Source organism: Anomalospiza imberbis, chromosome 16 (genome assembly GCF_031753505.1).
Source record: "Anomalospiza imberbis isolate Cuckoo-Finch-1a 21T00152 chromosome 16, ASM3175350v1, whole genome shotgun sequence".
In the NCBI taxonomy this organism is placed as follows: domain Eukaryota; kingdom Metazoa; phylum Chordata; class Aves; order Passeriformes; family Viduidae; genus Anomalospiza; species Anomalospiza imberbis.
Genome location: NC_089696.1, coordinates 9592727 through 10169442, shown reverse-complemented (window position 1 = coordinate 10169442; position 576716 = coordinate 9592727). Strand labels below are relative to the sequence as shown.

General features: G+C 40.8%; 23 protein-coding genes and 6 long non-coding RNA genes across 42 annotated transcripts; 13 read left to right on the top strand and 16 right to left on the bottom strand.

Moving 5' to 3' along the window:
* Positions 1-68712: 68712 nt before the first annotated feature.
* On the bottom strand, positions 68713-77453 carry NPTX2 (neuronal pentraxin 2). The gene is made up of 5 exons (XM_068206995.1): positions 76908-77453; positions 75315-75531; positions 71951-72195; positions 70258-70437; positions 68713-69058 (listed from the first exon to the last, which is right to left on the bottom strand). The coding sequence occupies exons 1-5, from the start codon at positions 77358-77360 to the stop codon at positions 68831-68833; spliced, it is 1323 nt and encodes a 440-aa protein (XP_068063096.1). The 5' UTR covers positions 77361-77453; the 3' UTR covers positions 68713-68830.
* Positions 77454-88499: 11046 nt separating this feature from the next.
* LOC137483694 (uncharacterized) lies at positions 88500-105015 on the bottom strand. The gene is made up of 3 exons (XR_011004597.1): positions 104490-105015; positions 103484-103644; positions 88500-91399 (listed from the first exon to the last, which is right to left on the bottom strand). It is a non-coding gene; the product is annotated as an uncharacterized lncRNA (long non-coding RNA).
* Positions 105016-111056: 6041 nt separating this feature from the next.
* On the bottom strand, positions 111057-115994 carry LOC137483693 (uncharacterized). Its single transcript, XR_011004596.1, has 3 exons — positions 115447-115994; positions 115273-115355; positions 111057-112138 (listed from the first exon to the last, which is right to left on the bottom strand). It is a non-coding gene; the product is annotated as an uncharacterized lncRNA (long non-coding RNA).
* An 8878-nt stretch (positions 115995-124872) lies between these two features.
* On the top strand, positions 124873-161937 carry BAIAP2L1 (BAR/IMD domain containing adaptor protein 2 like 1). Its single transcript, XM_068206990.1, has 14 exons — positions 124873-125139; positions 133338-133413; positions 136172-136258; positions 150074-150135; positions 150231-150302; positions 150634-150771; positions 151843-151995; positions 152451-152618; positions 153351-153501; positions 154581-154788; positions 155068-155145; positions 155485-155650; positions 158477-158517; positions 159027-161937. Exons 1-14 carry the CDS (start codon positions 125089-125091, stop codon positions 159100-159102), a joined length of 1527 nt encoding a protein of 508 aa, XP_068063091.1. The 5' UTR covers positions 124873-125088; the 3' UTR covers positions 159103-161937.
* Positions 160729-171551, bottom strand: BRI3 (brain protein I3). Its single transcript, XM_068206992.1, has 3 exons — positions 171235-171551; positions 169607-169703; positions 160729-161117 (listed from the first exon to the last, which is right to left on the bottom strand). The coding sequence occupies exons 1-3, from the start codon at positions 171401-171403 to the stop codon at positions 160985-160987; spliced, it is 399 nt and encodes a 132-aa protein (XP_068063093.1). The 5' UTR covers positions 171404-171551; the 3' UTR covers positions 160729-160984.
* A 4482-nt stretch (positions 171552-176033) lies between these two features.
* Positions 176034-200758, top strand: TECPR1 (tectonin beta-propeller repeat containing 1). The gene is made up of 25 exons (XM_068206988.1): positions 176034-176191; positions 179318-179550; positions 181298-181480; positions 181962-182084; positions 182751-182876; positions 184377-184551; positions 184647-184747; positions 186125-186226; positions 186659-186804; positions 187616-188133; positions 188887-189032; positions 189976-190131; positions 190640-190789; positions 191425-191582; positions 192235-192362; positions 192471-192573; positions 193221-193317; positions 193690-193769; positions 194059-194115; positions 195558-195732; positions 196597-196732; positions 197035-197127; positions 197767-197873; positions 198339-198458; positions 199145-200758. The coding sequence occupies exons 1-25, from the start codon at positions 176068-176070 to the stop codon at positions 199340-199342; spliced, it is 3735 nt and encodes a 1244-aa protein (XP_068063089.1). The 5' UTR covers positions 176034-176067; the 3' UTR covers positions 199343-200758.
* LMTK2 (lemur tyrosine kinase 2) lies at positions 182103-249428 on the bottom strand. 3 transcript variants are annotated; one of them, XM_068206986.1, is made up of 16 exons: positions 249112-249428; positions 234691-234815; positions 233716-233860; positions 231826-231899; positions 231205-231323; positions 230409-230496; positions 223581-223714; positions 220384-220468; positions 219631-219752; positions 218033-218182; positions 214874-217781; positions 213242-213377; positions 212594-212842; positions 211340-211463; positions 207264-207423; positions 182103-183598 (listed from the first exon to the last, which is right to left on the bottom strand). In XM_068206986.1, exons 1-14 carry the CDS (start codon positions 249263-249265, stop codon positions 211435-211437), a joined length of 4518 nt encoding a protein of 1505 aa, XP_068063087.1. In that variant the 5' UTR covers positions 249266-249428; the 3' UTR covers positions 182103-183598; positions 207264-207423; positions 211340-211434. The 3 variants fall into 3 exon arrangements, with proteins under 3 accessions (XP_068063087.1, XP_068063088.1, XP_068063086.1); XM_068206987.1 differs by lacking the exon at positions 182103-183598 and adding an exon at positions 191845-192699; XM_068206985.1 differs by lacking the exon at positions 182103-183598 and having other exon boundaries at positions 207202-207423.
* On the bottom strand, positions 203339-206057 carry BHLHA15 (basic helix-loop-helix family member a15). The gene is made up of 2 exons (XM_068206991.1): positions 205924-206057; positions 203339-203977 (listed from the first exon to the last, which is right to left on the bottom strand). The coding sequence occupies exon 2, from the start codon at positions 203939-203941 to the stop codon at positions 203441-203443; it is 501 nt and encodes a 166-aa protein (XP_068063092.1). The 5' UTR covers positions 203942-203977; positions 205924-206057; the 3' UTR covers positions 203339-203440.
* A 7743-nt stretch (positions 249429-257171) lies between the features above and the next one.
* Positions 257172-312381, bottom strand: LOC137483692 (uncharacterized). 4 transcript variants are annotated; one of them, XR_011004592.1, is made up of 4 exons: positions 312240-312381; positions 298698-298803; positions 297720-297821; positions 295146-296229 (listed from the first exon to the last, which is right to left on the bottom strand). It is a non-coding gene; the product is annotated as an uncharacterized lncRNA (long non-coding RNA). The 4 variants fall into 4 exon arrangements; XR_011004594.1 differs by lacking the exons at positions 295146-296229; positions 297720-297821 and adding an exon at positions 257172-257373; XR_011004593.1 differs by lacking the exons at positions 295146-296229; positions 297720-297821 and adding an exon at positions 258932-259636.
* On the top strand, positions 283083-287794 carry LOC137483684 (parvalbumin, thymic). Its single transcript, XM_068206984.1, has 5 exons — positions 283083-283173; positions 284884-284951; positions 285732-285864; positions 286082-286191; positions 287485-287794. Exons 2-5 carry the CDS (start codon positions 284891-284893, stop codon positions 287508-287510), a joined length of 330 nt encoding a protein of 109 aa, XP_068063085.1. The 5' UTR covers positions 283083-283173; positions 284884-284890; the 3' UTR covers positions 287511-287794.
* Positions 293797-296013, top strand: LOC137483691 (parvalbumin beta-like). The gene is made up of 4 exons (XM_068206993.1): positions 293797-293893; positions 294504-294636; positions 295379-295488; positions 295967-296013. The coding sequence occupies exons 1-4, from the start codon at positions 293833-293835 to the stop codon at positions 295990-295992; spliced, it is 330 nt and encodes a 109-aa protein (XP_068063094.1). The 5' UTR covers positions 293797-293832; the 3' UTR covers positions 295993-296013.
* Positions 302556-306293, top strand: LOC137483368 (parvalbumin, thymic CPV3). Of its 2 annotated transcripts, none has more exons than XM_068206344.1 (5): positions 302556-302794; positions 303383-303450; positions 303853-303950; positions 304385-304494; positions 306027-306293. In XM_068206344.1, the coding sequence occupies exons 3-5, from the start codon at positions 303862-303864 to the stop codon at positions 306050-306052; spliced, it is 225 nt and encodes a 74-aa protein (XP_068062445.1). In that variant the 5' UTR covers positions 302556-302794; positions 303383-303450; positions 303853-303861; the 3' UTR covers positions 306053-306293. The 2 variants fall into 2 exon arrangements, with proteins under 2 accessions (XP_068062445.1, XP_068062444.1); XM_068206343.1 differs by having other exon boundaries at positions 302558-302794; positions 303818-303950.
* Positions 312382-313445: 1064 nt separating the features above from the next.
* Positions 313446-325840, top strand: CCZ1 (CCZ1 homolog, vacuolar protein trafficking and biogenesis associated). Its single transcript, XM_068206982.1, has 15 exons — positions 313446-313664; positions 315272-315369; positions 315492-315585; positions 315683-315757; positions 316791-316838; positions 317106-317189; positions 319133-319308; positions 319532-319613; positions 319770-319831; positions 320335-320446; positions 321049-321082; positions 321437-321554; positions 323062-323220; positions 324277-324404; positions 325492-325840. The coding sequence occupies exons 1-15, from the start codon at positions 313566-313568 to the stop codon at positions 325545-325547; spliced, it is 1425 nt and encodes a 474-aa protein (XP_068063083.1). The 5' UTR covers positions 313446-313565; the 3' UTR covers positions 325548-325840.
* On the bottom strand, positions 325544-339457 carry LOC137483683 (radial spoke head 10 homolog B-like). The gene is given in 20 exon segments (XM_068206983.1): positions 325544-326267; positions 326269-326338; positions 326764-326959; positions 328051-328161; positions 328682-328733; positions 329901-330074; positions 331114-331221; positions 332016-332164; positions 332256-332335; positions 332415-332523; positions 333232-333421; positions 333884-334005; positions 334467-334608; positions 335269-335445; positions 336250-336370; positions 336995-337080; positions 337625-337798; positions 338000-338068; positions 338265-338340; positions 339073-339457. Coding segments are annotated over 20 exon segments (2529 nt in total). The 5' UTR covers positions 339336-339457; the 3' UTR covers positions 325544-326207.
* Positions 339458-341909: 2452 nt separating this feature from the next.
* PMS2 (PMS1 homolog 2, mismatch repair system component) lies at positions 341910-353701 on the bottom strand. The gene is made up of 15 exons (XM_068206978.1): positions 353558-353701; positions 353198-353337; positions 352525-352611; positions 351381-351483; positions 350520-350703; positions 349883-350050; positions 348512-348609; positions 348129-348228; positions 347791-347875; positions 347255-347407; positions 345344-346235; positions 344392-344559; positions 343806-343906; positions 342726-342895; positions 341910-342336 (listed from the first exon to the last, which is right to left on the bottom strand). The coding sequence occupies exons 1-15, from the start codon at positions 353575-353577 to the stop codon at positions 342193-342195; spliced, it is 2613 nt and encodes an 870-aa protein (XP_068063079.1). The 5' UTR covers positions 353578-353701; the 3' UTR covers positions 341910-342192.
* Positions 353702-353879: 178 nt separating this feature from the next.
* Positions 353880-357554, top strand: AIMP2 (aminoacyl tRNA synthetase complex interacting multifunctional protein 2). Its single transcript, XM_068206979.1, has 4 exons — positions 353880-354036; positions 355588-355794; positions 356301-356532; positions 357033-357554. Exons 1-4 carry the CDS (start codon positions 353914-353916, stop codon positions 357416-357418), a joined length of 948 nt encoding a protein of 315 aa, XP_068063080.1. The 5' UTR covers positions 353880-353913; the 3' UTR covers positions 357419-357554.
* Positions 357555-357736: 182 nt separating this feature from the next.
* EIF2AK1 (eukaryotic translation initiation factor 2 alpha kinase 1) lies at positions 357737-370902 on the bottom strand. Its single transcript, XM_068206981.1, has 15 exons — positions 370529-370902; positions 369932-370090; positions 368606-368742; positions 367907-367938; positions 367353-367452; positions 366573-366653; positions 366090-366207; positions 364444-364495; positions 363750-364134; positions 362556-362667; positions 360987-361093; positions 359176-359296; positions 358982-359061; positions 358397-358630; positions 357737-357941 (listed from the first exon to the last, which is right to left on the bottom strand). Exons 1-15 carry the CDS (start codon positions 370587-370589, stop codon positions 357819-357821), a joined length of 1902 nt encoding a protein of 633 aa, XP_068063082.1. The 5' UTR covers positions 370590-370902; the 3' UTR covers positions 357737-357818.
* USP42 (ubiquitin specific peptidase 42) lies at positions 370902-389375 on the top strand. Of its 2 annotated transcripts, none has more exons than XM_068206977.1 (17): positions 370902-371170; positions 374791-375028; positions 375796-375996; positions 377071-377181; positions 377344-377446; positions 377607-377674; positions 377837-377907; positions 378432-378514; positions 379815-379926; positions 380310-380450; positions 380658-380758; positions 381210-381348; positions 381989-382717; positions 383074-383159; positions 383776-385272; positions 385747-386039; positions 388289-389375. In XM_068206977.1, exons 2-17 carry the CDS (start codon positions 374800-374802, stop codon positions 388327-388329), a joined length of 4005 nt encoding a protein of 1334 aa, XP_068063078.1. In that variant the 5' UTR covers positions 370902-371170; positions 374791-374799; the 3' UTR covers positions 388330-389375. The 2 variants fall into 2 exon arrangements, with proteins under 2 accessions (XP_068063078.1, XP_068063077.1); XM_068206976.1 differs by lacking the exon at positions 370902-371170 and adding an exon at positions 371513-371894.
* A 1057-nt stretch (positions 389376-390432) lies between these two features.
* On the bottom strand, positions 390433-439312 carry CYTH3 (cytohesin 3). 2 transcript variants are annotated; one of them, XM_068206974.1, is made up of 13 exons: positions 439066-439312; positions 414278-414360; positions 413669-413733; positions 413190-413256; positions 409023-409141; positions 406396-406476; positions 404251-404363; positions 403037-403185; positions 402159-402270; positions 394949-395025; positions 394796-394867; positions 394508-394662; positions 390433-393887 (listed from the first exon to the last, which is right to left on the bottom strand). In XM_068206974.1, the coding sequence occupies exons 1-13, from the start codon at positions 439094-439096 to the stop codon at positions 393815-393817; spliced, it is 1197 nt and encodes a 398-aa protein (XP_068063075.1). In that variant the 5' UTR covers positions 439097-439312; the 3' UTR covers positions 390433-393814. The 2 variants fall into 2 exon arrangements, with proteins under 2 accessions (XP_068063075.1, XP_068063073.1); XM_068206972.1 differs by lacking the exon at positions 439066-439312 and having other exon boundaries at positions 414278-414394.
* A 500-nt stretch (positions 439313-439812) lies between these two features.
* Positions 439813-450722, top strand: LOC137483677 (uncharacterized). 2 transcript variants are annotated; one of them, XR_011004590.1, is made up of 3 exons: positions 439813-440138; positions 442771-442876; positions 450598-450722. It is a non-coding gene; the product is annotated as an uncharacterized lncRNA (long non-coding RNA). The 2 variants fall into 2 exon arrangements; XR_011004591.1 differs by having other exon boundaries at positions 450579-450722.
* A 3030-nt stretch (positions 450723-453752) lies between these two features.
* Positions 453753-461863, bottom strand: SMIM10L3 (small integral membrane protein 10 like 3). The gene is made up of 2 exons (XM_068206975.1): positions 461582-461863; positions 453753-460085 (listed from the first exon to the last, which is right to left on the bottom strand). The coding sequence occupies exons 1-2, from the start codon at positions 461765-461767 to the stop codon at positions 460065-460067; spliced, it is 207 nt and encodes a 68-aa protein (XP_068063076.1). The 5' UTR covers positions 461768-461863; the 3' UTR covers positions 453753-460064.
* Positions 461864-463293: 1430 nt separating this feature from the next.
* LOC137483674 (uncharacterized) lies at positions 463294-469843 on the top strand. The gene is made up of 2 exons (XR_011004589.1): positions 463294-468066; positions 469633-469843. It is a non-coding gene; the product is annotated as an uncharacterized lncRNA (long non-coding RNA).
* A 700-nt stretch (positions 469844-470543) lies between these two features.
* On the top strand, positions 470544-484638 carry RAC1 (Rac family small GTPase 1). The gene is made up of 6 exons (XM_068206971.1): positions 470544-470709; positions 476768-476839; positions 478166-478283; positions 482003-482065; positions 482760-482919; positions 483082-484638. The coding sequence occupies exons 1-6, from the start codon at positions 470675-470677 to the stop codon at positions 483210-483212; spliced, it is 579 nt and encodes a 192-aa protein (XP_068063072.1). The 5' UTR covers positions 470544-470674; the 3' UTR covers positions 483213-484638.
* On the bottom strand, positions 484072-496861 carry DAGLB (diacylglycerol lipase beta). The gene is made up of 15 exons (XM_068206970.1): positions 496656-496861; positions 496046-496197; positions 493677-493851; positions 492911-493172; positions 492698-492823; positions 491599-491726; positions 490555-490681; positions 490133-490216; positions 489624-489701; positions 489144-489224; positions 488928-489055; positions 488386-488454; positions 488218-488290; positions 486968-487221; positions 484072-486297 (listed from the first exon to the last, which is right to left on the bottom strand). Exons 1-15 carry the CDS (start codon positions 496748-496750, stop codon positions 486105-486107), a joined length of 2025 nt encoding a protein of 674 aa, XP_068063071.1. The 5' UTR covers positions 496751-496861; the 3' UTR covers positions 484072-486104.
* A 592-nt stretch (positions 496862-497453) lies between these two features.
* On the bottom strand, positions 497454-510309 carry KDELR2 (KDEL endoplasmic reticulum protein retention receptor 2). The gene is made up of 5 exons (XM_068206969.1): positions 510103-510309; positions 503520-503620; positions 500987-501145; positions 499675-499927; positions 497454-498682 (listed from the first exon to the last, which is right to left on the bottom strand). Exons 1-5 carry the CDS (start codon positions 510191-510193, stop codon positions 498648-498650), a joined length of 639 nt encoding a protein of 212 aa, XP_068063070.1. The 5' UTR covers positions 510194-510309; the 3' UTR covers positions 497454-498647.
* Positions 498622-499915, top strand: LOC137483671 (uncharacterized). The gene is made up of 2 exons (XR_011004588.1): positions 498622-498737; positions 499047-499915. It is a non-coding gene; the product is annotated as an uncharacterized lncRNA (long non-coding RNA).
* Positions 510310-515648: 5339 nt separating the features above from the next.
* On the bottom strand, positions 515649-553273 carry OTOA (otoancorin). Of its 5 annotated transcripts, none has more exons than XM_068206965.1 (30): positions 553255-553273; positions 550607-550690; positions 550239-550267; positions 550118-550148; positions 549997-550024; positions 549045-549132; positions 547483-547614; positions 546639-546874; positions 546324-546427; positions 543817-543923; positions 543226-543365; positions 540651-540774; positions 540088-540303; positions 539412-539579; positions 538965-539105; positions 538329-538384; positions 537848-537965; positions 537253-537326; positions 535847-535982; positions 534798-534988; positions 533298-533391; positions 532053-532182; positions 528598-528785; positions 524810-524965; positions 523255-523397; positions 522732-522868; positions 521683-521780; positions 519624-519816; positions 518423-518512; positions 515649-517851 (listed from the first exon to the last, which is right to left on the bottom strand). In XM_068206965.1, exons 2-29 carry the CDS (start codon positions 550683-550685, stop codon positions 518445-518447), a joined length of 3405 nt encoding a protein of 1134 aa, XP_068063066.1. In that variant the 5' UTR covers positions 550686-550690; positions 553255-553273; the 3' UTR covers positions 515649-517851; positions 518423-518444. The 5 variants fall into 5 exon arrangements, with proteins under 5 accessions (XP_068063066.1, XP_068063064.1, XP_068063065.1 ...); XM_068206963.1 differs by lacking the exon at positions 553255-553273 and adding an exon at positions 553077-553137; XM_068206964.1 differs by lacking the exon at positions 553255-553273 and adding an exon at positions 551732-552782.
* A 2229-nt stretch (positions 553274-555502) lies between these two features.
* METTL9 (methyltransferase 9, His-X-His N1(pi)-histidine) lies at positions 555503-573390 on the bottom strand. The gene is made up of 5 exons (XM_068206961.1): positions 572935-573390; positions 569229-569419; positions 566811-567020; positions 566195-566379; positions 555503-556231 (listed from the first exon to the last, which is right to left on the bottom strand). Exons 1-5 carry the CDS (start codon positions 573106-573108, stop codon positions 556026-556028), a joined length of 966 nt encoding a protein of 321 aa, XP_068063062.1. The 5' UTR covers positions 573109-573390; the 3' UTR covers positions 555503-556025.
* Positions 556866-563089, top strand: IGSF6 (immunoglobulin superfamily member 6). The gene is made up of 6 exons (XM_068206962.1): positions 556866-557061; positions 558653-559000; positions 559896-560002; positions 561032-561085; positions 561679-561762; positions 562906-563089. Exons 1-6 carry the CDS (start codon positions 556995-556997, stop codon positions 562942-562944), a joined length of 699 nt encoding a protein of 232 aa, XP_068063063.1. The 5' UTR covers positions 556866-556994; the 3' UTR covers positions 562945-563089.
* Positions 573391-576716: the final 3326 nt, after the last annotated feature.

Below are 576716 nucleotides of genomic sequence, written 5' to 3'. Positions count from 1 at the left end.
ATCACCCTCCATCTAGTCTGTGTATAGTGGATATATTTACTCTCCCAAGAGGGGTTAAAACAACATTTTTAGCAGCTGCCTCGAAACGCAGATCAAATCTTTGTGAGATGCTACATTGATTTGCATATTATTAAACATGATCCTTCCCCTCCACCACAGTTTTCCTTCACTGTTTTGCTCCTGTGTGAAGGTTGCCACTCTCTGCACGTGTGACACTGTCCCCCGTGGCTGCCTTTGCCAGCAGCGACAGCGGTGCCATGCTAATGAGTCCCAGGGAGACCCAGGGAGCTGGAGCTGCAGGCTTAGCTTCAGCAGAGAGGGAAAGCATGAAAATGCTCCTGGCAACTTTTGGATCTGCTAGAATTTAGTCAGTTGGAGAGTGTTTACACAATGTTAACATTGAACCGGGCAATTTCTGGCCCCAGCACGTCGGGGTTTTGTTTAAGCAGTTCTGCAGCGTGCAGAGCCTGACAAGGCGATGCAGCGGGCCAGGCTTTAGGCGTTTGCTAAGTAGGGCACTGGACACTTCGTCTGCCTCCTCCTCCTCCTCCCACCCTTTTGCCATGAAATTCTGCAGGGTTTACACGTAAGACTCAGATGAGTCTGAACAACGCTCAGCACGAGCCTTGGACGTCAGGCTGCAGCTCAGGGCTGGGCTGTGGGACACAGCACTCGCCCTTCGGGTGAGGGGCTGTGGCGAGGACATGTGACAGCAAAGGGTTCCAGCTACAAGCCAGGGGCATTTTCTCCTCCTGCCAGCAAACTGAGAGCACTGAAGGGAGAACATGAAGGGCTGACAGGATGCACACACACTGCTAACAATTCAGCAGTGTGGATGAAATGAAGGCTCACACCTGAGCAGAGGGCACGTGGCTGCTCTTGGAGAGCTGCGCAGAGCCAGCTCACACAATGCAGGGCCACAGCCCAGGGACAGGAGCACACTTCTGGGACAAGGAAGGGTTCATGGGAGCAAGAGGAGATGTGATGCATATCAAAAGCTGAATTTTAGTCTCATCTGGGGGGAAATCCAAAATAATTCCCTGGCAGACAGACCACTGTGCTACTCCAGTCTATGGAACATTTCTATTACTGTATTGAGTTTTCCTGCTGTAACCATAGCAGAGGTCCCAGCTGTGATGTAGGACCCAATTTTCAAGCACAAAAGGTCATGCAGCAATTGAAGACTCATTCTCATGAGCAAAAATCTGGCCCCACACACTGGGCTATCCACCCAACATGGCCCCTCTCACGCCCTGATCCCCTTCCACAGGAGAGGGAGCCCTGTGCCTCAGCTGAAATGTCTGTTGATGGCATTTACCTACCTTACAGAGCTGTTGTAAAGCTTAATTAACATTTGTACTGCAGAATGCTTCAGGGCTGTCAGATGCCAGGCACTACAGACGTGTTCCTGTCACAGACTGGATAGCTTTGCTTTGGCAAGTGGTGCTGCTGCAGCTGAACATCGACTAGTTCAGTTTTGTTGCAAGTAGCAACAATGATAAACTCAGTTTAAATGCACATATGACAGCACTATAAACTCCATTTTTCTTTGCTGCTTGCAGGTTGGTGCCCCATCCTTTTTTACACCTGCAAGTATTTTCATGATATGGGTTCCTAAATAATGTCTTTAAGCCCCTGCACTCACTGGCATGAAGCCTCTTGCCTAGTGAATAGCTGAGCCTTCTGCCACCTGTAACTCCCAAGACTACTGGTAACAAAAGTTAAACGCTGCTTAACAGAGATTGGAAAGTCACAAAATTGATTCAGAGTTGGAAAATTGTCTAGTTCACCCCTTCCAATGCTGCAAAGGATGGTATCTGATATTGAAAAGCGCCTCTAGATGCCATTTATGCACCCAGTGTAAACCACCATGGAAATAATCCCTCAGAGCACAGAAATGGAGACTCCAGGTAGATTTCTCTTTATTTTTTACGTCAAACTAGCAAAGGGGAGCACTTTTCAGCAGGAGTCCCTTCTGTGCCACCACATAACATTTTACCTGATAAAAGCAGGTACTAGCAGAGGCTCAAACCTGGAATCTCTATAAAGTCTGACATGCTAACACTTCAAACAAAAAAACATCTTAAAAACACAGAGATGGATTCTGGTGAATCATCCATCCGTACACAGCACTGACGTGTAAAGTCGAACTTTTTTCATGTTGGAGGTTTTTAATCATCCTTTTTCCTATCAGTCTTTTGAGGGAAAAAGATGAGGAGCTGAGGGAGAGAGGTGTGATTCATTTTTAGTAGAGTGAACCAATAAAGCCCTTGTAAAGTGTGGTCACCCTGGTGCTCTGTTCAATAACAGCAATAACATCTAACCTGCTGCTACTGCTGCCGTGCTCTCACCCTTCGCACGCTAAGCTGCTTGTTTCTAATCACAGGCTCCTACTGCATTTATAAGGACATGGAAATTGTATTATTTCTTTTCTCTCTCTCTCTCTTTTTTTTTTTTTATCATTTGCTATGATGATGTGAAAAGCATTCAGTGAGTCACTGATGGATCATCGTCTCCTCCATATGCACGAGGAAGCTGCCACTGGGAGATGCACCCCTGCAGGAGCCTGCCAGCTCTGCTCTGGAAAGCCCACTGCACCATTCTCCTTTTCCTATCAGCTTCTCATTTGCAGTGCAGACAAAGGAAGTGTTCTAGCCACACAATCCCTAGATAAGTCAGTGATAATGTTGCTTCAGGGCTGCAGGTTCTGTACAGGGGTGATAAATAACTGCAGTAGGGCACTGCACCAGGCTCTATCCTGCCTTGCCTGCACCCGAGCCCTCAACCTGACCCAGCTGCCAAACAAAAGTCAAATAAATCAAGGGATCAGACCATGGGCTTGCTGTAGGGCAGTCCTTTTCAGCAGGGATCCCTGGGGGAGTGGAAAGTCTTTCCCCAGCACAGCCAGGTTCCTTCAGACCACTTCTACCACAGGGTTTAGCCATGTCTCACCCCAAAAAAGCCAACAGGGATAAGATGTAGGCTCAGAGTCTTTTAAATTGCTGCGTCTGCTCCACCTCCACACATCACAACTGGGAACTGGCCCTAGCAAACCAAAATCACTCCAGACCACCACCAGCAAGTGGCTATTCAACTTTGTTATTCTAGCTGCAAACCACAGACACACCAAGCCCAAACTCAGCAGCATTGCTGAAAGTGGGAGAAGCTCAGAAAACTGAGAAGCCACTGCTGGAAAATGGCTTTACCCTTTCTCTTTGTCCTTCTCTCCAGTATTTCAGGCAGAGACGTCACTTCTGTTTCCAGAGCTGTTTGTCAAAGGCTTTGAAGTGTTTCTGTGGCTCACACAGGTGTTCCAAGGTACAATATTGCTCCTCTGCAAAATCCCTTTCTCAGCAATGCTCAAGCTCATACAGTCTGATATCACAACTTTGTCAAAAGCTTTGTGCAGAAGTATTAATCCTTGCCTAATTCACTTTAAGCAAGTGCCTGGAGGAAAGGCAGTGATTATGGGAAGGAAAGCAGAGTCTCACCTTTAGAAAGCAGTTCTCTTCCAAGCCATGGGGCATCAAACAATCATTCTCTATTTCTACGTGGCTGCTCTTTTGTTTCAGTACCTCATATAAATTTACATAGGTCTCTTCTCTATTTCTATTTTAAGTTCTCTAGAAATAAATATTTATAGCATGAAAAAAATCTCAGTGTTTTGAAAATTTTCAACTGTGCCTTGTTTTATGAGAGTTAAACATGAACAACGACATGATCTGATTTCTGGTACTAAGTATTAACTGTTGAAAGTTAATTACCATTGCTTTGCATCAGTGTCTACTTAGTTTCTGTTGAATCAACCCCATTGGTTTACAAGCCTGACAACTCAGCAGACCACATTCTCCTTTGGCAAAACCAGTGGATCCCCAAAGTAAAACCACCCCCAGCTCCCTCAGCTGTTCCTCACAGGATTTACCCCCCTGACTCTCCACCAGCTCTGCTGCCCTTCTCTGGACTTGCTCCAACACCTCCACAAAGCTGAGGTTCACCTTTCTCGGCCCAGAACTGGACACAGCACTCAAAGTGTGACCTCCCCAGTGCAGGGGCACAAGAGTTAACTTAAGGGATTCTTCATGAAGACAACTGAAGTATCTTTTTATTGTTGTTAGATTATGTTTATACTGCCAATTTTTCTCTTTCTTTCCTTTCTTTTTTTTTAATCTCAGCTAATCAATTTCTTGTATAAGTGATATTTATGCATTTTTCACCAGCTCTAGTCCTGCATATCCTGCTATCAATTCTACACAATGCTGAAGAGATTTCTTCCCCACTGCCACCACCACCTGTCCCCTCCAATTAATGTCAGTCAAATGCAGTGAGAATCTTTTTGATACTGAAACTATATTAAGACAAATATACATCTGCTTAAAAAGACAAATTTTCTTCCTGCAGGAAAAGCTGTCATTTCAAAATCTGGTTTTATTTTGAATTGGAATATAAAATCAAAATTTTAAATTACCTGCAGAAAGAGAATTCTGCTAAAATTATTTGCAACCAAATAAAAATATTTCAAAAGTGACAAAACTTTATAAAATAACAATACTCCTATCAAAGGTTCAAAGTATATATTACATTATTTAAAATATAAATTGGGATAGAAGTGCATGAAATCAAGAAAATAAAAAATTTATTTACATTTATTAGGGCTTTTCCTCATCAGATTTCTTGGTCAAATGTCAACACGTTCTAATTAATATTTAATCCTGATTGCCATCCTTCAAGCTGTATTTTGTAGTGGAAAAACTGTTCCATTAAACATTTCCAACTGGGTTTAGTTTGGGTATCCTGTTACCAGGTCCCCACTGTCCCTATTACAACTTCTAAAAACAACAAACTGTATTTCCTATATTTCAGCAAGAATTATGACAACTAAAGGTTTAATTTTAAAAAATGAAGAAAATAATTAGATTCTAGTTAAGGTCAGTGTGAGTGAGATCCTTGCTCTTTGGAAACCAAGAACTGATAATCATCTGAATATCTCCAGGGTTTTCTCCTTTTGTGAAGAATAGCTGAGCCTTAGTCAGTTGTTTCTGAATCTGCTTGATGAGATTTTTCTCATCAGTGGGCAGTTTCTTCACTACTAAAAGGCCCACTAACCACTGGGATAAGAATTCCTGCTTTTAATTTCATCTCCTCTGAAATGCTCATGGGTTTCAAAAGAGTAATTAAGCTGCTACGTGTATCAAAAAGCAGAAACAATCTAAATACTTCATTTGTCAGAACTGGGAGAGGAGAAGTAAAAATTCTACTTAAACAGTGCATAAAACATGTAAATGTTTCATAGATTTGTGAGAAAGTCACTGCAGAGTCTAAGCACTTTCATTTGCCTGTAATTTACGTATTATCTTTTTAAAAAGCAGTGTCTATATAAAAATAAATGTTTTCATTCACTTATAGTCCTCTACAATGTCTGCAATGGTCCAAGCACTTGAATGCAGGTGTGACATGTCATGACACCTGTAGCATCTCTTAGTGACTTATTAACCCCCACGTAACTTGTGTAAAATGTAATAAAAGGTGATGAAAGGGTCTTCAGGTAAATGTTTTGACTTCTTCCATATTTTATTCCACTGATCAGGAAATAACTTGATTTTTCAAGGTTTGAACTGACAACTGGTGGTAGTCAAAGAATAGGCATTAGGCAATAGACAGCATTTTCAACTATAAAAAATGTCTCATGTTTTAGTCTTCTAAAGAGCAAGAAATTCCACACATCACCCATTTTCCTAGTCACAAATAACTTGCATAGGAAACAGAGTAGTCATTAATATTTCATCCACTGCATATTGCTTTCTGGATTTTCTACCAAATTTATAGCACCCAAAAATCCAGGTGAATGAATTCCTGTCTGCTGAGATTTATTCCTTCACTAAGAAATTAAAGTAATGTAATTAGAGAAAGTGAGAACGCTTTTTAAAAATGGTTAATTGAAAATCTCACCACCACCACGAGGAATTGCCTAATTAAAATATTATCATGCACAGGACTGAGGAAATCAGTTCATGCTGGCCTACAAAGACACTTTCATCTTTGATAGCTATTCCTGCTGAGAGGAAGGAAGAGGCTGCCACTATTATCAATGTTACATGAGACACATAAATCTCTTTTTGAGAGCAGTAAGCATGGGAAAGTCCTTTTCTCTCACACAAATTCCTACCCATATATGCCTAGGTGATATTTACATTGTGTCTATATTGTCTCAATAGTTCCCTTCATCTGCTAAGCAAATAATTTAAGGTCTTTTTCTCAATAATACATTTTTTAAGTGCCCTGTAAAGATCCTATTACTTGGGAACAGGAAATCTAATAGAGAGGCTGCTTCAGAAATATTTGCAAACCGTGCAAATTAATGGAATGTGGAATCTCTTGGTTTGCTTAGAGGTACCAGGGGACACACACATCCTACTGATGTTTTTAAAAAGTGGGTTGGCTTTTCTCCTTCTAAGAATCAGACCAAACACAGGAGTAATTTGGCGCACAGAATCAGAATTGAAACGCTTTTCCTTTAAAATTTAAAATTTTCATGCATTGCTTAGATTTTTAAAACTCATGTTTCAGAAAGAAGCTTTTTAAGTACCTGCCATTGAATTCAAACTACCTACTGAAGCTTCTATTCTGGAAAATGGGAGGAGATAAATATTACTTTTTGGGTAATTTGTTCCTTTTTTTTCCCTCCTCTTATTTAAGCCAGATGTTACCTCTATGTAGAGCAGGAAGTGGTCCACAGCTAGTTAACTAGAAGATATATCTATTCACACATGTGTATCAGAGCAGGAAATTACTGAAATTTTCTGCCAGATACTGTGTATGTCACTTCATTATCCATCTTCAAGCCCACCTGTTCTTCCCTCCCAAACCTGAGCAAGACTTTCAGGTATTACCATGGCTGATGAATTCTGCAAACTTCTCTTCTACCACCAAAACTCCCTGGAATTCTTGATGAGCATTTCAAAGTATAGCAGAAAAAGAAAAGTAGTATCTGTGTAGGACACAAGGAAAGTTCAGTTGTTAAAAAAAAAAAAAAAAAACACCAAAAAAGCCCAAAAAAACCCACTATTAAAACTATTAAAAATGTGTGAGGTGTTCAGAGGCAGCCAGTTAAGTCGTGGTGTCAGAGGAATCTCAAGCAAAGAAGCTGACAGTAAGTCAGCTTGTAATGGAACATGATAAATGCTACAGCAGTCATGACTCAACTTGTTCTAGCACAGGTTAATTCTTTTTTATTCATATGCCTTATTCTACAACTCTCTGCAGCCTCCTGTGGTTTTCTGTGTTGTCAGTTAATGCCTATTCTTACAGACACTCTGATTGGGGAAGGAAAGCTTTACCACAGCTTTCAGGCTTTTCTAGATTTTTATAGTGAGAACCAGCAGGTTCATTCCGTTGCCTGAATCCCAGCACTGAAATCACTGCTTTCAGCAGCTGTGCCTCAGAGCCACAGAGCTCTGGCAGGGCTCAGGTCCAGGGAAGCCCTGAGTGCCTCCAGCAACAGCCAAGTTCTCTCTGGTCCTCCACACAAGTAACACTTACTTTGCTTTGGTTATTAACTCAGTTTTCTAAGCTTGGTCCCATCAATAAACTAAACTGCTGTAATTTACTGAGCATCTCAGTTCTGAACTCTCCCACTGATTTGTTGAAGATGGTAAAAAAGCCAAGAGGAGAAGAACCCGGCAAAAGCAGTGCAGAAGAGGACACAAGCAGACCACACAACTACACTTAAACTACAAAACATTACTTTTGCACAGGATAAATAGAAAATGAAACAAAATACTTTGCTTAAAGGAGAAAAGGAGAATAATTCTGCAGCTGAGTAATGCACGAAAAACCTCCAGGACTTCATCTCATTATGAATCTTGGGAGATAATATCAGACTGGAAAGAAGAAAAAAGAAGCTTTTGTGTTGCAACGTGAGACTTTCATCCATGGAGGGGCTCATAAAGGAATAACTGGATCCCTCAGCTGGTCTTGGCCTTCCAGTGCAAACAAAACCACGTGAAAAGCTTCACTGCTCTGAACCTCAGACACAGGTCACATCTTTCACACCAAGGATCACCAGTCCTCCATCACCCACAGATTCCAATTATCACCTGGCGTGCTGGTGCACAGCAATGTGACAGAAGGAAGGGACTGAGCCCCTGCTCTGAACTGAGAAAATAGTTTTTCTTGGTGCTGATGGCTGCAGCCCTGCTGTGCACACTGCTGTAGTGTCCGTATTATTCCTGCAGTAGCCAAGAAGTCAACATCTCAGCTGTTCCATGAATGTCTGCCAAGTACCTCATCCAACTTCCTATAGCAATTCATGAAAATACAGCAGCCAAATCCTTTTCACTTTGACATCCTGAGGCAACAGCAAAGGAAAACAAGGCTCTTATCATAAGACTCTTCATAGAAAAATAGAAGAAAATGAAAGATTTCTATAGACAGGGTTGAAAACTCATGAAATTCTGTTTCTATTGCAATTTATTCACTATTAAATGAAAAAGAATTGAAAAAGAAGTTCCACTTCTGTTAAAATGGAAATTAAAAACATTCTAGGATGATGTGTGCAAAGACATGTAGAAAAATAATGATCTCAAAGTGAAGGCATTAGACTGTATCTACAGAAAACAGAATTAATTCCCTGCCCTGTAGAATACTGCATTTATCACATTTGGTCTGATTCAGAAACCTTTGAAAATAGAAGGAGCCTACATATCTAGCAGGAAAGGAGGTAACTTAGGATATTATCATCCCTTTTCTCTGTGCCCTCTCTTTATTAGGAGGAAATGAAAGCATTAAAATCTTGAAAAAATACATTACAAATAAAATTATGCTCCTTTTTTTACTGAGTAATTCTAAATAAACAATGAGACCTTTCTCACTTGCTAATTGGTTTTAAAAATATCTAATTACAATGGACTCTCACTAATTCACATAATGTTCAGGATAAGCATTACAAATTGCTTGCTAATTTGCAGAATTCAGCAAGGAAACTGATAGGAAAAAAATGATCAGAAAATGTGCTTCCTTCATTTAGATCGTCAACACTAATTTATGGTTTCTTCAATTATTTACAGTGTGATAATACCTCCTATGATGAAAACAAATGTATTACATTACACTTTGCAAGAATAATTAAATCTTAATTTTGTAAGAATTTTCTGATAGAAAGGCATTGCTAATAGGTGGAAGAAAAGGAATTTTGTGTCATCAGTTTTTGAGTGAGTGCCACATAGCCCATCTTCAAATGGTACCTGGAAGAGTAAATTCAGACCCCAGCACAGCAGCCAAGTACTCAGGTGTCCTTGTGCTGGAGAGAGGTCATTGGCCTCCTTGTACAGGCTTGTATTCCCTACTTGAACAAAGTAACAGAATGCCAGCAAAAATGGTAAGAGTCAACAAAGAGGAATTTTAGGTCACACTTTGAATTTCAAATACATCTCTTATTTACATTGAGGATTTGTAGGACGCTTTGGTAAGTGGAATGTATTTGTAGATTCTCATCATTCAAGGCAGCCTGAAATCTGACTTGAACCTGGAAAATTTAATTATTGGAAAGTAAGAAAAGCCCAAGACTCCAGAGAGGACTGGTAACTTATGGATCTACTCTGGCTGAGAGGCTGATGGGAATATTTTTCTCTTTTTTTTCACTCTATTGTCCTTATACACAAAAAAAATCCCCAAACACTTCTTGGAAAGACCCAGTGGAGACTGAATTGTTCATACTCAAGTTGCTTAGAACCTTCATTCATTTTAAGAGCTAATTATAAATGTATAGTTGAGACCACCAAGGCAAATTAAACCTCTGAAGGGTCATGGGCAAATTCCCTTTATAATACCCCCATAAAACCTGCCAGAGCAAACCCAAGATAAAGAAATAGTTGTTCCATCTTCACAGAAATTGATAATTATTTCAGCTCTTCCACCATTCTCATACTAATTTCATTGGAGACATTTCTGTTATAACTTAATCTTTGCAAATCTAATCGCTTGTTTACTTAGACAGAAATAAACCCAGCATTTTGAAATTCCAAAAGAAAACATTTAGACTTTTCACCTCTTTTTGTCTGGCAAAATCTATTTCCAAATAACCCAGATCCTGTATTTTTCAAAGAAACCAATACTGGTAGATGAAATTTTACCCAAAATGCTTCTCAAGTTATTTTTTATTCGCCCCCTCTACTACCATGTGAGACTGATGAAGATGGGAATGCCAGGCTCTTCTTGGCCACCAGAGCAGCACAGAGATGGTACAACAACACAGACAGAAAATGTAACCCAAGTCTGCTCTTTTGTAAGGGTCAGGACATAGAAATGAAAATTGTGCAAAAGAGCAGAACTTTATTGCTTTGTTTTTTTCAAGGCTTGTTTTGCATTAAGTGATGACAACTTGAACAATGCCCACAGCAAATGTCTCACTAAGCACACTTAAACCAGTGAGCAACAGTGTGGTGGCTCAGGAGGAAAAGACTTAACTAAAACTTATGGCATAGTAGAATTGTTATTTGCTTCCCTGGAGTAAGAACAGAGAACTTCAGATCTATAATATTGGAATAAAAATAATAGACCAGACAGAAACACAGTTACTGCTGATTTACTGACAAAAATGGTGCTCTAACATCAGGACTAGTTTTGTTTTCCTACTACTTTGATGCAGTCCAAGATACAGTTATTTTGGAAGATGAGTGATTAGCCTTTAATTTATATCAGTAAAAAACTGCATTAGTTCAATCTGAGTATCAAGGCTTTCCTCTGAAATAAAATATAAACATCTTTAACCAAAACACCAACAGAAAACCCTCTGCAACTGCTTTGGTGCATATGTGTCTGGGCACAAGTGCTGGGGCAATGTGCTGAACCAGAAAGACTCAGCAGCCCCCAGGGAAAACACGGAAATACAGGAGCAGGGGAGCATCAAAACAGATGAATGATTCTCTTCACCATCAAGAGCAGATCTGCCAAGTTAATGCAGCTTCTGCACAGTCCAGAGCAATTCCTAAAGGTGATCACTGCTGTCTCCTCTGTGAGCTTCCTCCCTCCCCAGCAGCTCTCCTCAGGGCATGGTGCTCACAGAGCCGTGGGACAAGGAGCAAACCCATCCTGATGGCCACAAATACTGGTGGGGGATTTCGGAGAGGGGAAATAAATCAGAATCAACAGAGTCAGAAAGAACTGATCCAATCAGGATTCAGCTGTGGTGCCTGGACCGTGGAACCAAATCCATGGTAAGTTTTGCGGAAAGCAGAGCCCATTCTCTGTCATTCACAGCCAGAGCAGCCTATTCTGTAACTTTGGCAACAGCGTTGGGGAGCAACGCGGCCCCGGGGCAGCCTGAGCGTAAATGAGGGGTGGTGGCACTGCTCGTGGGAGAGGAGACACACAGGGAAAAACGTTTTTCTCCCTGCAGCTGGATTTTCCTTCTCCTGCTCCTTCCTGATTAGGTTTATTCATTTCTACCAACTCCAGACAGAAGCTGAGACAAGAGCTGGTATTGCAGAATTGCAACACTGGTACGTAGAGATGACAGGAGCCTGATGGGTCATTCTAGAGGTGCTACACTCACATAGACACAAAGCAAAGGCAAACATCTGCCCAAAAGTCTTCTATCCATGGCTGCTTTCTCCTGGAAAAGAAGCCACAGCTGGGAAATTGAGTGGTAAAGGTCAGCAGAGGTTGATTACATACCCATTTAAAGAAGAGAGGGCAAAGGATTCCTCTGCAAGTACCTCTCATTTGATTTCTGTCCCAATTTGTTTCAATATTGTCATTTTCTTCTGACAAAAATGCTTCATAAAAGATTAAACAACCTATATAAGGGCCAAATTAAGGGCAGCCTGTGCACAGAAACCTGGAGTACTCATATAAATGAACTACAGAATATTCCCCATGAGACATTTCTACCTACAAATCCTGCTGCACTTATGTCCTCAAGCCATCACAACAACCTTACCATGGAAGCACCTACTTACCCTTCTCCCCTTGTTAGTACCTATCTGCCTATCCTATTTATCATCACAGGGGCCTGTGACAAATAAAACTATTCCTATCTTTAAGAGCCAAAAGAGCCAGACTAAATCTCATTTGCTTAATTACTCACACAACCATGTTTCTTTGCAAATCAAAAAGTAGGAAAGGTTCAGAGGTACACAAGAAGGTGGGCAGGAGCCTCATGTCTGGAAGTACAACTCCAAATCCAACATTACATGGGCACTCACAAGGACAAGGGCAGAACCAGGCACAGCACCCAGGGAAACACAGCAAGTGCAACTATAGGCTTTCATCATGGGGACTCTGAAGGCTTCTCCATTGTCCCTCATTTTTCCTTTCTCTGTTGCTTTGTTATTTGTGAGTTTTTTTTCAGTTCTGCCCAACTATCCATCCACACCCAAACTTTTGTAGAGATGAGTAAAAACAATGCTTTCATTAAACTTCTTTTCTTTTCATGCACGCCACTTTTGCAAGTGTGCAGCATGCCCCTGACTCTTTTTTTCCTCTCATACACCAAGCAGAAGACTGTTGAGAGCGTGACAAATATTACTGTCCAGTCCCTTTGTTCTTTGTGGATTTTTTTAATCACTTATTTAATTTTGCTGCAAACAGCACCTTTGTGCCTTGGACGAATTCAATAACCATGACTCAATCTAAACCCATACTGAGCTGTCTTCTGTTTCATCTTGCCTATTAAAATCGGCACAGAGTGTTTGATGAGTGAGGGGTCTGATTCCAGCTGCAGTAATTCCTCGCGAGTGGAGGGATGCGTGAGTGCCATGAAAGAGACGCGCCGTCACGCAGGGCGGCGCACGTCACTCTGAGCACCTTTCAACACGAGCTCTTTCTTAGTCACTCTTTCCACCTCTGTCTCTGAGAAGCCTCTTTCAGTAATTATGCACCCCCTTTTAAGTTATCTTTCATCAGCTGGGAAGGATGACTCCTCCTGCCGGGTGCTTTCGCTGCCCGCTGTCCTCCAGCGCTGCTCTTGCCGCTTGCCAAGGTGACAGGAGTGATATTTCACCAGGGCACAGGTCCTGCTCGTGCATTAAATGTCAGCAGTGGGGTGGCAACAGGAGGGGGGAAAGGGCAGCACGGTTTTTATTACCCAAAGTCATCATCCTTTCAACAGCAGTCAGAAAAGTACCCAGGGGCTCTCATTTTCAAGGAGGTGATTATTTCTGCTGGATTCAGTCCTAAATTCTTTTTTTCCCCTTATTTTCCTTTCCTTTTCTTTTTGTTAGTAGGGGCGGGGGTTATTTGGTTGGTTGGTTTGTATTTTTGAGGGGAGTTTTGGGGTTTTTTTATTGGGTTGAGGGTTTTTTAGTTTTGGGGTTTTATTGCTGTCGTTGGTCTTGGTTTAGGGGGTTTTTTATGTTGAATTGGGTTGTGTTGGTTTTGGGAGGCAGGGGTTAAATACTCCAGCCCAAACCATGCAGGTGCTGGAGAAGAGCCCACCCCAGACCTGCACAGGCTCTTGCAAAGAGGGTAGTATCATTAATGCCACATACTCACATTCTCAGCAAACATCACTGGCTCTTTCCCAAAACAATTGTTCATAGAAACCCCTGTATTTCAGTTTAGCATGTTTAACACCATGGATACTGGCTGGTCTCACAGCACTTTTCCAAGTCTTCAAAACCTCAATCTGAATCAAGCAAATGTTATTTCATTATACCCTTATCAATATTTCTGCTTACGAGGAAGAGATTTTCATCACCACCAAGGAGTATCAGATGAGTTTCAGCAGGATTTGGGCACCAACTCCTAATACCACTTTCAATAGCTGTGTAAATGGTGCACTCAGCTTACAACCACACCTGATCATCTAGCAAAATGTGCCAAACCCCTCATATCACAGGCAGCCAAACACAAAGAATTGTATTATCTTTAATTTTCAACAGCCCATGGGGGCATAGAGGCTTTGTGCTACTCATTTACACAGAGTTTGGTTCAAGAGTTGCCAATAACCAGATCAAGATGGTGTCAGTTTTAGAAAGAGAATTTTTGGTGCTATACATACACAATATCAATTATTTCTGTTGTAATAATATAGCAGCTTTATGGCTTTACAATGCTCCTTATAAAAAAAATAATGGTGACAGACAAAAATTAAAGAAGCTTTTGCAGGCACAGCATTAATGGAAGGATAAAGAAAGGATATAAATTGGACTAAGATATTCCAAAATTGGAATATTATTGGAATTATAAATTATAAATTGGAATGATTCCAAAATTGGACTAAAGTATTCTAAATTCTCCCAGTCAGTGAAATCTGTCAGCAAAACAAACAAAACCAAAAAAAAACACAAAACACCTCTACAAGCTAGAGTATTCTTTTAGGTAAGCCTCATATATATTCAGATATAATGAATGAGCATCTCTCTTGAATTATAAATACTGCCTAGAAATCCAGGAGAGGATATGTCCTTTAGTGGCCTAGAAAGTTTCAGTTATAGTACCCTAACAATTACAGCAAACATTCCACAGCAGAGTCATCAAACACTGCTTGATCCTCTGATTATTATTCCTTCTAAATGTTAATGCATAAGATTTTACAGCAGACTATGGGTAAAGCTGCAGCTGGAGGATTTCTAGAGTTCTGTAAAGACTGAGTCAAGAGGCATCAGAAAACTTATAATTTACTCATCTGATTTCTAAGACTGTTTCCAAGAACTGCTGCAGAGTGTAAAGAGAGAGAAAAAATAAAAATAAAAACAACAAACAACAGGATACAAAATGAAACAAGCCAAGGGGCCATGCTGGTAGAAAGGGGAAGGTCAAGCAAAGTCAGGCTGGTACTCAACAGGAAAGGATGGCTCCATAAATGATGCCGAGCAGACCAAAGCATTGATTCGGTCTTTTGCCTCAGTCCTCACTAAAAAGGTTAATTGTGATCAGATGAATAACAAAACTGATGCTGGCATGGAGAGATTAGTGTAACAACTATGGCAAAAATCAAAAGAGTTTGAAACATACTTGGCTAAGTTGGAAATTTTTATGTCTTTTTTCAAGGGAAAAAATCAAAGGGGTACTGAGGGAACTCGTACAGTTCTGCTTTTTTTTGGAGCAGAAGCTGAGAGAGGTGAGAATGCAGAGTGCTATAAAATAAGCAAGAGAGGGCCTAGGGATTTATACATCTTTCAGTATGCAGGGAAATACTGAAATATAAAGCCTGTAGGAAACCAGAAGGTGACGTGAAGATGAGTAATAGCCAGCGTGGATTTGCGAAGAGCAAATACGTGAAGCAAAGGTAATTTCATTTTCTCTGGCATTTCTTTATGTTGTTCTACTTGACAGTTCATAAGCAACCCTGGGAAGCATAGCCTAGATATATTTCCTGTAGCCTGGTCAAGAAAACTTAACTGTGAACACTGTTCCACTGAACCAGAGGGTGCCTGAGAAGCTCTTTAGCATTGCTGCCATTCAAGGCTTCTGCTGCAAAGGGATGCCTTGGAGTGAAACACACTTCCCAACAAAGATTCCTTGTCAGCACTCAAGAACTCAGCAACACTTCATTAACTGGGAAATGTGCTTTCATATTAATTGGCTGCTTGGTTTTAGTTGTTTGTCTTCTCTCAAGATCTGTATTTCTTACTTCATATGTGAGTTTATTGGACATGTGGGGAGGGCTTACAGGAAGATCTCTCCATACAGAAGGTTCCAGTTCATGCAGGGAGATAACGCTCAGCATCTCTACAAAACATGTAACCTTTCACAGCAACATTTTCAAAGGTTGATGTCACTGTGTTGTCACCTGCTTGGATGCAGATTTAGCTGGCAGTGACAGTCACTGCCTCAGAAGTCATGCAGCCACTCCACCAAAATGAGTTCACCTGAGACCATCCTGCCACCATCTCAGGGATTGTTGAGTACCCTCAGTCCCTGAAATATTCAGCATCAACTTAGGACACCTGGCAGCCCCAGAGCTCAGGGGGTGACTCAGTGACTGAGTTTTCCAGCTCAGCAGCTGCACTGATGCTTGGTGCAGAGCTGGTGAGTCTCTGCAAAATGCATGCTCCTGTTTGAAACGGAGCCTGTAAAAGCACACCATGCCTTGATGAGATTGCCTGCTCTGTCAAATGTGTTCTCTTGAAGACAATGTTCACAGCCAAGTTGCCATGTGGACTTGCCCCTCTGGAGGACACAGACCTGCTCCCAGCATGGACAGCACCTTCTTCCATAAATATTCCAGAAGGGAGGAGGCAGTGCTGCGAGTCTCCTCAAATCCCTTGGATTTGAGATTCCTTGGATCTCTTGGAGATCCCTGCAGGCTGCCCTCAGACTTCCTCTGCAAAGGAAGCCCTGCATAAGCCCTTTGGAATATTGAGCTCCATTTATTTTTGTGTTTAGGATTAGCAAAGCTTTACAGGGTCTCAAAAAATCTCATCCTCTAGATACACTGTTCATAATGGAAACTGTTCATCTCTGAGGGTTGGCTAGGTTTGTTGTGGTGTTTTTTAGTTTTTGGGTAGTTTTTTTTTGTTTGTCTGTTTTTTAATTCAGCTTCTTGGATGAAATGCCATTTTCTCCATTAAGGTAATAAGTTGAATACAGTTTCAAATAAATCTGGAATATTTATACTTTGGTTACTCTATAGTATAATTTAGCAAACATGCCCATAATTTAGCCACATTTTAGACTCATTTTAGAAAGATTTTCTTTACACTATGTAATATTTTACAGCCCTTGATACATTTTCTATTGTTATGCTGGTATTTAGTTGGGGTTTTTTCACCCCAGAAGGAAAAGGATAGCTCAGGGTGCCATCTCATCACTTCACTGTGGCTTCTTTATGCTTAACACACTCAGTTCCTTCAGTCTGTATTTGTGAGTTCCAGCCCTAACCATGTTCTTCCAGACTGATGCAATTACTCTTCTTGAACTTTTGAAGACCAATTTTATATGTCCTCAATGTCTCAGACTCCTTTTCTTTTTCACAAGTTTTCAAATAAAATGACTCAGAAGCATGGAATGAACAGAACTTCCAGGTTTCAATATAACACCTTTCAAAATATGAACAGGTCTCCAAAACATTACTGGGGACAGAGAAACAAGTAAAGACTGTGAGGTAAATGAGGCTTTATGGCTGGCAGAATAAAATGGTTACCAAGAAGTTTGAAAGCACAAAGTATTTTCAATACATACTGAAATCAATTCAAACCTGTTTCTGAATACTGATCTCTCTCATTTGTGGTAAGACATGCAGAAACCACTTCAATTTTATTACACAGCAAGGATTTTCACATAATTAGATCAGGGTTTTTTTTTTTTTCCTGTATTCATACTTCCTACTAATTGCTAGTGCTGGATATTCCTAAATGAATAGCATCAACTTTCTTGATATTTATCAGGACATGATCATATGTTTTATGCTGAGAACATTCCTTCTGCAGAATAAATGAAGTCCCAGGCACAGGTTAATGGAAACTTTGTCACTAACTTCAAAGGAACCAGAATTTTACCCACAGATCTAATGCAAAATCCTCAGAGGTTAATGAGAGTCTTTCCACTGACATCAGTGTGGTTTGAACAAGGGTAAGAGAGTTGCTCTAATTCACTGTTTAGGCCCTGATGAAAACACTTCAGCATTTCTCTAAGTGTTCGTTTCAATGCTTTCCTAATTTGGCCTGTATTTATCAGTGATAGGAAAGAGAACCAGATATTTTCTTTCAAACATCTTTACTTTGCTCTGTGGGCTGAATATGAGAGTAGATTCTAGTCACATTATATTTTTGTAAGGTTAGTTAGAAAGACATCTGGGAACTTTCATTCACAAGTGCTTTAATGTAGTAAAAAAATTCTCTCAACTTAGTTATCTAGTTTCTAATATGATATTTCTTGAAATGCATCATTATATATGCTAAAATAATAACTTATCCCTTGATTATTTCTTTTAGAAGGAATTTTTGCAGAAGTGTCAAGGCCATGTAATAATTAACATTAATTACCCTAAGGCATTTCAGACCAACACTTGTTAAGCAGATCTATTAAAACCAATGATGAGTTTTGAGTAAAACCTATGAGATTTACACATGACCAATTAAGTACAAAAGTTTTAAGTTTCTCTTCCTCCCCTCCCACCCAGCCTCCAATGAATATGTTTTGAAAATTCAAGTCGGACAGCATTGACTAGAAAACAGTATCATCCTTAATGACTAGCAGGCAACAAATAGATCTGAACCCCAAAATGTTTTCTTATGAAAATTACATTTGGAATCTCATTATAGAGAAATTGCCTTCCTGTTACTTATTTGGAGGACTGTAGCAACCAAAAGTTCTCTTCTTGTCCTTATCATACACATATTATATAAATACATGTATAAAAGCAAAGGGGACATTATCTGGTTTTCACAAAGGTGCATCAAGGCAGAGGGAGATCAAATGACCCTCTGTAGCTTGCACAGGAAGACCCTGGCTGAAGGAGAATGCAAATCTTCAAAACCAGTCCTAAATCCTCTTAACCACAGCACTGTCCATCTTCAACCATTTTGTTCCCAAAAGCTAGCAAGAATAAGCCTGACCAGTAGGTTTAACAAACCCAAATATTTTAAATAATGCTGCAGGAGCAGAGCCAAATGATGAAACCTGCAGAGCAAGGCGCCACTCACTCTCTGGAGCAGCAGCAGCTCTTAAGGCAGGCTGAACCTTTTCCTACAATTTGTATTTATTCAGAAGTCTCCTGTGTTCCAGCTGTTCTTTGCAATCACGTGGCTCGGGCTCATCAGACCACTGACAGGGGTGGTCAAACAACACAGAATTTGGGGGCTTTGCAAAGGCACAGACTGGCTATGCTTTCCCAAACTGAGGCAGTAAGTGCACTGGGAGGAACTCAGCACTGCCTGGAGCTGCAGTTTCTGTGGAGGACAAGTGTCCCTGCAGCTGGGTGATGTTGTTCTGTCCCCTTGCAAGGCCACAGCTCCCTGCTCCAGCAGAGATCAACAGTGACAGTGCCTGTCCCAGGGCAGCAAGGCCCTTCCAGCCCTGCCCTTCAGCCTCTCCCACAGCATCTCCCAGCAGCTGCCAAACCCTGAGACAGTGTTCTTGTGCCAATGATGCAGCAGAGTTATTGCAATTGTCCTTTTAATTTCCAGCACCAAAAGATCTTCAATGGCTGCAGTGACTATGTCTATATAGAGCATTTCTGAGGCATACGAGCTACTGGAGGTAAGACCAGAGGAAACAAGTGGCTGTAAGGACAAAAATAATGCAGAATTTTAGTGTAAGCACCATCCTTGCCATCTCTCTGGTTCTGCCACCCAGTGTGACTGGCAGCTGTTGGAGAGATGTCACTGCTAGAGAAGATAAGAGAGTTCCATCCCAGGCAACAGCAACATGTACTGAAAACTCAACACTGATTTTCAAGAGGACTTGATGCCCAGTTTCCATCTCACAGGGTCATGCCTGATCATGTGCTCTGAGACATCAACTTTTGATAAGAGTTTTTAGATGTGTCTGAGCCACAGAGGCAGAAATGCAGGTCACAGTCAGCGACTGCACAAGCCAGTGGAGCCAAAGAGGTCTCTGCTCCCCTGGCATATCTCCTAAGTCACTTGGGTTACATCGCATTAGTCACGCTCCCGAGTAGAAGTTGTTTTGTTTTAATTTAGAAAAACTATCACACTTATTCCGTTGAGCAGGAGGGGGAAGAATTTCTGCCCTGCTCCCACCTTATATAGTGATAGGCAAAAAACATCACCATATGTCTGGGGGAGGCAGTTGGTAGCACGTGGGCTGGGCTGAGTGAGTATTTGACTGGATTTGTGAAGTCCTCGGGACATTAGGCTCTTTGGGCCCCATCCAGTAAGAAAGAATTGGAGAAGAATCCAAGTGGAACTCAAACTTTTTTTCTTTTTGAGCTTTGGTTGTACAGAAGTGATGTTTGCCAATTTTTACTCATTTTTCTAGATCCAGGTCTTTCCAGAGATCTGTGCAATACTCCACAGGACTTGAAGACAAACAGTTCAAAATGCTAGAACACGACAACCCAGTTTCTAAGTATTAAGCCAATTTTGATAAATGTAACAACGTTTGGAACAGAGACATAATCACAGAATTATTTTCCAGAAGCAGGAGAAAATGTGAATTTTGGAAGAGTAGTATTTACCTCTGTGCAACCAAAAATAGTGGGTTTTTTGGACTTACTGGCCTCCAGGTAGAAAGCAGACACCTTTGAGTTGCTGTGCCTCAGCCGTGGCTAAATGAACCCCGGAGCAAGGCAGGCCAGGGCTGTCTGTGAGTGCCACTGAGGGTGCCACTGCACATCTGGGGGTGGCACCTGGAGAGCCACGTGCACCCCGTGAGGTGCTGCTGCATCCACCACTGCTGGTGGCTCCCAGCAAATGGAGCTGGGAATCCCAGATGTAGAAAATCAGGCACTGAGTACTCACACATTGGCAGAGGAGCTGCTAAGGTTGCCAACCAACACATTTCCATTTTGAACCACTGGGATTTTGTGATTTGCAAGCACAGATTCCGTGTACGGGTAAAGCATTATTCTCCTGTTCAAAGTTATTTTTCAATAATTAATGAATAAAGCTAAGTTCTCTCTGTATAATGAAATGGAAGTGTCATTTAAGCAGATGGCTAATTGTTTTATGGTGTCACCCGCCAGCTCTTCTTGGTGCCCACTGCATCCTGATTTCAGGTACATTTTCTGGTCACTCCATTTATTTATTTTGCTGATATATAGCTCTGCAAAGATTTACATAATAGCATGAATGTTTGCTGGTAACATAAGCCCTGTGTTTCACTGCAATACCTCAAGCAATTTGCTGACAGTATTTTTCTGCAAAATTAGATATGGAATTTGGAGCAAAAAGCTGCTGCCTTGACAGACACAAATTCTCTTGTTACTGAACAAAGGGTTCCCTTTTTTTCATGGCAATAATGAATCAAGAAGCTTTAAGGGAGGGAAATAACATTGGAAGATTAATGATGATGAACCGATTTGGAAAAACTCCAGCAGACTTGAAACTTCCTTCCCCCCCTGCCCCTCCAACCCCTTCCAGTATTATTAATGCAAAACAAAATGAAAAAACATCTACAGAAAGAGGCTGAGAACTCCCCCAGGAAGATCTGAAACAATGAGACAGAAACAGAGGATGTGAGGACGCGCAGCTCTGAGTGGGAGGAAAATACCCAGGTGGATTTCAAGGCTGGGAATGATCTTCAGACAGCCAGAGAGAACGTTTCAAGCAGCTGAGGCAGAGACCTCGGCTGGAAGAGCTCAGCATGCCACAAAGTGCCTTTGCTTCCTTTACAAGACCCAGAGAATCCATGCAAAGGTGATGAAGCAAGATGGAGACATGAGAGCCCAGCCCAGCTCCCTGGAGTATTAGAGCTGCTGCTTACAAAAAGAAAAATGGGAGTTTAAAAGAAAAACAATCCCAACCTGGTCAACATTTTCCTTTTGAAGCTGAAGTATTCCAGCACAGTTTTCAATTTAAATTCACTTAAGACACACAAAGGTGTTTTGTTGGTTTTTTTTCCATTAGCCACAAAGTTACCTGTGTGCACTTAACATTTGCTTTTATAGAAATACATACATGATACACATGGAAAATCCGTTTCTGTGAGAGGGATACTATTGCACCAAAATCTGAAAAAGAGGGATGGCAGAGCACAGCCAGGGCTCTGAAGATGAATGACAGATCTATGCCTTGCCCCTGTGCACATCCAACAGGGAAAGAATTACATCAGGAGCATCACTACAAGAGAAACCATAGCACTACTTTTTATCTTCTATTTTTCCACCACAGCATACACTTTCCTGTGCAATTTTATTTTTGCACATTTCCCCCTTCATCTGACCTAAAGCCTCATGATCCCTGTGTGTCTCTCTCTCAGCAAAGCCACCTCTCCCTGACAGACCCTCTGACTGCCTCATGCACTTTCCCTGTGAATCCTTACTGTGGAAAATAATTTGGGGCCCATTTTCCTCCCCAGAGAGGTGTTTTAACAGAAATCAGAGCTATCTTGTATCTCCAGGACAGAATGTAGGCTGAACTCCTCAAGCCAGTATTTAATGCTATTTCAAAGAAAGTACATTCTGTTTGGATAATTTTCTCCCCTCAGGAAAATACGCCTAAACAGTTAAACTCATTAAGAAATCCCCACAGCTTGGGCTTTGATGAAACACTGCTTTTCCAGTCAGCTCTGCTGCCAGGACTACAGTTACCTCAATCACATACTCCTAATAATAAAGCAATTGAGCCCCTGGAACAGACACTTTTCCTATTCCACACGAAATCTCAGATCAGACATTTTAAACACGCCCTGTTCTCATCTGCCCTCCAAAACTCTTCTCCCCACTCCTGCAAAATTCTCAGATGAAGGTTTCTCAGCTAAGGAGGAAATGAAAATCCCAAGGTCAGACAGGTTTGGATACAGGCTCTCCCCTTTGGATACAGACACAAATTCAATCAAGGTGCTTGTCCATCAGTGCCCACTCTCGTTCATATCTTCACATATCTCTCACCAGAACAAAAGCTGCAATAATTCCTTTATAAATAAATTCATTTCATTTAGCAATACTCCTGGCACAGCTCATACATTTTTATGAACTTTCCAAAACATGGGTGCTACTCAAGAAAGCAATGACTGCACCTGAGGGTGCTTTGGGATGCCTTCAAGGGAAATGGGAGACAGAGGAGAGAGACAAAACTATTCCGAGTTGTCTGCACACACTATCAGCACAGTATAATTCTTCCCCTGCCAAAACAGTTGCTTTTCCAACTGCTTTTTCTGTGCTTGGTGGTATCTGAAGGAATTAGTGATACTGGAGGGGGCTACAGCATCATCTGAGTACACTCATGTTATTTTTGGTTTCACCCTGGTCATTCGTTTCTGCTGTGACTTCAGTAAATGTACTTGCCTTGTGAGGAGATATCAAAAATATCTAAAGCACATGATAATGGAACAGTTTCTATTACCAGAGATTTTCTCCTGAACATTTGTTATAAATTGCAAGTACTTATTGCACTGGCTGTAAAATGCTTTAGCTAAAAAGAGCAAATACACAAAATTCTATATGAAATTTTCATTGCAGAATCACCTGCTATGCTATTACTGCCAAAATGTTCAGCATAATTCCAGTAAGATCCTTCTACCCACAGAGGCAATACTCTAATACTCTTATTTACCTACTTATTGCTGTTGCTTAAGGTCATGGATATTTAAACAAGATTATATAATTACAGGGGTATATTCCCTTTTATTAATTGTGACCAGATTGGTATCACAAATACCAAGATACGTAGCCAACTAGCCAAAATCTAATTAAACACTTGCTATCTAATCGTGTAACTGCTGTGGATTGAGACATCAAATACTAAAGAAAATTTTTATGACGACTACACAGTTGAAAGCAAAAGCTGCATGAAGATGGAAAGCATAGGATAAACCAAAAAATTAATACTAAAAGATTGCACAAGTCTAGCATGTTGATGTGTGTAGAATTCAGAAAAAAAAAAAAAAAACCCAAGCCAATTTCTGGTAGAAAATCATGAGAAAACCAAGAAAGTGGGGTAAATGAGGACCTATCCCAAGCATGCAGAAATTCTGAAAGGGCATTAGAAAGGAGAAGACAATTTTCTGTGTTCTTTCTTTGCCATTCCTCATTCAGAGCCTTCCTTCTTTCTACACTCTTCAGGGGATGAGGGAAAGGAAAACAAAGCATGCAGGTATCACAAGACACACCAACTCATCTGGTTTGGCTATCAGACAAGTCTCAAAACAGAAGCAGAGAAGTATTAAGGTAGGCAAAGGCTTGGCATAAACCACAGATAATTAGAAACATGGCAGGGAGAAGCAGTCATACATAATTAAAATGAAATTCACAGTGCCAGAGTGCACTGAGCCAGGACTCCTCATCCTCAACTTCCACCAAGCAAAGCAGGAGGGCACTATGCCACCACAGTCACTTTCTCTGCAGAAAAGAATTGCAAAAAGCCAAACTTAATCACACTTGCAAGAGACTTGTTTTACAAACAAGTGACTAGAAGTCCTCTGGCATGCAGGTTGAAAGGTGAAAAAAGCAAAAAGCAAACTAACAACAAAACCTGCCATCAATGATGGAGTTTAGCTCCGGAACAACACGTTCTGTGCAAGGTTATCAAGCTAGGAATGGCTCTCTGGGTGGTGTTACCCACTCAAATTAGCAACAAAAGAAGGTGGAAGAGCATGTGTAAAACAGGTAAACATGTTGGAGAGGTGTCAAGGTAGCAAGAGATTTTTAATTGTGACAACTTAGAGCAAAGATAAAAAAATAATGGAAATTGCACTCTGAATTACAACTCTCAGCACATGAATTGTTGCTCATCCTCTACAACTTTTCCCCAGACAATCTAGAAAGTTAAGCTTCAGCTTTTAGATTCTGTTGTTGGCCCAAGTCCTAATGACTTTGTAGGATTAAGAGAGCGCTTCCAAATTCCCTATTGAATAATCACATTTAAAAAGAAAAAAACATCTCAGAAACAACTTAGTGCATGTTGTGGGTTGGAAGAAAATAATGTCTTACAGGAGGTCAAGAAGTGTAGAGTTGCACAAGAGAACTGCACAAAGTCAGTCTGAATCAGATCTTGCAAGAGGCTTTAAAACACGTAACTAAGCATCTTCTGACATGCAGGTTGAGAGGTTAAAATAAAATAAAAATAATGTAAAAAACCAAAACAAAGACATTAGGCAGCAAAGACAGAGATGGGAGAAAATCCACTGACAGCCACTCAGTCCCTCTTCCTGCCTGACCCAGCAGCCAGGGAGGCACATGGGTCACTGCACTGCCTTGCCCAGCCCAGGTGACCCCAACACAACTGGGCTCAGGAAGGGGCCGTGTTCCCACTGACCTGTCCCACACTGGGCTGAGTTGGAGTAAGTTCCACTGCAAGTTCTCTGGAAAGTGAAAAGCACTTCGTGTTCAAAGGCAACTTAGACAAACACAGAATGAACAGTGGGGCTGGTTGCAAGAGCTTCACTCCAGCTCATTTATCTGGGAGTCCTTCCCAGCCTTCAGCTCCCAGCTTTGACAAGGGATTTCCCCACAGTAAAGGAAAGAAACTGAACCTCTGGGCAACCAAACTTTTATCTATGAACAAAATTAGGGGTGGGCTTTATTTATCTATTTATTTATTTATTTATTTAATGCAGGTATCAGTCTACCTAGTGTCAGGTGACAAACTGAAGATGACAAATCCTCCTCCAGACAGCAATTAAAAGCTTTTCATACCTATACAGGTGAAAGATGTGCTGGTCCTGACCATTCACATCTCAGTGCAGTTCCCATGCACCTCACAGGTCACACAATGCCAGAGTCAAAGTGTCTTGAGTCGCTTACATTAGAAAGAGCTTCTGAACTACCCCTGGTTAAAGGCAGGCCAAGAGCAATTTTGAATTCTCTGTTATGTGCCACCTTTAATTCCAGTCCTTCAGCAAGTTTTCTTTAGTCACATCCACTATAAAATGCATGGCATGTTCCTGAGTCTTTCAGCTCAGCTGTGCCGGCTCCTACTGCATCAAAAATAGAACCTGAAGTAACAGAAACTAAAAAGATATAAACCTCCTTTATTGTGTCTACTTGACTATATTAGCAGATGGCCATGCCTGAGACTATGAAATGCATAACAAATATTATCTTTACAAGGAGGAGGAGTGCATTTCAAGATGCATTGAAACAGCTCTGGTTACCACCAGCACCAATGCCTTTGGTGGGTATCATCTCAGAGAGCTTGGAGGTGGCCAGTTCCCTGAGCTCCCCTCCTGCCTCGGTATGGGAGCCCTGTCCTAGAGCATCCTTCACCTGGGGACACAGGCAGCCGCTGTCCCCAGTGAGAATGCACTCAAGGAAGAGGCACAAGGCTCAGTGAAGGCTGCACATCCCACCTTGCCTGTCCACGCCTTCGCAGAGACTGACCCTGCCATGGTGGAGCCACCAGTGGGAGGGAGGGGACATCGCTGGGGCACGAGCTGAGTGTTTGCTTTCAAACTGTTCTGCTCATCACCAGCTCTTGCTTCCACTGTGCAGCACAGCACCTGGAGGAAGGAGGGACAGCTGCTTGTGCAGGAAAGCGTGTTCCAAATCACACACAAAATAAATGTTTATAAAATAGCACAGACTTCACAGCAGGCAGAGGCAGGATCCTCTTGGGACAGGCTTTGGCTTTAATGCCCACAGCATCACCTCTCTGGTCAATACTGGTGGCAGGAGCAAGGCTGAAGGCATTATAATGAATGAGATGCTCTGTTAGCAAAGGCCAGGGCAGGGCTGGGCACCCCTGGCAGCTGCAGAGGGGACAGCGAGAGAGGGAAGGACAGCACAGCTTGGAAATAACCCACCTTCCTTAAAAATGGCTTGGTGTGAGCAACGTGTAAACTGGGGTCCTTTTCCCCAGCTATGTCAGCTACACCACTGAAACCCCTCTGTTAAACCCACAGTAGCTACACCATAATTTTGGCTATCAAACAAATTAATTTAGAGATACCATTACTACATGGAGTAGCTGCAATGTGAACTTAACTCATTAATTCTACTATAAATACCGTGTCCCTTCCTTTGACTGCATCTTCCACAGTCCATCTCATTTCCCTTAGCTGGAGAGAGAACATGCAAAGGGACCATGAGGAGTGAGGCAGTAAAGAAAATTTCAAAGGAAAAAAAAAATCCCAGTCTGCAAGTCCTTCGAGGGATTTCAGGGTTTTGCTGAACTATTCTGGGAGTTAGAATCACAGAATATCTCAAGTTGGAAGGGGCTGTAAGGATCATCTTCTGCTCACAGGATGATCTGTAACTAAACCACATGGCTAAGAGCATCATTCAGATGCTCCTTGAACTTGGACAGGCTCCAGCAGTTGTCCAGGAGCTTTGATTGTTAAAATTATTTCTTTACCTATTTAAATCAAAACATGACAAGAAGCATTTTTTTTGGGAGTTGGGGGTGGGAGGCTGGAAAATGAAATTAAAAAAAAACCTTTCTAGAAACTCAGCAAACCCATTTCTGAGGAGAAACTACAAAAATGATACGATCCCGCAGACACCAAGAGAGCCAAGGCCAGACCTCCTCAATCCCTCAAAGCAGACAATCCACCAGTAAGATTTTCTCCACAAGGTCCTTCAGCAACAGGCTCATTTTACTATCAAACCCATAAATACCAGCTCTGATGGGTTATTTCAAACAGATATTAATGGCCACATACCTCTGTGTTTATTGGCACTTGGCAAGAGCACAGCTCCCTCACCCAGCTGAGGAAGCCCTCAGGGCTGTTATACTGCCAGCTGACCTTTGAGTGCCATGAGAAATGTATCCATCCTTCTTTTCAGGGTGTTTGTTTTATCCATAGAGGGAAGAAAATCCATTCTGAAGCAATAAGCAGTTTTCACAAGCTGAATGCATCTTGATGAATGGAATTTTCATCACAAATGTGTCTGACCTTTTGTAAATAGACCTACTCCTTCAAAAGCTCACTCTGATATCTATTAAAGACAAGGGAAGGACTTGCAGAGATTTCAGCTGTAGGTTCATGAGACAACAAAAACTCAGATAGCATTGGCTCTTCAGCTTGATATTTAAGACATTTTCATTAACTTTTTATATATTCTTAAGCTTTAATATTATGCAATCAATAGGTAGTAATTCACTGTCTTAAAAAATAAAATGTTAATAAAACTTACAGTAGGAATATAATTTTCCAGATTAATTTTGTTCTCACTTTTTTCACAAGACTTTATTAAACTGTATTCCCCTCTTTTTGCTAGCTATTCTTATGGTAAGAGGGGCCAAAGAGAGCAGAGATACAAATCAATTCCTGCAACTCTTGCCATGCTGCAGAGGCAAAATTTCTGCAGAAATAAGGTTCATTTTCTTCTGAGGTGCTTGCTTTCAAAATGGATTTATGCATGCAAATGCACTGGGCAGCTGTCAGTCAGCAGGAATCAAATGAGAGCTTTTGCAAAGACACTTGCAATTGTAATTGTCAGATTTGGCAAGTGAGGAAAGCTGGGCACATCAGATCTCCAATTATATGTGATAGCAAGGTAAGTTCTCATTGTCTCTTACTGAGCTCTATGCACAAGTTCTGTCCCCTTGGCTGAAATTTAATTCATGCACTGAAGAAACACTGAACCCCTAATGCTTAGGCTCAATAACCAGATATTCTCAATTGATGTGCCAATTTTCTAGACAAATTCTTTGTCACCACTGAAGTATCATTAACACATTTTGCTCCCTTCCAAAGCAGAGATCTGACAAATGAGTAATCCTAACATTTTATGGAATCTACAGATTTTGTTCAAAACATTGACAGCTTTCACATAGTCATCCCCACTGTAATGAAATGTATTGCTCTTTAAACAGCATTTCCTCACCATGAAGAAATATTCACAAAGATGTGCTACCTACATAAATATTTAACTTGGTATTTTATATCTGCAGCCCTGCATGAACCAACAGAAGAATGCTGGTCATAAATTACAACTGTAAGGAGCACTAAAGGTACCTGAAATCCTGGATCAAGCTGCTATTGCTGACAATCAGCCACTGCTTATTAAGGGCCTAGGTGCTGGCATCACTTTTCATTATAAATCCCAAAACACCAGAAGCAAACAAGTAGCTAATATACATTTTATGTAGGAATAATAAACCACAGATGGGAGAAAGTTTCTGATGGGGTTTTTTTACCTCCATTAGACATGTCAACTTGCTACATTTTTTCAGTAGGATGATAGCAGTTTTTAGAACTCTCCATTAAGAAATATTTGTTTCTTCCTGGGTGAGTCAGTAATTTCAAGTGGGATGGTGAAGTCTGAGCAACAACCCTGCAGTAACAGATAGATTTGAACACTGGATGGAGGCAAGGCAGGGACTGGGACCAAGCCTCACACCTGCATTTCCCTGCTTGATGATGGTTTACCCTTCTGCTGCTCTCTCGTGCTCCCTACTGCTCCCGGAAAAGCCCTCTAGGAGTCTAAACAAAGTATATTGGGAGAGGGGTGGAAATCACAATGAGTTTTCAGGAGAGGAAAACCCTTTCCTACTCAGCTCCATATTAAACTCTTAAAATTAAGCACTGCGAGCAATAAAGCTGTACCACAGGTGGTAATAGTGGTGCTATTTTAGACCAAATTATTCTGCCAACTATCCTGGAGCAGACTCAAATTAATTCCACTGAACTCAGCTTGATTTGTCGAAGACCTGTGAGTGCAAGGAGAGTTTCAGGGAGCACATGCCAAGCACAGCAGACCCAAGGCTGAGATTCAGCAGGTGGGGGCCCTTGGAGCAGCATGTGCTCACCCAGGCTTACCACACTTCTGGGGTAATGGGGGTACAATACTTTAAAATAAATTAAAGCAGTAAACCAAAAAAGCCCACATTCTCCTTGCCACCTGTCAACACTGCCTCTTTAGCTCTGCACAACCACTTTGCCCACACACTGGGGCCATGAACCACGCTCTGTTTGGGAGGAGGAGACTTCACCAGACCTCCTCTCCCTCCAGTTTCACAGTCCCATCTCCAGATGGGACTTACTGGGAACAGGAGTGCAGGGGAGCTGGGTTTCAAAATCAGCTCATCTAAGGAGCAACAGCCTATTTATTACTGACCTGATGATGACACCCAGGAGAAGCATTTTACCCTGGAGCCTGCAGGCTCTCATGTGCCAGCCGATCACCTCCTCTGCTGCCCAAGGGAGAGGAAAAATACCCACCTCTCCTGCCAGAGCTCAAGCTGCACTGCTATAAAATCCAAACATTAGGAAACACTCCAAACTCTTAAGAATTTATATTGGTCCTCAAGAATATATTTTCCTGTGGAGTATTTTCTAACTTGCCTGTTCTGGGGAGGCACCCATGGAGAATGGCAGTAAGGGAGCACAAGGAGGAGCGGGCAGAGCAGGGGCACGCCTGTCCCAGCCTGCAAAAGAGGCCAATGACACCTGCAGGCTGCAGTCAAGCTGGTTGTCACAGGCACAACTTCCCTCAGAACCTGCTGTTCCCAGACTGTGGTTTGCCACAAGGTGAGAACCTCTCACAGCAAATCCCCTTCTCAATCACAAACCCCCAGGGAAGGTACCAGAGGCTCCCTGTGCTGGGGGATATCATGCAGACATTCCTTCGTCAAACAAGGACTTGTGCTCCTGCAGACTGAAGTGTGGTGTATCATGGAAACAGCCTGGGTATTTTTAGATGTGAAAATGCATCAATACAGTAAACTGGGGCACAGAAAAGAAAACTAAGGCTGTGTCCAGCAGCAATGCATTTTGAAAGCACTAATTAAGTAATTGTATTAACTGAAGTGCCATTAGCTCTGCTCTAGCTGACACTGGTAGAAGTATTCCTGGCAAGGCTCACCCTCTTTACAATGGCTTGCTGGTTTCACTGTGCATCAGGAAAGGCAGCCCAGCTCAGCTCAAATAAAGACAAAACTCTAAAACAATATTGCCTATAAAAGTCGATTTTACTCCAGAATAAAATCTTAGCAGCTTGAGTGTCAAACCAGACCAGGGTCACCCTCAAAATGGCAAAGCAAAGGACAAGCATCAACCAGCAAAACATTTTTAAAGTGAACTTTAAAGGGTAGAGGAGAAATGCAATTAATGGTAATGTCCATATTTACTGCACTGATTTTAACTAAACTTACAGCTGTATAGGACAGCACTTATTTATTTGGATACAATGAAGTTATGGTCAAGCACTGTTAAACACATTACAAATTTCATTAAGCACAATCCAGCAGAGGTTCCAAACTGCAATTCAGAGTTAGCAACTTGCTCCAGAATTAATTTGGCTCCAGACACGAGGGCTTCAATCAGCTCCTACAAAAACTGATGTGATGGGATTTGGAGCCCACTGGGACAAAAGGGACCAAGAAATGAACAAAACCTCAAGAAAGACAGGAAAATACTTGAAATTTCATTTTCTGAGACACTCACTTCTGGCAGTTCTGGTGTCAGCTCTTAATGACATGGCTGAGGACAGTGCCAGTGCCAATATTAATAAGCAGAGTTTTAACCTGTGTGCAAGATCCCAGAGGACTGAGGACTTTTTGTTTCAAAAGCTCTCCACAGCCCATATTTATCACCAATTTAGGGAAAGGCAGAACATTGATGGGATCAGCAGTTGCTGTAATATCTTTCTTCTGGTGAAATTAAATGCCAGACCACTGAACTCCATGAGGACACTGATTTGAATTTAATGTTACAAAGATTTTATCTTAGGGCTACTGAATAAGCACATTTGGCTGTGGATAACTAGACACACAGGAGAGTGAGTTGCTGTGTACAAATAATAATAAAATATCTATATATCTCATTTTAATTATGCCAAGTACAGCATGAAGAGACCATGAAGAAACAAGCACAATACTACGTTGTTAAAATATACAAAAGGGCAGAAAAATAGGGGGGAAAAAAAAGAAGAAGAAAAGGAGCACCCAAACCTCTTAGGAAAAAGAACACTGTTTTTAGACCTCTCAAAATTAAAAGGTGTGGAAGAAAACAGAGACCTTTTCTCCTCTCAGTGTCACTTGCACTACAGTAACTGTGAAATCTCACCTAGAATAAAGCTGGTATTTCTACTAAAAATAAGAGAATATAGCCTCTAACAACAATGAGGAACAAGACACCCTGTATCTTCTGTTCGTGTTCCAAGTGTTCAAATTTCCTCCCCTGCTCATTCTTTTCAACCATAAGCCAAGCAATCTTATGATAAAGTATTTGCATGATGTTTCATTTTCTGACTGCTTTTTAAAAAATGAAACTTTCATAAATATCACAATCCCTTTGATAGTAAATCCCCTCTAAATTCCCCCAAGTATCTTCTAGTCTTGAAGCACCATTGGATCACTTGGGGACAGACCAAAACGACAACAATTTCATTGAGTGTGACACTGATTTCACCAAGGAATTGCAACAACTGAGAAACTCCTAATCAAGGAGAGGGAAATATAGATGAGGAGATGCCTCCTCATCCAGGTCTCTTTAGATGTGGAAAAAAAATCCTCAATTTTTTTGTGGTGGTGGGAGTAGGACTTGAGGGAACTGCCATGGTACAGCCCTGGCTGCTGAGCTCCTGCCAGCCCAGGGCATCAGGAAAGCTCCTCTCAATGCTGCTCAAATTAAGAGCTGTGCAATTTCCTCCACAAAATGACATTCAAGTCTGTTGCTTTTGACCCCATTTCAGACACACATAAAAGTGAAATGTGGAATTTCACTGAAATAAAACCTGGGGAGCTGGCCAGGCTTACCTAGGAGTTTTGTAGCCAACAAGGATGTCCTTGAAGCCCAGCAGCTCTTTTTTTTTTTTTTTTTCCCTAAAAGTTCAGGTATAAACACACCATATGCTCCAGGCTCTGCCTTTCTTTGGGCAGCAGGGCAAACTGAGATGCTACAGAAGTAACAGCCAACCACTTCAATTCTGCAACATCTACTAATATCTCCTAGAGGCAAAAAAAGACAGCTACTCTTACATTCTTACAGCCTTTTTTTCTCTCATTTGGTTTATGTAGAGTATAATTTGAGATGTTGTTGTTTCTCTTTTTCCCAGGTGTAAATATTTGGTTCCATTTTCATTGCCCCTTGCCCCTTTTCTTTAATATCATATAAATAGAAGCTTGCACAGTTTCTCCATCTACAAATACACAAAGATTAATTTGCATGCTGAAAGCTTAAATCAAATATTTTAAACTGGATATGGATAAAACAATAATCCACTTCTGGGATGAAATCCAAAGAAATAAATAAAATAGATTTCACATGAAAGCAATAAACAACAGCAATACCAATTACTCACTAGAATTCCTACTCTGCAGACATGACTGGCAAATACTTTATAAAAGTAATGAAACTAACAATAAAAATCTCAAGTCATCAAACTGTCATTACTGTTCAAACTTTCCTCCTCATCTAGGCTGTGTTGATGTCTGCTCCACAAACACCTGGAGCTCTGAAGCACTTAGGGGTTAGAGTTCAGGTAAATACTGAAATCAGCCTATGTGATGGCAAAGGAATCAAAGCACTTCCATTTAGATTCTAATTCACCTGTAAGACAGCAAAATGTCACGACTCATTCTTTTTCTCAGCCAGCAACAGCATTTCTTTTAAAGTTGTATCTGTGCTGCAAATATTCAGCTTTCCATGGGGATGGACCGGCAGATTTTAAGTGCTGCTCTAAGCAAGCAATTACCGAGCAAGAGTCACCGTGACTCACACACATCCCCACGGCTGAGTCACAGCTACTCCTCTGCTCTACTACTCCTTCCAAGATCCGAGGGAGGCAATTCACTCTCTGGCAGTAATTACACCTGCCCGGAAAGCAGCGAGGCCCGCATTGCCAATCTGTAGTATTCAAATGTTATGAGTCAGCCCCTCTCCCCTCCCCAAAGTCAGGTGGCTGGCTTAAAAAGTCACATAGTCTTAAAAATATTAAGTCTGTGGGAATTTTTTCTTTATTCACTTTCTGATGGTTATTTTGAGCTGGTTTAAACGCACGCCTTTCCCTCCCACCTCCACTCTTCCCTGCTCTCCGGCAAAACGAAAGGCGAGATTCTCACGTATTGACTCGATTTCGTGCTTCACAAAAGACACTTCATAATCCATCACACAGGTCCAGACCATGAGAGGGGACACCATGGCGAGAGAAGAGTCACCTTCCGTGGTCCTTGAACAGACACTGTTCAAGATAGGAAGCAAAAAAATTCAGTCCAAATTTGAAATTTTTTGTTCTTTACCTCCTCAACGCTCTGCTGAGGAATATTTATCCCTGAATATTTAGCTGCAATAGCAGCTATCTATCTATATAAATGTTCTGTGGAGGATGGGGAAATTTATTTCAAGCCCCCAGCAGCAGGAATGCGCAGTGGCTGTCACCTGTGAAATCTCACTCAGATCTTTGAGCCTCCACAGGTACAATTTAAATTTTCAGCAGCAGTTCCTCTGCCCTCTCTGCCTGGGATGCCACCCCACAGCCAAAACACATTAGCACAGGTTGAGCCCAGAAGCCCCTAAGCCAAAACAGTCACTGACCCCACAGAGCAGCCCTGTGACACCACAGGGACACGAGCAGAGACCAGATCTGCTCCACTTCCATGCAAACCCCACCCAGCCTGCAGATCCTCACAGACCAGCACTGCCAGCTCCTCACTGCAGCCCAGCGAGGGCCAAATGGCCAGATGGGATTTTTGGCTTACGGCCTCAGCTTGGGCTCCAGCTTAATGAAGTCTGACCTAAAAGTTACATATTGGAGGGATTATTCAGAATTTATATGTACAAGGGGGATGAGCACCCAAAAGAACATCTCTGAAGCAGGTGACTGCCTTTTGGAGTACTGCCTTTAGGGCTGTTCTTCTTGAAGAGATTCATAAGGTTTGTTGTGGCCTGGCACTGAAAATCCCTCCCTGGGCTGCTCTGTAATATCTCCCTGCATGGCAGAGCTCAAAGCAAACCTGTGCTGCCCAGGGCTGCAGGAATCTGGAGCCTTGATCTCCTCCCAGGTCAGAGCTGGTGTCCAAGGGGCTGCACCCCAGCATGGGGACCCATCCCTGCTGCCTGCCAGCAACTACAGAATCACTGCTTCATTTCTTTCTCCAGGTTCCCACCCAGGACCCTGATCAGTTTGTCCTGAAATGCTGTTGTAAAACTGGATTGGAACCTCTGGTCAGGGGAGCTGTCAGCTTTGAAACACACAGGACATACCAGGGCTATGTGAGCTGCTTAGCAACAGTTTCCTTCCCTTTCCATTCACAAGAAGATTTTCCTATTCGGCAACCCCCATATCCTGAGAAAGGGGCAGACCCATTGAGCAGAACAGAATTGTCCTTATTCTAAACAAAAGTCTTTACCAGCTGTCAGATGAAAGCAGCTCTTTTTCTATTTCATTATTGGGATCACAAGATAACATTCTCTTCTGAGAGTTTTACCCCGAGGTTCAGGCACCTCTGGCTTGTTCACCTGAAGTTCTAGTGTCCTTCCACTAGAAGTGAAAGAGAAATCATATAGATATAGAATCATATAAATAGAAATCAAGGGAAATCACACAAATACAGAGAAAAAACTTGCCACAGTGCTCTGTGTACCTTTATATTGTCACAGCTGAACTGAGCACCTGTAAGATACAATTAATACACCAGTCAAGACAGATCATTCCTTAGAAAAAGCAGACTATGATACACTTCTAAACAATTTACCCCACCAATTACATTTTTGAAGGAACAAATCAGAACAGCCTCTCATAAGTGTTTAAGACTTCAGAACAGTGACTCCTATAAAAATAAAAATCATGTTGCAACATGAATTTCAATAGATACGGCTACCAGCTTTTCCAACTGGACTTTTGTAGTCACTGTACCAAGACACATTTGTGACTAAGTTGTAGTGAACAACATGTTCTCAAATCCATGAGTAAAGAAGACAATTTAACAATAGGGTAAACATTAAACCTATTTGGTGGGCTGAGAGTAAATATTCTCCCATATTTCATTCCCAATGACTCACACAGTCCAGTATTCTTTAGCAAAGAGGATGTTGGCAACTTTTAGCCCTCCTCCTCAAGGCATTATCTCACTGTCAGGAGGTTACCATAAATCCCAAGTGTACAACTTGCTCTCATCAATGTCAGAAAAAAACCCTTGAGAATTTTTCCCCCTGCAGAGAACCCTTTGCATTCTCATCCTAGAAATCCTTGAATCTCTTCTTTCAACAGTATCAGTAAAAAATAATAACACTGAAATGCTATAGAAGATAATTTTAATGTGCCTGCTGAGCCCTACATGAATCAAGTCACCAGCTGCACTCAGGCTCCACTCCCAGTTCATCGGCGTTGCTGACAGCTACTGCAAATAAACTAATTAAGTAATTTTGGTTTTAGGACCTCAAATACAACCATAAACACCCTCACCTTTAGTATCCCTCCTGATTCCCACCATGCCTATCACAGAAATCCAGTCTGCCTTGTGACATGTGGAATACAAAGGAAAAGCAGAACATTTCCCATTTCTTCGTGGTGCTCCCTTTTCTCCCAAGGGTTGCTCTCAAGGTGGGGGCAGGTCTCAATAGCACACTTGTTTCCCAATAGAAAGAAAACAAGCTGAGACAAATCAAGTGTTTCTTGGGTGCAGCTCTGCTTATTTACCACAAAAGGAAAAAAAAGGTATAGCACAAATCTGCTTTCCCAACTCAAGTACAAAACCCCAAACAAGGTTATCTTTTCAGAAATCCAAGACTCCCTTCCCAGTGAGCACTATTCCCACTAGGAGCTCTTGCTCATGGCTTTCTCCTGGGCTAAGCACTGCCTCTCTCTCTCTTTTTCCAGTGTTTCTCCTTAATTTCTTTACTTCTCAAAAATATGGAAGGATATACCATTAGCAAGTCAAACCAGAGTTTGCAATTAATCTACAGGAAAACCCGTGTCCACTTGGATCTGTTGCTCATTAGTTTTGCACAGCTCATTGCCTTGAGTCCCAGCTGGCTTTTGTTCCATCCATCACCACACAAAGGAGCACTTAATTGGTCTTTGTATTTACCATAAATGAAAGAGGTGAGTATATCCATCACCACTAAGCAGCACTGCAAATAAACAAAACATACAACCCACATAACAACGGCCATTAATACCTCCAAGCAAAGCAGTATTAAGCCCTTTTTCATTTTGAAAGCATTAACAACACAATCACTAACTAATTTTAGTTATTAATGTTTCAGTTCTACAAGATTTATGAAGGGGCATAAGGTCCTAAAGCAGTTTTATATACCTGGGTACAGTACTCCAAAAACAATTCCACATTTTTTATGCTGTACAGCATTTCATAATCATAATCCAAATGTCAGTTAACTACTTGACTTTATATATGACATTACTAAAAGATTAAATATGCAGGAACATTATTTTTTTAAAAAACAATATGTCACAAAATCTGTACTTGATAATTTTAAGGGATTTGTGAGGCTTTTTAATCAAATAAAATTTTGGTACTTTTTCAAGGAATAAATCATTGTAGTTGTATAGTTTATGCAGGCAATAAGAAATACTGCTTAGCATTCAGGGCAATAATAAAAGATATGAAGTACCATAGAAACTTGTGTTTATAGTATATAAATAATAAAGAATTCTTATGGTCTGAAACTTGCAAACTCCGCAGTCAGAAAATGTCTTCATTGCTGAAAATGTGGACAGGTGAAGATTTTTTTGCCAGTATTGTGAGTTTTGCTTGTTCTTCCAAGGGCTTAAGAATTCTTGGATTCTCCAAGCCTACACCTATGTGTGCCCATAATCTCCTTTATGAGAAGTCCAAAGGAAAGTGCAGCCTGATTTGCATGTCCTGGAGTCTTCTGGCAAATTCCAGCTGAAGATAAATTGCCATCAGCCACTTTTCTCTTTGCAAGCCCAGGTGCTTGGCCAGTCCATTTGCTCCCATCCAGGCAGCAAAAGGAAAGCTTGGTGTTTCAGGAATTTCCACCAATCATAGCCTTACCTTAAGCAAATGCTCTGTCTTTTCTCTAAAAAGAAACCCAAAGTAGTAAATCACCAACTTCTCAACACACAGTGACAGCAATGAATGACTTCATTGTCTGTCCAAACTAAACACAGCAAGTCAGGTTTGGGATGCCTTGAAAGGCTGGTGGTAAAACTTAGATTCATGTCTGGCCTCTACTACATTGTGCCACATGTCCTTGCTAAGGTCAGTAAAATATGGATGCAAAATATCTCCATGCTGGAATTTTACACTCTCAGTGTAAAATTAACAAGCAAATTAAAAATCCAGCATTTTAAACCTCTCACAAACACAGGAACTTTTATTCCCCCTTTTCTCTTTTTAAGAAGGAAAGAGAAAATATATTTTAAAATTAAAAAAAAAAACAATCTGTAATGTAATTGGAAAACAAAGCAGCTGTAAATGCTCATGAACAGGGTCAATTTTTTTAATCCTTAACAAAATTGAGTTTATCTGCCATCCCTGTGCCTCTGATCTCAGTCCCTTGTTGCTCTCACTGACAGCCACAGCCACTATCCATGAAGATACAAAACATGAATCTAGATTGATTTTTCCTCTCAATACTCAGAGTATTCTCTCGGGGAGAAGGTATAGAAAGATACATGTAACACCAATATTGGGTTATCCTGAGTTTAAATTAGAGGCACTAAAATTGAAGGCCAGATCTTCAGCTGTCAAAAATGAAAGCCAATATATCCATGTTGATTTTCAGCAGCCATCAGCCTAGCCCTGTGCAATTACTCCTGGCAGGGTCTTTATAAATATTGATTTTTAATTGAGTAGACCTATAATTTGTCTTCCAGCTTTATACAGAGACATACATACACCTTGGAGTTATTTTTCTGTTCCTGCTTTTCCAAAATGGAGTCCCTTAGAATTATTATGTCCAAAATATTTTTTATTGCAGAGAAATCTGAAAGTCAAAGCTCCACTCGGATTCATTTATCAATGCAAAATAATAAAAATAAATCAAAGTTTAGCTATCACAGCAGCAATAATTTCAAAAATGTCTCCTTTTAGCTTCAGGCTCTATTCCTTCTTTGTTCTTGATGGCACAGGAAAGTTGCCAGTTAAATTATCGGCCTCCACACTGCCTTTGCTGAAGTTTGTGGGACAGTATTGCCGAGTTCCTGAGTAGGTATGATCCTCTTCCAACACAAGAAGAGAAATCTGGCTTTGCTTCATACTGCATAGAATTCAAAGTTTATTTTACTTCATTCAGTAGATTACTTTTGGCAAAAACAACGTAGAGAATGCCTTTTCAGGGAACACAATTTTGACCAACTCCTCCTCAGTTTTTCTGTTACGAGAGAGACATTTGTACTATGTCATATTTAACAAAGCACTTTGTAAGCATTCATTAATCATGCACTGCCCCTGAGAGGCACATTATGTAATGTTTAATCTGCTCAGCTGAGCCTGTAAGTACAAGAAACCTCTCAAAATTTTATCAGCTTTACAATAAGAAGAGATGTATTTTAAGTATGATCCGTAAAAGCAACCGGTCGCTCTCTGTCCTCCAGGTCCCCCCAGCAGCAGTGGATTTGCCCTGCTGTAGCAGAGTTGTGCACAGCCACAGAACTGATGCACTTTCTGCTTCTAAAAGCCACTGCAGAATGTTTGATGCAACTTCTGGGTGCCCAGGGGCTGATTTACAGAGACCCTGACCCTTCCCACCACGTCCCCCTAACACACCACACACGATGGGGGCAGGAGGAGCCCTGGGCAGCGCAGCCCTCCCGGAGCACAGGTCACAGCTCAGCCCCACGTCCCTTTTCTGGGCTGCCATGAGAAACAAGAGCTCTGTGCAGGAAAAGGACACACCACAGCTGCCCACCAGTGGGTCACCACGGGCTGCCTCTTTCCACACTGCCAGCACAAATATCTTGTGACTAAACCTCCCTAAACTCTGCACAAATCCCTTATTTCCCCCTTATCTTTGTGCAGGATCAGCCAGTCCTGACCCTGCACCAATGTTAGTGCAAGCTTTGAAGAAAGATCCATCCTTGGAAAACATTAAATGGGAGAAGAAGGCAGCTCTGAGCCCTAGACACAGACTTCACATTGCCTATATCAAATAGTGTCCAAAAATGATGATGAATTAATTAATATGATGTTTTAAATAATTTTTACTTAATATTCATATTAAGTGACTGTAAGAGGAAAGGCAGAGGTACAGAATTCACAAAAAAAATCACAGGAAAGGGCTTCTTTGCGTATTTTGTTTTATATCTTTCTTTTAAATATGTATTACGAGTAAACATTTTATACAATGGTATAAAGGCCTCCTCTTTCCTTCTCCTCCTTACTACCAGCAGAAAAATTCTACATTCACAACATTTTTTCTTCCATCACAGTCAACAGATACTTTGAAATCACCTTGACAGAGGAATATAGATGATATTTGTGTAGGACCTGGAAGGAAGTCAGTCTCTGACAGCCCCTCTGGAGATGAGTCATTTGTACCGTCGTGGACACCTGCACCCCTGCTCCAGAACACACTGAGCTGCTATCAGCCTCCTTTAGACGTGGCCCTTCCTTTCCCAATGAATGCAGGAAATAAATTAATAAAGACAGACCACCTTGTAACTCACAGACATAATGCAGCCCAAAAATATTCAGATTTTCTAGTCCATAGGCCAGCTTTAATCAAATTCATCAGCACATACTGATGAATTAGGGTTCAACACTAAGACCACAATAAATCCAGTGGAACTGCTTCAAATCAAGCTGGTATCCAGCTGGATTTTTCTTTTCTGGCAAGAAGCAGGTTAAGCAGGACTGTGCTCAATGTGTCCAAGCAGCAGCAGCAGCCTCTGAGGAGTGAGCACAGGGAGCAGTGGAGGGGGAGGAAGATGAGAGTGAAGCACAGAGCTGGGCTGGGACTGGATCAGCAGCCACGGAAATGGCTCTGGGGGGAGCAGGGCAACTCCTTCATGGGGACAATCAGAAAAACTGAAGGGCTCAGGGCATGGGCAGAGCTCCCTGCAGAGATCTCAGGTCCTGCTGCAGGCAAGAGCAGGGATAGACCTTGGAACAGGACTGGGCTCCCCCAGAGCAGTGAGCACCAAGGAGCAGAGCCAGCCCCAGGGGCTCACAGGGAGGAAGGGAGCAGGTCTGCAGTGGGGACAGGGTGGGAAGCACTGAGGGGAGCTTACAGCCTGTTCCTTCCCTTCTGCATACACTTAGCTAGTGTTTTTTACCAAAAACCAATGGACACCCTCTCTCTAAAGCGCTGTTTTCTAACATTTATGCACATTTCAGGATCAGGGGGCCCTTTCAGCTGTTACATTTTTCTGAAAATTGATGGAGATATACTGAGCTGCCTTTTGATACAAACATCAAATTTAAATCATTCCTGATTTAGAAGTGGACAAGTGCCTTCATTCCATAGTGCATACAGTTTTCTGGGAAAGAAATTGCCACCTCTAGGCTCTCTCCATTTCTTATATTCCCCTCTGATCTCCCAGTCATCAATATTTCAGTTCCACTACACAAGAAGTTTCTTTGCCACTTGTGTTCTCTCTATTACCATGAATCCCTATGTAGTCTTTAAAACTTCCATTTTAACCAGTTCTCTATTTCAAAATGTCTTGCTTTGTAGAGCACAAAGCTCTTTTAAACACACATTTTGTAGTTATGGATCTGCTTCCTGCATTGCTTTTATTATTACCTGGTACATTCAGGCAAAACCTGGACAATAGAATTAAGCTATCAAGACAACAGAGCTGTGTATTTAAAGCCTGCTATCTGTCCTACCAGTCTTTTTTAAAAAAATCAGCAGGTTCACACTTATGAGCTAGTTACAAGGGTTTCTGCAGCTTTCCTTCTTGAAAGGATCTATTTAAATGTTGTATGACATCTATTTTCTCCCTGGGAATATCTTTGTAGTGTTTCATCTTTCTTTTCCATCAAAAAAAAAAAAAAAAAAAGAGCTGGCTATGCTGCAAACCACTGGAGATTGCTTATTCTCAGGCTCCCTGGCAGCTGCTGGCTGGTTTCACGTTTTCTGACATCACTGAATCCTAGCACCCTTTTTTACCATTATTCAACAGAAAGTTCAGTGAAACAGCTTAGGTTTTGCTAAGTTTCTTGAATTCTTACTGTTCATTCATCACTACACGACACCAAGGAGCAGCTGGCAATTAGCAGGAGCAGGAAATGAGGACACCTGAGCTCTGCTCTCAGCCTGCCACTGGCACTCAGCAGGGGCACATTCCTTGGGGCAGCTCTGGGAAGGGTTTCTACAGTGCCAGGGAACCAGAGGGTGGTTTGTTTGGCAGGGGGTGTGCTTTAAAAACCTCACTGGAACAGTGGAAAAAAAATGAACCTGGGATGTCCTCAGAGCACATCATGTGAGGTCCTTGAGATCAGACATATCACAATGCTGACTCACAGTTATGCCACCTTTTCAGAGAAAAAAAGAAATAATGTAGCAATGTATGCAAATATCTCTGTAAATTCTAGAGCTGAGTGACTGCCATCTATGCCTTTAGCATAGAGAGCACTTGCCCACATTACAGTCAAGCTGCCTCCTTGTTTAAATAATTTATAGTAAGCCTGAAACACGAGACTTGGGGAATGGAGGTTGACCCGAGTTTAAAGCTTGATATGATTATTTAATGTTGAATAGGGGGGAAGTGGAGAACTTCTTCCCAAATACAAAATATCAGATCACAGGGCCCAGCTCCAGACGCCCGGCTCAGTGTCAGCAAACAGGTTCTGCACTGGGTAGAGGCACCTCAGCAGAGACTGCAGAATTATTCCTTAACAAGCAGCCACTGCCCTTCCTCCCCCTGGTATTTTCCTGTGCTCAGACAGACAGCTGTGGAGAGGAAGGCTCTGTCCCAGGGAAGCATCCCAGGAGCCAGCCAGGACCCTGGATCCTGCCCTGACCCGATGCCAGGCGCTGCCCCTGCTCCCAGCTCAGCCCATCCCTCCCACGCTCGCCCTGCTGTGGATCAGAAATGCCACCCACCCAAAGCCTCCCTGCCCTGCAGGACCAGCCCCAGGGCTCCCACGCTGGACCCCACTTCAGATAGCCGTGTCAGAGATCTCCCACAGTGCCATCAGCCATTCATTTCCACAATCACTGGGTTTTTCACTTGAGAAACACTTTTTCTTCAAAGCGCTATACAGCAAGATTTTCTAAATTGGAGCTCTGGGACTAGGAGATCTCTTTGGTCATGGTAGCAGTGACAGAATACAAATGTGTCCGTTTCCCTGAGAGCAATCCGGGTACCAGCAAAGGAGAATTTCTGCTGGTGTGTCTGCTTATTTATTCCCCTTTCCCCCTCCTTTTTTTCTGTGCTGTTTGCACAACAGAACAGAGTGTTGTTGAACAAAATGATATTATACAATATAATGTGTTACAATAAGCAGTCTGCAGAGAAAAATATCTTTGCTTTAAGAGATCACTTCCAAATTGTATAAGATGTGGCAGTGGATGTGCAGAAGCAGATTAACCTCTGGGAGAGAAAAGCAGCCCACTTCACTTATAAACACAAATTACAAATATACCTTTCAGCATTTCATCTGGTGTTTGTATATACACACACAAAAGCCTCACAGTAAACTGGAATGCAAAACCTGTTATTAAATATACAAGCTCTCAGAAAATAATATTTCAGGCCATGGAACAAAAAAAAAAAATCAGCAACTAGAATGTGGAGAAACAAACCCAATTTCCTAAAGCTTGCCTCATTTCAGCCTTGCCCAAAAGCAGCAAGGACAGACAGCATCTCCTGCTCTGGGAACCTGCTGAGCTCAGCAAGGCTTTCTGGAGAACACCACTGCCCTGACTGGGGGGCAATCAGTCACAGAGAAAAGGATTTAAATGCTACAGTCAGGTAGGTCTACAACAGCCAAGGGAAGATGTCCTGTTACCAGCTGTCCCAATTAAAGCAAGGCTCACCAGAAGGGAGCAACCAGTTCCCAGTTGCCTGAGACATCCAAAAAGAAAGGGGTGAAACCCAGTGCAGCTGAACTGCAAATGCAGAGGAGACCCTGCAGAATCTGTGGGGACTGGGGATTTGGTGTTCATTCTCACCCCAAATTTCTCACCCCACCCAAGAGAGTTTCCTCCCACATTATGAATTAGGGATATGTCAAAAGTCTCTGTGTGTGCTAAAGGCAAGCAGGCTTCCAGGTAATGGACTGAGCAGTGGCCTGGCACTCCTTGGAACTAATGCAGCTGAACAAGGGCTTTGTTGAAATGAGAAAGCCTAAAAGAGATTTGCTCAGATCAAGATTTAAGCTTTGTCGGACACGTTCACTGTGGCTCAGAGAGCTGCCCAGACAAATTGCAGGCAGCAGGGAACTCTGGTGATTAGAGAGGGAAGAGGGGGAAAAAAAACAAAGAACAAGAAAACAAAATAGACCAGAATAGGAAAGCAGCAGCCTCACACTGATGGTGTACTCATACCCAGCTGTGTCACACAGCACAGGACACCTGTCCCAGTTTGCCCAGCCAGACCCTCTAAAGGCCCCTTTTGCTAGGTCTTGGTGATAGAGCCACCAAGACACTGCCAAAGCAAAAGGGACATGTATGGATTTCACCCACAACCATCTCTGGTTGCAGGTCTCACCTTTCTACCAGCCAGAAAAGCAGCTCTGTGACCCAGCTTTGCAAGATTATCTACATTTCCAGGGCATATCTTTTGTCTCAGGCAAGGATGGGTTGCAGGGCACAGCCTTCAGTTTGGCTTCACATCAGAAATAATACCACTGCCAATTTCCCAAAGGTAAAGTGAGCTCCAGAGCAAGAACACCTTTGAAAACAAGAGAACCTCTCCATGACCCCGTGACTCTGCCCAAGCAATTTTTAGGAAATTGCTTTCCTTTAGTCTACTCCCACCAGCACTCCATTTATAACACTGATGGGTCTCTAGTGAGATCCACAGCCCAGCTCCTGCTGAGGGCATTGTAGAGGATGTAGCCTGGATGTAATTTAGACTTCTCTACCCAAGGTTCATTTCAGCTGCTTCCCCCATCCTCCTGGCCTGAGCAGGCAACAGAAACTCCCACCAGGGCAGGGATGGAGATGTGCAGCAGTCACTCCCCTGCCACTGCTGAGGCATCCCTTGCAGGGAAACAATATGAACAGGAGGGGAGGCTTCCTTTGCCTCTGCAATATTTCAGCTCTTCCATCATTCCCGTGATGAGCCACTCTCCCACCACCCTTCCAAGCCCCACAGTTGGGAGCCCAGTTGCTCCTCACATTCTGAGGCGTCCAGCCTGCCAGCCCAAAGGGGACCCCTCTAATTAGCCGTGCTGCACATGGAGCACAGGGTCCTTGTAATGGCTTAAACCTCACAACACCACATTTCAATTATGACTGTGTTAGAATAGAATCAGTTGCCTAATCAAGCTTAAATTAAATGCATATTTAGCAATTTTCATGCTAGCATTCCCAGAGATGTTATACTTGCATACTGAATTATTTATATTGTCTGGATCGCCAGTATTTTTTTTTAAGAACAAAACCAGCAAACCAACACTCAAGGAAGGGAGGTAAATAAATTAACCACACTTTTCTGGATAGCTGTGGTTCCCCACTGCCTTGGCTGCCATTCACTCAGAGTTCCTATAGTAAAATGAATGAAGAGGATTCAAACCCTGTCAACCAAATTACTGCAAGTATTTCCAGTGTAAACATGAATGGAAGGATTCTTCCATTAACAACAGCCTACAGGTAAATATTTATTTTGTTTGCAAGGCTGGAGCTCCAGAGGGCAACTTGCTACAGCAGCTGCAGTAGGTAGTCCAAAAATAGGCATTTCTCTGTTAGTGGTGAGTTGTTTAATGCTCATGAAAGCTGCTGCCTGAAATGACAGAACGAGGATGGGAGTAGCCAGGTTCTCAGCTCAGTGCTCCATAAGCTGCTTTCAAGGACATGCCCTCACCTGTGCCCCCATCCAGCAGAACAGCTAACCTGGAGCTGAACAATAATCCTGTATGTAAATCCCACTGATTTCTTGTGAATTTTAGGAAGAATCATCTGACAGTTAATCAAATTGACCAGGAATTTTCGTTACATAGATACAGATTTGGTAAAATATCCAAGTGACTGAACAGGACTAGAATTAAGCACGTGCTTCAGCCTATGCATACAGATATGGCTTTGCAAGGCTGAGGGTATCACATCTCTGTCCAAATCTCTGCTTGTCTTTGTTTCAGCTTCCCTGTCTAATAAGCCAGCATGATAGCACTTACTGGGCTCTTGTGAAGCATGAATAATATTGTTCAATACTTCGGATCCCACAATAAAAAGTGATACAAGCACCAAATGTTGCTATATCAACGGAGCATTATATTATAGAAATATGTGTTATTTGAGTTATTCACAGGAGCTTTATTCTAATGCTGTGCAGCTTTCTACTGAGTCCATTAATGATCAGCCATTACAGCAAAAATAAATTACCTTTCACAGCAGTTAAGTTTTTTGTGGTGCAAGCAGTAGTCAAAATTTAACAGAAGTGACAGGCTGAATTCCCAGGGACACCTGAATTTTGTACATCAGCTGCTTTTGACAAACAGCAACACAGAAAAAAAAGAAATCAATGTAGTAAAACTTTCACTGGAAATAGAATGATCTTATTTCTGCTATCCATCATATTTCCCACTAAAATCATTAAGAATGAGGGAAGCAGAGAAATCTGTAACAGGATGTTGGCAAAAGCACAAGGGGATCTTTTCCCCAAGCTCTTAAAGCTACATAGCCTTTCCTGAAGCTTAATAAGGTTTGTTTTAATACTTAAAGTTGATGCCAGTCAAACTCCATTGTGATCAAAGCCTGGGTGCAAAGCTATATTTTCCCCAATGCACTGAATCATTAGTCAAAGTCCACTTCTGAAATTATTTTAACATTTTGTGGCAGTTTCAGATAAGAATGATTCAGATTTTAAAGATCTTCCCTTAAACAAAACCCACACATGTATATGACAGATGGTGTTAGACACATAGAATGTAACCTATAGTAATGTAGCTATAAATATATCTCTTATCTGTGCATGATTTTAGAGATAAGAATAGTTTTCATCCCTTGTATGGTTAGTCACAAGTCTGGCAGCGGACCTGAAAGCTGCAGAAAACTTGGACAAAGAACTCTGGTGTCAGGAGATTCCCAGGCACCAGAGGTTTGAATCTGGTTTCCTCTTTTTCTGTCCTGAGCTTTTGAAAGCCAGTTTTAACCAAGTCACAAGGACAGCTCAGAGTTATAATGCAGCTGATGGTGTCCAAGCAAAATGGTGCAATGTGGTCACTACCAGAGAGGAGCTGGGAGAGTGTCCTGGGCTCAGTGTCTCATTTAGGTCGTCCCAAAGCCCTAAATGTGCAACCTCGTGATCAATTTATCCTTAGGTTTTCTTTGACAGACTCCAGGTTATAAACAGACTAAACCCACTAGTCAAGACTCCAGTCCAAAGCGAGATGTGTGACAGAGCAAATGGGACATGACTCTGGTTAACAGAGCAAAGAATCCATGTAGTGAAAGCAGCTGGAGTTATATCTTGACCCATTGTGGTTCAAAAAACCAGAATATGGTAGTCCTGGGTAAGTGCTACATGAGACACAGGAGGGTGGACTCCATTACTCACAACCTAAGAGAGGCAGAAATAATTTATTAAAAAGGGACACTCACTATTTTAATGCAACTAATCTTCTGGATGGCTGGTAAACACGTAAAGGAAATTTGGAACTTAATATTAAATAGCACTGCTTTTCTCAGAGTAAATAACAGATTAGTCTCTTAATGCATCAGAAAACCCATTCCAATCTTTTGCAGCTGTGTCCTTGGATATGCACAAACAAAAAACACATTGGGACAAATCTATCCTAATGCACCTCTACTGGCACCAGATACCAGTGTGACCTGTAGTATTTGAGTGGGGACTGCCCTAATACAAACTCACCCACAAGCCTGATTCCCATCCATTTTTAAGGAACACAGGGGCTGAAGCAGATGTCAGGGACATTAGCATCAGGCTCAGTAACTGAGTCACTACATTTGGTACAAGATCTACTCATAGCCCAGCTAAGATTAACTGGAACATGTGGTTACCTGTCAGACAGATTTTGCTGCACAAATAACAATCACGCCTTCCAAACCACAGCAGTGAGAAATGCCACCTCTACCTCCTCCGGATGTCAGGCAGCTGCAGCATTGGAACTAGCATTAAAATCAGCGTTACATGAAAGCTAAGTTTAAAATGCTGTCCTCTACTTCTTCTCTAATCAAAGTCTGTGCATGGCAGTGTTTGTGATATATCTGCCCTTTGCCTGGCCAAAGGGGTTTGTTTTTGTGCTAGTGGTATATTGTATTGCTATACTCTAGAGGTGTTTCAAAGCCCTATCCTTATTTCTTAGTTAAAATTGGAGTTACTCCCCTAATTAGCAAGTTTCCCTTAGTAAATATTTAGTGAGTGCTATTCCATTGCTTCATTTCTTCTGCTTTTCCTTTTTTTGAACCATCTTAATTTCTTCAGCTTATACAGGTTGATTTAATAAGTTCCCAAATCCTTGACAAGCACAGCTGCACCAGACAAAGCCACTTGTGCATTGTCTTCAGGTGAATTCATTGTGCACCTTTGCAGGTGTAATGCTCTTCCTGAGAACACAGCTGAAGAAGTAGCAAGGTATTCCTGATTTGGTAAAAGTCCTACCTACACATGGCCTTGGAATATAAAAACTCCAAGAAGGAAAACCACTATTAGATATAATGAAGTTTCAGGAGATTGAATTTAAATATGAAAAAAACATTTGAATATCAGACTGAAATATCTAGTAGGAAGCAAGGTGAGTTCACTATCAAGACTTTCTTTAGCAAACCTGCATGTGTCAGACACATTTTATCAAGCAACCACACTTGGAAATTGCCATGAATATTCACCAGTTTTTGTCTGACTTAAAAGATCAGATTTTACCCATACAATACAGACAAACTCTTGGAATGTTGGAAAAAGTAGAAAAGCTTCTAGAGGAGCTAAAACAAGGTTGGAAAGGATGTTGGTAAATCATGGAGCTATTCTACAATCAGCTCAACCTCGGCAGCTTCTTGGTGGGCAGATTAGCTCTGGGTGGCCTGATGCAGAGATTTGCCCTACCCTGCTTGTCCAAATATCTTAGCAAGATTCTCAGGAAAGGCTCTTTCACATTTCTCTGTGCAAGGTTGCTCATTCTGCATTTGCACCCCCATGAAACCACAGTGCTGGGGAAGCTGCTAAAGGCCAGGCAGCCCCAGCCTGGCAGAGGCTGATGCAGTCCCTTGGCAGGGGCCCTAATCTCCTTACTGCTGAAGGGATGCAGGGACTAAAGCACTGAAGCTTTTGAAATGTAATTAAAAATATGTTGTCTTCCAAATGACTTCATGATCTTGGAATGGTTCTGGGAGTGTTTAACTAAAACTGGGCCCCATAAAAACAAGACCACAAACTACAAGAAACTTGAAAAGTATTAATGAGGTGCTGCCTAATTAAAGTCTGGATTAATTAGTAGACTGTTAGCCATTTGTTCATAAATACGGGATGTCTTCTGTACTGAGTATGGTTCATTCAGTTACCACCAAGGCTAATACCAAAATATTTAGGCAGGACATGAGTTTAACAGGCATATGTCATTATACAAAAATCTCTTTTAAAATTTCCTTTAAAAAAAACAACTTTTTGGGAAGAGACTTCTGATAATGGCCAAATGCTGAAAAATCTGAAGACAGAAACCCTGTAAAATTACTGTGTGTATATATATATATATATATATATATATATATAAATATGTAATGTGCATATTTGCATTTTAAACCAATCTTGTGATTTCCTTAGAGGACCTAATGCTGATAACACAACAGATTTATATAATCCAAAAGCATCCACCAATTTGGAACGGCTTTCTCAACACCCACTAAAGATGCTGCTGAAGGACGTGTGCCAGGACCACAGATTGCTGGACACAGATTTCTTTGTTGTGCATGCAACTTCTCTGATGTAGCATTCTGCATTAGATATTAGCATAGGGAGCAGAGAAAGGACTGTCATGTGCTAGATCCTGCACAAAAAGAAATTTCTTAGATCTCTGTAAATCTGATTATCTGACTGTGCTTCCCAAAGGGAACTCCAGGTTTTACTGCATTAAAGAAAAGGCAAAACTGCCATGATTGCAGTCTGACAGGCTGAGATCACTCCTGAATGGCACCACTCTCAGTGCTTTACTCCAGCCTGGTTTAGTAGCACCAGAAAATGTTTTACTCACATTCATAGTAAAGCTTTGGAAGTATGCACATTTCACACGTGTTACTGGTCAAGTGACTGTATTAAGGACTCAACTGGTAGAGCATGAATTAAAAGCAACTTTTGGAAACAAAAGGCTTTTGGTAACAACTCTGGGAGAGTTTCAAATCCAGGAGAATTACTTCCATCAATATACCCTTAACCTGGGTTCTTTAATCACTGAGACAAGAGGGGCTGAATTTGATCACAATGAAGCAACTTCCCAACACAAGAGGCAAAAGAGCAACTGTAATTCTGTGTCTTGAAACCCCCTGAGCACAGAACTGCCCCCAGCACAGAGCACGAGGAATAAGCTTTAGGTGCTCCTGTGCCTCAGAAGTCCCAGAGCTGCTACAATGGCCTCTCTGGGATTCTTTCCCCAGGAAAAGGATCAACACTTCTTTTATTCTGATGGATAACATTGGAAGTTATCCATCAGGATTTAGTCCAAATTGTTCTGTGCAGAGTGCAAAAACAGTAACACCATGTTTGATTGCTTAATTGAACAAGTGAGCAGGAGTGGATGGCCAGACCCTTCCCTGCAGACAATGATAGTATCCAACATCCCTTTCAGATTTTGAGGTTGTGAAATATATACAAAGCACTTGGAAACTGCTGCTAACATAGTCCCTGGTACAATTGTAAAAAGCACCTTCAGGTATTCCTAACAAGAGGGACTGATCACAAAGAACACTTTTTCCTCATCACATGGTCCTGTGGAACTACACTTAATTTCATCCCTAAGGCAGCTGAACCCAAGCAGGAGCCCAGCTCCCAGGGATGTGCCCAGTGGCACAAGCAGGAAAGAAGTTCAAAGATCTGCTCTACATAGCTCATCAGCAGAAAATGATCAGTCTGGGAGGAAAATCCAGAGGGAATTCTAGGCTCTGTGCCTCTGATTTGGTTCAACACGAGCAATTAAAACATGCCCTACAAAATCTCCAGATGTGCTGAAGTTACAGATAGTGCCACCATTCTGAGGGTCAGTTACAGATAGTGCCACCATTCTGAGGGTCAAATTTGGTGTTCCAAGGTAGTAAGTGTGCACTGTGCTGGATCCCACCCTTCACACCCACAGGCACTGGTACATAAATCTGGAACTTTCTGCTTTCCTCTGATCTGTTGTTTTTCACCTCGAGAAAGTCTCAAGCATGGCAATTGTTCATCTCAAAGTGCTCACAGACTGGTGGCTTTCTTTCCATTGCATTTAATGCTAAATGCCTTGAATGTGTCAATGTCCTACCAAATGTTTGGAACCATGCACTCTTTGTCCCAAATATTTGCCTTTTGCTCACTCAGGTGTTCTTTATCAGTGCCAAATGAAGTCTTACAAACTTGGAAAATGCTGCTCCTTTAGCCCAGGAGAGTTTCTCAGACTTCTGTCATCCCCTTGGGAGATATTTCTTTCAAAAAAGCATCTTAGGCACAAAGAAACACATCATCAGCTATACCACATCTCCTAAGAAATTCCTCTACACCATCACCTGCCTTCCAGCCATTTCAACACATCCATTTATTTGATTTTTCAGAGAGAAGTTGTGACGTGAACTGATCAATGTTATGCTCAAGGTAAAGGCAGCAAAGACCTATTCTATATTTAACCTACTGAAAACTGCACAAACCTACTGACACTTCCCAATGCTGATGGCAATGAGCCCTTTCTGTGTCTCGTGAGAGTAGCTAGGAAGAAAAACTTGACACAGAAATGAACAAATGCTCTCCTGTGACAGAATTCATCTCTAAACCTAAAGCCTGACCATCAGCTAAAGGAGAGGTTTGTACCTCCAGGGTTCCAGAGGGTGCTACATGTTGTCCTGCAGCTGAAAAATTTTCTAGAAATATTCAAGCATCCTTGAGGTAGAAATCATCTCCTCCACACATTTCCTCCATTAGTCTTAAACCAAGAACAGCCAGAAATCCCATGATGGCCTCTGATGGCCATCTGAAGGCTGACAACCTCCTGTAACCTCAGTCTCACCCTTAAAGTACTGTTCAGCACTTCCCAAAATAGAGCATGTGAGCAGATGCTCCGGAGAAAAGAAGGCAAACATCTGTCCTGTTAGAAATGCAAATCCTCCATACCCAGCCCTGCCAGTCTGCAGCTTGGCACCAATCCACCCCCAGCTCCTGCAGCACATGGGTGGGCACAGGGAACAGCCCCGGCCACAGCCACGGCCCCACGCTGGATTTGGGGTAACGCAGAGCACGAGGCACAGTCCAGGGGAGGGGAGCTCGTGCTGGCTCCTGCATTATAGACCCTAAGCAAACAGGGGCTACCTGGGGGTCCCAGCTCTGCTCTACCAAAAGGGCACTTGCCAGGGGCAGGGGATAAACAGCTGGATCGTGCCATGCCACGTGTGTCACATGTGTGCACGGGATTGTTTGTGACATGCAATAAAACTGTACAAGTGCAAGAAGCCACAGGAGTGCCAGAAGGAAAATCCTAGCTGTTCCTTTAATTGAAAATGTGCTTGTTTGCTATGTTCTCTGCTGGCAGCACGAGCATTTTAAATAAAACATGACCAGTAATTTATTTAGCAAGGAAGCCTTTGAAAAGTTCTTTTTGCACAGCTCTTACTAATTTATACCAGACAAGATTAACCCTCCTTTCCCTACACACATCCATATGCTTGAAGTGATGGGGGACATGATCCACATTAAATATTTCTCTAAAATACCACATTTGGACACATCTCTAGCTCTGTTCCACCACCTGACTGCCTCAAAGAGCTTCAGAAAAAATTCAGTCCAGCCAAGGATTCACTCTTTTGCTCCCAAGATTCAGTTTGAATCTTCTGCCAGTCAGTGCTCTTTCTTCTGGAATGTATACATTATTCATTCTATATGTAACGGTGCTGATAAGTGACTTAGAGCGCAGACACAGCTGCAGCTGTTCAGCTGAAATTTTGTGAAAAAGTCTGTGGTGTCCACATGAAGTACTCGCACGTGCACTGACACAAAGAACAGACAATTCTGGATAACCACCACAGTAAAGGACAGGGCTCCTGTGGTTCCCTGGAAACATTCCTGTGGGGTTTGGCCACCGCTCTGTGGGTGGCTGTGCTCTGCCAGCGTGGTTGAAAGCACATCCTCAGTCTTGGTTTCAATCACTCCCTCTTCCCACACATGTGGGGAAGCGTGCGCATGCCTGTGTGCCCACAAACACTTCACACATGTATTAAATCTGTTCATACAAGACAGACATTCACACACACACAGTGCTTGTATACAAATTGAAGTTGTTTTCCATGGGAAAAAACCATAATCACTAGGAATCAGAAAGTTAGAAAAAAATAAACCCATACATGTTCAAAGTCCATTTAAAGCAGTCAGTTTATCCTTCTTCAAAATGAGATAATGGCCACAGTGGCCAGCAATTTCTTTGGCATTTACAGTCTGCCTCATTTTCCATTTTTATTTTCTATCTTTCCAGCATTATTATCTAAATAAATGCAGCCTTTCCTCTGCTGTGGAGAAACCTTAATATTTTGAAATTTCTATGATAATTTTATGCAACAATAGGGCTAAGTCATTACAACTTAACCTTACTGAATCTAAGGAGATGCACACTTTATTGTGTAGCCTTGAGCTGTGGTATAACAGTAGTAGATTTTAATTTTCATCACAACAGTTTTTTAACTATTTAGTAGAACTTTGGAAGCTTCTTGCTAAATTTGACCAAAGTCTTCACCTTGGTCAGCTGAGGGATAAAATGTCAAAGGGATGATAAAAGTACATGTGTCTGTATATATATACCTGCACACAGGCACAAAACATATGTATTTTTATATACTATGTTTATCTAGTTATTATCATTTATAGTTCTACAGTTATATAGTTTATATAATAATTAAACACTAATTTTATAAACTGTGTCTCACTTTTTTGCAGCATTTCTTTTCAGATCACATTCTGGGAACGTGCAAGAGCTAGCTATTTGGGTTTGTGTTTGTCCTAGCATATTCCATACAAATTTTAGGAGCAGGTGGTAAATAAACTGAAAATAGAAATTCATAAAACTATAAGCAATAGTGTGGTTGAGAGTCAGAACTGTCACCAGGAAGAGCTCTTCAAGATTTGGACTCATCTCTCACTCCTCACAATGGTGCAGGTCACAGTACTCATACCAAGAAAAGAATCCTTCTAGATATTTAGAGTTTAGTTTAGAGTTCAAACTGGGCAGACAACTGTAAAGACTTAAACAAAAAGAAATCCACTGAGCCCTAAGTCTTCTTGCAAGTAGAGCATCTCTCATATACAGATTCTTATTTTTCTGGGAAATGTCAATGTTTTAAAGCCAATTTCAAAGAAGTGTGTATCTCACTGAAATTCTTTTTATCTTATAACCACTCCAAACTTTCCAAGCCTTGTGTTATGACCATTGCATTTATTCTTAAACATGCTCTTTCTTATACTTCTCTTAGGTGAACAGAGCCCGTGTGTGCACAGATCAGCACAGCTGATGCTGCTGCATTTCACTGTAAGGTACTTTACCTGGAGAAAAATCAGGCCTGGGATGTTCAAGCAAACCATAAAATTCAGAAAGACCAGCTGGCAAGGACAGCATGTGAATGCCTTGATAATAATTTAACCTCTGAGAACTTTCAAGAAGAAATTAGTTCTATTTTAAAAACTCAAACAATTTGTCAGCCCAAGGCAGTATCTGCTTTCAGAACCATGCTAATGAAAACCTCAGTTAAGTCTTGACAAAACCAAGTAGCAATTTTAGGCCCTAAACCCAAGAAAAGGAAGCTGGGTTCTGCCTGCAGTGCCTGCAGGCTGGCTGGGAATGCAGGCACAGCTCAGCCCTGCCAGTGGGAGCTGCTGAGGAGCAGTTCCCAGGGGTTTAACCTCAGCAGCTCCAGGGAATTCAGCTCCTGACAAGCTCTGCTCAGCCCCTGCCTGCTGCACAAAGCCTCTGCAGCAGCCACAGCGCAGCATCACCTGTGCCCAGCACTCCCCTGGCTCTGCCCACACTCCCAGCTCTCCCAGCCTGAGTCTGTGCTGCAGCCACATTTCCAAACAGGACAGGCCACCCTGAGCCACAGTGAAATACATTTCCAGCCAGCTGCACTCCAGTACTAGGCTGGCAACGTGAAACATGATTTCTCCTAAGAAGTCTGTATTAGCAAACACAGGCATACTAAATATTTAAGGCTCAGTTCCATGACCTACAGCTTAATGCACAGGGCAAGGAGAAAGCAGCACTCTAATCTTTGAATGTACAGCTGGGCTCAGTTTAAAGGATCGCTGAGTAACAATCAGGATACAGCAGAGCTGGGCACTGGGTATTCCACAGCACAGCAGGGGTCATATTTAACAATAATGAAACAATAAGGAGGCCCATCTTTTTTGTGGCTCCAGTTTTCTTGTCTTCAGTAGCTATTTACAGGGAAATGGTTGTGGAGAAGAGGGTTCAGCTCCACTCAAAAGAAGTTGTGCAAAGCCTGGTTTAGGAAAGACTAAATCTCATTGTACAGACCAGCCAGGTGCATCTCCACTGGAGTCTTTATAGCTGTGTAGCATAAAACCAGAAGAGATCAGCAGTAAGGACCACATTTAGAAATTAAAATGGAAAGAGGAGGTAAAAAAACGTCATCCACCTCTTTGAAGAATGTTTGTAAAATCAGGTGGGTTTTACATTCTAAAACAAGCTGCTACCAACTCAAAATGTTATATTTAAAACGCAGTTTATTTTAGACACATTTTGTTTGCGAAATTGGTGGGGATGGACTAAGGGAGAAATTCCTGGATCTATGCCTCCCCCAGACATTTCCCAGACATTTGAGTGCCCAAAATATACACTGTTTTCTGTTACTTGATTCCATGGCAGCAACAGTTCTTTTCCACAGCTACTGTGTTCACAGGCAGCAAAATCCCTTGGTACCCTCCAGGCATCCATCCCCCACCCTTATGCTGCTGATATCCAGGAAATCAACCTACTGATTGTGCCCTTATTGATTCTGCAGAGCTAGAACATCTCTGGGAAACAGAGTCCACAACACGAATAAAAATGATCTGATTAACTCTGCAATTGTACTTATTGCTACTAGACCCCTTTTTTTTTCTTCCTAATGGGATTATTGATTTAGAGTTTAGAGCAACTTAAATGTAACAACAAGACATGCTGTGCACGGAGATACAGCAAAGAAAGAAATGCCCACTTTTAACAAGGAGGACAAAGTAATACTTCTCTGAGCATATCAATGGAGATAGAACAGCTTTAAAATAAGTGATTTGTTAAGAGTTTTCTTGCAAAACCTAGGGATGCAGGTATTTGGTGGTGTTCCAAGCGACAGGGAAGGTTTCATCTGGTGCAGCACACTTCCCTCCCTGAACATGCTCCTGTCTTCCCTCCTGGGATGGTTAATCCTGGCTTGAAGCAGCCCTGGAGAGAGGCCTGGCAGGCAGGAAGGATGCAAGAACTGCCTGTGGACCAAATGTGAGGCTCTTCGTTTGGACAGCAGAGCCCAGCTGATTTAGACCAGCACAGAGAACACAAGCCCATCACTCTCCCTCTCCCATAAATGATATTTGTAGAAAATCCAAGACTTCACAAATAAAGGCACACAGAAGAAAAACATACCTAGATTTAGCAGTCAACAGTATTAATGAACCCTGAATTTTTATTTTTTAAATAATTGCACACAATAGGATATTAACAGAATTGCCTTTGGAGTAAGGGACAACAACCAGACAGTACATCTTGTGTAGCAGAAAACCACAAGTTATCCTCAGTGCAGATACTCTGCAGAATTGTTACTCTATGTAGAATTTGCATTGCTTTGCAGAGCAAAAATTCAGACTGGTTTTTACAGGGAAAAAAATCTCCTCACCCTGAGAAGGGAAAGAACTGCTGTTCATGAACCAGCTGTTAATGAAGAAAGAAAAAAAAAAAAAAAAACACAAAAACAAACAAGAAGACAAAAAATAAAAACACAAAACCTCCTGCCTTGATAATTATGCATTTACCATAACAACATACCAATCTCCAGTCCAATTTTACAGATCAGGACATGCTGAAGTGTTTCCCTGAATTAGGATGGGGCCATTTACCAGAAAAGCAAAGCAGCCCTTCTATCTCAGCTACCATGAAAGACAAAGTTAACATGTACATCACGAAAGTTCAGAAAAATGGATAGAAAAGTTCAGAGGCATATTACAGAGGAGTTCAGTGCTGAAAGCTGAGCTTGCTGCAGAAGTCTCAGCAGAATGTTAATGTCAAGGACTACCTATTTGTAGGGAAACAGTATACACTGCATTGAACAGTCCGAGATCCAACCCCTAAATAAAAGGGAGGCAAAAAAAAGAGAGAAAGTAAAAGTGAACAGGTATTGATCAGCTCTAGGGGAATTGCTGGGAGGGAAGACCACACACAAACTAGACAGCCGAAGGCTGAAGGGATTTCAATTTTAAGATATTTATTGTATCACTTTGAAGTTCCAATTGGAATTAAGGGTGGAGTAAGTGACAGATCTTCAAAAGGTGATGTCTACAGGGAAGCATTAGCAAACAACTGGGTGTTCCACATGGATTCACACCAGGCCTGGCACACTCGCCACTCTCAATATAGAAATAAATATATATTCTACTAGCAGAGAATTTACAGACTGTTCAAAGGACAACACAGCAGTAAATTAGGATGGAAAGAGGCCAATAGAGTGGCCTGGATGCCTTAAAAGTTTGGGCTCTTTCCAACAAAATAGAGCCCATAGAGCCAAGACACAAAGCTCTGTGTCTAGGAACAAGAATTCAGCATGAGAAACTTCATCCTAGAAAGCAGACTGAATAAAGCATTTGGACAACAAAAAGAACCAGCAATTTGTTAGGCATTTCCCAGTGGCAAAGCTGTCTAATATCATCCCTGAATATATGAATCCAAGAACAATGTCTGGGAGTGCAGATGATATTTGACTTCACTACAGGGGATTGGCAATAACCAATTCCTGCTTCAGATCCAATGCTGGGGAGAGACTCATGATAGCAGAGAAGAAAAAGGCACAAAAGTGTTCAGTGCAAGAAATAGCCCAGAATGTTCCCAGTCCCTTATGCCACAGGCAGAAGATGGCCACCGTCGGCTTGCAGGGAAGGAAGGTGCAGGACAAGGACCAGCAAGTGAAACCTGAAACCAGGCAAAATCAAACTAGGACAAAAAGAACTGTGGTGAGAGGCCTGGCAGAACTGACAGGGACACACTGCAGTGGGAAATGTGGATTCAGCAGCACCTGCTGACTTCTTCAGACCATTTTCTAGGGAATCCATTTTACAGAGCAGATTGCAGGCTCAGTAGAGAAATAACTGGGACCTGTGAGGCTCTACAGAGCTTTTTACTTGGAAGATGTTTCAAGCCAAGAATTACAATTTACTCTTTTTGGTACCTGTTTGGAATAAAGAATTCACAAATTTCTGTACTACAGTTTTCAAGAATACACAGTGTGCAATAAGGAATTTCAAACTCTTTCCTCTGCCTACAATGGCTCAAATCCAGTGCACTAAGGTTAGGCACCTTCTGCATCTCCAAGTTAATAATATAGTCAGAAATGCAGTCCTGGGGGAAGAAAGCTGTTTCCAAATAATATCTCAAATCTTAACAGCATCTTCTGCACATCTGTCTTTTCTACCCCTTAAGGAGAGTTTCTACAATTCCTCATTCCCATTTTAGGTCGCTTGGGCAGAACTGGTTCTGTGCTAACCCCCTGCAGGGGACAGCTTGGGCCAGGCTGGTGACCTTACTAAGATTTCTGTAGCTGTAACTTTCTCCTAAAGATTTTTTTCACTGAAGTCAAATATTTCCATTTCCTTTTTAACTCCCGTGCAACCCGTGCAATAATTTTTTTTCCTCCACAATGCACCCCTCTGCATTATTAATTTCAACATATGATGGTGTCTGCTGTTAAAAATTCCATAATAAATATTATTGCCAAGTGCTGATGAGCAGATGTTAAGCAGCATTTAAAGATTACAGAACCAAGGTAGGTCAAGTTATTTTAGTTCCCTCTGGAATCTAGAAAGCTCTTTTAAGCTGATTTTATGATGAACCCGATTGCCTGCTTTCATTACTAGAAATTCACCATATCTAATCCCCTTGTTTCATGTAGCAGAGCGAGCTGAGTGACACATGAGTGTTTCTCTTTGTCCAGCTTAATCAACCAGCTGCAGTTGCATTCAATCACCTTTCCTGGTGAATGAGCCTTCACTCACTACAGCTTCATCTAGAGAATAAATTGGTACCCACAAGGAGAGCAGGACTGCTGATGGTTGTGCTGCAATGCTGATTCAGACCCACAATAATTCTCTGTTTGCATCAGTGACCCAAAATACGCATAAACAGTTTGTCTTAGTCCAAAAGTAACAGCAGATAATGCAAACTAATTCAGCTTGAAGCATGACCTGGATGCCAGGTGTTTTGGTGAAGCATCTGATTAAAGGGAGTTAAGAACTCCCTGGAGCTGTATGAGCCTGTTTGTCCTGTCAGTAGCCAGAGGGAAGAGGGGGACACCCTCTGAAGGACACCTGGGCAAGGCAGCCAGCAGGTATAGAGGACAGAGAGGATGCCCAAAGCACACATCCCCCTGTTTGGAAGTTAATTTGTGACCTGCACCCAAAATCTCCATTTCAGGGTGGATTGTACACCCAGGTCTTGAGCATGTCCTGCTCAAGGACTCAAACTGACTCCCTCCTTCCTGCTCCCCCCTAGTTTTAGTTCTTAGCACCTGCAGGGGTTAAAGACTAATGACACAAGCAGCTTAAACAGGGAGGGCAGAAAAAAGATGTAACAGGTAACAGTGTCCTGATTTTCCTACCAGTAGGAAGTACTGGGGTAACAAAATCTTTCAGGGGACACAAAACCTTTGGATAGATGAATCCAAAGGAGCCGTTAGATTAGGATTTGGAGACTTCATCCACTTGTTCTCAGTAGCAATCAATAGTCACAATGAAGTTTCCTTTTTCTCAGCAACTGTGTGTGTTTGGAGGAACACAGACATCAAACCCAAATCGTGTGCATTTAAGTATGGCCTCTGCAACAATTATAGCAGCAAAATATAGAGAAAACTAGAGCTTAATGGCTCCATTCAAGTACTTTTATCTCTTAAGGGACTGTTTCAGAAACGCAGCTGAACTCAGAGACACGGGCTTTGATTTCCTTCCTCCACCCTTCAATTCAGAAAATAATTTAAATTCTGTAAGTGTTAAATTGACCTTGCATTCCCCTCTGCTTGCCTGCTAACTACTTTAACAAGTGGTGCTTCCAGCCCTTCTCAGTACCTCCAGAACAGAAAGTGATGCAAATGTGAACTGATAGGATCAGAGAGCTTTACCCTACCATCAATTTCTATATAAATCCAGATGGGAGATCAACAGGAATTCTGCAGACAGGAGATGACCCAAAGCCAAGACCAAAGCAGCTCTAATAAATCTTGATGTTGTCATGTTGTTCTGTTTCACTCCCATCCTTTTTGAGGTCTAAAATATTACATCAATTCCCATCTGGGGCAAGGCTCAGAGTGTAATTTCATTCTCTTCTAATGCTTTCAACTGACAAGGCTGTCAACAGGCAAGCCTCAGTCACTGAAACCAACATAGTTTCAGTGAGCCAGCAACATTCACAACTTCAGAGATAAACTATGCATTAGCAAATACAATATCCCTTAGCATAGCTCTTAATTGAACCAACTTGCAGTTGTCACTTAAGCATTGTTAATACCACACAGTACAGTGAATTTTTCCAGGAAGCAAGCAAGGTTCTCTAAAAATTTCCCACCAGTCTTCATTTCCTGCTTCAGATGGATTTTCAAAGTCCTATTTGGAATTCACTCTTCTTGTTATACAATATCCATGTACACTGTTCTTAGAGGTATACTTTGATTAAACAAAGATTTATGGGCCTTTGTTTTGAATTTGTATTTTTCAAAGCCAAAATGCATACAGAAAGTTTTAATAAAGTCTGAAATGCTGCTCAGAGGACACTCAAATAACAGCGAGCTCATGTAACTGGATTTGTGCCATGCACTGTTACAGCAGCATTGCTAATCCAAGAGGATGCAGAGGTATCAAAGGGATGCTGAGGAAGTGCCTCAGCAATGTTTTAGGATCAGGTTGTCTCTGTTAGCTCTTCAAGACACACAATTTATAAACAATTGGCATCAACAGCCCTGTATGCTCAGCAGAAAGGAGAAGGCAGTGCTATGGAACAGTTTTCCGGGAGTTCTTTCCATATCAACAAGTCCTCACTGAAGTTAGAAAAACCTGGGATGCAACACATTGGATGCTGCCTAGACTGGAGTGAACAGACACTAAATCCAAAGCCCTCTAAAGCCAATGGATGGTTCCCAGAGCTTTAGCAGATTCCTGCTCATCCCATCATACAGTCCCCTGCCTTTCTTAACAGTAGCATACATCTACTAAACATCAACTTGGAATAATCATTTCTCAATATCACAGAAAAATAGAAATAGCTGGAGAGTCTTTATCAGTAACACATCCCCAGAAGCACACCAGTTGCAAGTCTGACATGGGTTTCTACAGCAACACTCTTTCACCTTGGCATTTAATTCAGATTTCTCAGAGCACTCCTGTCTACATCTGGAAAAAGAAAATATTTTCCTTCTGGTAGCAAAAAAGAGTTGGATACACACACTCCTCACAGGACAGGAGAACAAAAACCAAGTGTTTGAAGCCAGTTGGTGCAGTCCAGCCTCCCAAAATACAATCCTGACTCTTTGCCAAAGTCCAGGGGGAAGATGGTTCTTCCCATATCCACAACAATTACAACAAATGTTATTTCCAACATCCACTGGTGAATTCAAACACAGCTTTCCCCTTTCCTCACAAACTGCCATGGTCACAGTTCCCTTCCACTTCTCCCCTCAAGTGGTTTATGCTGTTTCAACCCCCTCCCTGTCCTTCAAGTGCAAGAAGTCTGCTACCATGAACAGGGAAGAATAACTACATAAAGAGAACTGCTACTTCTTAGCTCAATGAACACCATTGAAATTGCACCCTCCAATGGAAAAACAAGTATATGGATGGCCAGCCTTTGAATTAAAGCACTGAATGGAAAACCAGGACACGAGCCAAGAGATACTAGCAACATTCTGCTATTACCTATGACAGTGAAGGTAAATTATTTTTATTTTCAGTCCCCACCCTCAGCTGCCAGAAACTTGCCCCAGGGGCTGGTGCAGGATGGGAGAGAATGAGGGAGACAATGCCTAACACAACACATCCACTAAAAACGTGTCCCAAGATTTAGCCTGCAAATGCCAAGCAACACCCAGTTTCACACATAAACATACAAGGCAGATAGCAAAGCTGATATTTCAATTAAAGCAAAAAAACCTCCACCCTCTCTTGTTTGCTGAAATGGTTTGGTATAAATTCTCATCTACAATTTTTTTTTTTGCCTTGTCAGAAAAGGGACCTGCTCATTTGGCAGTAATATTTATTGTGCTCAGCAAATGCTAGCACATTTCCCCTTTTAACACATATAACCCATCTCTAAAAACTTGCCTTCTCACTGTGTCCCAAAATTACTGACTGAAAATACAAAAAAAAAAAAAAAAAAGAAGAAAAAGAAAAAAAGACATAACAGACTCCAGTGATTCAGAGTAACCCGCTCCAGCTTGTGTTTTTAAAAATAGCTTTAAAGTCACACCAGATTTTTTGTTTCATTTTTACCAGCATGTTCAGACTTGTCTCAAACAGTTTCCTGTTCTTCTCCCATTCAAGTCTATGGAAATTTTGCCTTCAGTGTAACCAGAAAAAGAAAATCAGGCGTATTCAGCTCTCATAAAGTAATCAGAAAGACATTAAAGGGCACAGCCTAGTGAAGGCACCACTACACATCCCTAAAGTCTCTTTACAGTCATCCTTTTTCAACCTCTGCCCATGGTGAAGTACAGAACAGATGTCACTGAATTTCTGGGACCTAAACAACACTTCCTGCCAATTCAGTTCATGGATTTGAACAGGATTGGAAGATTAAAATCATGGCTGCAGCCCTCAACAGGTCATCCCTGCAGCTCCCTGCATCTTCATCCCCTGGAAATGCCAATGCCAGTCTCCAGGAGTGAGACTGACCTGGGAGCCCTGAAAGGGCAGCCTGAGCTCCCAGAGTCACGTTCCAGCCCCTTCCCCTGGCCAGATGGGCCCGTGGCTCTTTGCACCAGCCCTCCCTGGGCTCTGCTCAACGCAGCTGAGGAAGCCTTTGCTCCTCCCCAGGCTTTGTGCATCCTCCTTCCACCTGTGCACACAGAGCCCAGCAGCCTCCAGGCAGTTCCCAGAACAGATAGGCTGGCTGCTATTTTCAGCAGGAGTCACTGTCATTGCTTGGGCTCACATCAAGGCAATATTTTTATGTTTTTTCCAAATCCCAAGTACAGGGGAAAACAAAAAGGACATTATTCCCCACATAATGTGTTCAAACTGATGTGCCAGGTCTTACATTAACGAGCAAGAGCTGCATTCTGTCCCAAATACTTTGTCTAAAGCTGTTCCAAGCTGACCTGTGCAGTCAGTGGTGCCTGAGTAACCATAGCAGCATATTTGAACAATGCCAAATACTTTTGAACAGAGGCTGGAGCTGCTGATGGACGTGAGGAGGGAGCTGGATCTGCTCTTCCCTGAGACCAAACTGAGAGTGAGGATGGGCAGGTGAGAGTGCTGGTACAGCTTCAGAATTAATATGGCAGCACAAGTGAAAATGGGGGCCAAGCCAGCTCTGGGAGCCTCCTGAATTGCCTGGATACCTGTGGCCTCCTTAGAGACCCAACCAGCCAGTGGTGACCACTCCCTTGCAAAGCCTTGTAGGTGCCAGGGCTCCACTTGACCAGAGCCCCCAACAGGCCCAAAGCACATACTGACAGCTGTTGGCCAGATACATGAAATTATCCTTGATGCAGAGAGGTATTTACCTACTGCAGTTATCCCTGGAGCTCCAAGTATCTGCAAGACCTTAGAAGCCTCAAAAAAGCTAATTAATGCACTGCCATAAATAATATGATCTCTTAGGAGGATATGTACTCTCTACACAGTAAGTAACATCTTTCTTTAATGGAAAAAAAGGATGATTTGCCCATGTATATCTCTATTTTATTACAGGTGTTTATCAACCATATATAATTTACCATAAAGAAAGCAGGAAAGCAAAATAAATGAAAAAAAAAAACAAAACTCTGGCCTAAAACACAGCTCATTCCTGTGAGCTACACCATCCCTGGAAAGCAAATCTAGGTCTGTCCTGTTTTGTCAGACACAAATATCTCCTGCAGGGAAATCTCACATAAAATTAAAAGTCAGTGCAGATCCCTTCTCCCAGGCCCTTTTGTGGCTGCTGAGGAACAATAAAGCTGCACAGGACAATCTCTTCCCAGCTCTGCTCCAGGGAGGAGGAAGCTGCCTGCTCTGTGCCCTCTGAAATGGGAGGAAAACCAATTGCTGCCTGACACAGGAAAAGCAGCCATTCTGGAACCAGACCAGGACAGCACATCAGGATTCCCACTGCTAATCAACAGCCAACACCAAGTACAATAAAAAATTTAAACAAAAGGAAAGTTATAAATCCCCTGCTTAGCTAGTGTTGTTACCCAGAAGTTTTAACATCCTGTTTTTAATAAATGAGGTTGCCCTTTAAAGAGGTTTCCTTTCATCTGGAGAGGTCAGCAGAGCAATCTCCAGTAGTGGAGATAAGCCTGAGTGATGAACTCTCTTACAGGAACATAAGGATTTAAAGTTACTCACAAGCTGGTTTAAGTGTTTTGAAAGACAAAACGTAAAAGAACATCTAGTACCTTAAAAACCACCAAAATCATCCTAAGAAATAGCCATAGTTACTTTTCTCAGTACTTATTCTTAAAAAGCACTCCAGAACTGCTTCTGGGAACAGCTTGGTGACACGAAAGCCAGGGCAAGCCTCTTGCAAACTCCTTTTAGCACAGAAGGGAAGCACATCCAGTGCCACAGAGGCTCCAGCCAGCCCTGTGTGAGCTCAGCTCTGCTCCTGAGCCTCAGGACAGGCTGAGTGGCAGCGAGGGGACAAGTGGGTACCACAAAGACTCAGCATCCTCCCCGCGGCAGGAGCCCCTGGGAGCAGCAGTGCCAGGAGCTGAACTGCCTGGACACACAGGCTGGGAGCCAGAGCAGGTGAAACACCAAAGCATCCTTAATAAACAAAACTGTTTCTCTCGCTGGCATCAAGCCATCAAGGAGCTTCTGTATTTGAAGCTTTGCCAAAACATCAGCCCAGCCCTCCTGTGGAGAAAGAAATGGCCCCTTGGACTCCTTGTGCAAATTTATACTTTTCTAAGCGCAGCCTTTTAGAAACAGCTATAGCCAGGGGGGCAATTAATTCAATTCTTTCCAGAAGATTTTTAGCTCTGAAAAAACTCATGCATTATTTAAGACTCACAGCTAACAATGAACATTCGCAAGACCAAGTTTCTCTTTGTGTAGGGGAAAAAAGATCCAGAGACCTTTTGGCGAAAGATCTCTGGAAAAATCCCACATCACCTTCAACCCCCACCCCAATTCCCTGGCTACCAGGAGAGACCTTCCATTTCTGGAGGGGTTTGGCAGTGCCTGACTCTCTCCATCAGCAGGGCTCCTGCTGTGTCTTGTCTCAGATTTCTAAGCAGCATCAAGCGATCATCATCTGTGGCAGAAGCCTCAGCCAGACCAGTGGCTCTTTTTAGGGTTTCTGCACTCCTAGCAGGATTCAGGATGATGCAATAGAAGGCTAATCTTCCCTCCCAACCTGGGTAAGTAAAATCAGCTGGGTGAAGAATCTTTACACATAGAGTCTTTGCCATTAGCAAAGAAGAAATAAATCTAACCTATAGTAACAGCAGTTTCTTTAGAACAACCATTACCCTGATTGAGAAATTGCCAGCTTTAAACACCTAATACAACACAGCAGTTTCACTACTGACCTGCTTTTCGCCTTTGGGAAAGGCCTGAGGGAAGTCAGGTTTCTGAAGCAAAACACAATCAGCTTCTCCCTGGCAGTCCCAGGTATTCACTCACTGGGGAAATGTGTGTAAAATGGAGGTAGAGCCTTGCTGGTCTTCCTTGCATTTCTGAGACCTAAACCAGCATTTCAGCGAGCAAGTGCAGCCCAGGCAGAAGCCGCCTGGATCCAGGAGCTGGTCTCCCATGCACAGGGGATCCCAGAGGTGATCCTCCTCCCCTCACCTACAGACAGCTGTGTGTAACGGGAGCCTTCAAGCAAACTCAAAACACATGAGATGACTACATTTTCTAGTGGCCAGGCACATAGGCAAACAAGTCATCTTTGAAGAAATATTACTGGATTAAACACACCAAATATTCAACTTGTTGTCAGCCAAGAGCCAATGCACAGAGAGGATGGTGCAGTACAGAGACTGAAGAGCATTCCCAGCCAAGCAGGCACCTGCAGACCTGGCCAGCCACTGCTCCCAGCACCTTGGTTTGTTGGGATCACTGATACTGCTTTTAGGAGTCCCAGCTCTGCCTGGTTTTAAATAAAAACACATTTTCTAGAAATCTGCACTACTGCACATTCCAAGTGCTGCCACTCAGCTTTCCATAAGTTATTACTTCTGTGCATTCAGAGCAGTTTGGGAACTGAAGATTGTGTTGTCAACTCCGCACTCCATAAACAATACAGATGCTGGAATGTGGTAATATTTACTCCTGTTTTGCCACCTGCTTATATATTCATATAAAACATGTAACTCCCAGAATGTGGAGCAGCAGAATAACAGATAAAGGTACATAAATCAACACATCTTTTCTTCTTAATGAATAGGTACTATTACACAAAAGAATAAAATGCATATGTGTGTGTATATATATATATATATATATATACACATATATGTATTAAAAATAATGAAAGAAACCCTTTTCAATTAAATATATACCTTTGGCTTTTCCTGAAGAATCGGTGTCTTAAGAAACCCCAACAACCCAAAACCTTCTTCCAAAATCCCTACCATCTGAGCTATTTAATGAGTAAAAACCAAACCAACCCAAGAAAGTACAGCCCCCACCATTAACACCTTCCCATGGAGGTGGGGCTTCTTTTACTAAGGTGCATATGGCTGAAGGCTGTGAGTGTGCCTAAATAACTCTGAATAAAGATCAACATGGCCAAGAGATGTGTAAAGACCTCCCCCAACCAAGTACCGAACTCAAACACTGGTGTTGGTGTTTTAAACACTGTTGGTGATTAAAACAGCAGACCCCACCACCCCCAGGGGCTCCTGGACTTTCAGCAAAGCGTCCAAGACAGTTTGACTGTTGCACCTTTTAAGAACAGGGTGAAATAAGTGTAACTCCAGAGCTTAGCTCCTGCAGCCTCTTTGGAAAAAAGCTGATAAATAAAGGTGGATTGACTGGAGGGCTGATGCCTCTTGTGGGCACCAGCCCATGGGAGATGAGAATTTTGCACTTTTCCTCACTTCACAACACAGATTCTTTTGATATAAAGTGAGTTTTGTGGTTTGTTTTTTCCTTGGGGCAGGGAAAGTACTGCTGTAGGTTGAGGATGCAGTGTGTGTGTGTGCATATTTTAAAGCCAATCAACACTTGAGGCATTTAAGGAATAAATCTGACACATTTAGGGACTAAAGAAAATTTCTTACAAGACAGTACTTCTACCAGTCTAGAGAGACAGCAGGTGAACTCATAGAAGCTATGAAAGACAATATTCAGTGTCTTGTGTGACAATAAAAGAATTAAGAGACTCATTTTACAGTGCATTTTAATTAAAAGTTCATTATAAGAATTTTCTTTTAAGAACAGCGTACTACATATTCATGGAAATATGTAACTTTACCCTACAAATGGGACTGTCACCATATTATTCTTACAATTCAAACATATGAAAAATAAAATATGATATTTAACTTTATAAACTCCCCCTCCCCCCCTTTAAATCCTTTTTTCTTTTAAATAACAAAAGTATTAACTCTTTCCCAGTACAGTGCACTTGCTATCTGCGAGCCACAAACCAAGAAGTCACATCAACGCCAAGGAAACAGCAACATTGTTTGCAAAATATTGAGAGAAAATGATAAAAAAATATAGTAGTCAGCCCAGTGCTTACAGAAGAGACAGTCAACAAGAATTGAAAAAGCAGCACATTTTCATATTACATAGGACAATTATAATAACATATAAACCAGTGCAGAAGACTTTTATGCTGGAAAAATAGCAATTCTCAGCAAGCAGAAACTGAACTTTGGCACTTGCTCATAAAAAGGCCTTTCAAAGCAAAACAAAAAGGAAATTCACTTAATCACAGCTTGTATATTTAAAAAAAAGAAAGACATTGACTGAAGTGAGAAAAACAATGGAGAAAAGTGTACAAGCCAGGTCACTAAGAATTCAGTACATTCAGCCTACAGAAAATACAAGTACAATCTTTCATCCACCCACCTATGCTGGGATCCTGGCTAGCAAAGGACAGGCTTTGGGACAGAACCTCACCTGAAGCACCTCTGCTTCAATGGAGCTGTGCTGATTAAACAGCCCTTTCTTCAAACTGACCTGGTACAATGTGTCTCAAATACATCACCTCTTTATTATAAAATAAGGATTTCTAATACGCAAATTAAGAAGCAAAAGCCTTGCACTCAGACAGTGGCTGTTCTGCTCTACCCATAGCTGCACCATAACCACTGCAGTGTAAGGATTAAGTGATTTTTTTTTAAAAAAGAATGGCTTCATTTTGAATAGGAGACAATAGACTGGAAGGAAGGGTTCACATTTACTCTGTTATTCTTGGTGCTGTCAGCACTGCACATTCTAAACATGAGAGTTAAGTGTGCACGCTGGTCTCCCTCCCTGCAGAAGAGCTGATGGTCTAAGCTCAGGCCCAACCAAAAGGGTTCTGCAGGCCAATGCACATTTTTGGATCAGGCCATAAGAAAGCAAGGGTTGCTCTTGTCAAGAAGTGCTCCTTTCATAGCCAGGCTCAATGCCCCAAACTAGCAGCTATCTTTACACTGAGGCAGTTTACTCAATTTATTTTAATCTTTCAAGGAGTTAAGACTGGGGAAGGGCAAGGAGAAAAATAAGTGCTTTAGATTGCACAGAAGATTGTCCTACTAAAGGGGGCACTTGGATGGGAAGTGATCACAGCTACAAGTCAAGCAGACGCTCCTCACACGTCTCCACAGGCCATTTAGTAGCACCTCCAAACACATCCACGTTGTTATCCACCCAGGGGATGATGTTGCCAGGCATGTTGATAGAGCAGTTGGCAATATTCATGATGTCTTCAGCTCTTAAGACCCTGTCCCATATATTGAACTGGCTCATCTCCCCAACGAAGGCTTGAGTTGCATCAAATCTTCCTCCTACTGTGTCCTTTAGGCACATGAGAGTTAGGATTAGATGAGAAAGTTATTTAGCATTTTCTTGCTCAAACCTGAAGTCCCTCCCCCATCCAGCCCCACTGCTAGAGAGGGGTGCAGAGTTCCGTCACAGAGGTGAGTTTCTACAAGGGCTACATTGAACAAGCCTTTCAGTGACAAGCTCCAACCTAAATCGTGTCAAAGCAACTGAGGGCAAACAGTGGTGACTCCAAAACACCACAAAAAGTCTGTACACAACCAACCTTGCCCTCAAGCAGTAGAGCAGGAAGGCAGCTTTAAACTTTGAGGCTAATTTAAGAGCCACTGTGGAAGCTTAGCACAGGACATCTCCAGCAAGAACTGCACAGATGTGTAAGGTTACCCTGAAAGCTTTATGGCTATAGATTAAACCATAACTGCAGTTCTTGCCATTTGTCCGCAGGGATTGTGAGATGTGATTTTTGGCTTTAAATACCCAGGCTTTGCTGGTTGTAACAAATGAGGGATTCAAACTGCCACTGCATAAGGCTAGAAGTGTTTGCTTGCTCCACTCACTACCTAAGCACAGAAATTACTCATTTTTGAATGAATCCTGTCATTCCACTGACTTGGAACTGATAGCACAGGACAGAACCCAGCACAGGCAGAGATAAAGGAAACCTGCCAGACACTCACCAGTGAGCTGGAGCATCTGCTCTGCAGAGTGTATTAGGACACTGAACTTGCCATTCTGTCATTTATGTCATGGATAAGTATCTACTAAAATCAATATCAACACAAAACTAATTTTTCATTGCTCCAACTGTGAACCTGGGAATCCTGAAGAAAGGCAATTTCCTGCTACTTGTTACAATATTTGCTTTTTTTTAGTAAATGTATAATGTAAGTAAAGAAATAATGTAAAGCCAGAAGTCACACAACTCATGACTTATGAAATGCTAACCAGAAAGGCAAGCTTCAAAATCCTCTGGGTTTTTTTTTCAATATTCTAAAATGACTTATTCTTAACCCCAACATGAATATTCTGAATATTTAATAAGTGAAACATATATACCAATGTGTGATTTCATGAAGTATTTGTTGCCTTGTTTTGGTCTTTCTGATACATGTATACAACAAGACCAAGTGTTTAACAGAGAAATTCTCACAGCTCTTGTTTGTCTGGGGAGTTTTGATTTGATTAAACCCTGGAACACCCTGTCATTTACTCACCTGTTCCTGACCCAGGATCAAGACACCTCCAGGTTTAATTGGATGCCAAGGAGCAAGATTTTCCCCAGTGCCAAGCTTCTCTCCATCCTGAAAAGCTTCCCACATTCCATCTCTGGTTGTCCACGTTATGCAGATATGATGCCATTTTCCATCACTGATGAAGAGAGGGAGCTGAGCAACCTACAAAAAACAGAATAATGCATGTGGCAATCCAAATCTAGCCATTCAAGTCCAAGATGTAAAGAGGAACAGTATTTACTCAGTCCTCAAAAGCAAGAACTTTATAGAGGCAAGAGTTACTCCACATCCTATTTTGTAGGATTCTACACAATCATAAAATGATTTAGGTTGGAACATCCTTCCAAGATCACCGAGTGCAGTCATTAATCCAGCACTGCCAAGGCCACATCTACACCTCTCAAAAATACCTGCAAGGATGGTGACTCCACCTCTGCCCTGTGCAGCCTGTTCCAGAGCTTTGCAACCCTCACAGTGAAGAAATTTCTCCTCATATCCAATTAAAACTTCCCCTAGCATAACTTATAGCAATTCCCTCTTTTTCTGTTGCCTGTTACATGGAAGAAGAGACCATCCTGCACATTAATCTGTGGCATTTGTTGTTTAAATCTCAGTGCTTAGTGAGATTCCATACAGTGCTCACGTTAAGCTCCTCTTAAAATCTGGGGTTTGCCAGAACCATTCGCAGTAAGAACTTTGGCAAATGGATCTGTCTGCTACCAGGAGAACTTGTGAGAACTGTTCCCTAGACCTCACAATAAGGAGGAATTATGCTTCTGAAATCCTTCTCAGATCAACATCAAGACACAAGTGCAGTGGGCTATGGAGCAGCTGTGATGTGGAAGAAATAAAAGCCTCACAGAACATTGATATTACAGACAATACTGAAGAGAAAAAGTTATTGCTAAAGATAAGCAGACTCAAGTTTGCTTCTCTTCCACAAACAATTAAAAATAATTGGTTATTGATTTGGGAGGATGATAGGACTGTTAGAAGTCCATAATCAGCCACAAGATGAACCACCTGAGTTGTGTAGCTAACACCTGATCCCTCAGAGACAGTGAGTTACCAGGAAACATAACTGAAGGTGGGGAGAAAGGATACTGCTTTAATGACAAGTTTCAATGTTTTAGTCAAGCTTGTCAGAAACCATCAATTGTATGAAGTAGCAGTTTCTAAAGTCTGAAAAATTGTATTTAAACTGATGTTCAGTCACTAAGTATAACAAAACCAGATCATGATGTGGAGAGCCTTTTGCTCTCTGTCTTCAGCAAAATTCATTTAACATTTGTAACTTCTACAATTAGAAAGACAGAAATATTGCAACTGACTTAGATCTCACAGGTCCTGCAATGCTGTGGCTTCACATTTTGATTGTGTTTCATTAAAAAAAAAAAAAAACAACCAAGAAGCCAAGACCTGCTTGTAACTTCAGACAACACAAGCATGTGCACATCTAATGTCAAGCTGCTTGGTCTCAACACACAAATATCTGTGCAATTTAACTTCTGTTTCAAGTGCTTTTATGGATTTGCAATCAGCAAGTGGACAACAGACAAGCAGACAGCACCACCTCAAAGGCTTCTCAGAGGGAAGGAAGGAGTCAGTGCAAAGGCACCAAGGGGTCAGGCCTTGCTCTGGTTACGCTGACAACGAAGAGCTCGTCAAATCTCACCTTGTCATTAATTAGCAGTTCAATGGGATTATTCCCCCATTCTATGAGGACAATTTCATTGGCTTGCCCAGGAACAGCATATGAGAACGGAGTGCCAATTCCAGGAGAAGCACTTGACCTCAGCCACAAGCACACAGTGAAAGCATAGAGCTCTGGCAGAGTCTTCTTGATCTTCCCATACAGGTAGTTTGTGCGAAGAGGAAGGGAGACTTTGAACTCATCAGGTGACTTAAATGCACTGTTACCTAGAAACACATGGAGCAAAAAAACCCTTAACATTAAGCAAAACAATGCATTGATCATTTAGGCTAAGACACAATTGATATTGATAATCTCTGGCTTTAATCACTTTAGAGAGGTACAGAAAAAAAGTATATTGAAGTAGTATTTACTGAATGTTGATTTTGCTGCACACAAAAATGCAAATAGATTTTATCCACATTGTGATAATTATTTCGTTTATTTCTGCTCATTTAGAGCAAAAGAATAGATGGTAGACAATCTCCTTTGTTGCCTAGTTCATGGCTGGAGGCCTCCCTATTTAAAAAAATTCACACTGATTTAAGACATTTACTGTCAGTAAAATGGATTCTCTGCTATGCTCATTATTAAAGCATCACAGTGCTTCACAACTAGGATTTCCTTCCCTACTCCTGCTACACAAGCAGTATCTCTGTGTTAAGATCTTAGGCTGACACACATTTTGAGCAGCAAATCTGAAATAAGACTACACTGACGTAGTCCAGACAGCAGCTACATTCAGTAGAACTGATTTCTGTCCCATCAACTGAACAGGACAAGATCTGCAAAGTTCAAAGTGATCGGAATTAAAAATGCAATATCAAGCTATGAACTATGGGAAGATTAGACACTCAATTTACTATAAAAGCAGAAATTATTATTTCACTTTTTTCTAAAAAAGTGATAAAAAAAAACAGTGATATATTCTAGACATGCTTAAAAAATTGAGACCCCTTAAGACCAAAACTGTCTGAAGTTGCAATACTCTGTATCATATAGTTGATGTAGATGCTCATAAGTAACTTTCTAGAAGTATTAATAAATCAAATTGAACCCCACAGTTCTGTAGTAATGTCACCCTCAACTTTTTAGTAGCCTGTCCTTCCAAGTCTCACTGATTTCCTTTGCTCACATTCCTGAAACAAATTCAATCCCCTTGCCAAACTTCACACTCCAGTCCAAATGAAAAGCTGTTGTCACAAAAGGTCGGCACAATTCTCATATGTATTTTTTAAACCATTGGCATTCTCTCAGTTCCCCTTCTCAGAAGCAACTGAAGTGTTTTGGCTGCATTTTTTCACAGAACAAGGGAGTGGGAGAAGAAAAAGCTTCTCTTTGGCTTGAATTTGTCTTGAGGAACCTTAGAGACCTGAAATGTTCTAAATGCTAAGCAAATAAACACCAGGGTCTTAGGGTTAATGCTGAACAACCTCTGTTAGGCTGTTACAGCCAATCTCACATAATAAAACAGAAACATACCCCATTAAAAGAGCAATTATTTTTGGGCTAGATGGGCAAGAAATATTGTTATTCCCTTTCAGAGATAGAGAAAATAAGTTTAGATGTAGTAAATTATCTGTTTGTTCCTCCAGCAAAGCTAGGAATCACATTGAAGTCCAGGCACTACTATCTGCAGGATTATACCTCCTGCTTTTTCCACTGCATCATCTTCTGCTGTCAATGGAGACAATCACTGAAGGAATTAATAGAAAACTTTGGGAACCACAACAGGTGTGCAAGTTTTAAACTCTTCTGCCCCATTGGTAACTAAAACAACTACAGATAAATTCCAAGGCTTACAGTGTCACCTCATAAAGTTATTTTTTCCTCTGTTTAGTCTCAGGACAATGAGGAACTTATGACACCCTAGTTAGGTGTAGGGAAGAAATGCTAAACAATACTGCATTTTAAATAAAAGCACAACAGAAATATTTTCAAATGAGACCAGACCAAATATTGTCTGTATTTAAAATATCAAAAAATAAGTTCTTTCATCATTATTACCCTCACTTTGATTTGCAGATGAACCAGAACAGCTAAGCTGTACAGTAATAGAGAGCAAATTACACAAGTAAAAGAAAGGCTGCAATCTTGGTTCCTGTCCCAAATTCTTCACTTCCCCAGAGACTCAAGACAGCCCTCACTCCCCACACAAAAAATAAAGGTGGGAACAGGTTATTTTTAGGCTAACTGAATTACACATTCTTGTTCTCCCACCACTCTCTCCTTCTGATATGAGTCACATCTTTCAGAGACAAGGACTAACTACACTTGACTCATAAGACATTAATAGGCCACTAATTCTCCATAACTTTAGTTGCAGGTTGGGCTTTATCTTGGGTCTCAGGAAATACTAAAAGACAGAGCCAGTAGAAAATCATCTTCCTCCTTCCCTTCTCCCCTCCTTCACTCTTTTTGAAGAAAGAATAGATACAGTATTACACACAAGTCCATTAGGCTGCATTTCTAAATTCATGGGATATGCATGTTTGTACCATTGGAAGGCATGTCCATTAAGCTGCTTTTAAGCAGAGAGTTATTCACCTTGGAAAATCACTTAAGGATTGGGCAGTGATATTTACTGCAACTCCAGCTCTATACAGTCCACTCTGTACATGCATACAGTCAATACAGAAAGAGTTCTGTGCTCACAGACATTTGGAATTCAAATAAACAGGTTCTAGTCAAGCAGAGAGATTTCAGTAATAATTAAGCCAAGAATCAGAATGAATGACTAGGATTACAAGAGTATCCCCCAGTAGACCATGTGTAATCTACTGTAAACTCTGAAGGCTTTAAGCTTAGAATAGAGCATAATTCAAGTAGCTCCAGTTACCCAAAGTCATAACCAGTAACAAAAGGAAAGGCCACCATCAATACTTCTAAAGCAGCAGGAAACAAAGCTGGTATAAAATGTCATTCATTACATCAAAGGTAGTTGTGCTAATTACATTTAGCCCATATGACTCTCAGTCCAAATGAAGGCAGCTCTACTCAGATGTCTGCTTGACATTATGTAGCTATTTACACCCCTGCCGTACTTATTCCTATCTCCACTTGCCTCCTTATAGATCTTCCCATCCCACAAACACTAAGAGCTTCATCCTAGCCACCCACACACGCCAAATTAAGAGACAGGAAGCCAAAGGCAGGCAACTGCCTGTCAAGCAGGAAGCCTGAGATAAAAGAAAAAGGAGAATCCAAGTATTTGCACTGTCACCTAGTATTTAGTCCAGTACCTTAATGGCTTTCCCTCAAGGCCCACATTTAGTCTACTGCTCTGGAAGGAAGGAGTAAACAAAATTAATCAGGACGGGGAAGCATTTCGATTCTGAGCAATTACCTTTCTCTAACTCAGACACTCTTTCTAGCAATGCATTCAAGGCTGTCTCAGTCTTCTGCCGGTGGGCTGAGGTCTCGTTGTGAAGCAGAGACTTCTCATCCTCCAGCTCGGCCACTTTGCTCAGGAGCTGGTGCTCCAGGTCCCCAAGCCGCCGCTGGAGCATCTCCCGCAGGTCACTGGGCAGGGCTGCGTACGACACGTTGGCTCGGAGCTGGTGCTGTAGGGCAGACAAGGGGGAAAAAATTGTCATTCCTGAAACAGAAACTGTGAAATGCAGATATGCTCCCGGCTCAAAGCAGGAAAGTAAGATCATGGAGCTCTCCAGCTCTCTCTCTCGTAGCATTTGTCATGGCCAGTGCTTTTATCAGCACTGTAGCTAAACAGGTTCTGAAACAAAAGGGCACTTTTGTTAGAGGTTTCCAGCACTTACTATGAAAGAGTTTTCATACATTTAAGTTTAATAACATCAACGTAGGGAGCAGGTCGGATGTACTTCTATAAGTATGCATACATGTGGCACATTAGTCAATTTTTGCTTTACTTTCTGTTAGTGACATAGCAAATGTAAATAAACAGAAAAACCATCACTTCATTTTAGATTAAAAATTAAGCTACTTTGAAAGCAGTTTTACAAAATAAGATGCTCTTTAGAGCAATCTAAGTATTAACTAGTGAAAGTATTATTCAAAAAGAGTAAGGAAAAAGAGGCACCTCACACTCTCAAATAACACTGGTATCTTTAAAGATACTAAAAACACAACATTTCCACCTACCATGTTATTCTAGAGGAGTTTCTCTTCTACAACGCTGAAAAGAATGCTTCAGAAAGACAGCAATAGTAATAAAAGGATGGAATGAATACTAGCAGCTCATTCAAAACTGCACTTGCAAAGCAGCACTCACAGAACAGCCTTTGGGAAGTTACTCGCCATCCTCACATCAGCACTGACTGGAGGACAGCAGGAGCACACATGTGAGGCTTTCAGGGTGTGAAAAGCAGAACAACATCAGCACAAATCCTGTGAGAATCCTCTCTACGAAACATTTGTATGAGCAGCACTCAAACCACGGGAACTGTCCAAAGGCTCACGGAAATCACTTATCGGTGGGCTTGGACCAAATGCCCTTTCTGTTCAGAAGCGCACAGCATCGGGTTCTTTTCATTCTGTGTCAGCCCTGAGTACATCATCTTAGCTGCACCATCTGCCCAACACAATCTCCTCATCACCACTGCTCTGTTCAGCACCATATGCCGAGGTCTTACTGCCCAAGACGTCAGCTTTGTACCTCAGACCACATGAAGTCACATCCCCAGAAAGAGAGATTTACACATTATTCATACAGAAACTAAGCTGGTGACAAGCAGGGAAACCATAATCTCCCCCCACGCAGTGGGAGAACACATACAAGAGCAGCCCCTTAGAGTTTTTAGCATTAAAGAGAGGAACTAAATAACCGAGAGACCAGGACAAGCCAAACCGAGCCGCTCGCCCCCGGCTGGGCCAGTTTGGATCCATCTCCACACGGATTTAGGGCACCACCCGTGCCCGAAGTGCCCGCTGGACGTGAAGCGGCTCCGCTGCCCGGCCCTACCTCCAGGCTCTCCAGCCGGTCCTTCAGGGTCTGCATGGTGCGGCTCAGCTGGTCGATGACCTGCGCCGGGTCCCGCGGCAGGTCGCCCATCGTGTCCTTGCCCTTGCCCACCTCGTTCTTCCACGCCCCCGCGGCGGACTTGCCGTCGGCACCCTCGCAGCGGCTCAGCTTCCCGGTGAGCTCCCGGATGGCCTCCCGCTGGCTCCCGATGGTCTCCTTTTGCTGCAGGACGGTCTCCCGCAGCTGCAGCACCGTGGCCTTGAGCTCTTCCTCGGGGGGCAGCGCGCCGCCCTGCATGGGCACGGGGGGCAGCGGGCAGCCCGCGCCGGCGGCGTCCAGCGGCAGCGAGGTGCACACGAAGCGGCTGCCCGGCGGGCTCTCCTGCTCCCCGGCCGGCGACCCCCGCCCGCCCGCAGCTACGGCGAGCAGGAGCCCGGCGGCCACGAGCAGCATCCCGGCAGGCGAGCGGAGCGCCCGCTCGGCGGGGCGGCCGGGGCCGAGCCGCGGTGCCAGCAGCGGGTCCCGCCCCCCGTCCCGTCCGTCCCGTCCCCGCTCCCTTCACGCCAGTCCCGCGCCCGCCTTTGGCCGCGGCTTTTATAGGCAGCGAGGGCGCGGGGGGCGGGGCCCGACTCGCGCCGCGCACGCTGGTTGGCTGCGAGCCGTGCTGACGTCAGGCGGGCCGGGACCGGGACCGCGACCGGGCGGGCGCGGGTCCGGGTCCCGGGTCCGGGAGCGGGAGCGGGAGCGGGAGCGGGACCGGGACCGGGACCCGGGACCCGGGACCCGAACCCGGGACCCGAACCCGGGACCCGGACCCGGGACCCGGACCCGGGACCCGGACCCGGACCCGGACCCGCGGAGGGACTGCCCCTTCTCCCCGTGCCCAGCCTGACGCTCTCGGGTGTCTGCTGGCGCCCCTCGTCCCCTGTCCTCGCAGCACGCTCCGCGGTGAAGAGCCCGGCTCCATCCACCTCGATGGTCTCTGCCGAGCCCGCTCCGCCTTGTCAGTGTCTTTCTGGCATTGAGCGGGTCAGAACTGGACCCAGCACCTCGAGGTGATCCGAGCAGTGCGGAGCAAAGGGATTGTCCCTTCCCCTCGACGCTGCTGCTAGCGCAGCCTGGGGTACGGCCGGCCTGGACCGGCTCTCTGAGCTACAAGCTAATGCCGTCAGAAAAACGGGAACGGTTCAAGCTATGCATCAGTATTCACAGTGATTATGGAGGGCAAAGAGACAGGCACATCTTACTCGTTAGAGTACCATAATTCTATTGTCGGACCATAAGACCATTGTGGTTTCAGCTATATTGTTTGTGGCATCCAATATTTTTAATGCTGATCCTCTTATTTACTTGAGCTACTTTAAATGTATCATCCGTGAAGGCTTTTACATTTTCCAAGTGACATACAAACACCGAACAGTTCTTACAAACGTCTTGTGGATATGCAATAAAAACTCTTACCTCCACTGGAAAAACTGAGAAACAATTTCCTTATGCATCAGCAGAGGCTGCTCTTAGGACTACCAAATCTTTAAGTAAAATTTCAGATTTTTATAAAGTTTATATAAGGAAATGAAAGACATTTTACCATAGGGTAAGTAGCTCCTACTATGAAATACACAACATTCTAAATAATAACGAATAAAAATAAGGAATAGAGAATATGTAATTGAAAATAATTTTAGCTTTTTTATTTTTTCAGTCAGCATGAGAATTGCTTTGTAACGTAATGAATTAACAAGTTTCCAGGAGTGTGTACCACAGGGCGGGTTAAATCTGATGGTTTCATGGAGTACAGTTTGTTTGTTCAAGCCTTCTAGCAATGTCCTGTTTAAAGTCACACGAGTCAAAGGCAACTGCAGGCACTGTTCAGCCAGGTGGCTGAGATGCAGCTCCTATTGCTTATTCAAGGGGAGAGAACACCGGGGGCAGGCAGAGTTCAAAATGCAACCAGAAGCTCCGCTTTCTGTCTGAACTCCCTTTGTCTGGAAACCACATCTCAGGAGACTGTGCTGCTTCCTGGATGAATGAAAACGTGTACCCGCTCGAGTGCAGGGGTCTGACTAATGCCTGGCCAGACATTTAACTCCCATCAGAATCAACAGCACCTCGTGTCTTCAGCACCTGGCTGATTGAAATTCTGGGTGCTGCAGTGAGGAGCACCATGCAAACACACCAGGAGCATCTCACCTGTCAACACAGGGTCTTTCCAGTCCACATAAGTCAAGGAAATATTAAAGCTTACACAGAATAATTTACCACAATTATTGCTCTACATGTAAGATTAAGCAGTCCCATCTGTATTGCACTGCAGCTCATTTCTCCCAAATTTCATGTGAAGCAGTATGAAAAAAGTAATAAAATAATTGTAAAATTTGGATTTAGCCTGTAGGAAAACAGTAGTTGATTGCTTTTATACAGCTTGATTCTACCCTTTGTAATATGAATTATGATGGCATCCTGGGCAAATTAACCTCACATTACTTCAACATAAACTTCAAACTCCTGATCTTGATTTTAAAACCCACTTTACAACTCAGAGCTGATCCCAAACAGGTATTGACTGAGTGCATGACAGTGATAAAGGCTTTGCATCCTTTTAAATTCAAGCAATATAAAGCTTGAAGCTTTTGCTTAATTATAGATAGATTTTGTCATGATCTCTTATTCAGACAAGCTGAAGAGTAACACAAGCAGCAGCAAGCAATAAACATCTGACTTTGAGAGTTCTGTAAGGTATATGATGGTAAATTGCTCATGACAACAAAAGTATTGTCCTTTATTACTCTACTGTTTCTTCTTGACAGGGGAGGTCAGTAAAACAGGAAAGAATCCCAACAAAGACACTCAGAAATGTCAGTTACTACACAATGGAGTATAAATGTAGAGGACACAGGGAAAGACAGGTATTATCCATTGTGCTTCATAATATCCTTGATATTTTGCTGTGGTGCTTCAGTACTTTCAGAATAAAAAGGAGGTGACTGCCCTGCTCTGCTCTGGTGCAGCCTCACCTCCAGTCCTGTGTGTATTTTTGGGAACCACAATATAAAAAAAGACATTAAACCAATAGAGAGTGTCCGAAGGAGGCCTGGAGGATGGGGAAGGTCTGCAGGGGAGGCTGTATGAGGAGCAGCTGAGGATGCTTGGTCTGTTCAGCCTGGAGGAGACTCAGGGGAGACCTCAGTGCGGTCTCCAACACCCTCTGGAGGGGCAGCCCCAATCTCTGCTCCCTGTGATCAGAGACAGGACCCAAGGGAATGGCTGGAGCTGGATCAGGGGAGGGGTAGGCTGGATATTAGGAAAAAAACTTTCACCCAGAGGTGAAAAAGTCTGGAACAGACTTCCCAGGGCAATGGTCACAGCACCAGCCCGACAGTGCTCAGGAACCATTTGGACCCTGAAGGACAGGGTGGGATTTAGGGGATTGTAAGGGCTGTCCTGTGCAGGGCCAGGAGCTGGATTTCAATCATCCCTGTAGATGCTTTCCTTTTGATGATTCTATGACTCTATGAACCCAAACAACATGAATTACCCCACTTTACCCTACTTGCAGATTCTAAAAACTAAATTTAACACAGGTAATAATTTATTGAAACACTTCTTGTGACTGTAGGCAGTGTTTTTTTCATGTTGAAGGCCATATAAATCTTCATTTTGAGAGACTGGCATGCAGCAGTACATTATCATAAATAATAAATCATTAAAATTCCGAGAAAGTCTTATCATTTTTACATCAATACATCACATGTTAAAGGATAAGCTAGCTGAATACTTGATCACTCAAGATATTTTAAAAATAAGGATGGGGTTTTTTCCTTATGACCAAGATGATCAGCTCATAGTCACCATGATGATATTTCACTGAAGGATAAAAGTGGATTGGGTTAGAGGGGGAAGCACAGAGAGCACAGGTAACTTACAGTTGCATTTGAGAGGTTTTTGAAACTTCTGGCTCTGTGGCTGTCAGGCAGCCTAGTGTGTCAGCAGCCCACAGAATGGATTTTTAATTTTTAATTTAACATTGACAGTTTCTATTGCCTTCAAAAGGGCTTTATTCTCTTTGGAAGCAGCACTTGTATGCTAGCTGCTCTCTGTCTTTGATGCCTAACTGGAGTGTCTAACACCAGAACTTCAGTGTCTGTGTAAAATGCATTGGGATTCTCAATAATATAAAGGGTTTGTGTTTAGGATGAAGGTCTGGAATTCAGGGGATCTGACACAAATCTTTGTTCACATCTGTCTGGCCACTATCAGTAACACAATTTTGCAAAAACTTCTAAATAAATTAGGAGACTATGTCTCATTTTTAAGGTGTAGCTTAAGCACATGAAAGGCAGTGTACAAGTGACTTTAGATGAAAGATTGGCTTTTTTTCAGGTTTGTTCCACTCATTATTATCCAGATATTCAGTAAAATAAAATATCTGGCTTAAAATATCTGAAAGGCCTGACTTAAGCTAGACCTACAGATACAGGGCTTGGGTCCTTTTTATAGGTGACTTAGAAATTCAAGTCTTACTGTAATGGGAGTTAAGCATTTAACTGACTAAATAAATTTTCAAAAGTGCCAGCTGTCCAACTTTGTCAGTAAGAAGGGATATTTGAAAAAAAAAAAAAAAAAAGTCTAATTTCTCTGCATCTCCTTATCATTTCTCAGATTATAAACTCATACCAGGCAAAATTTGTCTATTCCTGTAAGTCTGTGCATCACAATGGGACTCAATGCTTATTATTTGTAACAGAGCAGTGTTTATATCAGCTAGGTTATAATAATTTATTTATTCAATTTTCTTCCAAGAAAATTCTACTTGGGCTGCCATTTATATTTTCCAAAAGGTGAAAAAATAAATATTTCATTTGTTTAATTCATTAAGAATGTATCACTGTCAAAACATATCAATCCACTTCTTCCATGACAAGTTTAGCTATTTACTCTATTATCTATACTACTATTCACCAGCAATGAGGCCTGAAACTATGCAAATTTTTCAGTATTTTCCTAATATGTTTGCTTAAGTAATCAGTTATGATCTGACTCTGTATTTATTCTTTAATATCAGTTTCTGACTGCATAAAAGTCCCCTGGCTACTGATTAGAGAGGTGCCACAAAACTGAACTCCAAAATTTTTAAGCATGTTCCAAGAAACTTGGTATCTGGCAAATGTTATTACCAGGAAATTTAGGAGGAAAAGAGGCAATTAACCAGTTTCAGGAAAAGATATGAAATTCTGGTTTGCCTGCAGAAACTAAAAGTCACAGCATTCAGGAATATTGCAGCATGAGGATTTTTTCAACACACTTCAGGAGTTTTTTATATTCCCATTTTATGTAGCTTTTATGGATAAAATAGAATATTAGAAGAAACCAACCATTAAGAGACATTCTCCCTTTTTCTTTCCATATTCTAGGCTGGTCTTGAAAATCATAAATGAAAAATGTATTTCCTTTTAAGCCAATGGGATTTTTCCATTGATCTGAATACATCCTGAATAAATTCAGGATTTCTCTAGATCATTTAAATGATACATCAGTCTTCTGAGAATCATTAATTTGCATGATCTTCCTCCTAGCAGAAGGACAACAAAGCTCACAGAAAAAACTAACTTTATCAGAGAGATTCACTGCAGGAACTTTCAAAGCACATCAGGTACTTAAAAGAGAGCTCACTGCCTCCAGCATTCCCACATGCTGCTGGTGGCTAAAGGACAGGACCAGGAGACTTTGTGGGAATGCAGACAAGCTGCCTGTCACCCTGACACTGCTCACCAACCAGCAAGGCAGCAGGTCAGCCACTGCAGGACCTATTCCCTTCCTGTACTCTACAGACATTTAGCCTAAAATGTCAGGCTTAGAAATATATCTGAGAAGTGAAATAGGTTATTTAAATGGAGAACAAACCCTGTGAGCTTCACCTTTATTACTTGATTATTATTAATGCACAACTCCCTGAAATTGTGTGAATTTTGTCCATTTCCAAGAGCAAGACAAACGCCAGAATTTGGCTAAAGTCTGCATACATACAAAATATATTGCAATGTATCAAATGCTTTTACATGTTCAGATCTGGATTTTTTTTGCTCATGCTCTTTTCAAAATTCTAAGTCCACTTAGATCTGGTGTTTTGGAAGAGTAAGAGGCCACTGTGAAAAGACCTCATATGCCACTGGTTTCTGTGGCACGTGAGAGGCGTTTCCTCCCTGCAGACTCCATCAGCACCACTTCCCACATGGACTATTGCTCTCAGAGCAGGAGCTGAAACTGTTAACTCCATTGCAGGTGTCTCAGTGCTCTGCACAGGAGCAGGAGAAAATGCCTCCCGTTACATCTCCTGATGCTGCAGTGTGGATAATTGTTACAGTCTATGTGCTGGGGGTTTCTAGAGGCAATAAGCTTATGGCAGTCCCTTGAAATCTTTCCAGTTCTGCAAACTTTAAAGTTCAGTAGCAGATGAATGGTTTCCCTGTAGCTGGCTGGGAAATTGTGTCCCTTGACCAATCACTGTCACTGTGGTGTTAGAAATGTCTTTTTTCTTTCCATGACACAGTTACATAGAGCAAAAATATATATTTGTACCAGTCATTCATATCTCTACATGTGTGTTCAAGATGCTCACACAGACTCACAGACATATGTTACATTAACTGCATTTTTTAATACAGAAATACCTCCTTGGACTTAGAGCTAGAAGCCACAGAATAGAATGTAATGTACCCACCTTGTGACAAAGGAAGAGAGAAAAGAATACACGAGAGAACAGAAATCCAGGACAAAAGGCAGAACATCTTTCTGTGCCTTTCCATTGCAGAACATTACTATAGAACTAGCCCAGCCTTTCATGTGGGTGAGTTCATTTCTCAGTTCTGCCAGGAGCAGAGTGATAACCTTGAGCTCTCCCACCAGGGATTTCCCTTCTCCACTCCCTATTTCTGTATCTCGCTCTGTGGCTGACAATTAGAAATGCTATTATGTCATGACCCATATGACATGTGAAATGTCAAAGCACCAGGTGTTCTGAGGTGATGTTAAGTCACCTCAATAGGTTTCATTTCAAGTTCTAATGAGTGTGACAAAGTAATGATACATGGAGAAGATCCATAAAGTTCTGGTAGGCCAAGGGGAAAAAAAAGTCATTGTCTGTGGAGGTAGTTTTTGCAAGAAACTAGAATGTGCACAGATGGAAGAAGACTGAAACGGGAAGATTACAAAATAAAGGGTTATATAACTTTAGCTAAGGATGCAGCACCATGCTTCAGACTAAACACCTGGGGCCAGATTTGATAGTGAATCTGGAAATTAGTTCATTTACACCAGCAGTGAGATTGTGAAGTTTTTGGGCTTCAAGAGCAGCTCCACTATTGACCCATGCAGGGTATTTCATCCCCTGGCTCGGGTAAGGTTATTTGCACTGAGAGGTACTTGACTGTGAGAAGAGTTAACCAGCCAAAAAAATTGTAGGTTTTTATTGTCAACAATGCATTTACCTGTCACTGTACTAACTCCATTTGACAAGGCTGCAATCATATTTTAAGTGAAGTAGTTCTTAATAATTTTATTTTATTTTAATGCTCATAACAGATTTACCTTACCCTTCCTGCCACTTGCCTGGCTCCATTTTGGTTTAGTCTGTTATCTTTTCATCATTTAAGGTGACAAGACCTTTGGGGAAGTGATTGGCCATTTTCTGTGTGTTTTACAGTACTCAACTGACTCCCCACTGACATTAAATACAAGTACTGAGTATTGTGATGATGTTATTCCTATCTATATTTCTATTCTATTATCTAATATCTAAATTCACTGGTAATTTCATTGGTTTTCACAGTGTCTTTTATGCAAGATGCTACCACAAAATGATGTCACAAACTAAATTTCTTTCTTTGCAGACCGATGGGTATTCATTGGAAAACATACACTGAAACAGTAATAATGCAGTGTTAAAATTTTCAGTCCTTTGCATTTTAGTGCTTAGCAACATTTCAGGTGTCATTAACTGAATGGCATTAAATTAATTCATTTGTGAAACAGAGTCGACTTCAATGTTTTCATTCTCTAAGGCATGTCAAAATCTTGTAGTTGCAAATTACATAGATTAAATTTTCAAATAAAATGGAAAATATTTTGCCTATAAAATCTTAATCTTCAGCCTGTGAAAAACATTGTGGACTATGAAAGAGCAGGTTCTACATCCTTGCTGTGCCTTAGCCAGTCTGAACAAAGGTCTAATGAGTCTCTGAACAGTGTGAAAAAAATCACTGGCTGTCTGACTAGCCGACTGTAGGGCAGGAAAAATCCTATTTGTCTGGGTTTGATTGAAACTTGAGTTAACTGTCAGTGCCCACACAAACCAGAAAAATAGGATTAAAGGCCAAAGAGATATTAACAGTGGAAATGTTGTACATCTGCTTTGACAGATGATTTTTGCACTTCACAGGTTTAACTAAAGATCATTTTTGCAGCAGTTCTTATGAAGCTAAAGCCCTTCTAAATGAAATTATTAAAAAGAACTGAGGATTAGCAAAATCAAAGCTCTCATAAAACCATCCAAAATGTTGGTGGTAACGATAAGAAAAATAAAGTAGAGCACTTACATTTCAAAATAATGAGTTGTCTGTACATCAAAATCCAATCAGTTTGCACAATGCTAAGGGCCTTAGTCAGCTATTTTTTTCCTAACTCTGAAAATCATTAATCATATACCAAAATAATTTTTATTTGTGACTACGGGAATACAGTAATATTTTATAGACTGTGAAAATTGTAAGGATAAAAGTGAGAGAATGACCTTAGCTTGTAACATGACTTCACCCAGATACCTTCCAAAATTATGACTCAAAGTCATTCAGCACACAGGAGCTGATGTACAGTTCTGTTTTAGGCTGGACCAATGGCAAATAATTCAGTACAGAGCCACTGAGCCACCACAGCCAAATAAGCCAAGGAATTTTTTTTCCGTTTTTTGATCTGATAACAGGCTTAGTGTCAGAGCTGCTCAAGGAAATGCTACAAATCCACAAGTGTAAGTTCAAATCCTGATGCTGGGTATTGTGCCAAAGCCCAGGCTCAGTCAGAGCACTGGTAAAAGAGTAGGTGGCTGTTTGAGCTGGGCAGTCAAAGGCACCAGGCACAGCAGTGTGCCACAAGTTACAGGTGGGCCTGGCTTGATCTCCCATCACCATGCTGTGGGGAGATGAGTGAGATTCTTAAAACCAGGACATTTTAGAATCTCATCCCTGATGTGTGAATAAATGAAAAACATTTTTTTTTCTGTAAAATACTACTTATTAATTTGCATCTACATTTAATTTTTAGTGTTATTGTGTCACACTTACACAAAACATTGTATATGAATGAATGCCCCTGAAGGGAATAGTCTAAAAATAAAGGGAAAAACAAAGGGAATATTTTTAAAACCTTGTCTGACTCAATTGCCATTGTGCTCTATGAAACACTGCTTTAGGCTCAGTCACCAGGCCTATTCTCCATTTGCCAAGCTACAAGGTACAGTCAATGCAACAGTGATGAAACCAATTGCTGGGAAAACGAAAGATCTTCTCATAATTAGAAAACTATTGTTAGAGGCTCTAATATTTCTGTTAAGTTCAAGTGTGGACTAAGTTATCAGTAACTGATTTTTTCTTTTTTCCCTGGAGAGATATGATACAAGCTCTGAATGCCTGGGAGCTATACAGATACAGTAAAACCAAATGAGAACAAGTGGAAGCACTGCTGTGGAGAAGGCAGAGTGCTCATGAGAATGAGGTTCATTACAAATCAGATTTACTCCACAGTTTCGCTCCAGTTTCAGTAAAAGTAAAACTTGCATGAAAATACCATTGCTGACTGCAGCTCTGGGACTCTTCAATAAAAGGATTGATCCTTTTAAGTGGAACCTGGATACAAAAGGAGTGCTGAGCAGCAACCAGAGGGCTCCAGATTATGACAAGTAGACTACCCCAGTAAGAACCATTTAAAAAGCAACCACCATCAAGACCTTTTATCTACAGCATAGGTCTCTGTGGCTTAGAAGGTTGGGCAGATTTTATAAGACACTTGGCTACATAGAGGAAATATTACAGATCAAAATTCAGAGTGTGTACCTTCACATCAACACTGTTCTCCTGAGGCATAATTTTCATTTTTGCAGGTGTTTATTTTCTATTTGTTCAAAAATCATGGATAGGGCCAAATAGGATACTTAAGTCCAGAGGGACTGTGTAAAAATGGGAGGTGTATTTATCTCTGAGCTGTACTCATTCAAAGCCAGTGGACACTCAGGTGAGCACAGGCTCCTGAGTTATCCTGTCATAGGTCACCAGCTCCAGGGCAGAGCTGCCTCCTAAGGCCAGTCAGCAATCCTTGTGCCCAAGCTCAAATCATGGCTTATGTCTCTTGGTGAGAGCTCCTAACATGGTTTATTTACCTACTGCTGTTCATTCAGAAGCACTCCAGTCTTCTAAAAATAACTCAGTATTTTATATACATTTCTCAGCAGATGTTTAATGAAGCTAAACACACAAGCTAAGGAAGGCAGGGTAGCTCCAAGCTCAGCTGGGCTAGAGAAAAGGTCCCTGATTTATCTCACGCTAGCCTGGAGTATCTGAAAGGTTTTGTTGAGAGGAGTTTAAAAATTCAAGCACTACTAAAAAATCACACATGAGAAAATTATTTTGGAATACTCCACTTTGCAGAATACAAGCTGATGTATCCAAGGTGCATCACTGAGCTGCCAGAACGTTCCACACACACGGCAGAGCAGCCTCTAATTAATCCACTGGGTGCCATTAATGCAGCTGCTGAGGGGGATGTCCCTGGCAGCACCTTGCACCGAGCACAGTGATGTCTGTGAGATAGCCACTACCATTTTAATAGGGTATGTTGGTATTTGAAGCCATTCTAAAGCATATTAAGCGGACATATATATGCACATGAGCTTTCTGGAGAACAGTTCTCCATGTTTAGCTGATTTCCCTTTATAGTTCCATTAATTTGTTAACTCTTCTACACACAAGTCTTATACAGAATTGATGCTCTACATGTGATTTTCTTCCTGACCATTCACTGGTGTCCTGCAGTATCAGTTATCTGTCCACCCTCCTCATCCCCACTGACTTATTCATTTTGAGAAATTGCCCCCATGTTTTTAGCATTGCAAGTTTGACACATCTAACTCAATCCTTCAAAGATATGTTTCCTGTTTCTTGTTGATGGGACAAAATTTTTAATACCAAATCTTCCATGTGGATGCTGTATCTTATGGAGACCATTGCTGTGCTAATAATGGTTATGTCATGATTTTTTTGGTGGACATTACCACTTATAAATGTGTAGGATATTTATGGAAAGCAAATGCACTAGGCACCAACATGGCTAAAATAAGTTCAATTCAACATTCAAACACACTTTTGTTTAAAGTCAGTTTAGTGGCACATGATATTTCTGAAGCAGTACAGTTACTTTAGAGTGAAGTCACTACATTTAACTGTTCAAATCACCTAAAATTTTAAATTGTTTTTTGTCTTTAAGGTATATTTCAATAACCCAGCCAGTCCTAGTAGATCCCTAGTAGGTAAAAATTCCCTAGTAGGTAAAAATTGCATCAATAACGCCTCAGAGTGTTATGTCTGAATAAGCTGCAAGCATATCAAGACATTACTTTCTGTGGTTTTTGTAATACATTATGCACATAGATGAAAGTGGCAAAGTTTTTAGCCTCATCAGGGAAGCCTCAAGGGAGCAGTTATGGTATAACTACATGGTCTCAACTAGATGGAATTCTTTGGGCTAAAAGCTGAAAAAATCCACAATTTATCCCAAGCATTATGTCTCAAGTCTACTGCTGCAGGGTTTAAGTGGATCCTAGAAACCATTTTCTGAAGCAGAAGTAAAGGGGCCACAAACAAGATTTATTAAGGAGTTCTACTTTCAATGTAAAATTACATTTTGCCAATTTCAATTAAAACTACTCCCTCAAGAAATCCAGCTAAGGAGGGAGATTCAGGATATCAGATACTTGTTGCTCTCAAAAACCAGATTTGCAAGTGAAGAAATTTAATTTTTTTGAAAAAAGAAGGAATGTATGTCATTGATGGTGGATATTTTATCACCTACACTTGTATCAGGGTGAGAAATTCTCCTTTGTCACCAGCTTCATATCAGTTCTGAAGCTCAAAGTGAAACTAAGAATAACGCACAAAATTCCATTATAAAAATGTATCTGTCTTTGCCTAAAACACTCCTGTGATCCCACACCATTTGCAGAATTTTGTTGGTTGAATTTAACTGTACATAGTATCTCTTGATGGAAGAAAGCATTTGGATTTGCTGCTTTGGACTCCAGTAAACACAGCTCTACTGACTTTTTTCATCAATCAGTTGGCTCACTTTGCTCTCTAAAATGAAAGGGTGATTTTATTTGGGTTGGTTTGGTCTGCAGAGCTAAGTAATCAGGTTCTTATACCCCTGTGAGCAAAACTGAAGTTCTCTCTTGTCAACAAGAAGGTGATTAGGGCGTTGAGCATAGAGATAATCTCATTACAGCAGGAATCTGTTCCCAGTAATGGTTGCACAGTCTGCCCATGCACTTACAACACTTGATAGGTGTTCATCTAATCTGCTGCCAGGGACTGGATCCAAACCCAGAGCAGACATTTTCCTATTATTTAAAACTTTAAGTACATATTAGTAACCTAATTACTATCTACTCAGTGGCACTGGGACAGACTATTAGTCTATGCAAAAGCTGTCTGTATAGAAGAAAATCTAGCTGCTTTCTTTCAAAAATATTTAATGAAATTAAATTGTTCAATTGCCAAGCATGGCTGACCTCCAAGGGTCAGTAAGGATCTGGTTCTGCCTCTGGCTCTGTCCTACATGAATAATGTGTGCTTTCAGCTCTATCCTAGGTCTTTGGAGGGTTCCTCAGTAGTTATCTTCCAGCAAACTTTCTTTGATAGCTTTCAAACCTATCAAATAGGTATTTCATAAAAGTATTTTTTAGAATATCTGAGTGGAGACGGACAAAAGTAATCGAGTATGAGAACTCTGATGGTTCCTTTCTGTCACAGCCTGAAGAATAATACAATTAAAATTCCACACGGAGCTTCAGAGAGGTAATGACTGAGACTCATCAGACTGCATTTTAAAATACCCAGAGAGTGAAGCAAATCCAAAGAGGGAAAGGACAAAAAAAAAAAATTTTGGGAATGAACATAAAACAGTTAATTAACATCAGATTTGAATGGTCAAATGGTAGGAATTCAGAGAGCCAGCAAGTAACAGTTGCCTGGAGAAGTAGTGGCAATTTAGAGAGGTACTGCCCTGGAGGAGAACTGGGAGGTGACTCAACTACATTTCTCTATTATTTGTTTTTCCTTCTCTCACTGCAGGAAATATGATAAAACCTATGACATCCAAATCACTGGCAAAAAAAGAATATTCATATAGCAGCAGCAAAATAAGTGTGTTGGACAGAGGAGCATATTCCTTAATCCACACCAATTTTCTCTGTTTGGGCCGTGCAGGATAGCCTGTTACATGCCCTGTACAGTCACTGTCTGACTTAACAATTTGTCTTAACACTTCATTTTCCAGCTAAATTCCCACAACTAGAACCCTTCAGTCACTTGTATATTGTACTGACATAAATCACGATTTCCAGCTCTTACTTCCCAGTTCCAAATATGCCTCTGAGATCCTCGTAGCATTTAAAAGCTGGTTTTTCACTGTACACATATTAGCATATTATGAAAGGAATAATTAGCATATCAAATGCTAGAGATCAATTAGCTGCCAAAGCACCAGTCTAGACACAAGCGCCTGACACTTGTAATGAAATCAAAGCCAAGCTGGCCAAATGCTGCTGCTCCCCCAGCAGGGCTCCTCAGAGCAGCAGCAGTCAGTGTTCATTCATTACCCTCTGCAGCAGCAGAGCAGAAGCTGATTATCATCTGCTCCCATTTACTGCAGTTGTTGAGCCAAACCCTAAATGAGTTCACAGATTTGGTGACTCTTTGTTTCTTGTCTGTGTCTATTGACTGCGTGGTTTTGTTCCACAATTACCACTTGGTTCCAGTAATTCCTGCACTTACTCTGGAGGTCTCTTCATATACAGCTCGGGAGCTGCCTGCTCTTCAGCCCTCCCCATGCTGGAAAACAGAAAACTGCTGTGGGCAGCCAGGGACACGCTCCTGGTGCACAATAGAGTTCAGCTCCAAAAGCTCTGCTGTGTCAAAACACTTTGCGGTTTTGAAGGATTCTGAAGAGGATTTAACTCATGATGATGAAACAGGGCCAGAACACTGCACTGCACAAAGTAGAGATCAAATACATTTGCCCTCAAAAGGAGCATAAGAAATTGTGAGCTTCAATGCCTTGGAATGAACAGCCTGAGGTAATACATGTCCAGAGAGCAGCAAATACAGCAAAACAGCAGCTAAGTACCTCATTCTGCAGTCAAAGTATGACCAATTCCTCATGAGATTTTCCTACACCTAAAAGAGAGAGAGGGACTTTCTCTTAAAGGAAATGTGATCAAACCTCTGCTCTAAATTCACTGTACAGTTCCAAATCAGATGCCTTCTGACAACTAAGATTCTCCATTCATCACTGAAGCTTTGACTTCTTTGAAAAACTTCTTGCACTTTTGCCCTAATCACACTTCCCATGATACAGACAGCTCAAATACTCATTTACTTCCACGGGATAATAATCTTTAACGTGCCATTATCAAATTTCTATCTGCAGATACTATCTAATGCAGAGTCATATTATATGATCATGCATTCAGGAAAGGAAGGTGACTGGCTGAAATTACATCCATGTCAAAAGAGAGACAGTTCAGGAAAGAAATTGTAGACAGTGGTTTAGCAATAGATTTATTCACATTAAAAAAGGAAAACCATGCAAAAGCTAAAACCTGGTATGGCTTGGTTTCTTGGTGACTTCCCACAAAATATTCTCCAACACAGCTTTTCACTTGCACACTTACATCTTTTCACTTCATTTAAAGAATAAACACCATTTCAGCAGAGAAACCTATCACTGGTTTTATATGCTTTGCTTTGAACTCTATCTCAACAGGATGCTGACAGACAATAAAACCTATTTTCTAGACCTCAACTGGAAGTTACTTCTGAAAAGAGGAATCATACAAATTGACTACTTTGGGAAAATAATTCTCTTTTCCCCCTTTCTTACAATGTGCAGTGCCCACAGTTCTACTTTGTTACACTGCAGACCCACCATACTATGTGTCTGAATGCTCTGGAAGTTCACTGTTAACAGTAGTTATTCCTGCTCAGAGCTACGCAAAGCAAATACACGACAGCAGCTGCCAAGAAAATCCAAGGTTAACTCAATCTATGCTCCTAAGATTTCACTTGGTGTTTTTTTCTGACAGGCATTACCTTTTCCACTGTTAGAAAAGTCAGTGTCTGTCCCCTAAGTGATTGCTGGAGCCTTGTATTCATACTGTGATTTTCAAAGGCATTTATGAAGGATAGCTAATTTATACCTTTGTCTTGTGCCTAAGATACACTTACATGAATCTCATACATTCAGGAAGCCAAACTGGAGGGGGTAAAGGAATTCCTTCCTCCTGAAGGAATCTAAGTCAGTGCCTTCAATTTTATGGTTAGAAATGGGAAACAAGAGTGGAGGGAAATTTTAATTTCACTTACTATGATAATTTGTGTGGATTTAATGTAATAATTGTAATTCGGGTAAGACAAATTCACAAACATTATCCTAGTAAGGAAACACATAAATCTATTCAAAATTCAGATATGATTTTAAACAAAATCATCTATTACTTGTCAAGAACTGAGAAACTCCTAAATATCTGCACTGAGCTTCTACAAAATACTACAAATTGCTAAGGATTCCCTGAATATTCATTTCATTTGTTTGTGTTTAATTTGCAGCATATGATGTTTTATGCTAGTAATTGTATAAAATCAACACTTAGAACATAGATAAAGACCTTCACAGAGCCTAGCAGAGAGCACAGTACTGTGTAACAATGCAATCCATTTAAAAGCAAAAGAAAAAACACTGGCATCGTTTCAAACACGTAAAGCAGTACAGCTGGAAGAAGCATTTATTATTTATACTCCAGAGGCTTTTCATTCACATTTACCAACATGTTTACCATTTGGAATGAAGATAAATTAGCAAGCCAACAGCCAAAGACTATTTTTTTCCACAATAAATTTCAAATCCAGTAATATTCAGGTGAACCATTCACATCCTTCCTCCCAAGTGACTGACAGAGATGTGAGAGGCTTAGTGAGATATGCTTGGATCAAAGTGGTAGATGCTATGTCACATATAGTTTCTGGATTTGGATACATATCTGAGTTAATGCTAGAAATACATTTAAGCTTGCCAAGGCAGGTTGGTGTCATGAATAATGTATTGCATCCTACAACAGAGAACCCACCACAGAGACTTTTATAGCTATCCTTTTAACTGCTGGTCCAACATACAGAGCATGAATTTTTCACACAAAAACCTTTCTGGGGTTTTTGGGCTGTGGGTACATGACAAGTGACTGTTCAGGGCATCATCCTAAGCCAACAGTATGAAAAGTTAACAAACTTGCATGAAACCACACAGTCACTTTAAAATCTGACTGCATAATTTGAGTTATGTTATGCTTTTATCAGTCACAGCAGTAAAATACCTGCACTGCAATTTGGACTCAGATGCACAGCAAAAAACATTTCAAGTCACTGTTGAGAACCATTCAACTCTCTGCCAGTGGAGAAAGCTGCTGAAAGCATTTGTCATCTCAACTAGCCAGCCTTCACTTACTTCACACTGCAAAAATGCAAATTGTCCTGTGACTCTTGAGACCATAGTGGAATACCCACACTTTTATAAAGGAAGGTTACACTATTTGGAACAATTTCTGTATATACACAGTTGCCTCCCAACCAGTGATGAGGCTCTGCTTCCCAGGCACTTCACTTTTGCCCTTAAAGCTCCCTGAATGCTGAGAGCTTCTCTGTGCATGGCTCCAATTTCCCCACTCTGAGCACACTTAAAATCTAGATTGCTGAGGGGTTTATTCTCAGGGTATGTTCAAGACATCCTGTGGCCAAAGTAACACAGAGTTGCTAAGGGTTTTTTTCCAAGATGGGTGTGCTTATGTTCATATGGGTATTTGAATAACAGCCTGGAGATCAGAAAACTTTTCCCAGTAGTGGGAGACCCAGATTCCATTTCCTCATTACTCTGGAAGGCTGCAAACCTCTCTCCCACCATCCCAGGAAGTTCCCAACCTGTGCCTGTTCTGGAGGGCAGGCAGCTGCCTCCTTTCCTGTACAGCAACTGCTCTGCAGCACAGAAAGCACACAGGACCCACACATCAAAGAGGAAAAGCAAACATAATACTATTACTCATACAAATTATGAAATAGAAATGTAAAACTATTTTACCATTGGCTATTTATCATGCACAAACTATATGCCAGTTGGTATCAGCTGAAGGAAAAAAGCAACTATTTCACAGCTAATACCATTGCCAGAGCCAAAACTTGGTCCCTGATTCAGCTAATAATATGGGATCAAATTCCTGTCAATAGCATCTCATGGTGTTGAAGCTTCTAACTTGACAACCATCTGCCTCCACAAAACCAAATTGCATACACAAAACATGCTGAGTGGGTATGAGACAGTATCTGTTTACTGATTACTATTGAATATATTTTAAAAGAAGTAATTGTCCTGTCATTTTCTAGCTTTGATGTACTTCAGAACAAAATTTCAACCTTTAGGCAGGGGAAAAAAAAAGAACACTTAATAAGGTATGGTTTCCCCAAATCTGATAAACACAATCCCAAAGCATCTCTTTAAAAAGCCAGAGCCTGTACTTTACAGATAACGATGCTTCTGGAAAAATACCAAATTATACTTAGCCCAAAAGCAAATCTACACTGGGCATCAGGGACTAACCTAGGAAAAAGAAAGGGTAAAAAAAAAAGGAAAGATGCATTATAAAGAGAGAACACTCAATGTCTGGCTTAATTTGTGCACAGAAACAATTACCCCCTTTTATCGCTCCATCACACGAACAGTGGATGAAAAATTCTGCCTCCAAATATAATATATTTATATACTATATATACTATATAATATGCTCTCAGAAGTGATCTGGAGCTCGCAGTGACCCAGGGCACACAGGTTTGCTCTGCAGGAAGCAGTGAGCTAGACCAGAGCTGTAACTGGGAGAGGCAATCTGGCAGCCCCAGCCTGCTGTGGCACAGCAAACCTGAGTGTGACAGCTCCCAGCAGAGCAGGGTGGGCCAGTGGCACCTGGAATGCTCTCACTGGGACACCTGCTCCTGTCCCTGCACATGGATTCCGTCCTCACACCCTGTCTGTGGATATACAACCACAAATTTCACTGAAATTCACTGGCGTGGGCTCCCTGGTCTGCAGCCCAGGGTGTGAGGACAAAGCACTGAATGTTCTAAACCTTCTCGAGTATGAGACAAAAGTGTCACCTTTCTCTCACACACCTACATCACCTACACCTACACCACCTCTACATCAGGTGATGTAAGAGTTCTGACAGATGCTGGATGATTAATGCACGAAGGAGACAGGGTCTGCTTGGCTGATAGGGGCTGTTAGGAGTCAACTTTGAACCTGGGGAATAAATTATGAGCCAAAGTTTTCTAAAATATAATCAGGGGAAGTAAGCACACAGGTTAGGAGACTCTAGACAAGTTAAAGTAATGCTTAAAATTGGAAATAACTGCATAAAAACAGGACAAAACAAGCCAGAACAATGGCTTCTGTAAATAATGTTAAAAACAAGACTGGAGCTTAACAAAGCTGAAACAGTAAACAAATAAGAATCAATTTAAACCCCCCTATCTGATTTAAGTAATACCACTGCAAGTTCTTTATTCTTCATTATGCAAACTTCTTTCCATTGATCTGACAATTCTGATTAAATGTTTCTAAGCACTCCCCAAGCTGAAATTGAGGTCATTCACAAGATTAGTTTCTACTATTCAAATTACTATATCATTAAAATAATTCAAAGCAATGTAGTGTGGCTATAAACAAGGATATGTACTCACTGATGTTAAATCAAAATGTTAATGATAGATGCTGATCATAGGTTTTCAACAATCCAATTTTATTTTATCTTTGAGAAAAACACCATGCTTCCAAACTTACTAAAAATTGCTGTGGTACAAAATCAAAAGCTGTCCCCATGCAGAGGAAGATCTCTTCAATACCAGACATGGAGCAGAGCTGTGAAAAGTATTCCTAAAACCTGCAACCCCTCTATGATACTTCTGACACTACTGCAAGTTACAACAAATCTTCTTGTCAGGGGACAAAAGGCTCAGGACTGGAACTGCTGCAGGATCATGGGCAGTCACTGAAATTTAAAGCTTCCTGCTGTGCTCTCTCAGGAGTGAGGAGCAGAGGTCCCCGCTCAGCTGCTGAGGGTCCCACTGCAGCCATGCTCAACTCTGCCACAATAATACATGCCAAGCTCTTAGATCTGTGTAGAATATCTCTCACAGTGAAGGAAAGTGGTTGATTTTCCAGCTCCAGGATTTTTTTACTCATCTGTAGGAAATAATAGGTGGCAGACATGTGTTGGGAGGTCTGTACCTCTCTGCCTGTTTCACACTTCAGCTTCAACCACTGTTGGCAATCCAGAAGCACAAGTATTTCATGCCAGGTTTCTTCCCCTTCTCCAGATTTTGTTTTCATTGCCCACAAAAAGGCACTCTGACTGTTAAGATTATGGCAACACAAACCTCCAACATCAGTATTAAAAATCTGTAAATCTACTGATGTTCAAATCTATTCCCAAGGGAAGGCAGCAGCTCTGAGAGCCCAAGTGAATGGGTGTGCTTTGCTGTAGGGAAGCCACAAGGTGGTTATGGCACCTCCAAGGGAGCAACAAGTTCTGAGTCCTAAAGCAAACCCTCACCAATAATCCTTTCTGAGTCAAACTTACTGATGTCAAACCTAATTCAATTCTCCTTATTCCTGCAGAATGCCAACAGGAGAAAGACTGCATCTTAGACAGGTCTCAAGATACCATTTTTTCATGTTTATTTAATTTCAGAAAAATTATATACTTCCCCTAAAACAAATTGTTTTGTCAATATTTCAAGAGAGTAAATAGTGTGAGTCATACTGCTCTGAGTCATCCACCTGGATATTGATTTCAGGAAAATCATACAGTATATGATTAAAGATTATTAATTACTCTTAGAGGATTCATTCTCTTTTATAGTACTCAACAGCTTTTGGGAGAACATAAGTCTTGTCAGATCAAATACTCCCACTAACAGAGTGGCAGAAATTGTTAACAACATATTTCTGAGCATGTTTTAAGCTTTGAACTCGATACCACACAATTTGCTGATTCTAAGAGACAGGAATACCCAGAAGCTAGAGGGCAACATCAAACTGGAAAATACTTTCTTCACACTACACTTCTTAGTAAGTCATTATCAATTACTTGGGGTGAAAAGCTACCTAGAGACTGATTCTCAGCCCATGACACAATGTATTCTTTTAATACAAATATACAATTAAAGCTGATAATGTTTCCAAAAGGTTAAGGATGGACAGAATGGAAAAGAGTGAACAGTAACTACAAATTTTTCTTGGTAAACTGAACTCAAAGGGCTATTCTAAACAGCCAAATACAAGGTGTGTGATGTAAAAATTAAACATTGCAGTCTCTGACTAAGAAACCTAAAGAATTGTCAACAGTAACTATCTCAAAATGAGCTACCAATTCGCAAGTTGAACCAATAACTGAAATTTATTATCTGTGTTCGCAGAGAAGTATATTAGATGGTCATTATTCTAAATGTTACTGCTTGTAAAATCTATAAGTAACAAGTGCTGCAGAAATCATTTGTGTTGAGCTTCCCCCATGTAATCTTATAATAAATTACATCAATCATAATGTTGCTGGCTGCCTATATTGACAGATCTGTAAATTGGAGTTCGTTCTTTGATGTTCCTGCAATTCTAACTTTGATAGCTGAAGCATATCAGAAAAAAAAAATCCATATTAGACAACTATGGACTTGTCAAATTTCTCACACTTGATTTAAAACAAAGCCTCAATGGGTTTGATCAATGATGTTCTATGCTGATCCTGGACACAATTATTAACAACATCACTAGCATTTACATAAATAAACTTTCACTATGTCCCAAGTAAAATTACAAACCTGTAATAACTGAAACTTAGAGAAGCCAACCCAATGTCATCTTGCTGCAGTTGATTTTATGGCTTCACAGAGCTCATACATCACTTCTTTGTAAACACTCTGCTGGCCTTGATGCAGTGCAGCTTCTCACAGTAGAAAAAGAAAAGCGTTTTTAATTATCACAAAGACAGGCATAAGTAAGGAAAAAAATGCTATTCATTAAACCTTTCCTAATTGTTTTTTTACACAGTCTTTTTTAACCCAGTAAAGCGCAACCTAAAAGCGAAGTAAAACTATTATTATTATTCAATCTAAAGTTTACCAAAGAAGAAAATGCTGCAGAGTTTGTATCAAAATAAAGAAAGTATGTACAGCTATTTTCTGGCACATTTATGGCATAAATAGAAAGAAACATGGATTAAAAGACCAAGCTCTGCATTTTGCAATCTTAAAACAGAGATGGATTGAAGAATTAGGAAAAAAAAAAAAAAGCCCTTTCAAACCTTGAAGACTGTGGTTTGGAGGCATCTTTGTGGTAATGTTTCCTATTATGGTAGATATTTGGAACAAAATGAGTCTGTTCTTTTTCCTGGAAACATGATACAATGTGCAGTAAAAATGTTTAAAAAGCAGATCAGAGTACTCTCAGTTTCCATTTTAGGAAAAAGATAAAGTAATTTGTTTGCCTCTGATGGCTTCTCCACTTTTTCTAATTCTATTAACTGGGCTCTGCCAGAAATTATATACTCACAAACTCACTTATGAGGTGTAAACATTTGTCTTTGCAGCAATTCAGCAGACACAGCACACCAGGTATCTTCAAAGCATTTCTGTCCCCTGTAACTGGATTATAATGGCTAATTTTGTTAAGAACTGATTCCCAAAATAGTGGCATTATCACTGTCATATGACAAAGATGGCACAGGGCAGAGTGAAGGGAGAGGACACTCAGTGAGGCTCAGTGCACTCTGCAGAGCTTGGAAACATGAAAAATAATTGAGTAATTCTTTCTTGGACAGACCAAAATGTGTTTCCCGACTTCTGGAATCACTGAGGTTTTGCAGCATGTTTCACACACCCACCTCTGCTGAAGGATATTTAAGAAGCACTTCTCTAGGAAGTTCTAAAAATAAATAGCATAAAGTCTGAGTTTATGGGAAAAGATTTTAAGGAAAAGGTACTACAGTACACATCACATGGTATCAACAAGAAATGTTTAAATCCCATTGAATTCCAGAGAATACTGAAGCATTTCTTTCATTTTAGTAGTACATTTGAACATATAAAAGGCACATTAAAAGTATATAAGGGGAATCCTCAAATGATTTCCTGGCAAAGGAAATTATCTTCAACTCCAAAATAAAACCTAAATTCCAGATTAGGTTTAATTGATAGATTGAATAGAAATAGATTGAATGTGAAAGTTTAGCCTCAAGAGGGAAAAAAAAAATGGATCTAATCCAATTGCTAAGCATTAAAATTAAATTAGACAGTAAGTAATCCAAAGATTCAAAAGACAAAATGTTCACAGGAACCATTTGTCTGAGGGAAGTCTCATGCAATGAGCAGCGATGTTTGCAAGCTGATAAATAAGAACAGGATGAGGTTTTACTGGAACAAGTATGCTGAACATGAAGTCCTAGCAGCAAAATTAGGGAACAGCATCCCATCACGCACATTTTTGCCAAATCACCTGGGATCTCAAGCAGCTTTGCAGAGTGACCCTTATGTTCACTGGGTAAACTGAAACACAGAAAATGAGGTGAAATGTCAAAGCACTCAAGACGACCAGGACTAGGAAGCAACCCCTTAATTCCAGTGCCTTCCAACATTTCTTACAAAGCAACAACAAAGGGCTCTAAGAGGCTTCTGATGTTCAGCCTCTCTGGGCAGAGTTCACTAACACAATAACTTTTATTTTTAGAAGTAGGAACACCTGGTAATAGGCTTGATAATACAAAGTATCTCACAAAATTATTGTATTTTATTACATACTGGGAACAAGTGCTAACATTGATACAAAAAACTTATTCCCTCTTTACATATTACCTTTCCTTCTTGTATTTCCCCTTCTTCATTATCACAAGGTACCATATTCCAAAAAAGGATCAATTCCTAAACTAAAAACACTATCATAAAATATACCTAAGATAAAGTCCTGGCAACTGAATAAAACATGAGTTTTAAAAGTCTACACTGAAGTTATTAAGAAATAATTTTATTCCTAAAAACAATGACCCTAAGAATTTATTCTTTTTTAATCCAAAATCCTGTAAATATGTTATGGTCAGTTGATTATTTTGGTTGATAATGAAACTGTAACTGGTGAAAATACTTGTCTAATTACCTAAAGAGGGGGGAAGAAGAAAAAACTGTGTGGCATTAATCTTATGCAGAGATTCTAAATTATACATTTTATTATCCTAAAGAGATTTATACTCCCATTATCTCTTACACCCACATAAGACAAAGCAAGTGTAAATCTGTCTTTCTCTGTGCAGAGAATTTCTTATTGCTGTATTAGAGAGATAATTATTCTACCCCCACGTCTCATAACATTGTTTTTTCAACAATCAGAAGCACTCTGAGTTAACATGAAGACAGATGTTTTGACTGAGAGCAACTATGGATGTGTGCTGAAACTAAAAATTAAAACCCCACATAAATAAATATTGAAATGTACATTAATCCTTATTCTAAGGGTGATATTCCACCACCAAGGAAGATGCTTGGCCAGGATTGTCTCTAAGTATTTGCAGCAGCCACAGGAATTACATTTCTGTACAACCTTCATGGGTTAATTTATTCAAATTGCAAAACACCCAATTCCTTCTTCTGTTAATTGTACATAGGGTGGAGCTATCCCAACTGTGCCAATTCACACTCATATAAACAACAGAAGTACAGGCTGTGTGCATCTGAATTGAGACACAGTTTTTAACAATACAAATGGTATGAGAAAAAAAAATTGCAAATATGTCAAATATGTATTTGTTATATTTTCCTATATCATCCCCCAGTATTCCATACATCATCCATTCAGCTGTGATGGGATTCAGCCATTTGCACATGGTAACTACTTGCCCAAACTCTTAACACATTTCAGCTGTCATGGTGTTCCTGGAGAGCAAGGTGGTGTCTGGATTAGATTCAGTCAAGAATTTTGGGTCATTATAATTTAAACTCATGCTGTGACTTAGAGTTTTAACAGGTAAACCAGTTTAACCATTGAAAAATATTGTGAAGAACTCCTAAAATTTTTTATTGGTATTTATAGACCCATATAATCACAGGATGGTTTGGGTAAAGAGGCACTGGAGATGTAGCTCCAAGCCCCCTGCCATGAGCAGGGACCTTCCACTCAAAGGACACTGTTTGTTGTGAACATCTGTAAAGCTTGCAAATTGCACAGCAACTGAGATATATTTCATGGAGCTGGTCTGTCACATGGCTACACTTGCCATTTTGTAAATGAACATCACTGGGTTTGGTAGGAACTAATATTACCATGCAAGACAGCAGAGTTTAATGAATTGCAAACCCATGTAGCTGAAGCAGCAGGAACACGCCCTCGAGAATACTCTCATCCTGGTGCTTGGGAAGGTTTGCATACAAAACTCCTCAAATGGAAACATAAATCTGGCTCCTCAAGCAAAAATTATAACTCACAGACTGAATTTTTCATTGAAGCAGAGATGCACCCCTACAGCTGGGAGAAGAGGGGGCACATTCCTTCCTCCATCCACTCTCCCACAGCCATCTCAGACCTGGTGCAGTGAAGGGCAGCTTTAGGGTTGCCCTACATTATGCCAGCCTTTCTTCAGCTTACAGTCACCTGTGCCCAGCAAAACTCAAACCAACTGCTGCTCAGTAACTCTCTGAGCAAGCAATCCCTTGCTCTGATTCTACGCCTCCCCAGGACAGTCTTCCTCACAGAAATCCCAAACCATCTGGTTAGCCCAGCTTTCAACTTGCTTTGATCCAACACAGTGGCTCAAAGCAGTAAGAGAACAAAAACTATAGAAATGCCTCAAAAACATAGAAATGCCTCTTGGTATCTGGCATGTGTTGAAGCATATCCTGATGCCAGTCTGGTTATGTAAATCCAGAAGAGCATTGCTGAGGAAGGACAGGGATGCAGGTCAGAGAACTTGATTTTGCTTCTCTGCCCAATATTGAGCACAGCTGTTTTTTAAGTAAACAAAGAAAATACCCCACTGTGGAAAAAAACTTCATCTGCTATAAAATGTGCGTCGCTTTTCTGAAATCAACTGAGTTATAAAAAATTACATCAGCTGCAGATTCCTCCCATATGTGATGAAGAGAGTTCTGTTTGCTCCCCTGGGTCTCAGCTCAGGCTCTGTATGAATACAAACCAAGCTTTTTCCCTAAATGAGTACCAACACATTTTTTCCCGAGTCACATATCCTTAGCTTCTAAACATTACCAAGATGACTAAAACACCTTTAAAAAGTATTTAAATGTTTTCTTCAATAAAAAGCATCAATGACATGGTTTTCTTGCACAGTTAGAAAACTCACCCCATTTTATTGCCGTTTATTGCACCAGAATGTTAAAAATGAAATTTGCTGTAGAGAACAGGTCTCAGGATAATATACAGCACTGAATCAAATGGAAAGGAAACTTTGAGACAGAGCAACCAGCAGCCCTGAAAGGGCCACACAAAATGATGGGGTATGACAGATTTAGCCAGGAATTATAAGGAACAAGATACCAACAAAATTATGATGAAAAAAATTAAAGTCTGCACACATGTAACTAACGGTAATCTTGGAACCAAGTTATTCTTACATCAATTTTATGGATTTAAATTTATATGAAAATACTTGGATTTCAGAAATAAAAACAGAGTAAGATGCCCTCAACTAACAAGCTACACTAACACTACATCAGAGCCCTGATGTTGAAAATCTGTTTTTTAAAGACAGCAAAGGTCACAACTGGATGTCAGTAAAAATCATGTTATTATGTTTTCATAGAAAAATACAGAATTAGTATTTTCAAAGTATATGCAATTCTCAATTTGCCATTTTCAGGCAAGAGTATACATTTTAACAAGTCCAGATACTCTGTGTATATTATTGCATTGTCTCATAAAAAAAAACCTCCTAAGCAGACAAAGGCACCTATTCAATTTCTGATAATGCTCACGTGATCTGTCTTGAAAAGTGTTATTGACTTCTAAAGTCTAGCATGCACAAGTTAGAAAGCATCAGAATTAGATCTGTTTTATCTAAATTATTTTATTATTATCTAAATTATAAACAGATCTAAATTTAGATCTGTTAGATCTAAATTATTCAATTTAGCAAATTCTTGTGTATAACTGGAACCCTGGGCTCTCACCTTGTCTACCACATAATCTCTAATTTTAGTGCACAAGAGTCATTCCTCATGTTAGGTTTGCTGCAGTTATATGAAGGGTATCCTTTTAATACAGAAAATGATTTATTCTTAAAGACTTATTTCTGCTGCACAGAAGCCAGTACCAAAATGTCAGTCAAATCCTGTGGGATGATGATTAGTCATATTAAATCCTGCTTGAAATTCTACAGATCTTTGTGGCTTACTAATACTGCTTACAACAGCAGAGGGGTTGGTGTAGAGGGACAAGCTTCCCTTATTCCTAGGAAAGCCATCTGCAGCCCCCTGCCCAGGTCTCAGTGACACACCTGAAGAGCCTCAGCAGGGGCTCCAGACTGAAACCAGCTCAAATAAAAGAGGTTACAGCTCCACCAGACAGGTGAAAATCTTTTGTCCAAAGATTTTCAACCAATTCTAACCAGCAATGTGTCCATCAGAAAGCTTAGGTATAAACTCAAGCTTTTTTAATACCAGACTAAGAGCAGCTTGGTCTTGAGGAGACAGGCCTGGTGAAGCTAAGATTTGTATGATGGCACTTCTAGGACCTGGCCAAAGAGTAGGATTCACAGAAATAAACTGAACAGTTTCATGGATAGTCAAGAAATAAAAGAAAAATAATTCCCTTTTCCCTTTTTTTTCTCCCCTTTTTAATAACGTGTATCTGAATAAGGACTTCACTTAATGTAAAGCTAATGCCATTCCTCTAATGTTGCATTTGATGCAATTTCTATTAATATACACAGATTGTGAGATATATTGCAGCAGGAGGATCTCTCTCCTTAAAAGCAGAATATTAGGAATTGTAATGTAGAAAATTGGAGTAAACTACATTCATTTTTGTATACAAAAATACAGAATAATTCCATTTCAAAAGGAACATTGGAATTATAGTGGCATCAACTATTAGGCTTGTGGTTATGAGTGTAATGCTGCTAGAAGCAAATAATTAAAGTAGAAATTTCTAGCAGAGGTTTCTCAGAATACTTACCACATTCTACTTGGAAGCTCTAGTGGAGATGTTTGTTTTCTTGGGAAACAGGAACAGTTGGAAGCAAAGGAGGCAGTAGAACATTTGAACAGAGAACTGGCCCAGACCTCTGAATTGATTGCTTTTCCCTCCAGCAGCACCATTTGCTTTCCAGGACACCTTGGAAAAATTTTTCTTTTCCCTCTGTTTCAATCTTCTTACCTGCAGACAGGTACAATAACACCCCATAAAGCCTTTCTAAAACCCACAGACAGAAAGCACTGTAAGAATTATCATTTCCCACCACTAAGTGTTCACAATGCAGTGGAGCCTGCAAGATCTAAGCAATCTTTTCATGTACTTAATTCACATTTAAGTTTCTTAATGCATTCCTGGGCTATAATCATGTGCTGTTTTGAAAGATATATGACCACAATTCACATTGCTTTAATGATTAAGGAACATTAATATGGTTCTGTGAAACCACATGCAACATAACTCAGCCTCCCCTGGTACACCTGGGTCCCTATATTGGATTGCAAAAAAAGCAATAAAACCCCATAAACAGCTGAAGCAGAATGGCAGTTATCAAATAAAACATCTACACAAATATTTCGATTCTATACCACAATGGTATTTTATTTTACCTCATCCACCATGCAATGATCAAAAATCCATCTTTTTAACTAGTCAGCAATATATTTTGCTGAAATTACCAGAATATACCCATAGGTTTGAAAGTCTACATTAAAATGGCAAATTGCGGAAAAAAAAATCAAAAATACAGAAAGTACAAAAGTACAAAGTCCAGTAATTTTAAAATGTGGATGTTTAAATAGAATACACAAATATTGGAGACTGAGACCACAGTACTGCCAAGTTTTACTGCAGTCTCAGGCAGATTCAGAGAGGGAATGACTGCTAAGAAGTGGCTGTAGAAGTAGTTCTCCTCGTGCCTGTGTGACCTGCAGCCAGGAACCCCAGCTGGAATCCCCTGGAGTTGTCCATACTAATGGAGCTGAGCATGTGAGGGCCATCCTGTGTAAATCCACTGCCATTTCCACAGTGTCCTGATGATTAAAATCAATTTTTTTTCATGTATGCGTAAGTATTTTTTTGTTGGAAAACTAAGTCTACAATATCATTCAAAAGGTATTTGTTCTTAGTATTGGTACCTTTTCCCTCTTTTAATTATTCTGAGAATTAAATGGATGCAGGAAGAAATACTCTCTAAAATACCCAAGATTGTAGAACAATTCTGCAAGATGTCTTACATTCCCCTGAAAACAAACTGAGATGAGACATTTACCCCCCAAAACACCCACACATGAATAAGATACAAAAATTAATTTTAATCTGCCCAAGTTTTTTAAGCATCCAGTAGGCTATAGCAACAAAATCTTTATGCAGTTATACATCTGCTGAGATGGATAAAAATTGAAAATAAAAAGATTAGACTGTTTATCAGCACAAGTAGCTAAATATATTCCAATCCTTAATTTTTTGGCAGCTATTATAAAGTAATTATCAACTTGTGAGATTAAGAGATTGAACAAAAAAGCAGATTACTGCTCAATACTCAGTTTTCAATGTTTTCTTCCAAGACATGTGCAACGGCATTTTCTGTTTTAAAACTAGAACTGTACTCTCAATACTCCTGGAGTAAATGAGATCTTAGCAATAAACTCATTCTGAACCTTGGGGAAGACTTGAGTCTGCCTTGAGCCACTGCAGGTTTGTTCTACATTTATCCAGAACTGCACAGTGTAGATCATAATTTCAGTTCCATGATTATAAATTTCAATCCTGCAAACAGTCCCTTCATGGCAAGGCAGACACAGAAAACTTCACACTTGCTGCAATTGCTTAACACCCAGGAAACCAGTAACTCTGAAGGTTTGCAATTCAAAACCAAAAAGAACACTAGTTTTTGTAGAAATAGGAAGGAGATAAGGTCAGAAAGATTCTGTGAGGATTTGGAAGAGATTATGGGATCATTTGCTTAGGTGAGCTGACATATTAAGCATCTTATATCAGGACTATTCATGCTGTGCTCTTTTTTGCTTCAAAAACACAGACACTGCTTTCAATTGGTAAAGTCTAGGCAGAAAGCTGCAGACTGTTTTTGACACAGAACCATCACCCTCTAACCCATATTTCTTAATTTTCTGTTCCCAGCATGAAGCCCATTTCCTCCCCAGAATTTTGCATTTGGACTGGAGGCCAAATTCGTGAGAGCTGATGGCAGTTAAGTCATCTTGTTGCACTTGTTAAAAATAGGGTTGAAAAATACTTGTTCTCACAACCATCAGTTGTCATTTTCACATAACACTTTTCACAATGTGAAGGTGCTCACAGAATCAGGCAACACTTCATTTTTAATAAGTAGAGAATCAAGAGACACCTTAATTTCTTCTTTAAAAAGATGAAACATCTAAAAAGCACAAAAAAGCAATTTTATTCCCTTTTAAAACTGCATTCAAAGACAGTGTTACCAGCTGATTTATTTTATTCCTCCTACATTCGTCTGTTTGTCTTCATCCTTTCACTCTGAGGAAAAGCTGTTCCACTGTTTTACCTTGTGGGCTGTTATTTTTTTTTTTCAGACTGACTCGCATTGTCACATCCAGCTCCTCTGTAAATCACCCCATAAGGCTCTCTGCACCTTTCCTGAGTTTTGCTTCTCCTACTGTTATCTGTAAAGTCTGCACCAGAACAATGATTCCACTCAATTCAACTGCTGTGCCACATGTCAGTGATATGGTTCCAAAACGCTTTTTAAGCTTTGCATTCTAGATAAATACTCTCACACATGTTTATTCACAGCAGCAGCTGCTTCAAAAATCTGTGTTGTGTTGGGCACCTGGAAGAATCCAGCCTCAGGCAGAAGTGCCAGTGACACACATGCATTTCCTACTTACGTGATGTGGAATTTGCTGTCACTTCTCCCACCCATCAGCAGGTGAGATCAGCAGTTTTCAAACATCCATTTCCAAATGCCCGCTCACCTTCTGCTATATGGGACTGCCTCCATGAGGGAGCATTTTTGGTCTTCCACTAGGCAAAAGAAAAAACCCAGAGCAGAATTCAGGAGAGCCATTTTGCCTGGAAATGGAAGCAATTAAGTTGGATGGCAAAGCTCACAGCAGCCATTCAGTTATGAGAATATCTTTTCAGTGAAACACTGAAACCAAGTTACAGAAAAAATGTCTGATTTTTGGAGGTTTTACAAGTACAGGGGCATGGCTGTGAAAATCACCATACTTAAAATGCAGCTTTTAATGTGTTCTTTCATTTGATTCAGGTCTGCTTTTCAAGTCAGACAATGTTGTCTACATAGCCTTTTATCCCAAATATGTCGATGACTTTACCACTTCTAAGCTTTAAAAAAAGCTGTTTTCTAATTGGGGTGTAAGACAGTGTCAAGAACTAACAATTTGGATTAATTTTCTGGCTGAAACAGAAAAAGTATGCCATATTCAAGTTGTATGACTTCTCTTTGTTTTCAGACTGTGAAAAACAAGAAGTTTCTGCACTTACTGCATGGTACTGTATTGTAAGGCTTTATTAATTCAGGCCTTGTTTTCTCATTCCTTACAGAATCATTTCTACCACTAGTTCCATTAATTCTAGTAAAAATTCTCAGTAGGATATCTATTGCTCTTTCTGCAGGACAGAAAAAAATTTTCATTAAGAAACAACAGTTTTTCCCCTTTCCCACCTGCCTTCAATGCCTTTTTTCTAATTAAAAGTACAAAAGCTCCTTGAAAGCAACAGAAATAAAACTACTTTCTCTATAAGTTGCATTTTTACCTGCCCTTCTTAAAGAGAAAAAGACCCAACTTACAAATAAACTAGTTGGAGTCCTGACAGCAGAAACAGGAATCTTCTCTTCTGCACTGTACTTACAAACACATACAAGTTCCCTTTGCTTTTTGCTTTAGCCTGAGGCTTCCAGTATGTAGAAACCTGCTGTCCAAAATGAAACTTATACATTTAATAAGAATTCAAGTCTGTCTGAAGAGAATAGCTTCTTTTATTAACTACATAAGTCTGAAACTCAGTTAGACACTGTTCAGAGTTCTGTAAATATAAGTCTATATTTCACCATGGACATGTTCAGTGACTTAAAAGCAATATAAACAAGATAATTCCTAAAGGAGCGTGGCATCCTTTTCTCAGTGCAATCATATCCATCCCAGTTACTGGCTACTTTACTTTACTATACTTTATTTCTTACAGTGTTCTAGAGGAGGTTTTTGTGTTGGCTTTTTGTTTTTTTTACAAGGAAAAATTTGCAAAGAATAAGCAGCGTGTGAATAGCAAAGATATTGCTCATGTTTTTATACAATATAAAAAATTCAATAACTGGATGAACAATGTTGGTACAACAGAGTGTTTTGGTTAGGAATTGAGCTACATTTCTCTGCTACCTAAAAAATCAAACTAAAAGAGACTGCAAAGGGAAAGAAATCCATTTCCTACCTGCACAGTAGTGTTATAGAGTCTCCAAAGCAGGATATCATGCACATGCCATATCTTGCATAGCAGCCCTAGCTTCATTTTTTAAAAAAGAAACAACACAGAAGAGAAACTTCTTAAGCCTAATGTTTCAGACAACTGTTGCCATTTGCAAATACTTTTTGGGTGCCAAAGTTGAATAATTCTTACCTCTAAAAAACAAGGTTTTCCTAAGAAACTCAGAAAGACACACATTTTTTTCTGGACGTTGCACTGGCAATATTTCCCCACAAAACAGCTCTGAATCTGTCTGCACAGCCAGAGCAGGACTCAGGGCAGGGTTCTGGCCATCAGCACTCAGTTTGCACAGAGCTAGGGCCAAATGCTAGAGCTGGCAAGGAGAGGAACTGAACTGGTTTGAACAGCCCCAATATTTTTTTCAAGGGGTCTAAAGGAAAAAAGAAGCCAACAAGAGCTCTGTGCAGCAAAGGGGAAGGGCATAAACAGTGACCACACAATATGGAAAACATTGGTGGCCATGAGATTCACCATGTTGAAGGACAAGGAGTAAAAACTACAAGAACAGACTTTCCTACTGAATACGTGCAAGTAACTGCAAAGCCCAGACTGCCCTGAAGAGTGATATCAAAGGATTCAATTAAAGATAGAAAGGATTTATTGCTTCCACAGTTTTACAACAGAGCTATCGAAGACAAAGTATAAGGACTGAAATTGTAAAACATTTTAATGCTTCTGAAAACAGATAGTGAGGAAACGGGTTTTTACCCCAGATAGTATTAAAGCATGTAACACTGAGCAGTCTATATTAATCCTCTGAGCTGCAAAGCAAGTTGGGCTTGGATTATTTGGGAATGAATGACAGATTTAGCTGTACTGGTGAAACAAATTACAAAAGCAAAGGATTTCATCAAAATTATGTGAAAAGGCAACCAATGTCATTCAAGATGACATCAAAACCTTGCTTTAAAACCTGTTCCAAACTTTTTTAAATCTCCAGAGCCAACCAAAAATAGAGACTGAAATTACTCACTATAAGGCTCTGGAACTATAACCAAAATTAACTGCAGTGACTAAGCATACTTCTCTTGCCAATAATGAAAAAAAAAAAAAAAGATATGTCCTTTATCTGTGATAATTTGACAGTAGTTGTTACTACTAACACAGAAATAAAGTGATCAATGTCTTCTCTCTAAAATACAGAACTTTTCATATTAATAGGTGACAAGGTGAGTGATCTTACTGGAGTTCAATTATAAACCAATTCTGAAAGGGAATATTTCACACTGAATTAGAACTACAAGGACAACACGAGGACTGCTGCAAAGTTACAGAGAGCTCAAGTTCTCTTCAAGACTTCTACAGAGTGGGCAGGGATTGATAAAACCGTGGAGAAAGTGTCAGCAAAAATTCAACATGCAATCAGCTCTTCTATAGATTAGCAGAGAATTCAGAAAAGGCTTATGGTCAAATCTGCAATTATTTAGTCATAAGTGGTCTTACTGCAGATTGCAGCCTCAATGTGTAGTTTTGATCAGAATTTTCACTACCCAAACACACAGGTCTCAGTCTTGCAGGTGATATCCTGCTCTCACCATCTCAACCAGAGTTTCTAGTGCTTTCAGGAAAACAGCAGAATTAAACAAGGCTAGAAAATGCTGATTTTCATCAGATTTCCTAGATTAGGTTTCAGTTTAGGGCTGTTATTTTTAAGCATTCAGAGAGATTAATTCAGCCATCATTTCATTATGGAAAGTGAATAATGATGCTCACAGGACTACCATTTACTTGTGAGGGTATACCCTGCTCATGGAATTTGACATTTCGGATCTTGCACACCTTTATGGAAATAATCTCCCAAGCTTGATTAGATCCAATACAACTCAAAAACCTGGTTTTCATCAGAACTTAAAAAATACAAGAACCTCCTTCTTTTGGGAAAAAAAAAAAGAAAAGAAATTTACATTACTATCTAAACCTCTAGTTTTAAATCTACAAGCCAGATACTAGAGCCACCCACTGTGAATGGGATTTGTGTGCTTTTACCAAGCCACTGGAATCTGGAACACTTTATGGAACCATTATAATCAATGATCAAGAATCAAGAAGTGCAATAAAAGTGTCCATACCATTTTAAAATACCTATGCCTTTTTCACACTTTTTACTATAATCATTACTTACATAATCCAAGTAGTGTTTTTCAAATATTCCAATATAATATCAAGCAATTTTCTCAAGGACTGATTTAGAACTGCATGGGCTGAAGTGATTTATACTTTAATTCCCATGCACTTATCTAAATTGAATTTAATCTGACATCTTATTACCAAGTTCTATTACATTGTCCTAGAGCTCTTAGTAGTCTTTTCTAAAATTGCCTAATTTATATAAATTTATGGCATTACTATGTATTGACACCCTGCTTTTCACCATTACTCTAGGCAGATAATATAATAATGTATCAATCAGTGTACAAAGCCTCAAATAACTCCTATATTTGACTTCTTTCTAGTCCTTCTCAGTCACAGGACTTGTTCTTTAATTCCCTAGCAATTCATGAACAAGCATGACTGCCCTGACTCTCCCCTTGCCTTAGTTGCTCCAATTTTCCTTAACAACTTTGAATGAGTTACTAATCCTTTCAAAGTGCCATCTCCTAAGTCCTGCTGGTTTTCTTCCAATAAGAATTACAAAAAAACAGCTACATGCATTCTTCCAAAAATGTTGGACTTTGATAACCCTGGTGGGCCCTTCCAACTCAGGATATTCTATGATTCTATTAAATAATTTTCATGGGTAGGAACACATTTCTGACCACAAGAACTGCTACTTGAAGCACCCCAAAGTTGAGGCCCTGGAAAGTTTAAGATCAGGATTCTAGACAGTAGAACCTACACTATAGCTAAATTTACTCACCCTAGAATAATTTGTGTACTATTACATTATATTCCTGAATAACTGAAATGCATTAACTGTCATTGTCTAATACCATCAAAATAAATGTTATATCTGGACTTCATACCATTCAAAGCCTGGGGTTCCTCAAAGTCAGTGGCAGCTGTGACATTTGGCACATTCAGAGATGACTGGTAAACAAGGGCAGAAATTGCACTTATTTGCCTCCTCTTCTCTCTTGAAAATACTCAAGGTCAATGGCAACACTGGGGTTTATTGTAAAGAAGACATCTATCTGTGGAGAAATGTTCCCCTTGGAGATCTTAAAAGTTCATATTATAGAAAATAACAATGAACATTATTTGAATATAAATTGAAAAATATATTTCAGTTCTGTTAAGTTAATCAGCCCTAAATCTCCATGGGAAACTTGCAACACTGTTCTCAATTTAAACACTTCCCAACAATTTACAGCTTCATTTTGCCAACTTTTCCCCAAACCACACTCCCATGAATTTACACAACCTAGAATGGTATTCAACAACAGCTGAGCAAAGCCTGTGAAGAAGAGGTTCAATATGCTGATGAGAAATAGTGCAGGAAAATGCAGTAGCAGCTCCTGAAAAAAGTCCTCCTTTTTATTCAGATGAAAGATACCTTAGCAATGCATCTCTACTTTTTACACTTGAGATCAACATTGGCAGATCAATTTTCTTCTTACGTTTGCACAGCTATGACCAGGAATGTTAATTAGCTTTTGGATTCTCTGGCCCCTCATTAGCATCAAAGTGAGAAAAATATCAGGGAGGGGGACAGGCGGAATGATGCAAAAGCTACTTGAAAGATGAACCAAACTTCATAGTTTCTTGTACTTGGTGCAGAACTGCTAAATTGAGTTGGGCTGTAAAACTGCTGTAACATAGATCCTGTTCAAAACCTCTGTTACATGGAGAGCAGGTAAAGTGGAAGTGTGAATCAACAATAGCACAGTTTAATCTATTTCTCATTTTGCACTCTGGGCCAAAGCATAAAAATCTGAGTTGTTGGAGTAAGTGCCCAGGCATTGATGGCCTATGGGTGGGTGAGCTCCCAGCTAACAATACACAGAAGCAAAGCCAGCACACACTCAATTTTCTTACCAGGACCCAAAGGAAAGTTGATTCCAAAGGATGAGATTTGCATTTAGATACAGTTTCAGTTCCTGGAATTAGCCAGCACTGAGCAGAGCTCTTGGTGCTGGAAGGATGCAGTGAATGAAGTGGGCACCACCCAAACACACACACCACTCTGCTGGAACAATCCATCCTCCTCCCCTTCATGCGCCTCTCCTGCACTGTCAGTGTTCAATTTCCACTACAATACACAGACATTTATATAACAGCTGTATCAAGGGAAAGGGATATAGTAGGAATCATAAAGATAGATGAATATTAGGACCTGGCCCTTGAAGCGGATTTTGTGTTCAGAGGATTTTAATACAACCAGAATACACAAACACACATTTCTATGGTTTGCAAAAAAAAAGGTGAATTTCAGCTGTATTTTTACTATGAATTTGTTGGGCTAAAATGCTTGTTTCCATAGTGAAACAAGACAAAAAGGCAAACATTTAGAAAAAAAAAAAAAAACATGTTTAAAATCTGGGACTGACAGCTCTATTCCCAGGCAAACAAAACTCTATGTGCAAAAGAAAACATCTGATGTAAATAAGACAAAATATTGCAAAATATTACAGGTTTTTGTTTTCTTTTAAACAATATAGACAAACCCACACATTTTGTTTCACTATAAGTGAAATCTAAGCAACTTTAGGACTAAAAAATATTTTCTTTTTTTTCCCCAAAAATTAAACAATCTTTCATGTTCAATGTCAATGGATTAGGCTTTCTAACACACAAAGAAAAATAAAAAAAGGTATTCAGAAAAAGAATTAACTGTTGCATCTCTCAGCAGCTTACACACAGCTGGAAGCTATTTGTTGGCTTTTTGAGCAGGATACTGGGAGCTTCATGTGCATCCACTCATTGCTGAGTGCTCCACGGAGCTGCTCTGGAATTGCATTCTCACACCAGTTCCTTCAGTGAAAGGCTGAACTCCACCACCTGCTCCATCCCTGGTTGTATTTGGTTACTCTCCCTTTCTTTGCAACACCTGCACGTATGACGAAATACCCTGCCACCGCCACGAGCAACTTCTCTTACAAGTCAGTCAATAGATTAAGTTTCTGTCTCATTTTAAAAACTCTGTGATAGCAAAGTATTTATAACTGCAGCCCCAAAGTAATGACACTATTGCTCTGAACTCTGTTGATTGGTTTTAATTTATATACAGGTTAGTCCTTTTTCACCTTCTGGTCTTGTTGAAGAATAAGACAACAAAACAACCTTGACAAAATCGGAATCAACTGGTAATTAATATTCCATTTAATGGAGATTAAAGCCATGGCACCCTAAGAGGATACTGCATTTATTACATTAAACTATATATAACTGCATCAAATGGAATATTTAAGCATTTAAACTTGAGCATTTTATGCGTTAGTAATTCACTTAATTATTTTCTCCAGAGAACAAGTGGTATAATATCATGCTGATGCATGGGGAGTTATATGAATAAATCTTCAGGCATCAGGATAGGATCACATACCCCAGAGCCTCACTTAAATCAATAAAAGCAGGAGGAAGTAATGGGAAGAACACTGCTTCTGGCTTATTTCACAGAGCTGTCTGTACAGCAGGTACACCAATCATGCTGAAGACCTCGTTGCCTTAACTTAATGAAAATGTAACTCATACTTTCACACTTTCATAAAAGTAAAAAGCTACCTATATTACATCCTCATTTAAAATGTCTCTGCTAGACCTCTTGCTTCATGATCCTCGTGTTCTAATGAATTTGAGCTGCGTAGGTCACATTACATTTCTAGATGGTCACAGCAGTCTCAGAAAACAGGTGAGAATGAATCAGTAGAAAGACTGAGAAGGCATAAACAAGAAACTTCACTAACAATTCCCTGCAGATAAATAAATGAATGTGTCACTATTCTCCAACACATAACCTCACTAACTCAACTAAACAAGCCTCTGTCTAAAATATTTTCTGCTCTGTAGCCTATTTTTATAGCTCTGAATTTGATATGGGAAACATTATATCAGTAATCAATGACTGCAGAGAGAAATTGAGACAGGAAAGAGTCATAAAATGAGCAAGAAAAGCAAGAAGAAAGGGAACATTATGTTAGAGATCTGAAAATGGGAAACGGGACTTCTGTTACTTCGTGTGTATGTGCTTTGTTTTATACAGTATTTTCTCTTTATTGTATTGACAAATAGTACCCATAGGTGGGGCAGGACAAATTGGAAATTAAAGAAATAGAATAAGAGACTGACACAAAATTTGCAATGAAGAAGGTCTGAATTTGACTTGTACCTGATTCCAGCTGTAGCTTCTGCTACAGGTGGGTGGCAGCCAGGGAGTTCCATCTTCATGCCTCAAACTCCACCTCAGCTGTGCTGAAATCCAGATCACACTGAGTCAGAGCAGCACAAACATCAAACAGAATTCAAGCTGCAGTACTGCCCTAATTCATATGCTGCTACCCACTTTCTTGGTGGACTTTTGACAGCTGGGAGTAACTCAGAAGCAAAAACCAATTCCCAGCTCTTGTTTTGCTGAGGAATTTCAACTGATTTGGCACTGGAGAAAAGTTGAAATCAAGCTGCTGTGGTGGTTCTCTGTTACCAAGGGATTCCTCCTGTGTAAGTGGAATTCCTACCTAGCCACTCTCTGCCTTTTCAACTACTTTGTGCTGTTGAAAAAAGGATGTGGCTTTGGCCCACATCTTAGTCTAGAAACTAAGAACTAACAAAATATAACACACTTTTATATTAATTCATTAATATTACCCAAACAGCACAAACTGTTGGCTGCACTTAGCAAGATGAATATTTCTGAATATTTTGGGAAAAGCATCCAGCTGCTAGCTGGTGAATCATCATAACAAAATGCTTATTTCCTCTAAAGAGTTATCCATCAATGTAAGTAATTCATGAGTTTAAATTCCCAGTTACACAGCGCACTTGACTTGGTCACTTTGGTATCATTCCTGACTTGTTTCTATGTAATTGCCATAGTTCTCTTGAAGTCATGGAAAATTCCTAACAATGAAAGAAAATCATAAGAAATTTACTGCCTTTCTGCACAACCTCCCCCCTTGCCTACAGTTATTGCAATAACTTATTTAATTTTACTACTCATCAAGGTGTTCAAGATCTCCTTGTCCATTTGCTGCAGCTCTGCCTATCTTTCACCTTTCTGTTTCCCATGAGTGCAGATTTTGGTCCTTGACTGTCAAGGATGTTTTCATTCTTTTTATAGGCATTATTCCACTATGAATACAGAGTCACTCATAATAGACCCAAGATTTCAGCCTTCCCCTCAGCAGTGCTGGCAATGCTGTTATCGTGACACTGTCACAGCTCTTATCTCACCTGTACAATTTGGAAATCCTTTTTTGACTGAAGTGCCACTCATGGGTATAAACAGACCTAAACTGTTTACACTGCCCACAGCTCTCACAGACTGCTCAAAGACCACAGGCTTATATAAAAAAACTTTGGGAAAAAGGTTGTAGACATTCTCCCTTTACATTTCTCCTGTCCTGCTGAAGTACTACTTGTATTGATATTTTCATCAGCAGTATTAATTCTACATACCATCTCAGCCCTTAGTAATTTCCAGGAAAATCAGCATAACAGGGTGATACTTGAAGTGTTATTTGAAGAGTTAGCCATGGAATTAAGAATTAAAATGCACTAGAGGGACAGGACTTCTTAAAGAAAGACCTATCCCCGGCTCCTCACAGTGAGATTTTGAAGGATGCAGAAATTGTAGGAGAGAGATGAACCATCTGTTCTGTCAGCTGGGGGAGGAAGGGGACTTAGGATACTGATCTAGAATAAACTCAAGTACAACATTACATCTTTTCTGGATATTCCAAAAAAGGAGACAATCATAATTGTTTTTTTCTTTAATTCATTACTATGTATGGTAATACTTTTAGTTCAGCCTTGTGCCTTGGTCTGTAAATTCTAGATACAGAACACCCAAAAGTAGAACCAGGTAATTCTAATGACTTTTCACATTTAAAAATATAAAACCAGTGTCTAATCCCCTATCTTCTGAAAATTTCAGAGCTAAACTACTATCTGAATTTTGCAGTTTAGACCCTCCTCTCTATTGTAAAGAGGGAAATTGAGAGGGTTTCTTCATTACTGATCTTTTGATTTACTTTTAGCTGCTAAGTAGGGTTACAAGAGTAGCAAATGTGGGTAGAGATACAAAATTTTATGTAATCTTTAGCTGCAAGTGTATTCCATGATAATAACAAAAAACATCTACAACAGCACAACCAACTGACTGATGAAGACCAGGTAATAAAAACCTGGCATGTACAACAAGCTCCCAGTATTTTAGGAGTCAAAGAAGGAAGAAGTATTATCAACATGTTTCACAAATCCTATCAGTGTAAGAGTTTTCTGAGTAAATGTTTTCTCTCTAAAAATTCACATTACTTGAAGCTTAACAAAAAATTAAGAGCATAAATAAGAAAACTGGGCTTTTCTAAATTAAATCAAAAGCTCCCATCAATTCTAGTTCAACCAAAATTTTGTCCTAAATTTAAGACAAAGACATGAATCTCATGGTCAAAAGAAGGTCCACTAAATCCTTTTTTTCCCAGTTTGGACCAGCAGTAACATACAGGCTTTCTATATGAACAAGACCTTCAAAATTTAACATATTCAGAACACATTTAGAAACCCTGAAATTAATTAAATTTTTCATATCTAATTCAGTGAATTCTAGGGTGGACCAGCAGTAATATGCAGCATGGAAGCAACTTATCTCCCGTATCCAGAAACTGGATTCTCTGGTTCCAGAACAGTTAGTTTCAAAATATCCCCAGGACAGCTGAACCTATAGCCCTTATGTGAAAAGGACAGAAGACACAGTAAAAGGCTTTTTTCTCAGAAGCCAAACAACTGAGCAGCTGCAATGTCTGTATTGAATCACAACCCAAACAATTCCTACCTAGTAAATTACCTGTACCTCTAGTAATTCACTGGCTCAATAACATGGAAGGATTTTGCCCTAGAACCCTATGGAAAGTCAGTGCCTACGGCACTGTTGTCAGAAGTCCAGTGCCTCCTTCTCCTCACAGGTCAGATAAGGATGACAAGCTCCTGAGGTCACTCCTGGATCCCAGGGCTCTCCATCCCCTACATAACTCCTGCCACTTCACATGTGGGATCCCCTTTGCTGCCACCTTACCTTTCAACAGAAAGTGGAGCTGCACCCCGAGGAAAGCTCATTGCAAGGACCCACCTTAAAGGCCGGGTGTCCCTCCACCCCAACCCTGCCCAGCCCCAGGGCACGCACCGCTACCTGCACTCCCATTCCCTGCAAATGCTACTCAGGCAAGCTGCAGCACAGCCCTCAGCTTAGCTCAGACACTTTGAACCAAAAAACGCCAAATAAAGTAATGGTTAAGGGTTTACAGCCCACGGGCGGCGCCCAGCAGTGACCCAAACCAAGGGCTGGCAGCGTGGATGCAGCCAGAGTCCCAGAGCAAGCCCGCCCAGAACCGGGTGGATTTGAGCCATCCCACACCTCTTTGCCCTGAGGCTACGGCCACTCCTTGTGATACAGGCCCTATATTTGATTTTCAAATGAGAAAGATGAGCAGAAATGAGGAATGGCAAGCCAAACTTTCAGGAAATTCATAGGAACTGAGCTGAGTCAATGAAGCCAGTTGATCAGAAGCTGAGAACCACTCTTAATCACTCTGATTTCCCTAAACATGCTATTTTCCCAATCTCAATGGGACTGGAAGTGAGGTATTTTGATCCTAGAGCTATCACCTTTCAGACAACCTGCGATTAATCAATCATCCTTTTCATCCAAACCTCCAAGACTGCCTTTTGCCAATCTAATCTAATCATCATCTTCCCATCTTTGCAGAACAGTCACAGCCCCCAAACCACCTCCTTCCTCAGGCGTTTCTGCAAACCAGGGGGGGACCCCAAGCAGGGTCAGTGACTGCGAGCAGCTGCTTTGGGTCTGCTGGGGAGACACCCTTGGAACACACGCCAGGCTGCACAGGCAGGATTACAAATATCCACCACGGCCCGCTCCCAAGATCTGCGCTGCTCAGCATCAACCATCAGTGCCCCTGCATTTCTGGAAAGCATTGCTAGTGTTGTCACTGGCCAGTGGGTGTCTAGAAACAAGGAGTGGGCAGGCACAGCAGTGTTCCATTCCTGGAACAACAACTGAACATCAGAGGAGAAGGCAGGCTTGTAACATTTCCATACAGAGAAACTTCAGTACGGCTCAATCCAAGAATATCCATGCATGCATTTGGAATCATATTTTTTATTACCAACAAATAGGCATGGATTGCTTTTTTGGTATCAATACCACTTCTAAAAATGTTCACAATTAAATGGCAATATGGGAAGAAAGTGATTGTATTTTTTAACAGTTTATTAGTAATACAATCTATCCTGACCACCTTTCTAGGAATTCTTCATAACAGTAAGGCTGCATGAAAGAGAGGGGTTAATGAACTACAAGTTTCTTTGCAATATAGAAGTGCAGTTCTAGGAGTTTTGCCAATTTTATGTACAATCAAATTACCAATATTATGTACTTGGTCTTTCTTTTCCTTACTGTGAAGAGGTAAGAACAGCACCAAAATTCTCTGAAAATCCTCACAGCAGCACTGCTTTACACCTAGTGCACATTTTGTTCCCAGCCCAGCAACAGCATCACAAGTGAGGTCTTTATGTTCCACCCCATAACAAACACTGCTAATTCTTACTCTGGTTCTAATACAGAATCTCTTGACACTTCTAAGACCAGCAATAAGTATATCTCTGTTTAGCTGCACAACTCTACACTCAGCCCCAGGCAAAACCAATTTATCCATTTGGGACAGTGCACACCTGTTGTTAGTTAATCCCCAGCTGGCAAAATACAAAAGGGAGAATAACACACACGTAGGTATTTAAAATAATGTGTTTTCAGCATGACTCACCTCATAAACTCCTGGAACCTAAATGGATTAAAAGTTTATAACAGGAGTTTCATCAGGATGTTGGCTCAATACTAGGGCTGGTTTCCAAAATAAAGTTACAGATCCCAAGGCATATTTAGATTTCAATAGCATGAACATACTAACTGCACTTACAATCTTGAGAAAAAATTCCAAGGCTGTGTCTGAGCAATATAAAGACTGTTTCATTTGCTTACCATTAATATCTATCTTGTTTCATTTTAAAGAACCTTAAAAAAGCCTTATGCCTACAGATAATGTGTATTTCTTTCCCTCCATCGTGCATAGCTCTCTTGCCATCTAGTGGTCACAGCACGTGAATTAAAGCAAAGCTACAAGAAATGAGCAGTCACAAAATGTGTGAGTATAACAGCTTTGAATTAAATATTTCAACTAGCAGCAGAAAATTATTAGCATATCTAGCAGGACTGTCTATTGGATTCCCTTGAATGCTAAATTTTGTCCAAGTCCTAGGCAACCTCATGAAAGAAACCTTTTAAAAACCACTTTCTTCCATATAATATGTTCTTTTTAGTCTCAAAAAACATAAACCACAGTCGTGAAATCAGGTTATAGTTCATCTTATAATACTGCCAAGATAATTTGCAACATGAGACTATTGAGACACAAAACGCAAGCATCCAAAGCATTCATCTTCAAGACAAAAACATAACCTAATTTTTAGCCTAGAGAAAGAAGAGTTAATAAAAAGCATCTTGCATTTCCTTGATTCAACCTCCCAAAGTACAGTCAATTAATTACATGTTTAAATTAAGCATTTGATTAAGTGCCTTCCTTGACCAGAGAGCTCAGTATCTTATTGACCTGTGAGTCTGAGTTACAGCTCATTTGCTTTGAAACCAGCCCAGGACAATGAACAGCAGGGAACAAAATGATTTTGTGCTTGCTTGCATCAATTTAAAAATGGAGTCAATCCTTTAAATGATCCAGACCTGAATCAGGCTCAAAGGGTCAGTAACCACTTCAAAGTTTTGTGTAATTATTTTAAACAATACTTTGTGCAAGTTTTGGTGTGGTTTTGCATTGTCAATTTTAAGGGGATTAAAATACTTGAAAAATTCCTTATAAGAGTCAACAGAGGGCAAAAAATATCTATCAATCAGAAAAGAGAGCTGGTAGAGTTCCTCTAATTTCCTGTTCACAAAATTATATTCTGACTCTGAACGTAGTTTGAAATCATCAAAAAACATGCTGTGTACACTTTTTTTTCCTTAATCAAGTTAAACATCTGCTAATGACCACGGGGAATGGAATAGGTCACAGCTGGCTAGATCATGCACATGTGATTACTGCTTAGCCACAATTTGTGCAATTAGTTACAGTTGTACTAAGCTACTTAAAACACATGTTAAAGACCTAATGATGAGCTGATATTAATAGGTCTTCACAGCATGCTTAAATCCTTCCTAAAGATTGTTTGAATATGTCTCTGACATATTTGACATGCAAACAGGACATATGCAGAAAATGATTGTACATCAAAATATTAATGCTTTTAAAGAAACACATGTATTTACTCAAGAGAATATTTCTGAGCATGTATGTTTTCAAAAGATGAATCAACAACACCCTTTTCTGATTACAATCTCAGTTATATAGGGCTGGCAATGCATGGGGAAATTTTTATTGTGGCTATTCGTGTTCCAAAGCTTAAACCCTACAAGGGAGAGCTGGCCTTCTGGAGGGAATAAATATAAGCACTTATTTTGAGTGAGTCCCTCGACAGCAGTTTTGCTAAATCTATGTGATTCTGCCTTTGGCCAGCATGGAATGAGCTGCTGGACCGGGGCCCAGAGAGGCACTTCCCAGCAAGAGCTGCAGAAAATCAGCTGCAGGTTCAGGTGCTCAGCCTCAGCCCCAGGCCAGCCCCTGCCTGGCTGCTCCTGTCCAGGGGCAGGAGCACCTTAACCACTACAAGGGGGACACCAGGACAGCTGAAATCCAAGCCATCACTTATAAATAGCCACTATCAAGGGCAACTGTTGGAATTATACATAATTACAGTCCTTCAAACATTTCAGTTTGTCTAAAGTGAGGCAGAATGGCAGGTAATGAGGAAGGAGTTTTGTTTTCTCATTAGGCAACATTAGAGTCAGAGTTCTCCTTACAAGCCGGAGGACGCCTGTTGAACTCAGGCAACTCAGTTGGAAGGGTGACATAGACCAACACAAAATGTTGAACACTGTCTCCTATAACACTGTAGAGGATTGTCATCTTTACTTGTCAAGTTACAGGCTCTTTCAAATAAAACTTCCAGTTCGGTTCCTCAACTTTTCCTTCAAAATTCAACTGGATGAAGCCCTGAGCAACCTAATGCTGAATTTAGCCCTTTTCTGATGGGAACTGGACCAGCTAAGCTACTAACCTGGCAAGTTCCCTGAACTGTTCTTGAGGTGCAGTTTTTGCTTGAGACAAAGTATAAATAATAGACATAGTTATACCACAGGATGGGTTCACCACCAAAGAAAAAATATTTTCTTCTTCATCTCTTCTGGCCAACAAATCCAAATCTGTTACAAGTAAGCATTAAAAAAAAAAAATCTGATAAATTTTAATTCCAATCAGTTCAGAGAGCAGATATGATTGATGATCAGAACTAAACTCCTGCTCTGAACTCTTCTACAGAGCAAAGATTGCAAGTGCTCTTCAGAATCCCTAAGAAACAATACCAAAATGCATAACCTGAGAAGTCAAACACCCAGACTTCGGTGTAATTGATGAATATGATAAACCAAAAAAGTCTACAAAAAACAATACATCTCACAATAGTATGTTTATTCCAAATACCTACAGGAGTATGTAGCCAATGGAGCATGAATAGGTATTCATTAAGTTTCAGCTTTGCAAGCTATTAAACATTCTGTCCTGATCACAACAAACACTTTGGTGTGTTACTAGCAGACTACTGCACTCATGTTTAATTGTAAGAGCATCCTTAAGCAACTTGTAAAAATGAAACCTCATTCAGCCATTCCAAATTCCTCTTGTTTGCACACATCAGGATTGACTCCAGCTAAGTCAGTAACATAACACTAATCTTTACACAATGTAAGATAAAAATCCCCTATTAAGAGAACAAAGCCTTTGCATTTGAATTACAAGCTCAAGTAGAATCTTTTCCTAGTGAATTTGAAAATTTATGATAAATAGCAAAGGCCTGGGTACTCAAAGAACTGGATTTGGCTGTCAAGTTTCAAGTTTTGCAGTCACAGAGTAAAGTTAAATATCCATATTGTTTCTGTCTGATATGCGTACTCCATTTGCACTCACATTGTAATCTGTGACTGAATTTAGCAAGCCAACTGGAAACAAACACCCTGAATCCTGGGTGAGCTCCCAGGGCTCCACAGCATTCAGAGGAAAGAGAAATGCTATGCCCCTAACAGGAATAAAACACTCCTTGCTATACGCTACACTCCCAGCTCCTTTAGCAGGAATCAGGGAAGGAAAAGCCCCTTTCTGCATCTTCCTTTGGGTACCTGCTCCCTCAAATTTGACCAGTTTATTAGGGAAAAACATCCTTCTCAGGCACTGGCATATGGTAACACAAAAGTTGGTAGCACCCAGTCTGTTTTCAGAGATGTAACAAACTCTGCCGACAAGACTTGGGAATAAACAGCGTGACTCTTCCTGCCATGCTCAGGCAAGCAGCCACATCACATGTGACAGGACTGTTTGTACAAGCAAACAGGGCTTAGAGGGAACATCAGTCGTAGACTTGGGCCCAGAACAATCCATTATGGCCATAGGATAACATTATAAATTAAACTGAAAAGCAATTAACACCATACACACCAGAAGTCTGTAAAGACCTCATCTGGGAGTATGAAGAGTCCTAAAACCCCCTTTCTGCCCTGCATTTTAGCTGTATTTGAGAGAACACCTTAAGTGCTCACCTTTTCCCCCAATGGTAAATTGTAATTTTAATTCTAAAGGCACCTCCATGTGCTCAAAAACATTTTTGCAGCTCCCGAAACCCCGTAACAACTTCCTCCCTCACCAGAGTCCAATACCTAGGATTCTGATCCAAGTCCAGTTTTTTATTGCTGTAATAAAGTGAGGGAAACAGAGGGAAAGACAGCGACCAAGAGTAGGACAGCCAGCATGTGAGGAGGGCGATTACACCTCACACACTCGATACCCAGCACCATAACCTAGTTTCAAATACCCAAGGTTATGAAATTCCCACAAAGCCCTTCAAGATAGTGCCAGTTTTACTTTATCAGAAAGATATTCTAACTGGCATACTTTAATCTCATAATCTGGACAATTTACAGTCCACAAAAATTTACATCTTCTCGCAGCCTTCCTCACCACCCCTCTCCACGAAGGACTTGTAAGTCAGTTCAGAGAGGAGAGATGACTGAGGGCAGTGTTTTATTGGGTGTGTATTTAAAACAAATAGAAAACTTCAGCGTGTAGCAGGAAGCTAGGGCAGTGCACTAGACCAGGACTCGGGAGAAAAACATTTGTGTCCATTCCTGAGGGGGTTTCGGGAATGGGGGTCTCCCCCCGCTGCTTTCCCTCACGCGGGGGAGCTGTGGAAGGAAGCGGGGGGACCACACGGCACCGCACTGCCATCACCAGGGCTAAGCCAATTAATCCTGACTAATTAACTCCTACAGAGCCCTCACTTATTTGCTGGGAGGAAAAGTTTACCTCCGACTTCGCGGGGCACTTAGAGCAGAGCTGCCTCCTGAGAGGACTTCCTTGCACACGGCCCGGGTCGGGCAGCGGGGCAGGGGCACCGGGGAGGGGACGGAGGAGGGAGGAGGATGGAGGATGGAGGATGAGGATGGAGGCGGCGCTCGGAGCGGGCGGCGGCTCAGGTAGGGGCGGTCCGAGCGCTCCGCCCGCCCCGCCCGGCCGAGCCGAGCCGAGCCGAGCCGAGCCGAGTGCGGTGATGCGAGCCGGGCCCGGCCCTCCCCGCCCGCCGAGCCAGTCCTGCCGCGTCGGGAGCCGCGGCGCGCAGGGCCCGCCCCGGCGGCGCTGCCCGGCTGGTTCCGCAAGTTTTTGACAGTTTGTGCACGGAGCGCCGAGGCTGCCGCGGCGCTGCGCTGGGCTGGGGCCGGGGCGCTCCGCAGGACCGAGGTCTCCCCGCCGGCACCATGTCCCGGGACCCCGAGGAGGTGAACAAGCTGACGGAGAACACGTACAAAGTGAGTGCGGAGCGGGGAGGGGCTGCCCGCGGCCACCTTTGCCCCGGGGGCCGCGGGAGGCGCGGGCGGCCGCGGAAACGCAGCAAACTTTTTTTTTCTCTTTACTTTCTTTTCTCTCTCTCTCTCTCTCTAACTCCTTTTTTTTTCCTTTACTTTTTTTTTTTTTTTTGTTTTGTTTTTTTTGTTTTTTTTTTTTTTTTGTTTGTTTTTTGGGTTTTTTTTCCCCTTCTCCTTTTCTTCCCCGATCCCCGGGGGGCACCCGCCCGCCCCGGTGTGTCCGGCCGCTGCCCCTCCCCGCGGCCGGGGCTCCGCCGCAGCCCCCGGGCGGGCACGGCCGCGGCACCCCCGGGACAAGGCGGCTTCCAGACCGGTTTCTGCCTCTCCAGCAGGCTCGGTTCAACAGCCAGCCCTAATTCCCTTGGTGCGTTTTGGTGATAAGGTGGTTTGGAGATCCTGGTGGTTGTGGTCCTCTGCTTGAACCGTTTCTTCATACGGGCCAGAGCCTAAAAATGGCTTAACGCTGAATTAAGTTGCTTGCCAGCGTCCCGAGCTGATAATCAGATTTATGATGGTGCACCCTAGCACTGCCTCAAAGTACCGACTGCTGTGGGTAGTTCAATTTATGTTGGGAGGTTTTAAACTTTCCAAAATGCCTTGTTATTTGTAGAATTTCAAATAATTTGTTTATGCGCACCAGATATTTGTTCTGAACTCTTCCTTCCTATATACACACTCTTTCCAAAACACAGCGATTCTAATTGGGAAAAATTCCCTTGAGAATCATGCTTTTGGTTGGGTAGTGAAGTAATCCATAGTTGCATCTCTAGTCCTCATTCTGTACAGTGTGTTGTACCAGAGAAAGCACTCAAATTTGCATGATTGAATGCATTTGCAAATTTAACTTACAGCTGCACTGCACTTGTAGCTTTGAGCCCTAAGGAAAGCTTTCTGTTGGATTGTTCTATTTCACTATTTACTGAATTTTTCTGGTTTATTATCAAATGTTTTCATATTTCTGAAGATGTTGTCATCAGTATTTAAAGGTTTCCAAAAACATTTACTAGGAGTAAATTTTGCTGTTACTTTTGTTGTCCTTAAACACACATTTAAGTCAACTTTACGCCTCCCTTTAAGTAGACCAGTTATACTGGGGTCATGTTGTTTTCGCTGTTTATTTTCTTTGGATTTCGATATCAAATTCATGCAAAACTACTGAAAAAAAAATGAGATTATCTGGGTATAAATTTTGTCCTCTAGAACCAGAGCAGATAATCTTAAATAGTCTGGTGCTTTTCGTATCAGTTACGTTTGTGGCAAGGCCATAAGCAAACATAAATTCCTCTCTCAGAAGAGCACCCTGTAAATACAGGCTCACAGAGGAGAAACCTGGGAAGTTGACTGTTCAGGGCTGTGCCAACAAAGGAATGCTCTGCTCTGTCTATTGACTTCCAGAATGCAGTCAAAACAGTTTTACAGAGGAGAGGGTAGAAGATCTCCTGTGTGTTTTAATGGATATAATTTAAAATAGGCTTTAAAGGAACGAGAGACCTCTAAATAGCAAAACCTTCCCTGTTATTCACTACTTATTTCCTGGGAAAGTTTGTGTTTTAGTTTTGTTTTCTCAACTAATTCAAAGGGGTCTTTAAGATTGAAATAACCAGGAAAACCACAAAGGAATACAAAGTTAATGTTGACATTGTGATGAAATGTCTCCTCTGTAGGTATTTTGAGAGGTCTGGCATGTTGCATCACATAGCTCGTACTCACAGGCCTGGAAACCCTCCTGCCCTGCCCTCATTAAAAATTGAAACTTTATCCAGATAAGGCATAAAGGCTGCTTCAGACAGAGAATGGATTCGGGGTCCACTTTAAAGCAGTTACTTCTCCATCAAAGTTGAAATCTTGAAAACAGTTGGTTACCCTTTAGGGGCAGAGAGCAGGAGCCTGTGTATTCAGCACTGGCTGGGACTGTAATCACAGCTCCCCCGTGTAAAACAAATGAACACCTCTTTGTGCCGTGCTCCAGCCTGTGTGGAGAGTGTGCTCTCCTTTGTTCAGCAGTGCTCATGGCACTTTTACCCTTGCCTGTGCCATCCCAGCAATGCACTGCCTGAAACACTGTGCTGGGATGGGTAAAACCCAGAGCACTGCTTGTGCTTCTCCTACCTGTAAGAAAGGCTTGGTCTGGTGAAAAACTAATTCAGTGCAGTGCAGTGATGGCATCTGTGCTGCAGGACCAAATACAGGCTTAAGACTTCTCAAAAAAAAAAAAAATCAAGTTTTGGGTGACCTGGAAAAATAATAGAAAATTCAATTTAATACCTTGCTGGCCTGCTATTTTGGGGGTGTGGGGGAATGTTGTGTAATTTTTTTTTCTTTCTTACAGTGCTAATCCATTGGATTTATTAAATACATAGTAACCTGTGTTATACAAAGCTTCAAAATATATTTACCAAAGTCATCAGGTGGCTGAGTAATGCTGTTTTATTTTTATCTTGTTCTTCCTTTCTTCTGGCAACAACACCAGAAAATGAATACCTCAATGTTTTTCAGCTAACCTGACTAAATAAACAGCATAATTCACCAATGTGTGTGCACACACCAAAACCAGGGCTGACATTTACCCTTTATGTAAGATCTGAAGAATCACTTTAATGCATGATAGGAATGGCACGTGCACAATGAAGCCCAAGGGTGTGGGAGCCTATGACTAAAGAGGGCCACAGCCTCCCTTCTGCCAAGGAACTGCTGAGAGGTTCCCTGGTATGACACTGCCCTGCCCTGGCAGCTCCCTGCGGGGCTGTGGGACAGTGTGGGGGGACACTGTGGGACGCCCTGACACACGGATGGTCACTTGGTCACCCCAGCAAAGTGGTTATGTGTGGCTGTGTCCCTGCAGCCTGCACAGGTTTTCTGCTGTAAGTGGGGAAAACTGCTTGGCATCCGGCTGTGACACACAGAGTGCAGGGGAAAGGGGACAGGACAGGAAAGTGCTGAGCTACAGACCTGTCCTTCTGCGTGGACGGGCCAAGGGCTGGGCAGGCAGCTCAGAGCGTTCCTGTGGGGTGAGGGTTCCAGAGCTCTTGATATTGGCATGATATGTGTTGCTCATCTTGGATTTAAGATATATCACTCTGTATTCAAGTGGATCTTACCCAAAAATTTTGATTATCAACCAAAGCACAATTAAAAAAAAACCCAAAACACCTCCCCACTGAAAAAAAAAAAAACCTTTGCGCTCCCCAGAGGCATTAAGAATTATTTTGGTAGGCTATACACAGAAATAGATCTGATAAATTCAGTTTAAAGTCCTAAATTCCATGTTTCTGTATTAAAAAAAAAAAAAAAAAAAAAAAAACTCACAATTATATTAAGCTACTGGATTTATGTATCAAACTTCAAATTCACCTATGGTCCCAGCACAAGCTGCAGTCAGGCTGTTCCTTTGCATCCCTGCATTATAAATCTATCCTGGGGGACGAGGAGCCTTTGGGAGCTTGTATAAAATCCAGTGCTCCCTCAGTACAAATTATCTCTTCTGCCCTTATTTAGAGTTATGCCTACTTGAGATCTATCCTTGGGCATGTGTTCATAACCTGAAAAGGTTTCTATTTGAAACACACTGATGGATGATGTATTAATGTTTCTCTTAAACAAGAAATGTTCCATCAAGACGACTAATAATTAGTAATAATTAGTCATAAGAATTAGTATTTTTGAATAAACACTGGCATCTTGATTTAGTCTTTTCCATTCTGTTAAACCAGTTTTAAAATAATATTAAGCTAACATACAAATGCGGTATCTTAACATGAGATGTGCTGAGGGCTCAACTGTGCCCTTGTGAAAATTGTATCTCAGGAGCTAACAGAGGAGATGAAATGCACTAATGTACAAAATGCTTCAAGTACAATAGAGCACAATATTATTTCCTTTTTGTACACCTTTTGAATCTTCTCAAGGGGGGGTCTTAGACATAGTGTGGCAACAACAGAGACTTAAAAATTTTGCTTATTTTCAAATTGAGAAATAACAGTTTAAAATAAATAACTAGTGGCTATGCAGAGCTTAGCTATGAATAGCTATGCTCATAGTAATAGGAGTGATGGGAGACATCAAGATCTACTTTTCTCTGGTAGTTTTCTAATTTCAGAATTCTACCCAAATACATTGTTATTCACTCTTGCAATAGTGCCTGCAGGATGTAAACTTGAAACTGCAGGGAGCCTGTGCATTGTTTAGTTGTGTTCATACCTGCTGAGCTATTGTTCAGTGAGGTGTGTCTTTAAGTAAAAAGCAAAGCTGAGCATTTACAGGAAGGCACTTTTACAATGGCTGTCATTTGGTTTGAAGATTAGCCTTATTTATGTGACTATCAGGAACTGTGGAAGATTTAATACCCACACACAACAAGTGGAAATTCAGGGCTTCTTCCTCTTCAGCCTGCTCCATGCTACCAGGCTGGATAACTCACACTGGTTTCATGTGGTGAAAGAACACAGCAACTCTATAACAGATTCTCTGAGGATTTAATGACTCAAACCCCCAGAATAGGTTTCTCTTATGCTTTTTTCCCTTGGAAGGTCTCTTTTGCCAGCTCTAAAGGTCTCTGCATAAAAGATGTTTCCAGTTGCCTGTTTAGTAAATGTTTCCCTTTATTTCCATTCATCCTAAATAATAGAAAGCTGTAGGATCTGATCATGTGCCTCCTCTTCTCGTTAATTATTCTGTTCATGAGAGGTAGTGTGTCACTGGAATATAGGACACACGATTGACAATTAGGAGGCCCTGTTTGTGTGCCTCACTGTACAGGCAAATGATGTGTTGTGAACCACTTTATCCCTCCCAAGCTCTCTCTCACTTTATGATGTTTATTTGGATTAAGACAAAGGTTTTATTTGCATGTCCTTGTACACCAAGGCAGATAAAAATACTGTTATTTTCTGAGACTTTTGACAATTTTAAGTTCATTGTTCTCCTGATCAGAAATTTTTCTTTGTTTTTCTGTCCTCCTTTTTGAGAAGTTTTGAGATCTGACTTTATTGTATGACTTGAAATTTTGCACTAGTGTTCAGTCCCACTCATTTTCGTGACCTTTTCTTTGGACTAAAAGTAAGAGAATCTATAAAACTGTAAGACATGGTAAGAAAAAGTAACTGTACAAATTGATTGGAATTGCACTTGTCCCCTATAACTTCTGAAGCTGAATAAAATACTACAATAATTTTAATTTATCTCAAATGTCTCGGTAATATGAAATCTCTAGCTCATTCTGCCTGTGACAGTTTCCCTTTTTGATAAAGTGCTCTAGATACTTCTCCTGGACTTCAAATACAGCCAGTGGTTACCTGTGGTTAACTGTATAGAAAGACCACTAGAAGCATGGCCAGGTTTTTTGTTTGCTTTGAGAATCTTGTCTTCAGTAGAAAGGTAAAAGATCACATATTATGTTTTCTTCCTAATGCATGAAAGGGAAATAATCTGAGAATTATTTCATCCGGTCATCTTGGAGATGTGGCAGGGGCGTCAGGGAGTGTTAAGTTCTTCTACTGAGCACAAACCCTCGATTGAGATGAGCCTTGCCCAGTGCTGGGAGGGTCAGCTGATACCCATAAACCAAACTGTGAAACCAGGATTCCAAAGGGGAATTTCCATTGCCGAGGTTTTTGCTGTTCACATCCAGGGACTGGTTCTGCTAACAATCAACCACTGTGGCCTGAAACCCTTCCAGAGACTGCCTGGGCTGATGGAGAAAAGATCCATCCGTTGTGCTCCTTGCAGCTGCTGCAGGCACTGGCTCTAAGTTGTTTCTTCACCTTTCCCAGTGGTTTTTCGTGTACCTTGAGCAGTTGTGGTGTCCTGGAGCTCTCCCTCCGAGTCCCCTGTGTCTCCCTGGACTCGCTGTGTCTCCGGAGTGCGGTCTGTGTCTGCTGTACACAAATACCTGCTCTGGGTCAAGAGCTCTAGTGAAAAACAAGAGCTGTGGGAGCTGGCTTCAGAGAGGGGAGCTGTTCAGGGTAATTTTATTGGGGTTTGTTCACTTCTTCCTGAATGAAAACAACTGACACAAGTGCAATCACTGGTTTGAAAACTGAATTAGAAGAAGTCAGGAAAACTGGAATCTTTACCCCGAATGCTTAAGACAGTCATTCCAAAAATCAGTACTTCAAGGCCAATAATTAGCATGTTCTTCTTAGAATTTTGGGCTAGGTGGCAATAAGGGGTTTTACTCTGTAATTTTTTGTTTTGAGGAACAGGGTTAGCATAGGCAGAATCTTTCAAGATTATTTTCAGTATAGAGTGGAAATTCAAGATGACATTGAGACTCTCACTTGCCATGGACACACCCTATCATGGTACATCTTTTTTTCCCCATATCCTTGAACATACAGGACTCTTTATCCTGAAACAATCCCCTAATTCATTTTTTTTTTTTCCTTGTGATTCACTGACTCCATGTAAGTCAACAGACACCATCTTTAGTACACAGCTGGGAAGAAATAGCAAAAAGTTGGAATAGGAAGAAACAACTTGCTCCTTGGAACAAGTGTCTCACAGTCAGAGTGCCTCAGCAAGGAGGAGAGCAACAACCACAGCAGCAACACTGACAGCAGCAATTCCCAGAGCTGGGGCAGGAGGAGGGATGTTCCCAGACACCAGAGCCTGAATATCCATCCTGTTAAGTTGTTAGAATAGCCCTTGGCATTGTTGGCTCCACCTGAAACACACTTTCCCAAATGATTTCTGGATGTGGTTTGTGAGTTAACACAAATCAAGGGCCTGGGGACAATAGCTGGTTTGTTTGCAGTGATTGCATTTGAGTGGGTGAGAGTTTAATGGGACAGACCAGAAAACAATCCCAGTTGCATTTTATTTGTACACAATGGCAGTGAAGCCAGGTATTGTTGTTCTGTGGCTACTTTTGATATAACTTATGCTGTACTAGTATTGGGATCTAATAGTTTCATATATTTTTAAAATACCTACATTTTTATTCAATATGACTGTTCAAGTATTATTGGACTTAATCCTTCACTTTTTATGTTCAGCAGAATCCAGGTACAGTGCTGTCTTTGAAAAATAATAGTATTCAGTCTGCATGGCCTTGCCTGAAAATCAGACAAATGTGACATACTGCTGTTCTTTTTGGGTCCACCTGTGTACTAAACATAAATATTTTCATTCTGCTAGTACTACAACAGACAAAAGCTTGATAGTATTTCATTTGTTTTGATTCTTGTGTTTCTTGTAAACAGAAAGCATCTGTTTTGAATTCCTTGAACTTGACAGTTCTCCTGCGTGAACAGTAGTGAGTGGTGTCATAAAAGTACTGCCATAAAAATAGTAAGAATAACGGAATGGTGTCAACAGGAATCTCATTGTCTTCTTTTGATGACAATATAATTTCACAGAGTAATGTCATAGCCATAGTTTTGTTAGGAAGATGCTGGAGAAAGGAGGTCCAGAATCTGCAGGCTGTAGAATTTGCTAGGAACGAGAGCAGTCCTGCCTGGAGCTGCTGGATTTCAGATTCTGGTTGTTTCAGCCAGTAATTGTATTTGACAGTGAAAGCAGCTGCACTGGATTTTTTTTCCCCTTCTATTTAAATAAGGTCATCATTTTCATTTTCTTTCTGAAAAAAACATGGCTTTGCACAAATTTCAAACAAACAATAAACACAGCAAAAAATCCCAAAACGGCTAATTTCCCTAAATGCATCTGTAACTCAGAAACCACAAAGAATATGAACCAGAGATCTGGTGAAATTTTGCTTTTCTTTTCTAGCATTTTTTAAAATTTAGAACTCAAATCTTGAACCATTGTCAGAAAGTTGGCTGAATTTATAAAACAATTAGTGGATAAAGGTTTTTTTCTCTCATTGCAACATCACCTACCATGAAAGATGGTCTTGCACAAACTTTGATCACACACTTGATATCCTTTTGTATTATAAACAGCCAGACTCCTTTCTGCTCCCTGTTGCAATAGGTTAACTTTTTTTTTCCCATTTGTTGATCTTAAGGGCTCAGTTTCTTTTCTCTTCCATCCTTTGTTTTCCTGTGGCTCTCAAATCCTCCAATTTTCATCCATCCATGGAATTCTCAGTCATGAACTAGGCCTGAGTGACACTGTGATTAATACTTACAACCACTGTGGAATTATCTTGGTTATAACACAAATTTTGTTTCTTTCACTAGAATGTTATGGAACAGTTCAATCCCGGACTGAGGAATTTAATAAATCTGGGGAAGAATTATGAAAAAGCTGTTAATGGTAAGTTTTCCAATTGCTATATTTAGAAAGAATGTTTAATTCTCATTGAAATATACATATTGGATATGAGGGTTGTGTATATAGGCTTAATTCCCAAGTTCAGCTTTGGATGTGTTTAATTAAGAGGAAAAAACCCCAACTGAAAAGCACAAATTTACAAATATATATGCCTTCTCTCCAGTCTTTTGGGGTTTTTCCACTGTTCTGGAGAAGTTGCATCACAAACATTTAGGCACAGAGCTCCTGCAAAACAAACTGAAAGTGAGTTTAAGTAACCCACATTAGAATAATAAGTGAAAAAAAAACCAAAGTTATGTAAATTAGGTGGGTTTTTTCCTCTGAAAATACCTTCCAAAGATATTTCATATTCTTAGATCTGTTCCTGCCCACCTACACACGTCGCTACTTAAGTAACCCTGAGTACAGAACAATGTGAATTAGTTCCAGTTGTTGTTGTTGTTGTCCATACTAATCCTGATGCTATCTTTTTCATTGAGTCAAAATCAGAATGAATTTGAATCTAAGGACCGGTCTCTCAAACATTTTAGAATATAATTGCCTGCTTCCATTATTGACTTCACAGAAACAATCTAAGCAGGGCTTTCCAGGACTGGGCTCCAGACTCCCAGAGCCTGCACTGTGGGACCTGTCAGAGCCTGCTCCATTTCCCCATGCAGACCTGTCAAACTGCTTGATACCATATTAAAGCCATGTAAAATCTCTCTAATTTTGCCCCACTCAAGCCTGTGGCACATCAGTCCTCTGAGAAATGGGATCCTGCAGAAGTAGTGCTTAGCCAAACAGACATTGAAATCTCTCTTCATGCAAATTTTAGACCTGGCTTGAGAAAAAGATAAAACAAAAGCCTGCTGGAGATGAAAATAGGGAAATGTTGACTTAATTGTAGCAGTGCCTAACTTGATGGATTAACACGTGGTTACCTAGTACCTGACCTTAGGAATTGCAGGTAGTACCAGAAGGAATAACAAGTGTTTTCACAATCATTTGAAATACTTCTATACCAGATTCTGAGGGTTCTCCTTTTCACACACTTTGCTGTTGATATGTTACATTTTGGTTTTTTGTTACATTTGCCTTCAAGCCTAGCTGATAAGGCATATTTAGCATGAATGCTTAATTTCAAATGAATATTTACAGTGTTGCAACAACTGTTGCAAAGTCATCTTTGGACTCTCATAAATTGGCAATCTTTTCACCATCAGCTCTGAGTGGTGTAAATAGATCTGTAACAAGGAGTAAATACTCTGTTGTTAATCAAACACTTTGCAGCTTTACAAAAAAGTTGGAGTATGCTGACAAAGAACATAAAACTTAAAAGAACTCCAGATATGTCTATAATGTATTTTTCTACATAAAGGACAAAAGGTCAAAAAACCCTCCCTTTCTGTAGAAATAATTTATATTCCATAGTCCTGGTGAGGGGACTATACAAGCAGGGTTCTTGATTTAGCTTGGTTAGGACAGGGAAAATCACACATTTCCTTCCTTTTTAAGTGGTTGTATTAGGAGAAAAGAGTGACTCGGGGCTGTCTTGAGAAAACACAGATAGGAAGAGTTGGACTGGCATCAAATCTTCTTGTGCAGGTGGCACACTGCTCCACCAGTAGCACCAGTATAATTCTTCTGCTCAGAAAGTTTGAATACAGAGCACCTATGAGACAGCTTAGACAGAAATCACCTTTTCTAGTGCAACAGAGCCTCAAAGAGAATCTTTGTTTGATTTGGAAAATTTTCAGACTTCTTGATGAATATACTGTTATGCAACCAAAGATGTCACCTTACTAGTAAAAACTATAAAATACGGACCTGTAATTGGCAATTATATTCCTCTCAGAAAAAAAAGCATTCTAAAGTCAACACTGAGGCTCTGCTTGACTTTCACTTTAGGTCAAGAATGTACTACTACAAAAAAATTATGACAAATAACTTCAATAAGTTATTTTTCACATCAAAGCTTGCCAGTTTGTCCTTGTTATTTCTTTTCTTTGTGGTGTACAAATCAGTTCTAGGCACTGAAGATGCAAGGCAGCCACTGTAGATCTATTCCCTGTGTAAGATGTTTCTCCCCACTGGCCTCCCTGCAGTTTCAATCCCGATGTTTCTGTGTTCATTCCAGAGAAACTGGCTTTGCTGTTTAAATCAGCCCTTACCAGGAAATTATTAACTGGGAATAACTGAAATTTGGTACTACATATTATTGGTTCCTGTACCAGCCAGCTTTATCGGGAAAGGATGATTTGTTTTTGAGGGGCTCCACATGTCCCTGGGACAGCCGCAGGTCCCTGGTGTCGTGGCCAGTTGCCATTTCCCGGGTCCCTGCTCTGGCTGGTCACCACCAGAGACCTCAGCACTTTTAGGAAGTTTGGGATTGCAGTTTGGGTTTTTCCAACAGTTTTCTCTGTACCAAAGAACTTTGCTATGTCCTGACCAATGGCTTATGGCTAAGCCTTCCCACTAGATGCTGATTGCCTCTGGGTATGCATGGAGGTTGGAGCTAAATAACAGGCTGAAACTTCATTAATGTTTTCTGGAGTTCTGTCTTTGTTTCCTGGTTTCACAGATCAGCAGGGAGCACAGGGACTTTCATACCATTCTCTGACAGAAGGAGTTCCTTGTTGCCCTATACCTCTCTCATACTCTGTGCTCTGGATGACAAGACTTCATAGGATCATACATTAATAAAAATTGAAGATATTCTGATTTTTTTAACAGTTGTGTTTTTTTCACTCATCCCCAGTTATGGTGGTGGCTGGAAGAGCATATTATGATAGCCTTGCAAAGATTGGGGACATATCAGCAGATTCTCCAGTTTCTAAAGAATTAGGTAAGTGAAAAAGCTTTTTTTAAATTACTCCAAAGTATAACCTTTATTTTTGCTTTCCTGCTGGCAGCTCATAGAACAAATGTGAAGTAGATAAGGATCAGTTAAAGTATGTTCTACTGTTCTACTTTCACATAACATGGATGGAAGGGATTAGATGCCTTTAAGGCATATTATTTCTCAAGACTCATACAATGTTTTGACAAATTTAGCTCTTTTTTCCCTCCTTTGGTGACTATATCTGCTTATGCATTCAAAAGCATGTATTTTTAAGCTCATATAATTCTAAAGTACCAAAAAACATGTATCTTGATTTTTAATATAGAGGTGAAGGTTGAAATACTTTTGCAACAGAATATTGGTATGAGAAGTCCTCATCTACAACAGCAGTTCTAAACTGAAATAATTTTCTGGTTGAGTGTCATTGTGAAGGGTTCAGTTTTACTTCAGTACTTTTGATCAAGTGTGTCACTAAAAGTTCTCAGGTGCATTTATATTTATTTTCTACTTGAGCTTTTGAAAGAGAAACTGTAGACTCAAAGACAAATTAATTTTACATTAATATAAATCCACTTCAAGTTCTGTACTCTCTGAAAGTAATTTGAAAGATCAGCAGCAGCACTTGACCTTGACAACTTCACTTCTGTAGGCTGAGCAGCATAATTGCAACACTGGGCAAGGGAGTACAAAGTATTTGCAATATTTCTGACAAAAGATTCTCATGTCACTGCAAAGCAAAGAACTGGGACCTATACTGCAAAAAATAAACATTTGTTTAATGCCTTCATTTGCTGTTTGACAAAAATAGCTTGATGATGTGTCTTGCCTCTGAACTTTTGATTTTGGGCAATGTAGGACCCTTCCCGTGATGTAACTTGCATCTCCTCCTGTAACTCACCATAGTTTGTTGATTCAGCTGATTACCATGGGTGGGTTTAGCAATTTTTTTTCATAGCTCTGGAGAAGTACAATTGAGGGGACAGACCCCTGTTGAAAGGTGGGCACTGGTTGCTGTGTGGCTGCCTGCATTTTCATGGTTTGCTCTGACAGCTCTTGTGGGTGAGCGTCGAGGGCCGGGAGTGGTGGAACAGCAAACAGGGCAGAGCAAACAGTCCCGACGCAGCTCCTCTGTTTGCTTTGCAGGCTGTTTACAGAAAGCAGAGCTGCTGCTGTCAAACTATAGAACAGTTAAAAGAAATGGCTGTGCAGAGTCTTACAAAATAGCAGAAAATGCACAATTACAGTTTTTGCAATCGAGCAGTTGGTCAGATGCATGGAAGCAACTGATCTATGACTTGTCACTGTGGGACATTGCTTATTTGGAAATATTATTATTATTGGGTAAACTTCTCCTGACTTGTGAAAATAGCTGGTGTTCCCTATTATTTGGGACAATACAGAATTGTGATTGAAAACATATTTTTGTTTAACTATGAATTCCATCCTGCAATTATAAATCTTTATCAAGATATACCATACTGAGAAAACACGGCCTTCCTCTCTGCTTTCTATTAACCTTCTGCTTCAACTGTTGCTGCAGAAAAATCTATTCTTCTTAGGGCAAACAGCAACCCAGGATTTCTTCCAACATACTCTCTGATGGAATACTTAATTTAGAGATAAGGAAAGTCAATGAATGCTGGAAAAGGCAGGATAATGTGGTTAGGAGTCTGTGACAGATCATTTGCATTTTCAAGAAAAAGTCTTACGAGTTCTGAAGCTGGGCTACAATATTAGACTATTTGCCAAAGAAATATGATACACCCAGGTGTCTCTAAAAGCATCTGCTTGAAAATAAAAGTATTTACTGTACACTTTTGTGTTTTAACAATATTGCAGTGCATGCTGAGCAGTATGGGGTGCATAAGAACAGATCAAACTTTCCCCTTCTAACTCCAGGGGAGCTGCTGCAGCCCCCTGTGCAGATCTCACCCAGGAGTTCCTTTAGACTTGCCAAAACACAAGTGGTTGACCACTAGCAGCTCTGTCATGCATAATACTTCTGTTATCTCTGCCAAATTAGAGGTGGTTTCACAGTTCAAACCCAAACCTGCTGGGTGACCTAGAGCGTATTCACTGCCAATGTGATGTAAAGATTGGTATCAAACCACAGCCAATCCTTCCTCCCCACCAGGAAACACAGAACAAGGAAACACAGAATGTGGGCTTCTGAGATGAGACAGTAAAAGGGACACCAGACCCACAGCAGGGGACAAACAGAAATAGAACAAAAATAAAGGAAATTTTTTTGAAGCAGAGGGTGGAAAGCAGAGAGGCTGGAGAAGTCATGGGGGGAAAAATCAACGAAAAATGCCAGAAATCCTTTCTTCTGTTGAATGAGATTGGAGCAGAAGAGGGAAATGAGAATGAAAAGGAAATCTGGATATTCCAGCTGATTTAGCGCTTTTGTACTAAGTATCTCTATCTTTCAAGTCTGGTTGAAGCTCTCTGCATTATTTTAATACAGAATAATTTAAGCAAATTGAGGAAGTAGAAGAATATACTGCAGTCATAACACAATCCTTATGAATAAGGGATGAGTTGATTGAGTCAACATTCTTTCTAATTTTGTATTTCCCTAAATTTCTGACTTGTAGTCCCTCAGACTTGGCTATGAGCATTAAAAGAACAGAATCTGAATTTATTTTGCTTCAAGCTATTCTGCAATATGGAATTTGCATAGCTTTTTTCCTAGTACTTTTTGGAAATCTCTCTAGGAAGAAAAGATAGAAAACAAGAAATTGCATGTTTAAAAATGTTAAGGTTTCATATTATTCAATTTTCAGCATACCACACCAGCACAAAATGCCATGTTTCAATAATGCAGTAAAACCAATTTCACATAGACACTTCACCATGGTGTTAAAATAGTAACTTTCACGTGTTGCTAATTGGTTTTGTCTTGCCCAAAACACAAAGGCTTTGTCATGTCAGTTTTTACTGTTTATAATTTAAATAAAATCTCCTGTAGTAACACAGGCTGTCTCTGTAGGCTTTACTTGCACAAGGAATTTGGAGATTATTTCCTGCTGGCCTATGGAATTCTGCTTCTCATATCTTCCCAACTCTCTTTTCCAGCACCTGCCAGTTATTGTAGCTACATCTCATTTTATATTGTGGGTGTAAAGTCCCACTCAGTTTGTTGTGTAGCAACGGTATCTACAGCAGTCACCCACAATTACATTATGGATCTGTACCCAGAGCTTGTTGCTCAAGAATTAAGGCGTGTAAACTATTAATTGCTTGTCCAAATAGAAGAAGAAAGAAAAATATTACATTGCATGGTTTTGATCAATGGAACTAAATTGGAGAAGATCAGTATATTGATAGAACAATCAGAGGAGACAAAAGTCTCTCCTACTCTAACCAAGACTGATAATTTATTTAAAGATTACTCTGGTTTACAGCCTTGTTTTTAATAGTTCCATTGTGTTAAAACTTAACTGGAAACAGGTATGCAAGAGCTTATGCTCATCTGCAGTCTAAAATGTAAGAATTTGGGAAAATTTGGGTTCCTTTCAGAAGAATTCTTTTGGTTGAAAACCACTACAAATGATCTAGAGAAGCAAGTATTGAAGTAAAATATTGCTCTTTGAGATAGAGAAGGGGAGAAAACCCCAAAACTTCTCATGGTGCACAGAGGAAGTGGAATTCTTTCCTGACAGAGGGTGAGCCCTGAACTTGATGTTCCTCTCAAGCACAAAAGAACAGACTGTTCTTCAGGTTAAAAGAGAGGATTTGAACACATTTGAACACAAAAGACTTTTGCCTGTCAAGTGGTGTAATTTTAAAGGTCTCCACAACTTTATCCACAACTGTCAACTTGTGTCACTCTCACTAGTGAGAAAACCAAGCAGAGAAAGAGAAAATTCCATGGTTTAGGATGAATGTAGCTAGCTCAGCTTCCATCAAAATAAAAAGGGGAGGGAGGAGAGTTGTTGGCTTACACATATACATTGACCCTGTCAGCTGGAATCCTATTTCACTTAGAAAGATGACACCATGCACTCTTCCCTTCCTCGGCTCATTTCAGCTGGAGAGGAGAGATCTGACATCTTGTCCACCTCACTGCATCCATGCCATCCCTATATCCCAGCGTGCTGCCTTTGGAATGGATTGTGTTGGACAGAAAGGAGAGTGAAGCGTGCCAGCAACTGCAGAACCTTTAGCACCTCATCTGGTGGAAACTTCTGGGAAACCAGCTTAGAGGCTGCAGTTTAAGTAGTTAGAATCAGGCCAGCTTTTCCTATGGAGCATTAATAAAAGAGTATTCTGCTATATTTATAATTGGAATTTCATATGAAGAAGCCACTCAATTCCTGTGCTATAAAAGGAAGCTACACAGAGAGCTGTCTTGAAAGGGAAATACAAAGTATTTGTGGGGATTTACAGGAATAAGGTTTTCTATTTTCCAGTTATACAGTAACATTCCAGGCTTGTGCTATACAAACCTCCAGTCTGCTAAAAGAAAGGTGGAAGGAGATGAGCCAGTCTTGAGTGTAAGTTCTGTAATATTCCCCTACTAGAATATAAACCAGAAATGATGCATTCAAGAAGCACAGTGAACAAGAGGTGGGTTTATTACTGAACATAAAAGAACGTGTGTGGAAACAGATACTGCAGTCTGTTCTTACAGAACTACCCCAAAAAAGTTTGTTCTGTATACAATTATTGCTGTAAATTTTGTTAAGAAGACTTCCAGATAAGTAACACATTTTCAGGTTCTATAAATGGCTGATGGGAGGAAGCAGAATATGAAAATACTGAAGGCCTTTGGTAAAAACTGCAGTAGCACCAGAGAAAAGAAAGAAAACAGATATTCATAGGATTTCAGTGATATTTTTCCAGCTATGTTTTCATGTTAAGTTAGATAATAGATTACATTTTTCAGTCAGTTTTAATATTTTATTCCCCACCTGTCCCAGTCTTACTGCACCCTACAAACTGAAGCTCATTCTGCTGTTTTTAGTCAGTGATAAGCTGGGGTGTAACACTCCTGCAGCCTGTAGCCCTGACCTGCTCAGGGTGGTTGTGCGATGCAGTGTGGTGGTGCTGGCACCAGAACTGGTGTCTGGGCACCTGCAGCTCTAAGAGCACCTGCCTGTGTGCCCTGACTCTGGGCTTCAGCTCAGAAACCCCTAATGATGCTTGTGAGCACACACCCTCCAGGGAAAAATACATATTCAAAACACCTGCAATGAGTGAGACTTGCTATCTTTGTGCCGTGCCTCAAAGGCCTGAGGAAATGGTGAAGGGATTCCTTAAAGCATTTCTCACCATGCTGGAGCAGTAAATTCCACGTGAGCCTCGCACCATCTTTCATCCTGCGGTGGGAGCCCTGGGCAGGATGCCCTGGACCTCACCTGTGGGTCCATGCCATGCTTCCTGGGTTGTGGCCAGCTCTGGCAAGGCCAGAGTGATTCCAGGTGTGTGCTCCCCCAGCCTGACCCCCCCAAACACGGCTCCATCAGCGGGGGCTCGTTCGGGGCAGGAGGCTGTTCTCTCTCACATCTCTGAGCTAAGGATGCTGAGCTATCACAGCCTTTCCTCAGCACCAGCCCCAGGTGAAATCAGCCTGTGTTGAGAAAATGTACTTCTTGTGCTCTCCGAGAGAGACAAAATGGAAAGTAAATGACAACATTGTGAGGAAAATTACGTCATAGTTGTAGCTAGCTTGTAAATCCTTTAGTGAAAGGATATGTTTAGTCTGTACAGTTAGCTCTTCCTGCTGAATTATTTCTCAACAAAAAAAATAATCCAGTATCCATTGTAGATGTCACTAACAGTCCCACGGGGCAGGGCAGGGAACCTAAACCAATTGTCTTGGACTTCTGAGTAAGAGAATTTTATCAAAAGTTTTGACTCAATTTAGATAGGGTTTTTTTTTGGTTTGGGGTTTTTTTGGACACTGCTAAGACTGTGAAATTCTGTGGCAGTTCCAAAATGCTGTAATGAAAGTTGCAGTGGTTCCTTGTGTTTTATTGCATTTCATGTAACATTTATAATGATGACTTAAATATTTACCCTCTCTGGTACTGGAAACCCATAAAAACTTCAGTTTTTGCTGGTTAGCATGATTTGTTTGTTCCATCCCTGCTGTAAAACAGGGATTAGCTCTCTTGTATGATCTTCCTTAACTAATCTGCCTCAAACCAGCAGGGTTTCATCCAGGCAAGTTCAGGCTTGTGGCTGTATTGTAACTTTTTTGTTTTTCACCTGACTTGTGTGAAGATTACCAGTCACTGTACCCCACTGCAGCTCAGATATATATTAGTAATGGAGTAACAGATGGAAAAACAAGTTTGTAATTTTTCATGCATTATTTACATGGCATATACTTTTCCTTTCCTTTTTTTAACATTAAAATTTAGTTTCTGTGCTTACCAATCATCTGAGAGAAGCTGAATGTTTAATGTTGATTATCATCTGTTCAGTGATATAGTATGTTTAAAAATATTCTAATCTCTGATTTTTTTTTTTGACTAAGAGATCAAAACATCTTGTGAGAAATGGGGGAACTAGACTGCAGACTGAACTTTGCTGAATCTGCAGTAAAGTCACATTCCTCTTTGGAATACAATGTGAGCTAATGTTTTTGTTCCATTTCAAACAGGAAAATAGGAGCATCACCCCAAGAACAAACTCTGAGTAACTGGAAATCGAAATGGTCTTGTTAATGTCATAAGTATTCACTCTTGTATAGCCTTATGTGGGAATAAGTCATGGATTAGCAGTTCATTGCCCACTTTATAGCATGGTATGAACTGTGTAGTTCTTTCTAAAGTCACCTGCGTCCAGCTGAAAGAATTTGGCATTAATTTTAGTCTTAGTAAAGTATATTTAAAAAGCAAATTGATCCTTGGGTTTAACTGAATATGGTTTATAAACAGGCATTGACTCTCTAAGGTATAAAGAGCTGAGCAGTCTTCTATCTCTTTTAATATTTAAATATCCCAGACTTTTAAAGACAAGTAATAATTTTAATTCAAGTAATTAAAAATCTGTCTTCTGTACTGGGAAGGTACTTTGTTATGTGGTCTTAAACTATTTCAAATGATCATCAATGAAGTTTTAGAAAGGGATGACTATATATAGTTCTGATCCTGGGCTGAAGGATCAGAAAGGAAATGATATCATAAGAGGTGCTAGGCTACTAGAATAGAAGTGAACTGTGCTCTATCCCTTCATTGTTTGCCTAATTATGAAATGGGAAAAGGATCTTTGAATAAGAGGATTCTTTGATTCTATTTCCCATGCTGAGAGCAATGTGTAACCTAATGACAGGGAAGTGCTCCAGAGAGTATTGCCAAGTATGTGTCAGTGAGAAACAGACAGGCACTTGTATGGCTAGGTTATATATGTACAGGCAAACGTGTACATTGCAAAATAAAGCCAGTATTTGGGAAGGACAGGACTTAGTGTACAGCATTTGCTGTAAAAGTAAAATGCTAAAAGTCCCATTTGGTCCTACAGATGCATCTTGTGCCTAGAAAGTTCTGTGTGCTGGGAAAAGCAGCTGTGGACTCCTGGCCAAGTGTGTTGGCTGTGATATAACTGGAAAGAATTAATTTCACTGGATAAAAACAGAGGCTGAAATTTTAGGCTGTTTTGGGTTGGGTTGTTTGGGTTTTTTTTACTTGAATCAGTTGAAAATTTGATTGTGGTCAAAGACACTTAAGAAGTCAGCATGGGCTAGAATCCATTTTTCAGGAGCACAGCAGTGAAGTCCTGTGGGAAGGAGCAAGTGGAGCACTGGGAGTTCACCAGCTCAAACCCCACCAGTGCCCAGTTCACAAAATTAGCAACAGCGTCCTGCACAATCCTATTTATTGCTTACTGCTTTTGTCTGGATGTGGAGGCAAGATACTCAGACTACTTAGACTTAGGCATCTTGCAGGACTGTTTATCTCTTCTGTATCAATGAGACTGGAAAGTAATTATTCATTTCCCTTAACCCTTAATCTGTTTTAAATTAACTAACTTATTTGCTTGTTATATCACAGAAACATTTCTCACTGTACTAAGGTTGTTCATAGCCTTAATGAGAACTCTGCATATTTTAAAATTAATCTCAGAATCCTATTTAGAATGTGAAGTTCTCCTTACTTCTATTTTTATTTTATTTACAGATTTTATTTATGTATGGTTCTAGCTGCCTCAGGGTATTATATCTAGCATGTAGAGTGGACTTAAAATACTTTACTATACTTTAAAATCTCTTCCACTTTTCTTGATTATTCTTTTTTTTTTTCTCCTCCCCTTCACCTTGTGCAGTCACCTTCACAAAATGGCACTGAATGGTCATGTGTCAATGCCATTTTGTAAAATTAATTACTGGGAGATCTACTCCTGAGTTCCTATTCCATGTTCGCTCATGCAGTAAGGAAAGGCAGCCTTGACCTAGTCCTACTGATTTATGTGCATATTACTATTAATTCTACAGATGGGGGAGTGTGTTAAAGCATTCTGGACAAATTTTATCAAAAGTGCAGTTAGAGCTGGGCAAGTTTTGCATTATATTATGACTCTTTATGATTTTCTGCCTTCATATGTTAAATTCCATTAAACCTTTTGGTTTCATTAATGCATCTCTTGCACAGTTAAATCCTTCCTATGACACAATGATAAATTTAACATGTTTGAAGTTTGGCAGATGTTTTGCTCAATCATATTTATTTGTTACACTGTATTCCTTTGAAACTTCCTATTTTACTACCTCCTGGGGACTACTGTTTTGAAAGAACTTTGTTTCTAACTTTCCCATGTCATAAATGCCTTTTTTCTGGGCAGAGGGTGACCTGGAGAAAAGAGCATCTTGCCAGCAATAGCATCTAATGGCACACTTGGACTGTGCTGTCCCCATGTGCAGCTTTGACTCAGCCTTTCATTCTCTTGTTTAATAGAAATAATTATGTGGCTTCATCTCTAAGTCACAAAGTTAATCAACCTGCCCTGAATACAAAACAGGGCAACAGGAGGTAAATGAGTGATATAATCAAGCATTTTGCCTGTTCCCAGACATCTAAAAAACTCACTATTAAGAGATTTGAATTTTTTCAAGAGCAACCTCTTCTAAATAAAACAAAATTGAATTATATTTCAAGTAAGCTGATGAAATTAATCCTTTTATTGATTCTAATGTAGCTATTTGGTATTTAAAAGTTTAAGTGATTTTGTAGGTAGCTGTTGATACTTGTTTCTATGACAGAACTCTATTGATTGAGTTCCATTTTTTTTTCTAACTTGAACAAATTCTTTCAGACTTCACAAGAACAGTCAACACAAGGTGAAAAGGTAAATAACCTGAACAATCAGCCAGTGCAAACAGTGAGGTTGAAGTGTAACTTCTGCAGAAGTTCTGGTCTTACAATGAGTACTTCTGAGAGAAATTGCTTTCCTTGGTTTTCATCTCCTGGGCAAGACAGCCTTTCAAGGATTTTTTCTTGCTCAGGGGATGCTGTATATGGAGAAATGACTGTTGCACCTTTTGGACTCATGGTTGTTTTGGGGGTTTTTGTAACAAACCCAACATCATTAATGAAATTCTAGTCTGTATTACTTTCTTAATAGAAAATATAGATGCAATCAACATCCTTGGTTAAACCTAAAAATATTCCACAAATTCCTGAAGTTTCAGCTTAAAAGATCTTTCTATGGGTGCACTGAATCTAACTGAAACTGAAATAAATTTACCATGGAACCAATACTGTTCATGGTCCTATATCAGATTATAGCTGTATTATGACACATGGTTTCATGAACTGTATATGTTTAATTTTTAAGTCATTTGAGATATTTGAGATGTTCCCCCAAAATCCTTTTCTGAAAGAGCTTGATGTTTCTCTTCCCTACAGTGCACCTCTAGGCAATAACAAAGTATCAGAGCAAGTATCTGTGAACATCTACAACTACTCTTTTGTTTTCTAAAGCAAAGTGGGAATATTTAATGTACACCTACTTCATTCAATCACAAAGATTTCATGTTCAGGGTGTGGGAAGATGGAAAGCAGAGAAGTATTGTTGAAAGACAAGTATTTTAATAGTTATGTTTATCATCAAGACCAGTGTTTTGGGTTTATTAATTAATTGCAAAATGTGATGCCTAAAACTGGTTCAAGTTTACAGGATGGCTGCCACAAATTGGACTTTAGTGGCCTGGTGCCATGTGCTCTGTTCTGTTGTTCTGTTTGATAGGTTTTGGGGTTTGCCGATAAATGATAACGAGGTTAATATTTCGTTATCAGGTATTATAGAGCAGAATATTTTAACTGATGTGAGAAATACATGTTTGTCTTCACCTTAAGTAGTTTTCTGTGCCTTTTTGCAAGAGCCTGGCCTTAGGTTATGCTGCCATTAATCCAGAGTAATCCACTGTCTTTCTTAGAGCTATTCTATAATTCACAGTGGTGATTAAAATTCAAATATTATATTAAAGTTGTTCCATTTCCATTCTACTTGGACACTGTTCTGTGTAGGCTAGGGGTTATTTTGTCTCTCCTGAATTAGTCTTCTACAAAAACTTGTCTCCTTGTATAAATTAATTCAGGAGAACACCATCTAAATGTGACTAACCCATTATCTTAAACTGGCAGTAAAGAAATATGATATATATTCACTGCAAAAATGCTCTCTATTTATTCAAAGTGTAGAATCTGATCTATAATTTAAATCTTAATAGATCAGAGTGTGGTTATTGTGGATGGGTTCTTTTCATGTTTCGAATCAACATTTTGTAAAGGGGAAATGAAATGGGTGAGCTGGTACATGCAGTGCCTGTGGACTCCTGGTGGCAGGGAGGAGATCCCAGAATAAAGTATATATATGTATACATGAAATAGAAATATGACTTTTGACTGATGCATAGTACAAGAAGTCTCTGGTTGAGAGCAAAAGAAAATGCAATTAGGGACAGAGTCACTGACAACTAAACACACTGTTTAAAAGTTTTCCAAAACACTCTAAAATAAACCAGTCAAATAACCCAGCACAAGCCATTTAGAAGGAAGTGCAGCTTTCAAAGTTCTCTCAGGACATGTCTTGGCAGTATTTTTCTGTAACAGAGATGAAAAAGCCCCTTTCCAAGCAAGCACTCAGAGCTGAAAGGCTGCAGACAGAAATGACCCCGTGCGCGCTCCGGTTTTCCATGGCGCCACCGCAGGTGAAGGCGTTGGGCAGGGAGGGTGGCAGCCCCGAGCTGAGTCAATGCCCTGCCTTGCTGGATGTCTGTCCGTGCTGGAATGCTGGCCCTGCCAAGGATTAGCTCAGCGCTCTGCCTTGGCAGCCACTGCGCGGAGTGGGGTTTTTACACAGAGCAGGCATAAGTTTGTTTTAAAAGCACAGAAATCTGTAAGGGTAATTATTTTGAGGGCCATTCCAGTTCTCGCCCAGAATTTCTGTAATTTCCCAAACAGCTCTCTAGTCTGTGATGTTAAACGAAACAAACTTTGTAATTTTGTTTGTATTTCTTATAATTTTTCCTGCTTTCTTTTATCAACATTTTCCTTTTTAAGTTGTAGATAAGTATTCACAAACTCTTCTAACTTTAAAAGCCCATCACAGTCTAAAATTAATCTTTTGAGTTGAGTTGGTGAAACAGAAACAATAGGAACCAAAGTGCATTCACTTCTGGAGCCTTAAAATAACACGGCTCACCTCCGTTACTTCAAGTGTTTGTGTAATTAATTGTATTTATTTTTCTATTTCATGTGAGCAACTAATTACTGTAGCACCTCTCACTTCTCATAGTATTTATGTTGCTGTAGTTACCAGCAACTTTAAATAGGAACAAAAAAACCACAGCACTCTGTGGGCTGTACAGAACTCAGAAAAAAAAAATATAAAAAAAAAAAAAAAAAGCACTCCTCTGTGACTGTGAATTCCTTTTCTTGCTAGTCAAGGGTTTGTCTGTTCTTACTGCATTCCAATTCTTTCCTCTAAGTGTCCTGTCTGTTGTGTAAAGAGAGGTAGGGGTGGGCACTGGAGCAGGAAGAGGGATTCCTGAAAAGCCAGGAGAGACACGTGTGTTTCCTCCTGCACCACCTGATGTTTCCCCACAAAGAGCAATGCAGACCCACATTTTATAAGATTTAGTTGAAAATCTGCTGTGTCATACTGCTTCACAAGAGATGTGGTTCTCATTTCAAAGAAACAAAGATTTTGAGATGATGTAACTGGAGAATGACAAGTTAGAAGGGAGAAAGGTGGTAACATATCCATGGACATGGGGATGCTTCTGCCTGATGTGAGAAGGTTACCAAGTCACCAACCTGCTCTCTGGGGAGACAGGCTTGGATGTCTGTGCAGATGAGAAGGAAGATGAGAAGGTTCTCATGGAGACTTCTGTCATTCATTTATTGAGACAATTTTTTAAATTATTGGTATCTTTTGGGAGCTTTTCTGAACAGCTGAACGATCTGAAGCATTATGGGATGATAAGTTTTTGCTCAGGGGTTCTCAAAGAATATGGACGGGTAGAAAACAAAATTCATACAGTAGTGTGTTGAGCACTTAATGCATCCTTTCTATTTTGACTCAAAAAAAGGAAACTAAAATTGCATAAGATGACAAATAGGAGGGACACACAGAGCCATGCCGTGACTGCCAGTGATGTGCAGGAATTACAGAACTGTGGTCACTCTGCAGCCCTGCCTGTGCACGAGAATAGCACAACTGCAGGTACCTGTGGCAAATCCAGGTGGGACAGCTGCAAGGGTGATTGAGGGGTACAAGGATCACTGGAGGACGCGTGCCAGGGAACCAGCTGTCAAACTGAACCTGCCAGTCCTGCCATGCAAATGGAGTGCCAGGAAAACACATCTCTAGTCAAGGCTTCCACATGCAACCCAGTGTGTGGATCTGTTCATGGCCTTGGCACTTCCAGTGGGCTGCTCTGATTTGGGTGCAGTCAAACTGGGCCCTTCCAGCTGCTCTCCTCAGCAGTGCTGCCATCTCCCAGACAGGGCTGGCACTCTCTGTGTGCCCGTGCCAGGGCACGGAAGGGAAGGGCGTGGGGCTGACGTGGCCATGAGCAGCAGGCAGGGTGATGTGGCTGGCTCAGGCAGGGTGATGTGGCTGGCGCAGGCAGGGCAGCACCAGCCCGCGGCTCGCACTGCTTTGCGCACACAGCCACACCCAGAGGTGCAGGGATGTTTCCTCTGTATCCTCCCGAAGCAAAATGGAACAGTTCAGCTTTCAGCTGCTCACAGTCCTGACTGGGCTGTGGAAGTTTGTGCTGGAGAGCAGAGCAGAATGGGATATTCAGGGTCTGGTGTGAGGATGCTGAGGAATCTGCTTTGCCTTGGCTGTTGGTTAATGCAGCACAGGTGGGAATTCCTGTGTGGATCAGGTCTGTTTTAGCAGGTGTGCAGTGAGGGAACTGAAAGGTTGCTTTGTTGACTCTGAAGGTGCAGTAACTTAATAAACACTGAAGTTTAGTTTTCAGACTATGAAATGGATAGCAGCTGTTTGGGTAGTAACAACTTGTGTGCTCTTCTCTGGCTTGGCACAAAAAGAGGCTGTGAACTAAACCAAGAGTAGCTGCTGTGGAGAGAAGGAAGTATTTCCTGGCACTCCAGGTTCCTTTTGCGTAACAATGCACGATTAGTTTTTCTTCTATCACTTGTGAACTGCTTGATTTGTCTGTGGCCAGAGTGAATTATTCATTTCAGCTGCTGTGATGAGCAACAGCAAGAAATGTCCTACCCCTCTTAAATATAACCGTTAATGAGTATTTAGTTAAATGTATTTTATTACTGCTCTTTGTTAACTAACTTCAGAAGTCTAAGAAAGAAACCAATATAGTTGTATGTCTGTCAACAGGCCAAGTTCTTGTAGAAATCTCAAGAACACACAAGAAACTTAATGACAGTCTAGAGGAAAGTGTAAGTTAAATAATTTCTTCTAATTTATTTTCCTTGTGAAATTATAATCTACTTTTGCCAATTTTTAATAACCCTTAATTCATTTGTTTTTAAAGTTCAAAAAATTTCATAAAGAAATTATATCTGAACTGGAGAAGAAAACAGACCTGGATGTAAAATATATGACTGTAAGTACATTCAATTCTAAAACTCATATTTTTTTGTCTATTGCTGGTCAAATAATTTTTTAGACGTTGTTTCCCAAGATTTAATTAATTGATACAAACTTTAATAGAAATGCACTTTAGCTGTATAAAGATGGCCAAGATTTTAATGGTTAATTTAAGTTAAAGAGGGAACTCCTGTATGACTTCATAGCTCCTTATAAAACTACAGCAGTTGCTGAAGTCATTTGGGGTGTGTGAGCAGTATCTCAGAGATCACAGTAATGCTTTTCAGTCCCTTACCCAGATACAAGGCTGAGTGCATTATGAGAGGATGTAAATGCTTTGATTGCAGGCAACTTTAAAAAGGTACCAAACTGAACACAGAAGCAAACTGGATTCTTTAGAGAAGTCTCAGGCTGAGCTGAAAAAAATCAGAAGGAAAAGCCAAGGAGCACGAAATGTAACGAAGTATGAGCACAAAGAAATGGAGGTCAGTGCATTGTCTCTTATTTGTTTCTTTCTCTGTATGAGAACTGGTCAACAGAACAAGTTAATGGTTCCTCGAAGCTGGTGTGTGCTAAAGACATTCCTAGAGTTTGTACTGCAGCTGCAATTGAGCTCTCACTGCTCCAGTGTACATATTCAGAGGCTTCTGGTTCCTAGATTTCATCCCTTGGCCAATAATTGATCTGTAACTACACCTTTATGCAGAGCTCTAGACAGGGAGCCAGCTGAACTATGCAAATTCAGTAGTAATTTGCTATAGAGTAATTTCCCTAAGTAGGCACTGCCAACCTGTGTTATTGCCTTTCCTACTGCCCTTAATCCAGCATTGCCATCTTGAGGTGAAATCCGAAATGGCAAGACACTGAAGAGAAACTGTTTTAAAATTAGTAAATCAGATTCTCATTGTCATGTGTCTCTCTGAAAATACTTGCCATTGATATTTATATTTCCATGACACTTGTATTTCCTGCTAGCTTATATATTTTTTTCTCCATAGCTATTTTAATTTCCAAAGAAATCTCTGTGTATAACACAGTACAGTAAGTGGAGGTAGCAGCAGCTCCTATTTCTTACTACCTGTCTTTTAACCTGCTTTCATAAGAGTTGAGGGACTTTTGAAAGTTCTGGGTCTGAGTTCAAGGATTAGCATTTAATGAATCCTCATAATCTCAGATAAATATAGTTCAGTCTTTTTAGTAACTCATATCCCCCCCCCCCAAATGAAGCAGAGATTCATCACAGTTTTGTGTGAATAAATGGAGCTGTGGAGGTGCAGACAGAGGTCATTAGTCTAATTTGAGCACACACCACACACACCCCCCTCAGAACACCTAAATAGGCTGCTAATTGTCTGTGGGGACAACGTACATTCATTCACCTGATGAGATCAGGGAAGTCAGATCTGTGCAGGAAAAGAGAGGGACTTAGAAGTAGAGCCACCCTGTCCCACCCAGCCTTTCTAAAAGCTTTTTCTAAGGCTTTTAGAGTTTACTTAACTAACTGGATATAGCATCAAATAAAACTCAGTGTTTCTTTTTTTCCCTTTTTCCCTCAGTATTTGGAAACTGTGAGCTCTCGACAAAGTGATATTCAGAGATTTATTGCAGAAGGCTGCAGAGAAGCTCTCCTTGAAGAGAAAAGAAGGTTCTGTTTTCTGGTTGACAAGCACTGCAGCTTTACCCAGCACATGCACTTCTACCATGTTCAGGTCAGTGCTGTGAGAGTAAACAGAAATGAAACTCCTGAAATCCAGGCACACAGGAGTATTGAGTATTTCCTGCAGCATGTAGACCAGACTGCCAGAAATAGCTAAGAAGAACTGAAGTGTCAGACATGTGTTGTGCCCAGTTCACAGACAACGTTTACAATGCACTATTCTATGAAAAGTATTGTAGCAAAAATCAAGGGTTACTGTGAATTTTTTTAAATCATGTATTAAGAAAAAAATACATGGGCTGATCAGGTACTTCCAATATCTGACCCTGCAAAAGAGTTTTTTTACAACATCTTATTTGTTTCGAAGAGGTATTCCTTAGAAGAGTCTTAGAAAATACTTCCATTTTGCTGGTGTAAACATTTTGGTATAATGAAAGTTAACCAGTAGATTTGTGCAATTTTATGAAAGAGCCTATCTTTGACAAGTATCCTTTAATTTGGATGCAGTGTGCGGACTTCCTAAAATCCAAGCTGCCTGGGTGGGAGGAAATCTGTAGTGATGCCACCAAAGTGCCTGAAAAAGTCAGAATGATGATAGATGAAATCAGGACCCCTGGTTCCACCCCGGTCTCGGGAACGCCGCAGCCTTCGCCGATGGTGAAGAGAAACACCCTGGTACGTTGTTCCTCATGGCCGGGGCTCTTCAGTGGCTGTGGAGTGGCTGGAGGTTCTGCTGGACTCGGCATTTGGGATGGACTCCATGGTGTATCTCAGCTGGAATATACTGAGCTGGGGTATGGAACCAAGATCATTAAGCTGAAGCTCTGCTGTGGGGAAAATACACAGCAGAGGAGGGAGGAGCACGTGTCCAAGCAAGGCTGAGTTCTCAGCTGGGTGTCCCGGGGCTTCTCCTGCAGAACTCGGCCTCAGGGCTACTTTTGCTCCAGCTAGTCCATTTCCTACATTCTTGTCTCTAAGTAATAGCATTACATACTCAGTAGTTCAATGTAAACTTAAGAAAAATGTTATTTTCTATTTTCTTTCCTTCTTCCTTTCGTGATTATTAGCTTATTGGAGTACAGGTGAAATTCTCATTTCTGCTGGTTTGAATGTCGTGTCATCATTAGTTGTTGAATTTCTAAAAGATTAATCTGGAAAACAAGAAAAATCTGGAGATCATCATGCTATTTACAGAAAAAGGGATATTGTAGCCTTCCCACTAGCAAGTGTTTATCAAGCCTCTTACAGACCTTTGATCAGCAATTCCATAGGAACATGTGGGCTTTATATCATGTTTAAATGTGTATCCTTCAGGAATATTTAAGCATTGCTCTCTAGAATTTAATCTTGCAAAAAAGTTATTGCTGTTCCCTCAGTGTTGTGATACTGTTGTTTCTGTGGCTCCAGATTGGAAATGATTTTTATCCTCACCAAGAAAATGTGTCCAAAGTGCCCCCAGCTCCCACAGGCAGGGCGTACACGAGCCCACTCGTGGATATGTTCAACAATCCTGCAACAGCTCCCAAAGCACCTTCTGAAAAACTGAATCACTCAGCAGGTCAGTGTCCCTTCCCTGCAAACTGGGTGAGTGTGAATGACATCCTGCACTGTTCAAAATTACCTCAGGGCTGCTCTGCTACCACGATGATGTGAATTTCAGGATGTATAGAGGAGTAGGAAATGGTCTTTACAAAGGATTTGTATCATTTACCTAACGGGAGAGAGATGTGTTAAATGCAGGTCAGGGTAAGTCGTTTCTGTTTTAATTACTTTCTGTGTGTCACTGATTAACCCAACTTAACTGCTCTCATGGCTTGAAATGTTGTCAGCAGAAGGCATTCCATGATTTTGAACAGTATACATCTGAGTGTTTCAGTGCACACAAACAAACACTGACAGTCTCACTCTGGCTTACTTCAAGGGCATGTAGCAGTAAGGGAGAAATGCACATGGGACAAAATGCACACAGTCTTGTAGTTCTTTTCCTGAAATTTAAAATCCTTATAACATTTGCTTCCCAGGTGTCTAATACATTGATTTTTATACTTTTTGTGATATGGGAAATAACTAGGCCTAGACCACAGCATAAGAAATACAGAACTCTTCAATGTGTAATAGAAATTCCAGCATTTCTTCCTTAAAAATATATTTACAATATATTGTACTAGTCAAATAACATACAGTTTTAAGCCTGCCTTTATATTTTTTCTGATTAATATCTGGTGACCAGAAAGTGCTGAGTATCTGCAAGTCTTCTCAATGCTGAAGCTGAGTGCTGAGGCAAATCTGAAAGTTAGATTTTATACACAGTTCATTTTTCAGAAGGGAAAATTTTCAAAGGCCTTTTACACGTGTGATTGTTTAGTACTTTTCATGCCAAAAGAGGAAAGAAGTAGCCAGTTAAAACTCACAGAACTTTTTCTGCTTGTTGGTTCCACTTTATTATGCTGGGTGTGTGCATATAAAGGCGTATGGAGTTAAGAACTTCATGGTGATAAGAAACATTGGCAGTGAGAGGTGTCTAAGTTCAAAGTCTCAGAACTCCATTTTCACTTGAGTTTTCCTTTAGTTTTTTCCTCTCAGATTACTATTGCATTTATTTCTGTGTGTCTAATTTTTTTTCCCTTTTTTTGACAGAGAATTCAGATGATGCCAGTTTATCACGTTCAACTTCTGTTGCCACGGGACTGAACATAATGAAAAGGCAAAAAGTGAAGACAATCTTCCCTCATACTGCTGGAAGCAACAAGACATTGCTCAGCTTTGCCCAGGGGGATATCATCACCCTGCTGGTGGCTGAGGAAAAGGATGGCTGGCTCTATGGGGAGCACGACACAACCAGACTGTAAGATAATCATTACCCACCTTGAACATGAAGTAAACGTGTGTCTCACCAGATTATGTTAGCAGATATTAGTAAATGGTTTTCCACATTTTTTACTGGCTGTCACTGACTAGGGACTTGGGGTCTCCCTCTAAGGAAAATCTCTGCACATACTTGGCACTAATTTGGCATCATCAGAAATTGGTTTCTTCAAAAGTTAAATCTGTTTGCTGACTTTACTGTTGTATTTTGAAAGATCTTTCCAATTTTATCTCATATAAAAGACCTTTCCCTTTACAGAAAAGGATGGTTTCCATCATCATACACCAGACCACTGGATGAATCAGCAGAAGAAAAAGCCTTTGCCCCAGTGCCAAGGTAACATTTTGGGTGGCACTTGCAGAAATGCCCAGATCTTTGCTAACATTTATTTAAAATGTTATTTTTTGTGCTCATGTTCTTTGAGGTTCAGTAACGTGTACAGTAAATACTCTCTAATAGTCTGTAGTACAATGCCTTAATTATGCTAATAATGTGTTTTAATGGTTACACACAGACCCAAGGGGTAGCTTTAGAACAGCCTTAACTCAGAGTCCCCCTGGTTCCAGGACATTGCACCCGTTAGTCACTTCCAGCTCGTGCTTTCCTGGTGCTGAAGAGAACTGCGAGGTGGATTCTGGCATCTGAGAATGGTATTTGTTGGGTTCTGTCTTGCAGCCCTGCGCCAATCCGAAGTGTTAGCTCTGTGAACCTTGTGGAGAAAGGGGAAGTTGTCCTCCCACCACCAGACTACCTGGGGGCTGCACAGACAGACAGACGGATGGAGCCTGCCAAAGGTGCTGCTGTGAAAACTCCGACTGACAGAGCGGAGCAGGCAGGCCCGGTGAGTGCCCGGGGCAGGGAACCCAAATATTCCACCCTGCTTGGATGGGCTCTTAAATGAGGCCCTGGGATCTCCTACCTCACCTACCTGTGCTTGACCTCAGCCCTCTGACCCATCTGTCTCCAGCAATATCAGGGGTTTTGGCATTTCAGTCCATCCATCCTAACAGGAAGGGAGAATTGTTCAGGGATATAACTGACAGTAGCAGGAGACTTTCCCTGCAGAGCGAAACTTCTCAGCCATGGAATCTGTTAAACATGAAAAGGAATTCTCACAGAAAGCAGTACAAATCCATCACCTCCAGTGATGTTAGAGCTATGGGGCACAGGGGACTTAGAGCAGCATAAACTTCGTGTTTGCAGCTATTGCCAGGGGAGAGCTGTACTAACTCCTGGCTGTATTCAGCAAAGGTGCAGCTAAGTGAAAATACATTTTTTATGAACAGATCATGTATTACAATGCTATTATTTCTGCTATTTAAGCAGCATTCAAACTGATTCAAAATGAAGACTAATCAAATTAGGCAATTACGAGGTTTTTTTCTTGCTGCTTCTTTAAGTATTTTGCTGATGTGTATGTAAGGGTGATGTTTTTGAGACCTTCTCCAAAAAGCCTCTTGAAGCAGAGATCACATTTTGAAGGAAAAAAAAAAATAAAATAAGGTTAGCATTGCTAAAATATGAGACACTGTACCAAAGTAAGTTGCAAAGTTCTATTTAGTTGGTGCCATGGGAAACCTCAGGAATCAAAGAATAATACAATTGGCTGCCAGTAGCTAAAAATGGTATTAATTATTGGTATGACTAAAATATTTTGTCTCTCAATATAGCATCCAAACAAATTTTAGGTTGACCTGCTGACAGATATTTTTGCTTTCTAAGTAAGCTGGTGAATCCTACAGTAGAAATTGAAATTGAAGTGGCCTTTACAATCACTTTTGTAATCAAATCACAGACTTGTGTCTAGTTCTTAAAAGAACACATTACCTCACTTTACAAATATAAAAAGTGTGAAAGTATGGAAGTTGTTGCTGGAGATTTGTGAAGATCCTCTCAGTTAGAGATCTTACTCCATTTCACTATATGAGTCATGTTTTGGGATACCCTTTTTTTTTTCCATCTAAATATTCCTATAGAAAAGATATGCACTTTTTTGGGGAGCCAGAACAGTTTAATATTAGCATATATATTTGAATCCACATTCAAGTAAGTGAGTTTATTTCTCAGTAATGAACATTGTGGTGTAGGAAGTGTGTAGTTTGTGCAGTGATGTTTCTGGGACAGTGTTTTCTGTGAGGAATGAAGCTTTTCTGCTGCATAAAATGATTATCGAGAAGTGTGACCTAAATCTCAGTGTTCAGTTACTTTTAAAACAGATATCTGGGAACTTTTAAAATTATTCTGAAGACCATCGTCTGTATTTTGACATATTTGTGGTTTTCATTTTTGAATGAAGAAGCTGTGAGCCTTAGTAATGGTGAAATGTCAGAATTTATGGTGGCTCCCTTAGCCTGTGTCTTGCTGTTGAAGCCTGCAGGATCGACGTGGCCTTCAGGTGTGATTATGTCCAAAGCCCTTGGGAGGTGCCAGTCCAGCAGGGAGAGTTCTGTGCCCTGGGCCCAGGTGACTCACTAAAGAGCTTAAAGAATTATGGAAGTGAGTGAAATGGTCTCAGGATCCCTGCAGTGTTCTGCTGGGGGCACTCCATTCTCAGGAACAGTCACCTTAAGGGCTGTTCTGGTTTGTGGCATTAGGTCAGGGGGTTTAGGAATAAATTTAAGGCTTGTGGACTAACATTCCTGTTGAACCAGAAACTCAAGAGGAATGGTAGATCAGTCAGTTGGCAGAGTTCTAATTAGAGCTGTACAATCTCTTTGGAAGCCAGAATGGAAACTGATAGCTCCTAGGAGTGGAAAACAAATACATTTTTTGATAATCTAAATTTCCAAAGGGAAAGCAAGACCAAAATAAATTAGAACTTCTGGAGTATAGAACAATGACCACTTTTGTTGAGGCACCTCCTAACTCACAGCAGCTGCTGTGACCCCATCTTAGGACAACTGTAGAGGAGAGCTGCTGCACTTGCAACCAAGTGTTTTGTTCCAAAGTCACTATTTATTTTCATTCTTGCAGAACTTCCTCGTCTTTCCTGCTTCCGTGCAAGTCCCCAAGCCCCACATCTCCATAGGCTTTGGAAATAAGCCCAACATTATACTGGGCTGGCTTGTACATTCATACAGGATTTACAGATGTGTAAAACAGTCTGTCCACTGGGCCTCCTATGCAGAAGCAGGAAATTATTCAAGGCATCTTATTTTTGTTTCAGAATACACAGAAAAAATAGCTCAGGATTTGAAGAAGGAGAGATGAGGAATGGTTATTGACAGTTAAACTGTCCTGCTGTGCTACACAACACAGTAACGTGCACAACAGTGTCAACTATAAAAAAAAGACTTTAGTAGTTGACATAGCTTTGAGGAGTGTTGGTACTCAGTAAGATTTCATTCAGGCATTTGTTCATTTTTCTTAATTTTAAGGGTTAATTAGGCCTAATTCTAAGGTCTAAGTCTATTTACAGCTGATGTACTTGAGCAATTTCATTGGAATCACAAGCCAAACAGGAGTTAAGAACCTGCTGAAGGAGGTCCTGAAACACAGCGTGCCTGGAATGGAAAGCCTGACAGGCTTTGGTTCAGCACTGAAATTTGAAGTATGAAAACCAAACTGGCCATACAGATTAATTACAGGGTCTCTTTCCCTTAGCAGGACAGCAAGATCACCTGTAGCATATTTCTACAAATCCATGTGTATATATTTTTTTTTACAGAAACCTGACATGAATGGCATTATAAAACCACCTTTTCTAAGGTAAAATAGTTTTACACTGATTTTGATGTGTTTTTATATTGGCTTATTTTATTTTATTGATTATAAGGGGAAATAAGGATGTTTATCATTAATTTTTCTGTGACCTTTCCCAGGCACTGCTAGAACAATATGGCTAAAATTAGTTGTACTTTCCTCAAGAGTGGCATCAAGTGCAGCACAATACACAAACCTGCTCAGAAAAACATGTTCCTCCAGTAGCTTGACAGGGAGCAGGACTTAAAACCTTTCTTTAACTGACTTTGAGGGTTAAAAGCAAAAATCTTTGAATACTGGGAGCTATTAAAAAAAGTCCAGATTTAACTGGGCATTTTTGGCTCACTGAAAAGTGATTCTTCATATATAACCTCGTTTTAAAAATTCAAGTTAAACTAAGAGTTGCACAGAATCCCTGAGTCTCAGAACCATAACTTACTGTTTGACAACCTGATGAATTAATTTGGGGTTGGACTGCAGAAAGCCTTTCAGTAACTTCATGCATTTCTTTTCAGTGGAGAAAACCCCTTTGCAACGGTGAAACTCAGACCCACAGTAACAAATGACAGATCAGCACCGATTATCCGATGAACGCACGGGTCAGACACATCTGCTTCCTCCTTATCAACACCCAGTTTCAGCAATGACAATTACTATCTCAACTTGTCCTAAAAATTTATTTAAATGTAATTACTGTACAATAGACACATACTGGAATGGAGCTGATGTTTTTTAAACCTATAGTTTCTAATGAGGTAATTGCTTTGGGCTAGTGTTTGAGCACTTGGGCTTGATTTTACAGTATGCCTTTTTTTGTAGTAGGAATTGTGAAAATACTGGAGATGGTTTGGATACTCTAGTGAATCAGAATAAGTAATAGCTCAGAATCTTTGGCATTCATTACTTGGAAGCTGCAATGGTAAGTTCTAGAACATAAGCCTGCATATGCCACCTAAAGAAGAGAACTGATTTTTTTTTCCAAACAGAAGAATGTAACAACTGCCTTATTCCAGAATAGAGAATTGCCTGTATAAATGATTATATGTTATTTTGTGTAAGAAAGATACCTTAGGTTATTAATAAATATTTATCCCCTTAAGAATAGACAACTTGTAATGCCTTGCTTAATGTTCACACACAAATTTCAAGTTAACAGAAACTCATTTGCAGTCTAATGTTACACTGTCAACACATTCTTCAGTGATAATTTTGTCTTTAAAAACTGTTGTCAAACTTTGGTCTGATAAAAGGTCATAATAAAGCAGTGCCATGTTTTTCTCTCAAATGCCAATATAAAGGCTGCCTTTGAAGTTCCTCCATTACTGTAGCCTACCCAAAAGAAAGACAGTTTAAAGTTGAATATTTTTGGTTAAGGAGCTGAGCAAAGGCCAGAGTGCTGGCACAGTGCAGTAGCTGAGTTAAGTGAAACTGAGCTTTTAACTTCAGCCAGAGCAGAGTTGTGCCTGTGATTAATCCTTACTCGAAATCATTCTATTTTACACATGCACGTTTCCTGCAGCATCCCCCGGTTCATTCGTTTAGTGGTGCCTACTTCTACTACTATAAAGAGTGAATTCAAGTCATGTGAAATGCCTTTCAGTTACTTAATATCAAAAAATAGTATATGAGCATGTGCTGGCTCCTCTCACCCTGCCTTTCAAGTTCAAGGCCGAGGACAGTTTGCTAGAGCACCCTGCATAAACATCCACCATCCCCACCTGAAACACCAGCTTTTCAGAGGGGTAACTCACACCTGAGCCCACCTTCTAAAGCACAGTGACGGCAACTCAACCTAGCCTGTCTGAGCTTTCGATAATTCAGTATCAGAATTCAGCAATCAAAGATGCAAAAGCCTTTACTCAGGGCAGCTCACGGTTGGCAGTGCCCCAACCTCTTCCTGCTGCAGGCAGAAGGTTCTGCTGTCTGTGAACCAACACCAGCCCCTGCATGAAGCAAAACCCTCACTAGTTAAAACAGGGCTCTGATTGTGTGTCTGCAGTGGGGGAGAGGAGCTGTTGCCATAGAGGTAGCACACACAGCACTTAGAACACTTCCCTCAAATACCTGAAGCCCTAAACATGCACAGTCTTAAACATCATTCATCATCATCATAAGGATTCTGGCAAATACCCTTCGTTGTAGCTAGGATTACTACTCTGCTTTCAGACTACACAGCATCAGACATTTCAGTAACATATTTAATAATCCAGCCACAAGTTGAGGATTGCAAAAGGAAAAGCAGTTTTATTTAGTTTTCAACAGGTGCCACTAAACATGGAAAACAAGTCAGGTTTTCATGTTTTGCAATGCACATGCTCATAAAAGATTAAGTTTAAATTACATGCAAGAGACTAAATTCCTTCACACTTTACAAAACAGGTCTGAAGCAAATAAAATGATTGTACATGACATTTACATTAGAAAGAGTACGCTAACAGTTGTAGCTTCAGTAAGCACGTCCACGTTCAGCCCCTCAGCCAAAAGCTGCCCCACAGTTGGGGCATCTTCTCTGCCTCAGTGCAAGGCAGAACAGAATCCCAATTGGAAAGAATACAATGGCACACAAAACACCAAGACAGGTGAAGGTGTCCTCCAACACGCCAACCCTGCAAAAAGGGAAAACAGACTTAGTCAAAGGACACTCAACAAGTTTGCTCCCAAGTCACCACTCAGTGCTCTAGCAGTCACGAGAAACCACACCATTTTATAGAGCAAGATAAAGTACAAGGTTTGGGGTTTGTTCCTGGTTTCTACTTCACAAAACTGATTTCCCTTTACAACTGTAGAGGAACTCATTATTGATGTCACATGGTTCCAGCTGACTCCCAACTCTATGACCTCCCAGAAATTTTGTTTCAGCACAGTCCTATGACAGCAGAAATCTACCTCCGTTTCAATCCCTGACTCCTTTCTGAAGTGCTGTATCTGAGCATCCTCCAAAACACAGACAGACAGTAAAACAGAGAATTCCAAGTTCAAAAATGTGTGCAGTTACATTAAATAGTCAACATTTGCAGTTTAGCAAAACACTCAAACAAGATGTATCCTCCTGGTACAGTGAAAGTCAATGCAAACAGAGCTGAGTGACCCTGAAGTGCAGGCTGTGAGCAGGGTGCCAAGGCCAACAAGCTGCTGTTCCCCTGGGAGCAGTCAGGGACAAGCCCTTGGACGTGTAAATAGAGCGAAGGAAGGAAGGCGCAGGCTCAAGAGACCATTTCCTTACAGCAACTGCCTGAAACATTGCAACTTGATTTAACTTGGGAACCATTCCCCTTCCTCTCAACCATCATCAGAAGCCAAAGGCTTTTCCAAGTGTTCTTGATATTCTGCTGCTTTTGCAAGTTCACGTTCCCCTTAAGCTTTCCCTCACTTTATTGCACTTTATTTCTGTTTGCAGAGATAGAAGTTAACTCTGTATCTGGTATAGAGGAACTGTCAGGTTACCACTGATCCCAGCAGCAGCTTTATCATTTCATGTCCTCAGATAACATTCTTCTAAGGCAACTAAAAAATGTAGACAAAGTTTGTATCACCGCATGGATTCGAGTCTCAGCACACAAGGGTCCCACAGCTCAGACTTGTGCAGCCTGTGCTGGGCATTGTGGCCATTCCCACAAACTCAGCATAACATGAGCCCCGGGGAGAGAACAGGAGGCTCTCCCAAAGTGCTGTGGAGTCTTGGGGAGAGAACAGCAGTCCCTGCACTACTGAAACTCACTCTACAAAACTGGTCCAGCTCTGGCAAAAAGGGTTGGATCTGAAGTCCTGAGGAATGTGTCTTGAAGCAGAACACTTCCGCAGAGCTCATCTCTCACTCTAATCTCTCTGGGCACACAGATACTCAATTCGATATCCAAGTAATCTTGCATTGTTGTGGCAAAACAAAGTGCCTGCCCTGAGAGCTGGAGCTCGGGAAAGTGCCATCTCCTGGAACACTCTGCTACTAAAGCTGGAATGCAAAGAAATTCAGGACTGTTGGGACCAGACCAGTTACAGATACAGGGGCAAAAAGGACATTGCAGTGTTCAGCCAGAACCATCAGGTCCGGGTGAAGCAGCTGAATTTGGCAGTTTGCACTTGGGAAATGCCCGAAATGCTGACCACCCTCAGACCAAACAGAACCCAGCAGCACGAGCTCAGGAGGTGAGGCCTCTCCTCCCCTGTGCACAGGTTAACCCAGTAACACACTGGATGTATGGAGAGGCTCAGACACGCTCTCGAGGTTTCTGAGTAATTCAAGATTCAGTTTTCACACTGCAGATCCACCCAAGACAGGCAAAGCCCCTTTTCCAGGCATTTCAATGACATCACAAATAACATTATTTAGAAAATGCACACAGCACATTATAGCTGTTGTATTTCCAGCCCTGCCGTTACATTAATGCCTTCTTTTCCTTACACACTGAGCAGCTCCCTCCTGCAGGCATCCAACTCCTGCTCCATTACTGTTTTGAAATCCTCTCCTTGTCTCTTAATAACTCCATATTCAGTTCCTGCCCTGAAACCTACATTTGTGACAAGTAAGCCAGTGTGCTTAGTTAAGAGTATAAGCAGTCTAGTGATGTGACCTTAAAGAATAAACACACTAATCAAACACGGAGGGATCAATCGGGGCACTGCTGGTCAGCCCCAGTAGTGATGAGCACAACCCAACCCATTCCAATTAACTCTTAATCAAAGCTTGCAGGGCCCAATTCCGTTGGTCAGCACATGTCCTTGACACTTTAAATAGAATTTCTTTTAAACTCCCTTCCCCCTAAACAGAGTTACTTGGAAGTGTTTAGTGGTAGTCCAAAATGCCAAGTTAAACTAAAATTAAAAAATTGCCATCCATATTCAACACCAGATCCAGGGAAAAGGCCCAGAGAGGGACAAAGCAAGGCACAGGGAGCACTGCTGGGTCAGCACTGGAGAAGAACAGGGACAGCCCAGGCCAGCAGCACAGCAAGGCAGCTCCAGGGGACACTCACCAGGGCCGTGCCTGCAGGACCCCCCACCATACCTGATGTTTCAGAGCTCCTATCACCTCCAACAGTGTGATTACAGCATTAGCCACACAAACACTTCTTGGCTGCTGCTGATTCATGTCAGCACCTAATTTTAGATGAACACTTACCCAACCACTGCTTAGCCAGTTACTACATTTAAAAAGAAAAAAAAAAACTTTTTATAAGGGAGACTGGATATTTTTTGCTTGTATATCTTGCTTGAGATGTGGAGTAATTAGAGACTCCATATTCAAACTGTGGATTCACTAACATAACCAAACATAAATTTTCTTCTACAGCATAAACCACATAAAAGCTGATTATAACTGCACCACTCCCACTCTAAAAATAAAGTGGAAAGGTTTATTTATACTGCAAGCAGCATCTTGCATTTAAGCTATAACTGCAGCTGCCAACTCCATACAGTAAGGTCAATTATGCCCACTGACAAGTACTTGAAACCAAATTGTTTTTCAGATAACCCCCTTTTTCAAAGTAACTCTCATATTAAGATCTTAAGTCAAATGCTCAGGATGAAAGGGTTGATAATGAGATCTGAGAACACAGCATTGGTATGATTTAACACATGCATTTTTAGACTTATCACTACATCACAGTATTTAAATGTGGGCTTATCAGCATTTTTTAGACCTTACAAATACATTCAAAGGGTCACCCCAGGTAATCAGAGACAGGCTGATTGTACCACAAGCTCTGCAAGACATGAAAAGAAATTGCACTTGAGAAAACTGCTATCCTCCACAAAAATCATTGACCAACCACCTGGAATTTTCAAATCATGTCCCATCTTCTGCCACAGAGGTTGGTTGAGTTTCAAAGTTTAGATTTGAATGGGAACATCAGAGCAGGGACAAGCATGGACTATAGCAGCTACATACTAAATCTTTAATTTTGAACATACAAACAAAACGAAGATTCTTCATCATCTCCTGGCTAATGCAACAGCAGCAGCTATGTTCAGAATGTTGAAATCTCACCTGCAGCTGCAGAAGAAAAATATTTGACAATTATATATGGAACTACTGAGTAAGCACTGGATGTTTACAGTTTTAATTTCTGTGAAGAGGGGTATTAGCTTCTCCAGCCTCAGCTTGATGGCATCTTGAATGGTTTTGATGCATATTCACAAGAAGCCCAAATCTCTCTGTAGCCACTGGCTTGCCCACCTCAGCACAAGATATACATATATGTAAATGCAATTACATTTAAAAATCACTTCCAAGTTAAGAGGCACAACAGTATTTACAAATGTATCTGAATTTCCTTATGCTTTAGGCCTCACTTCCTATACAGAGGCCTGGCTGCAGAAGCAGAGGAATCCTGGCAATGGGAGCAGACTCTATCTAGCTGATTTCCTTTATTGAAATGCCTCCAGACCACCAGCCTTCCGTGCTGCAGGAGCACCACTGCTATAATTCCAGTTCTAATCAGGAGATGAGCCTCAAGGCTTCACACCAAGAGCCCAGCCTGGCAAAGGAGGCTGAGCACAGCAGCCAGAGCTCCCTGTGGGGTGCACATCCAGCAGGGTGAACCCCACTGAGCCCTGCTGGGGCTTTTCCTCCCTTGTCTGCACACACAGCCCAATCAGTACTGCTGTGGTGAGCAACAAACAAGGGCAGCTCCCTCCTCTCTCTCAGAACAACTCATTGCTACAATGAAATCCTAACTATCACATAAGTATTCTTCAAGACAAATGGTAACTCTAAGAAAAAAATTGCTGTAATTTGGGGTCAGTGACAGACTAGGCATTAGAGACCAGAATATTATTTTTATACAGTCCCACTAGGGAACACATTCCTGCTGTGCCTTATTTTTCTAAGAAATGAGACTTCAAGAGATTAATGTGTTTTGATTATTGTCTGCAAATCAGGTCAGAGTAGTGGAACAAAACCCCTCAGAAGCAGCCAGAGCTGTGCTGTTCTCATCTGGGACCCTGCTACAGGCTTATCCCTCCACTCTGCAGGGCTCAGCAAGCAGCTTCCTGCTCAGCAGCTGCTGCTGAGCTGGGAAAGGTCCCAGCTCTCCCAGTCAGGAATTCCAAACTGCCCTCGTGGCATCTGCCCCAGTCTGCTGGATCAAAGCTTTCTTCTTCCCTGTCCTCTTCACAGCACTCTCAAAAAGGTATTGCAGAGTTTGCTTCACTCACAAGGTTCAAAAGGATCTCCAGCCTGCTGCTGGAAAACAAAAATCCTCAGGTTTGCTCACACTCTCAGACATGCTCTCTGAACAGGTGTTTTGCTGTTGCCTTTTTTAAAATTCCTTGCATATTTAACCAGTGACTATAATTAAATTATACTAAGAATATTTACATGAAGTTTAAATAGTGAACAACTACAGAAAGACTGTATCATGAGCAGCCTTTTATCAAAGCCCACACATCATTTGTGACTGAAAGAATGGAAGAGCAGAAGGCTGAAATTTGGAAGGACTTCATCACCTAAGTGCAATTTTTCTAGAGTCTATTTCCTCAGGAGATGTGTGTAATTGACAAAAACAAAATTTCAACTGAAACCTGAGAAGTTACAACTTTGTCAAGTCAAAAAAAAACCCAATAAATTAAAAAATACCCACCATAACAACAAACCAAAACCACACCTGTGGCAGATAGAATGTTGTAAGACATCTCAGAATAAATACAGCTTTAATTAAACTTGTCTCATCTTCCAGTTCGGGAAGAAGCTTCGGTGTTGGCATTATTTGAGACCCACTACAATGCTGGTCCAGCAGATGCACTGGAGCTGTCAGAAGTGAAGCTGCAGCACTGTGAGGTCCTTTCCCTTGCTCTTTCAAGCAACTGAATACAGCTGGACAGGAAAATACAAACCCAGCGGGGCCCATCACAGGCTCTCTCCCAGATTCTGAAGAAACTGGCTTTTGCAATCATCAGATCAAGAGAATATTTTCACAGTTTTTAAAAGGAACTTTCTTCTGGTAAATAACAGGAAAGCAAACATTCCTGAGCAGTTAGTTATTGCCAATGACAAAAGACAGAGAAAAAGAAAATGAAAGTGACCACAAGTGAAGCAGCCAGGCTGCATTCTCCAAGGTAAAAAGGTAATTCCACAGCAGGATATCTGAAGTCAGTGCCTGTAATGACTCAACATATACTCTGGAACATAAAATAGTTTAAAAGCAGGACTTGGCCAAACCTTAAATGTCAGCTAGAAGCCGTAAAGCTGACAAGCTTGTGCAACTCAGTTTAATTCTCTGTACATCAGGGCTGGGAGAAGAACACACACCGAGAAAACAGGACTCCAACCACCAAAGACATTCTGAGAGTGCAAGGAAGGATGGAACACATTAAAACTGAAGTCTGTAACTAGAAAGCAACACTGACCAGTGATGAATGAGCTCAATGTGAGGAATAGCTCTAAGCAAGAGACAGGAGAGTCATCCCTCAGATGGCAGCAGTGCTTCAGAGGGAGAAGGGCAGGAATGCAATTACCAGTCACTACGGGCATATTACCAACTTCAGAGAGGCTACTGCTGGAGATTCTTTGTACTTTTTATGACTAAACACCATTAAAAAAAAAGCCTAAAGATGGACTGTACTCGAACCAGCTTATTAACTCCAAGATCACTCATGACTGAAGTAAAACAGACACCAATTCAAATAACAGACCAATACTGCATATTTCTCCTCAAGACCATATATTTGAAGCTGGAAATGGTTTTGATTTCAATCAGCAACATGAATACATGCCATAGGGCAACAGACTGCTTTGTATTTCTGATGGCAGAAATCCTCTTGATGGCTTTTAGGTTCCTCCCTCAGTTATATCATCCCACAGCCACACACAAGGCTTTTCCTGGTGATCTAAAGCAGACGGATTTCTCTAACAATCATGCACCATCAAATCAGGAAAGTAACAGGACAACTGGCCTGGTAGTTTAATAACAAAGTTTTTTATGTACCATTAATAGCTTTTAATATTTTTCAATGCCCCTTCAACATCTTTTCTGTTCAGGGCAGTATTCAGAGTGTAGCTGCACAATGCATTCATCATCAAATAGGTTTCCAGGACATGAAAGTAAACTAGAACTGTGTTTAAGGTCTTGAGAAATCAAAGAGGATGGAGTTTTTTTCTCAATCAGGACAATTAGGAACTAACACTGTAACAGGGCAAAGGAAACTGACACACCATTACTAGATACAGTTACTCATCCTTGGGATTCCCTGATCCAGAATATTTCACAGTTTTCCTCACAATTTACTTTTTTCAAAGCCTAAAACAGAAACTGAGGATCCAAGAGTAAACTAGGATTTTGTGGAGAGTATTTTGCTTTAGGAAAGGGTCCACAGTGGGTATTTCCAGCTGGGCATAGCTGATGACTAAGGAAAGCTATTCAAATGAGATCACTTAACTAACAACAGACTGCTCATTTTCAAAAATTTGGCCAAAGTTATATTATATATGTGCAAATAATTGTTTCAAAAGTCTTTCCTAGACCATCCCAGAAGCCTCAAGCCTGTCTGAGTTCAGCAAGTGTTTGGACAACGCTCTCAGGCACACGGTGGGATTCTTGGAGTGTCCTGTACAGGGCCAGGAGTTGAACTAGATGATCCTGATGGGTCCCTCCCAACTCAGCATATTCTATGAACTTGCAGAAAAAGAAAAAATAATAGCAACAAAAGCCTACCCATTTTAAGCTATTTCCAAGAGCACTTCCCCAGTGAAACGCTCTGAGCTGTCCTGGGGTCAAGGCCAGAAAACCTGTGTGTATAAATACACTGCCTGTCTCTCTCCAAGCCATGCACAACATCAGCCCTGTCTTCTGGCTGAGCATCAGCAGGTAGCATCAGCATGTTGATGTAATCCCTTAGGTGGCAGGATCTACCACATCCTCTGAACAGCTCAGCGCTTGCTTTCCCCCACTGTTTAAAACACACACCTTCTAGATCAATAGCTCTAGCTGGTACAGGTTTTTCAGCCTTAACTAGTGCCATTTCAACAGGCACCTGTTTTTACATAACACCACAGGATACTTCTTATTTGAATCCACCTCTGAAGGCAGGCAATGACTCTCAGACGAACACCAACTTTTCCACTTGGGCTACAGCCTCTGCCTTATCATACCCTCTGCCACATTCATCACACACCACACTGGAATCACTTCAGCTACTCAGGCAGGTTTCCTACACATTCTGAAAGGCAAGGAAGGGCTCACACCTGCAGAGCATCAAGTGCCTCCTTGCAAGACACCCCAAGGGTAACTCCTGTACACTTTAACAGAGGAGAATATGCCTGCATCTGAGTCACAGCTGGCCAGGCAGAGCAGTGCCTGAACTGCACCAGCAGCAACCCCTCTGCCCTCAGCCATGGCAGAGAAGTGAGAAGTGAAAGGGACTACAGCTGACTTACAGCACTAGTGAGAAAACTCAGTGCCTCCTTCCTTGTTTATGGCTGTGATCTCCAAGGGGGAAGTTGTCCTCTTGCTGCAACTCCATGTAACAGCTGACCACTTTTTCTGGTTTTCACCACTGCAGCAGACGGACATTTTTGGTCTGGTTATCAATTTCTCTGTTCTTCTGCAGTTAAAGGACTTTTAGAGATATTTTAAAGCTTTAAGCCACCAGTGTTTTCACTGGTTTTGCACAGATTGGACTGGGAATGGGAAGACACACCACAACAGCAGAAGTTCTTCCACAGTACTGCCAGAAAACCAGAAGTGACTATGGTCAAAGATTACAGAGTTTCACAATAAAATCATGCTACTCACCATCACCAGGCATAAATACATCAGAAAGGACTTCCTGTCATGCTTTTCCCCAAGAACTGATCTGTTACATCTGTTACTGAAGTGCCATTTCATTAAAAGTATCACTTACAGATCTTACTCCATCTTAAAGAACAAATTCATGTTTGAAGTGTCTTGCATTATTTATAGCACATGTCATGAGCCCACCAGGACAAGCTCACACTACACAAACCAAAGCATTCCACTCCTAGATCTTGGTGCCTTTTCAGTTAATTGTAATACACACACAGAAAGAAAAGCTGCTGAAAACCGAGGAACCACATGGATACCTCTATCTTAAATAACAAAACCCAAGACAGAGTTTAATTCCTCAAGAGCCATTTTACCTGCAGGCAGGACAACCACCAACTACTACTACAGAAGTGGTGGTGGTGTACGTGCTCGAATAGTTTGGCTGTGATGTCGGTGGAGGAACAGCATACCCTAAAATAAGAAAAAAATGCCTCAATCACCACACATAGGGCACAAAGAACAATGATAATTTACCAGTATGACAACAAAACATGGAAAATAATAAACAGGAATGTAGTCTTGATTATGCACTTTAAACTCTTATCAAAATCAGAACTGGAACACCTGGCACGTCTAATAGCAAAGCCTCTCCATAAACCCAAGTATCAATTTAACCATCCCAAAAGGACACTGAGCTAATAATTAACTTCGAGATTTTGTTTCAATGCTGCTGAGCACCCAGGAAAAACTGTTTAAACAATGACCATAGCTTTCACTTCGGGATGTTCTATATCAAGAAGGTTCCACTCCAGCAGACAAATGACTTGAAACAGAATAAATCTTCCTTTAGTTTCAAGCTTTATTTCCATATACTTATTTTCTAACTGGAAAGCAAGGTAGGAGTGATAGGATGCAAGCAGAAAGAGATAGCACAGAAGAAAAACCCAACTTTCAGAAAGTCCGTTATTAGCAAAACAATGAGTTATTTTAATGGCTGTAGATAAAAGACAGAAGGCTTTCACTGCTTTATGAACATTAAAAAATTTAAATTGTATTAAAAAAAAAGCTTTTGAAATGGATGGTTAGATGTACGCAGTGTAATAAAGGCACAATTTGCCCAGTTATAATCCATTTTGAGCTTATTGCCCAAGTTCTCAGACTTTCTTCAATCAAGTTATCTACCTGTGAAGTCTGGCAACCTCACTATTCAAACTGGAAATAGCCACTAATACCTGCAATAAGCTGAAAACAAGCTTCAAGTTATCAACAGGAAAATCAATCCATAGCCTCAAGGTTCAACTCAAAGACGGGGGTCTGTGTCTGCTGTGTAACTTCTGTAATTTTTGAAGCATTCCTCTTTCCCGAGAGGCTACCTCTTTCTTCGGCAGGTGTTAGCATTATTTGTTAATGAAAGTATTGCTTCTCCTCACCTGTCTAAGTCTCTCTCGAACTACTGAAGTGTGTCAGAAAAAACAAACATTAACCAGAGTACAGCGAAGTGCAGGCAAAGAACAAGTTTCGGGTCTGTTTCAGTGCCAAGCACCGCTGCGGCTCTGCCATTATTCCGAGGCAGAAAACCCGCGCGTGAGGAACGCCCGCAATCCCAGCCGGGATTTTGGGGAAGAGCACAACACAAACACCTCAGGGGCCCCGCGGGAAGGAGGGCAAAGGCAGACGGCGCTTTGGAACCCGCGGGTCGCGGCGCACCCGCCTCCCTGCGCTGCCTTCGAGCGGGGGAGCCGCGACAGCCCCGGCGCCTCCGTGCGCCGGGGGAGCCGCACGCGGGAGCGGCCCGGGAGCTCCCCGCTCCTGCCGGCCGGCCCCAGCCCGGCTCCCGAGCCCGCGGCCCCGGGCACCCCCGCCCAGTCCCGGGAGCAGGGGGGGCTCTCCACAGCCGCCCCCCGCCCCGGCGCAGGGGCAGCGGGGCGCTCGGGCGCCCGCTCCGCACACCGGGGACGCCCCCACCCGCAGCCCCCCAGAGTCGGCGCCGCCCGTGACCCACCTGGGGCGGCAGCGGCGCCCGGGTAGGAGTACGGCGGGGGCGGCTGGAAGCCGGGCTGCGGGGCGGGGATGGCGCCGTAGTTGCCGTGCCCGTAGTCGTAGCCCGGCGCGCCCGGCGCGGCGGGGCTGTAGGCGGGGGGCCGCTCCTGCAGCAGCGGTTTGCTGTCCATGCTGGGCCGGCGCTGCCTCGTCCCGCGGGGCCCACCAGGAAGCGGCGCCGGGCCCGGCGCGCGCCGGCCGCCCCGCCCCGCCCGGGGGCGCCGGAGCTCGGGGGCGGCGGCGGCGCGAGGGGCCCGCGGGGGGGGAGGGGACGGGAGCGGCCCCGCCCCAGCGGCGCGCGCGGAGCGGCGGCCCCGGTGCTGCGCTCGCGGCCGGTCACGAGGCCGCCGCGCCCCACGTGACGCCGCTCCCCGAGCGGCGCGCGGCGGCTCCGCCGGGCGGCGCAGGGAACCCGCGGCCTTAAAGGGGCCGCGCCCCGCCGGGACCCACACCGGCACCGAGTGCCCTGCACAGACACCCACAGCCCCGCACCGACACCGGCACCGAGTGCCCTGCACTGACACCCACAGCCCCGCACCGACACCGAGTGCCCTGCACAGACACCCACAGCCCCGCACCGACACCGGCACCGAGTGCCCTGCACAGACACCCACAGCCCCGCACCGACACCCGACACCGGCACCGAGTGCCCTGCACAGACACCCACAGCCCCGCACCGACACCGAGTGCCCTGCACAGACACCCACAGCCCCGCACCGACACCGGCACCGAGTGCCCTGCACAGACACCCACAGCCCCGCACCGACACCGGCACCGGCACCGGCTGCCCTGCACAGACACCCACAGCCCCGCACCGGCACCGAGTGCCCTGCACAGACACCCACAGCCCCACACCGGCACCGAGTGCCCTGCACAGACACCCACAGCCCCGCACCGACACCGACACCGGCACCGGCTGCCCTGCACAGACACCCACAGCCCCGCACCAGCACCGAGTGCCCTGCACAGACACCCACAGCCCCGCACCGACACCGGCACCGAGTGCCCTGCACAGACACCCACAGCCCCGCACCGACACCGGCACCGAGTGCCCTGCACAGACACCCACAGCCCCGCACCGACACCGAGTGCCCTGCACAGACACCCACAGCCCCGCACCGACACCGGCACCGAGTGCCCTGCACAGACACCCACAGCCCCGCACCGACACCGAGTGCCCTGCACAGGCACCCACAGCCCCGCACCGACACCGGCTGCCCTGCACAGACACCCACAGCCCCGCACCGATACCGGCACCGAGTGCCCTGCACAGACACCCACAGCCCCGCACTGGCACCGGCTGCCCTGCACAGACAGCCACAGCCCCGCCGCGGTCAGCGGGGCAGTGAACACGCTGCCCTAGCTGGGGATACCGGCTTCTCCCCGCTCGGACACCGAGAGCAGCCGGCAGTGCCCGAGGCTCCTCTGTCACGGAGCCGCTGCGGGATTTGTAACGCTCTCGCTCAGCCGCCGTTCAGCATCGCTCCCGCCCGTGCGCTCTCCCCGACTGCGATCCTGTGCCGTGCGCTCTGGGGGGACCCTGCTTGCGCAGGGAGCTTGGTCCAGATGAGCCACAGGTGCCTTCCAACCTGAGCCGTTCTGTGGAATGCAATCCCTGCTGGAAGCCGGTGGGCTGGAGAGGGTGAGGATGAGCTTGGTTACTCGCAGAGCCTTCTGCAAACTCTCACATCCCCACTGCGAAGAGCCACACGTGAGCGTTAACAGGAGAAGAGCTCTGGGATGGTGGCAAAGGGAATGTGCTAAATGTGAACGTTTTTGAAAAGAAAGAAATTGAGGAGAAAACTCTCATGGTTTAAAGAAGCACTAAAGTTAAGAAACAAACACTACAGGAAGGAGGAGGAAAGCAAAGGGGATGCTGCCTCCTGTACTGCAAACTACAGGAACGAGTTCAACAATACTTTCACCACATTCAGCTGCTTCTGAAACCCAGGTTCTCAATGACAGCCCAGGCCAGGCGCTGTGAAGATTTTAAATGTCTTTTATTCCAGCTAAAACTCTTGCCTCTTCCCCCCACACCTTTAACCCTTGAGCTGTCTGACTCACCAAATCTTTTGGTTTGGAAATCCCTGGTTTGTCCTTCACTACAGGTCCCAGCACAGCCTTATCACCATGGCAAACACTGTGACTCTGTCCTGTGACAGGTCCTGTGCAGTAGGGAAGGGTTAGCCCCATTTCATAGGGGTGGGGGGGGACATAAAAACCAGAAGTCATTAAACAATTTGTCTCAAAAGGAAACAAATTCTTGAAACGGATAGGGACATGGATCGCACCAGCCCAAATCCAAGCCAGTGCCAGCATCACTGGTACACGACCTCACGATGGTGAGGGGATCCCTGCCCTCCTGGCTTCTGTCTCCTTCCTCTGGTTTGCAGGTGACCCATCTGGAAGGGGCACCTCTTCTGAGGGCTCTCTTGCTTACTTTAACTGTAGCAGTATAAATATTGCATGAGGCTTTTGAATGAAAAATCTTAAGACACAAATGCAATGCAGCACTTCCTCATTAAGGGAAAGATACTTCCTTAAAATGAATGTTGAATAACAAGGAATAACAAGGAAAAATCTCTCTTTTAAAGAAGTGAGGTTTGGGAAAGCATGGAAGAGCCAAGACTAGGATACAAACCTCCTCTGATCGCATTAGGACAAAGGCTGCAAAGCAGTGAAGTAGGATTGAAGATATCTTGACTAGGCTTTGGTTCACTGGAGAAAATTCCTTTTTCCTGAGTCATGCAGTAACCACAGGACTGAAGGACAGAAGTGAGGAAGGATATCTCTGTGTTTTCTTTCTCTCAGCCATTTAGAGAAGACCCAGGATGCACATTTCATAGGCCACAGACTGGAAGGGAGGTTCCCATTAACCCAGTGTAAATCCATTTATATTCAGCTCTCTTTGCAAAAGCTTCCTCATTAGCTCCTTACAGAATGGGAGCTCTATTGCCACACCAGCAAATGAACAAAGCAGGGCTTAGCCAGAGCAGAGAGAGTTCTCGTAAGGCATCAGTTCAATCCTGACTTCTACATCAAAGTACAGTGTAGCAGAGCCACTGACCACACAGAAGGCACGTGCTGCCAGTGTTATGGAGAGCACTTGCTTGGTTTCACATGTAATGTGCTCCTTAAAATAACTAGGGGAAAAATGTACTGGTTGTAAATGGCTTATTGTGCAAACATCTTGCATATCCAGTCATTTTTGCTGCCATCCTGTAAGATTATAGACTGCAGTTCAAAATCCAAACTGTAAAAAAAACCCCAGGAAATTCCCCATAAATTCTTCTGCACTCTAGTTCCCATGGAAAACAACTAAAATCTTGTTTCCACCTGCTAATAGTGGCCACGGGATTGAGTACACAATTGTATCAGAGTCACAACCACTGAAAATCTTGCAAAGCAAATTTTCTAAGATCTAAACTGTACTTGGTCTGATAAATACGTTTTGCTACAATGATCAAATAATCAAAACCCTACTAGAGAGCAAAAATTCTGCATTCAGGTAGGCCCCAGTTTGTGCAAGTGACCAAACCACTGCAGTGAGTCAAGTGTCCTGGGGGCTCAGCAGGAAACAACCCAGACTGGATGGCTTTGCCCCACACAGGAATCATTCTAGAGAATGTCATGTGTGCATCAACCCTCCAAACCACAACCCTCTGCACACCAAAACCATCTGAACCCGCAGCGCACAGGACTGGAGCAAGGCAGATGTGTTCTCCTTAACCAGCAACTAGAAACTCCTCAGGAAAGCCTCACAACAGATCAGCCAGTTCCCCTTGAAAGAGATCTGCAATGCTTTTTCAACTCCTGTACTGGCCTGCAAGGCATATGAAGGTCTGGGATGTTTTGGTTCAGATATTTGAATGGACAGGCCTGGAAAAGTACTTGCCTATCTTGATAGATTTGCTGTCTCACTTCAAAATGAACTGGAATGTGACGGCAAAAGCTGAGATGTACAAGCAAGCAGTTTCAAAGGTTATCATTTGCAGCAGGGCAGGTGTGTGATACCCTGCAATAAATGTTAAGCAGCACCTTTGGTGTCACCCAGGGAAGGAGGATTGCTACCGTGCTCCTACTGCACTGCCATAGATTGTGACAGGAAAGGCCACCTCCTTCCTTACACCTCCAGCACGGCATTTACTGATGGCAAAGGGCAACTCCAGGCAAAGGCTGGTTTTCCTCACTCCAGCTGCAGCCACTGCTCACGCCAAGCAGCCAGACAGACGGATGGGCTCTGCCTGCACGAGTCACAGCAGCTCATGGCAATCACAGAATGGGTCAGGCTGGAAGGCACCACAGTGGCGCATCTGTTCAGCCTTCCTGCTCAAGCAGGGTCGTTGTAGAGCGCATGGCACAGGACGGCGTTCAGCCAGTCCTTGAGTATCTTGAGTGCAGGAAACTCCACGCCTCTCTGGGCAGTCTGTTCCAGTGCTCGGTCACTGCACGGGAAAGCTGCTCTTCCTCCTGTTCAGGTGGAACGTCCTGTATAAGTTTCTGCCCGCTGTCTCTTGTTCTATTGCCCGGCACCACCGAGCAGAGCCTGGCTCCATCCTCTCGACACCTGCCTTTCGATATTCCTACTCATGGATGAGGTCCCCTCTCAGTCGCCTGTCTTCGAGTCCGAACAGGCCCAGGTCCCTCAGCCTTCCCTCATGAGATCCGCTCCAGTCCCTTGCTCAGCTCTGTCGCCCTCCCTGGAGCTCCCGCAGGAGCCTCCCAAGCCGGGCCCCGGCGGAGCCCCGCGGTCCCGGCCCCGCCGCCCCGGCCGTGACGCGCCCGGCCCGCGCCAATGGCGGCGGCGCTCGGAGCCGGTGTGGGCGCGGCGCTCTCCGCCGGCCGCGGCTCCGCGGGGCCGCCCTGCCGGGGCGCGGCGGCTCCTTCCGCCGGGAGCGGCGCCGGGCGGCGGGAGGCAGGTGAGGGGCGAGCCCGGGGCCGGGCCGGGGCAGCGCCGCTCGCTGCCCGCGGGCCGGTGCCGGGCCGGGCAGGGAAGGGTGGGTGGAGGTCGGGCCCCTGCCGCCCTTCCCAGCGGCTCCAGCGCCGTCGGGAGCTTGGCGGAGCCGCGGGCAGGTGCCGGCGTCTCCGCGCAGCCCCCGCGGGGAGGGCGTGGGGGGCACCCGGGGCGTTTCGTGTCGCGCCGCCGCCGGCGGAGCCCCGCGGGGAGCGGGGCCGGGGCCGCCCCGGGGGAGCGGGGCCGAGCCCGGCCCGGGGCCGCCCCGGGGGAGCGGGGCCGTGCCCGGCCCGGGGCCGCCCCGGGGGAGCGGGGCCGTGCCCGGCCCGGGGCCGCCCCGGGGGAGCGGGGCCGAGCCCGGCCCGGGGCCGCCCCGGGGGAGCGGGGCCGAGCCCGGCCCGGGGCCGCCCCGGGGGAGCGGGGCCGAGCCCGGCCCGGGGCCGCTCGAGGCCGGTGGCGCCGCAGCTCCGCACGGTTCCTAAGCCGATCCGGCCTTAATGCCCGGCCGGAGGGCCCCGTGCGGGGCTGCCGGGCGCGGTGTGCGCCTTGCCGCGTCTGTGGAGCGCTCTGGGATCCCCGCGGGCTCCGAGCTGGACGGGGGTACCGGAGGAGTCCCCGCTCGGTTCGTGCGACACGGAGGAGAAATGTGTGCGCAGTGAGCCTTGGAACACTTCGAGTCTTGGGGTGATTCACACCCTGCCACCGCCACGGCCTGAACTCGGGGACAGGGCCCTGTTCTCCCGAGGAACATCGTTGCTTTTATTATGTGCAAAGAGTTGGGATATTTTTCTTGAATTCTGTAGCAATCAATGATATGCCAGGCCACTGGAAATTTTAATTACCAATATGTTTTCTTCATTTAAGCATTTTAGTTCTATCCAAAATTATTTGGCTGAGCTGCAGGGTGAGGAATAATTCAGCAGATCAGGTTTTTTCCAGGCCCCTGAGAATACCTGACAATTTCTGCCTTCACTGAAAAGCACATAAGCCACCAGCACTGAGCATCCTTCAAATTTGGGCAATATGTCTTCATCTTCTGCAGCACAGCCAGTGCAAAGGGGCCTAAAGAGAAGTCTTTAAAGTTTATAATCCCAAATGCATTTGGGATTTCCCCATGATTCCCCAAACACTGTCTCAAAAGTTCAGATGGAAGAATATGTAGAAACTCTCATTTGTCTTGGCTGCCTTGAGTATTTTAAACCAGTTGCATTAGCCTGCATTATTTTAATTGTCCCATCTATGTTTTTCTTAACTTCATAATCTTTGGAATTTTCCTGAACTGTTCAGGTACTTTTCTGCTTGCCTGGACTGTTGTTCCAGGTACAGGCTTTCATTTTTATCTTTGCCCATCTTTAAGAGACCCAAGCATCGCTTTTCTTTGTTATCTGGCTAGGTAGCTGTCATTGTTGCATTATCTATAAAGCTTCCTTCACTCCAGACTCTCTGATATTCTGGTTACTTAAGAAGTGCATAATATTTTCTTCTGTTATAAAAACTGCTTTGGAGAATTTTCAGTGCTAATACTGAAGGGTTATCTTCACAGCCTTTATTTTCCCAGTGATACACACACTAATTTTCACCTCCTCTTCACTTTCTTCCATTACTCCATGTTATGTCCTTCTGTACTCCATTATAGGAGGATATAAAAAAGGTAAATGGCTAATCCAAGAAGAGACAAAGATTCATGCCTTCAAAGTCCCAGCAATAAAGAGGGAAAAATGGTGAAAACCAGAGGATTCATCTTTGTTATGCTACAGCTAATAGGAGAATTTTGCTCACAACCTTCCCCTGGTATCACTCATTCTCTGCTGCTATGTGTTTTCTTATCACTGTTACCTGTTCTTCACCTGTTGGATCCAGGTTTTTAGGTACTCAGCAGCAGCAATTCTATGAAGCAAAGAGTCCTTGATATATTCTCCCTGGGTTCCCAGGGGAATTTCCCGTGCTGTTCTTTGACACTGACCCAGCTGTGTGAGATTCTCCACACTTTCACCACTGCCATTCACATACAGAGTGCAAGTCAATCCCTGTGTGCCACCTCTTTTATCAGAAAGCAGGCAGGCAGCTCTCCTTAAGCTCTTGTGTTAAAAGCAGAGTTGCCATTTGACAGCAAAGAAGCAGTGTTCCACATTGACTACAATCTGAGTCCACTTTTCTACCTTTCCTCTCCCAGTTTCCTACTGCATAGTTAAAGGAGCTGAAGCCAAAGTTCAAAACATTCATTAGCAATTCTGACTGTCAAACTACCAAAATTTGTCTGTTTTGATGGCACCCAGAAGGTCAAGTGACAGAAATACACTGGCCTTTCTTGACTTCTGAAAGGACTGATGTGCACCTGCCTCACCCCTCTGAGAAGGGCAGGGCTGCAGTGCTCAGAAAATGACAGGTTATTATGTGATAAAACCAGAAAGGAGCTCAACCAGCTCTCTGCTGCCAAACCATGCTCTGTGTGTACTTAAATTCATCACACCTACGTATAAAGATCCTAAAGTTGGATCTGATCCAGAGTGCTTTGAAAGAGGTTTCCTGGCAGAAGCAGGCAGTATGTCCATGGTTTAAAACCAGATGTGTGCTTCTGGAGAAGCTCCCTTTCACATCCTTGCCTTTGTACCTGTTTAGGTATGTTGTTACACTGAGAGGAGGCTGAGAAGGAGGGATCAGGGGTATCAAGGCTTTGTGGAGCTGAGATGAGCAGGGTGTTTGGCACCACCAGCATTAGCAGATCCTGAGAGCGGAGCTGCCTGCTATGAAGTGGTCTGTGCTGCTTCATCCCAGTTCGGAACTGATGTCTGAACCCAGCCTGCCAGAGCTGTCCTGTTTATTTCTGAGCTCTTGTAGGATGCACAGTAGAAAGCTCTGGTAGAAAGGTCTTTCTTATGGCTTTTCAGGGACATCTGAGAGGTGTTGGCTGCACAGCTCTGACAAAGAGATCTGGCTGCCAGCTTTGCACAGGCTCTTTTTAAAAAATCATCCCTTACATCTTTATTTTAATTTGACTGGTGATGGCTCAGAGCATGACTGCTCTGCAGTAGAGTCAAGATCCATTTTTGCACACATCATTTCCAGTAATAACCTTGTTTTTGCCTTTCAGATATGGCCATGCCCAGTTCCCTTTTGTGGGCTGTTGACATTTTTGGGAGGGTTTACACTCTCTCTACTGTTGGCCAGTACTGGGAGCTCTGTAAGGACACACAGCTGGAATTCAAGCGGGTCTCTGCTGTCAAACAGTGCTGCTGGGGAATAGCCTGTGACCATCAAGTGTACACCTACGTGTTCTCAGGAGATGTTCCCATCAGATACCAGGAGGAAACCTATGAGAACCAGGTATGACAGGTACAGTACTTCTCTCATACAGCCACTGCTTGGACTGACAGCACATCCTACATTAGCTGTCTTGCTGTGTTCTTCTCACAGGAGGATTGATCAGTTTTATTTGTTTTCATTTTTTATCAGAAGTTTCTGAAGGGTACATATATGTGCCAAATGCCAGGTTATTCTTGTAGTATTTAAATTCCCAAAGGAGTTACACTTCCCTGCTCCTTGAAAAAGCAATGCCAGTGTGAACTCCAGCCCGTTCTGTGTGAGCCACTTCAGACTGGAGCATTCACCCTTTTCACTGAGTGGTTTCCATTTCTCCTTTCCTTAGTGACAAATACACAATCCCCTAAAGAAAATGTCCCATGTGACTTCCAGGCAACTAAGATCAGAAATATATTATATATGGTAATATATTCTGATAATATATTATCAGAAATATATAATTCTTTAAACAATGCTACTTCTTAGTGCTCCAAAGTCTTCTCTAATAAAGGCATAACTTTCCATTAAAGTACAATGTTTCCAACTTCTTTGCAGAGAAGTGTTAAGGTGATCCTTTCTATCTGATGCACTTCAAAATAATGTCTTCAAAACAGTATTTTAAAGGAAATTTATCAAATTTGGTTGTAAGTTAACCAAAAGTAAATTGGGAGACAAAATTGATGGATTTTCTTGAGCACATTTCTCTGATTTCTAATGGGCAATGGAATGAATATAAATTGGGACGAGACATTAACTTACTTGCATGGGCAAAAGTTCAACAAATTAATTTTATTCATTATTTCATATTGAAACAGCCATTTAAGTATGTTCCTTTTATTGTGTAAACATGTTCCTTAAAAATGCAAAATTTAAAATTTTATTTGCTACTTTAAAACTTTCATTTTGTTTGTTCTAGGTAATAAAAAATGAAAAACAAAATACTAGAAAGCACAAAAAGAAATACTCTACAAGAGCTAGCAACGATGAAATTAAACTGAAGTAGTTTGCAGATAATGTGCAAGGCAATTTAGCCAGATTTCTAGTGACAACAAATAATATTTTGTGTAAAAATTATAGACAGATTTTGCACCACTCATTTTCCATGTGCCCTAAAATGTAAGACTATTACAGCACAGATTTTCTATATACAGTATAATACAGTCATTCTAATAATTTAAATCTAATACAGTATTTCTATATTACGTAGGAGTTGGGGGGGGGGGAAATGACAGTATTGGTGAAAATCCTTGTGTTATCAGTTCTATAACTGATTTAACACAGATTAGGGAAAAAATATAAGATCCAGGGGAGATTTGCTGATACAGTGCTCTCAACACCGTTCCTGGCAGAGGCAGTGCTGTTTTTCTAGTGCTGACAAGATATGAATCATCTTTCTCTGGGAGTAGATTAGAGATACCAAGGCCATCCATTCAGCATTACCCTAATGCTGCAGTGTCATGGTGCCATACATCACCAAAGAAAAAAGCCCAGTGCCTGGTGAAATATAGCATCAGATGGTCCTATTTATGTAGCTGAAAATGACTTGGTTGGAACAAGCTCTGCAGTCAGCCCTTCTTTGGTCCTTAAAAAAGCTCCCTCCACTCCAAAGGCTGTGTCAGGGAGGGGCTCATGGAGTGAACACTTTCTCATTCACCCCAGGAATTTATTCCTCTTCTACTGCAGAAAATAAGAAACGTGCCATGACTCCCTGTAGATGTGCAACGAGATAATGTGATCTCAAACAAAATACTTTATTTATTATTTCTGGCAGCGCTGGAATCCAGTTGGTGGCTTTTGTGAGAAATTACTGCCCAGTGACCGCTGGCAGTGGAGTGATGTGAGCGGGCTAAAACACCAGCAGCTTGATAGTTTCACACTGCCTTCACCACACTGGGAGTGGGAGTCTGACTGGTATGTGGATGAAAATATTGGAGGGGAACCAACAGAGAAAGGGGTAGGTGAACAATACCAAAAAGAGGTCTATTCTGGGAATCCTTACTCTGTTATAGAAGTGTAAAAAAGTCTGTAAAAATAAAACCTGCCATAGATACTTCTTTCTGGGAAATAGCTCAACTCTAATACAACAGAAAGAAGGATCTTGTTTGAAGGCTTTTGAAGTCTATAGGAGCTTCTATAGAAGCTTTTTTCTTTTGATCAGGCCACGAAATCCTGGCAACTGGATGCCATTGTTATTTAAGGTCTTTACTATGAAGAAAGTAAAATGTTTTACTGTGTCTTGTTTGTTCTGTGTATATCACCCAGAGGAATTTGGGCATGATTCATAAATCATTCATGGAATTAGCTGATCTGTTAATCAGGGCTCTAGAGACACACAGAGTGACTTGTGCTGTGACTCTTGTGCAGAATTGTTCTGAGTTATGACTTCAAGCTTTCCCTTGATCCTGTTTTTCATACAAGAAAACCTCTGTTTGCAGGGCTGGACTTATGCCATAGACTTCCCCAGCACCTACACAAAGGATAAGAGATGGAATTCTTGTGTCAGACGCAGGAGATGGATCAGATACAGGAGATACAAATCACGGGACGTTTGGGCAAAGGTTCTGGATGTCTTTTAAACATTAAATAAACTGATTGTCTGAAATAATCAATTAGAAGTGCAGGGAAGTTAATTTTTTATGACTTCTCTGTAGGCTGGACTTGGATTCCTTCACTTCCAACTTGCTATTCTTGTAAGCATAAATGAAAAGCTGGGATTTTTCATAGAAACCTGTGGTAATAAAGTGCCAAATCTTATGGTGAAGCAATTAGAGATGGATGCTCACCTCCTTTGCGAATTTCAGATCAACTTTTTAACTTCCTTTGGTTTTGTGACAAAGCACTCTCATTCAAGGTGATACCTGCCTTGCATAATTCACAAGCTATGTCCTTTATCTGTGTAAATAACTGTTCTTTAATAATTGTTGTTTCATTCTAAGAACATTCAAAATTTGTAATTTGTGATCTTTCAGCTTTCCAATTCTATATGCACTGTTCTGTGAATAAAAACTTCCTTTAGTTAAGGTGCAAAACACAGACTTCTCCATGCTGCCTTGGCAGCATTTCCCCTCCCTGCATATGGAGGCCTTGAATGAGAGGGAGAATCTCCATGTTCAGCCACTCTAGGAAGTGATATATGACCAATCTGCAAGACACAAGTTATGCCACCAGCCAAGTCACCTGTTTGCAGTGTCTCCTCTCCTCAACCTTCCTTCCCTTTGCTCCAGATTGTGTCCCATGATGAACCAGACCAGCTGCCAGACCCTTTCAATGACATCTCCATTGGAGGATGGGAGATCACGGACGAGCCTCTCGGCCGCCTGTCAGTGTGGGCAGTTTCTTTGCAAGGAAGGGTACGTGTGTGTTCCCTAAGTTTTCTAATAAAAATTACTAGTTAAAAGGAGTTAAATACCTGTATAGCAAGGCAGGGTTGTTATTGTCTTATACTGGTAAGGAAATGTTCTGCTTGTGCATCTGGCAGAGGATGAAAAGCTGCTTTGGGACTACATTATGTAACAACTTGTGTTCTAAATGGAAAGGCTTAGTACTTCCAGAGCTGTTGTTTCATGGAAGCCTTTAACCTCTATGAACAGGTGAATCTTAAAAACTGTGGCTGAGTAGTAGTATATTATATCTTGAAAAATGCTCAGAATGCTGACTGTGGTGCTGGGAACCAGGAGAAGGAGCCTTAAAACCTGACAAAGGTTCTGGTAAAGCATTGTGCTGTGCCTTTGGGGTGGAGAGACAGGGATGATTCAAGAGTTTACAAAATGGTTTTCAAAGACTTACTGATTGGAAAGTGATCATCTCCTGACCTGGTAATGTGGCATCCAGCTCTGAAATGTTTTCATTTTATTTTCTATTGAAAACTATACATCTTTCTTGGTTGTTGTTGGTTTTAGGCCTCCCATGGGGTCTCCTCTTTTGCTCAGTCCTGTGAAGATCTTTCTTTTCTTCCTTCATCCTTCCAGCATGTATCTAATATTCCTTTGTGTCTAGACAATTTGTAACTTGAGGTCTCAGAATGTAATACTTTTAACAGGTAGCCTGAGCTTTCAGCCACATCTGGCACTGCCTGGAGAGGCAAGCAATCTTGGTTACATTGTTTAAAATAAAACTCCCTATTCCTCATGCTTTCTAGAAGTCCTAGACAAGCATCCCAGTCTACAGGCTTACTTGACTGCCATTGTAAAATGCTTTTATTTCCCAAGTGAAAGTCCCTGGGGAAATAAAGTATTCCTGAAGATGAAGATTTAGCACTCAGCAGTCATGCTGTGGAGCATTCGTATGACTGCCACAGGATGCTTTCTATGTTTGACCTTCCTGTTTTGACTGTGATCTACAGAAAATTGCAGTCCAAGACTAGCAAGTGGCTGAATGTCACCAAAGGCTGCACAGAGAATGGATTTTCTCCCCCATATTGTGACAAGCTCTGTTCAGTGAAAGTGAGGCCAGGCTCTGAGCTAACAGTAACATTTTTGTGTTATGTATTTGTTCACTCTTGTTTTATATAACATGCCCTGAAATACACTGAATTGGTTTAAATGTTGAAATACACACAGAACTTGTAGCAATAGTTTACTGTACCCAATCCAGATGTAGTTCCATGATAAAAGCGGTTCTGTAGAACAGCCTCCTCCCTTAGTACATAAGGAAATAGCTTCAACTGCATAATCAATATTTAAAAAAACGTACCTTTAAAGGTCAGAGTGCCATACGCTACATAAAACAATCCTCTTGTTAAAGGAGAACTGTTCTTTCCAGTTTGTCTTTACTCTTGTCTCAATGGTTTCATTGTTGTAGTGATAATTTTTCCTTATTTCATTTGTTTTTGTTTTTTTAAACTTGTCTAGGTATGGTACAGAGAAAATGTCTGCCATCACAATCCAGAAGGTTCCACGTGGTCCTTAGTCACCACTCCTGGTGAAGTTGTACAGATCAGCTGTGGACCCTATGACCTCCTTTGGGCAACTCTCTGGGAAGGGCAAGCTATTGTGAGAGAAGGAATTGATAGGAATAACCCTCAAGGTAAAGTTTGTTAAATCTGGCTGGAAACCCCTTTGATTTGTATAGTGTTGAATAAGAAACTAACCTACAGTACCTTATGGGTTCTGTCTTTGCAGGAATTTCCTGGAGTACTGTGGAGTCTCCAAGCTCTGAGAATGGGATCATGCACGTCTCCGTGGGTGTTGATGTGGTGTGGTGTGTTACAAAGGATAGAAAAGTAAGAGGGCTCCCATTCTGCTTTTGCTTTTTTCTTCCCTTTCCCTGTCTGCTGCTCTCAAACAGGGGTGTATCTTGCATAGGAAGCATTGGTGATTTGAACTCTCTATCCCCATGGTTTGGGGAATTCTAGTTCCCCTTGCTGTTATGGGAATGCTCTGTGGTTTCTGATAGTTGAGTGGGATTTAAGGAAGGCTTTTTTGCTTTTCTTTTGGAAGGAATTTTGTAAACCCAAGTCAGACAGATTTGGCAGATGGATGGGGATGTTGGTGGGGATTGGATGAGGAGCCTCTTCTAAGGGATATTAAGCATCAAAATTGAAGTGACTCCTGTTTCCACAAGGACTGAATTTTCCATCAAAAGCAGCAGGGGGAGTATTCTCATCTACACTGTCCTGCATGATGCTATTTTTTTTAATCTTCCTACTGCAACTGTTCCCTCTTCATCAGTCTTTTAATGTGGGGGTTTTGGTATTTAATTAGGTGGGATATCTCTTATGTGGATGTGTGATTACTTTCTTACTGGAGTTTTAACTTAGAATGATGAAATGCCTTAAGTTGGAAGGGATCCACAAAGATCACGGACTCCCACTCCCTGCTCCTTCACACTGAATTCAAAGCCAGGCCTGAACTCTGTGCTTGTGCAGCAGTTTGTTGAGTTTCTCTGCTGTAGTGAGTCACTGCTTGTCAGCTGAGCCATGGTAACAGGCTGTGCCCAGCCTGCTCCATCTGCCACATAAATCCACTGTAATAAATGGAGATAAGCTGGTGCATTTTCCTTCAGATCTGCCACAGGGCAGTCAAGCATCCTGATGTTATGGGATTCAACCAACAGCTTCTAAGGGAGCTGCTTGCTACTATGACTATATGGATATATGCTGCAGACAGAGGGAACTCCTTCCAGGTGCCCAGTCCACAGACACTTTCTGATTGGTAAAGTCAGATCTAAGGGGAGACAATTTAAAGAGCTGTACTGCTAAAGACATCCCCCCGACAGTTCCCTCTGGCAGCCCTGCTTCTAGGGTTTGAATATAAGAACAGTATTTAGAAGCCCATTCAGAGTGATCAAAAATAGCCTACATGGTGGTAGTAATAGAAAGTATTTCTCCAAGAGCATAAAAACTAACTCTGTCACAGAAAGTCCTATAAAAAAGTCTCCTTTTTTGGCTTTTCTGGCTGCAGGTGGACACATAATGTGGGTACTATTGAGTGAATTGCTTTATCTTTATCTGATAAAGAATCAAGGAAGTAATTGACTTCTTAAGACAATGTGGCAAGTCAGTGTTAAAGATTAAGAAGATTAAGATTAATCCACTAAAGAAACTAAATTCCTGCTAGAGCAGAAGGAGAAAATTTTCGACTTTCTGTTGTTGTTGTAGGTGTGGTTTAGAAGAGGAGTGAACTCACATAATCCTTGTGGGACAAGTTGGATTGAAATGGTTGGAGAAATGATGATGGTAACTGTAGGCTTAAACAACCAGGTAAGAGAGCTGGGGAGCAGCTGAGAGGGTATTTACATTCCTCTCTAAAGGGGACTGTTACCTCTCAGGGGTGTGTTCCTTCTAGTGCAGGAGCTGTTCACACCTGGTGAGGGCTCTCAGCAGTGCCAGTAGGGCTGGCTGGACAAAGGGGCCCTGGCCCTAAACTGCTGGGAGGGAAAGTGGCTGAATTCTGCAATTCTGCACCTGAAGGTGACAGCCAGCACCTGTCTCGTATGGCACAGGGAGGTGCAGACTGGTTTTGGTCCAGAGTTTTGTTCTGCATCTACAGTGTCAGCATTATGGAAGAACACAAAAGGAAAATGCTGTGTCCAGCAGTTTCCTGTGCTCAATTCTGCACCACTGCACCTTTTTTTGTATCTGATACCTCCTGCATTCCAAGCCACTTCCTTCACCAAGCCCTTTTCCCTCTAGGTCTGGGGAATCGGCTGCGATGACAGAGCGATTTATTTTCGTCAAGGTGTCACACCAAGTGAGCTCAGTGGGAAGACATGGAAGGCAATTGTGTCTGGCAGAGAGAGTGACAGATCTCAGACTGGGAGCTCAACAAGTCTGCTCAGGTACTTCATGAAATACCTCCTCAAGACTTTGAACAGCAAGGGTTTCAATGCTAGGAGATATTTCTTTACATTCAAGGGGTACAGACAAGGAGGAGTGGGGAAGACATCTCTAATCATTATGTATGCCAAAAGGCAATTGCATTTTTGCCATTAAAATTAACAATAAGCAGCAGTTGTTGGACTCAGAGAAGAATCTGAAGCTCCCACATTGGAATTCACTGCCTGCAGTAAAGCATGTTCCTCTGGGCTTTACTATCGCTATCTGGAACTAGTCTCTAATAAGAGAAGATGTTGTTTATGAAATACCATGAAGTAGTGTCAACTCCACTTAGGAATTACTCTTCCTGAGTGTCACTGAATGTTTATTTTCCTAGAGAGGTTAAATCAGTTACTCCCCCTGCCTGCTGACCTCTGGGCTGTACCACACATGCCAATGGATCTGACTTGTTTGAGCCAGTGTGCTGAGAAGTTCCCTTTGGCAAAGACAAATCATAAAGCTAATAAGAAATCCTATTTGCTATTTCATATTCAGAAAATGGGATGTGTTTTCCTGAGAGTTGTAGGCAGCCAACACCATGAATTGTTTGAAAAGATCAATAAAATTCCTTCCTATGTTTCAGATTTACTAGACCAGTTTGCCAGGTTTGTGTTGGACTCGTTCCTCTGATGAGAGAATTTGACATTTAAAAGAGAAGTCTGCTGTTTCTGTCCTGCAGTGAAACACTAAGTCATTTTCTGTGTGTCTGCAATCTAAGGCCTGTGCTGATTTACAATGCTTTGGATGATAATTAATTATCTATTTGTCCTTCAGTGCTGGCTGTTTCTTTACTGATGATATTCAGAACCAAACAAGCGCGGTCATTCAGGGTGATGCAGATCCTTCCTCTGATACAGAGCTCCCCGGCGTGCCCACGAGCCCTGCCAGCACTGCCCTGCTGGGAGCTGCAGCCGCTGGGAATGGCCCAGCCAGCCAGGCTGAAACATCTGCACGGCTGCCTGTGGATCCTCTGCACTCTGAGCAAGGAGAAGCCACTGCTGCTTCACCTAGTAATGACAAAGATAACCTCGAAATGAATAAACCTCCTGGAAACCCAAATCCTTCTGCAGAACTGCAGTGGATAAACATTGACTTGAAGGAGGCTCAGAAGCATCCAGTGCTGTCTGTCAGCAGCTTTGCAGACACATCCAGCCTCTCTTCCCTGGGCGCGTTCTCGGTGGGAGCTGAAGACCAGTACGGAGCCGATGAGCACCCACTGTGGGCCTGGGTGTCTGGGGGAGGCTGTCTGGTAGATCTGCACAGCCCACTGAAGTGGTTCACTGCTCCATCAGGTACTGGCCAGTCACCACAGCACACCCCAGTTCCAGTCACAGCTCAATACGCTCTTTAAGAAAAATGTTGGTTTGTTTTTTCTGACCAAAGCCATGGTGCAAAACTTGTGCTAACCCACTTTCTCTTACTGCAGTTTGTTAATAGGTTAATGTCTGAGCATAGTGCTGCAGTATTTAGCTGCAGAGCACTTTGGGCTTGAGATAAATAAATGTAAAAGTGATATTTTCTCTTGAGTTCCTGTAACAATTTTGCAAAGTAATCTGTGGTGGATCTACATCTCATTTTTAACTGTACTGAAACTGCAGCTTCGGGCAAAACACATAATATCACTGAGCAGTAACAGGAAGGAGTGAAAAGGGCTCTCTTGGGAGGTGCAGATGCTGGCAGTAACTGCCTCACTCTGCCATTCCTATTGAAATGGGTAAAATAAACCATAAACTGTGGCATCCCAGTATTTAACAGTCTAACTTGTGATGTAATATATTATCTAATTATCTTGCAGTTCAATGACAAAACTCTCATTTTTACAAGGTTATGGCTTTAACAGCTTCTCTATAATCATCTAGTGATCCTATTTCCATGCATCATTTACAAAGTTTGGCTGTAATACACTGATTCCAAATTATAATCATTATAAAAATGGTGTTAGACTGGGTTGATCCAGTCTGGTGTTCAAAGGAGCGCCGTGTTTTACCTTTCACAGAACTGTACTCAAAACTCACTGGAGTTTATTGGGTTTGGTTCTGCCCCAGGTTTGTCATCGTCTGTACAGTCTCTGTCCCTGTCCATCACTCCTGCACAGACAGCAGCGTGGAGGAAGCAGATTTTTCAGCAGCTCAGTGAAAGGACAAAGCGGGAACTGGAGAATTTCAGGCACTATGAGCAGGCTATTGAGCAGGTAAGCAGGGAGGACATTTATCTCTTATCTTCTAAACACATCTGTAATCAATAATACATTTCTGACATACTGATTTGAGCTTACTGTCAGCTTTATATTCTCACCCCTATTTCTGTCTATGACAACTTTCCTGGATTATTTAAATCTGAGCTCCCTGTGGGAAATTAACGACTTGTCAAACATAGAGCAGCAGTGTTCATCTAAAAGCATTACCAGAGAGTTTTATTTAGGAAGAAACAAAGCATTGGTCAGCATTATTTGGGTACTGTGAGACTTCAAATCCTCAGAGAAATGGTTGCAACAGCAGAACATTGTATGAATTATTCCACCACAAGATGAGGCATCTTAATTGAAACAGTGACTCAAGGAGGTGAGCTTCCCTCTCTTGTGGCCATTAGGACTAATTTAACTTGCGTAAATAAATGATGCAAACGTCAATGGCAGCACGTAAATAGCAGCAGTTTTGTTTGATGTTCCCTTTGTTATGACTCCTTGGCTCTTTTCAGATTAATTCATATTGTTGATCCCTTCATTGCTAATTGCCAAATGACATCTAGAATTATTTGATTAAAACACTTCGAGTCCAGAGGTTTAATCAAGTTGAAAAAAATTGTGTCAAAAGCCTTTAAATTCCAAAGAGAGGTTGTGTTATAACAAGAGCAAACTTGAGTCAGTTACTACCTGTGTGCTACTGCATTCTTGCAGGGTAAAAATGTTACTACTGTTGTACACGTGCTACTTGAGTATCTTTTTATCCACTTTTACGAGTTCTCATGCTCTGGAACACTCTGTATGGGAATGTGTGATACAGGTGTATGAATGTGTGATGAGGTGTGATACAGACTAACCTGCAACAGACACAACTTGTGGGCACAAAAACAGCATTCGGGAGAAAGAAAATGAGTCATGCAGTTTCTTTATTCCTTTTGTGTTTGCCTTGCAGTCAGTTTGGGTTAAAACTGGAGCCTTGCAGTGGTGGAGGAACTGGAAGCCTCATAAGTGGATGGACGTTCGAGTTGCACTGGAGCAGTTCACTGGGAGTGATGGGATGCGTGACAGCATCCTGTTCATCTATTACATGTACCATGAGGAGAAAAAGGTGTGTCCAGCTGCAGACCCCTGGGAGAGCTGCTTTTGGCAAAGAGAAGCCTCTGAAAGGGAAACAATTTCTTTAAAGGAGGCAAATTATGGCACTCTCTGTTCTGAGGTTTGGCAACTAATTCAAAGGCAACCCCAGGTACCAGCAAACCGCAGGCTTTTCTGAGCTGTGTTAATGCTGTGTCAGAAATACCCAATCACAAACCACTCACATTGTTTAAACCATCAGTTCTGCACTAATTAGGAATCCTTCTGGAAATTCAAAGTGTTCTTGATTGTGAAGAGCCCAGCTTGGCTGGACAGGGTCTTCCCAAGTAGGGTTAATGCCTGCAGGTAATAGGAATCAGAGGTAGGGTGAGACTGGAAGTGGAGTCCCATTCCCTCTGTGCCAAGAATTGATTCTTTGCTGTCCTTGGCAGGAATGCCTTGTTTGTAGACCTGAACTGCAAAAATGCTGGCTCTGTGGAAGGTTTGCCTTAGTCACAGGTTTTTTTTTTCTCTTGTCTTAGTACATCCACGTGTTCCTGAATGAAGTGACCATTATAGTTGAAGTGCTGAATGAAGCCAAGCATTCCTTTGCATTGTACACACCTGAGAGGACAAAGCAGCGATGGCCAATCCGCCTGGCAGCCGCAACAGAGCAAGAAATGCATGACTGGGTAATTCTGGGCATCTCTCACTTCAAGCTGTCTGTATCTGCAAGTAAACTTAGAAGCCAGTCTCTGAAATGTCAGAATTACATTTAAACTCTTGAGGCTACTCATCTGTTTTTTAAGTTTATGTATTTAAACCATCTGGTAAAACTTACTTAGAGGCACCTGAGGCTTGTTATCTCCTCTGAAGTCCGTTTGCTTTCTGGTGCTGCAGTTATCCGCAGCAACACCAATATTGCTTTACATTCTCTTCCTATCTCTGGATATAGATCAGGGTAGGAATGAGCTAGGAGTTGAATTAAGTTATAGTGTTCTTCTGCATTGGTAGAAGAACCATTCTCTGTTTTTATTGCTGCAGAGAGTCTTTTGTACAGGCAGACAGGCATAGATACACTGGAGCAGGGGCAGACCTGAGAGATGCTTCATCCTGATCAGCTCCTGAAAACCACAGCAGTTCCAGTGGTTATATAATAATTTCTGAACCACTGAATTCTAGTGCCTTTTGAGAAAAAGCTGCAGATTCACTTTGCTGATTTGCAAGAACATGCAGAGGTAAAATTTTGTTTTACAGTACTGAGCATCTCTATGGGAATTTTTGTTCTCGCTGTAAATGGAAGCTTTTTTTGCTTCTTGTTTTGTAGCTGTCTTTGCTGAACATGTCTTGCTGTGAAAGCAGACGGATTCAAGGCCCTCCTTCTCACCATGCCATTTGGTCAGTTACTTGTAAAGGAGACATCTTTGTTAGTGAGCCAAGTCCTGAACTGGAGGCCGGACCCCAGCTGATGCCATGTGATCAAATGTAAGAGGCTTCTGAAGCTGCTCTTTCTGCATGGGATGCCATCCAGCAAAGAATGTCCTGTCAGTTCAGTGCCTTTGATGGGCTCTTGGAGTGTGTAGTACGCTGCAGATGTCTCTCACTGACAGGGTTAATGGCTGCCTTCCTACTCATGATTGCACATGATGAAATTCACCAAATCATATTTTAATTCTTAGATGCTGGAGATATCCTTGTGATTTCAAAAGCCTTTCTCACTGAGATCCCATTTTTTTAATTGCATCTCTAATGTCATAAGAGATAGCCTAAACTGAAAGTAAATCTAATCGCTGTAATTGGAATATAATTTGAGCTTTCAGTTCTATCTGGGTCAAGAAATCTGAAATTCTCAGTCTTCCATAGACACTGCAGTCCAGGAGTAGTTTCTCAACAGTTTTTATGACAACTGTGGCAATATGGTACTGCAAACTCCTCAAGCAGAACAATACCATCTGCTTTCTGGGAGCTGTTCCGAGGGAAATGCTTTCAACTGGCAGCTGCTTTCACTTGAAGATTGCACAGTGGTTGGACAAGTGAGCAGAGAAGGTTGCCTGTGCTGAAGATTATTGGGTTGTTGGTGGGGAAAGCACACACCCCTGAAGGATGTGGTGTTGAGTACAATGTCCTTTCCTGGCAGGTTCTGGCGTCAGGTGGGCGGCCACCTGCGGCTGATAGAGAGCAACAGCCGGGGCGTGGTGTGGGGCATCGGCTACGACCACACAGCCTGGCTTTACACTGGCGGGTATGGAGGTGGCTTCATCCAAGGTACAGCTTGGCAGTGAGAAATGGAATCATCAGTGCCTGATGGAATTCAAAATGTAATGTCTTTTGAGCTTTAGCTTTACTCTAATCCACATTGTTTATTCCTCACAGGACTGGCCAGTAGTGCTGATAACATTTACACACAGTCAGATGTGAAAAGTGTTTACATCTATGAGAACCAACGGTGGAACCCTGTCACTGGATACAGCAGCAGGTTATTTACTCAATTTATTGCATTTCTTTACTTTACTACAGTCAAATGAAACAAGGGCTTTGTTCTAGCTTAGAGGAGTTATTACACTTACTCTGTCTTCAGTCTTCTCCAACATTCATAGTTTACCTGTGATGGAAGGAGCAGTGTTTCTGAATTTTCTAATTTGTAATTATCAAAAATGTCATTATGGCAAAATGTTACAGATTTGTGCTTTGTGATTGCACAAAGTGTGTGTACTTGCAGTATCTTTCACTATTAAGGCCAGACAGAAAAGTTATTAGGATCTGTATATTCCTATACATATTGTGCTAAATACACTGGGTCCTTGAATAGTATGTTTGACCAAAAGTATAGAAAAATACATATCCAATTATATGGCATTCACATACCAGTTTTAAATGGTAGTGAGGAATATCACTCTACAGAGAAACATTTACATGGTCCTCAAGTTTGCTATAACTGGAAGCAATTGTACAGCTTCTTTCCCACTGTGCTCATCACTCATGTGATATTTCTAAATACAGAGATTAATGATGGCAGTGTTTTGTGTGTGAAAGCAGGAAGTGCTACAAAAAGGCTTTTCTTCCCTCGCCTTTTAAACTCCCTGTTGTAAATGACCTTGCATTCCTTGTGTTCCACCACCACAGAGGTCTGCCCACAGACAGATACATGTGGAGTGATGCCTCTGGCCTGCAGGAATGTACAAAGACCAACACCAAGCCTCCTTCTCCACAGTGGTCTTGGGTAAGTTTTGTCTTACAAATTTTTTTACACAGAAGTCCGGGCTTAGCAAGTAGGATATAAGACTTGAGTTCAAGGGGCCCAGATGTTCTTCTGGGATTTGTTGTAACATTTGACCTCGTTTTTCCCATTAATAGGTAGTAATAATCTTCCATGGTCAAAAGAATGTTAAGCACTGAGTGGGGTGTTTTGTTTAATGTGACTTAGATACTTTTCCACTGAATTAAAAAGATTTGGGAACCTCTGTATGTATTTCAAGTATTAGAAGGTTTCTGGCAAGTCATTGCTCTCCAAAAGGTGGAGGTAAATAGAAGAAGAGGTGTTCATGATACATTAGGTGTTGAGTGTTACTCCCAGTGTCCCCTTTGCCCACAGGTCTCGGATTGGTACATCGACTTCAGCCTGGCGGGCGGCACGGACCGGGAGGGCTGGCAGTATGCAGCTGACTTCCCAGCGTAAGGAAACTCCTCTTCTACCAAATCCCAGACTCCAGTCCTCACTCCTTCTCATTTCTGGTTTGCACATTAACTGGTTTGGCAGGGACACAACACTACCTCATTTCCCCCCTTTTTGTGGGCATGCTGATATTTGCAGGAAGGGAGGGCAGCAAGGTGAACTTGGCAAACTGTCACTTGAAGAACTTTAAAATCAGCAGTTGTTCCTGGTGGGCAGAGGGAGGCACTGGCACTGACACTGGAGATGCTCTGACATCCTCATGAACATTGTTTAAATCTGTTTTGGCAGGTCCTACCATGGCCACAAGACAATGAAAGACTTTGTCCGACGGAGGCGCTGGGCAAGGTGAGGAACCTCAGTATAAATAAATTTTGAACTTGAATGCTAATTACTCACTAAGTCTACTTTAGTTATGAGATGAAGAGTCTTGTCAACAAAATCCCAATCAACAAAAATAAAAGTAAAGAAACCTGAAATAAATAACCTAGCAGAGAAACTGATGACCTTTAGCATTATGTCTCTCATTGTAAGTCCCTATGGATAGTTACCCTATTGGATACTGTGGGATCTGTAGATAAAAGTCAGACAGTTCTTCTCTATATCTGATTTTCCTTATGGTAATGGAATAATAGACACTGGGTATAGGTCACTTGTAACTGCTGGTAATAGGCCTTTTATATTAATAGTTTCAACTTATGAATTCCACATACTGAGTGCTGGGCCACAGATAGTCCAACCCCATTTCAGCCAGAGGAAATGTCCAGGTGGAACCCAGAGAACAGCAAACTGCCACTATGTTCTATAAGCTGGGGAAGTCTGTGCACTCCCTGTTTTTCCAGCTTTTCTGTGCTTTCTATACTAGAGCATCTAATAGTTGTGCTATTTAATTGCTGTGAATTTGCACACTGCTGGGTTTAGTATTGATGCTACAAAGTATTTTGCCCCTTGTACAAAAAGCTTTGAAGTGAGGTTCTGAAGCATCAAAAGTGTTATTTCATGATATGCAGCAAAACAAACCCAGTAAATCAACATGGTGACTTGAAATAAAAGAAGCAACTTGAGAAATACCCTCTAGCCTAAATACTTCCTCTTTTTTTAACTACCAATTGAAAACTGAAAACAAATAGGGAACCACTCAGGGTTGGATCAGATTTTTCAGAACTGGGAAACAAAGAAATGTCCTGATGGTTTTTAGGACATTCTTCATACACAAAATTATTGTGGTGATGCTAGAGTCTAACATAATTTCCCTAATTGACAGCACTACTTTGGTGCAACTGCCACAGAAATAGTACACAAAGTCCCAGCATGACTTATCAAGTCTATCATTTAGAGCTGCTTTACCTCTGCCTACCTCAAGATGCTACATAACCTTTTTAACAGACCAACCAAAAAAGAATTGTAAAGTTATTCCTTTAATCAAGACAGAGGAAGGAATGAGCTGGGTGCGGAGTTCTCTCTGCAATTCATTATCCTGCTGCTGCCCAGTGAGTCTGAGAGAGCTATGGAGCAGTGCAGCACCAGTTGCAGACTTCTTGGGTGGTCTTGGTTTTATAAAGTAACTTAAAAAAAACAAACAAACAACAGAAACTTTGAGAAATTATTAGTTCAGACTTCAAAACCTGATGCAAAACATGATTGATTGTTAAAAACCTCTTTCAAATAAAAAATACTAATACTTAATGAAAAGCACTACCTAATGAAGACTTTAGGACTGGAAGTCAAAAATAGACTGGGAAACCAATAGAGTATATACTTCTGACAGGTTTGGGTCTTTTCTGCTTCAGAAAATGTAAGATAGTCACCAACGGGCCATGGCTGGAAGTGCCTCCTGTTACCCTGTGGGACATCTCCATAATTCCCAGTTCAGATGCAGATGATGAAGAAACAGTAGCACTGTGGGCAATCAGTGACAAAGGAGACGTGCTCTGCAGGCTTGGAGTGACACAGCAAAATCCAGCTGTAAGTCTCCCTGTTTGTTTTTACTGCTTATTGATGTATTCAATGTAATATGCAAGTACATACAATCACACAGGGCCCTCTCTCAAAACACCTTGTTCTTTTTTCATCCCTTTGTGTCCCAGATTTGCAAGTCCTTGTCCATCAGCTGTAGCACAGTTTGCTGCCCACGTTCCTTATAATAGTGCTTCTCTTGCATAATCTACCTGAGCCTCTCTCAGCTCCTGGCCATCTTCTCATGAAGTGTTTTACTTCCACTTTCTGCACTGGCAGCTTAGTTGTTCTTTTTTTGTTTGTTTTTTGAAATGGTTGATAACAGGAGTATCCCACTTAAATAAAGGAATTGCTGAGGAATGGACTCTGTGAAGCATGGTCCCAGTCTAGTGCCTTGATACCAGTAGGATAAAAACCAGGAAAAACATCTAAGAAAATACTTTAGTAGAATTTGGAGAAAAACTACAAGAAATTGAAAAATATTTAAGAATTTTTTTTCCTTCTTGATCTGTAAAGCAGTGCAGCAGTGAGAACTGGAATACTGTGTCTGGAATTTGAAATCCCATTGATTTTTGTGAAGAATTAAAAAAAAAAAAGAAGGCTCTAGTCCAGCTGTCCAGAGATATGTAGATGCCTAAAATGCAGTGATTTTAATAGAAAAGGCCCTTCATTGTCCAACTTAGTTATTTTCGAAGAGTTGTATATCCAAACATCTTTGAGGATCAGCAACCTTGTTTCTGTAAAGTTATGTAAGATTTATTCTCCAGAATATTTTTCACTATGTTGTTTTTTTCTCATTTGGTAATAATCAACAATATTTTGTCATGGAGGTTTTAAGAACTGCTTCACAATTCATCTCCCATGATTTGTTAGGGAACATCCTGGCTGCATGTGGGAACAGATCAGCCCTTCATTTCCATCTCCATTGGAGCATTTTACCAAGTGTGGGCTATTGCTAGAGATGGTTCTGCCTTCTACCGGGGTTCAGTGTCTCCAAACAAACCTGCAGGTAAGAACTTGTACTTTATCTTTTGCTCTACTCCACTGCCATGTCTGAAAAAGTCCAATCTGCTTTGCAGAGGCCTTTCCCATGGCTGTGCAAAACAGTGCACACAAATAATACAGTAATTATAGCAGTTAATTTGCTATTTGCTTGTGTAATTTAAAGTGTTCATTTGTAAAAAACAATCTCTTAAAAATATACAAAGGGTGCCTTCACAGCCTTCCTGCACAGCAATGTATTTCAACTGCAGACATTTCCAAGCCTAATTCTGTTTTTTCAATGCTTAACTCAAGATTTGTGACCTTTAGGTGACTGTTGGTACCATATCCCTTCACCTCAAAAACAGAAGTTAAAGCAAGTCTCGGTAGGACGAACATCTGTGTTTGTCTTGGATAAAAATGGTAAGGATTTAAAAAACTGTTAGTGCTGCAAAAAGTACAGCAGTCTATACCAGACTGATTTAAAAAGGAGAGGTTACGTTAGAACTGGACAGATGAATACTGGTGCTCCAAAGGGAGCAGTATTTCATACTGAAGGATTTGGAGTAGCAGTGCACTTAAGTACTGCTTCTGAAGGCTTGGTTGTTATATCTGATAGTGCCCTGGGTAACAACAGTCCAGCATCTGTGCTCTGGGGGGGAAGACACAGATGAATGTCAGAGAATTGCATGGCTGGGTTTTGTCTGGAATCCTGCTCCAAAACAGATAAATTATGAAGCACTTTTGTACAAGAAACAATCCTTTAACACCAGATTCAGAGACCTTAATCTCATTTGCTTTTGTTTCCTAGTGCCTAGTTCCTTATATGAACAGTTTTCCCCAAGAAGTTTTACAAAACAGAGTATTTACTATATTTTATAAGCAGTAACTATAGAAATACAAATTCCAAAGTGGGAACTTCATTTTGTCCATCTCTGTAACACATCAGCCAAAACTGCATTTCCCTGGAACACAGAAAGAATGAATTCCTGATTTATGTTGTTTAGAGCCCTTCAGACAAACAGCCATGCTGGGCTGTAACCAGCACTCCTTGTTTCACAGGCAATCTCTGGTACCGGCAGGGAATCACACCCAGCTACCCTCAAGGATCTACCTGGGATCATGTTTCAAATAATATCCGTAAAATGTCTGTAGGGCCCCTGGACCAGGTGTGTATTAAGCTTCCTTGTATCTCATGAGTTCATTAAAAATTATGTAGAAAATACTTTAGTAATTAAATGTTCTTCAGCCTTAGTTTTGTTTAACTTTATTGCACAAAATGTTGGTCTAAATGCTGGAATCTGATAGCAAGAAATAAAATCATACCAATGGAATAGCGATACAGCCAAGCCCTCTGCTGCAAAAAGCCTCATTATTTTTTTTTTCCTTTTTTTTAAACTAGGCTATATGTTTTAACAAGGCTTTTTATATATTTAATCTCTTTCCTGCCAAGTCTTATCTGGAAATGTTTTAATTATAGCACTGCTCTGTAGTTTGTTTGGGTGTCTCTCTGCCTAAAAATTAGAGCATTTTCAGCCTATTGAAGAACAAAACTGATTTTTGAAAGGGGTCAGACAGAGATTTCACATCTGGGAAGAGCAGCACATTTTACTGCCTCTCTCTGTTTCCTTGAGGTGTGGGTGATAGCTGACAAAGTGCAGGGCAGCCACAGCCTGAGCTGTGGGACCGTCTGCCACCGGACTGGTGTCCAGCCCCTGGAACCTAAAGGCCTCTCCTGGGATTATGGCATTGGGGTAAGTGCTGGGGGCACAGAACTGCCTGAAGTTGTACATCCCACTGTCTGTGGGCTCACAGAGAGAGGGAAGTGCCATCCTGCCCAGCTGGCCAGCATTAGAAAGCTTGGATATACCTGCAGGAAACAGACATTTTCCTTCAGGTTTAGGTTCCTTTTTGAGGTTATTATAATGGGTTGTGCAATCATAGCTGGGAAGTTATTTGCATTTGATAAGTATTCATTTTAAATAGGTAATTTAAAAATTACAATGGAAAAATTAGTGGCGTAAGAGCCATTTAAAATAAAGTGGATTCCTTCCTGGTCTGCACACTATTATTCCTCATTGTTGTACCCTGTAATATTCTCAACGTTTTGAGAAAGGCTATTTCAAGTTTTGCCACCTTTTAAGTTGGTGGAACATCTGCAGTGACTCTGTTATAAATGCCTGACTCTACTATCTCAGTTCTCTGTGATAAAGAACAATCCTCAAGTTTACCACCTCTGCAACTCCCTGTCAAGGAGGTCTGCTGTGTTTTGTTTCACTTTACAAGAAGACTTTTTTCTGATTCATCCCAGAGCAGGATTACTTTCCTCATGAACAGGAAATAAATGAATAAACTAGCAGTGCACATAAAGCATCACATCACATACAGCACTGACAGGGTGATGTTCCTCCTTTTGAGTTTCTGTATCCCTTTTTCACAGGGTGGGTGGGAGCACATTACAGTCAGAGGAAATGCAACAGAAGCATCTCGGGGTGCTGTGCCTGACACCACCGAGGAAAACCCGGCAGCTTCAAAGGAGGGAGAAGGTGAGGACACTAAAGGGAAAACAGAACACTCTCTGACCCCTCTGATGGTCAGAGAAAGTCAAGAGTTGGACAGAAATTCTGTTAACTGTTAAATTGTTGCCATCTACCTGTTGCTAACAAGCAGTAGGCAATAGATTAAAAAGAAATAGGTGTCTACTTCTTGGAGAGAAAAACCTGACATTTTTGTGCTAATATGTTTGACTGAACTGGTCTTTGCAATGGGATATTTTAAATACTGAATCCTTCTAATGCATCTTGTGTAAAATGTGACTTGATAGAGTTCATAGTTTTGTCAAAGGAGGCAAGGTTTTTAACCACAATGTATTTCTGACCCTTTACACACCATGCAAATGTGAATATCTGCGCCGATGATACCTGCATTTCTTTTTTTTTATGCTCCCTACATTTCTCTCGTATTCACACATCTTGCACGCTGTCCTTGAGATTAATCTTTGAGCTGAAGATGTTGTTGAAGATGTTGTTTCAATTAGAACGAATGCAGGCAAACACAGCTGATCCTGTTTGTAGAGGCCCTTACACATGCACAGAGCTCTGCTCACCGGAGGGCTCCATGTCTAAGGATGGACTTGGGTCAGGCTGTTCTTGCTCCCATCAGCAAAATCCAATTCTGCACAACTCGGCTTAGGCTGCAGTTACCAGGAAGGGCCAATTTTTGCTGTCTTTGCTCACAGTGTGTTAGTCAGGCAGCAGAACCCCTGGTTTCAGGGAGCCATTGGAGAGCCCAGTCCTGGTCAGTGGGGCTCAGCTCTGAACTGTCACTGCAGGCGCTGGGAAATCGTGTTCTGTCTTCAGCTGAACTGAAACTGGGACAATTGAGGTACACAGATGCCTACCTGAGGAGGCTGGAAGGCACCAGACTCTGGAGGCTGTGTTCCAGATCATTGCAAATTATGCTTTCCTACTGTAGAAGTTCAGGGAAGGTCTTAAACTCTGACTTTACAGTGGTAGGAATGCAAAACAGCATTACTGACAGCAGTGGAGTTTGCCAGTGTACACTGATGGCAGTTCAGAATGAAGCTCTGCTCTTCATTTTGAGTAAGTGATTTATTCATCCCTTTTTCCAACATGAAACCACGTTCTATTCTCAAAAGCTTTTTTCCCTGACTTATTTATCATAATTGGACAGTTTACATTCATTTCTTCTGTGTGTGACTGTACATGAAGCTATTTTTATATGATGAGCAGTTTGGTGTGGTCTCAGTACTGTATTTGTAGAAGTAAAACTTATGTTTGCACGTATTTAAGGAATATATTTGGTATTTAATGCCAAGGAAAGCACTGTTTCCAAGTCCAAATGTGAATGAAGATTGAAGATGCTTTACTGTTAAAAAAAAGAACCCGTTGATCTTTCCAGTATGTGATTGGAGATTTCTGGTTTATACATACATTGTGGGAGAACCATAAATAATGTGTTGCATTAATTACTGTAATAGGTTTTGCATAACTTGCACAGTATCTTGTCCAAATAAATAACTTTATTATATGTATTTTTAGAGAATTATTAGGATTGTATTTTTCTCTGCATTGTATCAAGTATTTTCCTTTTAATAGTCAGTGTTTACATCTCCAACAATCAACCTGATTGCATACAATAAGCTTTATAACGTACCTTTCCATTTTTCCCTATATTGCCAAGTTTCACTTACTTTACTGTAAAGAGCTGAGTTTAAGTGAAAAAAAAAGATAAGTTATAAATTGTTTATGTTTGAGTACTAAGTATTTGCCTTCTAAAATATTATTTAGAAAATTATTTAAAAATAAAATGTCATTGTTGTGGCTAGTGACTTTAAACTGAAGCAATTTTGAAAAATAAAAGTAATTTATCAGAAAAACATGCTTCTTATAAAATCCCTTTTGACATATCCAAGAAGACAGCACTTTGTACTTTGCTACACTGTGGAACTAGCAGGTGTAATTCCATAAAAATGCCTGTGTCCGGAGCCTGACTGTCCCTCAGGGATGGCAGTGTTCACCTGCCTCCTTGGCTGCTGTATTTATAGCTAGATATGATGTGCCATTTTGGGCTTAATATCTGAAATGCCTCTGGTTGCATAAAGTCAAAAATACACTGCCCAAGCATTAAACTCTGTATGCTTAGAAGCAATACCAGCATAATTGATTCTTAAAGTGCAATACTTCAATAGCACTGTTAAAATACTGGATTTTAAACTTGCTGGTTCCCTCTTTCCACCAATGCAGCCAAACAGCAGTTCAAACATAACTATCCCACAAAAGCATTCCAGGGATGTTTACTAGCTGAAAACTCTCAGATAATGACCTTTAAAGAATCCTACAAAAAAGCTACCATAATCTACAAGTGCTTGGTCATCACTTACTGTGTGACACACAGAGCCACAGTTTGCACTGACCTAGAGGGTGAGAAATAACCAAATAACATCAACATCTCTTACCTGAGGAGGTGCCGAGTGGAATAACTGGAAGAAAAGACCTTGGTGTTACTGACTGACCCCTTGTGATCAGTGCATAAACACAGTGAGGATTAATTTACCCACACAGGGCTGCTGGTGAATGGAGTAAGATCCAGCACTGTAATGACAAGTTAAATCTCTAAGAGACTCTGCAATTCTTTCATTAGCCCTTGAGTATGAGAAGGGCTTAATCACGTTTATTTTAATGTGAAAACAGTTCAACTACTAAGAAAACTCTGGCTGAGGCAGGATCCAAATGTTTTATCCAGTAAGGCAACCACATGTATAAAACTGTTTTGTTGTTCTACATCACAGCTATGGATTGCTGTGGTGGAGAAAGATAATTTACATCTCTTACCAGCCCGTGTGGGAAACCTCACCTTCCACTCTGAATTACATTGTCATCCCCTCAGCTGTCTGCAACAAACTACAAACACATTTCCAACTGCACAGTGCAGCACAATCCTTTTGGGATGGAGCTGATAAATCCTTCCTCAGCCCCCATTCCTCCCTGGACAGCCTTCCTCTGCAGGAAAAGGACCGGGCCACAAACCAGTATCAATCCTAGTGATGGATGAGGTGCCAAATGTTTTCTGTGCCATCAGGGCACAGAGCAGCAGCCTCCTGTTCCATGGGGCCTGTGGGGAGGGGAGCTGTGACATGGGGGCTCCATGGGCACTTCCAACTGAGGCCACTCCAGCTTCAGGTGCCCCAAGTATGAGAGTACAAGAGGAAATGAGAGTTCCTCAGTGACATAAAACTTTTTACCACAGAAGGGGATAGGAGCAGGGGAATAAAAGAGCCTATTTTCCTTTTTGAATAGCTTCTGCTTCATTTATTGTTTTATAGCATCAGAATCTAACACTAACCCAGAAAGAACCTGATCACATCACAGGTTTCATTAACAAGTAATTTAAACTGGCCAGAGCATTGTCTAACTTAAGACTATACTAAAGCATTTTTATCATTGTCTTGGCAAAAGTAAGTAATTTGTCCCTTATTTATTATTTGTATTACAATGGCACCCAGACATCCACTAAAGAAAATCTCTGTGAGGCAAGATGCTCTGGAAACACAGATCAGAACTGTCCTTACTCTAGAGAGCTTACAATCTAAGAAAGCTTTGCAGATGCTTGCATCAACAGAGGTTTTTATGCCTTGCAATGTTCAAGATTACCAGGGCAGATCCACAGAAGTTAAATATCAAGATAAATATTTACGATTTGGTAACCAGTTTCCCATATATACCACTTCAGTTACCAAGTCAGTCAAATGCTGTCAACATTTTTAATCTTCTCTTTAGCACAGTAGATGAGTCATTGAAAGGGTGGTAAGCAGAGCAACAGCCAAGATTCTCAACAAACTCCAAGGAACTCGGGTGACACAGACCTTAAGGGCTCAACTCACTCTACTCCAGGTAGGATCATTTTCAGAAGTTATGGAATCACTATTTTCAAGTCAACTCCAGTGTTACAGGATAGGTTTCCAGACCCTAGCACACTGCACAAACACATTCACTATGCTCTGAAAAATTCTGAAGGTTTAAGGTAATTTTTGTAATGTGCCATGTAAACTATAGTCATGAGTGTTACCTGTTTGTCTTTTTAAGAAAAAAAAAGGAGAGACCGGAGGCAAAAATAATCTCTTTAAACCTCTAGGTAATGGCATGTATTATGCTGTAAGAAGGAAAAACAATGGCAGTAGTAGCTGGCAGTTGGTGTTTTGGCTGAAGTTATAAATCTATGTGGAATATTTCTGTAGACTTTCCTCATGCTCATCCTCCCCATGCTGCTGTTGATAATGCTGGTACAATTTGGATCCCCAGGCTCCCCCCATCCCTTCTACTGCTGGAAAGTGTCCATTGGACATATTGAGTATAATGGAGGTCAAGGATTTAATGTAGTTTTTGGCCAGTGTGAGAGTCTCTATTTTGGAAAGCTTGTTCTCGGCTCTCACGTGAGGGATCACCTCGCGCAAGGCCTGGAAGGCGTTGTTGAGCTTGTGCATCCTCTGCCTCTCGCGCTCGTTGCTTTCCAGCCTCCTCAGCAGCCTGTCCTTACTGCTCCAAGCACGCTTGGCTCTGCCTGTGGGGATCTTGCTGCTCTCCTTGTTCCCCCCATTCCTCCTTTCTTTGCGTCGCAAACATTTCACCAGTTCCTTTTTTCTCATTGCTGGCTCTTCGGAAAACGCTTCTTTGTCAACAGTTTGCCTTTGTTTCTTTCCTTTGGTTTTAGTCTTCATGTTTTGTTGGATGGACTGGTATAAATTATCAATGTGCTGTAAAAACATAACACCAATACTCAGCTGGGAAGAGAGCTTGCAGAGGGAAGAGAGGGCAAGTGAATGGAACCAGTGAAACAAAGATGCAGTGAATCACCTGCTGGTGAAAAACAGATGCCTCTACTTTCTTAGAAACAGGCCTCAAAGCAGAGAGGTTTTTCCTTTATCATTGTACATAAGAGAAATTGGTCTCCAAGTCTATTCAATCTTTCTGTAGAAAAGTGAATCACAACTCAAAAAATATGCAGAATACAACAGTCAGTGAGGTTTGGTAACACATTGCCTCTGTTTGATCTCTTATGCTGCTGTTGTCTCCCAGCTCCTCACTCCCCCATGTTATAATAAAGCCATGCACCACTTTCCATGTACATGTGCTGGTTTAGAGGGGTATTAGACAGAACCTCAGGCTCTTAAACTTCTCCTTGAACTCCTGGTAATTGGTTTTTGTAGGCACAGGTTTCCACTGTGAGAGGAGTCCACTAGAGGGAAACATGGCACATTCTCAGGGAGAAGCTCCAAGCCAGCCACGTGTTTTCAGCTGCAGCATTTCTGCGTTCTGGGCTAGTCCCCACCACACACACACACACACACACACACAAAAAGCACTTCCCCCTTCCAACAACAATCCAATAATGGCAGGGCTTAACTGCAGTTACTGCCCCAGTTCAACAGCAGCAGAGCAGGCTATATTCCAAGTTACCCAAAAAGACACAGCAATGTTCCTTCCTCTGCATTAGGTGACAGCATTGATTTTACCCACCTCAGCCCATATTCTGTGCCCACACTACATCTGAAGACAACAGAACTACAGCAACCCTGCCTCTAACACCAACAATCAGTGTTACTAAGAAACATTTCCAAAATATGTTCTTTCCACAGTCTTCCAGTTCATGTAGTCATAAAAAGGTTTGGTGCAAAGAAACTACATTTTTATGCCAATACGATTGTGTAGGAGCAGTTTGAGAGTTGGCGAGCCAATAAAAAATGAAGGAAAAAGAAGAACAAAAAACCTAGCCCCAGATGTGAGACTGTCCCAGTACAACCTCAACCTTAGCTGGAGCAGGTGGTGGCTGTGTCTGGCAGGTCCTGGCTGTGCTGTGGTAAACACCCCCTCCTGTCTCGTTTCTCATTTCTTTAAAGCCATGTTCAGCTGCTGGGCTTGCACAGTGACTCAGTTCTCTGCCTGTGAGGACATCCTGGCCATCCCCAGGTCCCTCACTACCAAAGAGGCAACTTTACCAAACAGGACAGGAATTCACAAAGCAGCTGGTTTAAGGTAGCACCAGGTGATGACAGCTGAAAGACAGCACCAAGCAGCTTGCGTTGTGGGAGCCTAAAAAATGCTGGAGACACCCAGGTATCTTCAGAGAGAAAACAGGTCCAAAGGCAAGCACCAGGTTTGTTCTGGACCCTTTGTGTAAGTCGCTTGGCAGAAAAGGCACAGCTACAGTAGAGCACAGAGGAGTAGGAGCTTCCCTGCCCAAGCCCAAGAAGCACTCCTGGGGAGCACTGCTGTTTGGAAGAAAACAGCCCACAGGACTTGGTGAAGAGGGGGCTCATGGGGACAGCCAGGAGAGAAAGTTGGAAGAATATCCAAGAGAAAGGAAGCTTCAGCAAACTGTGAGAGCAAAGTAGTCTTTAAAACTGCAGGCCGGGCAAAAGCAAATGGGGTATAATGGGATAACAAGGTGCCTTGCTGGCAGGTTTGTTCTTAGACTGCCACTGCTGTAACCTAGAGAAGTAACCTTAGAGAGCCCCAGCTCAGCTGCTGGGAGTCCCAGGAAGGTGTTATCAGAGTGTGCAAGGAGCAAACAGATTGTGGGGGGATCAGGAGCAACAGACTGGAGTGGTCAAGAGAAACCGAAGAGAGCAGCCAAATACCAACACATTTAACACCCTGTGCAGCCATCTACCAGGGCTGGCATCCCTCTTCTGTGACTTACCACTCCACCCGCTGCTGAGAAGGTGCCTGGGGCCCAAGGGGCAACGCGGCAGAGACCCAGGGGAAGCCAGGAACAGCAGCAAGGGCTGCGGGGGCAACAGGGAGAGAACGCTGCGTGTCCTCTGAGCGAGGCAGGCTCTGTCAGCAGGAGCGTGCGAGGGGCCCAGGCCCTGCCCTGGCCCCAGGAGCCCCGGGCAGGCGCTGCCCGAGCCCCGCCGGCGGAGGCGGCCGCAGGCAGGGCCGGCGCTGCCCCGGACACGTCGCTTTAGCGGCGGGGGCGGGCCCGGCGGGCGGGAGCTCCGGTCCCTGCGCGGGCAGGCTCCGGGAGCTCCGGTCCCTGCGCGGGCAGGCTCCGGGAGCTCCGGTCCCTGCGCGGGCAGGCTCCGCACACCCCGGACAGGCTCCGCGAGGGGCCGGGCACGGCCACAGCGCCGCGCTCACGGCTCCCGCCCGTGGTCGGCGGTCACCGCGCCGGCGGTGACACGGGGGACCCGGCACGGGAGGCAGCGGCCGGCGGCGCTGCAGCGGCCTGGCTGTCACCGACACTGAGCCGGGCACAGCTCTGTCACCACATTCAGCAGGTGGAATGTCCCTGGCTGCAGGAGACAAAGTCTGTCTCAGCTTTGTGCTGCAAGCTGTCACAGCACCCGTGTGACACAGGCCCACAGACACAGCACTGCCATCTCTGTGAGAACTTGCTGCTCACAAAGGTTGCAAGGTCTCAAATTCTTTGATAATAAGTTCTATATAAGGTGACCAATTTAGTGCCATGGGATCTTTTGCATCTGTTCTCACTAATCACCACTGCCTTGGTCAAATTTCAGCCCAGTGGTTATAATTTTACCTAATGAAGTTATCTTGCTATCAGTTTCTCGTTCCCAGGTCACAGCAGGTGCCAGCACTCAACAGCTGCCACGAGAGGTGGGGGCTTCCACAAGAGCCTCCATCCCCGCTGCCAGCGCTGGCCTGGGCATCCCACCCTCCCGGAGAGCAGGGAACTGCAGCACTCTCCTCCTGCCTCACCCAGTGCCCAGCCTGCAACAGCCGCAGCATCTCATCGAGGGAGCTCCCAGGACACACCAGCACTACAATTATTTACCTGGTGATTTTTGATCCATTCAGCACATGCACTTAGACGGAAAAAGCAAGCAACTCTTCTAGGAAGAAATTCAGTGAACGCTGAGAAAACATCATTAGCCTGTTTTCTGAATTTATAAATTTCGAAGTCCCCGTTCTTCCTACAGATCTCTAAATCTATGACTGAAAGCAAAATTCAGAATTCACAGTTACACTGTTTCTGTTTTAATTATTGCTTCTCTACTGACTGTGTACACACTTTACCTGAAATTTTCACAAGGGTGACGATACTGGAAGAATCTAAAGGTGACTACACTATTTAGCGTGGACTCATCTGCTGGGACTGTGGCTTTGAACATTTGGAACTTTCTCAGCCTCAGGAGACTAATAAATATATCTTACAGTAGAACTACACTGCTGGCATCTGTTTAAAAATGAACAAACAGACAAAAATATTATAAATATATAACTGTATTTTATTTTTAATATTAAATATTTTTAAATTACAAGCAGTTTCTTGAATCACACTATGCATGATAATCAATATACAGTAGAAATTACAATTTAAAAATGTACACAATTTAAAGACATTTTGACCTGAAATTTCATTAACTATGATATATTGCCATAAACCTCATACCTGTATTAAATTACAATAGGAAAACCTCATACCTATGATTTTGTTACATAGTTTCTCATTTACAAATAGAATTGAACATCATATATACACACACATCAGTACCATTTATCATTTAAGTTACACCTACATCTGTGCAAGTTCAAACAATTTCATAAACAAAACTAACTGTAAGTCATATTCAAGTTTCTGAAAAACAGGCTGCTGGTATTACAAATACTTATTTTCAATAAGTTTATATGATGTTTGACTCTCCTCTAGATTTCTTCCCATTTTGTACCAAAACCATTAACATGTATGACTTAAAGCTGAAGTAATTTTTTGAAGTAACTCCATTCTTAATTAAGGCTATTTCTTATAAGGCTAATGTACTTGAATTCCACCTTTCACCAACTCCCACACAAATAGCCAAGTCACTGACACCTCACAATGCTGACATTTTAGGATAATGCTTAATCGTAAAAAAAAAAAAAAAAAAAAAAAAAAAAATCTTTCTACCAACCAGCCTCCTCATGAAAGATTGAGTATTACATAAAAATCTGCTAAAAATACTGATAAAAAGAATGAGGCTTAAATGGCTTTCATTAGTGCATCAACAAGGATACGAAAAACCAGTTAAATCTGCTCATTTCCATGAAAATGGCAATTTCCATAAATGCAGCTATACAGAGTTTATCTGCAGCTGGGGCATTTGGGAGAGTACAGGTGTTCCCACTGAAACTGGACACACCTGTTGCTCTCTTGGCTTCTCACTACAGATCCTAATGTTCAAACAAACTTCTTTAGGTGGGAAAAATAGTATCTTTTAAATACCTTTAGTAGCCAAATTGAGACAATGCCTTCATTATTCAAACAATCCAGGTATTCTACTAGAGAAGGAATTAAGCTGTAACCAGTCTTCATAATAAACCATTGAAAATAGATACATGTACTTCTAAAATGGAGACCAGGCTTAAGTAGCTAGTGCAAGAAATTACATAGAGTGTAATGAATGATTTGGAACAAATCCCCTCATTATAATGGAACAAATTGGAATTACTGATTCATCTTCATTGTGCCACTTAACTGCCAGGCAGATATTGAAGTATTGCTAGTAGTTGATCAGATCTTTAAGTATCGTTTTTTACCCCAAAAGATAGTTTATATTATTGCAATCCAGCCTACTGGATTACTGAAATTAAAATTTATGTTTAAGTGATCTGAGTTAACTTTAAATATTTATTTCTCTTCATTGTACAGCTAAAAAGGACATTACCTTGCTTAATATCATACACATCTCCTTTTGGAAAAAATGCTCCTTTGGCAATTCATTAGCAATGAGTCCATTTGGACAAAGGAGTAAACTTTCACTTCCCGTGTAAGCTTTTCTTTAAACCCGGGTAAAGAATAAAAATCTTAGATTTCCATCAAGCAAAGGAAATTCCTGATGTGCAAGATAAACACCTAATTTTCCAGAATTACAAGAAACAAAATGCACAACCAAATTACAACATTCCAGAGCATAAGCTTTTATTTAAGCCAGAACTATTTTTTAAATAAAAGGATTCAAAATTAAGGCTGAACTCCAGGTCTGACAAGTTTTTCACCACATAAGGCAGACAAGCCCAAATGTTCCCTGCAGACCATTATGGAGTTTCATTCTTACTATGCTGAAAATTTAAAGACAGATGAGGTACCCTAAATCTAGCTGTATCAAGGAGTTTAATGTTGGAATTAGGGAGTTTCTAAGCAATAGTTTGTGCACAAGGTCTATAACCAACATTTAAAAATATTTTCAGTAGCGCACAGCTTCCTTAAACCCTCTACAGTATATACTGTAAGCCTGTATTAAGAACTACTTGACTTTGCCTTCTAAATAATGTTTTGGGAAAGGTCCATAGGAAAATTCAGTTCCTTACTTCATACTGAAGAACAGTTCTGACTAACTCTGAACCTGAGTGCCTCATCAGAAAAAAATATCTCAATTCATTGGCAACTTCAAACAACATGATAACTAAATTATTCCCTTTTAATCAGTATGGAAGCCATTCTGGTTTAAGGGCTAAATAATGTTGGGGAAAAAAAACAGTTAACATATTCCTGTCATTTTTAAAACATACTTAAAAATCAAAATTAATGCAGAGGTATACAAAAAAAAAAAAAAAAAAGAACACATCTGAAAATATCTAGTCCTCCCATCTCCATATGATGAAAATTCTCTGGTGACTGGATCTGGACACAGAGCACTTGGACCACCATTATCTCAAGCCCTGCCAAAACAGCCACTAAAATACAAAATACTTCACATTTCAGTGCATTTGTATTTTAGTACAGGTAAACAAATACAAAGCCAGGTAAACTGTTCCTATCAGTGCTTCCTACAGATCTGAACTGCATAAGGCATTCCAAGAAGTCAGGGATTTGTTTCTCAATTGAACTCACTTTGGAGTAATAATTAAGGATATCTTTTTCCAAGCAGTTTAGAGGATTAAATCAGCTAAATGCATGGTAGAGCAGGAAGGTTAAGCCTCACACTGTCTTCCCTTCCCTACAGGCTTCAGAACAAACCTATTGTACTGCAGCCTTTGTTCAGAATGTATTTCAAGATGTACCATAGAGCTCTTCCGAGATCTTAAAATGGATCTGGCTCTATAACAGCTGCAAAATTGGGCATTAACCATTAATCAAAATCTTAATTGTCATAACATCACCGAGAGGTAGATTAACCACAGGCCTCTGAATGGAGCCCAGATCTGCAGTCAGCAGAAGAGTGAGCTTCAAAATTCACAGAATGTACAAGTGTACCCAAATCCAGTCTATTGAAATTAGTCAGTTTATAAGATTCATAAATTCCAGAGTTGCGTACAACCAATTTTTCCTCTTCTTTCTCCAAGGCAGAAATTGTAGTAAAAACTGGAAGGCCCTTAACTTTGATATAGTCAGATGTTATTACAGTTTAAGCAGTCAGTAGGATCATACGTAGGAATTAAGAGACATTATCTCTTTCATCTAAAAATTCCAGAGTATATCATATATTCTTTTCCAGTTTCCTATAAAACATGAACACTAACAACCATTCTATACCCATTATCAATTTAGAAATGGTACTGAATATAAGATTTCAGCAAGTCTAACATAATATTCAGAAGTTATGTACGTTTTACGAGTACCGTGCATAGCAAAAGGCTACAAAAAGGACAAATTAAACTGGATAACTGGGCCAATTCAACTTGTCTTATTTTCCTTGAAAGATTTAAGTTTTTGATTCTGTACATCATCAGGAAATAAAGGAAGAATAATCCATAGTGCAATTGTAATAAGCAAAGTAATATGTAGTGATATCTTTTTGAATAAATATGGCTCACTACTGATCAACTATCATTCAAACAGTTCCATCAACACAGCCACCTGTTGCACAGGACAGGTATACACAATTCTACAACAGGTGTATGTTCAAATAGATAATGAACTACATGGAAAAATATAAAAAGAATATTATACAATCTCATACATAAACCAGACTGTAGTGTAATTGCTTTACTTGTTTAAGTTATCTGAAAAATACTTCAAGTACTTGAAAACAGCGGCAGAATCGTCTTTCGATGAAAAGCAAAATTGCACTGATTTAAAAATACATTACAAAGTTAAATACACATTCAAATTAATGTCCTGATTTAACATTGCTTTCAGTGTTTACTTCCGTTTCTCAGTACTTCTCGATTACCTGTGTTACTCCAGGAGGATCCAGAGTTTAGATAAAGAAGTTTCAAACAAAGTCTATGTGTTTTATGTATGGAGTCCAAGCACGTTTAAATTGATTTAATCTTTCTCTCCATCTTCACTGCTTCCTATTAGTAGAGGAAAGGTCATAAGATACAGTGAGATTCTTTGGCACAACCCTCACTTCTTTGTAAGACTCTTGCTAGAACTTGGCATTCTGCTGTTTTGCCCTTCCAAGTTTTGGTTAATTTTTCCCTACACTTTCAACTACTGTAAACATTTGGTTCATTTATTCATAGACACCTGCTTCAATCACACAGTTCAATGTCACTTCTTAGGGCACATAAGGCAACATAGGATCTCTAAAATACTCTCTCTTATCTGTAAGTTACTAAGCAGCAAATATTATCTAATCAATAAGCACAATACAAGAACAATACAACTCTATATAACACTGATCACATATTTATAGACATTGACCATAAGCAAGGCTCTGCAATCAGTAATATTTATTTTTAATAATGCAATGTGTTATCAAGATTAATAATATGCCAAACTAAGTGTGCTTATTTTTGCTTCTCTTAACCCTCAAAAACATATCAAAGGTTAAAAAGGCTTTTGGTTACTGACAAGAAGGCTTGTTAATAAACACTGCTAGTACTCAGTATTGCTCTGAATGGATTGTTTGGCTCTCCTAACAAAAGCTATCCTATTCACAGCTCTACAAAGCATGCTGCAAGTCTCAAGAGAATGTCAAGAATGTAATGTCTAAAAGCAATATGAAAAAAAAACTAAACCGTAAAATAAGCTTACACAATAAGAGCAGAAACATTATGTTCCTGGCATCCTCATCCTGTGCAATGAAAACACAATTGTGACTTAAGACAGTGCAATAATCAGAATTAATAACTGCCATAGTGTGGCAGGTGCAACAGCAGTGCTGCAGGGTTGCAGGGTGTTCATTTACACAAATACAGCACTAGGGTTTTTAACACAAAAACTGAGAGCTTATCCTGTAAAGGTTCCACAGGCTGTTCGACCACAATTTTGTACTAACTTGGATGCAATAATCTCAATCTCCATGGAAAACTATGTCTTAACTGCAACACAAGACCAGACATAAACTTTCATAGTGTTAAAAATGTACTTCTACATTTGGTATTTAAATAGAACAATACTTGTTGTATCTGTTCCTTTATCTTTACATAACTATTTTAATTTGTATCTTTAAAGTAATTATTATAACTAAATCACTTACCTCCTTGCTCTATATCTGAATCTGTAAGATGTGTAAGAGAAAAGCTTGCCATGTTTGCAGGAGAGATGGAGAATCTGGAATAAGGGGATGAATGTGACCAGTTCTGATCGAGAGTCCGGGAAGGTGGAGGTGGAGAGAAGTACTTTGATGGCTGAAGGGGTGGTTTAGAACCAATGAGACTATTAGCTGCCTTGGATATAAAGGATGGCTCTGGAGAAGAGAAGTCATCATCCCACTCAAAACCCCCACCTTGGGAGGGAAAAAAAAAAAAAAAGAAGAAAAAAAAGCAGCATTACAGTAATGTCATGTAAGGTCACCCAGAGTTGTACAAGTCTAGAAGATCACATTAACCCCAAACAAAATCTGGGCAAGGTTCTAGCCCAGGGAGCCACAAAGATTTGTCACCCAGCTTGGCTGCCTCTCAGGCAACCCTGAACACATCAATATATAAACAACCAGTATCACATCCCAGCTCTGCTCCTCAGGAACAAGGGAATCTGAGCCCAGCTGCAGTGTGTGCCTAGGATGCAAAACTGAAGCCAACATGGTCCAGTGAATTTACAGATCACATATAGTTTAATGACTTCTCATAAAAGGCTCTGCATAAAACAGTCTCAGGCCCTGATGTGTATAAATATATTCATGTACCTTCTTCATCTGTTGAGCTTTCTGAATTTGCAAATCTGTTTAAGTAACCAGGACTGGAAGATGGAACAGGAGAGCTGCCAGCACCTTCCCCGTTCACGTCTATCCCACGGCTTCCCAGCTCCTTCGTTGGTGTTTCCTAAGGCAAACAAAGTCATGTATTTAACTCTTTTTACACACCATGTCTCCATGCCTTCAGATGCCAGCACCCACAAATACACTCCCCCAGCCTGCCATCAAGTCAAATGTGGAATTAAAAGGTCTGTAAACTGTTACAACACCACAACAAGACTTAGAGTTACAGATTAGCACATGCAAGTACTTCTAAAGAAAGCTGCATCAAATCTGTGCTAAAATGCACACAGGAAATGACTATTTAAATATTATTTACTGTATAAAATTCATATTTGTAGGAACAAATACCTTCCAACTGAAAGCAGTTCCCATATCAGCTTAACATGGGTAGAGGTTTTTTTTTTTCCTCTTTAATAAAGCCTTATCCCAGCATTTTGTTTTTTTATCCCCTAAACATGTTCAGGATAAAGAGCCAGACTTTGTACAGCCGGTATTGGAAGTAGCCAACATTTTATCAGTTATTGAAAAAGTAGAGTTCAACAACTAAGAGCAGTTTAAACACAGCTGATTTTTTCCTTCCCCTCTGACAAAAGGATTACTATTCTACAGGCTGCCTAAACACAAATAAATCACCATCATAAGCAACATTTCCAAAGCTTGACCATGTGACTGTTCTTTTAAACTCACTGGACTAGTTTAGTAGCCATAATGCTTAAATACAATCCCCTCTGTATCCAGTTACAGAAGTTAAAAATTGATAAAGCTGATAGGGAAACAAAAGTAGCCTTGAATTTTATAAGCAGATCACTGTGTCACTGAACATAAATCCCACAGGATTAATGAAAATTAGCATTACCATCTAAATACTGTTCTCATCTTTGATTATGATCTTAGATAAATTTACCTTCATGCTAACGAACATAAGATTCAGACTTAGGTTTCAGTTTGAGTTTTGGGAGGTTTTTTTTGTTTCATTATTGGCTTTTTTGCTTTCTTCCTTTCTTTTATAAAGCATCTCAAAGACTTCAAACTCATTAAACACATTAAGCTGCTTCTATAAAGTTACAACAATATTCTGTCAAAAAATAATTAAATCTTGTCCATAGCAATGCTGTCTCACATATTCAAATTAAATACATCTTATAAACAGCAGAAAAATATCACTAAAACCATGTTTCATTCAGCACATGCAGCCAAGGGGCCAACAGCAAAGGAGACTCATGATTTGGAAACCAAAGCAAAATCCTCCTTCACTTCAGATTAGTGCAGCTATTCTACCAGCAGCACAAAACTGTACCTACCCAAGTCACAAAGTTCTTTATTCTTTATATATAAATATTATTCTTTTACATACACAAATTCTTCTGTAGCCTTAATATATAAAGAAAAAATAACCCACATCATGAACAAGCTGTAACCCTGCCAAAACAATAAAGGTACTTTTGTTATAAGGTTTTCCCAAATAATAAGCAATTTATTCAATTGCTCCTTGTTTAAAGAAAAACAACAAAATAAAAAAAAAGCCAACAAAAATTTTACTTAGTAATTAAAGAAGGGTACCTGATCAAACAAATAGACTGTCACATCATCAAAGAATGTTACAGCCTTTTTCTCATATTTCCAAAGTTCAGGCTGCCTTTCATTAAGAGGTTTTGGAAGTTTCAACAAGCTTCTCAAATGTTTTCCATCATCTTTTTCCGTAACTATCTCAGGTACTTGATGAACAGTTTCATCTTCACTGTCAGAACTCAGACTATGCATATGAAAAGTCCTCATGTCATCCTCAGAATCACTGTTTTCATCTTCCTCATCTGCATCATCGCCATCTTCTAAATCAAGCATTCCAGACACGCTGAGTTTGCCAAGGTATTTTCCTTCAATATCTGGCTCTTTCAGCTTTTGTCCTTCCATGTGATAGAAGGACTTCTCACTGTTACTCAGATCTAAAGCCATGTTGTGCACAGGCTTTAAGTCTCTGTGTGAAAAGAGTTCTGAAGTGTTAGTGCCAACACAAGAGACACTTTTATGGGAAGTCTCAGACAGTTTTATTTCATCCCTCAGGTTACCTTCCATCACTATTTCCAGGGAAGTCAGAGTTGCCTCAGCCCACTCATCAGGACACCCCTGCATCCTTTCATCCATCTCTTGGATCTCTAAATTGTGGTTTAGTTCCAGTTTTGAGTTTTGATTATCATCATCCTGGTAATTCCTCACATCACACGTTTGCTGTCTCTCTTCAAAACCACAAACCTCTTCAGTGTGATTCTCTCCACTGTTGGAAACAACACACACAGTCTCTCTGGACAGATTTACAGACTCTTCTGGTTTTTTATCTGGCTCAGAATCATTATCAGAGAAATAGGCTGAGTCTCTGTAAGAGTTTTGATTTCCACTCAGGAAAACCACTGGGGTTATTTCAAAATTGCTGTTCACTGCATCCAAACAAGCTGCTGCTTCTGACACAATGATGACTGGATTAGAAGGCAAAGCACTGACACTGTTCTCATTCACACACAGAGCAGTATCCACATTGGAAGTGTCCTCAACAGGGACATGGGAAGTCCATTCTGGAGATTCCAGGTTTTCTGTTTCATAGCCACTGTCAGCAGGTTTATCTGGTGGCAAAAGTTTCTGAGGACTTTGAGCCTGTAAAGATTCTAAAACCTCATTTACATCTAAAGAATCCAAAGAATCAGGTGTCTCTAAGGCTTGTTCTACAGTTTGTATAGGAGATGGGCTGTCTTCCAAAAGACTATCCTGACTGGTACAATCTGAAGCAGCAACAGAAATTGAGGTCACCTCTTCTGGAACATCCTTACAGTTCTCAAAATTATTTGATATTTCTTGTATTTCCTCCAATAAACTTTCCTTTTTTTTAAATATGGGAGAACTATCTTGCAAGGTTTTTTTCCTATCTTCCTGATCACTACATTTTTCTTTGTTAAAAGTTGTTTCATCAGACTTGAAAAGCATTCCCTGTTTCATCTGTGCATCACACTTATCTGTTTCAATAGCAACACTGTAATATGGACTGTTTCCAACATTATTATTTTTGGTATTATAAGACAGCTCTTCCTGACAGAGAACATCGGTGTTACAGGACATGACTTCATTCACTTCTACATTTAGAAATTTCCCCTCATCCTTCAAAATAGGAAGATTTGCACAGTTACCAGATGAATTATGTGCTGTGGGTGGACTAGAAGATGCCTGCATTTCTAGAGGAGTCTGAGACTGGGAACTGGGATCTTTATTCATTGTCACTGGGTTAAAATTTTCATCTTTCACTGTTCTAAGACTTTCGTGTATTAAAGAAAAGACCTGTGCATTTTCAGCCAGCTCAGGCTCAGGCTCTACAGAGTTTCTTTTTGAGGTTTCTAATATACTTTTTAGAACATCATCTGAGTTTGGCCCAAAATCACTGCTGGCTTTTTTAGGCAATAACCCTGTTAATAAGTTTTTCTCTTGAAGAAATAAGAAGTTATCAGAAAGTTCTTCTAAAGTTACCAACTCTGGCTGGTTAGAGATATTTTCACATAAGGAAACAGTTTCATTTTCAGAAGCATGATTAGAATGCTCCTTCTCAGAACAGCCTACTGCCTTTCTAGCATCTGTGTTTGAGTTCAAAACAGCTTCCTTAAAGTCTTTAGGAGAATCATTTGTTTCAGCAAACCCAAGTATTTTTCTATTTGTCAATTCTTCTGATCTATCAATGTCATTAAATATACTCTGGAAAGGACTTTCTGGACTATTGGCAGCAGTCAAAAATTCCTCTTTAGGATCTGTATTATAGTGGAAGAAGTCCCCGTCGGTACTAGATTCTTCAACATCAAGATCCCTGAGAACCGTGAAATGAGAGCTTTTTTCTTGCACAGCTTCTTGATGATCAACTTCTGTTGTTAATACAACCGATTGGTTATCAAAATTCATGCTGCAGCCACTTCCTTTTTCCTCTAACTGGATATAGTAGTCATTTCCAACAGAAAGTTTGTGTGCATCAAACACAGGTAACACCCCAGGGACAGCAAGTGATGCCTCTTGACCACTTCCATCCTGTGCTCCTGGTCCTTGCTCTGAAAGTGACCTCTCAAAAACCTCCACTGGATAGAAAATACTTGTGTAGTTCATGGCTTCATCAGGATTCACATGACCACATTCATCAAAGTGATCGTGTTTAGCTGCCTCCCAGATGTATTCAAAGCTCAGACCATGGCTTGTTTCAGTCACAGTCAGAACCTCCTCCAGCTCGTGGCCAAGTCTATCTCCTGTGAAGTGATCCAAGATTGGGAATGCAGAATTACTTGCTTCTCTATTTGAGGTGTTTGGTTTCAGAGCATTCCACTGCTGTTCAAAATCAATCTCCGAGTCCCTTTGGCTTTGCATGCGGAGGTAAGTTAAAAGTCTGTGCACTTCTTCTGCTGTCGGTCTCTTTTCTGGAGGCAGCCAACAGAACTGCAGAACTTCATACCTATACAAATAAAAACATTTTCAATAGGTTTCACACTGAAAAGGAATTTATAGAATTTAGATACCTAACATGCCTCAGAGTACCAGTATCACTGGCAGGAACCTCCATCTCCAGCAAGTCCTTTTACTCCTTTTATCTAGGGTTTGTTTGCTGAGTTCCCATGTAGCAACTTCAATGTGTTTAAGAGAACTGAGTCATTTCAGAAACTTCTTCAGCAGCTTTAAGAATAAACAGAAACACTTAAAGTTTACCATCTATCAGAGTATGGCTGCTCCAGACGTGGCTTGAAGGGTTTAACCTGCTTCTCCTTGATGACATGGGTCAGGACTTCCCTGTCAGAGAAGTCTGAGTAAGGCCGAGCACCATTCTCAAACAGCTCCCACAACGTCACACCCAGGGACCTGCCAAAGAGCAGCACATGATCAGCAATCTCAGAACTATTTTAGAGTGGCTTTTCTAAGAAAGGATATGCAAAGCATAACTGGCAAGAAGAAATCAATACTAGTCCCCATTGTCTCTAGAATAACTTCAGAACTTAATTCATTTTGACGGAATGCTAAAAGCCTGAAGAATAAAGTTGCTTGAAGGCAACAACAATGAAGACAACAAAATATAGAAGGTCTCAAATTATTTGATCATGGAAAACCCCCACATATAATACAATACTATCTTTTCAACAATTTAAAAATAAAAAATATCATTATTTTTTACTATGGTGTATAGAAATGAAATTAAAAAACCTTACAGTTAGTCCAATAGAAGAGAAAAAGCTTTCATGAGAAATTGCAGTTATAGGTCAAACTGCTAGAAAACTCATCTTTCCTCCAGAGTTCATAGAATTCTTTATTGTCAAGCTGCAGTGGTCAAAAGCTGCCTCTGCTCAGTGCTGCATCTCTACTGTATCCAACACTAATTACATTTTCACTGATTACAGTCTATGCTAATCTTTGGGGAATCTTTCTGTGCTCAAAATGCAAAGTACCTGACTCTGCATGTAGAATAATTTAGATTGGAAAGGATGTCTGGAATCATCTAGTTCAAACCCGTTCAAAGCAGCTCTGCAAAAGAGGCACTAAAATACAAGCTGGAAACCTTTAGACCCTGGCTGCTTGCAGTCCAGATGAAGAGTATGAGCTGAGGAAGCCTCCTTGGAGGATGGAAGCAAATTAGTTTTTACATAATTTCTATATACCCCAAATGCTTTCTGCAACCCTACTTTTAAAACACCAAACAAACCCTAGATTATAATTTAATATCCTTCAAATATAAAGCAGGAATTAACTACAATGTTTTCAGAAATGTTAGTCTAATCCACAGTTCCTATTATCCAAATTTCTTGGGGCTTGAGAACTGAAGTGGAACTTGGCTATTTCAAAAATGTTCATCCTCAAGAGTTCACCAACCATTGTCTATCAGCTCTCTGGCAGCAGAAACCATCAGGTAATTGCTGCTCTCAAATGCTGCAGCAGGAACACAGCGTTTTAATTAAAATGCCACTGTTCTACCAATTTAACTTCATCAGGCTGTAGTGGGATCATCTTTTTATGTCACTCAGAGCTACTTATTCTTGGAAAAATCATTTCTCTTTTCTTTCCTTTACAAACATCTGAAGGTATTTTTATTAATATAAACACCTATTATTCTGCTAAACATTTTTGCTTACTCCAACTTTCTCTCAACAGATTTCTAAGCATCTTTCCAAAGCAGGATATAGTTTCAGGTTTACAGTGATTAACCCACTGTATATGTGATCCATCAGGCTAATTTAAATATTATTTACTCCTTCATGTAACATTTGAAAATATGTTCACAGATCTCTCATTGAAATTTCTTAAAGCCTTCTACATACCATATGTTACTGTATTTATTTTGCTCTGCTGATAACAGTCTGTCTTGAAAACTTGTTACTAACTCAGGTGCAGTCCATCGTAGAGGAACAAGTTTCTTCTCATCTGTCTCAATATAATCTTCCTAAATTATTGATCAAAATGAAGAAAAAGAACCCATAAAAATGCTGAGTATACATTACTTCCAGAGAGTGACAGTCCTTTCCTTAATATGTTTTTCTGTGATGTCTAAGTAAAAAATTAGAATTAAAAAAAAACAAATCCTGTTTACCCCAAGTAGCAGAGAATAATGCTATGGAGGAAAATCATTCACGGGTCACTGCATAGCAGAAAATTGAATGCCAATTTCTTGTTTAGGGTTTGGTACTTACAAAGTGTTTTAAATAATGTCCTTAATTTTTCACTTTCTTGATATACTTTCATATTTTGAGTATTTTCATTAAAAAAATCAAACTTTTCTTTCAAATATGTCCTTAAAACATATCAAAATTAGTTGGTTCATATTGTAGAACCACTGTAAATAGGACCAAAAAAGGGTAGATTTAACAGAAGATTCCAGAAACAAACTCTACTCATCTCTAGAAAGGTACCTATTCTAGTACATGAACTTGCTACAGTTATTTGCCAGTAATACTTTGAAGTTGATTATTCAAATAAAGGACAATCTAGTATCAGTTCACAACTTTCAAGCATGCTTGCTGTAACCTTGGCCCCTGAATCCTTTAAAGAAGTGGTCCATGACAAGATTAACTTACCTTATACCTACTGAATCCTATACCGTAATCTCCTACTTTGACATTTAAATCGGATGTAAGGAAGCAATTCCGTAAGGCCAAGTCACTGCAAATGCAAACAAATAAACAGTGAGACAAACCAGGAGGACTTCAATGCAAATTCAGACCAATGGGTTAACAGAAGGTACAATTTTTAGAACAGTCAGGTCACAGATTGAAGTATCAAATGAAAAATCAAGAAAACTATTTTCTAAAAACTTAGAATCTACAAGTCAAGGACTTGTGCAGAGTTACAGGTTACAGTTGCAAGAGGAGATCAGTAACACAAAACAGTGCTAAGGAGTCAGCATCCACTCTAGATGCACTTCAGCAATCCTCTGTGCATGAGCTGTAGGCTGATCCCATAGACCTAAATCCTGCTGAAGGCTGAGGCAAGCTGGGTGCAAGAAAGGCATGCTCCTGGAGCTCCTGCAGCTCCCTTCCTGATCCTCTTCTGAGGAAATGAAACCAGTCCATGCACTCTGAAAAACCAACTCATATGCAGTGCAAACCCAAACACAGGAACTGAGGAAAGTAATTTCTAAAATGCAACTGTGATCTAAACCAAACATTAAGACAGTTTTTTTGTTGCTTGTATTTTTATGAAGTTTTAGAACCTACACATGCCAACAATTGATTCCATATCTCACTGGAATACTGTGGCCACTACAGTTCTATACAAACACTCATCACTTCCAGAAAAAACAAACACTGATAGGGTTTCTCCTTAGAGAGGACTTATTGGACAAGATTTCTTTTATGGCCAAGAGGCTGTGACTTCCCTTGGACACTCCCACTGCTTCAAAGGAGAATCAGTTTAGAGCCACAGAGCCAAGCAGACTCTGCATTCTGGAATCCAAAGAAAACTAAACACAGCGACAAGGCAATCACATTTAAAGCTTTCACACAAAAACCCTGGACTATTCTGCTGTCCTGTATAAAGTTCAAGCTGCAGTCACTTCTCTAGAGCAGTGGTGTAGACTCCTAAGCATTCAAACTACACTCAGCATCTCTATGCAGTTCATTTCATTCTGCTCACAATCCTCTCCTGGAGATTACGTGGGCTGTTCACATGCTACAGTGAAGTCACCCCTCTTCACACCTATCACTACACAGCTTGCATTTGAACTGTCATTACCAGCAATTCTGATTAAATAATAATTACAATATCATACTGAGTAACCAGTAGTATCTTACATCTTCAGTTAAGTTCATTAAGTAACAAACCCATACATTACATGTGAACCAGTACTACAGACAGTCTTTGAAAAAGACCAACAGAAAAAATGTCTTTCATATCAGTCCTCCAATAAGCAAATCACAAAGCTCTTGAATAGACACAGAATTTGCTTCCAGTTTCTACCATAACCAGACCACAAATACTCACAAAACAGCACTGCTGCTGCAATAATACAAAGAGGCAGTTTTAAGAGACCCATCATGCAAACTCAGAAATTTATGCAAGTTTAATGAAGCTGGAAACTGTGGCTGCGACAGCAAAGAGCTCAGCAGACTAATTGCTCAAATATTTCACTTTTCAGTTTCACAGAGGGGACCAGGCAATTAAGTGCCCTGGAAGAACTCTACCTTTGCTTCTGTTAGCTTAAAAAAGTCTCTGAAGTACAAATGGTCTGAAAGCCACAGCTTGTCTGCTACAAGACAGAAAATAATGTTTTCCTTTCCAGAGTCATTGAACTACACAGGTCAGAAACACATCTATAACCTTCAAGTATGTCCCAGAGCTTGCCAAATTGTTTTATGCTATTTAAATAAATATCCTGGAAGAGAAAAATTGTTGGCTGCTTGAACTTACCACTAACAACAAAATCACTGATGCTGGAGCTTTACCACTTACTCTGACAGCATCAGGATAGTGTTGCTAGAAGTAAACATTACAATGAGAATCTTGCAGATCCACAGATTAATTATTTACCAAGTTTATCTGTATTTCACTGAAAATGTACTGTTAAATTTAATACCTACAGAGCCATGCTGCTGCAAGATAAGAAACTGATCCCTCTTTTAGACAGGTATAACTGGTATTACCTTCAAGTCATTTGAAATTGTTAAATGGGTTAAAAGAAGAGCTCTGTTCATCAGCCACCAGCTGAGTCCAGGCTTTGGGTTTTGCTGCTGTTTTAAACCTGCACTTTTTAAGACTTAGGTTTGAGAGTTCATTTTTCCCTGAACACAAGATCTTTGCCTTCCCTAAGCAGCAAGATGTGCATTAACAAGCTCCAACACAAGCTCCTGACTTGATGAACCGGGTGATGCAAGTGCTGGTTCTACAGCAGAGAACAGACTGACAAAGTAACTGTCTTGTGGCACCCAAGGTTTCACCAAGAAAGCCACATTTGGAGAACAAGTACTCTTTAATATTTTAGTCATCTTAGTGGTTAATAATTTCCAGTTCCTTAATACCTTTACATTTAAAGCAAAAAAAAAAAAATTGTTGTATTTTCCTGGGCAACTTGTTTCATGAATGAATTTTCCCAGCCTTTTGCAACTACTGCCATTCTTTCAGTATTCACTACATTAACTTTAATTAAAGATAATGATATTAATTAAAAATAAATCTAGCATTTCCCCTGATGGGAACAAGATTCTTCTCCTAGCATGATTACTTTGAAATCTGACTACCTCCTTTAGTGAAGATTTAAAGGTTACATGAACAACATCAGTGAGAGAATACCCCTTTCGGTCAGATTTTCCCTCTAAACTCAGCTTCCACCTTACTGCATTAGAAAGAGGTTTTTTTCCCCATTTTTAGTAATACAGGTAACATTACCAAAGAAGTTCTAAATTTCTGCAATCTAATAAAAATTCACAGCACGTAAGATTCACTGTAACTGAATTTTAACATCCCTCCCTTCACAATAAACAAAATTAATTTGACTTGTCCAAGAATTAATCAAACAACTACATGTGGACTGGCTTGGCACCAGGTTGTGTTCTATGGGCTGCAAACCCAAAGAGCAGGTGATGGCTTTCAGGCAGCAGGAGCTGAACACCACAGCACTGCAGCTCAATTAGCACCTTCATTAGCATCACACCTCCATGCCTCAGGCTATTTCACATGTTTGTGGAAACACAGTCCTCAATACCCCTGGATTTTAATGAAAACACCCAGCTGAATTTCAGAGTGCATCTTGACTGACTGGCATTTCTCTGGAGCCTACCTGTGCACAAAGTTGTGTTTGTGCATTACAGCGAGGCCAGCGGCAATCTCGCACGCCATTCTCTGCAGCAGCATTAGCTGAGACTCTCCTTTAACGTGCTCCTGCTCATTGCAGATATAAGTTTTCAGGTCTCCCTGTAAAAGAAGTTGAAGATATTTATTTGCCTTATATGTCAGTTGAATCCAAAAACTTTATTTATAATAAAGATCCAACTGACCACATTACTTATTTACCACATTTATGCTCAATAAAATAAAGCTCCTCAAGTTTCCAGTCTCCATAATGGATCTTACATAAGTCATCTAAGGCATTTGGTATTGTCCTTAATGGTTTTTAATCTAATCATTTAGTAATTAACATCCTAGATAAGACTGCCACATAAAACCTGTCATGCATTAATAACTTCCATTAAAAAAAAACAGAGTTTGATGAACCTCTGCTTTTAAATGAGATGAGTTTTCAAGTGCTCCAAATCAGCAAAGCTGTCTGGGAAATTTGTAAGGGGCTGGAAGGGAGAGACTAGAGAAGAGAGTTTCAGACATTGCTAGCTCACCAGAGCTTTTGACATAAAAAGCATGGTAATACAGCCCATTGCAGTCAGAGAATTCTGATGATGGCAGCAGTTTTACTGAACCCAGGCAATGCTGAGCAATAGATATGTAATTAATGAGCCCATGGAAGCACTCCATAAATTACTAAAAAAAGAACAGCTTTGAAATAGAGAAAAATAATTGAATACTGTCCAAACATTGAGGAAAAGAAAGACTTTTGTACTAAGAGAATCTAAGCAAGGGAAAAGAACAAGTTTCTCATGCCATTGTTGTTAGCTTTCTCACAGCTTGACTTTCAATCCACCAGTCCCGTATTTTTATTATTTAAAATATAGACTGTCTGAAAGGTCAGCAAATTATTTTAAAGACGTTTCTGTATTGAGACTGCATAATGTATATCACAACTTGTTTCACCAGCATAACATCCTGGGCTTTGTCTATGTCCATTGTCTTCCCAAATCCTGGGCCAGGAAGCTCTTGCCAGAGCAGAGTTCCAACAATTAGGACAGGAACAGTGATTTGCAACACATGCAGTTCCAAAGAGCAGAGCCCAAGGAATACAAGCTCTGAACTTCCAGCTGAGCTGACTGTAGGTGGCAGCAAGGGCCTGAAGAAAGTCAGGCTCTAAAATTGTCATTCATTAAAACAGCAACTGCTTGCTCAGGGCTTGTCCCAGGTGGATTAAGTTCCTAGGATGCCTGAAATGCACCCAGGAATTACTTTTTAATTTTTAAATGCATTGGTAACAGCAGTGCTGTGTAACATCCCTTATTTAGTAAATTATTCATGTAGGCATATATTTTTGTAGGAAAACCAACTTTTATTAAATCCAGCACCTTGAAACATACTGGTTCTATGTTTCCATTCTGGTCTAATTAAGGCTACACTCAAGGTTAAAAATTTAAAATAGGAACTTTTGGTATTGCCTTAAAAGGACATTGCTTGTACCAAACTGGGGTGAACCAATGGTCACACTCGGGGGGCTGAAATGCCCTTCAGAAGACCCTGGACAAGTTGAAAAATGTTTCAACAGGAACCTTACAAAACTCCAGAAAGACAAATGCAAACTCACAGCTGGGAAGGAAAAATCCCTTGCAACAGCACAAAGTGAGCAGTGGCCAGCTGGGCAGCAGCTCTGCAGGAAGGGACCTGGGCGTCTGGCGGGCAGTGAGCTCCAGTGAGCCCTGTGTGCCCTGGCAGCAGCTCCTGGGCTGCACAAACAGGGCCAGCCCAGGAGAGGTCTCACCACCTTCTCAGCACTTGCCAGACCACACAGATCCTGCGCTCAGAACTGCCTGCCCCAGAACAAGAAAAACTGGAGCAAGTTCAGGAAAGAGCCACCAGGACAGTCAGGGGTCAGAGCATTTCCCCATGAGGAGAGGCTGAGGGAACCAAGCTCATTCAGCATGGAGAAAGACAGACTTCAGCATAATGACTGCCCAGTATAAGTTATTAAAGGCTAAGCCAGGCTCCTCCCTGTGGAGCATGGATGGAGGATGAGAGAGAACAGGGATGAGCTGAAACACAGACAAGCTCAGACTGAGTGTAAGGAAAACAGTTTTTCACATAAGGACATGCACAGAAGTGCAGGCTGCCCAGAAAGAACACACAGTTTCCATTCCTGGATGTTTTCAGGATTCAGCTGGACAAACTCCTGAGAAATCCAGTCTGACCTCAGGGTGATACTGCTTTGAGGAGGAGGCTGGAGACCTCCTGAGCTCCTTGCTAGCCTGAATTATCCTATGATGCTTTCCTGCCTAAAAGCAGACAGTAGCAACACAGCAACATTATCCCTGCACTATTTTGAGAGCCACAAAATGGCCCTTTATCGACAGACTTTTTAACACAGTAAATACCAAAGGTTATATATAATCTGAATAAATGCAGTTCTGCAAAATTCACTGCAGAGACATCTAAATATAAAAAGCTCAATAATCATGCTTGAGGAAGGCTCTACTTTCTCTCCAACCTCCTCAGCCACTCTGCCTTTTCTCTCCTCTCCTGGGATTCCATAAAGAACTAAATTTTGCCTTTCTTCCCATCCTTCTCAGTTCAGTCATTTTTATAATACACTTTTTCTCTGTAACAGCCAGAAGCTGGGGCACACTTACAGTCAGTACTCTTTGGTAGCTTTTTGTTTGTGCAAATTCCATACTGAGTTCATGTGAACACCCAAATGGCTGACATGACTTTCTAACCAGAAGGCACTGATGGTTTTAAAACTGATGATGGTTTTTAAAATGTGAAACAGTTACCAAATTACATCTACTAAACACATTCTACCAAACTGTCATAAACTGACAAATCCCCCCTTTATTGTTAAACCACACACCACTGATATCCATATTGACCATGATCATTAAACAGATTCACTGAACTCTTTGATTATGACGATTTCATTGCAAAGATTCTTTTTTGATTAGAACATGCATTCAAGTGGCAGTAATTAAAAAAAGAACCAATCACTGCAAGCAGACACCTTCCCCTAACAGCAACATCCCTAAAGTAAGCTACAGAGCATTCCAGGCAAATACTGCATCCTGCTGATCTCATCTGCCCAGGGAATTGTAAGACTTGAAGAATTTCTGTAAGAATTTGATAGGCAAATCAGCCTCACAATATACATGCAACTTCCACATTTGAATAACTTTCCTTTTACTCATAAATTATGTCAATCCATTAGAGGATTTGCTGTGCTGACAAAATGCTGGCCACACGCAGGGCTGAGTAATATATTAAAGTTAATAAGACAGCTACCACTATTTTTAACCTGGCATCATTCTGCAATGTTTAACAGTGAACAGTTAACTATTCATAGCAGACTGCACCAACATACAATGCAACTAATATGGGGAAAGGGGCTGTTAGACCTTTTTGAGCATTTCTTTTTATATTTACTATTTGCTAAATCATTTTAAATACAGGCAAAGCATAGAATTTAACAGCTTAAATCACTTATGTGCAACTGACTTCTCTTGTTTCTTTCCCAGCTCTGCAAAGCAAGGGATGCAGAGCAACTTGGGTTACATTATAAAATAGACTAAATGTTAGCCAAAACAGTTCTTGCACATGCAACCAGCAATCTGGTGTAACAGAAATGGATCAGGAGTTTCTGTGGCCAAGAAAACAAGCCAGCCTGCCTGACATTCAGCACTGCCACCCTGACAGCTGTGGTTTCTCTGCACTACAGTTTCCAGTGCCTCTGATCAGGACCTTTCAATGCCAAGGAGCCTGGGAACTGATAATCCAACAGGGCTGCCTGAACAGCCAAGACAAGGTCAACTGGCCCTAAAAAGGCTACAAATCCAAGTAAGAAAAGTAGCAAAAGGAGGACACGATGTGATAAGCTATGAGTTTGAAGGAGTGTGAATAAAACAACCTCTGTACCTTCCAGACTGAGTTGGTCAGCAGAATAGCCACATTTTTTGTTACTTAGTATGCCAAATTTGCTAAACAAGGTCAACACTGCCACGTGAGCCTCAAAAGAACTTGGCACCTGAAAATATTGAAACTTCCTATCCAACACAGCTCATCTTCTAGACATGTTTTTTTCAGAATTACTGAATTCAAACACACAAGTAAGAGGGATTAAAACAAGTTTACTTTGCTGGATATACACAGACACCACCATAACATAAGGAAAAGAGCTTTAGCTCAGCATTAAACCACTGGCAGCTGAACAGGACCACATTTCTCATCCTTCCCATTTGAACAACAGTCACCACAGACACTGGAACCTTTAATCAACCACTTCACTTCCACCTGCCCTTATGCTTTTTCTGCTGAAGAATCACTCCTGTGTGTTTCAGAAGCACCTCCGTGCACCCCAATTCACCCAATTTCAGGGGATGTACAAAAGGAGCTTTGAGATCAATTACTTGAAGTCTAAAAAATCCAAATAACTGCAATTCTAACTGCAGTGATAAAAAGCTTCCTGACAGTCCCCTAAAACCTTTTTACTAAAAAAAACTATTTAGCCACATCTATTCCATCATGATTCCCTCACATTCCTTCCTTGCTGTCTCTTCTCTGCACTTACTCCAACATTGCTACCTCCCACTCCAGGCCCTGGACCACAACAAGAGTTAGTGATGGACAGGGATCCTGAGCTGCTCACTCGGCCCAGGCTCTGCATCAAACTGCAGAGGGAACACTGTCCTGTCTGCACAGCCCTTGAGTATTTGTGTGCATAAAGAAAAAAACATCATGTCTAGGAGATACTCAGCTCTACCAAGTAAGAACTCTTCAAGTGAGCCAGACTTTAATATGAAAGTTATGTTTAACTGACTGTAATATATAATTTTCTAAAACCAAGTTTTAGTTCACTTGGAATAGAATAATGAGCACAGACATTTATTTTCCATTCCAAAGAAATTACCTAACTACACTCAAATTTGTAAAACTACCATCTTAACTGTCAAGCTTATTGCCCCCAGTTAAAAGTGAAAATCTATTTTATCCCCTTAAATAAAATCCTTACCAAATTACTCTGCAGGATCATGACAAATTCTGGCATAAATAATGAGGAATCAAACAAGGATATTATTTTTCCTGTATACCTAAAGTAGGGCAATCTTTAAAAGCTACTCCATCTTCAAATTTAAGTTGGATTAAATCACATAACTACTTGAAAACATGGCAGCAATTAAATCTGATTTGCATGTATATGTGATGTATATGTATATGTGATGCATCTATAAAATGCAACTCTCCAGGATCCTTTTAAAGAAACTCCAATTTGAATAGCAGGTTTAAAAAACAGTAAGTAGTATTCTATTTCTATACTGAAAGACTATGAAAAACCTTATCTGTTAACCTTGGGCACAGAGTTTTTAATTGTTAGCAAACCCAGAACATTTCACTTTGATCAGTCACTTTAAAAGTCCAGGCATTTCTTCCATTTGGAAAAGAAGGATTTTATCAGCACTTCTGTTTCATTAATTTACCACAGCTAATACGTTTGAGCAAAAGAGCAGCATGGAAAAATAGTTATTTAAGGTAAGAGATTAATTGATATTTCTCCAAAGGCAGCTAGAAGCAGATTTTTGCACCTGAGTTTAAAGGGAAATTCTGCAGTAGTGAAACTGGTAAAAAAAGATTTTGCTGAAATTTATAAATTTGAACTGTCTCATTTCTGAAAGACTCATTCCCTTAGTAACATCTGTACACTTCTGACATCATTTCTGTCTTGACATTTCTCAAGGAACTCTGCTTTGGGTGACATCTACACAACAAACCTTAAAAGCAGCTACTGAGCCAATGTTTAGACAGCCACTTGGACTCGGGGGCTTGTTTGGTTTTAGTAATGTGTTATGCTACAATAAAACAATTCAAGTCTTTCCAGCCCATGGATCCAAATTTTTGTCTCTCATGGCTCTGCACACTGGGCACAGTTCAAAGGCTCTGTACATGCCCCCTCTTCCTCACAACACTCATGAACATTCCCAGGACTGCAGTTAAATCTGATTTGGATGTATATCTGAGCAAGGCTTTGAGCTGTCCCTCCCATTCCAGGGACCATGTGGCACTGAACGCACTGGGAACACGTTTCAGCTTTTCTTTTGGTGCCTAGGAAGCACAAGGTAGTTGCTTGAGGGGTAGAAAGGGAATGAGAAAGGAAATAAAAGGATAAGAATGTAGGGAACAGAGGATAACCATAAGAGAAAGGATCAGGAAGAGAACGAAGACTGAAACTGAAAACTCCAGCTACTAGAATACACATGACGGGTATCAGAAGTGAGCCCACCACTGCATTTTAGCACAAAGCAGCACAGCACAGGTAAAAATTGGACACTCTGAAGGCAGAGGAGAAGGCAGAAGGGAATAAATTCTTCCATTTTCCTAAAGTAGCATTTTCACATAAATGGTAATAAAGGTACATTAAGATTGCAGACAGCAAGTCTTTTGGACGTGATGTTGTTGTGTGCACATGACACTGGACTGTGATATAAAGCTCCCTGCTATGACACCCTCTGCCCTCCAAGCTCCTTGCTGAAGGCAGACAGAGAGACTGGTAATTCCATTATCAAAGAACAGGTATCTGCCTCTTCAGAACACTCCACAAGCACTTAGAACACACATGATAAACTGAAGAGTACAAACAAAAAATTGCAATTGTGATTCCTCTGAAAAAATAAACAAAAGCCTTCTAAAATTCTGGTTAATCAAAAAACAAGAAAGCAAAAGAATAATTTCATGAGGAAAGGGCAGTAAATATACCACATACAATTTACACCATTGGAAAAACAACGGCAGCATCTTGTGTAAGTGCACTTACCAAGTCACAGAACTCAAAAACTAGGAGATAAGGAATGGCTTCCACACATTGCCCGATACACTGCAGAACATTTGGATGCTGAAGAATGCTGGAGTGAAAAAATACAGTTAAAGGCAGGAAGATCACAGTAGAATGCAATACACTGAAATCCCTACCAGAAGTTTCAACACATTACATTGGAGGGGGGAGGCAGGAACAGAAGGTGCAAGTACCAAAGCCACAGATTCCTTTTGTACCTTTGTATTGCTGAAGTGTATCACTGACAGCAGCCAAAACTCACAGGATCTCAAACCCACAAAAGCCAGGATTGCCACATGAGAGTCACACTCATCCTCCCACGACCCCTCACACCAAAAATAAAAGCATGCAACTCATGAACTACACCAAGCTACAGATCTGGCTACAAGATAAACCTTTTTTTCAGCTGGGTTAGTTCCCAGCCAGATCAGTTACTTTTCCAAAATCGCTCCAAAACCACTTGTGCCAATGCAGCAGAAGGCATGAAATTTCTTCAGACAAATGTCAACAACCTAAGCCTAAATGCAAATATAGCCAGGATGCTAGAAGTCACCAAGAAGAGAAAGCTCTTCACTGACCAATCTTTTACAGCACATCCAGGCAAAGTAAAGCACACTGAGTTATGTGAACACAACTTTTGCTCATTTTGGGTTGAACGTATTTCACATTTTAAAGAAAAACATTACAGTTATATGGGAGGGCAAGTAGAGACAGTAACACTGAACAAAAGCAATACCCATAATTTATCTACAGAATGAAGCTGTGAAACGTTACTTACTAATATGGTTCTCCATTTCTTAAGAACTGTTCTTGCTCCTTGGGACCTGCACTTGCCTTTAACTCCTTCACTATTACCCTTGCTACACTAGTGCCTGTGTAGATCTCTCCAAGGAGAACCTGAAAGAGAGATTGTGTTTTTAATCAGAGGGGAAAAAACATTTGTAGTCTTCCTGCAAAGAAAAACAAAAGCTAAAAACATGTTGCAGGAAAGATTTCCTGGCTTTATTACAAACACAAACAGAGCTTTGATAATTACACATACTTAAATCTTGACAACTGATCTACACATCAGCTTTCAGAAAACATATTTTCTAGTGAAGACCTCTCATTTACTTAATTTTTTTCCTAAAAAGAATTGGTAAAAACAGGAGTGTATTAAATCAAATCTGTGGAAGTGAAATGTCTAACTAGTCTCTAGTAAGAATCTACAGGTAAATTTTAAAAGCACAGATAAGTGCTGTGATTACAGCTAAAAAATGCATGCAAGGAAATATCTAATTTCAGCTAAAATTTTTCTATGCTTTTTTTTTTTTTTGATTAGCATTTTAAAGTAAATACAGAGGCCTAGTCAACTGGGAATAAGCCTCAATCTGTGCAATATGAAGAGATAACTCCTCACCTTTCCAAACCAGCCATTCCCAATTTCCTGGATGTAGTTTAGACTCTGACGTGCAACTTGAGACTTTGATCCATCTGTCACACAACGAAACACGTATCAAACCACTCAAAGGGCCAAAGTTAGCAACTGCTGAGGAAACAATGCAAGCTTCTACAAGATTTATACCCAGCTGGGTGCACACATTCAGCCCAAGCAACAAACCCTAGTCAGATGGACATAAAGTAGGAAGGCAATGTTGTGACAACAACACTCAAGTGAAACTTTTCTCCAGTCCAGCTTCTAAACTACACCAGAACACACCCCCAACAAAACCACAGCAACCGTCCTGATGAAATGTGAACGTTTATGGTTTTAACATGAACTTACAAGGTTTTTAACACACTTAGCAAAAAGGCTAAGTTCTAACATAAAAGTGTATTATTGCCTGTATCTAAGTAGAGAAAATAACCAACTTACAAAAGTCTCCTATGTAAATAAAATAGAAAACCCAAGACAAAACTCATTGTTTGTACATTTAACAATTACAGTTCTATAGAGTTACCATTTCAAGAGAAAAGGTTTGCCTGTTTTATTCTTCAGCCCAACTGCCCTACTTGTAGCTACCATCTGGAAGGAGGACATTTTTTCAACTAAAAATACTTCACATAAGAGCCCAGAGAGGAGGACAGAAAAGAAAACCCAGATCTTGGCAGAGGATGGGCAGTAACAATGGCAGACCTCATTCACCAGAAGAGATTCAGCAGTGTTGACCCCTGTGCTGCCCAATTGGTGAGGAACACTAATTGATTTAAACAAAACCTTTTATTGTCTGAGAATTCTAGCCTGCAATTTATTTCCGTAAACTAGATTTAGAGCAGTATTATTGTACTGGAAGAGCCAGAGCTGTATAAATCACTGTCAATGTGCTCCTAAGCATGGCGAAGGCCACAGCAGTGCAACCACAGTTTATCCAAGCACTCAGGCACATTGCCTTCCTTCTGGCAAAACACTTGTTGTGACAGCTTCATTTTAACATCTATGGCTACACAGAAGAGCTGACAACATTTTTCACTCATAATTTTTCCCAGCTCTTTAAAATACCGAGTCATTTGTACAACTGTGTCACTTGCATTAAAGGCACACCAAGTGTTTCTTGAAATTTGTACAGAAATTTTACTAGAAGCTTCCCTGAACATCTAATGATCAAGCAACCCAAGTAGTATGTAAAATTATGTGAAATAGCACAACATGAAAGTAAGTACTTTAGGTTAAACTCTGCTTATATTATGATAAGATGTTTAAGTTTCCTTTTACAAAAATTATATTTTAAAGAATACATTCCAAAACCCCTTCCACACAGGGATGAAGCCTCATGCTCTGTCTTACCAAGATCACATTTACTGCACATAGGCTACAGTGACATCAAGGAAGTGATGCAGCTGAGCAGTAGCACTGCTGTCAAGTAAAGGATTCACTCTTATTTCTATTTAAGGGTGGTGGTTAAAATCCAATGACAACTTAGCCATGAAGAAAACCACTAAAGAGCAGAAGTCACTCATGTCCCAGGATACTTCAAATCCTTTAGGTTTATAGAGATATAATGGCAGCAATCTAGAGAGGGGGTTTTAAGGCAGTTTTGTTCTCTTAAGCTCTCTTACCCTGTCATAGGTTAACATCTTAGAAGTAATATTTCCCCTTTTATCCTTTACCCTACAAAATATATTGGCTCTGTTTATGGAAATTTGTAACAAGTTATTTATTACAATAAAGTAATAAATACTTTAAATAAATATTAATAAATAATAGTAATAAATAATAGTAATAGTAATAAATTCTTCTAGAGTAATAAATACTCCATTTTAGAAACTGAAAATGCCTATTTTTTTTTTACAATGAAAACCAGTATTTTACCTGTACGAGATGGAAACTGGGAGGGAGTTGGTAAAGCAATATTGGGAACTGAAAGAGTAAACACTTCTGCTGGAGACTGAACAGATGGAGTATCTTCCGCTGGAGGTGTAAAATCTATTTCATCATCAAAGTTATCTTCAAATTCCTAAACAAAAGAAGTCTTAGTAAACAAGCTGATCCTTGCCTTTAAATAAGTACTAATACATTTCTTTCAGTTTGAATCAGCACTGCTAAGGAAGGTTAGCTTTTTTCCAAGAATAGTGACAGATATTTAATGCTCTATTCCTTACTTTCCATTAATTGCTGTCTTAAAGAGATTAAAGCATTGCTTTTAACAATCAAGTGGTTTTTGTTTAGTTGGGCTTTTGTGGGTTTGGTGGTTTGGGTTTTGTTGGTGTTGTTGGTTTTTTTGCTTTGTTTTGTTTTTACTTTAAATGCTAGCCCTGGCTTTGAATGAATTACCATGAACTGCTGAGGCCAAATATTTTCCATTTAGAAATGAGAGCAAACCTCAATTTTAGGAACACTGATTACAGATATTCCAAAAGTTACAATTCTCTGATGACAATTTCTCAAGAGTTTTACTACAGTGGATATGCATCTTCAGTATTCTTATTTGACAGACCCCACCGTCAGACTAAGGGAAAAAAAAAAAAAAAAAACAAAACACAGAAAAATAACAAAAAGTTTCTTGACAGCAGAACTGTCTCAAAGGTGTAACTTTTACTACTGATTCTGATAGCTGGTTAGTATTTTTAAAAAGCATTAAAGATCCTTACTGCAGCAGGGAGCAATTAGTTAAAATAAACAGCTGCACCAGGACTCACAGCCTGTAGGAATACAGTCCCTGGCTGTTTCAGAAGAGAGGATGTACAGTGACACTGCAGAGTATCAGCAAAACTAATCAAGTGCTCTGGATACCAGGATGCAGCTGAGAATATCACTTGTACACACATTGATAACTTCAGGTCTTACCTTGAAATCTATCTCAGGGTCTTTACAGCAGGAGACACAGTTTGCCAGCAGAATGACCAGGACTACCAGAGTGCACAGAGACAGAATCACAAAAGATGAGGGAACTTCTGCTGTAGCTCCTTCTCCTAGAAATAAACATGTATGCAGTATTACATAAATATGTTTATATTTAAGAAGTTCCTTCAAAACATATCCACATGTATTTGTTTGAAAACGGGACTCTGAACATTTAATCCCATGGATGTGATCAAAGCTAAGAAGAAATTGAACAGAGAGGACAAACTGGCAAAATAGATTTGTGCTTCATCACCTGCCTGCACCATTCTGGACTTACTTGGCTCCAGCTAAGAGGCCTCAGCCAAAGTGATTTTCTGAAGTTTATGATGAACAGTGATAGCACCATGCCTTGGGATTCTGTTTAAGTCAATAAGTTTATATAAATATCCAAACACAGAGCAGAAATCTGATCTTTTGGAAGGTATTTCCCAAGAGCTAAAACACCTGACCTACAGGAACAGGCAGCTAGAAGAAATCCTCACTTAAACTGCACACAAATGTAAAATATATCACTACAGGACAGTAATCTCTCTTTCAATAAATGCATTTGTGACAGTCTGCCAAACACAGAAGTTGCTGTCATAAGTGCAATGGATGAAATCAGCTCCACACTATTTCTGCTCCTTGTGATTCACTAGGTCATTTGCCTTCACTTCAAGAACTTTAGAGTTCTAGCTGTTTTACAAACACTTCCAATAATTTTCCAAAATTTTACATATAAACATTCTACAACACATTTCCTGAGATTAAGTCAGGTTATTACAGGATCAAAAGCCTCAAATGGCATTTTAGAAAAATCTTATTGCCAGGGGTATTAAACCCATTTTCATCTCTGTTTTCATCTTCAGTAGAGAACAAAGACATGTGGTTCCCTAGGAGACCAGAGCACACATCTGGAGGAGCTGTTGTTGCTGTTTCTTTACAAACAGGTACTGCCACAGGGATCAGAGGAGTAGTTGGACCACATCTGATTAAAATGTATTTAGCTATTACATCACTGTCAGAGTTTAACCATGTCAGGTGACCTGGACTGACTGGATTTCACAAGAGCATCCGAGTATCAATGGGAACGTCTGGCAACAGGACAGGGTGTAAACGAAGCCTCAAAAATAAGAAATGCAGAAGTTGATTGCTTGTCAAGGGACACAGAAACTTGTCCACCTATCTCTTAAACCTTCAAAAATTGCAAAAATTGAGACACTTGCAGAAAAAGCTTTTCATCATGTTACATTGAACATTTACAGAATATTTATTTATTTAAATTACATGTAAAGACCAAACTGACATAATGAAAATCCTGCTTCAAAGTGTGTCAGGACACTTCTAGAAGGTCATATTTTCTACACAATTAGGACTATTATCAATACAACAAATAAAATTTAGCAAAAATGGGAGGTTTTCAAATAAGCGATTCTGTTTCTAGTTTCCACAATAGCTTTGGCATTCTAACCTCATTAGGGACTGGGAATACTTCACTGCAGATACTGAGCATTGTTCTAACAGATCAACAACGAGGTGAGGCCACTCACCAGCTTTTAGTCATAATTCTGAACAGAACAAAATATCTCTGAAGAGGGCTTTCAATAAAACAATTTATATTCATTTAAATCAAGTCTTCTGTGTAACACAATGGATATTTTTCCATTTCTAAGCATCAACAAGAAAAAAGGGGAGGATAACAGCTGATGTGTTTACTTCTTCAAGACGTTCAGTGGCCTTACTTAGGAGATTAAAAATTACCCGAACTGCAAATATAAACATTCTGTGAAGTCATTAATCAGCTAAATTACTGTAACAAACACAGGTAATACAGCTGCAGATAAAATTTAAGGAATTCCTTTAAACTCCTAATTGAAACCAAGTAACAAAAGGTAGCTTTACTACAAAGAAAAACGCCAAAAAACACCAACAAAAATGACATTACCAGGTATTACAAATTAAAATTATTTTTTCAGACACTTTTCCAAACCCAAAACACTTGATTTCCATACAACTTCCTCACCTTCCCCAACAATTTCACTGAAACAAGTAGTCAACTCACCTCAGACTATCTAATGAACAGCTGCAGATTTTCCCTAACAAACACCCAGGAACACATCACCACAATCACAATTACTCCTCCCAGCAGAAGATCAAGACTCTTGCACCTCCTCAAAAGTTTCATGCCTTGGCAAAGCTGGCCAAGCCAATCCCTGCACACTGAACTCGGCACCACGAGCACTGTCATTACTCTCAGGAAGCATTCCTGCTGTTTGAGGACTTCACTTCAGACCAGGTCCTTGAGAGCAGGGTGTAAAGCACCTCAACTGCCAAGAGTATAAAACACTAAAAAATGCTAGCAAACTTTATTTCGGGTTTCTGGTACACTCCAAGGTCTCTTCTGGCTAACATGAATTCCACAGTGACTCCCTGTTCCCCACATAAACTGAGGGGACAATTCCCTTCTCACCAGAGCCTTCTGCTCCAAACACCATGTCATCTTCCAGGTGGCTTTTCTGACCAGCCTCTACCAAAACCAGAAGCAGCTCCTCAGAGTTTGCTGCACTTCCCTCAATTCTACTGTTTGTTTCATCTACTGCAAGTACTTGAGCTGGTCATGATGGTCCCTCTACCCACAAACTCTTAGCCCTGCACTATCCCAGCTACAGCAGCACAACCACAACTTGTATTTTCATAAACATTACCATGCTCACTCCAACTCAGGATCCCCACTTCTGACCCCCAGCAGTTACAAGTTATCACAGCAAATCCAGCTAGGAGGATTCAAGCTCCTGATGATCTTATGCACAATAAAGTGAGACATTTATTTCACTCAGAGTAGTTTATTTAACTCCAAGTGAGACATAATGAACTCTATCAATGACAAGCTGCATTTATTGCACATGTTAGATACACTGCATATGAATTCAGACACTTTATATGAAAAATAAAACATTTTTGCTGGAATTCCTTCTGTGAAAGAAACTATACATTTATCAAGCCTAAAGTCTAACCCTGTCATGCAAGTTACACTGATCCCCATAAGGTAAGCATCTCTTTTAAGGGTCCTGGAAAGAATACAGAAAAGAAAAATATTGCTGCTGTTCATTACGTTACTTCCTAACCTTTAAAACCTTTTATAATTCTCTAGATATGAAACTGTGTGAATGAGCAGCAGTTAATTGGAGAAAGTAAAGATTTTTTTTTTAAAGCAAAGATCACCTTTGAAAAGGCACCTAATCATTAATGGTCTGTTAAGATGGAAGTCATCTAAACTTGCAAAAGCACAAGGCAATTTTCACACAGAAAATTATGAACAGAAAATTATGAACAGAAGCTTTAATACAATAAAAATGCCAATTATTCTGGGCAAGTTTCTGCAACAGTTACAAAGCAGCATTCCAGATGACTCACACAAGTAAGAGCCACTTACTAAGAATTACAGAACCCATCTCTGTTTGGATAAACTTTGAAGTTTCTTACATAGCAATTAATAAGTAATATTCCTAATTTGCAGGGGTTTTTTTTAATAATGTAAAGTTAAGAACTGAATTATGGCAACCTGTAATTGGGCTGAAATTTATTGTAAAAGTGGTTTTGTAAGTAAAGCTATTTTAATAGCTTGCATGAATACATATTCAGTGACAGAAGTTACTGATTAAGTATTGGAACTGGTCTTTGTGACAAAGTGCTGAAAATCTGCTGCAGTATAACCTCATTTGCATTTTTCAACTATTTCCATCCAATGATTAATTCACTGGAGCTTAGTAAAATGACTTGAAACTAGAAGATGTTGAATACACCCTCTTGTTTGTAAATTGTGGAAGTATGAAGCAATGACATTTATTTTATGGTCCTGACTGAAAAAAGCAACCAGCAAGAAATCCATTCTAATTAATGCAGAGAACCATTTTATAAAGTCATCACACAAGAATTTTCCTAAATTAAAAAACCCATTAAAAAACATTTTAAATTGAAATAATTTCAAAATAAACCTGGATAAACTCCAATAAACATAATTATTGCAGAAGATAAGATTCTTAATATCATACATTCTGGAGAAGTTAATAGATTTACTTAGCATATCAGTTTAAAACCCTGCCATATTTACTGTAACCCTATGCAGTAACAACCTAAGGCATCTTAATATCTACCCAGAAGTCAGAATCTGTTCTTTAGGAAAGGAACAGCCAAACAGATTAAAATATACTCTCTCTAACATGCCAACAGTAAAAGGCTTCCTGCAGCTAATATAAATAGTCTAGACTAGTTTGCTTTGGTATATCCAAACTACTTAAGCCAGAGGAAGAGGCCTGGATTATACCAGTCCTGTATTAAAATAAGCAGGAGATGAAGTGCAGCTGCATCACTCTGTGTTACTGCAAGGTTAACACAACACGATGCTTTACAAAGCTCTGTGCTAGGACATGTTCTATCCCAAAATGGCACCTAGGTGGTCTTAAATTATCAACACAGAAATCCAGGTATTCTTTCAAAGCTACACATGAGTAAATACATCTATGATATTTACCCGCTTTTTAGAAGAACGCGGTATCAGAAACAAGTCAAAGCCCTGGCTGAGGCAGATATTTAATTAGCAGCTACTGAAGCAGATTCCTCAGCACCCCTGAAGATGCCATTTTCTAAGCAAGTTCTTCACTAAAGCCTGAATTTGAGCACAGCACATGTGAAGTCAAAGGCTGTACACAAGCAAGTACACGACCAGGCTCACTGAGGACACCATGATGATGAACTGTGTTGGCATTCTCAGGATCAAGCACAGACCTGAGAACACACCCATCAGTATTTATTACAATGTTTCAAGGGCTGGAAAATGTTCTTTTCATACAAAGCATATTTCAAAGCAACTTCTATAGGCCAGTATTTCCTATACCTTCCTGACTTTCTTTTACATCTCCTTTCTTCATAAGACAGTTCTCCAACCACCAGATGCAATGCCTAAGCAGACACAAGTTCTTGTTTCACTACAACTGTTCCCCTTCTCTATCCCATTTCCGAGACTGCCCCCAATACTCAAATACACTCATGTCATCCACCTGTGGCATCCTTTGGTATCATTAATTGCAAGTAATGAGCATGCCAACTAGCCAAATATTCCACCTATGTTTACTTATTGTCAAGCAACAGCCTCCACTCAGGACAACACAGGACCAGGTGTAGCTGCCCACACATGAGGGATGCTGGGCTTGCTTTCTTCTACAGATTATGAAAGGCCAGGATGCCTGAACTGCTGATTTCGGTTCAATGTGAGTTATCACATTATTAAGGTCTCCACCTTCATAAAACTGGGCTAAAAAATGCATGATTCCACACAGTTCTAAGCATGGAAAAAAAGAAAAGTAGATGTATATTCCAGACATGACCGAGTGCACTCATAAAAGACGTTCACTACTGCGATAAAGGCAGCGTAAGGCACAGATAAATTAAGCATTATTAGAGCACAGTGAACTTCAAGGGAGCATCTGATTTTAAGCTTTCAGCACAGTAGTTGCTATGCAACAACAGTCCCACTGCATAAGCAAGAGCCCATTTCCTTTCAAGAGCAGCTATATAACTGGCACTAATAGCTATAACTATTTCCAGCACAAATCTAGCATGACAGCAGTCACTTAAACTGTCTCTTGGACACACTCAAATTATATGATCATGAACTAAGATGCTACTTTATGACACCAAGTCAGAACAGCACAGTCTTTAAAATACTAATGAATGACCAAATCTAATTTTGTTCCCTAGCTAAACCCAGGGCAGCTTTCATAAACTTTGTCAGTTTACTTACTCTGCTTTTAACGAATATTAAAGCAACCACATTTAAAAGTGTAATATCACCCTAATTTATAGTGGTTTTGAAAAATGTGATTTTAAAAGCTATCCCAACTTTCCTAAATCATACTGTCATTCTCTTCTATGCCAGCAATTAAGTGGGAAAGTGCTATCGACTCCTACCCAGTTCTCCACAAGTCAGATTCAGATCATTATCTTTCCCACATAAAGAGTTTCTCCTGCATTTATTTACTCCCTGAAGTCTTCAGATGTTTGCTACTAATAAGCACAAAACCATACAGACAGAACCAGGCCTATAAATTCAGACGGCCTGCAGGTAACAGGCAGAATACTAAGCCAAACCTCTATTCAAAATTATTTTAGACACATCCATTGTGTAATGCCTGATTTGTATGACAAGGTAAAGCACAACAGACACTGCAACTCCTCCATTTCACAACAAAAAAAACCCAACCAAACTCAAGCACATTCCATTCATTACCACATTCCTGTAATCTCATTTTTTCCTGCTATGCTCCATTTAACAACTGAGCCAAAAAAAGCATCATTTTCAAGATTAAGTTTCAGAAGAAATGGGTGCAGTACCATTATTTAGTTGTGCAATGCTGTATCACAGTGGGTTTTAAAACACTACATTAGAAGGTCATTCAAATCATCAACCCTCAACTGAGATACAACACACATAAACAGAAGTTCTGAAGGAGTGTTATTTGCATTTCAGACATTCTTTTGAAAATAAAATGAAGAGAATTTTAGTGTGAGAGAGACACTCCAAATTCCAATCAGCCCTTTGCTTTGAATGGCCATTACCAGTACAGTACCAACACTACAGGAAGAAATATTCCCAAGATCTTAGACTTCCACCGACTTGCTGTCCTCAACACAATAGCAGCACCTTAGTGAAATCTCAAATGGTTCCAAATGCCCAAAGCAGAGACTGGAAATGTTCCTTCATTGAGCAAATCCCTAAGAACAGACATAGCACTGCTAAAGGAACTTTAATGTTTCTCAGTCTACACCTGAAATTTTCAGCATTCAGATTTTTAGTACTTAAGACACTCAACTAAAGCACAAATGTTTACTATCTTAATAACATAGAACAAACTGTTGAAAATATTATTAACTGAAGAGTTGTTTCAAAAGTCTGTCTTCTCATGACATTATTGCTACCCTTACACTGGATAATGCAAATGTCTAATGTATTACTAATAAAAGTAACCTTCACTATTACGTACCCTTTTGCAAAAGGGTACATAATAGTACCCTTTTCAGGGTACATTTATCACCTGATTTTATTTTTCCTTCTATGAAAAATTCTACTTTCTAGATATAGTCTCAAGAAAAAAAACTCTCAGGGACTTATAGGTACAGCTATCCAAGTTACTTGTGCACAATTGTACTTACTCTTTCTGAAAACAAGAAGCCGTAACTAACAGCTTGTCAATAAAATGATTTCCTGGCTAAACCTGAATTATGCCACATGGCTTAAATCAAAGTCTGGCACTTGGAAAGATACAAGTAAAATGACAAGACTTCAGCAGTATTATGGGAAAAAGATAATTTAAAAAAAATACAAGTCTGTTCCCATATTCCTCTGGACAGAAACTGAGACATTTCATCCCTCTACTCGATCTGTCCATTACAATCCCTGCCTTACCCAAGAACTCCATTAGGTCCCTCATGGGGTAGATGGATGGGATGAAAGGCCAAGGCACCTGAAGAGACAATTCTTCTGAAAAGCCAACAGCTTTTCTTCTTTACAACAATTAACCATCAGAAAGAAGGGTAACAAAGACAGCAACATGGCCATTTCTTACAGAGTTTACCCTATGAAACAATAAAAACACACCTGTGACACTCCTCAACCCACCTTGAGTTGTGGATGTATTTCTACAGTGTCAAAAGGCAGTTGCACAGTTAAATGTGTGATTTCTGGACACATGACCCTGAAATATCACTGTCCTATGCAATAAATTACAATATTTTCAAGAAGAAATCTTAGCTACTTCATAACACAACTGGATGTGTAATTCTACGTCAACAATTCTTGGCAAATTATTTCTGTCCTCCCCTTTGTCCTTAAAAAGAACAGGAGTCTATCCTGCAGTATAAGCCAATATTTTTTCAAACTACTTTATCCCATGTTCCCCCTAAATGCTTTTACAACGTGCTTCAAATGAGTTTTTTCTACATGTGTTTAAATCCACTCAGTGTGTTAGGGTGGCACATGTTCCATATCCTAAGGCAAGAATATCCAGGGCAATGCTGGACTCTCCCAGAGCACAACATCTCAGAACAACACTGCTCTGATCCTCCTGTTCCTGAGCACTTGTCCTGGCCTGCATATTGGCTGAACAGTTAGTAACTAGCAAAACTCTGAGCTGGGATTAGTTTTACATTACTGACCTTATTCTATTATCCTACAAGTCTTCCCAGTAATGTCAGAGAATTACTCACATAACAGCATACTGCTCAATTTTAATAAGGACTAAATATAGGCTGGTACTTCAAGTGTTTACAGAGTGAGATCTGTTTGAAGTTTCAGTGCTAGAATCTCATGTTTGCACAAAGGCATCTTAAGACAAGGCAAAAAATATCCATGTTAAATAATGATGTGCCTTATGCCTTCGTGGCAGTGTTTCTGGAAAATCTGGGAAGCATTATCATCTTGCAAATGCATCACTGACTCTTAAATGCATGTATGTATGTGTGTGCAGATATGTACCTACACTCACAAAATCCTACTGAGCATACTTTATTCTGTACTGCTAGATGTTGGTTTTGACAATTAATTCCTGCTCAAGTACATTTTTTTTTTTTCATCTGCTATACCATATCTCCAACAATGAGGCACAGGAGTTATAGTTTGGTTTTTTTAACACAGGATAGACCACAATAATTCAAAGTAGCAGGAGATGATCACACATCATGGTTTCTCCAACCACCAGAAAAGCATGGAACCAAACGATGCAGTATATCTGCATGTTTATCTGCGGCATGGAAACCAAACAGCAGTATCTCTTCCTCCTACCATTTGACAGCAACACAAGCCATTAAGATACAATGCCTTTGAAGAGACTAATTTCAGTTCACAGGAAAGAAATCCATAAATGCAACTTTCATGTGATGGGATTCTCCGGAATCTTGATTTTATAGTATTTGCCTTTCCAACTCCAATGTACAGCTGAGTTAAGAAATGCAGGAGAGAAAGGAAGCAGCAGCATTTTGTAAAAAGAGCTTATTAGAGCTATTTCTCATCCCTATTCATAGCTAAAGGATCCCTGGGCAGAACAGGCCATCAAGAAAGTGATTGATTTTGGAGAACTGGATCTGATATACAGATCTGATATACAGGCTGAAAGCTTAAAAGTCAGCACTAAAAAAATCTACCGTTACTATTTTCTACACGTCTTTCATACCACGCTGCAGTGGTAGTCCCAAAAGAGTCATGCCACTCTTAAGTCACTAGAGTGATGTTTTCTTATCAGGAAGGAAACTTTTGTAAGTGCAGCAGTGTTGAACAAGGTGTTACTTTGTACAGCATTTCATACTGAAAATCACTCAGAAGACAATTTACTGACAATGTGCTTCCCACCACTACCTTGCCTAAGCTAAATATGGCACAACACCTTGCTAAAGACAGCACTTAAGGCACACATGCAGGCTGAAAGGACTATCCTGACACATTTTGTACATTTCTGCTTATAAAAGTTGACAAAATGTTTCTTGTATCTAGACATTGCTCAAGACCTTTCATAACAGCAGTACAATGAAAACAAAGAGCTCATACAGAGCAACAAAAGCATTGAAGCTTTTGCAAATTGTATCCACAACTGTATCAAGCTCCAGACACTAAATGCCCAGACCAAACAGAAAGGCAGACCCAAAAGAAAAGCTAAGGAAGACTCCCAGTACTCCTTGTGCTGTCCTTCTGCTGCAGAACTGCAGTGTTAGTACTGAAACAGAACTGCGATTTTTGCAGCTCTGGCATTACACTGCCCGAGGTCCCTTTATCCCACGCAGATAAACTGTGTGTGAATAGTGACTGAAACCAGACTACAGCAAGCATCCAGAAAATTACTCCCAATCATATTTATCCATCCAGAATGTTGGATCTCACAAAATCTTTTTTCTTTTTTTTCTTTTTTTTTTTTTTAATTTATTTTTTTTTATTTATGCAGGGGCACAACCAGCACCCAGCAATTGGCCCTTTCAAACCAATACCCAGCACCTGATGCTGTGACAACAAACCTTCAAACACTCTCTGATCAGTGCTATCTTAATATGCTGCAATGATACCTGGGGAATTATTAAATACACCCAAGTGTTCTAGACATGAGAAATTGCTTCAGAAAGTGACCTCGTCCTATGAGGACTCCTTTAGTTGTAGCAAAGTCCAGACACTTTACAGCCACAGGCAGAAAAAGCAAACCAAGCCTGTAAACAAAGCTCTGTGTGGAACATCCCTGCAGGCCAAAGTCAGGGTTGGCTTCTCACCTCAAACTCACAGATACAAATGAAAGATAAAAGACAAACTTCCAGTTCATTTTTTTCTAGTTCCACAATTAAAAAGTACCTAGGACAGAAGCTATAAAAAAAATACAGGGACAAGTAAGAAAGTTCAGCTTGAAAGGGGAGAAAGGATAGACCATTCCCATGAAAGGCACATACCACAATCAAAATCCCCACTGTAAAACCAAGATTTTTCTTAACTTCCAGTTAAGATCCAAGTTGCTAACTTGCATAAGAAAATGGCTTTTCTTATCATGTGCAAGTCACAGACATTTTACATTGTACCAAACCACAGGACACAACTGCAATTTGGCCCCAGTCTGACAGAACTCCAAGTAAAACATCAAGCCAAAGCAACCCAAAAGCAGCAATTTTCTCAGGAGTACATATGTACTACAGAGCTCATCTTAATGCAAAACCAAAAAAAAGTTACTTCATCTCAAAGTTTTAACTTGCCATCTGAGGCCAGCCAACTGAATATTTAGATACTTCAGATTTGTACACCTGCATGAATATTTAAATACTCCAGATAAACATCTCTGGATACTATATACCAAATTCTAATAATCTCCTCCTGGATCCTACATGACCAAGTCCATCAGCAAAGACTCTCTGCCACTAATACCCAATTGGGCCACTCAGTTGCAAGGTCAAGGGTCTCAAAAAGCAATCATATAGGCACCAAGTCCAAGTCTTCAACTGATCAGACTGTGTAGTCATCAGAAATGTGAAACTGAACACACCTGCTAAAAATGGTACCACCTATTCAAGTTTTACAGGATAATAAAAGTATTTTTGAGTCCCTCTTCTTTGTATTTGCAAAGACTTCATAGAGCACAGAGATGATGAAAACACTTTGTCTGACATTACACACACACTTGATTCAGATGCTCAGTGGAATTAAGGTCAAGTATGGAAATCCAAGTCAGAACTGAGAGCCTAAATATACATGTAAAGCTTTAGCACAGTAAAGCAGCCATAGCAGTTTGTGATGCACTGTTTGGCTGCTAAATACTGCTGCAGAAAAGCAGTGCCCAAATGTCCTTCCTTCAGCCACACAGCTGGTAGTGGAAGTCACATTCAGCTGATGCACTTGGGGAAAATCACCAATACTCTGCAGGCAAACGACAACTTCAACACTTCAGCCTTGAAACTCCTTTCCAGCACAACTGCCCCAGCTCTAACCTCCAGTATAAAGTCAAACCTTAAACTCAGAACGATCACAGCACATATCACTGTCCTTTTTTTCCACTCACAGAATAAATTAAACCTAAGTTGGTTAAAGTATTTTTAGGCAGTAGCATCTTCAACAGCTTGTTTTTCATATTTCCTATAATAATTGCTATGAACCTTACCAAGGAAACACTTCGATTACACCCTCTCCTTATTGTTGGATGAAAAATATATTAAATTGGTTTAGAAATATAACATCAAAAAGGCAAGACAAATATAGAACACCTTGTCAATGCATGCCTTCATCTGCAAGCACTACAAAACCACACTTGAGAAGAGCAGCATCATTCCCTTCCATCGGGGCCCTGGAACCTGACAGCTCCCCAGCCACCCAGTCTGGCAAACTTCCACAGCATTCCCACAAATTGGAGCAGTTTGCACAAGGAATCCAATCTAGTCTTGCTAGAACCTGCCCATCACCACTTCCATGAAATATATATATACTTCATGAAATATTCTATAAAGTTCCTTACAATAACTACAAGTATTTTCCTCCTTTTTCTGTGGATCCAATCTTTCCTATTACAAGCAGCACACATAAAAATGTTTCTCCAATGTCAAAGAAGCAACCATTCTTGCTAGGTGAAGAATTGTGGGATTCTAAAGTAATTTTGAAACCAGTTAGTAATCACGCTGTGAAAAGCCCATTAAATTCCTCTCAAATTTTCAATCTACATGTATCAGACCAAGTAATACAGTCAACTGCAAAAACTGCCAAGGTCCAGAATGGAGCCCAGCACCACCTGCCAGCCCCAAAAGAGGAAATCAAAGCAACCTGTCATGGGACACGAGAGAGACATTCACAATTTGGCTGAATTGTTTTTAAACACAACCCATGACTCTTAAGCCTGCAAAATAACGTCACAGTTTGTCTTCTGACAGGTTTAAAACCTGCCTAGAATGACACAGAAGGTTCAAGCTGAACCAGTCTCATTGTCATCCACTGGGAAGATATTCACAGGAAGGAAAAAAAACCAAAGGCCTTGTAGCTTTCCCCCAGCTCCTGCTGCTCATACAGGTGATGACACAGGACATGTTGCAGCCTAAGAACCTGTTGCACTCAAACCCACCAGGCACACATTATTTCAGGCAGGAGGAAGTCCTCCCAGCAAAAGTGATGCCAGTGTAACTGGAAAAGGCAATATCCATCAATAAAGTAATTCAAATACATTGTCTCTTCCATGGGCAAAGACACAGGAGAAAGCAGCAGCTTCATTCCCTGGAGCTCACTGGGTTTCCCATGACAGTTGGCTAAACTTGAGATTACATCCCATGTATACATACTGTGGCCTAAATATAACCAAAACCTCCGTATAAAATTACAGTATCTCATTCATGTTGTATGAGCCCAATATCACAGCATCATAAATATTTCTCTTAGAAGTACCGCAGTTGGCACAGCTGATTCAGTCTTTTAAATTACAGAATAAAAGAAAATACAAAACCAAACAACAACATTTTAATACTATGTCCTGCAATTTGTCCAATCAGTTTTTCCTTTTGAGAATAAAGCTTCTTCCAGTGCCATGGAAGTTATGCTTTGTTCCTCCATCTTTGTAAGGTACATGCATAGTCCTCATAGGAAAGAGAAAATTGTATTAAAAAAAAATTGACATTTCCCTTTAAATAGAAAAACTAACTGCATTTCAAGGAAAGTAAGTCCCAGGAAAGGCATTATAAAATCCTTCATACAGAACTGATTCTGCTGTCTTACCTTACAGCTCAATGACAAATTAATATTATTTGGATAAACCTCAGGTATTTTATACATTAAAAAATTATCATTTAGCATCAAAGAAATAAAGATTTTACTGACAGTTTTATCTTTTTCAGCAGTTCACTTTTACATGAAGTATGAAAGACCTCCAAGCAGGCTGATGGAGGGAGTGACTTATGAACAATTCATATATGTTCTGGGAAGGAAAAACTGGGAAACAGACACAGGTCCAATAAAAAAAAGGAGGTACGGGTTCCACTCCCAGTTTTGATACTTCATGTGGAAGAGCAGCCAAATTACCTAATCTTTGTGCTTCCTATCTTTCCCTCCCCGCTGCTCCTGCTCCTCCCTCAACATCTTGTCTATTGAAGCTGTACAACTCCTCACGGCTAGAAAGGAACCTCAGCCCACTTTTCAACCAACCCAACCCTAACAAAATTCAGTCTCAATACAATGCTGTGTTTGCAAGACCAAATGAAATGCCAACAATAAAAATTAGTCAAAGACACAGTTGGTACCCGTGAGCCCTAATAAATCTCTGATTCAACTGCGAGGACATATTGTTTAGTTTGCGCTTTTAAGGCAAACAGGAAAATAAGCAGGGAAATCGAAGGAAGTCAGCGTTACCTAACACACGAGAGAAATAAATGTGAACTACATGACTATTTAGAGAGGCCGGCCGGGGGGGCCGGAGGGGGAATCCGACTAATCTGACCGGAAAACAGGGAAGCGCCGTCTGCCCTGAAGAGCCTCCACCCAGGAACGGGAGTCCCGGTGATTCACAGGCAAAACCAGAAAAAAGAAAATCCCGCCGAGCTCAGTACAGGTGAAAGCAGCAGCCCTACAGGAAGAAGGTCTGCGGTGAACACACAGACACAACAAGCCCGTGGCTCAGTGGCAGGGGTCTGAGCGATCCACAGCGGGATATCGCTCACTGCCACCGCCAGAGCCGTGACCTACAGCCGGGGAGCCCCATCCGCCCGCCGTGCCCTTCCCGACGCTTCGGCGGAGCCCTGCCGGCAGCACGGGGGAGGGACGGGGGCTCTGAATCCCGCAGTGCCGCCGCTCCCGGGCCCCGCCGCGGAGCCGCACCCCCAGCCGCGCTTCCCCGCGCTCACCTGCACCTGCTGGCGGCAGCGGAGCCGCCTCGCCGCTCCCCACGAGCGGCCACAGCAGAAGGACGAGCCCGAGCAGGTGTCGCGGGCCGAGGAGCCGCGGGCCACCGCCCCCCCGCCGCCCGGCGCTCCCGCCGAGCCCCCCGCGCTGCCGCATGCCGTCCGCTCCCGGACCGAGGCCCGGCGCCGAACGAGGGGCTCGAGGTTCTCAGCGACTCCGGGGAGCCCCCGCGGCAGCCGCCGCCTCCCGGCTCCGCGGCATCGGCCCCGCCGCCGCTCCTCTCACAGAGCCCCACCGGCCGCCGCCGCCGCCATCTTCCGGGCTACCTGACCGCGACGGGGCGGGGCGCACCGCTGATTGACAGCCCGAAGCACCAATCAAACCGCGCCTTGCGCTCAGGAGGCGGCTCCACTGGTTGGGACGGGGTTAATCCGTGATTGACAGCTGTATCAGCCAATCGCCCCGCAGAGGGCGAGCCAGGGCGAGGGAAGGCGGCGGCGCGAGCGCAGCGGCGCGCGGTTGCCAATCAAGCCGCGCTCCGAACGGCTGGAGGAGGGCGGGGCGTCGCTCGGATTGACGGCTCTCTCCGCCAACCGGCTGGCGGGGCGGGGCGGGGAAGGCGGGGTTTGGCCGAGCCCGCGCACCGGACTCGAGGGCGCGGTGGGTGCAGCGCCCCCTGGCGGCTGCATGTCCCCGAAGGGCCGGAGCGGGCGTGGAGACCCTCAGAGCTGTGCCCGGGACTGCCCGGCCATCCCTCGGGATCGGCCCTGCGGGAATACAGAGCCCATACAGAGCCCGGCCATCCCTCGGGATCGGCCCTGCGGGAGCACAGAGCCCATACAGAGCCCGGCCATCCCTCGGGATCGGCCCTGCGGGAATACAGAGCCCATAAAGAGCCCGGCCATCCCTCGGGATCGGCCCTGCGGGAATACAGAGCCCATACAGAGCCCGACCATCCCTCGGGATCGGCCCTGCGGGAATACAGAGCCCATACAGAGCCCGGCCATCCCTCGGGATCAGCCCTGCAGGAGCACAGAGCCCATACAGAGCCCGGCCATCCCTCGGGATCGGCCCTGCAGGAGCACAGAGCCCATACAGAGCCCGGCCATCCCTCGGGATCGGCCCTGCGGGAATACAGAACCCATACAGAGCCCGGCCATCCCTCGGGATCGGCCCTGCGGGAATACAGAGCCCATACAGAGCCCGGCCATCCCTCGGGATCGGCCCTGCGGGAATACAGAGCCCATACAGAGCCCGGCCATCCTCGGGATCAGCCCTGCAGGAGCACAGAGCCCATACAGAGCCCGGCCATCCCCGGGATCGGCCCTGCAGGAGCACAGAGCCCCTCCATCCCCGGGATCAGCCCTGCAGGAGCACAGAGCCCATACAGAGCCCGGCCATCCCTCGGGATCAGCCCTGCAGGAGCACAGAGCCCGGCCATCCCCGGGATCGGCCCTGCAGGAGCACAGAGCCCATACAGAGCCCGGCCATCCCCGGGATCAGCCCTGCAGGAGCACAGAGCCCCTCCATCCCCGGGATCAGCCCTGCAGGAGCACAGAGCCCATACAGAGCCCCTCCATCCCTCGGGATCAGCCCTGCAGGAGCACAGAGCCCCTCCATCCCCGGGATCGGCCCTGCAGGAGCACAGAGCCCATACAGAGCCCGGCCATCCCCGGGATCGGCCCTGCAGGAGCACAGAGCCCATACAGAGCCCGGCCATCCCCGGGATCAGCCCTGCAGGAGCACAGAGCCCGGCCATCCCCGGGATCGGCCCTGCAGGAGCACAGAGCCCATACAGAGCCCGGCCATCCCCGGGATCAGCCCTGCAGGAGCACAGAGCCCGGCCATCCCTCGGGATCAGCCCTGCAGGAGCACAGAGCCCCTCCATCCCCGGGATCAGCCCTGCAGGAGCACAGAGCCCATACAGAGCCCCTCCATCCCCGGGATCAGCCCTGCAGGAGCACAGAGCCCATACAGAGCCCCTCCATCCCCGGGATCAGCCCTGCAGGAGCACAGCCCCTGCTGCCATCCCTGGGGGTGAACTCGGCCGGTTCCTGCTCTCTGCGGGGCTGATGAGCCCCGGGTTAGACGCTGCGATGGGCACACCACCCTCCCTCTGCAGCCAGAGCGCTTCCAAGGCTGGAGGTGACCTTGTTGAATTATTGATACCAGCAGGGTTTAGAAATAAAGATTATTCTCGTTTAGGTCTGTGATTATGCTGAACTTTGAGTACATGAAAATGAGGTGTCAGCTCTAAGCAGCATAAATGGAAGTGTTAATCCTAAGCAATCAGGAGCTCTCTGCAGTGAGGAAACAGGGAAATACCATATGACTAACAAACTAGATTTCCGTTTTCCAGATAATTTAACAAAAAGGCCAATTATGTCAAGATTATATAATGACTTTGGGAGCACAGATTGTCCAAAGAAATGTACAATGAGTGCACCCCTGGGAATTCATGAAAATAAAGTTTTGTGTTCAAAGTAGTATTTGGAACATGGCATCCAGGAAGATGAAACATAAACCCAAATCCCTGCTGTCCCTCTGAATTTTCTCTACCATGGGGATATACTTGTGTGTATACACACATCTTACCAAGTGTGTGTTTAACCCCAGTCTGCTATCCTCTGTCTGGTTGAAGACACTAATTGTGTTACCAAATGACCCATATTTTTTTAAATATTCTAATTAGTTTTCCTCCCAAAGGGAATATTTTACTTGAATAATAAAATTGAATACAATCATCTCTTTTGTTGCTTTAGTAAATTATTACTAATTCATGATCCTATTTATAATTAATTACGTTCTAAAATAATCCCAGAATATTGTTTGTCCGGTTGTCTGTGGATTTCATGGATGGGAGGCAAAATGTGATCCCTTCCGATTAAAATTAGTGATATGTTATATACAATACATAATATGCATGACATAATTTTTTCATGTACAAACAGCCACCATCTCCATTTAAATAGCTCTTGGCTGTTGTAATACTGAGAATGGTGATCACAAAGCTGTGTCTTTTTCTGTATGTACTGTAAATATCCAGTGGAAACATCAAGGTCAGTCGTTTTTTCTTCACTCTGTCCCATCTCCCTCCCATGAGCATGAACATCAGGGCTGGGGCCCCTGGACACGAGTGTGGCTCCTTGCAGCTGAGGTTAGAGCCATGCTTTGTAAGGATGGTTATTCAAACAACACCGTGTTTCTGTGGTGTAACACGGGCAGATCCCATGTCCTGATCCCCGCAGTGCCTTGGGTCTGAGGTAATTCTGAGCTCTGCCACTGACCTCATGCAAATTCCACACAGAAAAAATGTTGAGATGGATAGCAGCTACAGACATGAAGTTTAAACCTTCCTTTGTAACCTTCCAGCAGGTCTACAGTGCAAGGGTGTTCTCATTTCACTGCTGAAAACAATTCATTGCATCTCAGCACAGCAGGCTGCTTGATTTCCCAACCCACCCTATCATAATTGAATGCTGGGCCTTCGATGTAATTTTCTGATAAAACATCATGTTGTAATATCATCTGGGGCATTATGGCAGCATATTATTACAAGGACTTGTTAGAGCACTATTCTGTAATGATGGGACACTTAAGGTTTGCTGTGAATTAGTCACTGGTAGAAGCTAAATAACCAAACCTTCCAATCCTTTGTTCTACTGTTAGTCACAGTTTACTCCCTATCTTCAAATCAAACATCAACTCCCTATCTTCAACATCAAAAAAAATCCAAGGATGCGAAGCCTCATCTCCTATCTCTATCCTCAGGAATGCTAGATTCACTCATTTAAAATTTCTGCAATTAAACATCTGTGGTAACTACACAAGACTAATGGGATGAGCAACATAATAGCAAGTAATCCAAAAGGTACTTACAAAGAAAATATATTTACTTAAACAAAACTCTTCCTACACACAAAATGGGACGTGTTACCACGTATCACTGCCTCGTGTTTCTTGATTATGCACTGTTAGCATGGCCAAATTACTGAAGCTGCTGTTCCGCGTGGGAGGTGTTAAAACCTTTTTTTAGAGACAGATAATTGGATCAACTAAAGGATGTTGATAGTTTTATTTTCAGTTGGTTTTCTTCAATATTTTTGATAACAATATTCGTGCAGAAGGAATATTTGTCTAGCAGGCTCAGTGAGCTGCCAGAGGGGTGTCAAAGGTCCTCAGTGTAACTGTGAATAAAGCCCCAGAAGAATCACAATTCATTTACTACAAAACAGCATCTCCAAGCACCAGGAACCGAGCTGATCACAGGACCCAGCTCTTATTCCAGATCACTGTTTTAAGCACAAAGATCGGCTTCTCTATTTAGGAATGTTGAGACACACACTCTGCTCTCCCTCTCCACAAAAGAATCACATCTCCTGCTTTCAAATATAACCTTTCTTTCCCTGTCACTGCTGTCTTTTTGTATTTAACAAAGTGATTTGCTTCTCCACCTGACAGAGACAAAATAAATATCACTGGTTTTAACCTCCACCTTCAGTCATCAGTGACCTAATAGTCTTTTTTATATAACTGGAGGCTTTTTTCTCCATTCCAAAGTCCAACATCCAGAATTTCACATTTTAAGGAAAATTGGCTGAAGAAAACTGCATTTAAAAGTTACACAGTAAAAGAAATCTTTTCATTTGTGTCAATTGTTTTCTCTTAGTATCTATCTGTCATTCTAAAATGGGTTTAGGTCAGAACTCTCTGATTTCTTCCCACAAATGATTAAACTTGCACATGGAGAAACAAACCTCTGGATTATATGATATTGCATATTTTCAATTGCTGGTAGAAAATTCAGTTTGCATTAATTTTAAAATGTGTTAAATAAAGATAAAACAGCTCTTTTAAAATGCATTTCTTGTAAATCATTAAGGAATTACATTCTTCTTGGGAAATATTCAATATTTGGATTTGCATCTGCCACTAACACCCTGCAAAATTCAGTACAGGTTTCATTTCTGTTGACTCAGGAATACCTAGTAGATTTTTATGAGCTTGATTAGGAAGGTTCTTCTTACTTTGACTTCAAACAGGTAGACTTTCAGTAAGTTTTAACATTAAGATATGAAAATGGATTAGAATTGTAAATTTGTCTTATTCAATTAATTTAAATTTACTTTATTTACTTTATTAAATTATATTCATTTCACTTTAGTCCACTGAACCATTCTATGGAATCGATGTAGTTAGTTAAAAGAATTATTTTTTCTGAAAGGGAACGTTAAGTACTCCCTCAAAGAAGTATAAGTGCCAATATCAGTATAAATTTATTCTCAACAGGATTCCATCCTGATTTACAAAAAACAGAGTAATGAGTTGGTAAATTTCTTTCCCCACATTATTCGGATGATGTTGCCATCCAAATTGTCAACTCATGTCAATTTTGAAGCTGTTTTTTATGTCACTGACAACTACCCAATGCTGAAATAAAAGGTACGTCTGTGGTGATAAAGCTCTATTTTAAAGCTTCCTATACAACCTTCCTCCAAAATTGTAAGAGAGAAATTATATGTGTCTATTCCCTCCTCAGGTACAGGAGATTTAATTAATTTCCATTAACACAAAGGAAATGCAAAGTTATGATTTTTGTGTAAAGAAGCTGTTGCAAAACTTTCTCAGCTACATTAGAAATTCCTTCCACCCTCTCCTATTTATTTTTAGCAAATATTGAACTGTGTGGACTATTACATTTTGCTCCAGATGCAGCAAAGCAGGACTGAATAGAGTGAGAAACCATTTAACCACATGAATGTCTAATGCAGTCCTGATCTAAATATACATTGTATGTGTGTCAAGGGGAAAAAAGCAAAGCAGAAAGAATATTCTCACAAACAGACCAAGTAAGAAGCAGGAGATCAAACAGCGAGGTTGCAGTTCAGTGTCTCCTCTTGCAATACTTTCATGAAGGCAATAGCTGGGGAAGCTGCTCAGCAGCTCTCAGGAACTTGTCCTGTCTGAGACAACTCAAAAAAGCAAATGTCACCACGTGAGGCTCTGGGTGCTCTTACACTGGAGGTGTAGGTGACAACAACAGCACTTCTGCAAAGGAACAGTTCAGCACCACTTCTGCCTAAGTGTAAGGGTTTAGTAAAGCTACCTACAAGTATAGAACCAGGCAATGCCTCTGAGAAACAAACCATTTCCAGGCTGCAGAATGCTCCTGTAATTAGCCATGTTTAACTAAGTATCCGCTGATGTAAACTCTGCTTACAAAATGCCAAAAAAGCATTATCTGCTTCTAGACCTCTTGATCAGCAGGAATCTCTTCATCACAAATCCTTTCAGTAAAGGAAGGCAAACTTTTGAGTGCAAGATAAAACATGATTTGCATGTCTGTCTAAATAAGAATTCTAATACTAAATTTTGATTAGTTTTATATGTCACCACTTGAATGTGTCACCTATTGAAAGACAAAGATTGTTTGGAGTCCTACCAAACAGGGATTCTTGATCAACCTGTCTATTAAGGTAGTCTTTTCCATTTCCATACCACTTTATACCTAATATAGAAAACAATCAAGAAAAAGTCTCATGCAAGTACTAGTTCTCATTAACATTGTGCAAGCTGAAATTCACTGAAGATTAAAGGATATTTTTTTATATATGCAGGCACTCACCTTTCATTTTAAATAGCCTTAATAACCCAATCCTATGCAAGTGCTCTAAAATTAAACCAGAAATTACCTTAGACCACTTGCATTTCCTTTCAACAGTCTCTCACTGACTTCCACACTCCGTTTTAGTGAAAGCATGAGCAAAGGCTTCAGGCTAAGGACCCTCTGTGTATGGGGGGGAAGCTCATCCCAATTTGGAAATAATTTGTAATACTGACAAAAGGAATTTTTAAAAGAAGCATTTGGATGCAGAGGGCAGACCCAGAAAAGGATAAAAGAACAGAGTAAGGAACCTGCTAACAGAGACAACTGGTGTCTCAATGCCTTCAGCTGGAGTGCACACCTGGAAGAGAAGCACAAGGATCCAAGATTTAGAGGAAGGTGCAGCTCATTGCAGCACTGCAAGGGAAGGATGTACCTTGTACTGAAACGTTTATGCTTTCTTATGTATTTTTCTTACATTAATGAATGTTGTCTTCCAGAGCACTGACATTTCAACATGAACAATTACACAGAGGATTGGGTGAATCAAGACAACTTAATCAGGATCAGGAAGAATCTTGTCAATTGAGGAAGGAGCACAAATCAATATATCCTGCATATGTAAACTGGAAAACAAAATTTTTTAATATTTTCATTATTTTTAATTATTATTGGTTCAAAAGATCGTATTCAGAACAAGAACCATTTACAGAAGGTAACGATTTGGTTATAGATCTCTGTACTATATGGTAATCAGAAGAGAAAGGTATAAAATACTTCAGTGCAAATTTATTAGAGAAAGCAATAAAAACCAATAAACAAAGCTTATCCCACAAGGACAAGGCAAGGAACAACTCACTAAAAACAAATATCAGATGCATTTTAAAAAACCTTGGCCCTCTTAAGGACAGCACCTTACCTTAAAAGTTTACTTATTAACTGGTTACTTACAAAAACAGACCTGAAATATGTAGCTCATTTTCCTTATCCTTGCAGTCTGAAAGTCCAAAGATCATCCAAGAATCAAAGCCCATCTATCTTCCACAATCTCTTTATCTTTTTAATAAAGCTAATTCAACAGAAACAGGTTTACAAAATTATTTGCATTCTGTAGTCTTACAGATGAAGTTGCTTTTCAAAGCTTTGACCAAAGTGAAAAGGTCTAATCTCATTCATTAAATGTCAATAGCTACAGTTTTGTTCTTCAGTCCTACAGAAGAAAAATTGGTACAGAAAAAAAAACTTTTATCTTGACAGGGAACTGGTGTCTTCTTTTGATATCAAAGCTATGTAAAAACCAACAAATATACCTTAGTGGGATGTATATGGTATATATCTGACAATACAGAATCTAAATGACTTCTGAAGAGTAGAAAGGGGTTTGATGACATTTTGATGACTACATATGAATCTCATTAATCAACCTCTATAAGCACTGAGTAATCAGGAAGCAATGGTAGCTGAAAAATGCATTTTATTCTTCATATTTTCAAATGTAAATTATTTGAACATGAAGGAAATTCAGTCTAAAGGTCCAAAGCTAATCAAAGCCCATGGGCTGTAGTATGTTCAGCAGGAGGATCTCTTTCATATCTGTACCCAATACAAAAGGGATGTGGTGTTTCAGTGCTGTGAACTCCAGAGGGTACAGTGAGTACCACTGCAAATTGAGAAACAGCATCATAAGAGATAAAACTACACATGAAAACAGTTATCAGCACCTTTGCCAAAAGTTTAATTCCTCTGCAATTGTGTGCTACCATGGCTAAGTAATTTTGACCACCCAAATGTTTTTAGAACATGGCAGGTAACATGACATACCTGCTCCAAGACATTAGAAAATGCTTATGTCACATCTGCTTGGAACTTCCTTTAATGCCAAAGCAGACTAGGAATTTTAAAGATAACAAAACCCCTACAACTTTATGTCATAATGTACTATATAAACCTGAAGAATTATTTCCTCTTGGATTATGGGCATGTGCCATCAGCACACTGCTGGAAAACTGCCTAACAAGCTGACAGCTTCTAAATTACCCTTGTGTGAGCACAGCTCAGGTTATCTATTTATAAAGTCCTACCACAAGTGTTGCCTACAGTGGCATATTACAATAAGCAGCAGTTAAAGAGCTTTTCTCATTTTGATGCGACCCAGGTGCTCAGTTGTGTCCTATCATTCTTTCTAGTCAGTGCTTTCAATTAGAAATTTGGGGAGCCTGGCATCTGGCACAGGAAGACAACAGAAATGAACATTACCATTTCCCAGGGGTCATGGATTAAACATGGCTTGCACCTGCTCTGTTTACTGCTGAGCTGGTAAAAGTAAAATAATCATTTTTACCCTTTCATTTGTTAAATTTTACAGCTTAACTACCCACCAAAGTATAGACCACTTTTTAATTTGACCCAAATATAAACTTCATTCCACACAAACCACTAGATATATTTATTTTTCTTAAAGATATGTCTCAAAAGGCTGATTCTCTGAATGTAGGTACAGAAAATATTATTTTTATCCAGCAAATTAACACAAGTCAGATTCCTACACGTTAAGTACTCCTGTCATACAAGAAAATATTGCAATGCTCTCTGTGCATAAGCAGTAACATCAATGTGTGATATCTGACTTTTCCTCTGCCTAGATTTGCTTATAGCTGTTGGAGATCAGGACAGTTACAAGAGCTTTCCTCCTCACTGGCTGGTGCCACCACTGGCAAAGGGCTTGGACACACATCCCTGCTGCATTGTGCTTTTCTCCAGCTGGCAAACACGAGCCCAGCAGCCATCTGTTAACATTCTCCACGCTGATCTAGATTCCCTGCCTGGGCAGACCCACTGCAGAGGAAATATCCACTCTGGGGATTCCTGGTCTCATGTACTGCGAGCTTTATCCTGTAGAAGAGGTGCTAATGGGAGAGAAAGTGGAGAAGTGTGCTGGTTTGGCTGGGATAGAGTTAATTTTCATCACAGTAGCTGGTATGGGGCTGTGTTTTGTATTTGTGCTGGAAACAGTGTTGATAACATGAGATGTTTTTGTTATTGCAGAGCAGAACTCACAGAGTCAATGCCTTTCCTGCTCCTCATCCCACACATCTGCCAGGAGAATGAGGGTGCACGAGGAGCTGGGAGGGGACACAGCCAGGACAGCTGAGCCCCACCGACCCAAGGGATGTCCCAGACTACAAGGCTTCATGTTCCATGTTTAAAGCTGGTTTCAGAGTGGTGTCATTTGCTTTCCCAAGTCACTGTTACATGTGGTGGAGCTCTGCTTTCCTGGGCTGGCTGAACCTGACTGCCCATGGGAAGCGGCGAATGAATTCTTTGTTTTGCTTTGCTTGTGTGTGTGAATTTTCTTTACCCATTAAACTGCCTTTATCTCAACTCATTAGTTTCCTCAATTTTACACTTTCAATTCTCTCCCCATCCCACCAGGCAGGCATGAATGAGTGGCTGCATGGAGCTGAGTTTCTATCTAGGGTTAGATGACAAGAAGGAAGGTCTCCAGAACATCAAGCTGATCACTGCAAGACAGGAGATCCTGTATGTACCCCACCATCACCTGCCAATGACTCCCAGAGAGATCTGAACAGCACCAGTTGCAGCCTGAGCCCAGGCTCACCTCTGTATGCTCTGGTGCTGTGGCACTTATGCAGGTGACTCAATTAATGCACACAGTTCTCCTTATAGAGCAAACTCTGAGTGAGAAACACACAGGAGCTCTGCCACAGTTTGGTTTAATGTCCAAAGAACTCACCAAGGGATATTGTTTCCCATATGTGCTCTAACTTATTTTCTGCTCTTTCTTACCTGTCCTTGTCTGGAATGCACTTTGTCCACTACTGAGAAATTCAGTGCCTCTCCAGATGGCTCTGGCTATTTTCTTCCCTTAAGCAGAGTTTTATATTTATTGCTGCTGTATAGAACTGCGTGACATTACAGAATATGAGAGAAAGTATGTTCAGTGCTGTACAATGAAAACACAATGCTCACTGTTAGAGGCAAAAAATCTAAATAAGACATAGACACAAAGGTCACCATTTGGAACACAGCATGTAGATAATAATTTACAGATTTGCTGATCCTATGATGAAGGAATTTTGCATTTAATGATTCATAGGTATATATAGATCATTCACATAGAGAAAGGATATTCATTGGTTCAGAGGACCAATAAATCAGTTGTTATACACTGAAAATGGCTTGACAGCAAACACTAACCCAGTTATGTTTTATTTTATTGCTCCTGCACAACAAGCAATTAGCATAAGCACTGGTGATAATTACAAATTAAAATATGCAATTGGTCATGCTTTTTGTGTATGTAATTTTGAGTCTAATTCATCATCTGGCCTGGGAACAGCTATCATATATAGTCACATTTATTTACAGAAAGAGACTCTTACACTGCAACTGATTGCTTTGTGCAGTGATTTCAGCATAAAGGAGACACAGTCAAATATCAAATGAATTTGAACAGTCATTCTTGTGTTCTCTGTCTACTGCATGATTATTGATACGCTTTTGCTTTTTGCCTTCATGGAACTATATTTGGAAACTCAGGCTCCTACCTGATCTTAAAAAAAATAAAAATTTCTGAGGAAGGATGGAACAGAATTGCACAGATAGATTTGCACATGATAGACATAGATGTGTAAGAACGCATACAAGATCCCAATGAAACAATGTCTACATTAGTACTACAAATTCTGTAAGCCTTTAAGCTGCCAGAAGAATCCCTCTTTGATTCTGCCCTTTGTTTAAATGCTACAGACTCCAGCAGCAGTTCCGGCCATTCACAGAGGGAAGGGTCAGCTCCGAGAGACTGATAAGATATTGCAGAGATTACTAGAAAGGAAGAAATACACCCACTTAGAAAGAACATGGAAGAAAAGAGTGCCTTTCAAAGAGAACTACAAGAAGCAGAAATCAGAATCTCTGGCTATGTTTAGAAGCACAATATGATCCTATTTATGCAAGGGCCTCAACCCAAATAAGTTGAGGAAACTCCCATTCCCAAAATTAGGAAAAGAAAATGTAACTTGCATACACTTAAGACTCCTTTCAGATTTGCTCATCTTTCATTATACAGTTTTGTAGATAATTAGTTCCTAACTGAGAAATTAAAGATGAAGCACACTAAGAGTGAAATAAACACAGTATGTGAATGAGATGAGAACCTAAGGAAAATTTCATATCACGTTTCCTGAAAGTGAGCTTCTGTCAGAAAGATGATCATGACTGCATTAACAAGCCCCCTAGTTATTCCCAGCCACATGACTTTCAACAGCCTTTGATACACATAATGACAGCTTTGCAGTATTAAAGCTTAATTTGGGGTGAATAGAATTCCTCCTTGATTTTTCTCTCCATGTACTCTGATGCAATTAATTCCCCTGACACTGCTGCTTATAAAACCAGGTAGGTCAAATTAAAGCAGTTAATAACAAATATGTGTAGACCACAAGTTTTTTTCCCCCTGCCTGCAGTATCCTGTGCATAATTTTACATAGAATCAATTGACTCTTGTTAAAAATACTACATGGTTCTTGTAATAAGAGGTTGGAGTTCTTGAGTCTACATAAATATACATTAACAGCCTTAAGAAGAAAATTGCTGCAAGTCAGAACTTTATGTAGCTTTCAGAAATAAGAACTGGATCTAGGTCAAAACTGAAGCTTTAAATAAATACCATAAAAGTCTAGACTGTCTAGTTCTGTAAACAGGAAAGATTATTCTGTATTTTCTGTGACATGTAGTTCACATTACAATACGGTTTGGAACAAAGAAGTGTGTGATCTCTCGTAAAACATTTTCCCTAAATGCTAATGAACCTATGGCAAACTAAAAAACAGGCAGGTCCCAGCAAAGATGCAGGGACCTTCCTTTCTGCTTAACCCTCAAGCCACCATCCCCTGGAAACTCACATTGTGCATCTTCAGGTCACAGAATGAGATGTGAGATATTGAATAAGGCTTCTCTATCCCACAAGCCAAATAAGTCTTTGCACTTTGATTCTGCAGGCAGGACTTGAACCCAATGCTGACTCATGTGCATCTTACAGGGTCACACAGCCCTGATTTGGTAATACTGCCTGGCAGTCAGAACAAGGGTTTCCATTGCAAAGTTCATTTTATTAAAAAAAAAAATAAAATAAAATAAACCCCCAATGTGAATATAATGCTCTGAAAAGAGCTGGATTAATGCTGCAGACTACAACAGGCTGAAATAGTAATTGCCTTGACTGTAGAGGCACCAAAACAACATGCTTTTCTAAACCAATCAGTCACCCTGAATTGGACCTGGGACATATATTGGCAGTTAGATACTATTAAAATACTGCTGGTATTAATTACAGTGTCATTAATACTGTCCTATCCTTGCCATCTCTATTAAGCTGTCACACATACTACCACCTGTGCAAAACTCCCCCTGAGCTGGAGCTGAAAGATGATGTCCAGAAACGGAGAACACATTTGCCCAATTTTCTTCATCAGTTTTTAATTATGGTAGTATTTGCAGTGAAACTCTGCCTAAGAGCTGAAATCATGGCCAAAATGCTATCTACCCAACGGGGCTTCCAGCCCCAGTAGCATTATACAAAATGCACAGAATTCCTGCATGGAATGACTGCTATGAATCACACAAGCTGGACTGTTTGACCAGTTTTAGGCAAGATTCTTGTTCACTCTCCATCCTAAAACTGCAGACACAAGATCAAGAGTTTATTTCAGCAGCCATTTCCCAGGTGCAATTCTCCCCCCAGGTGAAACAACCTCCTGTCTCAGCCACACAGGCAAGCAAAAAGATCTCTTAGAGTTGCAGGTGCCTTGCCAAGATGACAAGAAATTTCAGATAGTTTCCTGACATTCTGCTGATGGGAAGAAGGCCTGTGCACTTTGTTACCAGTAGGCCAAAAATTCTTTGCCAACCATCTGTCTTAGAAAATACTGCACTGGTATTATGACTTTAGACCATATTGTCCTTTTGCAGTAATCAATGCCCAAAGTCCTCTAAAGATGTGCCTCTGACCAAATAGCTCTTTAAAAATATTCTGAGCATCAAACAGCCCACAGAAATACCAATGGGACATTTCAATACTGAAATTGCTGTTCCTATCCTCTCTATTGAGAAATTACCTCCTAACACTCTCTGAGAACTACTAATTAAGACCTAATAAATCATTTTGCAGATACAGCATGCCAGGTAAATGCCAATCCTTTCTGTACTTTCCATACTTTTCATCCTTTCTGTACTTTCCATCCTTTCTGTAACTTTCCACACTACAATGGAAAGGCATGAGAACAGCAATAAGGAAACATAGTCAAAAAATGTTAGCAGATAACAGAAGAGCTATTGTATCTGAATTGGTAATGTTGCAGTTAAAGAGCTGTTTTTGCTCCATGGGGAAATGTAGAAGTTCTGACCAGAGCTGCTAAACTGTGAACACTGTTGAACTGCGGGCACTTTGAAGAGAACTCGGCCACTTTTCATCTGATGGAATCAGATACAAACTTATTACTCTTTCTCCATCTCACCGAACCTTTTGCTGCTGTCCTTCTGTCTAATTTAATTTTACATCTCTGAAAAATTAAGCATGATGCATTGCAACAACTAGTAATGGGTGAAAGGGAGAGCATTCCTTGAGCTGCACAGCCTAAGTCTCATCCTTGTGTAGGAGACAAGAATCTCTCTTCAGACTTGCTGCTGTGCTTTGCCTTCAGGCTCCAGCCACCACGCGTGCTACCCTTAGCTATTATCTAATCTAGAAATGCACAATATTTACTTTCTGAAAACAGTTGCTCCCGAGTCCATGATGGCAATTCCTCATTGTGCAAACATTTGGAAAATGCTTTGCATCACTCAGCTCTGTCTGGAGGCGCTCCCAGCCACAGCAACTGGGTGTGTGCAGACATGAGTGACTGGGGCCAAAAGAACTCCAGCAATGTCATTTCTCAACAAGTCCTTTATTTTTTGTTTGATGTTGCAGTCAGTGCCAAGAAGTAAATCTCTGATGGATTCAGGGGATCAGGTATGTAGGAGCATATTTCTTCCCTGGCTCTGCTGAAATTTATAACCTCACTGCATGGCTTTGTGGTGTGGCTAAAATAATTTCTCTGAAGAACAAGACATGCAGATTAGCTCAAGTAGATCTCTCCATAGGAAGTGCTCTGACTATTCTCACTGGCTGTGAATGACAGAAAAATACTGGAAATATGACATCCACAGGGGAACAAATCAATAAGCACAAAAATCAGTGTTTCTGTACTCTTTCTTCATATTAATACCTCTCTATGACAATCCTGAGAAGGTAGTTAGGTCCCGAGTACCTATGGAGTCAGGGTGTTCACACAGCAAAGCTATCAAATGTCTATTTCCAGGTCATCTTTGATTGTGAAAAGTGTTTGGTTATCATCTGGACATGGCAGGGCACAGCCTCCCCCTGGGCCTCACACAGGATATGCCCTGTCTCCTGTGGAAGTTGTCTTGCCCAGACAGAATGGCAATGTCAAAGGCAAGGTGAGATATCAGTAGCTCATCAGCAGCTCTGCTGGAGCATGGAGAGGTCTTCTGCATTTCTGCTGAGAACAGAATATTCCCACTAATGCAGTATGTAAGGAGTTTGTTAGGGAAGACAGAAATGAGAGGAGAGGGAGGGAGGGTGTCACTGAATGTTGAGGAAATTACAGAGTATAAAGAAATCTGTGATTGCACTGACCAAACAAATTCTGTTTGGGTGGAAATAACTCAGACGAGAGATGGCAAAAACTGCCCCAGCAGGATAGTGCTGAGGATCTTTTACAGCCTCCTTCCTGTATTCAAACTTGAATATAAATTATAAGAGAGGTAAAATTACAGGAAAGTAATAACTGCAATTCCTTGTTTAAGGAAGACTTTAACTTCCCAGACCTAAAGCAGAAAATTAATGCCACCAGTGATAGCAGAGCTCCATCAAAGACACAGGGATAGTATAAAGTGGTTTTCTTAAATAATAAATCAGCTAACAAGAGATGGTGTTGCTTGAGAATAAGCAATGATCCTTTGCTTTGACATTAGGCTAAAAACAGATGGGATTGACATATAAAGGAAGCAACAGTCTAACAGAAATTACAAGTCTTAGGAGAAACAGAGTATATTTCTTCATGCAAAAAACTATTGAGGAATACATACAATCTCCTCCCTAGCATACTGAAATAACTGGTAAATGAATTTACAAGTAAAAGCAACCAGTGTTTAGTGAATTTCAATGAAAGCTTGCCTAGGACTTCAGCATAGCAAATACAATGTTTATATTCTGAAATTTATTTTTACAAAGTATATATATTCTAAAATGCATTTTAAAAATTCAGTATAATGCTAAGTCTTAGAACAAATTCATTGTAGGGAGGCAAAGAGAATTTGAGAAAACATACATGGTTTACCAGAGCAGAAGATATCAGACTGAGCTGGTGTATCTTAAGTAAGATAATTGTCTCTCCGGAATGAAATAGTGCAGTGAACTCAGTCTATTGAAGTTCAAACAGATCATTTGATACAGTGTTGTGCAGGAATTCATTACTGAAAGTGGAGGTGATAGGGATTAATATAAAAACAATGTGAAGAAGGAGCAACATAAAAAAGGCGTTACAATAATGGAGCAAATTACCCAATGGTTTTCTCAGGGATCACTCTTTGGAGAAATACCATATAATCCACATTTCCATGAACTAGGAACCAGCCTCAAAAATTGTGCATGTGATAAAATGCTGGAAGGTATTTCCAGTTCTGAGGAGGACCAGATCACCACGCTGGAATTAGCTGACCTTCTTGCCTGCAGTGATAGAAATTTAATAATGTGAACTGCAAAGTCATGTTCTTGGGATTCATCAGCTGGAAGCAACAGAGAAGGAAAAAGATCCGAGTGTTCTGATAGACTGACAGTGTGCCAAATCTGCCAGTACAACACAGCTGTGGAAACAGATAATGAAGTGTTCAGATGGGTTAGGTGAGATTTTTAGCAGGGAAGGAAATATTGGCACTTTTAGACAAGGCATTGGTAAGATTTTGTGTGAAATATTTATACAGTTCCTGTCAACAGTGTTGAAAAAGATTAGCTTAAACTGGAATCAGTGCAGACTGACTATTAAAGCAATTACAGAATTAGCAGTCTTAGGGAGAGATAAAAAGAACATGACTTCTTCAGTGTGACAGTGGAGGAACAATATGCAAGTCCTTTATAAATAGATCTCATGATAAATAGAGTGGGAAAAGAACTGAAGTTAAAGCTTAACATGACTGTGAGATAAAATTTTTATAATCTGATCAACAGAATGTTTCGACTGAAAACTACAGAAAACACTTCTAGCTATTGAAGGAGATCACACTCTTGCATGGTCTTTCAAAGGGAGCAGTAAGGGCAAAGGACCTAAACAGTCTTAATATGGAACTTAATATTCCCACAGAAGAGTTGCATAACTAAGAAAATGAGTCTGTGGGCAATCAATGTCTGGGATATACCAACAGAAGCTTGAAACAAGACTAGATCTCTCTTGTTCTGTATTTCTTGTGTGTGGATCCCATGCTTCACAGAGTTTTCTGATTCCCAAAGTGTTCCACCAGCAGGGGACTAGCAGGCTCCTCCCAGTACATCCTCACTGCTGCACAAGTTAGTTTTTTGGATTTTTTCAAATTTCTCTGAAACACTGGGCCTTTGCCAGTTATTCAATTTCACCTCCAAAAAATTAAATCTGCCTGGGAAGTGCAGAGTACATTGGATGAGACACAGCCAAATGATGTATTTCTCCTCTCAGGCAGCTGGGATTTGCACCTGGCTGTACTGATGTGTAGAATGATTTGTGTAGGTGTGTGGATGGACCAACTCCTCCTCTCCAGGCCCCTTCTGCAGCACTGGAGCACCTACTAGTGCAGTATGGCTCTCCCTTTTCAAACAAAATGCAGTCTGTTCCATTACCCAAACTAATAATTGGATGACATTTTATTCTTTAAAATCTTATGGCTGAATTTTCATTTCCCAAGTGCCTGTTTTTCCATTCTCGCTTATATTGGTATAAATCTGGAGTAACTGTCCTGTAGGCTGGCCCTTGCTAACTGAAATTAAACGTGGGTTACAGAGGACTGGAGAAACTTGGCTTGCTAATTATGTTCTTCACAAATACCCTTTACCTCCTAAGACTTCTATTCAGCATCAGCTGCTCAGTCCCATTCTCTGAGTTATTGATTCTGCTCTTTTATCACAGTATGGAATGCGATAAAGCTGTGACGCTGCACAAGTTCAAGGACACCTTTTCTGCACCTGCCAAGGGTGATTCTCTGAAATACTGCAGGGTGTATGTTTGTATTATTCCTTTTCCTTCAGTTATCATCTTCCCCACCCTGTGTTATAAGAAAAGAAAGCCAGAGTAGTTACATAACATGTTCTCAACAGGAAGCCAAATAATTGTTAATGTTGTGTTTGTTTTATTTGTTTCCATGTCAAACCGAAAAAAAACTCATATCCCACTGTGAACTACCTGACCAAATGTAATTATTTTATGTCTGAGAAATACCTACAACATCTCAAGTATTTGTGGAAACAGTATTAGTAACAGTAGCAACAACACGTGTGCCATGGTTTGATCTCACTCTCTTACGTTGCTTTTCAACCCTTTCCCAATAATATCATAATGTGACTCTGAGGCTCTCACACAGCCTGCTTGGATTTTCCACCACATGAAATCTTTTCTTATTTTTCTGGAGTTTTGAACATAAAATTGGTATGAATAATTGTGGTTTAATCACAAAATCCTGTGTAAGTTGTAGCCTGTCAGGATAAGGTGATTTTTTTTTCTCTTAGTATTGGCATAATTTCAATAGACCCTGCCTGGACGCTTAGACACTCCTGTGTCCCAGTGGATATGGCACTGCAGGATATTTCAAATCCCAAAGAAGTGCTTTGTTTGAAATTGGATTCTTGATTCGAGGATCCAATGTTTGTCTACATAATAGAAGGCATCTACATAATAGAAGGCATCTACATAAGGTTTAGCACAGGTGATATGATTCAGGTACTGATGCCAATGGGAGCTTTTCACAGCTTGATGAGAGAACCAAGACAATAGGGAAAAATCTTTCTAGAAAACTGAACCTCCACTGCAGAGAAATGCACTAGGAAAGATCGCAGTGGGATGAAGGATCACGTACAAGACACCCTGGCAGGATGGAAAGGGTCTGGGCTATGTCAGAGCAGCTCTGTGCTCACCTGAGGGAGCCAGAGGACTCACAGACAGAGGTGACACAAAACAGAGCAAATGGAAGGGGCAGCCCTGGAAGCTTCCTTGACCTTCCTGCTGATATTTTGTCCCTCGTTTTTTGCGCTGCAGAGCAGAATTTAGTGTCCTATCAATAAATCTTCATGTCCATCCTCCTGGCCTACTCAGCAGTGTAAGAGGGGCAGCTTTTTCCATAAAATACGATTTTCAAACAGTTTTAGAGGCTCCATTTTTTTTACCTGACTACGACCTCAGCTGGTCTGTGCCGCTCGCACGCAGAGCCCGGCAGCTGCCGAGTGCTCTGCGGCAAGGCAGAGCCCAGCACCTGATGCCGCTGCCTGATCCTGCCGCTTCCCGGCCCCGAGGGACGACCCAGCCATCCTCCCATCCCAAAATCCCCGCGGCCGCGGCCCCAGCGCGGCAGACACGAGGTGGCGCTCAGCAGCCTCCCTGCGCAGGGAGCGGGGCATTCCAACAGCGGGAACCGTGCGTTCCCATCGGCGGGATGGGGAGCTGGGCATCCAGCTCCGGCATGTGGAACCGTGCGTTCCCATCGGCGGGATGGGGAGCTGGGCATCCCAGCACTGGGATGTGGAACCGTGCATTCCCATCGGCGGGATGGGGAGCTGGGCATCCCAGCACCGGCATGTGGAACCGTGCGTTCCCATCGGCGGGATGGGGAGCTGGGCATCCCAGCACCGGGATGTGGAACCGTGCGTTCCCATCGGCGGGATGGGGAGCTGGGCATCCCAGCACCGGCATGTGGAACCGTGCCTTCCCATCTGCGAGAATTGGGCATTCCCAATGGCGGGATGCGGGGCTGAGCATTCCGAAGGGATGCAGAACTAAAGCTGGGGGCAGGCCAGTGGCTGGGAGCCAAGCTGGGCAAGGACTGCACACTCTTAATCCTTGAGCAAGTGTTTTCTACATCAATGCAAATCCTTCATGACTAAAGGCTTTAGGTTTTAAGAAACCTTATGATGTGTAATAAACATATTAAGGAAACATAGTTCGAGAAAGAAAGGCAAGAGACATCTTAACACACTGATGTCAGTCTTGCCAGAGCTTGTAAGTCAGTGTTTGCAAGTTACCAGCCTTGTCCTGTTCTTCCTGCCCGGCTCAGACAACAGCAGCTGAAAGGAGAAAGATGAGATCACCTCCAACATGTAGTACACAACAGCATCTTGTTCACCTTTTCACTCTCGTTATTTTTCTGTCTTTTGGTCATTCCTTGCTCCCTGCCTATTTGTTTCTCTTCAGTCTCCATTCTCTGTTTTGGATGTACTGTCTCTCAGAAAGCACAAAGGAAGAGGACTCAACAAGCCCTGACTGACAAATCCAATACTTTAATCTCCCCATCTTTGCCACCATGACTGCAGCAGAGCCACACTTCCAAGTGCAATTCATGGATCACCTGTCCTTCCCTGCAGCCTGAAAACCAGCCTTTTTTTGAAGGCGGCTGATCACAGCGAAACATTCACCCAAAACAGTTCTTTATTATGATCACTCCCCCTGTTAGTTCTCTTTGCCCTGTACAAGCAGATCAGGCCATGTATGCTTCAGTCACACAATCATGTCCTCATGCATCACATGCAACACATGCTACCTGTGCTGGTACCAGCTGGGCGAGATGAGGTATCTGTATTTATTTATACCGTACTTCATCTTGGAACAGGTGGTCTCCCTGATTTCTTGGCATCGCCAGCATGTGAGGCCCATTCTTTCATGCACTGACGTTTATGGCTGCTGTAGATGTATGACTTACGCCTGGGTAATGCCAACTCCATCAAAATTATGTTTATGCATAAGAACTGCTTTATTTTTCAAGCATCCAGATTTAGTGCAAGCAGTTCAAAAATGCTTTCCCATCTTTTCTCCTTAAAACCTTGTCAAAATTTGATTAGTGCATTATCCCTTCTATTCTAGCAGGACCAGCCTTTAAGCAACAGAATGCACTCTTCTTTTCCATCCCATTCTTATGACATTTCCTCTTAGGCAAATTTTGCCTGCTCCAAGAAAAATAATCTAAAAGGAAGAAAAGAAAAATAATCTGCAAGGACTGGCTGTCAAGTAGGAGCAGAATTCAATGAGTTTACAAATAGTTAGCACAGACAAGTTCCCTGCTTGTTGACTGCTGCATACCAAGAACGTGTCATGGAGTGCAAGGTGCTTATTTGGGATTAATAATAGTCCACTGCCACTGCTCTGCATCACCCTCCAGGAGTATCACAGCAGCGCCAAAGCCATTACAAAGCCTCAGATGGAACTGTGCCACTCAACCTTGGTGACAACTTTCAGCCACCACTGAATAGCTCAACTGAGCTGAAGGAGACAGTGTTTATCCTTCTGCTTTGGTTTTAGTTAGAGCAATTTGCCCAGCTTGATCCCTCTACTGCTCCATCAATGACTCCCAACATACAGCACTCCCTGGACCATTTTAAGAGCAGAATACTCCATAGCTGACTTCTCCAAGAGCACAGTTTAACTTACACCTCATCCAAAAGTGAAAAAAAAAGCAGAAAGACCTCAGCTCCCACCCCACTGCTTCAGTCACTTGGGAATAAATAATGAACCTTTAAACACCATTCAGAGATCACAGAGATTAACTCCCACATTCATGATGACTTACCATCTTTTGAGTTGTCCTTTTGTCAATCCATACAATCCAAGTGATTAATAAATCCCAGCAGTTTCACAAAGGCCTGCTGAACACTCAAAGGTCAGAGCTGTCTCTCACAGTGGGGGAAGATGTGCTCGCTTTGCCACTGCTAATTCAGCTTTGGGAGGTGTGTAAGCCAGCCATAAACAGCTACTACTAATTACAAGTAGGCTCCAGATCTTCACCTGCCAAAGATAAATCTGCAATGTGTTTGTATGTTTGTGTCTTATTTAAAAGAGTCACAGTGTGAAAAACCAAAGTGCAGAGCTGCTGACGGGCTGATTAACAGCAGCCCAAATCTGTGTGATCTTTACCCACATTTTTACAGCAGCTTAGTCTGTAACATTAGTTAAAACTTTCCCCACTCCTGACACTAATCTGACTTATTTACATACTTATTCTTGCACCACTTCAAATCCTACTACAAGATCTACCTCCCAGAGATTGGATGTGGATTTGGAAAAAAACAATATAAACCTAGAACCAAATAGGAGATTCATTGTAGAATTGAACCTCCTGCTCCTTCTTTCACACAAATGCTATTATTCTGTGCCATATAAAAGTAGCTGTTGGGGTGCTGTGTAAAAAACAGAATGCTTTACATTTCTTACTTTTCTAAAAAAAAGCAAAACAGAGAAATTATTCTTTGATTACTCTGTCTGATGCTTGAGGGTTATTTTAAAGGTAATTTATTTATCAAAAAAATGTAATTTCCTTTAAACACCACAGGCCTTTTTTTCATAAGTCTTTCCTGTTACATAGTTCACAGAAAGTCACATATCAGGTTTTCCCGGTGAAACATGCTGAAAGAACAAAATCATTACTGTAGGTGGGGATTTTTAAAATAATTGTTGTGCCTGTAACAACCAATATATTTGATTAGCAGCAGAAAAGCAATGATTGGCCTTTTCCTTAAAAAGGCAGCACCTTGTCCCATCTCCTGACAGAACATGGCTGACCAGGATGTTGGGTTTTGCAGCCAGGCCACCCCAGGCAGTCACACAGTGAAGTTCCAGTGAAGAGGACCGGGTGTACAGGGCTGTGACAAGAAGGTAGCAAAGTTCAGACCTAACCCTGGCTCCAGTATGGATTTGTGAGGTGGAATTTTGGGCTTTATCCTTACTCAAGAAGCACCTTCCCCCAGCCTTGCCCACAGTTTCCCTGGTGCCCCTGCTGGGGTCACGTTGGTGCACGGTGGGAGGATGGAGGGTTAATGAAGCCCAGGGTCAGCATGTCACTGCTGGGCCTCAGCACTGGGGATCTGGTGTCTGCACTGAAGAATGAGTCATTTTAAAAGAATGCAGGTATCAAAATGCAGGCAGTTCTCCAGCTACATACAAGTTAGACTATCTGTTTCTTGCTGATACAAATTTTCACACACTAGGGGGGAAAAGTGCTGGTTTCATGCATCACTTTGCACTGGATTGTGTCCAGTTGCTTTACTTATCATTATGCAACTGAACCCAGGGCAATTCAACACCCAAGACAAAATTAGAAATACATAAACATATTTGCACTGTTTCTGTGCTCTCCACAACAATATTTGTTTCTCTCTCCAACCCAAGATGAACTGCACAGAACAAAATGAAATACAGAAAAAAATCCCCATTATTTTATTTTTCTGAATTGAGTTCTTTGCCATTTGTTTTTGGCTTGCATAGCAGATCAGATGGGACTATTTAATTTTAAAATAAAACTACCATCTTGATAGTTGGGAAAATTCATACATGGACCAAATCTACCATAAGGCAGCTCTTAATCAGGCAAAAGCTGAAACTTTGTCAATACAGGGATAAGCAAAAACTCATGACCAATGTAACTCAAATTCTGTTTCTACTAAACTGAAGAACTTACAGAAAAGCTAAAAGCTAAACCAAACCAAACCAAAACCACCTTGACAGCAAAACCAAATAGCCTTTATTCCAGTACAATTTTTCATCTCCGGAAATCATTAATAGTAACTGTAGAGTTCACACAAACCTTTCAGCCATTAAAGAGGCACTAATAAATTTCAGATATTTTCCCCATAATTTATAAATTATGATGTTGCTTTCAAGACTAAATCTTACTCCAGTCCCAGTAGAAATCCATGGGATTTCTTTCTTTTGGACGCAGGAACACTGTGTTTTCTGTGTATTGCATTTATTTCTGTCAGGGAAAGTTAATTGCATTCTGCAATCTTTTCTCCAGACAGCAGAGGAATGACAGCAGCAGCCTCTGAAAGGGCTGTGTCCACCCTCGTCAGCCACAGGAACTGTTACTGTGCTGTGTGAGGAGAAGGACACAGGGACATGGCTGGGCCCAGACAGACTGTGGGGCTGCCCAGGGTGAGATGTGCTGAGATCTCAACTTGATTCATTTGCCCAGAAAATCTCCTTCTTGTCAGAGAGACTCCTCAATGCAGAATAAAACCACCAGAGTAATTCTCTGAGCATCTTCTTATAAAGCTATAAATACAAAAATCATAAAGTAAAGTCTGACATACCACACACATACAGAGCCTGTCTTTCCCTGCACAGGGAGAAAAATTATTTTTCTTTGCTTTTCATTCTTATAAAGCCTTTGATTTTTCAGCATTGGGATTGTGGCTTCTTAGCTTTTTATTTTATTTAAATCCTCCCAGCTGAAGAACTTACAGAGAAACAAACACTCTTTTGTATTTGAAAGGTTTTATAAGAATGAAAAGCAAAGGAAAATAATATAAATAGGAGCTCACAATAAATTTCAGTGTTGTCATATTTAGTGGTGCAATAAAAACCCATATTATATATGCACTTTACCCTAATCAAAACACATTGAGAGATTGATTCCACAATCTGTATTCATTAAATTCCCAACCACTCCTTACCAGAGCTTTATTTAGAAATTTGCCAAGACTCTTGTTTCCTACAACTTCACAGCTGTAGAATTTACAATCCAATTTGCCACTAAGCAAATGTTGCCTGCAGAAATGTCATATAATACAAACTGTCTCAGAAAGATCCGGAAAGTGCTCTGTGTTCCCCAGAACAGAAATAACCATTACCACCAGAGAAAAATTCCTGTCACATATGATTCAAAGAAATGGACTTTATAATATTAATTGCAAGTATTTGGAAGTCAATAAAATACAGGCAGTATATTTGTTTGGGGAAGGAACATAATTTTCAGTGTTAAGAACAGTCACTTTGCCAAGGTTTTTCACTATACCAGGAATTCTACTATGATATTTACAGACAAATTTGTAAAACCCAGCATTTGGTCGGCAGCTTCTTCCTAACTCTAGAAGTCTAATGTTATCAGCTGTGAGATAAAGGCAGAAATAGCTCTGTGCACAGATGTGCTCTAGGCAACATCAGAAAATATGTCCCTTCTCCTAAGATTGTCAAGACTGCATGTTTTCCCTTGCATAAAAAGGAAATCCAAGGCTGCATTTTTAGCAGCACTATGGAGAAAAGACATTAAAGTCCTTGAGAGTTAAAGATTGGATGCATCTTCCATGTATTTACCTCAAAAATGTACCTCTTTCCCTAAACAGGCATAATCTGATAAAATTTGAAACCAGTGTGTGGGATGTGATCAACAGGAGAAGCTAGAAAGAATTTGGATTCTGGTGACTCTTTTGGGTACGGAGGCAGAATGTATTCCCCAAACACAGAACTCAGTGTTTTTGTTAAATATAGCCCTAAACTCTTACTGTGCTTGAAAATATGTTTCAGCTTTATCTGCATTGACCAGTCTGTAATTTTACACCCTGTCAGTGATCTGAAAAAACAGCCTTAACACAAACTAGGCTGAGAGCCTGTGCTTTTTGAAAACCCTAAGACTGGAGTAAAATTTGTGGTCTTTTTCAATTTTGTACTGTTGCTTTTGCGCCAAGATCACACCACGAGGCTTGTGAGCAGCAGCACAAGCACAAGTTCTTGCTGCAGGATTATTCAGCTTTGCTCAGTTATGAGCACAGTGGGAGGAACACACATGAACCTTAAAAACTAGAATTTAGAAAGAAAGCATTTAAGGGTCATAGAAAGATATTTACTTCATGATTTTGGTGGAGAGACTTTCCCACCACCAAGAAGGAAATATTAAGCTTCTTTTGTTTTCTACTGAATTGTCATTAATGAATTATGCTACTAGCAGCAAAAATAAAGAATATTCAATTCATCATCCTTTAATTTTGAGTTTTCTAATACTGATGCCAATATCCTTTAAATTAAAGGCTCTGCCATACTTAGGTAAACAAGTCTGATATTCACTAAGTCTGCATGGTTCTCTTAAGAATGGTGCTAAAACCATCATGGGGATTTTGGGTCAGCTGAGACACAGGATATCTGATCTAGCAGTTCCTTAGTTGGAATTTCCTTAGTAGCTGAAACAGTAGAGGACAAGCTGAATTATCAGATTCATCTGACAACTTAAAATGTTCTAAATTAAGTGGTGGTGTTAAACACATTGATTTTCCTTTGCTAGGCTGGAGTGAATGGAAACAAAGATCATTTTGAAAAGTATTGTTTGAGTCAAATTAATTTGATTGTAAATGGAGCTAACAATAGCTTTTGTATGCCAAGCCTTTTTCACCTAAACACCCTTCAAAGTAATCAGGAAAGAGACTACAGAGAAATTTCTTTGTTGCTTTAATTGTAAACATTTCTCATCTATAATTCTATGTTTTTTTAATCTCTTCCATCTGCTCCACATGTGTTCAGCATTCCCTGGATACAAAGAGACAGTTTAGTAACTATATTAGCTCAATTCTGTACTTCTTACATCAAGCCATGTCACGCCAAGCAAGCAGGTTGGGATACTCAGCCTTACTCCTGCTGCTTATGGCAGGGTTGTGAATCTGATGTAGGAACTGACCCACAGGCACTGCTCACACTTGGGACGACGTCAGATCTCCTCAGAGGAACAAATGGCTGCTCTGTTTCAGTGGGGCTTACCCAGATTAATTTAAATAAACCAGAAAATTCTCAAGCTCTGCCCAGTCATGAGACAGTGTCTCCAAACAGGTTTTGCTCTCTTGAGGAAGCTGAATTTCAGGCTGTTTTCCTCCCCAGAGGCACAGCTGAGCATGCTGTGCAGCACTGGCTCCACGCTGCCCAGGGACAGCTGTGACCTTCCTGAGCCATGGGCCTCAACTGGGCTTACTGGAGAACCTGAGCCAACAAGAGCCAAAGCACCATGGCCTCATTCCCAAGTCTGTCCTCTCAAATCCCACCTCTCTGGCAATATCCCTACACAGGTGATATCCCACACACTGCAGTCTCCAGGAGGTTTAGGGATGTTCCTTTTGTGGGAAGGTTGTTACAGCATTTTAACCTCTAAAGATTGCACCTTTATTTTCCATGTTACTAATTGTGTTTGTTTCTCTAAGAGCAGCCTTGCTATTTTTGCCATTGTTGTTGTTTATGCAGTTTTCCTTGGAAAACTCTAGGGGGTTGCTGAAGAACTGGCAGAATTAGGACACCAAGATACAAGTGCTGCCTGATTATCAGATCATGCTTTTTATAGTTCTAGGTTTAAAACTGGGTGACATCCAATTCCACTCACTCAAAGGAAATCCTCCTCTTGGAAGATGACCTGCTGGCCATTTCAGCAGAAGATAAGTTTCCATGTTTTCCTTTTGTTAATACCACTGAGCTGTCCATATACTCAGGGTCTAAATAGAAAAGTATTCTGCAAATAAATATAATTCTTCTGATTATAGAAGATGTCCAAGCAAATGCCCCAGAGCAGTGGGTCACACTGTGTACTGAGTCACTGAACCTCAGACCCAGCAGAGTCACTGCCCAGAAACCTCCCAGGACTGCCTCCACCAAAATGGAACAAATTAACAGAGACCAGGCTTATCATTTCAGTTGCTTGCATCCTTAAATGCACTGACATAACTGCTCATAGAGATTTTAATTTAAGAGTGGTGGCCTTATGCATCAGTTTCAACAAGGCTTAGAACAACTTTCAAACCTTATTCAATGGATGCTTCTCTCTCCATTTTGTAATGCCTACATATTTAATAGAAAAATCTACTTGTTCGCCAAATATTCATGAATGTTCAACCATGCCTAACTTTGTACTTTTCTCCAAAGCATGACTTGAACTCTTCTACTAGTTCTAATAATGCACACTCTTTAATTCCTATGCCAAAAAAAACCATCATTCATAACCAGAAGCATCCATAATTTAAATGACTGTCTCTGCTGTTGATGGCACCATCAATTACAGGGTTAGGTGATGGGGAAGATCTGCACTGATTAACATGCATTTTTCAACATCACTGCTCAGTAAGGTTTTATATAGATGCAACTTTCAGGAAGTAGCTGGGATCTGGTATTCTGAAATTACTTTGCCACGGTATTCTGAGATAACAGCTTGGGAGCATTTCTTAGTAAAGGCTTCACATTTCATTTAATAATCAAATTTCAGTAACATCACATTGGCAACAGAAGTAATTAACTTTCCAGAAAAAATTTTACGTGACAAATTTTGCCCAGAACTACAGCTTGTACAGCCCAGCTCAGCAAAGTGTAGGACATAGAATACATTTGCAAAATGTTCTTACTTCTCAAATTCAGCAAAGTACTAAGGCATTTATTGTCCTTATCACCTGCTTTCATCTACCTCTACTCAGAAAGAGACAAGCCAATATGGAGAATCCGGGAATCAGTAAGACACCTTCTGCTCTCACCATCTGGATTTTTAAATATGGATCTCACTGTATGGTATATCCAAATGCAAAAGTCAAATGAAATAATAAGTGAAATCTTTCCAAAATTGGGAGTACTCTCAGAGAATCAAAAGTGCATTGAGCACATCCCCATTTACCTCCTCATGTGTGAGCAGGAGCTCAAGCTCAGTTCCTCTGCAGTTCAAGGGCATTTTCTGCTGTAACAATGAGCCAGGCACAGCCAGGCTGGAATTCCTGTTCCAAGGAAGACAGGCCTCCTGCTCTAGAGATTCACCTGGCCTTTTCTAGCCTTTTTCTCCTTAAGCTTCCTGTTTAGTAAAATTCCTTTTTAAATGTATCCTTTTTAGCAAGGTGCAGTCATTACTATCATTCAGCTCAGATGAAGGAGGCCATTACAATTCAAGGAAAGACTGTTAAGTGAATTTATAACTTGAATACAATAAATTTAATTTTTCATTCAGAGCAACAGACTTGAAGTAATTTACTTTACACCTGACTGCAGCAATTCGCCAATAAAATCCACAGTGAATATAATGTGGTTTGTCCATAAATGGAAAAGAACAACTTGCATTTGCTGTCTGAGTTGTCCTATGCTACGCAATAAAGCTTGAAATCGCTGGACTATCTGGACACTGATATCACTCAGGAGCTACAGCACAAATGCAGCACTGTATAGGAAGAACAATGCCTGCTTCTGTCTTTTCATCCCGCTAATCCTTCGAATATTTGAACAGTGGAATCAGTTCATTGATGCACCATTTGATTAAACCAGGCTTAGCTCTCAAATGCTCAATGGATTCTTGTTTGTAAAGACTTGATGCTTTCATATCCGATGCTGTTATGTCTCTAGTACCAATTTCCATATTCATTCAGCTTTCTTTTCTATAGTCCTCATTCTAATTATTGTCAGTGTTGTTGGCAACATTTAATGAGGGACGAAGGAATGCTTCTGAGTTCCTAGGTCCGGGTGTTGTGCCCTAGAGACATGAACTCCACATTTGGACAGCACCCAAATACACATCAGCCCCTTATCATGCTCTAGTTTGCATAGAAAAGAAGCCCAGCATCCCAGGCTGGAAGGAGCTGGGACAAGTCCTGACCATTTCCCAATCTTAGCAAATGGAGGAAAAGGGAATTAAGTCACACCTCACTGGGCACCTTTAAGTCAGATTGGGTCCAGGCTTTGTGCACAGAGAAAGCAGCTCTCAGAGTCAGCATCTGGGGCTTTTGAAACCCATATATCCTTGGAATAGATATGCATATACCTCCTTGAAAAGCAACTCTGCCAAAAGAATCAAAGGCCCTGCTTTATTCAGCAGTATGGGTACCAGATCAGCAAAGCACAAATAATGACCCAGTTTCTTAACTTGGTGCTCCTGCAATTGCACAACCCAAGGAGCTGTTTCTGTTTATAGTGGGACCTGCTGTTTACACACTGGGATAAGGACTATACAAGAACATACAGACAGGCTGAAAAACATCTGAGTTCATTTCAAACACATCTATATTTGAAAGCTTGCTGTAACTGAGGATTATTTATAGTGCTTATAAACCACAGTCTTGGAGCAGGACTGCACCAGGCTACGTAGTGTAAACATACAGACTAAAGTTACCACTCCTGTAACAAGCATCGTGAGGGATTTTACCACACTGGATTTGAAAAACACAGCTCAAGAACAGAATATGGTAGATCAAATATTGAATAGAAGTTCTGTTTTCAGCATGTGTCTTTGCTTCCAACTTAGCTAGAGAAGATTGCCTTGGCAGAATTGATTTTATTTTCTACTCAAAAACCATGATAATCCTACACATACCTTGTTATTGCCAGTTTTATTTGGACACTTTCAAAAGTAATAAACTTGCTGCTTCAGAATTAAGGCAAGAAAATGGATTTTTTTTTGACACTTACTGCAAGTAATTTAAACCTATGGATAGAGTCATCTGGAGATTCAAATATCTTGTCTGTCTGTGAATGATTGTATCAGATTTAACAGACCCAAAAATCTACCATTTCAGAAATCAGTCAATGAGACTTTCTTTCTTTAAAAAAAAGCCTTTTTCTTTCTGCATCACTAAATGAACATTTTTAGAAAGAAACAGAAATGGAAGTGAACTGGAAAGGTTAAATTCAGGAATAAAATTTCTGAGCTACAGCTTCAGAAGTCACATAGAATTTACATCTGGCCCATATTCCTTTCAAATTTTGGAATCAGGATTGAAATTCCCATTTCAGATATGGAGGACCAGAAATTGTCTGATTTATGCAACAATCTACTTGGCTTAAAAATTATGTTTTACATATGTAGGAAAAATATGACTGAAAAAGTTTTGTACGTCAACATTTTACAGGGCACTAGGAACTGAAAAGCTGCATTGTAAATTTTTTGGTATCTCTGGAAATCTACCTCAGATGCTGAACTCACTTGACATTAGAATAATAGCTGGTGAAAAATAAATTACTTAAATGTTGTGATTCATTCAAGTTTGCAAAAATAAACCAGATGTTACCTGGTGTATTTCCCACATACGCCTCCTCCCACCATAGCAACCCTTCCAGCATTTTTCTTTACTCAGCATTTTACTGAGGGGGTAGTTATGAGGTGTCTACCAATAGTAGGTTAAGTAATATAAACCTAAAACCACTCACAAATATTCCCAGATCTTTCCGGGAGTTACATTCCTCAAATGACTGGAGCATGATGCATTAATATAATTACACTAAATTACATCTATACAGTTTCTTTCATCTCATATATACCCAAAGCAAAATACAAATTGGATGAATATTCCACTCTCACTGCTCACAAGCCATTTAACAATAGGTTAAACACATTTTGTCAGGGGATTCCTGTTCCCTGACTTGTGACCATGGATACCCCTATCAGAAGCACTCGTCTCATTCATCTGAAAATGGTCTCAGGCATGTACGAGGCACTAAATCACACTTATTTAAACTAAAGCAGGCACTCACACAACTCTTTGCTGCACTTTTGTTGCTCTCTTGAACATGATTCATATCAGCACTTAAAGAAAAATGACAAGAATAGATTATAGAACAATCACAGAATTTATGATGACCTAAAATACAGCTTTTCAACCTGGGGAGGTAGCTTCAGATGTTAAAAGAATTAAGGTTAAAAATGGGAAGAATAAAACAACTCCATGCCTCCAGAAGGAAAAGAGCCTTGAGTAAAAAGAAATGCTCAACCCAAGGGTTTAAAACTGCTTGTAGTAGTAACCTGACAGGCTGAAAGGAATATCTTTTCCTTACTTTTTCATACTTCCCCAGTTCTTGCCCTGCCAAGTTGGATGGCAGCTGCAAAGTTCCTAACAGTATTTGATTGAAGAAAGCAAAATTGACTAGACAGATGTTTATGCAATCTCTAATGTAGGGCTTGAAAAGAAAGTGGCTGTTGGAGGCTGGCTGTAAATAGTTACATGATCCCTGTGCATTTCACCAGTGCACATGTTCTGGATCTCTAGTGCCTCCAATCTTACTCCAATCTACTCCAATCTGACTCCAAAATTTGCTGGAGTCTGAATACAGCTGAGCAGACCAGAGCCATAAATCATTTGACTACATGCTTTACCCTTAAAAATGCAGGGCACAAAAGAAATTACCTTGTCAAAGCCTCTTAAAAAACAGAGCACACTCTTAAAGACTGCATCCTTATATGCTTCACATAAAGTTCAAACTAATGGCAACAGCCCACAGGCATTAAAAGAAATAACAGCAATCAATGCTATTTTTAAAGGGAAGAGTGGGGGCGAAGGGTTAACATATGTGGAATTAGCCCTGGGCAAAATGAGAAGCCATTGCATCTAAAATCAAATGCATTCTCTGAAATAGACACCAGGGACCAAATTCCCATGCAGACTCCTGCAGTCCAAGAGTTTCAGCAGAATTTGGCCTTCCTCTTAACTTAGCTTCATTAGGTCATTTCATGCCATCAGTTTTTATGTTGGACACCCTACGTACTGCACATCAGTTGTTGGCACTATGTAGACAATTTTCCAAACTGGAGGTGGAGGAAAGGGTGGTGTGTGTAAAAGGGAGAGGAATTTTTTCCCATTTAGAATAAAAGTCATTTCTCGGAAGAGTTTGAGGAGGGAAAGTGGTATCTGTACCCGTTCTACCAGATGTCACCAGTGACAACAAGAGTCAGTATTAAATATCTCTCCATCAAATTCTTCTTGAAATTTTTCAGTGTCAGCTGGTCAAAAACCCATTCAGAAAACAGGGAAAGCTGAAATTTTCCACAGCCATTCTTAACCAACAAAAGAATTATCTTCTCTGAAAAATAATTATCTGTGTCTGAAACTGTTTCATGGAGGACAGACTTGCAGAATTTTTAATAAGAAAAAAAAATTGTAGCAGTAATTTTTCTGCAAATGATATAGAATTTCCTCCACAGAGAGAATCTTTTGCAATGGTCTTTTGTTGCCTTTTGATCGGCTGCTGTCAGTGCTGGATGCACTAAGGCCCTGTAGGTACCCTCCATTTGTCACTTTTCTGTCTGGCACCCTGGTTTATTAGTGACTGGCTCCAGCGACTGGTTAGGTCTGTCTTCCATCTTAGAGGGAAATGCTTTGGAAAAAAGACACCTTGATACTCTCTCTGACATTAAGACAGTCAGAGAGAGTATCTGCACCATCACCTCTTACTGCGCCACCGCCTTAAGCTGTGATGCCAATTGCACTGTCATCCCTTGCCATCACTTAATCCTGGCCATAATGATACCTCGTGCTGTCATCCGTATGACTTGTCTTTCACTGCTCTGCTACCTCAAGGCACAAGTGAGATCCAAGAAGACAGGCTCCTCATCCAGCTAGGCTACAACATTCGTGGAAGAAAATTGAGATGATCAGATGATATCCATGAAAAAAGTTACTAGCAAAAAGGAGCACTGGGAAACAGCACTGGCCAAACAGTTCTAGAAAATAATCACTTCTCTGAAAGAGATTGAAGACAGGCCAAAAACTGAAAAGACACTCTTCAGATATTGTCATAGTGATGATGTTGCTATTGAAATTCTTCTCTCTATTCTGAAAGCAAAGATCTTTCATGTAGGGCTCAGGGACTTCTGTCTCAGAAACAGCTGGGCAGATCACAACCCCTTTGCTTCATACATACCCGACTAAACAGGTTGTCAGAATCTTGCATAATTGTAAGATTTTCTCTGGAAACAGCAGATGAAATACCCTCCCCCAACCAACTGTTCTGATGGATTGACATAATATTATTTTACCTCCTATAGCAACAAATTCACTGTGTTGTTTTTTTTTTTTCCCAAACAACAACAGATCAGATATTCTGGAGACAACATGGCTATTATTTCCCCTGATTGGTTTACTATGCAAACAATACCTGAACAGTTAAAAGGATACTTTTAATTTTTTCTTTTTGTTTAGTGCTCCAACGATGAAACTCTATCACACAGAGTGTCTACAGATATGATAACAAGTTATCACTTTTAAACAGTCATTAAAGACACCTTTTCAGGAGTTATTGTGCTTCATTTCATCTGACTCCTCAGATCAAGCATATCAGATGGTGGGGGCTTTTGTCTTGCCCTACATCACATGAAGCTGGTGTTTTCTGCTTAAATCAGAGGAAATTTGACATGACTCTGTTCTTTTTGCCTATCTGGCCACTTATCTTATTTCGTTTGCAAATATCGTATGTATTCTCTTGAGATAAAAATAGTGCAAGATGATTAGTTAGGCAAGTTCATTTGACACCATTCCCCCTTCGTGACGCTGAAATCTAAAATCTGTATATGGTATACAACTTAAAGTATATATATGCAAGCTCAGCTCTGCTGGAGATACACAGCAAGTACCTTCCTCCCAGCCTGACTGCTTCCTTATCCAGCCAAGAAGACCACAAAGGTAAGCTGATTAGATCTTCTGCTTTCAAAGAAACACAAAAGCAAAATGCTCCCTAAACTGGAAAGCAATTAAAGTATCTATTCTTATCTCAGCTTCCAGTATGTTGTATCTTTACAAGCTAACATAGGACAGAATCAGCATTTGGATCAGAGGATGGAACAAGACAGGAATGATGCCCCTTGTCAAAAATGTTGTGATTTGTAGGTTTTCCTTCAACTCTTCCCCTTTTTAATCCTGTCAGCAGTGAGAATTAAGTGAACGGACGAGCTCAAAGTTTTATTGCCTAATGCTGAGAGGGGGAAGTATTTTGCACAAGAACCCACTGGGACAAAATAATTAAGTAGTAAAAGAAAAGTAACCCAGCTGCCTGAGCCGGAGAAGGATTCATTGCCATCAGTGGGAATGTGTGCCATCACTTTCTTAACCATTTCTGAGATATTAAGAAAGGAACTAAAATGATTGACAATTTCTTGTGCTGCAAACCAACGGGCACAGAGGCAGACATTTAATATTTTAGAGGCAGTGAAACCTGTGTTTAGATCTCAAACCAGTGCACAGACTATAAATGGGTACCACCAGTTGATTCCTTCTCAATCCGCGCTTAGACAGGAAGAATGATGTTGCTGAAGACCAGTTAGGGATTAATAAAAATATATTTCTATTCTCTTCTGGCTTTCAAGAAAAACTTTTCTATGCCTTAGTCCCCTTCTTTCACTAACATGAATTAAGAGTAATGTTGCAAGTTTTAAACTGCAACCTGTCTACACTGGTGTGTGCAGTTTACAAAACTGTAAATGCATCAATGCACTAAAATTGTTTAGAAATTCAGGCACTATAGCATTTTGTTAAGTGATACACATTGCACTGGCAAACAGTTGCAGCTGTTGGTGGCTGAATGGGACAGAGTATTTTTCTCAAATTAATTGCTGCTGTGTCAGAAGAAAACACCTCCACTCTACTAAGAATGAATATTAAGTTATGATACTTCTGTTCTAAAGAAAACAACCTACTGAAATGCCAAAATCTGGGCAAAAATATGGTTTATTATAACCTATATGGAATGCAAAAGGAAAAGAACCTGAGAGAATACTGACAAAAACTTTTTTACAAAGCTTTCATGAAATGTAGTCTTTCAGTGATGCAGTAGCCCAGCAAGACACATTGTTGCAACTGAACAGGGGAGGAACTTGCCCTCCAAATTTACATGAGTAAAATTACTATTACTAATTCTACACTAATGTTTTCATTCTTTGTGAAGGTCACTGCATCTATTGATAATAGTACTAGATTTTTCACATACAAATTACACTTATTCCAGATACAGTTCTAGGGGACATACCAGCCTTATCTCTTATGTGAGCTGCAAATACACTCTGGGTTTTACTGAGTAATAATCCACCTCCAGGAAAACCCACACAGAAGTCATGAAGTTCTGCGGTGCTGGACACATTGGATGAGCTCTCCCGGCGCAGCAGAGGCATCAGATCTTCCTGAAGCCCCACGCTCCCGCGTGCAGAATTCCTCCCTCATTCCCAGCTTTCAGTGGAAGCACCTGCTCCAGACATCTGTTACAGCGTGCTCCACTTGCCATCAGATGAATAATGTCTCCCCTATCACACACTGTCACTGCAGCAACTTCAAATAGAGCCATGAAAGTAGGAGAGAAGTCATTTTAATGACTAAGTAGCTCACATTTAATTTATTTTACAGTTCAACAATGGCCATCACTGACATCCTCTCTGCTAAAGATATTGAATCTGCTCTCTCCAGCTGCCAGGGTAAGGAATGGTCGTTCTGCAGACAGAAGATGCATATCATTTTTATGTCTTAAGATGACATGCCTATCATTTTCCCCTTAGATTCCTTCCCTGTGAGATCTCTTTCTAAGCTACATTACAGTATATTCCCTTAAATTCAAAAGGTCTCACGAGTGGTGAACAGCAAATAAAGGGCCACCATTTCAGTTAGGGCTGTCTTAACACGAAGCTGTCAGTGTCTAAACCTGTTAAACACTTAAATTTAAAGTTGGCCTTGTCCTTCAAAATTTCAGAAAAAACCTCAGCTTGCAGAATGAGAGTGTCATTTGTGAAGCAATTATCAGTCTCACTTCTCTTAAGAGCTGCTCAGTAAGATCAAGCCAATTTTCAACATACTCAAAGAGCCGGTTTTTCTGTGAACTACTTACTCTTCTATCAAATTCTTCACTTAAGTAAGGACTCTATGAAAATTAATGAAGAATTACAGGAGTTGTTTGTAAGTCACAGCAGCACCCTCTCAATATTTATTATTAATTGCATGTGACACATTGTATGAATCCTGATCTAGCGGAATGTGCATTGTAGCAGAAAACTTCAAACTGGCTGAAAGGAAATATGACCACAGGCACAGAGTGATTAAAAAGGGAAATTATTATCCACTCTATCTGCTCTTTTGCTACACCAGGGAACAAGAGAAAGAGAGCAGGCTGATGCTTAAGAAAAGACATACATATTCACAAGGAGTACACACAGTAGTAGTGACTTCAAAGGAGAATATTTAACAACTTCTGTTTCTTCCAGCTGATGATTCCTTCAACTACAAGTCTTTCTTCTCCATGGTTGGTTTATCCAGCAAAACCCCTGATCAGATAAAGAAAGTTTTTGGAATCCTTGATCAGGACAAGAGCGGTTTCATTGAAGAAGAGGAGCTGCAGTAAGTAGTATTCAGCTGCTCTATTTCTTTAAACAACAAAAACCTTTGAACTTGTTTGGTGTCCTTGAAGAAACCCTCGATGTTATTTTAAAAATAAAACACAAATCCTTGTCTTTCCTTGAATCTGTGTGGATTCCCTCAGATAATTAGAACAGATATTACCTTATGGGATATTTCAAAGAGCAAAGCTCAAGCACAGCACCCTGTTATATTTCAGGCTGTTCCTGAAGAATTTCTCTTCAAATGCCAGAGCCCTCACCTCGGCAGAGACCAAGGCTTTTCTGGCTGCAGGAGACAGTGATGGCGATGGCAAAATTGGAGTGGAAGGTAAGACCTTGGAAAATTGATAAACTTTGTGGTTTAAAATGAACACATTTCAGGCTGCTTTTAAACTGGGTCATGAAGAATACACACAAGTACTTTGGTCTGGTACTTTCTGCCACAATTTTTGTATGAGCAAATACTCCTTTATTTTCATAGTTTCATTCCCATTTGGTCTCTGCTGCAGCAACAGAATATTTAGGCCCAGTGTAGAGTCTGGTCTTCCAATCAATGATAATAGCTTTGGGGTTAATCCTGCAGTGTTTCTGATCCATAGACTCAAGGTGCCATGTTCTTAAAAGATTCAGAACACCTGAATTTCTCAGAATTTCTATTTCAGCAGTGGATGCTCTGCACTTCTGGCCATACAACATTTCCATTTTTAAACAAATCTCTGCCTAAAAAAAAATTATTTCTTCAAGTCCTACTATCAAACATTGGCCACTATTACTGGGTGCTTAATTCACTAATGTAAAATATGACTGGTATTATTTCTCAAGGCTGCAACTGCAGCAGGGCAGCACAGGATTTCGTGCCAGAAAATTATCTGATAAGTGCACATTTCACTGGGCAGTCCTTTGAGAAACTCAATCAAATTCCTGAGGAAAACCTCACAGGGATGATATGAACTAGTCAGGATATTTCTTTTAGAAACTGCAGTACAGAAAAATAGGACATTATGCATCATGTATTAGAGATGAAGTCACTGAAAACAGGGCTGTCTCAGCTGAACTAGGACAGGTGGCAATAACTCCAACAGACACACGTGCTAATCTTAGCCAGATTTGGGAGGAGAGAGAGATACACTGTTGGGAGGAATTTGCTTTAGCAGCAACTTTTGCAGCTTCTGTTTATGAGCCCCAAATAGGGCATTGTATTATGCAGATCTCAGCCCTTAACCATTGGATCTCCGGTTCTGGAATTACTTCACTACAGATATTTTTTACTTGGAATAACAAAACAAAAAAACTCCTCTCACTGAGAGCTACAGGCTCCTCTTCCTTGGCTATTATCAGAGTTTGTAATGGGGTAAAGATAGTTTACCTTTAAGTCAGGATTTCCCACAAATACAAATTTACAGACACACTCCTCCTCTCTGCACTTACTCTTTTTAAGGAGCGAAAAATCTGTTACGCCCCCAGAATCTCAGTTTAGCAGTAGCTTGTGCAGTGTTATAATAACTTTGGGAGCCCTCCATGCCTAGGAGTTTTAGTCATTTTTATCTATCTTTTTAAAGATGTCAAAAAACTACTTTAAACAAGTTTTATTCCTTGCTTTTCTCATTTTCTTCCTTGACAGAATTCCAGTCTCTGGTGAAGGCATAAACAGCATTAGACCAAAGACAACCTTGGACTGACTCTGCCAATTACCTCGTCCAGCAAGCACTTCACACTCAGCATGTGTTTGTACATTTTTATATTGTTTCAGGCATTAACAGTTCCCCACACGTGAAGTTCACACACCTGATTGCTGAGAAACCTTGCAATGTTTTGGTCACATGGCATTGTTACATTTCCATTGTAAAGAAGGCACTTTGTGATTTTCCATCACTGATAATGTTGATATTGTGATTGGGAGAGGGGAGAAAACAATTAAAAAATCAAACAAAAAGACCCTTGGGGGAAAAAGCTGCTTTTAAAAATTTTGTTTAGGTTGTCCATCCTCATACCTGAGCATGCTGACTCACCAGACATAGTTTTGATCTTAAACCATATGATATCTTCTCAGGCTTAATTGTACTGATTTAATTGAGGTTATTTCTGTTTAATTCTCTGATACTTGAGGAAAAGCAATGCTTAAAAGATAGCTAAAAATTATTCATATTAAGTCCCAACCCTGCGAATATGAGAAAAAATTAAGACATTTAGGAGGAGTTCACACATAGCTCAAAGCACAGAATAGGTTTGTGGGTAATTTTCCAAAATAAAGTAGTAGATCACAGCGTAATTGTATCGCTAGGACGTGTTTATGGCCTAAAATGTGACTGTCCCTTAAGAAGATTTATCTTTCATGAAATCTAAGGCAGCTGTGAGATAGAGGAGAAGGGTCTAATCGTACTCTGACACTGTCACAAGTCATGGTCCCCTGACCACCTGGGCCACAGGCCTGGAGGTTTTTCTGTGGATCACGAGCCTGTTGCTTATTGTCTCTTAACGCATACAAAACAATAATATTTGCCACATCTGTGAATTTCTGTGTTTTCTTCAGATGAAACTATAGCCAGTCTTGTTGTCTGATTACCCTAAAGCTCTTACATTGTTAAATAACGGCCATTACTCAAGTATTTCATTTATTATATGAATTATTACCTATATGCTCCATCATATCAGCAGTTTTCTTCAGTCTGAAAACTAAGAACTAGTCTTCCCTTTGAGAAGTGTCTTACAGGACTTAGAGTTGGTTATAGCATTGTCTCCACTAATGGACAAAGTAAATAATGTTCATGGCTAAATGCAGACGTCAGCAGGCGGAGTAGATGTTGTGCATCTCTGGCTGAGTGTGTCAGAAATTTCCCCACCCTGATTTAGCTGTTTCCTTCCCCATGTCTCATACTGTGGCTCCAGCTCACAAGCACACTGTCATTTTATTACTCTTCACTAAAGTGAATGATAATTATGATTTGGCAGCTGTTTTGAAGAAGAGCAGAAACAAAGCCTTTGAAACTTTTATGTAACAGCCAGTGTTGGCATTTCCATGAATTGCAAGATGATTATGTGAAGCAAGCACAGCTTCCTCATTCCCAGGCACGTAAGAGAGCCGGTTGACCGATTTAAGATGGCTAATGCAAAAAAGGAATTCTAGCAATCAGACTCACTGAAGCCTTGGCAGAATTATAATGAATATAAATCCTAATTCTATCCCCACTGCCTTTGATGTTAAATCTGGGTTTAAATTATAGCTGCTGTTAATCGCAGCACTGAAATACTTTTCATTAATGATGAGACTCTGGTTCCTTTAACCTTAATTATTTCCCTGCTGAAGAAAAAACCTGGGGCAGCCTAGATCTGCAGCAATATCCAGATGTAATATATACATTAGCTCTTCACACTGCTGATCACTAAACTATCCTGTCACTTGCTCACGAGCAGATGGCACATACAGTACCAGAAGTGACAGACCTGACACTGCATTCCTTGCACCTCTGAGACTCTCATGTGGAATGCAAAAAATGCAAGACTGCACAGTGGCCCATACAGGGTATTTCAGAGATGCTGAACAACTGCACATCACTGCCTTGTGCTGACACAGGGGGATGAAGCACTCCCAAGAATCAGGAAATCCTTTTGTGTGCTGCAACTTCACCTATGCTTATAAGAAAATCCGTTCTTCTTAAATAGTGGCAAGAAGATGTGTTTTAAATCTTATTAAAATCGTCCAGCCATTTCATTCAAAGGAATTATAACAAAAATCCAAGAAGTCCCCAATTAAAAAAAAAAACCCCGTAGGCTTCAGCAAAAATACCACCTACTCTCTATTAAGGTTTCTGTTTGCATTAGGGTCCACATTTTAACCAAATTAGAAAAGAGCATTTCTCAACTAAAGGAAACAATTTTTTTAAATGTGACCTTTTCTGGCAAGGTTCATTTTAATTAACTTAAGTCTGTGGTAGCTTTCAGTTTTTTATGGAATATCATGGAGTGTTCTCTGAACTTGACAATGCAATCATGCTAGAGAAAAACTTTGATTGCAGGATGTCTATGTGAATGCTAACTGAAGTACCAAAGAGACACATAGTTGGTATCACAATGTTACCATAATTAAGGTACAGAACCAGTGAGTAATTCCTGATGGAAAGGTTCTCTGGAGGTCTCTGGTCCCTCAGAATCACTCCCTCAGAAGGGAGGGATGAAAGGACTATAATGAGTTTGAGTATCGTCAGGAATAGAGGTTCTATAACCTCCCTGGGCAATCTGATAAGTAAGAATTAAATCCTCTGCATCAAGCTGCTATGAATGAATTAAACAAATAAAACCCTGATGAGTACACAGTTAAAAACTAAAATTCTTTTAGAAATTGTTTATGCTACATCAAATCAGAAAGAATCTAACAACCCCTGGTATTTTCACATTGATCACCTGCTCTCAGGTTTGGAGTAAGACCATCCTACTCACTATAATAGTATAAAACTGCTTCATAGTTTCCAGCATAAAGGAGAAGTGGTTTGTGTGTTTTACCTTCACTTAAGAGAATTAAAGAGCAACCCAAATTGTGAGTGGTAGATCTGAGCTCCACTAGGAGTGTGTACTCAGACACTTCAGTCCCTTGAACACCCTATGGGAGCAATATAATCAATAACCCTCCCTATACTTATTATGAAATAAAGACATACTATGATCCCTTTAAGCAGGAAAAAAAAAAAAAAACACAAAGAAATCTACAGTCCTACATGAGCTCCTAGAAAAAGGATACAGAGGGCCAGGGTCACGATCCCAAACCTACTCTAGTGCTCTAGCCACTGAATTCACCATCTCTCTCAAACCAAAATTTTGGGTTGCCCTGAAAGAGGAGCAGAACCACGCATGAGATAAAACCTTCTGGTATTTAGTGGAAGCTGGCTGCCCCCTAATTTCATGTTCCTTTGGAAATCCCAATCCAAAAGCCATTTGTAAACCTGAGATTCAATTTCAGCTCTCCAACTGCTTGAAATCTCAGTCATCTTCTAACAAGTAGAGAGCACAGAAAGGGCAAGGGAACATTCATTGCACACATAGACTGGTACAGTTTCTTCTTTGAGATAGCAGCCAGCCCATGTGGAAAATCTTTGATGCAGCATCATCAGAGGTGCCTGGAACTCTTCACACAAACAGTGTGGGCAGAGGAGGCCAAGGCTGGATTAATTTCCTGGAATGGGTTACTGAAATAGACACATCTTGATTAAATCCCTGAACAGACACGTACCTAACATTTTCATGCTCAATTTTTCACATATTTTAAAACATTTTAATAAGAGGATACTGGGGAGCATGACCTAGAGTGTTCACATTTTATGAAACCTAATTTCCACATTAGTTTTGATCATAAGCACAGAAAGATACTGTTATATTGGTCTGGACTTTCTGGTACACTTTCTGCACCAAAGACCTATAGAGCACATCAGCAGCTGAGATATGGCTGCTCCAGAATTTTTGATTTGTTTGTCAGCATGTCCTACCCTCATGCAAACTAGAAAATCAGTCTTATAGATCAAGCTTCTTAAGAGAAAAAAAGATCACCACTCCAGTTACAATAGAAAAAGAAGGTAGCCTTGGACAATGCCTTTCCCTGCAGTTACAAAGGTATTATTGACCCTAAATTCAAAGGGGGAGCTTCTGTCCAAGTAGAATATGCAAATACTTGACTCAAAGGGAATCACATCAGTTCCATCACAGTGACGTATTGATCAGCTGTATTTTCTGGACACTGATTTCCTGCTTTAACTCCCAGGCTTCCAGAACAAATGGATTTTATATTTGCAATGATCTCCATAATGGACTGTAAAATTTAGCCAACATAAAAATAAGCACAGTAAACCCTAGTTTTGTTAGGCAGATTAAGTAACCTGTTCTTCTAAATCATCATAAAAGGAAAGTCCTCAGGAATTATCTCAGATTTGTCAGTCTAGTTTGTTTATATTCCTGTTCTTTCAAGTGATTTTCTAGGCCAGACTTTTAAATACCTGTTTCTTCCTCTCTCCCCCTCTGATGAACACCCTTCTGTTATCCTGTTCTCATCCCGGTCCTCGGTTTTCCCTTGTCCGTAGGTCCGCAGAGCTGTCACGGCTGGACTTGCCTGTCTTTGGTGCCACCTTCGGGCAAGTGGCGGTTTGCCACAGAAATACTCCAAAACTCTTCGCTATAAATGCTTTGTAATCTTGGTGTGGGCCCCTCAAAAGGTTTACTTCTTGAATGCTCAGTAATTCCCATACAGTTATCAGATTTTCTCTGATCCCAGGCCATATTCTTGATTATTTCCTAGGTACCCAACTCAAAAGAACAGCTAGCTCCCCAATAGAAAAACTGAATCACTTAATTTATATTTCCACCTGTTTGGGATAAAATGCCTTTAAAAGTAACTTGCTCAGTAGATCTTATATCATCCAGAAAACTTAGTCTTCACAATTTTCAATTTACCACACAGCATGGGTTTAGAATAATATAGTCAGTGTTTCTCTTAAAAATTCTTCTCTGGAAGAAATCAAGGGGAGCTGAGATAGATGATGTACCTAATTTTTGAAAGACAGCAGCTTTATGCTATAGTGATTAGAGGATAGGCTTTATTTAAAATGTTCTCATCACTCAAATGTTATTTAAACCTAAGCAATACTCCAGCCATGTTTACGTGTGTGTCAGTGTGGAATGTTCTCCCAATGGCTTTTTACACCACTGGCCAATTTCAACTATTCTCAAGGCCATTAAGTTCCAGTAAATTTCATTAGATAACTGGTTGGGGGCTCCTATTAATATCCAGTAAGAGAAAAGCTGCAGTTTGAGCTTAGCTGCTGTTTGAGACCTTACAGAAGTTTCTTTTCAGTACAGCAAGGAAGAACCAAATATCAGTGATTTCACTGCTCTGTTTCCCTCCTGGCCATAACTGATCCACTCTTCTGTGTCCTGCTGAGCAACTGACAGCCTTCATTTTGTAAATGGACACATTTACTAGGATGATTTTAAAGTGTGCACCATGCAATTAATTACTGCTGTGCAAATGCTGTCAAGATTAGACTTTTATAGCTAACCAAAGCTTATATAACAACTTATAAAAAGTAATTTGGGCTGAAGAAGTTTTGTCTTTGAGCTTGTACTTGTATATCAGAGATATCTATTACAAATGAATCAGCATTAATTTGTTTTGAAGAATACTAGGGCAACTGCAGGACTAGTGTTTCATGGGTAATTCATATCAGGATTGGGCCCTTAAAAGTCAAAGTCTACTTTTAAGCTTTCCATTTCTAGTTATCATTAAGCAATTAATTTTTTTTTATTTATACATTTAAAAATTCATTTCACTAACATACATGCAAGCTGAGAAGTTTTACTTCATATGGCACTAAACCTTATATATTGTCTAAAACACCATGCACATTCCTTTGGGATATAAATATCAATCTGATTAGCTAGCAGGTCTTGTCAGCCACAGTAACTTATCCCCTGGGGTATCTGAGCCATCACGTGCCTCCAGGACTTCTGTAAAAGGTCAAGGGGACTTAACTAAGGCCTATATAAGTACTTCTCTATGTCATTTGAAAAATAATTAATTCAAGAGAGGACTCTATTGATCTTTTACCTGACAATATTTTCTGTTCTTAGCTTGGGGAAATCTAAGTGGTCAGGTGAGTTCAATCTTTCCTCTGGAACTTTAGAAGAAATAACAATAATTCACAGAAAAAAATGCATGGAAATAACCAAAGATGTACAAATGCTGGGCAGTTCTATAAATACATTTGGCTTTGTCCTGAGCTTGTACACCTGAAGACTTAACTGGAAATGCCAGTGACTCAGATGCACGATGTGTATCTGAACTAAAGGATGGAGCAGCTGGCTCCTGCAGGGCAGCTCGCCTGCTCTGCCCTGGGACCTGGGCTCACCTCGGGGCCACCTCCACAGCTGAGACAGCAAGAGCAGTGGCAACTCTACCCAACAGTATTTTTCATTTTGCAGTATTCTTGACATGGCTCTTTCCAGTATCCTGACAGAAGCTGAAATTGCTGCTGGTCTACAGAGCTGTCAAGGTAATATTTATGTTTTAAATTTGGCTTTGCAGTTTATCTATCAAATTCCTTTGTCCTTGCTACCCCAAAGTCCCAATTCCAAAGGAAACAGAAAAATCTCTCTTACTAAAAACAGAAAAAGGACTCAAGGTAATGGAACAGATGCAAGTTTTAATCTTGGCCAACCAAGCTATGGGTACCCACCATCATTTGTGCACTGCAGCAATTTTAAGGATGAAAAAATCCAAAGGCTGAATCCTGCGTCAGAAATCATGTTTTTTTCAGAGAATAACAATAAAACTACTGCTGATTTCAATACAAGTGCAATATTTATCATCAAGTTCTACCAATATGTCTTTCAGTAAAGTATCTATTTACAAGGGTATGTTCTTGCATACTGAAGACCACAGTCATTATTTCATTACCTTCCTAGTTGTGAAACATCACTGATGGAAAAATACCATTTATCTGATATAAATTCAAGAAAATCAAAGACTGTTACTTGGGATTTATAATTACCCTCACTGTACTGCAGAATAGTTTGCTGCTTTTTGATCAAAAAGCTGATTTTTTGTTCCAGATTTTTGACTACTTTTCTTCATCTCCCCTTGTTTCCATCTGCCTATTTCAGTTGCTGATTCATTTGATTACAAAACCTTTTTTGTCAAAGTGGGTCTCAACTCCAAGTCCAAAGACCAAGTTGCCAAAGTCTTTGGAATTCTTGACCAGGACAGAAGTGGCTTCATTGAGGAAGAGGAACTGAAGTAAGTAAATAAAAAAGTTGCCAACAGGGTAATAATCTAAAAATCTGGTTTATCATCTAAAAATACATTATAATGTCAGAAATATTCCCTTTCCTCCTGTCCCTTTGGATGGCAGATCATCATGTGTTTGTGCACCTGTGTGTGAGTGCTGGTGCTGGAGGAGCTGCAAGTCAAATAACAAAGGCAAGGCTGGATCACAATGGGGAAACTGGCAGCACTGAAAATACTTGTTTCAGCAATGCAGCAATAACTGACAGACTGTGAAGATAAAAATAACAGTTCTGCTATAGCTGCTTTTTATTATTGTAAGATTTTTTTACCAGACTGAATTCAAAGGGCCATTTTTCTCTCATCTTTCTTCCTGACACATGAATTCTACCTTCCAGATCACATTCATCTGATTTTGAAGTTAAATATAAGGTTAGAAAAATTCTTGCTGAGACAATGCATCTTAGGAGAAAGAAGGAAAATAACAAGGGAGGGAAGATGAATTCTGCCATTATAGTGTTAACTTTGCCTTTTTAATTCAATGAAACCAAGATGTCATCAAGGATTTTTTTAGGCTGTGATGCAGCATCCTCTTACTTCCTTACCCTCACTCTCAATGAAGTTAGAGGAAGTTTTACCATTTAAATAGTTCTCAAGAAATGAATCATGCTTAAAATTTTGCAGCTATTACCAATCCAAACCCTGAATACTTTCAGTACTATGTCTCTCTCATTTGTTCTCTCACCTTTACCAGACTTTTCCTGAAGAATTTCTCAGCCAGTGCCAGAGCTTTGACTGATGCTGAGACCAAGGCATTCCTGGCAGCAGGGGACAGTGATGGAGATGGTAAAATTGGAGTGGATGGTAAGACTGCCCTTATTGAAATGATAATACCTGCCTTTGAGACTTCCTAAAGGCAGCTCTAGGCACCTGCCCTGCTCCATGTTGCCCTGGATGTTATGGATCAGATGCTGAGGTGCTCAGATCTGCTGTGTTATAGAGAGGATCTAACATAGAAACAGGTCTCTATTCTGCCCCTGGCTAAAGTGGCCAGTCCCTTTTCTCATCTATGGAGATTTTTTCAGGAATGGAATCTAAATTCAGTCTATAATTTCACTGCTTTTTGCTAGTGAACTGTGATACAATGTGACATTTAAATGCAACACTTCCTTTGCCTTTAGTATCTATAGTTACAATACACAATGTGCTGCCTTTAAGGAATGATTATCAGAGAAAGTAGCATTAGCTTCCCATTTTAACTCTAAAAATTAGGAGACAAATTTTTGACTGTGTGATTACAAACAGAGGTCCCATTTTACTACTCTTTTTTCTTCTTTTTCAGAGTTTCAAGCACTGGTCAAATCGTAGTCAGCAGTCAAGAAAAAGACCAAGACATATGTGCCATAAACAGTCTTTGCTATTGCAAACCTACCGTTTATTTACACATTCTGTACCCTGAAAGGTCATGAACAATTGTTGGCAAGTAGTTTCATATTGCTGGAAAACATCTGAAGTGGTACAAGCACTACTTAAGCCACACTGGCAGGTGTTTTAAGCAGAAGGTCTGTGCCACTGAGGGACTGAACTGGAATCCACTCTTCACATCTGAATTTAGGGCATTAAAGATATAAACATAAATATTAAGAGGAGAAATTGAAAGCATCTCTGTGGGCCATTGAATTTTCAGTATTTGTATAAATAGCTAGCATATATTGTAAAAAAACCCCAGAATTAATAAAATGTCCAGGTGTAAAACCTGTTTATGGTAACCGGTAGCAGTGGTATTTAATCAAGAAGTGTTTTAGTATTCCATATGTGTTTCTGTCATTCTTTATGCAAGTGATTGTGTTTCAGAGACTAAGTATATTGCAGAACTTTGCACTAATTAAATTAAGTTTAAATTAAATTAAGTCATCAATTTAAGATGAACTAGATCCAGGATTAATTTAGATTTCTGAAATAGCAATACATTCAAAATTCCCCAAGGAATCCCTCACCTTCATGCCCACCCGATGGCACTATTGTTCCACTGCTGAGAAGCTAAAACAGTATTCTGAGTGCTCGAATGAATTCCAGATCACTCCTCATGTCCCACCTGCCACTTCTGCAAAAAGCACTTCAATAACACCAGTCCCTAGTGCTCCATAAGAGCAAATGGGGGAATGTTGCCTAAATAATCAGCATTCTGCTGCTTTTCTTCTCAGCACTGAGAATAACACAATGCCCACAACTCACAGGGTTGTAAATTTTATGTTATTGTGGTTCTGATGCACAACATATTTATGATGAGACATTATGGAGAAGGATGGAAATATCAATACAATATTGGGGAAATCATATTACACAAAGTTAAAGCAATCTACAAGACTTTAATGAATACTCAATAATGTGTTCATGCTCTATACATTAGCCAAAAAATATTTCCATTAACTCAAATGAATCAGGTCCTAATATTGTAGAATTTTCTATAAGAGTGAAAAAAGAATTATCCATCAAGCAAATTGACATTCATTATTTCAATGCCATCTCAGAAGAGCAATTAAAAAAGGGAATTTTCCAGAATTAATAACTGCAGCCTGACTGCAGGGTTAAAAGCTCTCATTATTGTCATAAAATGCTTTGTTTCTCAGCTGATATTATGTTTTATGTTTTCATTGTGCAATATGGGTCACCCAGACATTTTCAAGCATTGTGCCAACATTAATGGCTAAATAAGAGAGAAAGGCAAAGACAGCTCAGATAACTTCTGAGATAGCAGGCAGCTCCTTTATTTAACCACACTTGCTTCTACCCTGATTAGCCTGCTAGGCCTACAAATCTAAGGCAATTTCACCACTTACCATTCCATTAAGAACAGTAAAAAATTCATGACAAGTTAAGTCTGGTATCAGCTTCAGTGATCACTCCAGAAAGTTAAGAGCTTGTGACTAGAGAGGTTTTTTAGACCTTTCCTTCTTCCAGCACTACCACTAAGCAAATCAGAGGAGAAAAATGCTGTTTTCTTTGCACAAGAATATACTCACTCAATTTCTTTTCCTCTCTGCCTTTCACTCACATGGGCTGTCAGGTACTGTGAAATGTCTGTAACTACTTACCATGGGATTTAAGAAAGCTCTTCAAATTGTGCCTCAGCTGGAAATCTGCTGCCTGATCACAAACATACAGTCCCAAACAGCTCCCTTACAGTGAACAACATTCTGCTGGAATCAGACATTTGGAGATCTGAGACACTAAATATGGGATTGCCTCTTGTCAGTGGAATTTTGTCACGTGCTTAGTGCATGTGTTTTAAAAGTTTGTCTGAATCTCCTTTCTTTAGCCCATTTCTGCTAAACAAGCAACTTTTGATGATTATTTACCATAAAGTTAACTCTAATGACAGGGTAATTTTACTTCAAACCTCACTAAGGGTTACACATCCTCCTACTGCTGAAATTAATGGCCAAAATCCCACTGAAATCAATGAGAACAGGCAGTGAAGACAGAAGTAGTTGGAAGCACCTCAGTGCTATTTGGTTTATTTTACCATGGTTCCCTACATCGTGGGGCACAGTGAAATGCAGCCATGTGCAAAGAGCCTTTGGTAACAGTAGAGTAGAACTGTACTAATCTTTTACATGGCACAAAAGGCAGCATCCAGATTATTTCACAGCTTCCAACATTAGGGCACAGTTAATACTAAAATAGAAAGAAACCCTGAACAATGTAGATTTTTAAAGATTGCTCCATCTGACACTGTCTATAATACTGACAGCAGACAGAAACATGTTAGACAATTACATTTAGGGTCAGAGACAGAAAATTGCATTACTGAGTCTCAGAAGAACTTCCAAGTGCTTTTAAAGACAAACACAAATCAAGTGCTGTCAGAGATCTTCCAGGACAGCTTTTTAAGTGAAAAAATATGTTTATCAGACCAGACTCTATGAATTAGTGACACTATTACTCAGCTATGTTAGTCTATTCTGCTGCCATTTTCAAACAGAAATCAAATTCACTCCCACAGACTGATAAGAACATAATTTGAACCAAGGAAAGTTCATATGGTATTTCCCCTAACATGAGAGAAGTACCTGTTTTGCTTTAGCTCCAGACTTACAGTGCTGCAGGATCTATCTTGTATCATGTGTTCTCTAGTCCAGATCTCTGCTCAGTGCTCTGGGTAATATCCTCTTCCTGCTGCAGGGAAAGAAAGCTTTGTCACTGGGGCCTGGCTTTCCTCCTTCATTGTAGCAAAACAGTCAAATACTACAGCATGTGCTCAGAATTTCTCTGTTAAAAATGGCAAAATTCTATGGCCTAAGCAACAGTTCAAATTAAATGCTCTAATTATTTCTTTATTTCTATATGATTAAAGCATTTGCCCTAAGAGACAACTTGAAGTGGCAGGATATAATTCATTTTGTTGTCAAGGTCCTTTTCAACGATTATAGTCGTGAACACACAAAGATTCTGTGCTGTCACCACTGAGACATCAACACTACTATGAACCACAGAGGTTACTGAGTATCTATTTTAGTTACTTCCAAACTCATTACAAAGGCAGAATCTGTTACCCAGGATCATGATACCATTGGCCCTGACACAACCAGGGCTGAAAGATGGAGTTGTGTGGGTTTGAGAATAGCTGCTGCAGCATCTCTTTACACTGTTGTAAGCTGGTCTCAGGTTAACACCTCTCCTCTGATCTCACCTGAGACAACTGCTGATGTTTCTTCTGCATCTGCCATGGCTTTGGTTGACTGCCACTGCTAATCAACTCTGTACTTTATGCAAACCAGAACACAAAGGGTACAAGACTAGTCCACAACCTGTCAATGCTTTGCCCAAACACAGCTTTCCTCTGATACTTAGAGAAGTAAATAGCGCTTAATGTGAAGACAATTATTTCATATGTTTAGATTCCTAAAGAACCTAGAACCTTAGCAAGAATTTATCAATATGAATATTCTGTATTTCTCAGAATAACACCTTCAAGGTTAATTTTGGAAGTCTGAAAAAAAAGAAGGCTTTAATATTATTTAATAAAGACACCTCAGGTGAAAACAACACTAGGTATGCAAGTACATAAATATTCAGATGATCAACCCAATAGAACTTTTAGATGTCTCTCATAGAGAAAAAAAATCCCCAAAACAACCAAACAAAAATTAATATTTTTTCCTGAATTTAATAGGAATGAGTGCTAAACATTCCTGGAAATAGTGCAGTACTAAGATTCTGTGTCAGATTTTGAACTATTGTTAACTGCCCAATACTTAGCAGCTGCTGTTCTGGTTGAATTATTAGGGATTTTCATTATAGTGTTACATTGTTTGCATGGCATCTTTAAAAAAAAAAAACACTTTCATAGATCTCTAGTTTTTAAATGCATAAAGTAATTACAACCACCTAAGTTAACACATAACCAAGAAAGAAGGAAGACAGGCAGATAATTTAGATGTAAAATAGATAATCTCATTAAAATATCCCTTTATATACTAACCCCTGATTATTGCATTCTAATTGTAGTGGAGGGAAACCTGTACTTCAGATGAAGTGTCATTAATAAATAAATAAAACCCAGTAACCCTAGATTCCCACCTGTATCAATGTACAGTGACATCAACTTGATTCTGAAATTCAGCTCTTTTAGGCTTTTGTAGACCATCTTTCCGCCAGGATTAGCATCAATTTTGTTGTTAGCATTGAATTTCAAACATTAAAAGATCTCTTCAAAAGCAATCATAGCAATTATCTCACTTTTATTTGAGATCATATTTGAATATAATACTAATTCTGGCTGTTCTACAACTGTTGAATACACATAAAACCAGCTCAGCACTCTGGGCTATGCCAGAGTGCATGAGGTAACCAGATGTCATTCTTTGAACATTTGGTGCTTATATTTTTAAACAATGCCCTAATTAGTTGCAGATATACTTTGAGCTTGAGTGTTATATGCTCACCTTGATCTTGTCATTTTCCTCCATTTCAATTCCCTTGTTCTCATTAATTGTCAATAATTAGCGTTGTACGGCAAGTTAAACACTTAGACAAAGAGAGCAATTCTATGAGTACTGTGTGGGAGCCAGGAAACAAGGGAAGTTTCCTGCAGAGGAACATCTATGGCACTGTCACAGAGGGCTGAAAAAACCCCTTTTTCTCTAGAAACATCTTGGCAGTAAAAAAAGGACTCTTCTGCTCAAACTCACATTAACTTGAGATGATCATGAATGAGAAAAAACAAAGAGGGTGTAAAAAGGTACCTAAGAGAATGAAAGTTATTTCAGGATGATTCTGGAGAAAGCACAGAATGAACTTCATCCCCACAGCCACTGCCTGACAGATCATAATACCATGGAAATCTCAGGCAGAAGGCAACATGAATATATAGCACTGAATGAAGAAGATAAATGGAAAGAACACCAAAAGATCTGTGAGCAGACCTTCAGCTTGTACACATCAGCACTGTTTAATTTGTTTTAATCACAAAACACTAATTTACAACAGCCCAGGGTTCGTGGGTTTACCAGTAAAGTGTTCTTCCAGGGCACTATAACCAGTTTCTTACTGGAAGCAATAGGACAAGTGCCTGTTTGTTCCTGGACAGCTGGTATTTGGGACCAAAGGTAAGTCTGAATATTTGTGACTTATGCCATGTTTCTTCACATGTAAAATAGGTAGCAAGAAAGTGAAAAGTACCATTAAATTATGTCTGCTTTTTGTTTTACTTATATCTTGCCTTTCTCTAGCCAAATTCAAACAGTGCTGTGGAACATTTGCTATGATTTACACTTTACTCACTGTCATTAAAACAAGCAGGGGTAAACCCACGGTAGTCCATTAGCTTACATCAGGGCTTAGATATATTTTTTACTCTGCTCCACAGAATAATTTGTAACCGTTGCTACTATAAAAATATTACCTCTTTGACATACCATGCTATTTCCATTTCTTTAAAAAGAAAACAATGTTCATGGATTAAGAGAACACCAGTTTAGATACCACAATTGACTATTACACCAAAATACATGAGTTTTATTGGTCTTCAACCTAGAATTTTGCCTGTATAAGCCCCCTTATAGATAGAAACAGATTTTTGTCTGAGAAGGAAAACCTCCCATCTGCTGTTATGAATTTTCTTAAGGTTTTTTGTTCCAAAAGTAATACTCCTGAAATATATAATAAACTCTTATTTATTTTTACCTACAATTAAAAATTTGTTATTAATTAAATAACATTTAATTAAACATATTTAATTTAACATATTTAATTAAATAACCATTTTCTGAATTACAGAAACAGAAACCAGTGTCTTCAGTGACAGAAAACTATGATCTAGGTAAAACTGAATAAACTGATCTTGTCATCAGTATTCCTTGGAAGATTATATATAATCAGTTGGCCTACTTAATAATCCATTTTGAGTATTTTGAATTACTTGAAATCAATAATAGGCTTACTAGGTGTAGCAAGTACTATAGATGTAGGAGTCAGACTTAGGTTGTGTGTGTTATAAAATGTATATACTACCATTTCCACACTAACAAAGTCTGATTTTACCTAGATCATAGTTTTCTGTCACTGAAGACACTGGTTTCTGTTTCTGTAATTCAGAAAATGGTCAGGAAATACAAAATGAAGCTTACTGCAGAAAGATCACCCAAATTAGAAAATGCTTTCCTCTACCCTAGTGACAAGTTATCTTTGTCAGAATGACACATTGGCACCTCTGATCTGTCATCTCCAACCTCCTTCATACATTCCAAAGGATCAACAGACCCAGGGAACAAACGAATTCATTTCTTTTCACAAGGATTTGACTGCTGGAGTCTTCTTCCAAAGAGTACAGAGGTTACCTGTTAACATTCTTGGAGCTGAAAGGCTGCTTTGATGGCAGAATTGTACTTAATTAAGCACTAGTGGATTTATTTAAAAAAAAAAAAAACTTCTTTTTGTCTATATTATCTTAGGATATAAATAGAAAGAAAAGTTTAATTAGTTAAGGAAGAAATTTGAGCCAAGTCTCAATTCAAACATTTGATCCATGGAAGTGTAACCTAAGTAGAGGTTATTGTCACCTTTTGAATCCTTTATAAGACAGAGTGGCAAGCCAAAGCCAACATTACTATTTTGCCTGGTATCTCCTCAGCTATTTTTCCTTTACCTAGCTGAGAAAACGCTAAAGGTGAGCATCTGACTTGAGATTAATTAAATAAAATTACTGTGTAGAGCTGCACCAGTAGTAAGTACAACAACCATTGTTCTAAGGTTTTTATTTTAATTGCTGGACTTACATATGGATGGGTTTTACATAGATAAGTATCAGTTTTCTTTTTATTCTTCAGAGCTGTTGGGGGAGATAATAGAAGTAAACTTTCTTACCTTTTGTTTTCCATCTGCATATATTGTTACTTGCATTGCCAGATTCCATGCATTCCAGTATGACTATTTATTAGATGAATGGTTACATAGAGTTTAAATATGTGCTGTATTTATAGAGGTTCCAGGTAAATGATAAAATATTGATCATAAACTCACAACATGGTTCGTGTAATCCAGCTCATTATCAACCATTATTTCTGAACTTCTATTTTTAAGGAAGTAATGTACTAAATCTTGTAATTTGTTAAGGAATACCAGAGATGTCACTTTGATCAATGAGATTCATCTACTCTTGTTGACCTTATAGTAATCTTCAAAACACAGAAATACCCAATTTGTTGTAAGATGCATTTGCATTAAAACTCTGTTTGCAATATTCTATTTTGCACAGGTTTAAAATGAGCCTTACAGACATTCTAAGCCCTTCTGACATCGCTGCTGCTCTGCGGGACTGCCAAGGTGAGAAAACAATTAAAAATCTCAAAGTCTCTTATTTTGTGTAACCTGGGGCAACTTTAACTCAGTCCCAAAGGAATACTGAAGAAATGCATACTTTAAACAGATTTCTGTAATCTCTTTACTCAGCTGTCACAGTATGTTTGTTCATAACTGGTTTATATTGTCAATTTGGAGCTTATCCCCACATGATTTTGTTGGATGTTCAGTAGGGTATGGAGCAGTATTGCAAATTCATTTATTCTTTGACAGGCTTCACCTACTAATCATGTTTAGAACAACTAAATTGTAACAAAGTATCATCCTCAGACCATTTAGGAACACTGAATGCAGTGGTCTGGGGTTAATTTCTTTATTAATTTATTTTCAGCTCCAGATTCCTTTAGTCCCAAAAAATTCTTTCAGATCAGTGGGATGTCTAAAAAGAGTAGCAGCCAGCTCAAGGAGATCTTCCGGATTCTCGACAATGATCAAAGTGGCTTTATTGAGGAAGATGAGCTCAAGTAAGGATTTTGTTAACTACTTGGAGGATATAAAAAAAAAAAAATAAGCACTTTTTCCATTCCAGAACTTTCAATAAATGTGAACACAATTTATGCTAAATGTTGATAAAACCTTCAGTACATCGTGAAAGATATATTTAAATCGATAATTCTTACAGAGAAAACCAAATTAGTAATACCTGCCTCTTATGCTCAGTATAGAATAAAGAGCAGCCTGTGGCTGAATTTTCATAGTGGACAGAATCAATTCAATCAGGGTTGCACTTATAAAGCAGAAATACATAAAAATATGATTTAACTTGCCAAGCAAAGCAGTGTTTTAAGGACTTGGCTATTGTGGCAAATTATTTAGAGATAGTTATCTCTTTGACTGTACAACAACCATAAAAAATACTATGGTGTGAAAATCTAAATCCACGTTGTTTCTCCCCAAGGTATTTCCTTCAGAGGTTTGAGTGTGGAGCCAGAGTGTTAACCACCTCAGAAACCAAGACCTTCTTGGCAGCTGCAGATCATGATGGGGATGGTAAAATCGGGGCTGAAGGTATTGACTACTTTAAGTACAGAATGAGGCACCTCAGGATGTTTGGAGTGATGTGGGATTCTCTATTGTGTTGATGGTACATTAATGTACCCCCAGTGATTTTACTGAAACCCTTGAACAGCAACGTGTTTAAGGGTGGAAATGGTCCCTGATCTTACAGGTTCATGTCTGCAACTCCTTTGCCTGAGCAAGTAAAAAGCCTTAAGGAACTTTCCTGTTGCCACTCACTCCCATATTTCAAGCTGTTCTGAAAGGAACTGCTCCTTATTTCTCCTCCCACTTACTCTAATGTAAGGCAGCACTGGCATCACTTGGAATACACAAATGCAAAATCAAGGACAAAAGAACCAGCTGTACACAGGAGAACAAACAGCTCATACATCAGCTCGTTTCCAGCAGCTACTGCCCCACAGAAATTCCACAGGGCACTGAAATCATTCTCAATATGCAGCATGTGGCTCCATATTTGCTTTGTGTGATAAGGATAACAGAATGATCAAGTGTCACAACCCCAGTACAAGATCCCACAACAGGATCTGTGCAGGGATGGCTGCTCTTTATCTTCAGTGGCAGGTTAAGATCCAGACAGGAAGGAGCAGCTGTTTAAGGAAGCCGCATACTGCGCTCACCATGTAGAAACACTGGTGTGATTTAATGGTTGTACAGTGCAGAAACCTCCTGATCTCCTAATTCCATATTTCTGTGCCCTGTTTTGGAGACAAAGCACACACACAAAAGGCCTGCAGCTAATGGCAACTTGTCCCATGAGAGCAGTGAGCTGCCCAGACGAGCATGAAAGGGGCTTAGGGAATAGCACGCAGGGAATGTGCCAGCATGCAGATTCCCCAGCTCACTGCACTAGCAGGACAGAACTCTTCTGTTTTTTTTCTTTGGAAGGAATCAAATCCAGTTCCTTAGGAACTATGCCAGAATAAACACACATGATTTATGAAGCAATCTGTGTATTAATACAGTCACTTAGGGATGGGACTAATCAGATACTCTAATTCATGGAAGCCAAACATTTAAAAGATCTTTAAAATAACAGTATCTTATTGCATAACTCAACATCCCAGGATCACACCACATGGAACTGCACAGTGGTTTTAGCTTTAGACTGTTCTCTAAATCAACACTTCTCAATGTCTGAAGCATTACAAACAGTTAATATAACACATAGACTCATTTTTTTTACTTGAGCTCTAAACTACTTCTTACTTAAATTCCATATAACCCATTCCATTATTTTTGTCTAAGATCAGTATTACGCAGAGAGAAGGCCAAAACTACCCCAAATATTTAATTATTCCCTGTAAGTCAGCAAAACACACTGCCTTTCCACATGTTCTTTAGAAGAGGATGTTTAGATGATGCCTCTCGTCCACACGTTTCTTCCCTGGTCATCATCATCAGTTAGGTAACTTTTTCCTGTTCATTCCTATTCTAAATCTCTTGATAAGCCATTAATCCTTTATTCCTAATCCTTTCATGTTAATATTTCTTTCATGTAAATATTCTCTTATCTTTCACAGAATTCCAGGAAATGGTGCAGGCTTAGAGGTTCAAAAGGACCAAACCCGACAGAATTGGGATGAATCTGCAGGAGACACTCCCATCCTTGAAAATCAGGAGTCCCTTATTTATCTTGACAGTGTCTGTTATTTTTTTCAATGCCTTAGCAACATAAAGAAACACTGATTACTGATTTTTTCATTGTGTGGACTATTTACCATGTTTTAGCCTCTACTTTAGCAGGCACTTCCTTAAAAATATCCAATAAAAATTAATCATATACTGTAGCCTGTGTCTATTTTTTTTACTTCTATATTGAAACATGAGAATTCTTAAACCAAAAGTGTTAATCCCTCCAAGATTTAAACTTATCAGATCTTCATATATGGAACATCTTTTGAAATGAGTGGGAGTTCTGTTTACAATAGCCCTTCTGGATTAAGCTTAAGTTCTCAGAACACTCGGAACACTAGGAGCTCAGATACAGTTGTGAGATAAGTGAGGGTAAAATCTCTCATTGACTTCCAAGTGAAAAGCAGTAATATATTTTTGCTTAAGAAGTGGCTTCTGCATGAGGCTGTTGCAGTTTTAAACCACTCTTTTACATCAGCCAATTAATAGATGAGGAAATCAAAACCCACATGCTTTCCTGCAGAGAGAATTCAAAGGAAAGCCTATGAGGACTTGAGGTTTTAGAAAACCATGAGGTTTTAAAGAAGCAGAGGGGAAGCAAGATATCTTCTTAGTGGTATTTTCTTGTTTTCTTAATAGGGAGGACTGGAAGTGTGGAGGAAGAATTTGTACAAATGCATGTTGAGAAATCTCCAACTCTCCCTGGCGGGCTGGACTGGTGTATTAAAAATGCCCCTTACAAATGCATTGTCTCTGAGAATGCTGAAGAAATGCCTTTTTATGAGCAAACAATTCATTCACTCTTTAGAAAAGGAGCTATTCAGATGCTCTGATGGAGTATTTATACCTTCACTTGCTTTCTAAACATTAGCAAGTTGCAGGTTACACACATGCAGCTTGCAGAGGCATCACAACACAACAGAAGCCTTTAAGTGAAGTGAACAGTCCAGTTACTGCAGTTTCAATGCATTTCTTCCTTTGCTGCAAATGACTACATTCAAAATTAACTGCATTTCTTCCTTATCAAAAGTCTCTATGAATACTGGCAATTGTGCACAAAACCACCAAACCCAGAATGGAACTGTTTATGAGATAACCCAGCTTTTCCTGGGCAAGACACTAATGAGTCTGAATGGATTTGTGAGAAGGACCAGGTATCTTTCAGAGCACCAGAGTCACAGAGTCCAACCCGTTAATGCTTCCATAAGCTGGGCCTTAGCTCTCTCTCAGCCTGTGTGTTGCAAAACTAACAAAACAGTGCTTGAAAAATTTCTGTTGATTAAAACATTCTCATCACCAAAGCAAAAACAGTTCAATAAATTAAAATTCTCCTATACTCATTGTGAAGAAAAGTTCATGCAGTGCCATCCTCCGAGACAGCCTAGACACCTTAACCCAAAACAAATTCCACAACGATTCCTCCCTGATTCTTCCTCTGCACTCTCTGCAGCTACCTACTCTTTTGGGAGCCAAGCAACAGCAAGCCAGACAAGAAACATCCATTGCCTCTAAAAAAAATGTACATATTGATCCACAATTATTGAGAGTTGACAATTGAAAACAGAATTTTGTATCATTTCAAGAAGTTTTAAAGCAGTTTAATTTTACATACAAGTTGTTTGTGAGCTGGTAGACTCAGTACATTTAATATGGTCATCACAATTTTCCTTTTATTGTACAAAAATTAACTGATCAAAATGAACACTGGGTTTTGATACTACTTCTTAACATTATGAAATATGCTCTAGAATATAAATATCTAGAGTATCAGTGACTTAAACAGAGCTATTCAGATTTACACAAGCCGAGGGTCTGACCCATGAACTGACCATGGCCATTCTCAGAACCTAAGATGGATGTCACAGGACAGTCACAAGAAATAAAGTGTGTCCTTGGCAATGAAACCACTCTGATGACAGAAGGGTCTTGGAGTAGTTCACATGTAAGTAACAAACAAACTGCTCTCCATTTCACTGACAATTAAGTGTCCTGATCTTGACTAATCATGTTACACCAGGCAGGCAAATGCCTGTAAAATAAAGAATTTTCCAGGTGCTGTTGCACTCTGAATTCTAGCTCCTTTCAGTGTCTCAGCCTTTGCACTGTGGACCTCGACAAAGAAACCCAGAGGCAAAGTACAAATTCTGTTATTCTCCACCGAGATGCAACAGGATGCTGGAGCAGGTCATCAAAAAGAAAAATACACTTGCCCTACTCAAGATATTCTGAGATCTCTCAAACATCCAAAGTATTGCAAAGTTAAAGAGAAAGTTAAAGTATTGCAAAGTAAAAGAATCTTTCCATTCTTTCCACCAGGAAAAAAGTACCTTAAAAACCCAGTAGTATAGCACCTACCCCAGCAGATTCAAGTAAGGGAAAACTTGTTGACTTGTAAGAAGAAACATTTAAAATGAAAACATCTTATCACTTCCCTGGGATCCTTGAAACATTAAATCATACTTTTGAATGCTCTTATAAAATATATGATAGTGGTAACTCAAACTGAATTTATTCACTGACAAAGATACTTGTCTGCTCCCTAGCCTAAAACAAAACACCACTGGTAAAGCTCCTAGAGACACGGTATGTAGAATTCCCGCTGCTTCCGGCAGGCCCCTTTAACTGAGAAAGCTCTTGGGCAGGGTTTTATTAACTGACAAGGAAAGAAAAACTAAATATACTGACCATTTTTATTCCCCATTTAACATATGGATATGGGTGCTCACTGTAAGTATATATTTAAAGAATAGGATGGAAATAATAATCAATCTACTGCATCCACCACAATTTGACATGAAAGGCAGCAGTCAGAAATCAGCCATCACTGGCAATCATGCTTACAGATTGCAATACAAGTTGCAACTGGATTTCAGAATTGCCAGTTGTAAGTTGCATACAATTATTCACTAGACAAAACTACTATAAAAATACATTTTTAGAAAACACCAGAATACTTATGATTCCCTTAAAATACAGGTCTCAAGAGTGCTATTTCATGTTCACATTAAATACCCCCTAACACCTTGTGCCAGTGTACCCTGTCTGTGAACAGTTACAATTAAGATTAAAAAAAATCCGGTAGCTTTATTCAACCTCTAAGCAGAAAAACGCCATGCCTTAAATGTGTCAAACTGTAACATCATTCTTAATGTAATTCTCATTTTTTGCAGTGCTCAGAATGGAAATAATTAACTTATTAATACAATCCATCTTGGATTGTATAAGAGTTGAAATTATTTTAACTGCCTAGCCCCTTCCTCATCTTTTCTTCCCAGCTTTTCTTCAGATGCAAGTTAGTAACGTTAAACAAACAAAAACATTTCAATATCTCAAGTTTTGCATGAAAGCAGTTTTTCAATAATTGCTACTCAGTAACTTTGTATTCTTAATCATAACCCAAGCTAGTGTGAAGTTACAGCCTTCCTTTATGAAATCTCTGGTCCTGCAAAGAAAATGCATCCATTATTAAACTGTTACTCACCACGACACCCCCAGTGCTGCTCACATCCCCTGACATCACACTAAGAAGAAGTCTGGGGGATGTGAAGGCTGTCTCAGCAGGAGCCCAGCTCCAGCTGCACTGTTGTGTTTTCCCACACAGCTCCATGGGCCTGTTGCAGTGTTAACAAAGCGTACAGACCAGGGATACACAGGCATTGTACTTTTTGCTGGATCACAGCATTATTTTGTAATTTATTTGCTAAACTAATCCCAAACTGCTGAGTCTACGCATTTGTTAACACGTTTAGACCACATACTGTCAATGGAACAGCTATTTGAGCTGTCAGCTGTATTTATTTAAAGCTGTCAGCTCTAACACCCAGAGTGATTTATAGTACACCTTTTTGTGAAGTCTGCTACTACACAGCTGATGGAAGTGCTCAAAATAGTATCCAGAAATAGGCTCAACAAACCAAAACATGTGTCTACACAGTACTATTTCTTACTTCTATGTATTTTTAAAAACAAATTGGAAAGCACTCATAAAGTTGTTAATCGTTTGTCCCTTGATGCAGGGGTTGTCCTGCAAATTCCCAATGTACTTATGCAGCAGTTTAATTTTACATAATCATGGGCTGGGAATCACATTTCAAACTCGAGGTGATCTGATGCCACTTTGCAAATGTCAAGGTGTGGTGTTACTGCACATACAATTAAGAAGATGGGATGAAATTGGAACCACAATCGAAGTTTCTTCATGCCCTGTTAATGTGCACATTAGAAATGTAATAATTTAATTGAATTTGTTATCACTTGCTCATTGTAGATTCTCACAAATTCTTCCACCGAAAGCAATGTCAAGTTACAGATGAGGTTGCACCGAGCAGAATTATATGTTAGCAATCACTACACATACATCAATTGCCTTCCTAGGGAAAGCTGGACATGGAAACACCTTCCTCAGCAATCCCCCTTTACAGTGAGTACCCAATGTCCAGCTCTATGTACCTCCACAATACATCCCTTGCAGCAGTGTTTGTACTGCAGCAGTAAACAGGCACCCCAAGTCACAGCCAGGATGTCCATCTTGCTGAGTCCTGAACAAACACACAGCTAAACATTTCAACCAACACATGCAAAAATCTACCGTCACCGCTGTTTTTTTAATTTCATTCGTAAGATATTATTTAACTTGATAATCAATACTACCAATTTTAAGAATTTCCTTGTTTTGCTGAGTAGTATAAGCAAATTAACTTCCCCTCTGGTCTGATCAACACGTCACCCCTGCCTGCAGAAAAGCACAAGCAAGGAGGGGAATTTGGCTATTTTTGTTTGATATATTCAATCCTGACTGTTCCCAGAAATTCTCCCAAGAGTGCTGCACCCTTCAAATGGACAGCCCTCAGTGAAAGGGCCATTCTGCACACATTGCTGAATTTTAACTCAGAACTGTAGGGTAGGAAACAAGAATTACCAAAAGTGGATATCTCATCCTGACACATTTGGCCTGATCCTTCCTCAGACGCTGCTCAGGGAAATGCTGGGGAACTCAGCACAGCAGGGTCTTCCTTCATCCTGCCTCGCTGGCAAGGGGAAGGAGTCATCTTTTGCTGTGACCTCTCTGAAAACACCACAAAATAATAATGCACATTCTCTCTGCAGCTTTGGAAACATTTCCTACAGCTGTTCCGAGGTGGACTGTCTGGAAATGCTGTGTCTGTGGTGTGGCTCAGCCTGTCATGTCACTCCAGCCTGTCCACGCCACACAGGAGAAGCTGCTCACTCTTGAGTGGTTTGGGTTAAATGCCACCCATGCAGGCAGGAAAGGTGACAGCCAAGGTGGTGGCGATCTCTGCACTCAGGGAAAGAAGCCTGCACACATCCCCATGAACTCACATATCCAAACTCCAAGCTGAGCCGTGGCACAAGGCAGGAGGGAAGGGATGGAGCTGAGTCCAGTGGGATTTGCAGCCATGGCACAAAGAATTAGGGATGAGATGGAGCTGACTCCAGCAGCCCAGGGGGAAACAGTGGTCATCCCTCTCTGGCTTAAACCGTTCACTTTTTGAGTGCACACATTAAATATTAAATTGCTGCAGTCTTAGAGCATCCCTATTCCACACAGTGCTCCTACTGCACTGGGTTGGATTCTCAAGGAATACACCAGCTGCTGAGGCTGAGGAAGACTACATAGGTGATGCTACTGGCAATGAAAGTAAATATAAACTAAGAGTGATGATAAGAACTGAAATAATAACAGAAGGGAAAAATTACAAAGTCAAAAATACTGTGTTTTTTCAGATTTAATTTGGCACAACTTTAAGAGAGTTTACTATTACATTCTTCAAAATGACTTGGTGGAATAAGATATTCAATTTTATCTTTTATACTTTACCCAGGTGTTTATTTAAGCAATTATGTAATCTTAGTTTATTCAGATTCCTAAACTTCACATTCCTGTGGAGAAGAAAATGATACATCTCACCATGTAGCCATTTTTACTTCTAGTTTAACTCACACTGAATTTTATCATAAGGGGAATTGAAAAGTAATAGAAAAGCTTACTTTATTAGTTAAACTCCACTATCTTAAATGTGCCAGACAGAACATGGAAAAATAATCACAATAGACATATCTATTTATAGCAAAAGGATTACCTGAACTAAGTGATGCTGCACGTCAATTCCTTCAATTTATTCAAACTTGGTTTCATCCTTCAAATCTCGGATTCTACCTCTAAAAATAAAGCGCTTCTACTTTTTGCAGCTGCCAGGCAGCTCCAAACGAGCCAGGGGGGAATGAACCACGCGTGGTTTTGCGCTTCGAGCAAGGGTGCGATGGCCGGGACACCGCAGAACCCTCGGGCCCACCGGCCGGAGCTTTCTGCCTGCGGCAGTCGGAGCGGCTGCCAGGCGGGGCTGTGCGGGATCCCAGCAGGAATCACGGTCCTGACCGGGCACGGGCCCCGGCTGAGGGCATGCCGGGCATGGGCCCCGGCTGAGGGAACACTGGGCACGGATCCTGGCTGAGGGAATGCCGGGCATGGGCCCCGGCTGAGGGAACACTGGGAACGGGTTCCAGCTGAGGGAACGCCGGGCACGGGCTCTGGCTGAGGGAACGCTGGGCAGGGGCCCCGGCTGAGGGAACGCCGGGCACGGCTCCTGGCTGAGGGAATGCGGGGCACGGATCCTGGCTGAGGGAACGCCGGGCATGGGCCCCGGCTGAGGGAACACTGGGCACGGGTTCCAGCTGAGGGAACACTGGGAACGGGTTCCAGCTGAGGGAATGCTGGGCACGGGTTCCAGCTGAGGGAACACTGGGCACGGGCTCCGGCTGAGGGAACGCCGGGCACGGGCTCCGGCTGAGGGAACACTGGGCACGGGCTCTGGCTAAGGGAAGGCCGGGCACGGGCTCCGGCTGAGGGAACGCCGGGCACGGGCTCCGGCTGAGGGAACGCCGGGCACGGGCTCCGGCTGAGGGAACACTGGGAACGGGTTCCAGCTGAGGGAACACTGGGAACGGGTTCCAGCTGAGGGAATGCGGGGCACGGGTTCCAGCTGAGGGAACACTGGGCACGGGCTCCGGCTGAGGGAACGCCGGGCACGGGCTCCGGCTGAGGGAACGCCGGGCACGGGCTCCGGCTGAGGGAACGCCGGGCACGGGCTCCGGCTGAGGGAACGCCGGGCACGGGCTCCGGCTGAGGGAACGCCGGGCACGGGCTCCGGCTGAGGGAACACTGGGAACGGGCTCCAGCCGAGGGAACGCCGGGCACACGCTCCCTCTCCCGCCGCTCCCGCGCCCGCCGTTGGGGGCGCTGCGGGGCGCTCGGGCCGGGAGCGCTTCCCGGCCGCTCCTGCGCTTCCGGGGCGCGGAGGCGGAACCGCGGCCGGGCCGGGGCCGCTGGAAGCGCGGCGGGGCCGGTGCCGCGGCGGCCTCGGGCCGATCCCCGATGGTGTCTGGCGGCTGCCGGCCCCAGGCTCAGGATGGCGGCGGCGGGGGCGGCCGGCCAGGAGAAGCAGCTCGCTCCGACCCTTCTCAGTTTCTTCATCTACAACCCCAAGCTAGGGCCCAAAGAGGGAGAGGTACCGGGGGGATTCGCGCCCGGGGATGCGGGGAAGGCGCGGAGGTCACTCCGTGCCCGAGGCCGCGCCGCAGCGTGTGCGGGCTCGGCGCTGTTCCTGCGGAGCGGCCCCGGACGAAGGCGGCCGCAGCTGCGGCTTTCCCGGCCCGCGGCCGCCGCATCCGTACCTGGCATTTGGGTACCCGCGGGGCGGGGACGACTGCCGCCCCCATTGGGGTCTGTCACTGCTTCAGACCGAAAAGAAACAGTAACCAGAGGTGTTGACTGCAGTCGAGCGTATGTTGTAGATGGGGAGCTGGACAGTCAGCAACTGTTTTACTGATGTTTTAACTTTGTCTAAAAATAACTTTCTCGACGTAGATACAATATGGTAGAAAGGTTACTGTTTAGCTTAGTTACAGTCAAGTTACTGCAAGTGTTTATTCGCCACTGTGTCCCTTAGTAAGGAGAGTCAGGAAGCTCTAGTCACTAGCTTTAGGTAACAGCGTGTTGTGTGGTTCCTGCTCAGCTTTAATCGTTTCTGAACAGAGCAGGGTACTTACATCCTTAGCAGTGACAGGCTGAGGAGGCTGAGCGTGCCCTCAGCACGCTCCTGGTGGCTGCGGACCGGGGGAAGCTGTTCCGCTGGAGGATGAGGTGCTGTTCGGAGGGACCCCCAGCGAGCTGGGGACTGGGCCGGCAGAAACCTCGTGGAGCTCAGCAAAGCCCCGTGTGTGGGGTGGAATAATCTGGCTCACCGTGGCGGGTCGGGGTGGACTGGCTGGGAGCAGCTCTGCAAAACAGGACCAGGGAGTCTGTGAACAGGTCCTACGTGAATCAGCAGTGAGTGCTTGTGGCTGTGGGAGGGAGGGTGGCTCAGCAGCTCCAGCCAAGCCAATGCTTTCCCTCTGTCCAGCACATGTGAGGTTACTAGTGGGTACTGTGTTCTTCCAGGGATTCCCAGAGCAGCAAAAATACTGGCAATCTGATGTAGCCTAGAGGAGAACCCCAGAGTCAGTCAGGGCGTGCAGTCTGTGGTGTACTGGAGGAGCCTTTGATAACTGCATTTGTGCAGCCTGGAGGAGAGACAATGTGGAAAGGGAGCAGAGGGCAGTCTCACCTGCCTGAAGGATGGTGGTAGATGATGGAGTTTGGTTCTTGAAGTGAAAGAATGAGGATGGATGGAGGGAAATTCTGATGAGATAGAAAAAAAATTCTTCATGGTGAAGTGATCTAACATCAGAGCAGGGCTGGAAAGTTGTGGGATTCCCACCTCTGGAGGTATTGAACACATGACTGGACAAGGCCTGGAGCAATCTGAGCTGCCTTTGAAGCTTGTCATGCTTTGAGCTGGCTTTGAAGCTTGCCTTGCTTTGAACAGGCTCAGAAGTAACTGGGGCCTGTGATTTCAATAACCTTCAATTTACAAAGTACTTTGACATATCATGGGATGATTGACTGCTTAAGTGTGCTTAATATACCTTTTATCTGTTAGTACAAAAGCCCATATTGGTACAAAATAAAATTCTGTCTAGGTTATTAAGGGATTAAAAAACAAGCAAACCATGAAATCAATATTCTTTGATTTTGTTAAAATGCATTTGCTTGGATTCTTTTTTCAAATTTTAGGAAGAAAAGAAGATTCTCTTCTATCACCCAAATGAAGTAGAAAAGAATGAAAAAATTAGAAATGTGGGGCTGTGTGAAGCTATAGTGCAGTTCACGAGGTAGGAAGTCTGCTTGCATGGGTGATTGTTTTGGCACAAGCACTGTATTTTAAATATCTTAGTTATATGTCTTCTTGTTGTGTGTATAAATATCTATATCTACTTATATGTTTTCTTTCCAGGACCTTTAGCCCAACAAAACCCGCAAAATCCCTACATACACAGAAGAATAGACAGTTTTTCCATGAGCCTGAAGAAAACTTCTGGATGGTCATGGTACTTATGCACGTGATATGCATATTCCTAAAACACCATCCTGCAATGTTCTCAATGCATTCTGCATTGTCTAATACCAGCCTGTTCCACTTCCTAGGTTGTACGGAATCCCATAATAGAAAAACACAAAGATGGAAAGCCAGTCTATGAATATCAGGAAGAAGAATTGCTGGTAATAATGAACTTGCCTTTTTTTTGATGAGTATTATGTTGTATTTTTGAGAGAACTTCCATCCAGAAATATCTTAATTTAATTCTTCTTGAACTGCTGTCAAATTGATTTTATATGTATCTATACCTATCTTCATAAATGGAAAAAGGGCAAAGTACATTTCAATAAAGTTTAAAGAAGAGCACAAGATAGAGAATTATCCAGAGAACATTCAAGATCATTCAATAAACACTGGTGAAATATACAGCTGTGAGATTTTTAGCTTGGAGTAGGTGAATATTTCTTAGGATCTATTTGTTTAATTAAGTTCTTAAATCTATGTATTTTTATTAGGTGCCAGTATATATGTCACTACTTTCTTAAGACTGCTAGTAATATTTACTAATAATCTGGAAAACCAAAAAAACTCATAACTAGGATGGGATTTCTTGTCCAAGCTGCAGAATCATTATGTTGTTCAGTTGCATACAGGAAGGGTATTTGGCCGGGTGGGATAATAATTAAAAAGCTGCTTGGTTATCCTGCCCCTGTTCATTACAGTGTGCATTACTTTTGTTCCTCTCTGTGTCCTAAGAAAAGGATCGGAGTCCTAGGGACTCTATTTTGCCAGTTAAAGTAGTCTTTTTTTTTTTTATTTGGTTAAGATCTCAGCCCCATAAAACCTGCTGTATTGTCCCACATTCTTCAGCCTTTGATTTGGATGAAGAGAGAGATGTCAGAAAGAGGTTTATTTTCACTGACCACTGGCCTCAGAGAAGGGCAATGTTTGTAACTGGAATCCTTGGCATGAGTTCTGAAGGTGCTTTTGGTACTAAATGTGAGTGAAGAAGGGACTCCCTTTATTGAAATCATACTTTGTAAATACAGAGACATTTCTAGATGTTGACTGAAAATGCCATTTAACTTTTCAGAGGTTGATTTCTCCAATTTATATTCTTGCTGGCTCTTTGAAAACACATGTTATGTGTAGCTCAGCCAAAATACTTGTAATTCTGTCTCTGCTCCTCCTGATGTGCTGCTCTCTTTCCTGCAGGACAAGGTTTATAGTTCAGTCCTCCAGCAGTGCTACAGCATGTACAAGGTAGGGTTAACACTGGAGGCTCAAGGCCTTTTACAAGACAAGAACACGAGATACTTCAATCACACATAAATTGTTGCCTCTTCTGCCATGTATACCTGGACTCTGCAAATCTAAATATTTTTTTCAGTAAAGAAGGGATACATTTGGGTTGATTGGAATATGTTAAGGAATGGGAGTTGTGTTGTAATCTATATTCATAACCAAGTTACAAGAAATTACTGTAAATGATTACCCAACTAACTGATTTTTTTCTCTTTCAACTGTTAGCTTTTCAATGGCACATTCCTGAGAGCCATGGAAGATGGGGGTGTGAAAGTGCTAAAGGAGAGACTAGAGAAATTCTTCCATCGGGTAAGACCTAACTTTTCAGGCACATACTGTGATTCTGCACTGGAAAGAAAACGCAAAAAAAAAGTGGCAGCAATGTGATTATAAAACCCAGGCAGTGGAAAAGATGTAGAGTCAATACAAAGTATGTGGTTACTCATTTTGTCAAATACTTCCTGCTTTTTCTGACAGAGTAGCTTCTTTAAGTGGAGTTGAACCACAAGCGTGGTTATGACTTGATGGAACATCTTAACTGTTGGATCATTTTTCTGATGGAATTGTGTTCCTTCTTTCAAAGTTCTGCTTTAATGTTTGAATTGGTTACTGTGATAACAGTTTGTACAGACCTATTTGAGTGACTGTTGAAGATTCATTGAGGTTAGAAGGAATCTGGGGAGGTTATCCAGTTCAGCCTCCTACTCAAAGCAGGGTAACACTGAATTTAAACTCTCCTGCCCAGTGCTTTGGGTGGTTGAGACCTGAAAACATCCAGGGCTGGAGATTCCACAACCTGCATGCACAGGCTTAATGTCCTTTAGTACTGTGAAATAGTGAATAGATGAATTTTTTAACTTCTCCCCACTACTCCACTCCCCCATGTGGAATTAGTAGCCAATCCTAAGAAGGCTTCAGGAAATATTGCATGCATGATAAGTAGTCTTCAGAATGTCATTTCATAGCTGATGTTTTAGTGAAAGGATGAAAGGCAAAACCTATTTTTCACATATAGTAACTGACTGAGTCGTCTCATCTGACAGAATTTTGAGTTCCTACATGAGAAGTTTCATCACACTTGAAAAGTGCCTGCCCCCATTTTTCTGGTTTGCAAGCAAGGAAACTACTGCTGTCAGCAGTTTGTGCTTTTGTAGTATTGAGATCTCTGATAATGATGGAGTGTAGACATTGTGTAACAGTGTTTAAAATTTTGTTCTTTTAACAGATTTTTAGAATGGCACAATGTTATGACAGTGTAAACTAAAGTACAGGCTTTGCTTGTGGATTTGGGGAGGGTCTTGCTTGTTTTTTGTAAGACTTGTGGTAGACTCCAGAATAAACACCACTGGCACAAGGAATACCATGATGAGCTGGTGTGTGCTACTGTCCAGACTAAATTAAAAGTAGACCTTTGCAAAAAAGAGAGTAATAAATTTTTATTGCTAAAACAGAGATTTACAAGCTGTGACAGAGATCTATCACCCTGTTGGTCTGTATTTCTTGTGGGCATTCAGTAATGTGAAGTGACTGTAGAGGGAGCCATTGGATAAAGCATCTTCCTCAGACCACTTGACAGTGCATTTGAAATCTCTTGCTAAAGGTTACAGACCATCAAGAAAGTGAATAATGGAAATTATTTATTCCATTACACATTGAAAGCATCTGTTCCTATTTCTACAACTGAATCTGAATTTAAATATCAGTAAGATAGGCTTTGCTTGCTTATACTCTCAAAAGATCTTGAACTTTCTTTAAAATTTGTTTTCATAATGATTAGATAAAAGCAAAGTGACACCTGGAATCACATTCATGCACTCACACATGGAATCACAGGAATCAGAATGGTTTGGGTTGGAAGGTACCCTTTAAGGTCATCCAGACCAACCTCCTGCCATAAGCAGAGATCTTCAACTAGATCAGGATACTCAGAGCTTTGTCCAACCTGGCTGTGAGTGTTTCTGGGGATGGGGCAGTCACCACCTCTCTGGGCAAGCTGTGCCAGTGTGTGAGCATCCTCACTGTAAAAAACTACTTTCTCATATCTAACCTAAATTGAACTTCCTTCAGTCCAAAACCCTTTGTAGAAAGTCTGTCCCCATATGAACAAGTGTGTCAGACAAGCAGTGCTGGAAGGACATTTTTTTAATTGATTTTTAGTCCAGATTGTTGGGAATTAGACTCAAATTTGTCATTTAAATCTACACCTTGACAGTTTTCTGAATTCTAAAAGCCAACTGTCTTTGTTCTCTCAGTACTTGCAGACACTGCACTTACAGTCTTGTGATCTGCTGGATGTGTTTTGTGGAATCAGCTTCTTTCCACTGGATAAAATGACTTACTTGAAAATTCAGTCATTTATTAATAGGATGGAAGAAAGTCTGAACATAGTCAAGTACACTGCATTTCTCTACAATGACCAGCTTATCTGGTAGGTACTTCAGTAATTCTTTTGTGTGTCTTCAATTTCTAATCCTATGAGTAAGTGCCATAATAGAGAAGCTTTTAAATTAGTGACAGAGTTGGATGAAAATGAGAAAACATGAGTCAGGCTACCATTCAGCAAGAAAGGCATTGGTCTGAGATAGAGGAAAATGTGTGATCTGAACTGCAGCACAAACATAATTTGTTTCTCTTTCCTCACAATTTTCTAGGAGTGGACTGGAGCAAGATGACATGAGAATTTTGTACAAATATCTCACGACATCTCTGTTTCCAAGGCACATGGAGCCTGAGGTAGCTGGGCTGGGGGTTTTGAGGGGCAAGGTGGTTGGGTGTTTTTGGTCTTTTCTTCCTGCCTATCTGGTACTAAAGGCTAAAAAATACCAAAGAGAAATCTCTCTTCTCTCTGTCTCTAAGCTGGTTTTTCCTATATGTTCTTTTTCCCCTCAGTTAGCAGGAAGAGATTCTCCAATACGAGCTGAAATGCCAGGAAATCTCCAACACTATGGAAGGTAGGTCTTGTTTTACTGTCACCATCTACTGCTTTTTGCCCCAGGGCAAAACATTTGGGAGGAGTGTGTGTGTTTTGAGTACATATTCCACACACAGTTCATTCCAGAGGATCGCACAGTAGTTGCTGCAATGTAAAACTTGACCCTTGGAAAAAAAAGAAAATGCTTCATTAACATTACTGCATATTTATTTTTATTCTCATTGTTCTTAATGCATTGTATGGCAAATTTGGAAATTGTTTCGGTCATTTCTTTTCAGTCAAGCACTCCAGACAAAGGTGTAGGTTTGATCTAGGATTTATCTATTTGTTCTTCCCCTGTACTCAGCATGTCAGTGAGGCATTCTCTACTTAAGCAAGTGGGTAACATTATTTTGCATAATTATGGGTTTGGAAATCCTTAATCACGAGAACTCCTAATTGCAAGTTTGGAGAACATCTGTTAAATTTAAGAAACTGAAATACAGGTATTCATCACATCTGACCTGTTGAATTATTTTCTAGGTTTCTTACTGGACCTTTAAATCTTAATGATCCAGAAACAAAATGCCGTTTCCCCAAAATATTTGTAAACACTGATGACACTTACGAAGAGCTTCACTTAATTGTTTATAAGGTATGACAGTTTCCTCTGCAATTACTCCACAGAATTAGGAATCTCTATGCGATGAAGGTGACAATGATGTGAAGTACTTCGGAATTGTATAGACAGGTGCATTAATAAGGCCAGGTTAAAGCAAAGAGACAGAAAACTGGCATTTCTAGCAACAAGCTTTAAAGCCTGAATTCTTTTCTCCTCTCTTCTATACCCTGTACAAAACAGTTATTTTGTTTTATTAAAACAAAATACCAGCCTTCAGTTGCTTTAAGTGATTTCATGCCTTGTTTTATATGAGATTAATAAATTAAAAAAAAAATTGTTCTTACATTAAATGTGAGTTTTTTGCAGATATCTTTGTATAAAGTGCATTTTTACCAAGTTTTATCTTTCCCCTACAACTTAAACAGTTAACTGAATTTTAAATCATAGCTGAATTTTAAAACCATAGCTAACCTGTGTTGTGCAGGACTGCAAAAAGGTTATCCTGTTGAAGTGTTACCTTGAAAAAAGATTTTTAAATCTCTTCTCACCTGTGTATGACCTCTCTGAAGTATTGTCATTTGAGTTAGTGAAAGTAATCTGTTGTAAATGGCTTTTTTGCTTTTGTTTTGTTCCAGGCAATGAGTGCAGCTGTCTGCTTTATGATTGATGGTAAGTACCAATTAGTATCAATTATTTGCCAAGACTTTTATATGTAAAATACTTTGACATGCAGCTTGTTTTAGCCTTGAAAAATACTCCCATTAATTTGTTATTTGAGTCTCTTTTTCATGAGTGCTTTTATCAGTCTTTTTCTTTGTTCCAGTGGTACAAGTAACTCATTTTACACAATAAAATTACTAAATACTGCTTCAGTTAGCCATATTCAAAATCACCCCCAAGGTTTTAATTGTGGGACAAATCTGTCCTTGGACTCTTACTGACGTTTAAAGAAAAAACTACAGAAACTGTACCTTTAGCTGTGGGAAGAGAATCTCACCTCTCCCTTTTCTCTGCCTGACACAGCTTCAATTCCACCCACACTGGAGTTTTGCAGAAAACTGGACAGCATTGTTGGGCCTCAGCTCACAGTGTTGGCATCAGACATATGTGAACAATACAACATCAACAAGAGAATAGCAGGGTTTGTACCACACTTCTTTTCCTCATTAGTTGGTGAAAAGTTAGGTTAAATGAACTGCTTAAATAATGGTAACATGAACCCAAATTCTGAAGCGTTAATGGTGTACTTAAAGCAATGCTTGTCTACTTTTCTGCATCTTAAGTGTTTATAAAGTGCACGTTATTGCATATTGGGGTCTCCCTGAAGTAACAATAGATGTTACTAATTTAGGAACAAATGTTTATTGTCTGGCTGAAAGTTATTTGGTTGCAGTGGAAGCTTTACCATTGAGGACTTTTCCAGAATTACTGCTTCTTGAAGTGTTGCCATGTATAGTAGGTGAGGAAAAAAAGGTCTTTTATTTTTCTATTTTGCAGGACTAAGGTAATTACTTGAGGGGCAAAAACCAGTCAAAAGAAAAAGGATGCTAATGCTTTGGAAAATATCTTTCACTTAGAACTATAGCTTGACTTGCAATAAAATTGCATTTATTTTTTGATAGATTTATTAGATGGGGAAGCAAGAACGGTATCCCATATGGCAACATAAAAGGAATTCAACCAAAGAGAAGTGTGTGAGTGAACTCAGTCAGTGGTACCATCCCAAATCAGCAAAATCGCACAGGATAGAATAGGATGTGCTTGAAATTGTGCCAATCTACTAAATCATTAAACTTGGGGTTTTTAAATGTCATCTGGCACTGGCTTTGGCAGCTTTAACTCTTTAAAAGTTTAATGCCATGGTGTCCTGAAAACATGATACAGTTCCTTGACACTAATGCAAGTGGGTGACAGAGAGCAGGGGTATCTGGTTGTTTGCTAGGGTGAGTGGTGTCATCACAGTATCTCCTGGTTCTAAATAATACATTGCCTCAAGTACCAATTGCTGCAGCCAGGTTTTGGCCAGTCTGAATGGTTGTGACTTCTACAAAAAATTACAGCTCTAGGTTTTTATATTAACTTCATAAAAGAGGAAATGGAGGAAGACTGCCAAGGCAGGAGTTTGAAAATAGTCTCTTGCTTGGCCCACACAAATGATGTGGGGGGAAATCTAATTGGCTGGATCAAGAAAGAGTTTGTTCTCCTGTTTGTAACAAATAACAAAAACATGAACAGAAGATGACTTATTGCTCAAATTAAAGACCCAGGATCTATTCAAATCAGCTTCGACTGGCATAAGGGAGAGCAGCAGGAACAAAATGGGGCCAGGAAAAAACAGCTCATTAGAAAAATGCAAATTAATTACTACTCCAAAGTGGGACAAGGCCTTCAGACTCCCCTGTGTGTGTTTACTGGCAGCCTGAGTGGCAGAAGGGGAAATACTGGCTGGTTCTGCAGGCTGTCTTTTGGGTTTTTTTAAAGTGTGTTAAAATGAATTTCAATCCCACAAGTCTCTTCAATGTGAAGATAAGTCCAGGCTGCGTAAGCTAGCTTTGCACTGGCTTGCTACCCAGTCTCTGGCAAGCCTGTGCTTATAGAGCATGTTGGTATTCAGAAATCACTTTCTTTTTCTTTTTAAATCTTCCTAGAGCTGAGAAGGAACCTCAGTTTAAGTTTATCTATTTCAATCACATGAACCTGGCAGAGAAAAGTACCATTCACATGAGGAAAACACCCAGCGTATCACTTGCATCTGTTCACCCTGACCTCATGAAGATTCTCGGTGACATCAACAGTGACTTCTCCAGGTAATGCTTAACTATTAAATAGTCTGTAACTCCTACTGTCAAGCAGATTTTTTTCTTAGCAAAGGAGTGGCACTTTCCAGTCTTTTTGTTGATGGCTGGCTGTTCATGTTTGATATTTTGTGTTGGCTAGACAAAGTCCATTAAAAAAAAAAATAAACTTCTACTGTCCTTTTAAACAGAAAATTAAAAGAGGGTCCGGGCCTCTATCAAAGAAAATATCTCATTTATTGGAAGGTTCAGAGTAGTCGTAGAAAATGGGATGTGAAGCATGACAGTCTGCCTAATCTGGGAAAGCAGTGTAAGGGACAGGGACACTTGCTTCTGCCTGTGTCATACCTGCCCTGACACAGCTGGTGGCTTCTGGGGGTGAGGCAATGGATGAAATGCAAGCCTTGCAGTTACTGCAGCCCTGCTGATAGAGAAGATAAGTGGCTTCTTGTCAATGCGTATCATGCTGCAAGGTGGGAGAGACCTTCTGTCACTATAAAAATTAAGAAATAACCTGACAATACTGAATGATTGGAATGCCCCTAACTCTAATTAGCAACAAGCTGTTTTCCCACTCTGCTTAAGAACAAGGTTTCCATTTTTCTATAAATGAAGAAAGTGTGTTTCATCATATTATGGAAGTACTGGGTTAGTGACAGCTTTATAGAAGATATCCAGTTGTTGAGCATAGTTTAGGTCTAGGTTTAACAGTTCTGTGAAAGCTTAGCATCACCATCCTATCTCCAGCTTTCAGTATTTGGTCCCTGTGTAGCAAATCCTCATTCTGAGAAGTGTATCCTTACCAGAATGGAGGAGAGGTGCTTTCTTCAGTGTTTTCACTGCAGTGTTTGGTTAATGAAAAAATTACTGATTGACACATTTGGGCATGTCCTAAGCAGCCATTTCTGAAGCCTTTGACCTGGACTGAATGATGGCCAATTAGAACTGGTGTTTTTGTTGATACTGCACAACCACAATTTCTGACATTGAGCTGTCCTAATGATTACAGATAAAGTTGTTGAAGATGAACTTGCTGGCACCTTCTTTACTTTTTAAAACTTCTTTCAGAGTTGATGAAGATGAGGAAATTATTGTGAAGGCAATGAGTGATTACTGGGTAGTTGGGAAAAAGTCTGACCAGCGAGAACTATATGTTATTTTGAATCAAAAAAATGTAAATCTGATTGAAGTTAATGGTAAGGATTGTTTCTTATTACCTTTAAATACAGTTACTCCTAAAATGTGTGTCCCTAGAGAAGTAATACAACCCATCTCATGAGAAATCTAGAGAGGGACTGATCTTTGATGGAGCAGGATGCCTAAGGTTTTAGTCTGCCTACTACCAGCTGTGAAAGGACAGCATAAATATTCAGCAGGCATTCTTAATTATTAATCAGTCACTCTTCCTCCTTCAAATAATAGAGGACAGCACTGTGAGCTTAGTTTAGGCATAATTTAAAAAGTGTATTACAGATGAGAGATGAATATATTTACATCTATTTGTCAGTGATCCAGGGTTAGTTACTTACGCATTGTGGCTGCCCTGTCAGTGATCCTCATCCATTGCTCTCATTTCTAACATGATTTTGAGAATGATTTACTATGACTAAGAGTGAGAATTAACATTAAGATGCAATAAGCTTTTACATTGCTATTTCTCTAAAAATCTGTTTGAATCTTGCAGCAATGCTAGGGCTCTCTGTTCTAACAGGAGGCAATGTGCTCGCTTAGACAATGGGAAAGAATGCCTACCTTGCCAGGACCAAAGCCTAGCAACCTACATTTTAAAAAGAGGAATGAGCTGTGTAACTTGGCAATCTTTCTGTAACTATCTTTCAGCATCAAACCTACCATACAGAAACAGTCAGTGAGTGTTTCTGTGCCTGATAAACCTAGGAAGTTTATTAGTCTACCAAATAACACAAAGCAAAAGTTTTGCAGACTTGATTTGCTGTAACAGAATATCCCAATTCCTCCTTTCTCTGAAAAAGGGGTTGTAATATACTCCCCTTAACTATATGTTAAGCTGAGTCTGCTGCTGTTGCAGTGTTTGATGAGAGGCCCATCATTTACACTTAAACCACTTTCAGACAGTGGGAGACATCAGACTTGCCTTTCTCCTATTGAAGAGAGACTAATATTAGGTGTATTTCTACAGTAGAAACTCTTAGGGCTTTTTCTGTTTGAATTTTATTATATTCTCCATAACAATCCCCAGGGCTTTTCTTGAGAAAGTCTCTGTAAAATTCAATACTGATGTATCTTTTTTTTTTTTTTTAACAGAAGAAGTGAAGAAACTTTGTGCAACACAGTTTAATAATATTTTCTTCTTGGATTGATCTGCAAAGGGCTGATTTATTGAAGATGTCAATGTCAGGCACTTGTTCAACATGAGAAGTTATTAGTCATATTATTGACTGGAATAATGACAATAGTAAAGCAATACTTGCTTTGTAAGAATCAAAATTTCTACTAAAATCTGTAAACTCTGACCATAAAATTTTTAAATTTTAAAAATGTTTATGTGCAAACTAATTAAAAACCAGTCTGAATTCATCTGTACCATTCCATTCTGATATGTTATGTGAATATTTTGCTGAAAAATAAAACTAATAATTGTTACACTTTAGAAGTATCTGTGTTCATTTGCATCGTGTAACTTCCTGCTAGTTTACCCAAAATCCTGGTTTAAAAAACTACTCCCTCTGAAACCAGCAATTCTTGTGCATATAGTTGAGCCATTCTTACAGCTTCCTACAAGTGTGGGTCTTCTGGGGTTGTTTTGGTTTGGGTTTTTTGTTTGGTTTTTTTTTTTTTATTTGAAGAGTACTTGCTTGAAGCTTCAGCAGTTGCCAGCAGAGGATTTCTTTCTTTTTCTTTTTGTCAGCAGCTGCCTTGGTACCTGTGGGTGCTGCCTTCTCTGTCTCTTCTTCCTCAGGCTCTGCTGCCTTGTGAGCCTTTTTTCTTTGGTGAGGGTTCTCTCTTGGGGGCCTCTTTTTTCAGCTGGAGACCTCTCCAGGAGAGGAGTCTCTCCCAAGATGACAAGGCTTGTTTCCTGGGCTCGACACTCCCCTGTAACGCAGCTGCTTCTTGCCTTATTGCCTCTTCTACTTCTTTTTCAGCAATAAGTCTGCATGAACAAAATTTGAATTTAAGGTACTCTAAGAGAAGGGAGACAGGTTTCCACTGGCTAAGCAACTCCAGCTCTAGTCATAGTATGAGCAGCATAAACTGCCACAGTGTAAAGAAGCAGAAAGTCTCTAATTACCCCCTCAAGTTCAAATATGTCTTAACTGCCTTTACACAGAGCAGGAACCAAGTGCCAGCAAATACCAGAGCTAAGTTTGTAACCTGAAAACAGCCTGGATTTGTTACTCCAGCCAGTAGCAGAAAGCACATGAATTACATTCTGTATGTTACTAATGAAACCTGTGTGAGTTTGTTTTCCAGGTACAGTATACTATATTACTTTCTCAAGCACACTTCTCATTTTCAATTATTTTGCTAGTGGAAGATAAAGGATAACAGTACTGCCAGACAAGATTCAACACTCACCTTTCCAGCTCCTCAGCCTGGATCTTTCTCAGCCCGGCTAATTCAGCATCCTGCTTTTTTTTTTCTTTTATTTTATCTCTCAGCACTATTTCGTGCTCAAAAGCAGGGAAGAACTTAGTTGTGAAAAAGGTTTTCACCTGACACATCCAGAAACTAAATAGCTCCCTTTGTTCATCTTTATCTTCTTTTGCTTCATCTGCAAGATGTAAATTAAACATGTTTATTTAGCAGGGCACCTCTATTTCAAAAGTGTTTTGGACTACAACATTTCAGCTCTGGTACTGTGCAAAGGGAAGGTCTGGCTTCTGCACGGTACAGAGGATGAAAGGTGTGAGACACTTTGAACTGAAAGGGGGTGGCCCTTTTGTGAGGCTTCAGTGACTTGGCCCTGGGAACGGCACAAAACAACAATGAACTCTTTCCTTTAATTCTGTGATAAGAGTCTTCTGCAGTAACCTGATGACAGTTCAGTATCTGTGACTCCTGTGCATGGGGGAAGGGATGAACAAACATGACCACCTGAAAGGACAGAGGTGTGTGCCCGTGTCCCTTGTCATGTCAGGAAACAGGCCAGACCCAGGTGACAAGCCCTGAACAGTTTTTCAGAGGTGTAATGTTTCACCCATCAGACTTCAGCAAGAGCTGATGACTACATGAAGATCCTTGTCTACCTCTGTTCTTGGATTTGAGTTCTGTAGCAGCAGAAAACATTTAACAAACACAAAAACCAACCCAGATGAGATCTGCTAATCAGCTGGAAGGAAGATGGTACAGAAAACTACGACCCTCAACATACCCAAGTGACTGAACACTCTTACTGAACATCTCTTCTGCCTGAAAGTTGGCCTGTCCTAACATAAGGCATCTTATCCCAGCTAGTGGTGGCACACCACTAATAATAATTCTTATTTTAAGTAGAAGCAGCAGGACATGGCAGTAATACATTTTATTTGTCCAAGCCACTCCAAAGACAGGCTGGCAGTTTGAGCTTCTCATAAAGTAAATACAAATTACAGCTTATAGATGCCCTACAAATTAAATGTAGCATTTTAAAACTGGGGAAACTATGTAAATGGGTACTTAAATGTCTCATTTAATTATGAAGTTTTGGGTTTTTTTTTTTAATATTTTAAGTTTTTAAAAAATCTTCGTCCAGAATTAATGCTCATTTACTGCCCTCTTGTGACAAGCTGAAATCTGCCAATACAAATAAAACTTCACAATTCAAGAGCTACAAGAGATTTGTGTGTGTGTGTGTTAAGTCCTAAAACAGTAGGATTGTTTTACCTATCAATTCCTTTTCTGGACAGGAATCTTGTTCTTCTTTTACATCCTTCTTGGGCAATGACACATTATCTTTGCTTTCTCCAGGAGTTATGGGAAATGAGAGAAGAGTTTCTGATATTGCAAAGAAAGAAAATTAAAATTACTCAGCCTTTAATCCTGTGCATGAAATTCCAAGTTTGATCTTCAGCACAAACAAATATAGGTTGTCATCTGCCCTGAAAGTCAGACCTGTGGTTAAAACACTTCTGAAATGATGAAGAGTTTGTTTCTAATGAAGGCTCAATGCAGACTTCAAGCTCCTGTTTCCATGTCCACATGAGTGCGACAGAACAGGAAGAATTAAGGTTTAAAACGCCTTTTAAGTTATTTTTAAGGAAAAAGTGATAGCTTCTAATTAAAAAGCACAGAAAATTCAGAGATTCCAACTTGCCCAGCCATCTGTGTACAGCAGGTATGGAAAGCTAAACATAAACTTTGTCATAATTGCCGAACTGAATGGAGCTGCCCTCTGTAACTGCAATACATCACCTGTTTCCATGATCAGCTCCTGTTTAATTTTTTCAAAGTTGCAGAAAAAGTGAATCTCCTCAAGCCACTTTATAGTTTTATAGCCACTTTATACAGTACTCACCCAGTAGAGAAGGTTGATGAGCAGGCTTTGTGTCTTCACAAGGTCTCGGTGGCTGGCAAGAAGTTTTGAATTCAGTTACTAAATGTCTGGGCCTGTGTTCAAATCATAAAGTGAAATCCCAGGTCCCTCTGAGTCATGCAAATTCCCATCTCCAAAGCATTCTGGCAGCCACATGCATCCTGCAATCATGCCTATCTCAAAACATTTATATTGCAGGAATGTTTCACCTTTTCAAGTACTACCAGGTAACACTTTACCTTCAATACCAGCCAGGCAAGTAGGATTATCCTATTTCAGAGCTAGGGAAAGACAGCACTACCTGTTCTTTGACCTGTTCCTCTGTTCTTACATGTTACTCTACATATTGTTCATCTACTGTTCATCTGCTCCTGAATGTAGAGCTCAGCTGCCTTGGAAATGTCATCATTTATGTCTGTACCAAATATACTTCTGCTGCACTAATAAAATGTAACACAAGAAAAATTTTAGCCTCAGTACATTTAAAGCAATTTTTTTTTTTTAACTATTTTAACTGGACCACTTCACTGTGCAACTGTGTCACTGCTTGCAGTGATGCTACAAGGGAATGGGTGCCTTGGGTGGGAACAACTGGCCAAAGAATGGGAAGTGATGGTGTACAGTGGCTCACGGAGGCTGTGAAATTATGTTCTGAATACTCCTGAATTAATAAAAATACTTTCATATTGTGCATAATTCCAAATAATACCAATTCATGTCTTCAACTACTCTGTACACACAAATTGCACCAGTGTCACAGGCAGCATCCCACAACCTACAAAATCCTTATTCAGAAGTTTAGCAAAAAGAAAAAGAGGACAGATCAACTGCTGGCAAACAGCAAGGCTTGCTACATACAACAGCTGCAATGCCATTTTTACAGGGCAATTTCAGACATTCAGTTTAATGCAGAAGAGACATATCTTTCACCAGCCAACTAACCTGTCAGTTCCCCTTCAGAAGTACTCTATGTGTATTTACAGTTATCTAAGACAATGTGCAAATATGTTAAAACTGTCTACACTGATGTTAAAATTTAAGGTACCAACAAACAGAAAAAGCAGAAGGACCCAATCAAGTATTTGTTTATGCAAAAAGGGGAAATTGGTTTCCATGGTCAGGAAACAGAACATTTTCAGGGCCTGGCTTCACTCTCTCAGTGGACACATAATAACACTGAACAGGTCTGCATCAACTTTGCCTGGGGTGGAGAATATTCTGTGAGAGACACAGCTGAGGTTTCCTTGGAGAACTCCTTGGTTTCAAAGCTACTTCTTTTCTGATTATCTTGAGCTTCTTCCTTCAGGATCATATCCTCAGTAACATGCACCAATGCACATTCAAGAAGAGCTTCAAAAAATTCCAGAAAAACCATCTAGAGTAAAACAACAGCAGTGGTAAATGAGTTCATTTTCACAAAATCTCTTCATTAACAGGCCTATATACCTGAGCAAGCAAAGAATTCAGAAGTGGTAGTGAAGCCCCTCTGGCCTCATTTGTCTAGTCAAACATTCCTTCTTCTGAAGAAAAACTGAAAATAGCCAAAGCTCAAAAAATTCAGGAGAGGATATGATGGGTTACACTTTATACAAGTCATATTGAGCTAAAACACTGCACTGATTTTTGTTGTATCTGGAGCTATGAGAAACTTCTCTAACAAGTAACTCACAACTACAGCTATTACAAAAAACATTGTATTTTAATTGCATGGGATGCTGCTAGAAACCTCAAAAGTGGGTTTATAATGGATTCCTTAGTTAGACTTCCAGTGTGTGCTCAGTTTATCAGATCCTGTTTAAAACAAATTCAGTTATGTCATTTACAAGAGACTGCTGCTAAGTAATAGTTAATTCTTTAAGGGTGAAAAACCTCTAAACTAGGCCAGTTCACAGGTAGCACAAGAGTCTTGTACAGTCACTACTTGACCTCACTGAGGTGGCAGCACCTCACATGTCACTAATCAGGTTTCTTGCATCACCAGATTTTCAGGATCAGTGGGTTCACATCTTAATTAATGATCCACCTTAACAGCCTCAGCAGCTGGAAGTGCAGTGATCAATCCCTCTGTGATTACTGCATATCCACATTGTCAGGCAGCTTCCTACAGAATCCACTGGAAATGGGATTGCCCTGCATGGATTATGGCACTCCCAAGGGTCTCTCTGAATGGTCAAGTATGCTGAGACTGTGCTAAGATGAGGTAATTAAGAAAAAAATAGAAGTACATGACCTGAGCTGAAAGATATAAGCAGAATAAAGACAAAAATAGAGGCTCAAGTTTTACTCTATTTTTTTAAAATAAATTAATTATTTTTCTTCCTGTTCCAACAGGTAGGACAGCATTCACAGCAGTTCTTGAAAGCAATTTTAACTGTTCCTGTAGCAACGGACTACGTTTTATTTTCCATACACACCTCCAGCTCCAGGTTGACACCGTGGATGCCAGGTAGGGAGGCACCAACTTTGACAAATATTCCCAGAACTCTCGGAGCAGTTAGTTGTTCACTGAGAAGTTTAAAATCCTGGGTAAGAATAAATATCACGTGTTAACAGCACTTAATCTACACACATGGACCTAATCTACCTCCTTTTCAAGCCTCTGCCAAAATTTCTAGTGGTTTCAAATGATACTTCCACATATGTAATTAACAGCAGAAATTCTAGTCCTATTGAAGCCAATGGGAATTTTCCCTAGACTGCAAAGGCAGTGTTACAAAAGAATTGAGAAAGCTCATAAACAAAAATATAAAAAATTACAATTTTGCCATCTGAGCTTTTCTTAATGAAAAAATTGCTCTGATTTATAAAGTGAAGCACCCAAACCCTAGGCATATCAGTGGGAATTGCTCTCTACCTTCATACTAATCTTGATCTGTCCCCAAATTACTGAGTTTTAGCAAAGAATCTCATACTCTTCTTGTAGTAAATACATTACTGAAATGGTTTACAGTGTTATCTCAATAGCTGTCAGTCTTTGAGTTCTAACAACAGGACATGTTTATATATACATTTTATAGATGGGGCAGAGGGAGACACAGTGGGGACCAGCAAAAATATTTATATTCCCTTAAACAATTTGTCTAGGATTTGATAAGAGTAAAAAATTAGAATTCAAATCCTGAAAAAGTGCATAAATAACAGTATATAACAGTAGAACAACTGTTCCTTTACTGCTCCTTGGACAGTTTGCACAAATAACCTCACTCCCACCTTTTCAACTATGCAGAAGCCACGGGGACTATTTTAAAAGGCTCACATGAACTGAACAAAGAAAGCACATCTAATCACACAAAACAAAAAAAAATTAGATTATTACATCCAACATCCAGAGGAATTGCCTCAGCTTCACTGTGGGTTCAAATGGAGGTCTGGGACATGGTCTACAAAAATCTCCATATATTTCCCAGCATTTCTTACGGTATCTCATTGCAAAAGATGTGAATTCTTCATCAGAATATAAGATACCTTTCAAAATGAATTGGCAAAAAATAACATTAACAATAAAACTGCAATGCATGTGATACTAATTGATGAATTCTGCAATAGCATTGGTTACCTTGGACACAACAGGCAGAGGGCAGAACATTCCTGGACATCATTTCTAAGAAACATTTCTGCAGATGAGGAAATTCATCTCTACAAACAAAAACACTCTTGTCTGGGAAGATTCAAACTGATTACACTGAAATAAATTTCACTAAAAGACAAAACTTACTTGTACTCTTCATGATAGATATGAAATGCCAGGTGAACAAGGTAGGATACAAATGTTCTGAACAGTAATATATCACTTGGATCATGTATGTCCTTAGGTGGTTTATCACCTGAAAAATTTTTAAAAAACCAAATTTCTCCTGTTCTCATGTATATTAAGATGCTTATAGGCATACTGATTTGTCAGCCTTTCTTATCCTCTCCATCTGCACCTATCACAGTGTAACAACACTCCTGGAAGACTCACACCAGACAATGCAGCACTTCCAAACAAATTTCAAGGGAGAACTGTCCACCTGTAGCTGGATCTTGGACAATTCTCTTTCTAGAAAAGCATCCACTCAGCATATATAGAAATAAAAGGGGATTCAAAGTTGCAGTTAAATCCTTCACATACTAAGGACAGTGCAGGTCTAAAGGGATTGATTGATTAACTGGCTCTATGGAAGACAATAAAAATACTACATGTAAACCAAAGTTAAGAACACTGAAAAAAAAATTGTTTCTCCTACTTCTCTCTCAAATTTCTCTCTCTCTTAAATAGTAATGGCAAGACCAGGGGTGAATACATATTTTGAACAGATAGCTCTTCAGTACAATTTTTATGTTGTATTTTAATTCTGTATTTTCTCACCTAAGGACCAGAAGTGCCCAGAGAAGTGTAAATTGATCCACTGAGAACTCATAGGCACAGAGGTCCTGACTCAGGACCACTTCACTCCCAGAGCTGAGCTGCCAGGAGAACTTGCCTCTCCAACTCTCCACAGTTAACTATTAAAATTCCTCCAATCTCAACCCTGCTCACCAGGAATACAAACCTCTCAACAGTCGATCCATTTCAGCGAGAGTTATGGAGGAGAGATGAAACTTGCAGTCCTTCAGAAACCTCCAAAACTGCAGCATAGTCAGGGTGTAAGTGCCATCAGGAGAAGGAGCATAGCCTAAGGTACTGTAGAAGCAGTAGGCTTTTCTCAATTTTGAAATATGCCTCAACACAGCCAATTCTACCTAAATAAAGCAGGATATGTTTTCAGCATCATCTCAAAGCAAGAGATCAGTTTGTATTGATCCTGTAACTGGGCAGATAATTATTTGACCTTGCAACTTTGCATATCTCTGGCTAAGTGCTCACAAAAGCATTAGTCAAAAGTAATGCTTGAACTCAAAAGGGCTTTGGTGACTGATAAAAACAAATCACCCTCTGTCAGCGGACAAGCCTTGGACTAGAGCTAAAGCTGGTTGCTCAATGCCCTTCCAGATATGTTAACCTATTTTTAATTGGCCTATTTTAGTGGAAGCTCAGAAGAGGCAATACTGTCTATTCATTGTTTTTGCTTTTCTGTTTTCATGGCCTTTGGATTTTCAATAATTGTTTAACGGAAAGAGTTACTTTAACACAAATAAACCAGCAATAAAACAGTATGAAACAATAGGGAGGAAAACTGAAAGTATCAAACAGTAGACTTATACTTGTTGCATTTCTTCCTCTCTGTCTTCCCTTGGGAACAAGACAAGCAGTGACGGTAAATCCAAATCAATATCTGATCCCAGAATAGAAGTCTTTCCCAAGGCATTAATGACTGTGGTCCTTTCTACCAAGCAAATAAAATAAGTTAGAACAAACTAAAACAAAGCTTAATATATGCACACACAGAAAAACAAAATGTGTATTATTCCTTCTTATATTACTGACTTGGAACAATAGATTCCTTCACAGTAAGAAGTAGAGATTTCACAACCAACAGCAGAAAAACTGAAGAGCAATTCTGTCAAATCAACCCCTAATTAAAAGGAAATGCAGACATTAAAAAAGATGTGAAACTTTCAGACAACAGTTCCATTCATTACAAGATGTGGTGTGGATGTGTCGCTTCACTCCAAGTGTCACTCACAGGAAACACAGCATGGAAGGAAAAGCCATGACTCCCATTTCTATCTAAATTCTTTGAAGAAATATGTCTGGTCCTTGAGTATGTACAAATAGTTTCATATTCTAGTAAAATGGAACAACAAAATGTGAACTAAGTAAAATGTGTTTTGTTAAGCTGCTCACTAATGACAAAACGCCTTCTGGGGCTAGTGGCTCTCTGGTTCTTGGCTTTCATAGCAGACCCTTGACGAGCAGGATATTCCACGAGACGATCATTTACAAACTCTCCTTCAAAACTGTGACCATTCTTGAAGAAAAGGATGCCCTACAGACAGATTAATTATAAATATAAAACAAAGACAAAAAAAACCCCAAACCACTAATTCTCTCAGCCAAGATTCTCTCAGAATCTTGGCCAAAATTCAATATATTAAATAAAATACAGCAAAATAGTTTTTCCTACCCTCTTTTATAATGCATTTTGTCACCTATTAAATAGGTTCACTGTTGGGATAAAGGACTGACTATATATTTGTTTGATTTTGAAAAATATTTTCATCCCAAGAGAAAGACTTGTTTTTACTCCTTAGGTTGCATATGTGGCACTCCACTCAGAGTTTTTTCAAAAGTCTATTTTATGAGAGATTTTAACAACTTCTCTGTGCAAGGACAGCTTGAAATCCATTAGATCACAGTGGAAGTGTGAAATTCTGACCACCCACTGCAAAACTCAAGACACACCTATTGAACTGAAAATCTCCACAATGAAATATATGTCTTTGTATAACCAAAACATATCTAATCACAGAGTCAGCCTGTGTCCTTGGAAGGTCTCCAACTGCTTTCAGTGGACTTTCTACCCTTTGTGTGGGGATTCCATCCACAATGCACACTGAATGTAGTTTGCTGTACAGAAATCTAGAGATCCACTATACAGAGCAGAACAGTTTGCTCTGCTATTGCCTGTAGTTCTGACAATACTCACCTTGCCATGCTTCTTATTATGCACCCATCCTCCACTGTACATTGCTCCATCAGCATAAAGAAATGTCCCATGTCCATGGCGCTCCCCTTTTACAAAATCCCCTGCATATTCATTCCGTAGAGGATACTGAGACATTTCCATTCTCTTCAAAAACCACGTGTGCATGCCAGAACCATGCTGAAAAAAATTTCTGCGTTTAAAAAACAGGTCCAGACTTTGGCAATTCTCTGAAATAAAAGCCCTCACCTGATGGCTGCAGCACTTTAAAGCAGGGACAGAGCTAGATCCTACAAAGGTGCACGGGAGAAGCACACAGACGATGCACTGCATCAACACATACTTGAGCAAGCTCTAGCAAGCTCTGCCATGGGACTCCTAAAGATATCCACCCTTCCTGAATCCTTCTCCTGTAGTGCTGAACAGCCAGGTGAGGAACACCATGCCACAGAGCCAGGGTGATCTACAAGCTGGACTCCCTGACAATTTTAAGCAGAGTGAAAAGACAGAGCAAGTAACTCACCTTCTTTTTGAAACAGAATAACAAATGGAAGGAACTGAAAATGCCACAAAATTGTCTTTCATCATAAAACCTTTCCAAGAGGGAACAGTGTGGACTAGTATTTTACAGGCGACACAGAAATAAACTGCCACACATACCTACTGCTGAAGTCATAGCTCAAACTAAGTCACAAACACTTCTTTAACTTCTTTTATTTAATTGAAAAATGTTTATATTTTCCACTAGGGAATAAAATTCAGATTTTGTAAGACTAATTCAAAATCCTTTAACAATTGAAATATTGCTAACATAAGAATCAATTTACAATAAAGAACATGTTTTTTGTTATCTCAACTGGCAAACTCAACTGGCAAAAATCGTACAAAGCTCCTTTGATGTTGCACAAAACTCCCTGTTTAGCTTTCCTAGAGTAGTGGACAGGTGCTGGACTAAAGCAGGGTTTCTGGGGAAGAAGTTAATACCTGTATGCCACACTCCCACTGTCCTTCGTACTCTTGATTATCTGTCAGCCATATCATTTTTCCATGTCCATGTCGTAGATTTTTCTTCCACTGACCGACATAAGTATTTCCAGATCTGTAACTGCAAAAAAAAACCAATAAAAGTTAATTCATATTAAATTCTGTGCTGAACTTATGGAAGGTTTATGTGAAACCTCATTGCTAATAAATTTATAATTTATTAAGTCTAAATACAAGCATTAAATGGAAAATTGACTCACTATGACATGGACATAGAGGTTTTATTGTAGGCACTGTTTACCTCCTATTTTTAATTTAGAAATCACTAAAAGTATTAACCAGCTCTTTTTCTCAAAAAGTCTTTGCCATAGCTATTAACAATATTTGTTTATATATAATTCTATAGATAAGTCATTTATTCATAAGGCAGCTTCATCTACTCAAATCAATCAAGTGTGTTTGTTTTTCAATACTGAATTGTGGTTTACCAGAGCTGATTTGGGATTTTGTCTTAAGCTGTTCTTTTGTGTGAACGGTCAGTAGAAATACTGCACATAAAAAAAAAACTCCTAAGGGTCTGTTTTGTTATCATAAAGCACTTTATACATTTTTTATTCCACTGCAGAAGGTACACACTACTATGAAATGACAGCATTTGTACCCACTTTAAACAACACAAGAAACTGCAACATAATACACAAAAATAAAAAATGTTGAGGGTAAGAACAAGTGTTATCATATTTACCGTCTGAATCCCCATCCTTCTCTGACATTATTTACCCAGTCACCTGAATACCAGGAGGTCTGTTCCTGATCATAATAAATATTACCCTGAAACAAAGAGCATAGTCAGTTTAAATACCTAAATATTCATCTACCTGAATAAAACACCACATACAAATGATATGATGCTTGTAATCACGTTCTAATACTTAAGGTCACTTTGACTCACTGTACTGAAAGCAACTGAAGGGATACAATTAAATAAAGAAAACAAGCTCTTTTTGATTAATATTAGGTAAGACCTTAAACACCAAGTGTTCAAAAGAAAAATCCTATTACATTACATCAAAGTCTACCATGTTTTTCAAACCTTTTGGAAATACTTTAAGAGAGCTAACCTTGGCATCTCAATTACAGTACTCAGTCTGAGGTAGATCAGTCTTCTGACCCATTCAGACTTTTACTTCCAACAGTAGGTCTACAGTATTAATTGTATTCACAACCTCAGAAAAGGTCCCTAGGAAAAATAAATCTCTACACAGCATAAGACCATGCAACAGAACAAAACACTTTTGCGAAAACTGAGCACAGTAACACTTGCTGTTCCTGAAGGTATCACCCAAGCCCATGCTCTCATTTAATTCTTACTGACCTTTCCATGTCTTTTGCCATTGCACCAGTAACCAATGTAAGAAATTGGATGGGTACCACTCCTGAAAACTCCATATCCATGCCTAAGTCCATCTTGGATTGATCCTTCATAAACACTGCCATCATTCCAGGTATAACGGCCATTATGCATCGGCACATTCTTAACAAATGTTCCCTGAAAGATGAAATTCAACATTCAAATCTAAGACTGTTTCCTAACCTTCTAGGACAAGTCAGGCTTGTAACTGAAATCACTGCCACAGCTCTGCAGTTGCCACCAGTATTGTACCAATTACTGCAACTTTTCTACTTTCCCTCATTTTGCACATCTAACTGGGTGCAACTGTGTTCAGTTATAATTTAAATGTTACTTTACCTCATATTTTACTCCATCAGCCCATGTGTAAGTCCCTTCTCCATTCATACATCCTTCAGAAAATAGACCCTTCAAAATGAAGAGAATAGCATCATTTGCAGGTTTGCTCTTACCCCAGCTGAAGCCTACAGTGACTGTAAGATTTTAAAAGAATGACACATTAATTCTCCTCCAACTACTAGTTTCAAATGAAAAGTTTTAATGCTTCTCAGTGCTCTTGAGAGAAAACTTACTCCGCTACCTTTTTTTAAATTTATACACTCACCTTGTATGTATTTCCTCCCTCAAAACATATAAATCCTTCGCCCTCATAGAATTCATCAACTTGCTCACCTTCATAGCTACAAAGAAAACAGACTAAGGATGAAGATTTCAAATCACTGCCAATAGACCTAAATCACATAAATGACCATATAATCACATAAACAATCATATAAATGATCATAAATGACCTTTGATTTACCATGGCCTACACACAGGTCAGCTGATGCATCTTGTGTAATGAACAACAAGAAAATTTTCAAATTTTGAACCTTCCTTGTAACAGTCCTCATAATTGTTGTGTTGCCTCAGACCCACATTTCCTCCAATTAAGAAAAAACCCACATTGGTAGTAGCATTTTCTACCTTACAGTCAGGCATGCTGGTATATGAAACATTAAATACAAGCATCACATTGAAATACAAAAGGATTTTGTTAACATTGCCATTCACCTGCTTCCTCAGTTTAGGATATTCTAAAGTGATATGAGCAGCCTTAAGCATTAAAAGGCAGCAACAACTAAAGATTACATGATATATTTTCCTTCACCAGTTACCTGTATACTTTAAGAAAACTTCACTGAAGGTGAACAAGCTAAAAGAATGAGGGTTTTGGCAGGCAGACAGCACCAGCAACACTCTAGGATGCAAGAAGGCAGCAGAATTCCACATGTACATCTCCTAAGGTGCCACTGCTACTAGGTCTGAATAACCTGATTCTCCACCTCAAATCAGTGTTTGTATGACACTGGCTACAGCAGATACTTAAATAAGAGTTCTTGACTTCACTGCTGTATTTGTAACAAGTGTACCTTTTTATAATCACTTGAGCAAGAACAGGCTCTTCGTGGATCAGGGGAACTGGCTGGACTGGTGGTTCCTCTACCTCTTTATCTGGTGCCTCTGGAATTGCTGGAGTTTCTTCACTCAGTGACTCACTCCGCAAATCTGTCAGCGTTGTTAAGCTACTATCAGTTGTAGTACCTAGAGATTCTTCTGATTTCTCAACAGCTGCCTTCTTACCATCTTTCTTGGCATCTTTCTTCTTGCCAGCTTTCTTCTTGCCTTTTATCATAGCTACTGAATTGTCTCAGTGTGTACTTCCCTTCTATAAAAATGAAAATTTATTTCTGTCTTACGTACATAATCTATAAACTAGTTTAAAAACCCAAAACACAGACAACTACCAAAAAACAAAAACAACCCAGAAAACCCAAAACCCACAGTATTTCTGTGATTATTACAAATATGGTGTAATAAAGTAATCTCTGTAACAGCAATTCCTCAAGCCAATGGTGTCAGCTTGTGGCAGGCAGGCCACAAGGTTAACAGGGAGCAATGTCTGTGAATTACCTCCAAGTTTTCCATCAAAACCACTGTGATGGAAGTGTTATCAGTACACTTACTTTTGCCACATGGAGATCTCTGTCTTTACCCGATTTTTAGCTATTACATTTAATTACATTGAAAAGTTGAAAGCCATTTCTCAAAGATATGCATTTGGCAAGTTCTGGGAAGTTACACCTCCACTACTATTATTGATTTAACTTGCCTTCCGAGTTATGAGTTGCAGACTGAAGCACAGCACAGCATAACCACCAAATCTTGTACTTATCTTGCCAGTTGAGAGCTACCTGAAGGTTACAGGACTGTCTGCACAGCTGCAACCCTACCACAGCCGGGTATCACCGCTTGGTAGTGCAAGGACCCAACCTGCGAGTGCCGCAGCGCCGAGGGCCGGCAGGGACAGCCTCACCTGTCGCCGGCACCTGAGCGGGGAACGGCGGGGCCGGGCCGGTACCGAGCCCTTATGAGCCCTGTCTGAGGGACATCGGGGCCTGGCCGGTGCCGAGCCCGGTCTGAGGGACAGCCGGACCGGTGCCGAGCCCTGTCTGAGGGGTAGCCGGGCCCGGTCTGAGGGACAGGCGGGCCGGTGCCGGGCCCGGTCTGAGGGACAGCCGAGCCGGTGCCGAGCCCTGTCTGAGGGACAGCCGAGCCGGTGCCGGGCCCGGTCTGAGGGACAGCCGGGCCGGTGCCGAGCCCTGTCTGAGGGACAGCCGGGCCGGTGCCGAGCCCTGTCTGAGGGACAGCCGGGCCGGTGCCGGGCCCGGTCTGAGGGACAGGCGGGCCGGCGCCGAGCCCGGTCTGAGGGACAGCCGGGCCGGTGCCGGGCCCTGTCTGAGGGACAGGCGGGCCGGCGCCGAGCCCGGTCTGAGGGACAGCCGGGCCGGTGCCGAGCCCTGTCTGAGGGACAGCCGGGCCGGTGCCGGGCCCTGTCTGAGGGACAGCCGGGCCGGTGCCGGGCCCTGTCTGAGGGACAGGCGGGCCGGCGCCGAGCCCGGTCTGAGGGACAGCCGGGCCGGTGCCGGGCCCTGTCTGAGGGACAGCCGGGCCGGTGCCGGGCCCTGTCTGAGGGACAGCCGGGCCGGTGCCGGGCCCTGTCTGAGGGACAGCCGGGCCGGTGTCGGGCCCGGTCTGAGGGGTAGCCGGGCCGGTGCCGGGCCCGGTCTGAGGGACAGCCGGGCCGGTGCCGAGCCCTGTCTGAGGGGTTGCCGGGCCCGGTCTGAGGGGTAGCCGGGCCGGTGCCGAGCCCTGTCTGAGGGGTTGCCGGGCCCGGTCTGAGGGAGAGCCGGGCCGGTGCCGAGCCCTGTCTGAGGGGTTGCCGGGCCCGGCCTGAGGAACAGCGGGGCCGGGCGGCGCCGAGCCCGTCTCTCCCGCGCAGGCGCGGTGCGGCGGCGCTGCCGTAGCCATGACAACGCCGCCGCCGCGGGGCCCGGGCCCGGCCGGGCCGGTTTCCGCACCGGCAGAGCCGGGCCGGTTTCCGCACCGGCAGAGCCGGGCCGGTTTCCGCACCGGCAGAGGCGGGCCGGTTTCCGCACCGGCAGAGCCGGGCCGGTTTCCGCACCGGCAGAGCCGGGCTGCGAAACCGCGGCTCCACACCAACACGGACCATTTGCTGAAGGTTCTTGGCCACAGCCGCGCTGGGTACCATGGGCACGGCTCTGCCACGTTGCTCGGAGAAGCAGCGGAACAGCAGCAGCATCATGGCCACAGCTCCATCAGCGGGCAATGGAGTGTGAAGGGAACATAATACATAAACACAGATTTCTTGGGTCAAATCTTGGTCCTACAGAACTGGAAGAGCACAGCTACCCGTTTTAATGGTTTCTGATTAAAAAAAAAAAATTCTACCTGTTTTGATTGTATTGAGATAGAATTTGGACTGACCTGACTGGCAGTGCTGGGTGAGACAGCTATTTTTCCCATTCATTATCAGAAAAAGATAATAAATGAATTCCCTGTTCTTGAAAAACAAGTTCGGAATTTGGAAGGGGACAATGATAATTAAAAGCAATGATGCCCAACTAATTATTCTATTCAAGCCTTAAACATGGATAACAGGAAATTAATAACTAAATGCAACATTAAAGCTCTAAGTCATTATCTAAAAAAACCCAGCTTTGGTATAAGAAAAAAATATTTTAACTTTTTTATCATTTTAATTTTCTTTAAAATTATCATATGCATGATGTATAAACATTGAAAACTAATATTTGGTTTATAGCATTGCCAGGGACTTGAATTCACATTCCACTTCATTTTCAGAATCAGTGTATTTGCTATAAATGAGGTGCAGCTACTCCTGATCTTTATATATAAATGTATTTATTTTATAAAAGTTTGACTGCTGCTCAAAGAAGTACAACACACAGTAAATTGCAATAAGAGAGAAGTTATTTACATGAATTCCAGGATGCTGGTATTGCTGACGTGACAGGCATAACAAGGAAACCCTGCTGAATGCCTCCAAGTGCTCTTGCTTCCACTTGAAGACTGCCTAAATTTTTTTCACTCAAAATAGGAGAATCATGATAAAAGCTCAAAATATTGCCAAGAATTAAAATTTAAAATGTTAATAAGCAGACACTGACTTATTGTGGTGAAATCAAGTCCAAACTGACTATGTGTCTCATAGTAGGCCTTCCATGGGGGCAGTTCCAGGGATGCTCAATCTCACCCATATGGGTGATCAGTTTTCTCATTTCCTGCACATTCAGTGCAGTTCCAATCATCACCTGCAAGCAAAGGAAAAAAAATTAATTATTCCCATTTTCCCTTTGCCAGCAGACACAGACCAGAGCAGTACTTCAGCTATGGTAGCAAATAAATTCTGTACAAGGCATTAAAAATAAAAAACACCTACCAGACAATCAGAAGACAAAACCCAGCTAACACTGGCTTCATGAGCCCAATAGTTTGGAACAAAATAAAAAACTAGCAGAAATATTTCCCACATTACACTAGATAAAAACATAAGGAGCAGAAGGAAGAATATTAGCTGTTGACACTCAGCAGTAAATAAATTTGCCCTGCAATACACATGCAGACACAGCCACCTGTACTACATCAGGAAACATGGTATTTATTTATTTATTTGAACACAAACATCAAGTGCAGTACTTACAGACTTCCTGCAAGCTCGAGAAGCAAACATCTGTCTGACCCTGGAGGGCCTGCACATCACTCCAGGGCAGTCACTCAACATGAAAATCAGCTCATCTATGTCTTGTGGACCAAAAGTCCAGTTTTTGCTTGTTGGCAATGATACCAATTTCACTCTTTGAGTTACAGGAGCTGGAAGGTTTGCAATGACAATAAAGAAACAGAAGTATAAGAAATTACTTTTCCTTGAGAGAAAAGCTGAGAAACTACTTTAAAATGTTAATATGATGTGATGTGCATATATACTAATGTTTAAATTTAATCTTTTGATGGATGTAATTAACTAACCAAAGCAGTAACTATGGCAGATGTCCTTTTAACATCAATCAAAAAGTTGTTTGCAAAAGCAGGAAGATCTACTTTCTAACAAACCCTTCAATTCCAAAGAAAAAGCAGTTTATGAAACTTTTTTGAGTTTATGTGACAACTCAGGATTTACAATGGTAAGAAACTGATAATTATTTGCATTTTAGACCAAAGAAACCTTGGGATATTCTGGAATGAAGACTAAGGAAAAAATGTGTAGTGACTTCCCAAATAGTAAAGTGGTCCCACACTGTGCATTTTCATTATCCTCACTGTATAAGGGAAACAATAAGGAACTTGCAGGTTACAGAATTTGCTCAAAAGAACAAAGCAAGACAGTACTAAAGTCATAAGGAAAGCCAAAGAAAATCAGTTACTAATGCTATCTATTTATTTTAAATTACTAGATTTACCACTTGGCCACATTTATCCCTGCAAGTGCACTAATAAAACAAAAGGATTTTAATGTAACATATCCAGAAAATGCACATCCAGTCATGTAACCAGAGTAACTCCAGTCTTCAAAAACTTCTGTAAAAAGCTGGTAAGATAAATAATTTACAATATTCTCGTCATGCAGAGAGACCACAGAATCATAAGTCTTAAAAAAATAAATCCTATATACAGTAATGCATCTTATTTCAAATCTTCTGGTCACAGCCCAGGGAATTTTTGCATAATAAATAAGATTAAACATTTGAATCTTTTACGTGCAGCAATTCTGGTCCAAACTCACCATTTTCATTTATGACAAAATCAAAGCCATTTTTTCTGAATATTTCCAGGTTTTCAATCAATACACTTTCATTTACTGCTGTTAAACTGAGATTCTGAGGCCTGAGAGAGAGAAAAAAAGATGGTGCTGCATAGATACACAGTGCAGAGCATTAAAGACAGATTTCAGAAACAACCTAGAAATACTTAATACAGAGCTCTGTAATAAAACTTTTCACTCTGCTGTGTTAAAAAAAAAAAAACTCACTACTGAGCAATTGCTTCCAAGTGTTACTGAGCAGATGAAGTCAGTTGGGCAGCATTCCTTGTTGCAGGAACAGTCTCCAATATCCCACCAAACTGTGGGTCGCTATGAAAGCCCATGAGAAATCTGTTTGACCACTGACTTGCTGCATAGCTACAACTGCATCCCTGGAATTTATGTTTCATGTAAGGATTGACTCTTTGAAACACAGAATATGAAAACCACTTCAGTCTCAAGTGTTCTGAATGTGTGAAATGCTACATAAACGTAAATCATAGATATCCTTCTGAAACACCGAATTAAACTTAAAACATGTTATTGTTAAAACACTGAAAATACTTACACTATCAGCTTCTGACCTTGGAGAACAGTGTGTTGTTGCAACATCTCAAAGTTGTATTTCTCATCAGTAGCATGTTGGTCAATTATGAAAAGATCAGAATTCAACTTTGCTATTATAAACCCCAAATTGAACTGGCCAACGATTTCCATTTTTGCAAACATTTCTTTACTGTATACAAAAAATATAAAGAGTTTATAAATGACACCCTTATCAGTTATCATGTAAAACTTAAAACCTTCTGTTTCTCCCCTGCAGAACACACTTTAGATTTAAAAAAAATCTCATTTAAGCAGGATACAAATGTTGAAATCTGCCAACGACCTATGAGGCCATTTCTGGCAGAACAAAATCCATCATTAAGACAGGATTCCCCCATTTGTGATAATAAAATTAGAAGCAGGCAATATGGCAATAGCCCAGATAACACTGAATGGCATTGTGGTTTTGAAGACAGCTGAAATATTTGCCTTCTTTTCACAATTAGAAGACTTTCCTAACACATTTTTTTTAAATCCAAATATTAACAAATCACAGCCACTGACTGTCCACTGATGACCTGAATGCAACTTATTTTTCCAAGTATGTGTCACCAAATTTCATTCACATAAGGGACAAATATAAGCTATGCAGTCTTTTCAGTGTGCCATCTGTAATGAAATTTCGTGTTTCTCTGACTGAACTGCAATTTACGAGGCTGATCTAAGCCAAATCTATTATGTTTGTGGCCTTTTTAGTGTCTTTTTCCACATTCTGTTTGCACATAGTTCAAGTAGCTGCTCTGTCAGTAAAATAACTCAAATAGATTCTTTTGTGACATTAAATAAAAAATAGACCCAAATCTAGCAGGTACATGTAAGCCTCTTTTCCACCCACAAGACAGGTCTTATATTTTTGCTTAACCAATTTTATTAACTGTTGAGCAAAATATATTAAACAAGTGAAAGAGAAATACCTGATCTCTTTTCTTAATTCATCTTCTGCTACTTTATTGTCCCCAGGACTAATTTTTGCTTTAAATCTTCTGTAATTTTCAGTTTCTGTATTTTTCTGTTGTTGCTGTATTACCTTTTTTACTTTTTCTGCCAAAACCTTCATAGAGAATTCAAGAGGCACAATTTTCTTTTGAACTTCCACCAGTACATCAACACTAATGCTCTTCACTTCAGGATATTTACCTGCCTTGGAATCATCTGCTTCACTTTTAAAGTTTCTGCTTTTAAAACGTTTTACTCTTGGGGAACAACTGTTGTCTTCTTGAGAAAACTTGTTTTGATCAGTCCAGTCATTCACTTGATCTAGCTTGGGTTCAGTGCCCAAGACCTGAACATCACAGTCCAGTGACTTCTTACTGCATCCAGCAGTTTTAAGACATTCCTTCTGCATCTCTTCTGTGCTACAGAATTCTTCCTCAGAATTAATTGCACTTTCACTATTGATGCAGCTTCCAGCTTCTGGTGTACTACATCCAGCATCCGACTCAGAAATACTACAGAATCCAGAATCTGCAGTATCTTCTAATTTTCTCAACTGTCTCCTTGGAATTGACACCTTTGAGTCCAACTTATGACAACTTTCAGCCTTCTTAGTCAAGACAGCCTTTTGAATCTTTACAGTGCTCCCAGTGGTATCGAGTAACCTTTGTCTAGGGGAACTGTGCTGCTGTTTTACCTTTTTAGAGCTTTGAAAATTACTTTCTGTTGCTTGATGGAGAGAGAATGACTCCCTTAATCTGGCAAGAGTCATTATTCTTTTGCCTTCACCACTTGGACTTTCAGTCTCAGAGTCAGACAGCATGTCTGCCTGAGGCTTTTCTGCCTCTTCAGGAAGTGTTTTCTTCAAGTTACCTAATAAAGTCAGAATACAGAGTATTTCAAGATTCTAAGTTAGCTGGAAACATGAATTAAACTCTGTGCTTCAGGAAAAGAAGTGAAAAGAGGTAGAAAAATAGCAAAGTGCTCAAAGGAGCCCTGAAGTTTCAGACAATGAGTATAGGGCTGAAATGCATTAATATCAAACACAGAAACAGTTACATCTTGAAGATATTAATGACACTACTAAGAATGAATTTGTCGTCTCTTTTTAAACTGGAACAGTAATCAGTCCAATCAGCACATTAATTTTATTATCAAAAGAGTTTAATGACAGAGCCACAATGAAAAGTGATTGCTCTTACACTTTAATGGTCACTATAAAATTCCATTGGCAAAGTGTTAAGGAGCTGGCACAACAGGCACTTCAGAGTAGATGGGATTTGCAGGTCATTAGAGGACTTCAACCTCATCAACTGCCAGTCTAACAAGGATTTCACTGAAGGTTAATTTAAAATAACAGTGAGAATCAGGCTACAACTGATTCTTTATGTCAGCAAAAAGGAAAATTAGAAGGGGCTCTTCTAATTGAATGAAAGGAAGAGAATGAGAGGATCTTGACTCGGGAAAGCCATCTTGCAAGACTACAGAGTCACAAGAGAATAATCAATTTCTGTAGATAATATAAAAGAATCAAAGTTTAAAATCCAATAAACTCATACTTAATTTTTGTATTTTATTTATGACCCCTTAAACATTCTTTCTCAAAGACATTTTCATAAAAAACCCATAGGTTTCTTTTAGTATCTTGGGAGAAATCTTTTGCAAGCATTATCAATTAATTCTGTGTGAATTTTTTGCTCACAAAGTTGACTGTAAATCCTACTGTGCTGATATGTGCCATTTCCATAACAATCACTTAGTAACTTAGGGTCCTTCTTTCTTTTTGGTTTAATTTTTTTTTCATTTCTTCTTTGGGTTTTTAAAAACATGTTTTTCCATCTTTAATTCTCTGCCATATATCATACTCAAAACTTCCACATTTTGTGTCCTACCTGCAATATCCAGAAGTTTCTGATTGACATTCAGTTTGTTAACATCACTACCAAACATCTCCATCAGAGAAGTCTTTAGAATTGCTAATAAAAACTTTTCCTCCTGAAGTAAAATTTGTCTTTTGTCAGGAGTTACATTGATGTCAACACACTCTGGAAAAAAAACAAAACAAAAATGCCTTACAAATAAAATGCAATGTTATTGCACAGAATTAGTTCTGGTTTGTTTGCCATTTTTTCTGCAAATCAGATTTAACTGTCTCAACTCAACATCCCAGTTTCAAGTTTTCTTGTATTTAAGATGACCTCTTCCTCATCACTTAAGAAGTTATTTTTGAGTATAGAAAAGGTGGAGGGGAAAAATAGTGAAACTACAGCTAGATTATATTTCTCCCTCACCAACTGAGCATTAAAAAATCATCAGAGTGCAGGAAGTCATACAGATGAAAATGACAATATTCTCTAAATACAAACATCATTGAAGAATAAATTGTAATAGCCTTCACTGAAGTTACTAAAAATTATTCAGAACGTACCAGAATCTACCCCAATGTTAAGGACAACAAATGGATACTGGTGTTTATTGTGTAAGTGATAAACTTCATTCACAATCTTGACAACCTGCAAAAAAGGTGAAAAAACAAACTTCAAAAATATTCTCTTCTACTTTGCACCAGTGTATATTAACTAATGTACTAAAACATATATTGTATGATTAAGATCTTGTTCATTCAAATAGACACAACTAAGACACAAACTTGAGACAGAGGAACTTCTACTACCAAGAAACAAACATACACATGAGCAACCAATCCCGAGGTTTTCAGAGAATCTTGAGTTAGTGGGGCTGATGCTAGAAAAACAACACCCTGACCTTGGCTGGATCGCAGGGACGTTGGTTGATAAAGAAGAACTGTCTGTCTGTCGTACTCCTTCCAACACCGTGATCACAACGAGAAATGAAGCCACTAATACTGTTGGATAAATAATGTAAGAGTAGGGGAAAATGGATGAGAAAAGCATGTTTAAGGGGAATGTATTTTATAAGGGACTATTATACAGCATCAGTGAATTCTGTAAATACACATTTCCTCTCCCAATTCCTTGTCTGACAAAGGCTACTACAAAACTGCGTCCTAATGTCTACTATGCTGTTCTTGGCTCTTTTCAATACTATATTTTTTTATTTTTTTATTTTTAAATTTTGGTTTATGGTAAAGTGCCACAGGCAGCAGTGGTTTGTACTTTCCTAATTACCTATAAAGATTTTGTGGCATGTCAGCAGGGTTGAGTCCATATTCTTCACAAACAGCATCACCAGGAGGAAGCTGAACAAAAGGAATAAGGCTCTGCAACTGAAAAAAAAAAGGGAAGGAAGTGAAACATCAAACCTATATAAATTTTTTCCTTTTAATTTATTGTAATTTATTAGCCTTAAAATTTATTTGATGAAAAATAGTGGGTTTTGGCTGACCAAGACAAACTCTTAAAATATCCAAACCTACTAGAAGATACTAGTACTGTTCACTGAGAAACAGAAAAATGCCTCTAAGAAATGCCTGTTCTTATCCTTTGATATCACAATGTGTGCTTTAGTTATTTCACAGACTCTTACATTAAATGTACACAGGCAGAACAACAAAATGATTGGCAGTTTGACATATATATGACCTAAACAAGTTTGATGCTAAAATAAAAGGCAAAAAGAGTAATAGAGGTTTCTTTTGAAGGGACAATAAAACTATTAGAAAATGTGTTATTTGAATCACAAGCTCCCTAAGAACGGTTACATTTACCAGAAACATTTTCCCAGTCATGCCACTATTATTTTTCTGCCATTACAGCAGCTATCAATTTAAGTATTCAATATTAAAAAACAGGCTATAAGCTTAATATTCTATTCAGATAACACTCAATTTTCAACTATGCTTGGTGCCACATGGCAAGACAAAGTTCTATCTTCCCTCTCATCTTTCAAGCGCAGCATGGACAGGCTTTGAGATCTCTGTATGGGCACTGGGAAGGGAAAAATTGTTTATCAACAGCCAGCAGCTATCAACCACTCAATATTTCTGATGACTGTAATATACAGTTGTAGGAAGGATGTTTTTGACCTTTTTTCATCTCTGCTCTCATTTAGAGGATAACAATTATTTTTATGGCTATTCCTTAGAAAGCATCACAGTCTACAGCTTTACAGGGACTGACTGCAATCCCATTAGAAGGTTATCCACAATAAAACTTAGTTTCATAGGAAGAGCTTGCAAAAGTGGATACACCTCAGTTTTCTGTTCTCCAGTTAAGACTTTCACATCACACCATTTCAAGGATTTTTTTTTTAATTGCTTGTTCTTCTGGACTTGTCACAGTCCATCTGCTGACACAACAGCTTTTAAAACTGGTTTCAGAGAGATATTAAGCCATAACCCCATCTCCTAAACAGTTTCCCTTCCATAAAACATCTCTGAGCAGAACCAGGACTTTCAGAGTCCGTGGAGGCTGCGGTGTCTCTCTGTCAGCCTGTAGGGTGTGCTGCAGGCCAACACTCCAACCTCTCACACCTTACTAGGTATTAAAAATCCCTCCATACAGCTACATCCGCGCTCTTTTCAGTAATAAAAGCAATACCTGTTTTTGTCCAAATACTGCTCCAATGTTCTCCTTTAAACTGGGACTTCCAGCAGTGGATATCACACAGCTTTTTTTCCCCTGGCCAACTTGATTAGTGCAGTTAATCCGCACTCCTTCGGAAACAATACAGTAGGCCTGTAACAGCTGGACCATTTTTGCATATTCCTATTGAACGAAAAAGAAAGTTCATATTTATATGAAATGTCTCTTTTTAAAACACAAATGTATAAACAAAGTATTCAATATCTGCAGGAAATAAAGGGGGGGAGTTTTATCCTTAAAATCTTTACAAACTAAATTAAAAATATATATGAGAAACAGTACTTTAAAAATAAATAGGATATTTACAAGACTGATATTTAGCCACAAACAGCAGTTCCTGCTTTTAAAATGCAGATAAGTGATCATGATAGGATTCTTTCAAAATCTGAGAATCTGAGAATGTACCTTTAAACCCAAATATTGCAAAGCCGAAGAGAAAAGCATACAAGAAGACTTTTATTATTTGATTAAGATGTAAGACAGGCATGAAATAGTCTGTAATCAGTGCATTCTACAGAGAACGGAATTTCATTCAGCAGTGAATAAATTCTGGGGGACGACACTCAATTGAATTGAGAATTTCTGACCTTACCTTTTTGATGTTTCTTTGGAACTCTTTATGCCGCACTGGTAACGTATAAAACAGCTGCTGGATGCTGACAGTTGTTCCCTGCTGTCGTGGGAAAGGAGTCCTCTGAGTAATTCTGCCATTGTGATCAAACACCAAACGAGTCCCAACCTTTGCTGACTTATGACAGGTGAAAATGGTAACATCACTAGTGGGAGGAAAGAGGCAGCAGAATTATTCACTGAGCACCATATTATTTTATCTATTCCTCATGACAAGCAGCACGGGAACTACAGCAATACTATTAATTTTATTAAAACAACTGTTCCCCATAAACAACTAAGAACGTGCCCTTTAGAGTCGTGTAACATTTTCCTAGCTACACATTCTTATTTGTATCCCTTTCATTCCACTCTTATAAAACTCAACGTTAAAATCTAGTTTTGCTGAACACTACATTCCTCATTCTAATAGATACCAGCAGCACTGTGTACAAAAGCTGATATAAAATGTATAGTTGGTATGAAAGAAATTTAAGTACAGCTTTAATGAGTTACAACCTAACAACCAACACTTAAATATTACAGTGCTTTACATCAGAGGATCAAATACTCATGCAAATACACACTCTCACCCCGTAAAGATCTGCATACTTAAGTAACACTAAATTCTGTACATAAAATGACCAATTAGGTGCTTAGAATAATAGAATAATTTTGGTTGGAAATGGCTCAGGATGTCATGCAACCTATTGCTCAAAACTGACCTAACAGTAAGGAACTGGAAGTCTTCAAAGCCTCACTTTATCAATAATGGTAAAGTGAAAGGGTGCAGTGTTTTTGTGCATATAGTAAGTTCCTACTACTAATAAATAATATTAATTACCTTAATGCACACAGTGAACTCAAAGCTTCACCTCGAAACCCAAATGTTTCAACATGTATTAGATCAGAAAAATCTTGAATCTTTGATGTGTAATGTTTCAGAGCTGGAAAAAGATATTTCAAATATATTATTTCACTTCAAAGTGACACGGGTCTATGCAAGTAGATTCTGTATGCATATAAACAAGAAAAACACCTTCTGTATTATTCACTGTATTTTACATAATGATTAAAGACAAAATGCTGCTTGCTTTCCCTTTTTCCTATAAACAAGAGCTCTTCAAACCCTCAGATGCACCTGCTATTTCACACTTACATCACAGATTTATTCAGCATTATTGGTAGAAGCTCTACAAGATTCCTCAGAGCAGGACACAGCACCTGCCTCTGCTGCTGCTGGACCTGTCACGGATCTTGTCCTGCCAGAAAACAGCTGCAGCCTGTGCTGTGTATGGTGGACAGAGGACAAGCACAAGCCCAGACCACCACAACAGCTGAGAAGGACTCAATCCACACCATCAGTGCAGCAGCAGGTGACAAACTGACCTAGCAGCAGCACCCCTGAACTTTCACTGTGCTGGAACAGCAGCAGATTGAGTTTCTGATGTACCAAAAATGTACAGTGAACACCAAAGTTATTGAGTAATAACCTATGGGGAAAAGATTCCTAGCTGTTTTGTCAAAAAAGAAATGCCAGTATTTCTACTGCAGTGGCTAGCTAGATTCATCAGACAGTAGTATTGTTTCTGCTCCCATTTTGTGCAATTCAAAACTAGCAAATGGAAGTTTGACAGTCAGGGCAATGTCAGCTCCCTTTCAGCAAATACTTGAGTTTATAATTCACATTTCCACACAGCTCAACTTTTTTAACAATGACCAATGATTAAACATTAATTAATCCACATGGACTTTTATATGATTTTCTCCTCTGTAATTATTTGTATTGCTTGTGCCACTTAAATAACCAAAGAAACCAAAGACTATTCCTGAGTTACAAGAACTATAACCACAAGAGCGCTACAGAAGATGAGTCTAGTGTTGCTCAAGTCTTGCAGGTAACACACACATTATGTAAAAGCAAAGTGTCCACTAAATATGATTAAACTAAATGCCCACATCTAAATTATGAAAAAAAATCAACTTACTCAAGCCTTCAAAGTTTTCTTCTTCTACTCCAATTCCATTATCTGAAACTTCTATCAGTTCTGCCCCATGATCTTTAAGTTTTATATCTACAAAATTGAGTAATAAAATATTTTAACTCTTTATGTTCACACATGGTGTTTGGTATCAATTCTGCACTTGAAATCAGTTTTTCAAAAAAACAGTTTTGCATGTCAAAATTGAATAATAACAGAAAGGAAAAAACCTGATAGCTGTCAAAAATTAGGTCAATCTAATGCAAACCAGTAGTTCCAGGTAATTCAGCTCCACTGAATTTCTGTCTGAACAGAAGTTTTCCCAGTTATCCCAGCCACCATCCCGGGAGCTCCGGAAACCAGCCCTGCCTTTACCCTGTGCTAGCCCAAGGCCACTGGCTGGCACACGCTGATCACCACTGCTGCACAGTGGTGGCCATACATATTTTTAGCAGCCAAAGGGGCTAGAAATTAAATAACACAATCTCACATGCTGCTAGGAAAGCAGCTGGAGTCTGTGAATCAGAATGTTTTACTAGCCTGAGTTGTAAAATCACTGCAAAGATGCTTAGCCCAAAGAGAAAGTATTTGCCCAGATTTGTTAACATGCACTCGGATTTGAGGAAAAAGACGTGCTTTAGAAGCCTATGAAAAGTTATTAAGTTCGAGGAAGAGTTACCGATGTTGGTAGCTCCGGCATCCAGGCTGTTTTCCACCAGCTCTTTCACGGCAGTGCCGAGGTTCAGCACGACCTGCCCCGAACAGATGCGATGGACAGACCCGCGGTCGATGGGCCGGATGGCCCCGGCGGGCTGCGGGCTGGGGAGAGGGACAGCAAACCACGGCGGTGAGAGCCGGCAGCAAACCCCACTCAGGCTTCCCCACGCGAGCCGGGAGGGGAGACAGGAACCAGGGGAAGCCGGAACCGCGCCAGCAGCCGGGGTACGGCCCGAGCGAGGAGCGCGGCTGCCGTGAGGGGAGCAAAGCGGCCTGGGCGGGGGGCGCGAAGGCGGGGGCCTGGGCCGGTGCACACACTCACCAGGGCGCAGCCGCCTCCATCGGGGCCCCGGCGGGGCGGGACGCGCCGCGCTCTCCTCAGGCTCCCGCCCCGCTCCGTCAGCGCCGGGAGCGGCCGGAGCGCGCCCGCCCCGCACGGCCAGCGCGCCCGCCCCGCACGGCCTGCGCGCCCCGGCCCGGAGGCGCGCCCCCGCCCGCCGCCCTGAGGGGCGCGCTCCGCGACTCAACGCCGGCCAATGGCAGGAGGGCGCGTGGGCGAACCCGGAGCCCATTGGGTGCCACGCGCGTCGGTAACGCGCCGCTCCGCCAATGGGCGCGGGGGGCCGGGCCGGGCCGGCGGCGGCGGCGGGGCGGGCGCGCGGCGCGGCGGGAGCCGCCATGCCCGCGATGTACAAGGTGCGGCCGCTGCACGGCGCGGGGGTGCTGGCGGAGCACCTGCCCAGCTGCATGTACCCCCTGCCCAACCTGCACCGCGCCCCCGGCACCGCCGCGCCGCCGCAGGTAGGAGCGAGGGGTGGGCGGAAGGACTTGCTTGGCCTGCGGCCCGCGGCGCTCGCCCTGGCCAGGTCAGACATGTGGCCGCTGGGCCGGTATTCCCTCCGGTGAGAGCCCCAGCCCGTGTTAGGGACCGGGAGGAGCCTCCGTTGCCGGAGAGCTCACGGGGCCGATTCTCACCGCCTCAGCCCGCGGGAGGGGCCCTGGCTCCGCCTCGCCGTTAGCGGCGCGTCCGAGGGTTAAATAAAATCAACGTTTTCAGGAATTTCTCGGTAATGTTTTTGAAGTGTTCAGCAGTTCTCATTTTGACTTTTCCGGGCTCTCGCGTGTGTCCCTGTCGCGGTTTTTATGTTGGAATGGCCGCGCTGAGCTCCCTGGCAGCCCCGGGAGGGTGCCCAGCAGGCCTCGTTCCGTCCTGCTGCATCATCGCTCTGCTGGCTCAGCTCGGGTTTCTGCCAGCTACACACCCTCCGCTTCTAGTTTCGCTTTATTTTGCCCTAAATAAGACAAAAATGCCAAATACTGTGTTACATAGGTCTAGTTGAGCAGCCTCTCCAGTGCCAGGAATACATGGAATTCTCACAGGCTGCTTGTGGCCAGTTTTAGCTTGATGCCATCACGGATTTGCTGTGCCCTCACCCAGGCTGATGGTGGAGATACTCAGTCGGAGTAACTTTGGGTCAGAACTTACCAGGAATGCTAAGGAAATTCCTTCCCATTGCAAAGTATGGAACTGTGTACTAACTAAATAATGGTCACTTAAGAGGTCTTCCCTTGTCTTATCTTTGAGAATATTAAGTGGATATAAAGATTTTACTTGGATACCTTGTTTATCTCTTCATCCACGATAGTTTGGGTTTGTTTAATTCTTATTCAGGATGCTTAGAAATAGGCTATTTGCAATTTTTTCTTTAATGTTATTTTAAGCTTTTAGACTTAAAACCTGCCACCGGAATATTTTTTCATCTTCTTTTAAAAGAGATTGTAAGATGAGATGGTTTTGAGGTAATTCAGATAAAAAGCTGCATTGGTATTAACAGGTAATAAAGCCCATGGTCTTTTTTTCCCCACTATCATTTATATTCTCTGAAACAAAGACTGAATCCACACAATATACCATCTATCTAAAGCTGCAGGGCTTTTTACTTTTATTAACTACCTGATTTGTCAAAAAGTTTCTTGTTTGGCCACTGTACCACAAACTTACTAACTTTGCTTTTCTGGGCTGACAAGAACCTGACAAGCTGTCTTTGATTTTTCAGTCATTGTTCAGCACTTCACTGCCAACTCTTTGTCTGATTTTGACTGTTACAGAGTTTGCCATAACTAATGGTTTAAAAGAGTCTATTAAGCAGTAAGATTTCAGGAATTTATTAAGTACACCATCTCACCACACTCGTACAGGCAAGAGACTACTGATAGACATAAGCCCATGCTATTCACTGTGGTCTGGCTATTTGAAGGCGTTCAGTCTTTCAAAATTTAATGTTAAGTGAGCCGTGGGCTATTTTGACACTGAGCTGAGTGAATGTTTACGTGTTTGCTCTTCTCCTGTAGGAAGAGGTTGACCCATCACTTGAAGCACTTGAATGCCGCCAGGAAGAGATTCTGAAGCGCTTGTATGAACTGAAGAGTGCTGTGGATGGGCTCTCCAAGATGATACAAACCCCAGATGCTGACTTCGATGTAACAAATATCATTCAAACTGATGAATTTTCTCCTTTGACAACAAATGGAGCAGATTTAGACCTGATGCTTGGAAAGGTAAGTTTAGTTGAGCAGTTACAGTGGTAGGTACTTTCTCAACATTCCATTTTCAGGACTGGAAGGGGGCATTAAAACCTGGGACACTCAGAACTCAATACACAACCTAAAACTACCATTTAATTTTGGCCATCCAGATTATAGATACAAACACTTATAAATACTAGTTCTGTGCTCATTTGGATATAATTTCAAGCGAGAATAGTTAATTTTTAAATTTCAACGGTTGGGTTTTTGTTTGTTACTAAACTGGAAACTTAAACATTTGCTTCATCTTGGAGTAGAATTTACCTGTCTTATCCTTTAATTACATGGCAAGGAAGGAAGATGTTTAAACATTTACACAAGTTTTAAATATCCAAGCTTGAATTTATTTACTTGACTATCATTAGAATTTCACATATACACATGCATGACTATGTACATTTTGGTGTCAAGTGAAAGCAATAATTATGAGTATGACCTGGAATGTGTCTTACTTGCTGAATGTTTTACTTTCCATTCAGGATTATGGAGCCCTGAAAGATGTTGTCATCAATGCAAATCCTTCTCTACCTCCACTGTCACTGTTAGTGATACACAGTCTGCTTTGTGAACGGTATAAAATATTATCAGCTGTTCACACACATTCATCAGTAAAAAGTGTGCCAGAAAACCTCTTGAAATGCTTTGGAGAGCACACTAAGAAGCAGCCACGTCATGAGTATCAGTTGGGCTTTACTCTGATTTGGAAGGATGGTAAGAATGACATTTGTAGGTCAATATTTTACAATAGATGAGAAAAAGAAATTTGTGCTATAAACCCTTGCACACAGATGCCTTGGTGTCCCTGTGCTGACATATGGTGGATACAAAGAAGCAGGAAACATTTTTGTTCTCTTTTCATAGTTGTGAACCATGCTGGGCCAGAAAAGGAAGATTCTTGTTCACAGTTACTGCTGTTACAAAGTGCATGTGGCATTGACAGGGTTGTTTGTACCCTCAGGTTTTGGGGTTTTTTTAAATGTTTTTTAGTTTCTACAAATAAGGTAACTAGAAGAGAAATTATGGAGGAGATTTTGGCTAAATTTTTAAAAAAGTGATCTCTTTATCCCCACATGACTGAAAACTGTTCATCAGGTTAATGATATTAACAGTGGTGCTGGCATCACAATGTTCATCATGGAATTACTGTTCTAGTTAATTTCTTTACTATGTTGGATTCACTGTTTTTTTTTTTTTCCTTCTGTTAATTTCAGTTCCCAAACCCCAGATGAAGTTTAGCATTCAAACCATGTGCCCCATAGAAGGAGAGGGGAACATCGCTCGATTTCTCTTTTCCCTGTTTGGGCAGAAGTACAGTGCAGTTACCTCAACTCTGATCGACAGCTGGGTGGACACAGCCATCTTCCAGCTGAAAGAAGGCAGCAGCAAGGAGAGAGGAGCAGTGCTGCGCTCCATGAATGCTGCCCTGGGCAAGAGCTCGTGGCTGGTGGGCAATGAACTGACGCTGGCCGACGTGGTGGCGTGGTGCGCGCTGCAGCAGACGGGCACTGCCAACACCGCCCCCGCCAACGTGCAGAAGTGGATGAAGTCCTGTGAGAATCTGGCACCTTTCAGCTCTGTGATGAAGCTGCTCAAGTGAGCCCCTATCCTTCATAGTGATGTTGTTTTAATCTTACTCCACCTCATGCCTGCTGTAATGTTTGAGTCCTTTCTGAGATTTATTTTAGGTATTACAGTTGGACAGAATCCTAAAATAATAAAAGCATTACAGCTGCCTTTTGGGTGTGACCCTTTTTGTAACTCTTGCGTAACATTTGTTCAATGGCTACGGTATGTGAATTAATCCCACGTAAATAGAAGTTGTGCTCTTAGCTTTTCCACTGCAACATGATTCTTTTCTCAGGAGCCTTTGGTCAGGGCAAAAGGATAAAATACCTTTTAAGAACAGACAGCCAAATGAAAATGCATTGAAGTATTTTATGTAAAAAAAGAAACATTTTATATAACTTAACACACAATCAAGGATAGTTCTTCCTGTGTTAAACAGGAGAGCCTAGTCTTGTTTGTTCGTCTTGCTCTTCAGAAAGCTGTCTTATTGTCTCCCTCAGCTTCTCTATTTCTTCTTCTTGCTGTCTCACCTTCTGTTGGAGGTTAGAAATAACCTGAAAATGAGATTATAGCTAAGCAAGGATATAAAGCCTTATTGACCTACTCAAATTGTGTTTGCAATCCACTACAGACACAGTGCAGCAGCACTCAGCTATTCTACATGCTTGTTACTATAACTTAAATCCACAAACCAGTAGAGCATGGAAAGGAAAAATGATTAGAAGTATCTGCAGATGTGATGGAATGCTTTGAAAGCCTTTCTGACCTACAAAAATACTTCTCAACTGTACAGTTCAGAAAGTTGCCTGATGTTAATGACCAGCTATCTCATTGCAAAGACACCAGAAATAATACAGTGGCCTAAACACTGTAATCAGAAAAAGAGTCTTAAGAGGAACATGTGATTAAGTTCAAAGCCAAATAAATATAATGCAGGCAGGGATACAAAGGGTATTTTCTTTTTGTGTTCATTTAGGCTCTAAGGGTTGGGGTTACTGGCCCAAGTTACCTGGTCTGTGGTGTGGAAGAGTTCACTGTCCCGAAGCTGAGCCGCTGTTGGGCGTTCTGTAGCTCTCGGACTGGTGAGGAGTTTCACATATTTGGCCTGAGTAGGCCATTTCTTGTAGAAAGTGTGAGGAATTTGGCCAGTCCTTAAATGTGTAAGAACTTCTGTTCTTTCCATTTCTGTTCCAAATGGTTGGAAGAGTTCTAGCAGGATAACACCCATGCTGTACATGTCTGACTGTTAATGGGGTAAAGAGAAAGTTGTGGGATAACTGCTGTTGTAACTTAGTGGGCTGCTTTTTCTCATAAAATCATTATATGAAAAAGTTTCACAACAGTGAAGTTTCATGATTATATGAAGAGTATCATGACACTACTAAACACAATCCAAATCTATATACATTCTCAACGTATTAAAAAAAAAGTTTTGCTTTAACAACAAATGAGAAGGCAAAGTTGAAATCCATGTTTCAACAAAAACACTAGGAGTGACAGGAGGAATATTTATGTTTTTGCCTATTGAAAGGCTTGCTTTATTTCTATTATCTATTGTGTTACTAGAGAAAAGAAGAAACAAAAAGTTCACTACCTTGAAATCATAGTGAGATCCCTGCAGTTGTTCTGGTGAGGCATAGAGGCAGGTCCCCACTCCTGAAGTATGTGTCAGTCCTTTGAAAAGCAATTGAGACTTAGCAAGTTTTGTTACTCTTGCAAATAAAAGTTTAATGATTTGAATACCATAGGAACCTAAACACTGAAAGCCATCACACTTTCTTCTCTTACCATTTATCCGTTCTGTCTGAAACCACTGCTCTCCATCATTCCAAAGAAGGTCTTTGCAGGCTAATCCAAAGTCACCTATTTTCACCTGATGATCTGATCCATAGAGAAAGATATTTCTAGGCTGCAAATGAAGAAAGAATACAATTTAGAAATATGTCTATATAAAGAATTACGGAATTTCAGCTGTTTCAAAGTCTATAAAATCCAGTGTTTCACAGGTATAAGATGATTATTTAACATTTTTAGTAGTGGGAGAGAAAAATAGTCATTGCTGATACCTAATCATGTGTTAGGAACACCATTTGGGCCAAAAGACCACATACCTAGAACAAGGATCTAGGAAAAAAGGAAGAAAAGCTAAACAGAAAAAAACCCAAGATTTAGTGAAAAGATTAAGTACTTTTTTTTCCCAACAGAAACTGGGAATTTTGCAGAACAGTAAACACAAACAGGCAAGAGTGGACAGTACATTTGACCAACTGATGTACCAGGAAAGATGACTAAATACCATTGGGCTGGACATAATACAACCAAAATACACTTTTCTGTATGATAAGCAGCTGCAATATGCTGGTTCTGGGAAGCTGCTATGAAAAACAAGCCAAATTATGACAGACTTGAGAGCACTGACTCAGAAAACTGAAACAGTTTTTATCCATATATTTTGATTTTAGGACCACTAAGGAGGAGAAATGCAAGCATTGTGTACCTAGAAAAATCCCCCAGCTTGCTCAAGTAGCACAAAGGAAAAAGTTGGTCTTTTATTACTGTATAAAGGAGATGTAAACAGTTTTAACAAGAGATGGGCAATCTCCATTCTTTTCCTTTATTCAATGCAGATCAAACCTAAAAGATGCAGCACTGTTGAACAAGTTGCTAGGCTTCTCATATCTACTGAAGTAAAAACATATCCAGGACACCCACCCACTGGGCTGCTGTTCTCAGAAATTCACACACTGAAAGACTTTCTTAGAATATTATCCCAGAAATTACAGTCGTTGCTAGCTATCTGCAAAATCACCATTAGAAGAATATATGGTGAAACCCATGAGAACTGGCTCAAAAGCAGGTCTGCAGTAACTGTATGGAATTCTGGAATTCTTTATTATAACTACCAGACTTTGGACAGTAAGGCCATGATGATGCTAAATGGGAAGGCAAACTGAAAAACTGTCCAGCCTGGAACAGCTGACAGAAAAATGAAAATTAATCCAGAGTGAAGATTCAGTGATTTCAAGTAGTTCCAAGCTTCCACATGTGAGGTTTAATAATCATGATTTCTTCATACAGCTGCTGTATCAGATGCAGAAAACCCGAGTAGGAAGCAAAGTAGGAAAACACACATTCACTTCCTTGCTATTCAGGTCTATCAGTAAGCAAGCAACTAGAACATATTTTCAAAAGCTAACTGTATGCAGTTAGCAAACTGAAGTGTAGTCAAGGGGCTTTGCTTATTTTTGTAATTACCTAAAATATTTTTTTTAGGTAATTAATTCCTACCCTAGTTAAAGAAAGACTGAGACAAAAGAAAACCTATCTGACCATGTCTGTTTCTGACAGGAAAATGGCTCCAAAGGAGAAAACACCTCCAGAGCTTAAAATCCACTTAAATCAGTGTAACTGAGTACTATGCTGGTAGTAAAGGAAGTATGGCACTGCTATAGAGGAGATTATGTATTTTCTCATATGTAACAACTAAATTCTTAAGAGCCCAGATCATCTCTAATGCAACTACGAAGTTGCTTTCATTCTCCCATAATGCAAATTGTCTTTGTTTTCTTCAACCTCAAGTAATAATTTGATGAACTTACTTTAATGTCTCGATGCATCACTCCCATACTGTGGATATAGCAAACTCCTTCTACTACCTCCTGGAAAATCTTCATTGTCCAGCAAACATCCACGAGATCGTATGGACCTTAAAACAATTTAAATTATTTCAGCTAGTTTTACTGAGTTATGTAAGATTATGGTGGTATTCTTGTTGAATTATCTTTATTTATACTGTGAAATAAATTTTTAACAGAATGAGCATATTTAAATATGGATTTTGCTATGCTTCTCGCAAGATATTATTTCTGAATCAGCCAAAAGTCACTAACATCAATATTCCAAAAAGGAAAGGTCAGGGAACATGAACATATATCCTTCTGAAAAGATTCTTCCAAACCCTATCAGATAGATCTTTGATTATGAATTTAACAAACTCTTTACTTTCATATAAGTCCTGACCTAGCATGAAAAACACAGTTCCAGATAAAATCAAAATAATTTATGTAGTGACACGCTGCCTGCATTGCTTTGCATTCTTCTTGTTTAGTTCCTAATCCTTCTGCTGCTGTGCTACCCTCTGAAATTCCTCCATCTCCTCTGGCTGTAGCTGTCCTAAATAAACTTAGCACCTCCTTGTTTTACCGTTTTCCACATTACTATCTTATTTAACTACATTGTCTCCCTGCTCTAATGACCCATATTTAATGTGTCTTTTTGAACACTCACCATCCACTCACATTTGGATTTCAATCTCTTTGTGTCTAGCCTATGATAATATTCACCTTTTCCATGAAAATGTGTGAAAACAGTATTTTGCATGCTCAGATGCTTTTGTAATTCTGCCATTTCCTGACCAGGAACATCATCTTTTAGCTCATGAAAGTTAAAATACTAGGATTACAGGAGAAATTAGTGGAAGTCAGCTGACAGTTTGCTGGTAAACCTGTCTCTATGAATGAAAACAACAGGTTTACCTTAAAAGTGATTAAAACCAAGATAAAACATTAATCACACATTTTGTTTTACAATCTGATGTGCATAGGCTGCTTTTATACAACCACCCCAGAGAATGGAACATGTCTACTGCCTTAAGAGCATTGGATTTGTTCTTCCACATGTCAACAGTTACTGATGACTGCTTGGTAGGAGGGCATGAGAACCCCGGGTCATTCAGAAAAATTCAATGTTACATTCTTTAACCTATTACAAATTAACCTGTCTGGATCAAATGATATAATTGTATTTTCTGCAGCAGATAACTTAGCCTTTAACCAGCTTTCTGAGAAGCAGCAGATTCTGTCAATAAAAAACTCTGTTCCAAATAAGGAGTATTGCCCAGACACTGATCTCCCCTGGTAACAGCTACACCTCAGGCATTCAGTCATCCTTTTTTGAAGAGCTGTCTAAAACTCAGGAATTACAGTTCTTTTACCAACATCTATCACACACAAATTCAATACAAGCTGCTATTTGATGAAGTGAATAAACAATTTAATAAAGATCTGTATTATAAGCTGCTGAAGTAAAATAAAATTAGATTACTGCACTTCAGATTACAAGAAAAAAATTACTTGCTTTACAATTAATAAGACAGTGAGGAATCTTACTAGAAGTGTCTTCTGATCTCTTGTTACATCTTTTATTACGGTCAGCAATCCAATCCCACAAGGATATTTCACACAACTGCATTTGTATATGAAGCATCAAATGATACTCCACCTAACAAAAAAATAATGGTCCATAATTTTACCATTGTAACATGAACAGTATTTCCTTAGTTATTTTCTTTAATGCAAATAAATTCAAATTTTATTAAACAAAAACAGTTACCAAAGGGATGTCAAGTATAATATTAGTAATCTACTGCACTCAAGAAGAAGATGCAACAATGCTATGTAGTTTTGGGGAGTTTTTTGCTTGTTTCTCAAATTTTAACAATTGTTATATGATAAATGCTAACAAAACTGCCAAATGTGTCTTTGATATTGGAATTAGAGTTTCAAACCTTCTAGAAATACTAAACAGATGTTTATTCCAGCTTAATCAATATAAAACAGCAGAAAAATAATCAACTTCTTGATACAGAATTTTATCAGAATCACAGAATTGTTTAGGTTGGAAAAGACTTTTGAGTCCAGCTGTTTGATTTATTACCATGAATATGTAGCTCAGTTTCTGGTAATGGACCAGTTCATCTGATAACCTGGACAACTCAAGCAGACACCTTTAAAACTGGGTTTCTTGCAAGAGGGAACTCCAAATGATAGCAAAAGCTTGAAGCATTCCAGAGCTGGCTGTGTTATACAAAACATATCAGTGGTATGGTATAAATGACAACAAGGTTTTAGAAGCACAAGTGATTCCCTGCTCGAATCTGCTTTTATCTCCTTCCCATGTACTCCTACACTGCATGGACACCACATGACATACCAAGACACTTTCATCATTAATAGCTGCTTTACCTTTCATTAGTGAAAACTAAAGATTTTCACTTTTGATGGGCTGTTTAATGCAGCAGTTCTAGTTTTTATTCATGCAGGTACTTCACGCGGGACTCCAGAGGCTTAACACATGGGAAGTTCCTCATAGATGCTGAGCTTTACCAGCTCCTCTGGTCAGCTTCCTTGTAATGATGTTACCCACTTAAGAAAATTTGTCTGAACTTTTGGCTCTACTTGCAGTCATTCCATTCTTCTAAAATTATTGTTATAAATCATTCATTTTCACTGTCTACTGCACTACTTTAAAAACATCACAAAATTAGACAGCAGATAAGGATACTTAAAGAGAACTGTATTTACCTCAAACTCTCCACAGAGTGCTACCTCATTTTTGGAGCATCCTTCAGAGCAGGACTTGCTTTCAGAGGACTCACTTTCAGTGCTAGCATCTTGATCCAGGCTGGAATGAGGTCCCTGTGTTGAATGATTGTCCACATCCGTTGATAAACTGTTACCATTATTTACAAAGCCTCCTTGAAGTTCTATGGATAATTCACCTTTATTTGATTTTACACTCTCTTTGCTATTGCTGTTTGTAAAGTCATTCCTTACATCCATAGTCTGCACTGATTCTCTATGCACATTTTTATGACTGGTACTGTCAGAGGATTTCTTTTCTTGTGAGGTAAGGTCAGCAAAGATAATTGAACTACCACTTTCCACACTCTGGATGTGACAGTGATCACTGAAAATAACAAAGGCAGAGAAATCCAAATAAGTACACAGTTTCATACCATCTATTTGTGATAAACCATATTGAATTTTTTCCCCCAATTGCAAACAGCACTTCCAAGTAAGAGTTCAGCTGCTTCCTCACATAAAACTCCAGGATTCCATAACTGTCAGTGCAGGCTCCAGCTGATTTAATACTTTCTACCAGCAGGTATTTTGGACAGCTGTCCCAGGCAGCAATGTCTGCACAGCTGAGCACACAGCTGAATACACAGCTGAAGTTAAAGTTGAATATGTTACCACTGAGATTAGTAATACTCACTTGCTATTCTTTTGCTCCAAAACTAGTGGCTGCAACTCCATTATTGTTTTACCTGTTGGATGCAAAGATAAATATGGTATTTCATAAAACAAAGAATGTATCCACATATTTACTAAAAATGACCATTTAAACTAGAGCACCTCACTTAACTGAACTTTGTTACCTGTGAATAGCTCTAGATTACCTCTATTTCTGCTGCTGCAAAAGGGGCTTGTTAAGTCTACTAAGAAGCTACCCTAACATGTATTTAATTTATCTTGAAATGAAAAGAAAATACACATTGTACAAAGTCAATAAAAGGGTTGTACTGGGCTTTCTTAGATATTTACTTAGACTACATCTTTCAGCAGCCTGTTCAAAGTAGGGCTTACAATGTATAGAATAACACACAGTTAAAGAAGCAGGCCACAAGGCATCACCCTTCATATCACACTGCTGGTGTTTTGAAGACACTTGATATCTTTAAAATAATTATAATTAAAATTGCATTTTTATATGAAAAAGCTGTTTTAGCACACGGAAGCAAATATAAAACATCAGTCTTGTAAGACAAGGGAAACCACTGTACCACCGAAGCTACCTATAGATTTCATTATGCACTTCCATTACCACCATTAAATACTTATGAAGGACACCCAGCATTAAACAATCGCTTCCCTTGAGATTCTCTAGATCATTGGTTAAAAAGTTTTGCCCGTTTTACTCTACTGTCAACTTCCTATGCATTTATGCATTTTCTTTAGTGCTTATGGCTGGCTGGGCAACAAGTCAGTGACTTGGAAAGCAATAAAGTTATACAGAGCATAACCAAACCTCCCACTAAGAGAGGATCAAAAGATTTAATTGCTAAAGGCATTCTAGGAAAGGACTAGAAAGGGACCAATGGATTAGGATTACAAAGGGACCAAAGGACAGAGTGTGCAAAGAGCTGAGAACAAAGAACCTGAAGAGAAAAACCAAGAAGAAAGTTTAAAATGAACACAAAAGTAGATAAATTCTCAACAGTTACAGACAGTAGCTGATACACAAAAAAATCCAATTGTTTTGTCAGTGCAGGACTATGAAACACAATTCAGCAAATTTAAAAAGTCTAACTTGGAAAGCAAAAGAAAGTTTTTGTGGGTGGTGGTGATCGTTAAAAGTAAATATTTTCAGGTTCTTTCCGTTTTTCTTAGATCTTTTCCAGATACGGAGAGAAGCATACTGGGATGCTCATTCTATTGTAGCTACATCTCTGAGACTTCTAAACATAGTTGCAAATTTGTGGGTTTTTTGTCCTATTCATCACTTTCCCCCCCAATATCTGAGGCAACTCATTCCTCAGCATTCATTCTTCTCCTCATGAACTCACCACTTCTTGCATTAAAAGGGTTTCACTACATTCCACTGACCTTCACACAGCTTTAAATTCCTCCTCATATATTACCACAAGTAAAGCTGATATTTCCACAGTTCCAAATTAATCACTAAGTAACAGTGAAAATATTTTCTAAGGAGGGATTGAGTGCATAGAAACACCTAGTGATCACCTGAAATTTCCCTTTCTTTTAGTTCTTTTAAGGAGGGAAAAATAGTCATTTTATCAGAGAAGTAATACTCTCCTGAAAATAACAGTACAGAGGTTGTAAGGTGCAAGCAAGAATTACACAATGAGCTGTACTTTCCTTTTGGATGTACTGTTTGAACTTGTTCCATCCAAGCAGTGTGATAGCCTACAATATTGGGATGCTGCAGCCCAGCCAGCACTTTGACTTCTCGGAGCACCTAAAAAGACCAAAAAACCCAGAGTGTGACTCCTTTATTCTGTGTGCTTAGTAAACATAAAAGGCTACAAAAAGTAACTTTCTTTGAGAGAAAGAACAGATGAAATTGTTACAGTAACAGAAAAAAAATTGAAAGCTTTAAAACAAATTGATTTTCATCATTGCAGAGATGACTAAATTCAAGTTATTAATATAGTTCTTTTAATGGACTTCAATGTGTCTCATTTACTTTTTTCTACAAGGTATTGATAGGCTCAAACCCTTGGAAATTCAGAATGCATAAAAACTTATATTAGCTACATTAATACATTAGAACAGAATAAGCTACAGAGTTAAAACAGGGACAAAACACAGAAAGAAGAATACCTTCATGCAATCTTTTCTTGTAGCCTTCTTAATTTTAATTTTTTTAATAGCATAGAACTGACCATCTAACTTGTTTCTGACCTGAAAACAATTGCAACAGGAGAAAATTAGATGTTAATGTGCTCGGATTAATTAAATCCTTTCGAACCCACTATTTTCTAATATTTTATTTCTGCACCCCATTCCTATGGAATATCACCTGTATCAGGGAATGAAACTGGCATTAGACCCCTGCTGTCACACAGGGATACTGATAGGTCCTGATAACTGCTTAACAAGTCCTCAATAAATATGTGAGACCACATTTGTCATTTCCACATGGCACATACCTCAGGGGGAACCTTGGGCTGGCCATACACTTCAAGTACTTAACACAATTCAACATTGGCTTGGACAGTTTATGCTCATACTGAGGCTCATTTTTTAAAAGCAGCCACAACTAAAGCACTGGGGAGTGCAGACCAATCACTTCTGATGCTGTTTAGAGTCAATGTATCATAATAATTCACATGTCAAATAGGGAGTTTCCATTCCCTTTAAAAGGGTCAAATACACAAAGTTAAAACATCTGCTATATAAAACATCTGATATATCATCTGCCAAACAAAATTAATTGCAACTGAGTAGCTTCTGAAATGAAACACCAGCTTTCTTCTAAGGCACAGATTTGCACCTCTTCTATTCAAAAAACATTTGGCAGTACAGCTAAAACAGTAACTCCAAATTCCAACAAAAAACTAGATATAAATAGAGTAGTTTTATATGGGAGGTAAAGAATACCTTGTATACTTTGCCATATCCTCCACTTCCTAGCCTTGCAACCTCTTCAAATTCATTCAAGTATCGTGAAGTCTGTGCTTCAAAGAGAACTTCTTTTTTCCTAATCAAGAAAAGTTAGGCTGCATTAAACTAAATAACAACTTACAAGTAAAATACAGCTGTACACATTCCAAAAATATTATTTATGTTATGAAAAGAAGAAAGTACTTTGACGTTACCATACTGTACCAGCCAGAGTTTCAGTGAATACTGAAAACCAGCAAACTGCAAGACCATGCACATGTGCTACAAAGCCATACTGTTTTAAATGTTTAGATTATTTCTTTTACATTGATGCCTGATAAATCTTCTTTTCTTAAACAGTGGCACTGACTGCAAGAGTTGTACTGAAGGACAAATTATCACCACATCATTTTGAGAATTTGGAGAAACCTTTACCATTTTTTCTGTTTCAGAGCCAAAATATGAAATGTAGTATTAATTAAATTCAGAGTGGAGCACAGAACTTTAGGGAAGGAGTTTATTTAGTGTTTCTACACGTTTTGAATACATACCCAATTGCAAGAGACTCTCCATTATCAAGTTCCTATGAAAGAACAAAATCCAACATAAAAACATGCCATATAAAAAGAGTAACATGTCTGCTGTGCCAGTGTGGACAGCTTCATCAAAACAGAAACTGCAACCTCCTTCTTGGAACAAAATGACAGCCATTCACATGCTGCAGAGAGCTTCACCAAATTAAAGTATTATTATCCCACTGGTAATCTGTTAACATCTCTCTGCTGGAGAGATTACTGCCCTTTTAGAGTTCTGCTGGCAAACAGGATAAAATGAGAGCTCTAAAATGTGCTTAAAACAAAATTAACTAGCTTAGTTCAAGCAGCAAGATAAACAAACAGGTCTGATTCAGCCTGAAGTACACAAACGACACCCTCCACTAATATAAATATGGGAGTGTTAGCATAACCAACAGTTTAAAGTTGAATCTTGATGTCTGTTTAAAAAATACTTACAATACCTTGCCTCTGTTTATAAACATTTAAACTTGCTTTATTATTACTATTTAATAAGGTACAAAATATTGATGGCTTCAAAAACTGGTTTGCACCTATAGAACCAGAGCATGCCATCCCAAAGAGCTAAGGAGTTATTTTGTATAATTATTACAAAGACCCAATCAAGTATTACAAGAACCTCTAGACAAAAGCTCCTTACTGCAGAGGTTGCCAAAGACGTGTAACAAAGCTTACCCCATTAAGTATTTCTTTATTAGCTGCTTTCATCAGTTCAGTAATGGCTCTGTTGTGCTGCACTCTTATAGTACTAAATTCATCACAAAAGACGAAAGGGGAGAGTAACCCTGTTCTTGTGAAAGCCTGACGAAGAACTGCATAAAGGAACAGACAAAGGTCAGAAAAACATTAAATAAAGCCATCCAATAACACCACATAAAGTTTTTAAACAAGAAATCTTATTTGAAAGATAACATGACTGAAAAACTGAACGATCCCTCCTACTCTAATGCTGCTCCTGCACCTTTAGCAATTAAAACTAATTTAAACCAAACTAGAGCTACTCAATGGGAATCTCTTCACATGATATAATTATTTGCCACGCCTTTCAGGGTCACAACTGCATCTCCCCTTCTTCCTCACCTCAGCAGATGAGTTACAGAAACATCCACCCATTCACTTACATTTTACTTTGGGACGTAAAAGAAAAGAAAAATTCAAAACAGGTTCACAATTAGGAGGATGGATTTATAATCAAAAGTGGTAATGTCAAGATTTTCTAATTCCCATCCAAACTCACACACTTGTGCACATACTCAGAGAATGAAGTCGCTCCCTTCTACCACTTTATCTTTCTCATATGGAGTAAAACTGTGGCAAACAAACCCTCATAAATGCTCGAGATGGGTGCAACTGGGATGCTATAAATGGCATAAATTTTAGCAATGAAAAACACATTAGATTTTATTGTCTTCAGTCATGTAAAGTAAGGGCAAAACCCTTGGATATGCTTTCTTAAATGGACTAACTATATGCCTAAATGAACAAAATACCCATGGTAAGTCATATGCCAAGAAGATATTTTAAAAAATGCTAATTCCCTGAATGGTATCAAGAGACTTTATGGCAAAATAAAGAACTTGCAAAGGTATTTACTCAGATTTTCACAGAGTATAATTTTGAAATATTTAGTGAAGACTCTACTGCAACTATTTCTTGATATTTTATTAAATTCACCTTCTACCAGCATTTTTAGATCACATATAACAGTAATATAATTTACCCTACTGCCCTTCTCATGATGCAACTCACACAATCTAGCTGGAGCAGAACTGTCTGATCCTTACATCTACAGCAATATTCTGTTACTGTTTTCAAAAATAAGGCAAGCTGTCATTGCCAATTTAGTTGATTCAAGGTATTCATCATCTTCACAGAATCACTCTTGTCCCAGTGGGATGAAACCTACAGCTTTGTATTGGTATTACACTGTCTACACAGAAGGGTCTGGTACACATTGCAGTAAGGCAGTTTGAGAGACACGGATGAACTCCTCTCACTAACTTCGGAACAAACCCCTGGAGTGAACGGGGTTGTGCGTGTACATGTGGCAGAGATGCTCCAGCAGCGACACAAGCAGCAGCTGGTTCTGGATGGTCGAAGTGAACTTCACAAATTTTTGCGACCCGTTTGCAACTCGCAGCTCCGCTGGCACATCCGAATCTAGAAGAGAACAGTCAGACGAATGAACTTTGGTCTCAGTACACGCCTATTTACCTAAACATGAAAACAATGTACAGCCACAATGCTTCAACACAACCCCGGCTCACAGAGGCAGCACTCGAGCTGCCACTGAGCGAGTAGCTTAAAAGGCTAATTAGGAACTTAATTAATTTTTTTAAGTGTTCACGGAAAGCAGCTAGCCGGGGAGGCCGAGGCGCCCCGTGCCCGAGGCAGGGGGAGCTCGCACGGCGGCCTCAGGGCAGGGTGCTGCTGAGGGCCTGCCTGCTCTTGCATCACCCCCGCGGCCGCCGCTACCTCAGAGCCGTGGGGAAGGACAGGAAGAGGAAGGCGACCGTTCTACCCTCCTTCCCTCCCTGCCAGCCGGAGAAAGGGGCGATTTCCCCGCTCACCCACAGGGCTGCCGCCGGCCCCGCTTACCGTCAAAGCGCGGCTCCGGGCTCTCCTCAGGGAATTCGATGGCGGGCACCGGCACCTGCATGGCCGCAACCCTGCCGCCCCTCACATGCCGGCCACCGGGATCCCATCCGCTGCGGCCGGCGGGGCCAGCCCGGCCCGCCGTGGGCGGCTCCGGGGGCCGGGCCAGCGTTTATGGCCGCTCTTTGGGCGCGGAGAGATAAAACATGAACTGGAGGAATACACCCGAGGGGGGAACCTTCGGCCCAAGAGGCAGGGACGGGCGGGCAGGAGCTCGTACCGAAGGTCTGCTGCGGGGAGCGGAGCGTCCCCTCCCCTCCGCCCGGGGACCAGCACCGCCGCGTGAGCCCCGCGCCCGGACCGGGGGTCGCCGAGCCCCCTCTAGCGGCTCCCGGCCGCGGCACAGGGGCGGTGCCGGTCCCCGTGTGACCCGGAGGCGCTCGCTGCTCCCCCCGCCGCCGCCGCCGCCTCCTCTCCTCCCCCCGCCCGCCTGCCCGGCCGGCGCCGGGCCCCGGATGCAAGAGGCCGGCGGAGGGACGTCATTGTTCCCCGACGGACTGTAACAGTAGGCGGAGCGGGCCGGGCTGAGGCGGGGGCTGCGGCGAGGGGGACCCGGCAGCGCCGAGTCAAGCGGGGCCGAGCCAGGTAATGGGGCTGGGGGGCAGCGCCGGGCCCGGCGGCGGCCCCGGCACAGCCCGGCGGCACCGCGTGCGCCTCCCGCCTGGAAATCAATGGGCCGGGGGGAGGGGCCGGCCCGGGAAAGGGAAGAGGAAAGCGACCGGCGGGAGCAGCCGGCTCAGCCCAGCCCACCGCGCCGGGGCGCGGGCCGGGCGCTCGGCCGCTGCCCTCCTGGCTGGCGGGCAGCCGGAGGGGGTGGGACCCCCGGGCGGGGCGGGGCGCCGGCCCCAGCACGCGGCGGAGGGACCCAGCCCCGCCGCCGCCGCCGCCGCCACCCCCTGGGCCGGCGGGACCGGCCCCCTCCCGGCGCGGCTTCCTCGCCCGCCCTCTCCGTTACGCGCTGGGGTCCCGCCAGCACCCGAATCTCCTTCCTTCTAGTCCAGCTGCTGTCGGCGTGGGGGACTTGGCGTGGCTCCCCCGCGTCCCGGCGCAGGCGGGAGGGCGGCCGGGACGCCCCGGCCCCGCGTCCCGCGGCGAGAGCGGCGCTGTGCCCCGCCTGGCCCCGCGTTGTTCCCGCTCGGCGCGGCGGCGGCGGCGGCGGCGGCTCCCGCGGCCCCTCCGCCCCGTGCTCGGGGGGCTCCGCGCTCGCTTCGCCGCGCCCCCACCCGCGTTGCCATGGACACGGAGCCGCCGTTGGGCGCCGCCGCCGCTGTCCTGCGCCCGGGCCGGGATGGGACGCGGGCCCGGACAGGTCAGCACGGGGCCGGGAGGCGGAGGCGGCATGGCACGGGCGGCATGGCACCGCGGGGCTGAGGGGCCGAGCGGTGTGAGGGCTAGAGGCAGAAGGGCGAGGCGGGAGCTCCTTCAGGGCCGGTTCCCGGCCCCCCTCGCCAGCGTGTCGGGCTGGGTTTTGTTTTGTGTGCGTTTGGGCTCTTGCCGCGCTGAGCGCGGACATGTTGCGTGCGGTGCCCGTCCCTGCCCCTGCCAGCGGCCTTTTACTGCCGGTGTCAGAACGTTTTCGGGAAGCGGGACCCCTCAGACGGGCAGAGTGAGGGGAAACCGGGTCGGTGCTGCGGGCTTGGCGCTGGCGGGGCGGTTCGGTTGTGAGCGGGCTCCGGGGCTCGGGGACGCCTGGAACGCGGCGCTCGCGGGCGCTCGCGGGCGCTCGCGGCGCAGGGCTCGGTGCCTCCACAACCAACGGCCCCGGGACACCGAGCTGGGAGCTACACCGAGCTGGGAGCTGCACCGAGCTGGGAGCTGCACCGAGCTGGGAGCTGCCCGGCGCCGAGCGCTCCCCGCCGCCCGCTCAGCAAGGGTAAACTCATCAATTACTATCGCCTCTGCTGCCTTTAATTTTGTAGCGAAAGTAAAACTAGCGCTGGGCGTGTGTTTGTGTTCCGCGCTGCCCCGGGTTGTTTTTGCTCCCGGCGGCGTGTGCGGTGCGGTCGGTGATGTAGCGAGGTGACTCTGCCTGGGTTTCTGCTGGAGTAGTTCCCTCCTGCCTCTTGTTTCTGCCTCGGTGTTGCCGTGTGCCGCTCTTGTTTTTTAACACTCTAACACTCACTGCTGGAAGTGTTTGGTTTGTACTGAGATAAAGATGCATACTCCCTGGCTGAACGCGGTTTTGTGAACGGGATGTTGCATAAAACCCTCCTGAGCTGTGATTTATTGTATGCAAAGCGGAGACCAAATATAAATATTTAGATCCTAGTATTAACTGATGCGTGTTGTGATGAGACTGCGAAAAAAGAATCTAAACAACGCTGATGCATCACTCCAAATGGGAGGAAAGCAACTGTCCTGTTTTGCTCGTCAGTATCAGACTGTGAGAAGTCTGTTGTGGGAATAGCAGAGGGGAAAAGAGCTCACATGTAAATGTGAATTTATGTTCAGCAGTGGTACAGGAGCAGAACCTGTATTTACAGCGAACAGTGGGAAAATAGCTGTGTAATGTTTGTGCTACTTCATCAAAGAGATGTTATATCCAAATTAATTATATTGCCAGATTTTGAAAAAGTGGTGGATCTGAGTTATTCTTGACATCCGTTGATATTTGCAGGTGTCTAGTGTTTGATATCTGCTAATCAGTTGTCAAGACTAAATTAGCAGCACCAATCAGTGCTACTCAGTTGTTAAAAATAAATTTAAAAATATGTGAGGCTTCCCTCATTGGTCAGTATAAGGCTAAAGCTTTTTTGTGATAATAGTCTTCTGTTTGCTTTTCACTGCAATCTTGATTCTGTTTTTTGTCCTGCAAATAAGTTCATTAGGTTGTTGAAACCCCTTCCCTTTCCATCAGGAAAAGGACATGTTACTGGTATCTGCAATTTGGAGTCTGGATCTTATGTGAAAATCACTAAGCCCAAGAACTGTCATCCTAGTCTTTGAAATGGACAAGGATGTCCTCATTTTTCAGTAACATATGTGAATTTTCCATTTTTTGTATATTATCATCTCTAAAATGGAAAATGTGTACATAGTAGATTTTAAATTGAAAATTTAGAGGGGAAAAAAATCTAATTAAAGGTTCCACACAGAATTTGTCTTTTGTGGTTCTAGAAGTTGTGCGATTTACTGTGCTTTGTTTAATCTACTGGAAGTTTCATCATTAGCAATCAAGTTGTGCCATGAATCTGAAACTGCTTTATGCTTTGTTCTCTCAGTTATTTTAGTGTTACAAAGCGGGTTATACTTTAAACCCTCAGTTAAGTTTATAGTTACCCTAAACTTGAACAGGCCCTACATGATAGAGTACGATAGTAGTAAAAATTTACATATAGGAGTTGATAATTGATCCTGTAATTATTCAGCAGCTTACTATGCACACAACATTACACGTATTTAAAGAGGTACCATCTTGAAACATAATCAGCATTTTGTAAAGGACTTAGTATCAGTTATTGCCTTTATTCTTGAAGGCTGAGGATTTGTTTTGCTTTCTTTTGTGGTCGTAATTTTCTTTTATAGTTTACATTACTCTTTTGTTTTTCCCTGGCAAAACAACTTTACATAAGTAGAACTGAAAAAGATGCTTTTGAATTCAACTTCTTGGTTTATAAGTAAGCATTGTAAATGATGGGTGCAAAATACCACAAGGAGTACTGCCAAAATTGTATCCAAATATTTCTTGGAAGGGCAGAAGAAACCCAGGTGGAAATAAATTTGTAAGTGTTTTCTAGCTCTTCTTTCCCAAGATTTCTCAGAGCTGTTTCCCATGCTCTGTGTCATTAGGGGTGTGTAGTTCCCAGGAGCAGGAAGATGTTGGCCAGGCAATTCCTCCTGGATCTCAACAGGCCGGCACTTGATTGTGCCACTGCTCACAGCTTCTTTTAAGAAAAAGATCTCGGTAACTATAGTGGTTTAAAATCCCATTAAAGTGTAAGAAATGCTATCAGTCATTAACTCTGCAGAAGTTTAAAAAAATATTGATGCAGTTTGGATGGAAAAAATCTACTTTGTGCATTCAGTTGTGTGTCGGGTGGAATTGTTTTTTTGTGTTTTGGGGTTTTGTTCCCTTATTTGTAATCATTCTTATCTGTTTAGTTCTTCAGGTTCTTTGAGGCTAAGGGACAGGATTTCTCTTGGTCTTTCCTTTCTGGAATACATTGAACGTTCTTATGCCAAACAGAACTTTTGCCTTGTTACAGATATGAACAATGACCATAGTTAACAAGCCAAAATCTTCAAAGTCTAAAAAATCTTCCTCAAGACGGTCTGACAAATCTATGAAACCCCGTACTAAAAAAATGACGTCTCGCACTGCAAGTTTGGGCCGGGTACCCCCTACAGAAGATCCAAACAAAGTCTCTGTGGACAAAGGTCCTGGGGGGCATATTTATTGTAGATCATCTCAAAAATCAAAGCCTTTTGCCCAAAGAGATCTAGGTAAGTGTCTTCTGTCCTCCCTCCTTTTTGTTCAAAACAAAACTAAAATAGAAGCAGATTTTAGTTGTTGCATTGCTATAAAATGGGACTACAGCAAATCAGGAGTTCAGCCACTGACTTCAATTTTGTGCATCCCCTAAGGCAGCTGCAGGGATAGGTGTTGCAGAACTTGGGTTTATCTACTTACAATTGATTTGTAAAGTATTTTTTATTTATGTAAAATCAAATAAGGGGAGCTTTTCATAATGCACAGATGTACCTAGGTCTCTTCTGTTCTGGAGAGAAAAGTACATTTTACTATGTTTATTCATGGCTTCCATTATTCACAAGTCTTTGAATAATAACACTGCCCAGGAAGAGATCTGGTATCTATGGGGTTACTTTTTGTGCTGCTTACTTGTTTATCTGTCTGATTTTTCTTACTGCATAACCACAAGTGTAAGTTTGTGGTTTAAGTTATGATAAGGGAAAAACCAGTCATTTAATTAAGAGATTAAAGGATATAGAGATAAAGAAATCGGATACTAAAATCAGAGTGGTAGTTTGTGCCTTTCATTAGAAGAATTAAAACAGATGAATAAACTATTGTCCAAAGAAGAGTGTTGACTAGGAAATTCACGTGGCAGTGTTAAAGCTGTGCATCATGTGTTGCTGTGTTTTGGAGTAGAGCTGGTTCTTCAGGCTGCTCCTGCAGAATCCTACTTGTTAAAATACCCTCTTTAAAACAAAACCAGTACAACTCTTTTTGACATACAAATTTCTTGCAGTTGTTAATGATGGGATTGCTCCGCCACAAAGAATTCTTTTTCCACCTGAGAAAATCTGTATGGATTGGCAGCAAACACAAAGTGTTGGAGTTGGACTGCAGAACCTCGGCAACACATGTTTCCTTAATTCTACTCTCCAGTGTTTGACCTACACGCCTCCTCTTGCCAATTACATGCTTTCACTTGAGCACACCAAGTCCTGTGAGTATTTTCTAACACTATAAATCTGCTGGACAGCTCCAAAGGTGAAAGAAAAGCAGGGGTTCTGTGAGGAAAATCCTTAGTTGTCCTATTTTGTCTGTAGAAGCAGTTTTTGAATGAGATCTTCAAGGTCTTTTCCAGCCTAAATGGTTCTATGATTTTGCTAACAAGAAGCTCAGAATTATAGGAGGCATATAACGTGAATTTGTTAATTTAATGTGCCATGGTAAAACTTAAAGAAAAGATCATTTCGTGCTTCATGTGAATAATGAAGTACATTGTAAATGATGAACATTTGGCATTTGGGTTTCCTTCTGGTAGAAAGGTGATAAAATTTAGGATGTTGGCATTGAAGATTCTTAGTCTTCACAGCTGAGATACTGCAGTGCACTAATACTGTGATAAATTACATGTTCAATGTTGACCCATTAAAAAACCCCAACATTCTAGAAAGCACTACAAGCTAATCTTTTATGAACTCAAATAGAAATCTGGGGGGAATGTATTGAAATTTAGGCTGATTTTATTCTAAATAATTAATTTTGTATTTTTTAAAGCCTGGAATTTGTGTTCTTTGAATTTTGTTTTTATACTTGACTTTATTAAGCCTAGAGGAGTTTCTTTTTATATCCATAAATGTAGATGTTCCTAAGGCACCTGTATGCTTTCTAGTCTGGTATCTTAATATGTATTCCTAGAAGTTTGATTGTGTTTTATTCCCATATATAAAAATTATTTCAGTTAAGTATTACAAAATTATTGGAAGGAACCTTCAAAATTATTTAGTTCCAATCCTCTGCCATGGGGAGGGACACCTTCCAGTGGGAGTGGTCCAGGCCAGGATGGATGGGGTTTTGAGGAGCCTGGTCTGTGATTTAATGAGTTTTATTCTGTACAGTTTTGCATAATAAAATGCCACAAAGCTGTTGGGATACTGACACCTTAGGAGAAGAGAATGTACTACAGAGAGTGGACATTGCACCCACAACTTAGATTATTATTATTATTTTGGGGTGAGTTTTCTCTTTAGCAATGTGCGTTTGACTAGAATGGGATGCTTTCTTCTTTCACTAGGTCATGTAGAAGGATTCTGTATGATGTGCACAATGGAAAGTCACATCAACCAGGTCTTGTGTTGCTCTAATAATGCCATCAAACCTACGTCTGTTATCAATGGCCTTAAAAGTAAGTAGTTTGGTATAGGTTTATATTTATTTTTTTAAATTTTACAGTGAGTTATTTGATGCATGTAAATAATTTTGATACTTTAAAGAAGAGTATTTTAGAAACGTGTGTTTTCTTTCATTCTATGAGAAATAAATATATGATAACCTTCTTATTTATTAGGAATAGGAAAACATTTCCACTTTGGCAGTCAAGAGGATGCACATGAATTCTTATGCTTCACTGTTGATGCTTTACAGAAAGCTTGCTTGAATGGAAGCACCAAGTAAGCATAAAATAATTAAATTTAAATCTTTCCTAGCCTCTCTTACTACTTTATTTACTATCATGAATTAAAATCTATGTCCTTGGTTTTCATAAAAATTGTTTGAGAAATTAACTCTGTGCTTTCAGTCTTCTGAGGTCTGACTCTAATTTATTTCCAGATTAGACAGATCTTCTCAAGCCACCACACTTATTTATCAAATATTTGGAGGATATCTAAGATCTCGAGGTACTTTTTTTAAAAATTTACTGTCTTTCAAACTGATCTGTGTCTTTTTTCTGTCTGTAGCAAAGGAGTTTGTAGTTTGACTAAAGTAATGTGTATTAATAATTTAGATTCATGCAGTTAGTCTCATTCAAGTGATGTTAAGCATTTGTATTTTGATTCCAGTAAAGTGCTTGAACTGCAAAGCAGTGTCGGATACATACGAGCCATTTCTCGACATTACTTTGGATATAAAGGTAAGAATGTGTGTGAGCGTGGGCTGAGATGTGTAAAGACTTGTAGAGCTTTGTTATATAAAGTAATTTTGCTTAGAAACTTACCTTGTTAAAGCAAAACAGCTTGGTGGTGGATAGTGGTGGATTGGACTTTGTTGTTCTGTGGAAGCCATGGAAATGCTCTCCATGTTTGGATTGGATTTAAGCTGGAAAAATAATAATTATGGCTACACAAACAATGATAGAATCATACTTCTCAATTATTCTACTTCAGTATACATCTATTGTTAGACTAATGGGTTTGATTGTTCTCATTATTGATGCCAAGGCATACCACAGATACTGTCTGGCATGGCAAAATTTATTTATTTTGAAATGAGGTAAATACTCAGTGAACTGTTTCTCTCTTCTCCTTTGTGGTGTTTGCTGGTTCACAGTAGGCCACTTATGTATAAACTAGCAAGGTTCTCTTGTGAAGTGCTTGTAAGTGCTTGAAATTTTGCAGTTCTTGTGACTAGTGTTCTACTTTCTTTCTACTCATGCAGGCAGTTACATCTGTCACCAGAGCTCTAGAACAATTTGTGAAACCGGAACAGCTGGATGGTGAAAATAGCTATAAGTGTAGCAAGTAAGATTATTATTAATTACACCTTAATACAAAATACATGTTCAGTGCAGTGCATGACTTGGAGGATGAGTTATCTCTTGACTTTGTTTAGCAATAAGACAGACGTGGCTTGCTGTTTCATTTAGTTTTGTTTACATAACTAATATACTGAAATCATTCAAAGCTTGGGAAATAATGCACTTGTTTCTAAATGAGTCATTTTTATATTTCTGTTTGAATATTTGGAAATACTTTATAAGAATTGTATTGCTCACATTAGACTTTTCTTCCTAATACTGTCTGTGCTGGGCCTTGTCAGCTTTCCTGAGTGTGAAGTTGCACACTAAAATACTCATGGCCAGAAGTTAAAAGGCATGTCTGATAAGTGGTGAGCTGGAGCACAGGGATATGGACAAAGATTTGGGATGGGAAGCAACACCAGCTTAGTCACACACAAACCCAGATGTTTAGTCTTTTTGTGAGTTTGAAAAGAAAGGTTTAGTGTATGTACAGTGTTGTTTCCATTGCTGGCATAATATTATATTAATTTTCAGTTTCCTTTTTGTTTTCTACCATTATTTTTTCTAATAAGGATTACTACTGCCTGAAACCTTAATCTCTAAATACAAGTTTTAGAATTTTGTAAACCACTTTTTTTTTTTGCCTTATTCTGGGCAGCTCTCTTATTTTGTTCATTGGCTTTCTCCACCAGTTTGGAATTCTGTACCTTGTATTTTGACGTCAGTTTTTAGAGAGACTGTTAAATCCTTTCTGTTTGTTACTCAGTAGTACTTTTCTTGACAATGTAAAGTGATGTCTTTCAGTCTTTGTGTTGATGGTTGCATTTCAGGACTGAGTCTGTACCTCCTTTGAGTGTGCAGCAAAACAAACAAAAGAAACAATTTTGTTTTGAAGGACTGCAGAGGGTTTCAGCCTTTCCAGGCAACCTCAGTACAAGAAAACTCAGTACTGTCCAATGTCTGCCTCTTGCAGAATGGCTGTTTCCTTCCAGTGGTTTCTTTACATTTTTTTACTGCCTTACCTTTTTGATATAAGAAAGATACATGTTCAGGCATTTATTTGGCTATCAAGAGCTAATGTCCTAAATCTTTTGTTCTGTAGAACAGTCTCTAAAATCCTGCTACATTCTCTGTATTAACAAAGCTGAAATGCAGTTAGTGGATTTAAGAAAAGATCTAACATATTATACAAGTAAAATATCATTCAAATAGCATAAGCATGTGTGAGAGATGAAAACTTGTTTGACTTCTGGGTGAGAAAAGAATATAATGTTAAAAATACATCTGTGCTTGTTTTTAAGGTGTAAAAAGATGGTTCCAGCGTCAAAGAGATACACGATACATCGCTCTTCCAATGTTCTCACAATATCACTGAAGAGATTTGCAAATTTTACGGGTGGAAAGATCAACAAGGTATGTTTGCAGCTGGAATGCTGCTTTATCTTCTTGGAATGAGCATTTCCCAAAGATGAATACTCATTTTGAAGTTGTTCACATTTCAGCCAGTAACTACAGTGTAAGAGAAGTCAATATAATAACTTAGCAGCTGTGGCTGTTACTTTCTTTTTTAATACTGATACAGTTCCTATGTGACCATAAGAACATACCTTCCCCTTAAAGAGCTAATTCTGTGGAAAATAGCTCCCTGCAGCTTAAGTTATTAAATGTTGTTTCTGAGAATAGGCATTTTTAAATGCATTGAAAAATATATTTATATAGTCCTAGTCTGCCTCTTTTTCAGGCTGTTACATGAAGTATTTCAGGATAACTTTTGAATCTTCTTTGTCTTTGTTTAGGATGTAAAATACCCTGAATATTTGGATCTTCGAGCATATATGTCCCAGTCTATTGGAGAACCCCTCATCTATGCTTTATATGCAGTTCTTGTACATAGTGGCTTCAACTGTAATGCTGGACACTATCTCTGCTTCATAAAGGTAGAGATCAGCTCAACTTCTAACAGGATAAAATTTTTGCTGGCAAAGAAATTAAAATGTAGCTGGTAACCACTGGTTTTAGGGGAAAACATTGCATCATGTGCTTTGTTTGCTTTGTTTTGGTATGCTTTGTTCTGCAGTGCTGTATCTCTGATGTCCTTTGGAACACATGCAATTCATCTGAAGATATTCTGTCTTTGTTTGCAGGCTGGTAATGGACTTTGGTACCGAATGAATGATGCCTCAGTAGAGCTTTCTGATATCAAAACAGTTCTCAATCAGCAAGCTTACGTACTTTTTTATATCAGGTAATAACACCAGATGTGCTCAGAACATTTTTATTGTCAAGTTGCTGATACTTTTCTTGTTTTGAAGTCTTTTTCTTTTCACTCTAGGAAAGTATTACTATTTGTATATTTCTGTCTTAAGTGGAAATTCCCTGTGTCATTTATTGCCTTTCATTGTTTGACCTTAAATTTCTGCACTTGGGTACGCTGGTTTCTATCTGCTCACTGTAGCTGGCCAGTTTAGAAAAGAGGAGAAATCCTGGCCATAGATGGTGTGAGGCTGGATCATTGCTCTGGAAAGGACAGTCATTGTAGGAAGACCATTATCTAATCTTCAGTTTGTAGTCCTGCCTAAATCTTCCAGATGTGTCTTTCGTGTCGTAGACACTGTTGCTGAGATTATGGGATGGGGTTTAACCCAGGACTAGGCTGAAGGAAGAGCTCTGAGCTCAGCTGCCCGCTGTCTTCGCAGGCGCTACGATCTGACGCTGGGGGAGCGAGCCTTTTACCTGCCCGCGCCCTCCTACCCGCGCTCCTTCCTGGGCCAGCGCGGGGCCAACAGCAAGCAGGCTGCGTTCATGGGACCTCGGCTTCCTCCTCACATGATTAAGGTAATTGGAGGGGGTAATTGGAGATAATAGCACTGAATTATAGCGGGCTTTGGTGTGGGGTGGGGCTTTTTGAGCTTAGTTTCCCTTCCACACTGCAGGTTTCTTCACAGCCCTCATGCTAGAGACAGAGTTACTCAAACAGTGGCTAATCCTTAATTGTGCAGCCATGCCACTTAGTTACTTTCTAGCTCAGCTTCCTAAAACTTGAGAGCTGTGCTCTTGAGACAATTTAAGTAGTCTATTAGTGCCTAAGTAATTTAAATTTTAAAAGTAAATATCTGCCCCATCCCTATCAGTGTCACTTTAGTTGAGACAGCGATAGAATGCAAATTGTCTTGTTCCTGAGTACTAGCAGAATTATTCCAGTGTTGTCAGGGAGTGTTTAAAAAGGAAAATAATTTTTTTAATAGCTTTTGTCAATGTTAAGTTGTTTGGATTGGTGTCAAACTGATACTCATTTAATACCAAAGGCAGGATTTACACACGCCTGTTGGATGTGCATGTATATTGGGAGGGAGGTGATGTTTCTTCTTAGGTGTGGAGGCAATCTGTAGACCTATTTAGTGTGAGACTTTAATGTTGTAAAACATCCAGTGCTGTGTGTTTGAACATACCCATTTTACAATCTCTTCAAATCCAGAGTTCAAGTCGTTTAAATGGAAATGGACCCTTAAAAGAGGATCCCAGTACTGTTGGTGTTGCTGTAAAAAGGCCATCTTCAGCTCCACCTACAGCTTGTGTTCAAAACTGGGCAATTTCCAGGCCTTCAATGACAGACCCTTCCAAAACCCAGAAGATCACCATCAGTATTCACAACAAGCTGCCCACACGGCAGGCGGTGCCGCAGGCGGAGTGTCTGAGCAGCGCTGTGGAGGAGGAGGATCTGAAGCCCCTTCCTTCAGCCACAATTACAAACTCTTCCGCAGCAGAGCCTACCTCAAACCTCTCCACAGTGTCAGTTGCTACTAATGTCTCCAAGCAGGAGGTTCCTGATGAAATCTTTGTTGAGCCAGCAGTGAATGGAAACCCTAAGCTCTGTTCTGATAACATGGTCCCTTTCGGTGCAGAACCTTCAGGAAAATCCGAGGAGTCCAAGGGCTTGTTCAAAAGGCATTGCAACGTCATATCTTCCAATGGAATTCTGATTGGGAAGATGGTCCGTACGTTGCATAATTCCCATTCATCCTGTCAGAATGCAGAAGAAAGATCCCAGCATGAGCTGCCAAAAATTGATTCCCTAAATGGTGCTATTAGTTTAGATAATGAATATAAAGAAAATGGACTGAAACTTGATGATTCCACTTGCCAAGTCCAACCCGTTAAACCTTCCGAGATTTTCTTCTCTAAAGCAAATGGAGTGCTTGAAGTGGTGAGTTACATTTGTTCATCTGGACTTTCTCACCTATGATATATTCAATATTCGTGAGCACTACAATGTGGAATACCAAGAAAACACAGCAGAGATTTAATTCTAAGCCTTTGTGCTATTATCCCACTGAATTTACAGAGCTAACATGGCATATGTTAACACAAGAGAAGTTCAGGGAGATAATGCTTCACAAGTTTCATAAAATACATTTTTGGGAGGAAGGGAATGATGTGTCGAGTAGAAATAGTGCAGGTATCTCTGTGATCTTGTTTAACATCTAATGTTGGAAATTTGTCAGCAGTAGTTTTCTACTAAAAATAGCTTTTTCTTTGTTAACTTCTGTGTTTTAATTGTAGGTGCCTAAAGCTTTGTCACCAGATCCTCAAGGTATCTTAGAATCTCTTACGTACAGCCAGTTGAACAGCTTGTCGGAGGAAAAGAGGTAAAATGACTACACTCTGATTAAAACAAGATTCCATACAAGTTTATTACTATTTTACCCATCTACTAGTAATACTTCAAAGATTTACATCAGTGCAGAAAATTCCACACTGTACATCTGGTACTGCAAGCATCAGCACTGGGCACACATTATTCTGATACTAAATACAGGCAGATGCCTCCTGTAAAACTTTCACAGGATGTTTTTACATTTTTCTTCCATTATCTGGAATACTTTTTCTATTCCTCTTTCCTTTTTTTGCATCCTAGGATGAATGAATGTGAATTCCCACAATCTGCTCTCCCACTTGGGAGAGTGGTAAATTCGTGTGTTTACCTTTTTTCTAATTGGGGGAAGAGCAAATACAGTTGTTCTGGCTATTGATGAGATTCAGAGCTGCAAGTGAAAGGAGTTGGATGTGTTTGGGATGGATTTTTTAAGGCACAACTTGCAAAACTGAGAGAAGAAAAACTTTCCATGGGGGCTGAGGGAGGTTTTCTAAAGTCAATGTCTTTCAGAGTTTTACATTAGCCAGTTTTTTTTTAAGGAGATTTTACTCCTAACATCTTTTAGATGGACTTTTTCAAGTTAAAAATATGTTTTTATTTTTGTGCAGTGTCTCTGGACCTCAGAAGTCTTCTGACAATGACGGAGTTACAGATACTGTAGTGATGGAAGCACTGTTTGCCTATGAAGAATCCAGGAAGGTTCCTTCCAACTTTAGCTGTGAGGTTGAGAAACTTTTTACTCAATCAGACTCTGAAACTATTTTTACCAAAGAAGAAGTTGCTGAAAGTATTATAACAAAAGCTGATAATGCACATCTCAATATCAACGGTCAGCACAAGGTTAGGAAAAAATCCTTGGATACTGAAGGTGAATTCCTTGGGCAGTGTGAGTCTGAAGACATCAGAGATAAAGACAAACTAAGAAGATCAAAAGAACCTGAACTCATTTCAAAAGAAAATCTCTTGTACATCAAAGGATCTCCTGAGAGCAAAGAGAAATTAGGGCAGATTTCCTCTATAAAGCCTGACATTGAATGTAGTTCTAAAAAACTTGCATCTCTAGATGTTACAGATAAATGCCAAGATATAAAGGACATTTCTAATAACTATGTAGAGGTACCACCTGTTAATGACTCTTCTATTACAAAGCTGGATAAAGTATTGGAAAGTCAATTTTCTAGAGCAGATGAGGGACCCAGTAATAAAATATGTGAAGATGACGATAAACATATGAAAAAAAATAAGAAAAAAATCCACGACTCTAAAAGAACTGACAAAGAGCACTACCGGAGGAAGAGAGAAAACTCGGACACTGAGGAGAAGGAGAGGCAAACCAGAAACAAACCAGATGATCATTCCCACAGGAGGAGGAGCTCTCACAGCATGGAAACAAACAAGCAGAGCCGTCATAAGCAGGAGTATTGCAGTGAGAGCAAGTACAGATCCTCCCACAATGAAAGAAACAGTCCCAGTAATGGCAGGAGCTCAGGAAAATATTCTCGTTACAGATCCCGAAGCAGAGAAAGGACAGATCCAGACAGGAATAGGTATTATTATTCCAAAGGAGACAGACCTTGGATTAGAGAAAGATACTATCAAGATGAACCACGGAGATGGGAAAAATGCAGGTACTACAATGATTATTATTCCTCCCATGGAACGAGGGATGGTAGGGAGAGGAGGTCCTCTCATTGTGATAAAGACTATGACAAATTGAGCCAAGCTTACAGCAGGTCACACAAGGATTATCATTGCAAAAGCAGATGGGCTCACAGCACACTCTCCCGAGAGGAGGATGTGCATCACTTCAGCAGCCACAGAGCAAACTTCCACCATTGTTCAGTACCTCAGCAGCACTCGGAAAAATACTCCCGTGAAAGGCACGCACTTCCACCAGTGTCAGCTCACTCACATTTTGAGGACTCTTCCCGGGAAAATGAAAAAGAAAAACTAAGAAATGGCAAAAGAAAATACTCCCACCAAGAAGAAAGTGGAAGTGACATAGAAAAGAAATGCCGAAAGACAGATGACCAAAGAATCAAAAAGTATAAGAAGGTCAAGAAGAAAAAGAAGTCCAAAGATAAACATCGAGAGAAGGATTACAAGTAAGCAAGGATTCCAGCATAATCAGCAATTTTTTCCTAATTATTTTCTGGGTATTTTTCATGTCTGCCTTTTTTTCATTGTTTCTAAGTAACTTATCTGTCATAATGTGACGGGATCATGTTATTAGGTTGGCCAAGAGAAGATAGGAAAGATGTTGCTGAATTGTGTTAGAACACTAGAGCTGGACAATGTAGACAGAATAACATCTGCACACCGTTCTTGATTAGGTTACAATTTTAATTTTTTTTTTTAAGCCCCATATGCCTGTTAACAATTTGTGTAGAAACCACGACCTCTTGGCCTTCATTCTGAGGGCTTAAGGTTGCTGCATCTAAATTAACTTAGATATGCAGAAAGTACCACAAAGTAGCAGACACTCTGCAAGTCGTCACCTGTGGTAAATAAATAACATTTCATATATACATCAGGTGCCACATCTGTTTTTCTATTTTTAACTTGCATGTTTCCTTCAGACTTTATGATTTGGATTGCTCTGTGCTCCACTTTGACAATGACAATCGCAAACATAAGAAAAAGAAGAAAAAGAAGAAGCACGACAGGAAACTGAAAGACTTATTGGAATATTTAGATCCTCGTTTCCAGAAGAAAACATGGGAGAAGAAGGAAGAATCCCGTCCTCCAGATGACCATTTATGTGAGCAATACAGAAACCAGGGCAGTAAACAACCCTACAAGGAAGAGAAGCCTTCTGGTGCAGGTGACAGCAAGAAATACAGCTCCATGGCATCCACTGAGTATGTCAGAGGTAAGGCCCTGGGATGTTGGCAGGACTCCTGGTTATTCATAACAGTCTTTAAAGGCTTGTGTGATGAAATCCCTGGGTTTTATCACAGCTTCCAAACAGTATCGTGACAGGGGGTTGGAAATAGATGATCTTTAAGATCCCTTTCAACTCAACCCATTCTATAATTTAAATAAAATACTACATTCGGCTGTTCATAGCATAGAAACAGTGCTGGTTGCTCACTCAGAATAACAGGAGTTGGTGATAATACTGAAATATTGTCAGTCCAGGTGTAGCTCTGCCTTCTCCTAAGCAGAGCTGTCAAACCTCCAGAGGACACTTCACAATTTAACACATGGAGAATGTTAAATTCCTGCTATTGTTTTATTCAGTTGTGGGGTTTTTCTGTTAGTATAGGCTTAACAATACATAAAAGTGGGCTGAGGAAACAGCTTTTTCCCAATTTTTAATATTTGAAAAAGTCTGGTGCTTCTTACAAAAAAACCAACTATGAATTTGTGTGCCTGACTAAATTTACACTGAGCTCTCAGCTGTTGCTTGTCATAATCTCAACTTGGGCTCACAGTAGATAAATTAATTAGTTTAAATTAATTAGCTCTAAAATTATGCAATGAAGATGATTGCACACTGCAACAAATTCAACATCTAAAATCAAACTTGACAACATTTCCCATGAAATTTTTGCTGAACAGAAGTGTTTATTATAGAAATAAAACTTTACTAAATGCCTGTTGTCTGACATAAACCAGTTCCAGTTACACATCTATTTTAATAGAAAACCAAAACAATCCCCTAACTATTTTATTCAAAGGTAAGTAAAGTAATCCCTGAAGAAGACAGCTCACTATCCAAAAGCAAGTTTGTTAAATTGTCTACATTTTATACCCACCCACTGTTTAAGAATTGGGTTAATGGTCAGTGACAGTCCTGCTCATTTCTATTTGTGTTGAAGCTGTCAATATAGCACATAAAACAAAAAAGTTGGAGAAGTTTAATCTTGAAATTCTGGAAAATTAAAATCTCTTTTATGGGGTTTCCACACTTAGGTAAACTGCCACAGTCACTGCACTGAATTCTTGCACTGAAAAGTTTGCTCAAGGCAAAGGGGAAGTTCATTTGTGGAAAACAAATTGTATTTTAAGACAGAGATAACCAAAAGTTGTATTGTAAAAATACAGAGTGGAGGGAAGGCTGATTGTTCACCCATTAGTCTTTAATGAGAAAAACTTAAGAACTGAATTGAGGTCTTTCAAATCCTAATGTTGTAAAAGGGGACTTCTTTTATGATACTCACGTCCAAAATAACCCTTATTGCACTAAAAGGGTCTGTTCCAGCTGAGAAATAGGACCTAAGCAGAATAAAATGCTTGTGCCCAGCAGTGGTTTGGCCTTTGATTCTCTGGCCAGCAGGTGGCAAACTCGGGTTTTTGCAAGGCAGTCAGGTTCAGTGAGGAATTCAGAGTTCTGCATCTCCTTGCTCAGGGCAGGGCACGGAGGATGCTGGGCCGTGCGGGGAAGGAGAAGGAGCTGTTTGGTCACTGCTGAACACGGGGGGAGACCGGGGCTGGCTGAAGCACTTTAAGTCTTGAGAATTTTAGTATTTCCTCAAGTCCATGGATGTTAATTAGCTCCATCTTCTGGAAGGTCAGTTTTTGTTTTTTTTTTTAGTATGGGTCTCGAGTAGTATTCTCTGAAGGATGGAAGCTGCTCTCAAGAGAAGCCACTTTGGCCATGTTTTTAGAGTACTGAATGTCTCAAGGTAGGGACAGGCGAGGAACCACCGAGGAATTGTGAAGTTATGCCTTTTCACCCAACTCCTGTTATTTTGAATAAATTAATGTAAGTTGTTGTTTAAGAAAAGTTTATACAGGATGGGGGAAGCAGCAGCTTTGAAGCAGTTCTTTCCTGCATTCCTACATGTTCTCTCCAGCAAGTTTCTGAAGGCTCTGCCTTTGCGGCTACAATTTGGCCAGCCTGACCACAAGACTGCTACTAAAACAACAATGCTTTCTAGGCAAAACTTCAATTACATTTGATTCAGCCAAGGTCCAGCACTTGCTGTTAAAGCAGGTGGCTCTGTCCTAAGGCTCTGTACAGTTCAGCAGCCTTAGCCTAGAACTGGGGTGCAGCTGGATCCTGTCCTGAGGGAGCAGATGGAGCTGGGACAGCTTTGAGCCTCATCAAGCCCCTGAGTCAGTTTAATGTTTAATGTCACAGCAGGACTGACCTTGTTTCCTTTTCCCTTTCAGATGTGGAGCTGACTGATGAAAGCCTTCAATACTCAGACTGAATCTACCACCAACCCCAACAACCCTTCACCTTCAAAACCAACAACTTCTCATCATCAAAACCAACAACTTCTTACCTTCAACGACTTCTTACCTTCAAACCTGACATTACCAATAGTGACCATCAAAACTTAAGATTTATTATCAATTACCATCAAGACAAAATCCAGTCATAAGTGGTGCTTAACATTTCTGTACAGAATTTTACCATATAAGAACTTTTTTTTAGTTTTTAACTTGAGACTTTCTTTTTTAAAATATACTTCTAATCCAAAAGGGTGAAAACTTTTTACAACTGCTGAACATTGTAAATTACCACATAAATATCTCACTGAGCTGAGATAATGCCCTGGAATAGACCATCTCAAATGCTGCTTAATTACAGACTCAGGTTGACTTTATGTTATTCATGTAATGTTACTCCAAGTTAAGACATCTGGTGCAAGAGCGACCAGGAATTATAAAAGTTGCAACTGACAGTCTGTATATTTAATTTAAAGACTTATTTAAAACTTCACAAGTTTTGCAAGAGCTTCATTTTTTTTCCTGTGGTCTGACACTAGAAACTAATTTACTTCACATTTGAGTTATATTCAAGATCTGAAGAAAATCTTCTGGTTTTCGACATTGTGAAACAACGATTATGCAGTTCTGAATGTATCTCTCAAGACTATTTGTATATTGTTCCATATGTTTTTATTACATTTTCTTAATATACTGTCATTTGTCTTAAGTCTCAGTTGTCTGTTTTGTCTCTCTAAAGTGTCTAGTTACAGACAAATTCATACTGTGATTTTTATTTTTATTATTAAATGCTATCAAACTGTGATGCACTTATTATTCACTGGTCCTGCATCAGGAGATGAGTGGGGAACCTGTATTAAATACAGTTCATCTGAATAATCTGTCTGGTTTATACAAGCTGTGTTGTTCAGAGATGTCTAAAGTTTGATCTTTGTTTTTTTAAAGATAAAAAGCACTTGCCCCACTGTAAATATATAGCATGTAAAATTTATATAGTATATAAATACAGCAAAGTTAAAATGGATTTTTACTGGAGTTTTACTTGAGTTATTTAACATGCACTGTGTCATGGGAGCTGAGAGCTGTCAGAGTGTGTTTGACACTCGAGAAGTCACATCTTCCTCTCAGTGTAGGGGAGAAGATGCTGTTGGTGTGAGCCAGAGATCAGTAACCTGGGACTGCAGTTGCCTAGACAAGGATGCTGAAGGCTTCTTTGAACTTAAAGCTTCCACAGCCAGGCACCAGACTGGCAGCTCAGCAGGAGCTTGGTATTGAGTATGACAAAAAAACAAAAACAAACAAAAAAACCCAAAACCAACAAAAAAAAAAAAAAAAGGCAAAAAAGAGCAACGTTAATGTCTCACTAGATACTTAAAAGTAGTATTTTAGTACACGGAGAACACCATAACGCCAAAGCATAATGTACCTGCATAATGTTCCTATGGCAACAGTTATGTGACTTACATAAAGTAACATGGCAAAGTAACCAAAATTCCTGTCCTGTATCTGGCTTTTTTTCCCTCTTTTGTCCCCTGGCTCCAAGATTTGGTGTCCTGTCCTTTGTCTGATGAGTGACTCCAGCACAACTGTCTAAAAGGAGTTTGTGTTGTTGCTGTGCCTCCCTTCAGAGCCCCACAGGCAACAGCTGCCCCAAGTGGCTCTGGAGCAGGGAGGGCACTCGGTGACACTGCCCCAGAGCTCTGGAGCAGCAGCACCTGTTTCTAATTGCTAATTGAGGAAACTAATTAATCTACTCCAGGAGCAGAGATCCGCTTCCCTCCCCTCACATCTGACAAACTCCTGGCAGGGAACTGACAAAAAAAAATACCCCAATTTAGGGTGGCTCTCAAGGGAAACCAGCTTTTACTGGAGTCACACTCATGTGGTAACACACTTTACTGAAACATTTTCCAGCTGAAGGGTTTTTTCTCTGAAAAAATTAAACCTGATAATTTTAAATTACTGTGCCTAAGGATAGGGAAAAGAGACCTTTTACTTACAGGAGCAGCTGTAAAATTAAACCTTAACCTCTTAAGAGTCAGCAATTGCCTCCCATGTATTCCTGGTAAATGAGGAGACAGTACAGTTTCACACTTTATTTTTGAGAAAATTGACAGATTTAAGCAACAGGTCTTAATGATAAATGAAAACATTAATATTGCAGTGCCTTTACATAAGAACATCACCGTTATAACAATGATTGATACAGAATATTTGTCATGCAAATCACTTGTATACATGAAGTAATACTCATATCAATACATACCTGTACAGTATTTACATTTTATATTTAAACTCTAGCTAGAAACATTTTCCAAGAAAATACAGAAATGAAACTGGTAAGCCACAAGTCTTAATTTGTAGTATCTGGTCTACAAAAGACCTAGCTTTTCCAGCAAGCATATCTACATAGATATGTAATAAATCTTAAAAATATGCAGTATTTTTTATATATGAAGCATTATAAATGCTGCTCACTTTATAAAGGTTCAGTTTTGTACCAGTTTAAAATGGTTCAAAATGCTAAGTGATGCAGAGCTTATTTTGCCAGAATATTGTAAAATTTAAGTCAGTCCAGCTGAGCTTAAGTTTTGTATACAGTTCCCTCCCAGCTGCACTGGCAACCATGGCTCTCACTGCCCTGCAGTTGCAAAGGCAGAGTCAAAGCAAGGAGCTCAAGAATTCCTCAAGTTTCAGTGCCACAGGAAGGGAGAATCTGTTGTCTCCAGAGGACTTTTCCTCAGAATGGCCAAACTGTAACAGATTCTGCTTTTAGGCCACCAAGCAGCCACTTTCAGTAGCCACCCCTGGACTTGAAGCCCAATAGAAAAGGGAAAGGTTGAGAGATTTTTCTTCACTCTCGTGGATAGTACCTGATATGGCCAAAATTTTCACAAGCCACTTTGTTTTACTGGCCTCATGGCCAGTGGAAATTTTGGGCCAGTTTCACTCCCTGTTAATACTGTTACAAAGAACATCTGAAATCAAATATTAACACACACCAAAACACTATTCCATTAGCTTTGGTAAATTAAATAGATACACTGAGCACCACAAGTAGCTGTGTAAGATGTTGCATTTCAATGTTAAGAAATAATATATTTCCTGCTATAATATCCTCAGTTACATGTTGCTCTAAATAATTATTTCTGCCAGATATAAGAACTTCAAACTAAATACAGCAAATGAACTGTCAAGGCCCTTCCTTCATGCTTATAGGCAGACATCCTCACCTGGCTAAATAAATAGATTTCCTCAAAGGTGGTATTTCAGATAATAAAAATTGATACAAAAGTGCTTCATGGCTTATTAATGCTTTTGTAATCTCACATTTCTCCAGAAATACTGTATTTGCTGCCTTTCACCTTTATGCTCACTAGTACCACTGATTTGGCTTGTCACTATTTGCATTACAAATCTACTTGTCCAAAGCTAAGACTTGATGTAGGCAGTGCTTGAAAACAAAATGTCACTGCAGAACAGAAGACTCAAAGCAAGTGCTGGCAGCAGCTCCATCATTGTGCTGCTCTGCAAACACAGGACACACAACTTAATTAATTTCTATAAAGAGTTTAAATGTGTTCCATTAAGAAAAGATATCCCCACATTGACACTTACTCAAGGATTCTACCTCCTCTGGCTGAGTTTTACTCCTTTGGAAGCACTAAGATTTAAACGTTCACCCAAGCAATTCCACACACCCTGGGGAAAATCTAAAACATAGGAAAGTTTTCTTTGTTCTTTTCCTCTCAGTCTCTTTTGCAAACATGCAATAAAGCAAAACACTCACAAGGCCAACATTCCATGCAAAACAAGGCAAATCAGTAAGACAGAACAGTGAAACAGACTCTCCCTTACAGTTCAAAAGAGATTTCAAACAGATCAACTTGGTAAGTCTGTGGGTTTGCCAGTGCAGCACATCTCCCTACAACAGACCCAAAGGTGCTCCTGTAACCAACAAGCAAAGCTGCTTTAACATTTTGGGTCTCCAATACATTCACTGGCACAGTGGGCACGGCTCAGGTCCAACAAGTTTGGGAAAAACTGAGTAGCAACAGAAGCAGCAGAGTCAAAACCTCCCACTTCTTGCCCCCATTGTGGAATTAGGGGCTTTACCTTAAGAACAATATGTGTGTTATCAACAGAAAAGCACTGGAGTAAAATCTGCTGCAGCAGTTATGTGTTCCTCAAAGACCCAGTAGTAGGACAAAAGAAAGATCTTCACAGGTTTTAAAAACAGAGACACATGCCTGTGGGGAAGCCTAGCTGCATCATGTAATCAATACTTTATTTTTCAGTAAAAATGTCTATTTTTTCAATTTCAACTGCCGTAGCACAAATCTGAAAACTGCCTTTAAGAATGCAATAAAAATACTGAACTTGTATGAACTTGCACAAACTCTGTATGTCCAAAGCTTGTTATCAAGCAAAGGAATGAATCCTGCTTGCTTAACTCTCTAGGGCTGCATCTTACAGGGACAGTTCACCTTCCTGGCTATTCCCTTTAGAAACATTGAATGCATGTGAAATTATTTGGGGGTGTTTTCACATGCAAGGCCCGAAATCACACAAGTCCTGTCATCTCTCTCCTTTAGTAGTAGCTTAGTGTTAATCAAACTACAGCATCTCCAACATAAGAAGGACATTACTATGTAAAAAGCAGATTAAACCAGTCATTAAACCCTGGTGTTTGTTGTGAGTGTATGAGCAGACAGGAACGAGCTTTAGCCAACTGGCAAACAACAGACCACATCTGGTACTTCACATCATGGCCACAGTCTCAAACCTCTGCTGCTGGGCCCTGCCTGTATTTCAGTGCACACTGACAAACCCTCTGGCACCACGAGGTACCTGCTGAGCTGCCAGTCCCTGTGTTTCTGAAGGAAAGCTATTTCCATAAAGGTAGGAGAGGAATCCTGAATGAAAGCTGCACTCAGCTGTTACTGTGAAACACACAGGACTGAAAACTGCCATTGGGATTGGGAGGTTTCTGCTTACAGGAAAATGCAGTTCCAGATCATGCTGTGCTGCACTGTTGGTGCTGCACTTAAGTGGGAACTCAAAGTCTTATAATAACTCCTTCTTTTATGGGAGATGTGCTCAGGTAACAGGTAGAGGACATTTTAGTGTTAGCCCAGACTCCTTCCCTCCCAACCTAAGTAAACTGGAGTTGTCACTAATGTAAGTGAAAACAAGGCTTCCATGTGTTCAGCTGAATTAAGTTCCAATATAATAATTCTCTGGGATTTGAAGCTTACGTCAAATTATATACCAGTAGCTATTTACCCTGAAAAGTTCTGCCAAGTTTTTATGCCATAGTAAAATGTGTGTGTGTATATATATATATATATATATGTATAAAAAATTTACAGTTGTCTTCATTTAGTTTGTCCAATTTCTTCTATCACGCCACAGTATGCTCAGTTATAGGTTGATGCAGGTCTACAAGTTGCTGTTCATGTTCTACTTCTTATTTGCAATTCTTCTTTTCCTTGTTGCTAGCATATCATAAAAGGGATCCCTGCTGATACTTGCTCTGGAAGAGAAAAAAGTAATCATCAGTTTGGTTAACAAATACCCATTAACTATTTCAATAGTTTTGAAAACTAAAACTTTTGTTCTCACTTCCTGGTGGATGACTTCACACTCATAAGATGGATGGCTGACTTCTAAGCACCACAACTTTTTCTTTAGCACAAGGTTCTATTCCACTGTGATTCGTTCAGAGCTCACACCTTCACATCTTGACTATTATTTATTTCTTTAAGCATAGGTCTGCTTAGAAACCTTCCAACATAAAGTCAAGCTGTGGAAGTTTAAAGCTGCATGTGAACATGCTTGAGATACATGTCACTAAAGTTAATTACTGGGTGAAGTAAGAATCCAACAGAATTAGGTTTAAAGGCAATTCAATCAAGATTTTACATTTGCATAGAACAATAAATCCGTATTCTCCTCATTTGAGTTAGCAGCAGTATTTCCTTAGGACCACACAGTAACAGATTTGTATCTTGATCCATCAACCCCACAGAGCTCACTATTAGTCCTCAAGGACACTGCCACATCAGAGTTCTCCCAACAAGTTACAACAATTCTCTTTGTATCATACTCCGTGAAGAGCTTACACTTCACTTCTGAAAGAGACTTTAAACTCACTTGATAGATTTAATCCACTCTTCCTTTTCTTCTGGAGTGGGAGCAGATATTCTGTACACTACATGGTTGCCTTCCACCACTCTACCGTCAGCTTCAGTTTTACACGCTTTGATTACTTGACCTTTATGACTGGGGTTGTAGAGCTCAAAGCAGTTCTGGAGGGTAGAAATGAAGTAATAAATTTAAAAGAACAAAACAAAACTGACAAATACATTCACTTAACAGTATAATTAAGTTCCATATGGTTTACTCATCTTTATTTAAAAAATAAATATCAAACTGTCTTACTGGTTTTCTAGGGTCTTCAACTTCTCTTATGCTAAGATTTTCTAATGGAATAATTCCTCTAGGTTCTTTGTCCTAAAAAATTAAGAAAATATCACATTATTAGCTACTTTTAAGTCTTGATTACAAAGAAAATTCACCGTGATATATACTCACTGTTGTGTATTCAAAGTAATACAGGCAATTATCAGTCAGAATAAACCATCTCCGTTTCCATGTTTTTACTCTTCCCCCTACAAACAAAAGGTATTCCAGAATTAAACATATGCTGCTGTCAGAGCTTCAACAATGGGCAAGGAAATCATTAAGTTTTGCTTATTTTTCAAAGTATGGTTTAATTGCTTAATGATAAATGGATCAGGCACAGATGCGTGAGGTTAAAGGAACAGTTACTGCAACTTGTCCCGAGGCAGCATCAACTATGGAGGTGCCATCAGCCACGAGAGCCATGGGCAACAGTGAGTGGCCAGACCTGCTCCCTCTGTCCAGGCCCTTACATGTGTTCACTGCACCAAAAATACCAGCTCTGCACAGTGCTGGACACAGCCCTTGCTGCCAGGGTGTGATGAGACCAGCCCTGGGCTGGTCTGACACCTGCATCCACTCACACCTGCACTGGCTGCAGAACCAGCAACTGCGTCCCTGCAACAGGAGCAACCCCCTCAACAGCTTGACCTGGGTGAGGAAAGGGTCCCAGAATTAAGGGCCTTTTATCACCTTCCTGTCACTCCACTCATGAGCAAAGATGTGATTAAGAAACTGTCTTTACTTTCAGATTTAACATCAAGTGCATTTGGTGCTCATAAACATTAACAGAACAAATATGATGTGTCATCAATGAGGAGCAAATCCTGTGCCAAAATATACCACATTTACTAATCTGTCATCTTTCAGCATTTTAAAAACATCTTCTTTTCATGGGTTAATATATCATTGAGTACATCTGACAGAAGAAATTGCTACTGCTCCAAAAATGCCAATTTTTCCTTCATTAACAGTTTAGACAACAGCAACTACAGAGTTCCTCTTCCTTACACCTGCTAATGTCACCCTGTAAGGCACAGTTCCTTTTTAGAAACAACAGTATTGTTTTGGCCCTCTCAGTTGTTTTTCTGCCAATGGCCGCTTCAGAACACACTTGGCTTCGCAAATTACATTATTTTAGAATTCATTTCCAAGAAAGAAATTGTAGATAGAGCATGCATATGTTATTAAAGGTCCACCATAGTTATCTGACTTCAGGATTATGTCACCACCTGTGCATCATCCATTCAGCAGTGATTTAATTTCATTAAGCCAACATTTCAAGAGAGTTGATCTTGCTATTGAACACCTGTGCACAGAACAGCACCATTAATGCACACAAGTTACCCAGTTTAATCCAAGTCATATAACCAAATTTAAGATATAAGCATAATTTTTTAATCTTTTTGTTCTGCTTAAGATAGCTGGGTTTTTGTTTAATACAGAAATCCAACTCAAATTAAAGAACAATTCCAGGGATGTCATGACATTTCTTGATACCAATCTACTGCGTATTTGCATTGCAGACCAAGTATGTTGCATGTTGTACCTTGCTTCTGCTGGGTTTCATAACCTCCACAATAACCCAGTGCTAACACACTGCAACATTCAATGTACTCAACAAACTTTGTTTCCACCAGATGCACTCATATCTTAAGAAAAATTTAATCTGCAAGCAGGTGTGGTGAAATAAGTGAAGGCAAAAAAGTGCAAGATGCAGAAGCCGTGACACAATGAATGGTTGAGTGAACTGGAGACAGTGAGGGAAGAACTGGTGGCATTTTAGTACAACCACTGTGACAGATCCTTAAATAAACATTGCAGAGATGTTCAAACTGGCACATAAGTCACTAGAAAAATTCCCCATCACCTTGACCGAGAGCTGGCTCAAGTATCAGGAAGCGTTTGGGCTTGGAATGATGAACTCAAGCTTGACTCACTGCCAGCCCAATGGAAAAGCAGCCACCGAGTCACGGTGACTGCCAGGCACGCCCTGCCGTCACCACAACGTGACTTGTGTTCACATAACCCAGGACCAACTGCCATGGCTTTAAGTCACGTTCTGCTCTCCAAGGTTAGCAGATTAACATCACTTAACATTTTTATGACCCTAAAACATCATCCTGTGTTTCAGGCTAACAGGTAACAGGCTATCAGAGGTCATTGCTTGCCCAGTTCTAGTAGGAAAATAATTCAGGAGGAGAGAGAATGAATCCAACAGGGAAGGAGGTTACTATCACAGAGCAGACTGACATGAGCAAAGGCATTTCTCATTAACTGTTATATCATGTCAAGACACAATTAAAAAATCAGTAATAACCATATATTTAAAAGAAGACCTGTTTATAATTTAAGAAAGAAACAACAGACCTAAAACACACACACCCAGAACAATATGAAATACCAAGCAGTAAACAGCAGTTGAGTAAACAGCTGAATGTTTTCTTGACAACATCCACTCTCTGGAAAAGCTAGATTTCTCAAACCTGAAACCTTTTGTAATCATGCTGCAGTTTTGAGGAAGCTTTTGTCATGAAACATCTCCCAGTTCCAGGGAAGCCACAAAGAAGATTAAGTATTTCCATCAACATCCCTCTCACTGCTCCCTTCTCCCTAAAACAGCCGGTAGCTCACTGGGTTACAGCACTCATGGGAGTCATAGAAGTAGACCTGAAGTGCCTGCTCTACCAAGCTATCAGTTACTCTTCCAAAGAAAAAAAATGAAAGTGAAAAAGAAAAAAAAAAGAAAGCAAATAGGCAGGATTTTTTGGCGGGATAAGGAACTACTCACATGTTAGTCACCGTCTCCCCATCCCATTACTGAGTTTCAGCTGTCAGCAGCACAGAAACTCTAATATAAAGCTCAAAATCTAATCTGTACTAATCAAATTTGCAGGGGTCACCACATCACACGTGTTTAATATGCCTTTACAATGGGCTGCAGCTCAAGCAGGTGGCTGAAAAAGCACTGTGGCCTGTAAACTGCACATGAGATTAATAGGTAAAAACACATGATAACAAAACATTCTTGTCCTTGGCTGAGATTGCTGTAGGCTCACAAAGCAACAACAGAGGGTTTAGTACCATACTTCATCTCTTATTCCAGCTCCCAGCCTTTTAAAGATTAAGACTGGAAGGAATTAAGTTAGCAGAAGAGGATCAAGAAAACCAGAGTATGAATCCATAAACATTTACAGAAATGGAGAGATAAGTGACATACTTCTGAAAGATCATGCTGATTACATAAATGCACAGACATCTCAAATGATGCAATGTAGAAGCACAGTATCTTCCACTGTAGGTGGAAATGTAAGTAAACTACAAGAAAAGGCTAAAAGGCAAAATGCACAGAAACAGGAACAGAAGCCCTCTTCACCTTTGTAACTCAACATAGGATTTTTAAACTTTTTTTAACTCTGGGCAAAGTACAAACTAGGCAACAACGTAAAAGAAACCATCTATAATAAAGGGAAAAACAATTAGAAATTACTTAGGAAACATTAATCTCCAAAGTAAAAAAGGCCTTAAGGCTAAAGGCAGCAAGGTATCTAAAGTTAAAAAGTTCTACTCAAATCTACAGCTCATTTATATAAAAGTTTTAGAGCTGAAGGAGAGAGATGCACACACCAAAAATGTATTTTTTTTCTCCTGAGTTCATTTAGATAGCACCAGACAGAAGAGACTCAGCAACTACACAGTTGGTTGGATCAAAGTCTGGCTTTCTTCTAAGAAGCACTGTCCCCTGACCACAACTCTGACTGCCACAACCTGGAAGAGCTTCAGTCCCCACAAGAGCCAAGCAGGTCGCGGGAGGCACCAGTTTCCTGATCAACCAGCCCTGTTCCCTCACCCCAGATTAGGGAAGAGAAACAACATCCTCCCAAGGACAGATGTGCTGGAACAAGCACCACTGGCGGGACAGGCCCGGATGTGAAGCTTTTGGACCATCTCCAAGCACTCCGTAACCGCCTGACTGGCAGAAAAAATTAACACACTCATGTGTCTGGCTGAAATCATTTCCTCTCCAGTTTGGGGGAATAATGTCAAAGTTTCCCTCTAAATAGAAGAAAATATTACACAAACCAAGCAATTGGCCAAGAGAAGCTGCTTAAGGCAAGGAAACACCTTCCTGGCAAAACAGTTTAACTTGGGCACTAGCAAAGAGAGCACAGGCAACAATTTCAAAATACCTTAGAGTGGATGGCATAAAATTTCATGGTATCAACACCACTCATTATGCAGAAAAATCTGAAGGCTCACAGTGTGTCAAGCTGCTCCAAGAGGACTCACTAGCACTCAGCAGCTTTCAGTTTTTAACTTGCTGCATTTATTTTCATTACACCATGCTTCAAACGATGCAGAACTGAATGATAATTGAGGCATACCAAGATAAAGATGTCTATTTAAAGGCACTGACTAAGTCTAGATAGATAAAACCAGAACTGCTGTCTGGCTGCCAGGTTTGGCACTCGGACTTAACGCAATCACCTCTGAACAATTCAGAGCAGCAAACTCTCCAAAAGCCTCCTGTACCCTCTCAACTTTCTAAAACCCACACTAGTCTCTTGGACAGATGAATTTTACAATATAGTAAAGTTTCATGGTATCTCTCTTCTGCCCAGAGAAAAATCAATGCAGTAAGAGATGGAATACTAAAAAAGGGGCACAACTACATAAATGGGAAGAGCTGACTATGAGAAACACCAGATACAAAAAACTGTCTTGATATACTCAGAGTCTGCAAGTAGTCTTAGTCATGTTTATAGTTTTATATAAAAACTTCCTATTTCAACTTCTATGTTTTATCACAATGGAGCACTTAAACCTTCATACAGGAGTTTGTTTCCTTGGCATGTCAACAATACACAAGTTTTCAGTATCAGGAGCTTCTAGAACTAAAGGAAACAACACCCATTTCACAAGAAGTGCTTCCCAAAAAACGGAGTGTAAAAATGCAAACTATGTGGATTGAGACAGCACTCTGAACATACAGTTTAAGACTCCTAGCAAATAGGAAACTTGAAGGAGAGGAAAGAAATAAAAGAGAAAAAAAATAAAGGGAAAAAAAAAAAAAACCTGTCAGGTTTATTTCTGGTCATTGCATCTAAACTAGCAGTGTATTAGTCTGTACCAGTCTGTGTCTGTGGAAAAAATGCAGTCTTTCACAGAAGCACAGCTCCAGGCATTCCCAGGCTGATTCACCAGAGGCTTCTGGACACGTTTCATTTCTTTATTCAAATAACCCTCATACCGTGGGAGTGTTACGTGTAACACCCTTCTGCTTCACACACCCTTTTACTACTGGGTTTTCTGCGCACTGTGCCTCATCTGCATCCTACACACTGAAGACTCAGGCAGAGTTTGCAGTCCTGACCTGTGGTTTATTGACTTTGCACCAGAGACAGACTGTACAGAAGTTCCTGGCAGCTCTCACTTACTTTCAGTCATCGCTTCCTCAATTTCTTTGTTCCTCTATTTTTTATTAGATCTCTTTTATGAGCAGTTTCTTCCACAGAGGATGTTGTCACTCCTCTACACACACTCACACTTGCCTGTACTCCCATCATGTGTAAGTCCATGAGGGAACACTGGCAACAGCATGGCCTTAAACTCAACCTCTTCTCCAAGAAGCACATTCCACCTACACCAGCTTGAAAGGCTCTTCTGTTAACCATCATCTCTTGCTACCAAATGGAGAAAAGCTGCAAAGTCATGTTTGAAATTGTGCCAGCTGAGCCAATACAGGTCAAAAAGCAAGAGCTTTGCTTCTTTGTAGTTAGAAAAGGAGCTCCACAGCATCTGTAGCACAGAGGTCAGAATTCGACACTGGGGAGCATGTGAATGAATTCCAAATGCTTCCTTTTCACATCCATTTCCTTCCAGCACAAGCATGACCACCAAGTTCCAGGTGCACTCCGCAGAGTGGGCCCATGGCTCTATCCAGGCTCTACTTTCACCATCCTCCCCATGTGCACCCCTGCACACATCCCTTTCCAAACTTTAGTCAACATTCTCCAAGTGCAAAGTTCCTTCCACTTCAGCACACTGAAGTGGCCAACAACTGTCTCTAGCGAAGTGTGTGCTGGTGTTTATATTTACAAGATTTATTGTCTTGAAAACAACTCTTAAAACAAAATGTCAATCTCCTTTATATAGGAAAAAAAAAATCCCTAAGGCCAAGTGAAAAAGTGAATCCCATCAACTTTACAAGTCTGTAAAAACAAAGGCATCTTACAGTGCCAAGAGACTGAACTACCTGAGGTTTCTGCAACCCTAAACTTGACGCTCATTTAAGACTCTGTTAAATAAGCTAAATGTATTAAAAAGGAAAACAAGCAGGAAAAAGAACAGCTTTTACAAATATGTAGTTCAAATGTTATCAATCTTTCAATAATCTATTATCATTGATTAACAAGTAACAAAAACACTCTGAAACTTCATGACAGAGTAAAACATGTTGTTTACTCTCAGCAGAGATTATTCTTTCCTTGTTATGTTCCTCCTTGAATGAGAAAAGTGTGCTGAAGTCATCCTTATTTTTCTGCTTTGCATGTAAATGCTCTCTTCTTTCGCAGAACACACCTGCATGTGAGTTACACACTGACATGCCAGTCCCTCAGAGCACCACTGATGACACTGTTAGTGACACTGAGTGAAAAAGCAAAATGCTACAACGAGTCTGATTTAAAAAAAAAAGGAAAAAAAAACAGGAGTAAGGAGGAAGAAAATAAAAGAATGAGCAACTGAAGAAGAGGGGACTGGAAAGCAATCAGATACGTACCTCCTAATGCAGAATAAGCAGAGACAGCCAGTCACAGAACAGAAAGGTGATAGGTCATAGGCCATAAGGAAAACAAGAAGGCACATTTAAACCACTCATTAAAAAATCATAGCCAAAACCAAACCAAGAGAAACTCACAAATAATATGGAAAAATAAAGACATACAAAAATAACTCTTTGAAGAGAAATCCTTTTTTTGTACACAGAAAACTGTGTTGAAACGTCACACACAGTTTTCTGAAATGACCTTATGGAGACTCAGTTGTTATTTATCAGTCACAGCATGTGGTAAATACCATGTGGTGTTTCCTTTTTGTCGACGAGTTTTTATTTCTCAGATCTCAGAAATAAAACTCCGAAGTTTGAAACGAGATTGTTAATTTGGGTATGCAAAATAAGAAGCAACAGCCTTCAGACATAAAGGAGCTACTTATTTTGGTTCATACATTTTTAAATACAAAGTTAAACCTGTTACCTTCACAAGAAAGCAGGAAGACACGGAGCAGCAGACATGCTAACAATGAACAAACATACAGCAGCAGAACTGCCCTTGTGACTAACCTAATTTCAGCAGCCAACCTTCTCTATCTGGATTAAAAAATGTATGCGTTAGATCATTTCCATCATCCTCTGGAATTTTAAATGGCTCATTCTTAATACTTTCATATAAATTCTAGAAAAATAAAAGAGGAAAAAGACCTCATTAATAAAAGTCTTAACAGAAAATGCAACCAGGATATCTTACTGCTTCTCAGACTATTAGTATAAAAAGCACAGGAAATATTGTCCATAAAATTCTGGACCACCCCCATCTATCTTTGTTTCCTACTCTGATCAAGTTTGATTTTAAACTACTTCATCTATAAGCAAGCCTCTCTTCAGCACAAATTTCTTAAGCACTCCTAGCAACGACATTTTTATTTTAGCTTCAGCATTCAGTATTTTGAAGGTTTCAAGATAGTTTCATTTAGTACAAGTTTTATCAAATAAATCTGAGTTTTCAGAAAATGGTATAGGCCATAACACTGTCTTAGAGCAGTTATTTTTACTGATTTCTCAAGGAGAGAGCTCCACAGGACGTGGGAAAATCTAGAGGCAATAAAGAAAAAAAAATTTTTAGTATTTTTGCTGATAGAATTGCTACTTTTTTCATAAGCAGCCAATTCCACAAGAATTTTGCCATAAGCAAACTACTGAGAGATAAACAGCTTTTTCTCTGAAACAGCCTGTTCTTAACAAAAGGTTGGCTATAGGCAGAACTAGCTCAAAGTAGCTGTGAACAACAAAAAATGCTTCTTTCAGCTACTCAAATGGTTACACATGCTAGAAAATGTTCTTTTGCCTTCCCCTGACAAACTTGCCTGAGAACTGTTGTACATACTTTTAAGTCTGCTATTAAAAACACAAAGCCAGGCTTTGTCCTACGCAGCCCAACTTACCCTTAGCAATTCCTCTGGAAGGTCTCCACCTTCATTAATTCCACGATTCATGGAGATAAACCTCTCCACTGTGGGTTTATCTCGCACGTTGTGGTTGTGCAGGCTGGTATTCAACATAATGATGGCAAATGAAAGCACATAACATGTATCTGAAATCAGATTTGAAAAATGGTTTTATCTTCCCATGTGTTGTGTGTACAAACCTGTAAAATTAGTACAGAGCTCATCTTGACTGATAAAGAAAAAGAAACGGTCAAAAAATCCTCAACACTGTACATAAAAGTCTAAAATTCTTAAGCTGTTGAAGTAAGCCCAAGAAGACAAAAATGTTACAAATCAAATAAAAAATGAGTATAAGAAAAACTGTATGAGAATCCCAAAAAAATTAAACTCTTATGAAATCATTGCTATCACCCTAAATTAACATTTCACTTGAAACACTTTAAGTGTTGGGCAAAATGTTCTCTGCACAGATTTTGCCTAAATCATAGTGGTGGATGCTATAATAAACCTGGTCCATCAGCCTCCTCCTACTCAAAGTACTTCCAAAGCTCTCTCCAAAGAGAAAGAATGGTTTCTTCAAAATAATATTCTGACTGCATTTAAAAAGACTGAAAATGACACCGACCCAATTCCTTGGCATACAGGAGGTAGCTAGCACTACTGGATAATATCAGAAGATGACAAAGGAAATCTCATCATGCCTCTTGACATGGTTATGATTATAGTAAATTCTCCCAGAATTCAAGTACAAGATTCTGTGTAAGAAAAAGCAGGATGAAAACCTGCTACAGAGAGGGAAAATGTGCCTGCATCTTCAGCAGTTTATCAGTAGCTGTTTTCCTCCCTAGCTGTTACAGACCTGCTTTATGCCAACCTTTTCCCATCCTATCTGTTCCTTAAATTAAGGGATCAAGAGCAATCTATTTGTGTATATAGCCAAACAGAACAGCAATGCCAGGGCATTCTGTGCAGTTCTGTGATCTTTTGTAAATGAAAATGCACTCTGACCGTAAGCTTGCACCTCCTGGATTAGTCAGTCACATTTTCTCATTTCTCAGTATTTCTCACTTCACACATTATTTTATCCCTAACTTCCAACTGGCCATTATCTCCTTGCATCAGATGCAGAAGAACACACACGCATATATAAATAAAAATTGTATTTGGATCATATAAATAGTTAAGCCCTCCTGTGGTTTCCTGTGACTGACCTGTAGACTGGAAGACTCCTGGGTTACAAAGGCAATAGCGTGAAGCAAAAGCTTCCATCATACGGTCAATTTTTTGTGCCTCTCCTGGGAGTCTGAAGCTCCACAGAAACTGCCTACAAAAGGGAAGAATAATTGTTAGATTCATTCCAGTATTTATATATTAAGTATTTATTACAAATAATCCAAAACAAATGGAAAAAGAAAAAAAAAATCAGCATTGTCTATATAGAATGTCCTAGAAATATGTTCTCAATCTCTCAACACACAAGTCAGGAGCTATTATAAAGCAACATGCACAGATGGCTAGCCCAGTAACTCAGCCAGCAACACTGCATGCTATCAGGCAAGATAATATGGCAGTTCATATTCTGAGGCTCTCTCTTTTTTTCCAGACTAGTAAACAATTTTCTGTATGCATCCCATTTTTGCCATGAGAATGCTATGGGGGGAAAAATGAGTTCAATCCTCCCTGGGTTTCCTGGCTACAAAAAGCAATGAACAGTCAGCTAGACTTTATTCACAATGTAAAAAGACACATTATACAAAATATTTCTGGTGTAAGGAGAGAGAAACAAGGAATACAGAAAGACTTAACATATTTACTTAAATTCATAGAAAACCTTCTAAAAATGGTAACAACAACAAGAAAACCCCACTGCTTAGAGAGGTGCTGCCTGTCCACTGTAAGCTCACCCTACAAGAATCAGACCTAGGCCTTAAAAAGAACAACTTATGTCATAATTTCAGTAATTTTGTAATATATGTAGCAGAATTTGCTGCTGCTTAGCAGCATAAACTGAAATACAGAATTTACTTTTGTAACTTATTATTTCTACATAGAGGTACACTGGAATGCATACAGGACAGAAGTCTTCACAAATTTATTTTGGCACACACTGTGGCACTAAAACGTTCCAATGAATTTCACCATTTATTCTTTTATCTCTTAGCAAAAGAATTATCTGAATTAAACCAGGATCTAAACCAGCAAAGTTACATGCTCTGCCATGCAAAACAAGTTCTCACTTCTCCCTGTACACTGGATGCCAGTATAACACCCATTTATTCCTGCCTTCATTGGTTTTCATTTTAGGACATTATACTCAAGTGTCACAGGCCATCTTTAGCTTGTCAGCTCTATGTACTGTCTTTTACTCACCTCGTGCAAGGTTCCAACCCAGATCACGAATTTTGTAAGCTACCAAAATACAAACATTTAATAGTAGCAGCTGCTAAGGAAGAATAAAGTCAAACCTAACATCAAACTGGGTAAAAGAGACAGGAATATGAAGCTTCCCAGACAAGCTTCAGCAGCCACAGAAAAGGCTTCTTTGGCCCAAGCCTCAGGCAGCTCAAGTTATCATCACCACATCACTCAACCATAGCAAAGCTGTTCTGACTCCACATCACAAGGCACTGCACCAGAAACAAAGATCACACGGACATTTCCATTTATCTGGTGTCAGGAGGGAGTCACTTGCGGCAAAAAAACAGGCAGAACTGTCTAAGTCAACCTAATTTGATCAATCTGTTACGGATTTTCACCAAGATGAGAAGGGATCTCACAGGGTCACTGTATGCAAGCATCCCAGATAAATCAAGGGAACTGTTCATGTAGCAAGGGAAGAAAATAAACTAAGATATCACACTTTCTTTCACATGACGAGTGGGAAATTGAGGCAAGCAGAAGGAAATCACTTATTTCAAAGTTTACCTCTCTGTGACTGAACATAATCAGTGAGTATGGGCAGTGGATTTCTCCCCCTCCCTGCCCAGAAGGACAAGTTGAGGTGGAATAAAAGGAGGAAGAAAATTACTTATTTAAGTAAAGAGTTTATTTCTTCTTTAACCTATCTCTGTGCTAAGATAGAAAACAGGTCTTCCACTGTCACACGGAGGATTAACAGCTGTTTTAGTTGTTTGTATTTGCCTGAAATGACAGGAGTTTTCACCCTCAAGGGCAGCACACACACAAGCCCTCAGAAGGGTTAAACAGAGCTGTCTCTGCTCACTTGCACAGTAATTTGTAGAGGTTGTGCTGAGCTGTCGAGCAGCTTTCTGACGAATAAATCAACACAGTGACTCATATAAACATGCAATTTGATAAAGGAAGCTCAGGTCAAAAACCAGAAAGAATTTACTCACCTTAAGGCTTGTACAAGATTGAGATCAGCGAACTCATGGAGTTCAACAAAAGCCTGAAGAACTTTAATATTAAATTCGTCTCTATGAAAGACAAAAATGGAAATAGACAATTACAATTCTGACCTTTAAAGACTTGTTAGTTATCTCAATTTGCTTCTGAAAATAAATAAGGAAATAAACACTCATACTGATTAAATAAAGCCATCAGAAATAACCTACCCATTTATTTGAAAGGTATTTTCCTATTTAACACTAGTACTTTGCCCATTTTTGCTGGTAGGTTAGCAAAAGCCAGGACATTTGAACTTGTTTTAAAACTGCTTATTTAAATGACCTAAAAATAGCCTTGCCTTCTTTGCTTCACATTTATTATTACTGTACCTGCCTTGACATAGGAGGATACCTGAGAAATTTAATGAGTAAAAAGCCTTTTGCAGAAATTGTCATGAATTCTTAAAACAATGGTTAATGTAAGACTAATTTCTTTAGCCATACAACATATGATTAACAAACTCTATTTTTTCCACTCTAAGAATAGAAAATATTAAAGCAGTATCTTAATTTATATACAAAGATAAGAAACAAAAATGCTTCTATTGATTGTATCCAAGAAAAAGAACAGCTTTTGAAAAGGGCTGCTTAGCATGTACTGTAGTCTTACTCCATTCCAAGAACTGGTACAACAAAGTTAACTAAAATCAGAAGAGGTTTTGAATGGGCTTCCTCTCACCCATCTCCTGTATTGGTATGCAAATCATGAGCCAAATTATGCTTTGTTTGATACAAGGGTGTTTAAATTCAAAACTAACATTTAAACATTAATGAACACAAAACTATGTGGATGGACAGAACTTGGCCCACACCATCACTGAGTTCCTGTGCCAGAAGAATAAAGGTTTATAATCCTCAGGGTGTGCTTTAAATACCTCACCAAGACAGAATGTTGTGTATCGGCCTCCGCCCGAAAACAGAAAGGTGTGCACCCACCAGGAATTATCTGTTGCTTTGCTGACTAACTGCATGGTCAGACTAACCTGCAACACTCAGGAGTAAATACCTTAAAACCAACTGTTCATTCATTAGAATGTTCCTACACTGTTAACAGAAAAACACACCACTCCAGTCAGCAAATCCAAGCAATTCTCATCAAATTTAACAATGCACAATTCAACTGGGCAGCTGCTTTTCAATGAAGTGGCATGAGAGTGTAATAAAAGAGAGCACTCCAGAGGGATATGTTTTTACTTTAAGTAAATTATTTATTTTGTTTATAGGCATGTGGTACTTGTGCTGGGTACACCTCCAAAGGCACAAGACAAATAATAAAATGCTCCAGGAAGCCACTTAAAAAAAAAGAGGTGAAGATCTACCCACATAGAAAGAAATCATAAGTCTTTTTTTTAGGATGTAATTCATCTCTTATTTATTATAATTTTTACTATATTTTTAAGTGTTACCTTATTCCATTTCAACATTCTTTTTTCAGCTTGTTGAGTGCTGTTAGACTATAGAAATCAGTAATATAGATTCTTTCTCTTTATGGCAGAATGTTATATAAATATTTCAGTCTGCTGACTAACCTGGTCTTGTCTTCAGCTATATTTAGCCAGAACACAGAAGTAACTTATGATGGGCCACTGAGAGGGGATGGCAAAGCAGGAGTGAATGGCCTCAGACATAATTCTGCTGTATAAAAACTGTTGACGTGTCTACATATTCTGCATAGAGACTTCATAACACAGATCTATTTTCAAAATGCTCATATTACAGTAAAAACTTTGAGTGAACCTATGAAAGCCAAGAGGAAACTGCTGAGCAAAAACCACGCTGTTGCTGCTGGAACCAGACTGAAGAGTGTCCCAAAAAGGGAGCTGCCAGAACCCATCACCATAGGGGCACATCCTTAAAGAGTCACCTTTGAGAGCTCCCTAGGTGGCACTGGAACGTGTGCCAGCACACACACACACACTCCAACCCACTGCACTGCTGCCTCTCTCAGCTGCCTTTTTAAAATCAATTCCTGGGTTACACAGCAATGGAAGTCCTTTGCATTCTGACTGTGTTTTGCAACAGTGTGCATAAATATGCACACTGCATGTTTATTGTATCAGGACTGATAAGGACAGGGCGCAGCTGTCCTTGGATACACCTGCTTGGCAACGTGTGTGTGTGCAGGGAAGTGACAACACCACAACCTGCTTGGAACTACTGTCCCAGGAAATACCTGTTTTAATAAGTAATTTCTTTACCATCCAATTATTAGTGACTGTAAATCATTCCTCCTCTGGATACAGGACTAAGAGATACCAGTAGTGTTGCAACACAACTCTCGGACATTCCAAAAGCTCCTGGTATTGAATTCTGCACTACAGACAAAAGTTTTGGCTTACTCAAAATACTAAATTACAGTTAATTAAATATTATTCCATGATGTTCCCATTTAAAAATAAGAACCTAACAGGAAGAACACCTATCAATACTGTAGCAGTTTTACATCCCCACTGTAGCTTTTATGGATCTCAGAGTACTTGAGCAGCGCTCTCCTGCAACCTGTGAAGGGGAACTACCCAAAACCTGTGAAAGGGCTTTGTAAGCTCAAGAGCAAAGTTCCAATATTTTTATTTTACCTTTCACCGAGGTAATCTCCAATTACCGTTTTATTTAATCCTTCTCCTTTATAAAGGAACTGTGCAATGTCTTCTGCAGTGTTGTGCAGGAGGTCATTTTCTATCAGAAACTGTATTCCCTAGGAAGAGCAAGTCCAGAGGAAAAGGAGTGTTATGTCTTCTTCCACAAGCATTTAAGCAAATATCACTAGCAACATTTGGTATTAATATACCGACACAGACATACACTTAGCACATTAAGAGTTACAATACCTACAGATTTTTACTTCTTTTAATAAAATGGTAAACAAATGTTTTTCAGTTAGATGAGCAATACTTAGTACTGGTTTTAAGATGAAAATGAAAACACATTTTTAAGGCTAGAAGTACTAGGCAGCAGTTTGAATCCCTCAACCCTCAATATTTGATTTGAAAGATCAAATATTAATTGAATAATGATTGCACATTGCTCTTTGGAGCTAATGTGTGAGCTGGCCTGTTCCCAACATTGCATCAATGTCTGCAGAGCTGTAATCTGCAAAATCATATAATGAAGAGGTACATAGAAACTACTTAATTACCACCATGACACAAAATTAAGCATCTGGTATCATCTACAAACTGCAACCCAATACATCAAGCCACTACTTGCAGTAGGAAGTCACAGGGAAGATACTGAAACCGGTTTAGAAGAGTTTATGCTGACACTGGGATTATCAGTGAATTCTGGTTGTGCTGGAACTAAACTATTCACAAAGGACTGGAGCTACACTACTCACAAAGGGCTGCTCAGTCAGCTGCTACCAAAGGCAGGTGGAGAGTCTTACCCTGTCCCTCCGAGGCTACTTGATCAAGCCCCAGGACTCCTACTCCTCCATAAATTACTGCCCTACAACTGGCACACGCTAGGGAAGCCCAGAGACTTCTCTGGAAAGTGGCAAAGAAAGGAGACTATGAGTTATACAGAGATTATGGCAAGGATGGGAGGGATGTTGTTCTGACACTGAGCAGGTCATGCAGAGATAACCACCCTCTGCACAGCCCACAGAGCCCAACACAGAGGCTGCTACTCCTGCTGACTTCTTCAAACTCTAACAACATGCTGGTGAAAAGTAGAACTGGAAACTTTAAGCAGCCTTAATGTCTTGGATTCCAAATATGTACAAAGGAGGTTAATAAATTATTACTAATATCCTCTGCTAGACTAGTTAATAATTTCAAGAATACTAGTTTTTGAATTTCTGCAATTTATTTCACTACAAGTGAAAAAATCCTGTTTTTTTTTTTTAATGGCATGGATGGCCCTCTAGTAACATACAAAAACATTATTATCCTTCTTTTTGATTAATTCTATATTTTAATAATGAAATGGTTACCTGCTTGACAAAGAAAGGTCAGTTTTCTGACCTAATTTAACAGGGAAAGTAAACTGTGATGTTATAAAGCTTGAAGCATTTTTTAGAAAGTCTGGAATTCTCTCAGAACAATGTCATCACCAACTGAAAAATTTCAATGCCAGGCTGGTACTCTGAGAACTTAATATTTTGATAAGTCATTTCATAACAGACATGATTTCTTTGCAAAGAATATATCCAGAAATTGCTGAGCTTTCCTCAAAATTGATCCCTTCAAAGCTTATTTATACAATATTTGACTACAAAACACAGTGCTTTTTCCCATCCCAAGCTATACAAAAAGCTCTCATCTCTGAAAATCAAAAGAGAATCTTTCCTCTGATATCAGAAATAGCAGATTCCCTTGGTTCAACACCTGGACCATATTATTCATGCTTAGTATAAACAGACTGATCTGAATAGGTTTTCTGAAGTTGTACAAGTTACTGATAATGGACATTACTTGAAGTATGGAAAACAAATTTCTGTGCACAGAAGCAGACACTTTACCATACTGCAAAAATCAATTTAATTTTCCTTTTCCTGGATTTTTTTTTAATTATTCCTAAGATGTTACAGAACCGGAACAGGAAAAGTAATTTGTCTGGGACAGCAACTTCAGAGTCTGGAATAAATGACAAAATAGGCCAAGCAAACCCCCAGCACCTCCTACACGATCTTTTGTCTTGATGCAAATTTTCTTTCTGTAGACTGACAGGAGACAGATGACAGCTGTACTAGTTTAACTTACCCACACAAAACTCATTGCTACAGACATTTTCAATATTCACTGCAAATATTGCATGGATTTATTTTTTTATTTTACGTCACTGCAATGAAATCTGCTTTGAATTTCATTGCTTTTACAGTAACTCAATTATAAATTTTGCAGTTATTTAAACCCTGCCTTTTTCACAGAGAACTCATTTCCTGGGCTCAACACAGGCAGTACCAACTTCAGCAAGATGAATTTCCAGCACAACTTTGTCTCTGCACAGGGATTCTTGAAGTGTTTTACAAACTTTACCATTACAGCCCTTCCCACAGGAGCTCACCAAACCCAAACTCCCAGGTGCAACACCCTGGAAGTACATAAAACACACCTATTTTCAGAGGGGGCAAGGGAGAATTGCTCTACACACACACATGAATGTCTTTAAAAAGAAGTGAGAGAAGAATATTACCTCACTGTGCTCCTGCTAATATGAAAACATGAGACCTCTGTTACCTGGTTTTAAAGGAGGAAACTTGGTGGATTCAACCCAAGTGTTATTACCCCAGTTTTTGGCATGCCTAAATCCAGAGACCACCTTCCCTCCTGTTGCTGAATGAAAAACATCCTTTTCCCAATGAACCCCAGGTAGCTTTTCCCAGCACCAGAAGGATGAATACATACTTCAGCTGTCTGTAACTTAATGTAGCAGCTGCAAGCAACACCACGACCCAGCTTTAGAGCAGACAGCTACTGCAGCCACCACTGATCACAGGCATTATTAAGAAATTACTACTCTGAGTCTGTTCACCACATTTAAATTATGTTACAGTAGCAATGTGGCCACAGCATCTATTTATAGAAATAATTTCATCCAGCAAGAACCATAACAAAAAATAGTTAATGCTGGAATGAAAGCATCTGACATCATCCTGTGACTTTGCCACAAACTTCTATGACTTGAAAGAGCTGGAAGACCACAGGAAACTACCAGGATATTTGGGGGTATTCTGCCCTCAAGAGAAGAGAAGTTAAGCAGTCACCAAAATGGAAAATAAAAATAAAAGACATGGCCAGCATTTTGGAAAGGGTTCTTCTACTTGAGAATTTTCGTTAAATTGGAAACAGTCTGAAGAACAGAAGCCATACTAGAAACATTTCAAAAAAGCCACCAAAATGTAACTGAATTCAATACAATTGGAAAAAAAACATGTCAAGAACACAGAAAAACAAATGCTAAATGATTTCCAAAAAGACCTCAGAGAATACTCTTCACAAATTCAAAATGGAATCTCATCTACAAACAATAGAGGACAATAAAACAAAGCAAGGAAGATGAAATATGAAAAGCAAAGGCTAAAGGTCAAACACATCAAAGAAGCTCTTTTAAACATCGCAGGGGAAGTCTGTAAGAGAATGTGCAAGTCCCCAAATTTTCCAGAAAATTAACAACTACTTAAGAAACAGAGAGGCACACCAGAAAGAACTCCATTACTTCTGGGCTACATGCAGAGCAGATTCCTTGAAACTGGTAACCAAGCTTGTGCAAGTCAGATAGGTACACATCTATATGTATACATCTATGTACAAAAATACAGATGCTCACACATGCCTTTTTCAGAAACAGGCTTTAGATATCCAAATATAAAAGTGTGCATGAAAACAAAAAATATGGCAAAGGTATTTTGAAAGATAAAATAGGAGAGCATTAAAGAAAAAGAAGCATGGCCTCACTAACAACCACACACGAAAAAAAAAATTTAACTGTATTTGACATATCAACATAGAACACCTCTATCAGGTACAAAACAAGCCAGGTCAATCAATACCTGGTATATTTGGTTGTTGATAAGTAACCTCCATTATCAAGGGTTTGTTAAAGTGAAAGAAGCACAACTGGCACCTGACCTGATGGCTGCTTCCAATTTAACCCTCTGCTCAGTGTGTTACAGGACATGCAAGTAAGGCCTATGAACTTATAGTATCAGAAATATTTCTTTAAAAAAACATAGAAGTTTTTGTCATAGATCATACTGCAAGCAGAAACTTGATTTCTGGCAAGTTAAAAAAAAAATTCTCTACCTTCTTAGGGTCCATGTTGAATTTCTTCCTTCCCATGGCTATTTGCTTATTTCTTTGTGTAGTTTTGCTACATACAGAGACAAAGAAGAAACAACAAGCACTTACCAGTCACTCTTACAAAAAGACTTCTAGATGACCTTATAATTTGTTTTGGCTACTTCGTATTTTCTACTACAAAATCAAGACATTCACTTTTTATAATGGAGAAAATTATGATACTCTTTTCAACTCCTTTAAGCAATTGCAGCTTCAGAGACCCATATCCTTATCAACCGGACAATACAATATTACACTCTATCCAACATATTCTCTATGCAAACAAATGACACGCCTGCATGGGATAAAGTCAAGCTTTATAACAGACTAAATAAAGGTAATCCATCCTTTGTTTAGCATGGGAAAGGTATTTTTACTTGCTGTTCCTGGAAGACCTGTTCCAAGGTCTTACTGAATCATGTCCATATGTTGGCACTACTTACCTTTCTTCTACACTAGTCAGATTATCAATTTCAGTCATAACCTCAGCAATTTCAAATTTTAATCTCTGAAAAAGGAAGGACAATACATAAACCTATATTAGAACATCTTTTGAAAACAACTATCGTACAATAATATGATCAATTAGATTTTATCTTCTAATATTTGTTATTTACCTGAAGAAAAGTGAACAATCTTAGGGCTTCCTTAGGAATTTAAAGATTTTATCACAACTGAGTGACTTAAACACATGGACCTGCATTCTCAGTGTGTGCTTGTCCCAGAGCACCAAGACCAAGCTGCCATTATCAATGAATAAGATTTCTTTGCCCCCATTTCTCACTCACTCCTATCCTGGATGCAAATCTGCTGTTTAATGAGTTTTTGATTACACAAATAAAATGTGGACATCTGCACATGTTTGCATTACATAAATTCAGAAGTTAATCTTTTTAAAGGCACACATATGATGCATAAATCCTGTTCACTATTAGAAGTACTTTGTTTAAGCAGTTTATATGCTTTTAAAACCATTACCTGAAATTCATATTTAGGTCTTAACTTAATCTACTGAAGGAGTCTTCTAAGGATTTTTACAGTAAATCAATTACCTCAATATCATCAATCAATTCTTTTTTCCTGCGACGAATATTTAAAAGCTCTTCTCTTTCTTCCATGGAGAGGTCATCAGGCACTGGAATGGAACAAAATGTACAATTTTTTAGCATTTGCATTTTAGCATTTGATACCTCATCATCACAGATAAAACTTAATAAACTGATTAGGAAAAATACGCTTATATGAAACATCAGGACATTTCTTTTACATCATTTTCAGGGAAAAACCCCAAAACAAATTGAAACAAACAACATAAATGAAATCTAAATTTAATACATTTGTAATCTGCTTTATAAAAAATCCTAAATAAGATAACTGAATTAATGACTATGGACAGAATCTATTTTTCAAAAGAAAAACAGACAATTACAGGAATCTTGTTATCACATGATGTGGTAAGATTTGGTTCTACAGCTTAATTGCCAAATTCAAGTTGGATATAATTCTATTACATCAGTAACATACCAAAATTCTTCATGTAAATTAATTATGATTCAGAAGATATTACTATCTTCCATGGAAAAAAAAGCCAAAGAACAGCCAATGCTATACACAAGAAATGTGTCCTGGTGCTGAATTCAGACATCCCCTAATGCCAGCAGTGCCCCCTCATTTGGTTGCTTTGAAGAGGGAAATGCAGGCAGGTACCCCCCAACACACACCCTAACACCAAATACCTCCCAGCAGCAGGACACACAAACACAGCAGCAGAATCAGTTATCTAACACAAACATGGGCTTTGCATAACATCTTTTAGGTGAGTCTGTAGTATTTAAGTCAATTTTAGGTCTCTCCTTGGCCAAGCTAAATGAAATATATGACCCTGTTGATAAAAATCAGTTGCAAATGTGTGTCTGTCACTCATCCTACCCTCACCCTGTGTCTGTCTGACAACCAGCAAAGACCAAAAATCATTAACATAAAACTGATGCTTTTCTTGAACAATCAGATGGTCCCCAGCAAGAAACTTCTTTGGACAGAGATTACTACAGCTCATTTGTACAGCACTAGACACCAACTACAAATATTTACTTCCTGTGCAACAATCCTGCACTAACAGTTCTAATGCTACCCACTTTCTTGGAAATAGCTCCTTAATTATAGAACAGCTTTTCCTTCCAGCTCAGTAAAATGGAACAACAGAAGTAATTAATAAGGTATGTGAGAGCAGCACACAACAAATGTAGTCATTTGGCATGGTCAAGGCCACTGTTTTATGTCCTATGCACACAAAACAGACTGTAACAACAGGATTACAAAGAAAAGTTCAGCTTGAGAGGAGAGTTTTAAACACACATTCGGAACAGAGCTTCTGTCCGAATCCTAACAATGACATATATTGATTATTTCAACATCCACTGGTTAAGCTCCTTTCCTTTTAGGATCCGAATCGTAACAAAATCCAAATGGCGACAGACCTTGTTAGACAAGAAATAATTATGGCAAATGATTTCATTTAACTACTCCAGATACAAACATGATTAAATTACTTTCAGTTTAGGAAATGACAGTCTTCAGCTGAACAAATACCAGACTTCAATATGTTTACCTGCTTATTCTCCTCATCAGAAAGCCACCCACTCCTAAAAATCTCTTGCATGCGAATAGTTGTAAGATTCTTTTCACATCAAGCCTTATAAATACACATCCCTACATCACATCTTTGTCTTACATGTTTACTCCAAGATCCTAAACCACAGAGAATTAATGCCTATACACACACTATGTACATAAATACACCACAAATATTCCAACTAGTTCACTGATAAAAAAAAAATTAATACTGCTACCCAGTGTTGATTATAAAAAAAAACCAGATCATGTTATAATCAATCTTAGTTAGGAAGCACACTCTGACATCCTTTAAAGCATTTCTGCAGTACTGTAGATGAAATTACACTGCAGCTTTACAGTAGCAGTACTAGTAAGAGATGCTAGATTTTTAACTCTTTGCTGAAGCAAGACATGTTGGTAACTCTCACCTTCTCTGGCAACTGGAAATACTAATCAAACCTCAAACAGAAAATCATCTTGAAGCAATAAATATTTAGAATTCATAGATGGTGCTCCTTTTTCTTCAAGGTGAGTTACAAAACCTCTGGGTTAGCCACTACCACGATACCTTCCCAAATCTGCACACCAGTGAGTGGTACTGCAGTTTCTTCTCCCTTACTCAAACATGCAGTGAAGGCTCCTTGGGACAGGTTTGGAGTATCTGGAACAACTGAAATTGCTTTTTTGAAATCAACACTAATTGTAACAGTTTTCTATGCTCAAGCAACCCACAAAAAAAGAGAAATCAAACACCTCAGTGTTTTCCTACAGCACACAAACACTGTCTGCTGTATTCTCCTTTTCTCTGATCACAGCCACAGTAGAGACAAGCCTCACAGTATAATTAATGATGCTGTTAGACAGAAAGGAAAAAAGCTAAATGGAGTCAGACTATGTTTTGCATTAGGGAATAACATCAAGTATTTATCTGCCACATACAAGACAAGCAGTCTGCCGGAAAAGAAAATTCTGCACTTGGAGAGCACTTATATAAAACTGGACATTATTGCAACATCTTTAAAGAATGGTATGTAAATATCAGAGCCAAAATATTTCAGTGTCTTTTGACAAGAGTAGAAGAGCTAGGATGTAACTGAGTGGGAGTTACAGTACTGCTCAACTTCTAGAAACTCTAGGTATGGACAGTATTTTTCTTCCCCTCACACTACCAGCACAGAGAAGGGATGACTGACTCCCCAGGGTCACTCCCAAGGGCACTGTCCTGTACTCACATGAATTGGCCTCTGTGTGATACTGAAGATGTCTGCCTCATTATCATCCTTCTTCTGGTTGTCTATCACTGCCTCCCTTTTCCTCAATGCATCAAAAAAAAAGTTTCTGAAGAGACTTCATGTGGCATTACAGCCTGGAAGGTGTCTGCTCCAGGAGGCCGTGGGACTTTATGGCTACTGTACCTGCTGTTTCAACTCGTGTGACTTAAAACAAAGGCTAACAGTATTTCTGTACTTCAATTAAGGCTTTTGAAATATTAACATAGGAGGTTAACACACAATGGTGGATTTAAACTTCTTCACAGTCCTAAGCAAACACTGCAGGTACATGGTAAGAAATTATCTACTCTAGCAAGACCCCTCCCAAGGCCACCCTTTTGCCTCCAGCAAACACTTCTTTTCAACCCTGTGTTCACATAATCCCCCACACAAAATAACTCATGGAGCACGTATTATGTATTTGTTCTGTAAAACTAATTTTCTAACTGTCCTCTGAGTCACTTCTGTGAGTTTTTTTCTTTCACCAATCTAAACACAAAGTAGACAGGATGGGAGGAGTTAGCATGAACATTTAAATACTAAAAAAGAACAAAAGCATTTCAGTACAGTGAACAAGCTACAGCTGCAGCATTCTTTCATGCTATCTTCTAATCTTTAAATAAAGACAGTGTTCTAATGTAAGTAATTTCTGTGAAATCTTTTCGCTTACAGGGAAAGCATTTCCTTTTTCTAGAACTTCAGACCTTCAGGTACTGCTAAATAGAAAGTCAATAAACTACTGGTATTTTATTCATGAGGAACACAGTTGTTGAAAATACAAATTATATTCTTGGCCAAACAGACAGAAACACACAACACCATATACGTTGCAATACTACTCCTACTACCAACAGAAAAACAAAAATATTTAATATATTCCATCTTGGCCCATATAATTCAATTCCTGTAACTGAACTATATGTACTTAAATGAACATCTTGTAATGCAGCATTTAATGAACACACTTTTAATATAGTTCTGTTTACTACACTGTGTTAGAGAAAACAAACTGCATCTCACTACAGAAATCAGTGTATCATGCATCAGTTGAGATGTCACTTGGTTAAGTAATTCTCCACTATGGACAGCCCAAGTACAATATCCAAAGAAGAGCATTATCCCTCAATATGAAGCATTTTTGAGCTAGCAAGTACCAAAAAACCCCGAACTTTCAGAGACTGAGAAAGAACTGCAACAGATCAGCTTGCTAAGAAAGTTCCCACAGGTGAGTGAAAACTAGGAGCAAATCCCATAATAGGAAACAGAAATCTAGTACTTTCCAGGACCATAATCATGATACTGTCCTCTTTCTCAGTAGTGAAATTCAAATCTTTTCCAGCTCTCCAGCAACAACAAGCAAAACTCCTGTGTTTAAATTCACTCATTAGCCTATTAATTGCCAGTCACCAGCCAGTCTAAAGCAATCTCACTTGGACCCCTTCAACTGACTTCAGAGTTCAGTCTCTCAAGAGGACACAGCAGAATATCCACAACCAGCAGAAAGCAAACATCTAACAATATCTAACACAGACAAAACACTAATTCTGTACACTAATTCTGTAACCCCACTTACAAAGCAATACAACACCCTGACTCTCATTGCTCAGCTAACTTCTTGGTTTCATAAACATTTTCCTTCTTTTGTGTCAGTCCCAAAGAAGTGGTCTTCAGTATTTGCATTCCAAGCAAAAAACAATTAGATGGAATTTAATTTTCCTTCAGTTGAAACATCTTGCAAGTGTAAAGATATTTACACAATGCAAGGCTTTAAACTAAACAAACCTTTCCTCATCCATACACAAAATGAGCAGACATGTTTCTTCTGGCCTTTAAAATAATATACATTCATCTCTGAGAACAAATCTGATTGTCTCAGAACATTTGCCTCAACGGATATTCTCAGGCTATTCTCTCTTCCTTTCCCCCCCTCCACATTCCCTTTTTTTAAAACTTGAACACAGGAACATTTTCCAGCTCTCAGACAAGATGTGTAAACAATGCTCCAACCACTTCTAGCTATTAAAAATTCCATAGAAGTTTTTGTAGGAGGACATCCTTCTGAATAGATTCACTTCACAGTGTAGAAACAAACTACATGTAGAAAATCTACATTAAATTCCATCAGTAAAATCAGCTGGATTCGGCTGCTCCCTTAACTACCTTACTATGTGAATCTGCTTTTTAGTCACTGCTGAGCATGTTCCAGCATAGGAGCAATGACACTTCCATTAAGGGGGGAAATAATCCTACACACAATATCCTTTCACACACAAAAAAAATCACCAGTTGGTGGTATGAGCAATCTAGGACAGAATCCATGGCTTGCAGAGTTATTTTGAGTTTTCAATCACAAGGGACTCTGTGGCCAGAAATCACATTAGTGGCCAAACCAGAAGAGAACCTCCAACGCACATCCATCATTCTCATTGTTTAGCTGCTGGAAATCACGCCATTACAAGATGTTCCTGAAAACATTTTTTTTCTTTAGGATAAGAACATACTTTGCAGGAAAGTTACAGTAAAGGTATTATCATTTTGTGCTTCTAATAATAGGAGGGGGGTAATCCTAAAAATATTAATATTATTACCACATAAAAATACATTTTCAGGAATTTAGAGGAAATTGTTTCTCCCTGACCTGCTACACCTTCGAGATTTTTTCCTTTTACTTCTGCTGCAAAGGAGGTTTATTATATCAGTGGTACATATTTGTGTAGGTTTTTGAAAAACAGACAAAAGCATAAAAAATTGAAATACGAAATACATTTTGTTCTATATAGAAAAGGTCCAGCAGGGTGACAGTACCATCAAGCGTGAAATCATCTCTTGTAAAAAACAAGCAGTATTTCTTATAGTCCATAAGAATTACTTCAAGTAAGGCAAGATTATGTTTTTGTTCTGGCCAGAAATAGTCCTACATAACTTGTTAATGTGTTAGTCTCTCTAGTCAAGCAGAAAGTAGGCAGTTGAAAAATTGTGCAAAATTAAGGTCCAGATAACACTGATTTGGAGGGAAGGAAAATTTTACCTGCCTCCCAAAAACCATCTTACTTCAGATATCACAACTGATATGCCCTGCCACGGCACCTGCAAATATTTCTGTCTACGGAGCACAGAAGGCAGAGGAGTGAGCAGCAAAGAAAGATGTGTCTTTACAAATGTGAGCAGAGACCAGAGCACCAACAGCTGTGCAGGGGAGCAGGGAGGGAAAGGCTTCCCAGAGCTCTGGCATGAGCTGCTAATCCTGCCTGGGAGCCACGAGCTGCCCTTCTTAACAGCACCAAAGCACCAAGAGGTGCTTTACAGCAGCTTCCAGATCTTCACCTTCCTGTACAGATATACACAAACTGGAGAGCAACTCCCTTGCTTTTTAGCTCTGACACAGATACTGGCCATTGGAAAGCAGGGTGTGTTTAAGTTAGGAAGTATTTTTTTTACTGTCCGTGCTCTTTATTTTCATGAGCACGCAGTACTGAAGGTCATGATTATATTATACTGACCTCTGTTAATTCAATAGTGTGTCTTATTTCAACATTTTATGTATTTCCATTAAGAAACCAAATGTTTTGCAGCAACTAAACAAAATAACCACTTTTAATCACACAAAGGAGCATCACTTGGGGAAAAAGAAGAAAAAACACACAGGGACAAGGTCTGAGCAAGATTTCACAGGTAATGAGTTGGCTCCTCAATGTTCCTGCACTGCTTTGCCATTCGATGCCTGGGCCGTTTTTTCTGAGTTGGCTTTTCCCCTGTTTAGCAGGACAAATGGTTTCACCAAGGGACCACAGAATTACCCAAGAAAATAAAACAGGCACAGCAGAAATTCCTGGCAGCACAAAGGTACAGGGGGACAGCAATCCCCTTGAGGTTAGCCAGCCCTAAAACCAGCTTAGCTCAGCCCCAAAACCCCACCCTTACAGGCTGTATTCTCTAAATACTAAAAGTAGTTCAACCTGATATTAATAATAGATAAGCATGGATTTCCTTTCAGAAGCATTTTTCTTTTGAAGTCACTCTACTCTTGCTTCAAGATCAGAAGATGCTTCTAGGCCAACTTTTCTTTCTAAAATATGTAAATACAAATTACTGAATATGAAAAGAAAGCTGAGTTTAACTTAACATTTTAAGTCCCTTACCCAAATACATTAATACTTCCATTAATAATAGAAAGTGTTAAAATATGCATAGCCATGCATATTTAAGAAGTGCAGAAAAATTTTATGCCAGCTAATGAGGAAATTAAAAAAGGAGATGTTGGCCACACTGTAGTGGCTGTGTGTTTCAGAGAGGGCTATGAGCAGATTAGCACAGATATAGGAAATACTATCCAACATAACATGTGCCTTCACCAGCACCAGTTACCAATTATTATTCAGGAATTCTGGTGAATCACCATTCTGATTTCAGTGTTACAGCTACACACTATCACATTATCACATCTTGACATCACAGCCCCCTTCCAACACGGAAAACAGTAACATTGAAGTAATGTGGGACAAATGCAATGCTGTGCAGTGCCAAGCACTGTAAGTAAAAATGCACAGTCTTGTATTGTGCTGCTGGCTTAGGGACAGTGGGGCCATCTATACTGCCTTAAAATTTTCTTACTCTGCTTTCAGCTTTTTAACAAAATGATTGCATCTGATTTCTTTTCTGCACAGCAAATAATGAGGGAGGGTGACCAGAATCAGCTTTGTGTAGTAATACCACCATTATAAATACAGATATCACTCTTCCAAAACAAAGTGACCGCAAGCTTTTCCTTTATGCTGCATCAAACCAACAGAATACTGTCAAACAGAAACAATTTTTCCCCCTCCTCATTATCTATGCTGCAAGGCAAAATCTCACAGATAAATAATTTTGGGAAAGCTCAGTCATAATTTTCTCTCTGTGGAGCATCTGTATGTGCAAAACTGGAGAAACAAATGAGGAACTTAGGTAGTACCATAGCTGAAATCAAACAAATTTTCTCTGATGTGTGCCTTTGAAAGCCTTTGCTTATAGTACGTTATAATTATAGCATGCATTAACACAAATTTAGTCTTTACAGAGTGGAAGTCTGCAAATTCTGAATTTCTTTTGTACACTTTCATGGCAAGATTCAGGTCACAAAAAATTTTAGCACCCCCTGAGGAAAAGAATGAGCCAGCAATAACACGTGGGGAGACCAGGGATAACAGCTGATAGCACATAGTGTATCCAGTGGCAATGCAGAACAACAGCCACTTTTCAAGTGGGAGTCTTGGGAAGGAAATCAGGGCTCCCCCTCAACACTATACAGGAGGTGAAAGGAACAGATCACCATGCCAACTATGCACAGCATAGCTAAGTGTCACATTAGAGATATCATGTCTTTAGCTGAAACCCTTCATTCACTACAGAGCAAAGAAAAGGCAGTAAAAGAGCAGTGGATTTTGCTCGCCTGCAGCAAAAAGAGAAAATTCTGAAATTAAAATGTGGAGATGCAATAGCTTTCCACAAGTAAGATCTTTTAAGCCACACAACAGAAGTAGGATGTGCCTTTTAACTTGGGGCATTTATGGTTTTGCCCAATACAACTGTAGTGTATTACTAGACAGAATTATACAAATAACTTGATGGAAAGGGACTGGATGGTCCCATTACTAATTTCTATGACAGCACAGCTCACTTCTGATTGAGCCAAGCATACAGACAACAGTGATAGGAATTGAAAAATACTTTATCTTTAAGCAACTCTTTGGATGACCAGCACAGGAGAGTGGCCTGCTCAGACTGCTGATGGAAAATGGGCAGAATAAGTGGGAGCCCATACACATTGGGAAGCTGGATAGCCTGAAGTACTGCAGCCACTGCTCAGGGTTTGGTTCTGTGGTCACTTCAGCACGTTTGGGTTGACTCCCAGCAGCTCTGCAGAGTGTGAGGCAAAGCTTAAACTACTGACAGGAAAAAAGCAATACTCTTGAGAACTTCTTTTCCTTATCAGTTAGGAGAAGACTCTTTCTCCCAGCCATCCCAAGTGTGGATGAAAAGGAAAGCAGGGACACTTCATCTCCCACTGGTACTTGAGTCCCAGTAGTCCCTGTGAACAACTGGACTAACCAGACATGTCCTGCTGCCAATTTAGACTTCTTTCAGCTCCAGGATCCAAGCAACTCAGATGGGGCAACTCCTCCTGAAAGCAGAGGTCATTTCATCACATTCTGCATGAGGAAGAGGCAAACAAAAACACTGATTCCTTTGGCTTTTGAAATGGTACGAGAAGGAAAAAAGAATAAGACTGTAGCAATGTGTTTCAGCTTTACCCTTACAGAAGGGCTGTGTTTCCCCAGTTACCCCGAGTTACTGGGAAGAGGAAGTGGTTGGCTGGCAGGTACCTACATTTTTTCCTAGGATAGACATTGGAAAATAGACTTGAAAAGCAAACACACCAGAGTAGTAGCAGACATTCCTGTCAGATCCATTTCGAGGAGCAGCATGGAAAATTGACGGGAATGTCGCTGAGCAGCTGCAGGGGGGTCCTGGAGCCCAGACCCTGTGGTCAGCCGCCAGCAACACCCCCAAATCCTGCTCAATATTCAGGCACAGCTCATCAGACCTACCGTGTTCCCAGCAAAACAGCTGGGCTCAGACAGGCTTTCTGCCACAAATTTCCAGTAACATCTACTCTTGGCAATATGGGATCTGCTCACAGCACTGCTCTCATTAGTGAAGAGCCTTAGCCGTTACTTAGGATTGCCGGCTGTTTCTAAAGCACGCAATCCAATTTTCAGAAAAAGCAAGGCAAAGTTGATTTTTCCCCTTCCCCCATCCCTGCCTGACACAGCTCTGGAGTTAGATTTCAGAACAGTATTTATTGCAGAAGCTTTCTATTTATTCATTTTCCGAGATTGGCTGCACACTGAAGGAGGTGAAGCAACTGCTGGATTTGAAAGCAATCTTCCTTCCCTGAGGAATGTCTCCAATGGCAGCTACAGAGTGCCACACAGGACTGCTCATCTATCAAGAAACTGCTTGAGCAGCATTTATATTCACCCAAAACAAGACAGATTCCAGGATGCACAACTCTGTGCACAATGTGATGCCTGACGTTGTGTAAGCCTTTGAAATTCCTGGAGTCTCCTCCAAAAAAAGTAACTGTGGCGCCTGCTATGGAAACCAGTGAGCTGCAGTATTTGGAGAGAAATGCACTACAGCTAATACAGTACCTTGCTGCTTGGCTATCTTAGGTTTGAAATGCTCCAGGTTCTTACTATTACATCAACAGGCCCATTGGTCACATTGCCTGAAGCCTGAGAGGGCACAGAGAGAGTCAGGAATTTACTAAGATTTGTTGGTGAAGGAATAGCAAAGCTTCGTTTAAGACTGCAAAACATTTTCAGATTCATCAGAAAAGAGTACACAAAGCTTTTGTGAATTGTTGGTTGCCATCACACCATGAAACAATTAGCTTGACAAGTCACTAATTCAGATATAAAAGAGCTTTTTATCTGGCCCACTGATAACAAGTCTGCTGGATGGATCCACTTACCGTAAGGTCAAACCCCTTGTCTGTCATTCTTTGCTTGGCAAAAGCCCATCAGCAGTCATACCAAATCTACTTCATCATACTTCCAAAATAGAGTACATTCAACATCTGCTGAAATTCTTCTAAGTACAGACATAAGTTATATGTTGCAAAAAGAAAAGTTTGTCATACTCCAGGCAGACCTCCTGGCATTCTGATCAAAAACTCTTTTGAATAAATACATTCTTCCTATTTAAACTTTCCCCAACCGTTTCAACTAAATCTGCTGAAATATTACATTGCCCTTTCTAAGCTGTTTTCTCTGCCCCTTACTGGCAAAATCACTGCATTCCTTCCAGAGATCAGTGAAAAATAATCTGAACACATAATCTTTTGTACTTTATTTTGAAGTAACTTAGTCATTTTTCTCAGCTAAGTACCTAACAAGAAAAGAAAAAATCATATCCATACAACTCCAAAGATCTAAGCAATTTAGTTTTATTACTCTCAGTGTCTCTGAGATTCAGCATTTTCCCTGAAAATGTAAGCAACTAACTGGGATTCAACCCTCAATCTCATTTTTAAGTCCACCAGCTCCCACTGGTCCTATTAATAAACATTTTTTCTAAGATTTCCACTTCATCCTGTCATGCTCAAATACTAAATATTTTTGTTGACTAGAAAACATTTAAGTAGGACTACATGTTTCAGTTCTGCCACCCCTCAACATGGCACAAAAGGTAATGATAAAAGATATCACTTCCTAAACAGGTAAAACCTAGAGCAAATCCTGATTTTTCACCTGCACCTACCAGCTCCATTGACAGTGTGGTCAGATGTAGACTCTGCTAAACACCCTTCCAAAGAGGTAGTGCCTTCAGAGCCGTGTTCTACCTGGCACAAGCTTTCATTATACAAAGACAAACTTTGTGTAAAACAGAAAAAATCTGACTCATATTAACATACTTGCAATTATCCTAAATTTGCCTTAGGGCAGCCAGAAATACCAAGCTGTAACTTCTGTTAAGCAGTCTGCAGCAAGTGCCTGCAGCTCCACTGACACAGCTCACATATTGAACAGTGGGAAAACTTACTAGTGCAGTTCAGAAATTCTTCTGTGTACCACAGCTATGGACAATGCAGCAGCGAGTACAAACCACCTGGAGAACACCATTCACAGGTAAACTCTTTATTGTTTAAATAATTTCCTGAACACTGAAAGAAGTAATAAAGGAAGTGGCACTATTAAGCCTAGACTTTTGTCCCCAAATAATTCTGACATACATCTGCACAGGCAGCGGTCTACAGTCCACTTGAAAATCATACAAAAACTACTTCTAAGAGATTCTTGAATCATAGCATCTATTCTATGTTTTTAAAATGTCTTAATAAAGTGGACCTTGAAACTTTGTTGAAGCATTTGAAGCTCAACCAGAACACCTAAGTGTTCAACTGACCTTGCAGATTTTTAACCAGGATCTCCATATGTCCAGAAGCTGTTTCTAAAAAATTACATTGTGGTCCTTTAAAGAAAAAAGTTCAACAAAAATATATTATAACAGTTTTTAATCAGGCTATTAAATTCCATTAGATCTGACTGCAATTATTTTATCATCAAGTTCACAACTGATAAGACAACTGGAATCATCCAATTTTTCTTTTTTTTGAATTCTTCCAAATTCCTTGTACCGCAAAGCAATGTCTTAACATGCTCTAAAGAACCTCAAAGCATAAATTATGAACTCACTAACAATGAAAGTCCGGCCATCCTGTGTTACATTAGCTAAGAACTTATGAAAATAAAACCTTATAATAAATTTTCCATTTTAAAGGCCAAATTGGTCACTAATGAAATCTAGAAATATTTTATACTGATTTAATGATGATGTACATGCTTTCACTAAACCCTGCAGCACGCAACTGTGCACGGCACACATAATATGCTCGTACTAAACAGATGACATATTTTCCATTAGAAATAGCACCAATGGAAAATGACAACTTATACAGACCCACAGAATATAATCACAACATTGTTCACTAATGCCTGCCACCACTGTTAACTCTATCCCAGAAAGTCTCGAGAGGAAGCTAGATATAGCAGCAGAAGCTGATGAACTTCCAGCTGTAAGGGGGTGGGAGAGAAAGGAAGCAGACTGATTAGTTGAATAGATTTATTGTATGCACATATTCTATGCTAAAACCCTGTATCTACTTCAACATACATTTTTTTGAGTCATTTGACTGTTCACAATTCAAATACAGGAAAATGCTATCAGACTAACATGTGTTTGTTCAGCAGGAAACCCTTTCTTCAAAATGTAAAATGAGGTAGTGAAAAGCCAAAACTTTGCTAGAATTGTTGTACTATTATTTCTCCAATGTGAGAAGGAGCTTTTGATGTTCTCCCATCACATTAGAAAATCAGATCTCCTAAGCCCATATGAGCTCCAGAGAAAAACACAATACAGTAATAGTTGCAGGGCAGTGTTCTCTCCCTCTCCAAGATGCAAGACATTATCATACTACTTTCTTCAACTCAGCTGGCAGATTTTATTCTCAAGCCACAAATATTTTCTTAATTTTCCTTATAATGTGTCATCAATACAGCCAAAACATCCTAAAGGAAATCTGTAAGCCAAGTTTCTTATTCCAGTTACTGTATTTTAATGGTCTTTGACATTAGCAGAGTCTACATAAAACCAATTTTGCAAAATGCACTGGAAGTTGACCTGCACTTCAAGAAAGTAATTAACTGAGAGATTCCTTTAGGCTCTTCACAATTCACATAAAGATCATAGCCTTTAAAAATTGGGAGAAAAGAACTCTAACTACTATTCTTACTAAGCAAGAATAAAAGGCAGTACTGGTTATTTAATCCCTGCAATTGTCAAAAAAAAAAAAAGGGTAAAGCAAATTATTTGCATGGTGTTCATTTAAAATATTTTATGCAAAAGAAGGACATCACAGATTTTTTTGCATTGCAGTTGGTTTGTGTTAGAAGTCTTCTGCCTTCAAAGCACAGCATTTGTCCACATTTCACTTCCACTCTGAAGCCAGAGATCAGCTTCTACTTGCTCAGGAAGGAAAATAACTTGTTGTTGCTGTTCTGTTCTAGCACTGAGGGGCAAAGCGCCAGGCTATCCCACAGCCAACAGACCCACCATAAATCATCTTCTTTTCTTTTTTATTTTTCCTCAAAAAAATTAGTATCAACAACCAATTAAGGCACATGGAAAGAAATGTAGAATCCAGGTTATGTTTGAGACAGTAATTATGTTTTAAAATTCATATCACTGTCAGTATTGATGGATATAACTTACAGTATTTGAAGTATCTTTCAGTCAATCAGGACTTATAATTTGTATACTATTGTTATTAAAGTTCTTAAATTAGACGAGTGCAATTACAAACTGATTGAGTAATGACAGTCAAAATTAAAGGCTTGGAGTAGCAGTAAAAGAACTCTGAAATTCAGGCAGCTATTTGACGGACTTCCTCAGCAAGTTAAGGTCAGAATGAAGATTTGTAAAGAAAGTAGATACCTAAAAGAGAGAGTTGGAAGCACCAAATATACCAAAGGTAAACCAAATTCTATAGAAAAATATTAGGCTTCTCCCCTTCTTACATCCTCAGGATCTGTAAAACAAAAACTAGCAAAACACAGCATAAGTGAAATTAATAAAACCAAACCTGTTAATCTACTCCATGTTGTAGCATTACATACTGCAACAATACTGGAAAGAGAGTAAAGAGACTAAAACCTTTTACTGTGAATGAGAAAACAGCATCTTCTTCCATTAAGTAATTTGAAAGAACAGGCACCTTCCCATTCCAACCAGTTCACTTCATTTCTGTTTAAAAAATTAACAAAAAACTCTTAGATGACTTAAAGTCTACAGCAAAATCTGAAGGCGTTTAAGTATTTCAGGATGGGATTTATGGCAGAGCTCTGAAATGGATACTCCTAGTTCCTGTTGCTTTTACTGGAATACTTTTATGGAGAGTCACTTTTTTCCCACCCTACCCTTTTCCTTTACTGAATTTCCACACAATAACTTAGATCTGACCATCACCGGACATCTGAGCAACAATTAAAAAAAGTTACAGCTGGATCCTGTATTAGTCCCAGCTGCGCAGGATCTTTGGCTGCCTTCAGAAAACAAGACAACCAATAGGAAAACAGTAGGAGAATTTCTTTTAGCAGCTTACCTCCAAATAAACTGGTTTTTCATATGCTACTACAACAAACTATTTTACTAGTCAATGCAAAAGATGTTGTTCTTCCTATTTTTCCACCTCATTTCTAAAAAAAAAAAATAAATTAAAAAAAATTAAAACTTCCTTCTTCAAAAACTTTACTACAAAATGCCAGAAAATAATCATCTCCATATGCTCTTTCAAGTCTAACATACCACAACGGATTGATCTGCCAAGTCCACCCACCCACAGGCTCTATAAACTTGAGAGTATTATTTGTATTTAATTTGGATTACCAATTTCACCCAACCTTTCCCCTTCATAACACATGCTACTTTTCTAGGCTTAATACCCAGGTAGAAGATACAAAAGGAAAATAAATAAGTTTTCAGCCATAAAAGAACAATAACATAATGTATACTCTCTTTACTTTGAATATCAGTGAATTCACAGCAGAAAAACTTAAACCAGTCTTTTTTAAATGTTTGCTCTTATAAAATATCGCCTAATCTTTTAAAACATTCATGTGATACTATGTCATTTATTGGTACAAGACCAAGACTAAACACTGCAGTCTTTCCAGCTTACATTGCACAAAATGAGAGTGAAGAAAGTTACATGAATTCTTATTAAAAAAAAATCACTGGGAGTGGGGAAGCTTCCGCTCAGATATTTAAAAAAAGAAAGTTACTATATTTAAGGCACAAAAATCCACTTCCTATAGCCAAAAAAATAATCAAATCCATATGCTCCATTCATCTATCCTTGCTAAAACATGTACACCAAACTGAAATGTCAGCTGCCTAGAAAGGCTGATCACACATAATACACAGAATACAGGCTTAAGACTCAGCCTGAGATTCCCACAATTCTGAGATTACAGAATTACAGAATTAATCAGCAACATCTACACAAAGAATAAACTACTCCCCCATACCTGCAACTTTTTAATCTCTCCCTTCTGTGACAGCAGAAGTTTTCCTAGACGCAAGAGCCAATTCCCTAAGCTTTGACTAGCCTTGGCTACCAGTTTCAACTTCCACTTATGAAATGGTTCATCTGCAAACTGCAAATCAGGGATGATAGCAGCACAAATGATAAGAGATGGTGGGAACATGAGCACAGATACTCTCCCTGTCCCCAGATGAATGTTGGATGCTGCTTTAAAATGCTGCTACTACATGATACGATAATTTTAATGACTAAAAGGGTATAGTAGGTCAAAACAGAATAGCAGAAGAGGAGGTAAAATGAAAAGTCTATAAAGTAACACAGTTGCTTTTGAGTCTATGAAGATATACTTCCATAATAAGGACTACTCATTTATGTATTTTCATGACAGATACCAAATGCAAAGTGAGTTTTCCCCAATTAGTACATACCAAGTTTACAAAATACAAGATTATAGCAAGGATTATTTCAGCCCAATAAAGGCTCCCGAAGGCAATCAAAGGCTTGTTTTGGATGGGTACCAAGCAGAACCCTTTCAGTTAAAAGAAAAGAAAAACCATTTAAAAAATTGAACCAAAAATACGAAAAATGTAAAGGGAGAAGCACAAAGCAGTAGAGAGGTGTCCATTCACCTACCCCACGCAGTGAAGTCCAGAGATCTATTCACAGATCTGCTACAATGGATCATCAGCAGGCAGGGTTTGCACACAGCAGCTCCTGCCTGGATTAGAGCCAGAGGAGCACTGCACCTGTACAAGAGAGGGGCCAGGTCCTTCTGGTATCTCAAGAAAGACTGAGAATGGTCCAGTGCAGGACCCAGCCCTGTACTGTATACATGAGGAGTTTCATGGTCAGAGAAGCTATCTAACTTGCAAAATTCTTCCCCAGGAATGGAGTTTCTCCTTAACAGAGCCACCATCTCTTCTTATGGCTGCTGTGGTTTAACCTCAACTTCCTGGGAAAACAGCTTTCCTCCACATCCCCTGGCTGGGCAGCTACAACACTGGAACAAAAACATGCAGCAGCTTTACAAATTCAAAAATTTCATTTGCAAGTGGTCAAAGTTGTACTCAGAGTACATGGCCTGGTGGGAAAATTCCTCCTCGGTGCAACAGAATGACTGGGCAGGAAGTTCATTAGGACAAACTTACTTGAATAAGAAAGAAAAAAGAAAAAACTTACTTGGAATCTGACTGCTGAATATAAGAAACACTGCCTCTCAAGCAACTATATTTCCTTATGTTTTAGTAACTAATGCTACTACAAATACCCCTTTTGAGAATTCCCCCTCCTTTGTGAGTAAGGCAATGGGATTTGTTTATGTCAGAATTTGACTCTGCAGACAACACTGATTGTGAGTTAAACAAGGACCTTATTAAGGAACATGATATCTACAATACATGAAAGCAAAAATGTAACAGCAAATAGACTCTTGAATACTTGGAATTCAACAAGAAAATAGCATCAATGGTATTTTGCAATATGAATCAGATATTAAAACAAAAAAAATTAAAATCTGCATTCTAGAAATTACACTAATGAGGCAGTTGTATAAAAACCTTAGAGGTGACTCATGAAGAGATTACATCTCATCGTTCCTCTTAGAGAAAACAGTGTGAGGCAGTTCCCTTACTTGCATATGCTAATTTTTTCAGCCTTTTTTTGTGCATGCATGTGTGTGAGAACAAGAGTGAGCACAAGAGACATTGGCCACATTTGTTTTCCTACCCATTAGCTCCTTCTGCCAAAGTACACCTTGCACAGCGCTCAATTTCCATCTAATTTGACTAAACAGAAGATGTTCCTACAAGCTGTGTGAGAACAAGCAGCTGGATAGAAGAGCCACCAAAACTAATTCCCACAGTAACTGTTAGCTTCTTCCATACCCTGAGATCAGCAGACTCACAGTTCATGATTTTCACACAGCTTTTTTGTTTTGTTAAGACATTCAACATAATTCATCTAAAAAAAACCAACACCGGTTTCTCCTTTTTTTATTAAGGACTTATATCAAAAAATCCAACCAACTCCTCGGGCATGACAGCAAAAGCTAGATCTGAATTCAGATTCAACTTTCACAAATGGACTGATCTTAAATTCTTGTTGAAGAATTTTCTTATGGAATTCAGAAGAATTATTAGTAAAAAATCAATAAAATCTATTTTCATTGGGACAATTTCCATTATGCTGCTAAATAATAGAATCAGTTTCAATTCTTCTACACACCTGGCATAAGATAACTATTTCTTTGTATAATAAACACCTGAAAATGAGGCTAATCACTAAAACCACACTAAGAATGCCAAGCTGTTGAAAAATTAAATCAAAACACCCTAAAATCCTAGATGAGATTATGATTTAGATTTCCCAAGGTTCCAGCATGCAACATTTCCTGTTAACTCTGTGAGATCCTACTGAATTTGTCAAACACATTTTTTTCCCCAGGAAATGCTAGATAACATTAGTGCTTGCTTTCAACATGTCAACTTTGAAAACCTACCCACTTATATCATACCTATTTAAAAGCACATAGCAGAAATTCGATGAAATTGTGGAAGCAGCTATGTATCACTTTATTTTCCTTAAATAAAACTTTGTATTAGCAAGTAATCTGCTTAAAGAACCTCAGAAAGTAATGAAATAAATGTGACACAGATGTTCACAAAAAAAAAGGAAGAGAGAGAACAAGAATGTTTTTACTTCATAGCAACCAAATAGGTCAAGCCATTTCCTTCTTCAGGCAAATCTCAGAGGACCACAAAACACATGGTTTTCTACCAGATTCTGTATGTCTATCCCACTAAGAGGAAACACTGCTGTCCAAAAAAATTTGCAATACTAAGTTTTCCCATGAAGTTGTTGAAATTAAAAGGAAGTCATATGCAATTAAAAACCATTTGCTAGATGTTAAAATTACACAAATGGCATAAATAAATAGACCCTTACTACCTCATTTATACACCTTTCCTGTACAATATATTGCTCTAAAAGAATGCACAGTGAAGAAGTCAGAAATGCCAACAGCACATCTGTTCACACAACTTCTCTTTTGCTTCTATAAAATAAATAAAACACCACGTGTTCTTCACTTCCCTGGGATCCCTGCCTCACAGCTCTATACACTGACAGGTTTTCCTAACAATCCAGCTGCTAAGCATTTATTTTTATCCTCTGTGAATGAAGCACATGGTCATTAGGTCCAAGCTCCTCACTAAAATTAGTGCAATCCTTTTGTACATGCTTAAGTACTCGTGAACTGCAGGGAGACAAAGTGAACAAGAAATCATTAACTATCACATTATTTTAAAAAGAAGGAAAAAATCCATACAAATTCACTCAATCACCACAAAATGCTAACCTGTGTGCTGCCTGGTCCCATGCAGAAGTCTACAGAAAATTGTGATCCCATAACCAGATTAAATCTATTTGTGCATTCAAACGGGAAGATTAACATTGCATAGGAAAACATATTTTATAAGTATGTCAATACTCTTGCATTGCCCTTTCAATGCCATTTTTATTACAACTCCCCTACAGACTATTTTTTAAGAAGGAATAAATTACAACATCTCACTATTTGCTTGTCAATAACCACTCGGGATGCCAGCATGTGTCCAAAGACATCAAAAAGAGGAAGTGGGTGGAAACAACATTAAGAGCTGTTTCAGACTCATTAAGTTTAAGATGACAATTACGCAATCTTAAGATGTCAAACAAGCCAACATTTTAGCTGGGACAGATGGTACTGGATCCAGAGCACACAGAGTATATGCTGTGACTCATCAGTTTAAATACGATAGTTCCACTCTTCTTTGCAAATTTGGTTATCCAGAAACAAGATGTAGGGAGGAAGAGAGCATTAAAGCAAGTACAGCGTCCTGCAAATCTTCACCATAAAAGTTGGAAGTAGAAAGATCATCTTCCAAATGAAAAAGCAAGTAAGATAGGAAGAGGAGAGAACTTCTTCAAAGAAGTAAAAAAAAAAAAGAAAGAAAAAAAACAAACCGAGATTTCAAAAAGAAAAATATAGTAAACAGTACTAGAGGCAGCTGGAAGTACAAAGAGGAGGAAGAGAATGTACCGAGTACAAGGGGTCAGGACAAGTGTGGAAAGGACCTAGGATAAACCTCGAGGAGATACTCTGAATTCAGAGAGTGACTGCAAGCAGCTTATTCAATGACTTCCACCGAGAAAAAGAGACGAGTCGTAGTTCATTCAAACGTTGGCCTTGGAGTCAAAGACGGGGTGTATAAAGAATCAGAATAAACCATTTTTCCATTGGGAGGGAAAAGAATGGGGCAAAAAAATGCAGCAGGTACGATGGAGCTACAGTTTAAGGGAAACGTTTTAAAGCTTTTCAAACTTTTACTGGACTAGGAAAAGAGAGACTTATAGGACAAAAAGATTGCAATCAGAATCACAGAATGGTTTGGGTTGAAAGGGACCTCAAAGCTCTTTTCATTCTACTCCCCTGCCATGGCCAGGGACACCTTCCACTATCTCGGGCTGCTCCAAGCCCTGTCCAACCTGGCCTTGGACACTGCCAGGAATGGGACAGCCACAGTTTCTCTAGGAAATCTGTGCCAGTGTCCCACCACACTCGTAATGAAGAATATCTTCTTAAAATCTAATCTAAATCCACCCGCTTTCAATTTAAAGCAATCAACCCTTGTCCTATAACCACACACCCTTGTACAAGGAAGAAAATGCAGGAAAGCCTTTTTTTTTTTCATTTTCCCTTGAAAAAGCATTCAAAATCCTAAAAAGAAAGAAGAGGAAGCAATAAATATGATGGGATTGAAAAAATTGATGTGAACTGCAGAATATATCTTGAAAATGACTGTGTTGTCTCACCTTCTGCACCCCTTGAATTGGTAAAAGATCTTGGAACTCCAGTGATATTAAGAGATTGCAATATCCATTTGGTAACAGTGGCCCACAGGGAGCCCACTTTCATGTGGCTATTACTGTGATTCCCAGCTGTTGTTCTGCAGAATACACTCGGTTCCTGCCTGTAAATCCTGCAGCTTTCTTTCCCAGCTGCAACAGTACAGACAGATGCTGTTACAGGCACCCTGTTCCCCTAAATCCACAGTGTGCTTACATTGCTGAGCATGTCACCAAATACCATTATATAACAATACATCAAGTTTGGCAACCAACCACCTCTGGAAACTCCAGCAGCAAAAATTTCACGTTTTCTTCCAAGTCACAGCTAAAAATATCAATCATTAGGCTAAGAAAAACTTAACAAGTTACTGCAATTAACAAGTACATTTTCTGATATCACCAAAAATAACTAGTATGTACAACATAATTGATAATACTTTATTATGACCTTTTTTACTGCAGTGATAACAGATTAAATGGTTTTGGGCTAAAAATTATGATCCTACTGAGCTGACAGATAATCCAAAGAAATATGAGATTAGTTTAGCATGAAGAAATATCTGTTTAGCAAACAAGAGACTTAGAATGCAGCTCTGCTGGCTGGCAAAAGAACACAAAAAAACTAAATTACATAAACAGACTATCTCTGTATCTGCTCTTTTTCACTTCCTAGAACCAAGCTGAGTGGTCAATCCAACACTCAGGTGCATTTTTATATTCTTGGGATTTCCCCAAAGTGCTATCTAAAATGACAAGCCCTCCTCTGAAGGATTTTTGGGACAACTTTTAAATAAAATGACTGGTACAAGTTATCCACTTTGATGAGTAGGGAGTGAGATATATTTAATGTTCTTCTGCACTAAAACACATTTGTTTAAATAAAAGAAACTTATAAAATAAGAAAACATGCAGAATTAAGTCTTAAATGCAAATGTCTAAAACCATGAGGAGACCTCATGGCCTCTGGTATCTTTAAGGCTTACCTTTGAAAGGTATTACAACGTGGAAAGAAGAGATGAGGCTGCTTGTATGAATATATATTTTTAATCAATTTTAAAACTTTTTTCTAAGAAAACTCTGGGTCATTTGTTCCATTTAACAGCTTTTACCTATAATTAGGTAACTGTCTTGCCTTGCAGAAGAGCAGAAGTCATCCTGCTAAGTCTGGTTTGGCAGCAAATCCACTCTCCCGAGTCCTCTGTGCGACAGTCTGGTCCCTTGGTGCCCCTCCTAATGAAGGACTGTCTACATTCTGTCCTCATCACAGACCCAACATGCTACCTGGCACCATTGCTGGCAAGCACAGCCAGCAACTAACAGAGCTTGGCAACCCAGCTGCTCTATCCCAGAAGAGCTCTGACATTCAGAAATAAAGCACAGAGTTTGGGGAACAGTAGGGAAACCTCAATGCCATAATTAGCGCTATAATTTGGCTTATTTGTCAAGTAGAAGCAGGACTTCAACCTTCTGGCATGTCTGTTCAGAGCCCTTTGTAGAGACAGTGTAAAACAAACATACAGAAGCTGGTAAGTATCCAATCTTGCAGTCTTTTTCTAGAGGAATGGCACAGAATTGAACTGGGGGCACTGAAGAGCTGCTGGATGACTAGAGTCAAATTCAGAAAACAAACAGGAGCTCTATCCTGTGCCTGCAGCACTGACTGTTTATACATTTTGACCTTTCACAGAGGATCACTCGCTCACTGTGTGACCACACCAAGAGCACTGTTGAACACGAGGGTCCTGGCCACTGGCACTGCCACCACCTGACTGTGGCCTGTGAAAAAAGCCACTCAAATCACAAAAGATGTAGTTTTAAAACAAGTGACAAGAGGGAGGAGGAGAAATTTCCTGCACTGAGCAAACCACAGAGATATTTTAATCAGGACACAAAAGAAAGTTGAGCCAAACACCAACTGACTCGGATCATATCACATCAATAATCCATGCACAGAGCCTCTGCTGAAATCAATGGGAGGCTTGTGTATAACATAAATGTACAGCCCTGTTTAGGGCTCTACATACAAGAGAAAAGGAGGTGCTGAGAACAAGTCCCTTAATTAGCATTTCTCTTCCATCAAGTGCTTCTAAAATAATAAATTCTAACTTTACACAGTTCTATTTTCATTCACAGTTTTTATCAGAGGTGGTAAAACAACTGACCCCATTTGACAAATAAGAGAACTGAAGCATAGGATGCAAATCAAACTGAAGAGCAGCGCAGCAGGCAGAGCTGAACTGGGAATAGCAGCTTACCTTCTGAATCACACTTTAATGTCCTAGATATTTACATGCTTATCTAGTTCAAGTCTCTAATTAGGGTGACTGTGCTGCCCTTAAAAAATTTTGCATACTTCCTAAAGTACCTGTGCAGAGTGATAAGCTTAGCTGTAAGAGTTTCCTTTTCAATAATTTAAATTTTATGAGGATTTAGAATGTCCTGCAGAAGTTCAAAACACTGGGCTGCCCTGGTCAGGTTCCAAAGGGAGTCTCATTGCTCAGGTACCACAAGTCTCATTACTCAACAGCAATGAAGAGTTTTAAAACAGGCTGTCAAATCCACACGTATCCTGTCACCAAAGAAAAAAGGGGGAAAAAAACCCAAACAAAATAACGACTTGACAATTCATTAGCTAGAAATTACCTAACTAGTCCTGGTGTTCCAAATTGACAGCAATCCCTACGAAAAAGCGAGACAGGGTCTCTATTCAAGAATAAAGTGCAATACTTACAAGAAGTCAGAGCAAAATGTCACATACACCAATTGCAAAACAGAATTCCAGTCTTACTTATCTGCAATTGTTTTACAACAATACACTATACTGTAGTTTACCCCAAAAAGCAACGTGTTTATTAAAGTGGTATCAGCTTCACTCGCATGCTAGAGGTACAAATCAGGCTTCACATAGAGAATCAGCATTTAGCAAATGCAAACTGTGTCATCCCCAGGTCCTGAGTATTTGTCCTCCTATGCAAATCCAACTTTGAAATGCTTAACATCTTATGGAAGATTCATTCAGCAATATGTCCACTTTCTAGTTTACATTTCGCACGTGATTAAGTACTATATTACACAGGGTAAGTGCAAATAACAAGCATGTTCATTTCCCTCAACTACAGATGCAAGTCCATAATACTGTGAAAATAGCATATTTTGAGTTAAATGAGCTTTCTGCTTTTTACAATTACAGTGTTCAACTGCTTTGAATAATAACTTTTCAGGACTGGCTCACTTTGTCTTTTGCTTTCGTTTTTCATTTTTTTTAAGAGTTATGTCTATCACTGTCAAAACAAGCAGAAATGCCTGCTGACAAATGGCCACATATCCAACCCACTGCTTGAAGAATTATTTTTCTGATTCATCATAGCATTATTTTTTCAAGTTGTCAAAACAAACACCACACCCTCTTGATTTCCGAGTTCTGGGTAATTACATTTAGAATTAGCAAGAAGCGCGCAACTATTAATCATACAATGCGTAGCCCTTACTTTACCTATTTTAGAGATCAGCCAAAGCATTCAAAGGCCTCCTGTTTACCATTTGGTTTAAGATCCGTTCTGCACCCCCACGGCACAGACGGGCACAGACACACTGAATACAGGGCAGGCCGTGCAGTCGATCCCTCTGCCCCAGGGCAGGATCAGCTCCTGCTCAGCCACCATTATCGCTGATGATACACAAGAACTGGTTATTTCAGGCAGCAGCTTTACACACGCACTCACAAAACACATTAAAATTAAAGGAGGGAAGCGTGTGGCACGTCTGCAGTGCCTTAAACTGGGGCAGCGCGCAAGCCTGTCTCCGAAAGATAAAAAATACAAATAAAAGCTTCCCCAACATGCGAGTCTGGATTTCCTAAAAGTAGTATCTAGCAAGGTTAACGCCGCTGCCTTTGAAAACAGTTCACCTTGTTTAAACTGGCTAAACCACCCCGTGATTATCACCGAGCCTCCATTAAGATGACACACACAAACAGAGCCCTCGCAGAGCTCAATTACTCTTTTCTCCGCTCCTACACCGCCAGACGCGTACTTTTCCATATTTTGCCCCTTCCCCTCTGGCAGCGGAGGAGCAGCTGCAGCAGCGAGCACGGGGCTGTCACGGCGGCGGGGCCAGGACACGCCTGCCCTGCCCTGCCCTGCCCCGCCGCCCCCGGGAGCGCCCGGACCCGCCGCGCCCCCGCCAGACCCTGCCCGGGCACGGGACACAGAGCCCCCATTGTGGCCCGACCCCCGCCCGCCCGCCCGCCCGGGCACTGCTCGGTAGCGCCGATACAGCGGCTCGGCTCGGGGGCGCCGGGCAGGACGGGGCAGCACCGGCGGCAGGGGCCGCGGCCGCAGCAGCTCCCAGGGGCTCCTGCCGTCCTGCCGCCCGCAGCGCTGGCTGAGGGGCCGCGTTCCTCCCGCACGAGCCCCGCACTCACCGCCGCCACCTCCGCCACCCTCTTCGTCCATGTTGGGACCGCGGGCAGGGCACTCCGCGGCGGCCGCGGCTCGGGGAGGCCCGGGGCTCGTTCCACTGGCTCGGCGCCTCGCGGGCGCTGCTACTCCTTCTCCTCCTTCTCTTTCTTCTTCTTCTCTTCTTCTTCCTTCTCCGCTGCTACTACCGCCGCCGCTCTGTGCTGCTACGCTCCGCAGCCCTGTCCCTCCCAGCCCCGGCAGCCACCACCGCCTCGGCCCAGCCGCCCGCCCCTCTCATGTGACCCGCGGAGGGGAGGCGGCCCCGCCCGGCCGCTCCGCCGCCACCCCCGCGCCGCGGGGTCGCGGCCAGCGCCGCGCTGCCCGTCCCCCTCAGCGGCCCGGCCGAGCCCTGCTGCGGAGCGGAGCCTCCCGCCTGCCCTTTGCGGTGTTCCCTCCTCGGCAGGTCCCGCACGGCGCGGCCCCGCAGCGCCGTGGCTCCTAAAGCGACTTGCCCGGGGACTGTCGGGGGTCACCCGGGCGGTCGGGAGCCAGAGGAGCCTGGGCCGAGTCACTTGGGCTCATGCCGGCTGGGGTCGTGTTTTGGGGTCTGCAAGAGCCAGAAAATGTCTGCAAACCCCCTGACTATTTTCTGGAGGTCTAAAGACTCCTTTGGGGAGTATAAGGGGAAGCGGGGGAGAGCGGGAGGAGACTGGAAGGTGAGGGCTGAGATGGCCTGAAGCACCGTAGCGAAGGGGGCGAGGTGGGTTCAAGTTTCTGGAGAAGAGCCCGAGACATCTGACGTTTCTGCATGTTTTCTGCTGGTTCTTGCTTGCTCTTTGTTCTTGTGTCCGGTGCTGGGTGCTCCCCTTGCCACAGGGGTCGTGGAGAGCCTGGTGTAGAAATAGGACTGTGCCCCATGGGCGGTGCAGGGGTTTGCGTTGGTGAGCATTGTCTGTGTGGATAACAGAAAGGACTCTCCTGCTTACTGCCCTAGGAGCCAGAGCATATGTGGGATTTCTTTAATCTTCAGTAAAGATCTTCAGTGAGTTACCTACCATGGGAGTCGGGATAGCAGCAGCCTCCAAAGTCAGTAAAGGTAAGCCGAAGTGTACTGGCGTACATCACTCTTCCTTCCTTCCTTCCTTGGCACCGCCCCTTATTATTTTTTAAAAACCGTTCATGTCAAAATTTTATTCAGAAAGGAAGCTGTGGGAGGAAAAGGTCAGCCAACAGGAAAATATCGGGTTTTTCATTTTCCTTTTGTAGGCTGGCATGGGACGGAGCACCGTCTAGGATGCAGTGTCAGAAGCACTCACCTCTTGACACTGCTGCTAATAGGTGGTTATTACAGCCCATTTTGCTGAGAGCTGAGGTTTTGCTCTGACAGCTGCTCTGGTGATAAAGTGTTTTACCTCATCTAAAAATCATAAACCTTTAAAATACTCCTCTTTGTCTTTTATATTTGAAATTAAATATTGTTACAAGTTTAGTAAGTTAGTTATAAAAAGGATATGATTACATAAAGCAGAAGCATCACCTTGGTAAGAGATTTATTTTGAAATTATGTCTATAAAGTGCCGTTAAAGGATGGTTTAAAATAAGTTTTAATGCAGATGAACTGACAGTGGGCTCTGAATATTTTTGCACACTGAGCAAACTGTTCGTTTACATTAGTGGGGAATCTGGTTCGTGAGAAAAATTCTAATTTTATAATCAATCACAGATTGTTTGCTTTCATTAAATTTATGCTGTTTTACACCTTCATATAAAGTATATGTTTTTATGTTCTTGTTTCTGTTTTCCATCCATCCATCCATCCATCCATCCATCCATCCATCCATCCATCCATCCATCCTCCCTCCCTCCCTCCCTCCCTCCCTCCCCTCCCTCCTTCCCCCCCTCCCTTTGTTTCAAGGAAAATTCTAGTCCAAACTAAAAAAGCATAATCACTAATTCTAATAGCAGGGGAGAGTGAAGTGTGGAGAGCACTCCTCCTCCCACCCATTCAGTGCAAAATTCCTGTTGACTTCAAGGAAGCAAAACTAGTTTTAAAACTCTCCAAATTAATATCAAAGCAAAAAATTATTTTGTTATGCAAGGAAGATATGAAAAATGTCTGTCCTATTTACAAGCGACCAGTTGCGATATTTTATAGAAACTTCTTGGTGAAATCCAATTCCAAACTCATGAGGTATGGAAAATTCTCTTTATTATACCTTCATTACTAACTTGAACAGAGACATTTTCAGTCTTTTGCTGAATATATAGCTTACTGTGTTGGAAGTCTGGAATATATGTCATTTAATACCTTCTCAAGAAGAATCTGTTCTTTCCAGTCCTGCTTTAGTAGACTGACTTATTAATGATACATAGTACAAAAGAGTACTGAAATTATAGTGTTCTCTCCAAGGCCGTGCTTCTTTGAAAGGATGGCAGATATTCCTTAAAACATTTTTCATTTTCATTCATGCTGTGTGCATCATAAATACACTTACTTTTGTATGGGCCCGATCCTACAAGTGTTCTAAACACAAAACTGATAATTCTGTGTACAAGGTGCTTTAGTGGACAAAGCTGTTCAATCTGTAGGTGAGAGGTGTCACAGAAACTTTTAAGATCAAGCCTTTCACTCTGTTGCCTCATTTTCCTGTGTATAAAGTAAAGCTCATGTCTGGCTGTAAACCTAACTATGTCAGGAGTAGATTTTTTGAAAATGTGTAAAATCAAGTAAAGAATTACAGTCACAGTTCTACACTGTAGCTATAGCAGTTCTACCATAGCAGAATTCCTCCTTGGTTTTTGGCAATTCAACAGTAACAACTCTGCTATCATTAAATATTAGGTAGTTCCTTACCAGCAAAGATGCCAGGAGCAATACAGGTTACAATCTCAGCAAATTCCAAGATAAACTCCAATCAATTATTTCCCGCTCATGTGAATAATTTTGTCTCATCTACTTTGTTTTCTGGAATTTTGATAATTCTTCTGTTTTGAAGTACATATGAATTTTAAATTTTTTCATCATATTATTGAGACTTTCAATCAATAGTTTTCTCAGGATTGCTTGATTTTTTTTTCCTTTTTGCAGTGTCTTCTATAGCCTTAGGTCTATTTTTACCACCAGTATGTTTTGCCAGTTTCATATCCACAAGTCTAATCTTCTGTGTTGGAAGAACTTTGTAGTCTGTCATTCATGTAAATAATAGTTCAACAGCAGGTCTGTTGAAATTATTTTTAGTGGAAAATTGGGCTTTCTCCAAAACCTGATGTTGTCAGGGTTGATTCCTCAATGATAAGTGTGGTTACTTGCTGAATTTTCAGGTAATATGCCTTGTCTTTTTTTTTTGTTGGGGATTTTTGTCCCTCTTTGGGTAGTTCAGTAACTGTTCTGATTCAATTTCCACTAAGAAGTAATTTATCATGTCATTTTTCATTTTAAGGCTTGACATAACATCTGTTATGGCATTTGATCCTTTACAGAGAGTCAGTGAAGACAACTGAAACCCTCACATCACATTTTTGTGGTCTATAAAGCTCATTGAATATTAAGCCGTTCCTGTGGGTTTCAGTTTGAACCAGATTCCAAGAGCAGTGAATGAAAATAAAAGTTTTACTATTATAGATTTCATAAAGTTTTTATTTCTAATCAAAAGCATGAGCTATGAGGATGTTCATAGTAGCATTGTATTCAAGTATTAGAAAGAAAATTCTGAATTTTCTCAATGCAGAAAGAAATAAAGTAACTGTTGGGCCATCAGACTGGATGTCAGTATCAGCCACAGGGAGATGGAGTAATGCTCCTTACTGTTGGAAGGAAGACTCACCTCCATGCAGGTATTCCTGTTTCTTGTGTAGGCAAGACATCACAAATTTGCAAGTCTGGCTTTCATGTGATTTCTGTTCGATTTGGTGAGATGGATAGTTACCCTGAAGGAAAGCAGTTCATCTTAGAGACATGAACATCAAATAATACATTCTTAGAGAATATAGATCTATACCAAAAATATAGATACATCTTAAACAATACAGATGTTGTGCAGTGTTTTATAATCTAGAACTGATTGGTTGATTTTGCAGCTTGCTCACATAGATGTCTCCCTTTTTTAGGAAAATGGTGCAAGCATTACATTTTCTAAAGCAACATCTTGTTGATAGAATCACTGTCATTGATACCCAGCCATTGTATTAAAGAATACTTTTGTTTCAAATCTCGACAATCAAACAATCAAACAGTTTTTATTTTTTAAGAAGCACTGCTTAATAGTTTCCATGCAGGAAAGTCTTAGACCATCAGCATGTCTTTTTTTTCTCTATTTTTTTTTGTTGTTGTTGTTGTTTTGTTTTTTTTTTTTTGGTTTTTTTTTTTTTTTTTTCAAATTTATCAGTATTGAATAATCTGGTATTCTTAAACCCCTCAGGCAAACTCTTTGACTTCCTCTGCCTAGCAAATGGGTTTTAGCCATGTATTGTTTCTTAAAATGTTTATGTTGTCACAATCATCCTATTTTTCTCAGCTGGAAGAACATTTTTGTAGAAAATCCTGTTCGCTGGTTGTCTCAAAGGTTTTAAAAGTGCTTGTACCTTTCATTTAGGCCAAAAAAATTTTACTTGGAGGTATTTTATATTGCTTTGGGGAACATCAAAGCTAAAGCTTAGCAAGTCAAACATCTTTCATGAATGGTGCTTTTTTTATATGGATAGGAAGCTAGTTCCATTAAAATAGTCAAAACCCCCAAGAACAAAGATACGTCTCTTCTAAAAATTTTGCAGGGATTTCTCTCAGATTAACTTTGAAAACATATCCTGAATTTTATTTGCAGTTGAGTTCCTATTCTTGACACATTTGAGGGTTTGTGTTTTGGTTTTTTTTTTTTTTCCTAAATGAGCTTTATCTACTCCTAGCATCAATTATTACTGGTTTTGGAAAGCAGTGGTTGTTTCCATTGTGTAATACTGATAGGGCCACTTGTGAGTCATTGAGGAAAAAACACCAGAATGTCCCAGTGAGGAAAACAAAATGCATCAAAAATTGCAAAGGTCTACCACCTCTGTAATTCTTCTGATCTGAAATACACTTTGCATTAGAACTTGTTCTACCTGTATTAATTATGCACAGTACTAGACACAAGCAGATGCTTTCTAGCATGAAAGCTGGGCCTAAAATAACAGAAAAAGAGGACTTGGATTCAAAGAACATGGGCTGAAACAGATCATGAATGGAGTTTTGCATGAAGCTGGAGAGGGTTTTCTAGCTCAGGAAAGTGAAAGAACTTGATGTAAATTAACTCTCAAAGGAGAGTGTGCTGATTAAGGCCAGACTGTTCCCACCCTGAGAAATAGCCACAGTCTGAATTCCCCTCTGCTGGCTAACTCCAGCTTGGCATGGTTAGATATATTCTCACATCCCACTCTCCAGTCTCAGCAAGGCCTGGGAATTTAAAATTCCTAATTCATCCTACAGTGGGAGCTGCACCCAAGCTGCAAACCATGCACGAGTCCTGCTCTGGCTGCATGGACATGGCAGCAGCTGATGGATGGGAGCCCCCATGGTTCCTTCTCCCTGCCTGAAGAAGCCTCTTCAGCCAAGTCCCAGGGCTGGCATCCCCTGCCACAGGTGGCAGCCAAGTGACAAGCTGAACTTGCTCATGACACACAGTGTTAGAAGGGTCACACCAGGTGCTCTTGTTGATTCACCAGTGAGTGAAATGCAGTGGCATAGCTCCGCATGAGCTGGCTCAAATCTTGCTGCTGGCTAGTCAGCAGTGCACAAATCTGGGTTTAATAAATATGGAACCATAAATTCAGACAGGAGCAGGAACTGGCAACTAATGATTTTGACTTCTTGTGGCCTCTGAGCTGTTTGTGCAGCTGTTCATGAAGCCATGCTGTAAATCAAATCACTCAATCCAGATTTTTAAAGTTCTGTCTAATCTAATCATTTTTAACCAGAGTTGCTCCATTGATTAAATTCGTGCTCTGGACCCACAAATGGTTGCATTGGCACAATTGCAGCACTGGTAGACTGTGACACACGGATGGTGTGGGAAGAAGGAAGGGAGGCTGCTGGATTGTAAGTTTGTCTGTGGGGACAATATCCTAATTATAACCTTACTGTGTACCACAGACTCTCCATTAATTTCACTTTCTGATCCCTCATGCTCAGCCCTTCTCAAGCTGAGCCTATACTCAGGCTTACATGCTAGTTATATCTCATCTGTGCAATCCTAGATCATAGGATTTGATCTAAATCCTAATCAATTTATCCAGATTAAATATGAACATGTATCTGCATTTCTCTCAAGGTTAGCAAGATATGAGTTACAGTGTTTAGACCAAGCTTTATCCTGGCTTTTTACTGGCAGCAGGAAGACAGATGATATCAACTCTAATGTAAAATCATCAGGAGGAAAACCACTCACCAGTCCTTGGTTTTGAGGGTTTTGGGTCTTAAATAACTTTATACTGCTAAGTTGAATTTGTACAAAGAATTTCATGCCACATTGCCATCCAAAAGTTAAGTTTATTGCATCATGAAATTGCAGTTATATACTGCTGAGAGTAGGCGTTCAGCTTCTCTCATAGGTTATTTTTGAATATACTTGTTGAGTCTAGGGGAAAGGAGATGATTCTTTATTAAAAGGTGATGTGTAATATTTTAAATTCTTATGGTCTCTAGCCAAGAAAGCTCCCTGTTTATTACAGCTGTTGCAGTTAGAAATAAACATATGGGTGTTAGGCTGAAAAGCATTACTTAAATCCTTACCCTTTCATGGTTATATGTACTGTTTTATGCCTTTCATATCCTCACAGATGTAAGAATAATCCCATACACATCTATACCAAATACAAAGGTTTTGGCATTTTCTTACCATAGCTGAAGTGTACTTTCAATGTAAAAAGCAGATCCTCACCTTAATTGTCTTTCCCCTGCAGTATTTCTCTTTATAGTCTTAAAGAAAGAAAAACTTTTCTCTAGGCACAAGAAGATGTTAAGCAAGGGAGAGTCGAAGTTAAAACTTGGCAAGAGCTAAAACAAAGAATTTTTCCAAGGAAATGGAGGAGACAGGTCAAATTAATTCCTTATGTAACTCCATTTACCTCAGTACAGTTACAGGAAGGATGAATTTGGTACCTTATACCTCTGTGGTCAGAAGAAGATTTCTGTGATCTCAATCAGCACAATATAAAATAATAATAATTCTTAAGAAACAGACTTGTAATTTAAGTCTGGTAGAACTGCCCTTGTTATTTTTAGTCTGTTAATATGATTGTAAAAGAATAATAGGTCTGCAGAACAACAAAAAGAGGTCTTCATAAAAAGATGAGTACATGATGATTTGTAGCTGACATCCTTGGTAGCATTTTTTTGTGGGAAAGAGGAATTCATGACAGACTGCTGAAATGGGCAGGGACAGCAGGGACAGCTTCTCTTTCTTGTACGTTCCAGAAGCTTTTCTCCAGTTTGCTGCATTGCAACTTCAACTTTTTACCTCCAATCTCATCCTTCTCCTCTGACCACCCCTAATTCAAATTCTCCTTTCCCTCAAGGTTGTTTGGGTTCCACTGTGTGTGCAGGGGGTTCTGTGGCTTCTCTTTACTGATGAGTTTTTTTAGATTTTTCTCCTCAGGCAGAAATATTCAGCCCCTTGGGACAGATAAAGGAGAGATATTTGGCTTCCACCATAATTTCTTTTTAGATTTTAAATTTCAATATGTTTAAATTTGAGATGCTTTAAAATAATGCAAATTCACTGTGAGAGCCCATCCTTCATGTGCCAATCTGTAGTACTAAAGTGTAGCTGTACCCAGAGATTATTTCCATTTTAAAACCTTATTATGAAACATCATCCTTGCCTCTCCACCCCACTGCCAAATTCAGGAAATACTTTTAATATCAATGTTAAGATCTTTTAATACAGTAGCATTAAAGCATTCATATAGTGTATTAGTGCAATGAAATTTAAGTCAACAGTCTGTCTTTTTTATCCTTACCAACTTGCTACTATCAGTTTTAATACAGAGGAAAGTGTCTGTGTATACAAGCATATAAAATATGTGAAAATACAAAGGCATTTATTGAAAACAGACAAAACCAGGAAGATGATAAAATAGCAGAAGGAAGTGGCCTCACATATAAAAACTTTTGCTTTGTATAGCAGAATTTATCACTAAAAGCTCTGGCTGGCAGATTGCCATGCTTTGGACCAAACAAAGAATGTAACATAAAAAAATTTGACTTAGTGTACGAAACACAATAGAAACAACAATGTCCTACAAAGTGATTAAATTAAACATTTTTTTCCTTCTATGTGGATCTTTAAAAGTTTTGTTATATTTTCAAATAGCACAAATCTTATTTGCACAGATGCAAGCTCTTCTCTTAAGGGTGTCTGCATCGATCAGGTGTGCCATTCAGCAGAATATATGAAATTCCTAAGTATCCAAATTAAACAATAACGGTGGAGCTATATTTTGAAAGCAAATAATTCTATTTCAAAATAGTGGAACCAGTAAAGCATATTTTATAAAAAGTCATTCACTTCAGTTTTAATGCACAAAGCTGCTCAAGAAAATGTGGGCTGCTCAATGTTTTCACACTGGATAAAGAATAAGTTTTTTAAATTGACTATTTTCTCCATTTCTTTTTATGTTTGTGGGGGAAATAATTAAATCATTAGGGAATAACAATACAGTTTTGCCTGAAAGACTTTTCACACACCAGTCTTTGAAATGTGCTGTTGATGGAAAACACTTCAAAAGCATGAGAATCTGGGATAGTTCCGTTTTTGTACCAGCTGAGAACAAATGAATTACTTTCTGCAAGGATGTTCTTCCCCCTGGCCTGCTAAGGCCTGCATTCTGGTATTCCTGCTGGAAGTGGTATCCAGCAGGACATGGGTAATGAGCACAGCTAAATTCTCATGACTAACAAAATCCTGCCCCTGCTCTTTACTCTGAAAGGCTTTTCCAGAGCTCAGCAGTTAAGGAAGACTCCAAACCTGAAAAACAAGATGGCAGATGACTACAATTAAAACAAACAGATAATTTTTTTCAATGTCTTAATCACATTTGCAAGATAAATACACTGCCAAGTACTAGTTATGTTCTTAAATATTGTCTCATTCACAGTTAAAACCTTTTCATCTTGTTGACAGGAGTGGTTATCTCCTCCATACATTAAATCATTCCATGAAGTATTTTTATGTGTTTCTTATGTCTGAATCTCCAGTGTCCTGATGCTTCTATTTACTTTCTAAAAAGTACAGTTGCCTGGCAGTTCTTTTTCTAGCTGCTGCTTTTTCCTGAAATGGTTTGGACTTCCTGCAAAATTTGTACAAAGCATTCTCTTCTATAAATGTAATTTTAATTTTGTTTTAGTAAAGCTGGGATATTCTGATACGAGTTAAAAAGAGATAAATTCTTCATATTCTTCAGCTAAAATAATGAAATGCTTAAACCAGCAGAAATGAGATAATATTATTTTTATTAGATTATGAAACTGCACGTACTGACAGATGCAGATAAATCAGAATTCTTAGAAATCTAAACTGCTAATCAATAAAAGATGTTACTCCGGAATATTGACCATAGGCAACAGCAATGAGTAAAGCAATATCTTCATCACAATGGGATTTTGGAAGGTCTGTATTAATTCCATAGTAACACAACAGCAAATAGAGGTGTGCTTTTACCATGCTTAATGCAACACCTACAGCTACACACTTGGGGTGTGTTTCCATTCTTTCTACTGAACTTTTAATCATTTATGGAGAGCACTTAAGCAGGAATATATCCTTGATCTAAGCAAGCAGATATTAATGCATGTGTATGTTTATATTTAAGTGTGTTTATATATAGTTACTACATGCAGTCAGGAAAACTACATTTTCATATTTTATGTTAACGAAATGGTCTTTTATCTCTAGATCACAATATTAGAGGTGTGTTGGGAGCATGATGAGCAAAAGGCTCCCTGAATGCTGCTGCAAAGCTGGTTGGACATCCTACCTTGGTTCCAGTCCAGTTTTGGACAGAGGCTTGTCCACTCACCCTCAGCAGTCACTTGGCTAACGGGAACTCTCCAATTTCCTTACAGGGCCCCTTAGTAAAAGTCTAGACACAAACTCCACCTTTGAGTTTGGAGTGTGCCTCCATTGTTAAAACAATGTCTCCCCCCCTTCTGCTAACAATCAACGATTGTTTAACACTTCTGTAGTACTTCTTTACCAGGATAACAGCAGCAACTTTTTGAGATGTCATTTAACATATATCCCTGAATAACTGATCAAAAGTAGTAAATAAAAATATTAAAATTACGTTTACAGCACCAACATAAAGCAAAGTAATACAAGACCCAGCATATAACAAATGAACACTGTGTAGCTGAGAAAGGAGAAAATTAGAATTTAGTACTCCAGGAAATAAAAAAGTTACACTTCCTTATCATAAAAAGCTTTAATAACCTTGTTAACAATTACTTTGAGCAGTTCATGTGAGAATGTCTAAAATTAAAAAGCAGTAGTGACCTTAAAGCTATGTAAAAAGTCTTGTCAAAAGCTGTTATCAATTTAACCATTCAAACAAAGTAGCAAATGTTGCCATTTTATAAACTGGAATGCCAAAGAGATTTCCCTTAGAAGACCATACATATGCTATAACTTTAGACATGAAGTATTTTATTATTATAATTGTCAGATGGTAAGTTCTCTTTTTTTTTTTTTCAAGATAATACACTTAAAGAGGGCTGTTCTATAAAGAGCAGAGTATTTAGAATGTGTGCAATAAATTTCAAGGCCCTTCAGGAACATGATATTGTCTCAGTTGGAATGGGTGGGAGGATTCACATTGACTCTGCTGTGCATAGGGCTGCACTTTTAACCCAGGCTAAATTTAATGATATTCCCATAAATCACCAAGTGCAGGCATCAGCTCACACAGGCAGATCCTCAGCTCCAGAGATCTGATTAAGTCAACAGGGCTAGACATCAGTACTGATCTTGTGTGATTGGATTACAGGATTGGAGCTGTGATTTGTCCTACTGAAACCACTCTAAGGTACTTAAACAGATAAATCCTCCTATCAGATTTCTTTTCTTATTGATTACACTTTCTGAAATGCAAAAAAAAAAAAAAAAGAAAAAGAAAGCAAACAACAACAACAAACCCCCCCCCAGCCTTGCTTTCTCCACGTAGTATTATGATAAGGTGCATATATGGTTGGAAGGACAACAGAAATACCTCTAAGGGAATAATAGTAAAAGTGTGATTTTCCTTTTCCACAAAAAGGTTGTAAAATATTTGTGCTTTTTTTATTTTCTCTGAGCCCATATCCAGTTAATCCCACCCTCCCTGTGTGATCTGAACTACTTGACAATTTCTGTTATAAAGGAAAATCATGTCTAGGTTGCTTCCTGTCTCAAGTTTTAATTCATACCTTCTCATCCTATGTTTCTGGTAAAATAACCTATCTAATTAAATCACTAACATGTTCAAAACACTTTTTTTTAATTGGTTGGTCTGTTTTTTTCTCCATGAGTTTATTCCTTGCCTCTCAGGTTTATATGTTAGGTTGAGAGGAGTCACCTTGTGTATCTCATTATCTTATCATGGCTGGAATATCTGCTAGGAGGCAGAAGAGCCCTTCCAGGCAGATCACCTGCTGAATTTAACAAACACATGTGAATAACAAAGATGGACCAGAAATATTGTCACTTTTTAAAATGTTCTTTTATGCTAACTATAGTAACAATAGCCATATGTAAAAGGGAATCAAACCTTTGGACAGTGCTGTTCCAATAGAGGCCTTCAGAAAAACCACTTCCTATGTGATGAAAGAGAAATGCTCAAAAATCCATTCAGGAATACCTACAATTCCTTATGGATATCTAATGAAAATATATTAGAATTAACTGTAAATGAGCAAGTAGCAAAAAAAGCTTGATGATCTGACTGTAACAAAATACCCAGTGATAAAAAGCTCTGCAGACTTCTGCTTGCCAGCACTGGCAAGGAAGTAGTTTAGCTAAATAGAAGGAAAGCAGAAGATACAGCTATCAACTGCAAACGAATGATTATAAACCAGAAAGAAAATGTGAGGAAGAGCTCTGAAAATTATGATTGACAGTGACAACACAGACCAGACAGCTTTTATTTTAAGCAACAGATTGTTGGGAGCATACACTGTATATCAAAGTGAAGGACTTGAAACCTGCTGTAGTCTGTACAGATGTTCTCACTCAGAAAGCAGCTAGAGGGAACAGAAGATAAAAGAAGGCATTCCAACTTCAAAAAAGGTTTGAATTTTCATTCTGTTTTGACAAGTTTCTGTGCTGGTCTCTGATTTTCAGCATGAGAGAAAATTCAGCATCTACAAACCTGACCTAAAGTGAGAAACACCTGAAGGGGTGCAAGCGAGCGCTTAAGAAGGTGCTATACAACATCATGAAATATTTTTTGTTGTTTTAATCTTAAGTGCTTTTATATTGAAGGAGGCAAAAATTGGAAATGCTGTAACTGTTGTAGCTCTGGAGCAGGTCATACGTGCTGGCAGTCAGCATGCAGTACCTGGAATGCAAGGCTAAGATCTGAGAGGCCATTTAGGAATCCCTGCTGCAGAAAAGTTTTTTTTTATGATACAAAGCAAGATAGGATTACTGAGCTCAGAAGGGTTATTTGTGAATAACTTCCAGCTAAAGTGATTAAGGGCTTCAGCCACTGGCCCCAGAAAAAAAAACAACAAAGAGCATCAAAAACATCCTGCTTGTCATTGCTGCTGGCTTTTTGTTCATTGAGCAAGAGGTCTGTGTTGGTTTTGGTCCTTTGCCCTTGGGGGCACTTTTAACAAAACATAATACTTGAAAGAATTCCAAAATGTGTTTGTTTTTTTTTTTTTTTCTTTGAACTAGGAGGTTAAAGATAAATAAAGGAGTATTTTGATATGTCTAAAAAATACTTGTGATAACAAATAGACAAAGCACTTCCTAACGTTCAGGATTTACCAGTGCACTTCACAAACATGCCACAGTTCTTGATAACAAAAACCCTATCCAATACTTTTTTTTTTAATGTAAGGTAAAACACTCCATCCTGTTTTAAAAAATCATCTCTCTAAGAAATGTGAATATCTTCAGCAGAATCTTTGGTACTTGTGTTTGGTTTAAGGTTTTGGAGTTTTTAAATTTTAAGCTGCTATAATATCTGCCAGAAAAAGCAAGAGCCAAGAAACGTACTGAAGAGATAAATGTTGTGATGAGTGTAAATTGGTAAGAAGTTCCTCTGGCAATCTCAGATTTGCAGAGAGGAAATTTGGGCTCCTGTCCAGATGAGTTGCTCTTACAGTATTTTACAGTATGAGATGAACAAAGAGACTACCACAAAGTCATAGGCCACCAACTTAAATCTGACTTGAAAGTGTTTCAGATCGCAATAGGAAGATATTTGGATATGCACAGAGTAGCATGTCTGTTTCTGAGTTTATTAGCAAAAGTATTGAGAGTTCCTAAGCATTGCCCATTGCAGGTATCATGCCCAATTATATAAATGTATGTAAAACTACTGATAAACCATCTGAAAGTGATGACAACATGAGTAATTAAGGCTGTATCACACCACTGTCACAGTGGGTGGCTGGAACATACGGACAAAGGTTACAATTTCCTATTTCAGGATCTGCCATACAAATTCCAAAAGCCATGAGGAACCTACAGTGATGTGCAGGGAGGACTGATAGCACTTTCTTAGCCATGGAGGTCTAACCACATGCCAAAACTTTATGGAACTTCATTAGATTTATTATATTCACTTTTTTCCTGTTTTGTTTTTTTTTCTGTTTAAATGCTTGCTTTCAGGGACAATATGATCTCAGCATTCATCATTAAGAAAAAAAGTACACATGAATTATGTACTCAGAATATCAGCATTTTCTTTGGGGTTGCCAATACCAGTTCTTTTCAGAATACAGCTCGTAACAATAACATTCTTCCTCTAAACTATCACTTGTGGCAGCAAGGGATCCCCAGACCAAATAAAAACTAAGTTTTTTGAGTCTAGAATCAAAAGGTCACCTGATAGCAGCTTTCAGAAGTGATCTCTGAAGGGTGAGTGGCTCCTGTTTTAATATATATTTTTAATGTTCAACATTTAGCAGAGAATACATGTTTATTCTACCCCCTTAATGGGAATATCTCATTTAATAGAAACAAAAGCTCTGGCATATCTGTTAATATCATGGTGATTTTAACTGTGCAGAGAAGCACCCAGCAATGTTTATCCTGGAAGATGCAAGAGAGTTGCTATGGCCATTACACGTATTTACTGTGGTTTGCTTTCCCCTTTAAAATGAAGCTATGCTGTAAGATTGGAGCTAGTTATTTAGGATATATTTTGGAAATACATTTAAAGTAACTGGCTTGTTAAGGCTTATCACTAAAATAAAGTGTGTAAAAAGAATGCCCATTAATAAACACTGGTGGCTAACATCATTAAACTAGCCTTGAGTTCACATACCAGATTTCCAAGGTCAGGTACAAGCATTGAGCCCTTTTATTCTCACAGAGGTTTTTAATTTGTTTGGTTTCTGTAAACACACATCTCTCAAACTGTACCTCTGGAAAAGCCACTCCCTGTCTGACTTCACGTTGTCAGAAAGACAATCTCTTCAAGTACAATTTATACAGTGGAAAATTGGAATGAGAAGCACCAAAACTACCTCGTCTTTTAAAAAAGATTTTTATTTCTGTTTTTAAATAGCTTGACAAAACCCATCCATTGGTACTCTGAGTTCAAATGTAAACAGTTACAATACATTACCGCCGTGTATTGATTTTCTACATTAACCTATTTGCAGTGACAATCCATAAGACAAGGCAAACTGAAATGCACTGTACTAAGATGTACTAACAATGCCATAACTGAAAATACTCCAAAGACTGATGTGTAACTCCCTCCTGTGGTGTGAGTGAGCAGCTTCTCCCTCAACAGCTTCTGGCAGCTTGGGGAACGCTCCCGATATTCCAAAGTCTCTATTCAGGTTCCAAGTCTGCTATGGAAACTTCCCTCCCAAGTTAAAAGTGTCACAATACATTTTTAAAATACATACAAAGTTGTAAACATCTTTCTCTGGAACGAAAAAACAAATGGTTTGTGCCAGCCTTCTCCACCTCCCACATTGCAATAAAAAATAATTATAAAAACAAAATAGGGCCAAAGACCAAGGCCATACACTAAAATTGTTCTGCAGTGATGTCATCACAGTTTACAGGAAGTATTGAGTATCAGCACTGAAAATTAGTCACCATCAGGTAACAGAACCCATTTTCAAGAAACGGTTTCACTCAACTTCAAGTGATGAATCAGGCACTAAATATTTGATTTCTCTACTTTTTAGAACAAAGGCTTAAACTACATTTAGGTATTATGTTTGATAATAGCTAAAATTGACTACAAACAGAAAATTAAACACTGATACTTTTGCAAGTTTGGGTTTTGACCACTTTTGCTATCAGGTTTATATGATCTACAAAAAAGGGAGGAATTTGCCAAACAGACTATACGTATATAGAGATCACACAAATAAAAGAAACCTTTTCAAGGCAGATTTTCTTTGTGGAAGTCCCTCTGGTCATTTTATAAATGTTTTAGCTTTTATATTTATTTCATCATTAACAATGAAATAACCATCGTAGTCTGACTCTTGTACCAAAAATACTAAGATAATTGAGATTTTGAGATGCAGTAGAGGATTAATTTCAAAGTACAAGAGGATTTGCTCTCACCAGTGCAGGCTGGTAAAGGATAGCATTATTCTAGCACTTCTGTATTTGTTACTCTTTTTTTCACACTGTAAGGAGATTGATGTCTATGACCTTGTAATTTAAGTATGACAGTTGATCATAAATATCAGTACTTTCATAGGCAACATTTGGTTTATTTTAAAGTTCTATCAAGCGCAGCTCTTCCTTGAGGATTAGAGGCTCTGCAGTCTAAAAAGGGCTCTCCCCCCACGCCCAGTTACTGGCTGTGCATCACAGAAACAAGTGGCAGAACACATTTTATTCTGTGCACTCTTAGGGGGGGAAAAAAAAGGTTTCAAAATATTCACATACTCTTTAATGTACTCTCTAATTTTTTGAAAAGTTACACTAAGTTCTAACCTTAATGTATTTTATAAGCCCCAGATTCTAGCTGCAGTTCTCAGCTGTCAGAAGTACCACATACTCAAATTAAATATTGGATTTTAATTGAAGCAGCTGTTTCAAAGAGAAACAAAGCAGAAATGTGTCACATTGACTACATATTGCTCTCTAAGTTATACCACCTGTCATACACCCTAATGAGAGGCTATGGACTCTTACATCTCTCCATGGTTTCTGTCAATTTGTTGTGCATAATTAATTACAGGACAATGTTTCTGAGGTGGAACAAAATATCAGCATATGCTTATGCTGAGAAATTATAGGGAGAGAAATATATGCATGACCAGGCCATAAAAACAAAAAGAGCAACCTGACAATACGATTATATATTAGGAGAGTACACACAGGCTTGCTTCTTCCAAAAATTAAATGTGTATACCTATAAGGGGCAGAGATGGAGGGAAGGATGAAGGAAGCAAACTTTGGGAAAGTTTAAGAAAGTGCTGTCATTACAGTCCTAATGATAACTTTAAAAAAACAAAAGAGAGAAATAAACCACAAATAAACAACAAACCACCAAATCTCAAACAACAGCAAAACCAAACCCAACACTGAAAAAGCAAAAGGGCTACAACATGTCTACAGCTAGAGCTGTCCTCTGTGCAGGATGATGCAGACACAGAGTAGCTGAGATTGCACTGGCTGAAAACCACACGGAGAAGTACCACCACCATCTCTACTGCATTTTGCACTGCAATGTCAGAAAGTAAATAAGCTTTTGCGTAAGCATCCCAACATCATACTGTGGTAAAACACTTTTTATCTACATGCAGAGCTCTGTGCACACATTTAAAAGTATATTTTCTTTTCATAACAGTACACTACATAGTAAGTTTTCACTCAAGTGTAACTGGTAGGAAATTCTCTTAATATTGAGTATTTTCTTATTTCTTTTCTGATGGCAGAAATAAAATTTTGCTATGTAGTGCAGGAAGGATATGGACACTAATCAATGAAGTTTTAGATAGCACAGGTTGTTTAGTAGAACCCTGACTTTTTGCTTAGAAATAACTTCTTCCTAGAGAAGGATGAGAGACAAAAATACAGAAATACGAAGGCAACTCCTGGTTGAGTATAAAGGTCCCTTACCCCTACTAAGAATGTTATTTTTCTGTACTGTAATAATCATCTGAGACAGCCCTACAGCACAGTAACTCAGGAAAGTTTTCCATATTGGACATAGTGAAGCTATGAAACTCCACACAAACTGGTTCTTGGCCAAGACACCTTCCATCTTTTGAGATGAGTTAATATAAAAAAATCTGTAGAACAGTGGCCTAAACCACATAGTGTTAGATTTATCTATAGTTTCAAAGGATGGATGCCATCCTTCAGGTTCCTTATTCTCCCTCCAGACAGGAAAAGCCATTTAAACATTGTCTCAGTCAGGGCAGGCAGTTCTGTTAGTGCAAGAACAGCGCTTTCGATCCATGGCCTCCCCAGGCTTAAAGTGCAGTATATTACATGAGATTTTAACATACCAAACTATGCTTTATTTGAATTTCAGAAGGAATGTTCAAGTTAAAATTACCTTTTAGGTTTTAAGCAATAAAATTGAAGGCAAGGTACATAAACTATCTTAAAATTGACTAACTCCACTTATTTAAGTATTCTTTGTATCTTATGGTCAATATACATATAATACACAACAAACATCCATCATTTCACTTAGCTGTATTGTATTTAAAGTGATCCTGTAATAAGTGATGAAAGGCCACACACTCAAACAAGACTTTGTTTAAAACAGGACTGTATTAGCTGGACTGTGATATGCAACACAATTCAATATTCCAAGATCTCCTCCTCCATAGGGTTGTAATAAGGAGAAAACCCCTGGCACTCTGCTGTACACACATTTAAATTCTAGTTTATTGGTGGTGTCTCTCATGTTTCATTCACCCCCCCTTTGAAATCACCATGAAAAAAGGTGCATTAAAAACTGTGGGTTTATGCCTTCAGCTACTCCCCTTGCTTATTAACCTGACAATCTCACCTACAAGTTCTTGTATAGAACTATGGCTCCCAAAACATGTAGTTCCCAAATGACATACAGCAGAGAATGTTCCAGGCCAAACCAGTCAGCTGTACAAACAAGGTTTCAAGTAACAACTGCAGGTACAGCTGTGCCAATTGATCCTTTGTACAGGAAGTCCAAGCACTCAAGTTTTGGCTGCAGGACTGTGTTCATGCACATCTTAAGGTAAGGCTCACCATACAGGGAGGGTATGGCTGTACCTATGGAGCTGCATAGAGATTAATATGGAGTTGCACAACATTGTCTTTAACAATCAAGCCAGCTTAAACAGGCTCCAACCCCTCCCAGCCTTCCTTCCTCTGCCCTCAACTCTGCCAAGTGTTTTTTCAGTCAGGATACAGGCAGACAGCAGCTTAACACCATAACTCTGAGCCACAGACATTTGGAGAAGTGTCTGTTTCTGGTGTTCTGGCATGTTGGATCCACATCACTTGAGGAATCCTGAACCTCTGCAAGGCTGATAAATTACAGCAGTGGAGATGAGAGTGGATGGCTTGACTAAGAGGGAACTGCTCCTGTCGGAATAATTACTTACGATACATAATCCAGTATTATTCTGGGGCTTTCGGTCACTCCGTGACAGGTAATTGCATGGTCAAAAGTCCACAAGTTCGACAATCATTTAAATGCACACCAGGGAGAAGTTATTTTCTGAATTAAAGTAAGTGGCATTTCATCTCTTACAGCATCCAAAAGAAACAAACAGCCAATGGGAATCATGAAAACACAACGTATCACTTAACCTAAAATTTAATATGTCTTATTTTCAGCACTCAAGTAAGATTTAAAAACTTCAACACTTCTCTCCCTAAGACTGATAATCAGCATCTCGTCTTTATAATCAAGGACTTCTCTACACACGTGTGCTAACAGTTCAATAACCACCACACTGGAAACTACTGGCTTTCCAGCTAAGTTCAGTTCAAACTAAATGCAACATCACTTCCTCTTTTTCCAAGATGAAGCAAGATCAGCTGGCAAAAAGGATACCTAGTGTGTGAATTACTGGCATGGATACCTAGTATGTGAACCACTTTACTCCACATTAAGTCCTCACTTTTAAGTCAGAGTCAAGGGGAAGCTGAAAATGCATCCTAACCCACACACCAATACCTCCCTCTTTATGTGAGCCTTTAGAGCACATTAAGCCAATCTACAGCAACGCCCCTGCTGAGAATTTTGGCCATCAAGTTCAAAGTCTGACCTATTGCAGAATGAGTTTCTCCACTGAAGTGCCATCAGGAGCCTATTCCTCAAAATTCTATTAACCAGCAGCGCTACGGATTCTAGCATTCTTGCCCCATTCTTTGGCAAACCTCATTACCACAAGCCCGTGCCAAAGTCAGGCCCAGAAGCTATTACTGTACTTCAGCAGTAACAATCACTCTTCCAAGGAAAAAAAATTGTTTTAGAAAGTTGCTTACAGCACAATAAAGCTCACAAGGTATTATTAAATTAGAGTACCATCCTTGGAAAGGAACACTGCTGAGAATTATGCTGTATTGAAGACCACCCTCCCAACAGCTTTCCAGTTCAAAGTGTTCTAAGGACTGACACATCAGTTGCTGTTGGATTCAGAGCAGGAATTCAATTCTACAAGAAACAAGTTTCATTGGAAATGGGTATAAATAGTAGTAGCCAGAACACTCCACTAATACAAACTCTATAGAAAACAAAGGACCTGTGCTAATCAAATTGGGTTTTAGTTTAGTGTTAACAGCAGACCTGCAGGAGTCCCAGAGTCTGAAGATTATGAAGTTCTTTACACTCAGATGTAGCTATTCCTTATAAAAAAAAAGTCCCTATTCTTCCATCAGCCAGTTTAACTAGCAATTATACAGCTATAGTTTTTACTTCAGCTAATTCTCACTAAAACCTGAACTGTAACCTTGTCTCTCTTATTTTCTCCTAATATTAAAAATATTTGTTATTAAAATCTCAGTACTTTTTTACCTTCACTACTGCATACCAGAGACCTGCTAGTGCAAAAGCTAGCACAGAGATTACCAGCTGTATGATGTGAAAATTATTAGTCACATACTGTATATTCACAAGCATTTGCTCATATCCAAGTGTTTGCTCTGAAGATACAAGGTTTAAGCAATAAAACAAAACACATGGTTTCTGGTTGTTTGAGAGTCCCAAAGCAGAGTTGTTCAGGGAGGCGACTGGATTGTAACAGGAATCAGGAAGTCCACCAAGCTCCAATGCTTTAAAAAATGCAAATAGCAATTCATTCTCTTTGCTACTGCTCATTTCTAATTCCAGAAACCACAGGTTTTTATTATACTGCAAATTTCCCAGCCAGAATTGTGCAAAACATACAAAGTTGTCTCCTGGGCAGCCTGAGCTGAAGTCTCCAGAAATGCTGCAAGCTTCTTCCAGCCAGCCTGTTACTGAAATACCACCAGTGCAGTGAGAAACCCTATCAAGATTGTCTTTCCCAGAAGAAAAATGCAGATGAAATGAATCCTTCCAAGGAGCAGCTGCACTTGAGTTCATCCCTGCTGATTCACTGAAGCTCAGAGGCATTTCCTTGCCAACAGAAGACAGAGGTATACTATTAAAACGAGAAAAATTCCTGGTGTTATATAATTCTTGTAAACTGCTACTATGATTTTGAGAACTGTCCAACATGGAATGCACGTGTGTCAGATGAGCTGCTGGCTTGTGCTGATCTGGGCCATTGTCACATCCTTGTTTCTGGATAAAATCTTCTTTCTTCATAGTCCTAGAGCACACGAGCACAGCTCCAGTTGCAGCATACAGCGGAAGCAGCACACCAAGTCACAAGTCAGTGGATCTCAATATGGACCTAAAGAGAAAGAGTGCAGGAAGTTATTACACTGATAACCCAGTTTCCTGGTTCCCAGTGTATTGAACCAAAAATAAATAACAATCTTTCACATAAAGAATAACCCAGCTACAGAAAGTAACAGTTGTCCCAACAGACAAGTCTCCCTACAGGCTGCTTGAGCACATCCAGAGGGGTAGGAAGCATGCCCGAACACCAGCTGCCCTTCTATAGTTTCAGTTTAATCTGCTACAAGCTCTCTTTTGGTGACAGGCATGAAAGTGAGTCAGCAAACGAGCAGCCAGAGAGATTCGCTGTGTAACAGCAGCGTTTCCCTTCACCAATAGACACACGGGCTGGGACTGATTAGAGGCTTAACAGGAAAGGTTAACATTAAAGTAATCCTCCTGTAAACAGAAGTGCAAGCTGAAATCAGACACACGACACTGGAATTCAACAAAAGCTTCCCAGAGGGAACTGGTCAGACTGGCTGCCCCAGCACAGTTAGCAGGTGTCAGCTGTAGCACAAAGGACAAGCTGGTGGTGCTCCGGGAGAGCCACTCTGTACCAGCGCTGATAACGAGCAAAGGCAAGGCTTTTTCAGCTACCAGGGTTACTAAGCTACCTGTACAACTCCTGGCCACGTGGCTCATTTTCAAGCTTCAGAATTTTAGGGCAAATTGCAAAAACAAAAATAGGAGATGCCACATTTTGACCTCTTCCCATTTCAAATTACCTTTTACAAGTAACAAACTCCAACCAGACTTGTTTTTCAACCCTTGGCCACTGGCCAGATGTCAAAACTTGCATTACAGCTTTGTTTACAAGGAGAAAGATTGTCTGGTCCTTGGCTAGTACAGATGTTTGTAGTGACAGAGCACAGCCTGTTTCTGCTGCCAGTGAAGTTAAATCTTTCATTTCATCACAAAAACAATGGAACTTCAACCCTACAACAGGTCAAATCTGTTAGAGAGTTCCACGTTTTGTAGAAACAGGCTCAAAACAGGAGAGATACAAATTAAATCTGAAGCATCTTTTTCATGCAATAACATTGGTATTTAAAACTGTCTGCATTTTCCGTGCTGCAACTGTTCTTGATTTCAAAAAACCCCAATCAACTGATGAAGGAATTTATTTTCTCTGCTCCTTACAAGGTGTCAGGACCGTGCTATCAAAGTGCACATATTCACAATTTATTCCCAGTATTTAAGTCAACTACGGCTTAGGAAAAGGAACAGGAAAGCGGCACGTTTGCTGCTAAGGCGCAGAGCAAGCAGCCCAGCGGGGCACTCGCAGCTGGCCACCGGCAAGGGCAAGGCTCGGGGCCGCATCCGTGCACAGCCCCAGCGGCACTGCCCCGGTGACACCGGGCGGGGCACAGCCCCCGCCCGGCGCACGGACGGACACTCGTTCGGGAGCGCTCCGCCGTTATTCGGGGGAGCGGCTGCGAACCGCCCCCGGGCCCGGCCGGTGACACCGGGACGCGAGCCCGGCCCAGCCCCGCCGCCCCCGCCCACCTGCAGCCGCACGTTGAGCATCATGGAGGCGACGATGTAGAGGTAGGGGAAGTTGATGCGAAGCTTCCAGGCCAGGTCGAAGAAGATGAGGAGAGTCCTGGTGAGCCCCTTGCAGAACACGCCGTAGGACCTGGCCGCGGCCGACTGGGAGAGCCTGGCAGCGAGCGCGGACAGAGCCGCCGCCATAAACCCGCCCCCGCTCCCGCGGCCGCGCCGCGCCCGGGCGCCGCCGCCGCCGCCTCCCCGCGCTGCGCGTGCCCGCCGGGCGCGGCGCGCGGCCGGGCGTCAGCGCCGCGCGTGCGCCGGCCGGGCCGGGCCGGGCCGGGCCGCTGCGGCGGGGGCGCGGCCCTGCTGGCTGCGCATGCGCCAGAGGCGGGCGCGGGGACCGGCCCCGCCCCCGCGGGCCGCCCTCACGCGCCGCCGCCCCGCCCCTCGGCGCGGCCCGGCCCTCGGGTGCCGGTGTGGGTGTCGGTGTGGGTGTGGGTGTCGGTGTGAGTGTCGGTGTGGGTGTGGGTGCCGGTGTGGGTGTCGGTGTGGGTGTGGGTGCGGGTGCCGGTGTGGGTGTCGGTGCCGGTGTGGGTGTCGGTGTGGGTGTCGGTGCCGGTGTGGGTGTCGGTGTGGGTGTCGGTGTGGGTGTCGGTGTGGGTGTCGGTGTGGGTGTCGGTGTGGGTGTGGGTGTCGGTGTGGGTGTCGGTGTGGGTGTGGGTGTGGGTGTCGGTGTGGGTGTCGGTGTCGGTGTGGGTGTCGGTGTGGGTGTGGGTGTCGGTGTGGGTGTCGGTGTGGGTGTCGGTGTCGGTGTGGGTGTCGGTGTGGGTGTCGGTGTCGGTGTCGGTGTCGGTGTCGGTGTCGGTGTGGGTGTCGGTGTCGGTGTCGGTGTGGGTGTGGGTGCCGGTGTCGGTGTGGGTGTGGGTGTGGGTGTCGGTGTCGTGCGGGCCGCTCGTGGGGTCAGCGCAGCCACCATGGAGGCCGGCTGCTGGCCCTGCACAGAGCACGCCGCGAGAATCCCGCTGGGTGGCCGGGAGCGTTGTCCGGACACTTCTGGAACTCTCGTCAGGTTTGGTGCTGTCACCGCTTCCCTGGAGTCTGTTCCAGCCACACCACCCTGTGGGGAGGAGCCTGCACTGATTCCCAACTTTAACCTCCCCTGGCTTACCCTGATTCAGCCCGTTTTGTGAGGGCTTGACCCAGCCGTGCTCCCCGGCCTGCTCAGTGACACCTGCACTGATGGATGTCGTGGAGCCATGGAACGGTTTGGGTTGGAAGGACCTTTCAGGCCACGCAGTTCCACCCCCGTGCCATGGGCAGGGACACCTTCCACTGTCCCAGGTTGTTCCTGGGGTCGTTCCCAGACCCATCCAACCTGGATGGACACTCTCAGGGCTGGGACAGCCGCAGCTTCCCCACAGCAGCCTGTGCCCGGTTCTCACCTCCCTCACACGGGGGAATTTTCTCCTAACATCTAAACCCACTCACTTTCAGTGTGAAATGTCAGTAATGGTTCCTGGGTTTGGGTGCGTTTTTTTTTATTATTTTGTTTACACAGCCATGTGATGTACTCAGAGAGCTACTCTCACAAGAACTGCTTGCTTTGCCTTTCAAATCAATACTTGAGTAACATAATTAATTAAAAATACACTGTTTAGGTCCTGGTTACACACAAGATTTTAAAACCATTTTGCAAACATTTCCTAGGAAGATCTTTGAGATAATTAGCATCATGACACTTTTCAAGTAGGCAAAAATGTCCCAACAGATGAACAGTTGACCAATATAATTTTTGGACGTGGCCCCATTTTTTTCCCCAAGAACTGTTCTTTACAGTTTCCATTCAATCAACTTTCAATAGCTTTTCAATAAAAATCAATACATTGACCTAAACTTCTTATAAAATACTGTTTTATTGACACAGACTCAAGCTGATGTATAGAGAAAGAATAATTCCAGAGCAGGACATTTAGCAGCTTTCAATTTCTAATTGGAAAAGCAGTAGGATACAAAAAGGTTAAATCAGGAAGCAGATTAACTTTATATTAACCCGTAGATGTCTGCTAGTCTTATTAGTTCTGGCTCATGTTGTACATTGCAACAGATGTGACACAGTATCAATTTTAAAATCTTGATTAAGAGTAAATTACTTTTTACACTAAAATAGGCAATATAATTACTAAATTAGGTCATAATAACAAGTTAGCATCAGTATTTATTTGGATCTAATTATTTCATTAAATAGTGAGAGTGATAAAACACTCTTTAGCTTTCCAACAAAGAAATTAGCAGATAATGCAATTGAATACCAATTGAAGAGATTTGCCAGATTTTGTCACGTGAAGATTTGGAAATTAGCTAATTATTTTGATAGTGAAACTAAACCTCAAAGGCATCCCACACTTCCTCTTTTGATTTCAGCTCTGTCGTGGTGGTAAAATTATTTTCAATTTAGCTAAAACACTGATTACTTTCATATGCAGAAGTCCAAAACTATTGACATGCAATTTGCAGCTGATGCCTATAGAGATCATTTTCCATTGCTTTAACGCCATCATCTCACTTTTGCTTCTCAACCCCGACTTGTGTTTTTCTGTTGCATCAGAGAACATCTTTATCTTTTCTCAACTGTTCATTTTACCTAAAATTTCTTCTCAGGTATTCAGATATTCCTCTATTCAAAGAAGGAATGGTGTGAGTCAACATGACTGAGTTGTTACATTTTCAAAACGTCCCCTTAAGCTTTCTCAGTGTATATCAATAATATTTAGTAGTTCCTCATAGGTTTATGAAAAAATTCCTTTTCTTGGCTCTGCAGCATGATACAGAACAATCCTTGTCCTTGAGATCAGGGCTCAAGGCCTCTCTCCAAGAACTAATAATGACACAGATAAATTGTGAACAGTGAGTGTGAAAATGAGACAGAGTAGGATTATTTATGCTTACAGTTCTTTCTTTCTGGTGCCTTTTATATCCACTGCTGTGTAGGCAAAAATTGCATTAACTGATTGCAAAAGACCAAGTTCAAAGAGGCACTTGGAAGAGGGGAAAAGTCAAATATCTTAGATTGAATAGGCTGAAAATTCAGTTAAAAAAAAAAGCCAGAGAGTTCCAACAAACCCCTTCTTGTGAGTGGGTTTTTAGGAGTGAAAGGAAATTTGTCATCAGCTGTGGTGGCCTGTCTGCTGCCACCATGCCTTCCTTCCCCAGCAGTGACCTGCCAGGACACTCCCAGGCACACCTCAGAGAGTTTATTGTCCCCAGTGACAAAAGCACTGATTTTGTGATGACGTCGAGCTGAGAGTCCTCCCTCTCCAAAACCTCTCAGAAAATGACCAGCACAACACACTGGGTTGGCACAACGTGACATGTGCAAGTGACAGTCACATACAGGGGAGGCCAGTGACAGCGGGGACAGCTCCCACACGACCTGCTGGGTTATAACAGTGTTGCACACAGAGACAGTGACATTAAAAATGCATAACAAAGGTATTTTTAATCTGTTTATTAAAGGCCGGATCTCACAATGATTCAAAATACCCAAGTGCCAGCAGTAAGCAGAAATACCCAAAAATACCCAGCTACATCTCTTGGTAAAACAGAAGGTGGTTGATAAATGTCACTGTTAGCATGGAGTGTTTTACAAACAGAACAATTTTGTAATTTTTATATTTAGGAAGTGGGGAATAAATCAAATACCTTTACTTTGACAAGTTTTCCTCTTTGCCAAAATTGTAACTTAGCAGCTTATCAGTATAAAATCACTGGGAAAAAAAAAAACTTTAGGTTTTCATACAATTTGTATATTCTATTTATGCTAAAATAAGTTATTTTGTATTTATTTATTATATCTATTACTCTTAAAAGTTCTTCAGAATTTCCACAAATGGTCCCAGTGAGTAATGGATTCCAGAATATATAATCAATTTTTGACGATTGTCTTATTTCTGTAATAAATGTGCATTTCTGTTTCAAGTGTTGACTGTCCTATATGATGAACCCCTGATTTTAATTTCTGGCTTTGATCTAATGTGCTATTTGAAGCGGTCTGGTTTTTGTCTTGCTTTCCACTCCAAGAGAAGCTGTTCAGTTGGGATGTGAGTCACAGCTGTGCAGCATGACAGGAGGAAGTAGGCTTCTTCCCATTCCATCTGTTCTCAGCCAAACCGACCACAGAAGGTTTGGTCCTTTTTTAGGTCCTAGCTCTGCTGAAGTCCATAAGCTTGTCTGCAAGTCTGGAGCAAAACAAACACTAAATCTTTCTAAGGAAATCAGGGGCCACATCACAGCTTGTAGCTTTTGGTTTTATTCATGTGAAAAATGTCTGGACAATGGAAGGCACCAAAACTAGTAATACCAAATGGGCTTATGTCATGGTTAAACCTTTCTATCCATTTTCTTGATATTTTAAGGCTCATTTCTGTGAAACGCATGATGTCAAGATAGAGGTTGAGGGGCCCTTGCAGCTTCCATGTCTGTGTGTTGCAGCAATGCCTCAACTCGGGGCATGATGCGATGCCTATAAAAGGCTTATTCCCATGTTTCTGCTGAGGGGGTTACCGCGATAGAAAACTGAAGAGACACAGAGAGAAGTCTCAGGTCCTTGTTTATAAATATATAATGATGCCTCTATTCCAAAAAGCTCACGGCCATATACAGGGGTTGCTGTGTGTAGCCCCATGGCCTTCCACAACAGTTGAAGCACTGTCTGTTACTGCTGTTACTAAACCTGAGGGTAGACATCAGTGAATGCAGAGCCTTATGTGGTTTTTGTAACTGAAATTCCTGACAGAAGAGAGATTGATGAGAACCTACCTAGAGAAAATACAGGACTTGTTTCTGTTTTTTACTTATACCAGAGAAATCATCTATGCTAGAATCACATGAATGGGATGCATTTATTTTACAATGCTTTATTAATAATGTAAAGATTTACATACTACTATTTGATTTTTATGCTCGTTTAATCTGTTCTTTCTGATGCAGCAAATGCTGACATTTAAAAGTTGTGGTTCCTTTTTTATTGCTGGCTTTGGTTCCTCTAGAGCAGACTGACTGCTATATTTGAACAGTGTACATATCACATGAAAGTACAGGGTTTTTTCAACACTCAGGAAACTAATCATGCCAAAACTGTTTGCCTGGAATATCTATCCATTACTTGTGGATTAGACTTGTGGATTTTCTGTCATTAATTTTATGTCATGGAACCTCTCCAAGTTCAGTGAAGATACTCTGAATTTCCTCCACACCAATAGTGTCACTTTCCCCAGTTAAAAATTTGTCGTCCATTAGCTTGACAAAGAGATATCAACTAAAGAATTCAAACATCATTAAGCAAAAAACTTGGAATCTCAGACAACTGTTAGGTGAGAAGCTTTAAGTGGTAGCTACTGTCCAAACAGCTGGAATAAGTACTACTGTCTGGATTTAAAAACAGGAGGGCAAAGGGGCTCAGAGAGTGACAAGCCAGAGAGATGGATAATACCACAGGTGGAACTAGAGTCCAGGAAGGAATTTTGGATGCTCACTGCCGACTAACATTGACTTCTTTCTGCCAGTTACTCTGTACCTAATAGTACATCATTAAATACCTGACTTTTGCCACCAACTCAAATTAGGGTCAAGCCTTAATTACAATTCTTACAGACAATTATGTCAGCTCTTTTAAGATGAAAAAGCATCTGGAAGCCGCATTTTCTCCAGTAAGGTAAGTCTCTCTGGTTTTGGGTGAGGTTTGGGTTTTTTTTCTTCTGATTTTAATAGAAATTATCTAAAGAAGAGTGCAATATGCTGAAAACCTTGTTCTACCCTCTAACACTTCACAGCTTTGCTTCACATAAAATTGGTTTTTGCAATTCAGTCCAAGCCCCAGGTTCCAGTGATTGTGAATTCCAGTTACAACTTTTCACCCTAAACTAGTTTTTCCATTATTGTTAAGAACAGAAGGTTGCTTTTGACCTCAGAATTATACATGCTGTGTCCTGCAGGCAACTGAACAGAACCACTGTCAGCTGGAGGTGTCATCTGTGAGTAAGGGAGCACACCTATGAGTCACTGCCAGGTGTTCTGCTTGTTTCCCTGTACAAAGTGTACCCTGGGCCTTCTCTACTTCTCTGTGGCTTCATTCATGAGCTGTCAGTTACAGATCACCGTAATAGTTGGGGATGAAAGATACTACAAAAGTGCAAATAATGATTGTCTCTGTAATGTTGATAGTCTGTGTCATGGTGAGTAGAACTTTCTGGTATTGCATCAGCGTGATTACCCTGCCACTCCCCATCCACAAAGGAGAATAATCCTTCCTCAGTGCCAGCACACACACAATACACACATTCAGGCAGTATCCCAAACAATCTTAAATAATGATTTCTTCTTGATGTCTAAGAAAAAGGCTTTCAACAACAATTGTAATGGTGAGAGAAGACAAGGTGATAGAGCATAGAATAATATAAGGACTGATCTAAGCCTCAGCTACATGACTCATGATTTTATCAGAGGTATGGAAAGATTTTTAATGGGTTATTGTCACTGCCATTCATTATTTTCTTCCATCCTACTCCTCTGTGAGGTGCATTTGTAACTATCCTGTATGCAACTCAGCACTGCAGTCATATCTATCAAACTGAGAATTCTTCTAATAAGTAGTCTGTTATTAACATCTCACTCCTTTGTCCTATGTTTCATCCTATAAGTTTCTTTTGTTAAACTAATGTTTCAGAATATTCCTTGTTGCTCTCTCTTGTCACTCTCAGGGAAAAATCCATACCTGCAAAGTGTTGAGTATTTGAAGCATAATGTAAGTTATCTTTTTCTCTTTAAAAACAAACACATTGCATACTAAGTAAACCAAAAAAGATGCAAGAATAAAATAAAATGTAGCTGAAATATAGTAATGTATCACAATAGAATTATTATCACATCATGTATTTTAAGGAGCATATACACAGTTGTCTGCCAGGACAAATAAAGCTACTGTAAAAGAGATATCAGCTACGATTTCAAATGCAAAATTTTTAAAAATTCCAGAGGCCTTTTTTATAAATTTTGAGAAAATAAACATTTACAAATGTGTGGAGGAAAATTGGCTAAATATGTTGCCATTATCATCATCTACCCAAACTGTAATATTATTTTTAATGACTAACAGTAAGTATTTCTGTAGGTATTTTCTAATGTTGTCAATTACATACCAAATTCAGTATAAAATTGTCAATTTAAAACCTATTGAAACCATGCCCTGTGTTTTAACGTAAGTATTTTTTAACAGTGCAAAACAATCGATCCCAAAACAATAGGGTGGATGAGCGCAGAAAAGAACATATGTAAAAAGATAATGCTTGTCTCATGACAGGATCATAAAACAATTAGTGCTAAAGTGTTCTGTCTGTTACAGCCTTCATCCTTGTCGTTGTGTGCTATTTTGTAATTGTATTGTAAATGCTGTTGTACCTCTTTTTCATAAAAAAAGCTCTAAGCATCCCTCTCTTATACACTGGATAAAAAAAGAACCAGTGAAGGAAGAGACAGGTGGTGGATAATCAGAAGCAGTTTTATGTATCTCTGGAATCGTCCCATGTCCCGGGTGTGACATCAGTCAGACACTCGTGGTGCTGCTCTGTTGCTTGCAGGATCTCAGAGGCCCCAGAGGCTGTGGCAGCAGCCAGGAGCAGCAGGAGTGCGGTGACCCTGCCCACACCTCCCTGCCGCAGCTCCCTCCTGCTGGGTACCGAGCCCTGCCAGGTCACTGGCAGAGGCCTGGCTTTAAAGATACTGAACTGAGATGACAACTCATTTCAGATTCCATCTGTGTGAGGGAACACGGACATACGAGTGTTGCAAAAATAAACTCTAGGTTCACAGTGATAGGATTTCCTCTCTGATGGGAAATATCTGAGAATTACCTCTGCTCAATGAAAGAGAGTAACTGTCTTGGAATGCTCTGTCCACTAATGAAGTTGCATTGTGTGGTATCAAAATAACTTAGAAATGTTCTGAAATTAAAAGGACATCAAATCACTGGAAAACCACTTCTGATGGTGGTTTCATTCATCCTCACTTTGCAGGAGTAGTGTGTGCATGGGTCCTCTCCTCACACTTCCTTCCAGGAACAGATGGCAATACAAAGGGAACAGTGCTTCTGTGCATCAGTCCAACCGGGACATGCTCTGGCAAGTAGAGCTATGGCAAGAACTAATCGTAGAAATTAAGACTCTTGGGATCACCAGACATGCTCTGCTTGACTTCTGCTTCAGTATTTCATGGAAATAACTGGTTTGCTTGAGGAAAAAAGAAATCCAAAGCTTTGTGAGGCCTGACAATCCGTGGGTTCTCCCATCTTGAGAAGGCTGTACATGCACTGATCAGATCTAAAACTTGCCAGCACAATTAATACCACACACAGCATATCGAGAGGAGGGAGGAAGGTGCGAAGATCCATAGATGAAGGGAAACAATCTGGCTCTGCAGTGGTGGCACAGTGAGAGAGATGGTCCCATGGCAGGTGCCTGTCTGGGAAAAGTGGGCACCTGCCCACAGCAGCAGAGGGGAACGTTGCGGGGAGCTGGGTTACACGCGCGGTGCGTCTGTGGGGTAAACACGTGCTTCAAGAGATGCCAGGAACGAGGCTGCTGCATGATGGGTGCCAGGCGTGATAGACGGGATACATGGTGGTGTCAAAGGCAGCTCTGTGTTCGAGAGCGACTTGTTACACGCGACAGGGCTGCTGTGGGACGATGCCCAGGCCCCTGTCCCTGACCGGGCTGCGGGCTTGCGCCAGCAGTGCCAGCGCTGGCATCCCCGCTCAGAACGCCTCCGCCTGAATACACCATGCACAGATCAATGGCCGGGGCTGTGCTACTGACCCAGTACGGGAGCGGGGCTCCAGGGCTCCGGAGCTCCGGCCCTCCGCCCGCTCCCGCCCCGAGCCGAGGCACCGCCCGCGAGGCGGCCCCGGCGCGGCCCGGCCGGATGTGAGCGCGGCGCCGCTTCCTGCGCCCGCGGTCCGCCCTCTCCCTCCCCGCCTTGGGTGGTGCCGCTGCCTCGTCCCTGCTCCAGGCTCAGGGCGGAGGCGGCCGCCGCTCCCTGCTCCGCTCAGCAGCAGCCCCGATGCAGGCCATCAAGTGTGTGGTGGTGGGCGACGGGTAAGTCCGAGGGACCCTCGGCCGGGCCCGGCCTGAGCCGTTCCGCCGGCCCGGGGGGTGTCGGGCCGCGGGGCGGGAGCGGCGCCCGGGCCCCGCCGCGGGGTGTGGGCGATCCCGGCGCGGGGCGCGGGCGCGGCCCGGCCGTCCTGAGGGAGCAGGGCTGGTTGGGGCCGGGGCCGGGCCGTGGCGGGCAGGCGGCCGGGGGCGGGTGGGTGGCGGCCGCGGCTTCCTGCTGCTGCTGCTGCCGGGCGGGGAGGGAAGCGCGGGCACGGCGGGGCCGGGGAGCGGGATGTGCGGGGGTCGGCGGGCCGGGCGCGTCTGGGGGCCGAGCCCCGCATCGCCATGGGGCCGGTGCGCCGGGGCCGGGGCCGTGGCGGTGGCCGAGTGTTTCGCCTTGGTGCGGGCAGAAGCGGCCGCCGTGAATGAACAGGGTGTGCTGGGCTGTCCGGGCCGGCCGGGCCGCGTCCCTGCACTGCCACTGCTTGCTGGTGTTCTTTCTTCACCGAAGTAGTCGAAGTGTATTAAAAGAATTGCTGTGGTTTTAATTATATGAGAAAATTAATATTGGTTTGAAATACTTTTTTGTGAAAGTAACAAACTTACTACCTTTTAAGATCTTGATTTTTGACATCTTGCTTTTGCAGTAAAACTGAGTGAAATGGGCTGATCTCTATGCAGATCATAAATGCTTTTGGACAGAAACTGGTTTTTTGCTGCAGACATCTGGTCTTGTAAGGCTCCTGTCTAAAGGAGAATGATAGGCCCTTGAAATACAAATAGTTAATAATATACTTGTCTGTAAAGAGCTGTAACACCTACAGTATCTTAATATGGTGGGGAAACAAGTTGGGGATGCTTTTTAGAATTGAGTTAACTCGTAAGTTTAGCAATTGGATTTCAGTGTGAAGAGTGCTGGAATTGAGAAAAGAGTTTACTATTCTGCTCTGCTCAGAGGGATTCTCTCTCTTCCTGGATGTCAGAGCTCAGGGGAGCATCACAGTCCAGCTGGAAAACAAGACTTGTCTTATGCAGTTTGAGTTGTTGTTTTTTTTTTTTTCCTTTTGGAGAAACAAAAATCCTAGTGTAGTCTGAGCATAATTGGTATCACAGCAAACGTCTGTAGATTACAGAGAAGAGTAGCTAAATGGACTTGGTACAGTGGTCTGTAATTTCACGTGGTGCCTTTATTTTTGAAGCTATTTGTGGGGGGGTGTTGTTGATTTGTTTTTAACGATGTAGAACCCCTGAAATGGCAGCAAAGTATGGCTGAAAAATAAACATTGCAGTGTGCCAAATTTGTTTTGAATTGCTATGTACAATTTGGAGCCATATGAACTTGGAAGTGGTATCTCAGTAAGTCATTGTCATAGTAGTGTAATTCTTTGATGCCAGATAGGATAACGGTGGACTGCTCTTTTGCTTATATTGAATTTAAACCCAACAAAATTGCTTTTCTACTATAGATATATCTACTATATATTTTTTTTTAATTCATCTGAACTCTGTATTTACAATGCTGTAAATAAAAGTGATGCATCGTGTTTGGGTGGGGAAGAGATTCAGTCTACTTCCTCCTCTAGAAGTGAGAACTCAGCACAAACCAGCTGTATAATGTTCAGTAATTGATTCAGCAGAACAGTTCTTTGCATCATTTGCTTTGTAAACCATCCTTCTTTCTAGCATTTTTGTTGTTCTCTGTTTTGGAAATGTAGGTGGTGTAGTTCAACCTGACTTTTGTACATATGTGTGAACAAAATACAGGACTTAATTTATTTTCCTTCCTGTGTAGTTAGAGACAAATCTTTCTGAAGGTTCTTTTCAGGTACTGTTGCTCATTTTTGGTAGCTTTGTATCATTCTGTGTTCACTGTTTTTAAAATATATTTAACTATTTGTCTGTCTTTGTGCTGTTGCTGCTTCAAGAGCTCCAGCATTGCAGGTATTCTAGGAAATGTCTTGTTTGGCTTAGATAAGGCCAAAGTTTTAGTGTTCCTGTGAAACAATGCAGGTTAAAGATTTGCTTATGTAATATAAAACTTGGGTATTGTTTTATGTATCCTCCACAAAGATCTGCTAGGAACAAAAATAAACAAAACTTTAGAAGTAGCTGTGGTTATTTTTCTAATTTTTTAATGAGTAGGCTGTTTCTCATATGTAACTCTTTTTTGTTCTTAGAGGTTTGACTAGTGTATGTTTGGACAACTAACTTGACTAGAAAAGTGTGGCATGTGTGCTAGTTTGGGCTATCGTATTTCCCCCTTGTTTTTTCTTTAATTTTGCTGTGAGGATTGTATGGGGGGAAATAAATGACAACTGTTGCTTTGAGCTGTCATGATAGAGAGTAGGAGGAATGTGCAGGACAGATGAGGAGCAGCCGCTGGAGTAACTGCAGGAGTTGCTGTTGATTGACACTTGAGAAAAAGCATTGGTGGAAGTTATTTTTAGCAGCTTTTTGTTTTCACTCCAAAAAGGCAGCTGTTAAGTGGTACAAAATCTCCAGTGATGTTGTGTAATGTGAGAGGTTCTGTGTTTGGAAGAAATTACCAATTACTTGATGCCACAGAAGTTGTCGCACTTCGTGCTCTTTTGTAAGCATTTTTTAATTGTGGAAATACTGTAAGAGCAGTAATGTAGGAGTCCTTCTTCGGAATTCTGCTTGATCTGAGGCCTTTGCTAAAGCTGTGCTTTTTTTGTTTGTATGCGTTTTGATGGCTCGGGGAGAAGGGCAGGGGTGTGGAGGGCAATTGGCTTCTTGCTGAGTGTAGTGCAGTGTTTGTGTGAGACGCTGAACACCTCAGATCCCTCCCGAGCCATCTGGAGAAAGTGCAGCGACTTGAAATTTGGTAACTTGTGTTACTGAGAAAGTTCTGTAAAAAGTAGTTGTTTTCTAAGTACTGAAGAGCATATTTGGGAGAGGGTGTGGCACAGTGAGTAATAGAGCTTATCTGAGAACCTTATGTAGCTAAACCTCCTATAGCAGCAGTGCTGAACTCTTGATCTGAGGGTGGTACTAGGGAAATCTCAGCTACTCTTTAATGTCTGAGCAAAGACTTGGGCTGTTGGGCATCACTTCTGCCAGAGGGGTAGGTCATGTGCATCAGAGAAGGAAAGCAATGGCACAAGCAAAGCCTTTTATGAAGGTTGCCACCTGTTTGCAGGTAAAACATGGCTCCAAGGAGCTCTGCTACAGTGGGGAAATTTCATTAAACTTGGCATAAATAAAGAGAAGATATGTTCTGTTCTTAGGAATTAATACATATGTGGTTATACATAAGTGGTAATACATTGAATCCTGGGTGCTACTCGGAATCAAAAAGGGACTCGGTGCTGTCTTTTGTTAAGGTAGTTTTTTTAAGCATTTAAAGCTGGATTTCTGTAGGCCATGTTTTTAATGACAGTCAAATGTTGCTAGTTTCATTTATGTAATAGTGGGTGGACAGAGCTGTGATTAAGTAGTTGCTAGAAATCTTATGACTAATCTTGGTGTTATTTTAGATTCTTAGTCTCAGCCTTTATGTATAAGGATTTAAACTTTGCCAAACGGTTGGAATTCTCTTCGGGGGAGTTGCTTTATTACAGAAATTAGTAGTCTAAAAAAGTTGATAAAGCACTTAGAGGATGTACTTTATAAAGGTAGGCATTAGTGTTTATTTTTAAGACTGGTGACCATAATGATCTGATTCATGTGGCAGTGAGCCAAAAGGCAAGGAAAGCAGGAAACCTGGATGGAGTATGTCTGAAATGGGGTTGTTGAACGTGTTTTTTCTTGTTTAAATTACTCTGGGCTGATTGGTGCTGCAGAAACACACTACAGGCACTTCTGAACTTGGAATGAAATATCTCACCACCTTTCTGTGCTGTTTTGATTAGCCAGAGCAGACTCGGGAGTTTCAGTGCGAGGTGGGCAAAGGAGCCTGGATGCACAGAATAGTTCTCAATCCACTGCTGAAAATGTTGAGTTCAACATTAATTTGTTGGAAGCTCAAATTACCTGTAATGACCTTCCTGGGAGCTGAAGTGTCAGCCCAGACAGGTTCCAGAGGCGTGAGAATGTGTTGTCTCTGTGCCTCAAGAGATTTCCCAAAGCATTTGGCTGTTGCTCCACTCGGGATCCTGAAGGTTTTCCCACCTGTCCTTTGTGAGCTGGCCCAGCACAGCCGGCTGTATGGTGTTGTGAGAGCAGCTCAGCAGCACATCCAAACTGATCTAACTCATCAGCAGGCAGCTAAAATAGCAACTTGTCCTTATGGGGGAGGAATAACTTTCCTTTACTCCTTGTTCTGGCTTGTTAGAGTGTTAGTTCAGGAGCTAAGATGGGATCTCCTCTTTGACAGCTGTTAAACAGGTATCTGTGTGGTGAACTGCTCCTTGATTTTTTTCCCACATAACTTTTTTTTAAGGGTAAATTCATCTACTTTTGAGCACAAGTATATCGCAGACCATTTACAACAAGGGAATGTTCAGAGATTGTACTTAATGAGAACAGAATTAAATGCCTCCTTTCATGATGCTATTAGAGCTTGGTAAAGAGAGTGTATGCTGAAAGGAGAAAGCCCTTAGACTGTGTGAGGAGCTGGTGTCTTAGAAGCAGGTGAGAAAACCAGGGTGGAAAACTGCATGGAATGATCAGAGTTACAGCAGATAGGGTGTTATGGCAGGTATTAACTAAGAAACGTAAAGCGAATTTCAGTTAAAAATGGGTGTGTGGGACAAAATCCCAAATCATTTTGCATGCTGAAGTGTCTCTTCCATAGCTGAGGCGTTTCAGGTGATGTCAGAAGCTGCTATCAAATACCTTCTTGGGCTAATGCAGTGAGGAGCTGCTGAAAGTTGAATGGAGAGACTTTAGTTAAAGGTTGAGCCATGACTTATTGGATGTGACAAAGCTCAAATTCACTTGTGAAAGATTTAGTTCAGGAGGCTCATGAGTCAAACCTCATACTAATGCCAGGATTACGTGTAGGTGCAGCAAGGTTTCAAAGTTACTGCTGACTGGCTTTGAGCAAATCGCTGTGGTGATAAAACATCTGCAAGACAATGCAGTTTTCCGTGCCCAGGAGCTGGAAGGGGGATCATCGGGCTGGGAGGCTGGCTGGCAGCATCGCCTTGGAGGAACATCTCTCACACGGTCAAAGGGCTGTGCACTGCAAGTGGGAAGCCTACAAGGGAACCAGTCTGCAGTGTCACACTCTTTGCAGACTCTATTTTAAAAAGGAACTAAGGCCCTATTTCAAGTTTTCCAACACTTAATTGAAACTGTAACAAAAATTGAATGCTGTGGTTAATCAAATGTTTGACTCCAGATAAGATGTGGGGAGGAGAGTAGAGGGAAGGAGTTGGCTGCCAGAGTTTTGAAGGAATCCTGGAACAGAGCCTTGTCCTGCCCTCATGTGAGACTCTTGTGAATTAGATCAGTAGGAAGAGGTTTGCTGTTCCAAGTTTTCCAGTCCTGGAATGTACTTTATCTATAAATCAGTTAATGAAATGTTTGAGTAGTGGGTGAACGCATGTGGGGAGTCACTTTATAATAGCAGTAAATACCATGAGAGTTATCATTTGTATTCCTTCCTTAAATACTCAAAAGTAATGATGTGTTGAGAAATTATACTTTTCAAGCTTTCTTTAACTTCACTTATACAAGTATACAATTTTCTGGAAAAGATAAGAGTTTTGGAGTTGTGTAAGGGTATCTGGAAATACTTCTCAGATTTTTTAATTTCAGAGAGTTGGAAGAAGGCCATCTTTCTGAGTATTCAGTCAGGTGACTAGGAGATATTAGTAGTCTAATTAATACATGTGGGTTTGTTGGGGGGTTGTGACTAAAAATTAACAAAATTTGGTAATTTATCACTTTACAAAATGGATATTTATACTAGATGTGTTTTCATTGCCAGTAATTTTAAAACTGCAGTCAGCTGTTTTCCTGCACAGTAGTGACTGGAGATGTTCAGTTGTCCTTAGGTGTCTGGATGTAATTAGTCTTCTTCCCCCTACAAGGAATATTATTTCTTGTTATTCAAGATGAATGTGTTTTACATGTGAACTTTCTTTCTTTGCAGTGCTGTAGGTAAAACATGCCTACTCATCAGTTACACAACCAATGCATTTCCTGGAGAGTATATACCCACGGTGTAAGTACTTGTAAGATCCAAAGAACTCATTTCTGTCAGCTTCTCAGTGCCTGCTGCCATTCCAGATTCCTTAACTGAATTGTTTAATTTGGCTGCAAGCACCCCTCAGGTGTGTATGAGGAACACTTTGAGGTTTTACTGTAGCACAGTCACCAGTGCTTGCTGTTGGTCCCTCAGTTTTGGCTCTCTGTGCCCTCTGGGCCTGGCTGATGAGGGACTAACATTTGCTAACATTTTACCAGATGTTGTTCTCTTCCAAAATAGTGTGTTTCTGTCTCTAATGTCATTCATAATAAGCAGTTCTAAGGCTGAGCAGCTTGTAAAACATTATATCATAGTCAGAAATAGTTGTCTTACATGGCTGGTGATTTTTTGTTTATTTGTTCCTTCCACTTTTTGTGCTACTGCCAATCCAGTGCTAAGCCAGCCACAGCTTTTTGGCTCCTCAGGCGAGACTGTGGAGACTCATTTATTCTGGTGCTTCCCTTTTTCTTTCACATAAGGATTTGTCAGTATCAGTATTAGTGCAGTTCTCTTTTCCAGGGCCTGTTGGGTGTGTTTTATACATGTACAGCTTCTTTGCCCTTTTCAGATGTCTCTGTATTTCATCTGGCTATGCTGCTCTCTGAGTATTGATGAGTTTTTTCAGACAACAAAATACATTCTAATAGGGTTTAAAGATTACTTTTGTTACCTGTCCAAGGCCTTGTTGCCTTAGTTACGGCTGCTTCCTCTTTTTTTTTGGTCTTTAATTCGAGTTTTTGCATTACAGTGTCTTGTGTTCTCAGTGAACTTAAAACCTTTGCACCCACAGCAGTGGTGAGATAAAAACGATGCTTCCACTGGCCCCTGGTTATGAACTTTGATATTTCATTGGAGGGGGTTTTGATTAGCAGGACTAATTAGCTTTTTCTCACCTACTGTTGTCATTAAGGATTTCTTGGTTGTTGTTCCTGTATCTTCTGTTCTAAATCTCACACCATGAGACAGATTAACTTGCTGAATGTCCCACTAAGACTGGAAAGTTCTTGCTAAGTACATCACCTGCTTTCCTGTACTGGCTGGGATTAACACTTCCTTTGGAAGAGCCATGACAGATCACTTCTGCTCAGACTGGACCAAGTCTGTTGTGTATAATTTTTTATTCCGTTACCCAATATCACGCTTGTTATTTAAAGAATGACTTTACTGTCTCCGGGGAGCCGACGGATGCAATGAAAATGTTCCCTTCCCCAGTTTTCCCAGTTTTTCCCTCTGTGAGGGAAAAATCTTTGGGTGCCTTATTTTACTGCAAGCTAATGCAGCTAACTCTCTCTTTATTTTTAGTTTTGACAACTACTCTGCCAATGTAATGGTTGATGGAAAACCGGTCAACCTGGGTTTGTGGGACACAGCAGGTCAAGAGGACTATGACAGACTACGCCCGCTCTCCTACCCGCAAACAGTAAGAGCTGCAGGGTGAAACAGTCTCTACAGCCTTGGCTAACAGAAAGCATTTTTGTTTTCCAACATAAGGTCAACATTGTTACACCTGGAGTTGTATTTATTAGAAACAGTCACCCTCTTTCATTTCTTGTGCTGTAGCTGTGATTTATAATCTCTGGGGTGTGTGCAGTTGTTAAAAAGTTAAAATTTGCATGCCCTGTGTATTTGTGTGTACTTGCTGGGTTTTGTGTAGTTGCAGCCTCAGAATTGTCTAGAATGTTTGATTTAAAATTAAAAAAACCCTGAAACTAACTCAAAAATTCTTGGTGAATAGTCCCATCAGCTAGTCCATTGATTTTAAGGTTAGCATGCCTGCCAAAGGCAGGGTTTGTTTTTGGTTTTAGGCATGTTTGGCTGCAACCTGACACTGTCACTGCTAAGCACTTGATATTGTTTAGTCTGTGTGAAGATGTTCTACGTGTGAAAGAGGCAGCACTGAATGAAGAGATTATTGGTATTGACAAGAGGCTGTGGTGTCCCAGCTTTCCAATGTACTTGAGCCCGTGGTTATTTATTGCTTGCTGTAGTTTGTTCTGTGCCATCGATACAAATGTGCTTCTGTCTTCCCTGTGTGCAACTGGTTAAGTCCTGCCTGCATCCTGCATCTTTCCATGTTCAAGGAGAACACTGAAGTGATCTGCTTTCTTCTTTCCAGTGTGACTTCAGCTACAGTTAATCTTTGTAAAGGTGGTTTTGTAATCTGTTTAGAGCAGTGGCTTGTACCTGATGGAGCTGTGCTATAAGTAAAGAAAGGGTAATTTGCAGGGTTTTCTGTTGGCACTGATTACTCTTGCTATTGACTGTCAAATATATGTTAATGCTAGTAATGTAAAATGCAAAATTGTTTCACTCTACAGCATAACTGCTCTATGGAATAATGTGAATCTTATTTAAGGAGCTCTGGTGCTATTTTCAGTAATCTTTCCTTAATTCACTGCTCACTAACTTACAGTCATTAGGCTTCCCCATCAGTTATGATACACAAGATTGATATGAATTTGCCAGTTGTGGGCAACTATAGTTGAAATGTCAGAAATACCTATCTATTTTAGAAGGAGAGACAATGGAAAGCTGGTTTTCTCTAATACTTAGATATTTATAGGGAACTTAAAACTTCGGTTTTGCTTAACATCATAAAAATATTTTCAAAAAAGTAGAAGAAGGTATGTTGAAAGATCTTTAGTAGGGACAGAATGCACATATATGTCTTCAGCCTGCTAAAGTAACTGTGGCTTTCTGGTAGACTGCAAAATAATTCTTTGTTTAAGTATCTTAGGGACAAAGTGTTGTCTGTGCAAGGATGTATAACTGTTCAGTACATTTATATTTGGAGTACTTTCAGTTATTTGGATGGGTTTTTTGCAGCAGAAAATGAAATGGGGTTGTAAGTCTTGAAGTTCTTGTGAAGAAGTCTTCAGATTTCAGACTAGTGCAGTTTCAAAGATTCATCACCCCCACAAAACTAAGAAAAAGCACCAAGGAAGAGAACAGTGCTGCTGAAGAAACCTGACTTTTTTTAGGATCTGTCTTCAGCCTCACTTTTCCTTCAATGTGCTGTTTAAAACTCAGCCCTTGCATGTTCTCGTGGCCCTCCTTTCTCTGTTTGTGCACCTGAAGGATGTTTTGGGCAAGGTGAAAGCACCAGGTGTTGGTTATTTGGGCAGTGTGTGCTGAGATCAGCTACCCAGCAGTTAACAGCTGGTAACTTCACAGTGAGGCATTAGTTTGCATCTTTTTCTCCTTATTCATATTTTTATTTTATTCCTTAAAATGTACAAGAACTTAATATCTTCTCCTTAACATATTTGGAATCTACTACTATTTCCAAATATTTGGGGAAGAAGAAAGTTGGGACAGAAAAGGTGGTCATGTCTGTTTCCTCGGGAGACCAAACCAAAGAAAAATTGTTACTTGGGTGCTTTTCAGGAGAGGTTTGATCTTGCAGGTTTCCCCTGACAGCGCAGAACTGGTTTCTGGGGAAGGCTGGTGTCTGCTCTGGGTGCAGCTGGTTGTGCTGAATTACAGGGCAGCGTCTCTCTTAAGAAGAAAATCCTCCTTGAGAATATCTGTGAGCCGAAATTGCTGACTGAAAACATTTTCCCTTAAACCCATTTGAGGAGTAACTTTATCTCCTACTGTTACTAGGTTGGAGGAACCAATGGTAAGAATATATCTTCCAGTCTGACAGATCAACCTATTGCCGTATGTAAAACTTTAAATAAACTCCAGTTCCAAGTTCTGTCATCTTGTCTTGCCTATGATAGTGATAAATTGGCCCCTATTTTTTGAACAAATACTTCCCTTGGAACTATCAAATTGCTAGATCTGAGAACTCTGTTACCAAATTTGTATGAGTTGCTAAGATTAAATATTTTCTTGAAAACAAATAGTTTTTCCTACTAGTGTGCAAGACACCTGAGATCTTCCAGTAATTCCTTGTGGTTACACCAAATCTTTTAATCTCTGGACCTAGTGGAGGAGAGAATCTCCTCAAGTGCAGCCCTTGAGTTCCCACAAACCAGCAGAATTGGAAAACAGAAGTAGTGGCCATAGTATCACATTATTTGATGTTGTTTCTTTCTTCTTCTGGGACGCTGCTACGGAAACTTGTTGGGGTGATGCATGAACAACTGGGTTGCAAGTGCTTAGCAGTGAGATGTCAGCTGCTGACCTAACAAAATGCCTTGAAATGCAGCACAATCAACTAACACTCTGCAATGCCTGATTCCGTAGCACGTTTGGTACTGGAATAAGTATGGATGCGGAAGTAGGTTGGGGAGAGTTGGGCTTGTTTGGGAGACACCTACCAACTTCTGGGTCATAGAGCAAGGTTGCATCAACACAGACGGAGGAAATGAGTGTTGGGGTTATTCTGAATGCCTGTAGACCTGGAGCGTGTCATCTGGGAAACCTGAATTCTATCCTGTGGTTACTATCAACACGTGCTCTGAAATGTTTTTATCTGCTCTTACTTAGACTCTTTTGCCTTCAGTTGAAAAGCAAGAGGTGCAAAATCCCTAAAAATACCCTTTTTTTTTCTTTCTCATTATTTAGAAAGGAAAGGGAGGAGCTTTGAGATTTTTAATGCCATTTTAAATCCTAATTTGGTTATAGAGAAATTCTAAATCTTTTTTTTTACTGGCATTCAGTAGGAGTGAAGTTCTATAAGAAGTTCAACAATCTACTTCTGATTTGAGTATGGAAGCAATAATTGTAGAAATTCTTGTGTGATTTTTTTTTTTAATTTCATACAATTGAAATTGGCCTTTGCAATTTAAGACTACATTAGAGTTGTGTATTAATAGTTAACTGTTTGCAGCATCCTATGCTGATGAGGTCAGTCAGGAAAATACATTTAGAGGAGAAAACCCTTGAAAGGCAGTGGTGTTAGTGTCCTAGTTGCTGGCTACTGCAACAGTTGATTATAAATTTGACTGCAATCTATGTGTTATTTTTCCCTCTTTTCTCTCTGGCTGCTTGTAGCTGCCTGGGAATGGATTTCCCACTGGGAAAGCTGCCTCTGATTATCACGTGCAAATGTATTGCTGACCTTGCCTTTTGCAAGTGTGGTAGAGCTGGCAGTGGCATGGAGATAACTGATGATACTGGCCTGTTCATGACACTCTACAGGGGCTTCTCTGTTGGGCTGACCTCTGTCAACTTCAACTTGTTTTCTAGGATGTCTTCTTAATCTGCTTTTCCCTCGTGAGCCCAGCTTCCTTTGAAAATGTCCGTGCTAAGGTAAGGATGAGCTGGTACTGTTTTATTTCTGAATGTTCATCGTACTGTTCACTTCACAGCAGAGCTTGGAAAATATTAGGTGCTTTTTTTTAGTTGTTTTTCCCACAGGCCCCATGAAATGCAGTTTGGAAAAGCAGAAATCCATTTGCCTAACTTGTGAGTCATGGAAGTTCAGGGCACATGACACACTTAAATACAAATTGTTCCTTGATGCATTGATAACAGTAATTTATGTGTTCAGCCAGCAAGGTGCTGAGATCACAAACAGGAGCTTTCCTTTTAGTACAGTTTGAAAAAAAAAAGAGTTTTAAAATAAATGCATGTGAAAAATTGGGTTTTATAGCACTTGCTCCTTGCATCAGCCACCCTTCTGCACATGCTCTGTGACTGTGGAGCATTCCATGTCCTCAGACAGCTCAGCTGCACCAGGAGGTGTCTCCATGGGCAAGGAGGGGTCAGGGTATTTCTGGTGTGTGAGGAAAATACAGCCCTTAACGAGCTACATTTTTAAAGTATATGGAATCATTTACAGTGATGTGCCCTTTTCTCATCCTGCCCTGATGGGATCTGGGTGCTCCCTCTGCTCCGACTGACCGAAAGTGAAGGACTGGGAGCTTTCAGCCAGGATGTTCCAGGGCCTCCAGGGAACTCTGCCCCCACACAGGAGACACCATTTTTTATTTGTCTTTTTCAGTGGTATCCTGAGGTGCGGCACCACTGTCCCAACACCCCCATCATTCTCGTGGGCACCAAACTCGATCTCCGGGATGACAAGGACACGATTGAAAAGCTGAAGGAGAAGAAGCTGACTCCCATCACCTACCCACAGGGCCTTGCCATGGCAAAAGAGATCGGTATGGCAGCAGAGGGGTTGTTGGCTGGATCTGGGCTGTGTTTGTGGAAGACCTTGTACCTTAATTAAATGGAATGCCTGGCTCTTGTTGTGGAGCCAGCTGGGAGCAGTGCTGCTGGAGCTGCGCAGAGCTGCTCTGTAACTGTGTCTCTGCTTCCCCCAGGTGCAGTGAAATATCTCGAATGCTCAGCACTTACGCAGCGAGGCCTCAAGACAGTGTTTGATGAAGCCATCCGAGCAGTGCTGTGCCCCCCTCCTGTAAAGAAGAGGAAGAGAAAATGTCTGCTGCTGTAAACATCACCCTCCCCCAGCCCATCAACTCTGTGCTTTGCTCAAACAATGGAGCATTCACATGCCAATTTTTTTCTTTATAAATTAGTTCTCTTCCATCAGTTCTTGAACCAATTGACAATTTCATGTTTTCATTTGTTTAAAGTATGACCCTTACCTTGCATCCTTCTAAGAGCAAACTCCTGAAAAGACACACCTATGTAAAGCCTTATTTTTAAAATCCTCTTCTTGCTCAATTAAATGTTGCCAAACTATCTGCTGAACTAAGTCGCATTGTTGTGCTACAAACACTAAGCACTAAACTGTTTTTTAAAGATTCTTCTTGAAAATGACTCTAATTTCTGGTAGGAAATGCGAAATCTCTTTCTAGTTTTTCACAGTAAGTAACAGTACCGGGGAATTAGCAGAACATTGCGCTCTAATGTGTTTTATTCTGAACTGTTTTCCCAGCACGGCCGTTGCCTCAAGGTGCATCCAGCACCCATCTCTGGCAATGACTGACACGCCTGAGTCACAGTGTAAATGCTTTACCATTGGTAAGGGCTTGGTTGCAATCTAGTTCTTGCTGCTGTGATTGGAAAATTAGCTGTTCTTACTGAAGTGTATCTAGTCATTTTGACAGCGTTGTATTGTGATGAATAAATGGAATATTGGGTTGGAGCAGGAGATAGTGCCAGACAGTATTTTGACACTGTACAGCTGACTTACACTACACTGCCAGAGTAGCTCAGCAACCATTTTCCCAGAGGTGCAGTAGTGGAGGGAGGTTGGTGTTCATGGGTAAATTCCTTTGAATTTCAAGTAGGGCATTCATGCAGGTACAATTCTGAATCAGTCATTCCCACTTTTATGTAGTAAGTGCTTTTCTTGTAGAATCTCTTCTCATTGAGCAATATAACTTGTATTTTAAAACCTTCTGATGGATAGAAGTTTGCTTTTTTTTTTTCTTTCTTTTTTTAGAGTAGAATGTTCAAGCATATCCTCATTTTCCTGTTATTTCTGACCCAGTAAGTTATGCTTTCTGAGCTTTTAGTCGATTAACTAGGTGTAAAAATCATGTGAAGCAGCTTTACACATTTTAGTAATTTTTATATTTTAAACCTCTGTAACTGACAAACCTTTCAACCATCACTATTTGCAAGTTTCCCCCACTGTAACATGACTAATGCAGCCAAGTGTTCTTTCTGTCACTCCATGTGCAGCATCGATTGCGTAACGGTAACTTGGGTCTGTGAGGTTCTGTAATTAGTGCTCATGTTCTGTACCTTCCAAACTGGCAGGAATAGGATGTTGAACTACACCCTTTCAACCACTAAAGCAAAATTTAAAAATAAAAGTTGCAAAATTGTGAAGTTTTTACATTGATCTTTTGCTAATGCAATTGGCAGTATGTTTTGCATGTATGACTTAATAAATCCTTGAATCGTAAGTGTGGTAATGTTTGAGTTTCTGAGCAAGTGTCTCATTCCTGTGCCACTGAGCACACATTCTTGTTCCGTGCCAGCAGCCCTCGGTGCACGTGTCTCCTCAGGGCCAGTGTGCAAAGCCCAGGCTGGCAGTGGTCCCCTGAGAACCCAAACTAAACAGAGCCCTTGGCAACAGCTCTGCAGAGGCCTTGCCCTCTCAGTGCAGTTGTTAGAGCTCCTGCTGCTGCTTGTGCAGCGGCTTAAAGCTGCTGGCAGCGGGGGGCAGCTTCTCTGTTCCACTCCCCTCTATGCAAACAGAAATGCTTTTCCTCTGAACCAGTCACAGTTTGTGCTTAAATGCCCCAGATTCCAGGCTTTTATTTAAAGCCCTGCCCTGAGTGTTGCCTCCCCTCCTCCAGAGGGGCTGCACCCAGGGCTGGTGCCCTGGGACCCCAGAAGCCCTGGAAGCAGCACAGGCCCTACTGCTGCTGCCTGGCCTCGTTGTTCCGACAGCCAGCACTGGGACCTGTCATTGCACCGGAGCCAAGGTTTTAGTCTGCTTTTAATTTTGTCTCCATATCGAGTATCACAGCAGGAACATCCATACAGTTAATTGTCAACCACATCATATTTTACTTACAGCAATTTCTTTTAAATAAATGCTGCTGAGCCTTAAAAAGGAAAAAAGAATTACACACTACAAACAAGGAATCCACTTTTTAAAAATCATTACAACTGGTTACACATTCTTGGCAGAATCAGAGTGGTGCTCAGTAGCTGGAACTAGAGCAAGTGACCAACATGATGCCAGGGCCTGAATGATATGAATGATATTTTTTTTCCTTCTCATCAAGTAGTTTTAGTTTAAAATCAATAAAAGCAGTGATTTAGTTCAACACATACAAAAGACAGATTAAAGAATATTGCACATGTATATCCAAGCAGCATTTAACCACAACAAGCCCTCCCTTGCAAGCCTGGGATCCCAGCACAATCTGTAAGAAAAAATAGTGCAATCACTGAGCCTGGCCCAGCCCCGCCTGGGCCGGGCTCACTCACCCTGCAGCCCTGAGCTGCAGCCCCTCGGCTCTGCCAGCCCAGGCAGCCAGGAAGGGACGTGGGAGCTGAAGTGGAGTTGCAGGTGGTGGATGAGGCCTGGCAAGGCTCTGCTCTGACACGTGGCCACGTCCTTCTCACACACATTCACTTTGGTCAAGCGTTCAGCTGCTGCACCAGTGCACACAGGCTCGGCTGGAGCTTCTCATCCTGATCCGTTCTGGAAAAGCCCAGCCTTCAGCACAGAGACACAATCTGTGCTTTCACCAGCACAACATTCCCCGAGGTCGCTGCAGAGGCAAGGGCACTAAGACCCTTGTTCATTTTATGCAATGTGAGAAAAGTACTGAAATCCACTTAAGCGTGAAAGTGGAATGTGTCCTGAATACCTGAAACCTGCAGAAAAGCCGCCCAGGTCGTCCTGGAGCTGTGGTTATACTGCACTGGGGTTGTAGTCTCGTGTTTGACAAGACAGACATGATGCATGTTCCTGAGACAAACTGTTCAGAGCTTTGAGCACAACATCTGGCATATGGTCTGTGATCATCTTGGGACTTATTAAAATGCTGCTGAAGACGGTTTCGTTTGACCATCTCGCCGTGTATTTAATATCTGAAGAACACAACCTAGGGAAAAAACACACCACAAATACAATGGCTCAGGTTGCTTTGTCTAAAAAAACCCAACATCAACAAAAAAATACACAAAAAAAGCCCTGAACACAACACTGCCTCAACAAAGCCACAATCCTCACTCTTCCAGCAGTTTCAGCTTTCTGGTGTCTTTGTCTCAGCTTCCTGCATCCACAGAAAAGCAGCAAGTAACAGGAAAATCTACAGACCATGTGGGCACAAACTGGGTCCTGGGGCAGCACTACAGGCAGTCCTGCACCTCTTTCTAATCACCAGCATTCATGGGACTGCTCAGTAACGAGTATTTTGTTACCACTGCACCTCTACCAGGACACACTGCAGATCTGCAGTCTCACTGCCACCTGGCAAAGCTGAACTTGCCATGTTTGTGTTTAAAATCCTCACTTCGCAACTGCAATAAACGGGCAGAATCAGGCATAAAGAGAACAGTGTCCAGGGCTTGAAGTGAAACAGACAGAAGTCGGGAGACACAGAATAGAAACTGAAAACTGGGTAACGTGCAATAACCAAAACTGGGTAATGTGCAATAACCAAAACTGGGTACTGGAGATGCACAGAGCTGGAAACACGTACATTGAAAGGGACAAGGAGCTGTAAGCAGACTTCAGGGAGACAGGAGAGTGGTATTCATCATTGCACTTACCTCCTAGAGCTGCATTCTTCAACAACGTGGATAATCTTTCCAGGCAGATAGAGATGAGGATACTGAGGGGGTGAATTCAAGTGTGGCTCCTCCTCAAGGGCGCTGTACGAAGGCGACCGATGAACCATTAAACTCTCCTCGGCCAGGAGGGGCTGGGTCAGGGCATCCTGGTTCCTTCCATCCAGCTCTGTTGGGAAGTCATCAGGATCTCCTCCAAATACCTCGTACCAACACCCCCGCAGCAAGATCTGGTACTGAAATCAGAGAGAACAGTCCAACTGAAGTTTGGCATCCCTTCAAGTAACTTATTCTTGTTGTGTGCTTGCACACACTTAATCTGAAAATAAAATTAAAAGATTAAAAATTACTTTATGCACATGCTCCCCAAATTTTGCTTGATAATGATCTCCTTCCTGAATTTTCCCCACAGTAACATTATTTTAACAGTATGGATCCTTAGACTCCAGTAATACTACAGAAAACATTACCATCTTTACCAGCTGAATTACTCTATGTGGATTCTTGCTCTGCAGGTTTAGCTTTTCGTGCACCTGTAACTTCTACCTGTCCATTATCTTATTCTGTATTTACGACGTCACACAGACCCTCTGCTCATCGCCAGGACTATATGGAAATCTTGTGGGCATGGCAGATTCAAATTCAGATGTTCAAAATGGCAGTTCTGAATCTTTAAGCCACACCTCTGTACCTGCAGTACCATCCTGCCTGGCACCACCTGATCCAGCACATTCAAAACTGTTTCCCGCTAACAGTAAAAAGAGGTAAAGAATTAACACTGTAACAGAGAAATATTTGCTTTCCAAATGAATTCTGACAGTAATATATAAGTAAAATCAATAATTTGCTTACCTCCTGGTACTAGTTATTACATTATTAAAGTAAGTAATCTTACTATCTTTTCCTAATTTTAGCTATTTGGGGTTTTTCCCCCATTTTTTTTTTTAATGGTTTCCTTTTATCAGCAAAACTAGCAAACAGATAATTTCAGGCCTTTGATGTTGTAAACCTGTATACTGGGAGTCCTACTGAATCCTAATCTCCACAGTTTTACAGGATAGGAGACTAATACAAATGTCACTGAATTAAATGCAAACAACTTTGTTCTGAAACACAACTGTAACTCTCAGCTTTAAGATCAAAAATACACACATCAGCAGTCACTGCATTAAATCTGGGGCTTAACCTGGGTAACAATTCCACAATTTTAACCAGGAACTGCATTTGGTTACCTTGGGCCTGTTGCAGTTTGCCACAATTCTCACTATTCTTCTCTTTAAATCCTCCATGTTGGGCATACTTAACCTGTTTAAACACACAGAACAAAATAAAGCAAAGCCTCCTATGGTCTACTATCAAACACATCTCCAAATATCAATTTTAAAGTATTTTCATCTCACCTTGCAACAAGGTCTTTTCCAACAATGACTGAAACAATGAAGTGCTTAGTGTAATCTGCAAGTGATTTGCTTAAAAAAAAAGGAAAAAAAAGAAAAAAGCAGTTTAGATAAACAAAGGAAATACTTTAGTTTTAGGATGATCATAATAATTCAGTAAAAATACAAGCATGTGGCAGCAGCATTTGCAGTCAGTGTCTCTGTGGGCGTTCAGACCTTCTTGCTGAAGGTGACAGAGTAACTCGGTGCTGACTCTAAGGGTGTGTGCATGTCCAACAGGCCAAGGCAGACAAGTCAGGTGAGTATTTTCCAGGAACAGTTATTTTAAATTCTAGTTGTACGGCCTGACAGAATACCCCAGGTGTGTTTCATTCTGGAATACTCTGCCACAAACTCGACTGTAACTCCAGATGGAGCAAATCAATTTGAGTGGAGAACATACAAACTCTTCCCAGAGTCAGCCCACAGCTACCAGCTAACACACCTGGCAGCTGCCTTGAACTTTTACAGCTTAGACACAGAACCAAGCAGCAGCAGCCTCTCACCTTAAGAGCCCTCCTGGAGGAGAGAAGGCGTAACACCTCAGTGTGGGGAAGGAGTTCCGGAGCATGATGGCCAAGATAGATGCTGTCCCACCACCCAAACTGTGACCAACTATCACAAGTTTATATTCCTGCAGACAGAAAGACAAACTTAGATGGACACAGAAAAAGCTGTGGGTAATTTTACTGATAAATCAAATTATTTGGAAGATAACTTACTGGGGCAATTGTGAAAGCCTGGTTTAAAATTCCATCATTTATTAGTTTTCGATAGATGTAATTTGCAGCTTGAGTTATTCCCTACAAGAGAGCAGTTCAGGTTAGAAGGGCGTCTCTAATCAGAGGTGTGATACATGTATAGTTTAAATACAACACCAGCACAGAACAACTTCTTTTTGCAAAGCTGGTCTTCTCTTTGACATCCTCGTGACAGAGGTCTGGTTATAACCAAGAGGTCTGTATGTATCGTATGTATGGGTTAAGAAGGTTTTGGGATGTTTTATAAGGATATTAAGTCTGACAAGAGGATTAAAAACTCTACCTTGCAGTGCCAGAGGCAGTATTTAATGCACCAAACACTGAAATAATTTGTGCAATCCATCTGACAAGGAGAACATTCTTGTGTTTAACTAAGGATCCCGGGTGTTTATAGCTTGCTACTGCTGAGCTGATCTACAAAGAGCCACAGGCTGCACACACCTTATGCACAAAGCCATTCTCCAGAACCTCCTCCAGTGTCAGGTCTTCGCAGTCTGCTGACAGGTCAGTGAGAATGTCCTGTGAACAAAGCCTTGGTCAGAGCTCCCTGCAGCGCTGTGTGGCTCGCGGGGTGTGCTCTGCTGCTCACCCCTGTGACAGGGACATCACCAGCTGGCTGCCAGGCGTGTGAGCAGCACAACACATCCCACCACACACCACCAACCCCAGCAAACACACAGCAACCACAGCTCCAAGCCTGGCAACTATTTCCAACTACAGACACCCCACTCACAGTGACCTGGAATTACCCCTGCCTGTCCTCCACTCTCTCTTCCAGTAGCACAGGGAGTATCACCCACCCAAGGGTGGGGGGCTTACAGCTTAAACCTGGGAGACTCGTACCTGTGAGTGAGTTATTTTAACATGTGCCAGCATAACACAATTTCCTCTAGGTACTGACAGCTCACTCATTTCTATAAAGCTCATTATTGATACCAGATGGATGATACCTCAAAAGACAAGGTTCCTCTCACGGCGACCACAATAGCTTCTTTTTTGTGATCCAAAGCAACAAAAAACGGAATCTCATAGATCTGGAGGAGAAAAATGTAATCAGTAAAGACACCAACATTTTGTAAGGGCAAGCACTTACAAGGGCAAGCTCTTACTGAGCTCCATACTGTACTATGGAAAGAAGCTGAAATGGTCTCTTATTTGGTTAGTCTAAGTGCCTTTTTTCAATGCTGAGAGAGATTTATATCAATGGTTTTGTGGCTGTTCTGTTAGATTAGAAAAGAAATCCAAAATTAATGTTTTCATTTGGCTTTGCATCTAACACTTCATAAATGCTGAAGGCAAACTAGACCCTTCACTCCTGGCTTTCCCTGAATTAATCACAACAGCTTGCCCAATGCCTGGCCAGACTGTTTACCTTGTTATGAAAACTGATATGAATGAAGTCTCTGTACTGCAGTCCTGTTATTTTTAGGATGGATCCAAAGTGAAAGTTATGACGATCACTTCCCGTTATATCAGAATCTGTTGGTCTATTTCTGCAACTAACAAACACAGAGGAGAGAAGCTTTCATGTTCCAATTTGTTAGATTTCCTTTCAAAGAACCAAACTCAGTTAAATTTGCAGAGGGCCTTCTGCCAGGAATCAAAAGTGCTTTCTTTTTGCAATAGCACCAGTAAACATTCAGATGCAAGGTGTTACCTCTGCCTTGTTACAGAATCACTGGCAGAGCAAACAGTGCAGTAAGAAAAGAATTCTTAAGATTACAAGCCACTGAGAGAAAATACAAACAAGGAAAAGGAAATGCAAACAAAAATCTACACAGCAATCTGATCTCATGTTTTATCCACAGTATTATGTGATAATTGTTTTTCTTCAAGTGATTAATATTTCAGTAGATTATATGGATATTTCATATTAGTAATTACAAAAATCATTCTTCCAGTCACAAATACCAGTGGTCACATACAGTAATCCTATCTAGCAATATGCAAAATTACTTACTGACCATAAACATTGCTGAGTAAAGGGGTCAAAAGGAATAAAAAGGAGATTGGAGGGACAGGGAACTTCTGCTAATTTCTTAGGACAGAGAAAACTACTGATACACTTTTGTTTCTGCATGTAAATCTGTGTCCAAAAGGCACCTCTAAAAAGCCTCATTTTAAAACATGTTTCATTTAATTCAAATTCTTCCTCTGTCATTTTGCTAAATGATTTTTTTTTTATCTCGACCACAAACTTTTCCCATGGAAAAAAAGCCAATCTGAGGGTGGAAAAACACTGGAATTTTGTGTCTCTGAATTTCTGAAAGATAACTCCAGCAGACAAGCTCATGTACAGCCAAGAGTGATATAATTTAATGCAACAAAAATACCACTATTGTAACTATTTTACTTCTGCTAAGACGAGCTAAATAGAAGGAAGCTATGTGTTTTTAAGCTCTGAGGTCAAACCTACCAGTCACCATTGAGCTTACAGAGTGCAGTATATGGGTTGGTGTACACGTAGTAGGGCCAGCCATAGGCAGCTGCAGCAAACAGCATGTAGTGAGCAGCATTCTCCAGCTCAACATCCAAATCATCGGTCTGGAAACACACAGGGAAAGAAAAGGAAGCAGAGAAAGGGAGGAAGTTGTGTTAGGCAGCCTCAGAATAAAACTGAACACAGGCTAGTGAAAATCAAAGCATTATGAAATACACACTACCCAAAAGGAAAACCTCAAGGTCTAAGAGGAACTAAAAATAGCCACTTGTATTTCAGGAAAAAATCTGTGTTTATTTATGTATCTACACAGCTCAAGGATCTTGAAAACCTCTCACTGAATCAGTTTCTTCCAAAGCTGATATATTGATAAGCTCAATGCTGAACACAACATCCACTCCAAATATGCTACCTAAGGATGTCTAAGGGAAGGCAAAAGAGTCTGCAGCAGATCTCTGTGGTACAGACTTTTAAAGCACAACCCCATCACACTGGCTGGATTCCAAAGGAACTTGACAAGAGATGCACTGGTTAAAGTAAAACTACATACACCCATGAAAACACAGGCTAAAACGAGGGGACAAATTTACAAAGGCACTTTTCCACTGAAGACCAGCAAAAATCAGTTAGGACACTAACCCACCACCTGCAAGCATTTAAAAGATGCTATTTTTGCTTCTTACCTTGTCTGGGTATTTGCAGCAGACAAACAGCCCACAACACAGACTAGAAGATTACCTTCTCAGTTGTATGCAAACAGTACCAAATATTCATTCTCCCTCTGTTCCCTTTCTCTCCCAACTATTCATCAATGATCAAATGGTTCCTTTTTTTGCACTTAATTCCCCATTCAAAGTTCTACTCATGGAAAAGCAGAAAAATGTTTTCGACCACAAACTCATTGTTTTCACTGCATTTTTAATAACGTACATCGTTATGAATTTTATTTTAGTGTTTAATTTTAATAAAAGAATAAAACAAAACAAAACCCTCTCCAGAAAGAAGTGCATTTCAATTTGACCTGGCACCACTTCCCAGAACAATTACACCAGAGGTTGCACCAACCCTCTCTTACCACAAGAGATGATGGAGAATGACACAGGACTTCTTCAGGCTCTTTGGGGCAATTTTCCATTTTATCTTGTTCTTGATGAAGCAGAATCAAACCAGCTGCTATGTCACTTGGCACCAGATCAGTGTCCTGTAGAAAGACATGGAAGACTCTGTAAAACCATCCCACACCTCAATGCAAAACTCCAAACACTTGGAGCAAGGCTCTCCCTCTTACTGAGAAGTAGTTGCGGAAGAGCTCGGCGATGCTGGTGAAAGCCACGCGGTGGTCGTCGTCCTGCACGATGCAGCAGCACAGCAGCCTGATCCTCTTCTCCCACACCCTGGTGGCAGAGCTCTTCACGTTGTACAGCAGCTGCCCCGACTGGCTGCTCTCCAGGTTGCGGCTCACACCGTCGGGCAGGTAGAACGTCTTCTTCCCCCCAAGGGGGTCAAAGACAATGACAACTCCAATGATGGTGAAGATGATGATAATCCAGCTGCCAGACAGGAGGGAGTGGGTTAACAGACTGTGAAACCAGACACCTCTGACAAGTGTGCAAGAAATCCCAACTGCAGATATTGGCAGACCGAAACCAAAGCTGGGTATGGAATTCTGTATGGAGACCTCTTGCTGCTGTGCTGAGGCTACAGCTCTTTGGACTGTGCTTGCAAGACTTTGGGCACCAGAACAAGGCTGTTGGCTCAGTTCACACAGGGCACCAAACCTGGACCCACAGCCCAGTGCTTTGGAAGCAGAGCACAGAGGAGCAGCAGCTCCATTTTCACTACCAGCTAAGTGATCAGGTTACTACTCTCTTCACATTTATCCAGTTTTCTACACTCCCATTGCCCCGCTTACCCTCTCTGACCTTCACCTCCTTTCCTTCACTACAGGACATGCTTTCTCTCCCAGCGCAAGCTGCTTTTTTAGGGAAGGATACCAACTCATTTTCCTTTTCCCATACACTGTCAAGCTCAGATTTGTGGGGAGGCACCTTTACCTTGCAATAACTGTCCCAATGACGCCATTTATCACAGTCTTCTCACACTGCACGCTGTTGTCTGACACCCACACAGCTCCTACAACAGCCCAGATAAATTCAGGGAAATAGAGAAGCAGGCGAGTATAAAGTATTTTGGGAAGTGATTTTCTTGGGCCTGGATTAGAAATTGTTCCTGAAATTAGAAAGAGAATTTAAAACAAGAACTGTTCATGAATGCACCTCAAGTACGTAAAATCCTATCTGGAAAGATGAACTTCCTGGGCTTTACAGAAAGTAAGAAACTTAAGTGAAACCATCAAGTTCTTTCATACTAATGGAAAGCTATAACTGAAGCTAAGAAAAACATCAGTGGATTTATAGCTGTGATTCTTAGAATCTACTCTCCTAAAGCCCAAAACAACTCTAGCCATAGATAGTTTTGCACTGAACTTGAGGCAGCAGTGCTGTGCCCCACATAAGCCAGAACTGCATCCAGGAGCACTGGCTCACCTACAGTTCCTCATGACTCTTGGGGCCTGCTTTTATTATTCTATTTAGCTTTTAGCTGGTTAATATTTCATTTTTAGATCCTATTTTGCTGGACTACAATGAATTGTTTTTACTGGAGCTACTAAATAATAATAGAAGAACAAAAGTAGGACCATTACCAGGACAAATACCTCTCAGGATATTTTCTGTATTGTTAATTTACTAATAACCTCTTAGTTTCAGCACTCTAAGGCAGTAAAAAAGGGAGTAACTTTTGGCCAGCTCATCTCTTAAACCAGTCTGCTGATCCCAGGGTAATGGGTAGCAGGGTGTGCACGCTCAGGTGTAGACAAGACATTTGTAAAGGCTGCAGAACTAAAACAACTTTGGGAACTGTTCCAATTACAAAGCTGTAGTTCACATCCAGTGATAAAGCTGTTTCAACAGCCCATGATCCAGAGGTTGTTTTTTCCCATTCCCAGGCTGCAGCCTGTCCTGCAGCAGAGTGGATGCTTACACAGACACAATCAGATGGAACTGCGCTTCCTCTAAACAACTTTTCCTTTCTCATGCCACCCCCAGGGTGTGAGGGCTCCAGGCAGGTTCCCTGCTGGCATCACCAATCCTCAGGACAGCGCAAGGGCTGCTGCAAGACTGAGCACACCCAAACCCACACATTCCAGCCACGTTCAACACACCTCACCCCTGTTTTCCTGGAAATACAGCCTCGGAATTACTCAATTTCTTAGTTACAATGGCCTCAAAGCTGTACTTTCACACTGAACAAGGTTTTTTATCACTGCTGTTTACAATCACATCTCTCACCTCTGCAGCTTTGGTTAGAGCCTGGTACTAACAACCCCAAGGACATGGCTTTGACCCCTGTATAGCTCATTCACTTAACAGCTGGACTCAACGATGCTTGTGGGTCCCTTCCAACCCAGAATATCCTGTGAAACTGTGATATAAACATCACGGTCTGGCTGATCTTACTTCCCCTCCTCTGGAAACTCTAGGAAAACCAGTGGTCAGATTCAAGGCCAGGATTATCATCCACACCTTTGCTCTGTCACAGCTTCACTTCATGCACTCTTAAAATTGCTTAAATGGAAAGAAGTATAAAAACTTATTTACAGAAGCATAAATACTTATTTTCAGTGAGTCATGAGAACCAATATATTAGAACTGTGGAGTCCTATCTGTTACTCCAGAGACCACACACATATTTCAAATTAATCTTCTTAACATTACTTCAGTGATCAGGTGCCTCAGCAGAAAAAAGCTTTCCTAGCAATTTTAAGCCAAAATGAACCATTTCTACAAATAATTAGAAGTTGCATTGCGGTCCTTACTTCTGTTCAGCCATTCATTTCAAGTTGTGGGTCCTGCTCTATTTAACAGTAGTCATTGTCAGTTTTATTATGACATTTATACAATTCACTTCTCTGTGTGTTTTTCCCCAGGCAGCCCACTGCAGCTAAGGGACTTTCACAAGACATGACTAAACCTGCCTATGCAAGGCAGAACTAACAGGATACTTCAAATGATTCTGGATACACTTCCCTAAATTCCTGTCAGAGAGGTAGAGCAGTGTTACATCAGAGGTCACACCTAGAGAGTTTTCAGGATGCTCTGATGGCAATGAACCATTAGCTGAACTAAGCTGTTGTATCCATTCATTATGTTAGATTCCAGACTGACAAAGGCAATACTGTTAAAGCAAATATGTTAATGCTGTTTTAATGGAGTTCTGCAAGTCTGACTGCCATTAAAACACTTCAAGTTTTAGGTAGTTTTTATGTCAGCTCTGGATTAAAAACACACTGTTTATCTACATAAACACACTATCTATTACAATCCTACTAGATAAACACAAAGCATCGTCACTAACTATTTACCTTGCATACTGATGTATACAAGAGCAAATAATGCACATATTATGGAAGCCAGAAGAATGATGAGGCCGAGCAGGTAGCTGTGCAGCAATCCTCCCCCGGGACAGTTAAACTGCCCCTTGTGAACCGCGTAAAGGACAAGAATCCCAATCCACCTGCCGGGAAGGGAGACAACAACAGTTACAGCAGGAAGGGAGAAGTGCCTGCTGCCAAGTGATCACCGGATCGACGGCGGTCGTCTTAATGCAAGCACTGCACAAAGATTAACAGCAAGGGACCTGTTACGTAAGGAAGGTGTCGGGATGAAGCCACTGCACGAAGGCTCGGCAGGAATCACAATTCAGCCACAGGCTCCCTGCCGGGTCATCACTGCCTCCCTCGGATCCCCGAGCACCGCGGCTGGCGCTCACCGAGCAGTCGCCGTATCAGTTACGAAGCCCCGAGCGCTCCTCGCGGGTTAAGCCCCGCGGGCGAGGGCGGCCCGGAGCGCAGCGGCAGCGCGGGCACCGCACCCTGCGCTGTGCCGGAGACCGGCAGCGCCCGGGCCGCGGCACCGCTCGTCTCGCCGGGAAGCGGCCGGGCCGGCGGGCAGCGGCCCCGGGACGCGCCTTACCACACCAGCCTGACGAACAGCTCGAAGGCCCCCGGGAGCACGAAGTCGTCGCTGCCGATGGCCCAGCGCCGGCCGAACAGCACGAGTCCCGGCATCCTGCGGGTCCCGCCGCCGCCGCTCCCCTCACAGCTCCCGCCGCCCTCAGGCCTCACCGCCCGCCGGGGCGGGCACGACCTCACGGGGCCGTGACGTCACGCGCGCACGCCGCCCCGCGGACATCGCCCCGCCCCGCCCGGGCCGCGCTGCGCACGCGCCTCGCGGGAGCCCCGCCCCGTCCCGGGGCGCGTGCGCAGCGCGGCCCCGGGGGCGGGCCGGAGCCGTGACGTCAGTGCCCGTGACGTCACACCGCCCCGGAAGAGGGCTCCGCTAGGGCCGCTGGATGACGTCACAGAGCGAGGCGCGGGCAGGCAGCGCGCTCCCGCGGGTCGCCGCTGTGCCGCACCGGGACGGACGGCGCTTGGAGCAGGGGAGGCGGGAACACGGCTCAGCTGGGCTCAGCAGCGAGAGCCGGCACTCACTGTGGAGAATGACGCAAATGACACTGCAGACAAAACAAACACTGCCAGCACCGAACCCCTCCTCTGCACCAGGCTGAAAACCGGAGCTCCTACCGAACAAGCCAGAACCCAGCCAGCTTTGCTTCCAGCGGTGATAATGCCCCTCAAAGCCTTAAAAACTTTTTATTTCAATACAGCAATGACATTAGGCAACTCGTCCTCAAAACAACTTTTCATCCAGTCCCAGGCAAACAGAGAAAACTTTCACGTTCAAGAAGGAAAAAATGAAAAAACCCCGAAATGTTTTCACCATTTCATAAAGTGTTTATTGAGGATGGTAACACAGGATAAATCATGCAACAGCTCAGTAAAAAAAGGGAATCATTTAAAGGATGAAGAATGGTAACTGGTGCTGCTGATTCTGAAAAGTTTATAAAAAAAATATTAATTGTCCAAAGGTGACATCGAAAACCACTTGAAGCTGAACATGGAAGTTGCTTATAAAGCATTCATTAATAAGAAAATGTAGATATTGTTTAAAATAATCACCCACAGATTTCTGTAATCAACAACTTACAAGTCTCCCTTTCCTACAGCTGTAATGGTGGAGCAGGGCTGGACATCCAAGGTATTTAACCTTCTCTTCCTGAACAAACACCACAGTCACAAACATTTCCCACTAATCCATACGATCACATCTCTTACCCCTCACGACCTGGGCTGCCAAGTGCTTTCATTGCTGGGGTTACCTTCCCAGACACCATGGCAGAACAGAAAGAGCCCGTCCTTGTGGCCTCAAGTGATTTCCTCACTGCCCTCTTGCCATCAGTCTGTTTTAGAAGGGGAACAACTTCAAAATGTGACTGTTCCCCTTCTAGCACCAGCATGTATTTTGAATAAGGAACTCCATGTCAGCAGATGGCACAAAGACTGGGCACCAGCACATCACATCAAACATTGGTGGTTTCAGATTTAGAGTTGACATATATTCGCCTTTTGGAAAAAAAAAAATAAATATAGTGGAATGAAAACTGAATCAAAGGGAAAGAACAGATGACTACCATCCATCAAGGATGCACATATTTGTGCACTGAAAAAAAAAAGAAAAAAAAAATCAGTCATTTCAAAGAAAATCTTGAAAATTAAAAAAAAAAAAAAAAAACGTTTGCACTTGTTCCTGGTCATAAACAATCTCACAAAAATCTCACTTTTGGAACTATTCCAATTGAAACCATACACTGAATTTATTAATACAGTATAAGTTTCTTTATGTAAAAAATCTTTATACATAGTAATAAAAAAGATAAAGGCAAGATGCATCAAACAGAAATCTGCTGGTTGTTTTTCCTCCGTTCTTACAGAGCCGCTGATGACTACCTGCACTATAAAGAGCTGTGTTTCTGACTTTCTGTCTCAAGCATCTTCACCTTTGCTTGTGATAAGGATTGTTCTGTCCAAGCATCCAACAGGACAGATGCTGGTGATGTTTTGGCACTTACGCTGGCAAACTGAGCTTCTTTCCCTTGAGAACTGCAAGGAGAAGTGGGAAAAAAAAACAGTCAGCAAAACAAAGTTGTGATGCAGTGTTGCAGTTCTTTAAGGAATGGTATCACCCCGCAGCAGACCCCACAGACAGGAATGTTAGAATGACCCGTAAACCCTCGAGGAAACCTACTGGCCAGAGGCCAGATGACCCCAACCCCCCAGAACCAAGATAAAAACCCACTCTGCCGTTGTTCGGTCTCTTTTCCCTCCTTCTCCCCAGAAAATAAACACATGGAAACTGAGCCTGTCTCTCCTGGCTTCTGAAGCTCTGCTCCTCGGCCGTCCCCCAAGACTGAGCTAGCATAACAGTTCAGGGGGGCAGTCAGAGGGGATTGCGTCAATGCAGGAGAAGCACACACTCTTAAAATGTCACAGGGACCAAAATCTTCCACACCAAATGGGTCCACTGCACAATCCTCCTAGGCTGCCTCTCCCTCTTAAATACATACTGGTAAAACTGGAATTAACAATTCTAACCTTGCCCTCTTGTGGCACCCTGGAGTTCCCACTTTTCAACCTCATAGGACATACTAGTCCCTCACCACAGCCTCTTAAGAATTACAACTAAAATAACACAGCTTTCTGGTTACATGATGGAAACTTTCAACTCTTACAGTATTGAAACCACTGAGAAAGGTGTCTGTAAACACAGGATCTGCACGTAACAGTGTACATGGTCAGGGGAAGCAGGAGGATCATGCTTATCCATAGAAGGCAACAGCAATATATATTTAGCCATACTTAAGTTTTTCCAAAAGTTCATCAGACCATTTATATATTTATATTCTACCCATACCCCCAAAAAAATGCTCAGAAATGCCCCAACTACCAGAAAGTGTACTCAATAAATTAAGGGTATTTCAGAACTAATTTGCACACAGAATTAGCGAGCTCGTAATGCTGATGCAGCAGACCCCTATGAACCTGTTAACTGCTACGTTTCACAACCTGAAGCTGGAAGTTACTGTATTACTTACCTTTTGTAACATACAAATAGAAGAAGTCACAGTACAGAACGGTCTGGACCACACCAGCAACAACAGCTATGAGGTCAAAAAATCCCTCAAAGTAGTAGCGCCAAATCCAGTTGACTAAGTACAAGGCACGGTACAGACCCAGGAAGAAAAGATAGTGAGTAGTGATGGTCTCTGCTTCCCCGGTTTTGCTGATCATAAAAAGTTGAGGGAGAATAGCAACCGATTCAAGATAGATGGAGAAGGTCCACAGTATCTGAAAGGGAAAAAGGACAGGTATATCCGACTGTCTCACTGATAACAGCAGGACAGAAAACATTTGACTTGGCTTGGCTTTTCCCTCTCTAACAATGTTATGGATGGATGAATACCTATTCGTACAGGTCCAGTATTTTGGCAAAGTTTCCCTGGTACAGGAAAAACTAAGTGAAAGCTTTATAATCAACCAGAGGATGGGAGGAGGGAACTCTCCTGGCAGACAGCAGACTCTCCAAACCAGCTCTCTGCCGAGCTGGCACACACAGGTTTGCTTGTGAGGGAACGTGTGTGCAAACAGCTCACATTACCATGAAATGCAGCTTACAGAGTCCACGCTGAGAAAGCTGCAGGGAAGATGAAGTCCATTCCCCTGCTTAATGTTCTTCCATTTTCTATCTATTTGTTTGAAGAATCAGTTAACAAAGAACAAAATTTAAAATATGCTTTAAAGTGTTGCAATTCAAATTCCCTTACTCTGTAATAAATTCATTTAACCCCAATACAAAAATACAGCTCAATCCACGTAAAACAAGCATTTAAAGTTACTCTCTATTTTGTAGGAAAAATACCTGTTTGAACTCTCTGTAATTACATTTTTAATATAATTTTTCTGCTATTAAACACATAGCTGCATTTAAAATAGAATCCAATTCTTTTTTATAGTCTAGACCATTTGCAATTCTATAAAATTTAAGTAGTAGCATAATTCCTTTTGTTTTCACCAGGTGGCACCAACTATTCAAAAACTGGGGATTTCTTTAACAAACAGAACAAAAGGAATTCTGAATTAATACAGCCATCAGCGTGTACTGGGAAAAACACAGTCTTCTGCTTAATAAAATAATCTATGCTGATAAAAATGCTAGTCTCCTGAGGTGCCTTAAATTTGCACAGACATCTGCACCACACAGATTCATTGAGGAAAGGATTAGCCTGAACCTACTAAACACAGACACCCTTCAACCATTCACTTGTCAGGCGAAAAATGCTCATCCTCACATTCTAAATATTTTAGCAAAAAAAAAAAAATATAATCTCCTGCCTACAACCAACTCACCTCCAGTGGAGAGAAGTCATGATTGACGAGAAAAGAGAGCCCACCAACAGGAACTATCAGGAACTCCACTCGGAAGGTGTCATGGTTTCCATCATAGGTGGCCTTGAACTTCATGTAGATCAGGTACACGGTGGCGTACGAGCAAGCGATGTAGATAAGCTGAGGGCAAGGAAAGAAACAACCCCAAACCAATCCACAGAGGTTCCAGGATTAAACCACACTCCCTGAATAAGTACTAAGAGGAGTAAGTGTGGTCTTTTTTGCTTCTTTGCATTGTTTATGTGGTTTTGCAGGCTGTTGTTGGTGCTTAACTTTTGTCAGCAGAGTAATAATTCAAAATGAGCGATTCTGGGCCCTACTGGTTTTGCTGCTTTAAAGGCATCACATGCCCATGGCTGAAGTGACTGCCCAAAGGTGAAGACCCTTTCCAGAACTAAGGAAGTGACTGGAGAAGGAATACATGTTCTGCAACTGCAGGGGAAGCACTGGCCCCAAACATTTAGGTTAAAAATGTGCAGGTGCATACACACAATAATGGAAGGGGCCTTTCTACATTCAAAAAGCCCAGAATGGTGTGGCTCATGTGGCAATTAAAAAATATTCAATAAGTCCCATTCAGACAACCTTTTAGTATATCACAAGTTAGCTGATTTGCTTTGGACCTTTAAACATCTATAAAATCTGAAGAGTGGCAACTGGACTCTGTTTTTTACAAGAGGCCACAAGACCTGCAAGATTGAAAGAAGAAATGAACCAGAATTCAATTTGAGCTGATGCCTAACTATTTTGAATGGTTATGGCACAGCAGACTTTATAGCTATTCCCTGTGGAATAAGCAAAAAACTTCATTTTACAGGTGAGAAAACAGAACTAGAGAGAATCAAAGACTTTGTAAAGGTCAATCTGCCATCATCAGGACAGAGCTCATTGTCCTGGAGTCAACACAGTACAGCAGACTAGACAAATATTTTAGATTCTGCCACTTTCAGCACAAAGATTAAATGTTCCAAAGCATCTATCACATTAAAAAAGGGTTCTTTGCAACAGAGAAGTAACAGATTAAAAATCCCACTGCTTGCAGATGCTATTAATCACTAAATGCTCTGCTCACAGACAAAATCCTACAAATACTGTATTAAGGAGCTCAGAACCCAAAGGCTCTGGTACACAAGCACCCCAGCTGAGTGGAGATAAAGAACCACAGGACAGGATACAGGGAACCTTTACTATGGGTGTAAACAAATCACAGCAGGTATGATCATAGAAGACACTAAGAGAGCATGAATTCCAAATTTCTTACATTACAAACGTCTTCATCTCAAGAAACTCAACTCTTGACTTCTCAACTAAAGTTCTCTCAAGTTCTCAACAAGTGTGTAACATTATATCCTCCTACATATAAATACATATAACACAAAACTGTGGTGGGACACCCAAGCACCTTCATCTTGACACTACCATAATGGGCTGAAAAGACAATTATATCCATCAGTCTTTCTAAGCATTAATAGAAGCTGCCATTTTGAAAGTTAGTATTTCCATACTCCTGCCTTTTCTGATTAGGAGGGCTGCAGAACAAAGATGTGCTCATGGCCCTGAATCACAACCAATAAGTAAATAAATGCAAAAAAAACCCCTACCTTCACCTTTAGGGCACCTAATGGTACCTTCCAATCAGAAATTACATATGGAAAAAGCTTCTGTTTCAAGAATATTTTATATAATCCACAGCTCTTCTTCTGTACTGTTAATATTAAAACTTAAGCATACACATTTCACTTGTTGGAAAGCAAGTGTGAGTTTAAGACACAAAATTTTATTTTACAGTATTATTTCCACAATTCATCCATACATTTTGCATTATTGATTATTTTAGTCTTTCCTCTTGGCAAAGTTATATTACCCTCTAAATTAAAGTTGAGAAGCATCAAGAAAATCCAAAAATAAAGGAATTGGATTAAAAAAACATAAACATACTGCCCTCTCCCAGACCACTGCTTTATTTTCTTGTACTCAGCAGCAGAAATTGCAGGAATGAGTAAGTAAAAAACTCAAATTCAGGCTCAATGACATTCAGTGGGCAAGTGACAGGGGTACAACTCACAGAAGCTACATTCCTTAAAGCTTACTACTCATGTCAACTTTTGATCAGCCTCTGACCAGACAGTTGCAATTCTGGCAGTGCATTCTGAATACTAATTTACCTTGTAGTGAATAAAAGGAGATTTACTTGAGCTTTAATGTCTCAAATGAGAAATACAGCTTATTTGAACCGTTCTTCCAAAAGCTTGCATTTTCAATAACCAAAATGCCATTTGTTCTAAATGCCACAGTCCTAATATAAACAGTTTTTAAAAATTGCATGTAGAGTGCAGAAAAAAAAAGTAGGATTTTGACTCCATCTTCCACATTCTTTATCCAAAGCCCATCTAGAGCTTTGGTGCTTTAGGCCATTAAAAATGGCTTTTATTAATGGAATTATGCACTCTGCATGCAACCTCACTAGCTTTTCTAACTCTTCAGCATACTCTACCTTCATAGATGTGTTATACAATGAAATGAATGAAGTGAAGAGGTCCAGGTAACGGGTAGTGAAGACCAGTGCAAACAGAAGCTGGCTTTTCCCAGAAATACCTAAAGTGATAAAGGAAATAATTAATCATTCAGAAAGTGATGAGGTGCTTTGAAACATTTGATGGCCGGGATGAGAAAGGACATATCCTTTATTTTTAAGCAAGTTGATCACAAAATCAGGACAAAATCCAAGTTCCCAAGCTGTACAAACGGAATTCTAAGCCCATAAAGCTCAGTAGTGTGAACACAAGTTACCCTGTGCTGGAAGAGGTGCTGGCACTACACAAGGTTTAGAAGTTACTCACAGCAGGTAGTGTCATCTCCAAAAGTATCACCTGCAAGCTATCTGTTCTGTCCTATCACTGGGCAAGGCTGCATTAGCTTTCAGTTCTCAGAGAGCTGTCACATGCCTCAGTACAATCTTTAGATGCTGAACAGCTGGAAAGGTACAAGGGCAATAGACAGAACAGACCCAGTGACAAGCAGAAGGTATGATGGCACCAATAACAGGATTTTAGAGGAATATATAGATTTTAAAACATAAGACAATTCAAGTCACAGACTCATTTGGCCACATGGTGAGAAAAACATCAAACAATCAAACCCACGTTATTATGTACTAAAAATTTTAAAAAGGAAGAGAAATGAGATACAATGTCAGACATCTACACTGCATCTTCAAAGCAACTTTCGATTCTAGGTCAAAGCCCCAGTGTCAAAATGTTTGTACTTAACTTCAGGCACTAGAGCACACTTAGAAGCATAAAAGCTTTGCACAGTCAGTCACTAAAAGCTTCCGAAAGCTGAGGTGAAGCATCGCTCCATAATACTGATGTGGTGGTGTGTCACAGCAGGGGGACAAAACAACCTACTCTGTGCCTCTATCTTGTTACTCCAATTATTCTTGTTTTCAGTCATCCAGGGCGAAAATAATTGCATCTGTTCAGCTAAGCATGCAAGTCTTCTTCAAAAAACAAGAGGGGAAAATACTCCGTAGGAGAGGCTGAAAAACCTTGTCCCTTTATACAGAGATATTTCTAGAAAGGCTTTTATTAACAGCACCATAAAGCAATTAGGAGAAGGCAATCTGCTATGGCTATTGAAGTCCTTTTTCATTCCAGCTTAAGGAACATGGAATAAACTGCTCCAGATGAAGGAATTTAACCTATGAAGTACAAGAATGGCTGAAACAGTAACAATTAGAAAGGGGTGTGTTTGCAAATTTCATATGTGGAATGTCTGCAAGGTGATCCTGATGTGCCACCTACAGAACAGCCCAAATACAGTACAGGGAACATAAACCATCTCAAAATCTGCAGGCTGTAAAGCTGTAAAACACAAGCTGCAAGTATTAAAAAAAAAAAAGGCACCCCACCCCAAAAGAAGAAAATAAAATAAAATAAAAAACCACAAACAAACTACCTCCCAAAGTTTAGGAAAAAAAATACATTTGACATTTCTTTAACTACACCAGCATTGCACAGACAGCTGAAGCAGCATTCTGGGCTCATCCCAGGTGTGCTTGTTGGCATCACAACTTGCCAGTGAAACCTCCCAGCAAGCAAAGCTGTCCTAAGGTCAGAATCCACCTGGACAGATTACAGAGCAGCGTACAGAATATAATTAGGCTAAATTATTTAGCATGCTATTTTCTTTTAGCAAATAACTGGGAACAGGAAAAAAAAACCCAAAAAACTAAAAACCAACCAGCATATAAGAGACATTAATTATTGATAACAGCTATACATTTGGATCTGGATATACTGTCATAAATATATACAACACACTTGACAAATTCTTCTAAACCATTGCCAATCTTACCTCCTTAGCCTCAAAGCTGTAATTTTTATTAAGGCTTTCAATACTCTCACTGATTTTTGAATCTTTAGAATAGTTGTGAAATCCTGAAACCCACCCTAGACTCAAGATAAAACTAATTTTCAAGTAAAGTAGACTAGACTAGACAAGATTTAAATTGTAAACCAAAGGCCCATGAAGGGATGGGAGAAACATCTAAACCACAAACAAAAACAGGGTGAGGGAACAGGTAAACACAACAGTTGTACGACTTGGACGCATTTTAAAACTTGAGGAAATGTATCAATGTATGTGTCACAACACTGACCCTGGCTCAGCTGGCAACAGCAATGCACTGAAGCTACAACGACGCTATTCTCATCCTTCTCCCTTTCCTTTTACTCCCACAAACATTACTTACCTCTTGAACTGAATAAAAATATTTTTATTTCTTCTTCCAAAGCTCTGGGGTCAAATTTGGAAGAACCAAACCTCTCCGTTTTGTTCCATCTTCACACATGGAAAAACTCCTTCAACTTCTGCACTCCAGCTTGGCTGAAAGCCATAGCATGAAACTTTAATTCAGGTGATTTTCACAGCCAGGCAGGAGGGCAGAGCTGAAATTGTAGTACTTTCGTATCAACTTCATTTTGCTGTGGTGAGTCAGGTAAGGAATAACAGGCAGGAGCAAAAGGCACTGAGCTGTGGAGTGTGTACAGCACTTACCAACTACGAACTGCACATCACAGCCATAAAACCTACAAACAAAAATTCTTCTAAGGAAGGTCAGTCCATACTTTGCCATGGAAACTTCACAGAATTTTAAAAATAAAGTAGTTCAGTTTTGTACCAAGTCCACATCACCCACAGAACCACAACTCCTTTGGTTCTGCTAATAAGTACCAGCATTAAGACTCCTGTGCTTCCAATTTAAAAACCCAACCTAATTTTAAATACAGATGTTCCAATTGAGAAAGAGAATACTTTCCTTCAAAGAGAGAGAAAAAATTTCAAAGCTACCTAAAGCAGCAGTTTTTGTGAAAATACAGACAAATCAGCAGCAGCCTATGGCAAAGTACTGTCAGAAGTCTTCATCTTAGCATACTATCTGGTCCACAATAGACACATAAAATTGAGATACAGCTACATTACCTAGCAAAAGTACTACACATTTACTATCTATACTACTTTTCTAGAGTATACAGCATATAATTGGACAGCACTGCAACCACAGGTCACCTTTAACACTTGATAAATGGCACAGAGAAATGCGAATCAATTTTCAGGCAGTAATTTGCACTGCAAAAAACCTAATTTGACTTGAAATGGGCAAGAAAATACAGTCTGGACAGGACAATGTTTGAAAGCAAAGGGTTCCTCAAGTCTCATGAATTTCCTAATTATGACATGATGTCGATAATGGAGTTGCCTACTACATTCTCCATGGCTCTTCCTAATGATTTTTGAACTGTTATTTTGAGCGGCAAACATTTTTCCAAATTCTAAATTTGGAAACTCAAATAACCAGACATGCAAAAAATTGTTTCCCTGCCAGGTCTAAAATTCTGAAGTCAAGATCTGATTTGCTTTCCCCTTGTTATCTTTTCAACCTATTGATTAAATAAGGAAAAAAAAAACTTTTTCAAACACAGAAAACACAGACTGCTTCAAAGTGCAGATGAGCCTAGCCTTACCTATCTTCTTCAATCAGAGGAGTCACTTCTTAAAGAAAATGGGGACTATGAGTCCCCAAAAAGCAGCAGAGGTGCACAGGCTGTCTGCCCCATTTGCAGCTGCTTTTACAGGCCTCCAGCTCTCCTGGAACAAAGGCCTCAGACACACACAGATGCAACCAGGAGAGGAGTCGGCACCATGTGGTTTGCCAGCTCTTCATGGATCACAGCCTGCAGTTCAGCCAGCACTTAGAAGCCCTTATTTCTTTTCAAAATCTCTACTGCTTCAAAAGTGCACGGTTAAAGCAGCAGCTGGTTTGCCTGCGTTTCCTTAGTCACCAGTAACCACGAGGTATAAGTTTATTTAATTTATAAGTGGTTCTAATAACCATACAATGTAAAGAAATGGCAGAAAGCCCTCTAATAAGTGGCTCTCTGTAGCTGCTTAACATTAACTGGTAACTACTTAGGGGTTATTGTCGTGCATGACTTTACAAACATATGCAAATGTATATTTACAACAGTTTAATCAACAGAAACCTCAACTGACAACAATTAACCACTAGGAGGAACCGAATAGAGCCCCAAAAATAAAATTCTTTGCTCGTGGTCCTTTGGGGTATTCACGTTCTTCTCATTCTAGACAAACTTGTTAGGCCTCAGACACCAATCTCACAGCAGCAACACAAATCTGGATTTATTCCTGAGGATTCAGACAGAACACCAAAGAAACACCCCCTGACAAACACATCTCTGCTTTTTTGCCTTTTTTTTTTTCCCCCTCAGGAAAATGAATTAAGAAAATATTTTCTACTGGAAGAGCTAATGCATGTATGTTTGTGTCCAGGGATGCTGGCTAATTTGGGAAAGGGGAGAGCTGTATCACCTATATGATACAGGCCTGTTTGCTCTTCTGTCTTGGAGAAAGCTGCACCAAAGATTGGTGTGAGGCTGCTTTCTTATGAATAAAGCCCGAGCAGTAGAGATTCTCAATCACAACTGGCTTAAGGAAAGCAACATCAGACCACTTTTTAAGCAGAAAGATGGGACCAAGTCATATTGTACTATACTGTGTAAATAACCTCACATCCAAAGGTCACTTAAGAATCCCTTGGCTCAAACCCTTTCTGAATTTCAGCCTTGCAATAGAATTTCACATTTCCTTTCTTCAGACATTAAATGACATTCAGTTTCTAGATCATTAACCCTCCTGCTGTTTGTATTCTCAACTGCATTTCTCAAGCACAGGACAAAGCTCTACTCAAGAGCTGGAGGAGGCAAGGCCCTCTCCTGCCAGATCCAGGCAGGATTCCTGTCATGCACTAGACCCTGAGCCAGGTAAGTTCATCAGGAAGGTGCTCTTGTTCTCCACGACCTCAGGAACAATAGTTCTGCACTATTGCTGCATGTGGGCCATGGAGTCACTTGTTTGACCACTTTTGTAAAGAACAGTTTTTAAGTCTGTTTAAAGCCAAAGCTATTAGTTTACTTTTTAAAAAACAAAACTATTCATTCACTCTTTGTTTTTGGGCTACCAAGTGATTAGCTGGTGATTTGACATGACAACATACAGAACCTGTACTTCCTCCTACCTGTAGTGTAAATCTCTTTCATTTCCCCATTCTCAGTTATTTCAGGTTACAACTTTAACTAATTCTTCATGCTTTTAACTGAAAACTTTACAGACACATCTGTTCAATGGTGCTAACCCGGTATTAGAACAGTATCGTCAAAACATGGCAAACTGATTTCAAGAACAATTGCCCTCAGTAAAGCAGGAGAGCTCACTGGAGAGCAGGCCAAGTCAAGCTCACAGTCAAGCTCCCGTGCACAACAAAACCGATCCACATAACACACACCGCAAGGAAATGCCCATTTTGAATGACAACAGCTCCCAGTTTTCTGAAAGAAATCAGCTACGCTGCAGTTATGGGAACTGCCTGCAATTCCCTGCAACCACCACACCGTACAGCCGAAGGGAGAAAGCGAACCACGGCACAAGGAACTGGAGCACGCCCGTTCCGAACGGGGGGGAAGCGGCAGCGGGGGGCGGCGGAGCGGGGCTCGCCGGCCGGGACCCGGCGCAGCTCCCGCTGCCACGTCACACAGGCCCGCGGCTCCCGCCGGGAATCTCCCTCCTACAGCTTCCTACTGCAGGCTGGCCCGGCCGACAGCAAACCCTCCACCAGCCCTAACAGCGGCACGAAGCACAGCTCAATTCCTGCACAAAAGCGAAGGACAGGGGGAGCGTGAGGCCACCGCGGAGGGAAGGGCAGAGCAGGGAAAGTTCAGAGGTTGCGAACGGCGAGTCAGCGGCGGCCGGCGCTGCACCAAACCGCGTACACCGGAGGCCCAGGGGCCGGGCGCGGCCAGGGCAAGCGAGGGAAGGGATGGAGGAACGGAGGGATGAAGAGAGGGCGGCTGCTCGCCCCGCGGGAACGAATAGCTTTCCCCCCCGCCTTCCAAACCGGCCTCCCCATTCATTCGCCTGCCGCCGGGCAGTTACGTAAGGAAGGAGCGACCCTCCCGGACACAGCGGGAGCGGCGGCGCACAGGGATTAAAGTACAAATAATGTCAACCACAACACCTTTCAGGGAAATGCAGCTCCCGCCGGCGCACCCCCACCCCGGAGCGGGGATGCGCCTCCTCCTTCCCCCTCTCCCGGCCGCTCACCCGCTCCGCCAGCGCTGGATTTCGAGGGGGCCGAGTCGCGGGGAGGTCAGGAGGAGGGCAGAGCCCCCTCCCCTGCGCCAACGGGAGCGACCGTCCCTTTTCGCCTGCCCGGGCGAGCTCTGCCCGCCCGCCCCGGGGGCTCTCGGGGGCGCCCCAGCGGGGTCAATGCCCTCCCCGCCTTTCCCCGCTTCACCAGGGCCCTCCCGGGCCAGTGCGACAGGCGGGACCCACCCCCGCCGCCCCGGCTCGCTGGGCTCTCCCCGGGGCGCGGCCCTTCGGGGGCGATCGCAGCACCCCGCGGCGAGTTCGGGGTATGCCCCCGGCCCCGGCGCGGCTCCCGCGGGGCTCTGCGGCCCGGAGCCTCCCGGCCGGTCCCGCCCCGCGGCCTCCGCACGCACCCGCGCAGGAGCGGCTCTTCCAGATCTTGAGCAGCAGGATGATGATGGCCGCCAGGTGGGACAGGTCCCCGGTGAGGCGGAAGATGTTCATGGCGGCGGCAGAGGCGGCGGCGCAGCCGGAGCCGGGGAGCGAAGATGGCGCAAGCTCAGCGGGCACCGAGCGACGTGGCCCGGGGACGTGGCCAGGCAGCCCCGCGCCGGTGCACGCCGGGAAGCGGGGGGAGCGCCCGCCCCGCCCTCACGGCGGGGCCGCCACGGCAGCCGCGGGCCCGGGCGAGCGGAGGGGAGCGGCTGCGAGACTCAGCCCTTGGGCCGCCGAGGAGCTGATCTGTATACATATATATACAATAGCGAATATGGTGTATGTTATATGTATATTTTATTATCTTTTGGAGGCCAAGAGTGTGAAAATCTACATGAGCTACTAGAGAGAGTCCAGCGGAGGCCATAAAGGTGATGAGGGTTCCGGAGTGTCTCTCTTAGGAGAGACTGCGAGGGCTGGGCCTTGCTAGTCTGGAGAAGAGAAGGCTGAGGGGGGATCTCTTCGATACGTATAAATACCTCAAAGGCGGGTCTCAAGAGGGTCACAGAATCACGGAATCACAGAACGGTACGTAGGGATCATCTCGTTCTGCCCGCTGCCATGGGCAGGGATGCCCCTCACTGGACCAGGGTACTCGGGACCCCATCCAGCCTGGCCTGGAACACTTCCAGGGATGGAGCAGCCACAGCTTCTCTGGGCAACCTGTGCCAGGATGGTGCCAGACTCTTTTCCGTGGTGCCCAGTGACAGGACAAGGAGCAGTGGCCATAAACTAAAACACGAGAAGTTTCACTTCAACACAAGGAAGAGTTTTTTTAACATTGAGGGCCACAGAACACTGGGACAGAACTAGGCAGTCAGATATTCTCCCTCCCTGGAGACATTCCAAACCCACCTGGACACGTTCCTGTGTCACTGCTCCAGGTGACCCTGCCTTGGCAGGAGGATTGGACTGGGTGATCTCCAGATGTCCCTTCCAACACTAACAATTCAGTGCTTCTCTGTAAACTTCCAAGAGAAAGAAAAAAAAGCAATTATTTCTTCAATAATCATGCCTTAAGAGTTAGCACACTGCTTCTTCAGACTCCTTAATCCCTAAAACAGGACATAACTAGTAAATTCAGTGGGCAGTTCAAAAGAGGCATCTCCTCTTAATAACTCTCCAATGTTCTCTGTAAAGAAGCCCCAAACAATCCAAACAAGAGCAAAGAAAAATAGGAATAGGATTTCCATTGGTTGTAGAAAATGGGTAAGTTTATTCCAGGTAAACAGTGGTGCTTTGCTGGGTAGCTCATTTCTTTAAAATCTCTTGCTTTACATTGTTTCACAGCCCCTTAGAGAAAATAGTGTAAGGACTTTACTGTTACAGAATTATACACTGAAAAGTTCCCACAGCAGAAGGTTATGGACTGTTTGAAATTTAAGAAAAGGATCCTAACTACAATCTTTTAATTTTTCTGTTTAAAATGTAGCACAAACACTGAAATCTTTAAAGAGTTTACATAATCCTGAGAAGGGAGAACTGTTTAATACCTGCTATTGAGTTTATCTTTTTTAGTAAGTACTCACTGTGTGATAAAAACAAATTTACTTATTTTCAGAGATTAGGAATCAAAGCCTTTTCCTCTTACAGCACTGTGTTTACAAGTACAGCAGTACAACTCCTTGACAAGCTCCATAGTATCTCTTACCACTTCCTAAGAGAAGAGGTTGTATGTTGCATTTGAAAAGTTTTATAGATCTGAACTCTAACAGAATAATTATTTTAAACAGATACTGAATAATTTTTGGCATCAAATAATGTTTGATGTAACCACCAGTGAGTTGTCCACTTGAGGATACATGTTAAAAACCCAAATATAGCACTGGGAGAATTTGTACTGAAGACAACAGCGTTGGGCAGAACTCCCCAAATATGTGGTACCAACTACAACAGGAGGGGAGAAAGTGCAAATTCATAACTACAACATCAGCAGCTGCAGTGCTGAGGCACTTCCATCACTGCACACGTGTGAGGTCTGAAAACACAGACATGTCTTAGAGCACTGGCTGGACCAGCCTGTTTAACACAAGCTTGACCCAAATGTGAACATTTAATATGTCAGATCTCAACAATTCTGAAAGGGTGAATACTGAAATAAAAACAGCTAATAAAAACACTGACAGCTGCATATCTGGAATCTATTTAATAGATACATTAAAGGCAGAGAGCTGACATCCATTCTCTCAACCTGCTGCTCAGTTCATGCAGTTCATATTCAGAACTTGTTTGTGATCTAAGTTGTTTTCTGACATCTGATTAAATGCTGAAACATGTCAAGCCCCAATTAAACATGACCTAGGGCAGTTTCAGCTTGTGCATCAAACCAGTGTGATTTTAACTATAGCAATGGCTATTCTTTGATAAATCAATACAGTTCACTTCCATATACAATGCTTAAAAATTAACAAGGAGAGCAGTACCAGAAAATATTCCCCTCTTGTATCTGTGACAGATTAACATTTTCCACTGCTTTCATATTTCTCATACAGGAATTTACTTTTGGCTTCTTTTCTCTTTGTCCCTCAAAGAGAAGTTTACAGGTATTAAGTGAGATGTTAAGTATTTGTAAGGCTAATTATACCAGCCAAAACATTAGAAAATAAATGTTATACTGTTGCCAGCAAAGCAAGAAATCCATCAATCACAATTCCTCCAGTTAATACTTCAGTGTTCAGTCACTTGGACTATGAGCTCTGAACATGCCTGTGCTCCTGCATCATCAGGGCAAGAAAATCCTCTCATTAATCCGGATTGGAAAAGCAGACTGATGCTGAACAGAAAGGGGCAGGAAGAGACAGATGGACATTGGTTGCTTTCTACTCATTGCAGAAAAAATGTAGTACGTTTTGTGGCTATTTTTGGGTACAAATAAAGAACCAGATGTGAACTTTGATAAAAATATCCTATGGTGCAAAACTCCTACATGTCCTGATGCCAGGCAAGGTCCAGTGGGGTCTTTGAGGCAGTCTCATAATTTCTCTAAGGATGAGGTAGAAAGATATGAAAGATGGTCTGATAATGGATCACAGTCTTAACTAAAATAGGAAATTATGGATACCTGGATAGCACACAGGTCTGTTTTGCTTTATGACAGGTTTGTTACTTATCTGCACTTTCCAACAGCATGCTGTATAACAAATGTAAAAAATACTCTTTCTGAGGACCAATTCCAAATGTTCTGGGGTACCAGTAAAAGAAATTTAACTTACAGTGGAGTTTTTGTTTATTCTTTGTAGACCTGTCTTTTCTATCCAGTTTCCCTCCTGCCTTACTGGAAAAGGAAGTCAGATCCCTCCTTTCCAACAGCACTGGAGTAAACAGTCCCCAAGGCTGTCCCACATCATATGGCACAGATAAGAATATTTTACTAATCAGGACTGTAAGGTTCTTAGCTCTCCTCATTCCATGCCTACAGATCTTGCGTAAAAACCAAAAAACAACCCAAAACACACATACCAAAAACCCCACAAACTTATCAAAAACATGTAAACATTTTCACTGAAATAAAGAGACCCCATTGCTTAAAGTTGTATACCAGTCTGGAATATCAACCTTTATAGAGAAAAAAAAAGAGGAAAAGATTATTTGAAATTTGATTTTTACTTCTAAGAACAGAGTATGACAGGGGTACTGCAGTTTGACATCTGTTCCTCGACTGCCATGGGGAAATTGGCAGTGTCCCACTGGGAAACAGTGTGTGGTATCTATAACCACAACACAGCGTGAGCCAAAATACCAACGGTGCACTACGGCCAGTTACCTGCTCAAGTGACACATTCCAGGTGACTGCTGATTCCTTGCTCCTTTACTCGAGTGAGTCAGGCCTCTCCCTTAGCCCCAGGTGCATTTGGCTGGCACACCTTGAGCAATGTCTCACATCTGCTCCACGGGGGCAGCCAGGGGGGCTCTGACAAGGTCCCAGCCTAACAAGATGGGTGATGGGGCTGCAATTTGTGTTACTGGAAAGTAAAAGAGGGGGTGATGATCCCTAGGCACAGCAGTGAAGTGATAAGCTAAATCTGCCACAATGCAGTACGTAATTGCCTCTGGAATATTTGAGCAGATTATACAGAGGCATAAAGGGCTTCTTAAAATTAAGGAAGGATGCCTTTTTTTTTTTTAACAATATATTTAGAGCCTCACACTGAGGAGCTGGTTAGCTCTGATGTGACAGATTGAGACCACTGGAAGTCAAACATTCCATGCACTGTACAAAAGCTGACAACAGCCATAATGCCAGCTTTGACAGGGACACTTTTCAGACACTGTGGATGGGTAGCTGTCTTCTTCCTTGCAGGGATTTAGAGATACTACAGATGTGCCATCTACCTCAGTACCAGGTCACAGGGATATTTTCTCTCCTGCTGATCCAGAATCAGTAGCCCTTTTCTAAATACAATTCTGAACATAAAGGTATCTGACACTGAAATAATAAAGCAACAAAAGATAACTCCTGAAGGCTCCTACATTCAATCACAATGAAATTCCTCCTCTCACATACTGCTGGACAGGGTCACCTGTCACAGGGCTCAAGGCACTCAGAGGAGCCAGGCCTACACCAGAGCTGTGACTATCAGCAGCTGGATGGTTGGATGTGCATCCCACAGGATGGAGGCACTGCCCAGCAACCATCAGAAGGGTCACAAGTGGAGAGGAGAGCTGCAGTTCTCACAGCAAGCAGATACAATTATTATCATGGTCTATATTCAAGAGCAGATTTATGCACAAATCCAGTTTTTTTTTTCTTTCTCAAAGATCTAAAAGAACTAAAAAGAATGTAGGAGAAATTAAGCTTGGTTTAAACAAATGTTACCCACATCTACAAAGTGCAACATTTCTTTAAGAATCAAATCTATACCACATTTCTCTGTAGTATATTCTTCCCCAAAATCCTGATCATGCAAAAAGAGAGGGACTGTGAGACATTTTTCCCATGAATGCATTCCAGTCAAAGTGATCATGTGCATGTTGTATGCAATACACATCTGCAGAGGGGACAGATGCCTGCACTGAGGGGTTCTGTGGTTTGTTCCATGGAAGTAAAGTGTGCACGTTTCAGTTTCCTCTGGCAGTGTGCAGGACTGTGAATGGATGGCAGGTCACACACACAGATTACATACCAAGCATACTTGGTATGTAATGCATTTCTCCCCTTTCCATCTATTCTTCCCACAGAAATTCAGTTTCAACAGTTTTGATGGAAGTGCCTAACGAATCCCAGATTTTGTAGAATGAGCTTTTCCATCAGTGACCTTTACAAGAGGGACATTGGCAGGAGTAAAATTGCTTTTCTACAATACTTGCCATCCAAAATGCTCACACCATCTCATGAACCAAACAGGATTTGCAATCTCGCAGTGAAATCAGTACAACATTAAGTCAGTGCTCCCTGTTTACCCCCCTACACTACTCTTATAAGAAATAGATAAGCCCTTGACCAAATGTAAATGCAATGCCAAAGTTCTTAATGTATTTATTAATTTAATAAAATATATAAATAATCAAGCAGTTCAGCTATTTAAAAGCACTTGTGCTTGAAAGAAATTACAGCACAGATGGCACAAAACAAAGAACTCACTCCTGCTCCAATTAAAAGTTAAACTCTGACTCACATAATTGCAAATGGAATCACTCCCAGGTATATTGACAGAAGAAGATCACTTGCAACTCATATAGATTTTTGAAGGGCTTGGTAGAGTTAAGTCACGGATCTGACCTAAGCAGCTGAACTGGAAATGCTGACTGTCTTCTTGACATGAAAACACTCTCCTGCATCTTCAGAAGTGCACACAGAATTTAAGTCAGGCAATTTCTAGAAATCAAAAAAACCTTTCAGTACTTTCACATCTGAGTGAGGCAGAACTTTCTAATGTGAAAACACAGATAAATCTTTATAATGCATTTGATCCACTTGGTTTTAGTGGACATTTGCATGTATTTGCTGGGATTAATAAAATAAACTTTTTTCTATTTAAATATATGTCTCAATCTCTTGTTTACATGCAGAAAAGGAAACACAGCTGGAGAAGCTAGAATCTTACAGTGAGGATTAGAGAAAAAAGTGCCAGGCAGTTTGCAGCAATCATAATTCTTTGCTTATAAAATGCAGAACTAAAGCATGTAGTATTATCTGTAACATCATGTCACACTTGCCAGGGTTAGTTATAGGCAAAGGCAGTTCCCAAAGCAGCAGATTGCTGAAGGGGGAAGAGGGAAAGGAGGGGGTGAGAAATGGTTCTCACTGCCTACTTTGCCAATAACTAAGCCCTGAGAATCAAGTTAGCCCCTGCTGCTGCAGGAATTCCAGAATATATAGGACTGTGGTGGGAACTGTTACTCCCAACTGCAGCAAGAGCTGACATTCACCTTGCCCCAGCAGCAGCTGGCCTCTTCCCTCCAGCTCTCCCTCACTCCCACTCCTATTGCTTCCCCACCTGAGAAAAATTTCAGTTCTACTTTCAGGGCTGAGAAGCCAGATGTAATGCTTGCCATAAAAGAAATACAAATTACAGTTTGAAGGGCATTTGCTACAGTACAGCCCTGAATGAAAAAGCTAAACTTTTCAGTCCATGCATTGCCTTTTTTAGTCTAGAAAAAATAAGACTTTTGCAATGGCAAAATGGAAAACTGTGCCATGTGTTCATGGTCTAAAATCATGTTGAACAACATCAAAATGTATGTTCACATGAAGAGGATTTTTAATATATCTTTTTCATCCCATTGTTTAAAATATTGAGAAGCTAATTAATGAGAAATATTGAGGCATGAGAAGCTAATATTAGAAACTTAAATCATTTGCTGATAAAACACAGGAAAATATCTATGGTTTATAATGATGAGAAATTTCTTTTTCTAGGTCTTTTGGAAAATACTGGATTGACAGTCCTAGTAGTGCATAGGCCCAGTGAACAGCTTCCCCTTAGTATTCCCAGGTGTACACTTCAACCCCACCTGGAGTGAAAGGACTGTCTCTTGATGAACATAAGCAGGTTTCCATGGTGCATTTTGTCACATGAAATACTCATAGTATTGCCAGTGCCCTCAGTGTCAACAGTTCTGTATTGAATACAAACAGCCATGGGGAAACTACGTTTTGTAGAGGTGCTAAAATTCTAAGAGCCTGTTATCACATCTTGTCTGAGCAGGATTTAAACCAGCAGCTCTGAGATGAAGCTATTTTATTGTAACAGCAGTAACTTTTAGTGCAGTTTCTACTACACCACACAGAAGGATAGCCCCTCCCCAGGGAATGTGCACTTGAAGTAAAAGAAAACCCAACAAAAGGACACAACAGTGTGACCAAATTAGCCCATGTAAAAAAACTGGGTATCAGACATCAGCCTCCAAATAACAGTCTTCTGCTACCTGTCCCCCTATAATTCAAATTCCTACCCACCACACCATCCTATATTTCAGTGATTTTCTCATGAGACAGATAAGCCATTTCCAGTTTTTAAACTCGAAGTATTTGCAGGGATACTGTGTTACTTGCTAATGGTAAAGCTATGGAAAGGAGATAGTTCTCATAATGATGGCAGATGAGGGTCTTGCTTGTGAGAATTTAACCACTCCGCACTCAGAATTCTCAGAGCCTCTTGATTCTAATGTTCAAGCTGAGCTGACACTCTTTTATCTCTAGCATCTCTGTTGTAAGCTCCAGGACACTGAAAATCAAAGCAAAGAAAAATATTAAGTCTTTTGACATGCCTTGGTTTGCAATCTTAAAGACTAAGTAGAATACTTAAGCATTTAGTTTGCCTAACTGGCATCTAAACTTCAAGCTCACCGGTGCTCTTCTTAAATATTAGCCTGTCAAAATGTTAAAATCCAATGAAAGTTAATGGCAATTAAACTGACTCACATAATTGCACTCTACTAAATAGAATTGTTTGTGGAATAAAATCTTATAAATAGCCTGGAACGGGTAAAACACAGAGTAAAACCAAGAATATGTTCCAAATAACAATGCAGTAATTGATTGGTGTTACATGGAGTTTTAAACATACCTTTGTTATGTTTGGCTTTACAATAATGATAAGATAAAGTGTTTTCCCCTTGATTAGATTCAGAGATAGTCTAACCAAGGTACAAGACACATTTGTAATACAGAAAAATTATTCAAGAATTGTTATCTTTGTATTCAAAGCAGGCAGAGGATACCACAGTCCTTCTTCCCTTTTACAGGTGATCTGTGCTTCTGTTATAAAGTTACCTCTAACTGAAAATATAACTTACCTCAAGCTCAGCCCTTGAGGGTTCAGAAAGGCAGGTGCAGTGTAAACACAGCACACAGCCAGATGCCAAAGCCGCTCAAACAAGGAGCACCTGGAAAGCAGAGGGCTTTATTTCTTAGTGTCACGCTACAGCTCAGGCCTAGGAGTCTTATCTACACCACCCCAAAGAGGTGCAGCAAATTCCAGCAGCTGAATCCTAGTTACATTCAGCTCTCAAGAGATGTCACTTCCAGTTTAACACACACAGCTCCAAAGAGAAGCATTTCACAGGGAGCCAGGAACAATGGACAAGAAACTCAACAACTCAGGTGATCTCCACCCGGAAAACTCCTCCCTTTGGCAGACCTCCAGAAGGAACAGGTCATAGGTGAGAGGGAGCTGGGCTCAGAGCACTTCCCAGGTGCTTCTGGGAAGGCCTGCTCTAATTCCAGCAAGGGCATCATAGCAATTTAGTTCCCCTTACTCCTGTTTCAGCACTTCAGCTTCCCTCTCTCTCCTCTTCCAACAGCTTATGTCTTGCTGGTGTCCCTGGAAGCAACAATTTTTGCTGTCTGACAGGGATAAGTTCTCAACATGCATGTTTGACTACGTGCAAACTCTCTCACTGTAACACATCCATTGACATTGCCCAGTATAAACTGAAATATGAAGAAGTAAAAGATTAAACCACTGAAGTATAGGTACTAATAGGCTTTAATTCCAAATAGGATGGGAATGGCAGGAAAAACTATTCAATGCCCCTTCAGTCTGGATAAAGATGCTAATCCACCCCAGTACTACCTCCTTTCCCACTTGCAGCTCTGCAAACAACATTCTGCTGCTCATAAAGGTTCTGACCTGAAGGTCCAGAGATGGAGACCCCTGCCTTAAATTCAGGCAAAGAATATGGGAAAGAAGGAGAGGGAAAAGCTGACTATTTCAGACTACCTTTTACACAAGCTAGTGCTTAGCACAGTGTAATGCTACTAGACAGCTGCTAATGCCATCTGACAGTCTTCCTCCATTACCTCTTGCTGTGGGTAAATCCAGCATCCTCCTGGCTGTTTGTCTTGGTCAGGCATGTGATTTGAGGCACGACTGTAGAAGCTGAGTAGTAAATTCACCCTCAGAATAGAGGCCTGACCCTGGTGCTTGCTGTGAGACCTCACACCCCACCGGTGTGTGCCCCTCCCCTAGGCAGGAGCAGGGAGGACTCCACTCACCACTGGGAGCCGGGGTTTGCCCCTGCTGGGGAGCTCCTGCAGTGCTCTGTGTCCCTGGGCGGCTGGTCCTGGCTCCATCCAGTGCCAGCCCCAGGCTCTGGAGCTGGGATGCATCCAGATGCTCCCGCTGTGATCCTGTAACCATGGCGGCGTTCTCAGGGCCCAGGTTTGCTATTTGCTCTGGGGACAATGCCTGAGAGGAACAAAAGACAGAAAAATTGGTTTAGGCTGTCAATTATAGAAGGCAGGTAAGGAATCAGAAGTCAGCACTGCCTTGCATTTGGAATGAAGGACATTAGCCTTCAACACTGTGTTGCTATAAAAGAGCTCAACAGAGCTTAAAAGAATCCTCTGTATTCATTTACTTCTCTGACCACTCATGTATCCGTCACCTTTCTCTTTGATGCTGGAAGCTGACAGCTTGAGCAGCTTTCTATGCCAGCACTGTATTGTGCACTTCTACAATATATTGCTGGAGTTTAATTTTCCAGCCATTTATTTTCTGATTTGTTCAAAGACTGATGGTGTTGTGCAACCTCTTGTGTTTTCATTTATTTCTTCTTATATCTGCTCCCAAGCAACCTCACTTGAACTTACATTTGACCTTTGATTATGGTTAGCAGTAGAGCAATGAGATAAAAAGACCCCATGATTTAATCTTATTATTTAATTTTCTCTTTTAGATTGAAAATCTTCCCAGTTTGTTCATATTAAATTTAAAAATTAAACATGGCAATTATAGTCTCACAGTAATTATCTTGTATCATATAGCAATTAAGCAGTTTGTAAAGCCTGCATTATTGAGCTTTATCTAAGCATTATTTGCTTTATTTCTAGTTAACATTCTGCAGTCACAAGCATTTTAACCCTCCTACACAACAAGCCTTTTTTCTTGCAACAATTCTGCATCCAGGTTCTACTTTGGAAAGACAAATCCCCCTTGCAAATAGGTCAGATGATGGAGCAAACCCTTGCCCATTTTTCCTTGTCTACCAAATGGTTTAAACTCAGCAAACTCATGGAAATGCCCACAAGGTCACACATTTTGAACTGAATATCTTCTTAACTCACTTGAAGTCCATAATACAATGTAATTTTTCATAAATCAAAATCTGAATAATTTATACAGCTGCAAAATGAGGCCATAAAAGACCTGTGTAAAACCAAAATCTTCTTTGAATCTTTCAAATATAGAACACTCTTCCAAAGAGGTACCCTGCTTTTTGTTAATCACTTTTTGTAGTATCATTCCTACTCTTACTAACAAAAATGTTGTTTGTTAGAAATTCTACAGGATGATATAGAGCTGTTTTGCTAAGAAATAGTTTCTGTAATGACATTTTAGGCTTATCTGAACTGTCAGTGGTACTGTGCACAGTTAGTGCTCAAGGAGTTTTTCTTTTTTATGGGCACTGACACAGTTAACTCTCTGTTTAGCTCAACTGTCCGTAAGTACATTGCTTGCCTGAGCATCTGAAAGAGACCAGCCCAGGCAGAGTTTTAATCTTGTCACTAAGTCAAAGAAAGTCAGGGGCAATGATCTCAGGATCCCTGTTCCAATTTCTGGTCCACATTCAGTACTGCTGTAATTAGATGTAATTCCTTTCTGATCTGTATCTGCCTGCACAATCTGTTTTTCAGAGCTAACTCGGGAGAATGGTGCCAGATTTTAGGTTAATAAAACAGCTCTTTCACAGTCAGCAGAGAAATCTGTAGCTATTACAGCATCCTTGCAAATGTTAATAAACAGAAACAAAAATTCAGATCTGAATAAAATGTTAGAAGATACAATGTCCATTCCCTGTTTTGTGATACTTGCTATTTCTTTGGGATGCATTCTGAAGGATGAATAAAGCTTGTCTAGCATATTTCATGGGCATCACAAATACAGATGATACAGCTGAAAGTTAATGTTCCAGATCTTTGATAGTCTCTCATTTAACAGATCACAGAAAAATTTTTGCCCAAACCGAAAACCTATAAATCAGTGCTGCAGTTTATTTATACTAGTGTAAAAACAACAGAAATTTAGTAACTTCTTCAGTAATCAAGCTCTTACTTGGAAAATTTCAGGAGGAATAAGTCTTACTGCTGATGGCTGGAAATAGGGCATCAAGCTTTTATCAAAAGCTTTTAATTCATCCTCATTCAAACCACCTAAAAAAACCACATAATAGAAACAAAACTCAATTCATGTTCTTTTTATTAAATTTATTTTTAAGGTAATATAAACTTTAAGGCCTTATAAAAAATATATAATATATGGTTTATTCCAGGGTGTTATATAGAGAAATGCTGGTTCTTTCTATGTTTTGTTTCTTTCATTATATTTCAGCATTACAAATCCTCTGACCTTAGCCATTGACATGGAATGTACTCTACTTGAATTACATTATCTTGGAAAAGAGAATTATAAAAGCCTATAAAATCATAAGCAATGTTATTAGGGAATGCTCATTCACAGTCTCTTCTGATCCATGGTTAGAGAGCATAACCATGCAATGGGAGTGACTTCACCACTTAGGTGGTTATGGTGGGTAATCATTGCCACAAGCATTGGGGATGCTAAAAATTCTGAGAGCCTAATGTGCAGTTAAACAATAACTGGGAAACAAATCCAGGAACAAAACTGGGAGTGACCTCTGGCTCAGGAGATCTCTGAGGCTGCAAGAGCACCACTCTGGAGAAGTATCACTCCAGGCCAATCCTGCCTCTTGCGCTCTTGCCTGGGCAGCCCATTCTTTCCAGGCAGGATACCTGGGCAGCCAGAGCACAGCTCCTCCCAGTACAGCCTGGTTCATAAAGAGTGACTGGATCTGGAATCCTGATTGGTTTTGCCTTCCTTGATTTACCCTTTCCAACTTATAGGACCCAAGTAACTTCAGGCTGTGCTTCCCAAGGTCAGTTTGACCAGATTTACAGAACCTTACAGAGAGTATCACGACTTTTCCTTAGTGCTTCTGAAATTGCTGGATGTCTGTCCCTGCAGGTGACTCCCCTCTGGAAGAAATGCCTTTTGCCAGTCTAGAAAAATCCCCAGCTAGGTGAACCCATCTCTTAATAGCAATGCTTCACAACCATCACCATCTGGAGTTGTAGCTTTGTTACCTGCTATAGTACCAATTTCCTGTAAAACAGAGCCATTCCAGCTGGTAGCAGCACCAAACACAGATTCTGTCATCTTCTTAAACTGCCTCAGAACAGGGGTGCTACAAAACAACAGGCCAATTCTTGCAATTGCAGCACTGCAAAAGGCAACAAGGTCATCATTAGAAGCTGCATTTACATGGAGTACTAATTAGGCCTGGAATCTGCTTAGCCTGCTGTAAGAAGACTGTAAAACCCATTTTCAATTTAAAATATTTATGCACAAATTGCATACAAACATTTCAGGTTTTAAGCAAAAACCTGTATTTCTTGATGCAATATTTAAATGGTGGGATATGGCAGAGGAAAACTATACAAGAACATCTTTTAAACAACTGCTGCATGCATTCTGCTTTTCTAAAAGCATTTAAAATGTAAAAAGGTGTCCTTTAGGCTCTGAAAATCTTGATGGAACAAAAATGGCACAATAAATTTTATCTATAGAGTTTCTAATAAATATTTCATTAGATATAAAATGCAGTACCTGAATTCAACAGTCCTTATGGATGTGATTTCTGTGGAGTTCAAAGCACATAGAATAGCTCCTAATCCAACTAAATCAAAACTTTTTAATGTGCTGATGGTCTGGCCAGAGTCATCTAGAAATCCTTGCAAAATAGCTCTTCCCTACAATAGAGGAAAGATAGTATGCATGAACAGGGTAAATATAATTGAAGGGTTTGTTACCAGAAGCTTAAAATCTCACCAGAAGCTATGGAGCATAAATATCTATCCTGAGCCTCCCCAGTGTATGACCATGGCCTTCAGGAGGAGCACTGTCACCACCTACACGTGACACTAAAACAGGGCACTGTTACCCAACCACTTGCTAAATGCAAATGGTGTGAAAACCCTCTGTACTTCTTCTGCCAGGTCACAAGGAAAGCCTTCACCAGAAGAAATGGTGCTGGACTGCCTCACAGAATCAGTCAAATTGCTACAGGAAAACATAAAAAACCTAAGGGGGTCAATATGTAATTTTACTATTTTTAATACTCAGGATGACTTGCCTTACTTAAGTGCCATATATGAGTGGTGACCTGTGTCAAGGATTAATTTTCAGATTTGAATGGGATATTGGTACCAAAGTGCCTTTGCAAGCCAATTTAGGATGGTGCTCATTTTAAACTAACTCTTTAAAAACTGAGCCCATCTCAAGCATGTCACCAAGGCATCCTCCAAAGCCAGTGAAAGAAACAATCATCTTCTAAGATTTCCAAATCTATCCACAATGCTGAGCTTCAAATAACTAGCTTACCTAGCTGCCTAAGTTTTAGACAACTGAAATTCAGCAGGATGAATCTCTTTTAACTAACTACTCTTACTGACAGCAGGAAACCTCAAAAGCAAACTGGTTCTGCATAAAATCCTCCCAAGTGCTTCCTTCTTATGGTGCCCTTCAGAACATGAATCCACTAAACAGATTTGTGGTATCCTGCCAAAACTGCCACCATGCCAGCATCTGTGAAGCCAGAGAGCCCTGACGGTATGGGCCACCAAGTCAGAAATATGCTGCCAATTGCATATATAAATAAAAGTTTTTAACTTTTATTATGGAAGTCCCATTGACATAACCAGAAGTTATTCAACAAAGAAACATGAGAGGAGTGTATCTGCTAATAAAGGGCTTCTAGGGCAATGGATGCTGGGCTTGGGGCACACTACCTATTCTGTGATTGTCCTTAGTTAGGAAGGGCTAGTTCTCCTAGCAATAGTGTCTATTCCAGGGACAGGAATGTGAGAGGAGCTGCTGACCTCTTTCCACTGCTTAGTGGACAAGTGCTAAAGAACACACTCATCCCCACCCCAATTAACAGTGATTGGTGCTGTCTTGGCCTCCTCCCCAGGGAAGCCCCAGCCAGACAGACACCAGTGCTGACCTATCTGGCCATTTTCACTGGGGTCACAGCTGCAGAAAAGCAGCAGGGAGTAGTGTGGGTCTCTGGATCTGTTTTCTAGGCAATTCCAGGACTCGAGTCCCAAAGGGCATGAATCCAGAGCCCTTCAGCAGGAGTACATTCAGTAACTCACTCACTCACCTGGGTAAAAGTCCACCCTGTTTGCTGACTAAGAACAGAAATGGTGTCGATGGAGTGCAGGTCCAGCTCTGTGATTTCCTGTTCAGTGAGTGCCAGAGCAATGCGGCCCAGGGAGATGATTTGGTAACTTCTCCAGTCTGGCAGCAAGCCCCAGACCTTTAGATGAGAGTCATTAATATCTGTTAGATTATTATGACTCTTCCTCTATATTCACCATTCTCAAACCTCTTGGTTCAAAAGTCCTAAAACCTGAATATTCCCCTTTGCACACAAAAGGCAGAGCTTAGCTATTGTAAAGGTTTTTGAGGTTCTACATCAATAATGATTAGTTCATCTAAAAATGCTGCAATTTTTACAGCTTGGACTTGTTGATGAGTCAGAATAGGAACTGCTGGAAGTGTGGCCGTAGGAGCAAAACCACTAAGAACAATAAAAATGGGAATCTGTGCCTAGATCCACACTTTTGTACTGCCAAGAAAGCAGCACCTGCACTACCCAGACTTCTACCCAGCTGCAATCGCTCCAGGGGATTGACTTTAAGTTGTTTTTGTGACCAGTCACCCTGACTCAGTCACTGACAAGGAAAGACAAAGTAGAGAATCAAGTAATACAGACAAAGAACCAGTTCCTAAAGTTCTGATTTCTAGATTGTGTTCGTACAACGTTAAAATAAAAAATATTTTAAAAGCATTTGTACAGACACAGTTAAATTTGTAAAGCTTTGTAAAAAACCCAAAGAAATAAGCAGGGTCTCTTCTAAACCAGTACCAATGTACTTAAACTGACAACTTTCCCCGCTTTTAACTTTGTTTGTGATAAAGTGACCGTGATTGAAAAGTTGTTGCTAAGCAGCCCGAAGGAAATTTTGGTATCAGGAAAAGTTCTGCCTGAGTAAAGAATAATAAAAGTCCATCAAGAGCTGAATTTTCAGAGGCCAGAACTGTCAATTACATTTCCTTGACAATGTAGAAGACTGTAGACAGTGGTCAGTATCTCCCCAGATGTGGCCAATTGCCTTTCAGAAAAAAAGACACGGGGTTTTGGCTGGAGGAAGTGACTGGAACAAGACCGGCACACATTAAAAAAAAAAAAAAAAAGCTCACTTTAAAGCTCTCAAGTACTTCAGCAACTCTGCTCTGTGTCAATGAATACATGACAGGTTTCCAGTATAACATCATGCTGCTAACTCTCCCTAGAAAATTAAAACTAAAAGCCCAGGGCTGGGCTACCATCTGAGTCAAAAATATTTACTCAGTTTTTGGGATAGCAACAATTTAAGTTTTGTTCAAAAAGTTAGAAAGGACAAAGCTAGTGGGGACTTGCTGAAGAGCATCTCTGCAGTTGCCTACTAAATAGTGTTTGCACCATCAGATAGACGTGGAGCTGTACAATCTCCAGAAAATACAAAAGTAGAGCTCAGGAATCTGGATCTCTGAAATTGAGTACTCCTTACACAGAGCTGCAGGCTCTCTGCTGTGCACATCCAGCACAGAGCAGCCTCAGCTGCCAGGCTGCTTTTCCCAGCTGTGACCCTCAGGTTAAGGATTTGTTTAAGAGATGCATTGCTGGACTTGTACCTCCCAACTGAGCTTCTACCAGATCTTTTATGTTGGTTTTACAATGTCATAAAGGGTCTAAGTCTGGGAAGCTTCAATCTTTTCCAAAGCAAATAGAGAGTAAAAAGCATTACCCCAATTTTAAAGCTTTTCATTCTCTAGCTTAAGAGATATGTGAAACATATACAGGCAAAAATGCAAAGTGTCTGTTTCCTGATCTAGGCCATAAACTACAGAATTTGAAGTACTTCATAAATAGTATTAACTGACAGGGCTGGGTGAAATCTCAGGCAGAAAGATATAAATAACACAACACATGAAACTGGAACACTCCTTTGTCCTCATTCACCTAGAACTACAGATCCATACAGCTGTCACTGCTGCAGAGCAGGGAGACCTTTCACTTACAAGTGAGCTAAGCCTCTTACTTTCATTAAGATACAGTCTGATAACTAGACTTTTTGAATTAATTTGGAACAATGAGTAGTTCAGGCTTAATGAAACCTTTAATCAAAGATGTTAATAGCATAACAGCATCTATGCACATAATTTCAAAGAGCTTTGCCTGCCCTGTCTCATTTCTCATGCTTCATGCTCAGTGTAACACCACATTGCATTCTGAAATTAATACACAGGAAGTCTGTCTTTGTCTAGCAGAAATCTGTACAAACACTCACAGACAGTGCCATTCAATGCACTACAGATCTGTGAGTCTTTGAATATAGCCAGTGAGTGTATCAACCTTGTTAGCAATTTCCCTACAAGTACACCAATATGTTGCACTGCTGTAAAGAGTAGTAATTTTCACTATGTCAGGGGAGCACTGTTTTTATTTTCTTCCAGGATTACATTTTTTCCCTTTTTCCTACCCACCTGTGTCCATGCTGACAGAGGGAAGCTGACTTGGGAAGACTATATTTGCTGCAGTTGTCCTCCTGCAACAAGGCAGCAGAGACACAACTGCAGAGTCACCATCTGCTTTCAGAAATCTGTGCAGTGCCACTTCTCTTCAAGAACCTGCAGTTCCACTGTTTTAAAAGCTGAGCTTCACTGCTAAAAACTGCACAGCTGGCCTTATTTACCCCAAATCCACGGTCAGCTCTACTGCTGGCTGCAGCTGCTGGTTTAAGGAGATGCTGCCCAGGCCCACGTTGCCCCCTGCTCCTGTTTTCCTCCAGAGGTCACAGCCCTCAGGTCTCCAAGCCTCTTGCACTCTGTACTACTTGCAGCCAACTGCAACTTGTAGATGCTTCCCAACCTCATTCTGTCAGAACGATCTGATGGAACCTAAAAAGGACTTTTACATGTTGGATCATTTTGACAGAGGGGGATTACAGAGTAGCCATGCAGAGATGGAAGCAGAGAACAGATAACCTCCTGCAGATGCTGCTGACAGGAAGCTGAAGCCAGGTTGGGGCAGTAGCCTCTTCACCTCAGTTTTCTGCAACGAGAACAATTTGTCTTACTGCACCCTAAGGCTTTTTCTTGCTGAACTAAAAGTATGGTTGGGAATTTGCCCATTCCCTGGCAGTGCAGGCAACCACAAAGCAGCAAGAGGCCACCCCAGGGAGAAGTGCAATGGCAGCAACAGGGATGGAGCAAAGTCTGACTTCTCTGCCAGCCCACTCTGTCTCAGGCAGGGCTGCTGAGAGCTCTGCTGATGGCACAGATCCAGGCAGAGTGCTGACCTGTCCCCAGCACAGTCCTCTGTCCAACTGTGCTCCTGGTAAAGACAAAATGTAGGTGAGATTTTTCCTCCCTATAATTTCCCACTGATGGGTCTGTCCCTGCCTGTGAGAAAGTGGGAAAAGGAGCTTTATTCAGCCAATAACTGCCTTTCAGTCAGTTTGGGTTTACCCCGCTGTAAGCTATATTTAGCATCCACGTAGACAGTTTAACATGCCAAGCTTAATTCTCAGCAGGGCAATCAACAGCCCCTAGTACTGCTTGCTGATTTTTCATTTATGAAAGGAAAGTGAGAAGCAAGCAGAAAAATAATTCAAAAGTAAAACCTCTTCACTTTTCCAGCTGCCAATAGCTCAGAACTACTTGCCTGGTGACTCTAAAGCAAAGGCAATAGTCTTCTATCACCACCTCACATTATTTTTCCAATAAACCATATTCTTGTGGCTGTAGTGACATTGACATAGCACAGTTATTTTAGAACTGCATAGTTCAATAACACCAAATCAAATTACAGATTTAATTTTCCTTCACAGACAGGACAGTTACCTGCTTGGCTTTTTCCTTCAAGGCAGTCAGCTGGGAGCTGTTAAAACCTGAGACACCCCCAAGAAGTTCCACATTTTTGTCAAAAGTCCCTGGATCCATGCATTTCAGTTCCTGAACTGACCAAAAGACATTTGCTTCTCCTAATTTAATGATTTCATTTGAAGAAGGAGTTCTGGTTCTCAGGCAATCTGAAAAAGGTCAAATAGCAAGAGTTTTCATCGAAGAGATAACAAAATAAATCAAAGCAATATTGATATTTAAGAGAGCAACAGACTATGAAAATTTACTGCTGCTGATGTGATATTGTTAAATTAATTATTTTGTAACTGAAGAATTTAAAAGAATATTTATATTATTAATGTTCTGGATATAAAACTATCAGTATCTTGCAAGTTTCTTTCAAGTCTAATTCTCTAAAGGCATCAAAACCCAGGCAAGGGCTTGTTCTGAGTTTAAGCCACCATTTGCTGGGAGCCTTGATTCAACAGAAGTGAAATGCAAATGTTTGGGATGACCCTGGTGGAAATTCACCAAAAGAGCTTCAGCTGAATAAACATCACATTCAAACAGTGGATCCAACTCAACATGAACGAAACAGGCATGAGAGGTCCTTGCATTCTGAAATGCCTGATAGAGATATATGTCTTGTAAGACTTGCCTGACATTTAAACAAGGTGAAGACAGAAGCTGATGTGACAGAGAAGCATGGTGCTTTTTTGCTATGTCAAGCCTGTTGTTAAAATGTCAGGATCTAGAGAGGGCTGTACACTTACCACAGCACTGTCTGGACAGACAAACTGCCTTTAAAAATCTTATTTACAGTCAGGTTCCAGGCCTATGCATTATCAAACCAGACAGTTTCCATAGTGTGTTTTAACAAATCCTAGTCTTTGTTGACATAATCTACCTCTAATGTTGATGTAAAGCAGAAATAAGAATCCTAATGTGGTTGTTTACTGCTCCCTCTCCTGTCACTAATTTAGGAAAACCTTATTAAATAATTATCTAAACCAAATAATCCCTACATGTCTTTGGATATGGTCATCACCAGTAAAAAGCATGAATTTCACAGATGTTGTGCCTCAGCTAATCTCCCCCAGATAAATAAATTAAAGCAAGGATGTACAAAGTAGATTTGTACTTTTAGAGGAGGCAGAGGAGGGATTTATTTGCATCAAAGGAAGCTGCAGTAGTGGGTAGAACACTGAAAAGATTGAATCTGTTGAGCAAATGAAAATGCTGCTTCCACTGTACCAGCTGATCTTTTGCTCTCCCTTCACCTCCCTCTTGTGCAGCTGCATTGTTTCCCTTTCCCCTGCTGCAGAAGGTCAGCTTTTCTCATGTAAATAATGTCATCCAGACACGGCGCAGCTCCCTTCCCCAAGTCATGAAAACCTAACACTAGGTGTTCTTGAAAGAAACTCATTGATTTTACAATTTTTAACACACAAGATACACTGATGCAATTAAAGAGGGAAATACTAATTAGATTTTTGACCTGGTGCCACTTTGCTGTTCCTTTTGCTATAGATTTAGTTTGATGAAAAACATATATATATACACATTATAACATCTCAGTGCTTGTGGTGAGAAACCTGAATTATTTCTCCAGCACTGCCACTGCCCTCTGGTAGCATCTCAGACACACAGTTCCCTAGTTTTGCTTTTCATGTTCCATCTTGCCTTAAGCACCTTAAAACCTCCTTAAAACCTTTGCTTTTAATCTTGATATAGACATAGATGCAAGAACTCTGTAACTGGTAATTGCTACTGTTATTAAAATTAGCTCACAACTGGTCTGTGAGAAATGCAAAATAGCATTGGTGGAATTAAAAGCATCAATGTTATTCAGGAGTAATTTTCATAATACCCAATTTTTTAGTGATTTACAAATCAGTAATTAAACTTCATTCCTTACTGAAACCACTGTGTGAGTTGTATGGAGCTGATGAGATTATGTTTGATAACAGAAGTTCAATACCATGTTTGGGCTGCAGAAGCATTTCCTTGAACAAACAATCCTTCAACTTCTCATCTCCAAGATTCCCCCCAGTTGAGCTCGTGCACCCCAAGTGGAGACTGAGGAGCCTCCATGGCCTTGGAACCAAGATATCCTTTGACAAAGACCCTCAGCTTCACTAGCATTGCTCTTGCAATGCAGATGAGAGAGCTCTGCAACTGCACTGGATTAGAGAAGTCTTTGGGATTCATGTAGATCCGGAGGCTTAAAAAACCAAAACACTTAGGGACACAGGCATACTGAAATACCTGTTGCTGAACCTCCAGTCCTATGGCCCATGTCTAAAGAAATATGGCTTATGCTCGGCTGATTTACTTGTTTAAGGAGGAGTGAATTTCATGCATACAGGTGAACTAACCCCTTGCTATTTCACCAGCTGAGTCCTGCTTTTTTTAGAGCCTGATGATCATGTAATGACTCCTCTAATAACTGAGTTCATGTTTTGTTTCAGGCTATGAAAAAACACAACTCTCAGAACTCCCTCCACCTCTCTCTGCCTATGAATACAGCGCTGTAAGAGGCAAATTCATTCCCAAAGACACACAGTCATCATTCAGAGTTCCTGCTATACAAGCAGATGGATTTCCAGGGTGGCTCAGGGCTTGCTGAGAGCTTGAACCTCTATTCTGCTAGGCAGAAAACCAAGGGGGAGATTTTCAAAGACAAAGGCAGACAAGATCAAACTCCTTGAATATCTTTGGGTCTAAATTCCCATTGGTGCTTTTCAAAAGCTTCTCCCACAGCAGGATTGTTTTCCATGGCATAGGATGCCACTGCTTACAAATTCTGCCTGGGTGAATTTCAGGTAGGAGAAAGAATAGTTGTTGTTACAATAGTAGAATATACTCAGAGTATCTATCTTATATAAAGAAAATAATCCATTTGTCACCAGAGATTCTAATAGATTCGTTTGGTTGCTAATTAAAATACCTTTTAGATGATTACCAACTTTGTCCATTTGGACAGAAAAAACACAGTGCCACCACTGTCAGATTTAAGAACAGATCAGTCACCATATGCTCATGTCTGGCAAAGGATTAACTATGTGTAATCTTTTGGCACAATGGTAACTTGTCACCTTCACAGGTTTTTAATTCAAGAGGCTTCAATTAGATTACAAAGTAAAAAATAAAAAAATAAATTCAAATCATTAATCTTTTTCCTTTGTGCACTCAGAAGGATTACAGGAAATGCTTAATTATGCAATCTTGTAATGAAAGTTTCAGCAATTGGTGCATTATACAACTCTGATGAGCAGCAGAATGAAGACTCTCACTGTTTCAGCCTGAAAGTCTGTAAGTTACTCAATTCTTCACTTTTATCGTTTGGGTTCTCAGAAGGCATTTGATGACAAAGTGAGACAAAGTCTGTTTGAGCTGCACCATCTCAGCCCCAAATGGCAGCACTTTGCAGAGGCCCCCAGTGCAATACTGACCAGCTCTGCTGACAGACAGGCGCACGCTGCCAGTGCCGTTGGAGACTGACTCGAACACAGCTGACAGAAGCTCTTCAGCTGAAGAAACTGGTCCAATTGCCTTTGCTATTTGTAAAACGATATCTGGGAACTTCAAAAGGAAATAAAGAATAAATAAGGCTTCTCTCCCTTTTAAAACAAATCAATTTGTGGAGAAAGACTTGTGCAGACCTCAGCAAAGCAGGGGTTAGTAACAGTTCAGTCTCGTCCCATTGTGCAGATGTTTCAGAAAAGAGTAATTGGCTGCTACTGAAAGGTCATTGGCAAACATTTGAAGGGGAAAAATTAAGAACAAAGCAAATTCTGAGTGATTCTCCCTCCTGTATGCCCTCCCAGCTTCTGGCAACACCTGAGCACTGGCTGATTGGTGTCTGAGTCCAGCCCCTCCTGGAGCAGTGAGTGCCACCATTTTAATTTGGGCTTCATTTCACTTGCCTTCAGTTTGCCAGATAAGTATATGAATTGAGGATAGGGACCCAATTAAATTCTGAGAAGTAACTTTGACCCGTTTGCCTTCTTTAGGCTGTTCTGACCTCTCTCCTCCACCCTGCTAGACACCTTCCTTTCCTTTGACGAGTCCAATTCTATCTGGTCAACTATAAGCATTATCTCCAGTGGGAAAGCTGCTAACTGTGTTCACATATTTCTGCTGAAGAATGAATCCCTCATTCCAGTATAGTTTACTCCTATGCATAAAAAAAATTAAGATTATATGAACTAAAGAGGGCAAGGAAATTACAAAGTGCAATGCTGAGGCCATCAGATATTGTTACTTGTGCTTTGCTGGCCCCAGGGCAAAGGGCCACATGAGTAAATGCTAATTTGATCAGTATGATCCATTAATAACAGGATAAGAAACACAACTTTTATGGTTGGAAGGCAGAAGGATAGAGTAAAGAGCACTGCAAGGTGTAAAGTACTAAAAATGAGTCTGCATCACTGTAAATGCCCCTTTTTTCCCCTATGTGACAATGTACAATTGTCATTCTACACATGCAAGTAATTGTTTATAGTAACATTACTCTCAAGAAGAAATCTCTTTGATGGAGTCAAGAATATGTGAAACATTAACACAGGTTTCCTTGACAAAAGAATTATTTACCTAGTCCAGCATTCAGGTTACTTAATTTAGACTGCATTACGACATTCACAAATCCAAGTTCAAAAATATATGTTACAAATTTAAATTTTTTAATAAAAGCATACCTTTTCAGCAAGGACGTTTAATTCCTCTTTTGACAACATAACTATGAATGGTCCAACATCTAATGTTGTTTCTGCTGTCCAGTTGTTTGAGGAGCTGAAAAAATATTTTGAAAATTTATATTAATAAAGAACATTACAAAAAATACTAAAACTTCAGTGTTTTTATGATACTTTATCATATAGGAAATATAATTCTATGACAATGTGATGATTCATTGTTATAAGCATCAGATTGCATTTTCTCATCTCTCTGGGCATAGGGCATTAGTGGAACTCACAATATAATCAGAAAAAACCCTTCAAATATGGTAGTGATGGAGCTCTCCTTCAATAGTCAAGTGTTCTTAGCATTACAGTGTTTGAACAAGGAGAAATAGAAATTTTGACAGAAATTTTAGCATTTTCTGTCAGTTCATATTGCAATAGTAGTCTGCAAAATGGCTATCAAAAGAGAAGTAGAAACATCATCCAAATCTGACAAATGTCAATCAACCCATTTGGGGGGTGACTTAATAAAGCCCTTAGATAAGTTATTTTCAGCCTGACAGAGCCTAGAGAAGAGTGCAGTAACAAATATGTAACTAACTTGTGTTCCCACAAAAAATTTTATTTGCTTTGTTGCTCCACTGTGAGGATATTTAAATATCTTCAAAATTAAATTATGTAAAATCTTATTTAGCACAGTGTGCCACAAGTCAATAAAACTGATTTGTATCAAGATCAGTGCAGGGATGGGATCTGCTGGAACATACAGCTATCCTATCACAGAAAAATTCTGACTAGCAGGAAGCTGAACAGCATCTAACGTGATCAGGTGGATCAAGTGACTGACTTCAGGGTGAAGCAGTGGTTAGAAACTGTGCAACCAGTCTCCCTTTTCAAATGCAAGATACTTCCAAGGGACAATGTAAAATAGAAACAGTATATTCTTGCCAGATAGAGGATGGCTTTGTTCTTTGCATGACTGATATCAGTGAGGTTCCATTTGCCCTCCTAATCTGAGTCCTTAGTGACACTCAAAACACTGCCCACTCTAATGCTGCAGATGCTCAAACTTTACATCCCTCTGCTTCTTCTCTACTGTCTCTTATTACCACAGGTGCTTGCAGACTTCTTTACTTGTCTTCTCACACCAGCACACCAAGTACCCCACTTCCATTGTCCCATTCTTTGCCTTCCTGCACCATTCTCTGCTTGTAACCCCTTTCTCTTGCCAGGCCAGTGAGTCTATTTGCCAGTCCCCCCCTAAACATTACACTTTCTCTCCTTTTCTCCTGGGACTTAAGTCATGCAGGGTGTCCTTGGGGTTGTATTTTGTTCCACAGTTATCACATTACACAAGAACAGCAATGTGATTCTAGTGGACAAGACTCTGAACTTGGGCAGTGACAGACACTGCTTTGTGCTGGTTTCACTGCAGTTCATCTGGGCAAAGTAAATGCTTGGTGTTTGCAGGGCCTAACCAGCATCATGACCACAGTGGTGTATCCAATACCTTACCCATATAACTGAAGGAGTTTGTATTTAATTTCAGTCTTCTGCTCGTGGCTGAGCTGTTGGCAAAATTTGAATTGATGTAGGGCTGCTGCCATTGCCTTCAGGGACATTCTGCCATGTAGAAAGGCTGGAGTTAAGTGGCAGATTAGATTTCCAAGGAGGTCAACATCATATTCATCAGCAACGGAGCTGTTCTGAAACAAGAAGCATTTGCCCTGTTGGCAGACCTAACCTGGGCTCTTGCCCTGTACCACTTAGCTGCATCACAACTCATTTAAGCTATAAGGAACAAAGAAACAACAGTTTGCACTGGCAACTTAATCTACATTTTCTGCTGAGACTGCCTTACATTTTTTGTTTTACCAATCCAACTGGTGATATTTCATAAGCACTTCTCAGAGCTTTCAGTATTCTTTATTCCATACTGAATCACACATAAAGAATGTGACCACCCAGCACCTGCAGAGCTGGTGCAGTTCTGTCTGGCAGCACAGCCCTCACGTGGCCCCTTGCAGCAGAGGGGCCCCAAGCTCTTGCTGTTAGAAGGCTGAGCTCTAAGGGGCTTCTCCAGCAGCTGCCAAAACACTGGGGATTATACAGCTGGTACTGTGTGTAAGGACAGGAATAGCCACAATTACATCAAAGAACTAGTTTCCCCTAAAAATTGGTGAGTGCTGCAGCTCCCAGACAGCAGAACTCACAAAATCCTCCTGGTACCATCACCTCTCCCACAGAGCTTCCTGTGCCACAACAGCTCTGCTTGGACTGGCACTGCTTGGACCCAGGGGAACAGCTCTAGGTGCAAACTGGTCAGCTCCAGGCTGTCCTGGCCAGCAATGACATTTCATGAGAACACTTTGTAACATGCATGGAGTCAAAGAAAATTGCTAAGCAAGCTATAAAAAGGTTTCCCTTAAGGAGCAAACAATAACATTGAAACAATACACAAATCCCCTCCAAAAATACAGATGGATGGGTGAAAAATTCATGTGGTGACTCTCTCCTCCTCCATGGTGTCTCCTCCTCTGCTGACCCCTCTCAGCCATACCCACCAAGCACTCCTGTACTTTTTGCAGGACAGCATCCCTTTTGTGAAGGCTTGGGTTCAGAAGGTCCATTCCAGTCTTCCCCACACGTTCAAGGAAAGGGACACACAAAGGGCCTGTAACATACTCCAGGTACTCAGAACTGCAGAAAGAATTCAGAAGGTCTCAGAATGTAAACCTGACCTTCCTAAACCCAAAACCATATGCATGAAATCTGTGATGACAGAAGTACTTAGAGACAAGGCTGGACTTGAAAAATCATAAACCAGACTGGCCAAAAAAATTGTAATTAACCCTTGCCTTACTTCAATATCTATCTTCCAGTCCATCAGGACATGAAATGAACTTCAAAAAATGGCTAAGAATTATAAATAGCTGCAAGTGTATGAAAGTGCTCTGAGATGCTTTAACACCATATGGAACAACAGTTTACAGGTCAGAAGCTTTTCCTCTTTCTCTGTTTTATTAAGAATAATTCTCTGATGAATGAAAATGTGGTGGGTGGCCTGAGGACCACAAGTAGTTTTAGAGTAGGTTTCCTTTTTATCAAAATCCAAAAATCCTGACAAATTAAAAAAAAAATTATGCTCTTCTCCACACAGAGTGGCAGATAACCTTTGCAAATAAAGCCACAGCCCACATCTGCACAGGCCCAGCCTTGACAGGGTCTGTAGGCACCAGTAATTTCTGATGGTCCTGAACAGCCAACATGCAATTGTTGCCAAATAACTGAGTGCTGCAGTTTGTAGGAAGCCTTGCATTAAAGTCTTCCTATTATTATTTTATAGCTGTTAAATAGAATAGAGCCTTTTCAAATGGAAGACTTTTCTTACTTTGTTCAATTAAGAAATATTCCACAAAAAGAATGGTTCTCGGTCCCTTTTATCCCCTTATGCACATAGAAAGAAAGAGAGAAAGGGCAGAAGAGACAGAAAGAGAAAGTGAGAAAGAGACAAGAAAGAAAGGAAGGAATTAACAAATTTTACAATTCAGGATTTCTCATCCATACACAAGTTATTTTTTCCTAAGGAAAAAAGCTGTCACTGAGAAGTTTTGCTAACTTACACAAATGTCTTGAAACACACTGGAATGTTTCCAACCATACAGAGCGATATGCTTCAGCAGTATCCAGTGGTTTTGTCTTATATATCCACTCTCAAAAAGACCCCTAAACAAATAAGCAAACCTAAACCAAATAAGCCTACCTATGGGGTAAAAATCCACCATTGTGATAAAAATGTACCGTACTAAAAGACACAAAGTATTACCAACTTTCACTTGAGACAGATTTTGCCTACAGTCAGAGACCACTTTTGATCAATTACCATTTATTTGAATCATCAGTTTTCTTAGGACTGAAGAGATTATTTGAAAAGTGCTCAGAAGTTAAGGCGGACTAAGATGTAACTTACGGAAGCGCCAGTAAGAGGAAGGGAGGAATGGATGCATTGGAGACTTTCCAAAATTTCCAAGCCAAACAATTAACCTAAAGGCAACAAAAATGTAGGATCTTAAACCTCTAGCAGTTTTGAAGAAGAATAAAAAATATGGCTTGTTTATTGCAGCATATATATAAATTAGCATATATAAGACTGTGCATATCATCTTCAGAGAGCATTTTTATCTGGGTTGTTTTAGTTTTCTTTTTGTAGACATCAGATATGAAACATTATATATTTGGGAACATGAGAACATTCGTATGTTTCTGAAACTTCTATGTATTTCCAAACAGATTACTCATGAATTAACAATTCAGAAGGGCTGTAGGAATTTCTTGCAATTTGTAAGTGACAAATGAAATTGTCAAAATGAAGTATGTTAATAGACAAATTCACACATAAAAGATTTAAATAAAATATGCTAACAGACAAGTTGAGACATACAGGATTCTGAAAAAAAAAATCCCAAAAAAACCAAAGACAAAATAGAATGAACCAAATTTTAATCTACCTAATTTGGATATTGGGTAGTATGTTTATGTACATAAAGTCTTTTTTGTTTGTTTACCTGATATGGAGAAAGCAGATGAAGATTAATTTCAAAGAATTTAAAATTTTTTAAAAATATGTCTGTGTCCATACTTTCAAAGAGTTGACAAGTTACTCCTTTCACAAGCTGTCCTGTGCTGATAGGAAAGGCAAATTTCAATCTTATGAATATTTAAGCAAAATCTAGTCCTTACTCTCCACAACCCCATCCTAAGACACAGTTTCTTCACCTCTCCCATTTCCTGTAATTAAAAAGCTCTTGAAAGTAAAAATGCAAACAAATTGAAAAATACCAACTTAAAATACCCAAACCTCTGCAATGCTTTGATCCTCATTTTGGTTTTGAAAACCCTTTTTAATAAGGAAGGTGAATTATCCTGTGGTATACAGGAATGAATAAACATAAGGTAATACATAAAAATCACATATTGTTTATCTCAAAGTTGCTTTCATCACAAAACTAGTCTTAAACCCCATTTCAAAAGAGATACAGCTCATACCTTACAAGGTCAACAGGATAGTTTTCCTTGGACAGTAATTCATACAGATACAAAGCCTGAAAATAAACCCACCATAATTAAAGGTAATTTTAGTTAATCCAGTTATAAGAGATATAAACTACTGCAAGGTTTTTGTACTCTGAGCTCTCTTATGTACTCTAAAGGTACTTCTGTGGTCCAGCTTGAGCAACCAAAAGGTTTGGCATCCAGTTTAGATGACTTTTTTCTTCACAAGACAAGCCATCACTGACTGGCATTATGGGATGATGTTAAAGCTGTACACAGCTCACAGCCACTCAAAAACTTAGGGCTGAAGGGAGCTCTGAAGATCATCTGATCCAACCTTTAATCTCTCTAGACCTTATATGCAAATGTCTAATATGCAGTACTGGAAAGAGACAATTTACATGGCAGAAACTTGGGGGCCTAAATTCAGCATATTAATGCTTCCTTTTCCATAGCACTGGAAAAGTGCTGCCTGGGCTTTAAATGCCCTTTGGTGTTTATGTTGAGATTTAACTGGGGCAGTTCCTTCCTTTTACCTGTGTTCCTTGAACACAAAGACATTACACCACTTCTCCAATTCTCCCATCACACTAAATTGCAGTGGAATGGGAACTGCATAACAATTTTTACCTGGCTGCTTCTTAGTTCTTTTTCTTTCAGCATTGAAGAATTATATCCAGTTTGCTTCCATAAACCAGAAAGAGAGACTTCTTTAAAGAAAGCTCCTTGTATATCTTTGACTGATGAAGAAAAATCTCCAGATGCAGCAATCTAAAAAGAGAAACACAGAAATACATGGCATTTCTGAACTGATGCTTAGATTTACAGGATTTGCCCTTCTTTCTATTCTGTGTAATATTTCTCTTAAGAGGATAAAGGAAAAACACAACAGTATTAAAAACTCAATGAAATAAGCAAGAGAGAGCCTTCAAAATACCCTTGGAGTTCAGAAAAAAAGCAGTAGAACCATTAACCATTGAGCTAAAGGACTTATCTTGGTTTAATTCATGCTCTACAGTTCTGGTTATGGTGCTCTTGTGCAGAGAGAACCTGCCACAGACTGGAGTTAATAATCACCTTCCTGAGGATGCCCTGTTGCTGTGCAGGGGATAAGTCAGACAAGTACTGGGATGTTGTGCCTCGAATAATCTGAGCCAGCTCCCTGGGGTTCATGCTGTGCAGTGACCGGGTGCCAATTCCTGTCACCAAGGCACCCATTTGGCTCACGTTGTAAAATGATAAAACCTGCAGGGACAACAGCACAAGCAAACAGGAAGTTTTAGTGAGACCAGCAGATGTATTTAAAAGCAAAAGTCAATAAATAAAGCAAAACTATTCTTGTTAAATACTTAATACATTTCTTGCCTGGGAATGCATTTTCTGTGTCTGTCCATGGAACAAATGCCTGAAGTGTCTCAGAAGTTCCTTTTTCTGAAACTTAAACCAGGACTTAATTCCTTGCATTACAGTATATTTGAATATACAGCCTCACATCTCTGATCATGCAAATTCTGTTTAGGGCAGTGACAAAATGATATAGACAACTACCAAATCCAAATACTCATTCTCTCTGTTATTAGAGAATCACTTTGGATGTACAATCTTGGATGCTTTTATTTGATTTAAACGTATTTTCCAGGCCACTAACTAAATTGAATTCTTATACTAAACTTTTCAAAATCTACAGTTATTGTTAAGAAGAAGCCATTTCACTTTTAAAAACAGAAGGTAGGAAAGCTGTTATCAGAGGTACCTTTTCATAAGAGAGATATTTACTGGATAAAATCATGACTTGGCTCTTTGCCCACCCAGAGACTTGGTTTAATGTTGCAACAGCATTATGCACTGCTTCAGGTGACAGAGATTCCAGCTCACTTGAAGTTAGTCCAACCACAGCATCTGACAGAGATCCAAGGGTATCATTCAATGTCTGGTTTTGCATGGCAATGTTCAGGAGCTGATATTTGAGCTAAATAAAACAAAAATAGCAGATCACAAATAAAAATCTGCCAATAACCAATTACCATTACCACCCAAAACATTAACTGGACTCTCTGGAATAGGCACTGGCAAATATTCACACACTTCATAAAATTTCAAAAATAGAACCACAGTTGTGAAAGGTATATGGAACAGGAATATGAAACAGAATGAGAAAATAAGCACCCAAAATGAATTTCTATTCTTTGCATTCTCCAGAACTATTTTCCCTTAAGTCCCAATAATTTTTCACTCATTTCTTTCCTTATTTAAGAACATCTTTCCTCCTCTGTTTACAGGATTATGTTAGGCAAGAAGAACAAGTGTTGTACACACCTCATGAACCTCGGCCTGGAAACCTCTCAGCTGATTGCATTTAATCATTTGATGAAGTAGAGCCCGGGCCACAGCTGCATCCATCTGTTCCAGGTCATCATAAAAACAAACCAACAAACCCAGCCTATGGAGCAGAAATACATTAGCTCCCTTCTGACATAAAAGGTGTCACTGTTAGGAAATGGAAACACAGCTTGGTACCCTCTCCTTGTGATCACAGCTTGAGCCATTTCTGTTTGTCATGAGTGCCTGAACCTGCAGTCCTTAAAACTTAGTCTGTAATGGGGGTATGAGAACATGCAGTGGCCTTTGTATTCAGCTGAAGCCTGCCTGGATTGCTTGTGCTTGAGAATTTACCTGTCCTGGTTCCATTTGTTCATGGCTGGATTGTCCCAGTTAATGACTCCACTTCCCTAACAGTATGATCTATAAAATGATGGAGGGCTATTACTAAGTCTCTAGAAGTGGCTTGCTGAGTTCTTATCTGGTTTGATTGGATGTTTTGAACTCTAAGTCCTGCTTGGATTCCACATGCAACACAATCCATTTGTGTTTCAGAGCAGCAGCTGGGGCATGACATGGCCTCTTTATCATTTTAGGATTAAACAAAGCCTGCTGTATTTCACATCAAACACAGGACTGGCCAGTGGATGGAGACCTGTCCAGTTCAGCACTGGTCAGGAGAAAGCACACTGAGGCTCACTGCCCACTTGTGCCAGAACAGCAATCTGCAAGGCAGGGTTCTGAACTGAGCTCATTTTCCTTCACAGTCCCCATGCTGTAATATTTAAGTCAACATTTCCATTAACCTTTGTAAAGTGCAACCACAGCCATAGTTTTTGGAGAGGAGGAGTCACACTACCATGGGGAAGTGCCTTTGGTAGGTGTCCTTCTGGCTTACACCTTGTGCTTATTTACTGCCTTAACCTGCAGCTCTGCAAAGAAAGAGCTCTGAATTGTGCATCACTGTGTCTGGATTTTGAACTTGATAGTGATGGGGATGAAGTGGTTTGTAGGAAGCCTGAGTCAACTCCCTGTTCCTGTAAAGTCAGCCTTTGCTTTTATAATTTACACAGAACAAGAACCTCAAAGGTATGTCCAAAACCCAGCTTTCCTTCTACAGCCCCTGGTTTTTCGCAGTTCAGTGAGACAGGCACAGGCAGAGTCTGGGCAGTAATGTCCAGATGTGAATCAAATCATCAGTGGACAATGCTGCAGCACTACCACAAACTCAGTCAAATTCTGCAGCACATAAAGGCTTTTAGTTCCTCCAGTGCCTCAGCATCAACCTGCCAGCGATATAACAAAACACTGCTTCAGCAGCACATCTGAATTAATGGGAGATCATCAAACCAACATACAAATCAAAGAAACATCTATAAGAGCATTTTTATAACAAATAATTACATTCTGATGCATTATTGCATAGCCACCAAAAGCTCTTAATCTCCTTTGGGATTAGCAGAAATGAATAACACTACTTCTTAAAAGTAAAAGTGCATTTAAATCAACAGTATGGTTAAAATGAGTAACATAAACTAAGCGTGTCGTAAAAACGGAATATATTAAGGATTATGGAGCATGACATTTCTCTCATCTGTGAGAATGTGGCAGCTCTTGTGAGTGACAAAATAATTTTTAAGATTTCTGACATTGAAATTTAGAGCGTGGGCATAACTCTTCTCTCTCTTACTCCTCTGACAAGAGCAATGCTTCACGGAAGTCATCGAGCTGCACTGCAGTAACAACAGGAGCTCTGAAGCCATAAAGCATATTCTCCATTAGTTTAAAACTCCAAGATATCCCCCAAGGAGACTACAAATAATTTCAGACAGCATTGTCTTGGGACTAAATACATCCATTGATATGACAATGTAAATGTAAATGTGGAGTGCAGAGCTCTCTCATGCTCACTGCGTATTTATGAGTAACAGCAGTTTATTTTTGTTTTTTATTAGTGTTAAAGTTAGTTCAGTGCAGATTTGACAGCCCTGAAAATTCAGTTTCCTGCTTACACACCCTAACATCCAAACATATTTAAGCATGGCTCATCTCTACACTGCAGGACGAAGAGGACAGCAGGGCAGGCTTTACACCGCTTCACTTTGTGGTTCTCTGGTGACACCCACGTCAGTTTAAACCCGCTTGCAGTCCTGGCTGGCAGGAGTTGAGATTTCCTCCTTCAATCCTAACTGTAACATGATTTCCACCAAACACCTCCATGTTCTGTGATTCAAGCAGCCAAGACAACTCATGTCCTGCTGTCCCAGTTTATTTTATTGCTCTATGATGTGGTGGAGCTCTGCCTAGGTCCCCCAGATACTGCTGCAGACTTCCTACAAATGCTACAGGCATCTCCTTACTGTGGAGCAGGAGACAAAGCATTAGCTTATTAGGCACACCTCCAAAAAATCATAAAGTACCAATTCTTCACTGTTGCTAAACAGAGCTGGATTTCAGCCTAGATTTTTCCACTGGAATGAAAAAGCTGTGCCATGCTATCAATTTCCACGTTCTCCTTAGTTAGTCGTTCCATCCATACACAGCCAGAAAAGAAAAAGCAAAGCAGCCTTGCCTGTAGATAGTTGAAGTGTTCCTCATATCAAATCCTGACGAGTTTATCCTTTCCAGGAGGGCCTGTGCAAGCTCTGGTGTGATATCATACACCGTGTCCAACTGCTTTGTCGCGTTGTCGTAGCTAATGAACAGTCTGATCTGGCCAGCACAAACAAAACCATGCATCAGCACTGTGAGACAATGAATCCTATAAAGTCTGTGTCTCACGCTCAAAATTAATTGAGCCTGTTCATGTTATAGAGAAAGGAAGAAGATTTGGATACACCAGTATTTCTGAAGGCATAGTTGAGTGAGTGATTTGAGTGATTCTCTGCCAAAATGTCATATAATTTGAGGGTCTTCTATCATTGGTCCCTTTCAGTAGAAGTCACGAAAGTCTGATACAAATAAATAATTACATATTAATGACAGGCCCTTTAAAATTAAAAAGATAGAAAAAATTGTAAAGAATACATTTATATTTCCCCTCTGTAGTTTCTCTTTATAATTAATTAATTAAGATATATTAAGTTATTTTTCATGTTTAAGTTTGCATTTGTGTTCATATTGTTTGCAGCAATAATATATCCAACCACACTTTGTTACTTACTTCATTGAGACTAATTTTCGGAATTTCTTCTAATGGGAGATGGACCATGTATCTTCCCAAAATCCATAAGCTTTCTGCACCGACCCAAGAAGTTGATTCATTGAACTCTGTTTTGTACAAATAAATACTCACTACAATGTTCAGAAAGTAATTACTTTTCAAATATATTTTACCCAGTATATTGTTATTGCTAAATAATAAAAAAATCTGCAAATCAGAAAAATCCTTAGCAGAGATAGTCAAATTCCCTCCATTTGCTACATTTTAGCACCAGACTTTTATGAGTCCATACATTTTTTAATAAAAATGAAATAGTGCTTCAAGTGTCTCAAATTTTCTCATACAAAAATAATTAATGTTTTATGTTGTCGAAACAGAGAATGGATAAAGTGTAGGACAGGAAAAATTTACCCAAAAGTATTAAATATGGAGCAGTGTTTTAAAATTCACTTTTCCTAATAAATTGCATTATTTAAGAACATCAGGAAGGCATAACACTTTATGTATCTTATATACTATTATTGATGATGCCACTTATTACAGCAATATGCAATAGCAATAATGGAGAAAATGAAAAACTGTTCAAATACCTACATGGAAATGGGCTGACAAAACCACAAAACACTGCATAACAGTTAAAAAATAGCATTCATTAAGTAACATTCTCCCAAGGATTGAAAATGAAATCAAGATCCAAATATCCCTGAGAAAAAACATATTTATGGACTCCATGGGTACCCTGAGCCACAAAGACTATTTTCTCCAGGCTGTTGTCATTTGGATGGCTCAGTGTGTGACACCTCTGAACACTTTCCTCGGCAGTGCTGATACTCACAACTCTGCTAAAATAAAATCATCAGTGCACTTTGAAGAGTTTCCAGTGCTGGGAAAAATCCAGCCTGCACCTATCAGAAGCTGAAGGACTCCATGAAGTGATTTTTTTGAAAACACAGATCTAAGATCCTTAACTGAGACAAGATGATGATCCCAGCAGACCAGTCAGGCCTGCATTTTTAAAGTGGTATTACCTCCCACTACCCAGAATATTACAAGAGTTGAAAGACATGGCAAGAGTGCTAAAGAAAAAAACAGCAGCATTTAAGGATGTCGACTGTGGCCTCTAGCAGAACAGACTTGCAGTTACCAGCCATGGCAGCTGTGATCCCCAAAAACTGATCCCTATCCCAGGTGGTTCCAGTGCTACCCACATATAAAGTGAATAAATCACCCTCCTGCAGGACTGTTCCTGCACTCTGCTGTGGCCTGGGGAGTGCACATAAACATGAGGGAGCTTTAGACTTCCAGTCCAAGTGTGCCTGCCCAGGGCTGATGGTTCACATGGTCACAACCAGCTGGGAATCAGCCCACACTTGGTGCCCTGGGGGTGGATTCACCACATATGTGCTGCTTTGGGCAGGTGAAGCAGCAACCAGGAGGAAAAAGAGGCACAGCAACTCCCAGTCCCTCCCAAGCTGTGTGACTTGCACAAATTGAGGGTTCACCAATGCTTCAGACACAACTCAAGGCGATGCTGAGGGATCTTCCCAGGACTGCTGAGTAGCACCAGGCAAATTCTGCATCTTTGCTTCCCCAGCAATGCACTGGCACTAACATCACCTCACAGCAGCAGCATGAACCTCCCCTCCACGAATTACTGGTTTACTCCGATATTTTGAAATGGCAGGAGACCCAGGAGGCAAATTTAGCTCTACTAAAGCAAGTGAGCATTTAACCTTTGATTTCTAGGGAAGGAGGAAGAACACACACATCTGTAAGTCTAAAATGCTCCCAGGACAGCTGTGCTGGGATGTTCAGGGAAACCCAGGCACCTGCTCTGATGTTCAGTGCCCTGCACAGCCCCCTTGTGGAGCCCATCCTGCCTGCCCCAGCTATGGAACAGCTGTTTCAAGCACATTAGCCAGGCAAACAGATGTGGGAATATGCATCCAATCAGAATTAATTAACTTTGGTTTTATCATGTCCCTTTGCTGATTGAGTTGGTGCCATGTGCTTTCATAACATCCTGAATTTCTTTTGTGTTTTTAAACAGTGCAGTGGATAATGTATCCTGAGCCAGAGCTGTTTTTCTCATCTGAACAGGAGCTCAGAAGAGAACAACATGCCTTGGCAGAGCACCTGGCCACTGTATCCTATTTCAGACTTAGAAACAGTACAGAGAGAAAAGACTGGAGTACTAGAAAAAGACTTTGTGAATAGCTCCGTGCAGAAAAGAAGAAGAGTCCATTGGTTGCACTTGATGATCCTGGAGGTCTTTTCCAGCCTTAACAATAGCATGATTCTACTCTACAAGTTCAAGCATCTCTGGAGAACTATTTGTCATGAATAACAAACACATTATATTTACTCTGTTCTGCAGAAAAGGTATTCCAGGCAGCTCTGTTACACAGACCTGTGTTAACTGGGGAAACAATTCAATACAATGGACAGGCCTTTTGCTGAGTGCTTTTATCTGATGATAAGCAAGAAGAAAACTCTTTGTAACATACCACTCATGTTGTAAGATTTCTGTAGAATCTGCTTCATCCAGCCATAGAGAGCTCTCTGAGTGCTCGCTGAGGTTCTGTCATAGAGGTCCTTGAATAATGATGATCTAAGTAATAAACAGGTTTGTTAGTTCACTAATGAGTTAACCATTCATTTTATTTAATGACACATGGACAAATGATTCTAGAAACAGCATTCTTTACACACAAGCAGAAAGCTGTATCTGGAAAACAGACTGAGACCATATAGCAATCTCTTTTTTAACAGTCAGCAAATCCAACATAGTATTAATTGTGTCTGAAAAATAAATGGCTTACAAGTTTCTGAAAGCATCCTCCAGCAGAAGGTTTGGGAGACTCCCAATGACATCAGGTTGGAGATAGTTCACTCCTGACACACGCAGAACCTGACTCAGGATATCCACACAGTCCAGGGCACTCAGAGCCAGGAAGCATTTATCCAGTGTTACAAGGAACAAGGTCCTGTTTACTCCTGGGCTTTGAAAAATTCTCTCTCTAGTCTTGCCCCAGTCAAGAATAATATTTCCTATTTCCTGCAAGCAACAAAGTGTTAAATCAACATCTCTGATCAATTCAATATATTGTTCATTTTGAGGCCTGACAGAAAGCACTCTACAAAGAATATGATGCTGTTCTCATGAAAAACAGCTGCAAACTACTGGTTGTTTGCATAACTTCAGATAATTCCTTTCTGGCATTAGGTAGAGACCAGCTTGAATTTTTTTACAAAACCAAAATTAAACCCAGAAAGATATTTCAAATGGCTGATTAACAAAATTACTAATTTCACTTTCTTTAGCCATCTCAGCTCTCTTTCCAAAAAGCCACCAAAAAGAAGATACTCCCTGAGAGTAACTGGCCCTACCTACCTTAGGTGTTACTGTAGGAGGGTGAACTCTTCTCTGGAGATGAGTTTCTCTCTATTGATTACAGTGAAAATCCAAATGACTGACTTGGACTTGCAGCAACCTTTAGACAGTATGAGTTAAATGAACTAAGTCTAACCTAAGAGGGGAGGGAGTCCTGGAATCCAATCCAAGCCAGGTAAGCAACTGCACTGTGAGCCCCCCAGTCTGTCCCTTTCCATTTGTCTAAACCACTGACAGCAGCTTTTCCTTTTCACATGTGGAAATTCACTTACAAGATGCTCCTTTTTGCTGTTGAAGAGGTACTTCATTGCAGTTTGGAACTGCTGCTGATCAAGCTGTTGCAATTCAGACAATAGTTGCCTGGGCTGGTATAAAAGGTTCTTCAGGTAACTTTTTATGGACATCTAAGTATAGAAAAAGATGTGTAAGATACATAAAACATACTATTGTACTTTTACTCCCTGAAAATCTGTGCTCAAGGAGAAGTAAGTGCTTAGCTCTGTATTGTCTGTGCTGCCAATGATCAAAATAACTATTCTCCACACAAACTGAAAACAAAAATAATCTAAATGCATTCTGAAAGACAGTAATTTTCAAATCCTATTCTTGGCTTCATGAACAAGTCCTCTCATGGGAGCTTTTTAACAAAAATGCCTCAGTTTCTCACTTCATAAAACAAGAATAATAAAGCTTTTCTGCTTCACAGAGCAGAGCTGTGAAAAATGAATCTTCTAAAGAGCTAAAAAAAAAGCCTTAAAAATCAGACATCATGTGCATGTTACTTAAAAAAGGGAAGGAAACGTGCAATTAGATGGGAGGAAAAGTCTCTACCAGATCATAAGCCAAAAATATTCTCTCTCACATCATGCTGCATTACCAGTTAACAATCTCATGCCTGTTTTGAAAAATTTAAGGGGAATCATAACATTGGAACAGAAATAAATTTAAGGCTCATTAGCAGCAGACTGGAGTAAAATCCCTTCTATTTCCTAACAGAATTATTTCAGGATTGGTTTGGAATTTGAGTTGCAATTGCTCTTTGCTGCATTTGCTTAACTTGCATTGCCACCACCAAATATTAACACAGTTCCTTTTATGCCTCGGGGTTCAGCCTGCTTAAAGCCTCGGGCTGCCAATAAACCTGACAAAGGAAAGGGGCAGTGGCAGGAAAATGTAGGTGAGGATGAGCTGTGACAGCGACACAGAGCTTGGGACAGGTTTCAAGCACTGTGGAGCTTCTGGGAATGCCTGAGGCTCAGGGATGGCACAGTTGACACTTCCCTGGTTCAGGGTGTGCAGGGACGAGGGAGGGGCTCAGGTTTGATTAACTGGGTACAACTCCACTTAAAGCAGCTCATCACTAACCCTCAGCAGCAGGAGGAGGAACAACAACTCCTTCCTGCATCACTTCCACATCGATAATTTACAAAAACAACACTGAGAGGAGCTTTAAAACATGGAAGCATTTTGTAGGATCCTCTGGATCCATGAGGAGCAGTGTGAACTACAGCCAGTCAAAACCTGGGAGAAACCTGTTATTTTCTGGGGAAACAGCATTGATGTACACTCAACTCAGAAACAATTAGCATGAAAAATCCTAATTCCTGCTTTCCATCAGAGGAAAAGCAAAAAGAATTGTTTTTATTTCTGCCTTGCATACTCCAGCAATGTCTGGGGAAAAAGACAACCTATTCCTATTTCTTATTTAGCTGCTACACTGTAGGTGTATGAATTATCTCTATCACTGACCACCTAGCTTTGGCTACAGAGATAGGTTATGTTTTTTAAATTCCTTTTCAAATAAAAATTTTCATGCATCTTAAATATCACAAACCTGCAGGCTGCTAAGAGTAAACATAACTTCCTGGGCATGAAAATATGCCATGACTTTTGTAAGCAGATCTGCTGTCCAGACATTAGAGCTGTAACAGAAAACAGGATCAAAAATGCCAGTAAAATAATATAACAAGTTAAATAGCAGATTACAAGAGTAAAAAAGAAAAAGGGTAACAATGAGTGATGCTAACACCATAATGACTAAAGTATTCAGTTTTTTGCCTATCCAGAGTAATAGCTGATCTGTTTAATGCAACGAAAATACATGGTTCAATGAGGAATGGAATTAATCAGTTTTTTTCCATCTAATTCCACAACCACACACAATAAACTCAGTTTTCCAAGGTGTTGCCATTAGTACCATCTCCAAGGCATGTGCTTTCTGGCACCCCATTATGCCTGCTCTGATCTGCTTGCACAAAGCACAGGGAGTAACTGCTGTGTTTCCTTCAGCAGAGTCATTAATTTCACTGTGTCTTCCTTACACAGACACTGATTCTCTCAAAATATGTAGGAGTGGAATGGTCTTTGAGGCTTATCCTGCTCTTTCAGATTTGGACAAAATTTGCATATAATTCAAAAGCCACCAGGAGCTGGAGGATGGGGGATGATGTGAGAATGAAAGAAGGAGGTGGACAGACAGCTGGAACTGCATCTAATTTCCTTAAGAAGCCATTTGGACACATGTGAGCAAAGTTAATTATCAAAACTTCTGAAAACTGTAGCAAGTATTTATTTTCAGCCTCATTCTATATTTTTTTCCTTTTTCGTGACAAACAGGTTTTTCCCTGCTAACAGGAAGTACTCCTCCCAGGAGACCTAAATCCAAGTAATCATGGGTGCCAATTTCATCCCATCTATAATGTTCCAGTTTCTGTGGATATGAAACAGATCATATCTGAAGTGCAAGATAATGTTGAAAAATCAAGATGGGGAGAGTAATACATTACCTTTGAAAATACAGTGTATCTAGGAGGGCTGCACATGAAAAATGGAACATAAAAAGTGATGGTGAGATACTGAGTTTTAATTCATTTTAGAAGCATACGTGGGAACAACTGTGTACATTACCATTCAAATATTTCCCAGCTATTACTTCCTCCTAAGGAAAAATTACAAATATATGTAATAAATTATTATTTTTAGATTATAATATAAAATGTTAGTAGAGAGATCAAATAAAAATACTAACCACAGCTTTGTGTAACAATGGAGGCAAATCTGTAAAAGATTATCCCATTATTAGAAGTTAATTTAATGTTTTATCAGTCAATTGTGTTACACAAAAATACATTTATTGTATGCAGTGATTATATACACACATATAATTTATTTGCAAACATTTAATGCAGTTTTGATTAAGTTTATTTACAGAAAAACAGTGGGGGTAAAAAAGGCTATTCAATAATAATCAGTCTTGATGAAATTATTTGCTGGTAGAGCTCCATGAAGCCAAGAGAGCAGAGACCATGGTCCCAGTTACTAAACAGCACCAAATTTATTACACACAACTTTTTCTCTGCTACAAATACACCCCTCAGATAGGAGTTCTGGTCTTACCTTCAGAGTTCTGACTGTGAGTAATCTTGGCATGATTAATTGATATCAACAAGAAACACATCTTCAAAAGTCTGGACATTTCTTCTGGTGTTTTTAGAATAAAAAGATATTTGGATTGAAGAGGAAAATAGGAAGAACAGAGTCAAAATGCAATATTCACCCCAAATTTCATAGCTATAAATCAGAGACAGCCTACGCTATGGAGTACAGATAGAGATCAGAACAATCCAAAGCTGCTTGCTCCCAAGTTTTTAATTTAGATCTTTTTCTAGGATAGAGATACACTTTATGCAAACACAAGTCCACAAAGAGTGCATGTGCAGAGTTATCTCCCTATAGCAAGTGGCTCATTTAATTTTCTCCCTTGTAGCACCATTTATTTACCAAGTTACACTGCACCTAAGTATGACTTCAATGCAGTTTTGTTAAAACAGGCAAACAAATCCTTTTAAAATCAGATAAAACAGAAGAGAAATTGAATGAAAAAGGAAATGATAAAGAAGCTTCAAACAAACCCTAAGCTTTTCCTAGCCGGTTAAGCTGCAGCATCACTGCAGACTTGGTCTGGGACCCTTCATTTGCAGATCTCTGAACTCAGGGCTGGAACAGCCTGGCCCTGGTCTCCTGTCCCTGCAGGGTGCTGCAGGCAGGGAGGGGGAAGGAGCTTCCCCTCCATGCTGCCACATTTGGCAAAAAGGGAGAAAACACCCTTATGCTCTTCTGAGGCAGAGGGAAAGTCAGACATTTGGGAAACTGCCCATGTCACTTCACCTGGACAGGTCAAAGCCATGGTCTTTGTACTCACAAGGTGTCCCATCAAAGTTTCTCCACCACCACAGACACAGTTTGTGTGGAAAGAGATGTTTTGGTAGCTCTTGCTATTCCTGCTGCCCTGTGCTATGCAGCATAAAAATCAGTGAAAGATAAATTGTCTGAAAGGGCAGTAATACCCAGAGCTTTTCACTGGGTTGTCAGTGATTGCCACCAGAAAAAAACTGAGTTTCACAGTTGTCCAAAAAAAAAATGAACGTGTTGCTTTTGGTCTAGTTCTTGAAGGACAAGGATACACACAGAACTGATGCAATGGGGTGGAAAGGAAGCAAAGACTGGGCAGGTTTCACTCACACAGGAGTTTCTGCAGGCACATCCCCTCCTCAGCTTTGAGGGCCATCAGCTGCTTCAATCCACACTGCAGAGAGGATTTTCTGCCTGGCCCTCTGCTCAGCCTGAGAATCACCACCCCCACAGGTAAAACAACAAATTAATCTGAGATATTAGATGATGCCTCCATCCACAGATGGCAACTTCTTACACTGGGATTAGTCCCTGATTTTACAAATGACACACAGGGTCCCACTGGCCGACTTGGCTGTGACCATAAAGAGACTTTGTTAGGTTTTGTCTCCCTTTCCCTCATTTCAAAGCTTTATTTGCAAGACACTGAATTTCTGCATTTCTTTCTGTTGCTGAACCCTGCACTCTGTTTTTCCCCCCAAAAGTTCTCTGCCACAGCTCAAGTTACAGATCTGAATATTTGATAAATGACACCTTTCTTGGACTGTTTAATCTCATCTACCAATGTACTCTTTTATAAAAATATCTTTCAACAAGCCTCCAGCAATACTTCAGTCTATTGCAAATACTTAACTCCAGTCTTGTAACAGGAGTGACTCAAACTGACAGATGATGAAAAATTTAAACATTTGACTTCAAGAAGGTATCACCTCTGTCCTGTTCTTACACACACTGAAACCCCTTTCAGCTACTCTTTTGGGAGCACCACAGTAAATGTCTCTCATTCAGATGTATCTGGTTTCCTAGACAATGAACTTGTGTTTGTTCCTGCCTGTGCCCTAATAATTTTGCAGTAAGGTTTGATTACTCTGCATAGGTTAAATCATGCTTCCAATGTCAGTCCCGGTTTGCTTATTCCAATTCATTCACTTTGATGGGGGAGTGTATTTTAATTAAAGCATGCTAACTTAATATATAGGGGGATTAGATGCTAAGGAAAGTGCTTTTTCATCCTCACTCAAGCGGACAATCAGCAGGGCACAAAAAGAGCTGTGAAAAGCCCTGCCTGGCAAGCCAATCTACAAGATGAAGTAGTTCATTTTTTGAGTCAAATAGGTCGGTTTGCAGCTCACAGCAACTTCCAGACAGTCCCAAATCACGCTGTGGGGATCTCCTGCAGATCCCATCCAGCTTTTCACCCGAGATCATTCCTTGCATATGCTGTGATGAGATTTCTGAGCTTTTCCAGCTTTTCCCCGGAGATCATTCCTTGCATATGCTGTGATGAGATTTCTGAGCCTCCTCGCAGGACTCCCTGCTTATGAGAAGCTCCCAGATTGCCTTCTCCTCTCACTCCCAGAACAGCCACCCTTCCATGTACAGAAATCCTAGACATTTTATCACTCACTCCATGCAGTCGCTGCCTTATCTGAAGCTCGACAACCAGAAAACTGACCTTACAATCACAACTCTTGCTGATAAGCCCTTGCACTGCCGGTGCCCACCTTCCCCCTTGCACCAGGGCTCTGAGAAAAAGCACCGCATGCAGTGGCGCAAGCCGCAAGGGGTGCGGGCTGGAAAGGGAGAGAAGGGCAGGAGAAGAGAAGGAGGGCCAGGACCCCAGAGAGCCTCACCTGCCTCTGCCGTGTGCGCCTCGGTCCCGGCACTGCGGGAGCTGGGCGGCTCCAGCCAGGGACCCTGGGCGCGGGGCCAGGCCCAGCACCGCCCTGCAGCCTCAGGCGCGGCCCGGCGCCCTCGGGGCTCCTGCGCCGGCCGCCCGGCACTCCCAGGGCAGGCAGGAGGGCACTCTTCTGTCCTGAGATGAATGAAGAGAGCTCAACAAGCTGTGCAGGGGAAACACAGGGCTGGTGCTGCCCTGCTCCCGCATCTCCCCAGCCCAAGCAGGGGCAGGTGGCCCTGGGTCCCTCAGAGTATGAACTGACCGTACCTGGGATCAACCGGCAAAAGGCAGCTGTGGTTTTGAGGGATGAAGCTGTTCCAACTTCGCTTTGAAAGTTTCTGGCTAAATCGTCTGCTTGCACAGCATCGTTTTCCTGCAGTGCAACACACCCAGCCCACCCTGACAGAACAGATCAGAAGAGTCCAGTCACTCCCCAGGGCAGAACTGCACATTTGTAACAGCACTGAAGAACACCTTGGATGGACACTGTCACCCACAGCAGGACAGGGACAGCAGGACAAGGCAGGATTCCCCAACCCAGGAGTAATGAATTTGGACATTGGAATTGCAACACTCGTTCCCTTAGATGCTATCTAAAGAGTATTTGGGGCAATTTAATGAACTACTGGAGTCCAGAGCTTCTTTCTGTGGGCTGTGAGCAGCACTGACTGCACACAAATGCTCTCTCAGTGCCCGCAGGGAGGAAGAAGCCCCTTCCCTCCCAAGGAGCTCTGGCTTTCGAGACACAGGTGTAGGGACAGTCCTGGGGGCTATTCTGCTTATTCAACAGGACTAAGCAGGTGTTTGACCCCACTTAATTCAGGCTTTGTAGAAAGATTTTCTTCATTATTGGTCATGTTTTAATTCCTCATCTCAAGTGTAAGAATACTTGGTTAAATAGAGTGAGCAAAGTAGAAAATCATAAGAAAGGAAAAAAATCCCTATTGTTTACATTGCACCTTCTGTTCCCAAACCTCTCAAAGCCATTACAAACTGAAATCCTCAGTGACAGGACTAAAAGATGAGACATGAAATGCAGTCTCTTGTGTGATTTTTAACATGTGGGATTAAATCACCTAAATACCTTTGAAGAAGTTTGTCTTACTACATATTTGCTACCTTAACCTAAATTAATGACATATTAAAAAACATTTTCCCACTACTGGATGAGTACAATATGAAGGTAGCAGAAGATAAATTAATGGATTCACTCCAGAGCATACATAGTTCATTTTCCCAACAGACAAATCTGATTGCACTACATGCCAAAATGCAACAGCACATTCTGAGATGAGAATAACACCAAGTCTAAATTACTGTTGAGAAGTAATTTGAAATTCCAGCATTCCTTGCCCCATACTACAGAATACTATTCCACAAAGATGACTGACAACAAAAAGCTAATAAATTGGCAGGAGAAATCATTAACCATCAGTTTGAGGTAAACCTAAAATGACATGTTAAGCATCCGACCTGGCATAAAATCACCATTAATTATAAAAACTACAAAAAAACCCCCACAACAGACAACTTTTTTAAACTTCAAAAGCAACAGAAGTCAGTTCTTACTTTACTTACCTAAGGTTTCTCTGCTCTCTAACACTTGCAACCCAAGCACTGCATGACATACACCTGCCAGGTCTGTACTACTTAAGATGTCTTTTGTTTTAAAGAGAAGTCATATCCCAACTACCAGAAATTATCCACTTAAACAGTTTTTTAAAACAAGATATGTTAAAATAAATAGCATTTATTTAGTGCTCTTGAAGAAAGGAAAACATCTCAAGCCCGTACAGCCTAATCCTCACAGGCAGTTTTACTCAAAAAATTTGCAAGAAACCACCTGCAACTTTTTAAAGCTGAAAACATTTGGCAACAACTTGCTTAGAGGGTTTGTTTTTAAAGCCATCAGTTTAAAGTGCAGTTTTGACAAGTTCTACTGTAACCCCTTTAGCTGGAAAATGGCAAATGCGAAAGCAATGAGGAATCATGAGGCTCTGACAGGTAAGAACATGAAGGGAACCCAACCAAAAGTGATACATTTTTTGTGCACTGTAATCCCATTAAACAATAATTAAATGCTGTTTAAATAAATGCAAGGTTGTGCTGCTACTGAAAGCTTGATTCTCAACACAAAGAGCAGCTGCTGCAGACAAGCATGGCTATGGTTACAAAAATGAACACAAAAGTTAATGCAAAAGTCATCTCAAAAAAGTTTATTAGCATGATTAAAAACGTGAAAAATGACAGTAAGAGAGAAAGTAACTTATAATGGAAGATTATCCATTTCAACAGTTTTATTCAACAAGGCTTGAACTGAATGGATAACTTTATTGCCAGATTTTGCTTGATTTCTTTCACAACAGTTCACACTGTATCAGTTTCACCATTATAAAGACTATTGCTTTTGTTTGGATATGATCCATATTGCAGATAAGTATAAAAAATATCTCCCATTGCTGCTGGATTGCAGAATGCAATGTTGGTTTAAGAGCTGGTAAAAAAGAAATACTCAGCTGAGGAGTCCATTTAAAAAACAACCTTCCCCCCCCACCCCAATCACACTACAAGAAATACATTATTATTTTGGCCTTTAAATTTCTTACATGGTATTTATTTAGCATGGCAATCCCAAAATTCCCTCCCTTTAAGTAACCATAATTCAAAATCCTCTTTCAGAGGCTGCTTCTTGGGTTAGACTGTGGAGCTTTACTTCACACAGGCTTACACTGGCTTGAGGACAAAGACAGCATCATCCAGCACGTAGTAGTCATTGTACATGTCACCTTCACAGAGGTAGGGCAGTCTGGTGAAAGCCTCGATGGCAAAACCAGCTTTACTGAAAACTTCTGGTAGGCTGTTCACCTGTTCTTCCCAAGTGTGCCCTTTGATTTCCAAAACTTCTGAGGGCTTTTCCCACTTGCCACCTACTGAGAAAACAGAACAGCTTTGTTTCAATTATAAAGAAAACTTTATTGTGTGCTGCATTTTCCTACAGAAAACATAATTACACTAATTATGTTCCATTCCACTCCAAACAGGAGGTTGCCACACCACTTGCAGACCTGTTGCAAGATCAGTTCCAGTTTATCCCTGCTGTTCAAAGCAGCTTCTTTAAGGTTATCTTTTGTTACATTTTTAACTAGAAGTGCCAGGAATGGCTAAAAGGTAACTGCTATTACTTATATTCATTAGAGGCTGGTGTCCAGCAGACAGGCACACAGGTAATTACAGTAATTAAAGTCAGCAAGTTGAAAACTATGATTTGCTGTGAAGCTTTCACCAGCAGATCACCCACAATACAGTGGATGGCTACTTTGTGCTTTCAGTGGCCACCTACCAGCTGATCTGCTAAAGGCTGCTTAGGGTCATATAAAATTAAGATGATTCAGTAGCATGCTGGAAAATGTCTTGTTATTTGTAATATCCTATGAAATAATCTGAAGGGTTATAGGTACAACTCTCAGGAATCCAAAATATAAAGTTCTTCACTCATTTTCCAAGTGATGTCATCCACAACAAACAGAAGCTTTCTGGTGTGGTCTGTACCTTTAACCAGTTTGCTAAATGCAGTAGTAAACACCCTTCTAGACAGGAAGTTCTACATCTTGTGATTAAGACAGTTCCGTGAATCCAAACATTTCCTAAGTTCCTCTTCCTTCAAGAAGATTCATTTCCACAGAGATACAAGACATGGCATCTTTCAACAAATTAAAACATGTGCTAATGCTGGTGTTTGACTGGATCCTGTATGGTGCTGGTAAGACTTAAAAAATTTCTTACATTTTCTCACTTAACAGCAGTTAAACAAGACTGAGAATTTTGTGGTTATGATTTGCAACACAGCTATGTAAGAAAAGCAATGAAAAGTTTTACTGAAAATCAGGTTAATTTCTGCTATCATCATATAACTTCCAAAGTACACAACTGCTAGCAAATGCTTTTTTCTTCAAAAATCTAAAATGCTGCTGTAACCTGTGATTTCTGGGTCAAATCCTGCTGCACTTCCCTGCTTGGAACACTCCAGCAGCAGCCTGGTTTCAGAGCAACTGTGTTTGTTTGGGTGGAGGGCTTGGGAAGTTCAGCAGGCAGCACCTATATGACCTGAGGCCATGGAGTTGTGCTCTGCAAGGACACCAGAGCCTGTGGATAAGGAGGAAAAGAGAAGGGCAACAGCGGCAGGAGCACAAGCTACTGCCTTTCATCACACAGGCTGCAAGTACACCCACAACTTACAATCTTCAGATTGCTGTAGCTGCTGTGGAATGCTCTGATATGGACCTGACATAGAATCAGTTTCACTTTATTCCTGTGGAAGTCACAGTCACTGAATCTGATTGGATTTAGTGAGAAAAATGGTGAAGGAACAATGCTAATTGTTCACCATGGACAGGTTTACAAATTGTGTATCAGCAGTACACAAAGAGATTTCAGTTTATTTATCTTCTAGTTTGTTATTTTCTGGCAAGCAGAAAAGGATGCTATTTAGATACTACCTTTATTCTCACTGCAATAACCTCAATGCTATAGTTTAAATAACTACACTATTTATTTGAATAAAATTAAATATATTAACACAGAATTCACATGGATTTCAATAAGGACATAAAAAAATCTTCCAGACTAGTCATATTAAACCCCACATTTTAGTTCCTTAATTAGAATGCTCTTCTCTGATTAACCTTCTTGTTTTCTCTGCACACATTTTTAAATGTCAGGACTAACAAGCACTATTATTCTTAGAAACCCAGAGTCAATATATGTGATGAAGTGGAGGAATATCTAGGAACTACTGTGAATTCTAATCAATGTTATGAAGTTGCTAAATTATAAATGTCTTGATTTATGACATTTCCACTGCCTACCTTCAGCTTGTCTGGCTTGACTCAGACCAGGAACAGTGGAGGAGAGAGAAAGCCCTGCAGAACTGCTCCACTGAGCAACTGCACTTAGGTCACACAACACCCACCCCCGCTGGCCAGTACCCTCACAAACATGCAGCAGTAAATCTCGGGCTAGAAACTGCACAAAGTATTCTTCTGGTCTTCTCCAGTGCCAAAGGAAACATTCACATTGCTTCAGATCTATCAGTCTTCTCTATTTTGTCAAAAAATAGAAAGCCAAGCACATTACCTTGTAGATAAAGGTGTTAAATGAGCACATGTGCAAGCTGTAGGAATTATCTAAAAACAAAGTTCGCTGAAAACAACCTTAATAATTTCAAGTTTGAAACAGTTGGTTTTGTCCTTTCCTCCTACCCTGAATGAACCAAAAGTAGTTGTTTTTTTCTTTTTAGACTGTTCCTGGCTTTTTAGCTGTCCCTCACATCACCAACTGTTCCTTCCCAACAGGTGTTGCAGGTCACTGCCAAGTCACTGTAACACAGCCCAGGTTTCAGCAAGCTGACTCCTCCATGAACGTGTCCCTAACGTGCACTTTCTCTGCCTCTGGATGCTCCTCATCCCCACCTGAAGTTCTGTGGTTTCGCTTTTTAACTAATACACATCAGACGTTGTGTACTCCTGGATGCACAGATCATCAGAAGTACAAAGTACATTCATCAAACAGTAACATCTTACTTCAGATAAAAAATCTGACTGTAGATGACAGCGCTGTTTATATCTGTGGAATAGCATTTTCAGACTCAGATTCACCCCTTTCTAAACAAACAGGAGATGGAACAGTACTAACAGTAACAGGTCAGTTGATTATTCCTTCTTAATGAAGCATCTTAGAAGAAATAAATTATCTTTTCTATATACTCTGTTTGTTTATGCTTTCAAGAATGACATTTAAGACGGAAATACCAACAAACCCATTAGGAGTAGTATGGCTATATTAAGATGTTATTAGTAAAACCAGAGGGATTCCACAAATAAGCATCTCAACCTTGTTTGCTAATTAGGCTGTCATACGATGAAGAGGACTCTAGAATTCTACAAAAGAAGTTTAACACTTATGATGTCTAACCGCACTCTACATCCTCTTACAGAAAGAATTTTGTGGCTGTCAGAAAGAAGTATCAACAAGAAAATGGGAAGTAGAGAAACCAAAACTTAGTAGAAGTTGCAAGAGAGTGCAGGGCCTCAGACCTGGGGATTCACACTGCCAGCCTGAGAAAAGTGCTCCAAACCTTTGTATCACTTGCCTCTAGTTAAGAAAGTGATGAAACTTCAATAACTACACTTGTTTTACATGCCTAAGACAGAAAAAGAAAAAAAAACCCAGAAACAGTCAGCTGGGTTATTACTTTCTTTATATTCCTTCCTTCCTCTAATTCCATTTCTGAACAGAAGTCTATGAGCTTTATTCAGATATACCTTTACAGGAGCAGAACACTGGATGCCATTCTCTCTCTATCCCTAAAGGAGAGGTTTGTAATCAAAACGAACAGGTCTCTGCTGCCCTTGCAAACGTATGAGCGAACAAAAGGAAAATGATCTCACTAAGGAATTTAGACTGAAAATTACCCAGAAAAATATTGATGGTATATGGTTTTTTAATTCCTCAGAGAAAGGGAACTGACATGCAGAGTCTTAAAAAAAATAAGTTAATCAGAACTGCCCTTTATTCTAACACTTCTTTTTAATAAAGGATCAGGGAAGCAGCTCAGCAAAGGAAAACTCATCTCCATGATCATCACCTCGTCCTTACTGTTCCTGTACAGCTCTGCTGTGTTCACTTCCTTTGTGGTCTACAAGGTAGGCTCAGAGTGATTTTCTGGTTTTGTTCATTTTGTAAATTGGTGCAGTTTTTATAAGGGGAACAAAAACACATTTCTACATTTCATAACTATTATGGTTATGTTTTAAAGAGGAGGTTGGCTGAAGTCCATGTGCTGCACACACACATCTGTGAACTCCTGTGCTGCATGTACCTGGACTCTCAACAGCAACCACATTTTCTTTTTTCAGTAAAGTGTCTAAAATAAAAGGTATTCTGAAGTTAAAATTATCCTGAGAGTATAAATTTCCAGTAAAAGTAAAGTAATATAAATTCACATCAAAATATTTATGAGCTGCAGTAAAGTTACTGCAGACTGACCTCACTTGTCTACTGAATCTCTTCATATATGTACAGAAGAGAGACTTTGGTAAAATTTAAAAGTATCAGAGACTTGGAAGAAGTTTTATGCTTACAGAAATAAACCCATTAAATTGCACAAGGTTAAAAGTTATGTAATTATTGTTTTTTTTTTTAATCTAAAACAAAATTTGTGTTTAGATAAAAACAAACAGAACTGCAACAGGAATCTTTACATGATAATTAGAATCTGACAGGAGAATCAGGACTTCACAGTTCTTACTGGTATGATATGGTAAAATGACTCTTTCCTGTAGTGACTATTGTCTAAGCATAAAGACAGGACTGGCTTTTTCATTTTTTTCTTTAGAAGTGAAGGTACAGAGTGAAGAGTACAGTGGGAAAAAATAAACAAGCCTTCTTCAGGGGAAAAACTGGATCTGTGATGCCACTGGTTTATTTTTGAGAATTAAGTAGTGTTTCAAGCAGGTCCCACTGTGCTCAAAGCAAAAACACTGGCAGTATCTACTACCAGAAGCTGAAAAAGGCTGCACACATGTGAAAACCTCTCTGATTTTTCCAATGGTACATGCTAGTGAAACACTTACGTACAAACTGACACTGCAAAAGGGCAACAATTTTAACTACTCTGCCAACTTCTCATGTTGTATTTTAATTGCTTTTTCATTTATTTTTCTTCCCTCCAGTTAAAACCAAAGCTGCTAAAGAAAAGTGGGAAAGACCAAACAACAGAGAACTGTGTATGTTACCATGTTATTTACTTTGTCTGTGATTCAGAGCTGCTTCTTCTTGTCTTTCTGAAGTATGTTTGGCATCAAATTTGTGATTAGTTGATGATTCCATTAAAGAGACATTCTGAGCTGCTAAGGCTTTACTTTAGATTTGTACAAAATTAGTTTTCAATTTATATTTAACTAATTTTAACAAATCAGGTAATTTATTTTTAACACACTGGATGCATGGTAAAGTTAATCTCTGTAAAAGCCATCTCTAACACACTGTTTCTTTAGGTTTATGTAAATTTTGTTCAAACTTCTGACAATAACAGGTTTTGCTATTAATCAACAACAACCTCCATCACTATGTATCCTTGTATAAAAATCAGAAGCCATGCATTTAAGGAGCCATTAAAGAAGGTGTATATGTTAAGTAATGCAATAATAATGTAATTTAAAACCCTTCTGCTTGCCAAACTGCATGTTTTGAAAATACTATTTAGTAATATTCCCAAAGATATATCCCGGTAAAAAACCCAAATTAGAAAAGTTAGAAAAATATGTTTCCTCCAACTTAAAATGTTGCACTGAACCAAAACATTTTAAATTATTTGCAGAAAATAAATAGCGGCCGAAAAATTTTTCAAGCAATTGCTCAAGAACTTCAAAAGCAGAGATATGCTCAACACTGGCAACAGCCTGTGAGTATCCACCCACCAATACCTAAATTTATGGGGAAAAAGGGAAACCAGAGGGTTTTAGGAGTTTACTGTAGCTATTTCCTTTAAAGTTGATAGAGATGTAAAAAAAAGTATTCTGAATGACAGAATACTGAAGGACATTATAAAGCATTCTAAATGGCCATATGCATACAATTACATATATATATTTATACATGTGTGTGTACATAGACACACATACACACATCCCTTTTTAAATGTATGCTTGTACATTTAAAATTAGAACTGCCATAAATTTGTACTTTGCCAAGAAGAGGTCTGGTTCTGTACTGTTTGGTAAAATGCATGGAGCTATTAAGAGGTTATGTTTAAAAGTATTGCTTTTTCAGCTCTTCTTGCTCCATTAACCCAGCGTAAGGGACAGAAACATAACAAAACTATTATAAAAGCTCTGTAATATATTTAAAAGTATTTCCCTTCCTCCAACACACTGAGCCTAAATTAAATATTCAACATTACTGGTAAAGCCACACAACTTATTTAATCATTCTAAATTTATGCCATTAAGTCTTATATGACAATAATTTTACATGTGCCATGTAAATTATTAAAAAAAAAAAAAAACAAAACCAACTCACACAACTTTAGAAATTACACATATTTGCAAGCAAAGAAAATTGCTTCAAAATCTTGCTTCCAAAATCTTGCTTCTCTTGAGAAACAATGTTAATTCTTTCCTATTCTGAGCACAGAGATAATTCAGAGATGCAAGGCGGAACCAAATGACACACAGACCAAAGTCAAACACTTCTCCTAGATACATTTCACTTCATTTATTTCCATACAGCTCCAATCATTTTCCTCTATAATTACCTCTTTAAAGCCTTCCAGTCCCTGCTGACATGACCTAGTCCTTGGTTTGACCATCAGATATGAAAATATGGGCTATGTTTTACTGCCCTGCGCTCCCTGGAGCTTAGGAAAAGCCAACAGGATAAGAAACATGTTCTGAAGACTGCAGATACCACATGGACAAAAACAACTGGATTAGAGGGGAGAAAGGATTTTACTGAAACACTAAAGGAATGGAGTTTGCCTCAAAAAAGAAATTCTGCCTTTATTTAAAAAAAAATCACCTCAGTAACAAAACACTTCTTCCCCTAGGATGATTTGGAAGATGACACTGTTTATCAGAACAGATGAGCACGTGCAGCACTTCAGATTTGTTCAACAGTTCTCCTGCATGCAAAGGAGCAGGTGAGGAAGTTAAGCTTCTTCACAGACTTCCTTTGCTTTAAAGGAAGAGGAGAAAACCTTGCAGGACTGTGTTCTTTGGGGGTATATTCTAAACAGATCACCAGAACCAAGTGCATTGTACCTTACATCTGTGTTCCATATTCCATTTTCCGTTTCCAAGAACCCTGGGAAGACTTCATCTTTGTAAGATAACTGCTGATGCTTCATGAAAGTTTCCTTTTTTAGTTTAGATTTAATTCTATCTTTTTTTTTTCTCTTTACATAAACTTTTATGTATTCCTGTTACACAAAACAGGACGTGAAAAATGTTTGACTATTGACAGTAACAGAAAATAAACTCATTTCATGGGTGAAACTCTGGATTTTCTCATGTTAATGGGTTAGTTATTGATGTAACATTTACAGTCCAACAGTAAATGAGCCTTAGAACAGCTTAAACAGAGAAAAACCTGTGTATTAGACAAGCAAGCAGAAAAAACTGACAATATAAACATACACACTATCCTGGCAAAGCTCATTTCGGATGGGAGCATCTTCCAAACCTATTTAGGAAAGTAATTGTTATTGTGAAAACATTGCTCCTCCAATACTAAAATTCACCTGCTAGGCTGACAACCCCCATCTCCCAGTCCCACCATTCTAAGTCAGGAATACCTGGAGCACCATGTTTTGCCTTTACAAACCTTTTCGACATGGATACAAGCACAAAAAAGAACTACACTATCCAGTAAAAGGCAGTATACTTTTTTAAAGTGCCTTTTTCAGCAGTTACTAGCAGTTAGCCAATCTGTAAAATCAGCACTTTTACAAGGTACCTGTTGGTACCAGGCATTTTCCCTTCTAAAGAACAGCTGCATCTTTTATCATAATTTAAATAAAACAAGGTTTTGTTTAACAAATGAAGTGGCATTTCTCACTTCTGCAAGATGAGAACTGAAAACTGAGACAAAGCCAGGGTCCATCTTACACACTATTGTGTTTCCAGCTCACTTAATAGTATTTCAGGAGAACAGAATACACACCTTTGCCTTCTCATCCCTGTCAATCCATTACAAGGATATTAACATGTTCAACAAGGAAATTTCACACTCCCAGGCTCCCAGTGTTCACTACTTCTGAAGTATGGCATGACATTTTTATTTTAGAGAAGTACAGTCATGTATTACCCAATAATGACTTTTCCTGTCTGTATTAGAAAATACAAAGGATTCTTATATGACTCTCTGAGACATCTATTAAAAATGAAGTTGTGGTAACACTTGTTCTTAGTGACTGGTCTAATACCTGATGAATCATCAGGCTCTCTTGCCAAATTTAGACACCTGCAGTAACTGCATTCCTGGTTGAAATAAACTGAAATATTGAAATATTCCTGGTTGAAACTGCATGTTGAAATAAAATTGAAAAGCCCCAGAGAGAATTTATGACTGAGCTCCTCTGGACTCTAGGTGTCACTGTCATTCCACAAACAGTGAGCACAGATCTGTATTTTAATTTCTTCTCCACCTTGCTTTGTTCTCTTAGAGCAGTTTTATGTTATTCACAGAAACAGCTTCCACCATTACCATCCCATTATACTGCATGTCATAACCCCTATATCTCATTTTGATTAAAATGATTTCTCCACTTCAATCTATGGATCTATCACTGGATCAAATACCTTACCTGCCCCAACGCTTTTCCATTTGGTCTCCCTCTACAAAATTAAAAACTTTCACTACATGGGTCCAAGCTGGTTTTAATGAGCTGCTACAAGAAGTTATTTGAGCTGTGGAATGTTCTCCTCTTTGAATGTTCCAAGTATAATTTTGTTATATATAAAACATATGTACATATCTATTTTTAAAATGCATCATGTAGAACAGCTGAATGAAAACACTGAAATTCTAAAATGGTTTTTGCATCATGAAGACAGTCTGGCAGAAATTGTCTGTTTCTTTAGCCCACGGTTAAACTGATCTTTAGTGGGAAAGCTGTAACTTTGTGTGTGCTAACCTGCACTGTTAACAGTTTATATGGGTCCATATTCATAATTGTGGCAAATAGTGGCAAAGGATTTCTACAAGGGGAAGCCATATTGTTCCACATTATAGGAACAACAAGTTGTAACCAAATATGCTTGAAATACTTTACAGATGCCTAAGTCAAACACCAAATCTAATTTAAGACACACTACTTTTCAAAACAGTTACAAAATTACAAGCTCAAATACTGTATTATAAGTAATTCTTCACCTGATGGCATTACTTCTTATACTTTTTTTCTCTTTTCCCATCAAAACACCACTAGCATGGTGAAAGAGAAAACCAGATTCAGTTTGATGTATTTGTGATTGCCAGAACATGATTAGTTCTGTATTTTCTGGGCATCCATGCCTTTCCACAGACAAGTCTTAACACTCAAGGAGAAGCAGAACAATGAGTGATGAACATCAGCCTCCTGGAATTCAAACCACCTTCAAGGTGCTTCAACCTCAACCCACAATCACAGGCATGTAAAAAGTGTGTCTTTCTAGTGTCTTTAGAAGTTCAGTCATAAGCACAGATTCATCTGAAAAATCTCTCATATATTTCTTTAAAATCCAAGTAGGGTAAATAATTGAGTTTTGGCACTGAATTTTACTTTTTTTATTCCTGTTACTAGTACACTGTAAATTCATACAATATTAATAGTGGTTGATACTTTGTATTTGTAGGGGTCCATATTTTACTTTGAGACCTCATGTTGAAGGTGAAAGTTATCTTTCTATGGATTTTTAGGTGGGATTCATCTGGAACACTTGAAACAGCTTGACCTGAATGGCTCTATTCAGCATTAGACAGTTCTGGTGGTTTTGCTCAACTAGTCACTAGAGACAGCTGGGATCACCTCTGGGTCAAAGGCCCTAATCAGGGACCAGTTTTCCCAAGTTGCTCCTCCAACACAGCTGAAATATGGTAACTTGCAAAACAGGATGTGTGACTTCAATATTTGAGCTTTTTGTTAGTGTCAACAACGTATTCTGTGGAGTTAACAAAACAGCTTACATCATGTGCCCTATTTACCTATGATTTCATACTTCTGAACATATCCTCTACTAGTTATTAGTAAAAAATCGAATACAAACATGTCTTTTATGAAACATTTAATTTGGAGATATTAGATCCTACGAATGTTTTCTTTACCTGCCTAAACAGCTATTAATCTGTGCACTTACCATTTTCCACATAGGGGTGAAATGGCAGAACCAGTGCTAGGATGACTCTGCCTCTGGTTGGCTCCAGTACACTTCTAATATCTTTTAATACAGTCAGTGGTTGATCACAGCGATCCAGCAAATTCAAACAGCTGATAACATCATACTGAAATCCTGTGTTTTGCCATTCATTTACACCAAGTACCCTGTGAAAGGAAAGAGATACAATCTGTTAAATAAAAACAAGCTGATTTCAGACAGAACTACTGAAGAGAAAAATTCCTCGTGGACGTGTTGATAGTGCAGGTAAGGTCAACCATTTAGAGAAGAGACAGACATGATTCCTTCTGGTCTTTTGGAAAAGAAAACTAAATCAATGATCAGCATGGCTGCATGTCCAGCCCTATGAACCTTTATACTGCCTGATAAACATCAGGTAATAAAGGAGACAAAACCCAACACTGGTAAGAGGGATCATCACATGTGTTTGTTTTTCTGCTTTTGTACAGGCTAACCCTTTCCATAACAATCAAACAATAAAGCAATTGACTGAAAATACTTAATATTCATTAAATTACAAATAGATTGCTTGCTGTAATGCCTGATATAAAGGATGTAGGAATTATTCAGTCAATACCTGTATTTCTTCTTCTGAAGCTGCCATATCATAGTTTCAGACAATTCAGTGGCATAGATTTCTTCAAAGTGAGGACTCATAACTTTAGTGACTTCTCCATCTCCCGCCCCTAAATCAAGAAGTCTGTGGGATTTCCATTCAGGATTTATTTTAAGCAGTCTTTGAAACTGTTCTGGGGAAAACACAAACATTGACCCCCTTCCAAGCAGCCTAAAATGTAAAAACAAGAAATGACCGATTTTGTACAAACTTTAACAGGACAGGCAGTGAAGGAATTTACAATGTGCTTTGGCAGGAACCAGTCATACATAATAGTAGACAAGGTCACTGCTCAGATAAATTTTAAATCCAGTTCAACTTGCCTTGCACTTGTAAGAGATCAAACACAGAGCCACATGCAGTTACAGTGGTTAAGACTCCAGAAGGAATTTGATTAGGTAAGGAAGAGCTCATGGGGTGCAGCTCAAGAAAATGATTGCATTAAAAAAAAAAGAAGGGGAAGAGCAAAAGTAGGAAAGATAAAGAATGAACCTTATTTGTCACATCTGCAGATTTCAATCTCTGCTACCTACCTTAAAAACAAAAGCAATAGGATGAAATAACAGAGGAAATAAAATGGCTGCAGACACAGAAGTATGCACAATGAATGAGGAATAGGATGTGGAACGAGGAGGGAAGACAGGGAACAGATTTAAAGAAAGCATGAGGGTAACGCTGCTGGAGGGGCAAAAGAGATTTTTTAAATTCTATGTTACAATGGCTTTTGCTGCTATCTGCAGATCCTGCATTCAACATGAAAAGCTGTGGAATAGAAAATAGACAACTCATTAAGGAATTGGGTAGAGGTGACAGTTGGATTCCTTATGGATCAAGTCAATGCCATGCCCGCCCATAACTGTTTGAAGACTACACAGTGACATGTTTCAGCTGTCATAGCAGAATTCAATGATGAAACAGTTAGAAGAACAGGCAGAGGAAGAAGAACTGGCCACTAATAGACTGCAGGTAGATAAATACTATTCTTTAAACTCCTGTTGGGTAGCAGGTTAAATTTAAAGACAATCAACAGGAAAAAAAAAAACCAAACAGGAAAAAAGGTAAACAGAGACAAAAAGACTCAAAAAATAAAAAATGTGAAAAGGAGCTGGCCTAGGAAAGACTGACTACTAAAACCCAAAGAAACAAAAAGGACAGAGTATATAAAGTCATAGAGAAGAAACTAACCAGGATATCAAATGTATAAAAATAAACAGACTACATCCAATTTAAGTAGAGCCCCCTTGCAGCACACATGTGTCAGTCCACACTGTATAATTGGCTCATAGCTATTATTCCTAACAGCATTATGAGGTGTTATTCAAAGCCCTGAAGAGCCTTTGAAAAAAAATAGAAGAGAAAGGAAGAAGAGACCAAAGGAACCTTTATATAAAGCTACACATAACTAAGAACACCACAGGGAAGCTCATAAAGTCATCTGAGTAGAAAATAAGGAAAAAGACTATTTTTCTAGCCCCAGTAGACAGCTCCTATTTTGTATCAGACTGTGCAGAAGTATGTAGCAGGTGCAGAGGTGGGGATACTGGAGAAATTGGCTAAATGTACCAAAATGCATTTTTCATAAGGTCAAAGCTGATAATCTGTTAAACGTGTCTGAATGGGGTAAGGTGAGCAGAAAAGAGCCCTGCCTTGTTTGAAAAAAATACTAAAGCACCCATGAACAAACTCCCCTGCAACTGATGCAATAAGAATAGAAGAATGCTGTTTTATCAACTTATGTTTTCCTGCTTTGCTGATGGTTCATAAGTCAAACATACTCCATCAGAAGTTATCTGTTCCAGCACAGCTTACACACAAATTGAGGTGGAATTGCTTTAGAGAATAAGAGAAAGGACAATATTCCACATCTGGTTACCAGGCACAGCACTTGGCCACCTCTGCAGTGTTCAGAAATGTGCCATGATTTGCCATGGACAGGCAAACACACTCCACTAGGAAGAGTTTTAGGTGCAATATTGAACAGTCTGGATACAGCCACCAGGACAATCACAACAGTAACTATATCAAAATGTGGCAGTAGGGAAAGGGCAAGGTGAGGGAGGGGGAGAAAGCTGAGGGAAGAGACACAGAGAACACGCTCTTAGAAGAAAATTAACACAAGCAATTGTTATAAAATGCATTTAGAATCCTCTGACTGCCTTGTATTAATTGCAATTACCCCCTCTGTCCCCCCACTGGAAATGGCGATCACCAGTTAAGAGGGCTGGGAATTATGCACACAGGAGGACATTTCACTTCTGACACAGCACAAAGGGAAACTGCACATTTTGAAAAGCTGGCAGATCAAGGGGTAGGGCTGAGCACTTGAAAACTCTAAATCCAAACTGTATTTAGCTTACCCAAGACCGACTTTTCACTTACCCATTGATAGATGTTCTAGACATAAAAAGGCTAAAAATAGAGGATACAAAAGAGTGATAGAGCTGGATAAACAGCCAGCCTGACTTCTCAATGCTGTTGTTTAAGAAGATCTGTGTTCCTTGGTCAAGGTAACTCTGGACAAAAATGGGCTGAAGGGATTCAGACAACTGTTCAGTATTGCAGACATACCACTAAAAAAGAGATAAAGGTTCATTTAAGAAGTTCAGCAATGTAAACCCAGAAGCAGTCAAAATTAATACATACAAAACCATTACCAATTTCCATTAATATGAAAATTTGCTTTTCTTACATAATTTCCAACAAACCTCAGGGTTAAATTAACTTAGATTTGTAACAAAGTGAGGACTGATTACTTGCTAAGAAATAGTGCTTTTAATTTTTGTCTTAATTATTACCCCGTACTTGGAAGATATCTACAAGGTAAATTCCCTAGAAAGCAAACATAGGTCCTCTATGCAAAAGTTATATTAAAAAAAATTCAATTTCTTTCTAATGAAGAACATCACTATTATTTTTCAGTTGCCTACATTTACATGGAGTTAGAGCCAGTCCTTCTCATAAAATGCCATTGTGTCCATTTTCTACCATTAAGAATTATTCTCTGCAGCCAACACCCTCTCACCTCCCCCTTAAGTCTTGCAATAACATTCCTTAATCGGATTGCATGTGTTCATTGTGCAGATAGGGAGCTTTAAGTATCCTAAAGTGAGATGTAGTGTTTTAGCAGAACCTTGGAAAAAATGCCCATTGAAGGACAGAAACTGGGGTAACTCCCCAAAGATTTCACACTCATGTGCTCAGATCCTGATCCCATCACATTTGTTTGCCTTGTTGGGAGAGGAACATTCACTCGAGGCAGGTTTACACAGCATTCAGCACAGTGGAACTTGCAGTCACCACTGGAATGGGACAGGATTCTTACTGCAGTGCCTGCAGCTTCCCAGCAGCAGTGCCAGCAAGCAGAGGGGAGCACAGGGTGCTCCAGGGTGCTCATCATCTCCTTATGCCAGATTCATGAGCAGGGGCTCCATCAAACACTGGCCCAGGGCAGCAAGGGAAGGCCCCTCAGCTGAGCAGCAAACGTGCCTGCTGAGGTTTGAAAACCTCCTGTACAATGGGCGCATTTCTGGCAGAATCAGGCTCCCAGCTGTACTTTCAAACACACTGGTGGGTGGAACAAGTGAGTGATCCTTTCCTCTGAAACACAGATTCTGAGCCTGGCACTGGGATCCCCAAAACTGCTGACTCACCAGTTTAGGTCTCTTCTCACTGCAGCTCAGCACTTGTTAAATAAATCAGCATAGAACACTGATTCCCAAAAGGAATCCTTAGTGGCTCCTGCAAAACCACTAAAGCAGCACTTTAGTGCACTTTGTCCATTCATTCAGAAGCCAATTCCAAGAGTGTGGCAAAAGCAAATGATCCCTAGGAGCTGAGGAGCAGGCTGGGATGTGCCAGGTTCACTCACAAGGCTGCTGCCTCACGCCACTGAACAGGTTTGGCGTGGCTCAGATGATTTGCCTTTTGCAATGTGTTGGCAGTTTCAACCCAGAAGAAAACCTTTTCAAAGGTTGGGAAAGAGAGGCTTTGTTCCATAAGCAGCATGACTACACCTGAGCTCATACACCTTGGGGTTCTGCACTGAACTCTCACCTGCAGTTCCACTGAAAAACAACAGTACTATAATTCTTGTCTTTAAAACTTCTAAATATTGACATAACCACTGGCAGAAAGATGATGGTGACAACTAACAAACCAAACTAACTAACCAAAAATTAGATGTTATTCACAGATCTCCAATTTCTTCTTCTCAGTATGGTTTAGTGGGTATGGTGCTATTTGGGAAAAGGTTGGACTTGATCTTGGAGCTCTTTTTCAACCTCAATGATTCCATGATTCTATGACCTCTCATGGTTAAGCTTGCCAATAAGGTTATTGACAACTACCTATATAGCACGGCTGAATAACAGAAATTCTAGCACATTATAAGAGGGAAAAAAAAAAAAACAACCCCCAAAAACCCTAATCTAAATTTCAAATTTAAAAAATTGGTGAAAAACAGCTTAATTCCAGAATTACTTCCTCAGAACAGAAACTGCTTTTGTTTTCCTTCATATACAACATATGAAAGGCCACTAGTTATGTGTCAAAGTGTGTGCCAATCTCTTATGTATTTTCAGATTGTTGTGCTAAGACCTTTGTTATAAAATATTATAAACATTGCAGCTCTTGCCTAATATTAGTAAAACGATGAAAAACTTCTTTTAGATAATTTACATAAAACTAGTTAAGTCAGTAAAACCGCAGAGAGTCAAAGTACCAGCAGTCTGAACATGCAACCCTTGCTTACCCCACAAACTCAGCAACCATAAATCTTACTAAATGTACCAAACAATCAATACCTACATTTAAAATCTAGATCCAATAAAATAGAGATGGAGATTATCCACTGCAGACCATCTACCTGTGAATGACACAGGCACCTCCACAACACATTTCCCTGACTTGTCCTTCTACTACAGCTTTTAACAACACAAAAGACTTTCAGATTTTCTTTGTTCACCAGAAGGAAGTTCTTCTGTAAACCTGAATTCTGCTTCTCTTTGTACTTATATCCTGAATGCTCCCAACAGCAGACCACAAGCATTAAATTCCAACAAGATTCTGGATGTCCGTGCCCACCCAGAGCACTAAGAAGGCTGCAGAAACGGATCGGCAGGAAGAATTATGGTCTTCCTTTGTACAGCAGTCCTCAAGTGTTTATACTACATCTTCTTCGTTAGCTCCCTTCTGCATATTTAACCTAGATTAAGCTGCCAGCCTCCTTCTGCACTAAGACTTTTTATTAGCCCTTCTAACTCCTGTCAGATTTTCAGCAGCGTTTCGCCAAAACATAGTGCGGATCTGAACACATTCCAGAGGAAATCTATCACACAACCACTGCATTGCAAGGGCATGGCCTCTAAGTTCTCCACAAGGTACCGACCCATGTGGCCACACTGCCCAAACACAGCACTAACCTTTAATCGCAGTGGGATCACATTGCAACCCCTCATTCCTAGTCTGCCACCTCCTACTGCTCCAAGGCCTCTGTGGGAGTCTCAGTTTCCCACTTTTTTTTGTTTTCCTCTAGATGCACGGGTACTAATTACAAACATCTCTGTGATCACAAACCCACCCCCGTCACCGCCACCTGCAAACTTCCCTGGAGCGCTCTCACATCGCTCACCGGGAGTGTGCATTGAAAAATCCGGGGTGCACACCCAGAACCGGGGTGCCCCTCTGCCGGGAGCGGCTCTGGCCGCGACCCGCCCCGCGGCGGGTGCCGGGACGGCCGCTGCTCCCCCCGCCGGCACCGCCGGGCTCGCCGCCACCCCCCGCGGCGCCCCCCGAGCCCGCAGCCCCGGGAGCGCTCGGCGCCGCGTTCCGCAGGGAGGGAGCACGGCAACTTTCTCACCGCAGGACAGAGCGGTTCCCTCTCTTTGTCTGCGCTGCCCGGCCCGCTGCCCCCTCAGCCCGCACCGGCGTCCCCGCTCCTCCCGCCGATCCCCGCCGGCGGACCCCCGCCCCTGCCCGGCGGAGCTCCCCGGGGGCGGGGGGTCCCTGTGCCGCCCCCGCCGCCCAGCCCGGCACGACGGGCAAGGCAAGGGAGGGGCGGGCAGCGCGGCCGCCGCCGGGGCTGTACCTGGTGGTTCTCCCTGGCGCCCGGGGCTGGCTGGCGGTGGCTGCCCATCATATTCACGTAGAGGGACCTGGATAAAGGGCTCCGCAGGTACCGGGCCGGGCCAGCCCACATCGTCCTCCTGAGCACCCACAGGAGCAGGGTGTAGCAGCCCAGCCAGCACAGCCACAGTCTCATGGGGAAGGGGCGCGATCAGCCCCGCGCGCCGCCGCCGCCCCCCGCTCCATGGCAGCGGCGGCTCCGCTCGGGGCCCGCGCACACGCTCCGGGCGGAACGCGCCGCCGCGGCAGCGGGGCCCGCCCGGACGCCTTCGCTGCGACACGCCGGGGCCTGGCGCGCACACCCGCTCCCTCCCTCTCCCTCGCCAGTGGCCGGGCGGGGCCGCGCTGCGTTCGAACCGGAGCGGGGCCGGGCAGGGTGGGCTGGCGGCGGCTCGGCCGGGCCCCTCGGCCGGGCTCCTCCTTCGTCCCCGCCCCGGGCCGGCGGGCGGGCGGCGGCCGCCTCGGCGGCGCTCGCGCACGTGCCCGGCGCCGCCCTGTCAGCCGCGCGTGCGCAGAGCGGCGCGGGCCGGAGGCGCTGGCCGCCCCCGGCGAGCGGCCCGGGGCTGGCTCCTGCCCGCCGTGGCCTGGCCAGGGGGGCGCTGGCCGCCCCCGGCGAGCGGCCCGGGGCTGGCTCCTGCCCGCCGTGGCCTGGCCAGGGGGGCGCTGGCCGCCCTCAGCGAGCGGCCCGGGGCTGGCTCCTGCCCGCCGTGGCCTGGCCAGGGGGGCGCTGGCCGCCCTCGGCGAGCGGCCCGGGGCTGGCTCCTGCCCGCCGTGGCCTGGCCAGGGGGGCGCTGGCCGCCCTCAGCGAGCGGCCCGGGGCTGGCTCCTGCCCGCCGTGGCCTGGCCAGGGGGGCGCTGGCCGCCCCCGGCGAGCGGCCCGGGGCTGGCTCCTGCCCGCCGTGGCCTGGCCAGGGTGGCGCTGGCCGCCCTCAGCGAGCGGCCCGGGGCTGGCTCCTGCCCGCCGTGGCCTGGCCAGGGGGGCGCTGGCCGCCCCCGGCGAGCGGCCCGGGGCTGGCTCCTGCCCGCCGTGGCCTGGCCAGGGTGGCGCTGGCCGCCCTCAGCGAGCGGCCCGGGGCTGGCTCCTGCCCGCCGTGGCCTGGCCAGGGGGGCGCTGGCTGCCAGAGCCCTCGGCATCCTGGCCTCTACCTGGAACCTCCCCGGATCGAGCTCTGATCACATCCAACCTTGCGTGTCCTGGGAAAGCGGCAAAACCGGAGCAACAGCAGAACATCGCCAGAGGATTTCTGTGTGCAGCTCATTTCCACTGATGTTTAACCCCCTTGAGGAAAGTTTTTGACTTGAGAGCTTTAGAGTTTTCCAGTGACGATTGTTTAGATGGGCTACAATGCCTTTTTGGTCTATTTTTATTTGGCTTGGGATTAAGACTCTCATTTCCATGCCTGTTCTTATTTGTAGACAGACTAGTTTATTTTTTCCCTCCAGGAATAAAACATCTTTGTAATCAAAATCCAAAATAACAAAAGATAAATTTGTTGCTTTTTAAACGGACATCTGCTCACAATATTATAAACCAGTAAATAAAATTAATTCAGGTTAGTTACATGTTCACAGGGAAACGTATCTTGGTTTTATCACATAAAAAATACAGATAATTAACTGCACACCAAATAAGTTAAGAAATTTGCTATCTTTTGTCTTTGCGTTGTTAGCGTACAACCTGGGTGTGTTTTAATGGAATTTTTCAAAATTGCTACCCAGCGTTAGATTTGTCATTAACATTCTGCTGCAGTAGTTGTATTCTCAGCATATTTTTCTCTCGACAAGCCATAAAGAATTCACTACTGATGCATTTTTAGGTAATAATTTTGACGTATAGTCATTTGCACTAAACTGGTGGAGTTGGAACCAACTACTGGACAACCTCAGCAAGGCCTTTGTGCTGTAAGCAAGCTTTGCCACTCAGTCAGTGTGCAGGGAAAGGATTCCCAGAAACAACAGAATCACTTTTTTACTTTCTGCTCCACTGTTTGGAGAGCGTTTTTCCTTTGTCCGGATGGAAAGTTTCTGTAATCAGTTGAATCCCTGGAGTTGAAAGGGTCCCAAGCACACCCAAGGGGTTGAAGCCAGCTGTTGTTGCTGTGTGCTGACCCAAGGAGCCTGGCTTCGGGAGCAGCCTCGGTGGCAGGGCAGGCTGCACAGCCTCGTGTAGTCCACGATGTGAACCCTCCATTTTCCCAATAAAATGTGATGCTTCAGGTTTTAGCTTTTATATTTTTCAGATTCTGTACTGCTTTAGTGTGTAGTTCTGAGCTTATGAGGGGATGCTGAGCTCTCTTCACAGAGCAGGGAGACAAAACAATTCCTTCTCCAGCTGGGGACCAAGGACAAATGATCCAAATCTCAGGCCCAAGAGCACAAACAACGTGGGCTGAAGAGAGAAAAACAAGAAGGATGGGACTGCATGGGCTAAAGCTGTAACTGGACAATGAACTCCAATATGCAAATGGAGCAGAACTTACAAAAGTGGGAGACCCCGTGACTGGTTGTGCATTTTGGGACCATTTTGGTTCACCTGGGGTGTAGCCCTGGCTGGGCTCTTGTGCTGCCCAAGGTGGATCCATTGAGGCCTCCTAATAAATCCCTGCTTTATTCTTTAACTCTGTCTAGTCTCTGTTCTAGGTCAGCCTTCACAAGGCATCAATGCAGTGATAAAACAACTTTCCCTTCTATTATTGAAACATTAGCAAGGAAAGGATTACCAGAAGAGGTCCCTAAGGTAAACACAGATATCTCAAATCCTCTCCCCAAAGGTAAGCCAGGAAGCCCAGCTGTGGGTCTCACCAGACCTTCAGGACAACTCCCCCCAGGCTCAGCTGTATGTTCCTTTAGCAAACCAGCTGGAATTCTTTTGCCTGCATGTACTACTGAGTCTTTTCCCCTCTCAAGCTGGCTTAATTATGCAAGGAAGTGCCTAGAAGTGCTTGTGGAGATGTGGCTTATCTGAAGTGTTCCTTCCCCTTCCTGCTTGTCTTTCCTGACAGCAGCCATGAGGCTGTGGAACTGTATTCACATGTAAACATTCCTACCAGCCATGTCAACACAGTACATTCATGAATTACTGAGCAGTAACAAAACCAGGGCAGCAAGAGACTGGGAAGGTCATTTTGTGCAAGACCAGAACAGAAGTGGGCATGTAAGCTCCACAAAACATCATTTTTCCTCACTTAAAATTAAATATGCTTTGCTGTCATTTATTCAATATTTCCACTCTATCACGGACCATGTATTATATTACTGCTATATTAGACTAACATTCTTTAGTGTCTATTGGGCAACACCCTTTTAAGTCTAGCAGACATTTCTGCTTATTGATTTTCAGTAAATAAACTCATTCAGTGTATTAAGTTCCATATTCTCAGAATTTATAGAGAAACTCTAAGAATGTAATTCAAGCATCACATTTCTCCTCCTCTGAGCTTACCACAGCATTTCATATTTTATCCTATACACACATTTTCAGCCTCTTTATCAGTTATGAGGCTATTTTAGACACTTAAATCATCCAGATTAAATTGAGGCATTTTTCCAGCAGTGGGAGTTCAAGCTCAGATACTGTTGGCTAATAAGGAGAGAAAGCAGGGAAACCAGCTGTTGCAAGACACTGAACTTTTGCCTTTGATCATCCTTTACTTGATTCACAGCCAAAACCCATCATGTAGGTTTAGCAGAAGATAACAAAGTTTAGTGGGTGACAGAGAAATGGAGAATAAGCAATGTCAGTCA

What these genes read in the sequence shown, in the direction of transcription:
- NPTX2 (XM_068206995.1), bottom strand. Translation starts at nt 77,360, where the DNA reads ATGCTGCTCGTGGCCGCCGGGCTCCTGCTCGCCGTAGCTGCGGGCGGG. An exon ending in ACCGGCTGGAGAGCCTGGAG is followed by an intron (nt 75,532 to 76,907) that starts GTAGGGCCGGGC and finishes TCTGCCCTACAG; the next exon opens with CACCAGCTCCGAGCCAACGT. An exon ending in AACTGCTAATTAATGACAAG is followed by an intron (nt 70,438 to 71,950) that starts GTGAGATTTGAC and finishes TGTTTTTTGTAG; the next exon opens with GTTGCTCAGCTCCCTCTCTT.
- BAIAP2L1 (XM_068206990.1), top strand. Translation starts at nt 125,089, where the DNA reads ATGTCCCGGGACCCCGAGGAGGTGAACAAGCTGACGGAGAACACGTAC. An exon ending in TGACGGAGAACACGTACAAA is followed by an intron (nt 125,140 to 133,337) that starts GTGAGTGCGGAG and finishes TTCTTTCACTAG; the next exon opens with AATGTTATGGAACAGTTCAA. An exon ending in GCCTTTGCCCCAGTGCCAAG is followed by an intron (nt 155,146 to 155,484) that starts GTAACATTTTGG and finishes TCTGTCTTGCAG; the next exon opens with CCCTGCGCCAATCCGAAGTG.
- BRI3 (XM_068206992.1), bottom strand. Translation starts at nt 171,403, where the DNA reads ATGGACAGCAAACCGCTGCTGCAGGAGCGGCCCCCCGCCTACAGCCCC. An exon ending in GGGCGCCGCTGCCGCCCCAG is followed by an intron (nt 169,704 to 171,234) that starts GTGGGTCACGGG and finishes TTCTTATTTTAG; the next exon opens with GGTATGCTGTTCCTCCACCG. An exon ending in GGTGGTTGTCCTGCCTGCAG is followed by an intron (nt 161,118 to 169,606) that starts GTAAAATGGCTC and finishes CCCTTTTTGCAG; the next exon opens with GGTTGGCGTGTTGGAGGACA.
- TECPR1 (XM_068206988.1), top strand. Translation starts at nt 176,068, where the DNA reads ATGGCGGCGGCGCTCGGAGCCGGTGTGGGCGCGGCGCTCTCCGCCGGC. An exon ending in AGCAAGAAATGCATGACTGG is followed by an intron (nt 190,790 to 191,424) that starts GTAATTCTGGGC and finishes CTTGTTTTGTAG; the next exon opens with CTGTCTTTGCTGAACATGTC. An exon ending in CTGTAGGGCCCCTGGACCAG is followed by an intron (nt 197,874 to 198,338) that starts GTGTGTATTAAG and finishes TGTTTCCTTGAG; the next exon opens with GTGTGGGTGATAGCTGACAA.
- BHLHA15 (XM_068206991.1), bottom strand. Translation starts at nt 203,941, where the DNA reads ATGAAGACTAAAACCAAAGGAAAGAAACAAAGGCAAACTGTTGACAAA.
- LMTK2 (XM_068206986.1), bottom strand. Translation starts at nt 249,265, where the DNA reads ATGCGGCAGCGCGGGGGGCTCGGCGGGAGCGCCGGGCGGCGGGGGGGC. An exon ending in GCTGCCGCCAGCAGGTGCAG is followed by an intron (nt 234,816 to 249,111) that starts GTGAGCGCGGGG and finishes GTTTATTTCTAG; the next exon opens with GAGAAGGAGCTACAGCAGAA. An exon ending in ACCCTGAGATAGATTTCAAG is followed by an intron (nt 233,861 to 234,690) that starts GTAAGACCTGAA and finishes TCTTTTGTTTAG; the next exon opens with GAATTTGAAGATAACTTTGA.
- LOC137483684 (XM_068206984.1), top strand. Translation starts at nt 284,891, where the DNA reads ATGGCCATCACTGACATCCTCTCTGCTAAAGATATTGAATCTGCTCTC. An exon ending in TGCTCTCTCCAGCTGCCAGG is followed by an intron (nt 284,952 to 285,731) that starts GTAAGGAATGGT and finishes TGTTTCTTCCAG; the next exon opens with CTGATGATTCCTTCAACTAC. An exon ending in TGGCAAAATTGGAGTGGAAG is followed by an intron (nt 286,192 to 287,484) that starts GTAAGACCTTGG and finishes CTTCCTTGACAG; the next exon opens with AATTCCAGTCTCTGGTGAAG.
- LOC137483691 (XM_068206993.1), top strand. Translation starts at nt 293,833, where the DNA reads ATGGCTCTTTCCAGTATCCTGACAGAAGCTGAAATTGCTGCTGGTCTA. An exon ending in TGGTCTACAGAGCTGTCAAG is followed by an intron (nt 293,894 to 294,503) that starts GTAATATTTATG and finishes TGCCTATTTCAG; the next exon opens with TTGCTGATTCATTTGATTAC. An exon ending in ATTGAGGAAGAGGAACTGAA is followed by an intron (nt 294,637 to 295,378) that starts GTAAGTAAATAA and finishes CACCTTTACCAG; the next exon opens with ACTTTTCCTGAAGAATTTCT.
- LOC137483368 (XM_068206343.1), top strand. Translation starts at nt 303,390, where the DNA reads ATGAGCCTTACAGACATTCTAAGCCCTTCTGACATCGCTGCTGCTCTG. An exon ending in TGCTCTGCGGGACTGCCAAG is followed by an intron (nt 303,451 to 303,817) that starts GTGAGAAAACAA and finishes ATTTATTTTCAG; the next exon opens with CTCCAGATTCCTTTAGTCCC. An exon ending in TGGTAAAATCGGGGCTGAAG is followed by an intron (nt 304,495 to 306,026) that starts GTATTGACTACT and finishes TATCTTTCACAG; the next exon opens with AATTCCAGGAAATGGTGCAG.
- CCZ1 (XM_068206982.1), top strand. Translation starts at nt 313,566, where the DNA reads ATGGCGGCGGCGGGGGCGGCCGGCCAGGAGAAGCAGCTCGCTCCGACC. An exon ending in ATCAGGAAGAAGAATTGCTG is followed by an intron (nt 315,758 to 316,790) that starts GTAATAATGAAC and finishes TCTTTCCTGCAG; the next exon opens with GACAAGGTTTATAGTTCAGT. An exon ending in TTCACTTAATTGTTTATAAG is followed by an intron (nt 320,447 to 321,048) that starts GTATGACAGTTT and finishes GTTTTGTTCCAG; the next exon opens with GCAATGAGTGCAGCTGTCTG.
- PMS2 (XM_068206978.1), bottom strand. Translation starts at nt 353,577, where the DNA reads ATGGAGGCGGCTGCGCCCTG. An exon ending in AGTTCACTGTGTGCATTAAG is followed by an intron (nt 350,704 to 351,380) that starts GTAATTAATATT and finishes TCCTCCCACTAG; the next exon opens with TGATGTTACCATTTTCACCT. An exon ending in TCCAAAGAAACATCAAAAAG is followed by an intron (nt 350,051 to 350,519) that starts GTAAGGTCAGAA and finishes TTCGTTCAATAG; the next exon opens with GAATATGCAAAAATGGTCCA.
- AIMP2 (XM_068206979.1), top strand. Translation starts at nt 353,914, where the DNA reads ATGCCCGCGATGTACAAGGTGCGGCCGCTGCACGGCGCGGGGGTGCTG. An exon ending in TAGACCTGATGCTTGGAAAG is followed by an intron (nt 355,795 to 356,300) that starts GTAAGTTTAGTT and finishes CTTTCCATTCAG; the next exon opens with GATTATGGAGCCCTGAAAGA. An exon ending in TACTCTGATTTGGAAGGATG is followed by an intron (nt 356,533 to 357,032) that starts GTAAGAATGACA and finishes TGTTAATTTCAG; the next exon opens with TTCCCAAACCCCAGATGAAG.
- EIF2AK1 (XM_068206981.1), bottom strand. Translation starts at nt 370,589, where the DNA reads ATGCAGGTGCCGGTGCCCGCCATCGAATTCCCTGAGGAGAGCCCGGAG. An exon ending in GATATGGCAAAGTATACAAG is followed by an intron (nt 366,654 to 367,352) that starts GTATTCTTTACC and finishes AATTGTTTTCAG; the next exon opens with GTCAGAAACAAGTTAGATGG. An exon ending in GATCTCACTATGATTTCAAG is followed by an intron (nt 358,631 to 358,981) that starts GTAGTGAACTTT and finishes CCCCATTAACAG; the next exon opens with TCAGACATGTACAGCATGGG.
- USP42 (XM_068206977.1), top strand. Translation starts at nt 374,800, where the DNA reads ATGACCATAGTTAACAAGCCAAAATCTTCAAAGTCTAAAAAATCTTCC. An exon ending in TTCCTCCTCACATGATTAAG is followed by an intron (nt 381,349 to 381,988) that starts GTAATTGGAGGG and finishes CTTCAAATCCAG; the next exon opens with AGTTCAAGTCGTTTAAATGG. An exon ending in CAAATGGAGTGCTTGAAGTG is followed by an intron (nt 382,718 to 383,073) that starts GTGAGTTACATT and finishes TTTTAATTGTAG; the next exon opens with GTGCCTAAAGCTTTGTCACC.
- CYTH3 (XM_068206972.1), bottom strand. Translation starts at nt 414,394, where the DNA reads ATGCTAAAAAATTGTACATTTTGTTCCATTCCAGTGCCTGATGACCTC. An exon ending in AATCTTGTACAAGCCTTAAG is followed by an intron (nt 404,364 to 406,395) that starts GTGAGTAAATTC and finishes TCCCTTTTGTAG; the next exon opens with GCAGTTTCTGTGGAGCTTCA. An exon ending in ATTACTTTGAATACACAACA is followed by an intron (nt 394,868 to 394,948) that starts GTGAGTATATAT and finishes TTAATTTTTTAG; the next exon opens with GACAAAGAACCTAGAGGAAT.
- SMIM10L3 (XM_068206975.1), bottom strand. Translation starts at nt 461,767, where the DNA reads ATGGCGGCGGCTCTGTCCGCGCTCGCTGCCAGGCTCTCCCAGTCGGCC. An exon ending in TGCTCAACGTGCGGCTGCAG is followed by an intron (nt 460,086 to 461,581) that starts GTGGGCGGGGGC and finishes CTTTCTCTTTAG; the next exon opens with GTCCATATTGAGATCCACTG.
- RAC1 (XM_068206971.1), top strand. Translation starts at nt 470,675, where the DNA reads ATGCAGGCCATCAAGTGTGTGGTGGTGGGCGACGG. An exon ending in TGTGTGGTGGTGGGCGACGG is followed by an intron (nt 470,710 to 476,767) that starts GTAAGTCCGAGG and finishes CTTTCTTTGCAG; the next exon opens with TGCTGTAGGTAAAACATGCC. An exon ending in TTGAAAATGTCCGTGCTAAG is followed by an intron (nt 482,066 to 482,759) that starts GTAAGGATGAGC and finishes TGTCTTTTTCAG; the next exon opens with TGGTATCCTGAGGTGCGGCA.
- DAGLB (XM_068206970.1), bottom strand. Translation starts at nt 496,750, where the DNA reads ATGCCGGGACTCGTGCTGTTCGGCCGGCGCTGGGCCATCGGCAGCGAC. An exon ending in TGTATACATCAGTATGCAAG is followed by an intron (nt 493,852 to 496,045) that starts GTAAATAGTTAG and finishes TTCTAATTTCAG; the next exon opens with GAACAATTTCTAATCCAGGC. An exon ending in AGAATGGCTTTGTGCATAAG is followed by an intron (nt 489,225 to 489,623) that starts GTGTGTGCAGCC and finishes GCTCTCTTGTAG; the next exon opens with GGAATAACTCAAGCTGCAAA.
- KDELR2 (XM_068206969.1), bottom strand. Translation starts at nt 510,193, where the DNA reads ATGAACATCTTCCGCCTCACCGGGGACCTGTCCCACCTGGCGGCCATC. An exon ending in ATGACTTCTCTCCACTGGAG is followed by an intron (nt 499,928 to 500,986) that starts GTGAGTTGGTTG and finishes TTTCCCTTTCAG; the next exon opens with ATACTGTGGACCTTCTCCAT. An exon ending in CTATTTGTATGTTACAAAAG is followed by an intron (nt 498,683 to 499,674) that starts GTAAGTAATACA and finishes TTCTCCTTGCAG; the next exon opens with TTCTCAAGGGAAAGAAGCTC.
- OTOA (XM_068206965.1), bottom strand. Translation starts at nt 550,685, where the DNA reads ATGTCCAGACTTTTGAAGATGTGTTTCTTGTTGATATCAATTAATCAT. An exon ending in ACAGCAAAAAGGAGCATCTT is followed by an intron (nt 546,875 to 547,482) that starts GTAAGTGAATTT and finishes TGTTGCTTGCAG; the next exon opens with GAAATAGGAAATATTATTCT. An exon ending in AACAGGGCATCCTCAGGAAG is followed by an intron (nt 539,106 to 539,411) that starts GTGATTATTAAC and finishes TTCTCTTTTTAG; the next exon opens with ATTGCTGCATCTGGAGATTT.
- IGSF6 (XM_068206962.1), top strand. Translation starts at nt 556,995, where the DNA reads ATGGCATCTTTCAACAAATTAAAACATGTGCTAATGCTGGTGTTTGAC. An exon ending in CTTCCTTTGTGGTCTACAAG is followed by an intron (nt 560,003 to 561,031) that starts GTAGGCTCAGAG and finishes TCTTCCCTCCAG; the next exon opens with TTAAAACCAAAGCTGCTAAA. An exon ending in CTCAACACTGGCAACAGCCT is followed by an intron (nt 561,763 to 562,905) that starts GTGAGTATCCAC and finishes TTCTTCCCCTAG; the next exon opens with GATGATTTGGAAGATGACAC.
- METTL9 (XM_068206961.1), bottom strand. Translation starts at nt 573,108, where the DNA reads ATGAGACTGTGGCTGTGCTGGCTGGGCTGCTACACCCTGCTCCTGTGG. An exon ending in GCGCCAGGGAGAACCACCAG is followed by an intron (nt 569,420 to 572,934) that starts GTACAGCCCCGG and finishes TCTCTTTTTTAG; the next exon opens with TGGTATGTCTGCAATACTGA. An exon ending in CTTCAGAAGAAGAAATACAG is followed by an intron (nt 566,380 to 566,810) that starts GTATTGACTGAA and finishes TTCCTTTCACAG; the next exon opens with GGTACTTGGTGTAAATGAAT.